The sequence below is a fragment of the Oryctolagus cuniculus genome, chromosome 17, assembly GCF_051225735.1.
Source record: "Oryctolagus cuniculus isolate XC-2025 breed Fujian yellow rabbit chromosome 17, ASM5122573v1, whole genome shotgun sequence".
Taxonomy (NCBI): Eukaryota; Metazoa; Chordata; class Mammalia; order Lagomorpha; family Leporidae; genus Oryctolagus; species Oryctolagus cuniculus.
Genome location: NC_142883.1, coordinates 30,406,455 through 30,959,136, shown reverse-complemented (window position 1 = coordinate 30,959,136; position 552,682 = coordinate 30,406,455). Strand labels below are relative to the sequence as shown.

General features: G+C 40.5%; 3 protein-coding genes across 16 annotated transcripts; 1 reads left to right on the top strand and 2 right to left on the bottom strand.

Annotated features, from left to right (window-relative positions):
• Nucleotides 1-111,478: 111,478 nt before the first annotated feature.
• STXBP4 (syntaxin binding protein 4) lies at nucleotides 111,479-316,192 on the bottom strand. 9 transcript variants are annotated; one of them, XM_008271271.5, is made up of 18 exons: nucleotides 316,055-316,192; nucleotides 298,122-298,198; nucleotides 296,120-296,244; nucleotides 293,195-293,327; nucleotides 274,538-274,644; nucleotides 274,142-274,352; nucleotides 270,620-270,698; nucleotides 266,288-266,382; nucleotides 252,974-253,070; nucleotides 247,867-247,958; nucleotides 237,401-237,490; nucleotides 232,861-232,926; nucleotides 208,080-208,256; nucleotides 199,966-200,082; nucleotides 198,171-198,220; nucleotides 190,496-190,629; nucleotides 140,811-140,868; nucleotides 111,479-116,978 (listed from the first exon to the last, which is right to left on the bottom strand). In XM_008271271.5, the coding sequence occupies exons 3-18, from the start codon at nucleotides 296,164-296,166 to the stop codon at nucleotides 116,864-116,866; spliced, it is 1,668 nt and encodes a 555-aa protein (XP_008269493.3). In that variant the 5' UTR covers nucleotides 296,167-296,244; nucleotides 298,122-298,198; nucleotides 316,055-316,192; the 3' UTR covers nucleotides 111,479-116,863. The 9 variants fall into 9 exon arrangements, 5 of the variants coding, with proteins under 5 accessions (XP_008269493.3, XP_069917006.2, XP_069917007.2 ...); XM_070060905.2 differs by lacking the exon at nucleotides 316,055-316,192 and adding an exon at nucleotides 314,776-314,806; XM_070060906.2 differs by lacking the exon at nucleotides 298,122-298,198 and having other exon boundaries at nucleotides 316,055-316,173.
• Nucleotides 316,164-323,892, top strand: COX11 (cytochrome c oxidase copper chaperone COX11). The gene is made up of 4 exons (XM_002719284.6): nucleotides 316,164-316,577; nucleotides 319,888-320,043; nucleotides 322,431-322,556; nucleotides 322,934-323,892. Exons 1-4 carry the CDS (start codon nucleotides 316,221-316,223, stop codon nucleotides 323,114-323,116), a joined length of 822 nt encoding a protein of 273 aa, XP_002719330.1. The 5' UTR covers nucleotides 316,164-316,220; the 3' UTR covers nucleotides 323,117-323,892.
• TOM1L1 (target of myb1 like 1 membrane trafficking protein) lies at nucleotides 323,878-367,516 on the bottom strand. 6 transcript variants are annotated; one of them, XR_007911488.3, is made up of 16 exons: nucleotides 367,310-367,513; nucleotides 364,788-364,872; nucleotides 363,362-363,440; nucleotides 356,808-356,957; nucleotides 356,086-356,211; nucleotides 355,302-355,406; nucleotides 353,705-353,821; nucleotides 343,874-344,007; nucleotides 337,020-337,080; nucleotides 336,537-336,654; nucleotides 335,155-335,251; nucleotides 331,282-331,365; nucleotides 328,717-328,822; nucleotides 328,249-328,330; nucleotides 325,224-325,288; nucleotides 323,878-324,596 (listed from the first exon to the last, which is right to left on the bottom strand). XR_007911488.3 is itself a non-coding variant. In XM_017349129.4 (16 exons), the coding sequence occupies exons 1-15, from the start codon at nucleotides 367,365-367,367 to the stop codon at nucleotides 325,225-325,227; spliced, it is 1,434 nt and encodes a 477-aa protein (XP_017204618.3). In that variant the 5' UTR covers nucleotides 367,368-367,516; the 3' UTR covers nucleotides 323,878-324,596; nucleotide 325,224. The 6 variants fall into 6 exon arrangements, 5 of the variants coding, with proteins under 5 accessions (XP_017204618.3, XP_089173093.1, XP_089173090.1 ...); XM_017349129.4 differs by having other exon boundaries at nucleotides 331,282-331,333; nucleotides 367,310-367,516; XM_089316967.1 differs by lacking the exon at nucleotides 367,310-367,513 and adding an exon at nucleotides 367,055-367,185 and having other exon boundaries at nucleotides 331,282-331,333.
• Between the last annotated feature and the right edge of the window lie 185,166 nt (nucleotides 367,517-552,682).

Sequence of the window (552,682 nt, the reverse complement as noted above, 5' to 3'; positions counted from 1 at the left end):
AGTACCTTTGCAACCGGAGAACTGGGGAGTTAATAAAAGATTAAAAAAATAAAAAAAAACTATGCCCAGGCCGCACCCCAGATCCAAGAAGTGAGGATTTCTGGGGGTGATTTCCAGACATCAATAGTTGAGGTACCCCGGGAGCAGCCAAGTTTGAGAATGACCGGTTTAGATGGAATTTGCGATAAACGCTCTCTAGGTCCCCCTCGGCCTGTTCGCACAACCACCAGAAATTAGCTGGAGCTGCGGGATGCAGAGGGCGCGGGGAGAGGCGGCGGGTGCGGCTGCGCGGCGTTTCCTTCGCGGTCGGGGCCGCTCTCGTGGTTTACGCGTTTGTCCGCGGTGGGGTGAGGGCGCGAGGCGGACACACGCGGTGAACAGGGCCTTGGGACTATGTTCTCCACACGGGGCACAGGTGCTGGGGATGACGGCTCCTTACAGGAGCGGCGTGGTTCCGGAGACTCCCCTCGCGCGGCGTGCGCTCCGGCGTGCAGGCGAGACGCTCTTCCCGCGGGCCGTGGGGGCCCGAGTCGGCGTTGGCACCTCCGGGGGGCGGCCCAGAGCGCTCTAGTGGCCCGGCGGGGTCTTCCCCTCCCTCCTGCATCTCCTAAGACTTGGAAGGACCGTGGCTTGTCGTGGGCAAGGGTGCGCTAGAATGAACGGGCACGACTTAAAGCAAACCTCCGTTCAAGGAGGCACGGCAGCCTTTATAAGCCGGGCTGAATCCTCGGGGCGGGGCGTAGTGGAGTCTTGCAGGGAGGTTCCCTCCCGGAGACCCCCAGAAGGGCCGTGGAAGAGAGGCGGCGCCCCTAACCCGGAACCCCGCGGGGCTGCGAGGGAGCCCGAGGTGTCCCAGGCTGGATGATCCTGGCGCTACCTTTCCTCTCCCGCCATGAAAGCTCAGGGGCTCTGGGGACCTCCACCGGTCTCCCTCACTGGGACACTGGAACAGAAGGCTAAGGTGGCATTCTAAGAGAGATGCCCCTTGGAATGTTTCGGATTTTAGCCACATTCCCGAAACTGTCAGACTTCTTGTCGTTGCCACACGGGTTTTATCGAGTGCCACTGGGTGCCAGCGACTATGCTAGGACAGGTGAGAAGTCCCAAAACGGCAGAATTCTAACTCTCAGGAACTCACGGTCTGGGGCCTGAGTGTGTAAGCAAACAGCCTAATCTTAGAAGAGCAGTAAGGGATGGGAGTGAGGTGGTATTTATATTGGGAGAGGGATTCCAGACATGTCTGAGCTGTAGCTTGGAGTTAATGGTCTTTCCCTCCATTCTAGGAAACAAGGGTCTCGCCCTCCACCATCCTTTTGTATGGGGGAGCAACGATCTCCCTGACTTGATTCACCGCCCCACACCCGTGTAGACCCTTGAGCTGGTTACAAAGAGATGACAGATTCCAGGTGCACAAAAGGATGCGGGAGGGAGGCTCTGACAGCAGTCTATTAGCTGCTCAGCACGAGCTGGATGCCGCACCAGTTCAGGGTTCAGTGCACACCCTCCCTGCCCAGCATCCGGCTCGGGAAGCCCTCCCTCAGCAGTTCACGTCACGTCATCTAACTTCCCTACTGAGAGCGTCCAAAGCCATGAGTTGGGGATTCAAGTGGTGTCCTGGTTGGCCCACCCTTCTCTCGGGAATTTGGTTCCTATAATTCAGTTCTCCTGAGCCCGATCAACTCTGAATATGGGCCAGATTAAGACCCAGTTCCTTAGACCATTGTGACTTCCTCTCTCTTCTCTCCAGCTCTCAGCTTTCTCCACTGCGAATGTATTTGCTAGAGTTAAGAATCATAAGCATTGACTAGTCTTCAGACTAATCCCATGCCTTCCCAAGATCAATGAAATTGTAGATCTTCCCTACTCTGGCTAAGTGGCCATTTTTTTTTAAATCTTTATCTATTTTTCATTAAACTATGAAAAACTCCCCCACTCCTGTCTTTCCCAGGATCAGTGGTGGTGGCTGCCCACGTTAAGAGGGAGGAGGGAGGCAGAGAAACCAAAGGTTATTCAGTTGGATAGAAGACCCTCCGAATCCACAGGCTGAATCTCACAGTAACATTCCTCAGCAAATGAGCACAAACTCAACTTGCGCAAACAGCCAGAAATAAAGCTTAGCTCCTGAGCTTTCTCAAACGTCATATCCCTTGGTCCTGACAATTGCATGAGAAGAGCATGACTCCAGTTTCCTATTGCTGCATCCCTCCAAAACGCAGGGACTTGCACATAACAGCCATGTTATTATGCCTCCTTGTTCTGCAGTCTGGGTCAGGCTCAGCTGGGATCTGGGGCTGCCTGACCTCCTGTTCTCTGCTGCATGATGTCAAATCTCTCCATTTTCACAAAGGCTCACTTACATGTGATCTCTTGCTCTGGTTCCTCCAGCAGAGGAGTGAGACTTACAGCAGTCCTCGCTCATCAGACCTTTGCCTGTGGATGTTCCACTGGCCAAAGCAAGGCACATGGCCACCCCTTGCTCAGCTGGGAAGGGATTGCACAAGGGCATGGAAGCTGGGTGGCATGGCTTATTGTGTGTGTGTGGGGGGGGGGGTGTTACCAAAGCAATCATCCACTTCTGTCAGTCAGTTATTTTATCTCCAGATGAGGGCAAATGACATCAGCGAATTTATCCAACATCACTGGCACCCAGATTTTGTAGGTGTTAAGTCCAGTGTGTCACTGGTTGACTATCAGCCCCCCTAGTCACCCATTCATTCATTCACTGCTAGCTCAAAGTGCTTACACGTAATGCTGAGTCTGTCTCAGAGACAGGCAGTGCCAGTCCAGGTAAGGATAGGCCATTTGTAATCACAACCCAGTGCTGAAGGTGATGGCGTAAGAAAAACAAAGAATGCTGAAAGGGCTTGGAAGATGAAGAGGTTTGTTTAGAGAAGAATCTTTGCATATGTCTACCAATTTCCTTTCCCTATGTCTTTACCAGTGCCAGTCCTACCCCGCCTCCCTGACTCCTACATGTACTAGCACTGTGCGTGATCGTGGAGTCTCCACTGCCAGGTAAGGGCAGGTAGGGTGGGAAGAATCACTGTGTTCCTAAAGTTGCATTTATGAAGTGCATGAAGATTGTAGACCTTGAAAGGTTTCTGGGTAAAAAAGAAAACACGATGCATGCTGAATCTCTGGTGTGAGAAGCCTTCTGTTGGGTCTTCATGGAGAGACATGGCAGAGGCTCTAGAGGCAGAACCATCCCCGGATAGGGCTGAGCACAGAGAGAGAGAGACTTCTCAGAATCAGTCTCTGCAAAGAAGGCAGCACTGCCCTGTTCCCTGCAGCAGCTCTAGAAAGCAGCCTGTTGCCCAGACAGTGATTTCCACCTGTGCTGTCATTCCAGGAAGGTTGGGCAGGGAAGTCTTTTGCCAGCCATTGTGGCGCTAACCTGAATGTGTGTAGAAAGATCTTGGCAGCGTAAGAAGTGTCTGAGTTTCAGATTCCCAATGGGTGTGGAACCTTGTTGAGCACACAATACCTGCCCCTGTGCCCTGCTGGGGGCTGGGAGCCTGGGATGCATGGAGAAGAAGTGCTGTGGTTAGGAAGGGCTTTGTGTGCCAGGGTGCTAAACCTTGAGGTGAACTTGTTTGTCTTGTTGCCAGAAAGGGCACTTTATCCGGGGAATTAATTCAGAACTGAAAGTCTTCACAGGAGAGTTCAGCTGGGTACGCCTAACCCAGGCTTGTCCCTGCTCCACTACCTGAAACTTCTAACTCAGCTGAAACACCAAAAAGAAAAATTATATTTAATTAGCTTAACTCCTGGAGACCCCTAAATCTGTTCCCGTGGTGCAGGAACGTGCAAACCAAACACAATAAAACATTTGCTGGGAATGCCGAGCTCTCATCCAAGGGATGCCTCGGGGGAAGGACTGTGGCCAGGCTCCCCTCCCTTCTCCTCCTCCTCCTCCTGCCCTGCAATGCTCTGCTCAGTGGGAGTGGGAGGTGTAAGAGGCACTAAATCACACATGTATATGTGTGTTTAAAATCAGAGGCGGATAGGATTTATGTTTGTGTGGTAGAAAAGAGTATGAAACAAAACTGCGTAGAAGAGAAAGAAGAAATATAGGTGGCCAAAGGAGAGGGAAAAGGCAGTGAGCGTGTGTTGCAAGAGAGAAAGTCCAGGGCCAGACCTCGCTTAGTACCTGCTACTACCACTGCTACAGATAACAACAACAGAAAGAAGGAAAGGATGGCAGATTTATTGTGTGTTTGTGTTTTAGCACAGTGTTAAACCTTTTGAACATGCTGTCTCATTTATTGCTAGGAATAGTGATACAGAGTGCGCGGCACGGTCATCCTCATTTGGCAACATGAATAACTGGCTGTGGTTCTAGGGCTCGCTAGCACACGGACAAGCAATGAGTTGAGAGCAGCTCTGCTTGACTTTGAGGCTTCTGCTCATGACCTCCATCCAGTAAATGAATGACAAACATCCATTCAGTAAACTCACTGGGTTTCCAGCTGATTTCAAATTCTGCCTGTGTCCTGTGACCTTGGATAACCTCTCTGAGCCCAGTTTTTTTGTGTGTGAAATACAACTAGTGCATGTGTTTCCCAGCTCACATCATCACTAGGAAGAGAGGAGTTGAGTTGTAGAGGACTAAGCAGCTGTGAGGGCTTGTTATTTGGGGAATTTCACATTTCATGGTTTCTATGCTCCTTTGCAAAGATGCTGCCACCCGCAACCCTGCCTTTCTGTTTGTTCAGCCCAGCATGCTAGAGGCTACTTTCATGCAAATATGCATGTTGTTCTCGATTTTTGCTCCCTCTCACTAGAGCAGCTATCCTCTACTGTTCCCTGTCTCCAAACCATACAGAAGTTGAAGTATGAAACATAAAACACAACAGATTCCAAAAGGCACTCACTGGAGTTGGGGAGGATGCTCATTTTCTGTATCTTGGTAGTGAAAGAATAGAAATTTGTGGGTTCGTTAGCACTTTAAAATTATTTCAAGCCCAGTAAATACAGATAAAAGTATTGAGCTGTTGAGGCAAGGATTCACCATGACTCAGAACCTGGTCTTTTATTTGGTTGGGATCCAGTGTCAATCAAGCTTAACAAAACTGACTTCTACCAACCATACTCTGAAATACAATTTATTTTATTTATTTGAGAGGTAGACTTACAGAGAGAGAGAGAGAGAGAGAGAGAGAGAGAGAGAGAGAGGTCTTCCATCCACTGGTTCATTCCCCACATGGCTGCAACAGCCAGAGCTGGACCCGTCAGAAGCCAGGAGCCAGGAGTTTCTTTGAGGTCTCCCAGGCGGGTGCAGGGGCCTAAGGACTTGGGCCATCTTCCACTGGTTTCCCAGGCCATAACAGAGAGCCGGATCGAAAGTGGAGCAGCTGGGACTTGAACCCGTGCCCTTATGGGATGCCAGCGCTGCAGATGGAGGCTTTACCCAATATGCCACAGTGCCAGCTCCTCTAAAATACAATTTTTCAAGCTGCATGTTAGCTCCTTTAGAAGCAAGAAAAGTATAAATCACTGTCAAGTAATTATATTTTATTGTTCAACCAACAGGAGACAAAGACCACAAAACTGTGCTAAAGGCATAGCTCTCTCAGACTCAATACTTACACGATCAATGCGTCCACAGACCTGAGTAGAATTGGACCACAGCCTGTGGTCATGCAGGGGTTCAGGACCAACTTCCCTCCTTTCATTTTTTCTTAATCCCAGACAAAATTCTGATTCATACACATTGCTACCATCCTCTATGAGTTCCTGTATTGTGTGGAATTTCATATGAGCCATCTCATAAGCGATTGGCCAACCTTTTGTCTATAAAAACAAGCCTTTGTTGAGACGTTGATCATTGGTACAATTACTAGAGGCCAAGACAGCTGGTTTAACTCAGACACGTGGTGCATACCATGTGCAACCAGACTAGCCTGGTAGAGCTTCCTCTTAGAAAGGAGCTCTTTCTAGAGAGTGTGCCAGGTGTGTTCAGCATCAAGCAATACTTAAGAATTCATGTCAGTTGGACAGTGTGTTCCCTGCCCTGGAGGGGTGCTCACCGTGGGAGTTTTCTTGCTGAGCACAGAATCAGAGCACGGAAAGTGAGTTGATTGAGCTTAATGGCATCAGGCAGTGCCAGCCGGCTGCACAGAGCTTTGCTGAGTACTTCTTTCCGATTGGGTAAGTGTGTGGATGTGGACATTTCCATCACAGGGACTCAGAGCCAGGAAGGGAGAAGCAGGAAAGAGCATCCTAAGGGGCCTTGCATGGCCCATGGTGGTTTTAGCTGTTACCCATTGACAGACATGTTCTAGGCTTACTTCTTTCTTCCTTACTCATTATGTCTTGCAGGCATCACATCTGCTGGTCTTTGCACAGCGCTGGAGGCAGCATTCCTGATTCTTTGGACTCTGCTTTTACTAAGCTCCACGCACACCATTCCCCATCTGTTAATGCATTTTTTTTTTTTCTGGTCAGGCAGGGAGCATTAAGATTGATGAGCTGTCAGCAGGTCTGCTTTCCTAAGACAACAACCTAAGCTGCTGCTTCTTCCTGGTGCACCAGACATGGATGGAGGCCATTTTTTGGACCAGGCACTATGCTTGACATTCAGGGTTAAAAGCAAACAGGAAAAATATGGTCAGAAAACCCTTGTAGCCAGGTGAAGAGGCAGCAGCTTAATCAAATACCTGTTTCAGTGTGAGTGATAGATACGGGAAAGCGAGCATGAAGGGAGAAGCGACTGACGAATTCAGGGAAGTCTTTGTAGAGGAGGCTGGAGGAAGATTTGCAGTCAAAACTGGAGTAGGTCAGAGAGGCAGGGCGTGGGTGGGACATGCCAGGTATAGGAGACACAGGCAGGAGTAACTCGGTCTCAACTATAAGCTATTCGGGTTTCTGGAATGCAAAGTTTACTGGAAGAAGAATGATACTGGTGATTGTAAAGATAACAACTACTATTTGCAGTGCACTAACTGGGCCAGGCGCTGTGCTAAATGCTGTGCACAAATCATTGTGACCCATCCTTAAAACAACCCTAGGAGACAGGTACTACTATTTCTTGCTGATGGAAATTCTTGGTTGGTTGTTTTGTAAACCAAAGCCCAACTGACTTAGGCAGATGAGGGAGTTCAGGAAGCTGTTTAATTGGCTCCTCCTTCTCTCCTTTTTGCCTTCATTCTCTGCAAACTCACCTCCTCAACCCACTGGGATGTGTAATTCCAGGAACCTAGGAGTTTTGAAGCTTTGGCTTTCCTCCACCAGAGAGCAACTGGTTCTCCTCCTCAGTTTCAGTTTTAAAAACTCTGGAGGATTGTGGTGGGCCTCATGTAGGCCAACTGGCCCTCATTGGGTTGATTAGCAATGGCCTGGGGATGCTAAGGATGTGCCCACTTCAATTGGGACCAGTGACTGGAGGGGAAGGGAGAGCAGTTTCCAAGAGGAAGCGATCCTAGGCAGACAAAAGCACACATGTCCACTACATTTTTCACTGACAGATGAGGATATTCAAACTTGGAGAGGTTGAGCCACATGATGAAGTTTCTAAAACATAGAAACTGGAAGTCAATCTAAGTTTATCTCAGTAATGGTTAAACAGGAACTCGGGGGAAAAATGAGAGTTCAAATACTGAATCCTGGCTCCATCAGCTGATAGTTAGATGACTTTGAGCAAGTCACTTAGCTTCTTGGTGCTCCCATTTCCTCAACTCTAAAACAAGCATAGTTATCACGCCATGCTGAATATCATATCATACTGAATGCACGTGATACACGTGAAGAACTGAGACGAGCACTTGGCACACAGGATGAGCTCTGTGAAGAGGAGCAGTCAGGCCCTTGTGTTGAGTGCTGTTGTCCATCCTTGTCTGATGAACCCTTGTGTCAACCTTCAGGGCTCAGCTCAGCTAGCACTCCTTGGTGAAGCCTTCTCAACGCCTATAGAAAAGTCATTCCTCCTCTGTGCTCCCAGAACTCTGGCTTCCATGCCCATCTCATTTCCCCTGGCACTACACTTCCTGCATACAGGAATCCAGTCCCTGTTTCAAGGCCTATGTATATACATTTTGCTGGGATGACACCAACATTTATAATCCTCAGCCTGGGTCTTCTCGAGAATCTTGTCAGTCTATCCAAGCACCAGTGTCTGTAACTCTCATATTTCATCTCTTCTGATTCACCTATCTTGGAAGGAGTAAAAAAAAAAAAATATTATTGCAGGGCCAGCACTGTGGTGCAGCAGGTTATGCTGCTGTCTGCAGTGCAGGTATCTCATGGGCGCCAGTTCAAGTCCTGGCTGCTCCACTTCTGGTCCAGCTCCCTGCTAATGCACCTGGGAAAGCAGTCAAAGATAGCCCAAGTGCTTGGACCCCTGCACCCACACGGGAGACCCAGAAGAAGCTCCTGGCTCCTGGCTTCAGCCTAGCCCAGCCCTAGCTGTTGTGACCATTTGGGGAGTGAACCAATGGATGGAGATAACTCTCTCCCTGTCTCTCTTTCTTTCTCTCTCTGTAACTCTGCCTTTCAAATAAATAACCTTTAAAAAAAATCATTTACAGAGTTCAGTAGCTCATTCCTTCCTCCTTTGCCTGTCAGCTTTTACCCCACGCTGAATGTTGTTGCGCTTATTATCAACACTTCCCACATTCTCCATTACCTCTCCAGCGTGGGCTTCTGTTTCCTGCCACTACTTAACCCTGACCATCCAACTCGCCTTCCGTATTAGATTCTGCACACCCTGAATCAGAATGGTTTTCTGTCTAACAGAGACCCACTCAGCGGCAACCAAGTCAGTGCTTAAGTAATCGCAAGTTTCCAATAACTGGTAATCTGGGTATCGCATACCACTGCCTAATCACCTTGGGATTCTGTGCTAAGAAAGTGGCAGGTAGCCCATGGGATTTCCTTTTCTATGAAAAAGCAAGACAAAATAATAAAAAAAAAAAAAACACTGCAATACTGGGCCATGGTGGTCCTGTTAGATGAAAGGCACATTGAGTTGTTTTTTATCAGTAGCTGTCAAATTTTATAGTACTCAAGTTTAAAGGAACTTGCTAGCATGCTAGATTCTAGAGCCTGTTGCTGAAGCCTTTTGTTCACTAGTCTGTGATAGAGGCTGAGTTGCAGCCAGGTGTGTAGTTTCCTCATAAATTGCCAGAAATTTGATGTCTGCAAACAGCAAACTGTACCCCATGGCAATTCTGGGAGCCAGAAATTTGAAATCACAGTGTCAGCAAGGCCTGCAGAGGCACCAGAGGAGAACTTTACTTGCCTCTTTTAGCTTCTGCTGGTTCCAGGAATTTCTTGCCTTGTGGTGGCCTCACTCCAGTCTCTGCCTTTTCTTATGTGTTTCTGTGTCTCAAATATCACTCTCCTTTTCTCTTATATAAGGACACTAGTCTGGACCCAGTGCTGTGGCATAGCAGGCAACGCTGCTTGCTGCCTGCAATGCTGGCATCCCATATGGGCGACATAAGATTTATTTTATTTATCTGAAAGACAGAGATAGAGAGAGAGAGAGGTCCTCCATCTGCTAGCCACTCCTCAAATAGCCACAAGGGCTGGAGCTGGGCCGACTTGAAGCCAGGAGCCAGGAGTCAGGAGCTTCCTCCAGGACTCCCACATGAGTGCAAGGGCCTAAGGAGTTGGGCCATCCTCTACTGCCCTCCCAGGCACACTAGCAGGGAGCTGGACCGGAAGTGGAGCAGCCAGAACCCAAACTTGAGCCCATATAGGATGCCTGTGCTGCATGCCTGGGCTTTTAACCAGCTGTGATACAGCACCCGTCCACAGGCTGCTCCACTTAGCATCCAGCACCATTGTATTAGAGCCCTAAGTAGAAGAGGTTTTGATCTTGACTTTCCTAACTTGATTATACCAATGGTGGTACTATTTCCAATAAGATCACATTCCTAGGTATCAGGGATTAGGACATATCTTTTGGCAGGGTGGGGGGTGGGGTTGGGGAATGGGGCAGAATTCAGGCCACTACAGAGGACTGTTCTATTTATGGGATTCTGACATCACACTGTAAAAAAAAAAAAAAAAAAAAAAAAAAAAAAACCTTGACTTCCTGGGTGAGTTTACAGCTTGTCTTGACAACAGTTCTCATGAAATCTCATGGTTTTACAGCAGGACACTATTCAGTAGAAAAAATTAGAAGAAAAAAGAGAAAGAGAATGCACTTGCTGAGATGTCTTCTTCCTAGAGGTCACTGCGGAGTAGGGACAGCAGGGGAGCGGAAGCAGAAAGGCCGGCTTCCTTCCCCTGCTCCACGTTTCTCTCTGTCTCTCTCTCCTGACTGCCTGGAGTTTCCCCTCCTGTCACCCACTTCAGAGACTTTGGTTCTAAAAGCAAAGTCCTAGGCACAGACATTTAGTCAGTACAGTGAGCCCACTGTTTGCAACATAATTGTTTTTAAATGAATGCATGAAAACACAAAAGAATGGGAGTATTTTTTTTCTTGTGTTAATTCATTCAAGACTTTCTATGCTGAATCTTGAAAAAAAAAATCAACCTTTTTCTTCTCTATAATCCCCTTCCTGGTCCTCCCCCCACCCCCCATATCTTATCAGCACAGCTTCACCGTCAAGATAACATTCTTCCGCTTTCTCTTCCCAGGTGTTAGTCACTTTCTCCATCCTGTTTCAAACCAAAGAAGGCTTTCAAGCCAAGGATCTACAGTAATGCCTCTTCTCTCTGCAAAAGTACATGCATCTTAATTTCATGGCTGCAATCTGTCTTGTGCACAAGAGCCTCAACTCCTTTGCCAGGAGTTCACTTCCTGTACATCTGATCCTCCGACTATCGGTTACAAATCCTTTTGCTGATGCCCTGTCCTTAGATGAGACGTCGTTTACTTCCGCCTCTTCTCTGAAGTGGTTCCAGATACCACAGCTCTCTCCAGAAGCTGTGCTCCCTCTTTGACATCAAGGATCAAGCTGTCCCACCAGATTCCAGCCCAGAGCCCCTTCTCCTCCTGCTGAGTCCACTCTCAGTAACTCTTGTGGTTGCAGGATCTGCCCCAAGCTACCTCATCACTGGCATTCATCCCTCCCACCCTCAAACCTCTGCTGCTTGATCTTCGCTTAGTGAATCCACTCCACACACTTGACTGAACCTTACAGGCGTACTGTGGATGGAGGATGGAGGTCACACACCAGCCCCAAAAGAGCATGTAGCGTGTGTGAAGTTGTTGTGGGCTTAAAAGCCATCATACTCCTGGGGTGTGTGAGGGGTTGATGAATGTTTAGCATCACTGGTAGAGCTGGTTGGTTTCCATGCTGTAAACACCCCTACCACGGCCAATACCAAACTCCTAATGTGACATCACTTAAAAGGGATTTGGAGGAGTGTATGCCACAGTACAGTATTGCATAGCATTTCCACTAGGGAGGGACACAGCTCCATCACCCCCAGGACCAGAAATAATAGTACAGTGTGGTGAGTAACCAGGAAATGGTGAATTTCAATTATTCATTACATTTTCCTGTGTGCTAAACAGTCTTTCCGGCAACTCATGTACAAGTTTGAAAGCCCTGACCGCCAATGTCATCTGAGAAGAGAGGGTTGAAATGGCTTCAGGAGTCCAACAACATAGGGGCCAGCACTGAAGCTCAGTGGATTAAATCCACCATATGCGATGACAGGATCCCTTATAAGAGAGCTAGTTTGAGTGTTGGCTGCTCCGTGTTTTTTTTTGTTTGTTTGTTTGTTTTTTTAAGATTTATGTATTCATTTGAAAGGCAGAGTTACAGACAGAGAGGGAGGGAGGGAGAGAGGAGCAGGGGGGGGTTCACTCCTCAAATGACTGCAACAACTGGAGCTGGGCCAATCTGAAGCCAGGAACCAGGAGCTTCTTCCAGACCTCCTGTGTGGGTGCAGGAGCCATCTTCCCCTGCTTTCCCAGGCCATTGGCAGAGAGGGCTGCTAAACTATTATTGCAGCTTCCTGCTAACATGCCCAAGACAGAAGTGAATGATGGTCCAACTACTTGGATACCTAGTATCCACCTGGGAGATCCAAATGGAGTTCCCAGCTTTGGCCTGGCCTAGCCCAGGATGTTGTAGCCATTTGGAGAGTGAACCAGGTAATAGAAGATCTCCCTGCCAATCCCTGCCTTTCCAATAAGTAAATAATTATTTTAAAAAATCAAATGACATATTTGACATATTTGATTTCCTCCATACCCTATCTATGTTTATTTGGTTTTCAACAAATAACTTAGTGAGCTAGGTTTCAGGCCCTGTGTTCTTTTGGGACAGTTTCACTGAGGTATAATTGACATATGATAAACTGCATGTGACTGCACAATTCGATAAGCTGTGACATCTGGACAGACCCATGAAGTCATCACCATAATCGAAGCAATGGAAGCAACCACGCCTCTCCCCCAGAGCCCCCTTGTGCTCCTTTGTAGCCTCTGCTCCTGCCCTCCCCTGCACCCCCTCCATCCCCAGACCACCCTGATCTGCTTTCCGTCACTCTACCTCTTTCTAGAACTTCTTGCCTTTGCCTTGGATATAGTTGACTTAATTGGCAGCTTTTATAAATTTGGTTTTAATAACAGCTGTGTCTAATAGCCCACTCAACTCCTGAGAATGGGAGCACGGTGGTGGGTGGGGGAATGGGCCAGGCACGAGGGGAGGTTCTGGACTTGGGGTGATGCTCTGTTTCTTGATCAGCGTGCTGGTTAAATAGGGATTTCTGCAACACTTAGGTGTGTTGAGCGAAATATGTACAACGTGTGGGCCTTTCTAAATGTGTGTTAAACTTCAATATAATTGACCTCAAACAGGCACTGGGATTAAAAGAGGGAGAGAAGTTGGTTCATTTTTCTCCTCTGTTTAAAATCCTCCACTGCACCACTTCAGTTAAAATACAAGCTTCATACTACTGCTTCCAAGCCTCGCCTTTTTGTTCTGACCCCTGACAGTACTTCTGGCTTCACCTGCTCAAGCCCAGTTCCTTGAACCTATGAAGTTCTTTCCAGCCTCAGGGTCTTCGCCCATGCTGTTCCCTCTACCTGACACTCTCCTGGCATTTTCCCTGTAACTGCTACCTTCTTCGCACCCTGTAGAATTCAGCTTGAACTTCACCTTTCCAAGTGACTGCCCCCTAAAGCAAATGTAATAGCTCTTCTCCCTCCCTCCCTCCCTTCCTCTCCCTTCCTCCTCCCTCCCTCCTTCCTTCCTCTCTCCCTTCCCTCTCCCTCCCTCCTTCATATGTGTAAAAATGGGTAAATATTTGTTTGTTTGGACCGTGTCCCTTGCTAAAACATAAGCTCCACAAAGAGAGGGGTCATTTGCTTCTTGTATCAGTGTGACCCAGGCACAATGTTAAACTGTGGAATGAATATTTAGAGAATGAAGCAGTTAACCCTTGGGTTTTCTGGGGAACACAAGGAAGCGGTGGCCCCCAGGATGTGTTTGGAGGTGGGAATGGGAGTGGAGAAGTTTTAGCTTGATATGCTGATCTAAACCCTGTTGGATCAGTCCAACACCAGCTGCAAGTTCCACGTCCTTCTTCCACAAAGTTCAAATGCTAACTTCAGAGAACACGGAGCTCAAATCCAGCACCCCGAGTTTTCAGATGAGAAGACTGAAGCTCAGGGTGTCCAAGGTCATGTGCTGTGTTGGGACTGGAATTCCCACGTCCTGACTCCCAACACTGGACGCTCGAGTCTCTCGCACGTTGGCAGAAGGTGGGGATGGGAGGGTCGGAGGGTCAGAGGAGCATAAGCTCTGGACACACACAGACACAGGGGGAACGTGACCTCACTGTTCTCAGGCAGAGCACCACATCTCTCAAGCTTCAGCTTTGTTGCCAATAAAATGGGGATCTCCATGACTGTTTTGGAAGGCAACCATGTTAACCATTCTTCCCGATTAGCAGGAACCCGGTTGGTTGCCCTTTTTTTCCTGCAGTGGCAGCAGCCCAGAGGAACTGGGCAAGACGAGGCCTCTCCTCATTATTCCGCGAATGTCTTCATCATGGCTCTGATTGTTGCCCTCTTTAATTAACGCCCTGGCATAGATTGAGATTCACAGGCTTTCACTGTCTAAGAGAAGCACTGGTACCACAGGGCTGTGCGAGCATGTCACACTGCTGCCGCTCAGTGTCTAATGGGTTCATTCCTGTAGGCACTCCAAGAGGAGCAAGAAAATTAAGCCATTGATAGGACAAAAAGCTACCTATGACAGCCCAAGGCAAAATGAATAATGCCCCACTTTCCCAAAGAACTGAAATCTTTTTCTTATCCAAAATATACTTGGGCATCTCCTGACATGCACACAATGTTATCCTCTTAAGAACAATTTCTTCTAATTACAGGTATTTACTTTCCCATCACAACTTGGTTACCCAGATCTTGGGGTTCTAGGCATGAAAGTGATGTGCTGAGTGAAGCAGACGAAGGGAAGGGAGCGGATATATTTTCAACATTTACTTTGTTCCAGACCTTGTGCTATTTCCCTGTCTGATAGGCATCCCCTTCCTCATACTAAGGACTTCAGACCTCGTGGAGGTATGAAAGAAAAAATATTAGGTAGGTAGGTATGATCTAAGGTGATGGAAGCATAGGGGTTCCAAGAGATCAGAGTTTCTTTCTTCCATAAATGTCCAGAAGTAGGCAGCCCAGTGTTGTTGGTGGCTCTGCTACTTCAAACGGCTCTCCCTGCTGCCACTGTGTTTGCACCCCCTGCAGCAAAGGCAAGGGGCCGAGCTGCCCTATGTCGTGCCTGCTCACGTGCCTATGTAGCGGGGATGTAAATTCCACAGGAGTTTATTCCTTTTGCACGGGACAGTCTGAGGATAAGCAGTCCCAAGGCCTCCAGGGTGTCAGGAAACAAATTCTTCCTTGGTTTTCCACTATCTCCCAGTCTGCCATGGCCTGAATGGCCAAAGGTATCTCACCACCCGTACAGCCATACCCCAGGCAACCCAGTGGGAGGAAAGGAGGAGGGGACAATTCTTCTCCTTAAGGGCACAGCCTGGAAATTGTCCCTATCACTTGTGCTCATACCCTATTGGCCAGGGGTTAGCCACATGGCCAAACTAACTACAGGGGCAGCTGGGAAAAGTGCCTTACAAAACCAGGTAATGATGCAATTCGATCGAGAAGAAACAAGTGGCTTCTGGTAGACAATAACCCTCTCTCACAGGAGACCATTGTAGGGGTGTGTGTAAAGCATTGACACAATTTGACTTCGTTTTCAGAAGTTATTGTGGATGCTGCATGGAAGGTATGGTTGGCAGGGGAAGGTACAAATGTGGAAGCAGGAAGCCTGGTCAAGGGTGCTGGCAGCTGGGTAGTGAGAAGGGAGAGAACTGATTTAAGACACAGTTTGAAATTGAGTTTCATGAGCTCTCTGCAGAGGATGGACGTTTGGCACAGTAGTCAAGACTCTGCTTGGGATGCCCACATCCCCTGTTGGGGTGCTTGAATTCCAGTGCTGGCTCTGCTTCTGCTCCAGCTTCCTGTTCATGTGTACCCTGGGAGGCAGTAAGTGATGAGTCAGGCACTTGGGACCCTCCCACCCACGCCTGGATTTACGTCTAGGCTCCTTGTTTTGTCCCGGCCCAGCCCCAGCTGCTGCTGACATTTGGGAGTGAACCAAAAAATGGAAGCACACACTCTCTCTCATGTGTGCACTCTCTCTCTCTCTCTCTGCCTTTCAAATAATAATTTTAAAAAGCTATCAGCAGAACTTCAGAAGAGGTTGGAGTGGAGTGACTAAGAAAGAGGAGTTGGGGTTCTTTGGACAAATGACTTCCTCAAGTCACTCAGGTGGAGCTCAAACAGTGAGGTGGTCTCGACCCCTCATTTCTCAGCACTCATGCTATCACATAATCCTGTTTTTGTCTTTTTCTGCCCTAAAATGTACCTCTATGTGAAATTATCTAGTTTACCATTTTTTTTTTAAATTTTTTGACAGGCAGAGTGGACAGTGAGAGAGAGAGACAGAGAAAGGTCTTCCTTTGCCGTTGGTTCACCCTCCAATGGCCACCACCAGCGCACCGCGCTGATCCAGTGGCAGGAGCCAGGTACTTATCCTGGTCTCCCATGGGGTGCAGGGCCCAAGCACTTGGGCCATCCTCCACTGCCTTCCTGGGCCATAGCAGGGAACTGGCCTGGAAGAGGGGCAACCGGACAGAATCCGGTGCCCTGACCGGGACTAGAACCCGGTGTGCCGGCACCGCAAGGTGGAGGATTAGCCTAGTGAGCCGCGGCGCCAGCCATGGTTTACCGTTTGCTTGCTTTTTTCTGCCTCTGCCCACTGAGAGGTATGCTTCATGAAGTGGAAATTTCTTCTATCCTGTACTGGCATCTAGAACAATGCTTGGCACAGGCAAGTAGTAGTAGTTGTAGCCAACATTTATTTAATGTTTGCTGAATGAATGAATGAATAAGTTAAGATAGATAGTTGATGTTCTTAAGATAACAGAATAAAAAGGAACATTAAATAATATAATAGAAAAATGGAAGGATGAAAGAAATCTACACTCTGAAAGATTGACAATGTTCCCTAAAATGGTTACCTGCAGAAATACAGGCTAACATCGGGGCCAGCACTGTGGTGTAGTGGGTAAAGCCACCGCCTGCAGTGCTGGCATCCAATATGGGTGCCAGTTTGAGCCCCGGCTGCTCCACTTCCAATCCAGCTCTCTACTATGGCCTGGGAAAGCAGTAGAAGAAGGCTCAAGTCCTTGGGCCCCTTCACCTGCATGGGAGACCTAGAGGAAGCTCCTGGCTCCTGGCTTCGAATTGGCCCAGCTCCAGCCATTGTTGCCATTTGGGGAGTGAACCAGCAGATGGAAGACTTTCTCTCTCTCTTTCTCTTTTCCTCTCTCTCCCCCCTCCCTCTGCCTTTCAAATAAATAAATAAATAATTTTTTTAAAGAAATACAGACCAACATCGTCCTGGGTCTTTGTGATGCTGTTAAAGTTTATAGTCTACAGGTGCATTCACAGAAGACTCAGGTTATTTTAAAAGGATAAATGATCACGTGCATCTCAAATATTTTTTCAGTCCATTCGATTAAAAAAAATCCTCATAGATTTAAGGGAAAAAGCACGTGACCCAAGAATTCTATTTCCTATTTTTTTAAAAAAACGTTTCATTTTGTTTATTTGAAAGGCAGAGTTATAGGGCAGGGTGGCAGGGATGGTGGCGGTGGAAGATACAAACAGACAGAGAGCTTTGATCCACTGGTTCACTCCCCAAATGGTTACAACCGTCAGGGCTGAGCTGGGCCAAAGCCAGGAACATGGAACTCTATCTGGATCTCCCATGTGGGTGCAGGGGCCCAAAGCACTTGGGCCATCTTCCACTGTTTTCCCAGGCACCCCAGCAGGGAGCTGGATCACATGTAGTGCAGCCGAGACTCTAACTGGTGCCCATACAGGATGCCAGCATCTCGGGAGCCACTTAACCCACTAGGCCACAGCACCTAAAAACAATCAAATTGTCTTTCACCTATATAAGAAAAAAGCTTTCTGGAATGGAAGGGATATATAGGTGATTATTGGTATTGATGAATGCTATCCTGATACGCTTCAACACTACCCATTCTAATTACCCGTGGGAGTGAAATATATTCATGTAAAACATAAACATAATTTATTAAATAGAAAGTAAAACCTGAAATGTTTTAAATGATGACATAAAACATAATGTAAATATTATGTTTCTTAAAAGAAAAGCTGCACAAGGTAAAATAATAATAGAATATTAACTTGGCTGCTTTAACAGATACAAAATTGACAGTGGTTTAAACAAGATAGGCGTTTATTTCCCCTTGGATGCAGACTGATTATTAACAATCTGAGCAGATCTGGGGCCGCCCCGTGCTAGGTACACAGGCTTCGTCTCTCTCCTCACTCCCCATGTCCTAGCGGCTGGCCCTGTCTGACTTGGTTGGATACTGCTGGGACCATCTTATAGAAGCAAGAAAGGGAGCCCTGGGGCCATTGGTGTGGTGTAGCGGGAAAGTCGCAGCCTTAGGTGCCAGCATCTTATATGCGTGCTGGTTCAAGACCTGGCTGCTCCACTTCCAATCCAGTTCTCTGCTATGGCCTGGGAGGGCAAGAGGCCTGGGAGGGCAATCTTTAAAAAAAAAGGGGGGGGGGAGACTCTTTCACTCATATCCATTTTTTTTCAAAGATTTATTTATTTATTTGAAAGTCAGAGTTACACAGAGAGAAAAAGAGGCAGAGAGAGATAAATCGTCCATCCGCTGGTTCACTCCCTAGTTGGCTGCAACAGCTGGAGCTGTGCTGATCTGAAGCCAGGAACCAGGAGCTTCTTCTGGATCTCCCACATGGGTGCGGGGGCCCAAGGACTTGGGCCATCTTCTACTGCTCTCCCAGGCCACAGCAGAGAGCTGGATCGGAAGTGGAGCAGCTGGGACTCAAATAGGCGCCCATATGGGAAGCCGGCATTGCAGCTGGTGGCCTTACCTGCTACACCACAGCAGCGGCCCCCCTCATATCCATTTAACTGGCCACACTGCCACACCTAACAACAAGGGTGGCTGGGCAGCACCTATCTCCCTAAAACCTCTATTCTTAGAGAAGTAGAGAAGAGAAGGACAGCAGGAGTGAGGAGCCATCAATCCTCTGCCACACCACACCAGGCATGGCAAATTCTCACCACTGTGAGAATGAAATAAAGTAACTCAGGACACATGCTTCATACTTACCCCTGCAACAGAGTAAATATTCAGTAATTATCAGGTATTCTTTCTAAATGAGATCATCTTTTTTTCCTTACAGAAATGTATATGTTGGTTATAAAATATTCAAACAATACAAAAGAGAGCACAAAAAAGTAAAGATCAGTCTGAACCTCACTTTCAGAGTCAGTCACTGCTAACAACATAAACATATCTATAATTTACCAAGAATTCCCTGAGTCTCAATATGTAGTAACTTTTATAAATGTTTCAGCACTTAAAAAGAACATGTTTATTCTATTTAGAGGATGAATGGTTGATGTATATATCCATTATTTCAGCCATATTATTTGTGGTTGGTATTGTGTGCGGAATTATCTGGTGCAAAAAATGTATGGTAGTTAAATCTTCATTGTGGACCGAATCATTCACAGTTACAAAGTGCTTCAAGTTTCCTTTAATTCTGAGAGTCTGAACCGATATCACAACCTGTCCATTTCTGCTTCCACTTGTCTGGCCAGTTAGGTCAACAGATGGATTTGACTCCAAGCAAATTCAGGGCCAGAAAAGGTTAATTTTTTTTTATTTGAAATGTAGAGTTACAGGGAGGCAGAGGCAGAGGCAGAGAGAGAGAGAGAGAGAGGTCTTCCATCTGCTGGTTCACTCCCCAGATGGCCACAATGGCTGGAACTACGCCATTCTAAAGCCAGGAGCCAGGAACTTCTTCCGGGTCTCCCACATGGGTACAGGGGCCCAAGCACTTGGGCCATCTTCTACTGCTTTCCCAGCCATAGCAGAGAGCTGGATCAGAAGTGGAGCAGCTGGGACTCAAATAGGCGCCCATATGGGAAGCCGGCATTGCAGCTGGTGGCCTTACCTGCTACACCACAGCGACGGCCCTAAAAGGTTAAGGATTTTTAAAAGCTCACTTTTCTTCTTCCCTTCCCTTGCACCAACTAAGGTACAATTTTCTGTGCTTAGTAATCTTAGATTTCATAAGAACCTGAGATTCTTTAAAAACTACATATCCTCCTATTTGGATACACCTCTCCCACATTGAGAAGGACAGTGCCAGAGAGTAGCAGGTGCAGCAGCAACTCAAGTCCAGAGAGTTTGAATTTCCCTAGATTTCAAAGGAAGCTAGCAGTTCACAGCTAATGTGTAGTTCAAAGACATTTCAAGGGCTTCTCTTGATGCCTTTCAAAGTGACACATACACCTTAACATTTTGTGCTTCATCTGTAGGGAAGCAGCTACTTCAGAACTGGCATCCATATTTACAAAGAAACAGGTAAACAGCTTTCCAAATTTAGTCTAATTCCTTTTGCATTCATCTCATTAAGATGAAACTATGAAGCAAAAGTCAATTTTGGCTTATTTGCACCTGACATTTCTTTCCCCAAGAAAATATGTTGTCTTTTTTTTTTTTTTTTTTAAAGAAAAATGCCTGCAAACCTTTAAGGCTGCCTATTACATGCCAAGCATTTAGCATGCACTGTCATTACTTTGATCCATAGAGCAAGCCCATTGTGAGTGTGATTATCACCACTGTACAGGCAGAGGTATCAAAGCTCAGAAGGTGAGGTAACAAGCAGAGCTACACACGTAGATCAGTAGTTGCATGAGAAAGCTGTGAGTCAGGCTCGTTCCATTTAACTCTAAAACCTTGGTTTCTATTGTCTGATTGCTCTGAGCGCTGAGTTTCTGGAGGAAGTGGTCAATTCTTCATTTTTCCACGTTTTGAGCAATGTTTCTTTTTCTCCCCTCGCCCCCCTATGGTCTTTCCTGAAGTCTGATGAGAATAAATCCCATATGGAACTACAGAAATGCAAGTCTGAAGGGAAAGAAGGCTAGACTGTGTCGAATTTACAGTTCAGCAAACAAATACAATTGCCTTAAATAAACACTCCAGGAGGGTTGATGGAATCAAGCTTCTTGTTATGTTAATGCTGTAATTCCAGAACATACCTCAGCAGTTCAGCTAAGAACACTGATATAAAGTATTGCTCTTTGCTTATTGCAGATGCTCTATGAAGCTTTGCTGTTGTTTAGAATATATAAACCCTGCAGGGAAATGTTACTTCTCGTGTTAGAAATGCTGGATTTGGAACAGCACAATAGGTAAAATTTTTTGAATTACTTAATTTTGTTTCTCAGAACCAACTAACACCCCCAAGATGTAACTTTGGAAGAGCTGTCCTTCTTGGCTGCAGCTACATTTCCACTAATGTGAATTGTACTGTGCAATACAAGACTAAAAAGACCTGGAGATGAGGAAGATAGCTTACCCGGAACCCCCTGCTCAGACCTGGTGGTGCATAGCATTATCTCTGTGGAACTTTTCACAAATTCAGGACTTTCCCCTCACGTACTGACTCAAATTTATGAGATGTAGAATCACAGGCATGGGCAGCTAGAAAATCTCACAGGTGACCTGGATGTGTGGCCCTGGCTAAGAACTTGGCTGGCCTCTGCCTCCCCTGGGATATCTCGTTGGTACAGAGTAGCAACAAGAAAATATTATCCTGGGGCCAGCGCTGTAGTATCCTGGGGCCGGCGCTGTAGCGTAGCAGGTAAAGCTGCCACCTGAAGCGCTGGCATCCTATATGGGCGCCGATTCGAGTCCCAGCTGCTACACTTCCAATCCAACTCTCTGCTATAGCCTGGGAAGACAGTGGCCCAAGTCCTTGGGCCCCTGACCCAAATTGCTGACTTCTGGCTTTGGATTGGCCCAGCTCCAGCCATTGCAGCCATCTGTGGAGTGAAACAGCGGATGGAAGATTCTCTCTCTCAATCTCTTTGCCTCTGTCTCTCTGTAACCCTGCCTTTCAAATGAATAAATAAATGTTAAAAAAAAAAAAAAGAAAATATTATCCTTTGAATGCTGGCTTCCACTACCAATAACTTTTCTTCCCTGCCCCTTTCATTACTCCAGAAGAAAAGCAAGGAATCATACAATGAAACAAGACAGGCAGATGTTCAAAGGTGGAGAATCTGGATCACTTCATTCTCAATGAAACAGACTTTCATAGTCTGTCGAGAATACCTAGCATGGTAGGGCTTTGAGAGCCACTTGCATGATGCGAAAGGGTTTGGGCAGCAATAAATGCAGTTGTTATTAATGATGCTCAACAAAGAAAACAAAATGTTCCTTTGCATCCAATCATATGGTGAACAGACAGACATAACATCAGAAACCGTGGAATCCAACCACTGCCTTTAACATAACTTGAAACCGAGACCAAAGTGGCAAAAATTATTTCTGTATCCCACGGCTTTTCCCTACAGGACAAACCATTCAATTCAATTGCCAACCTCAGAATATAACTCTGTCTTGCTGAAATTAGAAACAATACATAAACAGCTGTTCAGTCATGTCCAGAAATGAGATTCTACTGTTCAACAAAGCACCAGCATTTTAGCCAAGAAGTGCTAAGGGAGAAATAAAAGACCAATCTGGAACAGATCCTTTAACAAAGGTCTCCATCTTCACAGAGACACATAAAGAGAAAAAAAGATCAAAACTGCCTTTACATTTCCTTTCCTGTCATCAACGTGAATTGTTCTTCAGGTCAGGTATCTGAGTCGATTCAGCCACAGCTTCATTACATGAAGTTCTTCTAGATGTATTATCAGAGGAGAGGGTTCTCTAAACCTTAATGTCCCTTCTTTTCCCAGCCCCTAAACGAAAACCTGGGGAAGAGAACTAGGGTAAGGGTGAAGTTCTGACATACAATAATGTGTTTATATCATTAATGTCTTGTTCCAATTTGTTGGCTGAATTATGTCCCCTCCAAATGCATAGGTGGAATTCCTAGCCCCCAGCACTTCAGGATGTACTGCATTTAAAAATCGGGCTTCAGCGAAGATGACGCCGTTAAAATGAGGTCCATAGGATGGCCCCTAGTCTGATACCACTGGTGTCGTCCGGAGAAGAGGAAGTCAGGAGACAGCCACTCATCGAGGGAGGACCACACGGAGACCCAGGGAGAAGAGAGCCTTCCTCAAGGCAGGGAGAGAGGCTTCGGAAGAAACAAGCCCTGCAGACAACTCTGTTTTATGCTTGTGGGCTCCAGAATTGAGGGACAATACATTTCTGCTGTGGAAGTCACCCCGTCTGTGGTGCTTTGTTATGGCAACCCTAGCCACACGGGTGTACTACGTCACTGTATCCGTCTGCCTCAGAGGTAAGATTTATTCATTCTTTAACAAGCTCCTGCCCAGACCAGAATGCTAGGGTTTTCACATCAGCACTTTAGTTAAAGTGAGGACCTGGGCACTGTATTAGTGTGTTTCTGTTAGCAAATAACAGAAAACCCAACCCCAGTGATTTGATGTAACAAATGGGATGACGGTGTGGTCTCCTCTGCCCCTCCCTGGTTAAGCTGTGTGGTTGGGTTCCTTTGTGGTGGAAAGAGGGCATCAAAAGTTAGTTATGGGGCCGGTGCTGTGGTGTAGCGGGTAAAGCCACCACTTGCAGTACCAGCATCCCATATGGGTGCCGGTTTGAGACACAGCTGCTCCACTTCTGATGCAGCTCTCTGCTATGGCCTGGGAAAGCCATCCTCGGGCCCCTGCGCCCACATAGGAGACCCAGAGGAAGCTCCTGGCTCCTGGCTTTGCATCTGCACAGCTCCAGCTGTTGTGGCCACCTGGGGAATGGACCAGTGGATGGAAGACCTCTCTCTCTCTCTCTCTCTCTCTCTGCCTCTGCCTCTCTGCAACTCTGTCTTTCAAATAAATAACTAAATCTTTTTTAAAAAAGTTAGTTATGTGCATTCCTTCACATTATACATGCTCTAGCCAAGAAGAAAGAAAGGTATCATGTAACCATTAAAATAAGTCCAGGGTTCCCTTTCTACAAGTCCCTGTTATGCTAACAATAATAGCAAATAATATTAATCCAACAGCACGTGCCAAGTACTTCTCTAAGTGCTTTTGCTGCACTAACTCTTCTAATTCTCATAAAAGGGGTGGGGGAGGACGTGTGAACAATGGTGGAAACAACCTAGGTGTTCATAAACAGAGGCATGCAGAAAGAAAATGTGGGATGTCTACAATGGGATACTGTATCCAGCCTCTAAAAAGATGGAGAGCCTACAACGTGAGACAGTACTGGGCCGACCTTGAGGACATGATGCTATGTGAACAGGACGAGAAATCCCACATGAGTCCACTTACCTGAACAGTCACACTCACAGATTATAAGAGTGGCTGCCAGAGGCTGGAGGGGAAAAACCCCAACACAACAGAACGGAATGAGCAGTGGGAGCACCCTGATTTATGAGTTCCATCAGTCTTCCTCCTGCACGTGGCTGTGGCCTCCGGAGAAGCAGCGCCTCGGTCGGTCCCCGCCCCCTCCCGTCTGCAGCCTTTCTTTCTAATACTTGCAGGAGGGTGTGCAACCGCCTTGCTTGTTCTGGCTTGTCGGAGCTGCTTTCTCTGTTACTCTCCATCCACAGCCAGGCGAGAGCAATCAGAGATACGCACGTGGGTGAGGCTTCTGTCGATCCCACCGCCACCCTAGTCGCTGGCCCTCACTTTGTCCAGGCCAGGTGGTTCCCTGTATGGATTAAATGCACCGTTCTGACATCTTTCTGTTTTTAAACTCGATTTCAATTAATTAGAATTTTTCATGAGTAACACACACACACACACACACACACACACAAGAAATGCATGCAGTATGGGCTATAGCCACCTAGTAAATCTAATGTTAATTTCGCCAGGCTTCACCGGTTTGAAATACATAATAGGCCATTTACCGTCTGAATGCTAAATATTTAAATGCCATCGCGGTACAGTTTTCCAGGAAATAATTTGACAGTGCGTTACCACAAGTTAGAAAACACTGGGATCTTTTACACAGTCTCGGACTCCTAGCAGTTGCTGCAAAGTGGCGGTGCTGGTGGGGATGAGGCACGGTGGTCCTCACTCCAGACTGGCTTAGCATGGTAGTCAATGAAAACAGCGTGCACTCAATCACGCTCTGCGAACCACTGGCAGCTCCCTAGCTCTGCATTGCTCTTCCACCCCCTCTGCCTCGCTTCTCTGTCCGCTGAACCCCCTCTGAGCTGTCAAGCCTCAAGGTACCTCCCGCGACCCCGCCCCGCGCTTGCGCGCCCCTCCTCCGTGCTTCGGTAACACCGGGGCGCTCCTCTATTAAAACATTTATAGCCCACATCGTGGTAACCCGCCGCTGTTGCCTGTCAGCCTCACCCACTGCCTTGCAACTCACTGAAGGGGAGCCTGCCCTCTGCACGAAAAATCAGAAAAGGAGGGGCAAGAAACAAGACCATCCCCAAGGCTTCAGTCTTTCACAGCTGCCTCACTCCCTGCTCCCCCACACGCCGGCCCTAGCAGCATCAGCATCGAGCCTGTTGTAACAAGTGACAAATCTGCTTTTAAAGTCATTTTCATTGTATTTGAAGCAGAGAGGGACAGGCAGAGCGAGCTCTTCCACCCACCGTTTCACTCTCCAGGGCTGAGCCATGGAGCAGGGACTCAATTTTGGTCTCCCACCTGGTTGGCAGGAACCCAGGCATTTGGGCCATCACCTGCTACCTCCCAGGTGCGCATGGGCAGGACGCTGGATGCCAAGCAAAGGAGCTGGGACTGAAACTAGGCACTCGCTGTGGGATGCGAGCGGTGTACCAAACGCCCGCCCGGGGGAGGGGGGGGGGTTGGGGGGGGGGCTTTGTAACAGTAGTGCCTTTGGGGGCGAGTCCGTAGGAGGAGATCAGAAATGAGGCTGTGCAATATTCCCGCAACGCTCCGGGAACCATTAACATCCTCCACACTCCTTTCCTTGCACAAACTTTGCTTCCATCCTTGTCTGGGCTGCCCCGTATCTGCAAACGACTGGTGTGGCGTTTGGCTTGCACTGAAGGATAACGTGCATTCCCTTATTTCAAAACGCATTACGGCGGCGGACTGAGCCCCGAGACAGCGGTCGGGCACGTGCGGGCGCTTGCCTCCCGCGTCCGCGTCCAGAGCCCCACTCCCGGGTCCTTGGCGCTGCGCTCCCTTCTGCCCGCCCGACTTCTGAGCCGAGCGCGCGCGAGGGAGGAGAACCGGCAAATCCTCGCGGGCGCGCGGCGCTCGCGGCGCCCGCCCACCCCCGCCCCCGCCCGCTCCCGCGCCCGCGCCCGGCCCCGTCACGTTGGCTGCCGAGAGCATCTCGGGTGCGCCCCGGCGGGGAGGCGCCGGGGGTAGCTAAGGGGAGCGGGTCACGTGAGAGGAGGAGTCTGACCTACTTTCCCCCGGCAGCTGGCGCGTGCGTACTGCTCGTCTGCGAGCCGGCCGGGAGGCTCACGTGGAATCACACGTGCCTGGTCCTCCCGCCGCGGGCTCCGCGCGGGGCGCGCGCACGCCCGGGTCTGCTCCCTGCTGCGGGCGGAGCGGGTGCGCTGAGGCCGGGCGTGCAGGCGAGGGAGCGCTGTGTCTGCGGGGCCCACGGTCCCCCGGTTGAACATCCCGAGGCTTTGGCGAGCTGCTTCGGCATCCCTCGGGGGCTGCCCCCACGGAATACATCGAATTCAGCGTTCGTGGCTTGAGAAAAAAAAAGTCGCTGTGCATTTGTGCTTTGGATCACCAGTTTGCACACCGCGGAATGTGTTCTCTAGCTGGGCTCGCACTTCCGTGAAATGAGCCCTCCCCCTCCCCCAAGGATAAGAGTTCTGTCATTGGTATCACAGGGAGTGCAATCCAAATATCCAACAAGAAAACCGGGGGGAATTCCTGGGAACGCTAATTCTAATGGGGCCAGGCTCGAAACTCTGTGCGGCTCTGAAGACAATGATATGGAAAAGATCTCCAAGAGATGCACTTAAAAAAAAAAAAAAGTATATGCCATGCTGACATTTGTGTAAAAGAATTATGCGTGAATGAATAGAATTGCTCTGGAGAGATGTACAGGAAGCTGCTAAAGGAAGCTATATTGGATGATGAGGGGTGGGGGTGTCAAGGGCAGGAGCGAGACTTAGTCTACGCTTATTTTGTGCTGTGTTATGATTGATCCATATTAATAGAGTTTAAAAATGGCGATTTAGCACTTGCTGTGTGCTGAGCACCAGGTTTTATGTAAATCATTTCCTTCTAGAAAGTTTGCCACGTGCAACGTCTGCTGTATTTCCTGTTCCCTTTGGTGCCTGTCTGACCGTCTTGAGCTTTCTGATGAACGGCTGAGAAGCAAAGTTTGACGCCCAAGATGAACAACCCAACAGCTCTGTACGTCTCTCAGACCCCTTGGAGGGGCTCTCGCTTGCAGGAGGGAAGGCATCTCTGTCCAGCCGCGCTCAGTGGCAAACACGTGCATGACAGGGCCTAGTGGCAGTTTCACATCCGTGACTGGCTTGTACTGCCCCAGTGACTCTGACTTTGCAGTGCAGGTGTTATCGTTCTATTACATGTGTGCCAGTTAGGTATTTGGTTGCAAATCACAGAAAACTCAACTCTGGCTTCAGTGAAGCTCATTTAACTGAAGTTCACCATATCAGATATTGGCACACTGACTGAACAATGTCATCAGGCCCTCCCTGGTCTCCCTGCAGCCCTCTGCCGAGCTTCTGTGCTGTCAGCTTCATCCGAAGCTTTGGGAAGGACTCAGCTGGTGAAAATGTTTCTTTCCTGGAGACAGCAAGCAAACAACTTCCCTCTGCTCATTGGCCTACATTGGAGCAAATGCTGGACCAGTAACTGTAGCAAGAGACAGGATTATGTTGATTCACTGGAGTTAATGTATCAGCCAGTGTACTTTGTAGGGAACTTGAGAAAATAAATACAGTATGGATGGCAGGGAGGCAACCGTGTCACTCCTACTGTTGTTCAATTCCTTCTTTCCAGGGGTAGCAAGTTAGATTGAGTAGTAGCACTTGCTACACATTTAGTAGTTAGTGTATTTGCATTTTTCCTGTACTGTGGAGGGAGGAAGTGTACCAGGGCATCACAAAAATCTATCTCCAGGGCTGGCATTTGGTCTAGTGTTCAAGAGAGTATGTGGGATGCCCACATAGCGGATCACGGTGCCTGGGTTCAAGTTCTGGCTCTGCTCTCAATGCCAGCATTCCTAAATAAGGCTCACCTGGTAGGCAGCAGTGATGGCCCAAGAAGAGGATACCTGCTACCTACATGGAAAACCCAGGTGCAGTTCCTGGCTTCTGGATTTGGGCTGCCCAATCCTGGCTGTTGCAGGCATTTGGGGAATGTATCAACAGATGAGCACGCTCGCTCGCTCGCTCTCTCTCTCTCTCTCCCCCTCTCTCCCCCTTCCTCCCTCATTTCCTCTGAAATAAATAACATAAATGAGAATTTAACTTAAGAAACTTTTATATTTCCACTACTACTGAAAAAAAAAGCCTGTATAATGAGGAGAAATCCATGATGTCATTTTGGCAGAATGATATCGAAGTATATAAATGCCACATTCATGTGCTATTCAGCTACTCATCCAATAAATCACTATATGTGGAAACACAAAGGTTCTTGGAAGGAAACATAAGACATTCATGAACAAGTTCCTGAATTCAAAGGGAATATAGTCAAGTTAGGCAGACAAGATAGATACTTGGAAAACATTAAAGTAATGATATGAGACAGCATGCAATGGAGTGCTTAACTGGAGAATAATATAGCATGGCAGGTGTTCAGAGCAGAGGCAGAGATTGGCTGACAAAGATAGCAAGGAGCAGAGAGCCTTGCAGGGTTGTTCAGATTGGAAATAAGCAGGGGAGAAGAGAAGGTCTGTGAGATGCTTGGGCACTCTGTGAGCAAAGGAGTACAGGGAGAAATGGATCTGGTATTCTCGAGATTAGAGACCAGACCTTTGACATGGGGGGCTTGCACTGGGGGAGTGGGAGGTAATACTGGAAATGGAAGAAACCAAGTTCCCCAGACCCAATACTATAGGTGCATTGTTGTTATTTATACTGCACTGGCTTGTATCCCACCTGCTTATCATTTCCAAGTCTCATCCAGCTGTATCAGAAAAAAGCCCAAGTGCTTTCATTCATGTCACAGACCACTTGGTCACTTCAGTCACTCCAGAACATTGGCCATGCTTTTCTTCCCCTATTCTGGCTGTCTTCATATTACCCCTCCCTATGAAAGCTGTCTCGGGGCCAGTGCTGTGGCATAGCAGGTTAAAGCCCTGGCCTGTGGCACCGGTATCCCATATGGGCCCTGGTTCTAGTCCCAGCTACTCCTGTTCCAATCCAGCTCTCTGCTATGGCCTGGGATAATGGCAGAAGATGGCCCAAGAGCTTGGGCCCCTGCACGTGCATGGGAGAACTGGAAAAAGTTCCTGGCTCCTGGCTTCAGATGGGCTCAGCTCCAGCTGTTGCGGCCATCTGAAGAGTGAATCAGCAGATGGAAGACCTCTCTCTGTCTCTACCTCTCTCTGTAACTCTGTCTTTCAAATAAATAAAATAAATCTGAAAAAAAAAAGAGAAAGCTGGCTCACCACCACCCTATCAGTTGCATGGGGAAGGAAGGAAAGAGTCCCAAATGATTCCAGACATATCCCCTGTTTGTTGCATGCCATGTCACCACAAGCCATGTGGCACACAGGATATGCCTACAACTGGCACGCTCACACCATGAGAGGAGGAGACCTCATCTCACACACTGGGAGATCACATATTTAATCATGTAACAGTGATCAAACCCAGATCAAGGTGTATGCTCAAGGGCGGGACCAAGACTAGCAAGAGGCAAGTGAAGCTACTAAGGCACAAAATTTCAGAAGATGTTCACCTATGACATCATACAGAGCCTTTGTTTTGTGGCCTGGAAAAGTCAAACTTAAAAACTTGTCCATTTGAAACTTTAAGACCCATAGCATATCAAGGAAATCTTAATGGTAGGTTGTAGAAGACTCACACCCATATTTTTCATGTGTGTTTATTTTTCACTATTTAAGAGTTTTCTCATCCATCTTTTTCCCCCTGTAGTCCACACCATACCTTAATTAACTATATGTGTGTGAATTTGTGTGGATATATAAGCTGCACACTCAATCTGATAATTGAAGAAGCATACACTAAGTGTATGCAAGAATAGACCAGAGAATCATTAATTGAACAAAGGAGAAAATGAAAACCAGTGAATGGCTTACCTTGCAGGAGATCCCAGTGTATCAGAAGAGAAAGTCTCTAAGCAGAAGATAGGCTTATAAAGCTTTGCCAGGGTGCATGGAGGGAGACACAAAACAATGAACAGCCATCTCTACTGCAATCGCTAGTAGATGGGGAACAGGATGGGCTGATGCAGCAGCCTACCTTCAGGAGGCACCTGTCACCTGAGCTAGGTCTTCAGAGGTCAGGCCACCTGCAGAAGCCAGGCGTTGTGTTAAGCAGCTAAGGTAGAGAAAGGAGTGCTTAATCCCAGACCAATTTGAGACAGACCTGAAAACAAAATTACAGAGGTTTTGATAAATGGCAACCAGAGGAGTCTATCCACTTTTAGGAGGGGACAGGAAAAAGGGTAGGGTTCCTAACATGTGGGAACTAGAAGACAAGTTGCAGGTGTGACAAAGACCTACAAAGCCCCTGGCATAGAAAGCTTGAAGATCACCGAGTAGGGTGAGCATAGGAGACAAGTTTTAGTAGGGCTGGGAACTCCATTTCTGTTTCCATTTTGATGGCCAACAGTATTTGCAAATCTCTGATTCTGGCTGAGACTAGTAGGTAGAAGGGGCACTAAAATGTCACAGTGATGGAGAAGGGGTATGGTTGTTGACAAAAACCTCAATTGCCAAACTGAGAATGAAGCATGTGTTTGAGGCTGGGCCACCTTATCTGCCACCAAGGGAATATTCTCAAGGCATCATCCTTACATTGGGAGCTCATAGTTGAAGATTTTCTCGCCTTATTTTCCCTTCTCTCACATTCTCCCCCAAATGAAAACAAAACCCTGGGAAATGCTGTGGTGGAAACATGCACTGGTGAAGAATCTTTTTGATTCCCCATAAGCCATGGCCTCCCGCTTGGCAGTGACTCACAGTGCAATTGCTTGTCCTCAGATCTTCAAGTCACCGCTAAGTCAAGACAGCCAGAGTGGGTCACATAAGCCAAATTCCAATGGCTTGAAAGGGTAAAGATTTATCTCTTGATAATACTACATATCCTCTGCAGGATGGTGCTCCAGTTCATCATTATTATATCCTGAGGACAGAGACAGAAGGCACAGCCATTATCTGGGATTTTGCTGGTCTCCTTGGCAGAGTGAGACTAGAGCTGGACAGGGTCTTGCATCAATAATTAAATGCTCCTCCCCAGAGGTGCCACTCATTGCTTCCTTTACTACCCATTGGCTAGAGTTGGTCACATGGCCATACACCCAATTACAAGTGGTTGAGTAAGTGCTCTTTTACTGGGTGTGAGGAAGGAAGAAGAGCCAGAATATTTGTGAACAGTTTCAACAACTGTGCACATGACTCCTTTGCTTCAGTTTGGGTCACCAAATTCTGACTCCAGTGGGAAAACTGAAATACGAGGAATGATATTGGTGATAGGAATATTAATAATAAATAGTATTTATTGAGTAGCTGCTATTGTATTAAAATAGAGCTAGACACCAGTGTAAGCACTTTCCATGTAGTAACTTATTTAATTTTTCCAATGACCTTGGAGACTGAGATTGATCACACAAAAGGTCATTCTTGGGTAGGTGTGAAACGAAGTCTCTCAAGAGGGGATGTAATCTTAGAGTCATTTAGACCTATTATTAGCATAAAAATCAACTTATTTTATAAGCCAGGTTTATGAAGATAAATCGAGTTCACGTATGTATTCACTTTAACTGTATAAAGGATTGATAGATTCAGTGTTTAGCAAAACAGGGAAATGTGCATTCAAGGGCATGGATAAATTAGCTAGCACTTTTTTTTCCTCTTACTTCCTTGTCCACATTAATAATAGTTACTTTATCAATTCATGCGTAGCATTTTGTTACCACCTTTCCACATCCCAAGTCATCACAGATTTCTAAAAGAAACAGTGATTACAACACCTTCCTCCATTTTCCTAGAGGCTCCCAAGGCTTCGGGAACAGTCCTTGAGGGACAGAACCAGGAGTGTTTAGTATGACACACTGTTTGAAGAGTTCTATCTGAGTGTGTGTGTGTGTGTGTGAGAGAGAGAGAGAGAGAGAGAAGAGTGAGAGAGAGAGAGAGAGGCAGGCATGTTCATGTATCCCTAAGAATGTTTTCTTTTGATGTCTTTATCCTTTGCCCACCTTTTATTGAAATTCTCTCCTTTATAGTACTCTCACAGCCTCCATTGGGAACCATGGACCAAATATTTCTGAACAGTAGGTGCTGATTTATGAATTATATACAAAATTGGTGAAATAACTTTAGCTAACATTTGAAAGCTTGTCAGGTACCAAACACCTTGCTAACTACATAGACCACGTTACTCAACCTGCACAAAGCCTGTTGTGAGTGAGTACATGCAACTGAGGCCCAGAGAGCTTACACTTCTGCTCATCACACCCAAGTTCTCACCCGCTGGGGCCTCTGCACTCTCCCGCCCTCTTGAGCCTTCCTGTTGTGCAGCTGGGTCTGGCAGTCTTGTGTTCCAATCCCATTGCACCTTTAGAATCTCAGTATCCTTTCCCTACCTCATCTTCTTCCTGCTGACTAGCCGCTGTTCCCTGAGCACCTCCAAGCTTATTCATTCAACTTTTTACTCATGGTTCATTCTGTCCCCTTTTCACTGCACCTTCCAGGCTCATACCAAGGAATCCTTCTCTCCCAAACACCATCTTGTCCTAACCTTGTCTATCTAGTTCCCTCAATTCATGTTGTCTTATTTTTTAAAACGGGGAGCATGCATAATGTCACATTCTTAATTTTATCCTCCAAGCACTAACGTGGGTCATGTAGTACAGAGTCATGCAGTTTACATGCTTGGTGAATGGACAGAAGGGATATCTCTATGGGCCTGAGAAAATGCTCAAGCGTTACAGGGTCAAATGACTACCCCATCTTCCCTCCTCTAGAATTCAGACACACTGGAAAAAACAGAAACAAATGAAAATAAAGCTTGTTACAAAGGACTCAAGCAGCCACTGATCAAACCATGTCCCTCAGAACTTAACAGTGTTTTCAGGAAATTTGATATTGCTTAATCATCCATCCATGTGCTCAACAATTATTCATTAAGTGGCCACTAGATGCTAGGGATCCCACAACAGAGAATAAGCAAATAAATAAGGAAACATGGTATTCAGATGGTAGTAAGTGCCCTAGGGGTGCAGAGGGACATAAAGGGTTAAGGAGGACAGGAAGACTGGGGTAGGAATGAGCAGGAGGAGTAACTGTACCTACAGTGACCGGAAAAGGTCTATTTAAAGACAGTACTCTAGGAAGAGACAGCAGCACATACAGAGGTCCTGAGGCAGGGGTATTGTTGACATTCAAGGAGCAGTCAGGCCAGAGTGGCTACCATTCGCAGAACAAGGGCCACAGAGGTAGCAAAAGAGCTGGTGGCGGTCACAGGCAGTGGGGCTGGTGCAGATTAAGTAGGGCTTTTTAAGCTATTGGAGGACTTCAGCTTTCAGTGAGACGGAAGCCATGGAGCGTGGTGAGCAGAGGAGTGGATCAGTCCAAGTCCAGAGTAGAAGACTCCCTCTGCTGCTGGGCTGAGAATAGTCTGCAGTGGGGCAAGACAGGAAACGGGCAGCTGGTGCTGCCAGCAGTGCGAAGGGAAAGCTGACAAAGGCCTAGTCTAGAGCAGCGTTTCTCAACTGGGGGTGATTTGGGCAAGGTATGGAGAGGGCGTGGCTTGTTTTAGGGAGAGGGGGTTATGCCGGAGGCCTCTGGGGGCTAGCAGCCAGGGATGCTATTAACATCCTCCTGTGCACAAATCGTCTCCTCCAACAAGCAAGGTTAGCAGAGCTGGGGCGGAAGAACTGCTTTCAAGTAGTAGCGAGCGGCGGTGGTGAAAAGCAATCAGCTTCTGGATGTGTTTTGAAGGTAGTGCCTGTGGGATTTGCTGATGGACTGCAGATGGGGTGCGAGAGAAAGGAAGGAGCCAAAGATGACTTCAAGTTTGTTGCTGGAGCAACGGAGAGGAGAGTTTCCATTGGATGAGACGGGGAAGTTGCTGGGAGGAGTGGATCTTGGAAGCAAAGCCAGGAATTTGGTTTGGGGCTTGTTCAGTTTCATCAGGGTGTTGCTGCCTTTCCCAGTGTTAAACAGGGGTCTCATTAGGCATTGCTAGTGGTGGAAACTGTATAGATAATCCAAAGCAGACAGCCCCAAATTATTCACATGTGGCTTGGGGCTGCATTATCTGATAGACTTCCTGCAAGGTAGTTGCCCTACTTACGTTTTGCTTATGTGAACATTCACCTGGGTTTACAATTCCTGAATGTGGTCTGCCTGGGCAGGGCAGATGAGGAAGCTCAGGAAGCCAGGAACAAGAGGAGAGTGAATAACAGCTTGCCATCAGGGATCAGGGTCAGGACTGATACTGATATCTTGTTTCCCTTCATATTTGAATATGACCCCAGGGGCTAGTGATGTGTGTGTGTGTGCCTTTATGGTCAAGGTGGAAAATCTAGAATGTAATCGCTTATCTTTTTTTCTGTGTGACCTCTGGTGGAGATATCATGATATCTTTAGTTGGATGTCCCGGTGAGGAGTATCTGTGGCGTGCCGTGGATTAGTGCTCACTGGGACCAATGCAGGTCCACATGGAAGCGTCACCACTGACTGCATGCTCTCTGTGTGTGAGTTTTCCTGGGCTTCAGTTTTATCATCTGTAAAATGAGGACAACAGTCACCCAGTTGCACGTTGATGTGAGATTTAAATGATGGAATGCATTTAAAATGCTTCCATCACCAGTACGCACATAGCAAATGATCAACAAACATTCCTTTGCTACTATGTGAACACTACAACCTGGAGGGAAGAAAGACCCTAGTTTGAATTCCAATTTCATCATTGTGAGCTTCAGCAAATTTAACTTCTCTGACCTGAGTTATCTCATTCTCAACATGGCTATGATAAAAAAAAAAAAAAAATCTGTGTCCTAGAAACATGAACACTACACAAGGTAGTCTACCTACAGCAGGCAGCAGATTGCGCTGAGAACAGACCTAGCTCATCAGCGAGCAAAACCAAACTCACAGCGTCTTACAAGATCCTCATCTTTTTTTTTTTTTTTTTTTTTTTGGACAGGCAGAGTGGACAGTGAGAGAGAGAGAGAGAGACAGAGAGAAAGGTCTTCCTTTGCCGTTGGTTCACCCTCCAATGGCCGCCACGGCCAGTGTGCTGCAGCCGGTGCACTGCGCTGATCCGAAGGCAGGAGCCAAGTGCTTCTCCTGGTCTCCCATGGGGTGCAGGGCCCAAGCACCTGGGCCATCCTCCACTGCACTCCCGGGCCACAGCAGAGAGCTGGCCTGGAAGAGGGGCAACCGGGACAGAATCCGGTGCCCCGACCGGGACTAGAACCCGGTGTGCCGGCGCCGCAAGGCGGAGGCTTAGCCTATTGAGCCGCGGCGCCGGTCTCAGATCTTCATCTTGAAATACCACAGAGACCAGTTATGTGTTCCTGAAGGTTACTGAAAAGCCGGAGCCCCAGACAACTGGGTGTCACCCACTAGAATCCTTACCCCCGGGCAAGCAGCCCTAAGAATAGAAAGGACAAACCCAGGACTGAATATGTATGCTATGCTATGCTATGCTATGCTTTGTGCCGGCCTGCGGCACAATGAACTGGGTCTTCCTGAAACAGAGAGTGGGAATGCGGGGACAAGGACGCAAAGAATGGAGCCAAGACAAGTCCTGATCAAGGCTCGTTTATTGAATAAATGCAGTAGTATTTAAACATGACCAGTTGTTTACAAGAAGGAGCACAAAAGATTTACATATCAAAAAGGCTCTTAAGGTTACAAAGAGTTCCCAATAAGGTTCTTAATTATTGATTACAAGGGTACAATAAAACACTTAGGTGATAAATGCAGGTTACAGGTGTGACTGATTATCTGTATCATCTCTTGTGAAAGGTTTAGGTTCTTCCTGCCTCTTCCCGGAATCTCCCTAGCCCAATTGTCTGTGCCGGGAAGTCTCCATATGTTTACGTGTAAACAAAGGGAGTGACTACCTGTGGCTGCCCACAATGCTATGCTATGCTATGCTATGTGATATTATGTTATGTGATGTGATGTTATGTTAATGGAAGAGGAATAAAGAGATCATGGTGGTTTGAAAAACATGAAGGACTCCATGTGCCCAAAGGGAGAGACCGGGCAAGTTCTATGGAGAGCACAGACTCCCAGTGGGCTTGTGTCGGGAGTGGAACTCTTGACATCCTCCCAGCAAATTCCAGAAGAAGCATGGGATGAAGCAAGGGTTGCCAAAGAAGTTGTGAGAAAGGGCGTGTGTGTTACACTTTTCAGGCCAAGAGAGCAGCAGCCTGAATCTATACACTGGCACTCATTCAATTCATCGCCATTTACCCAAGCACTGGCCATGGAGCTCAGCTAGCTGCTGAGACACGGAACTGAGTAGGACACCATCCAGGCCCTAATTCCTTGGCAGCACAGGACATGACGGGAACATACAGGACTAGTCTGCATGTGAATCAAGGGAGAATATAAAGCTTTAGCAGAGGACACAGGGGAAGCAACTCCACATGCTAGGAATCACCCGATATGAAAGAGAATGACAGTGATAAGTTCTTGCCCTTACACGGCCCCACGACAGTTAAGGTCTGGGACTGTTGGTGGTGCATGTGCTGTGTGTGGACAGCACAGCGCATTCCAGATCTCGTCCTTGGTAACCACCCTTTGCTTCCTTCAACCTCCCTCCATAGTGGTCACATTTTAGGATGATCTTAGATGGTCACATTTTAGGATCAACTACCCAGACTAGGAGGACTCCTCCAGTGTTTGTTAATTCAATGTTTTTCAAGTGTTGTCCTGGGGTTTCCCAGAGGGTTTCACTGGAACAGATGGAAGTAAGGAGACAGGGGAAAGAGGTTAAGTCACATCCTTTCTAATCTCAGTCAAAGCAGTACTGTTATTATTATGTTATTCAGATGCAATTTCACTTAAATCATGGGTTGCAAAGCTGGAAAATGTTGTGGAAAGCACTGATTTTGTTTTTATAGGGAAGAAATCTGGAACAAAAATGGCTTTTCAAGACATCAGAGCCAGAGAAAGCCAAGATGACAGCCTGGGTTTCCCACCTGCTGGCCACTGCACTTTCCACTGCGCACAACTGCCTCTCTGCAGTGGGGGCCTGTCTGCAGGGAGCGCGGGCTCCTCCCACACTGGGTGGAGAGGGGTTGTGGTGGGTTACCCTGGGCAGGGAGTGGAAGAGTGTGGCGGAGCTTCTGTTCTTGGGTTCTGCTTAGCACCTCTCCCTGCCCGAAGGCCAGGGTGGTGTTAGGTGAATGTGTACACGTGGGCGTGTGCTGGGAAAGAACCCAGAGATTGCTCCCTAATTCTGAGAAATAAAGCTCAGTCAGGAGCTCCCAGGAGCCAGAGTTGGAAGGTGCCTACGATGAAGTATGTTTGGAAAGAGGAATCGTTTATAAAGTGTCCTGGAAGAACCCAAAATGAGCAGCTGTTCCCTGGCACCAAGTCCTTGGGTAGCCTTTGGGATGAGAATTCATTTGTGAGGCTTACAGGGCGAGACACAGGTGAATCCCACATTGCTTGTGACATAGAGAAACCTACAGTTCAGAGAGGGGAGTGAGGGCTTATGCATGCGTGATACAAAGGTGGAGGAGAGAGGTCATAAGAAAAAGAACACATCATGTGCCAAGAGGTAGCTCTTGGGAGCAGAAATTGTTGGTGCTTCCTGGCCCAGGGTCACTGAGCTGGCACTTGCAGCCAGGTGAGCCAGCCAGAGATGGGCATAGGCAATGGGCAGTGAGGTCCTTGTCAGCTCTGAACAGGGAAGTCCCTTGGTCTAGGCTTGAGCACACATTCTCCAGAAGGTTATTTTGAAATGAATCACATTCTTTCTAGAACCTGAGTGGAAATTCTAAGGATTCCCTGTTCTCTGGAATAGCAAGTGGGCCACAGATGACAGGAGTAGGGGATTTGGTTTTATTGCTTAATGAGAAGAAGCTAGGATCCAATAGATATGGTAGGGGGTTTCCAAATGATGTGACCTCTCACTTCTTCTGTCCTTCCCAGGGAAAGAAGCTGAGAGTTAAGGACCTGTGGTCCCTATTCCCAGGAATGAGTCTGGGAAAGTGCCACTTGGATGGCATTCACTTGGAAATCTGTCCCCTTCTCCTAACTTTGGAAAACAGCTTGTAAACCAGCCTGAGATCACAACGAATTGCCAGCTAAGGCAGTATGGAAATGGTGCTTATTATTTTTTGGCACTTCCCTAAGTAAGTCACCCAGCATAACTCAAGGAGAGGAGAGGGGACAGAGCATGGTGAATTGAAGGCAGCTTATCTCTCATAGAGAGAAGGTAGAGAAGTGCCAAAGTATGTGTGTGTGTGGTGGGGGGCAGTGGCAGATGAGGCATTAGAGGTATCCATGCATCACATGGCTGGATTCTGATGCATTTCAGTTCTTAGGAAATTAAGTGGTGATCAAAGCACACTTGGAGATAGTCCAAGCTACCTAGATGCCTTTGACAAAACAAAAACAAAGCAGAATAATTGCACATTGCACTATGGATTCGACCCTGTAAGCAAGGGGCATCACTAGAGCCTCAAGCTAGAGAACCAGCAAGTGCAAATCCTCTTAAGCCAGTGTTGATCATTTATGTTATTCTATAAAACATCCAAAGTAACATGGAAGTATGCACAATATTGTAAAGTTTATTTAAAGTTCAAGGACAAATATCCCTTCTCTGTACTTTTTTAAAAGTTCTAATATACATTCTTTAATGGATCTGAAGTAGAATAATATTTCTTTTTGGGGCCAAAATATCTTAATATATTATAAAGTATAAAAAGTATAAAAAGCATGGATCAGTTTTTATAAATAAATATGCATAGAATGAAAGAAAAATAATGTGCTTATCTGTCTTCTCCAAATTGTCCACATTGAGTATACTTATGTAATTAGCTATTAAAAAATTTTCCCTGGAAATAAAGGGAGAACGTCTCTTACAGGATATGTCTCCAAGTCCTTCACAATTATTTCTCAAGACATACAAGCATATACAGTGCACAGATGCATGCCCTGTTTAAAGAGGTGTCCTGACTATCATAGAGTGGACAAACAGAGGCAATGGTTTCTCCATCAGGCAAGGTTGTAAGCCTTCAATGATTTTTTTGTTAGCCCATCTCATAGTTTGATTATTTGCATCATGATTCTAGCAAGCTAAGAATCTACATTTTGAGCTTGTGTGCTAAGATTGATTGATGCTTCAAGTATGCTCTCCTTGCACTACCTGTGGTCAGAGAAGGTATTGGTGTGGGTCCCAGGGATGGGGCTCAAAGGGGATGCAGTGCAAACCCAGGAGGTCAAAGTAGGGCCATTGGAATCACAGTGAGCAGGCGGGGACCCATGACTGAGCCAAAGGCAGCGGCTGAGGTACCAGACTATTTCAGAAAATTAGTTAGCTGGTGATCCTGAGCAATAGGGTTCTAGACTTGGACAGTGCAAGGCGTCAGGGACTGAGTCTTCTCAGGCATCACCTGGGTAGCTTGGGAATGGCTTGGTGGACTTAAAAGAATTTAGTTGGATAAATGTGTGTGATTCACTTTGTTGCCCCCAAGCCTATGCCTTGATATTTATCCCTACTAAATTCAGTCCTGCTAGATTCAGGCCATTGTTATAGCTCAAAGTTATTCATGGGACATGATTATGCCTCCCATGTGTTAATTCTCATTCCTCGCTGGGCGATCCAGATCTGATTAGTGTGTATTCCTGGTGTTCACACCAATCCATTGACGTCCATAGCCAAAGGCCCCCTCTGCATCCCCTAGTGATCGTTCTTCACTCATATGTCAACTCATCCCTGTTTTTTCTTCTTGATTGTGACGATACCCTGAGAAACCTCACAAAGCCCTTTGTGGTAGACACTTCTTCAAATCGTCAGTTTAATACCCTAAACAAAAACAACATAAGGTGAATTTGACAAGACTTGTTTCAGCTAGCCAATTTTATCTCATCTGAGCATTTTCTCCTCTTTGCTAAATAATCCCAAAGGCTCTAATATTTTTTTTTCCTCACTGAGAATTCCAAATACTGCCTCACTGATCCCCATGTTTCTAATCTCCCCCATTTTTCTGTTGAGCAGCCCTCTTCTGTTGACACAATCTTCCTTTAGATAGGTTAACATCCATTAGACTGAGATCAAGTTGACCTTTCCTTTATCCAGAAAAATTCTCCATACCATATTTCTGCACTGATTCTGATGTCAAACTCTCAGAAGTCTTGGGCGCCATTTCATTGTTTTTCTCAATGAAATTATTCTATCATTGGTCAATAAAATCATTGCAGAGAATCAGGATGCTTTCTAGGTATTGATTTTATACCTGCCAGCACTCTTTTGTTGACCTTGCCAGGATGTCCTAGTCACAGGTGTTACTTGTCAGAGGTCCCTGGATAACATGGACCAGTCTGTCTATCTTTGGTCAATTTTATTGATCTCATGAGCAAATTCCCATCACAGGAGTAGGCAAGTCAATGAAAGCTCAGAGGATTAAACTTCCCCAAAGGTTTATACTTGTTCAGGTTCTTCCCTGTCCACATCGCAACAACTTTCTGAATTTCCTACCAGTTCTGCAAACATGCTCTCCTTGCCACAAAAGCCACATCTTATAACATGTAAATATACTACTTTCAAGGAAGACAGGGGGAATGAGTATGACCTCATTTCAGAAGTGTTATAATGAGTCATTAGGGTCTCATGTGGCAATACAGCAGTCCGTGGTACACGTTGGTTGAGCAGCAACTGAAAACCTGCTTCTCTTTCCTACTTGAGACAAGATGTTCCAGCCTATTTATCTCAGAAAATGATGTGCAGAACACACCAGCATGGATAGAGTATGCAGCTACGGGCCAGGTAAATTTATAGCTTTGACTAATTATATTTTGACGAGAAAACCATCTAAGAAGAAGGGGAATGGTGGTTGTCCCTGGAATGCAGGATTTTAGGGAAGGATAAAAGAACAGTCCTGAATAACAAAGGTAATGTAATCAATTGACTACATTGTCTTAGATGGGAGACCCATTAGAGTTCATTAGAGTTCACTCCAGTTCCATTTAAGCATTCCCCTTCCCCTCCTTTTTAGCATTCCCATTTTCAAAGGTCCTTAAATAGTAAATAAATTGTGTAGGATGGGATGGGAAGTATGACTGATCTTGTTAGTCTTCTGTGAGATTGCTAAGGGGATTCTTACTACTGAGTTGTAAGGAAAACTGCAAAACACACAACAATGCATCCTCCATTATTTCAACAATGAACTTCAAACATTCATTGCTTACAGTTCTTTTATAATACAAATATTAAATTCTTAACATTGAATACTTTTCCTTGTCCTTTCACATGCAATAAACATAACTCTTTCCCTCCAGGACTGATAAAATTCTATTTTTATAATGATTCTCTAACCCGCTTGGAACACATGGCAAGAAATGAAATGGAAAACTAGTTCTGTGACATGGTGATGAAAACCTTTGAGAAATGTAGTAGGAAAAGGCATATGGGGGAAATTGCTTGCGTGAGCCGGAAATTCATTCCAAGCAGGTCCTGAGGTGCTGAGTGGGAATGAACACTTCTGAATACCAGTCCCGGAAGTGCCCCTGACAAGTTTCCCTATATCCGAGGGGTTGATCTACAGTTTCACAGAACACTGGATTACATGCTCCCTGACTAGCACTGTCTTGTTTTCCACTGAGCCCCCCAATTCGAAGCCCAGCGCTTGGCATATGGGAGGTGTTCATTATTTGCTGAGTATCTACTGCATGCATGAATGAAAATGTCAAGAGCCAGTCTGCCCTTTGGGGGTGCTCAACAAGGAGTTATAATGTTACTGAGGAGAGAACCTTCCGCCTCCTCCTTGGCAATGAGATCAAGCTAGGATAGTAACAATCCCGAGGAAATCAGCAGAGGAGCAAAGAATTAGCTTTGATGGTGGCAACCATAATATGGCAAACAGAGGTCATGGCAGGACACAATGAGAAGCCAGCAATGAGAACTCAATGCATGAACCCCATTCCTCCTAGGGCCTGCCAGGGAAGGGCGTGGACGGGAGAAGTTGCAAGCCTACTGGGAACACCAGGTCACAGCACTGCGATTATCGCCTGGACCTGACCAGCAGCTCAAGTTCTCCTCTCTTATTCTCTCCTTGCCTCCCTCCATGCTCTTTCATGACAATGTGACTTGGTAGGAATGAGGTTAAGTTTATGATTTTTTTTTATAAAACTTCCACTCTGAAACCCAAGCCTAATTCTACCCCATGGTGGAAGAAATCCAAACAAGACTAATTTCTTTCCTGCATGATAGTCCTTCAAATAGAAAAATATGTGATAGCAAAGAATTCCATTGTCCTTTATCTCAGAAAGGCACAGTGATTATTTCCTTCTACTTATATTGTAATTGCTGTGGCTGTTGGAGAATTTTGCTCAAGTCCTACCTTAAAGTCCCTCCTCACCTTTAGAGGAGCTAAGAGGATTTAATTAAGACATCTCAAACTGATTAATGAACGAAGGTGCAACCTTGCACTGCCCACTTCATTTTTCTGACAATTACAAAGTCATTTTAGGATGGAGCCATATTAACCTGTCTTTGCTTTAAAGATAAAAATGTATTCACTGTCCAATATGTAAGACCTTTGGGCATGGAATTTCTTTATCATTCACCTCACACTGTGGAATCTGTAAAATTAAAATGGCATGTAAACAAATAATTTTCTGAATACTCAAAGCTGTTTGTGATCCCATCAATCATTCCCCCTTGGTAAGATTGCTTTTGATGGCCGGCACCGCGGCTCACTAGGCTAATCCTCTGCCTTGCGGTGCCGGCACACCAGGTTCTAGTCCCGGTTGGGGCGCTGGATTCTGTCCCGGTTGCCCCTCTTCCAGGCCAGCTCTTTGCTGTGGCCAGGGAGTGCAGTGGAGGATGGCTCAAGTGCTTGGGTCCTGCACCCATGGGAGACCAGGATAAGTACCTGGCTCTTGCCATCGGATCAGCATGGTGCACCAGCCGCAGCGCGCCAGCCGTGGCGGCCATTGGAGGGTGAACCAATGGCAAAAGGAAGACCTTTCTCTCTGTCTCTCTCTCTCACTGTCCACTCTGCCTGTCCAAAAAAAAAAAAAAAAAAAGATTGCTTTTGTGTCTCTCTTTTGGTTGGCAGGGAGACTTCAAAGGACAACAAAGACCTGGAAGAAATCTCTCCTGGCTGAGCTCCATCAATTCAGTTCACTTTGAAGTGCACTTTTTGGCAATTACTGTACTTGTGTCTGCTATAGTTTCTTCCCCACCCCTGGGCTCAGGAAACCATGCAAAGAGCGATGTCTTTCTTGTTGGTTCCGAGTAGAGAGGAAGTGGGTATCCATGTGGTGACTTCTGTTAGATAACTGGAGACTTGAAACATAAGTATTGCAGATTAAAGTTAGAAATATCATGTAAAGGTTGGTTCCTTCTTTCACATCATGCCCCATTTCCACTGACTCAGCAGCATTCATTGAAAGGAGACATAAAGAACTTAAAACAATTTTTTTCTCTCCCCACCCCCACCCATTCCTTTTCCTCCTCTTTCTTTAAATTCCAAACTCCAAACTCCTGAAACTCAGAGCACAGGCAAAGTCTTGCAATAAAGCTTTTATTTTTGCAAAGGAGGAAAGAAATGAGTTTTTTGCTTTGTTTTTAATTTTCAGACTAAAACTCTGAAAGAAACCAAGTATAGAGCTAATTCCCTCTATAGACTAGGGGAACGAGGCAGGGCAGGTGAAGAGGAGTTTCTGAGAACCATGAGGTTGCTTGGTTGCCAGTCCTTCCCAGAGATAGGTGTGGCCTCTTTCCCTTGCCAGGGATAGCTGACAGCAAATCAGAGCCTAGATAGAGATCTGTGTACTGCTTCCCAGACAAAGCCAGAGAGGGTGACAATGCTACTGAGATATCCCCTACCACTTGCTTTGGAGAGTGACTACAGAATGTAAGTGAGAAGGCAGATCTGGGCAGACAGAGCTTGAGGTAGCATCCTCCCACTATCAGGCTCATATGATACCTGAGACACAAGGAGAAACATCCAGAAGAGTGGCTGACAGGAGACCCACTTACCCAATAGGAACCTAGCCATCAGAACAAGACAGACAACCCCTATGGGGCCTGCCAACACAACACAAGGCAAGATGGAAGATACTCTGGCAGATACAGAGGGTGCCTGTGGTAATGACTAGAGTTTGTACAGGCTGAATTACTTCCCAGCAGACTGCATCAGATCTAGAAATAATGCTGCAGACCAGATAACATCCCAACAGGAGTACCCCAATATTAGAAGCTACTTTGGGGGTGGGTAGGCAGAGAAGTGAGAGCCTGAAGTACCTGGAAAGAAAACCAGTTAGTTGAGTTTATGTACATTAGACAGATTGTGTGTTTTAGATCAGATACAATGAAGGCTCTGAGTAGATAGTTGAGCTAAAGGAAAATTTCTACAAAGTTATCTTCTTAGCATCCGTGAATTTTATGGCCTAATAATTAATATCTACCGTTTAGGTTAGGGCTTCTCAGTGGCAAAGGGCCTGCTTAGAAATTCAGAAATCATTTGATTTTATTTAATATAAGCTGTTTTAGTTTTTTTTTTTTTAATTAAAACAGGGTGGGGGTGTGGTCATCTAAGACTGTTAGTTTCATTGTAACTGTCTATAGACAAAGCAGATAACCTTAACAGTACATCCCTAGACTTACTGGTTTGATCTTCAGACACTTTCATAAATATCTACCACCAGGTAAATGTTTTATGATTAATTAAGTTTTATTTTCCTTATTTGCTTAAGTTATTTCATAATTTATTTATTGTTATACAAATACTAAGACGAGCAGATGCAACTGTCACACTGAACATCATGATTTGGAGGCTACAGTCGACAACTTGATTGTGTTCTTACTGCTCTCCCTGCAGGCATGTTCTGGAAGCTGTGTTCTTCCCTAGCCTCTAGGTAAATTCCAGGGTGGGCCCCACTGCCTTTCAAGTCCCTCTGAGATAACCACTGAGTCTTTGGATCACCCTAGTCCTCCGGACATCCTCAATTCGATCCGAAGTTCAAGCTTCTGAAATGGAAGCTGTGCTGCTCGTGTTTCTTCTACCTCTTACCATAGTGCTGACCCTCCCAGAATCAAAGTGGGAAGGGGATAGGACTGAGGAGACAGAGGAGAGGCAAGGGGGCTGGAAACAGCGCAGTTGATTGAAGCACGCATGACCTCACTCACGGCTCAGAGAAGTTTTCAGGGGACTTTGTCTTGGAGAACTTTGTGGAGTCTCCGCCAGGGCTCCTAACACACAAGAGGCACTCTCCCTTCCAATTTCCTGACCGGGGGATGTATTCGTGGGCTCAACATCAGAACTTCCCTTCGGGGTCTCAGGATCTCACTGTCCGCTCCAGCATCCTCCTCCTCCTGCCTTTTTGTGCTGCCACGTAGCCCTCGTGGTGTTCACCTGGCCCTCCAGGAGAAACGGCTTCCTTGGATCTGCCGCTGGTGGGATGAAGTTCCTTTCCAGTCACTGCTGTGTATGAGGCTGAGGCAGACTTCTTATTCTTTAGCTGCCTCAGGCATGAGTCAGATCCCACAGCACTGTGTCCGCAGCTCCAGGGCACACCCAACCACTTCTCTGAGTTTTTCCTTGGAGCCACTTTCACTTGTCTTGAGTAGAGGAGAAAGTGGCTACAGCCCACCACGGGGTCCCCATGCCTTATGTGTGGGAGGGGGTGTGTGCAAGGGGATGTGGTATGTGACTGCCCTCCTAAAATCTTTCTAATTTCCAAACTCTTTCCACTTCTCCAGTTTTAATGCTAGTAAGAATCACAGTTCTATCAATTTCCTGGAAGGGGAAACATTTCAGAATTAGAGTATTAAGTGCTTTCAAGCGAGCACCTGTTTGAATGTAATTTCTAAATTTCTAAAAGTTTAAAGAAATATCTGGTTCCAACTGTTTATTGAAACAATGGCTACTTCTCACACCACTTAAAACTGATGATTAATAGGATACAGTCTCTACAGACAATGCTGATTTATGCCTAACCTAGGATGAGATATTACATGCTGACAAAATTTTTTACATGCCTACTTAAATTTTTTTGTTTTCAAATAGATTAAAATGCAAAAGCAATGATAATGATATAATTAGAAAAGAGTGAAATACAAACTTAATGCATTATGTCTGATGCCAATTTTACAAAATACATTTGTGTTTAAGGGTTTGCACGTGTGTATCTTCATTAACATTAGAAGAAAACATACAGTACACACAATTTCTAAGCATATTTTAATTGGGGGAAAAATCTGCTTATCAGGAGTCAATCTTTCTTCTTTATCTAATTTTGTGATTTTCTAATCAGATGAAAACATTGTAAATTGGCATGTCAAGTGAAACCATAATTTTATTTTGGGCATTTGTTATTCCTCTTTTGAACCCTATCAAGAGAAGCAATATAGGCCTTTCAGATGGCAACTCGCCAATATCACAGATCAAGATTTTTAATGAATTCCCTCCTTCTGAGGGCTAATTTAAGCCCAATTTAAAGTAAACAAAACAAACACATTACTCCAAAAAAGAGGAATGAGCACTCCTTTGTTGTGCAGGCTTTGAGTTTGAAGCTCTTTAGAAAAAGAAAAATAGAGCAAAAAATGAGCTTAATAAGCTACACTCCTCCTCTGCTTGAGCTTTTCTCATTAAGGTTTAATAACATAAAAGACCATTAAGATTTTAGATTTATATGAAGTGTCCTGTATTCAGTTTTCTTCTCCCTAAATGTTGAGAACGAGTGAACATTCTCAACGCAGGAGGTCAGCCTGCCTGGGAGATTCTCAGGGCTCATCAGTGGACTCCATGCGGTTCATCTCACTTTTTTTTTTTTTTTTTCTGACAGGCAGAGTGGACAGTGAGAGAGAGACAGAGAGAAAGGTCTTCCTTTTTGCCATTGGTTCACCCTCCAGTGGCCGCCGCGGCCGGCGCATCGCGCTGATCCAAAGCCAGGAGCCAGGTGCTTCTCCTGGTCTTCCATGCGGGTGCAGGACCCAAGGACTTGGGCCATCCTCCACTGCACTCCCTGGACACAGCAGAGAGCTGGCCTGGAAAAGGGGCAACCGGGACAGAATCCAGCGCCCCGACCGGGACTAGAACCCGGTGTGCCAGCACCGCAAGGCGGAGGATTAGCCTAGTGAGCCAGGGCGCCGGCCCTCATCTCACTTTGCTCACTCTCAGTAAAGGTAGGAGGGTGCCTCAAAAAGTTAGTGGAAATGGGAGTAAAAGTATGAGTTTATTTTGGGGCAAAAAACATTTTTGATGCAATTTTTCATAATAGGCAGATAGTGCGTATCATGAAAAAACTATGAATTTCAAAATGTTCTTTGCACCAAAACATACTCATACTTTTAATTCTATTTTCCATGAACTTTCTGAAGCACTCTTGTACGTGTACAGATATAAATATGCGTGATCACACACATGCACATGTGTACCAATACATGCACACATACAGTCTGACCCTAGCTTGTTCTGTGAACCTTCCCACCACTAGGATTACCCCACCACAAAAATTCAGTCTGCCTCTTGGTGAAGTTCTGAATCCCACAGAATAAAGAGCCTAAGACTGGCCCCAAGAGAAATGGTGGGATGGAGGGCCATGCTTCCAGTAAGACGAAATTGTCTTTTAGCCCACAATGAGGCCAGTGGGATGAGAGTAATGTGTGTCCTTGGTCCATGGCATCAGCACCGTGTGAGAAACAGTACTGACTAGCTGAGCATGGGTCCTTGGCTGCTCAGTCTTCATGCAGTCTCATGGGTGGACTGTTGTTTAAAAACACTGACCATGACCAGGGTCGGGGAGGTATGTGCCTGCCACATATTGTGTCCCTGCGTCTTCACCTCACCCTGTGAGGAAGCGATTTTCATCCCAAGTGGATAAATGAGGGCGTAGAGGCACTATTCACCCATGTGGTTTCTCTGAGTATTTGATCTGACTCCTCGCTCAGACCCTTCCTCCATGCTCTGCTCCTCTCTCCACTGAGAGGACAGGACCAGACAAATCTCAACTGGGCCTGGGCGTGGACTGGTGTCTCTGCAGCTTCCAGCACAGTACTCGACAGAAAAGACTGATCTCCCAGCTCTCATCCCTGCCCAAGAAAGTCGCTAGAAGAACTGTTTTCAGGGCCGTTGCTCTTCCGTGTATCACTGGATCTTGTTATGCAGCCACTATGTGTCTGTCGAGAGTTAGAAATAATTATTTTTCTTTAAAACTTCAGACTCTTCTTTCAGCCTTCTCTTCCTTCCTACTTGCTTTCCATTCCTCTCCTTTTATAAGACTTGAAATTTTGAACTTAAAATAACTGGAACTAGGGGCCAGAATTGTGGTGTGGCAGGTGAGCTGCCACCTGTGATGTTGGCATCCTTTGTGGGCACCAGTGTGTGTCCTGGCTACTCCACTTCCAGTCCAGCTCCCTGTTGATGGCCTGAGAAAAACAGAATATGGCCCAAAGGGTTGGCCCCTGACACCCACGTGGGAGATTTGCATGGAGTTCCTGGCTCCTGGCTTCGGCCCAGCCCAGTGCCGGCCGTTGTAGCCATCTGGGGAGGGAACCAGCAGATGGAAGCTCTCTCTCTCTCCCTCTCTCTAACTCTGACTTTCAAAATAAATTTAAAAAAATCTTTTTAAAAATTCTGTTAAAAAATAACTGGAACTCATTTACACAGATATACTACCTCTCCTAGACCTATTATATTTGCAAGACTCTTGCCGTTAATTATGGAGGGAAAAATGCATTCAATATTCAAAGATTTGTAGGATCATAAAACAGTGTGGATATATTCATTCTCCTCTGTCCCCTGCTAGTTTCTCTCCTCCTTTCCTCCATTCCTAGCTCCTACCCTCTTTCCCTCTCTTCCTTTCTTTTAGTAATAGGGGGACCTGACCTCTCTGCCTAGAATACTTCTAATTTTCTTGTGTTGTATTTGTGTAACTATAATTAGCACAAACTTTCACTATCAAAATGTCCTGATTTGAATGATAAGTTATAGGATTTCTCCATCCATCTAACAAGCACTTATAGGGCATCTAATAACCATCTACACAGAACATCATGCTGGTGAGACAGACACAAAGCCTTCAGTGAAATCAATACTGAGTGGTTCTCTCTGCCACTTGGATCAGTGCTACAAAGGATTAGAACATATTGGAAGAATTGCTGTGGATTTCAGGAGCCAACTACACTGGTTTCTAAGCCCAACACAGACTAGAACTTTGGCCAATTTGGCCAAAGAATTTCAGTTTTCTCATCTATCACAGGGTATAATTATAAAGCTGTAGAGAAGATGAAAACAGATAATGCTGATTATACATCTAGCACAGAGCTGGTTACTTCTGAGACTTAAAAATGGGAGCTATTATCAATATTTTATTATTATTACTATATTACTATTTTATTATTTTTAATAACGAAAGAATTGTGTGCTTAATATAAGCAAATTTAACAAAAGCAGTTTCAAAGGGAAAGAGAGGACACTGGATTGTGACAGCATGGGTCAGATAGGATATCTGGCTCTCTTCTTTTTTAAACCTTTTTCATGACTTGACCCTGTCAGTCACCCGCAAAGGCAAGAAGAAAGGAAGGAAGAGTAGAAAGGAAGATGTTCCCTTTCTACTCCCCCGCTGCTCTCTAAACTATGAATAGGCTTATGCTGGCAAGATGGAAGTAGTTTTAAATTGGATGTGAAATTGAAGTTTTGATTTAGACTAGCTAGATTTCTTTTTTTAAAAGTTTATGCATTCATTCATTTGAAAGTTACAGTGACAGAGAAAGAAGGAGAGGCAGAAGGAGAGTGATCTTCCACTCACTGGTTCAATCACCAAATGCCCCCAACAGCCAGAGCTGGGCCAGGCTAAAGCCAATATTTCTTAGTATCTGCAAGTGAGCAGAAAAGCAGTGTTGGGGGCCTGCCCGATAAAGTATCATATGGCTGAGAGAGGGCAGGGCAACAAACACACGGCCGTTTTATGTTGGTTACTAGTTCAGGTCATTCAATAAACCACTCGCAGACTTACACACAGATACACACATAATATAAAAGGGGCTTCAAAAAGTTTGTGGAAAGTAGAATTAAAATTATATGTAGGGGAAAGCATTTGGCTTAGCTTTTAAAATTTTTTTAGAACAAGATTTATTTATTTGGAAGACAGAGTTACACAGACAGAGGGAGAGACACAGAGAGATCTGCTGGTTCACTCTCCAAGTGGCTGCAACAGCTAGGGCTGGGCCAGGCCAAAGCCAGGAGCCAGGAGCTACATTAAGGTCTCCCAGGGGCCCAAACACTTGGGCCATCTTTTGCTTCTTTTCCCAGTGCAGTATCAGGGAGTTGGGGTGGCTGTGACCCAAACCAGGGCCCAAATGGGACGCTGGCATCACAGGCAACGGGCAATGGCTTAATCCACCATGCCACAACGTTGGCCCCTGGCTTAGGGTTTTTTTTTTTTTTTTTTGACAGGCAGAGTTAGTGAGAGAGAGAGAGACAGAGAGAAAGGTCTTCCTTTTCCGTCGGTTAACCCCACAATGGCCGCTGCGGCCAGCACACAGCGCTAATCCGAAGCCAGAAGCCAGGTGCTTCCTCCTGGTCTCCCATGCAGGTGCAGGGCCCAAGCACTTGGGCCATCCTCCACTGCCTTCCTGGGCCACAGAAGAGAGCTGGACTGGAAGAGGAGCAACCTGGACAGAATCCAGTGCCCCGACTGGGACTAGAACCTGGGGTGCCGGCGCCACAGGCAGAGGATTAGGCTATTGAGCTGCAGTGCCGGCCTGGGTTCAATTTCTGGCTCCAAGCTTTAGCCTTAAGGCTGTGGCCGGCACTTGGGGAATGAACAGTGATGGTACAGCCCTCTATCACTATCTCTCTCATACATAAATAAAGCTTTATAAAGAAGTCAATGTACATTTTCCATGAACTTTTTGAATCCTCATCATCTATGTGAAAATTAGCATCACTAAAGGTTTGTCAAAGATATCATATTACAAAATTTTTATAGCTTGCTTCTCTCACTAATCCAATTTTAGCCTACAGTAAGTATAGACCTGCCTTATACTTTTTAATAGATATATAGTATGCTATTTAATGTATGTACACACATTTAATTAGCCATTTGTGTTCTTGGGGCAATTAGATGACTTCTAATTTTACAGTTCTAGAAATAATGCTTCAGCATATTTCTTTTACTCAGGTGCCAAATTCGTGTAGGAGAAATGAGAAATTTCTAGCTGTCAAATAATATTCATATTTTAAAGTTTAATAAGTACCACCAAATTGCCCTGTATAAAATTTGTATAAATTTATCTTCCCATATTTGTTAATTTGAAAGATTAAAAAGGTCTATCTTATTATTTCATTATTTTTTTCAAAAGATTTATTTATTTACTTGAAAGTTAGAGTTACACACGGAGAGAAAGAGAGGCAGAGAGATATATATAGAGAGAGGTCTTCTATCCACTGGTTCACTCCCCAATTGGCTGCAATGGCCAGAGAAGCACTGATTCAAAGCCAGAAGCCAGGAGCTTCTTCTGGGTCTGTCATGCAGGTGCAGGGGCCCGAGGACCTGGGCCATCCTCCACTGCTTTCCCAGGCCATAGCAGAGAGCTGGATTGGAAGTGGATCAGCTGGGACTTGAACCAGTGCCCATATGGAATGCTGGCAATGCAGGTGGCGGCTTTATCCACTACATCACAGTGCTGGCCCCTTATTTCATTCTTTAGTTTTTTTTAATACAGTAAAGATTGAGCACTTTTCAATAAGTTTGTTGGCTACTTCTACTTTCATGTATGTAAATTATCTCTTTTTTTATTATTTTTTATTTATTTTTTTGACAGGCAGAGTGGACAGTGAGAGAGAGAGACAGAGAGAAAGGTCTTCCTTTGCCACTGGTTCACCCTCCAATGGCCACCACGGCTGGCACGCTGCGGCTGGCGCACCACGCTGATCCAATGGCAGGAGCCATGGTCTCCCATGGGGTGCAGGGCCCAAGTACTTGGGCCATCCTCCACTGCACTCCCTGGCCACAGCACAGAGCTGGCCTGGAAGAGGGGCAACCGGGACAGAATCCAGCTCCCCAACCGGGACTAGAACCCGGTGTGCTGGTGCCGCAAGGCAGAGGATTAGCCTAGTGAGCCGCGGCGCCAGCCGTAAATTATCTCTTTATCTTGTCCCACTTTTCCATGGATGGTTTGTCTTTTTATCTTCTTATTGTGTTACTATTCTTTTTTCTTTCTATTTATCATATATCTGATATATCTTTTTCAGTTTGTTTACTTACTTAGCTTTTAACAGCACTTATGATATCTTTTGACCTATAATAGTTTCATTTAATGCAGACAAATCTGTCACTTGTTTGTGTTTTGTGTGATAATCTAGAAAGCATTTCTCCACTTCACTTCAATACTATGATTATTTCACTGTTTAGATCATTATCTACCTAATACTCATTTTATATGACATGAAAGATCTTCTTTATAAATAACATGTATTACAATAAATACAAAGTGCAATAAACATTATTTTTTTCTTTCAGATGAATCTATTTTTCCATTCTCTCAGCATCATACAATTTTATCACTGAAAGTTTGTAGTATAAAGACAAATTCTCCCTAAGTAAAATTTCCTTGGTTATGCCCTTGCATTTACTTTTCCAAATAAAATCTATTTAGTCAAACCTCAACCTCTCATAGTTAAACTATTAAAAATAAAGACAAAGAGAAAAACCTTAAAATTAAAGGGGGAAAAAAGAGATTACTTTCAATGACACATTAAAGGCTGATGACTGACTTATTAATAGAAACTATGGAAGCCAGAAAATGATGGAATATGGCCAAGAAAATTCTGAAGCATATAATATAGCAGCTTTGTCCTGAGCACTTCTAATCAGTTTGTAAAATAATTAGCTTAACTTGGAGATTTGTATAACTGTTAGAAATAAATATTTTTCATATTATGCCAAAATAAATCTGCACATAATTTTCTCTGGACCTAGTTTAACAAATGAGAACTTCAGAGAATATGGAATTTCATGAATTTTGGAGCTAATTTTCTCACTATTTGTATAGGTTAATTTTCAGTAGTTTCTGGTGTTTGGAAACATTTTTTGGACTCATCTTAGATCCCCTTGTCACCCATTCATTCTACAAACATGGTGCATTTATTATGTACCTATTAGTTTTCTAAGTAATATGAATGCAGTGATTGTGACATATTTACTCTCTCTGAGGAGCTCATCTTATATGGAAAAGGTAGTAGATAAAAATTAAAATACTGTGTGTAATAATTTTAATTATGTGTATAAGCAGGAGGCACAATGAGAGTATAGAGTAGGAACATCTAACTCACTGTGGAGAAAGAGGACACAGCCCCTAAAGGAAATAACACCTGAGATTAGACTGGGAGTTAGCTATAATTTATTTTGTAGAGGTAAAGCAACACAAGTGTCCAAAAAAAAAAAAAACACACACACAAAAGACAAGTGTTCTAGGCATACAGAATCCTATGTGTAAAAGCATAAAGTGAAAGGTTGCATCATCTCTGCTCTTTCTGCCTTACTCTCAACTACAGATATGAGCTCCTTTCTGCAACCAGAAGATCAGTTTCTAGCAATTCCAGAATTACATTGCTCCAACTAGCAAATCACTGGAAAGATGTTTTTTTTCTATTGTCAATTTATCATTTTCTTTTCTTAAAGATTTATTATTTATTTGAAAGTCATAGTTACACAGAGAGAGGAGAAGCAGAGAGAGAGGTCTTCCATCTGATGGTTCACTCCCCAATTGGCGCTGGAGCTGCGCCAATCCGAAGCCAGGAGCCAGGAGCTTCTTCCAGGTCTCCCATGCTGGTGCCAGGGCCCAAGGACTTGGGTCATCTTCTACTGCTGTCCTAGGCCATAGCAGAAAGCAACCTTCAGGATAGTAGGGAGTGCAAATACAGAAACACATATAGTTGTCATTTCCAATGGAATTGCATAGAGTAGTGGAAGGATAGCATCCCAAGGAATAAGATTTTAGTCAGAAATAAATAATGCCTGTTAAACCCTTTCAGGGTAAACAGCAAAGGCTCTCTGCACCTCCATTCTTAAGAACTTTTCTATATTACTATAACTAGTACTTAAACAGTACTTTACACTTTGTGTTTCTGTGCAGGTGCAAACTGTTGAAATCTTTACTTAATATATATTAAATTGACCTTCAGTATATAAAGATAATTGAAAATGAATCTTTTGTGAATGGGATGGGAGAGGGAGCAGGAGATGGGATGGTTGCAGGTGAGAGGGAAGTTGTGGGGGAAAAGCCACTGTAATCCAAAAGCTGTACCTTGGAAATTTATATTTATTAAATAAAAGTTTAAAAAAAGAGCTTTTCTATATTACTATGGAAAATGCATGACATCTGGAGTCTGAATTCCTGGGCAGTGTCACCACTTACTACCTGAGTCATCCTAAGCTAGTCACCCTTTAAACCTCAACTTCCTTGCTTGTGAAAACATGTACAATGTCATATTGCCTACATTCTTGGAAAACTGAATGAGATAATCTACCGCAAACCCTAATACTTAATATCTATTTAGATTTCCTTTGCTTTCCCTTGGACTCTTAGGCATCTAGGTGATTAATCGTGGGGATGAGAAATATAAATAAATCAGGTATTTTCAAGGTAGAGGGGCCACAAGGTCAGACTGTGGAAAAAGTTGTATTTCTTGGAAAAGAGGACTCAAAATTGAATCATAATAGGAGTAAAAGAGGATATAGCACAGAATGCCTTAGCGTTTTTTTTTTTTTTTTTTTTGACAGTCAGAGTGGACAGTGAGAGAGAGAGACAGAAAGGTCTTCCTTTGCCATTGGTTCACCCTCCAATGGCCGCCGCGGCTGGCGCGCTGCGGCCGGCGCACCGCGCTGATCCGATGGCAGGAGCCAGGTACTTATCCTGGTCTCCCATGGGGTGCAGGGCCCAAGCACTTGGGCCATCCTCCATGCACTCCCGGGCCACAGCAGAGAGCTGGCCTGGAAGAGGGGCAACCGGGACAGAATCCAGCTCCCCGACCGGGACTAGACCCCGGTGTGCCGGCGCCACAAGGCGGAGGATTAGCCTAGTGAGCTGCGGCGCCGGCAGTGCCTTAGCTTTTAAATTGACTCCTGTACCATTTTTGGGTGTGGTTTATTATTTTTTTAACTTTTATTTAATAAATATAAATTTCCAAGGTACAGCTTTTGGATTACAGTGGCTTCCCCCTCCACCCCATAACTTCCCTTTCACCTTCAACCATCCCATCTTCCACTCCCTCTCCCATTCCATTCACATCAAGAATCATTTTCAATTATCTTTATATACAGAAGATCAACTAATACCAATGATACTGCTAAGGTTTGCACAATAGTTTGGGTGTCTCCCAAAGGACCATATGTTAAAGGCTTGATCCTCAGAGTTTTACATTAATGGATAAAGGATGAAACTGAATCCAGTTAAGGTGTTTGAAGGCAGGACCTTGTACAGCGATGAGTTTGGATTAGGTTGTCAGGGTGCAGCCCCTGTAGTTGAGTTGTGGTGGCTTTGTAAGGAGAGATTACACAGAGGTGGATGATAAGTGAGCTTCCTGTGCTTCTGTTCCTGACTTGCCATGCGATCATTGCTTTTTACACTCTGCTAGCCTCCACCTTCATCTAACACCAGACTAATAGGGCCTCCTGATCTTGGACTGCGAACCTTCAAAACCATGAACCAGAATAAACTTTTTTCCTTCATAAGCGGGTCCTCTCATATGTGTGTTATATTGACACAAAGCTAATATAGAAACTAAAGAATTGAAGGGTAAGAGAAAAGGAGAAACACTTTGATTTCATGATATAAATGTAACTGAATCATTTATGTACACTGTGTGCCATTTATGTGAATTGCCCTGCAACATAGTAAGAATTCTGAACACTGCGAACTGTGCTTCAGAGTAAGGGTTTTGCAAGTTGCATTGGGTGACAACAGTTAACTGTTCATGCATGCTCAGCCTTGCTCAGTTGCTGCTCTTGGAGCCTGGCCTTCTGCTAAGAAATTTAAACATGAAAGAGAAACTGCTGAGGGAGCAAATATAGATAAAGCCAGTCTCCTAGTGAGACTTCCCTCGGGCTTCCCGGTCTGTTGTGGACTTCTCCTTCGCCATGACCTCAGCAGTTCTGTGTTGACTGGACTTCTTTATTGGAATATGTTCAGATGTCCTCGGCAAGTTAGAGGCTGATGGGGATGAGAAATGCTCTAATTGCTAAGTACTCATATCTAAATATTGAAAGAGAAATTGAATCTTTAAATTTACTTTCATTAATAACACAAGGCCCTGGTGTCCCGGAGCTCAGCGCTCCCCTTTTTGCTCCATTCCTCCCTTCTCCTTTCTCAGCTGCTCCCCTCCCCTCCCCTCCCTTCTCCTCCTTTCCCCTCCCTTCCCTTCCCCTGCCCTCCCCTCTCCTCTCCTCTCCTCCTTAATTTTAATCCTTAATTTCCAAATAAAGCATAATAAACTCATTTTAAATGGACATTTGGTATTTAAATAAAAAATGAGGCGCAATTATGTAAAAAAAAATAATCAAAACAAAACCACAGCTTAGCTGCCTTTAAAAACCACTCTTATAATTATAGCTTTAAACCCCAGTGAGGTGTGGAGGGAGAGGTTGTTTCTGCAGCCACAGCTTACATGCTGCCATGGAAACATCTGGGCTGCAATGTTAACAGGGAAGCTTGTCAGAAAAATCAACTTTGGCATGCAGAAATGACAGTGAATGGAACATAATTTTGACCATGAGGGAACTTCCATTAAGCAAAGCATATGTAAGCCTGTCTCCAGAGAAAGAAAATCCGGATGAGTCTCCTTCCTGCAGCCATCCTTAATAAGATGGATAGGAGCGCATCCCCACATGGTTAGACAGAGAGTGGCCTGTGTTTACTATGCTTTTTCATTGTCTTATTCTCTTTTTTTGGCTTTTTGTTTTGTTTTGTTTTTAACATGTACATCGTGTTTGTTAATTGTTAAAAATTTACATTGAAAATGGACTTTTCTGCAGCAAGTTCACTGAGCTGTATATTCAGTCAAATTTGAAACTAAACTGTATTTCTCCTTCAGGGTAGATTCCTCAGAAAATCATCTCCAGACTTCGGCAGGAGTAACTTGACTGCAAGACAGGGAGACTAATGAAGCAGGGCGAAGGGTGGAGGGAGGAAAGCGCAGTCAATTAGGGACCTGCAGACCTGGGTTTGAGTCCTACTTTTGCTCCTTATTCATTTGTTACCTTGGGCAACTAAGAAACAGAAACTCTGAATTTAGTTTTATTCCTATAACACAGGGACCATAATAAGGATGTGCTTTAAGAGTTATAAAAATGGAAGCTATTGTTATGGAATTTCAGTTCCTTTTAAAGGTTTCCTTCCTCTGTATGGAGAGCGGCTTATCTAGGGAAGACCTCCTGAGATAGTTGCTTTAGCTGTGGCTGAAAAGGAATGCTGTCTGCTACATTGTAAAGCACATGAGGGGCCAGTGCCGCGGCTCAATAGGCTAATCCTCCGCCTTGTGGCGCCGGCACACCGGGTTCTAGTCCTGGTCGGGGCACTGGATTCTGTCCCGGTTGCCCCTCTTCCAGGCCAGCTCTCTGCTGTGGCCCAGGAGTGCAGTGGAGGTTGGCCCAAGTGCTTGGGCCCTGCACCCCATGGAAGACCAGGATAAGTACCTGGCTCCTGCCTTCGGATCAGCGCGGTGCGCCGGCTGCAGCGCGCCAGCCGTGGCTTCCATTGGAGGGTGAACCAACGGCAAAGGAAGACCTTTCTCTCTGTCTCTCTCTCTCCCTGTCCACTCTGCCTGGGAAAAAAAAAAAAAGCACAATGAGGTAGCATGATAAATTAGAATAGCTTTCATGCAGTCATTCATTCTTCCAGTGGGCATTTACTGAGATGCTATTAAGTAAAAGGCACTGTATTAGGGAGTGAAGACACTATTTTAGACAAGAGTAATATAAGTTCTGACTTTCTGCAGCTTTTCTCTGGCAGGCAGACAAAGGCAACAGAAACCCACACAAATAAAATATAAATGACAAACTGGTAAAAGTGCTACAAAGGAAATAAAAAGGGGGGATTGGAAAAGTTTTATAACAAGAGGAATATGGGCAATCAGAGCTCCAGGGCACAGGGGAGGAGAAAGCACGAGGGGAAGCAGTGAAGCCGAGCCCTGCACAGTGCCTCTGATGCAGACATTGGCTGCTACCAGGCCCGAGTCTCCTACGGACTCTCCGCCTCCCTCATTCCTTTAAAGTTCCTTTGCAAATCAACCTCTTACTAAAATGAAGAGAGTGTTGGTGCAACCTGTCCCTCCAGGTCGCTGGCCACCAGACTTGGAGGCCATTTATCTCTCCTATAGGCAATATCTTGACGTTCAATGTCATCTTAAGGATTTCTCCAGGACCCCCAGGCCCCAACTGACTGTAGCCCACAGTACCATCATCAAAATTCCCCAAAGAACACAAGATTTCTGAGTAATCAAAGGAGGGTCCATGAGCAGTGCAGATCAACCAGGGACCTGTACACAGATAGACATGCACCTGTCAACCCAAACTTCAAACCTCTACAGGCCCAATCCCTCTGGGAGCCCAGGAACTCAGCAGCAGCTGCCCAGCTCCATACTTCGTGCTCTGCGATCAATACCGACTTTCATTTTGCCATGGCAGTGACTGGGATGCTGTGCATTAGGTGAGCACACCCAGGTTTGGGGGTTTCTACAACAGCAGCATGCGCCAACGCCCTGCGGTGGAGAAGGTGGCTTACTGGGAGAGAGAACTGAAATTAGGCCAGTGTGTCTGGGGCACCTGAACCCAGGGGAGAAAGGCACAAGTCGATGTTGAGGGAACCCAGTTAGAGGGAGGTCATGCTGGGCCCTGCCAATTTTATCCTACATGCAATAGAAAACCACTGAAAAGGTTTTAAACAGTGCAAGACCACAAATCACTTCTTGTGCTATTCTACTCTGAGTCTTTTTGAGTTAGAATTCTAGTTATTTTGCTGAGTACCTTCACATACTTGAACATATAAGTATAAAATAAATTCCACTTATCACCACTAAAGGAAATCTAAAGATTAGGCAAAGTTTGTTTTCCTGTCACCTTAGATGTTTCAACTGAAAGCAGAAGATGGTTTTACTAGCACGGGGTTCAGTTCCTTGTCCAACAGTGGGTAGATGACGAAGTTACAGTGTTGATGGCCTCTCAGAATTGAGACACAGGAAAGAACAGACCCAGGCTGTTCATCAGGAAAGCATGCATATAATGAACTAAAATTCTTTGAACTTGACTGCATGTAGGGGAAAAAAAAACACACATTGTTGGAGGGCTTTGATAGCTTTCTATAATTTTTCCCCTAAAACATTCAAGAATTATGGAGCACTGTTTTCAGCAAGAATATGAATAAAATTCTGTTCTGATGTGCTTTCTGCTTTAAAATTTTTTTTTGTTCTGGGCAGAATCCTGTCACTGAGCAAAAAATGCTAATTGGACATTTGATTCATCTGGACAGCTGTGAATGGAATTTTTGCTAACCAGCAGCAGATGTAGACCTAAAACAGCATGGCAAATGGCCACTGGCATGGATGTGATGTGAGCTGCATGTGCCATGCTCCAATCCACAAGCATCTCCAAGTTTTTTTTTTCCCTTAACAGGTTTTTATTAAATATTTCTGTAAATTCATCTTAGTAATTGTAAAGGGCCTACCTAGTACGTTGGCATGCGAAGGGGGACTCTGCCACAGCCTTTTCAGTACTCCAGAGAGTGAACCGGTGGAGCTGGATGGGAAGTACTTGCTTTCCAGTTGAAAATGCAGAACAGATGCTGGCATTATTAACAGAACATTGCCTACTTGCACTTCATGTCCTGGATGGAGTCGTATGCTACAAGTAATATGCTTTAGTTTACTCAGGAATAAAAGCCTTTGGAAACGAGCTATCCCAGAGCAGGAATTCTCTAAGTTTGGAAGGTGGTACTGACCTTATTTGCTTATGGATTTGGTGAATTGGTGCAATGATTTTATAGCAAATGCTCATTCATTTAAAGTAGTCTTTTTTTTTTTTTTATTTTTTTGACAGGCAGAGTAGACAGGGAGAGAGAGAGACAGAGAGAAAGGTCTTCCTTTGCTGTTGGTTCACCTTCCAATGGCCGCCACGACTGGCGCACTGCGGCCGGCGCACTGCGCTGATCCGATGGCAGGAGCCAGGTACTTATCCTGGTCTCCCATGGGGTGCAGGGCCCAAGCACTTGGGCCATCCTCCATGCACTCCCGGGCCACAGCAGAGAGCTGGCCTGGAAGAGGGGTAACCGGGACAGAATCCGGCGCCCCGACCGGGACTAGAACCCGGTGTGCCGGCGCCGCTAGGCCGAGGATTAGCCTAGTGAGCTGCGGCACCGGCCTAAAGTAGTCATTTTTAACCAGCAGTGAGCCCTAAGAAATCCCTCATGGAATTTACAAAAAGCAAATGAAACAAACACAAGGGTTTTAGCTCTAGAGAAATTCTGATCCAAACTTCCTCCTTGATGATTCTGGAATGCAACCCTAGTTGAGAATCTCTTGTCCAGATAAGACTTAGAACAAGTTTAGGATCTCTGTCATTCATTCAGTGTGGGGTCCACGAGCAGTCATAACCCACTCATGCATCACGTATTTCCCATACTAAAGGAGGAGTTGAGAGAAGGTCAGTTTGGCTTTTGAAAACACAACTGGCCAAGACTGCTCTCTGCAATGCTCCGCACTGTTCCAGCCTGCATTTCTGAAAGAAATCAGGACAACTTTTCCATTGTAGATTCTCTGGCGGGAGCGGCAAGCTTGGTTCCCATTGTGTGAAACTAACTCTTCCAGTCTCCCATTCCATGCAAAGCAGAAGATTTTCCATCGGTCACTTTCATTTTGAGGAGAACCACATTATCTTACGTCCACTTCAGTTTCTAGAGTGTTTCCCACCATGCAGTGTTCCCGAGGAAGGTCTCTGGAGCAGGTCTCCACCTTGTCTACACATTAGAATCACTTGGGGAGCTTTCTTTTTATCATGCTTGACCTCATGACCCCCAGCCCTCCAAGGACTTTCTGATTTAACTGGCTGGGCCCGAGGTAACCTTTTATTAGCTTTTCAGGTGATTTTAATATGCAGCCAGAGTTAAGAACAACTGAACCCTAGCATCCAGTTTAATCTTCTAAGGAGCCAAGGATCTGGCTCACTATGTTAAGACTCATCAAAAAATAAAACTTGATTTTTATCCAGATATTGGCTGGATTTATTAGAAACATGCTGGAATATATGTGTGTTCTTCATTGTAACACTATTACGACTTGGCTATCTGGATACCATTCTGAAGATCCAGTGGATTTGTCCAACATCTGTGCATTTAGATCTAAAACCTCAGAGAACTGTCATAAAGTCTATTCTAGCACCAGGAGGGGCTATTCTTAGACTAGCCATCCATTCATCCTTCATTTATTTATTTATTCATCAAACAATTACTGAGAAGTGCCTATGTGCCAGGAATGGCAATAGAGGCAGGGGAGAGATACATGAGAGTATTTAAAAAAGTTCATGGAAAATTGGAACTAAAAAATAAGCTTATTTATTTTGGTGCCAAAAGATTTTTAAATCTCTGCACAGTTTTTAATAGTACAGTACTTTTCAGTTTTTGAAAACCCTGCCTTTATTTTAAAGATTTATTTTATTTATTTGAAAGAGAGTTACAGAGAGAGGTAGAGACAGTGAGATAAGTCTTCCACCCATTGGCCCACTTCCCAAATGGCCACAACAGCCGGGAACTGAGCTGATCCTAAGGCAGGAGTCAGGAGTTTCTTCCGGTTCCCCCATGTGAGTGCAGGAGCCCAAGGCCTTGGGCCATCTTCCGCTGCTTTCCCAGGAGCATAAGCAGGGAGCTGGATAGGAAGTGGAGCAGCTGGAACTCCAACCAGCACCCATGAGGAATGCCAGTACTGCAGGCTGGGGCTTTAACCCACTGCGCCACAACACTGGCTCCCAACCCTTCCTATTTTAAGGAACATGTAGTACATTTGTAGGGAACAGAGGTGCAAACAAATAGTCAAAATATAAAATCATTTAAAAAATCTATACACGTGCAGTGAACATGAGAGAACATGAAAGAATATCTGATTAAATCTCCATGGTGAAGAAGCGACTGTGTTAAAATGAAACAGACAAGTTGTAAACTGAATAGAATTTGATGGGACTGACTAGAGTATGGGGTTTGTAGCACTTGATGCCACATATCAGGCAGGGAATAATCACAGGGGGACTTTTGTCTGCCATTCTTGGAAGTACGTGTTTGATCTACAGGCAATGGAGAGCCGTTGCAGGAAAGAAGGAGCTGAATCACAGACCATCTGGGAAAATTCAAGTCCTCTGACTGTCTCTCCACAACCAATGATATCATCCCTGAGCTAATTTATGCTGAGGGGATTCTGAGAAGACACAAACTGCTTAATAAAATACAAACCATTCACCCGCCCAATTTGTCCTTGGACACCTGTAGAGTACCTATTATATGCCACATACTAGGGATACAGCAGGATTTCTCAACTTGGCAGTGTAGACCCTTTGGACACAAAGGATTCTGGGGAGGATGGACAGTCTTGTGAGTTGTAGAATGTTTAGCAGCATCCTTGACCTCTGCCCATTAGGAGTGGTAGCACTTTTAACACTCTTCCAAACTGTGTATTAATGAAAAATCACCACCAGTTGAGGACTGCTGGGATTCAGAACTGAACAAGACATATCCCGGCCCTTAAGAAATATATAGTATAACCCAGCAACAAATGCACATTAAAGAAGCATAGTTCAAGGCCGGCGCCGCGGCTCACTAGGCTAATCCTCGGCCTAGCGGCGCCGGCACACCGGGTTCTAGTCCCGGTCGGGGCGCCGGATTCTGTCCCGGTTGCCCCTCTTCCAGGCCAGCCCTCTGCTGTGGCCAGGGAGTGCAGTGGAGGATGGCCCAGGTGCTTGGGCCCTGCACCCCATGGGAGACCAGGAAAAGCACCTGGCTCCTGGCTCCTGCCATCGGATCAGCGTGGTGCGCCGGCCGCGGCGGCCATTGGAGGGTGAACCAACGGCAAAGGAAGACCTTTCTCTCTGTCTCTCTCTCTCACTGTCCACTCTGCCTGTCAAAAAAAAAAAAAAAAAAAAAAAAAAAAAAAAAAAAAAAAAAAAGAAGCATAGTTCATTGTTGCAGGAAATCCTGGGCCTTTCCCTTTGAGCACATGAACAAGAAAGAGTTTGCTGCAAGAAACATACCAGATTAGCCACCATCAGTGTCTGTATCTACTTTGTTTTTAAAAAATCAACTGCTAATTCTGAAACACTGTGGAATATATAGAAATTATTTTGTGATCCCAAACAAAAGCATAGTTCAGAGCAAAAGGGGGAAACACTGTGAAAGAGACACCAGTTGTTATGAGGGTTTACATAGCTGAGAAACAATGTTTCCACTTCAGGTAATCCTGGAAGTGTTCATGGAATTGCAGAGGCTTTTGAATGGGGCTTGAAAGTGGTTCTGGAACCAAGAAGGAGAACTGGAAAGACTGAGCTTTGGAATTTCCTTCAACTCCACAGTCCTAGCTAAGTTCCTTTTGGAGTTCCTTCTGTGTAAGTTACCATGTGGGTACTGGCTCTTCGAATGGGCCAGCAGGTTATGTACAGACTGATTGCTGATCCAGAAGATGGCTCAACAGGAAAACTCCACTTGTGCACTTTCCCCTAGGTGTTAACTTTTCTCATCATTGCTTTGATGTGACTGTATATTTCAACTTGATCACCACCCACCCCATGCTGCCTCCAGAGTGATGGTTAGGTGTAATGCACAGGTGTCCAAGTTCCATGTTGATTGCTGGTACTTAGGCTATATAATGCATATTGTGAACATGTCCCTGGCCCTTTCACACAAAGTGTACAGTTCCAGTTATTTCCTATGTGAACGTGTCCCTAGATTTGTGCAAATCACCCTGCTTCTCTGCTTCTCCACCAGTGATGTGTAAAGTGACTACAGTAGTGAATGCCTGACATTTCTCCACTGGACAGGGTTTATGGCCTCTTAGGTTTTGTTCTGACCCTGATCTGCCTGTGTGTATGATGGGTGCTTGTACCCTCTGTCTCCACATCTGTAAAGTGAGATTAGTTCAGTAAGGAAGGTGGAAAACGCCACAGCATTTTCTAATCTATCCAATAATAGAGAGTAGGAAGAGGCTAAGAATTAGCTGATTTGTTGGGGCTGGCACTGTGGTGGTTAATCCTCTGCCTGGGGTGCCAGCATCCCATATGGGCTCTGGTTCTATTCCTGGTTGCTCCTTTTCTGATCCAGCTCTCTGCCATGGCCTGGGAAAGCAGTAGAAGATGGCCCAATCACTTGGGCCCCTGCACTTGGGATGGGGACCCAGAGGAAGTTCCTGGCTCCTGGCTTTGGATCACCTAGCTCCAGCCATTGCAGCCATTTGGGGAGTGAGCCAGTGGATGGAAGACCTTTCTCTCTGCCTCTCCCTCTCACTGTCTGTAACTCTACCTCTCAAATAAATAAATCTTTTTTTAAAAAAAGAATTAGCTGATTTGCATTATAATCATTTTCAGACTGGTTCCATGTAGTCATGTAGGTGCAGCGCTGTGGGATAAGAGATGGACCAGCCGGCACCGCGGTTCACTTGGCTAATCCTCCACCTGCGGCGCTGGCACCCCAGGTTCTAGTCCCAGTTGGGGCACCGGATTCTGTCCCAGTTGCTCCTCTTCCAGGCCAGCTCTCTGCTGTGGCCCGGGAGTGCAGTGGAGGATGGCCCAAGTGCTTGAGCCCTGCATGGGAGACCAGGAGGAAGTGCCTGGCTCCTGGCTTCAGATTGGCACAGCGTGCCAGCCACAGCGGCCATTTGGGGGGGGGGTGAACCAATGGCAAAGGAAGACCTTTCTCTCTGTCTCTCTCTCTCTCATTGTCTAACTCTGCCTGTCCAAACAAGACAAAAAAAAAAAAAAAAAAAAAGCATAAGAGGTGGACCAAGTAAGTGGTGGGGGGTGGGGGAGAACTCCAGATTCCTCTCTTCTACTGTGTTCCCTTGATCCAGGATTACATTTATATGTAAGATTTAACTTGGAATTTTTTTAAATCAGAATTTCCATGATTCCACCCAATCTTTAAAAGTGCTGATACAATGGTTTCTTCACATTGCCCCAGCTTCTCATTTGTCATCACGACTAATCTTTCAGAGCCAGCCTGCCTGGGTTCATGCTGTCACCTGGCTGTGTGGTTCACGGCATGCTATATGACCTCGCTATGCCTCACTCCTCATCTCTAGAACAAGGATTAATTGCAGGGTCTGCCTCGTGGGGTGTTGTTGGAACTGAATGCAGGCATACCCGTCTGGTGCTCAGAGGGTACCTGGTGCCCTGGAAGTATTCTACAGCAGAAGGCTGTGACACAGCGCCATTTCCCAAGTGCACAAGGACTTCCTTTCTCCTCAGACTGCTCCACTGTTGGCTGCATGTGCCCAGGCATCTCTAACTGGGATGATTGAAACCTATCTCCTTTGAAGTGCCCATGCTTCTTTTTTTCCTGACACACATCTCACTGTCAGGACTGATTAGGCCCTTTTCTAAGGTCAGGTCTTGGTTAACTGAAGGGAATCTGGGGAAGAGGAGCAGGAAGGAATGATGGAGGATCCCAAAGGTCAGTTTGTAAGGCTACAATTTTTCCACATGACACTTTTTTAAGTTCTTAAGTTTGGAAACTGATGGTATTATGTTTTATTTCTTCTTTCCTCTTCATTGCTGAAGTTGTTCATTGCACCAAATTGCAGATGGCTTCTCAGATGTAGCACTTCCAGCTCATCAAGAACTTGGTTCAGGCCTTCATCAGCTCCTTTTGAACTGTGGTCTCCACCAAACTTCTCATTTGTTTCCTATAGTCTGCAGCACCCTTCTTCACATCTGTCTGTGGTAGACTGCTCTCTTTCCCACCAACTGTATCCAAAGAATCCTATAACTCAGCTGGTTTAAAGTCCTCTTAATCGTGTTTCTGTCATCTTTTCAACTTTGTTCTGATCCCCTTGTATATGGTCCTTTCATCAAATCTGGTGTTCCTGCCTCTCCCTCTACTCAAACCACTTCTAGCTCTCTCTCTCTCTCTCTCTTTTTTAATGTTTATTTTTTTTAAATCTTCCTTATGGATTCAATGTTTTCTCTGCTCATTTCCTGCTCAGCAATTCCAGGACTCACCCTGGTGTCTCAGATTGAAATTCTTTCTCCAAAATATGTCCTATATATCTTCAAATACCTGGCTCAAAGTACCAGCCACCCACGTTGCTTCCATGAGTGCTTCAGGTGAAATTCACACTGTCCTTTTCCGATTGTCCGGGGGCACTCAAGTTTTTCTTAAATCTTGTGCATTTGTGCTGTGCTGAGTACAGGGTATTTACAGTCATGAAAATCTGCTTGTGGGTTTGAAATCTGACTCTGTCAATTACCCCCTGAGTGAACTAACTTCTCTTTGGTGTCAGTTTCCTCACCAGGAAGGTTTTTCTGGTACAGTGGCATAAGACACAGAATTCAGAGACTTTGTTTGGGTTTGAATCCTGGCTTTGCACATATTAGCAGAGTCACCTGGAAAGTGAGTTAACCTCTCTAAGCCTATGCATCTGCATCTGTAAAATGAGAATCCCAATACTAGATATTCAGAGGGTAATTGTGAGGTAATCCATACAAAAGTTTAGCAAATTCCTGGAACACGGTCGTGATTTTTAATGCGGGAGTTAATCAGACCTCTTTGGGAAAGTGATTCTTCCACCTCTTTAGGTACAGTCTTCAGGGCAAAAGGAGCTCCATGTTTATGAGAATGCTAGTCTCCTCCCTCCATTTACTTAGAAGTATTACACTTTGGGGGAGGTGTTATGGTGTTAGGATGAAGTAACCGGCTTGATTGGTAAGTTTAGGAAGAACAAATTTAGCATGATCAATTCTTCCTCTCCTTCCTTCTTTTGAGACTGAAAGTCTAGTTGTTCGTTGCTTCATGCCATACATTTTTAGAGAGGATTGCGTTTCCATTGGGAGTCTGCTGTAGTCCAGGGTTATTTGTGTGAGTTTATTTACTTTTGGGGTATACTATTGAGAAAGCCATTCGTTCATCTGAAAATATATGCTCTATCATTGAATCTAGATTTTATCAGTAACAGAGATGATATGTTTGGTCCCTCTGTACAGGAGAAAAAAAAAGTGCTGCCAAAAAATGATGGAGAATTGTCTCAGGACATGGCATCCAGGGTATCAGCTTCAACAACTTTGCTTTGTTGTCATTCTGCTCAAAATTCCAATTGTAGGGGGCAGAGCCTTTGATTCACTTGGGTTACCCCTTAACAGGTGAAGGCAAGACATCTTGGCTGGGAGCCTCATCATACAGTCCCCATGTAGGAAATAGTTCTCTCTGTACCCCTAGTCTTAAGATGGGGAATTTTGTAGGATAGCGAAATTGAATGAATATCCTAAAAAGAACTACTGCCATCAATAAATGTAACTATTTTCATCATCAGTTCTCCAATTAGACTTAAAATGACTTAATGGGAATAACTGTCTTTTTTAAAAAATATTTATTTATTTATTTGAAAGGCAGAGAGAGAGAGAGAGAGAGAGAGATTCTATTTTCTGGTTCACTCCCCAAATGGCTGCAATAGCCAGAGCTGAGCCAGTCGGAAGCCAGGAGCCCAGAGCTTACTCCAGGTCTCCCACGTGGGTGTAGAGGTGTCGCTCCCCCTCTTCATGGAGGAACGACACTAAACCCTGCCTAGGCTTCCTATCCGAGTCACGGCACCATTATGTCGCTCCCCATCTTCGTGGAGGAACAACACAGGACCCTGCGTTGTTCTTTCGTCTGCTCGGCCCTCCCTGGGTTTGCTGCTGGTTCTTCCCGGGTTGGCTACCGACCCTTCCACCTCCGTGGAAGGGCGGTTCCCCCTGCCACATTCCCCACTTCCGTGGGGGAGCGGCACACTGCCAGCCGGCTCTCTCGGGGGCTGCTCAGATGTTCCCTCAGATGTTCCCCTTAGATGTTCCTGGTGCATGTTGTCTCTCTCCTCCTTTATAGTCCTTTTCCACCAATCCCAACTCTGCTACCCACACGCCGAGTACGCTGCTCTCCTCCAATCAGGAGCAGGTCCTACAGTTTATTGGTTGAACTGGAGGCAGCTGTGTAGAAGCTGTTTCTCCCTTCTCAGCGCCATATTGTGGGAGAGCAGATGCATAGAATAAGTCTTAATTCCAGTAACTTAGTCTAGTCCGAGTTGCTCCCAGTTGCTCCCCACAGATCCCCCTTTCTTTTTATTTTTGGCATTGATACGCGCCTGTCTTCGGTGCCCCGCGGCACACACTCTGCTCTGCTTGCTAGAGTTGCCCACAGGTGCTTACAAGTCCTATCAATCAGGCAAACCGAATCCGGGTCCTCTCTTCGCCATGTTGTGAGGAGGTTTTTAGGCGCTGATGCGTGCCTGTGTTCGGTGCCCTGCAGCACATGCTCTACTCTGCTAGAACTGCTTGCAGGTGCTTACAAGCCCTACCAATCAGGCAAACCGAATCCAAGCCTTCTCATTGCCGTATTGTGGGGAGACTTATTGGTGTTGATAACATGCCTGTCTTCGGTGACCTGTGGCGCATAAGCTGCTAGCCGCCCGCAGGTGCTCACCACCTCCCTAATCAGGCAGACCGAATCCAAGCTCTTTCATTGCCGTGCGTGTTGTGGGGAGGCCTTATTTTTCTCTATTTCTCTATCTCCGGGCATTCCTATTTCTCCTATTTTACCTCTATCTACCAGCATTCCTATTTCTCTCATTTTACTTCTAAACTTCTGTTTCTCTTATCCCCGCGGCTTCCCGGCGCCCGCCCCGAGGCTGCTTCTCAGCGGCTTCCCGGCTCTGAGCCGCTTCAGCCCGCGCTTCTCTCATCTGCGCGGCTTCCCGGCACCCGCCCTGCGGCGGGCTTCCGGCTCTGCGCGGCTCGGCTTCGTGCACACACTCCGCGGTCTCCACGCCCTTCGCGCCCGCACCACGGCCTCGCGCCAGCCCCGCGTTCCCTATCTATTCACGCCCCGTGCTCTCTCTGCACGCGGCGGCTTCCGCGAATCACACAGCGTAGCTTACATTTCCACCACCACCGGCATTCAGTCCAAGTTCCCCGGACTAACCTGGCGAATTCCAACCTGGCAGCCCACGTCTCTGCCTCTGGTTCCAGATTTTCGCCTTTTGCTCCCCAGGCTGACTTGAAGAATTCCAAGCTGGCTTACGTCTCCGCCTCGGCCTGCACTCGCGGCTTCATCCTCCCTAACATTTTTCTCTACCCGGTATGTTTCCCTAAGTTTTCTTCCAACAATATTCCTCCCTCATTTCTCCTGGCCTCTCCCCACAGTCCGTATCCAAGTCTAAGTTTCTTATAGGTTTCACTTTCACTTTCAACCTGCAGTCCGTATCTGAGTCTAAGTTTCTTCTTGCTTTCACTTTAAATCCTAACTTCTTTCCCACAGTCCGTATCCGAGTCTATGCCTAGGCTTTCGATAGCTTCTTCCAGCACCTTTTCTGTCCGGCTTTTCCCTAGGCTCGTTGCTAGTCTCTCTCTCCGGTATTTTCCACTTCTTCCCGTTTCTTCCCTCCTAAGTTTCCTATCCGAGTCACGCACCATTATGTCACTCCCCCTCTTCATGGAGGAACGACACTAAACCCTGCCTAGGCTTCATATCCGAGTCACGGCACCATTATGTCGCTCCCCCTCTTCGTGGAGGAACGACACAGGACCCTGCACTGTTCTTTTGTCTGCTCGGCCCTCCCCGGGTTTGCTGCTGGTTCTTCCCAGGTTGGCTGCCGTCCCTTCCACCTCCGTGGAAGGGCGGTTCCCCCTGCCCACTTTCCCCACTTCCGCGGGGGAGCGGCACACCGCCGGCCGGCTCTCTCGGGGGCTGCTCAGATGTTCCCTCAGATGTTCCCCTTAGATGTTCCCGGTGCATGTTGTCTCTCTCCTCCTTTATAGTCCTCTTCCGCCAATCCCAACTCGGCTGCCCACACGCTGAGTACGCTGCTCTCCTCCAATCAGGAGCAGGATCAGCTCCTGGAGGTCATCACTCAAGTTGGCAAGAGGCAGCTGTGTAGAAGCTGTTTTCTCCTCTCCCAGCGCCATATTGTGGGAGAGCAGATGCATAGAATAAGTCTTAATTCCAGTAACTTAGTCTAGTCCGAGTTGCTCCCCACATAGAGGCCCATGCACTTGGACAATTTTCCACTGCTTTCCCAGGCCATTAGCAGAGAGCTGGATTGTAAGTGAAGCAGCCAGGAATGAACCAGTGCCTATATGGGATGCCAGCATCACAGGTAGCGGCTTTACCCACTATGCCACAATGCCAGCCTCAATGACTATGTCTTGCACTTCTTTCCATATTTCACAGCATCACACACATTTTCTATCCACTCTTACTTCCAAGAGCACACTTTGATTTACTTTTGACTATTGTAAGGGAGGAGAAATATAATTTTTCTCTACTCATTCTAGGTTCATGGCTGAGGTCCCTATAAGAAAAAGATTAACAAGAAAATAACACAAAACAAATTATGTAACAAGTTTGAAGTGATACAAAAACCTTCATAAGGCAATGAGATTCAAAGATATCACTAAATCAGAATTCTTTATAGTGTATCTGACAAGAGTAGATAGCCTCCCAGATATATGATAACACAAAGAGGGTATGATCTGATGGTAGTAAATTAAGGGAGGCTTGGACAGACCCGTGTGTTTAGATTCTTTTCCATGACCCTTCATCTTCAGAGATAAAGTTCTCCTTTTCTCTATGTATAGTGAAGTCCTCTCTCCTGTGAGAGTCATGACCTGCTTTAGAAGAAGTTCAGAAAATCTTCCCCAGATTTGAGGACCTGAAATGCTTCTGCCATTTTTCAATATGCCAAGGTGGCATATTTTGGAGTTATCAAGTCTTGAACTCCATCAATATCCTTTCATTTTATTCCTTGATGCCATGTTCTTCTTGTTCCAAACCAATTGGTATCTCGTTTCCAGGCAGGTCATCCTGAAACGCAGTGGCTCCTGAGCACGCTGGTCACTGCCTATTCCATTGAAAGGCAGAATGGTGAGTTGGCCTTTGCTCAGAAGTTGCAGCACAATGGAGAAGGCAAAATGTGAGCACTCACTCATGTGACATCATATGAATTACATATTTGGCCTTTGTCCCTAGTTCCTAGCACACAGCTCCTAAAATCCTTGTAATCTCCAGAGGGATAAGAGTGCCTTTTCTATACTAATGAGATGACTGATGGCTGGGGGTTCCTTCACAGCTTCTGGACAGAGCAGGAGCAGAGGGGCTGAAGGTTGAGTTCAATCACAGCAGCCAATGATTTAATCAAATCATACATGTGAAATGAAACCTCCTTAAAATTTCCTAAACAATGAGGTTAATGGAGTTTCTTATTGGTGAATATGTTGAGGTACTGGAAGGGTAGTGTGCTAGGGGTTGGCATGGAGGCTCCATGTATGCCCCCCATATACTTAGTCCTACTCATCATTCCATTTTAGTTCTCTTTGAGCTGTATTCTTTACAAAAACTGATAATAAGAAAACATTTTCCTGTGTTCTAGCAAATTATTGAACCTGAGGAGGAAGCTGTAGGAATCCACAGTTTATAACTCAGTCAGACAGAAGCAGAGGAGGCCCAGCACTGTGACTGGTATCTGAAGCTCAGGGCAGCTTTGGGGGACTGAGCCCTTAATCTGTGGACTCTGCAATAACTTTAGGTAGTTAGTGTCAGAATTAATTGTATGATGTCTGGCTGACGTGTAGAGAATGAGTGAATTGGTTATCAGTGTTGGAGAACACCTCAACTTGTCCTTAGAAATTTAAAGATGCTTCCATAGTCAGCATGAAGGAGAGGAGGAGACAGAAAGGGAGAGGGGGAAGGAGGGTGGGGAGAGGGAGAGAGAGAGAGAGAGAGAGAGAGTGAGTCAGATACTGAGACACTCAGAAGAAACCTGGAAGAGACCAAGACAAGATAGAGGACTAATATAGGTATGTTATAACAGAAGGCTTCCATGGCCCCAGAAATGGCAAAGGAAAATAGGTACTGGTTAGGCAAAAGTTGCTGAGGGTCTATCATCTGTTATTTTGAAAAAGTTCAAAGGATCATTCATTGTCAATACCATTCAAAATGATGTTTTTCAGGGAACTACAGACTATGATTACCTTTCCTTATGAAGAATGCCCCATCTCCAGTAGCACTGACATCACAAAGCTAGCTGGACATGCATAATCTCAGATCCCACCCCAGGCTTAAGAATCTGATTCTCTATTACTTTTAAAGAAATTTTATTTATTTGAAAGGCATAGAGACAGAGAAAGGCAGGCAGACAGATATCTTCTATATACTGATTCACTTCCCAAAAGTCTAAAACAGCCAAGGTTGGGTGAGTTTGAAGCCAGGAGCCTGGAAGTCAATGTGAGTCTCTCAAGTAGGTGGAAAGGACTCGAATACTTGAGCCATCACCTGTTCCCATCACCTGCATCTCTGCTTCCCAGAGAGTACATTAACAGGAAGCTGGAATAGGAAGCAGAGTTGGGACTTAAACTCAGTCACTCCCATATGGAATGTGGGCGTTCCAAGTGTCATCTTAACTGCTGTGCCGAACACCTGTTCCCAGTTCTGCAGTTTGACTCCCAAGTGGCTCATAGGTATATTACAGTTTGAGAAGCACTGGCCTGTTTCCCTGGGACATTAGAAGATCAGAAAAAATCAGAAGATTTGGGTTCCAATAGTCCCTTCATTACTTCCCAGCCTCACAACTCCAGAAGTAGTCTGGTCTCCTTGAGTCTAACCTTCCTCATCTGTACAGTGGGAATAAAATATCTGTACTCCCTGCTTTTAGGGCTTGTTGGGAAGAATGAATGAAATTTTTACATGAAGGTACTTTGAAAACTAGAAAGGATCCTGGTAAGGAAAGCTGTCCAGTGTTCAGCGCATGACCCTGGGGAGAGGACACTGATCTTGCCTCGGGTATCACTCAGGAGTTTAGTTTTACAGCTGCATTCTTTCTTTCTAGCTCCGAGTAAACCTTACCGTGTTTGAAGGAGATGTGAGCCAGTCAGCAGATGATGCATTTATTTTTGAACACGTTAATTTTTTTATCAGCTCTGTTTATCTTCTGAGGGCATCACTGTATTACATTAATGCCTCAAGTTGTTAACAATACCAGCTGGCACTGCAGGCATCACTTATATTCACAGCGTAAGAGCTCAGGGGGTAGCATGCAAATTGCCACCCAAACGGCACTGCTGGATCTCCTCCTTGGCGTGCTTTTGATTTCCCCTTGCAAGGAGAGCCACCATTCCCTCCTGCTTCCAAAGCCCTTTATTTATGATAGTATTTGGTACCTCTGCAATTTATTTTGTTTCTCTTCTGTGGGTTTTGAGGCCTTGGGAAAACAAAGACCCTTCTCACCGCATCCCCCTCCACCAGGGTTGTACACATAGTAGGCATGCAAGAAATATCTGTGGAATTGGAGCAGTGATGTGAAATATAAAATGTACCACTTTATCCTTAGTCATCCATTCTCAGCACCAGTGGCGCTTTCTTGCGTAAGGCCATCCTTGACAATGTGGATTAGCACATGAGTTCCCATAGGCTCCCCTGGCATCTTTCAAAAATGCACACCACACCTGCACGTATGCCTTTCCTGATGACTCGAGAACTCTCTAAGGGCACGGATAGTCTGTCCTGTTCCTCCTCATCTCCTTAAGGCACAGAACATGCCTTTCACACAGCCAGTGCTCAGTAAATATGTAGAAAATTAAAATGAATGATTCAGGGGCTGGGAACCAAGATGGCGGCTGAGTAAGAGGCGCCAGCGACCATCTCTGTGCAGAGACACTCTTGTGAACAGTTATACAAACACCACGTCACCTTCATAAAGAGCTGCAGAAGACAGGTGAGAGCCCAGTGCCTCATCTTGTTATAATCATAAGAAAAGTAATACTGAAGAGAGCAAGAAGGAAAGAATTGCAGGTGTCAGCCCTCCCCAAGCCTCAAGGAGCACAGTGTGGAGAGATGCCTCCCTTACACTTACGAGTGGGAGAGTGAACTGAGCCTCAGTGCCAGGCCCACTCTGAAAAACTCATTCTGACCAAGCCTCCCTACCCTGGCCCCCAGGGCCCTAACTAGGGAGTGAATATCTGGAGCCTCCACAGCCAGGGATTCTCTGCCACCCCTTCTTCTAACTGCTGGCACAAAGCAGAACTGCAGCCAGTCTGGGGAGCCAGGAGAGGTAGCTTAGGACCAGACCTTGGAGCTCAGAGCCAGGCCTACTGTACTGAGTCTAAGCACAGGAAAAAGGCCAAAGGCCTCCACCACCCAGCCAGTGCTCATCGACTGGGCCTTAAGTCTAGTCTGGTAGCAGGCAGAGATCTGCATTCTGAGAGGTTGGACGGATTTTGGTGAGAGCCTCTGGTGGCTTTAGTGGACAACCATGGAACTTTGTAGGGACTTGTGACTGGGTGGGCCATAGGACCATGTCTTGGGACTCAGTATTAGGCTGATAAAGTCCATCGCTGGGCAGATCCTAAAGGTTTCTATTCTGAGCCAAGTATGTATGGATAGTCTCCAGACCTGACCTAGTATAAGGCAGAGGAAAATCTGTACCCTGGAGATACCGATGTGTTTTGTTATGGTGTGCATGCTCTTGAGAATGCACAGGGCCTGGTGAGTCTGAGACCAGGCGTGATGCAATTAGGGCCCGTGTGACTAACTGAGGGGCTGCCTCTATCATCCGTCCTATAATTTTGGGAAAAGAGCAAGGAATCACAGGATCGGTTTGGTACTCAGTGCTGGGCTGATAAAACTCAGCATTGAGCAGATCCCAGTGGTCACTGTCCTGAGCCAGTACTGTAGATAGAAACTGCTGTAGCACTCAGCAGAGTTCCAGGTTCTCCATGAGCAGTCAGTCCTGCACTCCAGCCAGTATCACCAGTGATTGATTTGTAGGGCAGCAGGCAGTGAGCCCTCTGTAGCGGCAGAGACCACAGCCAGGTAACTTTTGCTAGAACCCCTGGGCTGCCCTGGCGTTGGTGGGCTGAGGGCTCTGGGGGTGATCTAGCCTCATGACATTCATGGACACAGAGCAAGAAGTCTGAGCCTACCACAGGCCCAGGAAGAGACTTACAGGGACAGACCACCCACTTTTAGGCACTTGCCCAGTTCGCACTGAACAACACATCAACTGCAGACTTAGGACAAATTTGAGTTTGGGTAGTATTTTAAGACTCAGTTAGTAAAACTATAACAACAGTAGACCTGGGGTCAACTGTGACAGAAGGTGATAGCCAGTGCTGGAATATTGTAACCATCCATAGGCGCAGAGAAAATAGACTGCTTACCATTTCTATAACAATAGACATGTTTGAAGCCAAGTTACTACAACGAATCTTTCAATGTGCAGATAACGTTTACACCAACAACCATCAAGAATTGTTAGGGAACAATGAGCAATATGAGGTGTCATAAACCAACAATGTAGGAATTAAATTTTCCACATGCTCAGATGAAGATTTAAAAATACCTGTTTTAAGGAAACACAATGAAATTCAAGAGAACATAGAGAAACAATTCAATATTCTAACAGATTTGATAGAGAGATAGAAGTAATTTTTAAAATTCAAGCAGAAATTCTTCAACTGACAATTACACTAATTACACCAAGTAAAATTAAATAGTAAAAGTAAATAATTAGTAATTACACTAAGTGAAATTAAAAATGAAACAGAAGGCATCACTAGCAGAATAAATCACACAGAAGAATCAGTGTGTTTGAAGACAGGCTATTTGAAAATACACCATTGCAGAAGAAAAAAAAGAATGAAGCAAACTTACAGGAAATGCAGAATACATGAAAAGAGCAAATGTTTGAGTTAATGAGATTCAAGAGGGACTTGAGAATGCCAAAAAGAAAACATATTCAAAGAAATAGTGACAGAAAACTTTGCAAACCTAGAGAAAAACACAGCTATCCAAGCATAGGAAGGCCCATGGTCAGATTCTACCCAACCAAATCTCCCCCAAGGAATATTATAGTCAAGCTCCCCAAGTTTAAATATACAGAGGATTCTCAAAGCTACAAAATAAAAAGTAAATCACATTTAAAAGGGTCACCATTTGCCTGACTGAAGACTTCTTAGCAGGAATCTCACAGGCCAGGAGGCAGAGGGATTAGACTATTACAGTACTGAAGGAAAAAAAAAAAACTATCAGCCAAGAATACAGTATGCAGTAAAGCTATCTTCCAGATATGGGGGAGAGCTAGCTAATTCCAGACAAACAAAAGCTGAGAGAATTGATCACCACCAGACCTATGTTACAAGAAATGTTAAAGGGAGTTCTTCAAACTCAAAGAAATAGATGCTAATAAGTAAGAAGAAAATATCAGAAGGTAGAAAACTCACTGGTCGGGTTCGGCGCTGTGTGTTAACGCCCTGGCCTGAAGTGCTGGCATCCCATGTGGGCTCCAGTTCCAGTCCCGACTGCTCCACTTCCGATCCAGCTCTCTGCTGTGGCCTGGGAAAGCAGTAGAAGATGCGCCAAGTCCTCGGGCCCCTGCACCCATGTGGGAGACCCGGAGGAAGCTCCTGGCTCCTGGCTTCGGATCAGCGCAGCTCCGGCCGTTGCGGCCAATTGGGGAGTGAACCAACGGATGGAGGACTCTGTCTCTCTCTGTCTCTCTCTGTCTCTCTCTCTGCCTCTCCTCTCTGTAACTCTGACTTGCAAATGGATAAATAAATCTTTAAAAAAAACTCACTGGTAAGAATAACTATACAAATTCAGAATGCTCTAATTATAAAGATGATTGATAAACCATTTATATTTTAATATGAAGAATAAGAACTATAGTCAATACATTAAAATATTAAAAGATAGGCAATATTGATATAGCTCAAAAATAATAATAAAAACTTCAAAATGTGGTGAGGAATGGAACACAAATGTAGATTTTTTTGTTGGGATTTCTTATCTCTGCGTTTTGTTTTTCTCTTTCTCTGTCTTTATAATGAGTGTTGTTATAATTTTTAAGTCACTTGTTAATAACCAAATTAAGATTTTTGTAAGACTCATTGTAATCACAAAGTAAGAAACTATAATAGACTTACTAAAATGAATAACAAGGAATCAAAATATACCACTAGAGAAAACCATATATCTACAAATGATGATGATAAGAGAAGGAGGATGAAAGATAGGAACTACAATAAAAATACAAAACAACTATCAAAATAGCTACAGTAAGACCTTACCCATAAATAATTACTTTAAATATCAATAGACTGGGGCCTGCACTCTGCCTTAGTGGGTAAAGCCACTGTCTGCAATGCTGGCATCCCATATGGGTGCCAGTTTGAGTCCTGGCTGTTCCACTTTTGATCCAGCTCTCAGCTATGGCCTGGGAAAGCAGAAGATGGCCCAAGCCCTTGGCCTCTGCACCCATGTGGGAGACCTGGAGGAAGCTCCTGGCTCCTGGCTTCAGATTTGCACAGCCAATCCAATGTGGCCAATTCGAGAGTGAACCAGCAGGTGGAAGACCTCTTTCACTCTCTCTCTCTCTGAAAATCTGCCTTCCAAATAAATAAATAAATCTTTTAAATAAATCAATAAAAGGAAAAATGAAATTACACAAATATGCAGAAGTTAAACAGTTTACTCCTGAATAATCAGTGAATCAGGAAATTTAAAAATTTCTTGAAGCAAATGAAAATGGAAACACAACATACAACATAGTAAATAGAGCAAAAATAGCACTAAGAGGGAAGGCTATAGCTTGCATCCAAAAAAACCAAACAAAGCAGAATGATCTCAAACAACTTGTCATTGCATTATAGAAAAAACAAGAACAAATCAAACCCAAACTTGGCAGAGGGAAAGAAATAATAAAACTCAGAGCACAAATGACATAGAAACTAAAAAATACAGGGCCAGCACTGTGGCATAGTAGGCTAGGCTTCCACCTGTGGCGCTGGCATCCTACATGGGTGCTGGTTCGTGTCCCAGCTGCTCCTCTTCCGATATAGCTTTCTGTTATGGCCTGGAAAAGCAGTAGAAGATGGCCCAAGTGCTTGATCCCTGGCACCCATGTGGGAGAGACCCAAAAGAAGCTCCTGGCTCCTGTCTTCAGATCGGCCCTGCTCTGGCCATTGTAGCCATTTAGGTAGTGAGCCAGTGGATGGAAGACATCTCTCTGTCTCTCCTTCTCTCCGTTTATAGCTCTTCTTCTTTTCAAATAAATAAATATTTTTAAAAAAGAAAAGAAACTAAAAAATTACAAAAAAATAAAAAAAAATGAAGAGTTGGTTCTTTGAAAAGATAAGCAAAATTGATTAACCCTTTGCTATGCTAGTCAAGGAAAGGAAAGGAAAGGTCCTTTCTCACCACTGTTACTCATCACAGTACTGGAAGTCCTGGGTGGAGCAATTGGGCAAGAGAAAGAAATAAAGAGCGTCCACACTGGAAGGGAGGAAGTCAAATTCTCACTGTTTGCAGATGACGTGATCATATACATACATACATACATATTATACATATATACATTATGTATACATACATACATTATATATATATATACACACATATATATAAATAAAACCCCAAAGACTCCAACAAATGTTAGAACTAATAAACAAATTCAGCAAAATTGCAGGATACAAAGTCAATGTACAAAAATCAGTAGCCTTGTTGTATACCAGTAGTGAATTATCTGAAAAAGAAATCAAGAAAGCAATCACAATTCCACTATCTACAAAAATAATAAATAAAATACCTGGGAATGAATTTAACCAAGGGGATGAAGGCACTCTAAAAAGAAAACTATAAATAATTGATGAAAGACATTGCAGAGGACGCAAACAAATGGAAAGACACTCCTTGTTTATGGATTGGAAGACTCAATATTGTTAAAACATGCATTCTACCCAGAGTGACTTACCAATTTAGTGCAATCCCCATTAAAATCTCAGTGACAGTTTTCACAGAACTAGGAAAAAACATAACTAGAATTTTTATGGAACCACAAAACACAGTGACTAGCCAAGTGATCTTCAGCAAAAAGAACAAGTAGGAGGCATTACACTAACTATTGTTAAAATATATTACAAAGCAACAGTGATGAAAACAGGATAGTATTGGCATAAGGACAGATCCATAGGTCAGTGGAACAGAATAGAGATCCCAGAAGCAAACCCACACATCCACATCCATGTGATCTTTGACAAAGGTGTTAAGAACATATATTGCAAAAAGGACAGCCTTTTTCCCCAGTCTTTTTATGGGAAAACTAGATATCTACAGGCAGAAGAATGAAGCTAGATCTCTATCTCTCACCATGTACAAAAAGAAACTTTAAAAAATGGATTAACGACCTAAATACAAGATCTAGAACTTTGAAACTAATGGAAGAAAGCATATGAAAAAAACTTCGGGACTTTGGAATGGGCAAGGATTTTCTAGATCTGACCCTAAAACCACAGGAAATAAAAGGAAAAACAGGCAAATGGAATTTCATCAAACTAATGAGCTTTTGCAAAGCAAAGGAAACAACTAACAGAGTGAAGAATGAACCTACAGAATGGAGAAAATATTTGCAGGCTATACAATTGAGATAGGTTTAATATTGAGAAGACAGAAGGAATTCAGACAATAGCCAAAAACCCATATATAACCCAATTTACAAATGTGTAGACCTAAATCAACATTTCTCAAAGGAAGACATAAAAATGACCAACACGTACATGAAAAAAAAAAATGCTCAGCATCACTAATCTGGGGTTCTACTACAAAGTAGGATGGCTATAGATAATGCTAATTAATATGCATTTCTCTCTTTTAGAAAACCTAGAAGATGGGATTTAGGATGCTTTCACTACAAAGAAACACTGTGCTTTAAAGGATAAATATATTCACCCTGATTGGATATTATATTATGTATACATATAAGGAAACATTACATAGTACTGCATAAATATGAACAGAAAAAATAAAACGAATGATTCAATGAAAATTCCAATTCTGGGGGATTCCTACCTTTGCTGGCATTTTCTAAAACCAATATATCTCAGTAGTAAAACATCCTCAGTTAGAAATATGGCCAATTTCTTTCCAGTTTAGGAAGCTTCCTTATCAGTTCCTTTTCTCTAATGGCCCATTGCCTAGAGGAAAGGAGAGAAATTCTTACTGCACGCCTATTTTAACAATATATAAATATTAGTCATCTCCACTCTTTTTTTTTTTTTTTTTGGACAGGCAGAGTGGACAGTGAGAGAGAGAGACAGAGAAAGAAAGGTCTTCCTTTGCCGTTGGTTCACCTTGCAATGGCCGCCACGGCCGGCGCACCGTGCTGATCCGATGGCAGGAGTCAGGTGCTTCTCCTGGTCTCCCATGGGATGCAGGGCCCAAGCACTGCCTTCCTCCACTGCCTTCCCGGGCCACAGCAGAGAGCTGGCCTGGAAGAGGGGCAACCGGGACAGAATCCAGTGCCCCGACCGGGACTAGAACCCGGGGTGCCGACGCCACTAGGCGGAGGATTAGCCTATTGAGCCGCAGCACTGACCATTCATCTCCACTCTTCTAGAGAGGAAAATAATGCTTAGAAGAGTAAGTGGTATGACCAGGGTCAAAGAGCTACTAGGGGTGGCTGTTTGGTGTAGTATCACTCATTGGAATGCCAGGTTTGAGTTCTAACTACTACACTTTTGACCCAGCTTCAGCTAATGCACAGGATGAACAAGTGATGGCTCAGTACTTGGGTCCCTGCAACTCACTTGGGAGACCTGGGTTGAGTTCCAGGTTCCTGATTTTGATCTGGCCCAGCCCTGGCTCTGGAGGGCATTTGGGGAGTGAACCAGCCAAGGGGAGATCCTTCTCATTTTTCTCTCTGTTTCACTGTCCTTTAGTTTACATATATATATATATATATATATACACACTAAATAAAAATTAAAGGAAAAAAAAAACCAGCTAGGTTTCTTACCCAAGCTTACTTTAATTCACAGTCTTGTTTTCCACTGAATTACACTGCCTATGTAGCACATGGAAGAATCCTACATTTTCTCTTTGTCATGTTCTTTGAGGAAAAACTTTGAATAGGGACACAGAAGTGGACAAAACCAAAGAGTGGTATTCTGAATTTAATTCCTCATGAGATTTATTTTCAACAGGATTCACTTTATAATTCAGCCTTCAACCCTGTATGCTAATCTGTACCTTTCCAACTAGGGCACGTAACTTGAACATGGCCTTGCTGTATCCCTCAGATCTAGGGCAGTGATGATCGACCTGTTTCCTGTAGCAGCTTGTTGATGGGAGGGTTGATCCTTTCATCCATTGGTAGGAACTGGGTTAAGACTTTGAGTAAGCTATGATGCAAATGCATTTGGACTTTCAGGAAATCCAACTTTTTTTTTTTTTTTTTTTTTTTTGACAGACAGAGTGGACAGTGAGAGAGAGAGACAGAGGGAAAGGTCTTCCTTCTTGCCATTGGTTCACCCTCCAATGGCCGCATTGCGCTGATCCAAAGCCAGGAGCCAGGTGCTTCTCCTGGTCTCCCATGCGGGTGTAGGGCCCAAGGACTTGGGCCATCCTCCACTGCACTCCCTGGCCACAACAGAGAGCTGGCCTGGAAGAGGGGCAGCCGGGACAGAATCCGGCGCCCCGACCGGGACTAGAACCTGGTGTGCTGGCGCCGCAAGGCGGAGGATTAGCCTAGTGAGCTGCGGCGCTGGCCAGTGCCTTTTAAAAGAAAGAATTTTGTTTCTTGTAGAGGAAGCAAAAGGAATGTCTGAAAGTATTCAGGATCATAATTTTGCTGTAAGCACTTGGAACAGATTTTTCCTGTCATTATGTGGTCATTGGTGGGAAAGATCTCTGCATTTCAACTGCCCAAAAAGAGTCATCAGACTGAGAAAAAAGAGGGTCTTTTAAAATCATATGTGGCCACAGTGCTTTTGACTGAGACAAATGGGATAATCTGATCACTGAGAATGGAATGCAACTGTGATAAAGGGCCCTTCTGTTAAGGGCAGTGCCTCTCCTGCCAATCCAAAGGCTCGTCTGGAGAGGAAGAGGTGCATGTCTTTGCAGCCCCTATGCATCTTTGCTTTGTGGAAAGAGCAGTAGATTTCAGATAGCTGGAGCTTGCATCAGAGTTTCAGTGAGGACTCTGATTTACATCTGGTGCATGGCTAATTTTAATGCTGTCTCATCTAAGGACTTATTCATCATGTCCTATTACCCAGGGAGCATCCAGCCTAAACTTCTCTTTGCAAATGAGGACAGTGTGATGCATAAATAGTAAACAATGTGCCCACAGTTATACAGTTGATTAACACCAGGTCTCTAGTAATGCAGTACTGACCTTATTCTGCCTTTTTCAACATTAGTTGATTAGTTATTTCATCCACTGAAGGCTTACAGTATGCTAAACATCTTGTTAGGCAATGGATTATCTTCAGTGGGGAGGCAGCATCTAGTTGTGGTTTCTACACACTGCTATTGGGTCTTGGTTAAGTTGCATAACTTCAAAGCCTCAGTTTTTTCGTCTGTAAAATGGAGATGATAATAGGACTGATTGCATTCATCAAAATTGAATAAGATAATGCATATAGAGCTCAGCACAGCATTTGGCACACTTAATCTTGGGGTTGCTAGATTTAATCCTAGGCTCTTCTGCCAGAGCAAAAATTTTACTCTCTAGTTCTTATATCAGCTTGCCCTAAAGATGGTTATAAAGTTTATTTCCTCCCAGTGCTTTTAGTCTAAGTCCCCTTAAATTCTTGATTGACAACTCCGGAGGGCTGGAGCTTTATCTCTCTTGCTGCCACCCCCTCCTCCCTTTTCCTCTAGGCCCCTGGCAGCCTAATCTGGAGGGAATTTGGATGTGTTCTCATTAGAGCCTCACAGTCTTGGGCGGGTGATTGCCAGTGGAACGACTGTGCATTTTCCTGAATCCACACAGAGAGGAATTGGGGCTAGCTGCAGTATGATATATTATTCATCACTGAAACTAGTCGTGCTTAGCTTGGTCACAGTATCGGAGACTTGCCATGATCTCTGGCATTTTAAGAATGGGCTCCATAGAGCCTGGAGTTTTTCTTTTCTTTCTTACTTTTTTTTTTTTTAATCATAATAAGCAGCACAGCACATCAGCTCTTTTGGCAAGAACCAAGGGGAGTGCAGTTCAGCACATTCTTGGCTGTGTATATCCCTAACAGCATAATAGAGTTTTCTTGGTTCCTTCTGAAGTTTGATCACCTCTAATGTGATAAGTCATCTATTGGGCAAAGTTTCTCACATGCCTGGGCACCCTGCTTCTCTGGACTCACTTTGCACCTAATTCTCTCCTCCAGTATTGCATTGCCTACTTTTTTGTGCAACTAGCTGGAGGGAGAACACACCATTCATTTTGTATTAATGATGGCAGTGCATTCCCTGAGGGAAGCAGAAACTCAGTAGAGGTCTGGAACACATTTGCAAGATACTCTGTCTGCATATTGCAGCTCTGGACATCAGTGTATTATTCCTTAGCCCCTCAACCTCTAAGGCTCACTTAAATGGATACCTTTCTTAGCTTCTTTGCACATTTTGGTTTGAGAAATGAACTCTTTTTAGTGTAAGTCTTTTAAGGTAATTTTGGAGGACATTGTCTTGCTCCTTTTTTTTTTTTTGTCATTTGTAAAAATGAGGATGTTTGCTGTGGAGTGAAAAGAAATGATTGGAGAAAAACAGGAAAGGAAGTGATACTTATTGGGGACTTATATAAGGGTATATCGATTTGTCATTTAGCCTTATTGACAACTGGCCCTTGGGAAAGTTAAGCTCTTGGCTAAATGACCATAAGCACTTTGCATATTCCTCTCCAGGTTTTTCTGCTTCCAAAGATCATGTAGCACAACAAAGTGATTGTGTCATTTTATTACTTCTTCTCTAGACTGGGAATTTTTTTTATGTCCAAATCAGTTTCCTTATAACACTTCAGTGTTCTTTTGACCTAAATATCAATCATCCTTTAGAATTTGAGGTATCAAAGGATATATTTTCCTTATATGCCTCATCTTTTGAAATTTCTTCTGATTTGGTTATAGAAGTCTTAATACATAATGAAGCTATTCTTATAACCTCTATTCCTGTATTTATGTTATCTTGAAATATAGCTAGAGTTTTCTTTCATCACATAGTTTTTATCCTGAGAACTACTTAAGTTCACAATTTAAAGGTGTTTATCTCTCATTACTTATTTAATTCATAGATTATCTATAAATTCATCTATAAGTTGTAAGAGATGTAGACAAATTCTTGCACAACAATAGAAAAGCCTCTATTTAATGGAGAATGTATGGGATGGGGTGGGCCTAGATAATTTTTAGTGTCCACTTCAGATCCGGTATCCTATTATGTACTATCACCTTCTGGACAAAGTCTAGTTTGCTTTGTACTCTGAATCCTCCATGAATAGATCCTGGGCCCCGGCTATGAACAGCCACTTGTGGGTCTCCCACTCACTGGGCTTATACGCCTATGCCCTTAAACATGCTGTTCCCTCTGGTCAGCCAATCTTTGCATTTTTCTCCAGACTGTCAATTCCTATAGGGTTCAGATCAAGCCTCAATTCCTTAAAGAACCTTTCTGCCCTGAGTGGCTGACCTAGGTCTGTCTCTGTGATCCCAGAACACACAATACATGCTTTCCATACCAAAGCACCTAGTTCTCAAACGTCATTGTCCAGTTCTTGCATGTCTTTTTCTACTCCTGTCTCTGACTACGAAGACCTTGAAAGTAGGGAAGAGTTAATACCATGGGAAATTGTTCATGCCATAACGTTTTTCATTCATTTCTTATTTTGGAATAATTTAATACAAAATTTCCCATATATCTTTTAATGAGATTCCTCAGTTGCTAACATATTACAACGTCATTTTTGTTCTGTTGCTCCTATTCATAAGTGCATATGAAACACACACATACCCTACAATTTTCTGAACCACTGGAAAGCAAATTGCAGATATAACGCTCCATGACTTTGTCATATTTCAGTGCAAATTTTTTAATAACAAAGACATTCTTTTAACTGACTGATTTTCATATAAACACAGAGATTATAGCATGCAATCATTATTTATCAAAGGCTAATGTTACTTGGTTCCTTTTACCTCTTTATGAACAGTGGAAGGACTCTGCCCTCCTTTTGACCTATACTCTGTTGCTGCCTATCAATAAGTTTACACATTCTATGAGACATAATCATCATTGCTTGTTGTAGTCAATAGTCATTCAACTCTCATCACATATGTATTCCCTTTATTGAGGTTTATTTTTCCTTCACTTCTCAGTTTCCACATTGAATATCTTCTCTTTTTAAAAGACGTCCTTGAATATGAGTCTTTTGTATTCTTTGAATTTTTGCCTGAATATATTTTTATTTTGCCATCATTTCTGAAGGCTATTATTTCTGGACATAGAATTGTAAACTGGCAAGTAATTTTTGTTGGCAGTACTTCATAGAAATAATTCTACTTTTTCTTTCATTATTTATGTTGAGATAGTACCAGTATCTTTTTTTCCCTATCTTTTAAAAAATATTTTCTTTCTGTTTTTGGTTAATAGTGGTTCTATTAAGATGTGTCTGGGAGTGAGTTTCTTTATATTTAACATATGTGGTGTTTGTAAGAATTCTTGAATTTATGGTTTAATATCTTTCATCAGTTTGGGGAAGAATTCAGCCAATATATCTTCAAATATTTTTTATCCCATTCTTCCTCTATTGTCACTCTGACAGTCTAATTCCACTTATTAGCATTTTTACCTTATTTCATATGCCTTTTAGTTTCTTCTGCATTTTTATCCTTTTGTTCCTTCTTGTATAATTCTGGGTATTTTCTTCTTTCTATTTTAAGTTGTGTCTTACTGCTGTTAAACACATCCATGAATTCTTAATTTTGGTTAATAGATTTTTTAGTTTTAAAAATTCCCTTTTTTTTTTTAGCTTCTATTTATCTGCCAAAATTCTGAATCTTGTCTTTTATCTCCTCATAAGCACTGTTATCCTAAAGTTTATAACTAACAACTCTATTAGCTAGGACTCAGATACTTGTTCTACTTTGTGTTTTCTCTTTATCCTTTTGTATCTTACCCTATTTTTTTTTTTTTTTTTTTTTTTTTGTGACAGGCAGAGTGGACAGTGTGAGAGAGAGACAGAGAGAAATGTCTTCCTTTGCCGTTGGTTCACCCTCCAATGGCCTCCCCGGCCAGCGCGCTGCGGCCGGCGAACCACACTGATCTGATGGCAGGAGTCAGGTGCTTATCCTGGTCTCCCATGGGATGCAGGGCCCAAGCACTTGGGCCATCCTCCACTGCACTCCCTGGCCACAGCAGAGAGCTGGCCTGGAAGAGGGGCAACCGGGACAGAATCCGGCGCCCCTACCGGGACTAGAACCCGGTGTGCTGGCACTGCAAGGCGGAGGATTAGCCTAGTGAGCCACGGTGCCGGCTTTAGCCTATTTTCAAATAGGCCTGATTCCCTTTGATTGTGAGTTTGACATTAAATGACAGAAATTAGGGAAAGAGAACAGGATTTATGTTTGCAGATAGAAGAAAGCTGGAGGCCCTATAATTCTGAGATCATGTCCAGGAGTTGAAATGACTTGAATCTTCACTCCAATTTCTAGAAAGGTTTTTCTTCTTCCCTTTTATACTTACTTTTTTTTTTTTTTTTTTTGACAGGCAGAGTGGACAGTGAGAGAGAGAGACAGAGAGAAAGGTCTTCCTTTTGCTGTTGGTTCACCCTCCAATGGCCGCCGCGGCCGGCGCGCTGCGGCCGGCGTACCGCGCTGATCCGATGGCAGGAGCCAGGTGCTTATGCTGGTCTCCCATGGGGTGCAGGGCCCAAGCACTTGGGCCATCCTCCACTGCACTCCCTGGCCACAGCAGAGAGCTGGCCTGGAAGAGGGGCAACGGGGACAGAATCTGGTGCCCCAACCGGGACTAGAACCCGGTGTGCCGGCGCCGCAAGGCGGAGGATTAGCCTAGTGAGCCGTGGCACCGGCTCTTTTATACTTACTTACAGGATACTGAGTCATTAGAGGGCAAGAGTTTGTTGGTAATTTCTTTGGTAGGCTCTGGACTTCCATTTTTGTCTTCTGAACTCTAATGGATCTGTCAAAATGCTTGTTAAGTAGTGCAGAATCTTAGCCATCTCTCTGACAGCCAACAAGCTCTTGCTGAACTTCTACTAGTTTCTATCTTCTATCAAATGTTAGTCTCATAATTTCTTAGTTGTTTTGCAGAGAAGAGTCTTCATTGATTTTTTGAATGATTTATTTATTTATTTGAAAGCCAGAGTTACACAGAGAGGGGAGAGACAGAGAAAGAGAGAGAGAGGTCTTCCATTCAATGGTTCACTCCCCAATTGGCCGCAACGGCCTGAGATGCACTGATCTGGAGCCGGGAGCCAGGAGCCTCCTCTAGGTCTCCCACATGGGTGCAGGGACCCTAGGACTTGGACCATCTTCTACTGCTTTCCCAGGCCATAGCAGAGAGCTGGATCGGAAGTAGAGAGGCCGGGACTCAAACAGGCACCCATATGGGATGCTGGTACTGCAGGCGGCAGCTTTACCCATTAAGCCACAGCACCAGCCATGAGTCTTCATTGATTTTAAGTGGATTCTTACAATATAATATTGACTAGATTTTCTAATTGTGCTGAGTGAGAATGTTGGTTGGAATTACTTAGGCCACCATTTCAGAAGCTATTTAATTATCTTTTAAAACAATATTTCATTCTTTAAAATATTACTTTAAATATTAAATGAATATTTAAATTTTTATTGATGTATATTATTTGTTTGAAAGACAGAGAGGGACCAGAACTGTGGCAAAGTAGGTTAATCCTCTACCTGTGGCACCAGCATCCCGTATGGGGGCTGGTTCTAGTCCCAGCTGCTCCTCTTCAGATCTAGCTCTCTGCTGTGTGGCCTGGGAAAGCAGTGGAGGATGGTCTAAGCACTTGGGCTCCCACATGGGAGACCTGGAAGAAGCTCCTGACTCCTGGTGTTGGATCAGCTCAAATAAAATCTTGGAAGGAAGGAAGGAAGGAAGGAAGGAAGGAAGGAAGGAAGAAAGGAAGGAAGGAAGGAAGGAAGGAAGGAAGGAAGGAAGGAAGGAAGGAAGGAAGGGAAAGAAGGATAAAGAGAGATAGAAAGAGACATATATCTGCCATTGGTTGGGTTACTCAACCAGGCCTGGGTCAGAATGAAGCTAGGAGCTGGGAACTCCACCCCAATCTCCCTCATGGTTGGCAGGGACCTAACTAATTGAATTATCTCCTGCTGACTCCCTAGGTGCACATTAGCTGGAAGCTGGAATAGGGGGCGTGCAGCCAGGACTTGATCCCAGACATGCTGATATGGGATGTGGGCATCCCAAGTAGCGTCCTGCAGCTACACCAAATTCTCACCCCTATATAATTTTCTTTAAAATGAAATTTCCCACTCTGTGTGCTGCCTATGGAAGGGGATTCATTCCCTCACAGCTAAGGCTGTGAGCTTAAGATGAAAATAAGACTGTCCAGGGCCTGGGCAAGATGGTGGCAAAAAGAATTGTGAGATTACTCTTAACGCAATGTGAACTTTAAGTAGGAAAAATTCAGGACCACTTTCCTAATTTCTGATTATATCATAGAAATGTTTGTTTTCTCCTATAATAGAATGCAATTTAATTTCAAGTTTTATTAAACATTTTTTTCCTATCTTGCAATGATTTCTTACAATTTTATTTTGCCTTGGCATCCATTTTGATTGTCCGGTGAGCTTTCTCATATCAGAAGGATTGTCAGTCTTAACAGTTTCTAGTTCTACATTTCCTTCCAGTTCCTCAGTGTGGTCAGTCCAGGTATTTGCCTCATACAACTTCCTGGTTACCACCTTCCTAAGGGACAGCTACATACAGCCTACTTGACTAGCGCTGCTGACCTTCACATCCAGTGTGGACTGCGCCAATGTGCCACAGTGCTTCTCAGTCAGTGTAACTTCCAGGAACTCACGCCCACTTGCTTTAACCTCCTGTTTGCATAATGTGAGGACCCAACAAAGCCAGTGACACTCTCTTTCTCCATTCTCTGACTTCCATGTGTTCATGGTCTCCAAGCATGCCATGTGACCTCACAACCTGTAAGTAGTAACATCTCTATTTCCATCTCGTATCTCTCCTAATTGTTGGCAGGGGTACTCGCCACCTTAAAGACCTTAAATTGAAACATATCTAGGACTACAATTGCATTCTAAGAAGATGGGCTATTGATGACAAAAGTTTTTAAAATTTTCTGAGCATCTTCATCATTGTAGATACAAAAGAGGGGAGGAAAACTAAATAACTCTGCAAAATAGAATTTGGGAGTTCTTTGTGGCAATCAGATTAAAGAGGAAGAGGGAAAAGAAGGAGAGGATTAAGAAACATAGCTACAAATATGATAGGTAGAAGTACCTTATGAACTTAGTAGTGTGACACCCATGGCTCCGCCTCCACCTACTTTAGTAAACTTGAATATACTCAACTTTTATAAAGAAAGAAAAACAATGGATTGTTTTGTATCAGTTGGTATGATGTGAGGAGGAGATTTGGAATGGGAATGTAGAAGAAAGAATTGGACTTCTACAGGCTAAACTGAGCAGGTGGTAGCCTCCATGACCACTGGGTTATAGTTGAAATGTGTCTCCTCCTGTTTGGAGTCTTTTTATGGGAAACTCCTCTCATTGCAAACCAGAGCCATGTCTGAGATGAGGGTGGTTCTCTTTCCCCACTATATTATTATTATTCCCATATTGGTAATAGTGAGGTATAACAGAAAGCTTAGTAGCCTAGGAATTCAGGATCCTAGCTTCCAATTCTGATTCTTTCTCAAATTGGTGTAGAGTTGGTTGCCTTACCTATAGAGTGTCCATTTCTTCATCTCTAATATGGAGCTACAGTTGATTACTGGTTTGCAATTATTTTCTGAGGATTCCTTGGTACAGATGAAATTTTAAATGGAAGAAAGCATAGATACAGCAGGTAAAATTTAAAAAAAAATGTGGAGCCATGGTCAGGGGCTGAAACCTCACCCAAACCTACTTTCTCAGGCTAAAATCCCCAAGGAGGCTCAGTAGAATATGGTTTTATCAGTGAACTTGATCATTCCTACAGTTGTCTCAGTTCTAGCTATCTCCTTAGTCAGAAAAGAATTGATATCATCTTTCAGTCATCCCCAAATAGTGGCTATTTGGGGAACGATTACTTTTCTCCTTTTTCAAGGTAGAGATCGGAGACTTGGAAAGAAACTCACATTTATGGAAGTCTTATTAAATACCAGACATACAGCTAGACTCCGTAACAGCTCTGCCAAGTTGGTGTTATGCCCAGCAGACAGAATATCTGAAGCTCAAAAATGAGTATGTGGCCCAAGCTAACATGGCTAGGATATGACAGGTGTGCATTTCCAACTAGCTGTTTTTGACTACACCATCAGATATAGTGGTGACGGTAGAAAGTGAGCAACTTAGTAACTGATACAGGTTTGAGTCAAGGAAAATAACATGATAGTAGAAAGTGAGCAACTTTTAACTGATAGAGGTTTGAGTCAAGAAAAATAACAGCACATTTTGTGGTATGGATATACAAGTATACATTTATTTTGATATATGATAGTCTAGCGTAATACCTACAGCCTAAGGATTTGCTTTCTTTTAGTTCATGGTCTAGGCCTAGTCTGGAGGGCTTGCAAGATTTTATTTTTTGCCTTTTTTTTTTTTAGCGCTTTGGGGATCAGTATCTATGAATAAATAACTTGCCATGAAGTAAATGTACAGGGTGTTGGAAAATATCCTACTGGAAGAAAAATAACATATTGAGCCTTGATTTCATTGGCCTTGTTTTGATGACTGGTTTAGTCTGGAGTCAGTGTGGAAAAGGATAGACAGACATACAGTGTTAGGCCTATAGTAATAAAAATGGCAATGATACTGCATCATTTAGTGCAATGATTAACTTTGTGTGTCAGCTTGACTGAGTCCCAGAGTCCCAGATATTTCATAAAATATTTCTGGGTGTGTCTGTGAGAGTGCTTTCTAAACAAGACAAACACTCTAATTGGTAGAGTGAATCAGACTATTCTCTCCAATGTGGAGGGTCTCATGCAATGCATTGAAAATCTACATAGAATAAAAGATCTAGAAAGAAATATTTCTCTTTGCCTGACCATTTTTGGTCTGGGGCATTGGTTTGGAATGTGGCTCCCCTTGTTCTTGAGCCTCCAGAACCACACTGTAACTCTATCGCCAACTCTACGCAGACTTCCTTGAAAAATATAACAATACCAGCCACATTTTCTTTTTATCACAGCATTAATTGCAATTATGATTGTCTTTTATAGTTGCCAGAGCCTTTTTATGTCAACCTACTGCTTGCAACAATTCACTGAGGTATCTCCTCGTGTCTACAGCTTGCTAATGGCAGACCAGGGATATTTTGGTCTCTATAATTATGTAAGTCAATTAATTATGATAAAGCTCTTTGCATATATAATACAACATCCACATAATATGTAAATATGTATCTCCTGTCGGGTCTCCAGAAAATTCTGACAGTGATTATTGTATAGTGGACACTGAAACACAAATTGCCACAGATAATTTATTTAATGTAATTCCCAATTTTATGAATGACATACTCTTGTTAGGGATGTAATCTGAAGATGAGACTAAGAGCAGTAAAGTAAGTTTGTCAAGGACAGATAGCTTGAGTGGGGGACACTCATGTAGTTATAAGTCATGTGATATTGTGTAGGTCAGTGAATTTACCTGAACTTATGTGTTAAATGGGGATGATAATGCCTACTACAAAGGATTATCAGGATTAAATGGAATGGTAAGTGTAAAGTATTTGGAACAGGGTGGGATGTAAGATAGAGCCACAGAAACAGTAGCTTTTGCTACTCTATTTCTTATTTGTGTTAACAAAATTCATAAGCTTTAGAGCTTATGGAGTAGATCTAATTCCTGCAACATAATACATCATTAACATCTGAATTTGGTAATTTGTTCATCTCCATTAAGCTCCAATGATATTTTATGACATCTTAGGGAAAATTATGATTACTGTGACATTTAAAATCTTGTACAATTCAGGGAGAGGGAGGAGGCACACTCTTGAAAGCATGAGGAAACCCTGGGTAGATGTTGTTAGAAGACTTCAGGTTACTGTACTTTGGGGAGCTGAACAGCTGCAAAGGTCGCAGGAGGTGCTTTGTTTCCCAAAAGGTGTTTGGCATTTGCTTTCACCCAAGCATGTTTCTTCTGCTCTGATAACTATTGTCATCTTCCATTACAATAAAAGATGTCAGAGGGATTTTTACAGGCATATGGCGTTAATTTAGTTTTCCCCTTTGTGGTTATAAGAGAGTTTGCAAAAATGAAAACAAAACACAACAAAGCCCTACTCAGTCATTCATCAATTCCCATTTACTGGATGGTGATCATGTGCCACATAGCTGAAAGGCTAGGCTCTCCATTTCAACAGCAAGAGGATAAACACATTCCATTTACCATGCAAGCTTCGGTGGTCCTCATTCTCTGTTTTCTTTCCAGCCTTTGGAAAACTGGTCAGAACACTATGCAGACTTCCTTGAAAAATATAACAATACCAGCCACATTTTCTTTTTATCACAGCATTAATTGCAATTATGATTGTCTTTTATAGTTGCCAGAGCCTTTTTATGTCAACCTACTGATTGCAACAATTCACTGAGGTATCTGATTATCCTTGAACAGGTGAGAGGACTGAGGCACATGAAGATTGAGACACTTGGCCAGAGCGTCACAACAAGAAAAGAGGCCAGTCTTTGAAAACTCCCTCCACTCTTGTTCCTTGCCCAGCTATACTCCACACCTGGAAGAGCTTGCAAAATATCTTATTATGCCGGTGCCATGGCTCACTTGGTTAATCTTCCACCTGTGATGCCGGCATCCCATATGGGCATCGGGTTCTAGTCCCGGTTGCTCCTCTTCCAGTCCCGTTCTCTGCTGTGGCCCAGGAAGGCAGTGGAAGATGGCCCAAGTGCTTGGGCCCCTGCACCCGCATGGGTGACCAGGAAGAGGCACCTGGCTCCTGGCTTCAGACTGGTGCAGCGCACTAGCTGTAGTGGCCACTGGGGGGTGAACCAATGGAAGGAAGTCCTTTCTCTCTGTTTTTCTCTCTCACTGTCTAACTCTGCCTGTCTAATAAAAAAAAATCTTATTACGCCATTAGCCTTTGTCTCAGTCAGGGTTCTCCCAAGAAATAGAACTAATTTGATGTCCATGTACATGTTCATGTCTATCTCTAGACATGTACAGACAGATAAGAGGGAATTTATCATTGGAATTGGTTCATGTGATTAGAGAGACTAGCACCTACCAAGATAGTGCTGTCTTTAAGGTGGAGAACCAGGAAAGCTAGTGGTGTAATTCAGTGCCAATCCAAAACTCTGAAGAACAAGGGAGTCAACGATGTCACTCAGTTCAAGGACAAAGGCCTGATAACCAAGGTAGGGATGGAAGTGGTGCAGGTATAAGACTTGGCTTGACCAAAGGCTTGAATACCAGGAGTGCTGATATCTGAGGGCAAAAGATTGATGTCCCACTTCCAGAAAAAAGAATTCTCCCTTCCTCCACCTCTTTGGTTGATTGGGGTCTTCTGTGGATTTGATGATGCCCACTCACTCGGGTGACAGTGGATCTTCTGTATTCAGACTACTGATTCAAATTCTAATTTTTTTCAGAAACACCCCCACAGATACAACCAGAAATAGTTTTTCCAGTTATCTGGGTATCCCTCAACATAGTAAAATTCCCACACAAAAATAACTGACCACACTGCTTAAGATCTCAGTGTCTCATCCTTATTCTTAGTTTAACGTCCCAGCTTCTTAGCATTACTTACAAGGTATTTTGAGAACAGACCCTTGCTCAGTTCTTTAGATTTATTTTAGCCATTTCCACTATTCCCATGTCATTGCCTACCCTAAAGAAAGGCTCCAGGTATACTGAGCCCCAAGGTATCACCTAGCCGTTACTCAGGAAGCTCTTTCAGCCATCCACTCCCTCACGTGCCTGGCTAATACTTACTAATCACGTTTCTGTTTAGGTGTAACCTAAACCTAAACCTGCTGACCTCTCATTTCTGGGTTAGATGCCTCCAGTGCACACATCTTATCACACCTTCTTCCTCATCTCTGCTTGGTCCACCTACTTGTTTGCCTCTCCTGCTGTGCCCTAAGCTCTGTGAGGATAAGAGCCATGTGTATCACATACACGGGCAGCACCTGTGCCTCAAGAAGGCCAGCAGTAATTACCCATCAAGGAATGAATGGTCTGCTTACTCATTCACTTCATCTCTCTCAGAGAGCACATCTCCTCTTAGACCTGAATCACGAGTCACTGGATTACTCCTGTGCTGGCCATCCCTCATCCCATCCTGAAGGTCCCACTGTGGTCTGTCTCTGCTTCAAGAAGAGGCAAAGCCCACTGCACTCACTGCCTCTACTTGGTTCTTCTGCTGGTTTGTTTTTGGGCTGGCTTTCTTCCTGCAAAGGGAAGCATCCCTAGGAGAGAAAGGATGGGGAAGAGAAGGGAGGCAGGCAGTGCAGGAGTGTGCCTTCTCTTTCTGTTCCTTCTTGCTTTGATGCTATGTTCTGATGAGCACTACAGCTCTGGCTGGTTCCATCTCATCTGCTATCCAGTTCTCAGTGACCTCCGCTGACATTCTGTTTTCCTTGTCCCTCAATCCTAAAACAGAAATGGTTTCTAAGTACTGCTAGTTTCTTGCTACTTCACCATCTCTTGCTTGTTCCCTGAAACTTCAAGTTATCTATGAGTAGCTCTAACAGACCATCTGGGATGGATTCTATTTCCTGTGAGGTTTCTGGATAATCAGTTACTTGGTGAAGATGAGATTATGATTTTCAAATTCTCAGGGATGGTTTCTGTTAACTTTAGATTTTCTTAAGGTAATGCTCAAGACAGTCCCATATTCCTGCCTTATTATATAGACTCAGACAAGAATTTCTAGCAGGCTTTCAATAAAACTTGCAATGTTTAATTTTCAGCATTTCTGCTATAAGCATCAGCAGGTGGTTTTTGATCTCGGAAATCATGCTTTTTCAAGGAGATTTGGTATCTATAGACCACATAATTCAGTGGTATGGGAAATCTCTCCCATACTTAGACCAACTTCTGTCACTTGACTCCTGTAATTGTTCTCCCGTGAAGACCATACCTACACTCAGGCAATGCTTGTAGGAATGTATGGCCAAAGTAAAAGCAGTTGTAGATGCCATGTGTTTAGGCAGTGTTCCCTTTAAGATCCTGTACTAGTATAAATAGCTTTTAAAAATAAAGTTATATTCTCTAAGGCAATATAGGAAAGGACTAAATTGTGACTTGTAGATGTATGCAGTCTACTATAACCAGTAGAAGGCAGAGCTATTTTCAGATATGAAACACCCTAGTTTAGAAACTAAAATTGAATCACTCTGTGGTCTAGACCAGCCTAAACAGAATCCAAGGTGTAAGGAAAGTATATATGTACAACTGGTATCTAACTGAAATGTGGAAAACTGGAGACAAAAAAAATCTGAAAATCATATAATGAACAAAGGACATGTACCCAGAATAAAGAGCTCTTAAAACTCAGCAGCAGGGGCAAGTGTTGGGCCTAACAGTTAAGACACTGATTACGGTGCCCACATCCTGCATCAGAGTGCCTGGCTTTCAAGTCCATATCCAGCTCTTGAATTCAGCTTCTTGCTCATGCACACCCTGGAAGGCAGTGATGATGGCTAAAGTGGTTCAGTTCTTGCTAACCATGCAGGAGTCCTGGAATAATTTCCTGGCTTGCATTTTCGGCTAGGCCATTGTGGGCATTTGGAGAGTCAGCCAGTGATGGGAGTATTCTTGCTTGTGCTCTCCCTGCCCCACCCCCCAAAAATGTTTCAAAAACAAAACACAAAAATCAACAATAATAACAACAAAAAAAATCAGCAGCCAGAAAACAAACAAGCCAGCTTAAAAAAAAATAGGCAAAAGATTTGAACATACTTGTCATGGAAAAGGACACACAAAGTAGAAAATGGGCAGATGAAAAGATGTTCAATATCTTAAGCTAAACAGGAAATGAAACTTTAAAATCATGGCAAAATACCATGAGAATACCCATGAGAATGGCGCATGTGAAAAATACTGAAAACACCAAGTGTTCTCAAGGACATGGAGCAAGTAGAACTCTCACACAGTGCTGAAGGGAATGTAAAATAGTATAGCCATTCATGAAAACAGCTTGGAAGCCTCTTGAAAAGATGGGTAGGCACAATAATTGCCTCACCAAGATGACCATATTCCAATGCCCAAAACCTGTGAAAATATTATCTTCAAGGGATGGTGCAGTAGGGGCTTTGAAATAATGAAATTACTCTGAGTTATCAGGTTGGGTGCAGTCTCAGCACATGTGTCATTTAAAGCAGACAGTCTTTCCAGTCGGGGCCAGAGAGTAGTGACAATTGAGGGAGGGTCAGACAGATGGGAGAAGGGTTAGAGAGAAATGCGATGTGAAAGAATCTGATGGGTAATTCTGGTTCTGAAGGTGGAGGAAAGGGGCCATGAGTCAGGCTGTGTACCAAAAGGGACTCTTCATGATAATAATCAGAATGAATTCTTTCTGAAAGCTTCCAGGAAGGAACATTTGATAACTAGGATTTAGCCAAGTAAATTCTGTATTGGATTTCTGACATACAGAACTCTAAAAGATAATGAATCTATACTGTTTAAGTCACTAAGTTTGTGATAATTTGTAATGGCATCAGAAGAAAACTAATTAGCACATAATCAAGCAATTCTACTTCTATGTGTTTTCCTAGAGAAACAAACACATATGGTCACACCAAAACAAATACCTGGAGGCTTACAGAAGCTCTTTATATAATTACCAAAAACTGGAAACCACCTAAATAATATTGATTGAGGTGGTATATCCATACAATGAACTTCTACTCAGTTCAATATAAACAAAGGGTTGGTACACACCACAATCTTGCAGAATATCAAAGGTAGTATGTGGAGTGAAAGAAGCCAGGTACAGGTCAAATGCTATATGATTATTTATATGATGTTCTCAAAAAGACAAAGCCATAGTTATGGAGGACAGAGCAGTAATTACCAGGAGTTGAGGTGGGAGAGAGTAAGTCTATAAAAGCATAACAGTGCTGGCATCCCACATGGGCGTCAGTTCAACTCCTGACAGCTCTACTTCCAATCCAACTTCCTACTAACTTGCCTGGGAAAGTTGTGCAAGATGGCCCAAGTGCTTGGGCCCCTGCACCCACGTGGGAGACCCGAATGAAGCTCCTGGCTTCAACCTAGCCTAGCTCTGGCTGTAGCATCCACCTGAGGAGTGAACCACTGGATGGAAGATTTCTCTCTTTCTCTGCTTCCTTCTCTTCCTCTCTATAACATGGCCTTTCAAATAAATGATCTTTTTCCTTTTTTCAAAAAAAAAAGATAGCAGAAGGGACATTTTGGGGGATAACATTGTTCTATATCTTGATTATTGTGGTAGTCAAATGTATCTAAGTGTTAAAAAAAAAAAAACCTCACAGAACTGTACACCCTTGGGGCTGACATTGTGGTGTAGCACGTAAAACTGTGCCTTCAATGCCAGCATCCCATATGGCAGTGGTTCATGTCCTGGTTGCTCTACTTCCTATCCAGCTCTCTGATAATGGCCTGGAAAAAGCAGCAGAGAATGGCCTAAGTTCTTTGACCCCTGCCACCATGTGGGAGATATGGCTGAAGCTCCTGGTTCCTGGCTGGGGATCCATGTAGGGAGTGAACCAGCAGATGGAAGATCTCTCTCTTTGTCTCTCCCTCTCTCTCTGTAACTGTTTCAAATAAATGCATAAATCTTTAGATAAATACAAAAAGAACTGTACACTCTCCCCCAAAATCAGTTTTTCTGTATGATAATTTAAAATACAATAAATCAAAAACTATAAGAACCCAACAAAATGAAACAAGCCTCCATGGTGACATAGCTTTTCTCTCTCCCCATCTGTGTAAGAGTGAAAGGGGTTCCACAGAGGTTCTGGAGACATCTCCAAGTCTTATCCTCTCCCTGTGAAAGGACGGGTTGTGCTGGACAAGCTCTGCAGTGCTCCACAGCAGAGAACTGAGACTCAGATCAGTCCCTTGCTATGGGATCAGGGGTATCACTTGTCCTAGCCTGCCTAGGACTGAGAGTCCTCAGGATGTGGAACCTCCAATTTTAAAACCAAGAAAGTGGGAGGCTGGCGCTGTGGCATGGTAGGTTAAGCCTCTACCTGCAGCACCAGCATCCCATGTGGGCACCAGTTCAAGTCCTGGCTGCTCCACTTTCGATCCAGCTCCCTGCTGATGGCCTGGGAAAGCAGTGGAAGATGGCCCAAGTACTTGGGCTCTGGTACCCATTTGGGAGATCCAGAAGAAGCTCCTGGCTCCTGACTTTGGATTGGTCCAGCTCTGGCCTTTGATGCCATTTAGGGAGCGAGCCAGCAGACAAAGGATCTGCTTCTTTCCCTCTCCCTCTGTCTGTAACTCTTTCAAATAAATAAATAAATCTTAAAAAAAAAAAGGAAAGTGGGTAATTCTACTGTGACTTGGTAAAGTTACAAAACTTATTTGATTCCTAGTTTTCTCACATCCAATGGATGCTTGCCCTGTCTCACTAGGTTATCATGAAATGCTACCTATATAAGCTGATAGCATTATTACTTAAATTTAAAAATTACTGGACTTAGTCCTGAGAGGAGATAAATTGTGAATTGTGTTAAACAATTACAAGGGTTGGAGAATGGAGGGGAGGATAGATAGGTGACCTTAGTAAATTAACAAGCTACAAACTATGAGAAAAAATGTGTTTAACATTCTTGAATGCATGTTAAAATCTTAACTCCCATTATGATCCTCTAGGTACCACTACATCCTGCTTACAGTTTCAAACAATCTAAAAACAATAATTTTTTCTGTTCATGGACTGCCCTCTTATCTTAAAGCTTTATTTAGGCAATCCTGCCACTCTTATTTAAAGACAATGTAGTTTTCTTTCTTTCTTTCTTTCTTTCTTTCTTTCTTTCTTTCTTTCTTTCTTTCTTTCTTTCTTTCTTTCTTTCTTTCTTTCTTTCTTTCTTTCTTTCTTTCTTTCTTTCTTTCTTTCTTTCTTTCTTTCTTTCTTTCTTTCTTTCTTTCTTTCTTTCTTTCTTTCTTTCTTTCTTTCTTTCTTTCTTTCTTTCTTTCTTTCTTTCTTTCTTTCTTTCTTTCTTTCTTTCTTTCTTTCTTTCTTTCTTTCTTTCTTTCTTTCTTTCTTTCTTTCTTTCTTTCTTTCTTTCTTTCTTTCTTTCTTGACAGGCAGAGTGCACAGTGAGAGAGAGAGACAGAGAGAAAGGTCTTCCTTTTGCCATTGGTTCACCCTCCAGTGGCGGCTGCGCCCAGTGCATCGCGCTGATCCGAAGCCAGGAGCCAGGTACTTCTCCTGGTCTCCCATGGGGTGCAGGGCCCAAGCACTTGGGCCATCCTCCACTACACTCCCGGGCCACAGCAGAGAGCTGGACTGGAAGAGGGGCAACCGGGACAGAATCCAGCGCACCATCTGGGACTAAAACCTGGTGTGCCGGGGCTGCAAGGCGGAGGATTAGCCTATTAAGCCACGGCGCCGGCCCCAATGTAGTTTCAATGTAAACAACTTGGGCCTTTCTTCCCCTGTTGCTTGCTCCGCTGGCTCGCGGAAGAGCGGCACCGGATTAGCTGTTGTTTCTTTCCCCGGTCCTCCCCGGATTAGCTGCCGCCCCACCCCCACCCCCGCGGAGGGGCAGCACCCCCACCGTTTCCCCGCTTCCGTGGAGGAGCGGCACACCGCCGGCCGGCTCTCTCAGGGGTTCCTCAGATGTTCCTCCTGCATGCCATCTCTCTCCTCCTTTGTAGTCCTCTTCCACCAATCCCAACTCTGCTGGCGTTCTCTCCCCACGCGCTGAGCACACTGATCTCCTCCAATCAGGGGCAGGATCAGCCCCTGTAGCTTGTTAGTTGAATTGGTGAGGCAGCTGTGTGGAAGTTGTTTACTCCCTCTCAGCGCCATATGGTGGGAGATCAGATGCATAGAGTTAGTCTTAGCAGTTCCAGTAGTTTAGTCTAGTCTCGGTAATCTCAGTATTTGTCCTCAGTATTTATTTGTCCACAGTCTTAGTACTTATTTGTCTCCCGGGCGACAGGCCCTGCCATGTTACGGGAGACGGGCCCTGCTCCCCACATCCCCCAAATTTTTGTTATTAAAAAAATGCTCTTAGCTCTGGTTGGGAGTAGGGAGCATTTTTCCAACTGCTACCTAGGATGGCTGCTGATGGCTATGGGAATTTATTCCAGGACTAGTTATATCTTTTTGACTAGCTTCTGTAATAGCTCAATAAACCCTTGATTCCAGAGAACTCATGGTTTCTGGTTTTGGCTTCATAGGGGTGGTCTTAAAATCTAGACAAAGGAGAAATTCTGTCAAAAGAAACTTGGTATCTGCGTATGTGTATGTAACTGATCGCAACTACTGTTGAGGTTGCAGTTTCACTTTGGGGACTATAATAATGTATGCACCCAAGATTTTAGTCACCTGCTGCCTGGGAAGTTTTCATTACTTGGCTCTCAGGACAGGTGAAAGCAGTGATTCTCAGTACACCCTGAAATCATCTGGGATCTTCAAAACACAGGGTCTGTTCCAACAGATTCGGAGTTACTGGGTCTGGGATTGGGCTAGGCTTTGTGAATTTTAAGACCTTTTCAGGTGATTTTCATGTGCAATCAAAACATAAGGCCTTAGTCATGACAAAATGGGCCAGCACCTTAGAGATGGTGACACTTGGAGGCTTTTCTTACCACTACCCCAGACTAGTCAAATGGTACCTACATGTGAGTGAACTCATTCGTAAGTCCTAGCTATGCCTCTAAGCGAGCTGAATTCTGATCTCAACAGGACAAGAACTACACCTACACAGAATGAGCAATGGTGATATCAATCACTCATGGTAATTAATACGACGTTTATTACTGTTTTCATTATTTAAAGAGGAGCCATTCTGCATTGGAAGCATATAAACTTGCTATGACTGCTGCAACAAAGTCCTACTACCTGACCTGCTTAAACAGAAATTCATTGTCTTGCAGCTCTGGAGTCAGAAGTCTAAGATCAAGGTGCTGGTGGGGCCATGCTCCCTCTGAGGGATCTAGGGAAGGTTCCACGGCAGGCCTCTATCCCATCTTCTGGTAGTTCTTGCTTTGTGGCCATGTAACTGCAATCTTAAGATTTTGACACTGGGGCTGGCGCTGTGGCATAGTGAGTTAAGTCTCTGCCTACAGTGCTGGCATCCCATATGGGCGCCTGTTCAAGTCCTGGCTACTCCATTTTCAATTCAGCTCCCGTCTAATGTGCCTGAGAAAGCAGAGGATGATGGCCCAAGTCCTTGGGCCCCTGCACCCATGTAGGAGACCCAGAAGAAGCTACTGGCTCCTGGCTCCGGATCCATTCAGCTCCGGCCGTTGCAGCCATTTGAGGAGTGAACCAGTGGATAGATCTCTCTCTCTCTCTCTCTCTCTGACTTTCTTTCTCCCTCTCTCTGCAACTCTACCTTTCAAATAAATAAATAAATCTTAAAAAAAAAAGACTTTGACCCGTGAATTTTGAGGGGACACAATAGAACCCATAACATGAGAAAAGTCACAATTTATATGTACATGGAAGCAAGTACGTTACCCAGATAAACTCTGAAACCCACGGCAGGATAGGGTAAGAAGGCACCTGGCTGGGTGTCCACTAGGGCGGCATTCCCTGGTCAGCAAGGGAAATGCACATGAGGTTTAATTCATGGGTCATTTCTTGTTGCTAAATGACCATTCTTGCTTAAATTTCATGAATAAAAAAAATACCCTTCAGCAAAATAATAATTTTTAAAGGAGTTAGTGAATTCCCCCTCAATGGGAGTGTCCAAGTAAAACCTTGTATTGGTTTTTATCTGAAAGTTGATTGGATTAGAAGATTGAGAAGTTTATATTGAGTCCAGGACTTCATGCTTTCTAAAACACATTTTCCAGAGATACAGCTAGTATTTCAGAGGCAGGGTCCTGCACCAGGCACTGCGGCCAAAGGAAGAGTACTTCAGTTCTGGCTCTAGGTAGAAAACATGTAAAAACATCAACTCTATTAAAATTCCTCACTATTTTTATGGCACAAATGTTTTTGACGGAGAGAACAGAGGCCCAGGATCTTTGGTGCTGGCAAGCTCAGGAGACCTGCAGGACTGCTCAACCAGTGATACTGCTCTGGGATATTTAAACGGACACTCGTAACAGCAGCATAGGCCTTGTCCTGCTGTCAAACCTGGCCCTCGCCACGCAATGAAAACTGAAACATCACATCTGTCATTAATCTAGAATTTCTAACAAGAAAAACAAAATCCTAAATAAGCATCAAGCACAGTGAATTTGACCACACAGTGGTAAAGACACTAAATGGAAATATGACATTTTTGTTTCTACAATAAGCAATTTAATTATTGAGAATATGGATCAGGCCTCATTCGTAGCCACAACTCAGTCATACATCTTTCTGTTCCTATCACATTGCAGATTCTCACAAAGTTAAATATTGTGTTCTTTTTGTTGTTGTTGTTGTTGTTTTTTTTTTTTTAATTTGACAGGTAGAGTTATAGACAGTGAGAGAGAGAGACAGAGAGAAAGGTCTTCCGTTGGTTCACTCCCCAGATGGCCGGAACTGCGCTGATCCGAAGCCAGGAGCCAGGCGCTTCCTCCTGGTCTCCCATGTGGGTGCAGGGGACCAAGCACTTGGGCCATCCTCCACTGCACTCCCGGGCCAAAGCATAAAGCTAGACTGGAAGAAGAGCAACCAGGACTAGAACCCAGCACCCATGTGGGATGCCGGCACTGCAGGAGGAGGATGAACCACGGTGCTGGCCCCTATATTGTCTTTTAAAGCAAAATCCTTAAGGAAAAATAAAGTATCTTCAAATCAGATGTACTTTTTTCTACACATATATTATTAACATTTTTTCTTGTTTTTAAAAACATGCTCACTTGGGGCCAGTGCTGTGGTGTAGTGGGTGAAGCCGCTGCCTGCAGTGCCAGCATCCCATATGGGTGCTGGTTCAATTCCTGATTGTTCCACTTCTGATTCAGCTCTCAGGTATGGTCTGAGAAAGCAGTAGTGGATGGCCCAAGTCCTTGGGCCCCTGTACCCACAGGGGAGATCTGGAGGAAGCTCCTGACTCCTGGCTTCAGATTGGCGCAGCTCCGGCCATTGTGGCCAGTTGGGGAGTGAAGCAGCGGATGGAAGATCTCTCTCTCTCTCTCTGCATTTCCTTCTCTCTCTGTGTAACTCTTTCAAATAAATAAATAAATATATATATATAAAAAAACATGCTCACTGTGGGGAATCTGAAAAATGTAGAAGAATATAGTGAACAAAATAAATGTCACTAATATCATGTAATACTTTCTCCAGTCATACTGCATACAAACTTCCTTCCTATAACTTCTGTATAATGTGTTTTTAAAAAGACTTATTTATTTTATTGGGAAGTCAAAGTTACACACACACACACACACATGGAGAGAGAGAGAGAGAATTTTATTCCCTGGTTCACTTCCCAAGTGGCCACCAACAGCCAGGGCTGAGCCAGACCAAAATCAGGAGCCAGGCACTTCATCCCAGTGTCTCACATTAAGGGTCCCAGGAACTTGGACCATTCTCTGCTTCAGTCTATTAGCAGGGAGCTGGATCAGAAATAGAGCGGCTGGGACTCAAACCAGTGCCCAGGTGGGATGCCAGCATTACAGGTGGTTGCTTTACCAGCTATACCACAATGCTGGCCCCTATAATTTTGTATTTTGTTCTTTTTTTTTTTTCTTTTTTTCTTTTTTTTTTATTTTTGACAGGCAGAGTGGACAGTGAGAGAGAGAGACAGAGAGAGAAAGGTCTTCCTTTTGCCGTTGGTTCACCCTCCAATGGCCGCCGCTGCAGCCGGCGCACCGCGCTGATCCGATGGCAGGAGCCAGGATCCAGGTGCTTTTCCTGGTCTCCCATGGGGTGCAGGGCCCAAGCACCTGGGCCATCCTCCACTGCACTCCCTGGCCATAGCAGAGAGCTGGCCTGGAAGAGGGGCAACCGGGACAGAATCCAGCGCCCCGACCGGGACTAGAACCCGGTGTGCCGGCGCCGCAAGGTGGAGGATTAACCTATTGAGCCACGGCGCTGGCCATAATTTTGTATTTTGATACCCTCTCTGTTTTATAAAATATTATTGGGGCCAGTGCTGTGGCACAGTGGATTAATACCCTGGCCTGAAGCACTGGCATCCCATATGGGCGTTGGTTCTGGCTGCTCTACTTCCAATCCAGCTCTCTGCTATGGCCCGGGATAGCAGTAGAAGATGGCCCAAGTACTTGGACCCCTGCACCCGCATGGGAGACCCGGAAGAAGCTCCTGGCTCCTGGCTTCAGATTGGCGCAGCTCTGGCTGTTGCAGCCAATTGGGGAGTGAACCAGCGGATGGAAGACGTCTCTCTGCCTTTCCTCTCTATGTGTAACTCTGACTCTCAAGTAAAAAATAAATAAATCTTTAAAAAATTATTAAACATTTCTCATTGTTAGATACCATATTTTATTTAGACATTCCCCTAGTTTCATCACTTAGCGCTTTATTTCTATAATGCCTTAGCAAGCTTATTAATACATTTTTTTTATGTTGTGCTTATGTGTGGGGCTAGCATTGTGCTACAGTGGATTAGCCACAATTTGTAACACCAGCATCTCATACTGGAGTGCTGGTTCAAATTCCATTTATTCAACTTCTTATCCAGTTTCCTGTTATTATGCCTGGGAAGGCAGGGAAACACAGCTCAAGTACCTAGGTCCCTGCCATCTATATGAGAGACCAAAATGGAACTCTTGGCTCCTGGCTTTGGTCTGGTCCACTGTTGGCTATTGGGGCCACTTGGGGAGTATACCAGGAGATGAAAGATCTCTACTCCCAGTCTCCTCCACCCCTACCTTGCCCCATGTCAATGCCACCGTGCCTTTCAAATCAATCAATCCTTAAGCAATTTGTGCTCATTTGTGAGACTACAATCACAAAAGTAGAACTACTGAGTCAAACATTTTCAAAGTTCTTGTCAGATATTTCTAGACTTCTTTCTAGGACACGTGTAGTAATTTACTGATACTCTAAGGATAGCTGAGACTATCTATGTCATGTACACTCACTAACATAAAGTATTATTGTGTTGAAAAATGTTTTGCCTGGATCATGTCTTAATAAATCAATAATTGTAAGGAAGCCTCATATCATAGGTGGGGTAAGGTTTTGTTTTTCTTTTTTCAATGTTTTTGAAGTTGTCAAGGAAGAAGGCACTGAGATATAATACTGATGGGGTTTGTACTGTCCACGGCCTTAAATAGTCACTCCAGAGTAAATAAAATTTATCTATCCTGGAGAATTTACACACCCAACTGCCTGGATGTGGAAAGCTGAAGCACTGGATCCCTTTCAAGTATTTTGTTATAATTTTTAGGAACAGTTTTTAAAATAGTCTTGATTGAACCAAATGTTTTTCCTAGAAAGGCCATTCTATTTTGACTTATTAAGATATTTCATCTTTAACTCAATTTTAAGTATGCTATGGTAAAGCCAGGAGCAAGGAGACTTGATCTCCCACACCATATTTCAATACTAAGATACACATTTTTCACATTTTGAGGTTGGGATGTAGGACAGACACTGCTGGTACAGGTTCTTCTTCCACTCTCATGCACAGTAGCTTCCTGTGCTTCCACTCTCAACATCCAACAACTGCCATCTCTTTGCTAAAGGGCTGCCCTCCGGCTTCAGGAACATACTTTGCATGCAGATAAAGCTGGAAGTACCTGGAAACTTTCATGTCCCTCTTGGGACCCCACGCTTAACCAATGACAGATGGTGCAGGTACAGGAGTACTTTTGCTCCCTGGACTCTGGCTTGGACAACTGCTGTAGGACGTACAGTCTCTTTGCCTCCCCTGTAGGATTCCATGGTGGGCTCTGCTTGGCACCATCGTTTTACGTGGATCCCACATCCCCTTCCCCTCTTGGTTGCTCCTATTTCTCTAACTTCCCTATTTTTGCCTCTTTAGTCACTTCTTAATTCACACAAACTCTCTAAGGGCGACCCAACATATTACAGGATGTGTCTCACTACCGATGATGGCTTGCAGTTGCTGTTGGCCAGGAAAGCAGCAGTAACCATACAGCTGTTTTTGTGCATTCAAGAATTTGGTTGTTCTTTCTGAGGTATAACTGGACTATTGTTACCAATCATTTAGGAAGTCAAAAAATCATTCGAGGGAGGAATGTAAATCCTGATTGCTATCTTTTATTATCATTATTATTAAATCCCTTTTAAAAAGATCAAGGAAGTGCCAACATCAAGCAGGATGGGTGTCAAAGACATAAGGAAAAATTCCAGAGACACTGGAGCACTCTTTAAAGAAATGGCTTCATTTTGATGGCAGAAAAGATGCGCTTGTGGAAAATGCAGATGATGACAGCTCTCATTCAACAAGGAGATTCAGAAGAGTTTGATTCTGAATGTTTGGAGGTTTTAGGAATATTACGTTTCATTTTCCTTTATATACACATGATAAAAAGTCTATGTTGGAACAGCTCTTTTAGATTTACTCAAAGGGATATTAGATAAATATTCTAAGTACTAATTTATATTTTCTAAGCCCATTTTCATTTTCAGATACAGATTAGTGATGATTCCTAAAACTGATGAATACTAATTTGAGCATATGGTACTCAGCAGAAGAAATATAAACTATGAATGATCTTAGAAATACTGTGAAAACTGAAGTTAAATTCATAAGAAGTTCCCACTTGCTGTGATTTGTAGTGGGAGTGCTTTGATGAATGTGGAACCAATAGAATATGGTTATATTCTTTTTTTTTAAGATTTATTTATTTATTTATTTGAAAGTCAGAGTTACAGAGAGAGAGGAGAGCAGAGAGAGAGAGAGAGAGAGAGAGAGGTCTTCCATCTGATGGTTCACTTCCCAATTGGCTGCAAGGACTGGAGCTGCGCCGATCCAAAGCCAGGAGCCAGGAGCTTCTTCTGGGTCTTCCATGTGGGTGCAAGGGATCAAGTTGGGCCATCTTCTACTGCTATCCCAGGCCATGCCAGAGAGCTGGATTAGAAGTGGTACAGCCGGGTCTTGAACCAGTGCCCATATGGGATGCCGGCACTTCAGGCCAGGATGTTAACCTGCTGAGCCACAGCATCAGCCCCACAGTTATATTCTTAAAATTTTGCAGACTTCAGTCTATTGAATGTTTCTTATTGCTCTGGGGGGGGGGTGGTATATTCTTGCATGCATATACATATTGTACTTCCTCAGATTTTCCTTATTTTGAAAACTTTGATCACTCAGGGAATTAGTCCGCACATTTAGTTTAGTGCTAGTTTTCAGTTTTTGCGTAGTAATCACAAAAATTTAATGCTGGCTTTAGATTAAACATATGTCTTATTTCTCTGAATGACAAAAGTTTTCACTAGAAAGAAATGGGACCTGCTCATAAACATCTTTCATATTCCATTCCAGAGAGACTCCTGACCTGAACTGTCTATATTCCAAGATAACTTTAATATATACTCAGCTTGTTTTGTCTTTGTTTTTCCTTCCCACATTGATTGATGAAAGATGAATTTCTCCAGTGTGAAAGAGAAAAGTCAAACAATTCCAGTATGGTTAGTTTTAGGCAGGATAATTCCTGCACTTTCAGCATCCTGAGGGTGTCTACAGCTCCCTTATGCCAAATCAATTCTTCAACATGATTAAGCAACCCACAAAATCAGAAGTTTGAATGATGTTGGCCTTGAAAGGTACGAACATTGTATTTAGATTTTGGGTTTTCTCTACCCTCCTATACCCAAGTCATTCTGTTGTTATTTCTTCAAAACCTTGGGCAAATCAACAGTGTTTGAGTTTTTACTTCACAATCCTTCACACTATGAACTTTATGGCCAACCTATGTAACAAATACTTCATTCTTCAGCAAAATCTATTATATTGTTCCACCAGTAATGGAACTGGTTAGTTAGATATGCTCAGTTAAGCTCCTATCTCATTTTCTTTTTCATCCTACTTGTCTTTTCCTACCAGAAGCAGGAAACAGCTGAAAGTCTCTTTGAAAACTATAAATGACATGTCTTGTTTACTCTTTAAACATTGAGTTTTTTGTGGTAATCACAAAAATTTAATGCTGGCTTTGGATTAAATGCATGGCAAACATCTTTTCATATTCCATTCCAGAGAGACTCCATGTCTTATGTGATGGCTAAAAAAAACTATATGGACTCTGATTTAAAGGACACAGAGACCAGTACAAGAGAAACACATCATACTGTACTACCCAAGTTATTTACACATAGAGTGTGATGGAGACTTTACTAAAAGGAATGCAATGATAGAGAATGTGAATCCTCTCAGTTAAACCCTAAAATTCCAGGGTTTTAGTTGAAAATACCTTAAAATAACAAAAGAACAAGAAACAAGAAACTGACTATCTGGGCCTGTTTTCTACCTTCCACCTCCACCTGATTCATTCACATAGTTGCTGATATTGAATGACATGCTCATTAACCAGAATCCCATTTTCTGTTGTTACTTGGAGAAAGGAAGCACAGATGGCAAGCAAGAGTCAGTTACCCAGCTCACTAGATAAAAATATGTTAATAAATTAATAAAGTAACCAAAGAGTATCTGGATAAACACGTCAACAACTCTCTTGGAGTAGAGGTTCTTGCTCCAGAATTCCTGAGTGGGAAGAGGGGTGGACAAAAGTGTGTAAACACAAGCATGGCATCTAAAGAGCCAACCATGGTCATGGGGAAGGCGACATGTCTTCAAGGAGATCTTCAGAGAAGGGTGAAACCAGAACGAGTCTTGATGGATGAGAAGAATCTGATAAGGGAATGATGCACGAGAGGCTTCACAGTCAGAGAGAAAAGATTATTTGTGTGACTGTTGGGGATTAAAAACGAGGCTGGAGAGAAAGCCAGGGGTTAGATAGCAGTAGGTGCTAGGGAAATAGTCAAGAGGTAATAGAATAAAATTTGCATTTAAAAAAGATAATTCTGACAGAAATGTGGAGGGGAAGATTGACGAGGACAGGTATGACAGAGAGGAAAGAAGGTATTTTGCCTATGTTGCAATCTTCCAGTCAAGAAATGAGAGAGGGCTAAGAAACAAATAGGCAATGTTTGCATGGAGCAGAAAAGAAAAAAAAAGGGAATTTATTTAAGGAATGTCCTAGAAATAGTACCTGCTTTGTGTTTTATCCTAAATTCACTAGTGAGGTAAATCTCTGCTTGGTGAATGGACAAAAGGCCTCTCATGAAGCTCCATCCATGAGGTACGAAGCATTGGGAATAGGGAATAAATTATAATCACCAACATTAGTCTCGGCAAACTTTGGTTCCCTAATTTCTTTGGAGTTACCACCAAACTCTGTGGTGCTTAGTCCTCTGGGCATGCTATAACAAAATATCCCGGAGTGGGTAACTTATAAAAAGTAATTTACGATTCACACTTCTGGAGACTGGGAAGTTCAAGATCAAAGCACCCACAGATTTAGTGTCTGGGGAGGGTCTTGCTGTGTGTTTCCAAAATGGAACTTTCTTGTCATGTTATCACAATGTAAAGAACAGATTCCCCCAAGCCTTTTATTTTATTTTATTTTATTTTATTTTTTTATCATTTTTTTTGACAGGCAGAATTAGACAGTGAGAAAGAGAGAGACAGAGAGAAAGGTCTTCCTTTTTCCGTTGGTTCACCCCCCAAGTGGCCGCTACAGCCCCCCAAGCCTTTTCTTAAGGCACTAATTCCATTTATGAGGGTGGAGCCCTCATGACCTATCTATCTCTCAAAGGTCTGACTTCTTAGTTCTGTCACCTTTGGGGTCACACACATTCAGACTATGGCAGAGGCTTATCTGGAGTCACAGCTCCTGGGTTTGGATGATCTGATGTCACTGTTCAAACCAGTTTCTGCTGAGAAGCCATGGGTACTGAATGGAACAAAGTCCTCACTCAGGTCTCCCTGCTACTTTTGTGATCTTTTTGGGTTCATGATAATCATCTGATGCTAGAGGAAGTGCACTGAAATTTGCCAAAGTCCCATATGCCTAGACACGCTACACGATCATTTCCATTCCTGGGGACAGTGACGAATGTCCTTCCTCTGTTCTCAAAACTAACAAGGCAACTGAGGTTTTGCTTCTCCCAGGAACTTCACCAAGAGGTGGGGACCAGGCCCTTTTCTCTGAGCCCTATCAACATTTTTGTTCTTCTTTCCTCCCTGCAGAGGAGTTATTTCTTAGACAGGAAGTAGGAAATCTTTGCTCCTCCTCATCACAAGTGCTCTCAATCTTTTACCTAAATCATAAATCTTTTCCAGTTTCCCAAAGAACTTGTTTTCCATTGCTTCCTGATATCACACCTTTCCTTCAGATAATGAACATCAAATGACCTATTAGTTCAAATATGGGCTTAAGAAGGAAGAATACGGGCTTAAGAAAGAAGAAAGAAAATAAATTAAAAATGCCTTGTTAATTTCAGTTGCATGTCCTTTGTATAGATTACAAATAACATGAGTGCTAGAATCACATCTGTCATATATATTGTATATTAGTTCTTAGTAAACTGTCTGGCATTTAGTAGCACTTGGTGGGTATTTAAACGAACAAATGAACATAAGAAGGTAAGAGCTAAATTGGGAACTAAGTCTTACTCATGAACAGCATATTTCGTATTCCATTCGGCAAACATGCTTTGAACACCTACTATATAATAGGTGGCAGTGTACTAGATCTTGAGGATACAATGGAGAACATGAGACAAAATTCCTCCCCTCATGGAGCTTACCCTCATTATTACTCCCTTTACTGAGAAAGACAACAAATATAGATCATGTTAAATTGATAAAGAATGTAAAGGGAGGGCCGATGTGGTGTAGTAGGTTAAGCCTGTGATGCTGACATGCCATATGGGTGCTGGTTTGAAACACAGCTGCTCCACGTCCCACTCAGCTCCCTACTAATGCTCCTGGAAAGGCAGAGGAAGATGGCCCAAGTGCTTGGCCCTCTGGCCTACGTGGAAGACCCAGAAGAAGCTCCAGGCTTCTAGTTTCGGCCAGTCTCAGCCCTGGCCATTGTGGCCATTTGGGGAGTGAACCAGCGGATGGAGGATCTCTGTCTGTCTCTTTCTTTCTGTAACCCTGCCTTTCAATAAATAGAAAAATCAATCTTTACAAGAAAAAAATAATGTAAAAGGAACAAACAGGGTGAAGAGATTGAAAATCGGTTGGTAATAGGGGAATGGGAATGGGGTGGAAGAAGGAACTGATTGCCCTTTCTCTCAGACGAACCCCACTCCCAAGAATAAAAGTCAAACACACACACACAGAATGAACAAAAGTTGTATTTGTTTAAATGTAAAATGCCCTATTACACAGTATTACATTTAATATTTATAAAATCATCATACAGACACATTATTATGTTACATGTGGAATGGTTGTGGTTCAAACACCTTGGGTATCTCTTTTCTAAAGTAAAGATCCACAGGCATATTCTGTTTAATTCTTTTCATCTTCTCCAAAACAATATGCAAGACAACATGCAGGCTGTTTCAATGTTAGTTTGGTTCTTTCTGTATATGTGTTGTAAAAACGTCAAGTGTGCCGACCCTTGAAAAAGTTGTATTCACTTAATAGAGAAAATAAAAATGTCCCTTTACTCCCTAGAAAAAGGATAACATTTCCTAATTGTGCAAACACTTTATGAAAGTATCATTTGACTCTCTATTTTGACAGCTGCTTTGCATTTATTATTGGAGAATCTCTTTATACAGCGTGTTCCCTTTTTTCTTTTCTAATCAAGCAGTACTAATATTATTTTGGAATTATTAAAATTTAAGAGAGTGATAAAGGGTTTCTCTTTGGAAGTTCTTAACAAATAAACCCCTCACTTCTTTCTCCTTTATGGAAAAAAATAGCAGCTTTTTTTTCTTTTGAGAAGAAAGAAAAGACAGGAAAAAGATTATAGATGATGAGTTCTCTGATTTGGGAATCTGGGCTATGCAGCATGGTCACAAAACTTTGCATTCTGTCTGGCATTTCATAGGTTGCTCAGGAAATGTTTGCTGAGTTGAACTGGTTTGGGAGGAGGCAAAAGATTACAGTCCCAGTTAGCCAGAGATGGGGAAACTGAGGCCCAAAGAACTTGCAGGTGCATTTGTATTCAGTGTTGCACTTAACTGAGGGTTTTCATGCAAGGTAGCTCACCTAAAAGTTTGTCCTCCTCACTGTTCTACATAAAGTAGGACAAGATGATAGTAAAGGTGAATTTGTTTTATAGAGAACTGCTCACTGTTAGACTGCCCTATATGCAGCAAGTCAGTCTCTGCTGCTAAAGGAAACTCAAAACCTAATGAATAAAAAATTCAGGTTCTTGGACAATGATGGAAAACTCACTCTTCCATGGGTTAAAAAAAATCAGAAAAGCTACTTATAATCTTTAGACTAAAAACAGTCCTCTCATATAGAAAAAAAGCTCTCATACACTACTGGTGGTAGCATACATTGGTCCTACTTCTATGTAGAATTTTTATGAAAACCTATCAAAATGCAGATTTTTATTTTTATAAAATTTTATTTATTTGGAAGGCAGAGAAAGAGAGACAGAGAGAGGGAGAGAGAGAGAGAATGAAGGGAATGAATTTGGTAGTTCAATCCCCATTTGCCCACAACTGTTGCTGGGCCAGGCCAATGCCGGCAGCTGGGAATTAGATCTGGTCTCTGATGTAGATGGCAAAGACCTAACTAATGGAGACATCACCTGCAGACCTGCTGCCTGCCACAGTGCACATTATGGCAGGGAGCTGGAATTGGAACTGAAGCCAGGACTTGAACCCAGAAACTCGGATATGGGATGTGGGCTTCCCAAGTGGCGTCTTAACTACCGTGCCAAATGCCCATCCTTCTACCAAAATTAGAATAAACACCTTTCGCCTAGTTTTGACTACCTTTGACCTAATGGTTTATTTTCTGAATGTATTCACACTATAGACATATTGGCACTAGAGTGCAGAGAAAGATAAGGAAAGTGATTTATTGTGACACTGTTAGAAAAAAATTTAATACATCTTATGTGTTCATCAACAAAATTGGCTACACAGATTATGGGTTATCTTGGTAGTGACAGTTTATGCAGACATTTAAAATATAACATTAATCTATGTATTGACATAAGATGACCACAATAACTAAGTGAAAAGTGAGCTGTTTAACAATACGATTTCCTTTGTGTAAAAATATTCACCTAAGTATTGGTGATGGCTACCTCTGGAAAATAAGATGATAACTCTTTTACTTTATTCATGTTCATAGTGCTTCATTTTTTTTAAAACAAAATTGGGTTATTTTATAATTCAAAAATTAAAAAGAACTTTCTTAATTCCAGCTACCTAAGAATATGTTAAAAAAAAAAAAAAAGGAACATTAAGCAGACCCCAGGAAATGAGCTACTGCCCTACTTTACCACAGTACCTGCCACCCTGTTGGTGCCCAGTGCCTATCTTCAGGGAATGAATGAGCAGGATGGCTACTCTAAGGAAGTGGGATGGAGGGACATAGTAATATTCAGATATTCTAGCCCTACAATCTGAGTCAGTGGGCAATGGAGAAGAGTTTTTGATGCCCATACTGACAGCATTATTGTGTGTTAAAAAAAAGAGTAGCTTTGCATATATCACCAAAAAATAACTTGGGGGGCTCTATCTGCATTGGAAAAGGATTTTTTTTAAAAGATCTATTGATTTATTTGAGAGGCAGAAATACAGAGAGAGGAAGAGACAGACAGAAAGGTCTTACATCCACTGGTTTAGTCCCCAAATGGCTGCAACAGCTGGAGCTGCACTGATCTGAAGCCAGGAGCCAGGAGCTTCTTCCAGGTCTCCCATGTGGGTGCAGGGGACCAAGCACTTGGGCCATCTTCTGCTGCTTTCCCAGGCCATAAGCAGAGAACTTATCAGAAGAGGAGCAGCTGGGATGTGAACTGGCATCCGTATGCGATGCTGGCACTACAGATGGAGGCTTAGCCTTCTGTGCCACAGCGCTGGCTCCTGGAAAAGAATTCTTAACAGAGCTTTCACCACTGTTTCTTTGAATGTGTTTTAAGGCACATTCTTATCTTATTGGTGCAGAGGTCACAGAAGTATAAAGAGGAAGGAATCAGCCTGTTCCCAACTGGTCCACGATCCTGAACCTCTTCAGCAACATTCCCATAACAAGGAGTTCAGATAAATTGTAATCTGATGGAACAACGCTTCCATGCTCTCCTGAGAATTATGTTTTGATGAGCTCTAACTACCAGAAAGTTCCTTAAGGCACTGAACTGGTATCTGCTATTTTATAAAACTGACCCACAGACCATGAATCTAAGGAGCTCTGCACATTGGTTTTGAGAATGTGCTCTGGAATTACAGACCTGCCGTGAACCCCAGGTCCTACATGAAGGTGCTAGGTGACCCTGAGGCCAGAACTCCCAACTCTCTCTCTAAACTCAGGTTTCTTCTTTTCAAAATGAGGATAATTACAGTTCCTATCTCATGGAGTGGTTTTAAGAAGAAAATAAAATGCTATAAGCGGCCAGCGCTGCGGCTCACTAGGCTAATCCTCCGCCTTGCGGCGCCGGCACACCGGGTTCTAGTCCCGGTCGGGGCGCCGGATTCTGTCCTGGTTGCCCCTCTTCCAGGCCAGCTCTCTGCTGTGGCCCGGGAGTACAGTGGAGGATGGCCCAAGTGCTTGGGCCCTGAACCCCATGGGAGACCAGGAGAAGCACCTGACTCCTGCCATCGGATCAGTGCGGTGCGCTGATCAGTGCCGCGATGGCCATTGGAGGGTGAACCAATGGCAAAGGAAGACCTTTCTCCCTGTCTCTCTCTCTCACTGTCCACTCTGCCTGTCAAAAAAAAAAAAAAATGCTATAAGCAAACTCCTCATCAGTATGGCACAAAACGCTCCATAAATATTACAGTTTTCCTAAGACTTTTCAAGTAGGTATTTGGTAAAACAGGGATAAAAGTCGTAGCAAACAGCAGCTAATGGATGAGGTGGCAGTGAAATACGTGCCCACAGACCTTGATCTCAAGTGACCGGAGAAACAAATTAGAAAACATTCCTAGCAGGGGGAGGCAAATGTCATACCATTAATTTGGCAACAACAAAAAGTCTGTACTTCCACAGTTATACATACTAACTCAGAAAAGGAACCCCAGGCATCTGAGAACCTACTCACCTCTGAGGGGTGCAAGGAAACAGCATTCTCTGGGGACTTCTCTCAAAATGAGTCTCCCTGAGGCTTCTTAATATTCAAATAGCTGTCAGGCCAAACACAAGCCCTCTCCAGCCATTCTGAAACTTTTCTCAGGGCTAATGACTGCCTGTCAGTCTGAATTTGACATTGTATTATTATCCCTCTAGACATTAAGCCCTAAATTTTAAATATATTCAGGAATGTATAGATGAACACAGACATATAAAATTCAGCAGTAAGTGACACAGGACATAGGTGTAATCTTGACCTCGCCATTAACTCACTCTATGAACTCTTGGTGTCTCGGTTTACTCATCCATAAAATGGTGATGAGTCGTCCATGATACTTAAAGGGCTCTAAGCCTCTGTCTTACGTCAAGCAGAGTAACAGTATTTAGGATACCCCTCTTCTCACCAACTGCTTGCAAATGCTCCTTCGGCGGGGGCAACCTAAGTAGGGCAAACCACTCATCAATGCTGGCCCCTTTACTTTAGAAGCATATGAGATGCTGAACGCAGCCTGCTAAAATGACATCACAGAAGGGGGCTCCCACCTGGTGAGTGTTTGGGGGGTGCAGAAGCAGGAAGGGTTCATAGGGGGAAAAGAGTGGGGTTATGGAGGGGCCATGCTTGAATGAAAAGGTGCCTTCTGAATGTCTCTGGAATGCACAGCTGTGCAGCCAGCTGCATCAACAGAACCATGGTGCTCTGCTTGTCTCCTTTGGCGGGACAGCAGGGTGTGGGGAGGAAAGGGGCCTGGACATAGAATCAGAAGACTTAGTTGTGAGTCTCTACCCTGCCAGGGTGCTGCCTCTCTCTGAACCAATATTTTCCTAAGTGAAATATTAGAATTAAAAAGTACCCATTAGATTAGCCTCACAGGCATGTTGTACGGTTTAAATAAAATGAGCTAGGAAAAGCATCTTGTCAATTAGAAAGCCCCATAAAGACATAAGCGGTATCCAGTAGCCCGTGAGATTGATGTGTAAATGTGATCCCTAAACCCCTAAAGCTTGCTGAGATCACTTTCCTAAGATATGAATATAATGGCTTAGTGAAATATCAAGTAAATGAAGTGTTTCATCATGTTCACAAAAATTTTCAATATAATTCTTAAAAAAATCTGGTATCTATAAAAAGCTACATATAAAATTATAAAGATCTAATTATATAAGAAAAAAAGCATACATATGATAATGGCTAATTGCATGTGACTTCAAAACACAGGACTAGATTTCTCCTAACCAGCTAGTGTAGTGGTAATTGATTTTTTAAACATATTTAGTAATATCAAAAAATTTAACAAAAACACCCTCAATCGAGTCTCCACTTCATACTTCAACAAGGAGTATGTGTTTAACCTCTATTTTAGACTGTTGCATTTCAGAACTGGGTGCTCCATGTTCCTGCTCAAGGCATACTTGAAGACGGGGTGCTGGAAGATCGTAAGGGCTCCACTTCCTACAGAATACCATCAACTTTTCTGGTCAGGAAGTTCTCTACAGCAATCTTCTTCATTCTCCTCTGAGCAGGACAGGTTCAGGACACTCATCACGGGATGGATCCAGGATGTGGTCTGTGTTACATGACTTGAGAAGAACAGGAATGCAATTAGAATCTGAAAGACTGACCTGGATGCAATAGTTTTAATTAATCTCAGATGTGTTCAAGGAAAATCGTTTTTCTTCCTGTAGTAAAAAAGGAATGCAGGCAAGTGCATCATCTTTGATGTCTTCATTTCCTTACCTGACATTCAATCAATCAGCAAGTGTAGCTGGAACATCTCTGGAATTGTCTCTCCCCTCCTTTCCCAGGGCAACAGCCTGGGTCACTGAAACAGCTTGTCTCCCTGTCTCTGTTCTAGTTCTTTTCTAATTCATTCTCAACTCCAGCCATAAGATCTTCCTAAGTGACAAAACATGCACTGGCATTTACTTGTTAAAAAACTGGCTCCAACCAATGCCTTCTGGATCAATACATGCCATATGGTAAGGAATACCTTGTCTTTTTACCTAACTCAATGACACTTCTGTCACAGTCTTCTTTCCTAAGCAGTTAATTCATATTAATTTTAAAGAAGAAACCTCCCTTACAATTCCATCTAATATGTGCCATGGTCTCATTACTTCTTCTTTTTCTTCTTCTTCTTCTTCTTTTTTTTTTTTTTTTTTTTTAACAGGAGTGGACAGTGAGAGAGAGAGACAGAGAGAAAAGCCTTCCTTTTTCCGTTGGTTCACCCCTCCAAGTGGCCGTTTCGGTTGGCGCGCTGCGGCCAGTGCACCGCGCTGATCCGAAACCAGGAGCCAGGTGCTTCTCCCGGTCTCCCATGGGGTGCAGGGCCCAAGGACTTGGGCCATCCTCCACTGCACTCCCTGGCCACAGCAGAGAGCTGGACTGGAAGAGGAGCAACGGAGACAGAATCCGGCGTCCCAATCTGGACTAGAACCCGGGGTGCTGGCGCTGCAGGCCAAGGATTAGCCAAGTGAGCCGCAGCGCCGGCCAACCCTCATTACTTCTTATACTATATTACAAATTCCTGCTTGCTTCTCGTCCTTCTTATGACATACAAAGTTCCTTGAGGGCAGGAACTATTTTTTTAATCTCTGAATTTATGGTGCCTCATTGGTTGTGGATCTGTAAGTATCTTCTACATTATAGAGCAACATTTCCAAAATGTCTTCTAAGAGATTTTGATAAATGCCATGTGAAGAACAGAACTAAATGGTCAAATAAGCTTGAGATTCACTTGGTTAAGCATAGTCAAATAAGTTTCTTTACCACAGGAATTCCCAGAGCCTTAAACCACTAATGTGCTGTATGAGTCTCCAAGAATAGGCAATATTATCCACACTAACCTGTCCCTATTAGCACACACAGAGCTAGTGTTCCACAGAACACAATGGAACTATCACGAAAATGCACTCACTTTGTTAGCTGTTGATGGCAGTCATTGAAAATGTTGGACTTAGTACAACTGGTCAGTCCAACTGTCATTACTGAGTTGGTTTGTTTTCATTCCTGTATTTTAATTTAAACGTGTGTTCGTATCCTTCTGTACAAATCGCTCAGCTCTTCTGTTTAAATATTAAAAATGTATCTTTCCATGGAATAAGATTACCGATGGCTTCACAATGGGGTGTAGAAGTTCCAGTTGTTTAAGTATCAAGGTGAAAGTGACAAGGCCCAGACATCTTCATAGTTTTAAACCTTCAGAGTGTGGTTAAGTGGTACAGAGAATCATTATTCTCCTGACAAGGATCCACATTACTATTATCTCTTTAAAACGGTTTAGTGGAATTTCTTATTATAAAGGCTAAATGTACTAAAGCATTTGATTCAGCACAGGGCTATTTCATTTCAAGGCCTTCAGAAAGCTGGAAAGCTGCCTAAATTAAAAGCAGTTTTAAAGAAACACTAACGGGTGTAACACAAGAGGATTGGAATGTCACTGCAAGGTGAAATGAGGACACATCCTGTAAAAAATACATGCTTCAAACTGGAAGGAAAAAGCATGATGAGGCTGCTCTGCTTATTTTAAAATCTTGGTTTATATACGCTAATGTTTATCCACAATATGTGAGTCTACAGAGAGACTGTAATTGAAATTATTTTAAATTCTTCCTCCAATATTCCCTAAGTGGGGAGGCCGAGAAGAAAGTAAAATAGGAACAGGGACCCAAAGCTACATTCAGGTACATGCTTTGCTATTTTGCCTTTTACAAATAATATTCTCATGCTTAAAATATTATAACTGCCAGTATATGGACATTGTATTAAACTGGTAATTTAAAATACTCAACAGCAAAATGTCTAACATAAAAATATAGCTAGACTCTGAACATTGAATATTAGAAAGTATCACCCACACTTTTTTTTAATCAACGAATCAAAATCCGTTCTTACTCCAAATATAAAGGTAAAACCATCACATCTTATTAATCTTATAATATATTTTTCCATACATGTTTAAACACACACACATCCCTTAGCATCAAACATGCAATTGTAACGCTACTCACTAGTAAAAAATAAACTAAAGCAATAGACTGATACAGTCTGTGTTTCATGTACACACTGCACATTTGGAACTCTGGCAAAAACATTCACAATCAGTGGGACAGTGTCTCTGAAACTCAAGAGAATACATGTCAAACATCTGGCAAATGGTAGATATTCAATAAATGATCGTGGGTGGTTTTATTGATAATTAGGGCTTCCTGGTTACTGAAAGAAAAACTTGGAATTCTCCCTCTAATAGCTGGGGTGGGGCCAATTTTGAATATGCCATTCCCTTTTCTGTCCTAGTGAGGACTGTGGCTAAAGAGCTTTGACATAATCGCTGTGATGAGATAATCCCAGATTTACTGACTTGGAGAACATTCTAGTATTAGAAATGTTTTCTCTTTGATTTGTGTGCTTGGTAATTTAGCTGAGAAAAGAGAAAATAAATCAGCTCTGTTGACTCTGTTTAATTAATAAATACCCCATGGTTCATAAAAGGAGATGTTGCTACTTGGTATGATAAATTTAGAGGGCTGGGAAAAAAAATGAAGCTGGCGATGAAACATGAGACTCTTCCATTTGAACATACAGTACCTCTGGCAAATATTCCTGCAGAGATAGTGCATCTGACCTGATTTGAGAGAATTCAACAGAAATTCAGATATGTTTGAAAGTCTCAAAACCAGAATATTTTCTGCTTCTGAATGGTTGCCAAATCTGTTGTTGGAAAACAGTAATATTCGATCTGGGAAGATGACAGTATTGTGTTTTTTTTTTTTTTTAAATATTAGTAAACTGAAAAACATATTTCAGAGCTTATAAAAAACCAAGAAAATATGCTTTATTTTATTGGCAAAGAAATGTAATTGAATTATTTAAATCCTATTATAATTACTCTCCTTATGTCTCTTATCTCTTAGCTATATGAGTAAAATACTTTTGTTCAAATAAAATGTAGGACAGCCTGTTAAGCAAATTGTAGTTTAAAGGAAAAAGTGCATGTTTTTTAGAAATTTATCCTTTCAACCATTTGTGATGATGAAAAGATTCTTGTTAATCTTCCATTGTAGATGGTACTATTTATATCATTGTTCATTTAACAAGACTTGCATGTAATATTTTATCATATTTAACATAAAGCTGCAGGATAATGATCCAAGACTAATTAACTTCCAATGTCATTTTTTTGGAGGAGATTATTTTAGGTATATAGCATTTATATGAACAAGCAAACAAAGACAAGTGAATATACACTAATACAACTTGTTCTAGGCACTAGTAACTTTGAATTATTGGATAATTTTACAACTGACCATAAGCTGTGAATTGTAACCACAGTAAAAGATTTCATTTAAAAAGGTAAGCCCAATTGTTTGAAGAACAAATTAGAAGGTAAGAACACAAATGAACCACGTAACTAAAGTTATAGACACATCGGCAAACCACAATAAAGCAGCATGTACTCTTGCCACAGACGCTGCTTATGAGAATCACTACAGATTAGTAAAAGTATCCATTTCCAAATATGTCTCACAGAAAACCACAGGTATTTTGTTACCACCGATATAGAAGAAGCCCCCTTTTACATAATTTTGGAAATGAGATCCTAAAATCAAAATACATTATTATTAATGAATCTTATAAATACTACAGAACACTTTGAGGATTTTGCAATTAGGCAACTGGAAATCCAGTGAGGGTCTGATCAAATATTAGCAGGGTCTCATCTTCAGAGTCTTGAGGACAAATTTTATTTTCTTTGTATCCATAAATGTCATTTTTAATGAAAAAATACAACAGATATCTTTTGAAGTCTTAAACTATCCAATTAATTAAAGAAGGATTTAGGTCTCAGATACAAAATTATGAGCATCTAAAGCTACAGTTATATAATACTTACAGACTATTGGGAAAAATCTCTGTCACTAGACAAAGAAAACTTGAGAAAGAATATAGAAAATATAAATAATAGTTTTTCAAACAATATGCTATCCACTATTATTCAAAGCTAAAATATCCCAGATCCAAAGCTGATATAATTAAGTCTTCAAAGAAAGAAACAGCTCTTTAATCACAGATGGCAGCCTTGGGTAATTCTTAAAACTGAATCTTATTTTTGATAGTAATAGGACAAAAATCACAGAAAAAAAAAGCAAATGACATGTTCTATTGACACTAATACCTACACAACGAACTTTTCAGCTCCTAATAAACATTTATATGGGATTGGGTAGTTGATGTATGTGTACTTTCTCATAAATTTTTTGGGAATTGTTTACCAAAAATTCATGTTCTCCATTTCAAACTGTAGGTTCTCACCAGGAGCCAGTTGTGCAGGCAGAGACTGGCATTTCCTAGCTCCCCTTAAATCTTTCTGTGGGCAGGTGGTTCGCTTCTGCCATGTTTTGGGGCAGAATTGATACGTAGTTTTTGAGGAGCAGTTTTTAAGAAGTTGGGGTGCCTTCTCTATTATTGCTCCTCATTCACTTAACTGAATGCAGCAGACTCTGAGGCATTAGGTTATGACAGGGCCATGAGATTAAAGGAACCTGGTCTCAAAACCATCACCCCAAAGAAAGCCATACCCAATGGACAGACATCCTTGCATTGACTTCTGAGTGTTAAGCCACTGAAAGCAAATTTAGTTTTGGTTACTGTTACTCTAAATCCTCGTTAAGCAAAGAAAAAGTATTTCAAGAGGAAGTTATGACTATTATTTTCCCAGTAAATATGTCTAACTTTTAAAAACCAAAGATCTTGTCATTATAAAAAAGAGTGCAGCTAATATATACTTTCATGTACTTTAAGTATGTCAATAATCAAACAACTATCAGAATATCAATTAATGGATACTACATTTAGTTAACAACTAGTTCAAAAGACTGGCAAAGTTTCCACATTAAATTCCCCCTTGTGAATAGAAATGCATGAAATATAGAAGCTATTTTAATTTTTAATGTTCTTATTAAATTTAGGAAGAATTATAATTTATATAGACTTTCACTTAAAGTTTGATAAACTACCTGGCTACACATTTTTCTTAATTGCCAAATCTGGAAACTTTTAAAAAAAATTGATATTATTTAAAGTGTAAAATTTTAACTAATTTCATATTTATTCTAATAGTGCTTTTCCCCCAAAGATAAACTGGCTATAGGAAAAGAAATAAAAATAGAAGCATATGAGTATATATGTTAGAGTAAAACCACAAAGCTGGAAGATTTTTGAGAGATTCCTTATGAGACTGTCTCTAAAGTTTTGAGGTGTTTGGTCAATATTACTGTACCCATTATGTGGAAGTGTGGAAGTCACTTGAAAGTGAGTGCTGCAGAGTAAAATCCTTCAACTGCAAAAAAAAATTATGGGATAAATAAATACCACCAAGCTCTAGAGTTCTCTCATGAACTTTGCATACTGATTGAACTTTTTACTAAAAGGAATTGACTTTTTTTTTTTAGAATTTTAGTGTATTTTATCCGTTATTATTATTATTATTATTATTATTTAATTTAAGAGGCAGAGAAGCGGAGAGTGAGCTTATCTGCTGGTGATTCCCTAAATGTTTGCAAGTGGTGGGGGGAGAGAACAAAAGCCAGGAGCCTGGAATGCAATCAGGTCTCCCACGTGGGTGGCAAGTACCCCAAGTACTTAGCCTTCACTGCTGTCTCCCAGGGTCTGTATCAGCAAGAAGCTGCAATCAGCAGCCAGCACCAGGGATTAAACCCAGGCACTCAGATGTAGGATGTGGATGTACTAACTGGTGTCTTAATGGCTGGGCCAAATGCTTGTCCCATAAAACTTGCGTACATTTTTAAGGAGATAAAGAATTATACTTACATTTTTATTGTATATATGAAAAAATGATGCTGCAAAAGGTGAAATAACTTACTGTAGGTCATAAAACTAGTACTCATTAGAGTCAGGATCTACATCTTCTGATACTGTCGCCATAATGTTAAACTACTGTCTGAGCCTCAGATGTACGGGTTGACTTCAAAAGCAATACTTAAGGAAGCTCTGGGATGGACTAATGGACTAAATGACCACCTAAAGGGCTCTTCGGCTTTACAAGATGAAATTAATTAAAGATGTGTTGGCTGACTGATTTAATGATTACAGATTATATGTCTGAAAGAGTGCTTGCCATGACATCCATAAGAAACTTCTTTGAGCAGCTATTAATAAAAAGTACTTATGTGAAGCCTGAGTCAGAGGCTTCATGTTCCCACAGTGGTCATTTTTTACATTGTGTAGCAAAAAATTATTCATCTCTCTGTCAACTAGAATGTTGGCTTCTTGATAGCCCTGGTGTCAGGTTAACAGAAGTGGGGTCAATCATGCTGCATTGATCCATTATGCATTCCACTGATGGATTACTTTTGTTACATCACTGAGGAAAAATACTCAAAAGTGGTATGTGGGGAGCAAACCGGACTAGACTGAGTTACTGGAATTAAGACTTATTCTATGCATCTGCTCTCCCACAATATGGCGCTGGGAGAGAAGTAAACAGCTTCCGCACAGCTGCCTCCAGTTCAACTAATAAACTGTAGGACTTGCTCCTGATTGGAGGAGAGCAGCGTACTCGGCGTGTGGGCAGCCGAGTTAGGATTGGCGGAGGAGAACTATAAAGGAGGAGAGAGACAACATGCACCAGGAACATCTAAGGGGAACATCTAGCTGAAGGAACACCTGTGCAGCCCCCGAGAAAGCCGGCCGGCGGTGTGCCGCTCCCCTGCGGAAGTGGGGAATGTGGCCAGGGGGAACTGCCCTTCTACGGAGGTGGAAGGGATAGTAGCCAACCCGGGAAGAACCAGCAGCAAACCCGGGGAGGGCCGAGCAGACGAAAGAACAGCGCAGGGTTTAGTGTCGTTCCTCCACGAAGAGGGGGAGCGACAGTGGTACACTAGCTTATTTATAATGAAGGATCAGCTAGAACACCTTCAGACATGGTAATGCAGTAGACTTGTCCTAAATGATTCAGAAATATGTATGTAGAAGTTGAATGCTAACAGGAAACAAGACTGATTTATTCAAATAACCCCAAAGTTACAAAATAGTCAGCACTTCTAGCCCCCTCTAAGAATATCGGAGCAAAGGCCTTGTCATGGACCTGCTGATGGTAATAAATGAATCAGTAAGATGATTCAAACAAATTTGACTAGAATTTATTTTCTAAATAGGTAGAGTTAAATATAAACTTACTCAAATTCCAGGCTTTCAGGTATAATTATTTACTTCAAACAAATGCCAATGTTAAACAAATTTTGTTTCAACCATTAGAGCATAAAATGTTACCAGACACTATCGCTGATTCCCTAAAGCTTACTGAGGTGGGTTTACCACACTAGGACTTCCAGCCTCTGAAATGATCATGATGCAGCCGGAATCATGTTTCTAAGGCACCTGACACCCAACAGCGGGATGAGATTTTCAGAGAGGTATCTTGTTAGTAATAATACTCAATAACAAAGTGTAGGTGTTAAGGAAGAATACCTTTGGCTCCTTTGATATTCAGATATTTCATTTGATACAGATGTTCAGGTATTGATACAGATGTTCAGGTATGTGGCAGCCGGGTAAGATCATAAATCAGATAAGCTTTTTGTACTTTACAATGCATTTGGATATCAATTTCCCCATTTGTTTTTCCTACAAATCTCTTATTTTTCTCTATAAGTTTTACAGAATAAATTGAGGCACAAAGACCTTAAGTGCCCTGAGGTCAAATAACAGCAGATCAAGGACTCAGATGCAGCCCTTCTATGTAGAATATATAGCCATGGTGTGAAACTCCAAGTTGCTCATGTGCACAACAGGCTAGCATGTGTCTCTGAGAAAAATCACACAATAGCTTAAGAGATAGCATTTATAAATTCCAGTGGCTAACATATGCTAGGTATACCATGTATCTGCCACCTCTGTCTCTAACTCTATTACTTTTTCATTTTCTTAACAAATTACCACAAATTTTATGGTTAAAACAACACAAATTTACTAGCTTATAGTTCTGTAGTTTACAAGTCTTCCTTTTGGAAGCTCTGAGAATCCATCCCCTTGCTTTTGCAGTTTCTAAAGGCCACTCACATTCCCTGGCCTATGGCCCCCATCTTCAAAGTCAGCAACACGGCATCTTGGTGTAATCTTGGATTCTGCTTTGTCATATATCTTTCTTTAACTCTTCTCTGTGTCTTTCGTGGTTAAAAACTTGAATGTTTAGAATGGACACCCCTGGTTAATCCAGGCTTCTCTCCCTATTTTAGGGTGAGCTGATTAGCAACCTTAATTTCACCTGCAACCTCAGCACACCTTCACCATGTAACAAAGCATATTCACAGGTTCTGCAGATTAAGATGTGGATATCATTGTAGGGGATATGATTCTGCCTACCACACTGCTCTTCTCAACTTCTCCTTTCACAAAGACTGGGGACTAAGATAAAAGACAGTGGTTTTGATCAATTCTTGTAATTTGCTAAAAACTTGGTGGGTGTGTAGGAAGAAAGATTATATATGACAGCATAATGGAGAAAATCATAATGGAAAAGAAGGTTCCAGAGGTCTTAGGAAAAGTAATTTGTCGCTCCCCCTCTTCGTGGAGGAACGACACAGGACCCTGCGCTGTTCTTTTGTCTGCTCGGCCCTCTCCGGGTTTGCTGCTGGTTCTTCCCGGGTTGGCTACCGTCCCTTCCACCTCCGTGGAAGGGCGGTTCCCCCTAGCCACTTTCCCCACTTCCGCGGGGGAGCGGCACACCGCCGGCTGGCTCTCTCGGGGGCTGCACAGGTGTTCCTTCAGATAGATGTTCCCCTTAGATGTTCCTGGTGCATGTCTTTCTCCTCCTTTATAGTCCTCTTCCACCAATCCCAACTCTGCTACCCACATGCCGAGTACGCTGCTCTCCTCCAATCAGGAGCAGGTCCTGCTGCTTATTGGTTGAACTGGAGGCAGCTGCGTAGAAGCTGTTTCCTCCTCTCCCAGTGCCATATTGTGGGAGAGCAGATGCATAGAATAAGTCTTAATTCCAGTAACTTAGTCTAGTCCGAGTTGCTCCCAGTTGCTCCCCACATCATTCAAAGGAGAAGCAACTGTTGTGGATTGAGCTATGTCTCTCCTAAATTCACATTAAAGTCCTAACCTGTAGTGCGGCTCTACGAGGAGACTGTGTTAGATGAGGTCACGGAGGTGGGACACTGGTCCTAGGGCTCTGATGTCCTTATAAGAAGAAGAGACACCAGAGAGATTTCTCCCTGTGCATGCATGTAGAGAAAAGGCCAGATGAGGACAGAGCAAGAAGCCAGGGAGAGTGGTTCCATCTTGACTGGCGCCCTTGACCTTAGACTACCAGACTTCGGAACCATATGAGAACAGACTTCTGTTGTTGAAGCAGCCTGTTCTGTGGTGTTTTCTTACAGCAGCCCTTAGCAGATTAACACTGCAACAAATGTGGATTGGGAAAGTGTCTGACAAGAAAGTCAGAATTTGTTGATAAATTTAAATAAAGGGTCCTGCAGGCAGAGAAAATTCTTTATCTGGCCTCATAAAAGTATAATCCCAGAAAGGTGATGGTTTCCAAAGTACTTTAAGCAATCTCAGAGAATCTGCTTATAATATCCCAATGAAATGTTGAAAAAAATGCTTCAAGCTTAAGTAATACACCTGTCATTGGTTAAATGGTAGGAAAAAAAAATGAGTTTGATGTTGGCTGTCTAGATCTGGATGTTTTATTCATTTTAGTGGCTTTGCCATTCTGAATAACCCAAGCCAGCTGGCTGGCCTTTCGTTTAAATGACAGTTTCTCATACAGTGCTTCATATGCCTACACCTCTTTGTAGGTATTTATAGAAAATCCCCAGCAAGCTGTCTCAGGCTCTTGATCAATGCAAGCTCTCTGCTCCTATTACAGGGCTTTTGACTGGCCAGAGAATGCCATGAGTGCAGGTCTTGGCTACTGGTTTTTATCTGCAGCTGTGCAAATGTGTCATTTAAAACTCTTTCATGGGCAAATAGTAGTAGTACACAGTAAGAGAAGGAAGGGGGCGCTCACCCAGTGCCAGGCATTTTGTTAGGGGCTTTAAACTTAATTTCATTCAATTCTCAAAAAAAAAAAAAAAAAAAAAAAAAAAAAAAAGAAAGAAAAGAAAAAGAAAAAGAAAAGATAAAAATAAGCGATACAAATTATTCTTGTTTTTGGATGAGAATAGAGGGAACAGGCAATTGAAGTGACTTACCAGTACCAAGGTCACCCTCAAAAAGTGATGGCATAAACATTAGAATCCAGGTCTGTCTGATATTAAAGCTCTTATTTTTTTCCTACCAATTGCTTGCCTCAATTTTTGATAGTAGTCATTCATTTGATAAATGTTTAGTCCCCATGCATATGACACCCTGTGGTGGGTAATGGATATTCTAAAACAGTTACCACAGAGATGATTACAGCTCTGAAATCCAAACTCGAGATTTCAGAACCTTACAATTTATTCACAGCTAAAAACTGTTTGGGGAAAATACTAAAAAGATTCACATTTTTCTTAAGTTCTCTGTCAATTTCTTCATTATAGTTTCAGTAAGAATGAAATGCTCAGGATTATTATGCATGTAAAAGATACTGAAGAGCCTACACATATTTTCCTTATCTGGCCTGAAGTCAGCTCACAGAAATTGTCCTGACACCTCATCAAGTGAGCCTTAGAATTTATTAGTCTGTCAGAGGACATTTCTTAACTTACTGAAAATGAACCAAAGCAGTCAAATTAATGAGGTCTTAGGAGGGAGGGCTCCTGACAGTGTCCACCAAAGTGAAACTGAAATAATCTGCCAAGGATGTAGGAAGAGCTGAAAGCAGTAGCAGCGTTTTATTTCTAATCCAGAAACCATCGGTCCTCTCCACTCTCCCCTCTCTAAATGCCCTCATTTCTAATTGCACTGGAATTACCTAAAATACTTGGTACTTGAAAAATAAAGTTAGGGACTAAAAAAAAGTAATATCCTAGAATTCTTTTCTTGTGTTTTCTATTTTTTCTTAATTTGATAAATGAGATGACACAATGTAACTGAAACTTTTATTTAGTATGGTAAACTGACAGTGAAAACGTCATCCATAAATTGGTTATATTCCATTTTCTTTCCACCCTGAGAACAACCTAACAGGCTATTCTACCCCAAGTTCAGATAGTCATTTAAGGTCATTATTGAACACTGAATGAATAGAAGTGAGAAAAGCCATGCCTACTGCATGTTAGTTATGCTTTAGAGTCATAAAATCACAGTTCTCAAGTACTGAAATTCTCATAAAAAATTATTTTTTTATGCCTGCCTAACAGTTGTACTCTTAGTATTGTTCATTCTGGAGAGTCCCCGTGTTAGCAATATGCTCTGGAAGACCAGGGGTGCAAAGATGTGGTGGGTGTTCTATATTCCGCTTCTCCCTTGCACCCATGGCATACACCTCTAACTGATCAAAGTATACACCAGTGAGGCTGAATATGGCTTCAAAATTTTTCTTAAAGCACTTGAGATAGCCGTTAAGCTATTACCGAATGACAAATTTGGTGTGAGTTGAAATCTATTTGCTTCCCTTGCTCTGGACAGAAACCTTTGTTTTGTAAAAAAATTATATAGACTCCCGAGGTTCTACCAGCATACACTTAGTGATGTTCTAATACTTTCTGGGTAATGGAGAATGGAATTTTTAACATGAAGAACAATATCTCAAATTTTAGAATATGACACAAGGACATATCAACTCAAATTCATACACAGAGAAGTATAAGCCCTGCTTAAGTAACTTTTTTTAAAATAACTTTTAAAAACAAGTGATTAGGCCGGCGCCGTGGCTCAATAGGCTAATCCTCCACCTTGCGGCGCCGGCACACCGGGTTCTAGTCCCGGTTGCCCCTCTTCCAGGCCAGCTCTCTGCTATGGCCAGGGAGTGCAGTGGAGGATGGCCCAGGTGCTTGGGCCCTGCACCCCATGGGAGACCAGGATAAGCACCTGGATCCTGGCTCCTGCCATTGGATCAGCGCGGTGCGCCGGCTGCAGCGGCGGCCATTGGAGGGTGAACCAACGGCAAAGGAAGACCTTTCTCTCTGTCTCTCTCTCTCACTGTCCACTCTGCCTGTCAAAAAAAAAAAAAAAAAAAGTGATTATATCTAATTGAAAAATTGCCAAAAATACAACTGAATATTCAAGACAAGTACTTTATATTGAGAATTTTTTATCTTTCATAATAGAGATATATAGATTGTGTGTGTGTGTGTGTGTGTGTGCCCAACGATCCCCACCTTCTGGTGTTCACACTCTAACATAGTTGCCTCCTACACTGCTCCAGGGTTGGTTTCTGTGACCAACAGCACATGGCAGAAGTATTTGGGTGTCATTCACTTCTGAGGCTGGTTATGAAAGATACTATCTGAACTTTTGTCTTTGTCTCTCATTCCTTGCTCTTGGAAAAGGCAGCTGCCATGTCACAAGTATCCTGTGGCCTCGTGTGTACCAAATGTGGTGAGGAACCGAAACTCTGTCAAGTGTGTGCTTGGTACAAATATTCCAACCTTCCCACTAGAACACTCTTTGATTCATAGTCCTGGATAACAAAAAGTTTGACAATAACCTCATGAGAGACCAACAGAGAGCGTGCCAGAATAATCCAGTGAAGCACCTGCTAGATTTCTGACACTGTGAAACTGAGAGAGAAGAATAAATAGTCAACATTTAAGCTGTAGATTTTGGGGGAAATTTTTATGCAAAAGTACAGAGTTAATACAAATATGACAGTTGATCAGAGTGAATCTGAATCTTTTAAAAGAAAGAGAATAATGAAGGCAAGTAACTACATCCAATATGTAATATTTAAATTCAGTTTTACTAAGAAACATGACTGATAATAATTTTGTTATACTATATGACAGACATAAACATATGAACTTTTTTTTTTTTTTTTTTTTTTTTGGACAGGCAGAGTTAGACACTGAGAGAGAGAGAGAGAGACAGAGAGAAAGGTCTTCCTTTTTCCATTAGCTCACCCCCAAAGTGGCCGCTTTGGTTGGTGCGCTGCGGCCAGCGCACTGCGCTGATCCGAAGCCAGGAGCCAGGTGCTTCTCCCAGTCTCCCATGAGGGTGCAGGGCCCAAGGACTTGGTCCATCCTTCACTGCACTCCCGGGCCACAGCAGAGAGCTGGACTGGAAGAGGAGCAACGGGGACAGAATCTGGCGCCCCAACCAGGACTAGAACCCGGGGTGCCGGCGCTGCAGGCGGAGGATTAGCCTAGTGAGCCGCGGCGCAGGCCAACATATGAACTTTTAAAATGGAATCATATCAAAAGACTACTATAAACCTGCAAGAGTATACAGCTTCATAGGGAACACAAGTGGAAAAATGGGCAAGTTAATCAGATAATTCATGATAGTACCTTCAAGATAACAAATATTTTATTTATTTATTTTTTAGAGTATATCCATCTCTCTCATGTACCTCCTAATTTCTTTTTTTTAACTTTTATTTAGTAAACATAAATTTCCAAGGTACAGCTTTTGGATTACAGTGGCTCCCCCACCCCAATAACTTCCCTCCTACTTGCAACCCTCCCATCTCCCACTCCTTCTCCCATTCCATTCACATCAAGATTCATTTTCAATTAACTTTATATACAGAAGATCAATTTAGTATATATTAAGTAAAGATTTCAACAGTTTGCACCCACACAGAAAGACAAAGTGTAAAGTACTGTTTGAGTACTAGTTATAGCATTAATTCACATTGTACAACACATTAAGGACAGAGATCCTACATGGGGAGTAGGTGCACAGTGACTTCTGTTGTTGACTTAACAATTGACACTCTTGTTTATGGTGTCAGTAGTTACCCTAGGCTCTTGTCATGAGCTGCCAAGACTATGGAAGCCTTTTGAATTCCCCAACTCTGACCTTATTCCGACAGGGTCATAGTCAAAGTGGAAGTTCTCTCCTCCATTCAGAGAAAGGTACCTCCTTCTTTGATGACCTGTTCTTTCCACTGGGATCTCACTCACAGAGATCTTTCATTTAGGTCTTCTTCTCCCCCCCCGCCCCCCCGAGGGTCTTTCCATGCCTAAAATACTCTCAAGGGCTCTTCATCCAGATCCAAATGCCTTAAGGGCTGATTCTGAGGCCAGAATCATCTGCCATTCTATGAGTCTGCTGTGTATCTCGCTTCCCATGTTGGATTGTTCTCTCCTTTTTAATTCTATCAGTTAGTATTATCAGACACTAGTCTTGTTTATGTGATCCCTTTTGTCGCTCCCCCTCTTCGTGGAGGAGCAACACAGGACCCTGCGCTGTTCTTTCGTCTGCTCGGCCCTCCCCGGGTTTGCTGCTGGTTCTTCCCGGGTTGGCTACTGTCCCTTCCACCTCCGTGGAAGGGCGGTTCCCCCGCCACATTCCCCACTTCCACAGGGGAGCGGCACACCGCCGGCCGGCTCTCTCGGGGGCTGCACAGGTGTTCCCCTTAGATGTTCCCCTTAGATGTTCCCTTTAGATGTTCCTGGTGCATGCCGTCTCTCTCCTCCTTTATAGTCCTCCTCTGCCAATCCCAACTCGGCTGCCCACACGCCGAGTACGCTGCTCTCCTCCAATCAGGAGCAAGTCCTACAGTTTATTGGCTGAACTGGAGGCAGCTGTGTAGAAGCTGTTTTCTTCTCTCCCAGCGCCATATTGTGGGAGAGCAGATGCATAGAATAAGTCTTAATTCCAGTAACTTAGTCTAGTCCGAGCTGCTCCCCACAGATCCCCCTTTCTTTTTATTTTTGGCGTTGATACGCGCCTGTCTTCGGTGTCCCACGGCACACACTCTGCTCTACTTGCTAGAGTTGCCACAGGTTCTTACAAGTCCTATCAATCAGGTAAACCGAATCCGGGTCCTCTCTTCGCCATGTTGTGAGGAGGTTTTTAGGCGCTGATGCGTGCCTGTCTTCGGTGACCTGCGGCTCATACTCTGGTCGAGCCGCCTGCTGGTGCTTACCGCCTTACTAATCAGGCAGACCGAATCCAAGCCTTCTCATTGCCATATTGTGGGGAGGCCTATTGGTGTTGATTCGTGCCTATCTTCGGTGACCTGCAGCTCATACTCTGGTCGAGCTGCCTGCTGGTGCTTATCGCCCTACTAATCAGGCAGACCGAATCCAAGCCTTCTCATTGCCATATTGTGGGGAGACTATTGATGTTAATAACGTGCCCGTCTTCGGTGACCTGCGGTGCATAAGCTGCTAGCCGCCCGCAGGTGCTCATCACCTCACTAATCAGGCAGACCGAATCCAAGCCTTTCATTGCCGTGCTGTGGGGAGGCCTTACTTCTCTTTCTCTATCTCCGGGCATTCCTATCTCTCCTATTTTACTTCTATCTATCAACATTCCTATTTCTCTCATTTTACTTCTAAACTTCTGTTTCTCTTATCCCCGCGGCTTCCCGGCGCCCGCCCCGAGGCTGCTTCTCGGCGGCTTCCCGGCTGAGCCGCTTCAGCCCGCTTCTCTCATCTGCGCGGCTTCGCGGCTCTGCGCGGCTCGGCTTTGCGCGCACACTCCGTGGTCTCCGCACTAGCCCCGCATTCCCTATCTACTTGTGCCCCGCACGCTCTCTCTGCGCACGGCAGCCTCCGCGAGTCACACAGCCCCAGCTCACGTCTCCGCCACTAGTATTCAATCTAAGTTCCCCGGGCTAACCTGGCGAATTCAACCCAGCTCACGTCTCCGCCCCACGATTTGGCTTCCCGTCCTTTGCTCCCCGGGCTAATCAGACGGATCCCAACCGGGCTTACGTTTCCGCTTCTGGTTTTAACTTTTCGCCCCCTATTCCCGGGCTAACTTGAGAATCCCAAAGTGGCTTTCGTCTCCGCCTTGGCCTGCCCCCCGCGGCTTCAATTTCCCTAACATTTTTCTCTACCCGGTATGTTTCCCCAAGCTTTCCTCCAACAATACTCCTCCCTCATTTCTCCTGGCCTCTCCCCACAGTCCGCATCCGAGTCTGTTTGTTCTAGCTTTCACTTTCGCTTTCGACCTTAGAGATTTCTCCCAGCTTCCCCCTGTAGTCCGTATCTGAGTCTATGCCTAGGCTTTCAATAGCTTCTTCCGGCACCTTTTTCGTCCGGCTTTTCCCTAGGCTGTTTGCTAGTCTCTCTCTCCGGCATTTTCCTGCTTCTTCCCGTTTCTTCCCTCCTAAGTTTCCTATCCGTCCTAGGTTTCCTATCCGAGTCACGGCACCATTATGTCGCTCCCCCTCTTCGTGGAGGAGCAACACAGGACCCTGCGCTGTTCTTTCGTCTGCTCGGCCCTCCCCGGGTTTGCTGCTGGTTCTTCCCGGGTTGGCTACTGTCCCTTCCACCTCCGTGGAAGGGCAGTTCCCCCTGCCACATTCCCCACTTCCGCAGGGGAGCGGCACACCGCCGGCCGGCTCTCTCGGGGGCTGCACAGGTGTTCCCCTTAGATGTTCCCCTTAGATGTTCCTCTTAGATGTCCCTGGTGCATGCCGTCTCTCTCCTCCTTTATAGTCCTCCTCTGCCAATCCCAACTCGGCTGCCCACACGCCGAGTATGCTGCTCTCCTCCAATCAGGAGCAAGTCCTACAGTTTATTGGCTGAACTGGAGGCAGCTGTGTAGAAGCTGTTTTCTTCTCTCCCAGCGCCATATTGTGGGAGAGCAGATGCATAGAATAAGTCTTAATTCCAGTAACTTAGTCTAGTCCGAGCTGCTCCCCACACCTTTGACTCTTAATCCTATCATTATGATTAATTGTGAACTGAAACTGATCACTTTGACTAGTGAGATGGCATTGGTACATGCCACCTTGATGGGATTGAATTGGAATCCCCTGGCACGTTTCTAACTCTACCGTTTGGGGCAAGTCCGATTGAGCATGTTCCAAACTGTACATCTCCTCCCTCTCTTATTCCCACTCTTATATTTAATAGGGATCACTTTTCAGTTAAATTTAGACACCTAAGAATAATTGTGTTTTAATTAAAGAGTTCAACCAATAGTATTAAGTAGAACAAAAAAATACTAAAAGGGATAAAGTATTAAGTTGTTTATCGACAGTCAGGACAAGGGCTGATCAAGTCACTGTTTCTCATAGTGTCCATTTCACTTTAACAGATTTCCTTTTTGGTGCTCAGTTAGTTGTCACTGATCAGGGAGAACATATGATATTTGTCCCTTTGGGACTGGCTTATTTCACTCAGCATGATGTTTTCCAGATTCCTCCATTTTGTTGCAAATAACTGGATTTCATTGTTTTTTACTGCTCTATAATATTCTACAGAGTACATATCCCATAGTTTCTTTATCCAGTCTACTGTTGATGGGCATTTAGGTTGATTCCAGGTCTTAGCTATTGTGAATTGAGCTGCAATAAACATTAAGGTACAGACAGCTTTTTTACTTGCCAATTTAATTTCCTTTGGGTAAATTCAAAGGAGTGGCATGGCTGGGTTGTATGGTAGGGTTATATTCAGGTTTCTGAGGAATCTCCAAACTGACTTCCATAGTGGCTTTACCAGTTTGCATTCCTACCAACAGTGGGTTAGTGTCCCTTTTTCCCCACATCCTCTCCAGCATCTGTTGTTGGTAGATTTCTGTATGTGAGCCATTCTAACTGGGGTGAGGTGAAACCTCACTATGGTTTTGATTTGCATTTCCATGATTGCTAGTGATCCTGAACATTTTTTCATGTCTGTTGGTCATTTGGATTTCCTCTTTTGAAAAATGTCTATTGAGGACTTGGCCCATCTCTTAAGTGGGTTGTTTTTTTTTTGTTGTTGTGAAAGGCAGAAAGACACAGACAGACAGAGCTCCAATCTACTTGTTTACTCTTTAAATATCTGCAACAGCCTGGGCTGGGCCAGGGCAAAGCTGGGAGCTGGATATTCAATCTCCCACTTGGGTATCCGGGACCCAACCATTTGAGCCACTGCCTGACTTAACAGACACTTTATAAAAAAAGATATATTTTATTTATTTAAAAGGCAGAGTGGCAGAGAGAGGGTGACAGACAGAGAAAGAGATATCCCATCTGCTGATTCACTCCCCAAATGCCTGCAATGCTAGGGCTGGGCCAGGCCAAAGCCAGGAGCTAGGAACTCCATCCAGGTCTCCCATGTGGGTGGTAGGGCCCTAGGTACTTGGCCAATATCCTCTGCTTTCCCAGGCATGGAACTGGATATGAAGTTTAGAAGCTAGGACTCAAACTAGCGCTCTGAAATGGGATGCCAGTGTTGTAGGTGATGGCTTAACCTGCTGTACCACAATGCTGGCACCGATAACAAATATTTTGTCATTAAATTTAATAATGTTACAACTCTCTATATGAAGAAAATAAGAAAAATTTGAGAGAGAGAGAGAGAGAAAGAAAAAGTTGGGGCTGGTGCTGTGGCCTAGCGGGTAAAGCCACTGCCTGCAGTGCTGACATCCCATATGGGCAACGGTTTGAGTCCTGGCTGCTCCACTTCCGATCCTGCTCTCTGCTATGGCCTGGGAAAGCAGTAGAAGATGGTCCAACTCCTTGGGCCCCCGTACCAACATAAGAGACCCAGAAGAAGCTCCTGGCTCCTGGCTTCGGATCAGCCCAGCTCTGGCCATTGCTGTTGGTTGGGGAGTGAACCAGCGGATGGAAGACCTCTTTCACTCTCTCTGCCTCCCCTTCTCTATGTAACTCTTTCAAATAAATAGATAAATCTTAAAAAAAGAAAAAGTTGGCTATATATATATATATTTATTTATAGCAAGTGAGTAAACACTAACTACAAGCATATATGCATTCACAAGTCGCTATATACACACACAGAGTTATACATGTTTGTTAGGTCTATGAAACATTGGCTCTAGCAATGCCAAGGCTAATGAAATTTGTTTACATGAGATGAAATACTTTCTTCTGCAACAGAACTTTGGTAGAGGACAAAGTATTTATAGATGTGCAGTGGACATGTGGATGTCTCAGAATATTCAATGAAATTATGTTCCTATGGGCATCCTTAGGACAGCACTGACAGTTACTCCCTTGCCTGAGGCTTGGCTTCTAACAGATTTAACAATTCAGTTTCTGGGGGAGACAGTGACTGGCGTCAGTTTCAGGAAGAGATTATACGTATACAGATCATATCCTTTCCAGTGTTCTGGGACAGTGATTCCAGTCATTATGCTTTCTAAGCAGAGGTGACAGCGGCGAAGCTCTGCGTTCATTATTTGTGATTTCTTGCCTCCAAAGTATCATTCACCTGGCAAATGAACCACCACTAATCTCAAAAGCTAACAGGCTACTTAGGCTCAAATTTTGGTTGTAATACTGGAAAGACGAAAATTTAAAAACAAAAACCACCAAAAGGGGTCTGCATTGTGGCTTAGCAGGTTGGGCTATCATGTGTGACGCCAGAAATCCACATGAGCACTGATTCGAGTCCCAGCTGCTCCACTTCTGCTCTGGTTCCCTGCTAATGTACTGGGAAAGCAGCAGAAGATGCCCTGAGTGCTTGGGCCCTTGCTACCCACATAGGAGACCTAGATGGAGGTCCAGGCTCCTGGTGCCTGACCCAGTGTGGGTTGTTGCAGCCATTTGAGTGGTGAAGTGGAAGATGGAAGATTCCTGTCACCACCCCATGACCCCCACAGCTTGTGCGTGTGTGTGTGTGTGTGAGAGAGAGAGAGAGAGAGAGACCCTCTCTTTAACTCTGCCTTTCAAGTAAATAAATAAATCTTTAAAAAAAAAAACAAAACTAAATAGTTCCAAGAAGGACATAGAAGATATTTGCTTATGCAGACTTTACTTATCTGGCAATATTGTCTAACAATAATGCAACTAAAAGCCCTGAAGAACCACCCACCAAAACATTAGAGGGAAGGGAGTGAAGAGGGCTGACCTTTGCTGAAAGTGTCTACTTTGGGCGTGGAGCTATGATAGACTCTTTGCATACATAAGCTTGTTCACTGTGTACAGGAACCCTATGGAGTGGAAATATACTGTTCATTTTATAAATGCAAATTATATTTGTAAATGAAAATTAAAGACCAGAGAGGTCAGGTCAATGTGCTTAAAGTCACTCAGCTTTCTGCAGAAGCATCAGCATTTGAATCCAAGTTTAAAGTCCATGCTCTTCTTTCCCTTAAAACAGAAGGCTTTCCTGTAATCAAATCTACCTGGACTAGAACTTATATAGTTGACTAACATAAGAATCCCTGCAAGATATTTACAAGAAATTGGTATTATCCTGATTATCCAATACTTTGTCCTCCTCAACTTAGAAACACCTGGGAAAGAAGGCAGATTGTGTGCAGGAAAAAATGGAGACAGGAGATGAGAAGAGAAACAGGCACACTGAGCACAGCAAGAGATGATAGCTGTGTCTCTAGTACAGCTTATAAAGCTTCATATCGCCTGTAGAACTCACTGTATTATGTATGATGATGGAGGTTCATCATGATTTTGTTCGGTAGCCTTTGGGTAAGAAGGTAGGGAAGTAGGTAACAATTATTAAATAAGACTTTCATCTTGAACAGTTAAACTAAAATAAGTCTTGGTGCTTGAGTGGGATTAAGTTCAACAACAGAAAGTAACTCATAACAAGCACCCCATTCTTGCGTGAGACTGAGTAAAGGAAACACTGGTATACTGTTAGATTTTAACATTCTCACTCTTTGACCTTTCTAATCTCCAGGAGATAACTACTCATTCTTAGAACTAAGTTGCTATTCTGCAATTTTAAAATGGATAGAGTGCAGAGCTCTATCTAAATCAAGATCTTGTCACACGTCAACAAACTACATTATTATCAGGAGAAGTGGTGCAGCATGGAGATGTGTATGTAGGAGGGTAGCTTTGGAGCCAGACCACCCTGGATGTGTATCTTGGCTCTGCAATTTTCTTGAGTTTGGCCTATTTTACAAACAGTATCTCCAACTGTAATGGTGAAACAATGATATCCACCACTGCCTTTAGAGGAACAAAGTTATCTTGTCATCTTTCTTCTGCTTTCCTTGTGCACCAAGATTAAGGTCAAGGAAGAGAATTCATGGGCTTCCAAAACACACCCTTTGGGGTGCATTTTCTGAGTGGAGGAAGGGGACTAAAGTAATATAGTACCTCTATTCCTTTTACAGAAACTGTGTTTTAGATCTCAGGGAAGCCAAGGGCTTGTTGACTGTTTCTCTTTTGTCTTTTCTCCTTGGTGCTGTTATCTTGTGCAGTAGGGGTCCAGCCCAAGCTATTGTTCCATTCTGTAAGGGACAGTGGCTTAAGCTAGGTGGTACCAGACAAACCAACTCCAGGCCATCTCTTGCTTCCTTTTTCTTCTTTGTTATGGCCAATTGGCCCCTTTTCTCATACAACATTAGTTAGGTTCTGACATTCATCCTTGGGTTAGAATACACTGACAGACAGCTAAGCTTAGGTAAAGGGCCCAGTTTCACTTTCTGACATTTCCCATAACCCCAGTTCATAGTGCATGCTGGTTTTCCTTCCTCTGATCATCCAGTTCTTTTCAGGTTCTTCAGGGATAAAGGCATGGCTAGAGGCAATACAGAGCTCACCACTACTAAGAGTCAAAGAACGGCCAGCGCCACAGCTCACTAGGCTAATCCTCCACCTTGAGGCGCCGGCACACCGGGTTCTAGTCCTGGTCGGTGTGCTGGATTCTGTCCCGGTTGCCCCTCTTCCAGGCCAGCTCTCTGCTCTGGCCCGGGAGTGCAGTGGAGGATGGCCCAGGTGCTTGGGCCCTGGACCCCATGGGAGACCAGGATAAGTACCTGGCTCCTGCCATCGGATCAGCGCAGTGCGCTGGCAGCAGCGCGCTAGCTGTGGAGGCCATTGGAGGGTGAACCAATGGCAAAGGAAGACCTTTCTCTCTGTCTCTCTCTCTCACTGTCCACTCTGCCTGTCAAAGAAAAAAAAAAGGGTCAAAGAACACCTATTTTCCACATTTTTAAAATGCTTAAATTGTTAAGTGCACAGAAAACTACTGCACACAAATATGCTTGGCTATTGAACACCATCTAGTAGTAGCTCAAATGTGAATATGGTTTTCATTTCCGTCATATCAGCACTGCAGTGATCCAAACTTTCTGGGAACTGAACAGGTTAATCAGCATATCAGAAGGCGAGTCCTCTTACGGAAATAAAATAGTGTGATGCTAACTGTGATCTGCAGATTGAATTCCTGGGTCCTCTTTTCCAAAAGTTCCTTTCCTTCCGCATGTTATAAAATATACTTTTGCTTCATTTGTCAATTTTTGTTAGAGACTACAAGGAAAAAACCCTTCGCCAGGTTTTAAACTTAGTTCTTCCGTAAACCCTGCTCAATTCTTTCAACAGTGATGTGATTTTTCAAGGTAATTTTCCACGATAGTCGTTTTTCCAAATTGTAAAACTACAGTTTCTTGGTCACCTACTGTGTTCAGAGTTCTATAGGAGGTTCTTAACATTTAACAATCTATAAAGTAGGTTATATTCCCCTTATCTTATGATGAGAAAATGGAGGTTATGAGAAACACAGGAAGTTATGCAAAATCACAGGGTTTGAGAATCCAAAATCTTGAAAGAACAGCAAGGACATAACTCCTCTTTCCCCATAAAATACAGGGAAGTATAATTTGCTAATAGCTATTCAAGGGAATCTCTTTGAATCTTGGGAGTCTGTTGGGATTTCTCTTTGTTCTCTCATATTGCCAATTTTGATGTGAAAGGAGTTACCCAGAATATAGTGGAAGTACAGCAGACTGCTTTGTCCAGGGTAAAACTAAACAGTCCAGTAGCTAGAAAATGGATTCCTGTTCTAGTGCTAGCCTAGTATAGTAGACAAGATCTGGGTCAGTGTGCTTTGATTTTAGTCCTGGCTTGTTAATTTAGTAGCTGTGATTTTTTTTTTTTTTGGCAATTACTCAAGGCTCTTATTTTCTTCATCTATAAAATAGGGAAAATGATTGGATACATAAACCTCAAAGGGCTGTTCTGAGAATCCACTGAAATAAAGTTTGCTCAAATACTGTCCTATTTATCTCTCAAGTTATTTATTGTCTCTCTCCTCACTACTGTGTAAATCCCATGATGATTATTATTAGTATTATTAAGAAGTTTTAAGACCTACAAAATGGACTTCTCATTAGATATTAACTTTCCATAAATATTAATAATATTAGCCAGCAAGTGATTTCAGGCAGCAAATATTTAAGTTCAAATGATGATTCTAAGTTTTTGATGTCCCTTGAAATTATTTCCATTTTTCTCCCAAAGGATATCTGATATTAGCATTTAAATCACATGGAATGAAAATGGTGAGGCTTCATTTCTTCTTACTAAGTTTTCTAACCTCAAGGGGGTTTCTTGGTTTTGCTGATTATTCTGCAACTCCCAGGTTCTTTCCAGATGTGAGGAAAATTGCTTACTTGGTTGAGACGTTTGTACTTACTTGATGAAGTACTTGATTCCATCTGCTGTGTAAGCTTCCTCCCACCCATAAGGTAAGCCTAAAGTGAAAGGAAACCAAAAATACTTTTAATAAGATGATGATGATAACTTTATTTCCTGGACACAAAACTCTCTATCTTTACAATTATTTAAATACATTTCTTGTACAAAATAGTCTTCTAAGAAGAGGGCCAATTCAGATGAGCTTTCATATTCAGCATCTTTAGAATATAATAAATACATTTTGAACAGTTAACAATCTGCTTTAGTTGCAATAACTGGATTATGACTTGTCATTTACATGTGGTGAGCATTTTTGTCAGCAGGATTCAAGCAAAATTTTGTGTTGCAGTGGATGGTTTTTGCCTGGAGGCAGAAGGATGGACAAGATGGCCTCTGCTCATCTATTCTGGCTCAATGTTTCTTTAATTGGCTCCTTTTACATTCTTTCACTCAGCTCCACAGGGAATCAAACATGAGTGCCAGATCAGCAGGGGTGTGAACACAGCTTTTGGACAAGGCAAAATTCCTTATTAAGTTTGAAAGTTTAGTAAAGTGATTTATAATGGATTGTGGCATTTTACTTTGTTAATTAAGAATTTGGTGCACTAAACATAAACGGCTAAACAATTTGCTAAATTTAGCTTGTATTTCTATAATGGGAATTAGAATAGTTAACTGTAAAGAGATGCAGATTAAAGTAAGCAAGCAACATTTGGCCATTTCTGTAAGTGAGTATATTTCTGCCCTCATCGTACCCAGAGAACAGCCCCATGTTAGGCAGTCACATTCTTTGATGTTCTAATTCTAGGCACTAGCCCTGTAGAAGGGTTTCTCACCCTCTGCTGCATTCCTGAGTACTGCTAAGGATTTTAAGTGACCTTTTGGATCAGCTGTTTGATACTGGCTTATCAAGGTTCCTTTGATGAGTACAAGACACATACACACAAAACAATGGTTTTCATGGCTCAGGAAGCAGAAAGTAGCTGAGTTTTAACAACAAATCAATGATTTCCATTCTCCTAGGTCTCAGCAAGGGGCTGAAGGAACAGTAACTATTTGAAATAACCCCTTGAGTGCATCAGTGCTCACTATTTTAAGAGAAGATTCTTTGAGAAGCAGTGATATCTGGATGCTGTTTTGTAATAAAGAAAAACAAACCAAAAGCTTTTCCCTTATACTGAAGTCCAGTCTTTTAACAATTTACAAATTGTATCAAATAAGGTCCTAGGCAAAAATTCTGTCACTATTTCCTTCATATATTAACACAGGCCACTTTGGAGATTTGGTTCTCTCAGTGAATAAATGTCCCTATTCTAAGTAGAACATAAGCACTTGTGAGAACTCAGCATAAGCACATGATTGACTTCTGAAAAGGCTAAGAAGTGACATTCTGTCTGTCTCTTCTAGGAACTGACACTCTGTCTCCTCTAGGGTCCACCACCAGCACCTGCCAGACAGGCCCTAGCTGCTACTGCAACAGTTCAAGTAGACTTTTCATCTTCACACTTTCTACATCTTTTTTTACAGATCACTTCATTCATCACTGACAAGTCCCTTACCTGCAGAGAAGAATCTGATGACTATACACAGGAATTTGCTTTCAGACCAAAAAGTGCTCAGAAATACCAGAATTCTGATCAACAAGGCAAAGGCAGCTAAAGTTAAGTAGAAAGTTATTCTAATGTGATAAATATTTTTCCTGTTAAATTACTTATCTTTCTGGAGAGCACAATTATATCTGTTTTTCTAATTTAAGTCACAGATATTTTGAAGTGAAAAGGTTAAGAAAAGCATATATTTTATTTCTATGTCTTTATTTGAAAGGCAGAGTTAGAGAGGGAAGGAAAAAGGGAACAAGGGAAAGAGAGAGACAGACAGAGAGAGGGTGAGAGAAACAGATCCTCCATCCCTGGCTCATTCCCCATAGGGTCACAATGGCCAAGACTGGGCCAGGCTGAAGCCTGGAGCCTGGAACTCCTTTTGGGTCTCCAACATGGGTACAGGGGCCCATATGGGATGCTGGCATTGCAGAAGGTGGCTTAATCTGCCATGAAACAATGGCAGCCCCAAAAGTATATACTTTAAAGATAGTTTCACTTCATCCTCAAGATCATTTGCAAATTGAGATTGACATTGGAATACTACATTCTCTGTACTTTCAGAATAGAAACCTTGCCTTGGTTATGTCTTAAAATTATTAAGCAAGAAATATGACTTCACAACAGACTAATAAAAGTACTAACTCATAAGCATTTAAGTCAAAATAGTTATTCAATGACTGTAGCTATAGCTATCCTTGTGTATTAAATAGCATATATAGTTTATTTTAGGATAAATTCTTTTTTGAGAAAATAAGCATTCCTTTTAAGAAGATTGAATAATTTCTTGTTTTTCATGCAGTTAATATAATTTATAAACAGCAGACTAGGAGACTAAACAGAGTTATTAATCTCTCATTGGTAGTTTAGTAATAGCACAATCACTGTCCAATTATGATCTGAAAAACACAAATAGCATACTTTATACAACAAGAACACTTTTGATTCCATAAGCCTAATGATTATGATGGACTCAGGTTTCCATTTTTGTCACAATAAATGATTTTGGTGTGATTATAACATTATATAAATACTTTGCAATAATTGTTACTACTCCAAATATTGAAATATATAATCTATTCCCCCTTTTCATTACATTCCCCCTTCATTCTATTTCCCTTTTTCAAGTTCATTTTAAAATTGATATGACTATAACTATAACCAACTGAAATTGTTTCTGATTGTAAGTGCTTGTGAACCCTCACATAACAATCTTTCTATCAGAGATTATCTGTTTCTAATGATCAACTTTATGGTGATAACTTCAAAATCTTCATGGGTATATTGCCAAAATTAGAGTTTTGAACATGCTCAACCTAGAATATTGGCTGCTCCCTAAAACTCAACATACAAAAAATAAAGCTCATCATGTTTCCATAAAGTGTCCGTCTCAATTTTCTAGTTTTTTTGGTGTATATTTATTTATTTATTTTAGTGATTTACTTATTTGAGAGGTAGAGTTACAGACAGAGAGAAGGAGAGACAGAAAGAGCACTCTTTCATCTGCTGGTTCACTGTCCAGGTGGCCACAATGGCCAGAGTTATGCCAATCTGAAGCCAGAAACAAGGAACCTCCTCTGCATCTCCCACGTGGGTGCAGGAGCCCAAGGACTTGGGCCATATTCCACTGATTTCCCAGGCCACAGAAGAGAGCTGGATTGGAAGTGGAGCAGCCAGGACTCGAACCAGCGCCCATATGAGATGCCAGCATTGCAGGCAGAAGCTTTACCTGCTATGCCACAGCACAGGCCCCCAATTGTCTAGTTTATTATATGTATCATAGATTCTCTTTATCATGTTTGGCTCATATATTTATTAATTAAATAATTAATTTATCATTTATTATGTGTTCAACATTTTGCTTGGTGTTCAGTGAATATACAATGATAAACAAATAGACATGGATCTTGATCTTATGGAATTTTAAAAATAATCATAAGTATATTATTAAAATAGGAACAAGGACTATGCAGGGAAAGTATGGAATACTATGAATGAATAACTCACAGCATGAAGGCTTAATTCCCTAATACATAAAGTACTCCTATAAATCAATAAGAAAAAGATCAATGACAAAACAAAAGAGGCAAAACATGGAACACTCAGGACACAGGTAACATAAATGCACTTAAACGTGAAAATGTTCTTGAGCTTTTTTTCTTTTTTTATGATTTTACTTTTTAAAAACATTTTGTTACATTCATTTTAAATATAGGCAATTTAAATATTTTATTTTTAAAAAATTATTTTTATTTATTTGAAAGGCAGAGTTAGAGAGAGAGAGAGAGAGAGAGAGAGAAAGAGAGATCTTCCATCCAATGGTTCACCCCCTCAAATGGCTGCAATGGCCGGGGCTGGATCAGGCTGAAGCTAGGAGTTTCATCCACGTCTCCTACGTGAGTTCAGAAGTCCAAGCACTTGAGCCATCTTCTGCTGCTTTCTCAGGCACATTAGCAGGGAACTGGATTGGAAGTGGAGCAGCCAGGACTCAAACTGGCACCCATATGGGGAGCTGGCATTGCAGGTGGCAGTTTAACCAGTTACATCACAGTGCTGACCCCCGGTTTAAATATTTATCTTAGTCTCCACAGTTTCCTACCTTTAATGTAAGACATTCAATGAAATTATAAGAAAAACCATAGGTAGCAGAAAAGATCCATTGCTAAAAGAAAAAATCCAGTAACAGAACAGATCCAGAGATGAACAAAATATTAGTTTTGGAAATAGCCATAATTTATACATTAAAAAATCTGGCTGAATTTAGTGACTTATGGTTGTATAACTATAATGATGCTTATCTACTTGTGTATATTATATAGAGGACAGGGGTTTCAGTTTGCTGAATCCGGGAATCTTGCTAAACCATGTATCATTGTACATTTTAACCACCACTTCATAGTTCAGTTTGTTTCTTGACAATGGCTTTTCCTCCCATCACAGCACAGATCGTAGCATTCTGGGCTGGCACTGCGGCTCAGTGGATGGGGTTGCCTCCTGTGACATGTGCATCCCATATGGGTGCTGGACCATGTCCTGGCTGCTCCACTTCTGATCCAGCTCCCTGCTGGTGACCTAGGGAAAGCAGCTGATGGCCCAAGTGCTTGGGTCCTTGAAAATCATGTGGAAGATCTGAATGAAGCCCCTGGCTCCTGGCTTCAGCTTGGCCCAGCCCTGACTACTGAAGCTAACTGTGGAATGAACCAACAGATGGAAGACCTCTCTCTCTTCTTGAGGCTAACTGTGGAGTGAACCAGCAGATGGAAGACCTCTCTCTTTTCTCTCTCTTTCTGTGACTCTGACTTTCAAATAGGTGGATAAATCTTAACCCAGGAGCTGAGATAGGGAGGAGTTGGAGAATGAGAATTCTAAGACTGAAACTGACAAAGGCAATCCCATCACATTTAGACAGATTTATTTGAAAAACCCTTGGTAATGTCATTGTTATAAAAACTCACATGTATTTAACTTTTAGTGTCTGTTATCCTCAGAAGGAGAAAGTGAGAGAGGGAATGAGGGGGAGAAGAGAGAGGTAGAGAGAGAGAGAGAGAGAGAGAGAGAGAGAGGATATTTAACTCACAACTAATAAGGCTTCACTTCACTAAAGAATATGACATTTATCACAAAAGTGGAATTTTCACTTGATTTGCAGTCAGAAAACCCAAATCTCTATGTAATGTTTTTCAATTACAAGTTGAACAGCCATAGGAAAATAATAATATTGCAATCTCAACTTTCTCATTTATGTAGTAGTGATGATAATAGCTACCCTGCTGGCTTATGGAGAGATCATGAAATTCATTAGTTAATATATAGCTATTCAATGACATACAAAAGGAAACCATTATTATTAATAGTAATGAAAATAACAGCTCTTTATTCATTGCTTATGGTTTTGGTGATGCAGAGTAAATTGGGTGCTTAATATAAAAAAAGCACTTACATTATCTACAAGGGAAACTTTCAATCAGGTGTAAGCACATTTTTTTTTTTTTTACAATCCTTTCCTCAAGAAAGGGAATTATATATTCTTTATTTTACTCGTGGTAACATTCAGCAAAAGGACAATGAAAACTAGCAGGGGACACTGAACCTCATCCAGTGGTGTGACGGTGAATGTTCAACAACACACTCCTGAGAGGTGGGGAGGGCAGCCCTGATTTGTAGAATTTGTTGATTTCCTCAGTGTAAATACTCTATCATGCCTAACTCGAGTTACCAATGTGACCTCACTGAATACAGATGTATTGGGAAGAAACATGTAGTAATATGCCATGATATGATATTCCTGGATACAATAGAGCAAGTAACTTCAACAACAAAGGTAACAATGAAATGTAGAAAAATAACTAGGAACTGGTTTCTAGTACTTTTTACATCTCCATTTAAAGTAAGCATATAATTATCAATATAAATTTTTAATTTTTAATGACTATGAGTGATAATAGGCTACAACATTGTTGAAAGCCAGAAATAGCCAAGTCCACTGTAGCCACTCACCTCGTAGCTCCCTAGGATCTAACAGAAAGGAAGTTATGAAAATTAAAGGATAGGAACACTGTCCAGTAGGTGATAACAGTTTTTAAAGGTAAAGAATTGTTGCCCTAATAAATTATGTATACAACAAATATTTACATAGAATTTTCCCTATGTTCATTATTCTTCCAGGTATTTTTTTAGTATCCTCATAATTTTTTGTATCTTCATAATAACCTGTTGAGATAGGTACTGTTATTAACTTCATTTTAGAGAGGAAACTGATGGACAAAGAAATTTAAGTAACTTGTCCATTGTTACACTAATAATAAAGAAGGTGGTCATGATTTGAGTACAAGCTAATCTGATACTCAACTCATGCTTTCTAAAACCTTAATGTTTATTTATTTTATTTACTTGAAAGGCTGAGCAAGAGTGAGAGTGAGAGAGATACCTTCTGTCTGCTGGTTCATTCCCATATACTTCCAACAGGCAGGGATGGGCCAGGCCAGAGTTAGGAGCCCAGAACCTCACTGGGGTGTTCCATGTGAGTGGCAGAGGCCCAAGCACCCTATCCATCATCTGCTGCCTCCTAGGATACACTAGCAGGAAGCTGTATTAGAAGTGGAAAAGCTAAAACAAGAACTGGGACTCCGACACAGGATGTAGGCATCCCAAGCAGTGGCTTGACCCAATATACCATAGGCTTGCCCTGAAAACCTATGCTTTTAACCAACTCTGGGTTGCTTCCATTCCCCCAACTCCTATTTGTGTTGCCAATGATCAATATTAAAATGATTAAATAACACTTTCACCTAAGGTTCTGAAGAACACAAAACAAAGAAAATGATTCCCAATGCCTCATTTTGTGCATTATTATCCAGAGCAGTGGTCTTTTAAAAGGAACTGAAATAATTTCTAGAGTTGAACACAAAGCAGTCTATTTTAGAGGCATTTTATGTTAGATGAATGATTGTGCAAGTTAATTTGTAGGTCTAAACTGCAGTGCCAATTTTAAAAGAATTACTACCTAATTTTCCTATGAAAAAGGAATATATTATACTGAGAGATGGTTGTGACCTATAAATAACCAAATAATGCAGTATTTCAAATATGAAAAAATTTCTAAAGAAATTACAGATTTTGGCTGGCACCGCAGCTCACTTGGCTAATCCTCCACCTGTGGTGCCGGCACCCCAGGTTCTAGTCCTGGCTGGGGTGCTGGATTCTGTCCTGGTTGCTCCTCTTCCAGTCTAGCTCTCTGCTGTGGCCCGGGAGGGCAGTGGAGGATGGCCCAGGTTCTTGGGCCCTGCACCCGCATGGGAGACCAGGAGAAGCACATTGCTCCTGGATTTGGATTGGTGCAGTGCACCGGCTGCAGTGCATCAGCTGTAGCGGCCATTTGGGGGATGAACCAATGGAAAAGGAAGACCTTTCTCTTTCTCTCTCTCTCGCACTGTTTAACTCTGCCTGTCCAAAAAAAAAAAAAATTACAGATTTTATAAATTGTGCTTTAAATTAGACTTGTATAAATACCATATTAACAGACATGATTTTGGATTTGTAACTTGATTTTTTAAAACCTGGTTATATATGTCATCATTGTTTGAGGGAACAAAAAAGCAAATGCCATATGCACATGTATAATGTAGATGATTTTATACATTTTTGTGTGTCTCAAATTCAAAATTTAAAATATTAGCATAATTAGAAATGTATTATTTTTAGTTAGAAGCCACCCATCCAGCCAATTAAAAGCTATAATACATTACAGGAACAACATAACACAGCTCTTCTTAGCAGTTATTTGGTGGTTCATGGTCCTCTGAATCAATCACTACTTTTGGCCATATAAATGCTACGTCAACACTTAATTAAAGACAAGATAAAGAGTTAATATTCACTTCTGCTTTTCTCTTCCCCACAGATGAAAAGCTTAGTATTTTTACAGTTGAAGTTCTTTTACTCCAAGTTAGATTATGGAATCATTTTCTTGATCTCTGAAGTCCAGACATTTGAGATGACAGCTTAAGTGTTCTTTCTTACACTGCTAACTTCCATCTCATGACCCAAATTGAAGTAGAAACTCACTGTGAGTTGTCTCCGGGCATTTACACAATGATTGGTACTGTGGCTTATTGGTTTAAAGTCAATACCATACAATGGACTTTGTACTGCACACTAATAAAACTCAGTATACAACTTGCTGAAGCATTCCTTCCTAGAGGGAGTGCTTTCTCTTTCTTTCTGTCTCCCTATAATCTCTCTCTATAAGAGAGTGAGAATTGAATCATAGGACTCAATAAGCTTTTCAAACCCTGTTCTGTTCTGATGATCTTTGCTTATCACTAGTCATCTAATAAATAACATTAAAATGTCAATTATTTATTTAAGAAGCACAGAGAGAGAGAAAGATACACACACAGAGGGAGAAAGAGAAAAAGAAAGAGAAAGAGTGCATACCTATTCACGGGCTCATTCCCCAAATGCCCGCAACTGCCAAGACAGGGCCAAGTTGAAACTGGAAGCCTGAACTACATCTGAGTCTCTTATGTGAGTGGAAGGAACTCAATTACTTGAGCCATCATTGTTGCCTCCCAGGATCTGCATTAGCAGGAAGTTGGGCTCAGGAGCAGGGAGCCAGGATTGAACTCAGGCACTCTGATATGGGATATGGCCATCTTAACTACTAGATCAAATGCCAACCTCCTCATCCCCATTCTGTTAAATTGACCCTAGTGAAGACAAGTCATACTACTTTATGTCCAATGGTCAATTCTCAGTCCTCAGCTTCCCTTGCCTATAACTGCGTATGACACAGGTGATCACTGACTTTTCCTTGAAATGGTTTATCATTGACTGTAAAGATTAAAGGTTGCTTTCTCTCAGTTTTCCTTTGTCTCTCTCTGGCTATTCTCTGATTTATTTGCTAGTTTCTTCTTATCTCCCCAGTCTCTAAAAGTTTGACTGCTTCAAGGTTTGGTCCTTCATCCCTTTCCATATATACTTTTTCCCTTTGTTTTCTACATATGCTCATTTATTAGGTAGTCTCTTATTCTGATGACTCTCAACTCTTTATCCCTAGCCTGCACCTCTCTCCTGATTTGCAAACTGGCAAACTCAGCTATAAGCTCTACTCTCCACTTTGTCTACAGTTACCACACTTTTAAACTTAAGTGCCTATTACTAATCTCCCAACTTGGCCCAAACCTCGACTTTCACAGTTCTTCCCATCATGTTATTTGGAGCTCCATGCTACCAGTTGTTCAGGGCTAGAAGGAAGCAACCTTGATCCTATGTCCAATCCATTGACATGGCTCAGAGGCTTTGTCTTCATATTAAATGAAGAATTTGGTCACTTCTTGGTACTTCTACTTTTATTAAAATAGTCCATGTCTTACTTGGATTATTCTGATAAAATTCTAACTGGTATCACCATTATAGCCTATTCTCAAACTAATAGCCAGAGTGATTAAAAAAATAAGTCAGATCATGTTCCTTCTGCCATCATTTCTCAACTTCTGTGACTTAATTTCCTAATTCTCTTTTTTTGTTAAAATGTGCTATAATCATTCTGGCTTCTTTACTTGAACACAGAAAATAAACTCATACCTCAGATCCTGTGAAACTGCTAGTCTCTATTGGGAGCGTGACCCCTCCAACATCCGCGGCTCACTCCAACACTTCCTTCAGATGTCATTTGGGCCATGATGCCTTCCAGGGTTGCTTGATATGAAATAACAAGCTTCCTACCTTTCCATCATCTGATACACATTACCCTGATTTCTTCTGTCACTCTTCCCTAAGTAGGATGCAAATTCTGTAATAGGTACTCTTTTGTTCACTGCTCCCCTGCCAGCACTATTGTGGTATGCAGTGGATTCTTAATTGCTATTTGTTGAATTAAGGAATCAATATTTACAGCAATAAATATTCTACATCAATACAAACACCTACTATTTAATAATATAAAACATGGAAAGAGAGTTTTTTAGAAAAAGGTGTTGAAAGGTATTTCAGTAAGAAAAGAATTAAAGTAGAACTGCAAAAAGATATAAATATTTGAATTATCTTCCCATGAGTTGATATTCTTCTTCTTTTTTTTTTTTCTTTCAGGCTCCAGAGCAACAGGTGAGAACTCAAGTACTGGCTGGCTCCCAATTCTAGCTTCACTGTACCCTGGGAGGCAGCAGGTGACGGATCAAATACCTGAATCCCTGTCATCCATGTGGGAGACCTGCATTGAGTGGTTATGGGCATTTGGGGAGTGAACCACTGGATGGGAGTGTACTCCTGAGTGCACACACTCTCTCTCTCAAAGCAAATAAATAAATAAATAAATCTTTTAGATTCCAATTCTCAGTCTGAGTTGGAATTTTTCTTATCCAAGCTAACCCTGGGACAGCTGGTCAAACTCCCTCTTAGATTTGTCTAACACAGTAACCTCAAGAACATTCTTGGCAGTGCCTCTGACTCTTTACCTGCTCAGACTCTAGATTTGCCAGAAAATTCATTCAACACTCTTCCTATTCATAATTGTTAAGTGCCTACTATCCAAGGCCTGATATAATGATAGCTTCAAAAGAGTGCCTCTCACATAGTGGGCACTTAGGAAATACATGTTGGCTGACTGCAAAAATTTGCCACCCATGACGATGGATGGTTCAGTGAATCTTGCACATATTTGACATTTTATTGTTGTTATAAGGTCTTTGTACTCACCAGGGGAACTTGCTAACTTGCTCACAAATATTTGCACAACTGTTATTTGTGGATTTTGACAACAGGGTAGTGGAGGATCTTTACACATGCAATTGTAGAAACCACTATACAGACCAGATGAAATAAAATCAAGATTATTGATTTTTCCTTCCCTCAGAATAAATAAGTCTAAATTACATCTTAACCTTCAATCATATGACATTTGGCTGTTAACATACATGTCTTTAAAAAAAAAAAGTTTATCCTATAATCTGTTAATGATCTCACATTATTTTCAGGTAAAATTTGAAAAAAATCATAAAACGAAATTTCCTTCAGGCATTTCACTTTCTGAAGTTTTTTTTAACTTTTTAAGCATAATTTTAAAAAGATTTAAAGAAAATCAATAAAAATGCCTTTACCAAAGAGAAAAGTTTTCTAAGAAACAGCTTCCATGAAGTTGTATAGATGTAATATTCATGACATTAAGGAGTTACAGATCTAAAGTAAGCCAAAATTTACAAAAACATCAGTTCTGACAGTACAGTCCATTATCACTTAAGAAAAAAAAACCCTTAAAAATCCACAGTATCGTATTTAAGACCATTTAAAACACCCATCCACAGAAATACCTGTCCCTGAATTTTCATAGCAGTTTGAGTCATAATAGCCCCAAATTGAAAATATCTCAAACGTCCATCAGTTAGCGACACAATAAAAAATTGTGGTACAAATTTACAATGAAATATTACTTGGCAATGTTGATACTTTTAATACATACAACAACATAGATGAATCTCAAAAATACTCCACTAAGTGGAAGAAGCTAGATACCTAATAGTTTGTTTCTATGAAATTTTAGGAAAAGCAAAACTATAGTGACAGAAAGTAGATCAGTGTTTGCCTAAAACAAGGAGGTGTGGGAGGGAAGGAAAGGGCTGATAACACTGGAACACATGAGAAGGTTGTGAGAATTTGGTAATGTTCTAGAACATGCGTATGGTAGTATTACACAGCTGTGTACATTTGTCAAAACTCACAGAATCATACATTTTTATTTTATTGTGTGTAAATTACATCTCAATTTTAAAAAGGCAGATGGAAAGCTCCTGAAGCATCAGCATGAACAATCGCATTTTTAAAAAGGCATTTGGCAAAATGGCTACAATCCTCCTTTTCATCTTGATTGCCCACCAATCCCATTTACAGTCTATCAACTGAGCTATTTCCCCAAACATACTATTGACTTCTTTTCCTCTATGCTTTTTCAGATACCATTCCTTTTACCTGGAATGCTCATCAAAATGGGATACAGTCACCAATCACCATTTCTGAATGAATTTCAAATACAATAAATCTCTTTGTCCATCTGTCAACAAGTCTATGACTTATAGATTTCTTTAGTTGGGAAGTCTATCCAGAATATTTTCTCTTTTGATATAAAATTTGCATACAATGAAATGTAAGTACCTTGAGTGTACATTCACTGAGTTTTCACAAATGCCTCCACCTGTGTAGTCCAAACCCCATCAAGAAATAGAGCATTAACATCACCCTAGGAAGATCCTTTTCCTATTGATTCCTATACCCACTTTCCTAGGGCAGTGACTGTTCTGATTTATTAAAAGATATCAAGTTTTTCACTTTTAGAATTTATATTTGATTTTTTTTTTGACAGGCAGAGTGGACAGTGAGAGAGAGAGACAGAGAGAAAGGTCTTCCCTTGCCGCTGGTTCACCCTCCAATGGCCGCCGCGGCCGGCACACTGTGGCCGGCGCACTGCGCCTATCCAATGGCAGGAGCCAGGTACTTATCCTGGTCTCCCATGGGGTGCAGGGCCCAAGCACCTCGGCCATCCTCCACTGCACTCCCTGGCCACAGCAGAGAGCTGGCCTGGAAGAGGGGCAACCGGGACAGAATCCGGTGCCCCGACCAGGACTAGAACCCGGTGTGCCGGCGCCGCAAGGCGGAGGATTAGCCTAGTGAGCCGCGGCGCCGGCCTATATTTGATTTTTAAACATTATTTCTATTTGCTTAGATATCCTATCTTTTGATTATGAGAATGTTTTCCTTTACCTCACTGTATAGTTATCATAAGCAACTTAAAGTTCTCATTCCAACATTTAGATCATTTTGGGGTTAGCCTATATGAATTGTCTTGTCTTTTAAAAATGAGTTACATTTTCCTGTTTTTTAACAATGATTAATTTTGAATTGTATTCTGGAAATTATATTGTAATATTATGGAAACTGGGTTCTGTTACATTACTCTGAAGAGTGTTGTTTTAGAGGGAAACTTAGTCGATTTGAGCAATCAATGAGCTCTATCTCTTGGGCAGCTGCATAACTCTCAGTTCAGTTCTTTTTTCCCCCTACCTTGGCTGGGTTTTTTGCAATGTCTCCTCACTTAGATAGTTTAGGATGGGCTAGAGATTTGGGCTTATATGGAGAATTTTGGGGTTCTTGTCTCTAATTCTCTCCTTTCTGGGATCTTTCCTTTCACTTTAAAGTATAAATGGTTTCCCCAACCTTCATCTAGTTCTGCAGGCTAGAAAGACCGCAAGTTGTCAGAGTTTCCCCACTGCTAAATTGTAGAATAGGGGTTGGAAAACAAGGTGTCCATAAAGCAAAATGTGAGACTCTCACTCTCAGGCCCGTGCAAATGCAGTATCAGTACCTGAAATTAAGTGCCCCTAAGGGAGGTACCCTGGGTGCCTTGGTTATCCCATCCTAATTCCAGTCCTGAGTCTTGCCATCAGTCTAAAAGTGTAACAAATGGGAACTTTACTGTGTTGGTTCCCTCTACCAAGTTTTGACTAATCTCCAGAATCTGCATTCTTTATTTGCTCTGCAGAGGCTCCAGGTGGTTGCTTTTCATATTTTGTTCAGGGTTTATAATTGGTTTCTGCAGCAATGTTGGTCCATGAGGGGCTCACTCTGCTATAGTAGAAGTGGAACACTTAGAAGCATAGACATTTTCAGTGGAAAGATATCCTAGGAATCCTATCCTCATTTGTTTCATGTCATAAATGAAAGAGTAACTTCAAAAGACGTTAGAGAGCATTATTACAGAGACAATTATGGGAAAAGGCAGTAATCTAACATGTCTTCTACTGATCATTCACAGTGCCACTCTGCAGAAATGCTGAATGGAAAAAGCAGCTTCTATACCGAGTGTAAACTGTTGCATACCAAGACTTCTCTTGAAATATAAGTAATTTGTATATTAACTCTCAATTATTAATTACTGCCTAACAGTGTGGTATCGTTATGGACTGAATGTTTATGTCCTCCCTCAAATCCATATGTTGAATTCCTAACTCTGACTATGGTGGTGATATTTTTAGATGGGTTCTCTGTGGAAGTAATTAAGATTAAGTGAAGCCATAAAGGTGGGTTCTGGATTCTGCAGGATTAGTAACCATATAAGAGATATCTAACAGCACTCTCCCTTCTCTGTCTTTCTCTCTCCCTCTTTTCCTTCCTGTGCATGCCTGAGAAAGGGGCCATGTGGGTACTCAGCAAGATGGTGGTTGGCTACAAGCCAAGCCAAAAGGCTTCAGAATGAAACTTACCCTGCCAGGACCTTGATCTTGGACTTAGCTTCCAGAACTGTGAGAAATAAATTTCTGATGTTTAAACCACCCAGTCTGTGGTATTTTGTTATGGCAGCTCAAGCTGACTAATATAGCTATAAAAATGGAAACAAATTCTGCACAGTGATAAACCAACTTACTTGACAGAATTACTTCAGCCTGACTACACAAAGGTAAATTCATACTCATCTCTAAAAGAGTCTGAACTTAGGGAAAAAAAATAAAATCTATCAATGAGTGCAATATATAAAAAGTTGTTTGAAAACTAAATCCAGAATTTTGAACAAATCGGTTATGACATTGGAGGGTGGTGTTTCAAAAAACAACTTCATTTCATTGTATTCCCTAATTGATGCTTTAAACAACTATAAACAACTAGTAGTAAACATCACAGTCCATGCCGCAAGTTCCTTGAGAAAGCCCTACCTTCCAAGATAGCATCAAAACAGGCAAAACTAAGGCCCAGAAGTGTATCCCTTATTTTCTCACAGTTCTGTTCTCTGAAAGACTGCCATCTCCCACTGAAAGTCATAGTCTAGGAGTGAAGCAATCACAGGCTAGAATCTCAGGGCCAACTGGAAAGTCATCATGAACACTTGCATTGGTTGATCTTATTTATCATGACAAGCCTGAAAATACATGATCCTAAAAAAGGTGTCCTCTAAACTTCTGATTGCCTCTCATTACATTTTTTTCATAAATTCAACTTGATGGAATTTAAATTAACTACTTTCTATTAATTATAAAAGTAGCTGCATGGAATAAGGTGGTCATACTGGAAAAAAGGTACACATAAAATGTGACATTTTGCTTTTTCCAATATAGGCCGTGCTCCTTTACTCATCTCTGTATTTGTATAGATTATTAAATCCACTTAGTTACTAACATTTTCTTTTCTTAGTTGCCTTGTGAAGTTCTGCTCATCACTGAAGGGCCAGCGTCAGTGATACCTCCTCTGTACACCCTCTCCCAACTCACTGGGCAGAGTTCATCCTCCCCTCTTCAATAATAGTTTCTATCACCACATTTAACACCTTTCCATAAAATACAGTTCCTTGAGGACAACGATCATGTCTTCCTTGTCTTTCTATCACTTTCTAGTATACAGCTTGCTTTTAGTTCATAATAAATGTTTAACAGTGGTTTGCAGAGTATTCATAGAAGTAAGACTAATGTTCAGATTTTTTTTTCTTAAAGCTATACTTTCTGGAACAGCTTAGAAAAAAGTGTGGCCTTATTTTTATATATCTTTTTATATGAAAGTGATGAAAAAACCCTGGAGCTGGGCAAATAAAGACATATTTATATTTAAGGATCTGGAAGTTGCTTTACAGTAATATCCATGTCTCAGATTCTTCCATCTTTCTACTCTAGAATCCTCTGTAAAGGGTGGTTCATTCTTATACTTCTCATCTTGTGGTTGCAAGACCTTCCTGAGAGCTACAGGCATTGTATCCAAACTACAGGAAGAATGAAGTAGAAGTGGTTCCAGCTCCATCTGCCCTTATCTATTAATTATAACTTTCCCCAGAGGTTTCTAAGCAGACTTCCCTTCATATCTCACTGGTCACACCATGGCCATCCCCTTATGCAGAGAGGCAGAGAAAGCTAATGATCTGACTTAATATTTGGAATTCAACAGATTGGTTAGGGCAAAACACAAAGCTTGCTTTATATGACAAAAACAAAACAAAAAGCAGTCAACAGTTAAGTGGAAAAGGGTTAATTAAGGGTAGCAGGTTTAGGCCGGCGCCGTGGCTCAGTAGGCTAATCCTCTGCCTTGCGGTGCCGGCACACCGGGTTCTGGTCCTGGTCGGGGCGCCGGATTCTGTCCCGGTTGCCCCTTTTCCAGGCCAGCTCTCTGCTGTGGCCAGGGAAGGCAGTGGAGGATGGCCCAAGTCCTTGGGCCCTGCACTCCACGGGAGACCAGGAGAAGTACCTGGCTCCTGCCTTCAGATCAGCATGGTGCGCCGGCTGCAGCCCGCCGGCCGCAGCGGCCATTGGAGGGTGAACCAACGGCAAAGGAAAACCTTTCTCTCTGTCTCTCTCTCTCACTGTCCATTCTGCCTGTCAAAAAACAAACAAACAAACAAACAAATACAAAACCATTAAAAAAAAAAAGGGTAGCAGGTTTGTCAAAATGAGTATGGTTGAGACCTTGGGGGCCCCAGACTATCAGTGCAAATGGGTATAGAATTAACGCTTCATGTTGAGATATTTTCTCAAGTTGTCATTGCTTATGGCATAAGTGAGATATTCATTTCAATCTTGTATCTCATATCTCTTTCTGTGCTGTTAAATTACGACAGTTTCCTTTATCTCTCATTCATTCCAACCTCCTCTTGATTTCATCCCTGCCATTCAAAATTTCTCAGAGCCAAATCGCAAATGTTTCATTCTCCATAAATGTTGTCTTTATTTTAAAATAATATCATCCATTATTCCTCTGAGCTATTAGCACTTTATACCATTCATAAAATACTTAACATACTAAACTTTTCATTATGATAATTTGCAATTATTTTATTCTCTTCTCATAGTCTGTTCACTCCCTAATGGTACTGAATGTTCCTCAGATTTACTAGATTCAAAACATTATTTTCTGAGTTGAATATTGAATTCATTTCCTTTAATTTGCATAGTCAGACTCCATGTGGGAAGAAGAAAATGGAAGGAAAGATGGATGACTACTGTTAGTCTCAAGTGATGTTGTAAAAATCAGCAAAACAAAGTTTCCATTATGGGTTGAAACTGGTACTCCTTGATGTGCAAGGGTTGGAAAACTGCTTTTTTTGAGCTCATCTAACTCTGAGGGCATAGAGCTTGGAGGACGACTGTTCCTTCCATGCATATTTTAAAAATGCACTCTGTCCTCTAGGAAGCAACGTCCTGTACCACAACATCCAGTTGAGTGAACACAGCAAGGGCTACATTTCAGTCCTCAGTGTACTTCCTTGACCTTTGCTTATTGTACAAGATATTCAATGCTTTGCAGCAGACATATACGCATGGAAAGAATTTCAGAAGTTCTGTTTTCATGCAGAAATATTTACAAGTCCTTTATGACCTTCACAGGCTTTAAAAAAACAATGATGAAAAACTAAGAACTCACATTTTTGGACTGTTCTAATTTTCCAAGATTCTTGTTCATAATTGAGCCAAATTTGTTTTCCTATTGTTTCTGTCTGATGGTCTGAGACTTAATTTCTGATGCTGAAATTATGTCTCATAGTACTGTAAATGCCTCTCCAGTAGCAACACACACCCAAGAGAATGGCATGTAACTATGTATAGGTAGGGGTCATGGACACTGTATTTGGTTGCCAGAATTTTGTGTGAACATGCAAAAACCTGTGTTATCTAACAAAGCCAATATATTTTGAGAATCTAGTTTATAAATCTTGGGAAACTTAAACTTCACTTCTATATTTCCTTTATTGGACACTGCCGTCAATTATTATTCTTTATTTTATAACCTTCACATTTTGTAGTTGTTGATATGGGATCGCTTTTTTACATTTTGATTGACAATTTGACTATAAAAATGGAATATTAATTAGAAATTTTTACTGATAAAATCAAATGCTTACAGCTAAATTTATAGAATAAGAACTGGTATTTACAAATAGTATTAAAATCTTAGTCCCTCTTAGTATCTTCAGAAAAGTCTGAAATTATTTGTAAAGAGAATTTCAGAAAATGAGGGGAAGAATCTCTTTATTTTATATTTTCTACTTTAAAAGTATGCTTTAATAATCTTAACTGTCATGTTAATGATAAAAATGAGACTGTAATGTTGATTTAATTGATGAATAACCAAAAACATTTAAAAATTATCTGTATGACTAAAGTAAAGAAAGTGAATAAGGTAATATTGGAAGATTCTGGGGCTGGAGCTGTGGTGCAGCAGGTTAAAACCCTGGCCTGAAGCGCTGGCATCCCATATGGGCACCGGCTCTAGTCCCAGCTGCTCCTTTGCTGATCCAGCTCTCTGCTATGGCCTGGGAAAGCAGCAGAAGATGACCCAAGTCCTTGGGCCCCTGCACCTGCATGGGAGATCTGGAAGAAGCTCCTGGCTCCTGGCTTCGGATCAGCACTGCTCCGGCCGTTGCAGCCATCTGGGGAGTGAACCAGTGGATGGAAGACCTCTTTCTCTGTCTCTACCTCTCTCTGTATCTCTGTCTTTCAAATAAATAAAATAAATCTTAAAAAAAAAAAAAAGGACGATTCCATTTATTTAGTGATAACTGATTAAGACATTTGGGGGGCTGGCGCTATGGTATAGTAAACTAAGCCTCTGCATCACATACAGGCGCTGGTTTGTGTCCCAACTGCTGCTCTTCCTATCCAGTTCTCTGTCTATGGCCTGGGCACCTGTGTGGGAGACCTGGAAGAAGCTCCTGGCTCCTGGCTTTGAATCCGACTGGTTCTGGCCATTGTGGCCATTTGGAGAGTGAACCAGTGGATGGAAGACCTTTCTGTCTCTCCCTCTCTGTGTCTATAGCTCTACCTCTCAAATAAATAAATAAAATATTAAAAAACGGAAAAGACATTTGGGTAATGACCATAGATTGAATTGAAGTTTTTTGGACACAGTAAAAAACTAAACATCAGTTAAAATATCATACACACATTTATGTTCTTATTTTCTAAATGTGTATATTTTATTTTAAATCAAAACATACAAATATATATTTGGTCAAAATGTTTCTTTGTTGATTAGACCTCCTACTAGGTTTATGTATCATTTTTCTTATGAACCCACACTCAAAATATATCAGCAATCATTTCCACTTGAGTTTCTTTAAAGTGGATTGAGAATAAGTAACAGTTATAAAATCATCCAAGAGCAGACTCCTTCTAGAGTTAATTTTCCCTAGTATTTCACAGATCACTCCCACACATCTAATCAATAGTATTAAGTCACCATAATTAAATATCTCTAAAGCATTAGTTTTTTGAAAACAGATTTTCCTTTTTTCCATTCATACTTCACCAATTTAGAGATTATATAATTGATTTATAATAGCAAGTAGAACTAGTATGGATTTATTTGGAACAAACATAATGTATATTTTACCTGATAACAGCGTAGGTTCACGGTATGCATTAGAGAGAGGACTATAGGCAGCTACTGCTCATGGGCATCTGTATACTTTACAGAGAGTATAGATGAGTTGGTTAATTTCACAAGTGGGCTAAGAGATTGGTTAAGATAATTCCTAACTCTTTGGAGAAAGTGGTTTCAAAAACTCCAGGGTCTTCTATTATTTACGGAGAAAAGCAATTTGAAAAAATTCTCCTAGGACAATTACTGAACTACCAAAAAACACATGCTATTAAAAATCATTGCTTTTCTTGATTTCTATAATACTACATTTGCCTATTTTTCTGATCACCCCTTTTTAGTCTAGTTTCTTCTTTCTCTACAGATCTCCAAGTATTCCTAGTGCTCAGTGTTGGATCCCTTTCTTTTCTCAATTTATACTGTCATCCTGGGTAATCTCACCACTTTCATAGCTTTAAAAACCACGCATACATATGTAGGATTCTCAAATTTATTTATCCAGACTGGCCCTTTCTTCTGACTTCAGAATGGTAAAAGGCACTCCCTAAAACCATTTCTACTTAGATGTTTCAAGGGCAACTTATACTTAAGTTTTTTCAAAATTAGGTTTTGATTGACATCTCAAAAGCTGATCCTCCCTGCAATCTTCCCTTCTTACTAAGTGAGTCTATTCTGGCTTCATTTCATTACCAAGTTCTGGGAAGAACAAGTTTTATTTTCCATTCAATATACAGTGTCTGACACATAGGCACTCAATCTTTGTTGAAGAAAAGAAGGAAGGAAGAAGCAGAAGTGATGGAGAGTATGGATCCTAAAGAAAATGTTTTATAGTAATACTACAGCAACAATTCAAAGACACGATAAAAACAGGCAATCATTCATTTGTTTTGGCCATATAAATATCTATACCTTTAGAGACAGCTAGATGAGTCAGTATTTCACTTGTAAAAGAAATGTGCAATGTTATTTAGGCAGAGCTGAAACTATCATTTTCTATTCTTACTGTAAGTGCTGCCAATTTGGATACAAGTGTGCTTCTTTAAGATACATAATTCCTAAATTAGTACTGTGCTATTTAGTCAAAGTCAGAGTGTTGGGAAGCCTTGACCCCATGATGTGTTTGCAATGAAATAACATGGAATTGATCCAGTTTCTTCTCAGAAACACTATAGCATCATACAGTAGAGCATAACAGTATGGTACTCAAGACCTTTGGTAATTATCAAAATCGGAATAGCTACAGCGAGAAAATTTCACACTAACACTGAGCCAAGAGGAAAGACTGAAATCCGTCATCTCATTCATCTGACATATAATAGAACTGGACAGCTGTTTGCTTTCCAGAGTGTGAATGCACATTTTAAAAAATGAGAGTATATAGTAGATTGTAATAACAGGAAAGATTCTTTAAAGAGGCACAGATAAAACATACATAAACATAATTTCAAAGAGTCATAGTTTCTGCCTACTGAGCATTCCAAAATTACATAATACATAGAATTAAGGAATTTCTTATGTACACATAAAATCATATTATTATTTTAAAACAATTTGAGTGAATCTTTAAATATTTACTTACTATTTCTCTCTAGAAAGATTTTTACTTAGCTTATCACCTCATTGACAGTATAAAAGCACTATATATTTGCTTCTATGAACAAAAGGCTTGATTGAGATGGCATTGCAGCACAGCAGATAAAGCTGCCACCTGTGGTGCCAGCATCCCATATGGGCACCAGTTTGAATCCTGACTGCTCCATTTCCAATTCAGTTCCCTGCTAATGCACCAGGGAATGCAGTGGAAGATGGCCCAAGTGGTTGGGTCCCTGCACCCACGTGAGAGACCAGGAAGAAGTTCCTGGCTCCTGTGTTTGGTTTGGCCCAGCTTTGGCTATTGTAGCCATTTGGGGAGTGAAATGGGGACCAGTATGGATTTCTCTTTCTGTCTCTGCCTTTCAAATAAATAAATAATTTTTAAAAAAGGCTGGATTAAAACCTGAAGCAGATAGTGCCTCTATGTAGCAGACTCATATTTTTATTATTTTTGGTAGTGGTACAGAGTGGGAATACATTGGTTTTCTGCAGAAAATACTACAGAGATTTGAAATGTAGGTCACAGAACAGAGCACGATTGGAACAGAAGAGCACAAAGCTTCTGGCCACTGCTTACCACTAAGTAAGAAAATCATGTTTGAAAAAAATTTAACAATTACTCTCTTTGTCACTACATTTGACTAACACAACAAGTTACAACCATAATTATTATTATTTGACCACTTCATAGACTTAATATGCTACAGGAAGAGATTAACAGTGTATATACTAAGGTTCACCACTAGACAGAAAGCCAGATAAGAAAAATTCATGTATCTGTGAAATATTTTAAGTGGAAATCTCACAAGTGTTTGAAATATTTAGTTTCTATATTATCTACAGGTAGTAGCAGAGTTAGAAGGGGAAATGTGGCACGTTGTGGGGAGCAACTTGGACTATACAGTTACTGGAATTAAGACTTATTCTATGCATCTGCTCTCCCACAATATGGCGCTGGGAGAGGAGAAAACAGCTTCTACCCAGCTGCCTCCAGTTCAACCAATAAACAGCAGGACCTGCTCCTGATTGGAGGAGAGCAGCGTACTCGGCGTGTGGGCAGCCGAGTTAAGATTGGCGGAGGAGGACTATAAAGGAGGAGAGAGACGGCATGCACCGGGAACATCTAAGGGGAACATCTGAGGGAACACCTGTGCAGCCCCCAAGAAAGCCGGCCTGCGGTGTGCCGCTCCCCTGCGGAAGTGGGGAATGTGGCCAGGGGGAACTGCCCTTCCACGGAGGTGGAAGGGATAGTAGCCAACCCGGGAAGAACCAGCAGCAAACCCGGGGACGGCCGAGCAGACGAAAGAACAGCGCAGGGTCCTGTGTCGTTCCTCCACGAAGAGGGGGAGCGACAGCACGTCACATGAGAAGTCATTAAACTGAAAAGGGAGCATTCTAAACAACAGAGAGCTGCTTCATGTTTTCCAGGAGATTGCTAAGCCTTCATGATTTTTCTAATGTGGTATTTTGGATGACACATAAATACGTGCTATGGTTTAGGCAATAATGGTCTTCAGAAATAACACAAGCATCAACAAAATATTTTGATAATAAAGTACTTTTGCTATATTCACAAATGTAAATATACTCCAAAGAAATATTTTTGAGTATATTTTGAGGTCTTTGGGAAATGGTATAATGCTATAATTAGAATAAGATTTGCCAAATCATGCAGATGTTTACACTTCAAAGCCTTGTGTTGATGGTACTGAGAAGGTGGCTAGTTAATCCAGCAATGGGGTAGGGCCTTTGGGAATGATGGGATTGGATTACGTTGCTAGGGTGAAACCCATAATCAAATCAGGACAGTTTGATAAGGAGAGACCACATGGTGAGCATGCTCCCTGTCTTTCTGCTTCCTGGCTTGCCACAGGATCCTCCAGCCACAGTTGCTCCACCACTCTTATCAGATGCCAGACTATTGGGGCTGCCCAATTCTGGTCTCTGAACCTCCAAAACCTAATCCAAAACAAACCTCCTTCATAAGTGGCTTCTCTCATGTATTTTAGTTGTAGTAGAGAAGAGCTGACTTACACACATACCATCTCCCTTAAGCTTTTAAAAATATTTATAAAAATATATTTATTAAGCCTTTTTGTGTCCACGATACAAAAGTAGCTCAGATATTTTAATTGACATACAAATGTCAAATAAGGCTTTAATATCTTTTGTCTATGTACTTATAATTGGTAACCAAGATTAACACAGAAGAATTAAACTAAGCTAAAACTTTCATCAACAATTCAAAAAAGAAGAAAAAAGTTTTATTTATCTTTCACTTTCCACTATGGTTAAATCTAGCATATGAATCATGTCTGATTAATCAAATTTAGTTCAGATTTGAATCTAATTATAAATTTAAATAATAATTCTAGGTGCTGAGGTTGACATTATATTTTAACAAACAAGAACATTTCTTAGAAATGTTTTGCTTTCCTTTACAACTGCCTTGATTCACTACTGGGAGAACTGTGCTGAGGAATTATTATCTTTTTTTTTTTTTTTTTTTTTTTTGACAGGCAGAGTGGACAGTGAGAGACAGAGAGAGAAAGGTCTTCCTTTGCCGTTGGTTCACCCTCCAATGGCCGCCGCTGCAGCCGGCGCACCGTGCTGATCCGATGGCAGGAGCCAGGATCCAGGTGCTTTTCCTGGTCTCCCATGGGGTGCAGGGCCCAAGCACCTGGGCCATCCTCCACTGCACTCCCTGGCCATAGCAGAGAGCTGGCCTGGAAGAGGGGCAACTGGGACAGAATCCGGCGCCCCGACCGGGACTAGAACCCGGTGTGCTGGCGCCGCAAGGTGGAGGATTAGCCTAGTGAGCCACGGCGCCGGCCGAGGAATTATTATCTTAAACTGAGATTGGGCTGAAGATTCCGATATGTACTATAGAGTTTACTTTGTTCTGTCATTGTATTTTATTAATGAGAAAAATAAACAAATAATAGTTTCTATTCCAAAGAATTAAAAACAAAGGTGCAGTTAAAAATTTAGAAAATGCATGAGCAAAATTTGCACTTCTATTTGGGAAGCAGGACATAATTAGTGACTTTAAAAACCTTTGAGATGATGAAGAGAGACGAGATGTTAATATATGCAATCTTTCTGTTAGTTAATTCTGAAAAAATGAAACTTGCAAAGTACCACACAGCTTACTAGCTTAGGAATATACAAGCTTTTTGTTCTTCAAACCAACAGTAAGCTACATTCTACATTGACATATTTTTCTTATCTTTGGGTTACCAAAAAGAGCTAGATAGTTTAAGAACTATGCACAATGTATTGCACTTAGAGTTTTTAAACGATTCAATGTGTTTCCTAAGGAAGTCTTTAGAGGTTGATTTATTTCAAGTTACTTAGAAAAACCTGCACAAGTCTGTTTCCTTAAGTTAATGTCAATTCACCATCTACCCAAGCAATAAAACAATATGAATGTACTATTTATAAAATAAACTCTTCAACACTTCACAGAACCTTGTCAGTACCTTCTCAATAAACACAGACTCACCTTCAAATAACAACTTTCATTACAGTATTAAGACAGGGCAAAGATATTTCCAATAAAAGCTAAGGTCAACAACAACCAAAAAACCTGCTAATAAACAAAGGATATTCCATTCACTTGAATCATTTTTTTCTTAGCCTTAAGAGTAAAACTGAGAAGATGCTCAAACACTTCAAATTGAGGGTGGCCCTGGGAAATATGAGAAATACGATGTCTTACCCAAAATTCCCATTATGTCTGACGGGAAGAACTCAGTTCCTGTTTTTATTATCAGTCATAAAGAAAGAGGTATTCAATTTTTTATGGTCATTTCTGTCTTAATGCAATGTGACCAATTATTTTAATCAAAATACTAACAATGTTAAAATTAGCCTGTATGTGTGAGAGGGGTCTAAGGAACACAAAGCACCTGTAGAAGTAGTCCAGTATTTGACATTGCAAAGTCTTGCCCACATCCCAGTAACTTCACAGGTGGTTCCAGCCATCCTCCAAGGAAGTTACCCTAGAGGAATCCCCTCTGCCAACTGCCAGGTGGGCTACCCAGTCTATAACTTTGGGCAATAAAATCTTGTGGGGGATATTACTTATTTCACACCCAGCATACCCCTTTGTCTAGAAGAAGAGGGAGGAAGGGAAGGAGAAACTGTGGAACCCCACTTTTAATACAAACTATGCTCTCCTGAGATGCCCTCCTGGCCTGTCCAGTGTATTCTCTCCATTAAACTACGTAGCCTTGCTTACCCTAGTCTGAATGGCTGGGCATTCAGATTCTGCCTTGAGAGGTACCATCTGTTCTGTCGAATGTCCTACTCCATTGAACCTTGCTACCTTGCTGCCTTGTTTACCACTATTCTTCTGTCTCATGTCTGAATACTTTCCTGAGTGAAGACAAGAACCTATTTCCCTCATCTCCACTAACAACAAGATCATTTTTTGTAGTCTCCCTTTATTTATAAATACTGTTGTTAAAATACCTGTTAGGGGTGGGCATTGTGGCACAGTGGATTAAGTTGTGGCTTGGGATGCCTACAACCCATATGGGAGTGCCTAGTTCTACTTCGGGCTCCCCCAGGCTTGTGATACAGCTTCCTGCAAATATGTCTAAGAGGCAGCAGATGATGGCTGCAGTACCCTGACAGTAATGTCTGAGACCTGGATGGAATTCCTGGCTCCTGGCTGTGGCAGGCATTAGGAGAGTAAACCAGTGGGTGGAAAAAATCTCTCTCTCTGCCTCTCCCTCTCCATCATTCTGCTTCTCAAATAAATAAATGCATATTTTAAAAATGTTAAATGTTTGTGGAACTAAACAAAAGAAGACCCAGTTTTCCCTTTGAATCTGTACTGCTAGAATGGTTCCCATTTAGCCTGGTCTTGGGGACATTTCTATCACCAGAGTCTGCGCACAGCACATGCAGTTGCAATGTGGTGCCCTAAGGGACAAATTACTGTTAATGGCCCATCCAGTCATTTGATTATCATAGTATGGTTAATGGTTTTTAGGATAATAAGTTTGATAGGGACAATCAAATGCCTTAATTAGTTTATTATTCCTTTTTCTTTTAGAACAGATGCAGGTCACATTTGACTTTATTGTGAGGGTGCAGTGCAATGCAACTGAGGCTAACAAAGCCAAGAGATAGATATAATTCTCAACTGGGGTGTCAGTTTCTTGGGTTAGTTCAGTTTCCAGGAGTAAAAGTGTCTCTTAATCTAAATTATATTTCCTTACAGTCATTTAAATAATTTATTTTAAAACTTGTTCAAAAATTAAAAAAAAGAAACAAATGTCTGTGTGTTTCAGTATTGCTACAATACAGTTTTGTAAAACATTGTTATACATCTTTGTTAAACCAATGATTAAGAATGTTATACTACTATAATTTTAATTATCTATGATTACTTTGAAATTTACTGAATATCGGTGAAATGGTTATTTTCCCATTCAATTATTGCTTATAGTCGTTGCCTGTATTTCCCCGCCAAACAAGGATCCTTTTGCTTTGTACTTGTCAGACTTTTTATTTGGTGCAACACTAAGCCTTTTTACTGTGATATAAATTTAAAATATGCTATTCTAAAAATTAAAAAAAAAAAAAGAAAGGAAAGGAGAAAGAGGGTGGCAAAGAGAGAGGAAGGGGTTAGGAGAGAGGAAGGGAGGAGCATTATATTCTTAGATTTGCATATGTGAACTCTATTGAATTTGTTAAAAACCAATTAAAATAAAAAATAAAAATAAGTTTCCTTTGACCATTCTTGCATCAATGATAGCAGTAATGGTTTGCCATATCAAAGTGACTGTGAATCTGTCTAAAATATGTCACTATCAGGCAAGCTAATAACAAAAAAACTGTTCAAGAAAAAAAAACTCCAAAATGTTTTGGGAATGACAGATAAAATAAAACAGATGAGAAGTCCTCCAAGTGAGAGCCAGTTAAGGGAATAAATAGAAGAAATAATATTGGAAAGGCAGTAAGAAAATGAGATCAATTCCATTTTGTATACTGGATACCACAAAAAATAAATCTATGAAAGAATTATCTGTTTCTCCCTTTCACAGGTGAGAAAACTGAGGTATAAAGAAGGCAGAAAACTGGCCAAAATCATATTGCTTGTAAGAGGCACAGGTAGGATTTGAATACAGGCAATCTGGTTCTTGAGCCTAAGCTGTTACTTATACACTTCTCTCATTACAGGGACAACAACAAACACCCCACAGAAGTGTTAGCAGGTTTAAAAAAGCGGGAGAAAAGAACTGAAAGCAATTAGGACAGAGCATAAACAATGCCTGCTTCTTGGTGGATTATGAGCAATTTTTCCTGCTTATTCATTCTTTTCAGACCTTTCAAAATAAAACTGAACACCTTTTTACATCAGTGGCAAAATAAAATAAAATATCACTGGTCTCATCTTTTCCCTCTTATATTAGTACTTTTTAGAAAATATATACTTTCATTTTATTTGCAACGCAGAGAAAGAAAGAGAAATAAATATTTTACATTTGCTGGTTCACATTAGCAAGAAGCCATACCTGAATCACAAGGACAGAGACTTGAACCAGGCACTCCAAATATGGGATGGAGGTGTCCTAAGCTGCATTTATTTATTTAGACAGGCAGAGTGGACAGTGAGAGAGAGACAGAGAGAAAGGTCTTCCTTTTGCCATTGGTTCACCCTCCAATGGCTGCTGCAAAGCCAGGAGCCAGGTGCTTCTCCTGGTCTCCCATGAGGGTGCAGGGCCCAAGAACCTGGGTCATCCTCCACTGCACTCCCGGGCCAAGCAGAGAGCTGGCCTGGAAGAGGAGCAACTGGGACAGAATCCGGCGCCCTGACAGGGACTAGAACCCGGTGTGCCAGCGCCGCAAGGCGGAGGATTTGCCTATTGAGCCGAGGCGCTAGCCCTAAGCTACATTTTAACCTGATGCACCAAACACCTTCCTCTGTTAGTACTTCTTCATATGCAAAAGCTATGTGTACTGTTAGATGACAATTTATTGAGTTTCCAAAGTACATCTCACCTGAAAGTCATAGACATTTGGACACAGGCCTTAATTTCTTCAAATTAATTAACTTTTAACATAAGTTATAGGATCAGTTCCCTGTTAAATATAAGAGTGGGAATAAGAGAGGAAGAGATGTACAATTTGGGACATGCTCAAGCTGACTTGCCCCAAATAGTAGAGTTAGAAACAAACCAGGGGAATACAATTCAATCCCATCAAGGTGGCATGTACCAATGCCATCTCACTAGTCCAAGTGATCAATTTCTGTTCACAATTGATCATAATGAAAGGACTAAGAGTCAAAGGGATCACATAAACAAGTCTAGTACCTGCTAATACTAACCGATAGAATAAAAAAAGGGGAGAGCGATCCAACATGGGAAGTGAGATACACAGCAGAACCATAGAATGGCGGATGTCCTAAACAGCACTCTGGCCTCAGAATCAGCCCTAAAGGCATTCGGATCCAGCTGAAAAGCCCATGAGAGTATTTCAGGCATGGAAAATCAAGACACTCTGGCAAAAAAAAAAAAAAAAAAAAAAAAAAAAACAAACAAACACAACCAAAACACACAAACAAAAATCTAAATGAAAGATCTCTGTGAGTGAGATCCCAGTGGAAAGAACAGGTCTTCAAAGAAGGAGGTACCTTTCTCTGAAGGGAGGAGAGAACTTCCACTTTGACTATGACCTTGTCTAAATAAGATAAGAGTCAGTGAACTCAAAAGCCTTCCATAGCCTTGGAATCTCATGACTGGAGCATAGGGAGATTACTGATGCCATAAACAGGAGTGTCAGTTTGTTAAGTCAACAACAGGAGTCACTGAGCACTTACTCCTCATGTAGGATCTCTGTCCTTAATGTGCTGTACATTGTGATTTAATGCTATAACTAGTACTCAAACAGTATTTTTCACTTTGTGTTTCTATGTGGGTGCAAACTGTTGAAATCTTAATGTATACTAAACTGATCTTCTGTATATAAAGAAAATTGAAAATGAATCTTGATAATGGAAGGGGAGAGAGAGCGGGAAAGGGGAGGGTTGTGGGTGGGAGGGAAGTCATTGGGGGGGAGGGAAGCCAATGTAATCCATAAGCTGTACTTTGGAAATCTATATTCATTAAATAAAAGTTAAAAAAAAACATAAGTTATAGGATCAGTACACATACAGTTGAATTTCTTTACCATTTAACAATGTTGTACGTATTTGAGAAGTTCTGATATACAGATAAACAGTGAGATGACTATTGCAGGTAGACAAATTAACATATCATTCACCTTCCATATTTACTTTATTTTTTTCCTTTTTGCTGTGTGTATTGGGTGAGAGCAGTTCAAATATATTGTTAGCAAATTTTCAACATATGATACCCAATACTGTTTCCTTATTCTGATACCTTCTAAACTACATTTATACCACTGACACTTATAAAACAATCAAGAGGTCCTAAGGGATATTGAAAGGCTCTATGAATCACAGAAGAAAGATTACACTGACATTAAAAAGAGTGTTAGAGTAAAATGTGTTTCTGCCCTCACCAACAGACTGAAAATTCTCTCTCAAAGATCATAAATATTTACAATCACAGTCAATGCTTCACTCACATGCTCTCCTCTTGTTATCAGCATTTAGCACCACTTATCACTCTCTCAAAATTCTGTTCTCCCTGGGGATCCTCCACTTCCCCAATAATCTGCTCTTCATTTATACCTATTATTCTATTGGCCATCTGGTCCCTCTTCCTCTTCTGAGCTGTCCCAATGGACTTCTCCTTTTTCTTCTGTTACATTCTTTCTCTCCAATATTAAGCCTTCAGCCAAGAAACCTACATGAACAACATTCCAAAACCCTTCAAACAACATCTCCGAATGAAGTTTCCTGCAGCACAGCTATGGCCATACTTGTTCCATTCCAAAGATCACCAGAACTTACAGCCTAGAGAAAAAAAAAAAAAAATCCCCAAAGCTTTCCAGGTGCTTAAGACAGCCCATGACCAGACTTATTTTCCATAACATCCTTTTATATGATTTACACTGTAGGCCAGGACTTGGAAAACTATGGCCCATGGGCCGAATCTGGCCTTCTATCAGTTCTTATAAATCTTTGAATTAGAGCCACATCCATTGTTTACTTACTATCAACAGCTACTTTCATATTAGAATGGCAGTGTTAAATAGCTGCAACAGAGACAACATGGCCAAAGTTCAAAATATTTGCTGTCTGCTTTTTTATAGAAAAGTTTGTAAATCTCAGTGCTGGGCATATAAATTTTCTTCTTTCATATATTCCTCATCTCAATTTTTAGTTTGTCACTTTATTAATGCTATCCCCTCCATCTGGAATGCAATTCCCTGAATTCCTCCTCCTACCCCAACAAGCATTTATTCTCTACATTAATCAAAGTCCATCACTTGCATGATTTCTGTTAGCACTCTGTGGCAGGCAGAGTAACCACCCCCAAAAGGTGTCCACATTCTAATCCAGGAACCCATGATTGTGTAATGTTACATGACAAAGGAGAATTCAAGTTGCTGATGGAATTAAGGTGGCTAGGGGCTGGTGCTGTGGTGTAGCCAGTCCCTGTTCCGCTTCTGATCCAGCTCCCTACTAATGGCCCGGGAAGGGCAACAGAGGATGGCCCAAGTGCTTGGGTTCCTGCTACTCATATGGGAGACCGGAAAGAAGCTCCTGGCTTCCACTTGGGCCAGCCTTGGCCATTATGGCCATTTGGGGAGTGAACCAGCAGCTGGAAGATTTCTTCTCTCTTTGTAACTGTGACTTTCAAATAAATAAATAAATCTTAAAAAAAAAAAAAAAAGATGGAAAGGCAACAAGTCAAGGAATGTGGGCAGCCTTTAGAATTTAGAAAAGGCAAGAGAACACATTCTTCCCTGGAGCTTTCTGAAGAGAACACAGCTTTGCTGATCCCTTGATTTTAGCCCCGGGAGACCTATTTTGCACTTCTGACTTCAAGAAGTATAAGATAATACATCTCTGTTGTTTTAAGATATTAAATTTGTGGTAATTTGTTAAAGCAGCAATGGGAAACTAACATACCCTGTTGCTTTAAGCTCCATAAGCACTTTATAACTCTTCTGGAGTCTTACCATATTGAGGTTGTATCAAAGTCATCTATTTCATCTCTGTATCTTTCATGCCATAGTGGCTTATGTATGTAAAAAATCAGTATTAATTATAGTACTAATACTTGAATTTTTTGAAAATTTGTAATGTATGTATGGCATATACCAAGGCACTTCTATAGAAAAGAAGAACTAAAATAAAGTTTAGGGACTGGCATTTGGCATTGAAGTTAGAATGTTGTTTGGGATGCATGCATCCTACTTTGGGTTCACGTCCCAGCTCCACCTCCAATAACACCTTTCTGCTAATGCATACCCTGAGAGGCAGCAGATGATGGTTCAACTAGTTTGGTTCCTGCCACTGACATGGGAGACTCAGATAAAGTTCCCAGATCTTGGCCTCATCCTATCCCATCTCTGGGTGTTGTGAACATTTTGTGGCCAGTACCTGGGGAGTGAACTATAGATGAGAATTCTCTATCTCTTCCTATTTCTCTTTGTCTCTGCCTCTCAAGCAATTATTTTTAAATTTAAAGATGTTTATTTTGATGAAAAAACTTTGAAACCCAAGCATATTTTTTTTGTAATTTTCATTTTCTATGTTTTTTTGAAATATTTGAATGCATAATACTCAAATAAACTGAACACTCAATTCTTTAATCATCCCAGAAAAATGAGACTTAATTTTTAAAATAAGTGTCTCGAAAAATATTTGTAAAATTTGAAAAAAATTAACAAGATTGTTAGACGACATACATGGTACACTGAGCACTTGTCAATTTACTTGTTAAAAAAGAATGTTTAAAATCTACTCATATGTAATTTAACTAATACATACATAATGAAACTATGAGTTTAAATACTCCTTACTTTTGATTAAAACAATACCATGATTCTAAAATAGATAGTAAAAGAAAGGAGACATGTATTTTTAAAATTTTTTACTTAAATATTTTCTAAATGAAGCCAAACTTTTGGGGTATTTTGTCATTAGTAATGTCCAATAACACAATTAGGAATGAATTAACAAGAATATTTCTAAATAATCCACAAATTACTAGTAATAAGGTACAAGGTACTAGGCATTCAATATATCAAACAGAAATGAATAGTGCTACAATTTTGTTTTCCACTAGGGGTCTGCAAAGAAGGAAGCTGAAAAATAAAACTGAATAAAAGATAAAGGCATTTCAATTACTGTCAGGTTATAAAAGGTTGTATTCTTATGTGATGTGAAATTAGAGAATGCAGGCATAACAAATGAACCCATTATGCCACTGTAATTTGAAACCAGACAATTAAGCTTTGGCATTTACTAACTCTGACAGTACTTCAATATAAAATTCAACACAGCTCTGTGGACTGAGAAGAAATAAGGGAATTATGAAATAATTGGAATTCATATTAGGTTTAAAAATTCCTTTATTTATTAAAAGCAATTCACTCAACTCTGTATTGTCACGTTTCATTCATTGGCTTCTTTGTATATAAACAAATATGCTGGCCTTATGCCCCACAGTAGGGAAAGGTGAATTTTCATCTTTCTTACTGAATTTATGGGTGAGCTAACTTCATGAGGAATTCATGCACCAATCATGGTGCAGCAGCTAGGTGTCAAGCTCTGTGAAGGCGATGGGAATGTTAAGCTGAATGAAGGGGCCATCCCACAGTGAGGAAGGAGAGCTGTCTCTCTCCAGAAGATTCACGAAGCATTTCTAGCATAATGGCAACTGTGCACTTCTGGAGACTGGTGTTTTAATTAAATTCGTAAAGGAGTAACCATGTAATTTCCCCAAACTTCCTTTAATTAGAAAAGAATCAAGGGGATGAGGAACATGTTTTTACCTCATAAAGAGTTTGAAGATTGACTCAAAGCTCTAAGAATATAATTTATGCCTTTTATTACAAAGGAAGAAAGTTTTTTATTCCAAGGAAACTCTAGCCTTGCTACCACTATAAAGGTCATTTCCTATTAGGAAGAGAAAAGAAAATGGCAGGAGTTTATGATGTTAATTTCCCATTGCAGTGTAACAAACTACCACACATATAGCATTAAGAAAAAGATACAAATTATCTCACAATTTCTGAGGGTCAGAAGTCTTCAATCAATATATTGGGTATGGCTGTGGTCTTAGCTGATGTTTGATCAGGGAATGACTGAAGTCTTTAGTAAGAGCTGCCCTCAGCTTCTTTCCATGTGGTTTTTCCAACAGAGCACTTCACTTCTTTGAAGCCAGTGAGGAATAAGAGACTTTAGAAAAGTGGGCATTTCAGTTTTATGCAATGTCATCATGGGTATCCTGTCACCTTTGCTGCAATCTACTGATTATAAGCAAATCAGAGGTGCCAAGCATAATCCAGGAGAGGGGATTACACAAGGGCATGAACATCAGGAAGCAGAGGTCATGGGGAGCACCCAAAGATGCTGTCCAACACGTCACTTAGATTCTCCTTCATCTTACTTTAAAATATCAAATCTTTATTACTGCTTCACATATAGATAACTCTTCTCATCTTAATTTTTTAAAGTTTAAGTTATTTCTTGATTTAATTCTTCTAATACTATTCTTAAGGGTTGTTAGTTCTAAGATCTTTTTTTTTTTTTAGTTTTTCTTTAATTTGTAAGCTCATCAAAGAGCTTGATGAAGCTTCTCTTGATTTATTTGTGTATTTCTGCTTTTCTTTCTTATTGAGATTCCAATTGTAAGCAGTAGAGCTAACTTTTTAGTTCTTATCCCACAAACCACATTCCCAACCACACTCTCTATACATGAGAATAAACTCATTTTATCCAAGGTAAGTTTAAAATGAAATCAACAAGACAAAACTGCTTCCATGGAGTTGGTGACATATATCCACCCAAATATGTACATAATTAAACACATCATATTTGGCTCCTTGCAGATGTTAAGACAGCTACAGTCTTTCTATACTGCATGGCTTGGCATGCTTTAGTTAATGATCTATTTTGAAAAGCATCTTTTATATTCTTTTTATGTTGGGGCTGGTTAAGGCTGTCCAGTGGGAGTTGGGGTCTGTGGGCCGCTCACATGCAGTAGAATGTCCATTACAAGCAAGCTGCCAGCTGTGGCTGGGAAGCTTGTCTCCAGGCCACTGGCATCTCCCCCACTAATTGCTTCTTGTGCTGCATGTGTAACCTTGTGGTTTTAAATCACACCTTCAGGGTGGTTGCAATCTTTCACCCAGAGCTAGCAGAGGGGGCTGAGCCCCTGAGACAGGCTGTCTCCAGAAGACACCCACTATCTCTAGGAGCCCCAAGCCAATCAACACACAGTATGTAAAACCCCTGTCCAACTGGCACCCCTATATAATGACCCAGTGAAAAAGACAGTCATGCCTTAAAAACCCTGGGCACTCCACCTGGTCTCCTCTTAGACCAGATGCTTTTCTGTCAAATATGTTTCTGCCTCTTTGCTTATTTCTATACTGAGCTGAGGAAAAGAACTCATGAAACTCACTCGCAACAGCCCTCTCCTCCGCGACTAACAATGCTTATGTCCAGTAGTGAGAGGTTTTTTTGTTTTTTCCAGTTTTCATATCTGATGCTCATTATAGTGCATGACCTTTACTCAGATTCATGACTTTATAAAGAAAATTTTGCCAGTGGTCTCACTCCTCTTCCACTGAGTCTGTTGCTCTGAAAAAGGAGTGGCAATCTATGAGAGTATTTTAGTCAGAAACTCCTGGCAATGCTGTGTAGTACCCACTTAGGGTCTAGATGTGTGACGACAGCAAAGAGTTAATTATGCTTTTCCTCCAAGTTTTACCAACATCATGACTGAGCCTCAGCTGCTTGCTTGATATTAAAGAGACATTCTCAGCATTAGCAGAGCTGGCCTCTGTTCTTGATTCCTGAAATAGAGGTACTTAACAAATGCTTGTGGAAAGAACTATCTGACATCTATTTGTATGCATAAGATGTTATTTCTCTACACTAAATTTTTGCATATAATGCTCTGCAAAAATGATGAATTGAGTAAAACCTCTGTGCTGGTTTCCCCAAGAACTTACTAATACTATACATTGACAATCATTGTTAATACTGGCACTCTGGTGAATAAGAACAGTGCCTCAGTGTTGTAAGTTCATTCCTGAGTAAATGAAATTTAAACATGTGTATTAAATAAATGTTGTAAATATTAATGCAGTTGTTAAACTGATATTGATCAAATTATAAAACGTGGACATGTCATGGACTTTCACAAGGTACTAGGCATTGTTTTAGGTATTACCTAACTGGTAAATACAACACTTAAGGTGCCTGTCCTCAGGTTTTGCTCAAAACTGTTAGCCACTTGGGACCCATCCTTGGGCAATTTTAGTATCTCTATGTTTTATATATGTTCAGCAAGGCCTTGTTCTTGTCTAAAATATCTCTGGGTTGGGGGAGCCCTTGAGGCTGTCAGTTAGACATAAACTTCTTTACTATTTTAAGCTTAATATTCATGAAACACATTTGAGTTGAGGGTGAGTTTCCCACCCAAATTTTCCAGCTATCTTGAAAGATTGAAATATTACTTTGTAATTGTTTTCAGGGATTTTAGCACATGGTTTCTCACATGTTCTGAGAGAAGTAGTTTAATAATGATAGATAAGACAAATCCATAGTAGTAGAAATATTTCACTGCATTTCAAGGCTTTCAGCTCTCAAAAAAAAAAAAAAAACCCAAAATAGGGAAAGAAAAAGTTAGCAAAATAATCCTTTTTATACAATGACAAAGAATGGTGGGGATTATAACAATGATGATAATAATGATAAATATTGAGTATCAGCAGGTATGAGCCACTTTATTTTTAATAACTAGCCACTTCAGTTACAACACCTTTGATTCACACAGCACTAAGGGTTGGTGATAGCTCCATCTTTATAGATGAAGAAAATGAGACTCAGTGAGTTTACAGACCTGCAAAGGGGCAAGCATATCATGGAGCAGAGCTAAAATTTGAACCCTGCAACAAATGGTGCATTCACTATGCTATTCTGCCTAGGAAAGTGAAGCTATATTTTTGATAAAGATATCATTTAGAGCACAATTACTTTTTATGTAAAAACTAAAGGCAATTTTGCAAATGTCACTTTCTTTTATTCTGTAATGCTTAGAGACAAATACGTCATCTTTTCCCATTTTATAAAGGAAGCAAAAGTGAGGTTGAGTAATTTATTTTAGGTTGTAAAAGATCTTGTCCAAGAAGACTATTTTCTTACTCTGAATGTCCTCCCTGTTCTACTTTGTCTTTATCTTTCATTAGTGTTCAGGGATTATCATATAGCAACAAGAAAAGCTAATAGCATTGTATGGCTCCATGAAGGAATCACTTCTAATAATTAAAAAAAAAATTAGAGATTCAGTTTTTGATTCCATAGTCTTATTTATTTTTTTTTTTTTGACAGGCAGAGTGGACAGTGAGAGAGAGAGACAGAGAGAAAGGTCTTTCTTTGCCGTAGGTTCACCTTCCAATGGCCGCCGCGGCTGGTGTGCTGCGGCCGGCGCACCGCGCTGATCCGATGGCAGGAGCCAGGTGCTTATCCTGGTCTCCCATGGGGTGCAGGGCCCAAGGACTTGGGCCATCCTCCACTGCACTCCCGGGCCACAGCAGAGAGCTGGCCTGGAAGAGGGGCAATCGGGACAAAATCCGGCGCCCCGACTGGGACTAGAACCCGGTGTGCCGGCGCCGCAAGGCGGAGGATTAGCCTAGTGAGCCGTGGTGCCAGCCTCATATCCTTAGTTTTAAGATCATTATCTAGGTACACTTATTACTTCATCTGTGTGTACTGTTTTGTGAGTGGTTCAAAAGAGAGCTTTTATTTCTCACTGTAAGGTTTCCATGATGCTTACAGATTCTTTTTACTATTAAAAGATGCTGTAGGCGTTGCCGTTGTGGTCTGCTGGATAAAGTTGCACCAGTGTTGCTGGTATTCCATTTGGGTGCTACTTCGTGTCCCAGTTGCTCCATTTCCAATCCAGCTTCCTGCTAATGGCATGAGAAAAGCAGCAGAAGATGGCCTGTTTGGGCCCCTGTCACCCATATTGGAGACCTGGATGAAGCTCCTGGCTCCTGGTTTCTGCCTGGCCCAGCAATGGGATGGAAGATTTCTCTCTCTCTGTCTCTCCCCCATGCCCCAGTAACTTTTAAAATAAATATTTTTTAAAGATTTACTTATCTGAGAGGCAGAGCTATAGACAGAGAAGGAAAGACACAGAGAGAGGTCTTCCATCAACTGATTCACACTCCAAATAGCTTCCAAGGCTGGAGCTGGGCTGATTTGAAACTAGGAGCAAGAAGTCTCCTCTGAGTCTCCCACTTGGGTGGAGGGGCCCAAGCACTCAGGCCATCTTCCACTGCCTTCCCAGGCTACCAATAGAGAGCTGGATCCGAAGAGGAGCAATTGAGACATGGACTGGTGCCCACATGAGATACTGGAGTCACAAATGTAAGCTTAACCCACTACACCACAGTGCCGGCTCCATTAATTTTTTTTTAAAAGATGCTTTAAATTTTAGAAATAACAAATGCTCACCCTAAAAATATTAAATATAGAAATTTCCAATAAAAATCCAGATCATCCCCAATCTTACCTCCTGAGAACACCAATGTTATTAATGGGTTAGATACCTTGTATCTGATTGAAAATTATTAAAACTCCTTGAGCCAATACAATAAATTGCTTTATTTTGAATATTTGGAAGTCATGAACATTGGGTAAGATATGTTTTGCTCAGTGAATGTAATTAACACAAAAAAAGACCTCTTAAAACACAGTCTTAAATTAATAGACTGCTTTACATATTGCAATGCACTTCCATACTAGGTCACTTAATCCCTGAGACAGCCTTATGCAGACTATATCCTCACCTTAGAAACAGGAAGCTAATACTCACAGAAGTCATCTATTTACCAAATTCAAGATTCTACTGGTAATTAAAACATAGCACTATTTTATACACTTCAAAAAGGAAAAAGTTGCCAATTCAATTGTGACATAATGACTTAACTATACTCCTGTAAGACACTAAGGACTTATCAGGAATCCTGGAATCTGATGACTGAGTTAGGGTCTGGCATTGATTTTTCTTAGGTTGTGATTTAAGTAAATCATTTCAGTTCTCTGAGTCTTGCTCTTTCTCTATCTTTTAAACTAGAAATAATACTATTTATCTTACAGAAATAATACTATTGTATACTATAGGTATAGTATGCAAACACATTAATGTAAAATAGCACTTTTCAAACTATACACTGATAAAATTTAAAAACTTCTATATCTATACTACTATTTTTAAAGATATTATTTGAACTGCAATATTAACATTCTGTTGTTGAAAGGAGAAACTGTATTTCTGGATCTAAACTGAAGTATTTTATTATGGCACAGAGAGTAAAGCAGACACTTGGATCCATATCGTTGTGCTAGTTTGAGTCCTAGCTGCTCTGCTTTCAACCCAGCTTCCTCCTAATGTCTGAAAAAGCAGCAGATGATGGGCTAAAGTAGTTGGACTCCTGCTACCCACGTGGGAGACTGCACTGAGTTCCTGAATCCTGGCTTTTTGGCCTGGACCAGCCCTAGCTTTAGTGGCCTTTTGGGGAGTGAACCAGTTGATGGAAGCGCGCGCTCTCTCTCTCTCTTTCTCAACTTGCCTTTCAAATAAATAAGTAAATCTTTAAAAAAAACTTATGAAAAGATTTACCATACACATTTCTACTCTGGAACTTTTTCTGAGATGAGTTGTTAAAGTTTGTCCTTATATGAACTCTGGAGAATACCTATTCCAGGAACTCAAAAGAATGCAATCAGTTTGGATGAGGACATTTTTAGACCATTAGGGAAAATATTTCTTTCTGTCATCATTTACATTTTGCTTATCCAGTTATAGGACTGAAACATGAATTATACTTTAGGCATTCTATCATTATAGTCAGTTTTAATTAGGAAAGTAGCTAGAGTTTCATCTTTTGGAAGAGTGATAATTTACTATACTTCACCATCAATGCCTTCTGAAATCTTAGAAGCGCTCCTTGCATTTTTTAGGCCTTTATGTATGAAACTATTTCATGTGACAGTCTGTTCACGATGTTAGTTAGTACTGGGGTAAAGAGACTTTTCCTTAATTAAATCCTAGATATTGCATACCTTGCAATTGCCTTGCCTGCTTTTTCCCTGCCTTATGGGAGAAATTAAGCCTTGCTTTTCTGGCTGTGCTTTCATGCCTTAAGGCTACAGGTAGTGTGTGTGATTAAAGTATGTATCTGAAACACCTTCCTGGAAAAGATCTTCTATGAAAACCTATAACACATGGTAGCATTGTTATTGATTCACATTTAGATATTTGTTTGTGGATATTAAACATTGGAAACATAGTAGCTTCCTGATTTTTATGAATGAAAAACTATTATTTCCTTTAAACAAATACAATAGTAGATTGTTGCTATTGATTGCATAGTATTAAATAACTGCAACACTTTAATTTCTCAGGAATTTCATTAATGAAAAAGCAAATGCATGACAGTTGATTAATGTACAGAGGAGCATTAGGGAAATGGTGTAGTTTAAGACCCAAGATGACCAAATAATTGTTCTTTGCTACTGACCTTTAGATAGCTCACTGATGCAATATACATATGAATGTGAAATTTAAGCATTAATATGAATTTGATGTTTCCAAAAGGTTAGGCACACTGACATACTACTAATCTTTCTCTTTTTAAAAATAAATATTAAGTTTTTTATACTCCAAATCTAGCCCAAATTATCAACGTTTCCTGCCTCAATCACTGTAATAGCTCTGGCCACCATTAGGGTCCAGTTTTAAACAACTACATACATAATACTTTGAAATGTGGGTCACCTCCTGTTTCCTTTTCTGATGAAAACCATCAATGGTTTCCTAAGATATTCATAAAATCCAAACTCCTCAATACAGTGTGTAAAGTCTAAGTGACCTACTTCCTGCAGCCCTGTCCTTATCCATGTTACTCTCCTGCTTGCTCATGTCTATCAGATATATAGACTTTTTTCTACTCCACTAATATGTCAGATTTGCTCCTGTCTCACAGCTTTTGTACTGGACCCTAAAAGCTCTTCCCATAGTTTTTTCTCCTGACTATCTGGGCTCCAACGTCACTTTTTCAAAAAGTGGACTTCTTTGTCCATCAATCTAAAGTAGAATGCCCACTTACTCATCTCACATTATCTGATTTATTCACTGTCTGGAATTGTGTTATTTACTTTTTTGCTAAATTATCTCTGTCCACTACAATTTATCAAAGTTGTTGACAGTGAGGACTTTATGTTTATATTGTTATTTAAATGTGTCTAGGTCAGGGTCTGGCCCCTTGTAGATAATAAACAGTTCTTCAGGGAATGAAGCAATGAATCTAAATGATTGTCTTAAGTAATATATTTTTCTCTTCACATTTTTTTCTGAAAGTAAAATTGTACTAAGAAAGAAATTAGTTATTTTCCTTGAAATTAATAATAATTCTCCCATTGAAAACAAGATCAAAGCAGCCAAGATTAAATTTGATGTACTTTCTAAATGTAACCTTACAGCAGTGACCTACTTTCAATTTTCAACAACACAAGAGAATCTGTGAGGTTACCATTTCCTTGAATGGGAACATATCACCAATGTTTATGGCGATAAATATCATAAGAGAGTCCTACAAGAACAGGTCTACCTTTCAAAAATGGGTGAAATTGGAACATCTTTTCCAATTCCAGGAGAAGCAAGGTAGCCAAATAACATAATTACTTTGTGGCAGCAAATACCATAATGCATATTCTAAATAGTATCTCTGACTTTCATTAAAGAAATATGATGTTTCCCTTGATAAATTAATAAAAATATTATCTGAAGGAAGTGAGGAAAGCAATGATGAATTTGGGATCTAGAACAAGTAGAATGAGAAGACACCACACCAAGTCTGAGGCTTTAGTCTAAAGGAAGAAAAGGATCTTAAAGACAACTCACTAAGGCCTTTAAAATGTTGTAGTACTGTTTTCCCCTTTTGTCCTCTACTTAAATAACTTGTAGTTAGCTTCAGAATGTAAAAGCAGTTATTACTGACATTCTACTTTCAAAAGTTAAAATATTGCTAATTTCAGATAGGAACACCTGAACTGATGTAAAAGTCTTGCATGCACAAATATATAAAAGCAGATGGTCACTGCTTGGTTGGGGAAAAGGGTACTCTTCAATCAGTTATGTGGAAAGTGCACAATTATTCCATCAGTTTGTAACAGCTGAACATCCATTTTTTGATATTTAAGAAATGCTGTAATAAAAACACAAGTATACATTTATGTATATCTCATTTTATTTATAAAAATACAAATAGAGATTATGACTTAAAATATATAACCATTAAAATTTTTTTTAACTTTCAAAAAAAATCTTTGAAATGGACATTTTAAAAGCTCTTGATATATTTTATAAGACTGATTCATCTTTAGGAAAAAAAGGGGGCTGGTTTGCGCTGTGGTATTGCAGGTAAAGCCACTGTCTGTGGCACCAGCATCCCATGTGAGTGTCAGTTCCAGTCTCGGCTGCTCCACTTCTGTTCCACCTCCCTGCTAAAAGTGCCTGGGAAAGCAGCAGAGAATGGCCCAAGTCCTTGGGCTTCTGCACCCAAGTGTGAGATCCAGAAGAAACTCCTGGCTTCAGATTGGCCTAGCTCTGGCTATTGCAGCCATTTGGGGAGTGAATCAGAAGATGGAAGATCTCTCTCTCTCTCTCTCTCTCTCCCTCTTCTCCCTCTCTCCCTCCCTCCCTCCCTCTCCCTTTCTCTGTAACTCTGCCATTCAAATAAATAAATAAATCTTAAAAAAAAAAAAAAAGGACTGATTCCCAACCATGTTGTGCCAAGTTATAGTCCACCTGTAGTGGGTAAGAATGTTTACATTTAACTTCGACTGTGGCAGGCCAAGGTGATTCCTAAATTGGATGGATTTTTTTAAGTACCTAATATATAAACAATTGAAGCTGAGAAAGTATATATCCTCTACAGAAAGATCCTGGTCCCTTGCTTCCTTTATTCAGGTATTATTTAGGCCCCTGTGGGCATAGAAAGTTTAGCTCCAAGTGCTCATGTTAATTCTGTGAATCTCTTATCATGATATTTTTATCCTGTTTCTGATGCAGGGAGATGTTTCTTTTCTGATTCTATCTTAAAACACACACACACACACACACACACACACTCATTTTTAAATGTCATTTCTGAGTGTAGAAGCAGAATGGTAACATTTTAGCATGAAACCCCTTCTACCATCTTGATTCTAAAGTCTATTCTGAATCTTGACAACTGTACTTTCTTGCTTCAATATGGTGGGCCTTTTCATATTCATGTATTTGTATGTATATATATATATATCTGCTTATAAGAGCTGGAATGAAATAAACATGCCTGCTATACATTTCTATTTATAAAAGCTTTATTTATAAAAACTCAAGATAAGTTTTGGCCTTTGAAAGGATGCCCTAACATTCAACCAAGTTGTTTTTGGAATTATTGTCTCAAATCTCAGGTTGGAGGCTGGCCAATGTGTGCTCACATTGTATGTATAAGGGGCAACACAGCAGTCTGAACAGTGATGAGAGAGTTCGAACCACATGCTGCTGTGCAGAGCAACGTGGCATTTGGTGCAGAAGCTGCTACACCTTCTCCTTTTACATTAAAGAATTTTGTGTGCCCCAGTGTGTGTCAGATCCAAAGTGTGTCTATGCTTTCTAAAGGATCAGGCTGCAACTGGCCTTGTGCTTAACACAGAGCCTGTGGGAACACTGATGATTTCAACAAATGCCAGAGACTCACCAAGATAAAAAAGGGTGAAAAGAGTCCATCTGCCTTTGACTTTGACTTTATTCATTACCTCTTCAAACCAGAACACACTCAGGATACGCTCCTTCCAGGGGTCCTGCCAGTTATTCCTGTGAAAGTCACTGTTGTTCAGCACAGGGAGTACCAAGCTGGCCCTTTAGGATTTCCTCCCATGTGGTCGTATTTGCTCTATATTGAAAAGTTTTTAGGGCTCACTTGTAACTTAGTGCTTTTGAAGATTTTTGCCCTATTTTTGTATTCTATTTAACATTTCCACAGAAACCTTGAAGGAAGATAGTTAGCTGCCTGTGTCTATGGTTCCAACTCACTAAGAAATCAATAAGGTCTCTTTTTATTAAAAACCTCCTATGGGATATCTGGCCAGATTTGTTTCATTATAAATTTTTATAATAGAATTGTATCTTCCCACAGGGTTGCAGAATCATTTTATCATTCTACATGTCAATCAAAGATTTTAGTTCTGAACAAGTACATATTTAAAATAAACACCACACTAAGGAAAGCAACACAAACATCTCCAGGAGTCCCAGTGCTGACTGAATACCCACCATTTTCTAGTGTCTCACTGGAAAGAATGTAGCAAACAGATCAAGTTTCCTCATAGTTCTAGCAATAAACAACTGAAGGATAAGATGCTGACTCAATCAGCCTGCCACAGTTTCCTGTGGTGGTTACATTCTAACTCAAAATAAATACTAACATTAGATGTTATATATTAAGGAAAACTCTAATTTACTATATTTTAGAAGTGCTTAGGTTGATAGACGTTTGAGGCAATAATAATCTAATACTTGCCATAGAAAGAGTATAAATTTAAATTAACTACTTTAAATAATAAAAACATGGCCCTAGCCGCAACATTCACATACAGAACATCTTATACTTTCAGGGGTTCTACTTCGGACAAATTTCATTTAGTCCTCCTATCCTGGCCCTCAGAAATTGTGATCCCCAATATTTTCTAAGAAAAAACAGACCCTGAGATTAAACAGTTAGCGAAATTGGATGGAGCACCTCTAGGCAACTCTAGAGATTCTGGAGAGTACAGTTTACATGGATCCAAACTGCTGCTGACTCTAGGGGGCTCCTGATTCATATAATTCTTGCCTTGGAGGTATGCTCACGAGGGTGGGATGGCCATGTCTGCAACGCTGTTGGAAGCATCTGTGTTCCCTGTGACTCTTAGGGGTTCTTAGTTGGGGTTCATAAACACTCCGAAAATTGATGTAAAATGTATCTAAGTGCATATTTCTGACAAAATGGTTTTCAACAGACTTCACTATCCAGAACAGGTGCAAAATTGTCCTCTAGATGCTCTTTAGAGCCTGGTTTTTTCTTTTTTTTTTTTTCAGTTTAAAGGCTGGATGCCACCCCAGTGTCTCTCCTTCAGAAGACTAGCACTGCGAGTGCAATCTTGTAGCCTTTTTTTTTTCTGACAGGCAGAGTTAGTGTGAAGGAGAGACAGAGAGAAAGGTCTTTCTTCCATTGATTCACCCTCCAAATGGCCGCTACAGCCAGCGCTGCGCCGATCCGAAGCCAGGAGCCAGGTGCTTCCTCCTGGTCTCCAATGCGGGTGCAAGGCCCAAGGACTTGGGCCATCCTCCACTGCCTTCCTGGACCACAGCAGAGAGCTGGACTGGAAGAGGAGCAACCGGGACAGAATCCAGCACCCCAACTGGGACTAGAACCCGGCATGCCAGTGCCGCAGGCGGAGGATTAGCCTAGTGAGCTGCGGCGCTGGCAGAGCCTGGTTTAAGTTAGAAGACCTAGGCCGGCCTGGTTTTAAGATAGAAGACCCAGGTGGCGTCCATTTGGGGGGTGAACCAATGGATGGAAGAGCTCTCTCTCTCTCTGCCTGTCAAAAAAAAAAAAAAAAAAAAGTTAGAAGACCCAGAAAATATTTTCGTTTAGATTTCTGAGGGAATTCCATTGTCTAACATCCTAGAATATACTTACATCACAAAGAAAGTGGAGGTGATTGCCCAAGTTTCAGAGGGTATCTTGAAAAAATCAGACTGCCATAGCAAAGCAAATGAGGTGGGGCTTGCTGCTGAATTATCTACCTTAAGGTAGTAATTTTTTTTCCCATTACATATGTAGAAAAATCTACTGCTTAAAGAACAAGAAATCTAAGCTGAGTTCGTCTTAGCCACCCAACTTCATCAAATGATCAAATGGTATATCATATAAAGTTATCAAAAAGTTCTGATAAAATATGCCAACATTAACAATTACATTTCTAAATAAAAAGACTATACAGGAACTAGCTGCTAGTTTTAAAGAGCAAAGCATGTGTATTCTTGCAATGGGTAAAAAAGTGCAGATGGAATTTTTTACTGTTGTTTCAAAGAAGTTCTGCTGAATTTGAAGTATTTTCTTTGAATAATTATGTTTGACAGATATAAAGGTTAATGTTAGCAAGGTAATTAAAATTAATGATAGTAATGTCCACTGGGCTATGTCTATGCAGGTGTTTCCCTCCACTGTTCCACCCAACATAAAAATGCCTGATACATAAAATTCTAAGTTGATACATAATACATTAGTAGTACATTATTTTCATTCCTCCCCCAAACCATAGAATTTCTTCATGTAATGTGCTCTTGTGGGTTTCTGGCATAATGTGATTTTTTTAAAAAAGTATATTAGGTTTTACAAATTGTAAAGTATATACTTGGGGCTGGTGCTGTGGCACCGTGGGTTAACGCCCTGGCCTGAAGCGCCCGCATTCCATATGGGCGCTGGTTTGAGACCCAGCTGCTCCACTTCCTGTCCAGCTGTCTGCTGTGACCTGGAAAAGTGGTAGAAGATGGCCCAAGTCTTTGGGCCCCTGTACCCACATGGGAGACCCGGAGGAAGTTCCTGGCTTCTGGCTTCGAATCAGTGTAGCTCCGGCTGTTGCAGCCAATTGGGGAGTAGACCATTGGATGGAAGACTTCTCTCTCTCTCTCTCTCTCTCTCTCTCTCTCTGCCTCTCCTCTCTCTGTGTAACTCTTTCAAGTAAAATAAATAAAATAAAGTATATACTCATTATCTAAATTGAGCAGATTCTATTAAAGGCATGGTTTCCATCCTTCATAACATAGTTGTGAAATCAAACGCTACCCAAAGGCATAAGCATTTGGCTTAGTGATTAAGATGCCGCATCCCACTCTGGGAGTACCTGAGTTAGATTCCTAGCTCTGGCTTCTGACTTCATATTCCTGTCAATGCACAGCCTTGGCTGTAGCAGTGATGGCTCAAGATATTGGGTTCATATCACCCATGTGGGAGACTAATATCAAGTCCAGCTCCTATCTCTCTGGGCACTGGGGAAATGAATCAGCAGATGAGAGATTTCTCTCTCAAGTTAGTAGGAAGTAAGTAAGTAAATAAATATTCAAACAATTACCCAAAAGTCTTTGAATTTTCTATTAAGCCAAGCAGTTTCCTACTAGGACAGCATGCAAAACTTCTTATTTTGATATTTAACATGGAAGTTTACATCTATTTACCTATTTATCTAGTCACCTATCTATATATATCTAGTCCTCAGCATGGGGAAAATTAAGAGTAGCAAACTAGAAAAGAGGAAAATTTGAGGCCAGCACAAATACAATGCCACATAAAGTAACATTACAAGAAGAGATAGACAAACAATTCAAAATACTACCAAAAAAATTCAGCATATTATTCTACTAACATGCCACATATGAATGGATACTTAGGATGATACTGAGCCATCCCAGCTTAATTAACTTGCATATAATACATACTGATGTGACAAACTGTATTCTCCAAAGATGACCAATATAATGACTTCTGACTACATGTTCTTTAATGTTCTTTGCCACTTTCCCACTCATGAGAGGAGCTTAAGATCCTTCCTTTGAATCTGCACTGACAAATATAATACGGTAGAAGTCAAGTTGCTTCACTCTTGAGGTTGAGTCATAAAAAGTGATGCAACCTCTGTCTTACTCACTGGAATACCTGTGCTGGAGCATCGAGGCTCCAAGTTAGAAGCTGAACCGTATTAGATGGCAAGGTGTTCCAGTTAATAGCCCATGCTGAGCTCCCAACTTGGAAGTCCAGCCTAGTAGTCAGCAGAGGGTTGCAACCCCAGGAGACATCTGAAGGAAACTACCCAAGAGTACCCTAATAAGAACTACCTTGGCCCAACCAACAGGACCATGAGAGACAATGCCAAACTGCTGTTTTAAGCCATATGTTTTGGAGTGATTTGGAACAGCTAATTAAAAAGTTAGTGATACATACAGAGCTTAACAACATTTTACAACATTCACATGAGTATGTGTTTCATGCTACAAAGGAAATGTGGTAGGGTTAAGTGCTTTATACAGATTCTATTACTTAATTTTCACAATCACTTTTTTTGAGTTGATAAATCTTATTTCAGAAACATGAAACTTAAAATTACTTTTTACAAGATCTTTTCAACAAACTTTTCTTTCATGACAGCTTCTTGAATTATGTATTTAAGGTCTAACTTATTCTATTTAGCAACTCTATTTTATTTTAAAAATAAATTAGATTTTTTTGTTTACTCTTTGCAGTTCTTCCTACTCTTGTCCATTAATAAATGATTCTTGGTTGTTTGTTCATATTTATAAAAAAGGATAAATATCCGAGGTTCTTGGCAAGTACTATCACAAGCAAGGAGCATTTTTTGAAAATTGGCGAGTCATTATCTACTGTTCCAGTGTTTGTAGTATTCTGGGATTTAGGGGAGGAGTGCCAGGAAAGTTGAACATCCTATCATTATAGAATGTATTGGGAAGCTTGGTGCAACAAGAATTGTCCTGTGTTCTATATGGTTTTCAAATGTCCTACCAGACAGTAGCACTGTTAAAAAAAAAAACCCTTTTTTTCCATATTTGAGTCTGGAACAAAGCTTCATATTCATATAAACCCAAAATATTTTTTTCATAGTTTTAATATATATTAAAATTTCCAGTCTTAAAAATATGGTGCAGACTGATGAAAGATTGTTCTTTAGTTTTCCAGAACTTTACTGGAAGTTGCTTATCATTTAGGACAGTCACATGACTGACAGCAATGTGTTCCTGCCATTTAAATTAACAATACAATGTACCTGCATAAATTTACATTCATGGATATCACATTGGTAGCAAATGTTTGCGTAGGTGCAAGCACTTGATGATTACATCTCCTAGTATGATAGCAACCAAGCATTCATCTATTGAAATACCAGCTATTTTCATTTTAAATCATTATCTTCTTATTTGTCATCTGTAGTACATTTAGGATATATTTTTGATTTTTATAAATTATGGGTGTAGTTAGGTAAATTGCCTATAATTTTTATTGCAGAAAAATAAATGGCATGTTAGAAATAATTATAAAAAGAATTGACATTCAGCTGGCATCACGGCTCACTTGGCTAATCCTCTGCCTGCGGCGCCGGCACTCCGGGTTCTAGTCCCAGTTGGGGTGCCAGTTCTGTCCCGGTTGCTCCTCTTCCAGTCCAGCTCTCTGCTGTGGCTCGGGAAGGCAGTGGAGGATGGCCCAAGTGCTTGGGCCCTGCACACCCGTGAGAAACCAGGAGGAAGCACCTGGCTCCTGGCTTTGGATCGGTGCACCGCACTGGCTGTGGTGCACCAGCCGTAGTGGCCATTTCAGGGGTGAACCAACAGAAAAAGAAGACCATAGGAAGAAGGAAAGATGGAAATGTCTAATCATTTATGTTTTCCCTAAGGATCCCTATCTGCTGGGATGTTAGAAGTTACTCAGAGCATCGCTCTGCTTCTTTTTCTAGTCCAGTGCTGACTCTAGGGGTATCTAAGCGACAGATCACGCAGTTCCCTTACGGAGATGTTCTCTTAGCCCTAGCTTAGGAGTAAATACCTGAGCCAGCAGCTCTAAAGGGTAGGGAACTGGATCAGCTATTCTACAACCCTTTAATTAATGACCCTGCTGACTGCCCCAGGTCCGTTCCTTGTCTTCCCCCATGATCCCTGGACTTTTTCCCTATGGTTCTACTTAATTCACTGTTTCAGCAGTCTCGTCTTTCACCTCTACTGTGTTTTGGAGTCCTTTGTTCACTTTGGCTGTACCTTCAATTTTATTCCATCTGTTGTGTAGTATCAAAAAATGCCTCAATATTTATTCCACCCTTTCAGGTTTTCAGGACTGTGGATACATTTTTATATTTATTTTCCCACTTAAAGAGACTTTAGATGGAAGTAGAGGTAAAGACATGTCTCAATCAGTTGGAGGCCATTTTGCATGCACACTCTAAGTAAATGTTTTCTCCCTACAGTTGCTGTATTATCATCTTTATTAATTAGCTATCAATTTAGGGTAAGTGAAATAATACATTTAAGTTATACTATCAGACTTGACACTTTATTATTGCTCAATGAATTGTCAAAAAAAAAAAAAAAAAAAAAAAGTGAGGGGCCGGCGCTGTGGCTCAGCAGATTAACGCCCTGGCCTGAAGTGCCGGCATCCCATATAGGCATCAGTTCAAGTCCCGGCTGCTCCACTTTTGATTCAGCTCTCTGCTATGGCCTGGGAGAGCAGTAGAGGATGGCCCAAGTCCTTGGCCCCTGCACCCACCTGGGGAGTGAACCAGCGGCTAGAAGACCTCTCTCTCTCTATCTCTGTCTCTGCCTCTCCTCTCTCTGTGTAACTCTGACTTTCAAATAAATAAATCTTTAAAAAAAAAGTGAAAAGAACTTACAGTCCATATCAAGTATGGCGCGGACGGATTTAACCAGTTCTTTACATTCATGCAGGAGGGTTGCGGGCATGTTTCTCCCACTCCTTCCCAGTGGTGTCAGGGAAGTCTGAGAAGTGAACATAGCTCTTCGTTCACTGTGGGGGCAATAAAACAAAGGTTAACTTATTGTACAAGAAGTACCATCTACTTTTGCTAAATTTGAATGTGTAGCACTCATAAATTTGTATAAAATATTTATATTTCTAGGAACAATATATTCTAATATCCACAAATTAAGTCATTAACATAAAATATTTCTGTTTTCAATTTTTCATTATATAATAAATAGGTATATTTAAAGTTAGTTTTTTTTTTTTAAGGATGAAGGAACAGAAGGATGGCCCACCATTTTAAATTATTTGTTGGGGTTATTTTGTGACTGCCTTTGTTTTGCTAACATGATATAGCCTTATATTTGGTTTTATGAAAATTCAAATTAAGCATATAAACAAATTTATTCAACATTTACTACTATGTGTAGTAATAATAAAAATAAATTCTCTCTGTATATTTGCTCCTGAAATTACCTCTTAAATACTTCCATTTGTTACCCCTAAATCTGAAAGAATTCAGAGCACTTGTACCACTTCGTAGAAATGCAAATGTCACCTAAAACGAATGCATTCTGATATAATTAAAAATGTGATGCAAAGTTTTCACCCCCAAAAAACATTAAAACTTTTACTTGAAAAGATGTGATTTTAAACTGAGGATAACACCATCACTGTTGCTTAATAATCCATCTTCTTAAGCATATTCATCAGGAAAAATTACAGCATCAATTTTCAAATTCAAATACATGGTTTTTAGTCTGTGTCAAATGTCCCTGGCAGGTATCCATACAGAAGATATGGCATAGAAAAATAAAAAAAAAGGAACCAGATATTACTAATGTTCAACTTTCTAAGACATGGTGAAAAGTTTTTTTTATTTCTTTTAATATTTATTTTATTTATTTGAAAGACAAAGTTACAGAGAGGTAGAGACAAAGAGAGAAAGGTCTTTGATCTGCTGTTTACTCCCCAAATGAGTCACTTCCCCAAATACATATACATAAAACTGCTATGGCACAGTGCCAGCCCTGGTAAAAAATTTCTTAATGTAACTTTTTAATAAGTTTCTTTTTTCTATGAAGCAGTTTAAGGCAAGAGTAGATTCTGGCTTTTAAGCAGTTATTTAAAAATTTGATTTATAATATAAAAATCTTTGAATTATTAGTCAAAGTCAAAATGAGATTATGGGAATGAGGGTGGAGTTGGTGGACATACTTAACTCATACAAGGAAATATACTGAGTAATTTAAGATTCTTACTGAAAACAAAATCTTGGAATTCATATAATTATAATATAGCAGCATGGATAACAATAAAGTCATATTTCCTCATTATAAGAAATAAAATATTACATTAAAATGGGTTTAAAAGTGAGCAACTAGGGAACAGTTGTCTAGCCTAATGATTAAGATGGTTGCAACCCACACTGATGTGTCTTAGTTAGATTCCTTGCTGTGACTCCTGACTCTAGCTGCATGCCAATGCACATCCTGCCTGAACTACATTCCTGGTTCTTAGCTCTGGTCCTTGTCCCAGTCCTGGCTGATGTGAGCAATTGGGATGGGGAAACAGGATAGGCACTCTATCTCCTGTTGCTGTTTAAGTCCCTAAAATGAAATTATAATTTTTTTCTAAAGATTTATTTATTTATTTGAAAGTCAGAGTTACACAGAGAGAGGAGAGGCAGAGAGTTACAGAGAGAGAGAGAGAGGGGTCTTCCATCACTCCCCAATTGGCTGCAACAGCCGGAGCTTCGCTGATCCGAGGCCAGGAGCCAGGAGCTTCTTCCATGTCTCCCTCGTGGGTGCAGGGGCCCAAGGACTTGGGCCATCCTCCACTGCTTTCCCAGGTCACAGCAGAGAGCTGGACCAGAAATAGAGCAGCTGGGACTAGAACCAGCGCCCATATGGGATACAGGTGCTTCAGGCCAGGGTGTTAACTTGCTGTGCCACAGCGCCAGCCCCAATACTTTGGTTTTTAAAAAAGATCATTTATTTGAAGGGCAGAGTTAGAGAAGGGGATCAGAGAGAGGAGAGAGAGACAGAGGAGAGAGAGGAGAGAGAGGAGAGAGAGGAGAGAGAGAGAGAGAGAAGGGCAGAGAATCTTCCATCTGCTGGTTCACTCCCCTAATATCTACGATGGCTGGAGTTGAGCCAGTCTGGAGTCAGGAGTCAGGTACAGGGGCCCAAGTACTTGGGCCATCCTCCGTTGGTTTCCCAGGAACATTAGCAGGGAGCTCGATCAGAAGTGAAACAGCCAGGACTTGAACCAGCACCCATATGGAATGCTAATGTCATAGGCAGTGGCTTTACCTGCTACACCACAACTCTGGTCCCAATAATAATTAGCTTTAAAATAAAAAAAAGTAGAGTGGATCTAAGATGGTTGAATAGGGAGAAGCCACAATGACCTCAGCAACAGAGATACAAGACAAGCAAAGGAAGGGCCACATTCCCAAGGGACTGACAGAATTTGCAGTGGAGAAGTGACAGAACAAAACAGAGATTCCATAGGACAGTAAGGAAAGAGGACCTACATAGCTGCTGCAGCTGGCCACCCTACCAGTCAACCCTGCATCTTTGCAGCCCACTGCCAGCTGGGAAATAACATCTTCCTAAGACAAGGTAGAAGAAGCTGCTACTCTGTCCTGCCATTGGTGGCTTTAACTGAGAGAGAATTCTACAGTATCCCAGTGAACACAGGTCCAGCCTAGGAAGCTCACTGACGCTCTGAAGCTCACTTTGCTCTGAAAAGTGAAGCTATACTGTCTCCTTCCTCCCTGTCCCCACCCTCCCCTACCCAAGCGAAGTACCACACTCAACTGGCTGTGTAGAGTTGCAGTTGATCTCTGTTCTGACTCAGCAAAACTCAAGTAGTTCCACTGCTACCAAAAGCAGCCAGAGCCAGAGTCAGGACAACTTACAGGGTAGAGAGCAGATCCCCTGCATCCTGCAAATGTGGGAGCTTTGGGCATAAGCCTTGGAGATGTGCTTACTCAGTCTACGTGATCCAGGGTGGGGGCTCCCTTCAGCTTCCTGGAGGTTGGCACCAGTAGCAAACCATCAAACATACACAGAACAAAGCCGAGGAAGTTTCTTCCGTACCTCCTGGCTGATGGTGCTGAGTTCCAGCACAAGCTGCAGGAACACCTTTGCATGCACGTGAGAACTGGGAGCAGTTCCATCTGTGCCTTGCAGAACTAGGACTGTTGATGTTAGTATTACAATCTTTGGAGTATCTTGAGTTTAACTGCAGTATCTGAAGTGCTCTATCTCCATCACTCTGTTTCAATCATGTAGCTACAACCATGTCCAACATCTGGCTCCCAACTTGGAAGATTTGGGTAATGATCCCACTGTATCCTGCAACACCAGTACTATAACAATTGGTACCAGTTTCCTCAAACACACTGGAATATACCGAGTAGGACCTAGGGAAGAACCTGCCTGCATTTCACATCTCCAGACCCTGGCAGTGCAAAACCTCCTGTATACCTTGTGGCCACCCTGTAGGACTGGAATAGCATTCAGTTCCTATCCCACATTCCTGGGACTAGGACTTTTGGTGTCATAATCTCCAGTACTAGCACTCTCCCAACAGCAACTGGGGAAGGTTCTATACATCTCACTGTCCTAGAGCCACAAGTTTTGCTGCCACAAGTGCCAGTATCACTGAGGCTTACCAGTGGGATGAATAGTCAGCCCCTTTTGTATCCCTCAGCACTAAGAACTTGGCCTTGGCTATCACAATCTCCAGTGACAACCTACTCTCTGGGGACTGTTTATATACATCTTAGGAAACCCACATTCAATTCAAACTCACACTTCTACCCCTAGAAACTGCTGTAGACTAGACCACGGGGTCATTTATTGACACCGCTGATACTAATTAAAGCAAAAGAAATTACTCAGAGGTTACACTTCTGGACTCAACTAGAGCCAAAGCCAAAGCAACAAGCCAAGTGATACCTTGCCTTCCATCCAAACTACAAACTCTTTTCATATAAAACACACTCCACAAAGTGACTATTATATTAGATACACAGACAACAATGAAGGCACATAGGAAACATGAAGAAGTAAGGTAGCATGGAGCTCCAAAGAACACAACAGTTCTCCAGAATCAGACCCTGACCTGAAGGAAATCTATGCAATACCAGCAGTAACATTCAAAATAATGCTTGCAAGGAAATCTACTGAGATGCCAGAGAACACAGATAGTTTAAGGAAATGAGGAAAACAATAGGTGACATGAATGGAGCATTCACTACAGAGATAGAAATCATGCAAAAGAACCAAACTAAAATTTTGGAGATGAAAACTTCAATTGATGAAATAAAAAAGCACAAATGAGTACTGCAACAGAACAGACCCAGGTGAGGAAAGAACTTCTGATATGGAAGATAAGACTTTTGAAATAACTCAATCAGACAAAAATAAAGAGAAAAGAATGAAAAAGAATGAAGACCACCTATGTGAAATATGGGATACCATAAATCAACCATAAATCAACTAAATATTTGCATTACAGGGATTCCTGAGGAGAAGAAAATAAAAATAGTGTTGAGAACCAATTAAATGAAACAATAGATGAAATTATTCCAAGTTTTGAAACAGACATGGATATCTAGATACAGGAAGTTCAAAGGACCCCAAGCAGACTCTATAAAAGGATATTCTATAAGGCTTCTTCTATATAGAAGATCTATAAGGATCTTCTAGTCAAGTTGTTAGAAGTTAAGGGCAAGGAGAGAATCCTAAATATAGTAAGGCATTAAGTTACACACAAAGGAAAATGAATTAGTCTAATAGCAGACTGCTCAGCATAAACCCTACAGGCCAGAAGACAGTGTGATAATATATTCAAGGTCTTAAAAGAAAAAAAAAAAACTTCCAACCAAGAGTATTATATCCAGGGAAGCCATCCTTTATAAGTAAAAGAGAAATTTACCAGATATAAAAAAACTGAGAGAATTTCTTGCATAAGACCAACCTTGTAAGAAATTCTGAAGGGAGGCCTACGTTAGAAGTAAACATATGACACTATCAAATTCACTAACAGAGTAGGTAGAATCAGTAACCAATCAAGAAAAGTGATGGGGCCAGCGCTGTGGCCTAGCGGGTTAACACCCTGGCCTGAAGTGCCAGCATCCCATATGGGTGCCGGTTCGAGACCTGGATGCCCCACTTCCGATCCAGCTCTCTGCTGTGGCCTGGGAAAGCAGTAGAAGATGCCCCAAGTCCTTGGGCCCCTGCACCCACGAGGGAGACCCAGAAGAAGCTCCTGGCTTCAGATCGGCGCAGCTTCAGCCGTTGCAGCCATCCGAGGGGTGAACCAGAGGATGGAAGATCTCTCTCTCTCTCTGCCTCTCCTTCTCTCTCTGTGTAACTCTGCCTTTCAAATAAATAAATAAATCTTAAAAACAACAACAACAACAAAGTGACAGTGTTGGTTATTATCTAGCAGTACTAACCCTGAACGTAAATGGATTAAATTCTCCAGCCAAAAGATTTAAGTTGGCTGAATGGATAAAATACGAAGAACACACTATATGCTGCCCTATATAGGCAACTCATTTCACAAATACACACACAGACTGAAAGTGGAGGGCTAGAAAAAAGATATACTGGGAAAACGGAAATCAAAAACAAGCAGGAGTAGCTATACTCAAATCCTATAAAACAGATTACAAATCAAAAACTGTAAAAAGAGACAAAGGACATTATATACTCATAAAAGGATCAATTCAACAAGGTGGTACAACAATGATAAATATATAATGTACCCCACATAAGACCACCCACATATATAAATCAAAGAGTATTAAACCAGCAGGAAGAGACAGACTCTAATACAAGAATAGTGGGAGACTTCAGCACCCATGTCATCAACAGACATATCATCCAGACAGAAAATCAACAAAGATACATCAGAGTTGAATCACACCATTGAACAAATGGACCTAACAGACAATTACAGAATATTTTACCTAACAGCTACAGAAAATACATCTTCTCATCAGCACTTGGAACATTTTCTAAGATAGACCACAAATCAAATCTCAGTAAATTTAAAAAGATTGAAATCATACTATGTACTTCTCAGACTCCAAAGGAATAAAACTAGAAATTAGCAACCAGAACAACAAAAGATTTACAAATACATGGAAATTAAACAACATGTTGCTGAATGACCAGTGGGTCACTGAAGAAATTAAAAATGAAATAAACAAACTTTCTTGAAATAAAAGAAAATATAACATATCAAAACCTGTGGGATACTGAAAAAGCAGTATTAGGAGGGAAGTTTATAGCAGTAAGTACTTCCATTAAAAAAAAGGAAAGGTCTCAAATAAATGATCTAATGATACATCTCAAGGACTTAGAAAATAAGAACAAACCAAACCTCAAATTAGTAGGTGGCAAGAAATAAATACTCATGTTTGCAGATGACATGATGTTGTCCTGGCTGCTCTTTTTCCAGTCAAGTTCTCTGCTTATGGTCTGGGAGAACAGTGGGAGATGGCCCAAGTGCTTGGGGCTCTACACCTGCACAAGAAACCTGGAAGAAAATCCTAGATCCTGGCTTTTGATCCACCCAGTTCTGGCCATTTTGGCTATTTTGGGAGTGAACCAGTGAGTGGAAGACTTTTTTCTTTGTCCTTCCCTCTCTCTATCTGTAACTCTACCTCTCAAATATCTATCTATCTATCGATCGATATAGATATAGATATAGATATAGATATAGATAGATAAACAGTGAGCAACTACAGATACCATTCTATGTGGACACCTCAAATTTCTTCATGTATTTCCTTTTTCAAAGTAAAGGTTAGAGCTTTCTTTTGTTTCTGAGGCTTTTCTTTGTTCTTTTGTAGACTGTTATATGTAGAGGACATATCTAGAACCAGTGGTAACTATTACAAGATAAGAATAAAATTACTTTGAAAATATAAAAACAGGAATTTTTCTTTGCTATATTTCTTTAACCATGTATCAAAATGATTGTAAACTCATGGTTTAGAATAAATAAATCTTATTAGTATGCTTGTAGTTTTTGGTAATAAACTTTAAATCTTAAACCTACTCTGAATAATAATAAAATTGAAGTGTATTCTCCAAATGGGTCTCTTTTATTTATAGCTACTGAACTGTAAAACGGAATGAAACTGATTGCATGAATCTATTTCACAAAATTCTGTTTGCTATAACAACAAATCTGCTGGAACGAGAGTGAACTTTCAGTGACCCTATGACCAGTAACATTTATTACATAAAGGATACTTAAAGAACAAGTTAATGTCATCCTTTACAGAATTCTTGACAAAGATAGGATGGATGATTCCTACCTCCATCTTAGAGCATAATTTTAAAGTGATTGGCTACTTCCAGGAATTTCCTTTACACTGAAAGGACCCAAAATAATGTGTCCTTGTCCCTATTTCTAAAAATTACATATGGCATTTGATAGAACTTATATGGCATCTTAAAATTATTTGAGTTATTTAGTACTTTAATCATAATCACCAGGTGGAAATTTTAATCAGTGGCCATAATCTGTGTAAAGCACTTAAATATTCTTACCTTAAATTTGATAAGGGAGCAGAATTATCAGAAAATACTTCTTGAATGGCCTAGCAACAAATAAGATGGTGAAGGAAATATGTAAGTTTAACAGTTTTTAAAGAATGTCTTTTCTTGCTTAATTAACATTTACAAGCTCCCCTACCCAGTGATTAAACAGATGTTTCTACTGTATATGAGAAAAAGATAAATTATATTAATATACAATTCTTGGGAGGGAGGTTATGGGGAGGGGGAAGCTGCTATAATTCAAAAGTTGTACTTTGGAAATTTATATTTATTAAACAAAAGTTTAAAAAAGATACAATTCTACTTAGAAATATAACAGCTATAAAACACTTCTTTATAAGGTCAATATCTATCAAATTATGCTTACCCAGTAATCGGGATTTTTAGGAAAGTATTCACTAAAACATGGTATAAGGGTTGACACTATGGCACAGGGTGTTAAGCTATTGATGGGATGCCCGTATCTCAAATTAGAGTGCTGCTTCTAATCCTGTGTACTCTGCTTCTGATCTGGCTTCCTATTTATGCACCCAGGGAGGCAGCAGATGACAGTTCAAATACTTAGGTCTCTGCCACCCATATGGGAAGACTTGGACGGAGTTCTGGGCTTCTGGCTTTGGCCTGGTTCAGCCTCGGGGGCTGTGAGCATTTGGGAAGTAAACCAACAGGTGGAAGTTTTTTCTGTTTGTCTCCCTCTCTCCATCTCTTTCTCTCTCTCTGTTTCTCTGCCTTTCAAGTGGATGAAAATAAGTGAACATTTTAAAAATGAGTTTACATATGGGATTACGTTAGCCCATTTCTATTATTTCTCTTAATGAGCTTTATACTATAAGTTAGTTTCTTCATTATCTAGGCAATTCTAAATCGGCTGCCAGTCAGTATGGCTGTGCTGAGACTAGAGGATGTCTTATTAGCCAACTAATACCATAATATTTATCTATAGGCCAGTTGCACATACAATTCTTAAAAAAAGTTATAATTCAGGGCCAGCACTGTCATGCAGTAGGTTAATCCTCTGCCTGCAGCCCCAGCATCCCATATGGGCACCAGTTCGAGTACCAGTTGCTCCTCTTCCAATCCAGCTCTCTGCTATGGCCTGGGAAAGCAGTAGAAGATGGACAAGTCCTTGGGTCCCTGTACCCATGTAGGAGACCCAGAAGCAGCTCCTGGCTCCTGGCTTTGGATCAGTGTAACTCTGGCCATTGTGGCCATTTGGGGAGTGAACCAGTGGATGGAAGGCCTTTCTCTCTGTCTCTCCCACTCACTGTCTGTAACTCTACCTCTCAAGTAAATAAATAAAATCTTAAAAAAAAAAGTTATAATGCAATATACAGTGTCCCTTGATATCTACAGCAGGTTGTTTCTATGACCCTGTGGATACCCACACCTGAAACTGCTCCAGTATCTTATATAAAATGGTGCAGCATTTGCATATAATCTTTGCACATCCTCTCACATACTTTATCATCTCTAGATTAATTATTATGTTTGAAAAATGAAAATGTTATATAAATAGTTGTTCGACTGTATTATTAAGGGGAAAATGACAAGAATAAACCATTATAAGCCTAATGAGGATGTATGAAATGACAGGAGACTATAGCAGAGTATGCCTAAACATTACTTCATTTTTGTGGATTCAGCATACTGTTGGCACATGCCAAATTCCAATTTCATTTTTTGGAACTGGAAATTTTCCTGCTGAATATTTCTGATGTGCTATTGGCTGAATCTGTGTATGTGGAATCCATGGATACAAAGGTCTCACTAAAACAGAAAAACTTACCTCTACAAAATGAAGAAGTTTTTCAGTGGATGCCTCATAAGCTTTTCGAGCCATTTCTGATTTCCGCAACTGGCAGTCAAGTACTGTGATTCTTTTTCTTAAATCCTGAACACTTTCCTGGACAGAGATATCAAAAGGAGCATCTTACACATTTATTCAATATTCAATTACTATTTCCTGCTTCCAGTTCTTAAGAACTAAATACTCAGAGGCCACTGTTGTGGCATAGCAGGTTAAGCCTCCATCTCATATGAGTGCTGGTTTAAAACCTGGCTGCTTCACTTCTGATCCAGCTCCCTGCTAATGCACCTAGGAAAGCAACTGAAGATGGCCCAAGTGCTTGGGCCCTTGCACCCTCATCGGAGACTTGGAAGCAGCTCTGGGTTCCTGGCTTCAGTGTAGCCTAGACATGACTGTTGCAGGCATTTGGGTAGTGAACCAACAGATGAAAGATATTTCTCTGTCTCTCTGCAACTCTGCCTTTCAAATAAATAAAAAATATAATACATACATATTTTAAAAAATAATTAATACTTGGGGCCAGCGCTGTGGTGTAGCAGGTAAAGCCACTGCCTGCAGTGCCGGCATCCCACATGGGCGCCAGTTCGAGTCCCAGCTGCTCTACTTCTGATCCAGCTCTCTGCTATGGACTGGGAAAGTTGTAGAAGGTGGTCCAAGTCCTTGAGCCCCTGCACCCACGTGGGAGACCCGGCTTTGGATCAGCTTAACTCCTGCTGTTGTGGCCGTTGAAGCTTACTGGAGAGAGAATCAGTGGATGGAAGGCCTCTCTCTCTCTCTCTCTGTGTCCCCTTCTCTCTCTGTGTAACTCTTTCAAATAGATACATAAATATATAAAAAAAAAACTAACACTAAATATTTCCACATCATTTAGTTTCACTTACTCTAAGTATCTTCTGACTTTGGGGGAGCATGCATTATTTGCACAGATGCGATTGGCTTTATGAGACAACTTGCATATGACTTTAATTATTCTTATGGGAAAATATTTGTACATTTAAATTACTTTATAGGGTTGGTTGTGTATTTTTTTTTTTTTTGGCAACTTGTCTAACCAGATGCTGACAGAAACCCCTACCAATGTAGCAGAAACTAAAAATGCTAGACACACACACAGACACACACACACAATGTAATATAATCCAATTAAGACTGAAGTACCAGGGAAGTAAAAGAATTCCACAATGCAAAGCAAAAAAAAAAAAAAAAAAAAAAAAAAAAAAGCCAAGTGAGCCCACCATGGCAAAGGAGCAATGAAGCGTAATTTGCTCTGAGGGTACATGCTCTTATCTTACAGCTTACAGTTTGGGATCCCATCAACAAAAATAACAAGCAGAGGAAATTCAGCGGGTGACTTAGGAAGAGACAATAATCACAAAGTTAAGCGGTATTTTGATTTTGTTCTGGTAAGGCAATAAAAAGATAACTCTCCAGAATAATTCCTAACCATCAACCCTGACTCATGCATGTTTCTGGCCCAAATTCATATTGCTTTCTGGTCTGAAAATCCATATGCTTAAAATTTAGTTTAAATTGGTTCCAGGCTAGTAGGAGCAAACACAAAATGCCTCTGGCAGGATATTTTTTGAACTCAGATTTCAAATAATTCCCATATATGATGTGTTAAAAGAATATGACTTCACAAAATTAAGGAAATTTCTAAAAACATGAGGAAATAAGTTCCATGACTGAAAGTCAGCTGAAGGAGACATATTACAGGTGTGGACCTATAAAGACTGAACACATTAGCATGATCAGATATAGAATATAATGTAACTGTGTTCAATATTTTATTTTTTTTAAAGATCTATTTATTTTATTTGAAAGTCAGAATTATACACAGAGAGAAGGAGAGCCAGAAAGGCAGAGAGAGAGAGGCAGATCTTCCATCTGCTGCATCACTCCCTAATTGGCCACAATGGCTGGAGCTGCACCTATCTGAAGCCAGGAGCCAGGAGCTTCTTCTGGGTCTCCCTGCAGGTGCTTTCCCAGGCCATACAGAGAGCTGGGAAGTGGAGCAGCTGGGACTTGAACCAGCACCCATGTGGGATGCCGGCACTGCAGGCAGTGGCTTTACCCACTACGCCACAGCACCGGCCCCTCATTATATTTTAAATATTGAGGGAATTAAAGTATAATACAGGGTCAATAAACTATCAGTGTAGATTGAGATAATACAAAAATCAATTCCAAAAACAAAAATGTAGTCATAATGAAATTAGAATTTGATTTATGGGTTTAACATCCATTTAGATACAGTTAAAAAGAGAATGCATGAACTGGAAGACAGAGGTAAAGAAATTTATCATAATGAAACCAAAGACAAAAATTGAAATATGAAAGGAGGAGAATAGGTAAGGAGAAACATTTAGACGAAGATATAGTGTACATCCTATCTCAATTAACAATATCAACTAGAAGGAATGAAAGAGAAATAGTTCAGGTTAACAGCTTAGGGTTTTCCAGAAATGGCAAAAGACATTGCTCCTCAGATAAAGAAAAAAAGTGAATCCCAAAGAACATAAATTAAAATAAGTCAATACATGACTCACTGAAGTAAAAATACTGAATGTCAAAGCTAAATATGTCTTAAAACCATACAGAATGTAACAAAAGTGTAAACAAGTCACAGATAGCTGATATAACAAAGATGAAATAATAATGAATGGAATTAAATGTAACCTGATGTTTAAAATGCAGCAAAAATGTAATTCAAAAATAAGAGTGAATAAAGTTTTTTTTTTCAGACAAAATGGAGACTTGGTTGCCAACAGGTTTTATAAAATGAATTTCTAAAAGACAATTTCACGAAGAAAGGAAATGATTCTATTACCATCAAAGAATGTTGAAAAGATAAACATAGGGTTTATCTAAACACATTATAAATAAATTGTAAAAGTATCTAATTTATGGAATTAACATTCAAAACAAAATAGAAATTAAGTTGGAAAAGCTAATTTTGATTCATGCTCTTAAGTGCTTATAAGTATTTAGAAGAAGAGGAAAGCACAAATTAATTCTATAACCAATTAAAAAAGAATGTGGGGTTGGCGCTCTTGCATAGCGGGTAAAGTCGTTGCCTGCGGTGCCAGCATCCCATTTGGGCACTGGTTCGAGTTCCAATACAGCTCTCTACTATGGCCTGGGAAAGCAGTGGAAGATGACCAAAGTCCTCAGGTCCCTGAACCCGTGTGGGAGACCCAAAAGAAACTCCTGGCTCCTGGCTTTGGATTGGCACAGCTCCGGCTGTTGTGGCCAACTGGGGTTTGAACCAGCATATGGAAGACCTCTCTCTCTCTGCCTCTCATTCTCTCTCTCTGTGTAACTCTTTCAAATAAATAAATAAATATTTTTTAAAAATGTAAAATTTCTAGGCTAGTTAAAATTACAAATATAATGTAAAATTTCTAAACACCAAAGGGAAATATATGTAATGGCACAGGAAGACACAATAGAAATCTGAACCAATCAAAAAATGGCAAGAAATAAAAAAAATTAGAACATTAGAACATGTGGGAAAAATAAAATGTACAAAGAAAGAGGATAACCATGAAGCCAAGTGCATTAGCAAATAAAAGACTGCAAATGAAAAGATATTTCCAAGTGCCAGCATTGTGGCACACTGGGTTAAGCTGCACTGGCATCCCATATGAGTACTGGTTCCTCTCTGGGCTGCTCCACTTGGAATCAAGCTTCCTACTAAAGTGCACAGGAAAGCAGCAGTAGGCAGCCCATGTACTTGAGGCCCTGCCACCCATGAGGAAGACCCAGAAGGAGTTCCAGGCTGGTAGCTTTGGCTTGGCCTAGCCCTGCACATTGCAGCAATTTGGGAAATGAACCAGCAGATAGAAGATCTTTCTCTGTAACTACCTGTCAAATACATAAAATAAATCTTTAAAAAAAGGAAGGATATTTCCATCAGTAAGAGGTGCAAAACTCCAGCATCATAGTATTTTTCATGGACACAATCAAAATATAAGGACATGGAAAAGTTGAAAGTAAATGGATGAAAAAAACCACATAGATAAATACCATCCAAAACAAAGTTGGTATAATTATCAAAAATAGGCATTAAGGAAAAAAAATAGAGCTAGACTGAAGGATCACAACATTTTCATAAAATGATGGTAACATAATTCTAAGATTAAATACATCTTAAATATTATTTGAAAATATGTATAAAAAAAACAAAAGGGAGATTTTAGCATACTTCTCAGAGTAACTTATGGCTCAAGTAGACTAACATGAATAGAGAAGAACTAGACCCCACAATTAATGAACCTGATATAGCAGAATATATAAGACAACTGCAGAATTCTTTCAATGATCACTATCGACATTTGTGAATGCGACTACACAGTAAGCCATGATGTAAACATAAACAAATTTTGAAAAGCTGGTTTTCTATAGACTTCAGTCTATGAACACATTGCAGCTAACCTCTCTGTGCTTCAGTGGTGTTCACAAATAAAGGCAATCATAAATGTGCAAATTCTTCCCAATTCAACTTATATATCTAATAAATTTCAGGAAAACACAAAACTTTTTTTCCTCTCAGTGTTAACTGATAAGCTGAGTCTAAAATAGACAATAAAAAAATCAGTGTCATGTAGTCAATATGTTTTTGAAGAAGAAGAACTGGGAACAATGCTCAGACATCAAGACCTGTAACAAGCAACACTCAGAGGCACACACATAGAATAATGAGAGAGAATCTCAAACATGTGCATGCACATTTGATAGCCTGATATACAAGAGAGGTGGCTATGTAGAGGTTTTTCCATAAACATTGTTAGGATACGTACTCGTTCAGAACAAAGAATGAATGAAACGAGTCTCTTCTCATGCAGTACCACAAAGCCAATCACAGAAAATTTAAAACTTTAAAATGTTCAGAGGTAAATATAAAAAAAATATGATTAAATAATTGGAAGTGAAAAGACTTCTAAAAAGACACATAAGGGGCTGGCACTGTGGCACAGTAGGTTAATCCTTCGCCTGTGGCACCAGCATCCCATATGGGCACAGGTTCTAGTACCAGTTGCTGCTCTTCTGATCTAGCTCTCTGCTATGGCCTGGGAAAGCAGTAAAAGATGGCCCAAGCGTTTGGGCCCCAGTACCCTAGTGGGAGACTGGAAAGAAGCTCCTGGCTTCAGATTGGCTCAGCTCTGGCCCCTACAGCCATTTGGGGAGTCAACCAGCAGATGGAAGACCTTTCTGTCTGTCTCTCCCTCTCACTGTCTGAACTCTACCTCTCAAATAAATAAATAATTTTTTTTTTAAATAGACACATGAAGAAAATAATTTTGCTAGTGGAAAGGCAAGCCACAATTTTGATAGAAGTATTTTATAACAAATAACTTGATAAATGATTAGAGACTAGAAGAATAACCATACATCTTTATGAAAAAGACAAATAACTCCATGAGAAAAGGGTCCAAAGATACAAAGATGCGTTTCATAGAGAAAAACAAATGCCTAATACATACATACATATATACTCAACTGGCTAACAGGGTACATGTGGCAAAAACTGTGGTTTATAGCATTTGAGGATATAAATAACCCCACCACAGCTGATTTCAGGCTACCAACTTGATGACACTGAACATGGACTTAACATATTGCTAAGGGATATACAGACACAGGTAGTAAAATTATCAAGAAAGTGATTAATACTATATCCAGGAAAATGGTTACCTAAAAGGGCTAGGAAGGAGGATGCAACTGGACATCGTGGGTCTTCAAAGGTATTAGTGACATTTTCTTTTCAAAAATTGTTTATTGGGGCTGGCATTATGGAATAGTGGGTTAAGCTGCTACCTGCAATGCCGGCAACCCATATGAGCGCTGGTTTGAGACCTGGCTGCTGCACTTCAGATCCAGCTCCTTGTTAATGCTCCTGGGAAGGCAGCAGAAGATGGCCTAAGTGCTTGGGCCTCTGCACCCTTATAAGAGACCCAGAAAAATCTCCCGGGTCCTGGCTTTGACCTGGCTTAGCCCTGACGATTGTTGTCATTTGGGGAGTGAAGCAGCAAATGGAAGATCTCTCTCTCTCTCTCCCTCTCCCTCTCTCTCTCTTTCCCTCTGTGTCTTTCTCATCTAACTCTGCCTTTCTAATAAATAAAATTTATTTAATCTATTTGAGATAAAGAGAGAAAGAGAGAGACAGACAGAGAGAAAGCGCATGTTCATCTGCCTCTTCACTCCCCAAATTCCTGCAGTGGCCATGTCTGGGCTGGGGGAGGAAGCCAGGGGTAAGGAACTTAATCCAGGTCTCTCCTATGGCGGTAGTAGTAACCCAATTACTTGAGCCATCACCACTGCTTTCCAGAGTCTGCCCTGGCAGGAAGCTGGAATCAGGAGCCAGAGGCTGGAAGCGAATCCAGTCACACCAACATTACGGGATGAGGGCATCTTAATGGCTAGGTTAAATGTCAGCTCCTATCAATGTTCTAATTCATAAGCTGGAGGTAGATTATCAAAAAGAGAGATATTAGAAAGGAAAATTAAAATGAAAAATAAAAATATGACACAAAACCAATCTTTTAAAAATAAATAATTGAAGCCTAAATCTGTAACATCTTGGTTAATGCCCTTTCGAGCAATCTGACATAGTTTTTAAAAGCTTATTTTTTGTTTCCACTGTTATTAGGGTTGGAAAAGGCTAAATGTTTAGATGCCCACTTCTAATATCTTTTCTTGGAAAAATGAAAACATTTGTTTTCAGAGCCAGGCTAACAGCTTAGTTTAGGATCTTACCACAAGAAATAGTATGAGACCCCCATCATACTAACAGAAAGGAAACCTGAATTCATTGTATTACCAGGCAGTTTAGAACAAAGAGCTGGGAACTGGAAGAGTGATTGCAAATAAAATAAGCTGAAAAAAACCTGAAAATTTTATGTGAGCTTCTTGAAAATTACATTATTTAAAAATAAAGTACAAAATATTCACTTTCCCTTCAAAAGTAACTATGATTATTATTTTAAAAATGTTTTAAATATTTTGATAATTCCCAAAAATATTTTCAGAATCAGGTTAAAGCTACAGAAATAATCATATATAAATGTAAATACTGGGTAAAAACTAACAAATGTATGAAATATTCTTTTTTTTAAAGATTTATTTATTTGAAAGTCAGAGTTACACAGAGAGAAGAGAGGCAGAGAGAGATAGCAAGAGAGAGAGAGAGAGACAGAGAGACAGAGACAGAGATAGAGAAATATGTTCTATCTGCTGGTTCACTCCCTAAATGGCTGCAATGGCTAGGGCTGGATCAGACTGAAGTCAGGAGCAGGAACCATATCTATTAATTATCTAGAGTCCTAGGCAAAAATTCCTTTTTTAAAGCATTTATTTATTTATTTGAAAGTCAGAGTTACACAGAGAGAGGAGAGGCAGAGAGAGAGAGGTCTTCCATCTGGTGGTTCACTCCTCAACTGGCTGCAAAAGCTGGAGCTGTGTTGATCCAAAGCCAAGAGCCAGAAGCTTCCTCTGGGTCTCCCATGTGGATGCAGGGGCCCAAGGACTTGGTCCAACTTCTATTGCTTTTCCAGGCCACAGCAGAGAGCTGGATTTTAAGTAGAGCAGCCGGGTCTCTAACCAGCGCCTATATGGGATGCTGGCACTGCAGCCGGTGGCTTTACCCACTAAGCCACAATGCCAGCCCCGGCAAAAATTCTTTAACTTGCACACTTCCTTGATGGCTCTAATCAAAGAGCAAAATACATTCCTATGTCCCTATTCTTCTATCCCCACAAGACAAATTAGTAAGTTTAGAAACAACAGGAGAAAATCAATGTAATCAATTAAACATTAAATAGTTACAGGAATTACTGCTTGACGTGAACAATGTTGACCAATGACCCAAATAGGTTTTGGGCACATGCATTTCCATCTCAAAGTTGTGTGGATAAAGGAAGGCTTACAGCCTTCACATTATCCCTTCATGACAGACACATCATCCTATCACTGAATAATAGAAGACAAACAGTGACCTAGTTTAGAAGTGCAGATGAAAAGAAAATGAAAACAGGATACATGACAACGGCAGGGAAACCATGGTAACTGGAAGAGAAGGCTGTTTTGCTTACTTTATTTTGGTCAGAATAATCAGCAAGCTGAGCCTTCAGCTCTGCCATCTCGGCCTCTAACAGACGGATCACTTCTTCATAGTCCATTTCCATTCTGTGGGCCTGCCTCTGTGCAGCTTCAGCAAGATGAATCCTGCTTCGCAGAGCTCTTGTTTCTTCAACTACGGCTTTGGCTTCCTAAAGGTTCATTAATGACATTGGACAAAAAGCAAAACAGAAAAAATAATTCAGGAGATTTTACAGAATTAGTTTCAAAATTTAATCAATATACATGTGTTTTTCACTTTAAATTTGGACACTGATATTTATGTTATTTATTGTGTGGAGTAGCTGTCCTCTTTTCCTTGTGTTGATTCATTGGGTAATTTTCATTATGAAATTTCTAACTTTACACAAACCTAGAATAACATTTCAAAAATAAGGGAGGGAAAAGATAATTGAACATGGAAAATAGAAGACTAAGAATTGGTTCAAAAGGTAAAATGTGGAGGCTACTTGGGGCTGGTGCTGTGAAGTAGAGTAAAACTGCCGCCTGTGACACAGACATCCCATATGGGTGGACACTGGTTCGAGTCCAGGCTGTTACACTTCCAATCTATCTCCCTATTAATGGCCTGGGAAAAGCAGTGGAGCATAGCCCAAGTGCTTGGGCCCCAATCACCCACACGGGAGAGTCAGATGTAGATCCTGGCACCTAGATTCGCCTGGGTCAGATTTGGCCATTGCAGTCAGTTGGAGAATGAAGCAGCAAATGAGACCTTTCTCTCTCTCTCTCTCTCTCTCTCTCTCTCTCTCTCTCTATCAAACAAATAAATAAATCTAAAAAAAAAAAAAATGAAGGCTACCACAAAACTCAAGCGGTGGTAGGACTCATGTTCTAGGAAGTCTCTTGTATGCCTGTTAAATGCTGCTGAGAGATTTATAGTGTTTTGAGGTTTCTCTATGCCCAAGCCCCAGGGACCAAAGCTCTCTCCTGGACATCAGTCTAACTGCTACAACTCTCTTTTGGTTTAAACCAAAAGGTAGAATTCACACACACACACACACACACACACGGATACAATGCTCACATTTATTAAACACATGTTGTGTTTCAGGAGTTTCACATGCATTTCTCACTTAATCTTTAGAACAACACTGAGAGAAAGGCATTACTGAGAATTACTTTAGACATTAACAAACAGATTCAGAGAAGTTACACAATTTATTCAAAGATACACAGTAGCACCAGAATTTGAACCCTGGTCTGTCTGACTTCAACATTAATGCTTGGGGGCTGGTGTTGTGGCTCTGTGGGTTAACACCCTGGCCTGAAGCGCCCACATCCCATATGGGTGCTGGTTCAAGACCCGCTGCTCCACTTCTGACCCAGCTCTCTGCTATGGCCTGGGAAAGAAGAAGAAGGGCCAAGTGTGTGGGACCCCTGCACCTGCGTGGGAGACCTGGAGGAAGCTCCTGGCTCCTGGCTTCGGATTGGCGCAGCTCCGGCCATTGCAGCCACTTGGGGAGTGAACCAGCGGATGGAAGATCTCTCTCTCTCTGGCTCTCCTCTCTCTGTGTAACTCTTTCAAATAAATAAATAAATCTTTTAAAAAGTATTGCTTTCTCTTCATTATTTTACTCTGCCCTTAAATAACAAACCAAATAAAACAAAACCCCATGTACTAGCTACACCTTCCTCCTTAGGAAGAGATTGGAATGGCCAAAACTACTTGCCGTCTCAAAATATGCCTTGGTGCTGGGTGAGAGACAGTATTTTAGGACACCAATAACATGTAACAAGCAGTTACCATTTCTCTTTCTTTACTTGATATAGAAATCTCTCTTCTCTGCAATGGAAATTTCTGCTCCAATTGCCATGGCTAACATTAAGCTATGGCTATTTTAATTTTCTTAGAGCTATTATGGGACATTTGCTTTTGCTTGAGCCTAAATGCATTTGAAGTGCAGAGATGGCTAGGTAAATGGATATACTCTTAAGGGTCACTTTTTCATCTAGCCATTCAATAACTATTTATTTATTTATTTTTAAAGATTTATTTTATTTATTTGAAAGATAGTTACAGAGAGAAGTAGAGACAGAGAGAGAGAGGTCTTCCATCCGCTGGTTCACTCCCCAGAGGGCAGCAATGGCCGGAGCTGCACCAATCCGAAGTTAGGAGCCAGGAGCTTCTTCCGGGTCTCCCATGTGGGTGCAGGGGCCCAAGGACTTGGGCCATCCTCTACTGCTTTCCCAGGCCATAGCAGAGAGCTGGATCAGAAGAGGAGCAGCCGGGACTAGAACTGGTGCCCATATGGGATGCTGGCGCTTCAGGCCTGGGCTTTAACCCGCTGTGCCACAGTGCTGGCCCCTTATTTTTAAGATTTATTTATTTATTTGAAAGGCAGAGGCACAGAGAGGCAGAGGCAGAGGCAGAGGCAGAGGCAGAGGCAGAGGCAGAGGCAGAGAGACAGAAATGTCTTCAATCCACTGGTTCACTCTGCAAATGGAAGCAATGGTTGGAGCTGAGCCCATCTGAAACCAGGAGCCAGGAGCTTCTTCTGAATCTCTCACATGGGTGCAGGGGCCAAGGACTTGGGCCATCATCTGTTGCTTTTCCAGGCACATTAGCAGGGAGCTGGATCAGAGTGGAGCATTTGAGATTTGAACTGGTGCCCAACTGGGATGCTGGCTGCAGGTGGCGGCTTTATCCGCTGCACCACAGAGCTAGCCCCTCAATAACTATTTATTAAGAACTTACTATTTATTAAGAACTTACTATTCTGGGATAAGCATTGAACAAAAAGTCTTCTCTCTTGCCTCTCAGAATTTATGTTCCATTTTGGGGCAGGGGAAGACAGTAAAGTAGGATTTCCAGGGAAGATCCAATGAGATTTCTTATCAGAGACCTATAGGAAGAATGAAGCCAGGACCCCCCAAGGAGGAACTTTATGGGTAGAGGGAAGTTGATACAGAGGCCCTCAAACAGGATTGTGATTTGTATCTTTAGAGAATAGCATGGAGGCCTGTGTGACAAAAGTACAGTCACAGAGGCCAGGGACAGTGGTAACAGGAGTACAGGAGGGAGTTGTGGTAGATCTTGAACGGATCCGTGGGCAACTGTAAGGGCTTTGGTTTCACTTAGCGTGCGATGAGAAGTGACTGGAAGTTTTGAGAGAAGTGATGTAATCTCAATTATAAGCCACTTCCATTGGTGTGCTGAGAAGTGACTGTAAGGATGGGCAAAGTTGGAAGCTGAGAAGAAGGAAGGGAAAATGCAAAATGTAATTATGGCTTGCACAAAGGTGATAGTGGTACGGATGGTGTGAATTGGTTAGATTCTAAACATAGCCTGAAAGTAGAGCAAACATATTATCTCAGCAACATTTATTTAGCAGTTATGCATCTGAACAACTATATTTTCTGATAAAAACTCAAAGAGGTAAAAGGTAGCTCCCCCCACCCCTTTTTGGCTCAGCTTAGAATATTAGGTATGACTTAGACAAATAGATGAAGGGAAGGGAGTACACTTCCTTCAAAAAGAACAACATGAACAAAAGAACAGAGAAGGGGGACTGTGCCACAATTGAGAAAGGACATTAGACAAATGTTGACTAGAAGAAAGGCTTGCTAAAGGGGGTAAAAGATAAAGAAAGCTGGGGAAAAGGAAGATAAGGGCCAGGCTCTTGTAGAAACAGCATGACAGGCAAAGGGGCCTGAATCTGCGGGAAGATCATAAGCTTTCATGGCAGAAAATGACAGGAGAGGGTGCTTTAGAGACATTAGTCTGGGAATAGCCTACTGGATGGAGAGATGCAACCAACATATAGCCTTCTTTACCCTCATTCATAAAGCTTTATGAGTATCTCCTCCTTGTGTCTGAAAGTAATTATCTTATAATAGAAAGGTACTTTTGGGGCTGGTGCTGTGGTGCAGTGGGTTAAAGCCCTGGCCTGAAGCGCCAGCATCCCACATGGGCGCCGGTTCTAGTTCTGGCTGCTCCTCTTCTGATCCAGCTCTCTGTTATGGCCTGGGAAAGCAGTGGAAGATGGTCCCAGTCCTTGGGCCCCTGCACCCACGTGGGAGACCCAGAAGAAGCTCTTGGCTCCTGGCTTCAGATTGGCATAGCTCCGGCTGTTGTGGCCATCTGGGGAGTGAACCAGCGGATGGAAGACCTCTCTCTCTCTGTCTCTACTTCTCTCTGTAACTCTGTCTTTCAAATAAATAAAATAAATCTTAAAAAAAGAGAAAGGTACAGGCTGGTGCCATGGCTCAATAGGCTAATCCTCCGCCTTGCGGTGCCGGCACCCCGGGTTCTAGTCCTGGTTGGGGCACCGGATTCTGTCCCGGTTGCCCCTCTTCCAGGCCAGCTCTCTGCTATGGCCCGGGAGTGCAGTGGAGGATGGCCCAAGTCCTTGGGCCCTGCACCCACACGGGAGACCAGGAAAAGCACCTGGCTCCTGCCTTCGGATCAGCGCGATGCGCTGGCCACAGCGCGCAGGCCACGGCGGCCACTGGAGGGTGAACCAACGGCAAAAGGAAGACCTTTCTCTCTGTCTCTCTCTCTCTCACTGTCCACTCTACCTGTCAAAAAAAAAAATTTAAAAAAAAAAAAGAAAGGTACTTTTAGAAAAAAATATCTAGGAAGAAAGGGATATCTAGCCAACTACATCAGCCAGCTCTATTCAGGTGGCCAAGAGTCAACCTCACTTAAGACTAGTGCTGTGCCTCAGAAGGTAAGAGCTTGTAAGTTCCAGCACTGTTCTAAATGTTCTATATGGACCAACTTGGCTAATCTGCACAGCATGATAGAAGATGTCTATTATTCGCCTCCTCCTATCCTCACTCCATATGTAAGACACTGAGCACAGAAAGGTTCAGTAACTTGCTCAGAGCCACAAACCTAGTAAGAGTTAGGATTGGAAACCAGGCAATTTGGCTACAAAGATGGCATTAGTGGCTATTATGCCATACTACCTTGCCAACTACAGAAAATTAAACCAAAAAAATCACAGTGCAGGAGTTTGGTCAAGTGGTTAAAAAGAAGGTAAAGGCCGGCACCGCAGCTAACTAGGCTAATCTTCTACCTGCGGGGCCGGCACACTGGGTTCTAGTCCTGGTTAGGGCGCTGGTTCTGTCCCAGTTGCTCCTCTTCCAGGCCAGCTCTCTGCTGTGGCCCGGGAAGGCAGTGGAGGATGGCCCAAGTGCTTGGGCCCCTGCACCTGCGTGGGAGACCAGGAGTAAGCACCTGGCTCCTGGCTTTGGATCGGCGCAGCGCCGGCTCTAGTGAAAAACGAAGGTAAAGATGCTCATGTCTCATATTGGGTCTCACACCTACCTCAAGTTCCTGGCTCCAGCTTCCTGCTAATGCTCAAGTAATTGTGCTCCTGCCACTCAAGTGGGAGATAGGGATTGTATTCCTGGCTCCTAGCCTTAGCCTTACCCAGTCCCAGCTATTGTAGGCATCTGGAAGAGGGAAACAGAATTCTCAGTCTCTCTCTGTCCCTCTCATTGGCTCTCAAAAAGAAATCACATGTGGATGATGATAATATCATCAGTACCCAAGCCTTCATAAACTTAGGATGTGATCATCATAGTAGATTCAAACACATTTGAGGCTACTATACTGCTCTCTGTTTCTCATTCAATTACATCATATATATCTGTTCATATATTTATGCAGAGATCTGGAAAAATTTAAATAAAAATGCATATTATGAAAAAACTATATGTGGATTTCAAAATTTTTGCATCAAAATAAGCATTGTCCCACCTCTGCTATCTATCTTAGCTTTCTGCTAATGTGCACTACATTGGGAGGTAGTAGGTGATGGCTCACATAGTTGGTCCATACCATTACGCAGTGGATCTTGACTGAGTTCCCAGCTCCTGGTTCCAGACCTGGCCCAGTCACAGCTGTTGTGGGCATTTGGCAAGTGAACCAGCAGATGGGAGATATCTCTTCTGTCTGCCACTGTCTCTCCACTTCACAAATAAATAAAAACATAAAAAAAAACCTTTTAATTCCATTTTGTATGAGCTTTCTGAAGTGCCCTCATATTTACTTCCTCAGAAGAAAAAGGAGGGACAGAAAATTCTCCACAGCTTCAATGAAGAATAACTAATTCGATGATTTGTCTCCTTCACACTCATTTCATACAGCTTTTATGCCTCTAAAAAAAAAAAAAACCAGCACTTTATTTTTGTTCAAAGAATGCTAGTTAATTAAATGAAGAATCTGGATGGCATTTATATAGCTAGTATAGTGCACTGATGGTAATACAGTGTGAAATGCAGTTGGGTGGTAAAAGATGCAGAGGTTCTGATGCTGAATAAATTCATGCTATTTCTTTTGTAAATGTATAACTGTCAGGCTGGTGAATGTGACCCCTTAGCAAAGTTCTAGCCCAATTCCCACTGAATGGCTGTTTAAAAGATGAGTGCAATGAAATGATGACTCTTAGAGGAAGCAGTAAAGAAAAGATAACAGCAGTGTGCCGTATTTAGCAATACAGGATCACATAAATCCATTTTCTCTTTTCCTCCCAGGCTGTCTTCTAATAAATAACTATAAAGGCTCCTATGCAAGTAACAATTGAGCCCAAATTTTCCCAGTACCTCACCATGAGCCTGAAATTCCATTAGGGCAAACACTATAGTCAATTTGCTCATTTACTTCGTATTAGAGAGTTTAATTCAGTTTAGAAAGTTGGAAAATAAAAAAAAAAAAATAAGGTCCAACAGTAAATCCAAAAAACAACACAAGTGTTATATATTTTTAATACTAGATAGTATGAACTACAGTACCAGAAGGGAACCTTGAATTATGAAGTAAAATTTCTGACAAACTTTTTTGGCAACACTGAGAAAATTCACAGTGTCCTTTTGCAAAAGGACGTTTTTCCACCTCATAATTTCACAGTGAATCTTTACGGAAGATCAGACCAACTTCTTTTTCGAAAATATAACTTAAATGAGTGAAAAATTTGTAGGCTATGCATACTTTGCACTTAGCTCTTTGGTTGTGTGGGGACATGCAATTAGCTCAGAGAAGGCATAGTAAGTTCTGTGTTTTTCCACAGACAGCATCTTTTCCTGATCTTTTCATGATCTGAAATAAAAAACATGGGCTTTTGGATGGAATATGCATTGATCAGAATCTTAGATCTGTGCTTTTTTTAATCTTCATTTTCTGGCTTTGTCATTCTCTCAGACTGAATTATTCATTTGTATAATAGTAAATAACACATATTTTATAAGATCAAAACAACTCTAACAGGAGGGTTAAAGAAATTATAGTTCTTCATCTAGTTTTTTCTCCTTTCCTATTTACTGGTTTAGAAAAAATATATACAATCACCTCTGCACAGAGGGACTGATACATAACATATTAAGGGTTTTTCTGAGGCACTTAATTAGTAATACCAGCTCCTAACTTTAGAGAAGTTGTCTGGAAATATAATTTGCACATGTCTTTTTTAATGTTAGCAACAATTATGTAAAAACCCTTTCCTTTCTAGTTATGAGTTGTAACGGCTCCCTAAAGTAGAAGGAAAAGGCATTAACTGCAGTTGCTCGTTTGTAATTAGGCCAGCACATCCACATAACCAGCCTTAGAAGTTCTGTAATTTTTGAGCTAATCAGTAAATCTTTCAAAATGTCAATGGCTGACAGGAGAAAAAGGAGCTGTAAAGAGATATGTTTTAGTGTAACGTAACTTATGCTACCAAGCCCTAAAAAAATACTTCTCTTATCAGCTTCCTACATCCACTCATTGGAAAACCCTTCTTGGTCTTGCCCCCTTGACAGCTTGTGAAAAAGATTAAGGGTTATGTAGTAAGAGGGTTGTAGAATGAAGTGTGCTTAAAAGCAAGGTGCATCTCATTTCCTAAGTTTATATATTTGATTTACTAAAATATGTATAATATATCCTTCAGTAGATAATCTCAAACTGGTTTGCAGATATTCATGAATGAATTCACGACTCACTCTTCAAGCTTGGATGCATTCAGGGGTGAATTTGAAGTCACTGAACTTTTTCTACACTTCTGATATGTACTTTCTGCTTTCTCACTGCTCACGCCCCCTCCAGGCATGTGTCCATCTTGCTATTCCACCGGATCAACTAACCAGTTATGAAGCACTGGGAAGTCTTTAATTTATTATGCAATTTGTAGCCATTTCTTAATTTCCATTTATACCATTTAAGGAGATCAAAATATCCCACCCCAAATATGCTTCTTTTGCTTATTTTGAGTGATTCATAGAAACTGCAGACTTCTGCAATAAGAAATGATTCTGAAAAGCTGTCGTTTTGTAAAAGGAAATTTATCTATCTGCTTTAGTAAACAGCTGATACAGGCAGAGGCATTTCTATCTGATAACTTCCTTTCTATCTCAGAAGTCTCTTTCCACAGGAAGAACAGATGGGGAGTCTGTTGCCTGATCTGGACAGAGATGACCACAGGTGGCTGTTAACCAGGAGACTCCATCTGTATAAGCAGACAACCCTTGCTCACCATACACATCTTCCCCTCAATCTTCCACAGCTTTAGCCCCAACCCCTTTGTTAAGCTCTGTAGAAGGTTCAGCAATCTTGCCCTTTTTTGAGGCTTGCAATGAACATGTGTATGGCTCCTGTGCTGAAGGACATAATAATACATGAATGTCCTTTTTCCTACTATCTGTCTATTATATAATATTTATCAACAAAAATTATCAAACTTTTAGAGGGAAAAGAGCAGATGCGGAACTTCCCTACATTGTCACATTACTGACTCATATCTTCATCCTGGTATGCTTGTGTACTATGTGAGTGATCACCCTGCCTACTGTTTTCTTCACTGTAATGTATTCTGCATACTTCTGAAGGATCAGTTTTCAAAATACTGCTCAAGTTTCATCTTAGGTAACAGACCTAATCACATGGAATACAATAAAATTTATCTCCTCTCTCCACACTTCAAATATTTTTTTTATTTCTTTTTTTATTTTTTGACAGGCAGAGTGGACAGTGAGAGAGAGAGACAGAGAGAAAGGTCTTCCTTTTGCCATTGGTTCACCCTCCAATAGCCGCCACGGCTGGCGCGCTGTGGCCGGCACACCGCGCTGATCTGATGGCAGGAGCCAGGTACTTATCCTGGTCTCCCATGGGGTGCAGAGCCCAAGGACTTGGGCCATCCTCCACTGCACTTCCCTGGCCACAGCAGAGAGCTGGCCTGGAAGAGGGGCAACCGGGACAGAATCTGGTGCCCCGACCAGGACTAGAACCCGGTGTGCAGGCGCCGCAAGGCGGAGGATTAGCCTAGTGAGCCGCGGCGCCAGCCAAAGATTTCTACTACTTGTTCCAAATCAACCTTTCTCACTCCAGTAATTCACCTCTCTTAGATATTGTTGTATCCAAGTACATTAACTCCCCACACTTCCCAGATTACACTTTCCTACCTCCAAGAACATTTTGGTCACATTATTCCACTAAGTAAATGCCTCTTTCCCTCTTTCCTTTTTTTTTTTCCTTTCAGTTCTCATCTGTCATTCAAAGACCTACTTCTGATTTAACCTTTTCTATTCTTTCCAGTTCAATTTAGCTTAAGTGATCTTTTCCTCTTTTATATTTTTTCTATATATGTTTTCTGTAATAAATCACATATTACTTAGTAGCTCCTACTGCTATTTTTACTGTCATTAAAATACTTTGTTATCTAACTTTCTAAAATCAAAGGGTCTTAACTGCTTAAATTAGAATAAAACTTATGTGACAGTAAAAATCCTATCTAACATGAGCAGGTGGTCTACTTATAAAAATAAGATGTAAGTGAGTTGACAAGTTGTGAAAAATGACTGTTCATTTTTCATATATAGTATTTACTTTAGAGAATTTTATTATGCAAGAGGCTTTCATAGAAAATATCTTCATAAAAAGGCTTTAATTTTATGGGAATACTAGTAGTCTATTTTTCCTTAAAAAGCACATTTTTCCATCATGAATTAATGTGCTTATGGCACATATGCACAAGGGCTGCACAATCTTGAAGGTCCTTTCCAATCTCACTCAACCCTTACTTCTACAACTTACTAGCAAAACTTCTTGTAAAAATATAATAATGATAGATATATGTAAGCTAGAAAAACAAACACTTTTTATTTTTTAAAGAATTGTGTATTTATTTGAAAGTCAGAGTTACAGAAAGAGGGAGAGACAGAAAGAGAGAGGGAGAGACAGTGAGAGAGATCTTCCATCCTCTGGTTCACTCTCCAGATGGCAGCAATGGGTGGTGTTGAACCAGGAACTTATTCGAAGTCCCTGATGTGTGTGCAGGGACCCAAGCACTTGGGCCATCTTCTGCTGCTTTTCCAGGGCATTAACAGGGAGCTGTATTGGAAGTGGAACAGGAGGGACATGAACAGGTGCCCATATAGCATGATATTGCAGGTGATGGTTTTTCCTGCTACACTACAATGATGACCCCATTTCTTCAGTTTTTTATAAAAAACCCAAATCCTCACTTTGCAAAAGATTTCTTTAAGCTTTCTGCAGGAAAAACAGGTCAATCAAATTCTAACTAGCTCTAATTAACCCCCCCAAGAGCTGTCAACTTTTTTACCTGCAGCTGCCTCACTCTCCAAAAGGTGAAAAACTGATTTCAGCCTCTGAACATCAAAAAAAAAAAAAAAAAAAAATCAAAGAATTTCTGTCTTTTCTATAAAGAGGAGTCCCTAATCAAGGACAAATATACAAATACATCTATATGTCAAATTTTATCCAATGAAATTTGCTCACATCATAAATATTAACTAGTTAAAACCCTGTTTTGGAGCCTGTGTTGTGAAGCAGGGAGTTAAGCTACCAGTTGTGATGCCAGTATCCCCTGAGTGCCAGTCTGAGCCGTAGTTCTTATGTTTTCAATCCTGCTAATGCCCCTGGGAAGGCAGTGGATGATGGCTCAAATACTTGGGCCTCTACCACCCACGTGGGAGATCCAGATGGAGTTCCTGGTTTCTGGTTCCTGGCTGCTGGCTGGCCCAGCCCAGGCTGCTGAGGACATCTGAGAGTCAACTAGGAAGAGCTTTCTCTCTCTGTAACTTTTAAATAAATAAATAATTTTAAAAGCCTGCTTTGACAATACATTTAACCCTGAACACGTGTTTTCTAATTTCGTGAAGATTGACATAACATATAAAAACCATTTCCCTAATTCTTCAACTCTGGTAACAAGTATGCAAAAAAAAATAACACTAAGGATATTGGGAACTTCCTTTCATAACTGGAGTTATGAAAATTGGTACAGCTCAAAGACTATATTTTTAGATAGTAAACATTCAGAATTCTTCTGAAGTTCAGGACTTTATGGGAGACCTGCCTCCAAAATAAAATTGTATTCCTTTCACATTCACCACTAGGGATTTAAGTCAATTAGAATCAAAATTTTATTACATTTTTGTATTGAAGGAACTTCAACAAGAGTTCTAAATTTGAAGCTACATATACTAAGATCTAAACAAAAATAATATTCTTAAGTTTGTTTAGATGAACAAAGCAGGGGGACCTAGTAAGAAAATTCTGAAACAATATCACCATCATGAAGAAAGAAAGAAATATGATGGGACACATTTGTCCAGACTTGGGGTAATAAGTTTACAATATAAATAGGTCTTATAAACTGAAATGGGGAAAAGAGATAGAATAAGAGGAGAGAAGATGGAAAAGTAAGACTAGGAAGGGGCTATAGGTAAGATAACAGGGCCAAAGGCAGGACTGGCAGGAAATCAGCAGCCTTCAATACTAAAGAATTATAATGGAGTTCATAATTTAATTTGAAATCCATAGTCATAGGCAATCTTTTAAATTCTTAAAAAAGATTTATTTATTTGAAAAGCAGACTTACAGAGGGAGAGAGCTATCTTCCATCTGTTGGTTCACTCCCCAAATGGCTACAACAGCCTGGGTTGGAACAGGTGGGAGCCAGAAGCCAGGAGCCAGGAACTCCATCTAGGTCTCCCATGTGGATGGCAGGGCCCCAAGCACTCAGACCATCTTCCCCTGCTTTCCCAGGAACATTAAACAGAGAACTGGATTGGAAGTAGGGCAGCTGGGACTTGAACCCAACAATTATATGGGATGCTGACATTGCAGGTGGTGGTCCAACCCTTTGTACCACAATGCGGACCCATCATAGCCAATCTTTGATCTCTAACATGGACAATAGTGAATTAAAGCACAATATTTTCAAATAGAGATTTATGAATGATGGGTTAAACATGACCAGAGAAGTCCTGTTTTTGTTGTTGTTGTTTTTTGTTTGTTTGTTTGTTTTTGACAGGTAGAGTGCACAGTGAGAGAGAGAGAGAGAAAGGTCTTCCTTTGCTGTTGGTTCACCCTCCAATGGCCGCTGCGGCCAGCGCACCACGCTGATCCAAAGCCAGGAGCCAGGTGCTTCCTCCTGGTCTCCCATAGGGTGCAGGGCCCAAGCACTTGGGCCATTCTCCACTGCACTCCTGGGCCACAGCAGAGAGCTGGCCTGGAAGAGGGGCAACCGGGACAGAATCCAGTGCCCTGACCGGGACTAGAACCCGGTGTGCCGGCGCCGCAAGGTATAGGATTAGCCTATTGAGCCATGGCGCAGGCCTAGAAGTCCTGTTTTTAACTCTAAAACAGTTTATGAATTTAATGTAATGGCAAGTGTCATATATTGAAGTAAGACTAATGAGTATGTTTTTCACACAGCAGACAACAAAGAAAGGAGTTTTTTGGTATTAACTGTCTTATCATTTCTTCCTCTTTGGGCAAAATTTACTAGCTGTCAGTCCAACTAATATATACTGCTTTTTAAATTCTTTTATTTATTTTTTTGACAGGCAGAGTGGACAGTGAGAGAGAGAGAAAGAGAGAGAAAGGTCTTCCTTTTACCATTGGTTCACCCTCCAATGGCTGCTGTGGCCAGCGCACCGCACTGATCCAAAGCCAGGAGTCAGGTGCTTCCTCCTGGTCTCCCATGCAGGTGCAGGGCCCAAGCACTTGGGCCATCCTCCACTGCACTCTCGGGCCACAGCAGAGAGCTGGCCTAGAAGAGGGGCAACCGGGACTAGAACCTGGTGTGCCAGCGCCGCAGGTGGAGGATTAGCCTATTGAGCTGTGGCGCCAGCCTATATACTGCTTTAACATTAAACAATATAAAATGGGGGCCGGCATTGTGGTATAGCATGTAAAGTCACTGCCTAAGATGCCAGCATCCTATATCGGCATTGGTTTGTGTCCAGGCTGTTCCAGCTTTGATACAGCTCTCTGCTAATGGCCTGTGAAAAGCAGCAGATGATTGCCCAAGTGTTTGGGCCCCCGCCACCCACAAGGGAGACCCAGAAGTTTCTGGCCTATGGCTTCAGCGTAGCCTAGCCCTGGCTGGTGTGGCCATTTGCAGAGTGAACCAGCAGATACAAGCTCACTCTCTCCCTCTGTCTCTCTTCTTCTTTCTAACTCTGACTTTCAAAGTACATAAATAAATCTTTTAAATATATATATGTATATATAAATGCTTGGCATCTACATAGATGCCAAGTACACCATGAAAGGTGTTCTCTTTGCAACTGGTGAGTTTTAGGAATTTGCATTTTAGTTAAATATGAAAAATAAAAGGGACTAATGCCTACTTTTCTATGTAAATATGCCTCTCATAACTCAGCAGCTACAGGGCATCTATTATGAAATGCTGTCTATGAAGCGATAGGTTTGCTTTATTTTTCTTTTTTTCTTATTAGACTGAGTACCTTGTAGACTGTATGTGTGTCTTTCAAATTCCTCTATAAGAAAATACATAATAAACGTTTCTTAAATTCTCTTGCTACATCTACTCATAAGTCACTTTTGGCATGAATGAAACAATTGATGAGAATGTGGTAAGTGGCCATGACAGCCAGAAAATAAGTTCTAGGTGTACCAACCTAGTACGATTACTACAGTAATCAAATGAATTACAATGTTTCTATGAAGAATAATATTATTCCTCTTCCAAAAATTAAGTGATTCTGATTGACCTAGCAATTAAAATGGGTCTATGCTATAAATAGGATAATATAATTTCTTTCAGAATCCTTAAGATGGTAAGGTCTTTTTCTACATTAAAAAGACAAACGGGCCGGCGCCGCGGCTCACTAGGCTAATCCCCCCCCTTGTGGCGCCGGCACACCGGGTTCTAGTCCCGGTCAGGGCACCGGATTCTGTCCCAGTTGCCCCTCTTCCAGGCCAGCTCTCTACTGTGGCCAGGGAGAGCAGTGGAGGATGGCCCAAGTGCTTGGGCCCTGCACCCCATGGGAGACCAGGATAAGTACCTGGCTCCTGCCATCGGATCAGCGTGGTGCGCCGGCCACGGTGGCCATTGGAGGGTGAACCAATGGCAAAGGAAGACCTTTCTCTCTGTCTCTCTCTCACTGTCCACTCTGCCTGTCGAAAAAAAAAAAAAAAAAGACAAACGACTATTTGGAAATGAGGATTCTGAAATAGATACTTTTGTTTGCCAATGCTTGCTTAGAATGCTTCATTCACATTGAATGAATCATTAGGTACAGGTAGTGTCTGTGCAAACAGGAATACCAGCTTGGCTGTCCAAAAGCTATTTCTTTGTGGTCCTCCTTTTCCAAGCAAACTGTTTCCTCCTTAGGTAGTTTCTTGGGTAGAGTCTATTAGTGGAGAATACTGGAATCATTTTGCTAAAGAGGTTTTTTTTTTTAATTTTTCTTTTCAAAAATATTTTAAGATAATTGTAGATTCCCATACAAATGTAAGAAACAACACTGAGAGGGCTGTGTTCTCCTCAAATGGCCTTCCTCAATGGTTACATCTCATATTACTATGGAATATTACTATGGAAAGTAACATTGGAATAATCCACCATCTTTATTCAAATTTAACCAACTCATATGAACAATAAAAAGGACCAACTTAAGGATATGCAAAAGAATATGGATGGATCCCAAAGGCATTGTGCCAATCTCAGGCTGGTATTGGGGCTTAGCAGGTTAAGTGGCCACTCTGGTCATCAGCACTCTGTTATCAGAGCACCAGTTAAAGTCCTGGCTGCTCTGTTTCTGTTACAACTGCCTGTTATTGCACCTAGGAAAGTAGCAGAAGGTGGCCCAAGTACCTGGGCCACTGCCATCTATGTGGGAGACTGGGATGGAGTTCCTGGCTTTAGCCTAGTCCAGCTCCACCACTGTGGCCATTTGGAGAGTGAACCAGTGGATAGAAGTTTCTCTGTCTCTCTGTCTTTCTCTCTCTCTCTCCAAGTCTGACTTTCAAACAAATAAATTTTAAAAGAAAATGAAAAAAGTCAGTATTAAAAAAGTGACATATTGTGATTCCATGTATAATACATTCTTGAAATGACAAAACTATAGAGAATAGATTAGTAGGTTTCCAGGCATTAGGTGAGGAGGTGGCTGTGGTCAGAGTAGCATGAGGGATCTTAGTAAAAGGGGTTTTTAATGGAAAATAAAAGTTGACATTCTGAGGCCACAAGTGACTGTCTAAAATGGAAACAGAAATATTTTTACTATGGCATACTTAAGAACCAAAAAGACTGACAAATCTTTAATACTTGTCCTCTTTTTCTTTCTAGACATGGTGTCTTAGATATCTATTAGTACCAAACAGAAAAGCTATTGACAGTTCAGATCCCTGAAGAATGAAATCAGAGACAGAAGCTGTATCAATCCTAAAAATTAAGAGACTTTACGTCTTCTTTAATAAATACCCAAAGGAACACAATCTCTAAAGTGTAAAAATGTGAATACTTCTTTAGTACTCACTGTTATTCCTTTTAAAGATCTTGGATTGAGATTGTTCTTGAAGGTTCTTTTGTTATCTCATCGATAATCTTAGATAGCTTGCACGCCAGCTGCACTGGCTGTTTTCAACCTCATCTGTCCAGAGAGTAGCTACTGGTGATTTGACCTTATGTTTTTGCCTCAGGACTTCATGCCCTCCTCAAGCTTTCGCTCAACCTTTTGCACAGGTGAGGCCAAGTACAAATGGGCTTATCTGAACCTGGAGAAGTTGCCAAGTGAGTAATTTCCCATGTTTCTTCAGGGCAAAGGCTGGTTCAGACAAGCTAAATATTTTGGCTTTGGACTGTTCACCAATTCATTGCTGCCTTAGGTCATAACACTATACTGAAAGAAACTTTAAAAACAATTTAAGTGTGAGAGTAGGTTTTAGAAAATTGTTGATCAAAAGAAGTCACTAGAAGAATAGCCCTTGCTTGTTAAAAGTTGTTAGAACTTGAAGAAAAAATAACAACAAGTGTAATTTCATGGGAAATTGGCTCATGGATTTAAACAGGCAGGCTATGTTATTCAGTAAGGCATAAAAACTCATGAAAAAAGACATCACTTTTAGAGAATAGTACAGCCAATTCTTTATAAAATAGTGAGTAAGTATTCTGGTAGCTATTCCTGGTTAAAAAAACACAATGGATTTGATCTTTCGAGAAAAAGGATCCTTGCATAGCTTTATCTTTCCTTTTGTTTACTTCCTCCTTTCCCCTATTCCTTCTTTTCAAGACACTATGGTAAATGAATTTCTATAATTCAAAAAGCTAATTAACCTTCAAAAGAGAATATTATTTTTAGGATCAGGCCACTGTCTCACAATGATTCTATTACAAGTTTATAAGTGATGCCTGGGAGACCCAGATGGAGTTCTAGACTTCTTGCTTTGCTCAACCCCATCCTTAAAGCCACATGGGGCATGAACCAGCAGGTGGAAGGTGCACTCTCCTCCTTCACTCTGTGTGTGTGTGTGTGTCTCCTTCTCTCTCTCTGTAACTCTTTCAAATAAATAAATGTTTAAAAACATTTATAAATGACTTAATAAGCAATATTAATTTGTGTTCTTGCTCCCTTTCAAAGCAATTTGTAACTACCATTGCTAAAAAAATACATCTTTGGAAAAAAATCGAAAGACTGTAGTTTCACTATCATAGAAACTATTTCAATAAGCCTTTTTGTTTTGTTTTGTTTTAAAGATTTATTTATTTATTTGAAAGACTTTGTACTTCTGAGTCTACCAAGTGGGTGCAAGGGCCCAAGGACTTAGGCCATCTTCTACTGCTTTCCCAGGTCACAGCAGAGAGCTGGAACTGAAGTGGAGCAGCTGGGACAAGAACCAGCTCCCACATGGCATGCCAGCACTTTAGGTAGATTTACTCACTACACCACAGTGTCAGCCCCCTCAATAAATCTTTATCAACAAAATCCCTTTAACAGAATAGTATCAGTCTACATACATAAAAGAAGTTGTTATGCAGGTCAATATGTTAAAAAAATGGACAGTTTCATGGTTAATTTTCAGCTGGCTATTTTTACCACGTTTTTGAAATAATAATGTTTCAGAATGAGTTGGTATATAAGGAGATATACATAACATGTTAAACAATTTTTTGCCAGACCTGAAAACCATACATTAAATATTATGAATTAAAACATCTATATACTCAATCTCATTTATCTTGTTTTGTTAATTGCATCATAACAGCCTGTCATTAAATTACAAAACTTTCACTGTGCACTCTGCTTACTACTGCACACTTGACCATAGTTATACCTGGTTGATTTTATCCTCTTACTATCTTTTGCATAAATTCCTTTGGTATATTCCCATTATTATTATCTAGTTAGATCCTCCATTGCCTATTATCTGGACAAGTGCTTCTTAAATTTTTTTTTTTTTTTTACAAATATATTTTTATTATTATTTTTTTATTTTTTTTTTAATTTTTTTTGACAGGCAGAGTGGACAGTGAGAGAGAGAGACAGAGAGAAAGGTCTTCCTTTGCCGTTGGTTCACCCTCCAATGGCTGCCGCTGCAGCCGGCGCACCGCGCTGATCCGATGGCAGGAGCCAGGATCCAGGTGCTTCTCCTGGTCTCCCATGGGGTGCAGGGCCCAAGCACCTGGGCCATCCTCCACTGCACTCCCTGGCCACAGCAGAGAGCTGGCCTGGAAGAGGGGCAACCGGGACAGAATCCGGTGCCCTGACCGGGACTAGAACCCGGTGTGCCGGCGCCGCAAGGTGGAGGATTAGCCTATTGAGCCACGGCGCCGGCTGCTTCTTAAATTTTAAGGTGCATATAAACCACCTAAAGACTTGTTAAAAGCAGATTCTGGTTCCCTAGGTCAAGGCTGTGACCTGAAATTCTACATTTCTAACTAAGTTTCAAATGCTGCTAATACTGCCACTACTGGTGATTGCTCCACAAGGAGGAAAGATGGAGAGTTATAGATCAGCACTCTAACCGTAGTAGCCACTAACACGCACTCTTCCACATGCTGTGTTTCTCTTTTGTTTACTCTTTTGTGGAAAAATACAAGCTATTTCATAGCTGGCCAAAGTTACAAATGTTGGGCATATACTTCTGATTTTATACTAATTTCATTCTCTTTTTGATTGTTAAGAGGAAATGTTTTACTAAATTCACTATGCATTAGCAAAATGTCTCGGGGTGTGATTCACTTTGTACATATTTTAAAAAATTCTTACACAAATCTTGCATATGCAAATGTCAGTTGTATTTATCATGACATTTGTAACATACCTTCTAGTCTCTTTTTAATATTGTCATATTACTAGCTAATTCATATTTACTTTATTCTGCCTTAGCAGTTGTGTCTTCATTTTAAATATGAAAGCTTGTTAATATTTTTATAGATAAATTGTGAAGTAGACAGGAAATTAATTAATTATATTTTAGTAGGATAATAAGAATTTCTGTTTAATTGCCAATTACAATTATATAGGTATCATTATAACTCATGATGTCTATACCAAATGTTCAGATAAGCATGGGATGTACACATCATTGTGTAAAAAATGGTTGATACTAATTAATTCATTGACACTAGTCACATCAGTTTTATTTTTATGTGTACTACTCAAATGACGCACATGTTTGATGTAGAAACTACAGTTCAACAGTGATATCTTAAATGATGCAATGATTTAAGTGAAGTATAGTTCTACTAAAACAATAAATTTTTGTTTAATGGAAAAATGTTTAATTCTTCCTCAGGTTTTAAATTTGAATGCAAACTAATTAAGTTAAAAACTCAATTTCTCAATTAACTATACCTCATTTATTCCTTTAATCATCCATCAAATATTTGAACACCAACAATGCATCAGTTATTGTTATAAGATAAAAGAGAGGACAAATCAAAGACAGCTGCCCTCAGGACCCTTACCCTCCACTTGGGGGTATTGGTAAAGGTCAACACATGACAAGTAGATGATGTCAGATAACAGAAGGTATCAATACTAACAAAAATGCCACCCTGCCCACCGCGAGGGCTAGAGTGTTAGTGGGAGGATGGAATAGGGAGTCCAGAGGGCCTGGAAAACTAATAGGGAAAGAGGAGGAGAAGAATGGTAAGACATGACCTCACTGGAGTAAGAGACTGCGAGGAAACTGAGTAGCCCTTATAGGCTCCAATACTTACCTGTAGGCTTCTACTTGCAACAGTTTTGGGAAGCAGTATTTCTGACATAGAAAGTTCTGAAGAGCTCTAATTGAAGAATAAAAATGATATTTCTGGCTGCTGTGTTCAGACCAAACAAAGGGGTTGGGTGAGGGTAGAATCAGGGTGATTTGGTAGGAAGCTGTAACAGTAAAACAGGTGATGATGGTGGCTTAGACTGATAATGGACATGGTAAAAAGTGATAAAATCTTATAATTTGTCACTATCAAGTTGGATACAGAGTGTGAAACAAAGAGTGAGCAACTTGTTCATTTTTTTCCATCATCAACTATCTCCACAGGCTTTCCACTGTCTAAAATCAGATCAGCATGCAAGTGCCTACCTATATGTTTTGGTCCCAATATACCCACCCAAAATGTTATCTCCTAACACCTTCCTCTGACCATGCTACCCTTATGATGATGGGCTTTTAACAATGAAGGAAATGATGAGGGTGAAGGTGATAAAAGAACTGACATCACAACTATTATTTTTCAGGGATATATTTCTGACAGCTTTAGGCTCTTAAACCCTCAAATCCTATGCAGAAATAATGTTAGATATTTTCCCTTTTTAAGAAATGAAGACCCACACATATGAACAAAAAAATGTAAGATTAGAATATAGAAGAGGGCCTATTTTTACTCTAAAAATGAGCATTCCCTTTTTTATCATGATTTTCCTGTTGTTTTTTTCTGCCTGGAAGGCTCTCGTCTGCCCAAGCTCATATGACACCTTATCTATGAGAAGTTCCTTTATCCCTTCCACCAGAATTATATTTTTCTTATCTAGATTTCAAATAGTTAAATCAAATCATTTCCACCTTTTACTATTGCTTCTCCTATTATTTAGATTAATAACCATAATAGTTTATATTTGTTGAGTGCTTCCTATGTGTGGTATCTCACTAATACTTCTAACATTGTCGGGGAGGATCTTGTTATCAATTCATTTCAAAGATTAGGAAACTGAGGCTTAGAGAGGTGAAGTCATTTGCTGAAGGTCAAAAGCCAGCAAGAGGCAGGGTCAAGATATAAATCTTAATGGTTTAACTGCAAAGCCCATTATCTACTACACTGATTCTTATAACAACTCACTATTCACTGAGTTAAGATTCCCTATCCTGTTTTTGTTTATATATATTTTTTTTCTTTTTTATCTCCATCCCATTATTTCTTATTGAAATTATTAATTTTTTAAAAATATTTCTTTATTTATATAAAAGGTACAGTGGTGAAGAGACAGAGAAAGAGGTCTTCCATCTGCTGGTTCACTCCCCAAATGGCCAGTTCTGGGCTAGGCTAAATCCAAGAGATCTGAACTCCATTCTGAGTCTCCCAAGTGGGTGGCAGGAATTTAAGTACTTTGTTGCCATTGTCTGTTGCTTTCCCAGGAGCATTAACAGGGAGCTGGATCTGAAGCAGAGTAGCAGGGAGTTGAACCTGCACTCTGATATGGGTTGTTAGTATTGCAAAGGGCAGCTTAATTATCCCACAGTGTTGGCCCTGAGTTCTATTAAATTTGATACAGATTAGTCGTAGTATTATTTACTCATGCAGACCTGACTTTTCTTAACAACAGAAACTAATCCTTTCAAATAAATAAATATAGGATGCCCTCATATAGAAAAAGTAGGAATTACCAGAAAAAGATAATATGCTATTTTTCTTTAGATTCATCTTCAGCATTTAATATAATTTTTATTTTATCAAGTATGACTGACATACTAAAGCTTACATGTTTCCAACATTTTGGAGAAAAATAATTTTGATTAAATATAAGAAAAACTTATCTCAATTTATTCTAGATATAAACAGTAACAAATGTCTACTTTTAGGACATAAAGAAACACTAAAATTTAAAGAGGTCTGGCAACAGAAAAGACATTTCAACTGAAGTATAAAAATATTTAATAGCTGTCAGAAAATTGGTCAAAAAATAGGAGACTAAAAAATCTTTCAAATTCTTTAAATACTTTCAAATGTATAGAAGAGTTGCAAGAATAAGAACAGTACAAAGAACATCCTTGTATCCTGTACCCAGACTTTTTGCCAACATATCCATGAAAGAGAAATAGGTATTCTTTTTTTTGACAGGCAGAGTTAGACAGTGAGAGAGAGACAAAGAGAGAAAGGTCTTCCTTTTTCCGTTGGTTCATCCCCCAAATGGCCACTATGGCTGGCACGTTGCAGCTGGCACGCTGTGCCGATCCAAAGACAGGAGCCAGGTGCTTCCTCCTGGTCTCCCAGGCGGGTGTAGGGCCCAAGGACCTGGGCCATCCTCCACTGCCCTTCCGGGCCACAGAAGAGAGCTGGACTGGAAGAGGAGCAACCAGGACAGAATCCGGCGCCCCAACTGGGACTAGAACCCGGGGTGCCGGCGCCGCAAGGCGGAGGATTAGCCTAGTGAGCTGCGGCAACGGCTGAGAAATAGGTATTCTTGTAAGTCATTGATATTTAAAGGTTTCTGGCTACTGAGATGTATGTTTTTGAAATATCTCACATATTCATGTAAACTCATATGTATATGTATATATATATACACACACATATATCACATGCATACTATATCATTTTTACTCAAACATTTGAGGATAGATGTATTCATCATGGTCCTTTATCCCTGAACACTTCAGTATTTCCCAAAACTTATTACACAAACCACACTATGGTTCAAAGTTTTATATTGATTCAATACTTTCTCATCTATATTCCAGTTTTGCCAATTTATCCAATTATGTTCTTTACAGCATTTTTCTCATTCCAGTATAGGATCCAGTCTAGGATTAAGTATTGCATTTAGTTTTCATGTTTCTTTAACTGCTTTTAATGTAGAACATCCTATTGTCTTTGCTTCAAAATGGAATTGACATTTCTTAAGAATATAACCCCTAACATACATACATTTAAACAAACAAACAAACAAACCTTCCCTCATGCTGCTCACTCATACTTAGATTCAATCTGTACATTTTTAGGCAGAATACTGTACATGTGATGCTGTGCTCTCTTCAGGGTATTGCATTTAAAGTTACACAATGTCCATCTGGTCTTCAATGGTTATACCAATTCTGAGTATCCACTGACTTTTCTCTGATCTTTTACTGTATAATTACTATTTTCCCTTTTGTAATTAACAAGCAGCCTCTAGAGAGGTACTTTTAAACCATACTTGTATTTAAAAATTCTGCTCTTCATCAAAGTTTCCCCCTAAATTTAGCATCTGATGATTTATACCTAATGCAATCTTTACTAAAATGCAAAATGCTGACTTTCAAATCTGGCAGCCTCTCCACAGTTACTGGTCAGCACTCAACATTAAGCAAGAATACTCCTTTTCTCATGTTGATTAATCAACCTATTTACTAATGATATGACTTAACATTTTTCAGTTATTTATAGTTTATTACTATACTCAATTATCTCAGTGCTTCCAAGATTTGGGTCAGTGTAAGTCCCTTCTAGCTAGTTCCCTAATAGGAAGTCCCCATCATTGTGATCACTTCCTAATTTTCTTGTACAGATGTTTCAGATTCATTTTGTACTTACCATCTCCTGGCCTTGAAGTCAGTCATTTCTCCAAGGGTTCTGGGTTCTTTTTAAGTTGTGAGTGGTATCCTAACACTTAAATATGCTTTGGTGCTCACTACATTCAGGTCTTCTTTTAATTTTGCAAAGTTGTCTTGGATTCTAATTCCAACTATTAGTGTTATTCAGTTGCTATCATTGGTGTCTTCAAAAACTCTTAGTTTGTGAATTCACTTTCACTTTCTTGGTTTTGGCTTCAATGCCTTGTCACATGAGTATATTCTTTGTTGGCCTTGGGCACCTTGCAAAATTTAGTTTTCATTTCTGATATATGATTTTGTCATTTATTTCTATTTCTTTCCTAAGTTGTATTAACTATAATTTCATTGCTTTCACCATTTTGGTCAATTTCTACTTTTCAAAAATTTCCAATTTAAGATCTTTCTTAGTTTCAAAAGCTTATTTGAGGATATTTAACTGAGTTTGTAATGTTACATTATAGTTTTCTTAAGTTTCATGATTCAATTGTTTTTGGAGAGTTTTCACCAACAGGAAAGCTTTAATTCTCATCAGCTGACTTTTGCATTTGTTTTATAATGATGGGAATAGAATTTTTTTGTTTTTTATTTCATAGAGTTCTTAGTTCAAGAGCACCCTCTTCTGTGCAGTTCTTTTATGACTAATTTTATTGAGGGTCATGGAGGTTGAGTGGTATAGATTTGTATGTCTTTTTTTCTTTTCTTATTTCTGCAAGATCCTTAATTTTCCCCTCTTATTTCCTTCTCTCCCATCACATCCTAGACTCCATGGGATTCTACCCATCCTAAGTTAATCTGATTCCTCTCCCCCGCCGCCCACCAGCACCAAGCAGCAGTGATCCTCCAAGGTTGCCACTGTGCACACCCTTTCAGGTCATTCTTGCAGCCAGTGTGGAGAACCATCAAGTCCTGACATATATTCAGTATTTTGGCATTTATTGCTACACTTTTGGGGGTGATTGTTTGTATTTTATCTAATTCCTCTGTTACTGCCTAGTCTTTACCATAGTTTTTTAAGACTTCTACTCTGCTGCTTTCTACAGCCCAGGTTTTAGCGGCAGGTGAACAGTAGAGTGGCACTGGATTTTTTTTTTTTTAATTTTACGCTATTTGTAAGTACTTTGAAAGTTGTGGCACTCTCTGGCACAGTCATATGAAGATATGGGACCTGTACAGTTCTATTTGCTTTCTATGTTGATTTTATATTTTCTTCAAGGACAGAGTGAGGGAGATCCAAAAACGAAGTAATCAATATTGATCTCTAACAGTGCTTCTTCACTCTTTCCCTGTAATTAATTTATTATTTTTACCTTTATTACATGATGAAGCCATTATATATTTGTTTTAAGATAATTCAAATTCATAATTTTTACCAGCTAAAAGTAAAAGATGCTGTATCTTGGTTTCTTTTTTTTCCTTTAAGAAAATGAGGTAAGAGTAATAAAATAAAAGGGAGGAAAGGAAGAAAAGGAGAAATTAAAGAGTAAAAATAAAAGAGTAAAGATCAATGGCAACTGGTCATTGGGCATGCAGTTATCTGATTTTGAAAGCAATTTCAAAGGTGGTTTTTAAGATTTCTTTGAGTCATAATAGCAGGATTTCAGCACAAATATAGTTTCCAAAGTGAGTCTTTTTGAGATCAATACTATTTCATACTGTATTTGCATTACTAAGGTCTGTACCTCATATCTTGTGTACACATACAAACACACATTTACACAAGAGGTACTTACTTGTTTTACATTCTGGAGTTCTTCTGCCAATTGCTTCCTTTGCCTCTCTGATTCAAATAGTTTTTCCTACATTTAAAAACCAATAAATTAATAAGTTGTTATGAAGGTATCAATAAATATGATTTTTTGTTCTTTGTGTCAAAGCTTATATATTTCCCAGACATCAAATTGCTATAATTAAAAAATGTAGATCTCAGTAAATTTTCTGGCTATACACATACCATTTTTTTTTTTTTTTTTTGATAGGCAGAGTGGACAGTGAGAGAGAGAGACAGAGAGAAAGGTCTTCCTTTTGCCGTTGGTTCACCCTCCAATGGCCGCCGCAGCCGGCACGCTGTGGCCGGTGCACCGCGCTGATTCAATGGCAGGAGCCAGGTACTTATCCTGGTCTCCCATGGGGTGCAGGGCCCAAGCACTTTGGGTCATCCTCCACTGCACTCCGTGGCCACAGCAGAGAGCTGGCCTGGAAGAGGGGCAACCGGGACAGAATCCGGCGCCCCGACCAGGACTAGAACCCGGTGTGCAGGCGCCACTAGGCGGAGGATTAGCCTAGTGAGCCGCGGCGCCGGCTAGACATACCATTTTAAAGTAATTATCTTCAATATAATTGTGATATCAGTGTACTTTTTGTTCTCTCAATTTTGTAAAATCTCAAAAACTGATTTCAAAAAGAAGTCACCCAGGATCAAATGTTTAAATATCAAATAAATTCTGGAGCTATTATCACCAAAGAGCTTCCAATGTAGCAGTATCTTTATTAGAAGTTAGAAGTAAAGGTCTTTAACTATGCTAAAGAGGGCACATGAAACTAGACTGCCTATTAGTCTTCTAATTTTAGTTTATTCTTAGAAGATTATCCATAACATAAAAGATTAGTATAACTGATATATAAAATAATACTTAATGAAGTAGATGAAAGTTATGAATCTAAGTAAGATATTTTCATTCTTAAACATAAAATCAAGTCAAGCATATGCCCTTAAATGTCCAATTTTGTTGAGTATATCTTTTAAAAATTCACATTTTATTGGTTAAATAAGAAATATTGGCCGGCGCTGCAGCTCACTAGGCTAATCCTCCACCTTGCAGCGCCGGCACACTGGGTTCTAGTCCTGGTCGGGGCGCCAGATTCTGTCCCGGTTGCCCCTCTTCCAGGCCAGCTCTCTGCTGTGGCCCAGGAGTACAGTGGAGGATGGCCCAAGTGCTTGGGCCCTGCACCCCACGGGAGACCAGGAGAAGCACCTGGCTCCTGCCATTGGATCAGCGCGGTGCGCTGGCTGCAGCGCGCCTGCTGCGGCGGCCATTGGAGGGTGAACCAACGGCAAAAGGAAGACCTTTCTCTCTGTCTCTCTCTGTCTGCTCTGCCTGTCAAAAAGAAAAAAAAAATATTAAGAGTAATTATGAGCCATTTTACTATCAATTTGAACAGAAGAATTGCTTCAACCTTAAGTGAGTAGTAAAGGTTCATAGCAACATTGCAATGTTTACAAGAGGCAATCTGCTTTCTAGTTATTTCAGCTCCATCTTGTCTAAGAGGTGAAAGGAAAGTATATGAAGATGAATGTAATATAACAATCTAATGAATATGTCACAGACAAGGAGCCAAGAGACTGCTGGCTCCTAGGTTTTTATGTTCTGGCAAGTCACCTTCATTCTTGGTGCCCTACTTTTTGCATCTGTAAATGGAAAATATATCTACTTTCATTCACCTTTGCAAAGTAGTAGCAATGTGAATTTTGAAGAAAGAGTTCATGTTAAATAAACACAGTGGTTTAAAAACTCATTTTTGCAAAATAGAAATTAGTCAATGGCATACAATTATCTTGGTTTCATTTTTAATTTGTACCTTAAATCAGACATGAATAATAACAATGCCACAGGATAATGAAAAGTGATGAGAGATCATCTACATAACCTTCACTTAATAACCTGCCATTTCATGTGTATGTGTATAATACATGTAGAAACGCTGAAAATATAAATGCTACCTCAAATAAAATACTTATTATTTTGTACACTGTCTTGTATATTTCTTTAAATAATTCTTAGCCCATAGGTAGGTTTTGGTGTGAAGGTAATTATAAAATGTAGAATTTGTTTTATTTGAGATTTCAGGTATTTTTCACATTAGGATATTTTTAGTTACATTTCATGAACTTTAAAGGTGAATGCTAATTTATCAAATGATTCCTCAGGGAAGCCTTATTCAAGTGTTACATGAGCATTCTATATAAAATTTTAAATTAAAATTCCAATAGCTAAGAATTATATTCAAATAAAAACTGAAATATATCATTAAATTTAATAATGACGACCTAAGAGCCTCTGAAAATTCTGATAAATAACAAGATCAAATGGTTCACACAGAGATAAATCATATAAAAATGCTATCACATTGAGGTTGTCAACACTGGCTAAATTTTCCAATAGAGTAAGAAGAAATGATTGCTAATTAAACTCTTCATTATTTTCTTTAAAAATATGGAAAGACAGTGGCTTTGAGAATACATATTTAAAATATTCCTGTAGTAGTGGAATGTTCTTATACATTTGGAAGGGGTGTAAATTGGCAAAGACTTTTCAAAGGGAATGTGGTAATGTATATAAAAGTTTATATGTTTATATATTTTAATAAAACAATTCTACTTTTAGAGATTTATTCTGTGTATATACTTGCACAATTACTCAAAGATACACCTACAAAGCTGTTAAAGGTAGAATTAATCATCAAAAAGGAAATGACCAAATAATTTGGAATAGTATCTTTAAAAATATAGGAGGGCCATTCAGAAGAATATGGGAGATCTGTATATATTTACCCAAAAAGTATATAACTGTAACACTGAGAAAAAAAAGGCAATTTTTTAAAAAGTGAGTGTATGAAATAATTTATGTAAAGTTTATATTTATTTACTTTTAAAGACTTTTTTAAAAAGAGAGATTTATGTTCACAGCAAAACTGAGAGGAAGGTACAGATCTTTCCCATATACCCATTCTGCACACATTTATTTTTAAAAATATGATGGGCTGTGAAAAGAAACTTTCTGAAAGGTTAAATATGATATATATATATATATTTTTTTTTTGACAGGCAGAGTGGACAGTGAGAGAGAGAGACAGAGACAAAGGTCTTCCTTCGCTGTTGGTTCACCCTCCAATGGCTGCCGCAGCAGGCGAGCTGCAGCCAGCGCACTGTGCTGATCCAATGGCAGGAGCCAGGTACTTATCCTGGTCTCCCATGGGGTGCAGGGCCCAAGCACTTTGGGTCATCCTCCACTGCACTCCCGGGCCACAGCAGAGAGCTGGCCTGGAAGAGGGGCAACTGGGACAGAATCCGGCGCCCCGACCAGGACTAGAACCCGGTGTGCCGGCGCCGCAAGGTGGAGGATTAGCCTAGTGAGCTGCAGCGCCAGCTTAAATGTGATATTTTTATCAATGGTGTCTTTCAGAGGTTGGAGTAGTTAGACCAAGGTAGGAGTAAAGTTTTCTTTTTATTATAAAATTTATTTTAATAGAAATTCAATAATTAACAATAGAATTTCACTTTTGTAGTCAGAAGCAAAAATAAATATTCCTGTGTGAATTAATGGTAAATGAAGTAGCCGGCGCCGTGGCTCAATAGGCTAATCCTCTGCCTTGCGGCGCCGGCACACCGGGTTCTAGTCCCAGTCGGGGCGCTGGATTCTGTCCCGGTTGCCCCTCTTTCAGGCCAGCTCTCTGCTATGGCCAGGGAGTGCAGTGGAGGATGACCCAAAGTGCTTGGGCCCTGCACCCCATGGGAGCCCAGAAGAAGCTCCTGGCTCCAGGCTTCGGATCAGCACGGTGCACCAGCTGCACAGCACTGGCTGCGGTGGCCATTGGAGGGTGAGCCAATGGCAAAGGAGGACCTTTCTCCCGGTCTCTCTCACTGTCCACTCTGCCTGTCAAAAAAAAAAAAAAAAAATGGTAAATGAAGTAGTTATGCTGCCTTTCTTAAAGATTTGGAAAATATAACAGCTTTCTTTAAAACTATAGTTTAAATTTAATATTCTACTAAAAACAATGCAATTATATATGGAGAATCAAAATTTTTTGGTATATTTGGCACATGTATATTTCTTCCTCCTTTAAATCATATTATCTTAATTCTAAAGTACATTAGCAAACCATGATGTCCCTTAAGTATGGCCTTACCCAATTAAAAAAATGTATTTCCCAATGAACATAAAAGGATCGAAACTGTCACTGCTTGTTTCAATGGCTCCTCACCTAATTTGGTCCTTGTCACCAACAAGAGAGAAAAAAGGTTGAGAGGTAGCCAGATAAGAAGGCGTAAGCAAAAACCACTGTCATACTAAATCTGACAAGGATGTTGTGAAGTACAAATAAGTGTGTGAGCCACCTAAAAACTAACTGAACAAAGAATTTTATTTCATATTAATATTTCTTCATTAAAAATAAAACCAAGCCCAAATACATCAGAATTCAACACAGGATTAATTACTCTTTTTTTTTTTTTCAAAAAGAACTTCTATATAAAGAAGATAAATTTTAGGTTACCTTGAGTGTGTTCACTTCTTCCAAGGCATCATTTCTTTCATGCTGAAGCTTTTCCATTTCATCTGCTTCTAAAGAATCACAGGGAAGAAGCTGTCAACATTAAAATACAAGAGAAAAGTTTTGCATTAGATGCTAATTATGAGAACTAACACAAAATCCTTTGAGACTAGCCTCAGTGTTTGCACTCTAATAACAAAATGCAGTTTCTAACTTTTCAGTTATTTGATTAGATAAGAGAGAATATAAATCGGGAGCAATCTTATTCATTTAAGCTTAACCTTGTTATTTGTACCAGAATTGAGATAATAATAATAAGATATATATTATTTTGTTACCTTTATGATTCCTAACAATACAATTTTCCTTAAAAGTCCAAATTCTAAGACTCTTCATAATATCAAAAAACTTAAGAAATTAATTAACACCACAAACTATTCCCTAGAGATATTCATTCCAAGAGCGTTATACCTAAGGCTAACAAAATCAAGGTTGTTTATATGAGCCCAATAAAATACTCATCAATTATGCATCTCATTTGAACTATATGAAACATAATAGAACAGCCAAGTAGCTTAAAAAAGATTACTACACAGGAACTGTGGGCAAACTTAGTGTAAACGGTCATGTACAAGTGAATAGCAACAAAAAATAGCAGGTATGGCAATATCTCTTATGTCTAGCATGATCTGTTTGACAGTCAACACGAGGTAAAAACCAATGGAATCTAATCAGAGATAAAATCCAAGTCTAACTTCTCTATGAGAGATATAAAAGAGCTAGAAAGTATGGAAAATAGAAAGGATTAAGTGGAAAAAGTGATTGGTATGTAAGTGTGTGCTTACAGTAGGACCCTCTAGGCAAAGAAGCAAGTATAGTTTATGAAAAGACAATATAAATAATATTAAGCATTATTGGAAACTTGATCATATGTAGATGTACTGCTAAGAACTATATGTATTCAATATTGAAATAGCCCTGTCTCCATTTTATGATGAGGAAATGAGCACAGACAGGTTAGCGAAACTTGCCTAAGGCTTCACAGCTCACATATGACCATTAGACTGCCAGAGAGGTCTGACCCCATGGTCTGTGACTTTACTAACTATTCCACAAAAACCATGGTAGAATGAACGTAACTAACTCGATTTGCTTGGTGAACTTTAGGAGTCATTCTTTAAGTTTGGGAAGACATTTTTTCTCTCAACATTACTATTTTCTTTTCTCCTACCATATTAACTTTTGGGTATCTAAAGCCATTATCCATAGTTTATGTGATCTCATATTCTTCATCTGTTCATTACTCGACAAAAGAAGTACTCTTTAACAAACATAGTCATAAGAATCAGTTCCTATATTGTCCTAGATTTTGAACAGATTTTCAAAAGTAACAATCTTTCTAAAAGTGTGCTACAAAGGATATTACACTATTGCTTTGTAAAAAAGAAACTTGGATGGTAGTGGTATAGGCTTTACAAAATATTAACATTCTTTCCTACATGGTCTCCAACAGCTTTATTATGTTAATAAGCCTATGCATTCCAAATAAGAACTATAATTTAATGACTTCTACCATTTCCCCACCTATTCACCACATCACTTTAAAAAATTGTTTTGTACTAGTTCAAGGAACTTACATCTGCAGCACACGATATGGGAAACACTGCTATTCAATATTGAAATGGTTGGATTATACATTTTCTTATTATTTATTTATTTAACTTATTTGAAAGGTGGAGTTGGGGGGGGGAGGGAGAGAGAGAGAGAGAGAGAGAGAGAGAGAGAGAGATCGATCCTCCGTTTGCTGGTTCACTCCCCAAATGGCCACAATGGCTGGAGCTGGGCTGGTCCGAAGCTAAACGCTTCATTCGGGTCTCCCTCATGAGTGCAGGGGCCCAAGCACTTGAGCACCCATATGGGATGCCGGCATTGCAGGTGTCAGCTCTATTGGTTACACTACAGCACTGATCCCCACTCCTCACCCTTTTTTTAAAGCTGGAGGGAGAACCCGCATGGGTTCCTTTATTTAATTTTTTAAGATTTATTTATTTGAGAGGCAGAGTCACAGAGACAGAGGCAGAGGCAGAGGCAGAGAGAGAGAGGTCCTCCATCCACCAGTCTACTCCCAAATGGCTGCAATGGCAGCAGTTGGGCCGATCTGAAGCCAGAAGCCAGGAGCCTACCAGGGGTCTAAGGACTCAGGCCATAGCAGAGCGCTGGATCAGAAGTGGAGCAGTTTGAACCCAAACATGCGTCCATATGGGATGCCGGCACTGCAGGTAGCAGCCCTTCCCACTATGCCACAGCACCAGCCCCTAAGACTTATTTATTTATTTATTTGAAAGACAGAGTTACAAAGAGACAAAGTGACAGAGAAAAAGGGAGTTTCACTCCCCAAATGGCCACAACAACTGAGGCTGGGTCAGGCCAAAGCCAGGAGGCAGAAGCTCCATCTGGGTTTTCCACATGGGTGGCAGGGACCCAAGCAATTGGGCCATCTTCTGCTGCCTTCCCAGGTACATTAACAGAGAGCTGGATTGGAAGCAGAGTAGGTAGGAGTCTACCTGGCACTTGTAGGGGATGCAGGCAGTGCAGGCTATGGCTTAACCAGCTGCCACAATGCCACCCCCTTATTATATATTCTTATTCTAAGAAGTGAAATAGGCAAGATTTGAAGGTTTAAATACAATTTTGGATAGTAGAGCTATAGCATTTTTTTGAGCTATAACATTTTATCAAGAGAAACTACAGACTGGGATTTTCAGGTTCCAATGAGACCATAAGATTTTGAGCTTAATACAATGGAAGTAAATCATGCAAAAAAGAATCCATGGTACCATTTTGGGAGAAAAAAACACCAGATTAAACAGTTAGAACAAACCATGACTTAAAAAAATAAGTTTCATATTGCTATTGTACTAAGCAACAAAAACTTGTAGCTAGAGAACTGGCCATAGATGTTACTTTTGAATTCTTGGAAAAATCCCCTTGTGCTCACATTTAAAAAAAAAAAATATTTATTTGAAAGGCAGAGTTACAGTGAGACAGAGGTAGAGAGAGAAGACTTCCATCTGCTGGTTCACTCCCCAAAAGGCCACAACAGACAGAGCTGGGCCAACCCAGAAGCCAGGAGTCTGGAGCTTCTTCCAGGTCTCTCACATGGATTCAGGGGCCAAAGACTTAAGTCATTTTCTACTGCTTTCCCAGGCCATCGCAGAGAACTGGATTGGAAATGGAGCAGCTAGAACTCAAATTGGTGCCCAGATGGGATACTGGAACTGCAGGTGGTGGCTTTACCCGCCACACCACAGCACCAGCCCCAGTGCTCACATGTTTTAATAAATTTCTATTGAAAAATAAGGAAACAGCAGGTGAAATGAAATGTTACTATTTAATAATTCCAGACAGAAGCTTATTTTTAAGTCTACCTTTAACTCTTGAATTTTCTCATTCTAACCTTCTACATCCCTTTCCTATCTTACTCTTTTCAGCAACATTTGTGATTCTTGGGTTTCCTGACTCTTGTGAACTACTGGTAAATAACATTGTAAAGTATCTCCACTCCTGTTTTTCCAGTCTCCTTCTGGAGGTCATTAGACTGTGCTGACTAGCTCTGACCTCATGTCTATTTATTACTATTCCATCATCATAATTTTTTAAAGTTTTATTTATTTATTTGAAAGTCAGAGTTACACAGAGAGGCAGAGAGAGAGAGAGAGAGAGAGAGAGAGAGAGAGAGGTCTTCCATCCGATGGTTTACTCCCCAGATGGCCACAAATGCCAGAGCTGCACTGATCCGAAGCCAGGAGCCAGGAGCTTCCTCCAGGTCTCCCATGTGGGTGCAGGGGTCCAAGGACTTGGGCCATCTTTTACTGCTTTCCAAGGCCATAGCAGAGAGCTGGATCGGAAGTGGAGTGGCCGGGTCTCAAACCAGCACCCATATGGGACGTCAACGCTTCAGGCCAGGGCATTAACCCTCTGTGCCACAGCACCGGCCCCCCATCATAATTTTAGTTGATTTGTATCAACTCTGGAAAACCACTATTCCATTGGCCACATTTCCCCACCTTAATTAATTTTAAACAGAACAATAATTTCTGTTTCACTCTAATTTTTTATAAGGCTTTTCCTCAGGAACCCATTTGATTATCTTCACTCCTTACAAAATTGTGACTGTACTACCCTACTCACCTATCTGCATATACCAATTACCTTCTTTAAAAGCACACTACTCTGCTTACAACTTACAATTTTTTTTTGATTCATGCTAAAATATAACTCTTTTTTTTTTTTTTTTTTTTTTTTACAGGCAGAGTGGACAGTGAGAGAGAGAGAGACAGAGAGAAACGTCTTCCTTTGCTGTTGGTTCACCCTCCAATGGCCGCCGCGGCCGACGCGCTGCGGCCAGATCCGAAGGCAGGAGCCAGGTGCTTCTCCTGGTCTCCCATGGGGTGCAGGGCCCAAGCACCTGGACCATCCTCCACTGCACTCCCGGGCCATACCAGAGAGCTGGCCTGGAAAAGGGGCAACCGGGACAGAATCTGGCGCCCTGACCGGGACTAGAACCCGGTGTGCCGGCGCCGCAAGGCGGAGGATTAGCCTAGTGAGCCGCGGCGCCGGCCAAAATATAACTCTTATTATTCCTTACTTACCTCTCAAGCAGACAGAATCCCACTTAACCTTCAAAATTCACTCAAATGCCAACTGTGTTAGGAATCTTTTCTGAATGTTCAATTACTATTATGGCCTTATCACACAATGCGGTTTTACCAAAATTATTTGTGTCCACGACATTTCCTTAGAGTAAATAGTCGAGTTTTATCTATCCTAACAATATGTACTACAGCACTTAACACAATGCCATGCATACTGTAGTTATTCAATATATATTTGGTATTTTACAGGTGAGTCTTAAGGAAAGTGGTTATAAAGCGTTTACTGTCACACATACAAATGCCATTGATATCACATCTCAGTACAGGTTGAGTATCTCTAATCCAAAATACTTGGGACTGTAAGTGTTTCAGATTTTTAAGTTTTTCAGATCTGGAATAAAATATTCAGATTTTACTGGTAGGCCATACACTAATCCAAAAACCTAAGTGAACCAAATCTGAAATGATGTGATGTGATACTCAAAATATTTAGATTAGGGATGCATGACCCATATGAGTGAAACACTACTCAGTCTTATCATGTACAAGTCACTTTGATATCGTCCATTCTATGTTATTTCTATTGTTAAAATGGTGATTTGCAATTCACAGAATTGAGTTAACAAGAGTCCAGATTGTGAATTTGCAGTGTTCTCTCTGATTATAGGATAATCCATTCATGACACTTGATTAGTCTGGTAAAACCATTATAGTGTGATGGACTACAATCTGCTGTTGTTAAATTTAGATTACTGCTAAATGTGGGTTCCAACCTTGCCATTTTAGTGTATAACCTTGTGCCAGCAGCAGGTGTAGCAGTATGTGGAATTTTTAATAGAGCAATGTAGACTGAAATCACAATCAGAAAATTTTATTTTCTGTTCTAAATGCCATATTCTTCTGAACCTAAAAGTTTTGTAAAATAAACAAAAGCAGGGCTGATTTATACCTACTTAAAGAATAGCATTTCAAGAAATCTTAAGAGTGATGAACAAAAGTGACAGTGATGAACAAAAGAAGCAAGTTGCATAAGAGTACATACTCTATGATTCTATTTATTGTGAAGTTCAAGAACAGATTTTTTCTATTACAATGAGTCTTCTCTATTTCAGTAAAAAAATTTTTTTTAAATTAAGTCATCTTTACCAACCAAGAAGAAAAGAAAATGAGCACAGACTTGACTCTGTTGTTTGTGAAAATGAGATGGTTAAGGAGGTAACCATTGTGGAATTTCCCCACCTGCACAGCCAGTCAGTATCTTCAACCACAACTGATATACTTCAGATAAAGCAATACATTGTTTCTTAACACAAGAAAGATGGGGAATTACATCATAAAATAATTTTCTTTTGTTTTTTTGGTGAACCACATGACAAGCAGTGATTTCTATAGTGTTTTTTCAAATTGTAACACATCATCTATTAGTGAATTCTGAAACTAAGGTTTTAATAAAATATAACTGAATATTAAATAGGAATATATAAATGCAGAAAAGGCAAGTAATGCTTTGAGGGAACCTGCTTCAGTTATATATGTGAGTATGGGGAAAAATGTATTCTTTTGTGGATTAAAGTAAGAGAAATAAAAAAAGAGCCAAGACTTCAGAGCCTATCTTCTATGTGTTGACAAGCAGAACACAATATAAGAAATTTTAAAAGTTAATATAGTGGTTATTGCACAACATTTTGATCTGAAGCCACAAACAGGAAATTATGGGCATGTAGAACATTTTATACTAATGCAACAGCAAATTGCTTTTGCTATCAAAGTTTCACAGATTAAACACCTTCCTATCTACCCTAAAATCATACTGGCAAGAAGGAAGTAAATCACTAATTTGGAGCATAAGAATCTCTCTGCAGCTGCTAAAAAAGCTCTGCATGCTCCTACAAAGTACTCTGAAATCCCCACTTCATGGGCATGTTGTAAGCTACTCAACCATCTTTTCCCTGCCTCATCAACAATGGGTATGGCAGCTTAAAGAAATATCTGGCAGTAACGAAACAATGCTCTGCTGTCAACACCCAAATCAGCAGGAAGAAAACTATGCTCTCATACAGTCTTAGTTCTCCTCCACCAAATGTACAGAATTTGTCCTGACAAATAAGTGCCTGTGAATTCTGGGAGAAGGAGGTGTTCTCCATAGAGTTACCAAAATGGTGAGGTCTTTGGGTGATTACAACTGGCAATTTACTTAGCAGTAAAAGATTGCTTATTAAATAGGATAAAGTAATATGAAACATTAAAAAAGAGACATACATAATTTTTTAAATCAGTGGATCACTTTTTTCTCTAATAAATTGCATACTTACATGCTGCACTTCGACCACTAAATAATAAATAATATTCAAACTTCATGCAAAAAGGCATATTACTTGAAAACAGTGGACCACCATATGAAATAAAAGTGCAATTTGATTTCTAAATTTGAACTAGAAGAAGAAATTATCAGAAATATTTATTTATGCCCTTGCTTGAATTTATGGATTTAAAGTAGCATTCACGGTACTTGACCATCCATATTATAAAGAATATTTGAGGAGCCGGTGATGTGGTGCAGCAGGTTAAGCTGCCCTCTGCAGCACCTGCAATGCATACAGGTGCCGGTTTTGAGTCCCAGCAGCTCCACTTCCAATCTAGCTCACTGCTAATGTGTCTGGGAAGGCAGCGGGGGATGGCCCAAGTGCTTGGGCTCCTGCACCCTATAGGACACCTGGAAGAAGCTACTGGCTCCTGGTTTTGGTCTTGCCCAGTTCTAGCTGCTGTGGCCATCTGGGGAGTGAACCAGCAGATTAAAGATCTCTCTCTGTCTCTCCCTCTCTCTGTAATTCTGACTTTCAAATAAATAAACAAATCTTTTTTTAAAAGTAATATTTGAAGACAAAGAAAAAAATAAAACAAACAGACCTTTATTAGAATACCAGCATTTCAAAAAGGGTGCCAATAAAAGAAAAAAAATACCAAATACTTTCTGAAAATTGAAAAACAAATGAGCACAAGGTTGCCAGATATAAGAATATGTGATAATCAATTGCATTTTTAGACAAAATTAAAAAAACTTAAAATTAAATTTAGGAAGACACTTTTTTATAATGGCAATAAAGAGCATAGATAAAAAGATTAATTAACCTTACAAAAGATTATAAAACCTCTTATTGGAGAAAATATAAAATGCAGTATATGACACTTAAAAGTTATGCATAATGGGACTGGCACTGTGATGTAGTGGGCTAAAGCTCTGCCTGTGGTGCTGGAATCCCATATGAGCACCGATCGGAAGCTCCTCTTCCGATCCAGCTCTTTGGTATGGCCTGGGAAAGCAGTAGAAGATGGCCGAAGTGTTTGGGCCACTGCACCTGTGTGGTAGACCTAGAAGAAGCTCCTGGCTCCTGGCTTCAAATTGGGTCAGCTCTAGCTGTTGGAGCTATTTGGGGCATGAACCAGTGGATGGAAGACTTTTCTTTCTATCTTTCCCTTTCTGTGTCTGTAACTCTACTTCTCAAATAAATTAAATCTTTTTTAAAAAGTTATAAATAAGAAGTCAAAGTATGTTTACAGACAGGAAGAAGTAAATTTACAAACATGTTGCATCGTCCTAAAATCATCCATAAATTCAATAGAGTAAGTGTTTGGTGGAACTTATCTGGACAAGATAAGAGCAAAGAGTAGGCAGAGCAGTATTCAAAAAGAACATGGGAGATAAGAGGTTAGGGAGACGATGGTCAAGGGATGCAAACTTTCAGTAAGGGGGAATAAGTGAATAGGTCAATAATATAAAGTTATGACTACACCTATAACAATGTATTATATTGTAAAATTTTTAAGAGACTGAATTTTAAATTTTGTCACCAAAAAAAGAACAAGCATGTGAGTTTGTAATACATTAATTACCTCTATTGAGTATTACTATACAGTATACATATTCTAAAACATCATGTACATGATAAATATATAGTATTTATCATGGTTTTGTTTCCAATGATTATAAATTTTTTCATTTAAAAAAACTATTCCATAATATAAAATGTACTATAGTTTTTGATACTTATAATCATGTATTTAAAAGAAAATTAATACATAGAATTCACAAGTAAAATAAATAAAAAGGACAAGGTGGGAGAACATGTCTTACCAGTTATCAAGATTTATGAAGCCAAGAAGTCATACCAGAATAAAAAACCTAGAAATGCCCTTGGAAATATGAAACTTTATAAATGATAAAGGTGGATTGCAAATAATTCTTCTAGCCCATTAAAATAGGAATTTATATTTTTTAAGTTACTTTCAAAAATTATCAAAATTTCTATCATATTTCTATTGTTTTGATAATTCTGTACTGTTAAGTCCAAGTATAGTTCAAAATTTTCATGAAAAAAGGTAAGTTTATTTTGGTACAAAAATTTTTTAAATTCTTGCATAACTTTTTGATAACATGCATTTTCCATGATGTTACTGAAGGTTTCTCATTTACACACGGACTTCAACATTTTTAGCAACAAAATAATCTTATTTTTAAATTCCAGTTTCCGGACTGGCATCACGGCGTTAGCAGGTTAAGCCTCCATTTGTGATGCCAATATCCCTTATGGGCGCCAGTTCGAGACCTGGCTGTTTCACTTTCTACCCAGATCCTTGCTAATGCACCTGGGAAAGTAGCAGAAGAAGGTCCAAGTGCTTGAGCCTCCGAACCCATGTGAGAAACCTGGAAGAAGTTCCAGGCTCCAGGCTCCAGGCTTCAGATTGGCCCAGCTCCAGCCATTGTGGCCACTTGAGGAATGAATCAGCGGATGGAAGGCTCTCTCTCTCTCTATCCATCTCTCTCTCTCCCTCCTTCCCTCCCTCCCTCTCTGTGTAACTATGCCTTTCAAATAAATACATGCATCTTTAAAAATAAAATTTATAATGTATCAGGGCTCCATAAGTCCATTTTATATAAGACACCAAATTAGGTAAAACTTATCTATGTTATTAGAAGGCAAAAGAGTGTTTTCCTGATTTTGGGTGAGGATCTGTCAGTAGTAACTGAAAGGAACATGGAGGTAGGAGAACATCTGAGGTAACACATATATTTAGTGCTTCTTCATATAATGCTGATGGTTCAGATAATAAAATTTCATATGGCATGCATTTATGATATGAGTATTTATCTGACTGTACTTTATAGTGAGATAAAACAGATAAGGGGGCCAGCACCATGGCGCAGTAGGTTAATCCTCCTCCTTCAGCACCAGCATCCCATATGGGCGTTGGTTCGAGGCCTGGCTGCTCCTCTTCTGATCCAACTCTCTGCTATGGAAGGCAGTGGAAGATGGCCCAAGTGCTTGGGCCCCTGCACCTGAGTGGGAGACTGGGAGGAGGCACCTGGCTCCTAGCTTTGGATTGGTGCAGCTCCGGCCATTGCAGCCATCTGGGGAGTGAACCAGTGGAAGGAAGACCTTTCTCTCTGTCTCTACCTCTCACTGTATGTAACTCTACCTCTCAAATAAATAAATAAAAATTAAAAAAAAAACAGATCAGAATGGACACACACATACATTATCTATCTGTATAGTCAGCTAATTATGGTATGTATCCTTCCACAAGTCAAACTGTCAAAGCTGGTAAACTTAGGGATAGAAGTAACACAGGGGCAAGTGACAGACAAGCATGGGAAGCTCAAGAGAAACTGTCTATATTTTATATATTTTTTGAAGGAACACACATTATGTGTATACTTTCAAAATAAAAAGAGAAAAAAGTCTACATGCATGACAAGTAACATTCAAGGCTTGTGACTTTAATTCAATTAAGACAATTCTATAAGGCATACCTTACCTGTGAATCTAATATGTTTGAAATTTCATGTGTATCAACATTTACTTCATCCAACTGCAGGGCAAATAAGTTTCTGGCAACCTGGACAAAATCTAAAATGGAAAACATTTCAGTAAGAACACAGCAGTTAACCTCATCTAGTAAATCTTAACACTTTTCTATGTTAAGTTGAAACTATGTATTTTATAACTAATTCTTCAAACTTAACTTACATAAATTATCTTAAAATAGCACTGGTTGAAGTTACAGGTAAATATAAGTTCAAATAAGAAGAGAGAGGAGTAGGTATTTAGTAGAGCAGTAAGAGGTCCTCATCTCCCATCAGGGTTCTATTCCTGACCCAGGCTCCCGACTGTAGTTTCCCACCAGTGCAGACCCTGGGAGGCAGCAGGAATGGCTCAAGTAATCGGGTTCCTGCCACCTACACAGGACTGTGTTCTTGGTTACTGGTTCCAGTCCATTTGCAGAGAAAAACCATCAGATAGGATCTGTCAGCCTATATGCTTCTCTCAAATAAATGAAAAAACTTAAAAAACATAAAAATGATTCTCATGAAGTGATTTAAACAGGAGATGAGAGAAACTGATTTAACTTAATTTAGGTAACTTTGCTAAAATTAATAATTCACTTCTGAAAATAATAAAGCAAATACATTTCACAGACACTATTTAATTCCCAACTCTTGTATTATGAGAACTTTTTCTCAAACATATGACAATATTATGACTTAGGGCTTTTCAAGCTGGAAGGAGCTGAGGTTTAATAATAATAGCAGCAGCTACTGTTTATGTATCACAGCCACTGTATGCCAGCCATGATTCTCAGCAATCTCATCCTTACAATAATCTGCAGAGGGAGGGCCTCTTATTCTCTTCATTATACAGGTGAACAGACTTGGAGCTAAGACAGGTCAACCATCTTATACTGCCCAAGGCTCCTTGGCAAATGCGTGTCACAGCAGTCCATGACTTCTTCAGATATAGAAGATCTGTTCATCTATGTATTCTCAATTTTTTTTGAAGGGTCATTTTAAGTGTTCTCTGACCTTCTAGTTTAGAACACACTGGTCCTATTTTATGGATGCATTGCCTTCACTTATCTTCTTAAAGATGTTAATTATAATTATCTTAATTATAATAATGCTCTTCATTCTTTCTTTTTTTTTTTGAGTTCCTTTTTTCTGTTTGATAGTTTGGGGATCTAAATTTTATGTTAGCGGATTTCTCCAAATTTTGGAGAACACCAGGGTATTAGCTTATATTTAAGAATTATTTATTAAAATAAAATAGACCAGCAATTCTGCATGCATAACTGGCCTTGTCAACTGGCAGGTTTCACACCATGACAATCAGATGGCCAGCTGACATTTTGTTGAGTTTTTTAAGAGAAAAATCTCGAATCTCCTGATTATATGTCTAAACTTGGATTTCACTGAGTGATCGTGGTGTGTATTATAAGTAGTGACTCCCCATATACTTCTCCAAACTCCCTTGCTGCTGGCAACTATAGGTCCATAATCTCTCTTGTGGGGAGCAACTCGGACTAGACTGTTACTGGAATTAAGACTTATTCTATGCATCTGCTCTCCCACAATATGGTGCTGAGAAGGGAGTAACAACTTCTACGCAGCTGCCTCTCGCCAACTTGAGTGATGACCTGCAGGAGCTGATCCTGCTCCTGATTGGAGGAGAGCAGCGTACTCGGCGTGTGGGTAGCAGAGTTGGGATTGGTGGAAGAGGACTATAAAGGAGGAGAGAGACAACATGCACCAGGAACATCTAAGGGGAACATCTGAGGGAACACCTGTGCAGCCCCCGAGAGAGCCGGCCGGCGGTGTGCCGCTCCCCCGCGGAAGTGGGGAAAGTGGCAGGGGGAACCGCCCTTCCACGGAGGTGGAAGGGTCGGTAGCCAATCCGGGAAAAAACAGCAGCAAACCCGGGAAGGGCCGAGCAGACAAAAGAACAGCGCAGGGTCCTGTGTTGTTCCTCCACGAAGACGGGGAGCGACATAATGGTGCCGTGACTCGGATATGAAACCTAGGCAGGGTTTAGTGTCGTTCCTCCATGAAGAGGGGGAGCGACATAATGGTGCCGTGACTTGGATAGGAAACCTAGGAGGGAAGAAGCGGGAAAATACCGGAGAGAGAGACTAGCAAAGAGCCTAGGGGAAAGCCGGACGGAAAAGGTGCCGGAAGAAGCTATTGAAAGCCTAGGCATAGACTCGGATACGGACTATGGGGAGAAGCCAGGAGAAATGAGGGAGGAATACTGTTGGAAGAAAAGTTAGGAAACATATCGGGTAGAGAAAAATGTTAGGGAGGATGAAGCCGCGGGGGCAGGCTGAGGCGGAGACGTAAGCCAGGTTGGAATTCTTCAAGTCAGCCCGGGGAGCAAAAGGCGAAAAGCTAAAACCAGAGGCGGAGACGTAAGCCAGGTTGGAATCCGTCAGATTAGCCCGGGGAGCAAAAGACGGGAAGCCAAACCGGGAGCGGAGACGTAAGCTATAGGTTGCATTTCATCAGGTTAGCCCGGGGAACTTAGACTGAAAACTAAACCAACCAGTGGCGGAAACGTGAGCTAGGCTGTGTGACTCGTGGAAGCCGCCGCGCGCAGAGAGAGCGCGTGGGGCACGAATGGGGAGAGCGCACGGGGCGCGAGTAGGAAGTGCAGGGCTAGCGCGGAGGCCGTGGTGCGGGTGCGAAGGGCACAGAGACCGCGGAGCGCACGCGAAGCTGGGAAGCCGCACAGATGAGAGAAGCGCGGGCTGAAGCTGCGCAGAGCCGGGAAGCCGCCGCGGGGCGAGGCGCCGAGAAGCAGCCTTGGGGCGGGCGCCGGGAAGCCGCGGGGATAAGAGAAACAGAAGTTTAGAAGTAAAATGAGAGAAATAGGAATGCTGGCAGATAGAAGTAAAATAGGAGAGATAGGAATGCCCGGAGGTAGAGAAATAGAGAAAAATAAGGCCTCCCCACAACACGGCAATGAGAGAGCTTGGATTCGGTCTGCCTGATTAGTAAGACGATAAGCACCTGTGGGTGGCTGCAGGTCACCGAAGACAGGCACATTATCAACACCAATAAGTCTCCCCACAAGACGGCAATGAGAGGGCTTGGATTCAGTTTGCCTGATTGGTAGGGCTTGTAAGCACCTGCAGGCAGTTCTAGCAGAGCATGCGCTGCAGGGCACCGAACACAGGCACGCATCAGCGCCTAAAAACCTCACAACATGGCGAAGAGAGGACCCGGATTTGGTTTGCCTGATTGGTAGGGCTTGTAAGCACCTATGGGCAACTCTAGCAAGTAGAGCAGAGTGTGTGCCGTGGGGCACCGAAGACAGGTGCGTATCAACGCCAAAAATAAAAAGAAAGGGGGAATTGTGGGGAGCAACTCGGACTAGACTGTTACTGGAATTAAGACTTATTCTATGCATCTGCTCTCCCACAATATGGTGCTGAGAAGGGAGTAACAACTTCTACGCAGCTGCCTCTCGCCAACTTGAGTGATGACCTGCAGGAGCTGATCCTGCTCCTGATTGGAGGAGAGCAGCGTACTCGGCGTGTGGGTAGCAGAGTTGGGATTGGTGGAAGAGGACTATAAAGGAGGAGAGAGACAACATGCACCAGGAACATCTATCTGAGGGAACACCTGTGCAGCCCCCGAGAGAGCCGGCCGGCGGTGTGCCGCTCCCCCGCGGAAGTGGGGAAAGTGGCAGGGGGAACCGCCCTTCCACGGAGGTGGAAGGGTCGGTAGCCAACCTGGGAAAAAACAGCAGCAAACCCGGGAAGGGCCGAGCAGACAAAAGAACAGCGCAGGGTCCTGTGTTGTTCCTCCGCGAAGAGGGGGAGCGACATAATGGTGCCGTGACTCGGATATGAAGCCTAGGCAGGGTTTAGTGTCATTCCTCCATGAAGAGGGGGAGCGACATCTCTGGTTTAGTTTCTCAAGGAAACAAACTTCTTTTTTCCTGGAGATGTGAAGGAGTGGTAGCTGCTGGGCTGCTTTAGAATGGGCAGGGAAGAACACGTATAACTCTCCTTAAAAAGATTTTCTACAATCTTGGTTTAAACGCCTTGCCTAAGCAGTCTGCAGAAACACCAGATCCCTTCAGTTCCTAAGGGTCAGATCACCTCTCACTGGGATTTATCTTTTCAGATACTGGACTTTACTTGCCTCAGTTCAATCATTTGTTTACTGCTCTTTCCTCATTTGCCTTCTGTCCTCAGATATTATAGTTGGATTTATACATATATTTCTGTTTCTTACTATTATTATTTTAGGGTGATTTCTCAAGAGGAGATGGGACCAAAATTATGCTATCATCATCACTTGAAACCAAAAGGTGAATTTTCTTTCATTTTTTTAAGCAATATAGATGCTTTTAAAATACCATCTGCGTTTACTACATAAAAATTAAATATTCAATGGTGGTAGGGAAACCAAAAATCGTTACATTCAAATATTATTGATGTAAGAACAATAGATATGTAAAATATCTCTGTAAAACGATTTATCAATAATTGTCAAAAATCCAAATCATTTATTTATGTGATTTATTCTAGGAAAGAAGGCAAACATGACTATTCACAATGGCAATACAGATTTGTAATGTCAGTTACTGAAAAACCATCAAAATTGACAAAAGTAGAAAGATGAAATATTATAGTATGTCAACTAAGTGACACATTATGCTGTTAGTAAGAATAATTAAGTATCATAAAAATATTTATATCATATTAGCTGTAAAAAGAATTAGAACTAATCTCACAGTAGCAAAAGTAGGATTTTTATATTTTCTACTGGTTCTTTGGTTATTTCTAAAGCAATGTTTACCACTTCTCGGCCTTTTAACTAAGATCAATGTAAAGCAATGTTTATGAATTAAATAAAAATATGACAATGATATTTCAGAGGTAGAAGTTTCTAATAAAGTTATCCTTTCTGCTGACCCATCTAGACTAGCAATCCTAGTTGAGATGCAGTAGTTTCGAATAAGGAATCTGAAGCAGATGTGGTTTACTTTTCATTCTCTCCTTCTAAAGAACAGGCATTCTTAATGAAAATGGGTAACTCTTGAACCAAGCTTCTGTGATAACATGATAAACCTAATGTTACCTCCAAAAGACACTGTCCCCTTTGCGTCTGCTTGTACTTGCTCTCTCAGGGCTTGCTGCTGTTCCTTTGTGGGCTGAATGCCAAGATAATTTAGAGCCTGGAAGGAAAAGGACTCATGTGAAGTGATTTTTTCCAATCTCTAAAGAATAAAACTTCTCATTGCAATGTTATTTTACAACCCAGTGAAAAAATCATCAACATCAAGAGCGCTAACCAGGGCTGGCGCCGTGGCTCACTTGGTTAATTCTCCACCTGCGGCGCCAGCATCCCATATGGGCGCCGGGTTCTAGTTCCGGCTGCTCCTCTTCTGGTCCAGCTCTGCTGTGGCCCGGGAAGGCAGTGGAGGATGGCCCAAGTGCTTGGGCCCCTGCACCCATGTGGGACACTGCGAGGAGGCACCTGACTCCTGGCTTTGGATCGGCATAGCTTTGTCCGTGGCAGCCATTTGGGGAGTGAACCAACGGAAAGAGGGAAGACCTTTCTCTCTGTCTCTCTCTCTCTCTCTCACTGTCTATCTGTCAAATTAAAAAAAAAAAATGTGGAGGATTCTGATTAAAAAAAAAAAAGAGCACTAACCAACATTAGATGCCCAATGAAAGTCTGTTGAAAATTTATGGATTAATTACCCATAAGAGATTAGCTTCCCAATTCTATCACCAAGTCAATTTTTTTCAATGCAAATATTGAAATACCTAGTTTTATAAGCATAGCTCCAGAATAAAAAATCAAGTTATTTCTTTGTATGTATGGGTTGGCAGAAGAAAAATTCCAAGAGAGTCCTACTAAATCTGATTTATGAGCAAAACTCAAAAATATGAAGAATATTTGATTATCATCTTGTCTTCAAGAGAAAAACTGAGGGAGAGGAGAACTTAGTCAAAAATAAAATATTCTAATTTATGGCTTGATAGGGACAGACTTACAGAAATAGTAAACTAAAAAGCTTTTTCTAGTACCCATATCTTCCTTTTGTCAGGTTCATTCTTTATGGCTAATCCAACTTCTCCTTTTAGTACACACGACTGATGAAAACTTCAGGGACAGCCGGTCATATTTCAATGTCTATCCTCTTCTTTAGCCGTAGAACCAACCACGGTGTTCAGTTAGAAACAGTCATCCACCCAAAGGTATTTTCTAGTACCCTTTTGTAGCCTGTTCAGGCTGTGTACTAACCAGGGGTGGGAACCGTTTTTCTGTTAAGGGCCATTTAGACATTTTAACACCATTTGTGGGCCATAAAAAATTATCAACTTAACAATCAGCCTGTTATAGAATTATTGAATTACAAGTCCCACCTGTGGTTGCCTTGACAAGGCCAAACCAAATGATTTAGCAGGCCTCATGTGGCTCATGGGCTGGATGTTCCCCACCCCTGCTGGGGAAGCTCTATTCTAAAGCAGGGATAAGTACTTTCTCTGTTTTAGCTTAATAGGGTTGGGGAGGGGCAGAAGGGAGAGAGGGACATGGGGGAAGAGAACAAGAAAAGAAGACATAAGGAAGAAAAGAGTGCTAGAACTGGAGGAGTCACCTTGCTTTGTGAGGTATCTCAACAAAGATGGGAAAACACAAAGCTGCCTGGAACAGGAGTCCCTGACACTGTACAGCCTTCATGCCAGCCCTGAATCACATTTTTTTCCAGGCTTCTTTTGATGTGAAAGAAATAATTTTTTAAAAAATATTTATGTATTTATTTATTTTTGAAAGGTAGAGTTACTGAGAGATAGAGGGAGAGACAGAGTTAAAGAGATGTCTTCCAACCTCTGACTCATTCACTAAAGGCCTGCTGGGACTGGGCTAGGCTGAAGCCAGGAGCCAGGAGCTTCCTCTGGATCTCCTACATAGGTGCAGGGGGCCCAAGTACTCGGGTCATTTTCCACTGCTTTCCCAGAATGCATTAGCAGGGAGCTGGGTCAGAAGTGGAGCAGCCGGGACTCAAACCAGCACCCACGTGGGACCCACTACACCACAATGCTGGCCCCCAAAAGAAATAGATTTCTAACAGAAAGCACTGCTACTTTGGGTTGTTCAGTTATATATAGAAAATCAAATTCTTAACTAATACATAAAGACCAACCGAGTGCCTTAGTATTGAACTTCAGCAAGAACATATACAGTGCCAATCACACAAAAACTAAAATGCAGGGACCAGAGTAGTGGTGCAGTGGGTTAAACCGCCACCTGCAATGCTGTCATCCTAAAGGGGTGACAGTCTGAGTTACAGCTGCTCCACTTCTTGGTAATATACCTCCTTGGTAATATACCTGGGATAGCAGAAGAAGATGGCCCAAATACTTGGGCCCCTGCACCCTGTAAGAGAGCTGGAAGTAGCTCCTGTCTTCTGGCTTCCAATTGGCCCAACCCAGGACATTGGGACCATCTGAGGAGTGAATTAGTAGATGGAAGATCTCTCTCTATCTCTTCCTCTCTCTTTACAATTCTGCCTTTCAAATAAACATTTTAAAATAAGAAAATACTAAAATGCAGGCAAAGTTCAATATTAGTTATTGTCCCCTGCAAATTTCTCCCTCCTTCAGAATCTGTTCAATCATTCATCATTTCATCTACCAAGTTGTTTCTTATGTGTTTATTTTCTCAGGCACAAAACTGTACCAGGGGACAGACAAACAAGATATAGTCTATGTCCTAAAATAACTTATGGTCTTAAGGATAAGAATAATATATAGATATAGTAAGTGGAATATGTAATGTAAAGGAAACATGTGCAGAGTATACAATGGCAAAATGCAACTTGTTAATGCATAGGTATACAATGTGATGAGGTGTAAAGGGAGAATACCAGGAAAGACTCTTTTGAAAGTGATTCATAAATTTAGTCAGCATGATGTTTCTACCCTTTCTAAATTGTAAGTATTTCCCTCGTGTAACATAAAATAATGATTTTAGCTTTGATGTGTATGTATGTTTTTCCTTCAGTTATAAAAATGGTCCAAAGATACAAAGAAAAACAATACTCACTGCTGTCAAATACTCATTGACATTTGTCTATTCTGGAAATTTCATATTAATGTAGTCATACATTTTGTGGTTTTTTGTGTTTGGCTTTTTCCACTAAGCGTAATGGTTCAAGGTTTACTGATGTTGTAGCATGTATCAAAACTTCATTCCTCGTATGATCTAATAATACTTCATTGTATGGATATACTACATTTACTTTATTTATTAGTTTATGGACATTTGGGTTGTTTTCACTTTTGGTTATTATGAAGAATGCTGCTATATTCATTTGAGCAACAGTATTTGTGTGGATACGTTTTCAATTCTTTTGGGTTTACACCTTAAAGTCCAATTGCTAGGTTATACAGTAATACTATGTTTAACTTATTGGGGCTTTGTCACATTATTTTCCAAAGCAGTTGTATCAATTTACATTCCCTCTAGCAATGTATAAAGGTTTCAATTTCTGCACATCCTCATCAGCACTTGCCATTGTCTTCATTGGGTATCTGGGTACCTTCTTTGGAGAAATGTCTGTTTATATCCTCTGTATATTTTTAAGCTGTGGTTTAAAAAATATTTTAAAGAATCATTATATATCCTGAATACAAGTGCTTTATCAGATCCTTGATTTTCAAATATTTTCTCCCTTCATGGGTCATATTTTCACTTTCCTGATGGTGTCTTTTGATGTGGAATTTTTTCTTTAATATTAATATTAATAAAGTGTATTTTATCAAAATTTTTACAGTTTTACTTCTCACACTTAGGTTTATGATACATTTAGAGTTGATTTTTGCATATGCTGGGAAGTCAGGTTCCACATTCATTGTTTTACATGTATATATCCTGTAGTCAGAGTACAATTTAGTGAAAAATCTACCTGTTCTCTATGGAATTACTTATATCCTTGTTAAAAATCAGCTGCCTACAAATGTACACAATAATTTCTGGTATCTCAATTTTGCTCCATTCACCTATATTTCAATTTTAAGCAATAGCACACTATCTGTATTATTACAGCTTTATAATAAGTTTTAGATCAGGAAATATAAGTTTTTTTTCAATATTTGTAAATTATTGAAGGTCTTCTGCACTTCCATATTAATTTTATGATCAGTTTGTCAATTTCTGAAATAAAAGAGCTTATATTAAGTGTTGTACTGAATCTGTATTTCAATGTGGAGGCTACCACCTCTTAATAATTGTTAGTAGATTCCTGATAATAATATATCTTTTCAATTATTTAGATCTTTAATCTCATTCAACAATGTTTTGTCATTTTCAGTGTATAAGTCTGTGTTGTTAAAATTCATTCTCAATTATTTTATTCTTTTAGATATTATGATGAGCATGCTTCCTTTAATTTCATTTTTAGATTGCTCACTGTTAGTGTACAGATACACAATTTGACTTGGGTTGTTGTAACCTGGAACTCATTTTTAGTTGTAGCTGTATCTTAGCAGATTTGTTAGAATTTTCAAAACACAAGATTGTACCATCTGGAAGTAGAGATTCCTTTATTTCTCCTGCCCAATCTAAATGCCTTTTATTGCTTCTTTTTCTCAATTATCCTGGCTAGAATCTATGGCACAATGCTGAATAGAATCAGTAAGCATGTATCTTTGTCCTGTACCAAATGTTAGGGGAAAGCATTCAGACTTTCATTATTAAGTATGATTTTAGCAGAAGGGGTTCATAAATACCCTTTATCAGACTGAGATTGTTTTCTATTTATGGTATGTTATATTAATTATTATATATTAAACCAACTTTGTATTCTTGGAAAAACTTCTACTTGGTAATATAATCCTTTTGATATGTTGCTGGATTTAGTTAGCTTTTTGTTGAGGACTTTCACATCTACAACCATAAGATTTATTGTTCTATAGCTTTGTTTTTTCCTTTTGATGTTTTTGTCTAACTTGAGTGTCAGGGTAATATTGGCCTCATAGAATGAGCTTGGAAGTATTCTATATTTTTTGAAAGAGTTTGTAAAAGATTGATGCTAGCTCTTTTTAAAATGTTTGGTATTTTAAAATTTGAAATCATCTGCGGCTGGGTTATTTTTTGTGAGAAGTTTTTGATTGCTAATTCAATCTCTTTACTTGTTATAGGTCTACTCAGCTTTTCTACTTTAACTTGAGTCAGTTTTGGTAGTTTGTATCTTCCTAGGAATTTGTCCATTTCATCTAGGTTACTTAATTTGATGATACACTACTGTTCACAGTATTCCATATAATCTTTTTTATTTATTTAAACCATTCTGCAATGTCAGTAGTAAATATAACATTCTAAAATTTGTTCAGGGATGCATAAGGCTCTGGTTTCCTCATTTTTATTATGACATTGGATTCTACCATATATGATGGTAGAAATCATACCACCATTGATTTATCCATTCTCTTGTTTATGGATACTTACATTGTTTGTTATCATTAATTTTTAAAAAAATAAGACTGCAATAGTATTCTTCTACCTACTGGCCAGGATGGGCTACTGATAACTATGATTTCCCAACCCAAAGTTTTAGTAGCCCAGGAAAGACAATGGTTTATTTTGTCCTCGCTAATGTTACATGTCCAGTGTGAATTAGTTGGCTTTTTCCATGCTTCTCCCTCAGATATCATGGCTAAGAGTCTGCATTATCAAGAATTTTGCTGGCTGCTAAAGCACAATGGGAAGAAATACGCATACTGGCTCTTAAGAGACAGGAAAGTAAAAATTTCACTCCTCATCAACAAAGAGAACTTGATACAGTTTTTACTATTACATTGTTCATTTTTTTTAATATAGTGCCACTAGAATTTCTCTACAATATATGTCTAGAATTGCTGAGTTAAAACATGTGAGCATGTTCAATTTTGCCAAATTGCTCTCCAAAATTATGATTTATAAGTGTCAGATAAGAGTTCCCACCTTTTTGTACCCTAGTCAACAATGGTATGGTATGACTCTTAAATATTTGTCCACTTGGTGAGTAGAAAATTGTTCTACACTAGTGCTTATCTTCAATCCCTTTGAAGGCATCTGTCATATATTAACTACCATTTGGTTTTTACTTTTGTAAACTGCCCATTCATTTTTACTGGCCATCTTTCTTTGGAGTTATCTGTATTTTCCTTGGGTTGGTGGAAATATTTCTCTAGTACTTAAATTTTTCAGAAACAGCAAGCAGTCTTTCTAGATTCTTATATTTCTCTACACAAGGATGTCATTTCTAGAATTCAATCTGAAAAGGACCTAAGACCATATTAAAACTAAGCGCTAATAACTGAGTCTGAGTCATTCCTTGGGCTACACAACCAATCACTAAAGGGATTCAAAATTAGATTTCTGTTGTGTAAAATTTCTCTCCCTTTGCTCCCTCTACTTTTTTTTTTTTTTTTTTTTTTTTACTTTCCTTCTTCCAAGCCTGATAATGTATTTTAAAAACTGCTTTGTTTTACTATACCCATTATTTCTATTTATTCATGACAGGAGTGGGTCCTGGATGTCTTCATCATACAGTGTGGTCAGAATGAGAAATTCTCTTCTTAGATGTTCAAGCATTAAAAAGGTAACCTTTGAAAGTTTATTAAGAACAGTAGATCCTGTCTCTAGAATACAGATTATATATGCAAGTTTTATCTACACTTTCTCAGGTTCATAAACTCCAAGACCAGCTCTCACCGCCATTAGTTGTTACTAGGAAAAACTATTTTCCAGATAAGTGTTTGAAATTTTCCATAATTTGTATTTTCCATAATGAACACACACACACACACACACACACACCAGATCAAAGATATTTCCTTATTAAAATTGGTACAATGACTTTTTACTGAATTCAGAAGAAAATCCAAAGACCTCTTAAGAGCCAGTGAAGTGTTACATGATCTGACCATCTGCCTGACCCTTGTCATTCATAGCCTTTACTCACTTGTTCATCTTATGCCAGAAACACTTCTTTGTTCTTAGGCTTCATAGTATCTCTACATTCCATTCTTAGGATCTCTGTGTTAACTGTTTGCTTCATGTCATAACTGTATTCCCTAATACCTTGCCCCATGCCCTAAAGGAATCAGTTTAAAATTTACCTTTGAGAGTTTCTCCTTCACTACCAATCTGATGAACTCATCAATCAAAGTGACCCTGTCTTATTTTTTGAATGCGCTATGTTCTGCTTTTTCAGTCTTTGTCTTCCCTCCTTAGACTATAATTACCATAAAATATCTTTTTGTCCTAGTCACCACAAATTCTGCAATGCCTAAAACAGTACCATGCTTCATCCAGAGGCAACAATAAAAATATTTGTTGAGCAAAAACACATTTTAATCTCTAGCAATCTAAAATGGCTGAACTGGATCAATTTTTATCTTTTTTTGTACATAATTTCTAAAATTTATTTTAAAATTTTACAATTGAATAAGGGAAGCTTTTATTCTAGCTTTTTCTTGGATCAATAATGAGCATCAAGTTGAATTTTCTTTAGAGAGTGATTTATTCACTACTGGATGGTAAAGGTTCTTCAATAATTCCAATGTCTATTTCATAAAACCCAGTCTTGTTTAAAAAAAAAAATATAAGGGGGCCGGTGCTGGGGTGCAGCGGGTTAAAGCCCTGGCCTAAAGCACCGGCATCCCATATGGGCGCCAGTTCGAGTCCCGGCTGCTCCTCTTCCAATCCAGCTCTCTGCTATGGCCTGGGAAAGCAGTAGAAGATGGCCCAAGTCCTTGGGCACCTGCACCTGCATGGGAGACCCGGAAGAAGCTCCTGGCTCTTGGCTTCGGACTGGTGCAGCTCCGGCCATCGCGGCCATTTGGAGAGTGAACCTGTGGATGGAAGACCTCTCTGTCTCCACCTCTTTCTGTAACTCTGTCTTTCAAATAAATAAAAAAAAATCTTAAAAAAAAAATCTAAGATTTTAAATTTTGTTTTAATTGCTTTCATGTTCACATTTCTCAATAGCTCATAATTTATTAGTTTTTAAATTTATTTTTAAAATTTTAATATTTAACATTTTTTAAGATTTTGTCATATTCACTTCATATGTAGATGTTATATACATATATACTATTCTTCGTAAAAATATGGATACTAATATTACAACATGTGCAATTCATGGCAATGATTATGAAGTAGTAACAAGGGCATATTTTTATGCACATGGTACAATTCACTAAAGCAATATTTAGAATTACACACTAAATAATATACCATCTACACAATTTTTGTACTCTCTAAGAGAAAGCATGTGATACATACTCTTTTTTTATTTTTATTATTTTTTTTGACAAGCAGAGTGGACAGTGAGAGAGAGAGACAGACAGAAAGGTCTTCCTTTTGCCGTTGGTTCACCCTCCAATGGCCGCCGCGGCTGGTGCGCTGCGGCTGGCACACCGCGCTGATCTGAAGGCAGGAGCCAGGTGCTTATCCTGGTCTCCCATGCGGGTGCAGAGCCCAACCACTTGGGCCATCCTCCACTGCACTCCCTGGCCACAGCAGAGAGCTGGCCTGGAAGAGGGGCAACCGGGACAGAATCCAGCACCCCGACCGGGACTAGAACCCAGTGTGCCGGCGCTGCGGCTCAATAGGCTAATCCTCCACCTTGCGGCGCTGGCTTAGTGATACATACTCTTTATAAGAGAAAACATGATATTTGTTTGGGTTGGGCTTCGTTCCCTTAGCATAATGATTTTCAGTTCCATCCATTTTGTGGCAAATGTCAAGATTTCAATCTTATTTTATGACTGAGAATAGTCTATCCTGTATATATTACACATTCTTTTTATCCACTCATCAGTTGATAGATATGTAGGCTAATTCCAGACCTTTGTAATTGAGAATTTGGCTGCTATAAATATAGTAGTGGAGATCTGTCTTTCATATGCTGATTTCACTTCCTTTGGATATTTCCCAAAAGTGGGATAACTAGGTCATATGGCAGATCCATTTTGGGTTCTTTGATCAATCTCCATACTATTTTCCATAATGGTTGTACCAATTCACATTTCTACCAGCAGTGTAAAAGGGTACCCTTTTCCCTACAACCCCAGCAGAATTTGTTATTTTTGATTTTTGTATAATAGCCATTCTAACTGGAATGAGATAATACCTCACTGTGGATTTTATTTACATTTTCCTGATGGCTAGTAATCCTGAGCATTTTTTCACATATCTTATGGTCATTTGTATTTCTTCCTTTCAAATATATTTATTCAATCCTTTGCCCACTTCTTAACTGGATCATTTATTTTGTTATTGAGTTTCTTGAGTTCTTTATATATTCTGGATATTAATCTTTTATCAGATCACACTTTGCAAATATTTTCTCCAATTCTGTCACTTGTTCTCTCTCTTTGTTAACTGTTTTGTTTGCTGGGCAGAAGCTTCTTAGGTTGGCATAATCTCATCTGCCTGTTTTTGCTTTAATTTTGCCTGTGCTTTGGGGGTCTTACCCAAAAAGTCTTTGCCTAGTCCAATGTCTTCCACTGTTTCTCCTATGTTTTTTCTATAGTAGTTTGGTAGGTTCTGTTCTTAAGTTTAGATCTTTAATCTATTTTGAGTTGATTTTTGTATAGGGTATAAGGTAGAGATCTTGTTTCAAGTTTATGATTAGGAAATATAATTTTCCCACCACCATTTTTGAAGAGACTGTCCTTTCTCTAGGGAATTCTTTTTGCATGTTTATCAAAGATTAACTGGTAATAGTTTTATTTCTGGGGCTTCTACTCTGTTTCATGGCTCTATGTGTCTATTTTTGTGCTAGCACTATGCTATTTTTCTTTCTCTCTCTCTCACTTTTTTTGTTTGTTTGTTTTGTTTTGTTTTTAGATGTCTTCCATCCACTGGTTCACTCCCCAAATAGCCACAACATCTGGGGCTAGTCCAAGCCAAAGCCAGGAGCATGGAGCTTCCTTTGGGTCCAAGAGCCCAAGGACTTGGGCCCTCTTCCAGTGCTTTCCCAAGCTATTAGCAGAGAGCTGGATTGGAAGCACATCATCTGGGACTCAACCCGGTGCTCATATGGGACACAGAAATCTCAGGCAGCAGCCTTACCTGATATACCACAACACCAGCCACAACATTATGCTATTTTGATTATAATAACAGTATATCTAGAGATCTGGTATGTGATGACTCCTGCTTTGTTTTTATTGTATAATGTTGCTTGGTTATTTGGAATCTTTTGTGTTTCCATATAAATTCCAGGATTTTTTTTCCTAGTTTTGTGGAAAATGTTTTGATGGAGTTTTGATGGAGGTTGAATTGAATCTGAAAATTGCTTTGGGTAATTTTTCTTTCTTAAGGAAAAAATCCAGACATTGCACTAGTACAATAATTCTCCATCTTCAAGTCAAATAGTATATTGTATCTCTATTTTCTATGCCGTCTTGCCTATTTTCAAGTTTAATGTTAGCATCAAGTGAGATAAACAGCATTAATATAAACACTTTGGAAAATACATCATTACAAATAACTATGTTGAAACTACCCTAAAACATAAACATTGAACATCCATGTATTTTGGTATTTTCAGGCATTTGGAACAATGCCTCATGGATCCTGAGGACTGTGTGTATACATATTTACGGTACTTGATAGGTAATTTCCTTTACCAAATTCCAACATCCTTGCTTTCCGTAACAATTTTTCCTTGTGAAACTTCACTATAACACTAATTTTCTACATGTTGTATGTACTATATACCTAGACTTGATCATATCATGTATTATGATTTGTGTATCAGCCTTATTTATTACTGAATAGAAACACATTAACATTTTCATGAATAATAAAGTTGAATATGTCTATAAAAGAACAATGAAAATAGAAGGACCTATTTCAGACTAAAGGGATACTGATATCATTACCTTAATAACCGTAAAAAAGGAGAAGTAGCTTAGAAAATACTTGTGTGGATAGAAGTAAATATATTTTAGAAGAAAACTTATTAACAAGGAATGTTTCAGGAAATACATCTTGGGTAAGTACACTGAGGCTGAATTTATAAAGAATGTGGGTTTCTTTGCTATAAAACTACCATTTCATTCTAGGCTAAAAAGAGGACCAAACTGAAATAGTCAAGCAACATATATTTCTCAGAATCAATACAAATTCATATTTTCTCATCTATTAAGAATATCAATCAGTTTTAAAATAATAAATGATAGAAAAATTTAAACCAAGTTAACAAACAATCTGCTATGTAAACTCACTAGTTGGATAATTTTATTCTTATGCAGAGCAATTGTTTATACTAAATTTTGAATATTCAGAAATTAACATAATGGTTTTAAACTAATGTCATTAAAGAACAGCAATTATTTTAAAATGTCACAAACATGGATTTAAACCTTAGATATTATATTTTTAAAAACGTTAATATTAAGTGGTTACAGGTCTTGCCAGCAACCAGAACTTATACTTTAGTCACAAATAAAAAGAACACAGGTTAGAAAAGAGACTCAGGATTTTGAAAATAAAAATGTGACATCTCAAGTACTAAACTGGAAAGCTTCATTGAGCATGATGGGGTGCAGGACACACATGCTCCAAATATGGCACCTGGGCCATATTTTAGAAGGGTCTCTCTTACCTTCCCTGCATCCTTCTCCCCTGAAGAGAAATTGTTTAAAACTCTCAAAGAATAGGTGCCTTCCTTCATTTTACCCGAAGGAAGGGAACATCCTAATCTCTGATGATACAGAGAGATCTGAACAAACAGATCTTGTTAAATTCACCTGTTTATTGCATAGATCGTACTGTGTTTCTCCATTCATACTCCTCAAGAGTGCCCACTCTGCATAAAACTTAAAAAATAAAAGAACACATTTTTCCATTTGTTTGGGTCTTTATCTCTGAAGGCTCCTGTGCCACATAAAACCTACATTAGATATATTTGTATGCTTTCTCTTGTTAATCTTTTATTAGTTGTCTCAGCCATGGACTCAGTGATAGATGAGAAAAGAAAACTTTCCACCCCTACATGCAAAAACCCACATGCTTAAAGAGTAGCAGGTACTGTGGGTGGGTGATGAGGAAGCATATTGTCTCACTGAGAGGACAATGCACATGACAAATTGATTTTGGGGAGCTACAAAGTGATGGGGCTACAGATACAAAAAAATAAAACAACTTTGATCTGATCTATAATAGCACAGTGTGGATGAAAGAGAGAACTGAATCAAAATTTGAACAGAAGATGATACAAATTGGTAATAAGAAAGTTACTTTTTTTTTTTTTTTTTTTTTTTTTGACAGGCAGAGTGGACAGTAAGAGAGAGAGAGACAGAGAGAAAGGTCTTCCTTTGCTGTTGGTTCACCCTCCAATGGCCATCGCGGCACTGATCAGCGCACCGCACTGATCCGATGGCAGGAGCCAGGTACTTATCCTGGTCTCCCATGGGGTGCAGGGCCCAACCACTTGGGCCATCCTCCACTGTACTTCCCTGGCCACAGCAGAGAGCTGGCCTGGAAGAGGGGCAACCGGGACAGAATCCGGCTCCCCGACTGGGACTAGAACCTGGTGTGCCGGCGCCGCAAGGCGGAGGATTAGCCTAGTGAGCCGCGGCGCCGGCCCAAGAAAGTTACTTTTATAACACCAAGCAAAGACAGGGCTATGGGAATATGTGCAGTGTGGCTGAATTCTAGCTAAGCATTTTCATACTCTCTGTAAAATGTGAAATACATCATCTATAAAAAGTGGCAAGAAGATAGATGTTATGGACCTTCAACAGTATATCTTTTTTATTTAAAAAAAAACATTTTTTCCAACACTTCTCTGGTAACCTGGTAAGTGTTAAAGTGCTTTCCTATCCTTAATTTATATTTTTTTTAAAACTTACTGAGTTTCTTTTACATATAGAAGCTATCAATGTTTTACTCTCCTCAGGAATATTTCTAGGTGCCTTAGCACACTACTACAACCTTTTTTTAATCAGGTGGATATTCGAGTATTCCATTCTTTAGAATTTAGTTACATTTCACTTTTAAAAATATTGAACAATGAAGTATTACTTCTCCATACTTATAGCTCTTATATATGAAGTCTAACAAACTTTTTCATAATTGATTCCATGTTTCCTTGATTCAAGTTTTAAAATATTACAATTTTCTTTTTTCTTTAGAGTAGAAAACTAATTAATTTAGATGTCCACTTAGTTACAAAGGATTTTATTACTATTTTATACTAGTGAACACCTATGATCCTCAAATGCAAACAAAAAATAAATAATTTAAATTTAAATGTCATTTATTTAATTGCAAATAAATAATTCTTCAAGAAACTAAAAGCTCCAGTAGTTTATTCTCTTAAAGAATGAGAATACTTCCTATTTTGTCTTAGAAAGAAAAACGAAAATTTAAAGGATTTACCATTTCCAGTTTCTCTACCTTCAAGCGAACAGAGGGATTTAGGGAAATCTTCTTTCCTTGTGGCCCATAATTATCAGTCCAGGCAGCAACAGTACCTAAGAGACAACAGGGTGCACACTAATTGGAATCTTAATTGGAACAGAACTTTTCATTTAACAGGATGTATTCTCTGTTCCTGCTGTTCAAAAATAATTCTGGCTAATAAGTTGGCAGTTTTCATTTTTGTTTTCATGATTTTTTCTTTAAGTCTAAAATGTATCATATAAATCAGCATCACTTGAGCCCTAAAGGATATAATATAAAAAGATTGGCCAATTATGCCCTGTTAAGTCCCATGGAAATAAGAACCTAAAAGACAAACATATACCCCACTACTACTATCATTGTCACAATACCTTACTAATTGCAAGATTAAAAGTCTTTTTTGGTTCAAAAAAGGGTAAAATCATATGAGAGATTCAAAAAGATTATGTTACTTTGGCAAAAGAAATTCTGTTATGTCAAATCTGGAAATACTCTGGAAAAAGCCATACATATGCAAATCATTCCAAGTTTACATATAAAGAATGATATGGATATACAGCTTTTTGAGCTAAAAACCTTTTACTTTATAGAAGAGTTATATTTCAAATGGCATAAGTGGACTTTCAAGTACAGAGTCCTATACATGTCACTGCAAGTTATCAAGTACCTTTATTATTTACACAAGTCTTTGTCTTGTTGTATAAAAAAAATCACATGCCACAGGAAATAGAACTTGAAAAGCTATTTGTTTTAATATGCCAAAGTTTGTAAAACAAATTACCATAATTCATGTCAATTCTTACTAACTAAATTGTCACTATTCTAAGTACTCTTTTAAGTGGTATTTTACTAGTTCTACATAGAAACAAGAGGAAGAGAAAAAACTTTTTAAAATGTCACATCTTTATGCAGTGTTTTAATTTTTTTTTAATTTCTCAGAGCATCTGTCTCTAAGTACAAAATGATTTGCATTCTCTTTCTTAAGAACATAAGAAGTGCATATGAAAATAAATAGTCTTCCTCTAAACCTTTAACACATCCTTAACATTCTATGTAAAATCTTTAATATAGCTTATAGGTGTCAAGATTATAAAAAAAAATGGTTACTGACTTTTCGGTCCAAAATGAATTAAATCTTGAGAAAGACTTCTTTTAGTATAATAGAATTTTTATAAATGTGATAAAAATAACAAGAAAATCTCCTTCTTTATCACGATAATTAAATGTGGGCCATGAGATAAATATATAAATCCATAAAACATATAAAGTCTATGTAGAAGCATATGTATGTATAAACATCTATCTCTCTCAAGAGGGTGGCATAAGTAGTAAGAACAGAGTAGAATGGTAAAGAAGATCCAACAGCAGATAAGTCAGCTTTGCTTGTCATCTTCTAGGTTTGGACTTGTACGGCCTGAAAATGACATCCAGTTAGGTGTTTCACCTGCAGCTAAGGCACACTATCACTGGGTAGAACCATGCTAACCTCGTTATGGTTTCAGACCAACACCAGCACTGGACTTAATTATTCAATTTAGTGTAAGTATATAGAAGCATTGCAACGGAGGTGAGAATAAGTGGAAAGAAGAGAAAGACAGAAAAAGACACAAGGTCACACCAAAATGTGCCACACTGAAGCATGCACTCTGATTTAAATTTTTCTACATCTAAGCATAATGATTCGCCATGTCTGTGAATATGAATGAATAATAATGAAAGATAAGCCTCTATTTATGCAAATTCTAGCCAGGCAATAAAGTAATTACACATATAAGCTCATTAATCTTCACAATAACCACAGTGATGTAGATGTTATTATTCTCAACTAAAAGACAAAGGCCAAAAAAGGTAAAGAAATTAGCCAAAGGTCACAGGGCTACTCTGTGTCAATGTTCGGTCAGGTACATTTCACTTGTAACTCCAGAAAACTAACCTTCTGTGTCAGTATCTCTTATCGCCAATTTTCTCATCTTGAGGAGTTAAAAACTAAAACCAATAAAATTACAAAAAACTATGATGGCAGCTATGAAGTATGGTTAATATTCACATAAGGACATATATTAAAAAATTTAATACAAAATTCTACAAGCCCTACTTAACAATACATAGTCATGGCTTAACAAAATTTTGTTTTCTTTCAGACTACTTTCCTGTAAATCTTTGCTTTTGGATTAAAATTTTAAGATGATCTGTAAATAAATTCAGCATGCTTTGACAACTCAGAGTTGCTTGACCCAAAAAGCCCCTTTAAGACAGTTATCCTAATTTGTCTGTGGTTTCTTTCTGTTCCAGCCTCAAACTCCCATTTGTTCCATCTGGAGAGATATTTTTTAAAGTACAGCATACCACTTTCCTAGATCTTCTTCTATACCAATTCCTCTTTTTAGGAAAAGAAAGGGAATGTTTTATAAGAGTGGCATCAATTACATTTGATTAATTGCATGAATCCTTGATAAATATTTTTTCCCATCAGTACTTGTTTCAGAATCCAAAGACTTAATGTAAAAAAATTTAGGCTTGTGATATTGTTAAATTAGTGATATTATTTCTTTATGCAACGTTCTGTTTTGATTCTTTCAAGAATATCTTTAGGAGCTGATGTTGTGGTGTAGAAGGTTAAGCCTCTGCCTTCAGTGCCAGCATCCCACATGGGTGCTGGTTGAAATATTGGCTGCTCCACTTACAAACCAGCTCCCTGCCAATGTTCCTGGGAAAGCAATGGAAGATGGCTCAAGCGCGTGGGCCTCTGAATCATTCTGGGAGACCCAGAAGAGGCTCCTGGATCCTGGCTTCAGCCTGGCCCAGCACTGGCCATTGTGGCCATTTGGGTGTGAATCAGGGGATTGAATAATATTTTTAGACCTTTTAAAACTCTTTTTATTCTTGTTATTACTGTATTCTGAAAAATCACTTGGAAACACATGAGGGTACACCAAGAAAATAATGGAAAACAGAATCAAAAGATTATTTTGGTGCTAAAAAAATCAAAATCTACGCAGACAAGTGATCTCTACAAAGTTCATGAAAATTGTGCACATAATAATATTTTATGATTTAATCAAGGAATAAAAGACTCTGACTTCCATAATTTAGCAACTTTGATTCCAGAGTCTCTCATGACTATTTGCTTCATTCTTCTATTTTCCCAATTTAAAAAAGTGTATTTAGGGGGCTTGCGCTGTGGAGCAGTGGGTTAATGCCCTGGCCTGAAGCACCTGCACCCCATTTGGGCACCGGTTAGAGATCTGGCTGCTCTACTTCCTACCCAGCACTCTGCTGTGGCCTGGGAAAGCAGTAGAGGATGGCCCAAGTGTTTTGGCCCCTGTACCCACGTGGGAGACCCGTAAGAAGCTCCTGTCTCCTGACTTCGGATTGGTGCAGCTCTAGCTGTTGCAGCCATCTGGAGAGTAAACCAGCGGGTGGAAGATCTCTCTCTCTCTGCCTCTCCTCTCTCTGTGTAACTCTTTCAAATAAATAAATAAATCTTTAAAAAATAAGTATATTTAGAGATAGACTAATTCTTCTTTATTTCGAGATTATCATCTAGACAATGCTATCAAAAATTAAAATATATGGGAAGAAATTTGCATTATTATTTAGCCATATGTAAATTGGCTTTTCATTTATATTAACTACAATTTTTTAAAATATTTTTCTGTTTAACTTTTGGAAATAATTTTAGGGGAAGGTTTTTTTTCTTGACAGCTTTGCCAACAAGTACAACTTGGTAAAAATTCTTGTTTAATTTTTAGATAATTAATGGTTTGCTGTTTTAAAAAGATAGTAAATCATTTCATGGTATATAGGAATCAACAGTACTGCATTAATGATATTAATGTCCATTCTAAACTTAAATACATGTGATTTCTTCCAAACAAATGAAACATGTCTTTTTTTTAAGTTTTAAACATATGTTTTCTTAAGCTATTTTCCTTTTCATAATGGGTTTGTTGAAAAGTGCATTTAATATAGTTTACCACTATTTCACTAAAAGGACGAGGCCCCCTAATCCTGATAGAAGACTTTTCTGTATTTCATTTCAACAATTCATTAACTATTATAGCTTCACAGATGGTTATTATAATGCACTTTTAAAAATTTCAACCCTTTGCTCATGGAAATTTCCAATAAATGTCATAATTTAACAGGGACCACTGGACAATACATTCATTTAGCTCTTTCATTCACTGAAGAAAAAAGCCACAATGCACCCTTCTTTAAAGTCTATTAAAGTCATATTATGTACTCCTCATTGAGAGAGTAACTGAAAAAAAAAAATAACAGAAGAAGAATTAAATGTGCATTTACCTGAATTAGATATATCTGTAGGGTTGTTGTCTGAAGAAGTAATTGAAGTATATTCTGCTTTCTTGTATCCAGTTTTTGTCTGTGAAAGAAAATTGTCATTTTGTAAAGTAGGTCAAAGACCAGACCAAAAGCTCCTATCCAATGTAAAAACAATGGTTAAAAAGATTAAAGCAATATTCCAGAAAAATGAAACTTCTAAAATATTCATTTTAAACAATGCATTTCAGAAAGAATGGTAACAACTGCTTTCAGCTCTACCATGTCCAAGGGTAGCAAAATAGAAGGTCACGCTCTGTGTCTTTTAAATGGTATTTCAACTATTACAAAGTAGAAGGACTGACAGAAAATCAACACTGTGACCTGCACGTACCTGAAACTGAAATTACCTTTGTGGAATTTCATTCCACTGACTTAAAACATGACCTAAGTTTTCTATTTTATTATAGCTAACACAGAATAAAATAATATAAGTTCTTTGTTGTAAGATGCTTATAGTTTATAAAGTTTTACATAATTCTGGCATATGGACCTTTCTTATTATAATCTGACCCTCATCAACTCTGGCAATATTTCTGCCTTTGAGTCCATTATCTAAAACGTTAATATATTTACTTCATTTCTTTCACAAATTACTATTTGAATGGATTTTTAAAAAATTCTTTTACACTCAATCTATTCGTGTCCTTGAATCTTAAGTGTTTCTCGTGTTGGTAGTATATAGTTAGACTTGCGTTTCATTGTTTCATAACAGAAACTGAGAGATTTTTGAGGAAAATCAGGCAAACAGTTTAAATTAGAGACGTGGATGCTCCATATTTTTATTTTCAGAAATAGATGGAAAAACTAGACAAAAAAATCAATAAGGATAGAGAAGTCTTAAAAAATATTGTCAACCCACTTGACCTAACTCTAATATGATGCTTCTTCAAGATATACCCTATTTCTTGTTCTAGGCCATAAAAAATTTCAATAGATTTAACAATGAAAACCATACAGAAGAAGCTTTCTGATCACAATGGAATTAAATTTTAAAAACAAAAGAAGGAATTGAAAATATCACCCAAATATTTGGAAATTAAACACACACACACACACACACACACACTTTCAAATAACGTTTCAGGAACAACATCATAGCAGAGTAGATTAAGCTTCTGCTTGGGACACTTGCATCGCCTATTCTGATCAAGCTTCCTGTTCATGTATCCTGAAAGGTAGCAGATGATAGCTCAAGTGCTTGGGCCCTTCCACTCATTTGGAAGTCATGGATGGAAATTTGGTCTCCTGATTCCAGTCTGGTCCAGCCCTGGCTGTTCTAGTCATCTGAAGAGTGAACTAGTGGGGGCTGGCACCGTGGTGTAGCAGGTGGGGCCACCGCTTGCAGTGCCGGCATTCCAGATGGGCACTGGTTCGAGTGAGTGCTGGTTCGAGTCCCGGCTGCTCCACTTTCGATCTAGCTCTCTGCTAAGGCCTGGGGAAGCAGGAGAAGATGGCCCGAGTCCTTGGGACCCTGCACCTGTGTGGGAGACCCAGAAGTAGCTCCTGGCTCCTGGCTTTGGATCAGCACAGCTCTGGCTGTTGTGGCCAATTGGGGAGTGAACCAGCAGATGGAAGACCTCTCTCTCTCTCCTTTTCCTTCTCTGTATAACTGACTTTCAAATAAATAAATGAATCTTTTTTTTTTAAATAAAGAGTGAACTAGTGGATCAAAGATTTCAATAGCTCTTTCTCTGTGTTTGTGTCTGTGTGTCCCTCCCTCATTCTCCCCTTTCCTTCTGTCACTTCAACTTTCAAGTAGAGGAAAATAAATATATAAATATTTTAAAAATATATCAAAAAATAGGGAAATTAGAAAAGTGATATAGAAAAATGTAAAACACATACAAAATAATATATGCTCTATTTAATTTTTAAAGTATTTATTTAGTTAATTATTTGAAAGATAGAGTGCCAGAGAGAAAGAGGGAGAGAGAGAGATGAAGATAGAGAAAAATTGATCAATCCACCACTCATTGGTTCACTTTCCAAATGGCTGCAACAATCAGGTCTGAAGTCAGGTGACAGCTCCAGTCAGGTGTCCAACATGAGTGGCAGGGACCCAAGTACTTGGGCCATCATCTGCTGCCTCCCAGGTGCATTAGCAGGGAGTTGGGTCAGAAGCAGAGCAGCTGAGACACTATATTATGGAATGCTGGCATCCCAAGAAGCAGCTTAATTCATTTCGCCACAATGAAGGCCCCTATATGCTTATTTTTTTTGTGGTGATTTGTTAGGACACTACAACAGTTAATAATAGATTATATTAATTTTGGCACAGAAATTTATGTTGTATTATTGTAATAGTATGAACTATATTCTAGCATACAAAGAAGAGGGCACAATATGCACCTGGACTAGATGATTGGGATTGGCCTCACTGTGTAGGAAAGAAAATAAGAACAATAAAAAAAGATTGCCTGGTTTTAGTCGAACAAAAAATAGAAATTACTAACTAAGCATATTAGAGACTGTCTGAAACTAAGTATTATACTCCTAACATAATCGAGTGACATCTATGCATGTCTTTGTGGCCCCATTTTGTCATGCTGATAATTCCTAAGTGATCGTGCTTCTGTACACAGTCCTCATTGATGAAAAATTAAGCACAGCATGAAAATTTAAAACAGAAAAAAACTAAAAAAATAGTTCAAGCAAATGCTAATTTTTTAACAGTAATGCCAAATTTATTCTTTTTTTTTTTTTTTTTTTTTGACAGGCAGAGTGGACAGTGAGAGAGAGAGAGGAGAGAAAGGTCTTCCTTTGCTGTTGGTTCACCCTCCAATGGCTGCCGCGGCAGGCGTGCTGCGGCCGGCGCACTGCGCTGATCCGATGGCAGGAGCCAGGTGCTTCTCCTGGTCTCCCATGGGGTGCAGGGCCCAACCACTTGGGTCATCCTCCACTGCACTCCCTGGCCACAGCAGAGAGCTAGCCTGGAAGAGGGGCAACCGAGACAGAATCCGGCGCCCCGACCGGGACTAGAACCCGGTGTGCCGGCGCCGCAAGGTGGGGGATTAGCCTAGTGAGCCGCAGTGCCAGCCCAAATTTATTCTCTAAATGTATTTAACCAACATAACATAGAAGAGATTTACAGACAATGTATATAAATATAAATATAAATTTAACATTACCTTGGGGCTGGCGCCTTGGTGTAGCGGATAAAGCCGCTGCCTGCAGTGTTGGCATCCCGTATGGACACCGGTTTAAGTCCCAGCTGCTCCATTTCTGATCCAGCTCTCTGCTATGGCCTAGAAAAGCGGTAAAGGACGGCCCAAGTCCTTGGGCCCCTGCACCCATGTGTGGGAAGACCCAGAGGAAGCTCCTGGCTCCCAGCTTTGGATCAGCACAGCCCTGGCTGTTGTGGCCAATTGGGGAGTGAACCAGCGGATGGAAGACCTCTCTTTCTCTCTCTGCCTCTCCTTCTCTCTCTGTGTAACTGACTTTCAAATAAATAAATAAATCTTAAAAAATTATTACCTGACTTACCTTAAAAGAAGGTAAAATGGCATCTTGAGTTTTGGGAGTAGATGACGTCTTTGGAAGTAGCATTTCAGGGGGAGAAGAAAGAATGCTAAATGTTGAGGCTTCAGGTCCATTTTCTCCTGAAGCATGTAGAAGGGATGTGCAGGATGGATTTTCTGAATGACTGCCATCATGTTTTTGTCTTATGAATGCTATCTCCCAAGCAGAGTCTGACCTAGGAATAAAAAAAATCACTCTAAGGATATGCACTGGATTTAGTAAAACTGAGTTCTAAGTTAATGTTTAATATATTATTAAAAATATTTCTTTAAGCATTAAAAATACTCAAAACATCTTAAACTATAATTTGTAAGGAGATGTGCTAAATGACCCATTTTGTCTTATAGATAGAACAGTTACCTCAATCTGGCCCTAGTAATTATGCTTTTTGCTTCCTCAAATGATACCCCAATCATAGATTCCTTGTTCACTGAAACAAGTTGGTCTCCTGGCTTCAAACGTCCATCCTAAATCAAAGAGAAACGTTTATTAAAAAATGAAAAAAAAAAAACCCGTAATGTCTTAAAAACTTAACTGATGAATTTAGAGCAATAAAAAGCTTTTGAAGAATGTCTAAAACAATGACTAAACAGAAAAATCTTAGAGAACCTCAACAGTAAAATGCTTCTGATTTAGGGCTGGTGTTGTGGCATAGTGTGTAAAGCCAACATTTGCAATGCTAGCACCCTGTATGTGTGCTGGTTCAAGTCCTGGCTGCTCTATTCTTGATCCAGCTCTCTGCTAATGTGCCTGGGAAAACAGTAGAAGATGGCCCGAGTCCTTGGGCCCCTGCAGCCATGTGGGAGACCTAGAGGAAGCTCCTGACTTCAGTCTGGCTCAGCCCTAGCTGTTGCGGCCATCTGGGGAGTGAACCAGCTGAAGGAAGATCTCTTTTCTCTCTCCCCCTCCTCTCTGTAACTCTTCCTTCTCAAAGAAAATAAATCGTGAAAATGCTACTGATTCAAGCCTAATTTGGTAATATACATGGAGTGAAATTGCATGTTTTGTGTATTCCGTTAGGACATTTGCTTGCTAAGGAATCTAATATATTAGGACATAGACCTGCTTTATAGGCTTAGCATTATGACAAAGCTCTGACTCTTTGATAGAATAGGCCAAATACTTATGGGGCTTTTCAGGACATAACATTCAATTATTTTAGTTACTGAACATCCATGTATTTTCTTCCCACCAAAATTTTCGATGCATTTTTGCTAGATCTACAGTCACTCCTGTTTCCTAATGCCTACTTGCTCATGCATACAGTGTTAATCGTGTTCTGGTAATAAAGACTGCCTGGATTGCCTCTGCTAACCCCAGCTCTGCTCAGAATGAGCCTAAATGAATAAGCGAGCATATCTGTTACAAGATTTAATGTAAGGGAAGTTTCTCAGTCTTCATTTGTCTTCTAATTCCACAAAATCAAGAGAAATTTTTCTTTAAATTCGTATTTGCTGAAATATATCCTTTGGATAATTGTTCTTTTTGCTCTGAACTGAATTATTTATGATCATGGCAATTTATGGCTATTTACTCTTAAATAAAAAAGGCTATTATTTTATTTAAAAAAAGACATGTAGTATTGTCTCTTTCATTGACTAATGAATACATAAAAAACTAAACAAATATGAAACATTCATAAACATTCATCAGAAGGTTTTCTGGGAACATAATATCTCAAATACTATGTAAAAGATGTTATAGTCTAAATGCACTACAATCTGTCATCTTTCTGAAATAGAAGTATTATTATTATTTTTTAAAAGATTTTATTTATTTATTTGACAGGTAGAGTTACAGACAGTGTGAGAGAGAGACAGAGAGAAAGGTCTTCCTTCTGTTGGTTCACTCCCCAAATGGCCGCTATGACCGGAGCTACGCTGATCCGAAGCCAGGAGTCAGGTGCTTCTTCCTGGTCTCCCATGCAGGTGCAGGGGCCCAAGCACTTGGGCCATCCTCCACTGCCTTCCCAGGCCACAGCAGAGAGCTGGACTGGAAGAGGAGCAACCAGGACTAGAACCGGTGCTCGTATGGGATGCAGGTGCCACAGGCAGAGGATTAACCTAGGGTGCCACGGCGCCGGCCCTGAAATAGAAGTATTATTAAAAAACAAACAAACAAAAAAAACTAACTTGAGCCACACTAACAGCAGTTCTATAAAACCACAACAAAAGACTCTAAATAACCAAACCAGCCTTCAGCAAAAAAAAAAAAAATTTAGAAAGCATTCTATTAACTGACTTTCAAATATACTTTAAAATCCCACTACTTGGTACATAGCCAAAGGAAATAAAATGAGTCTGGCAAACAGACACCTGTACTCCCACATTTACTGTAGCACTATCCTGAATAGCCAAAAAGTATCCATCCACTGAAGAATGAACTTAAAAAAATGTATACAATGGAATAGTACTCAGCCATAAAAGGATGAAATCCTGCCATGTAATAACATGGACAGAACAGGAGGTCGTTGTGTTAAGTGAAGTAAGCCAAGCACAGAAAGATAAATATCACATGATATCAATCTTACAGTCTTAAAAAAAAAAAGTGATCTCAGAAGTTAAAGGAATTATGGTGTTTACCAGATGCTTGGGAGGGTAGAAGAAGGGTAGGGTAGATGGGGAAAGGTTGATTAACAGGTACTAAGTTACAGGTAGATAAGAGCAAGAAATTCTAGATGCTTCTTATATGTTAATTCTTCTATGGATGCTCCTTATATGTTCAACAAACCAAAAGGGTTGACTTTGTAAGATTTTTAACACTGTTTTGTGTTGCTCAGGCCCAGATCTTATTGGAGTTACACCACAGATGCATTTAAATCAACTATCCCAAAACATTACTAAGACTTAAGTACACTAACTTGTACTATAACATGATAACTTTTAGTTTTAAGGATAGTCATTCACTAATGATTAGGGTGATGTCCTGATGAACAAAGAGACAAACCTCTTTGCAGCAGGAAAAAAGGCTAAGAAGAACTAGGGAAGAATAAAAATTTCTGTAGAGAGTTTATTTCATAGGAAAGCATAGAAAGACTAAATAATCCTTAAATTTTCTATTTCAGTCACTCTAAATGAATTCACAGGTGTTCATTTCATATTCCATAAATTAGATATATGATTTATTTATACATATAAAAATAATTTCTCAATAAAAGGTCATACAGTTTGCCACACAATGTAGGTGTACTAGTTATTTGTTCTATATTCTAGAACTTGTATCAGAAGCAAAGGTAAAAAAGAATTTTTAAAACTGATTTTTAAAAAGGAGTAAATATCTGCCATTGTTAAATCTCAATCTAGGACATTAGGAATCTGCAAAATAACACCTTATAGAATCAGTTTAATGAAGTAGATTTTAACTGACATTTAATGAATACACTACTATTAACTTGTATCCCAAAGCCTGACAAGGCTAACAGACGGTGTCATTTGATCAAGACATTTACAAGGACACTGACAAGTAAAGAAGGTTTATTTTAGAATTGTGGTGGTACACAGTAAAAAAAATATGGTTATTTTGTTTTTATTACAAATGTTCTCAGCAGTAACAGCTCCTTTTGGGGACAGTGTTGTAGCACAAGGGGTTAAGCTTTTATGTGCAATGCAGGCATCCCAAATGGGAGTGCTGGTTCAAGTCCCAGTTACTCTGCTTCTGATCCAACTTCCTGCTAATCCACCCTGGGCCCCTGCCAACCTGTGGAGTTTCTGGTTCTTGTCTGAGAATAGACCATTGCTGCCATTGGAGGAGTGAGCCAGCGGATGGAAGATCTGTGTTTATCTTCTTTCTCTCTGCTGCTCTGCCTTTCAAGTATCTACCTATCTATATATCTTATAAATAAATTTTTTAAAAAAAATTCCTTTTATTGAATTTCCTTGGAAAATGGAAAATCCTACAATGATAACTAAAAATCACTGTCTTTCCTTTGGTCAGGTGCTTTCTGAAGTGGAAAGAGCACAGAGTTTGGCAGCCAGATAGACCTGGATTTGAATTTAAGCTCTATAAATTACTAGCCAGATCTCAATAAACAATGAAAAAGAGAGAAGGTGCGGGTGGAGCACTCAATCTTTGCCACTACAGTATCAGAACTAAATTCTAAGTGGTCTGGAGGTAGCTCTTGAAGTGATGAATCTTACAGAAATCACAATTGGTTGCCAGGTTTGCAGAGGAAAAGGCTAAGAAAACAGAGGTAAGCAACAGAGTTTAGGTGGACCTGCCAGTGCCCAAACACCCTTTTCAAGCTGCACAGTGTCAGTGTTACAGAGGAAAAGTTCCCACGAAGCCATGAAACCCATCTTGAAATACAGTACCCTGGGCTGGCGCCACAGCTCACTAGGCTAATCCTCCGCCTGCGGCGCCGGCACCCTGGGTTCTAGTCCCAGTTGTGGCACTGGATTCTGTCCCGGTTGCTCCTCTTCCAGTCTGGCTCTCTGCTGTGGCCTGGGAAGGCAGTGGAGGATAGCCCAAGTGGTTGGGCCCTGCACCCACATGGGAGAGCAGGAGGAAGCACCTGGCTCCTGGCTTTGGATCGGCTCAGCACGCCGGCTGTAGCAGCCAATTGGGGGGTGAACCAACAGAAGGAAGACCTTTCTCTCTGTCTCTCTCTCTCATTGTCTAACTGTGCCTGTCAAAAATAAATAAATAAATAAAGTACCCTGGTGTATTAAAGTGGAATTTTCTAGAAGGATGCAAGTCGGAGAAGACAACTGTGTCTTCTCACTGTGATTTCTGGTGTTTATATATTTTCTTCTTTCTAAAAAGTATTCATAGCTGTGAGGCTTTTTTCCTTCTCTTTCTCTGCCTCCTAGAATAAGATCTTAGCTCATCATGTGAATTTCTGAACCTGTTTAAAAGTCAGAACCTGCAAATGACAACAAAGCTATTTCTGTAAAAGTCTGGCATCTTAAACAAGTGAATTCTGCCCCAGTTGGACTAATGTATGAAAGACAACAACTTCAGGGATATGCTGAGGCTTCTTCCACACAGTCCTGGTTCCAACGCAGCAGTTACTGAGCAACTACATGTCATGGCAGGCAATGTGACAAACACTTCCACAAGCGGAACTTCAGAGACTGCATTTTTTCCATTGGCATTCATATAAACTTTTTTTTTTTTTTTTTTGACAGGCAGAGTTAGACAGTGAGAGAGAGAGAGAGAGCGGTCTTCCCTCCGTTGGTTCACCCCCCAAATGACTGCTACGGCCGGCGCACTGCGCCGATCCGAAGCCAGGATCCAGGTACTTCCTCCTCATATAAACTTTTTAATAATGTATTCCTGACCACACAAACACTTAGGTCAAAAACTATCAACACTATTCATTTTTTTTTTAAATATTTATTTATGGAGTCCAGTGCTGTGGCGCAGTGGGTTAATGCCCTGTCCTGAAGCACCAGCATCCCATATGGCACCGGTTTGAGACCTGGCTGCTCCACTTCCTGTCCAGCTCTGCTATGGCTCAGGAAAGCAGTAGAAGATGGCCCAAGTCCTTGGGCCCCTGCACCCATGTGGGAGATCCAGAAGAAGCTCCTGGCTCCTGGCTTCGGATCAGCGCAGCCCTGGCCTTTGCAGCCATTTGGGGAGTGAACCATCAGATGGAAGACCTCTCTCTCGACCCCTCTCTTTCTCTCTCTCTCTGTTTCTCCTCTTTTTGTGTAACTCTGACTTTCAAATAAATGAATAGATATTAGGAAAAAAAGATTTATTTATGAAGCCAGGAGCCAGGAGCTTCCTCCAGGTCTCCCACATGGGTGGAGGGGCCCAAGGACTTGGGCCATCTTTGACTGCTTTCCCAGGCCATAGAAGAGAGCTGGATCGCAAGTGGAACAGTTGGGACATGAACCAGCATCCACATGGGATGCTGGCACTGCAGGCAGCGGCTTTATCTGCTATGCCACAGCGTCAGCCCCAGCACTATTCATTTCTGATGATGACTTTGTTAGTTTTTAAAATATCATTACCATATTATTAGAAATTATCTTAACAGCCTGATTCTGATGTAGCTAACTCATTCCTTCTGAAATGAATGCTTATTCCTACAAGCCTTTGGATTTCTTTCCCATACTTTAAGAAGCTATAGATTAAAGACATCCTTCTTTTAACTCCAGTTACTATATGAACTAAGGCAAATCATTTACTCTTGATGAGACTCTTCACTGCAGAGTGGGGATAAATATCTATAACACAAGATTGCTGTAAGAATCACAGAACATATGTAAGTCAGCATATTGGAGATGGTAAATAATGTCAGCTGAATCAGACTCTCATATCTGTTGTGAACAATTTCACATTGATAGCAAATTTAATTATGTTATTCCTCAAATTGAGAACCTTTCACGAGTGCTCACTGGTAGGAAAAAGCTGAAACTCAGTAACTTGTCAACCCCGGAACAAGAAACTAGCTGCAATCTACTTTCTCTAGCCTTACCATGCACCTTCCATCCCATCATATTAAGTCTTCATTCTATTCTCAGAGGATACTTCTCAAATCAGTCATGGTCTTTCAACTCCTGACACTTTAACACTTACCAAGTCCCATGTAGAATGTCACCATCCTCCTTTCTATCTCTCTACTTGACAAACTTCCAAACTTCACAGCCAAATTCAACCAGTATCTCTGCAGTAAGTTTTTTCCAATTCTCTGGACTTAACTGCTCCTTTCTCTTTGCTTCAAAAGTACTTTTACTTATCCATATCACTGCACTTTTACTCTCCTTTCTCCATCTCCCAAAATTATAGCATATTAAATCAGCAACTCCCAAATTACCAGCAGGGATTCTTTCAGTTGGCCAGAACCATGTCTTTTCCAAGGTTGTTTCCCCAGAATGGTTCAGGTACACAATAAATTCACAATAATTAACAAGCTGCTGGATTCTTTCCCGGTTGCCCCTCTTCCAGGCCAGCTCTCTGCTGTGGCCAGGGAAGGCAGTGGAGGATGGCCCAAGTGCTTGGGCCCTGCACCCCACGGGAGACCAGGAGAAGCACCTGGCTCCTGCCTTTGGATCAGCGCAGCGCACCGGCCACAGCGCGCCAGCCGTGGAGGCCATTGGAGGGTGAACCAACGGCAAAAGGAAGACCTTTCTCTCTGTCTCTCTCTCTCACTATCCACTCTGCCTGTCAAAAAAAAAAAAAAAATCTAAATTAAAAACAACAACAACAACAACAAAAAAACCATGGTGGGGCTGGTACTATGGTACCGTGGTGGGTGAAGCCTGCAATGCCCGCATCACTTATGGCCAGTGGTTCAAGTCCTGGTTGCTCCACTTGCAATTCATTTCTCTGCTATGGCCTGGGAAAGCAGTAGTTATGGCCCAAGTGTTAGGGCCCCTACACCCATGTGGGAGACACAGAGGAGGCTCCTGGCTCCTGGCTTCAGGAACTCTGCCTTTCAAATAAATAATACATTTTTTTAAAGAAACATATTGTTTTATGGGTCAGGTGGAGGTAATAGTCACAAACATTATATATCATTACAAAGTAAGATAGATGACATGAAGAAAAGGAAAAGGTACCAGGAGCATATATAGGAAAAATAAAACCAGGGCTATACTAGAGGATAACAGGGAATACATCTCTTAAGCAGATCTTTGTATTGAAATATGGTAGTAATGGAGGAATGGAAGAGAGTGATGGAATAGCATATGAGATAAGAAAGAAACTAGCCAATCCCAGGACCTGAGAGAATGTGCCTCTGAAGGCATCAAGATAAAGAGCCACAGAGGCAGAAGCCACACCTTACTGAATTTGTAGGCAATCAATTCTTAGTAAGATATGTTGGGAGGGAAATATGCATGGTGTATAAGAGCACACAAACTCACTGAGGGTCCTGATAAAAACTGATGATAATTTAAACTGTGGTGACCAGATCTCCTCTGATTAATAACACTGATGGGTTAAGGAAATACTCAAAGTACAAAAGTCACCATATATGCTAATGAATTGGCTGTTTCCGGAAGACAAAGTAGGAAAGTTGGAAGCTACTAAGCATTCTGACTTTGTAAATGGAAGGTGTCATTCACCAATGGAAGAGGTATTGTTTGGGAAGAGAATAGAAGATGAGGTTTTGAGGTAAACAATATGGATTCTGCCTCAGAAATGCTGAGTTTCAGATGTCTTTAAGAGTTTAAGTAGAAACATTGATCAGAAAATTGGATATGTGGGTGCAAGTGTCCAGGCCAAAAAAAATTTTAAGATTAAAAGTTGAGAACTCTGCACTGACAATAGAACTAGCTGATAGGGTAGAAAGACCTTAGAATTCTCATATTTCCTTAATTCAGTACTTATTATATTCCTTCTTAATGTATAGGTTGCCTCTAGCTCTTATAGCTGGGAGAATCTTCTTTCTTCACTTGAATTAGAAATCTGTATTCATTGGCCGGCGCCGTGGCTCAATAGGCTAATTTTCCACCTAGCGGCGCCGGCACACTGGGTTCTAGTCCCGGTCGGGGTGCTGGATTCTTTCCTGGTTGTCCCTCTTCCAGGCCAGCTCTCTGCTGTGGCCAGGGAAGGCAGTGGAGGATGGCCCACGTGCTTGGGCCCTGCACCCCACGGGAGACCAGGAGAAGCACCTGGCTCCTGCCTTCGGATCAGCGCAGTGCGCTGGCCGCAGCACGCCAGCCGTGGAGGCCATTGGAGGGTGAACCAAAGGCAAAAGGAAGACCTTTCTCTCTATCTCTCTCTCTCACTATCCACTCTGCCTGTCAAAAAACAAAACAAAAAAACCTTTAAAAAAAAAAAAAGAAATCTGTATTCATGTTACCTCCAGTTTCCAACTCTGAGTATGGTTTTCAAAGAAACACAATATTGGTTTTACTAAACCAGTTTTATATTCTCATATTCATCAGGAGAAAAATATCAGAATGGGGGGTGCTACAGTACCTAATCATAATTAATGAAAGAAAATTCCTTCTGAGTTCCAAAAACTCCTTTAGAGTTTTGGAAGTTTTGGAATATAAGTGGAATATAATCCAGATATAAATTAAGATAACCTACCTTGTTAATTTTTAAACATTATATTGTTAAAACAAACTTTCATTAAGTTAAAGTACTCATACGCACTTAAAACATTAACAGTTGCTGAGTTCAGCAATCTGATGATGGTTATTAGCTAATATTTTCCATTTCATAAATATAACATAAATACACCTACTATTCAGAAATTTTATGCAGATTAAGAAGTTATTAGAATGCCTTAAACAACTATAAAATGTAGTAAATATATTATCAAAAATTTTTAAAAATTCCATCTATTTTGTATTTATATATTTGATATGCAATAAATCTCCATATTGAGGAAATAGTCAAAAATAAATGTGAGCACTGGAAAACTACTTATTCTTCTCCTGTACATTTCTCTATTTTGGCTGTTTTCTTCTGTGGGATGTGATCAGGACAGAGGATTAATAATTATGTGCTTCCCTCTAGTGGTACATACGTAGAAAATCCATTAGAAGGTTTTGTTTTTAATAAACTCTTCAATGAAATGTTAAGAAAACCAACATAAAAAATACACATCACGGGTATAATTTCTTAATCTGCACTCACTGGTGGCAGATTGATGAAGAGTCATTCTGGTAAGTACCACTGTTATCAATGTATTACTCTAACAGCAAATGCTTGTCATAGAAGTAAAAGAGCACACATTGATGCTTGTCTTAAAAGCAGATGCAGATTCCTATCACTTGTTATATCCCTTTTTGATTACAGCACAATATCAAGTATGGTCCAAGGAATATAGTGCTATACTGAACACATACACAAACATATGCACCCCTTTTAAAAAAAAACAAAAACAAAAACTAAGTGGTATTAACCATCTCAATTCTTAGAAGAAAAAAAACTTCATTTTCCTTGTTGTAATTTCATTAAATTTAGCACTTATAAATGTTCTTCTATGGTTAGTTATTCACCTTTAAAAGCCAAAAATATATATCATTATAATATCTTATTTTTACAATGTAATACTTAGAATATGAAACGTATATTTGGAACATGTCTTATATGAACAAAGCCAGAAACAGTTATAACTATTACAACTGTTTTGTAAGGTTTTAGTGAAACTCTTTTCCTTATTAAGAAATAACAATTCAGATAAGTAAACTGCTTGCTACTCAAGAGTTTCTAGTGGTAGGGGAGATGGTAAGAATAGGACTATTTACAATGGGAAGTATAATAATAAATAAGAACAAACAATCTCTCCAAAAAGGACTACAGGAAATTTTTACAAATATCTCTCTCCCTCTGCCTCCCTCTCCTCTCTCTCTCTCTCACACACAATTACATTAGTAAAACAGAAATAGCAAATGAAATTCAAGAGAAATGAAAATTCAGATATAGTAACCTATTAAATAACTTGCTGTGAATTTGCCTTAAATTTGGGTCTGACTTCTCAGCAACCAAAACAAAAAATAACGCATGACATTACACATTTCTCACATGGAAGAGCAAAGACAGACTTCCTAATTAAAAAAACAAAACAAAACAAAACAAAAAACACCAATAAAAGGAACTCTGTTGTCTTAATTCTAAATCTAATTTCTCAATGGGTTCTAAATATAAATTCTCACATGAGCAACTAGTGAGTGGTAGAACTAGCACACTCAATAAGAAGCACTGCAGGCTGGCTGCGCGGCTCACTAGGCTAATGCTTCGCCTGCAGTGCTGGCACACCGGGTTCTAGTCCCGGTTGGGGCACTGGATTCTGTCCCGGTTGCCCCACTTCCAGTCCAGCTCTCTGCTATGGCCCGGGAGTGCAGTGGAGGATGGCCCAAATCCTTGGGCCCTGCACCCCCATGGGAGACCAGGAGAAGCACCTGGCTCCTGCCTTCGGATCAGCGTGGTGTGCCAGCCGCAGCGGCCATTGGAGGGTGAACCAACGGTAAAGGAAGACCTTTCTCTCTGTCTCTCTCTGTCCACTCTGCCTGTAAAAAAAAAAACAAAAAACAGACCGGCGGAGCCAAGATGGCGGAATAGTGAGGGCGCGCACCGATAGTCCGGGAAAATTTAGTTTAATAAAAGGGGAGTTACGGTAGCCTCAGAAAAAAGAACCAGGAAAATATTGCAGAGGAAACTCTTCTGGATCGAGTGGCTGTGAATCTGAGGACCTACTGGGAGAACAAGGTCGCCCACCGCGCAGAAGCCGAGCCACAGGAGCCGCCGGTGCCGCAGAAGCCGCAGGGTTTGCGCGCCAGTGCAGAAAGGGGAGTGCATGTCACACAGACAACAGCGGGGAGAGTTGGGACGGCCAGGGCTCCGAGTCCACACATCGGCGCTGGAAGGGGAGGTGAGCTCAATAACCCGAGACATTGGCAGGGAAACGGGGGTCAGAATCTAGAGGGGGGCCGGAAAGTGCAGCAAACTCACTACCGGAAAGAAGGAAAAAAAAAAAAAGCTTGGGGGTTTCTCTTTCCCCTAACCTTGCAAAGGTTGCAAGGCTGCAAGGCTTGAAGAATTCCCAAGAGACAAAGAGCAGGCCCCCTCTCTGGATTTACATATCAACAGGGGAGAGCTAAGGAACTGAGTCACTACAATTCAGTAGCCTAGGCAACCCAGTGGGAGTCCAGAGAAGCCTACACAGACTCTTTGGGTAGAAGCCAGAGACTGGAAGCTAAATACCATCAATTCTGCACAGCCGTGCCGTGCGGTATTACTTACCCCCTGAATAAATAAAATAAATAAATAAATAAATAAATAGAGAGAGATTTACCACGCATAACCTGAGGGTGTCACCTTTGCACACCCTTAACCAGGAAGAACCAAGCAGAGCTCTCAGGCCACACCCATCTCAAGCCTCCAAGGCTCCTCCAACAGCAGGCAGTCCACTTAACACGGACATAGTATAAAATTAAAAAAAAAATTAAAAAAAAAAAACGCACAGTGACGAAAGAAGAATTAACTATGCCAAGCAACAAACACAGAAATCGAGGGAACAAGATCAACGATGACACTATGATGCCTCCAAATAAACAAAACACCCCAAACCAAGATTATGAAGATGATGAGATAGAAGAAATGCAAGATACGGATTTCAAAAAATTTATGATAAGAACATTTAGAAGTTTTCAAAAGCAAATCCTTGAACTACAGAAATCCTTATTGGACAGGATTGAAAATCTCTCTCGTGAAAATGAAATTTTAAGGAAGAATCAAAATGAAACTCAGAAACTAGTAGAACATGAAAGTGTGATAGTGAAGAGAAATCAAAATGAAATGAAGAGCTCAATAGATCAAATGACAAACACATTAGAAAGCCTTAAAAACAGAATGGGTGAAGCAGAAGAGAGAATATCGGACTTAGAAGATAGAGCACAGGAAAACATACAGTCAAACCAAAGAAAAGAAGAGGAAATTAGAAATCTAAAAAATATTGTTGGGAATCTACAGGATACTATTAAAAAAACCAACATTCGAGTTCTAGGAGTTCCTGAAGGCATGGAGAGAGAGAAAGGATTAGAAGGCCTTTTAGTGAGATACTAGCAGAGAACTTTCCAGGTTTGGAGAAGGACAGAGACATCCTAGTACAGGAAGCTCATAGAACCCCCAATAAACATGACCAAAAGAGATCCTCACCAAGACACATGGTAATTAAACTTACCACAGTGAAACATAAAGAAAAGATCCTAAAATGTGCAAGAGAGAAACGTCAGACTACTCTCAGAGGATCTCCAATCAGAATCACAGCAGACTTCTCATCAGAAACACTACAGGCTAGGAGGGAATGGCGAGACATAGCACAGGTGCTAAGAGAGAAAAATTGCCAGCCCAGAATATTATATCTGGCAAAGCTCTCATTTGTGAATGAAGGTGAAATAAAGACCTTTCATAGCAAAATTGAAAGACTTTGTGGCCACTCGTCCAGCCCTGCAAAAGATACTTAAAGATGTGCTACACTCAGAAACACAGAAACATGGCCATCAATATGAAAGAAGGGAAAGGAAGAACACCTACCAGTAAAAGAGCATGGGAAGCTCAAAACATATACTAGAAAATATCTCTGGGAAAATGGCAGGGCAAAGTCACTACGTATCAATAGTCACATTAAACATTAATGGTCTGAATTCTTCAGTTAAAAGACACCGTTTGGCTGATTGGCTCAAAGAACACAATCCAAGTATTTGTTGCCTACAAGAAACACATCTCTCTAACAAAGAGGCATGCAGACTGAAAGTGAAAGGTTGGAAAAAGATATTCCATGCCAACAGAAACCAAAAAAAAGCAGGTGTAGCCATATTAATATCAGACAAAATAAACTTTAATACAAAAACTGTTAAGAGAGACAAAGAGGGACACTATATAATGATTAAGGGTTCAATTCAACAGGAAGATGTAACTATTATAAATGTATATGCACCTAATTACAGGGCACCGGTCTATTTAAAAGATATGTTAAGGGACTTAAAGGGAGATTTAGATTCCAATACAATAGTACTAGGGGACTTCAATACTCCACTCTCAGAAATAGACAGATCATCTGGACAGAAGATCAACAAGGAAACAGCAGATTTAATTGACACTATTGCCCAAATGGATCTAACAGATATCTACAGAACTTTCAATCCTACATCTAAAGACTTCACATTCTTCTCAGCAGTGCATGGAACCTTCTCTAGGATTGATCACATAATAGGCCATAAAGCAAGTCTCAGCAAATTTAAAAGAATTAGAATCATACCATGCAGCTTCTCAAACCACAGCGGAATGAAGCTGGAAATTAGCAACTCAGGAAACCCCAGAAAGTATGCAAACACATGGAGACTGAACAACATGCTCCTGAATGAACAATGGGTCATTCAAGAAATCAAAAGAGAAATCAAAAACTTTCTGGAAGTAAATGAAGACAACAACACAACATATCAAAACTTATGGGATACAGCAAAAGCAGTATTGAGAGGCAAATTTATAGCAATAGGTGCCTATATCAAGAAATTGGAAAGGTACCAAATAAATGAGCTTTCAGAGCATCTCAAGGACCTAGAAAAACTGCAGCAAACCAAACCCAAATCTAGTAGGAGAAGAGAAATAATTAAAACCAGAGAAGAAATTAACAGGATTGAATCCAAAAAAACACTACAAAAAATCAGCCAAACGAGGAGCTGGTTTTTTGAAAAAATAAACAAAACTGACACCCCATTGGCCCAACTAACTAAAAAAAGAAGAGAAAAGACCCAAATCAATAAAATCAGAGATGAAAAAGGAAACGTAGCAACAGACACCACAGAAATAAAAAGAATCATCAGAAATTACTACAAGGACTTGTATGCCAGCAAACAGGAAAATCTATCAGAAATGGATAGATTCCTGGACACATGCAATCTATCAAAATTGAACCATGAAGACATAGAAAACCTAAATAGACCCATAACTGAAACAGAAATTGAAACAGTAATAAAGGTCCTCCCAACAAAGAAAAGCCCAGGACCAGATGGATTCACTGCTGAATTCTACCAGACATTTAAAGAAGAACCAATCCCATTTCTTCTCAAACTATTCAGAACAATCGAAAAAGAGGGAATCCTCCCAAATTCTTTCTATGAAGCCAGCATCACCTTAATCCCTAAGCCAGAGAAAGATGCAGCACTGAAAGAAAATTACAGACCAATATCCCTGATGAACATAGATGCAAAAATCCTCAATAAAATTCTGGCCAATAGAGTACAACAACACATCAGGAAAATCATCCACCCAGACCAAGTGGGATTCATCCCTGGTATGCAGGGATGGTTCAACATTCGCAAATCAATCAATGTGATTCACCACATTAACAGACTACAAAAGAAAAACCATATGATTATCTCAATTGATGCAGAGAAAGCATTAGATAAAATTCAATACCCTTTCATGATGAAAACTCTAAGCAAATTGGGTATAGAAGGAACATTCCTCAATATAATCAAAGCAATTTATAAAAAACCCACAGCCAGCATCCTATTGAATGGGGAAAAGTTGGAAGCATTTCCACTGAAATCTGGCACCAGGCAGGGATGCCCACTCTCACCACTGCTATTTAACATAGTTCTGGAAGTTTTAGCCAGAGCCATCAGACAAGAAAAAGAAATCAAAGGAATACAAATTAAGAAGGAAGAAGTCAAACTATCCCTCTTTGCAGACGATATGATTCTTTACTTAGAGGATCCAAAGAACTCTACTAAGAGACTATTGGAACTCATAGAGGAGTTTGGCAAAGTGGCAGGATATAAAATCAATGCACAAAAATCAACAGCCTTTGTATACACAAGCAATGCCATGACTGAGAAAGAACTGCTAAGATCAATCCCATTCACAATAGCTACAAAAACAACCAAATACCTTGGAATAAACTTAACCAAGGACGTTAAAGATCTCTACGATGAGAATTATAAAATCTTAAAGAAAGAAATAGAAGAGGAAACCAAAAAATGGAAAAATCTTCCATGCTCATGGATTGGAAGAATCAACATCATCAAAATGTCCATTCCCCCAAAAGCGATATAGATTCAATGCAATCCCAATCAAGATACCAAAGACATTCTTCTCAGATCTAGAAAAAATGATGCTGAAATTCATATGGAGGCACAAGAGACCTCGAATAGCTAAAGCAATCTTGTACAACAAAAACAAAGCCAGAGGCATCACAATACCAGATTTCAGGACATACTACAGGGCAGTTGTAATCAAAACAGCATGGTACTGGTACAGAAACAGATGGATAGACCAATGGAACAGAATTGAAACACCAGAAATCAACCCAAACATCTACAGCCAACTTATATTTGATCAAGGATCTAAAACCAATTCCTGGAGCAAGGACAGTCTATTCAATCACTGGTGCTGGGAAAACTGGATTTCCACGTGCAGAAGCATGAAGCAAGACCCCTACCTTACACCTTACACAAAAATCCACTCAACATGGATTAAAGACCTAAATCTACGACCTGACACCATCAAGTTACTAGAGAACATTGGAGAAACCCTTCAAGATATTGGCAGAGTCAAAGAATTTCTGGAAAAGACCCGGGAGGCACAGGCAGTCAAAGCCAAAATCAACTATTGGGATTGCATCAAATTTAGAAGTTTCTGTACTGCAAAAGAAACAGTCAGGAGAGTGAAGAGACAACCGACAGAATGGGAAAAAATATTTGCAAACTATGCAACAGATAAAGGGTTAATAACCAGAATCTACAAAGAGATCAAGAAACTCCACAAAAACAAAACCAACAACCCACTTAAGAGATGGGCCAAGGACCTCAATAGACATTTTTCAAAAGAGGAAATCCAAATGGCCAACAGGCACATGAAACAATGTTCAAGGTCACTAGCAATCAGGGAAATGCAAATCAAAACCACAATGAGGTTTCACCTCACCCCGGTTAGAATGCCTCACATGCAGAAATCTACCAACAACAGATGCTGGCGAGGATGTGGGGAAAAAGGGACACTAACCCACTGTTGGTGGGAATGCAACTGGTCAAGCCACTATGGAAGTCAGTCTGGAGATTCCTCAGAAACCTGAAGATAACCCTACCATTCGACCCAGCCATCCCACTCCTTGGGATTTACCCAAAGGAATTTAAATTGGCAAACAAAAAAGCGGTCTGCACCCTAATGTTTATCGCAGCTCAATTCACAATAGCCAAGACCTGGAACCAACGTAAATGCCCATCAACGGTAGACTGGATAAAGAAATTATGGGATATGTACTCTTTAGAATACTATACCGCAGTAAGAAACAACGAAATCCAGTCATTTGCAACAAAATGGAGGAATCTGGAACACATCATGCTGAGTGAAGTAAGCCAGTCCCAAAGGGACAAATACCATATGTTCTCCCTGATCGGTGACAACTGACTGAACACCAAAAAGGAAACCTCCTGAAGTGAAATGGACACTATGAGAAATGGTGACTTGATCAGCATAGCCCTGACTGTTAATGAACAACTTAATACATTATCCCTCTTAGTAGTTTTTTTGTCTGTTCTACTTAATATGACTGGTTTAATTCTGTAATTATCACACAGTTATTCTTAAGTGTTGAAAATTAACTGAAATGTGATCCCTGTTAAACATAAAAGTGGGAATAAGAGAGGGAAGAGATGTATAATTTGGGGCATGCTCAAGCTGACTTGCCCCAAATGGTAGAGTTAGAAACATACCAGGGGACTCCAATTCAATCCCATCAAGGTGGCATATACCAATGCCATCTCACTATTCCAAGTGATCAATTTCTGTTCACAATTGATCATAATGAAAGGACTAAGAGTCAAAGGGAGCACATAAACAAGTCTAGTACCTGCTAACACTAACCGATAGAATAAATAAAGGGGAGAGTGATCCAACATGGGAAGCGAGATACTCAGCAGACTCATAGAATGTCAGATGTCCTAAACAGCACTCTGGCCTCAGAATCAGCCCTAAAGGCATTCGGATCTGGCTGAAAAGCCCATGAGAGTATTTCAGGCATGGAAAGCCAAGACACTCTGGCAAAAAGATCTCTGTGAGTGAGATCCCAGTGGAAAGAACAGGTCTTCAAAGAAGGAGGTACCTTTCTCTGAAGGGAGGAGAGAACCTCCACTTTGACTATGACCTTGTCTAGACAAGATAAGAGTCGGAGAACTCAGAGGGCTTTCGTAGCCTTGGAAACTCATGACTGGAGCATAGGGAGATTACTGATGCCATAGACAGGAGTGTCAATTTGTAAAGTCAACAACAGGAGTCACTGTGCACTTACTCCTCATGTAGGATCTCTGTCCTTAATGTGCTGTACATTGAGGCTTAATGCTATAACGAGTACTCAAACAATATATTTCACTTTGTGTTTCTATGGGGGTGCAAACTGTTGAAATCTTTACTTAATGCATACTAAACTGATCTTCTGTTAAAAAAAAAAAAAAAAGAAAAGAAATTATCAATTCCCAACTTGACTCTCACTGGGATTAAACATGACAATAGGTCTGATCTGATTTCATCATCATTTAAAAAAATCATCTATTATTTTTCACTTGATGTTTCTGTGTGGGAGCAAACTGTTGAAATCCTTACTTAATGTATACTAAGCTGATCTTCTGTATATTAAGATAATCGAAAATGAATCTTGATGTGAATGGAAGGGGAGAGGGAGTTGGAAAGGGGAGGGTTGTGGGTGGGAGGGACGGTATGGGGGGGAAGCCATTGTAATCCATAAGTCTTACTTTGGAAATTTATATTCATTAAATACAAGTTAAAACAAACAAACAAACAAACAAAAAAACAAAAAAAAAACAGCACTGCAACTGCAAATTCACATTTTGTTTTCAGTTTTTACAAGTCTGTCTTATTTTGCATTTAGGAGAGGCTAAAAGAATGTTTTTCAAGTTCAAATGACCTGCTTAGGCCAATCCCAGAGCAGTGATGTCTTCAAATATAATGTCTCTGAATCAGTCTTGGGATAAAAGTATATAACTTAAAAGTATATAATCTGTAATTGGAGGCTGACATGGGTGTTACTTTCATATGTGAGAAACCTATTCATTTGTTGGTTTAATGCTCCTTTCAGAGTAAGAGTCTATCTTTTTTTTTTTTTTTTTTTTGGACAGGCAGAGTGGACAGTGAGAGAGAGAGAGAGACAGAGAGAAAGGTTTTCCTTTGCCGTTGGTTCACCCCTCCAATGGCCCCACGGCCAGTGCGCTGTGGCCGGCGCACCGTGTTGATCCGAAGGCAGGAGCCAGGTACTTATCCTGGTCTCCCATGGGGTGCAGGGCCCAAGCACTTGGGCCATCCTCCACTGCACTCCCTGGCCACAGCAGAGAGCTGGCCTGGAAGAGGGGCAACCGGGACAGAATCTGGCGCCCCAACCGGGACTAGAACCCGGTGTGCCAGTGCCACAAGGCGGAGGATTACCCTAGTGAGCCACGGCGCCGGCTCAGAGTCTATCTTCTACCCTCTTTGTATTTTTGAGATATATGGTCATGGTGGACATTCAGTTTATATCCAAAGTTATTGAAAAAGTCAGAAAATAAACCTTACCACTGGTAGGTATTTTGATATGGGAGAGGATATTTTTATCTTTACCTTAGAACAGTCTCCTCCAGGAATGATTTCCTGTATATAAACCAATGGACCTTCGTTCCGATTAATTCCTCCTAGGATCTTCAGACCAAGACCTGTTTCCTTCAGAATCGTGATTATCTGAAAGGCAGGGTCCCTGAAATAAAGTAAACAGGCACTCACAGGTCAAGTTAGAGACTGGTACATTCGTTTTTCTTTAAACTACCTATGAAGTCAAATTCTCAGATCTAGACAACCCAAAAAAAGAATGCCTGCAAGCAATTAGATTTTTAAAAAATATGGTGATATAAAGCAACCAAGTGGAATTTTTTACTTGTATTTTACGTTTTCTCTACAAAACAACTAAAACATAAAGGTATTTACAGTAGAGATGCTTATTTCTTTGGACTCTAACAAAGAAAATGTTTTAAATTATCATTTTAGTGAATTTAAAGATAACCAAAGAGATGTGCTTTTAGTTGATTATTAGACTACATTGAAGTATTTCAAAACTGAACATTTTGATGAATTAGGTAAATAATTTTGGAAGATATATTTGTGACCACTTAAAGAAAAATAAATATGACCCTTATTTTAATCTCAAAAATAAAGTTTATCTTTTTAATTTAGAAAGAATATTTTCCTGGTAGAAAATACTCGTTTCAGCTATAATTTCTGCCAGTCATAAGAGTAATGCCATTATAAAAGAAGGAATTGTCAAAAAAAAAAAAATCTGTCAAAGGAACACTTTCAAGTTTTGCTTCTGAACTCTCTGGTCAGCAGTCTTATTGGTCAAGCAGGTGCAGGGCCTAATCACTTTGATCATCCTCTACTGCTTTCCCAGGCCATAGCAGAGAGATGGATTGGAAGAGGAGCAGCCGGGTCATGAACTGGTACCCATATGGGATACCAGAACTGCAGGCGGCAGCTTTATGCACTATGCCACAGTGCTAGCCCCAGATCCTGACTTTTTCTAACCCCAACAGAATATGCATTATTAATAATACAGTACCATATGTCTAATCTTTTTCCTCCATATTGTTTCTTTTGAATTGATATTGTACTATACTAATATAAACAGTTTAAGATCCTGCTTTTCTACCTAGAAATATTATATCCAACCTCCATGTTGTTAAAAGTTTCTCTAAAACATAAATTTCAATGGCATCACCTAATTCATACACATGGCTAGGACTTTATTGTAAAACTTTTAAAGATTTTACATTAATCTCATTTTTGCTATTAAAAATAGTTATGCTGTTTTATTTTAATCATAATCACAGAATTTAAAATTAAAACCATACAGTAATACTACTGCTTATCTAGTAGATCAATAAAAGTTTAAAACTTTGACAACGTATTTTGATGGCAAAGCTATAGGAAAAGAGGCACTTTTGTACATGGTTTCTGGATTTACAAATGGTACAACTTCTAAAGAGAAAATTTGGTAATCTCTAATAAAAAATTATTACCTAATTCAGCAATCTCATTTCTAGGAGTAATAAACCCAAAAATATTCTGGCAAAAGAAAAAAATGACTTACATATTAGGTTATTTATTTTGGCATAATTTATATCTACCAAAAAATGCAAGCAATCTAAGATTCTATCAATAAGGTACTGGCTGAATAAACTATGGTTCATCCACAAAATGGAATACTATGTAGCTGTAACAAGGAAAAATGAAAACCTTTTCTAGCTTGCCACTAACACTTACCCTAGGAGTCAGCACATAATGGTTCTATACTTGGATCTCTGCCACCTATGTGGGAAACCTATACCAAGTCCCTGGCTCCTGGCTTCAACCTGTCCTAGCTTCAGCCATTGCAGGGATTTGGGGAGTAAACAGTGGATGGGAAATCACTCTCTGTTAAGTAAGTAAATAAATAAATATTACAAGGTTATCTATGGGCCGGCATTGTGGCACAGTGGGTTAATTGCTTCTTGTGACACTGGCAACCCCATACTAGGATGTCAGTACAAGTCCTGGCTACTCTATTTCTGATCCAGCTCTCTGCTAATGCACCTGGGAAGGCAGTGGATGATGGCCCAAGTACTTGGTCCCCTGCCATTCATGTGGGAGACCTGGATGCAGTTCCTGTCCCCTGGCTTTGGCCTGACCCAGCCTTGTAACAGACATTTAAGGTGTGAACCAGTGGATGGAAGATATCTGCCCCACCCCTCTTCTGTTGTCCTACCTTTCAAATAAATAAATAAATAAATCCTTAAAAAAAAAAGGTTATCTTTAGGAGGAATGAGGGCACAGAGTAAAGGACAAGAACAGGAATTTTGAATATACCTTGTTAAATGTATGTTATGCATTTGTGAAATGGCACCAGTGCCTCCTGTCCCTGTCTGCATGACCCTTGGTAATGTGACTTTACTACTCCCTTCCATTAAAAGCCACTCCTTGAATTTGAACTTTGCTATTTGAATTGCTCTGGCCAATGTGACACCAGGAAATGTGAGGAAATTCGACACTGCTTATAGAGGAATGATTCTGCCACCATGTGAAGAAGACTAAGGTAGCTTCTGGAAAAATGAGACCAGGTCAAAAGAGATCTCAGCTATCCTGCTTTAAGCTGAGGCCTCCGAATATACGAATGAAACCTTTTACATGAAAAATATTAAATGCTGACTGTTATATTTTGAGTGGTTTGTTAGCAGAAGCTAATCTTACATTAGGTAATTTTTATACAGAAATTATAAATCAAATATTTAAGAGTATTTCAAATAATTTTAAAGAGAATGCAGATTTTGGCCCATACATTGAATTTGGCTGAAATATGGGTAATTCAGTGTAATACTTTGTTCATTATTCATTATTGCTATCCTAGGTCACACTGGACAGCTAGCTATAAAAACAAAACCTCTCTACTAAAAGTTCATTAAGAATCTACATATTTTAAACTACGATATTCTAAAACATATTAAAAAATTTAAAGATTACTTTTCAAGTGGACCAGATGACACCACAGTAGATGTATTTTTATTCATGCTTTCACCACAGTAGCCTTGGATTTAACAGCTGTGTAAATGAAGAACTTGATGAAGAGTCTAGAAAGTCTTCTTTTCCTAAGATTGGAGAAGTAGAAAATAAACTGTCAGCTCTTAGAACAGTCAAATTTGATTCCAACTTTGCCTTAAAACATATATACTTGGCACATAAAAAATATATGCATGTATATAGATGTTAGATGTAATTCTGGGCTATGGCATTTTAGTCACTGATGATAACATCTGAGAAGTGTAAACACAGCTTTCTAGATAGATAGCAGGTCTATATCATTATGAATATATCTATAAAAACTGTATTCTCTGGCAAAGATGATGAATAGAAGGGGGCTCAAAAATTCATGGAAAATGCACATTGGTTTTTTTTTTTCTTAAAGATTTATTTTATTTATTTGAAAGACAGTTACAGAGAGAGGTAGAGTCAGAGAGAGAGGTCTTCCATCTGCTGGCTCACCCCTCAAATGGCTGCAATGGCCAGAGCTGAGCTGATCTGAAGCCAGGAGACAGGAGCTGCTTCTGCATCTCCCATGTGGGTGCAGGAGTCCAAGCACTTGGGCCATCCTCTACTGCTTTCCCAGGCCATAGTAGAGAGCTGGGTAGGAAGTGGAGCAGATGGGAGTCATGCTGTTGCCAATATGGGATGCCGGCACCAGGGCTTTAACCTGCTGCACCACAGCACTGGCCCCCACATTGTTGTTTAATTCAATTTTTTACACAAACTCTTTTTAAGCCCTTCATACAGCCATGCATTAGGTAACTTACAGCTTCCATCACTACTAAGTTTAAAAATCACATAATAATTAGGGCTGGCATTGTAGCACAGCTGATTAAGCTGCCACTTGCAACACTGGCATCCCATATCAGAGGGCCAGTTAAAGTTACGCTGTTCTGCTTCTTAGACCAAATGCTTGGGCCCCTGGCACCCACATGGGAGACCCAGATGGAGCTCTGGGCTCCTAGCTTTGGCCTGGATAGACCGAGCCATTGCAGCTAATTGAAGAGTAGACCAAAGGATGGATGATCTTGCTGTTTGTGTCTCTCCCTCCCTCTCTGTCACTTGCCTTTCAAATACTTACATAAATCTTAAATATATATTTTTGTACTTTTTTCATATATGTACTTTTAAAGATTTTATTTATTTATTTATTCTAGAGAGAGAGAGAGTTACAGAGAGAGGGAGAGACAGAGAGAAAGGTCTTCCATCCGCTGGTTCACTCCCCAAATGGCTGCAATGGCTGGAGCTGGGTCAATCAGAAGCCAGGAGCCAGGAGCTTCAACCAGATCTCCCACACAGGTGCAGGGACCCAAACACTTGGGCCATCTTTCAGTGCCTTCCCAGGCCATAAGCAGAGAGCTGGATGGGAAGAGGAGCAGCTGGGACGTGAACCAGAGCCCGTAAGGGATGCTGGCGCCGCAGGTGGCAGCTTAGCCTACTAAGCTGAAGCGCCGGCCCTGTATGTACTTATAAAATCACATAATAAAAGATTGAGGAAAATGTCATTTATGAACACAAGGCTATGAAGTTTATAGACAGAAAAATAATTATATAGCCGGCACTGTGGCTCACTAGGCTAATCCTCCGCCTTGCGGCGCCGGCACACAGGGTTCTAGACCCGGTCGGGGCGCCGGATTCTGTCCCGGTTGCCCCTCTTCCAGGCCAGCTCTCTGCTGTGGCCAGGGAAGGCAGTGGAGGATGGCCCAAGTGCTTGGGCCCTGCACCCCATGGGAGACCAGGATAAGTACCTGGCTCCTGCCTTCGGATCAGCACGGTGCGCCGGCTGCAGCGTGCCAGCCGTGGCGGCCATTGGAGGGTGAACCAATGGCAAAGGAAGACCTTTCTCTCTGTCTCTCTCTCACTGTCCACTCTGCCTGTCAAAAAATAATTAAAAAAACAATTATGATATACTTGAACAAAGCAGAAAATATTATTATCTCACCAACTCTCTTGAAGGACTTCCTTCAGATCCTATATTACTCTGACTCATATTACTCCATGAGCTTCTTAAATACTCTTCTGAAAAGAAAAAAAAAAGATTGTAATGCTTATATAGCTCCATTGTGAAAATAAGAGAATAGTGCAGTTCATTTAATTACAAGAAACTGATTTGAATAGAGACTTTACTACCTCTGCATAAGAAATATGAAAGAAGCATAAGAAATATGAAAGAAGCAAAAGAACTTCCATTTGAAAAAGACATTAGGATCACTTAGTACAATTCTCTTAGGGAATGAGAAGCTCAGATTCAGAGAGACTGTTCTTCCCACACAGATGAGGATTAGTCAGTGGTGACTTCCCAAGTCAGAACCCAAGCTTGACAGTCTAGAGCACTGATCCTGAAATCTGATCGACCCTGGTCCCATTGGAGCTTCTGGGCTTCTTTAGGCCTTGGTTTCCTCAAAGCTCCATTAGGTATCCAGTTGGTAGTGGTGGTTTTACAATTAGATACACATGTCAAAACTTCGCAAACTGCCTTACTTTAAATACCTACAGTTTGTTGTACAACAGTAAGGGCTTAATAAAATAAAATAAAAAATAATTTTCCAGTTAAAATGGTACTTTGACCTTCATATGTATCTTCTTTCCCTCCTAAGAGCCCATTAATATGAGAGTAAATATTTACAAATAGTTCAAACTCATAATGTTAAGAAGGAAATGAGAAAAGAGTCATCAGACAAAAATGTACAAGTTTCTGCAAGCTTCTGGAAGACAAAAAAAATAGATGGTGTGGTGATAACTGACGAAACAGAACTGATGAAGATAAAATCTAGGGCCATACTACCTAAACACTTTAAGTTTGAGCACACATACAGAAAATGATAATATATGTAGGCAGTACTAGGATAAAGAAAGTGACATCCTCTAAAGAGGCAGAGGGGAACCTGTATCTCAGCACACCGTCAGCTGGTTAATGGCAAAATTCTGGTTGAGGAAAACAGGTGCAGGAAGAATCTGTCTTGCAGAATCTCGGGGAAACTGAAGACTCAGAATCCCAAAGTTCATGTGAGAAGCAAAACTGAGAACTGAAATCAGAGTGATCACCCTAACTCTTCTTCAACCAATACACGCAAAGATATAGATCCTTCCGTAAATAAATTGAATGGACTCTGGACAGTCAGTTCCTTCTGGGGACCTAACATAATGCTGTATACTTTGGCTTGGTTGTCAAAAACATCATTCAATCTTCATAGCCACTGTAGTAGCAAGCAGCAGAACAGCAGAAGCACTCGGATGCACAGTAGAGAAATGAAGCCAGCAAGGAACAATGCTCTCAGCAGCAAAAACCCAACGGCATGAAACAAAGAGTTACCCAGTACCCCATGAAGAAGAGGGAGAAGCTTAACATCCATAGGCTTTGACTAGCAGTGACCCCAAGTCAAGAGTCAAGAGCCACTGCAGTTGTCACAAGATTGATAGAGCCCTGGGAAAGAGTTCAATTCTCAACATAAGTTTGTGTAAGTTCATTGCAGATTGCTTTAATAATACACAGATGGGGAAGATTCTTAAGTCTCAAAGGAGAAAGCCTGACATAACAACAATAACTACCATTTGTTAGCACTATGTAGTAATTTTTCTAAATGTATTTACCTTATTTAAAAATCATAGAAAATGCACTACAGGTAAGTTTAAAAAGTTAAGCTTAAATGGCAAAACCACTGTGTGTTAGTCACATAGCCTTAGAAAAGTTATTTAGGCTCTTGGCATCTCCTCACATTAAGGCAGGAATATTTACACTCAGCTTAAAGGGAGATATAAAACAACAGAGCAGTCTTTCTACTGGTATCAAAGTGAGTAAGATCCCCACCTACTGGTGATCTGTCCCACTGTACACAGGGTCCCCAGGTCCCCTTAAAACGTAACCAAGTATAACAGATGTGTTCATTGCTATATATCCATAATAAATTTCATATAATGTTATACTTAATGCCATTTAAAATATTTCCATATTAAAATACTAAAATGAAACTGTACTTATTTTTTAAAAGCATTTAAATATTTCTGTTCACTTAATATGGTTGGCAGTGTCTTAACTGCAAGAGATGAGATGAAAAGCAGAGTCCAACCCAGAAAGTAATCAAATAAACAGCAGGAGGGTATGAGGTGTTCTGACAGCCATAAGCACAGGGAGCTAAGGGAGCATGGACGAAGGCCGCCTAACCCGGGACAGAGGAGTCACCACTGAGCACTGGTGTGGCCAGGCAGCACAGTGGAGGCTTTTTTCCTCACAAGTCCCATAAGAAGGTATTTCTTAACTCAATTTCACATAAAAGAAAACCAAGTCATGGAGAAGCTCAACGACAGACTAGTCGTAAAACAGAATTTGAATCCTACGATTTTTCTACTACATCATGCTAGGGATATCAAATTATGTGAAAAAATTAATTCACCAAAAAAGTAGGATAGGGGACTGTTAACAGTAGCAATGTGTTGTCTGTTTTTTTATGAGCAGTCTTCAAAAATAGCTCTTCAAAAAATGGAATTTAAAGATAAGCTTATTTGGGAGCAAAAATTTTTGAGATCTGTTTGTAGGTTTTTCATAATATGCATTTTCCATGAACTGTTTGAAGAGCCCTCATATAAAGATAATACTACTAATTAAACTCTTTTTTTTCAATAATATAGACATGGGCTTAATTTTATCCATTCAAATTGCAGTTGTTGTTAACAAAGCATCCACTATCACAAAATGCCCATCCTTTGCCTCTCCTTGCCTCTCCTTGCCTCCTGCTCACTATCGCTTTCTTTACACAATCTTGCAAGATCCTCCACCAAAAGCTTTCTCTTCCTCCCTCTCTCTCTCTCTCTCTCTCTCTCTCTCACACACACACACACACACACACAACTTCACATTATTAATGAATGACAGAGAAGGAAAACATTCTGTTCTCCACTAAAAATATGCACATCCAAGGAAAACACATTGTTTTCTGGGGCTTGGCAAGTCAGCAAAAAACAGAAAGTAGAGCACTAGAGAGGGAAAAAAAATGTTTTATAACATAAAGCCATTCCAGAAAGCTTAAATTAGAACTTTACTTTGATATGCAAATCTCTCTGATAAACCAGTTCATTGCTTGTAATTAGAAGTCTCATGAGATAATAAATCTGTCCATAATGCATGGTTTTGAGTAAGTTTAAGTCATTTATATTCTCAGTGACTTGGTATTCAATATATTCTAAATCTAGCAAATTTTTACTAGATCAAAAACAGAGAAAACAAAAGAGAAAGGGATTAAAAATCTTCTTCCAGAAACTATAGTAAATTTTAAATTACCATAATACATGCCATAAAAATTACTAGAGATTACCCAAACCCCCTCAATCTGGATAGTAATTTATCATTTTACTAATAATACTGCCTATAATTCCAAATTCTCATCAACGTGGTATACTAGATAACATTTGTATTATTGCTAGTCTTGTTGACAAAAGTAGTATCTCATGGCAATCTGAGTCAGATTCTTCTTTTTAATGCTTTAAGGACTATTTCACATCTCCTTTTTTATCCACATAAAACAAATTTCATGTACTTCATATATATATATGTATATGTATATATATATATATATATTTAGGACCATAGTAATACTTCCCAACACCCTTCTTCCTGCCCACACTCCTACCTTCCCTCCTCCTTCCTTTCTTATTGTTTCTTTTTTAACTACAATGACATACTTTCAGCTTATTTTATAATCCTAAGATTAACCCTCCATTAAGTAATCAACAAATAGAAGGAAAGAAAAAAACCTGCTGTTCCTCAACAGTAGAAACAAGAGCTTTAAGCAATAATTGATTCTCAAAATGTCAATTTCATTCATATACATTACATTTTTTTGTACTCTTAGTGACCCCACTTCAGGGAAAACATATGGTATCTGTCTTTTTGAGACTAGCTTACTTGTGAACTCTTTCTTCATATTTTTTGCCAATTTTTTTCTATTCAGTTGTGTTTTTTTTTTTTCCTGTTCAGTTTCTAAGAGTTCTTAATTCCTATGGAGGTCATTCCTCTGTCAGCACTAAGAATTGCAAATATGTGTTCTCCCTTTGTGTTGTCAGTTGTAGACTTTTGTATGTAAAAACTTGTGCCTACATTTTTCAGTTTTTTATGATTTCTGGATTTTAGGTCAAATTAGAAACTCCCTGCCCACTCTGAAGTTATGAAGAACTATCTCATAATTTCTTCATCTTGGGTCCATATGGAAGACATCATAATATATACTATGACAGAAGAAATTCAATTCCTACATTTTTCACCTAAGAATTTTAACCAGTTGTCTCAATCATTTCATTAAATAAACCATATTTTCCCCACCAATTTGAGATGTGATCTTTATCATATATTAAATCTTGTAAGTATTTGGGTCTACTTTTTTTCTAAAAAAGATTTTATTTATTTATTTGAAAGGTAGAGTTAGAGAGGCAGAGGGAGGGAGGGAGAGAGGGAGAGGGAGAGGGAGAGGGAGAGGGAGAGAGAGAGAGAGAGAGAGAGAGAAGAGTCTTCCATCTGCTGGTTCACTCCCCAGATGGCTGCAAAGGCTGGAGTGCTGCACCAATCTGAAGCCAAGAGCCAAGATGCCAAGAGCTTCTTCTGGATCTTCCATGCAGGTGCAGGGGCCCCAAGGACTTGGGCCATCTTCTACTGCTTTCTCAAGTCATAGAAGAGAGCTGGATTGGAAGAGGAGCATCTGGGATTTGAACTGCTGGCCATATGGAATGCTGGAACCACCGTTGGCAGCTTTACTTGCTATGCCAGAGCGCTGGCCACTTGGTCTACTTTTATAATTTACTTATTTTATTTGAAAGGCAGAGAGAAAGGAGTGAGGTAGAGGGAGAGAAAGCAATAGAAACAGAGAGATCAATCTTTCATTTGCTGGTTCACTCCCCAAATGCCTGCAACAGCCACGACCAGGCCAGAAGCTAGGAACTCCATCTATCTCCCACATGGGTGGCAGGGACCCAAGTACCCGAGCCACCATCTGCTGCCTCTGAGGATGTGCTATAGCAGAAAACTGGATCCACAGCAGAGCAGACTGAACAAGGTGCTCCAATATGGGATTCAGGCATCCTAAGTGAGAGCTTAACCTACTGTACTACAATGCCCAAGCCTACATCTGTAATTTTAACTATGGCCCTTTGGTTAGCCCATTCATGTACCAATGCCATTTATTTTAGTTGCTGAAGCTTTATATGTTTTTTATCTATTAGGACCAATCTTCTTCATTGCCCTTTTTTAAATCAAGTTTCTTTTCTGTTTATTATTATTACACATTAACTTCAAAATCTCTTTATCTTTTTTGGAAAACAAAAAAGCGCTATTTGGGTAATCACATTAAACTTACAGCTTAAGGGAGCATTGGTATCTACCTTTACAATTATTAGTTTTTGAGTCTGCTTTCCAAGATGTTGGTATGTCTTTCCATTTGTTCAGTCTTCTTTTACGATCTTCAATAATGCTTTATCTTCATTTTGGCTTCACACATTTCTCAGTTAATTCTTACATATTTTATCCTTTTTGTTTTTGATGCCTTTTTTTTTTTTTTTTTTTGACAGATAGTGAGAGAGAGAGAGACAGAGAGAAAAGGTCTTCCTTCCGTTGGTTCATCCCCCAAATGGCCGCTATAGCTAGCGCTACGCCGATCCGAAGCCAGGAGCCAGGTGCTTCCTCCTGGTCTCCCACCTGGGTGCAGGCGCCCAAGCACTTGGGCCATCCTCTACTGCCTTCCCCGGCCACAGCAGAGAGCCTGGACTGGAAGAGGAGCCACTAGGATCAGAACCCGAAGCCCATATGGGATGCTGGCACCGCAGGCGGAGGATTAGCCAAGTGAGTCACGCGCCAGCCCCTGTTAATGCCTTTTTAAAATACATTATTTTATAAATGAAAAAAAACTTTTTGGAAAGCTTTAAGTAAGAACATTCTAAAAAATGATTTCTTCCCACTCCAAATTCCATCAAATGACTGTCTTCATTAAAAAATGTTACTAATAGGGTGGCCGAAGCTCTGGCGGAGTAGGCTAAGCCTCCACCTGTGGCGCCAGCATCCCATATGGGCGTTGGCTCTAGTCCTGGCTGCTCCTCTTCCAATCCAGCTCTCTGCTATGGCCTGGGAGAGCAGCAAAAGACAGCCCAAATGCTTGTGTGCCTGCACCCACATGGGAGACCTGCAGGAAGCTCCTGGCTCCTGGCTTCAGATTGGCCCTGCTCCAGCTGTTGCTGCCATTTGGGGAGTAAATTAGCGAATAGGAGACCTTTCTCTCTGTCTCTCCCTCTTTCTCTTTGTAACTCTATCGTTCAAATAAATAAAATCTTTAAAACAAATAAAAATAAATGTTATTAATAAACAAGGTAACGGAAAAACAGGCACAATTCTGTTAGATTTCTGTTCAAAATTGTGTAACTGCAGCATGTTGGTTTATAGTCAAGTACATCTTAACCACATATACACACCTTATCAGTAGTAATTAATTAGAAGATTTATTGAGTTGTCATTGCAAAGATTAAAATAATACATCTAGAAAAGACTAACAAGGGCTGTCTAAGCAAGAGCCTAATTCCCATTCTTCCTTGCCGAAGTATTTTTATTCTTACTTCAAAGTGATTAGCAAGCTGTGAGGTTCAGCAACTCTCATGTCCTTCAGTTGTTTGTTTAGAGTAAAAAGAACATTAGGAGGAAAGGGAAGAAAGACAAAGTATTAAGATGAGTAGAGGGGGCCGGCGCCGTGGCTCACTTGGTTAATTCTCCGCCTGAGGTGCCGGCATCCCATATGGGCGCCAATTCTAGTCCCGGTGGCTTCTCTTCCAGTCCAGCTCTCTACTGTGGCCCGGGAAAGCAGTGGAGAATGGCCCAGTGTTTAGGCGCCTGTACCCACATGGGAGTCCAGGAGGAGGCACCTGGCTCCTGGCTTCGGATCAGCACAGCGCCGATTTGGGGGGTGAACCAATTTGGGGGGCCATTTGGAGGATGAACCAATGGAAGGAAGACCTTTCTCTTTCTTTCTCTCACTGTCTATAACTCTACCTGTCAAATAAAAAAAAAATGAGTGGAGGAAAGATTTGTTGATTTAACACTAAGCACAAATAATGTCTTAATAATAATGATCATTTTACAAAGCTCAAAAGAAAAGCGCTTTGTCAGAAGCAATTGGCCATCTAGAGATCTCAAGCCACTAAATTGTCCTGATCAAGTTATTAGGGATTTCTGGTTCATTCACATGGAATGTGAAGGTTTATTATTATATTGTTAAGACACAGAACAAAAAGAAAGGAGCCCAAGGAGGTTTTTGCCTAGGAGAGAGCACTGCTAACTTTTCCAAGGGCATAAAAGGTAGATTTGTTTTTGCAGGGAAGGGGGCTCACATACTAGATAAAGCAACCAGATTCCGCATGGAGCAAAAAGGACATCAGAGCATTCCTTGATTTTATATTCACAAAGGAAGATGTAGCTGAGGCCAGAAATACGTAAGAGAAGCAGGTAAGCATGACTTGTAAAACAGCTTCAAACTGAAAATTCAGCACATTTAATAAATAATTATGGACAATAAGAAAAGGTTAGGACAAGTGCAAGGATGAAAACATTTCGATGAACAGTATTTGTAGACACAGAAAATCTACAATGGTAAAAAATCCAAATCTAGGGTTTATCTGCTTGAGACAGGATATTACTATTACTCATTCAAAATTATGGGTTCATTTCCTGGCAGAGTTCTAAGAAATACACCAGAAGGAGTTGTCATACACTGCTCTATTTCCAACAAATAAGGAGACCCAGGGGAATCATTTTCAAAGCCCTGGCTCTCTGCAAAGGAAGCAAGTATTTTTCTTTTAAGAGGAAATGAGTATGCAACAGGGCAAGTTGTTATCACCTCATGTAGGGGTTGGTAGAAGTTCATGCACCAACATAGATTGCATGTTATGGTAATAAAGTTTAGTGTCCTGCTCAGGTAGATTCCTGAGTATTAAAATAAAGTAAAGGATGATCTTTGGATGGTTTTTACCCATCTGTGTAGGTGTTGACCTTGCAGTTCACTATGGACCAATAAAGGGTGTTTGGTGATTGTAGCTCTACCTGGAAGGTGACTGAAAATCTTTGGAGAACAACATGTGTATTCAGGATCTTGAAACAGAAACAAGTCACAAAGAAGACTCTGTAGCTACATGGTACATTACCTAGCAACAGTTGGCATTTTAATACTCTAGGGTTGGCAAGGGACAACCTAGCAAACATAAAAATATTGTTTAGTTCTGTTTAGTTTACCATACCAGAAAAGTTAATAACTATAAAACACTGGAAACTATCTAAATATGTAAAAGCTGACAACTGGTTAAATAATTTAATATATGTAGTCATCAAAGATCTAGGCAATAAGTAATAAAAGGTAAATAAAATAATCTTATTTGATCAGTTTATGCTATACACACGTGTTAAAATATTACACTGTATACCATAAAAATGTAGACATAGTACACATTAATCACAATGTTTAATAAATTTTAATTTAAAAATTAAAGAATAACCTCATCTTCTGAAATTACATTTATGGAAAATATGTACTAAAATGTAAATAATTATAACAGAATCAGAATTACTATTATTTTCTATTTACTCTATTTTTCATTTTCTTCTTTTAAATATTCTTTATTTGCTAAATGATTCACAATGGGGATATCTATTTAGATACATTATTTTGCTAAAGATAGAAAACATCAGGTTCAGATGTCCTTTCTTGGCATCTAGTATTTAAAGTTGGCTCCTTTAATGTCATTTTCCCTATATGATTCTTTTTTTCATTTCCATTTGTAAGGTATTGGCAAATTTTAGAGTTTGAAAGAGAATACAACATAGATCTGGTGTTTCCCAAAGAAAACTGGCTATAAACTTTAAACATTTCATGACCAATGTTTTCTAAGTAAACTGACAGGCAGTAAAAGTAAATAAAATATACCTTTCTTTGCTATAATTTAGAAAGAAAACTCACAGTAGAGAAGCTCATACTACAAACTAATTTTACTGTTATTTTCTTTAGAAATTACCCACCTGCTATATTCTGTTGAAAAAGACCAACTGTGGCATGTAACTCAGTTACTTTATTGCTCTCTCCACACATTCAACATAGGTAGAATAACAAAATCATTCATAAAATGATCCTTAACAATTCTATTTTAGCTTTATGAGTAAAAACTTTAAACTGAGAGTCTCCTGATGTTTTCCAAGCAGAAAATTTTCTTTGTAAAATGTACATGTCCCACTGAGATCTGTCTGATACACAAATGGGATGGGGTAGCCTGCAGTCAAGTGTTTTGGGAGGGATTACAGAGGAAAACAAAAATATTATCAGTGTGGTGACATTTCACAACAAGGTCATTTCAAGAGAGGAAGAGGGCTTGATGATGTAGCTACCCAATAATTTGTCTGGATTCTGTGATAGAGCTGACACATTATGAATGCCTACAATTTATTGGTTCACTGAAGCTAATACTGAAAATGTAAACATTTTTGTTAAGTTTAGACCCACAGATTCAACGTTAAACCTGAAGAGATGCAAAAGTAAACAGAATTTAGAGCGATTTATGAGCGAATCTTCAAGATAAAATCAGTTATTTATATAATCCCAGGATTGTTTAAGAATCCCAGGCAAAATCAGGAAGGACTCTTCCCTAGGTTGGACTTGACTCAATCCATACTTTTTATGTGACATACAGTTTTCAGGAAACAAAGATAGGAAAGATCAAAGAGTTACTTTATTATCTTCTTTATTATGTACCCAAAAGCTACATACCCTTTACTAGTATACTATATACTATATATATATATACATATATATATATATATATATATATATATATATACCTTGTGGATACAGATGCAAGAGCATCTGCCTGTAAGACACAGCCCCACTCTGGGAAAAAAACAGAAAACTGCTTCAAAGGAGTCTTAGGTTCCCTAAGGCATGGGATATCATCACCCTCACAACAGCTCATTGCTGCTGGAAGATTCCTTAGACTACCTGACTGCTTTCTGCTTGCTTTCACTCATACATTCATTCAATAAATATTTACTCAGTGCAATCATGTGCAATTATCATATTAAGTAGCTTGTGATCTTATGGTGAACAAACCAAGATCCCGACTCTTAATGGCATTTATATTCTAGTGGTGGAGAAGAACAATAAAAAAGAAACAAAATGTAGTAGATTTCAGATACTGAAAGGTGCTATCAAATGTGACTGGGCAGAGGCTGGCGTTTTGGACAAACTGGTTAGGCTGCCGCCTGTGACTTCAGCATCCTACTTGCGTTCCAGTCCCAGCTGCTCCACTTTTGATTCAACTCCCTGCTAATGCACTTGGGAAAGCAGCAGATGACCCAAGTGGTTGGGCCCCTGAACCCATGTGCGAGACCCAGACTAAGTGCCTGGCTTCAGCCTGGTTCAGCCCTGTTCATTGCAGCCATCTGGAGAGTGAATCTGTGGATGGAAGATCTCTGTGTCTCTCCCTCTCTCTCTAACTCTTTCACAATAGATAAATAAATCTTTAAAAAACAATAATAACAATAACAACAAAAAAATGTGACTGGGCAGAGGAAGGCAAATTTAGGCTGGGTGCGTACTACCTAAGACCCAAATAATAAACCAGCCAAGAGAAAGACTGGTAAACAGATCATTCCAGGCACAGAAAAGATGCTTAGGCAGAAAAAAAAAAAAAAAAGAAAGAAAAAGAAAAAGAAAAAAAAAAGCCTTGGAAGCTTTGTTTTCACACAGAAAGAAGTACGGCTGGAGTATGGCGAATGGGGAAAGAGTGACAGGAGCTGAAGTCAGAGAAGAAGGCAGGGTCCAGTTTGTCTGTGGTCTTACGAGCTATGGTAAAGGGTTTGGATTTTTTGCTGGATCTGATTTCATATAACCTAATTACTCTCAAAATATAGTAATTTTTAACTTTTGCCTTTTTCTTAAAGTTGACGCTCTACTTTTGTATTTTCTCTGCTTTTTTGCCTTTGATCACGCTTATTCCAATTTGTAGACTGTGCTTCAGCCCGAATCATGCCAGATCAGTCAGTCCATTAGGAATATAATAGTATGTGTGCAGGGGAAGGGAGAGAAGGGAGACAATGGCTACATAAATTGCAGAGCACAGCAGAAAATGAAAATGCAATATCCCCTGTTACATAATTATTAACAATTTCAAGACAGTGACAGTCAAGCATTAAAGTTAAGTGCCAGGTCCACATAAGTAAGAGCACAACTTTGTGTGGCTGCAAAAGTCTGTAGCCCTGTTTGTGATAAAAACTGCTTAAATAAATGAAGGCCTTCTACTGATGCTTTTTGTTTTCATTTCACCTTATCTGCCAATCACATAAGCTTATTAAAGGCAGCATACAGGCAACTAGCAGGCAATAAAAAATGAGGATAACAGACTTTCTGAGGCAACTTCATGGTCATATTGTGCATTAACTGGAAAACACTGATTACCCAGTCTGTTCTAAAGTAAACTATAATACATTTGCTTTTACTATTTATTTAATTATATTATACTTCCTCTTTTAGGTACAAGTATTGTAATAAAGAGCTGTCAAACAAAGTTATTAATACTGCTGGAATAATTTGCAGATACTTTGCATTACTAAATGGATATAGAAGCTTTGTTAGGCAAACAGGAAATAGAGTTCAGTGATTACTATATTAAGATTGGCACTGCAATTTCCTTAATTTATATTATGCTTTCACAATACTAAACAACTACAAATCAAAATGAAATCAAAATTTAAAATAGTACTTTATAATCCTTAAGTCTTTACAAAGCATGAAAACCAATAATCAGATGAGAAAATATTACATGAATATAAATACCTTATATGAAAAAAATTTTAGTTAATATATAAAATTATACATAATCATGACTTAGTAGACAACATTTACAAAGGTTAATTTTGTTGTTGAACAATAATATTGAAAATTAAAAGTGTCAAGTCTTGAAATGTCAGTTGGATCTTTCAGATCATAAGCATGTAATCAACACCTCTACCTGCAGAACCAGGTTAGACCAGCCCTGCTGGGACAGACTCCTATTGCATGCAAGGAACCCATTCTTGAGCCTTAGTTATCACAATGATTACACAACATCAGAAGCACATTCATACTCACAAGAATTGTAGCCTAAGGTTATGTTTTCACGTAAAGTTTTATTTCAGCATCTCCCAGGTTTGCTGTCACTGCACCTATGAGTACTGATAGGCCTCTTAAGAATTTTTTGGATCTCCGTTTTGGCCTTGGTCTGATCCTATTTTCAACTCTGTCTTAAGTACTTGTTCTAGCTTAGAAATAAAATCCTAAATTGTCATCTTACAAACATGCCTCCAACCACTTTAACAATGATATTAAGAGAGACAAAACTAAAGAAATATTTCCTCGTTTTGAAAAGGAAAACTTCTGTTTTGCTATTGTTGTGGTTCATGGCAAAGTTGCTTTTTACAAGATGCAGTAAAACAGCAAGGATAAAGAATCCAGAAAAAAATCCAAGCTAACTGACCTTTCGTCTTTCCTCATACCCCTCCTAAAATGTCTGGAGCTGAACTCCCTACCTAGACTTTTCTCTTTCCTTCTTTCTCTTCAGTTTTGTTTTGCTGGTTCAGTGTCTAGTTTGGGCTGATAAGGCAGGGAGGGATAAGCTCAGATGACTGGGGCTAAGCCTTCAGGTGAGGTAATGTGCTCATATGCAAGTGGGACAGGGCAAAGGACTATACATATTGAAGATAATGGTAACCAGATTTATTGTTACTGAACAGATATCTATATCTGTTTGTATAAACAAACTTTCTAATTCTCCCTGTTGAAAAGGTCTAAAAGCAATTAGTTGGGTGGGAGTGCTTGTGGGAGGGCGGGTAGAGTGAGAAGAATCATTATGTTCCTAAATTTGTATTTATGGCATGCATGAAGTGTGTATACCTTATATAAAAGGTTTCTGGGAAAAAAAATAAAATAAAAGCAATTAGTACTTTAGTACCAAGATTTCGTTTTTAAATACTATTCTCCACTAAAGGAACCAAAGTCCTTACAGAAATGGCTGGCTCTAGGGCTAAGATAGGAAAATATGATGAGCATGCAAACTCTTATTGTGGCAGAAATTAAGGAAGTTATCAAAGAATGGTGGGAATATGTCAAAAAAGGTCTTCCAGAAACAAAATCCAGGAAAACATGAAATCAGAATTAAAAAAAACTACAGCAATAAATTTTAATTCCAGGGGCCAGCACTGTGGCAAAGTGGGTTAAACTGCAGCCTGCAGAGCCGGCATCCCATAGGGGCACCTGTTCAATCCTGGCTGCTCTACTTTTGATCAGTTCCCTGCTAATGTGCCTGGGAAAGCAGCAGAAAATAGTCCAAGCCCCTGGGCCCCTGAACTCACATGGGAGACCCAGGAGAAGCTCCTAGCTCCTGGCTTTGCTTGGCACTGCCCTGTGACCACTGTGACCATTCAGATAGTGAACAGTGGATAGAAGATATATTCTCTCTCTCTCTCTCTCCCCCCCTTTCCCTCCCTCTCTCCCCCTCCCTCTTCCTCTCTCTCCCTTGCTCTCCCTCTCTCTCTCTCTCTCCCCCCTTTCCCTCCCTCTCTCCCCCTCCCTCTTCCTCTCTTTCCCTTGCTCTCCCTCTCTCTCTCTTCTCTCCCTCCCTCCATATTTCTCTCTGAACTCCACCTTTCAAATAAATAAATACATATTAAAAATGAATTCCTGATTAAAATAAGAATTTATGAGTCTAAACTGATACAAACAAATTACAAAAAATATAGAGAGGAGAAAGAAAAGCTCTATGTTACAACTTAAGGCAACTAATAAATCTAGGGGGCTGACATTGCAGGACAGCAGGTTAAGCTGCTGCTTCCAATGACACCATCCTATATCAGAGAGAAAGAGTTTGAGTCCCAGCTGTTCTACTTCCAATACAGCTTCCTGTTCATGTGCCTGGGAAAACAGTAGGAGACCAGGATGGAGTTCCTGGCTTCTAGCTTTGGCCTGGCACAAATCAGGATGCTGTAGCTATTTGGAGAGTGAACCAGCAAGTGAATAATCTGTCTCTCCCTCTTTCTCCTTCTCTCTCTCTCTACCTTTCAAATAAATTAATAAATCAATCTTAAAAAAATGAATGTTAAGAGGCAACAAACAGTCCATGGAAATTAAGCAACATCTAGAAGAAGTGATAATGTTATCATTAGGAAATTGTCAGTTTGGCATCTGTTTCAGTAATAACAGATTCAGAGAAGAATCATCAATGGATGCAAAATCAGGCAAGAGAAAGTTTTATGAAAAACATAATATTTATAAAATTTTCAATCTTACAAAATCTATTAACTGCTTAATAATCTTGGGAGAAACACAGTAGATACAACCTTAATAAAGAGATAAAAATTAACATAATGACCATGGAATAAAATGATATCAGGCAACTCCTAAGAGGATTCACTGAGAAGAGTACAGCATCAGTTCTACAGTGTTCCTAGCAAAAGTTCATAAACCCTGAGGAAACATCAGACAAACCCATCCTGAGGGACACTGACAAAGTAATCAGCCTGTGATTTTCAAAAACATCAAGGTCATGAAAGGAGGGGAAAGACTGAAGAACTATTCTTAAATTAAGAAGACTAAGGAGACATAAAAACTATAAACAAATGAGTAATGTTGGTCTGGATCCTAGACCTAAAATAGAAATAACTGGGACAAATGAAGTCATGTAACAGAGCCCATGGATAACATGGTGTTAGGGACCAAATGTATCTGTCCCCAACAGTTCCTATGTGGAAGCCCTAATCCCCAGTGAAGTTGTATTTGGGTGAAAAGAGTAATAAGGGTCAATGAGGTCATAAAGGTGGGAGCCGGTTTCAATGGGATTAGTGTCCTTACAAGGAAGCTATACATGAGAGCCTGCTCACTCCTCCTGGCCATGTGAGAACACAGCAGGCTAATTAGGCTGCAGCAGGTGACAGAGAGAGAGACCTCCCCAGGAAAATAATCAGCAGGTATGCTGATCCTGCACTTCCCAGGCTCCAGAAATGTAAGAAAACTGTTGAAGCAATCCAGACTGTGGTGTTTTTGTCATGGCAGCCTAGCCTGACCACCATACATTGTTAACATTGGATTAACGGTAACTTCCTGAGTTTGATATCTACACTGTAGTTATGAAGTATTCTTGTAATTAGGAAACACACATGTATTAAGTTTATAGCTCTGGAACATCAGGTCTGTAATCTATTCTCAAATACTGAAAAAACGTTAAAGATTGAAGAATGTAGGTGAAAGATAGGTACAACATTTTCACACTATTTCTGCAACTTTTATGTAATTTTTTTTTGACAGGCAGAGTTAGACAGTGAGAGAGAGAGAGAGACAGAGAGAAAGGTCTTCCTTTTCCGTTGGTTCACCCCCTAAATGGTTGCTGTGGCCAGTGCGCTGTGCTGATCCGAAGCCAGGAGCCAGGTGCTTCCTCCTGCTCTCCCATGCGGGTGAGGGGCCCAAGCACTTGGGCCATCCTCCACTGTCTTCCCGGGCCACAGCGGAGAGCTGGACTGGAAGAGGAGCAACCGGGACAGAATCTGGCACCCCAACCAGGACTAGAACCCAGCACCGCAGGTGGAAGATTAACCAAGTGAGCCGTGGTGCCAGTCATATAAATTTTAAATTAAAAACTTATTTGAAGATCAAACTAAATTCTGTTCTATACAACATATTCTCATCATAAATGAAATGCAACAACATTTTAATGATTATCCAAAAGCATTGCATAAGCATAATTTTACATTATCAAATTATGATTATATATAATGCATATTTTATTTTGTTAAAATAGAAAGCTACATTAAGATCACCTTATTGTTATCAAGATTATTGTACTTTCGAAATGAATAGCCTTATTTTTTAACCACAATAAAAAAATAAAGGGGCCAATGCTGTCAATAGCGGGTAAAGCTGCCACCTGCAGTATTTGGCATCCCATAAGGTCTCCGTTTTGAGTCCCGGCTATTCTACTTTCGATCCAGCTCTCCACTACGGCCTGGGAAAGCAGCAGAAGATGGCCCAAGTCCTTTGCATCAAGAACACCTTTATTAATGGAAGACTGCCTCAAACATAATCAGCTTATTTGGATTTTTAATCAGGAAATATAAAGTTGCCAATTAAAGCTTCCATTAGCATGAGATGATCAGGTTAACAACTTTATAATGAAAGCAAAACAAAACTTTCCAAAATTTTGCTTAGAAAAGAGTCAGAAGATACCTGGGTTTTCTTGACTGCAATTTCCTGGTCCCCTCACCTTAAGTTAATCAATTACTCACTCAAGGTGACCGTCATCACTCACCTGGACTAAGGCAATTGCCTCCTAACTGTTCTATTTCTATTCTTGCCCTATTGCTCTTAATTTCATTCTCCATAAAATAACCAACATCTTTTTTAAAAGAAAAAATCTGAATCAGATGCCATCACCTGTACGACTGGAATACTCCAAAAGCTTACCACTGCGTGTAGAATTAAACTCAAGCCCTTGGACATGGCTTAAAAGGCGCTGTGCTATGAGGCCTCTGCAGACCCACTCCGACGCCATTTCCCACCACTTTCTACCTTGCTCAGCATGCTGGGAACACACTGGTCTCCTTTCTGTTCTTCAGTCACATCCGGCTCTTTTCTGCTTCTGGCTTTTGCGTGTCCTGGAACAGTCACTGTGCAAGTAGCTCCTTATCCACCAGGACGAGGCTCAAGTGTCACCTCTTCAGAAAGACCTCGCTTTCCCCTCCCACTCTCAATGACACTATGCCATTCCTTCGTCATCACCGCACTGATTGCTATCTGAAATCCCCTGAGTTCTGCATCTCTTACTTGAGTATCTCCTGAATCCCGCAGTGGGAAGGACACTCCATCCCAGAAGGGATCCTGTGTGACTCGTTCTGGGCTGTAACCCCAGGCTGCACAGTGTCTGTCCCCAGATAACAGTGCATGAGTAAACAGACGTTCAGTGAAAGTTCCTCAGTCCTCCAGTTCCCTCACCCACAAAGCTGGGATAATGAGACCTTCCTCCGCCACCAGAAACAAAGCCTAACTCTCACTAAATCCTTACTATGATGTGGCACTGTGAAAATCACTTTCTATGCGCGGGCTGTCACTTAACAAATGCGATTCCCATTTTACAGATAAGACCACTAGGTCTGAAAGAGCAAATAATTGGCCTAAGGGCACAGCAGGTGACCAGGCCCCCCAGGGAAGAATCCAGAACTCCTTAGAACATCAGAAGCTGAGCTCTTAAACGCTACTGTGTTGGTAGAAACTTCGATAAAGAAACTTTTACAGTGAGCTGTGTGCCATCTGCCCGGCTCCGGTCCTGCTGGGACCTGCGGGACGAGAAGAAAGCTCTTTCGCCCTCCAGGAGTCTCTTTGCCAGGACAAGAACAGCATCATCTCCTCCGGTCTTACAGGACCCTGACATCCTAGTCACTACGTCCTGAACCAGCCCCACGGCGTGAGGGCGACTCTCCCGCTCCAGCTGTGCGGGTTTTTACTGGGCATAAGAGCAGCGGAAGGCGACGGCCCGGGAGCTAAGAAAATGCAGGTGTCGCGGGGATACCAGGACCGTGCGTAGGTTTCCTGACAGAAGCGACCCTTGAGCCGAGTACAGGGGCCAGCCGCAGCCAGGGAACGCCAATCAGAGGAACGCGGGAGAGCTCGCGCTGGGGGCCGCTAGGTCAAGACAAAGGCTTGTGGAGTTTAGGAAGATTACGGGTACCATTCCTAGTGATAGCGGGCTTGCATACTGCATCGCGAACCCCGTTTCCCTAGTAGTAAGTTAACGGGACGCTGCGGGGAAGCAATGTATGAAGAACAGTATCAAAGAAAAACGCGAACTTACCCGTCATCTGGCAACCCGGCCTCCGTAGCCCGACTACTAGCGCTGCCACCTGAGGAGTCTGGTAGCCAAGGCAGCAGCGGGCTCAACCCAGTTATCGCGAGACATCGCCCAGCCTCGCGAGATCTGAGCCCCGGGCCCTTACGAGCGGGCTTTCTCTCTGAGGGTTATGGGAGGGCTCTGGCGTCCGGGATGGAGGTGGATCGCTTTCTGTGGCGAGCGCTGCAGCCGCCTTGGGCCTTCGTTCGGGGCTGCGGAGAGGGTAGAGCCATTTCTTAGGTTAGGGTGCAGCGGGACAAGACGTGCTGAGACGGGGTTGAGGCGGCTCGGGACATGGAAACGGCCGAGCCGGGACCCGGCCGAACAGCCGGGGCGCCGACCGAAAAGCACGAACCCTTTCACGCGCGCGCAAGAGGAGGACTGGCGGCGGCGGAACAAGACGGTGCTCACGTACGTGGCCGCGGCCGCCGTAGGCATGCTGGGGGCGTCCTACGCCGCCGTGCCCCTTTATCGGCTCTATTGCCAGGTAGGGGCCGGCGCTGCCCACTGGGCGGCGTGATGCGCTGGGCAGCCTTCGACTGCGGTCGCTGCACCGGGTCCTGGTGGGAAGGGATGCCCGAGGTTACGTATCAGAGAGGAAACACTCGAAAGACCCAAGGTCACCTAGGGAGTTAGTGGCAGACCTGCCCCCGAGCCCGGTTCTCCGAGGTGCTGCTACCCTTCCCGCGCTGCGGTGAAATCCCCTGGTCCGCCACCGGTCACCAGAAAGCCCCACGCACGGCCTCTGCTCGGGTACCCAGCAGTCGGCTGCACCCCCTTGCCTACACGCTTCTAAAGACGTGAATGTTCTACAGGCATCGAGCCACAGCCCTGAAAATGGGTGTGGCTACCCTGGGATTAGCTGTTCGTTCGTCCTGAGGCAGAAATTAGGGTTTGGAAGGCGGAATGTATCTGGTTCGCTGCTCCAAGGCAGTGCTCTGAGCGCGTCTCCAGCGCCAGCAACAGCCACATCTCTGGGGAACCTGTTAGGACTTCATACTCTGGGACCCGACTCCGGAATTACCGAATCAGAAGTCCTGGGGGCGGGACCAGCCACCTGGAGTTCATTGGGAAGTCCTCTAGCCCAGCTCAGGGGAGACTGAGGTTTGAGAACCACTGGCAGAGTCAGAGTTCGCCTATTTGACGGATTTCTCCGTGGTTCTAAATTTGCAGCGTCGGCTGGCTGGGCTTCAGGATCACCTGCGGAACTTCTTACATGCACATGTCAGGGTTCTGTCCCCCTGAGACTCTGATTAGGCCTAGGGTGGAAACGGGATTCCACTTTAAGTCATGCCACATGTGTCCATTCAGTAAAGTGTTTAATAAACATAGTGGTTCCTGAAGTTTGTTCTATGTTGAAGTCATTTGGAGAGCTTTTAAATATCCTGATGCCCAGGTCACACACCTGACCAATTAAAAATGTCTCAGTAATTTTCAAAGATACCTGCATAGGCAGCAGTTAGGAATTTGTGTTTTACACCATGGTTCGTTTTCATAGCTCTTTTCTGCCACTGCTCTTAATGCCTGGGTTCTGCTGTCTTTGTGATCAGCTTTTCTTTCAGATGGTGAAGTGGCAGAAGTCAAAAGGGCTTTTCTTTGCAGTCTCCAAATGTCAGCATTTATGTGGGACTATGAGTAGCTTGGTTTCTGGAGGGTGAGTGTAGAAAGTGAATTGCTTTTCATCAGAGGCCACCCCAGAACCAAGCATGAACCCCAAACTGCCATTTGGTTAAATCATAAGGTGAACTGAATCCAAATCCAGGGCTCGTGTAGAGGTGATTTTGTCTTCCGCGGAAAGTTTAGCAATGTCTGAAAACATTTTTGGTTGTTAAAACCTGTGGGGGGGGGGCAGAGGTTGTGGGTTGAGGGCTATGGTGTTACTGTTACTTGGTAGGCAGAGCTAGGGATGCTGTTAAATAACCAACACAACATTATTCCTCAGCAAAGAATTTTCCATCCTAAAATGTCAGTAATGGTAGGGTTCAGAAAGTGAAGTGTGTGTGTGTGTGTGTGTTCACATGTAATTATAGGGTAAGAAGAAAAACCATGAATTTTTACTCCTAAAGTCAAGCAGTGATACTTCCAAGAGTCCTTCTGTTACTTCTTAATTGTAGAATTTTAGATCCAGAAATAAGTATTATGTAATCACATAAAATAGTCATCTAACATTTTATGAGCATGTGAAGTGTGGCCCAAAGAAATAAGATTCACTCAGTTCTTGGAGCTAGTCAGTGGCAGAACTAGACTAGAGCCAAGGTTGTCTTTTTAGTGCTCTTTTCTACTTTTTTGTCTATTTTAATTTCCTTAGGCATTCAACTTAGAAATACGAAAAATCTGGCCGGCGCCGCGGCTCACTAGGCTAAATCCTCCACCTTGCGGCGCCGGCACACAGGGTTCTAGTCCTGGTCGGGGTGCCGGATTCTGTCCCGGTTGCCCCTCTTCCAGGCCAGCTCTCTGCTGTGGCCAGGGAGTGCAGTGGAGGATGGCCCAAGTGCTTGGGCCCTGCACCCCATGGGAGACCAGGAGAAGTACCTGGCTCCTGCCATTGGATCAGCGCGGTGCGCCGGCCGCAGCACGCCTGCCGCGGCGGCCATTGGAGGGTGAACCAATGGCAAAGGAAGACCTTTCTCTCTGTCTCTCTCTCTCACTGTCCACTCTGCCTGTCAAAAAAAAAAAATAAAATAAATAAATAAATCTTAAAAAAAAAAAAAAAGAAATACGAAAAATCTAAATTCAAGGAATATTTTAAGGAGTCTTTATTGAGGGAGGACACCCGGTATTCAAGTGACTGAGATTCTTTACAAAAAGGAGTTCCATCAGTAAGCTCAAACATTATAGGATTCTTAGGCAGAAGGATATATCGATTTTTATTAAAGGCTTGCACTCAAGTGCATCTTTTAGGGTTATATTGTAATTTGATAATGCTGCATGGCAGTCAAGGAAAGCTAAGTGACTTATGTAATAAGAAGCAGATTACCCTATCTCTACATGAGAGTCTTCTCCTAGCCTCAAATTCGGTATTTTTTTCTCTAGTATAGTAACAGGTAAGTTATCCGGAAACCAGAATTTGGCAACCTCAAGCATCAGAAGCATGACGACCCTGGAAGTAAGGATTTTTAAAGCATCTGATAAGGAAATAATTAATGATGACAAATATAAGAAGTGTTGGACATTATTCTGATGATGTATTACTAGTTGATTCAGTAGCCAAATGAATTAGGTGCTCTGGTTAGCAATAACTATAAAAACTCAACTATGCAGAGAAGTACAGGAAAAAAATATCAGCCAACATGGGAGAATACCTAAGATGCCTTAGAATAGCGGAATATAAAAGTGAAACTATAACCTAATTTGGACTACAAAAGCTGTGATATGTAATAGATCTTAGGTATTTTTATTGAAATGACCAGCTCATGGGAAATCTGATTTCTTTTCAGGAGTAATAGTTAATATAAAATACTAGCAACAAAGGGAAGTGTGTTTAATGGTAAACCAAATTCTGAGCTCTACTGTTGGTGATAATAGTTAACTTATCCAAAAAAAGTGATTTTTCCAAATGACTCATTTTCGACTGTACAAGGTAACCAAGGGATTGCTGAAAAACAGAATGACTTTTAACAAAACAGGCTCTTGGGACCCCGAAAATGCTCAAAACAATTGATGGAGTTACAGGGAGTGGCCAGTGATAGTATGTAAAGTTGGCTCAAACTGGGTTATTAAATTGTTTTTAAAATTTTATACAATAAATAAATGAACACTTATAAGTATTGTTTAATGTATTTAGTATCTTTTCCTAGACTACTGGACTTGGAGGATCAGCAGTAGCGGGTCATGCATCAGACCAGATTGAGAACATGGTACCTGTTAAGGATCGAATCATTAAAGTTACCTTTAACGCAGATGTGCACGCAAGTCTCCAGTGGAACTTTAGACCTCAGCAAACGGAAATATATGTAAGTGACTAAAGCAGACAATAAAAGATTAGTTTTTTAAATATAGAAATTCTTTCATTTCCAACTTTCACTCATCTATACTTAAAATACTGAGAGGTTCTATAATTTATTTATTATTTACATGATAGTAAAAGTTTCAAACACTAGAAAAAATCTGTTTTTGTTAGAATCATTAAGAATTAACTAAGTTGTCTTCTGGTCATAAATCTTGGAAATAGTGGTAGCTGACAAACTGTATGGCTGACTTCCTAAGGGGGGCTGGTGTTGTGGCACAGCTGGTTGGGCTGCTGTCTACAACACCAACATTCCATGTAAGTGCCAGTTCAAGTCATGGCTGCTGTAACTGTGGTCTAGCTCTTTGCTAATGTACCTGGGAAAAGAATAAAAGATGGCCTACATAGGCTGGCGCCGCGGCTCACTAGGCTAATCCTCCGCCTAGCGGCGCCGGCACACAGGGTTCTAGTCCCAGTCGGGGCGCCGGATTCTGTCCCGGTTGCCGCTCTTCCAGGCCAGCCCTCTGCTGTGGCCAGGGAGTGCAGTGGAGGATGGCCCAGATGCTTGGGCCCTGCACCCCATGGGAGACCAGAAAAAGCACCTGGCTCCTGGCTCCTGCCATCGGATCAGCGCGGTGCGCCGGCTGCAGCGTGCCGGCCGCGGCGGCCATTGGAGGGTGAACCAATGGCAAAGGAAGACCTTTCTCTCTGTCTCTCTCTCTCACTGTCCACTCTGCCTGTCAAAAAAATAAATTAAAAAAAAAAAAAAAAAAAAAAAAAAAAAAAAGATGGCCTACATACTTGAACCCCTAGCACTCACATGGGAGACTGGTTTGGCACAGCCCAGGTCTTTGAGGCCATTTGGGGGAGTGAATCAGCAGATAAAAAGTGTCTCTCCCTCTCAACTCTCCCTTTCAAAGAAATAAATTTTAAAAAAAATCTTCAAGTTTCCTAAAATTTTGACTAACTGCAACTTTTAGAGGATTTTAATTGAAGTAATCTCATTAACTGAGGACTAGTCGGGAAGACTATTTCAACACTTGACTGGAAAGATGTAAGTATCAGTGCTTTCCCAGTTTAGTAAATATGACTGAATCTGTTCAATGATTTAATTATAGTTTATGATTTTTAGTTCCAATTATATGGTAGTATACAAAGTATTATGGGTGAATTGGTACAGGTAATAGAATATCTTTTAAGAATTGTTTTGGGAAAATAAGAAATAGCAAGGCTTTAAAAAAAGTATTAACACTTTTTGGATAAATAAAAGTTATATTCAAATTCATTTTACTGTGATGATAAGTTTAATGTTGGCATCCTTTAAAATAATCATGCTATTCAGGTGTATGTTAAAAAAAAAGGCAGACTTGGGCTGTGATAGGCTTGGGTTGTCCTTGGGCAGATTTTTTTTTTTCTTTTTTTAAAGATTTATTTATTTGAAAGTCAGAGAGAGGGAGACAGATATTTTCATCCACTGGTTCACTCCTCATATGGCCACAATAGCCAGGGCTTGGCCAGACTGGAGCCAGGAGTTTCATCCAGGTCTCCCACATGGGCGGCTAGGGTTCAAATGCTCGGGTCATTTTCTGTTCCTTTACCCAGACCATTAGTGAGCTAGATGAGAAATGGAGCAGCCAGGGTACAAACTGATGCCCATATAGGGTGGTGGCTTTACCTGCTATGTCACAACTCCAGCCCCAGACAGATTTTAAGTAACCTAATTTGTAGATTATTGTTTAAGACCTGAAATACACAATGAAATTTGAAACTCAAATGTTTCCAGGTAAACGTACTATTAAAAGTGATTAGGCCAGCACCACGGCTCACTAGGCTAATCCTCTGCCTGCGGCGCTGGCACCCCGGGTTCATGTCCCAGCTGAGGTTCCGGATTCTGTCCCGGTTGCTCCTCTTCAGTCCAGCTCTCTGCTGTGGCCCGGGAAGGCAGTGGAGGATGGCCCAAATGCTTGAGCCCTGCACCCGCATGGGAGACCAGGAGGGAAGCACCTGGCTCCTGGCTTCGGATTGGCGCAGCACAGGCTGTAGCGACCATTTGGGGAGTGAACCAATGGAAGGAAGACCTCTCTGTCTCTCTAACTCTGCCTGTCAAAAATAAATAATAAATAAAAACAAATGTTTTTTAAAAATGATTATTTTATATATAAAAAAACACTATTAAAATGATTTTATATATAAAAATAGTAAATATACTAAATTTAGTAAATAGTAAATACACAAAAAGTTAACATACTATTTTTATATATAAAATATTTTATTGAGCTTTATTTTTTTAAGCATTATGTGTTATTCATAGGAAAATATTGACTGTGATTCAGTAGTGGGGGAAAGGAGCTGTGTCAATCTTAAAATATTGATAATATATATTCTATAAAACAGGTGGTGCCAGGAGAGACTGCACTTGCATTTTATAAAGCTAAGAATCCTACTGACAAACCAGTAATTGGAATTTCTACGTACAATGTTGTGCCATTTGAAGCTGGACAGTATTTCAATAAAATACAGGTACAACTAAATGCAAAGTTTATAGAATATGATAAAGGTATATATGAAACTGTTTAGCATGAAACTTGTGTTTTAGTAGATACTTAAAATTTCTGAAAACTGTTTACTCCTAAACATCAAGCTGTTTTTAATTGCTTATACTTGCTCTGCAAAAAATATGAGCCAAACCAGATGCGTATGTTTTTAAGATTAAAAACATTTTGCCGACTCTCAATCCTTAAACAAAATTCAGTCTGAGTTGAAAAGACAGTTATTCTGTCAGTAATTTAAGGATACTTAACAGTGCGCTTATGAGAGTCTAGAAATGAAGTATTAGTTTCTGTTATAATTGATAGAATAAAAATGTTAGTAACCCGATACCTTTCTATAACTTGCAGTGTTTCTGTTTTGAAGAACAAAGGCTTAATCCCCAAGAGGAAGTGGATATGCCAGTATTTTTCTACATTGACCCTGAATTTGCTGAAGATCCAAGAATGGTGAATGTGGATCTCATCACGCTTTCTTACACATTTTTTGAAGCAAAGGAAGGGCACAAGTTGCCAGTTCCAGGCTACAACTGAAGTCAGCAACTAAGTCCTGCTTCAGATCTGTGATTTTTGAAAAATCATGTTATCCTGCCTTCTCAGAGGAGAAATACTCTTCAATCATGTGAAATACTATAAAAGGTTCTATTTGTTTCCAGTTTACTCCATTTAAAATTGAGAGAACAGCTAGGACTTGTATTGTAAGAAAACCACATGCCTGTGTAGTATGTATGACTGTTCAGTATCATATTTAAGAGTTTCATGGTAGTATTAAAAGAAATTGCTTTTTTTGTTAATTATAGCATATATTTGATAGTTGACCCTAATTGAATAGTTGCCTTCCAAATTATTACGCTTCATAATTTTAATAATGAATTCAAGAAATTTTTTTAATTATGTCCAAGGCTATCTGTTTCAGAATTTAGGCCAGAACATCTGACCATGGCTGTTATTATTATCTATAAAATAATTGGCCAGTATTTTCCTTTAGTTGACCAGTCACAATTTTAAAAACTCAAAGAATTGCTAAGCCCTAACTGCTTGCCCAAAGATCATATTCTTATTTCAGATTTGACTTCATTTTTCCTTTAAGGTCTATGGCGATTTTACATTCAGACTACTGAATAAATAAATAAATTGTGGTGTCATGAAATTTAAACAAAATGTGTAGGTACATCTCCTAAGCTGCTAGTATTTACAATTTAGTTCTAAGTCCTTGAATGTTAAAATGTAAGGATGGAATTGTAAAAATCTGCTGATATCAGAAGTTCTGGGAACTGTAAAAAAGATGTATTAAATTATTTTAATAATAATTTATTTGTCATTGTCATTTACGTAAACAATTTCTATGAATATTTTATAGTAGTCTTTATTTCAAATAGAAATGTTAGAGTAAAAAGAAAAAAGAACATTTAGCTTTATGAAGATTCATACTTAGAGGCCACCAATGTGGAGTCTAGTGACATGTTCAGGACACCTGAAATGTAATTAAACTGCAATCATCAAGGCTTTTACAATTCTAAACCAAAGCAGTATTTATAAAGAAGTGCAAATTGACTTTTACATTCAACTTTAGTTAAATGAAGGCACTTAGCATTCTTCCTGAATAATACATTTAGTTTCTCACACTTCCTGCTTAAATCAATTCAGAATTATTTTGTAGTAAAAATAATCTTCATCTACTCTTAATACAGCCATGTGATTATTTCCTTTCTAAGTCTAAGGCCTGTATAACATAGGACACTGCTATTAAGCTGGTTGGCCTAAGTACTAAGGTTTCTTCCTCTGAAGAATTACGTGACTATTTGTTCACAACCAAGTTCCACTGCTGAGCTGTTGTCAGGAACAATAAATGTTGCTCTTCAGTTTAAATTTCATTACAGTGGAGTAGAGATGATCCGCTGTGGTCTGATGTGTCGGTGGGTCTTATCTTCTAGGCCTCCAAGCTGAACAGGGCCCATCCTTTACAGAGTTGGCACCTCTCTTTTTGGCTAGTGAACTGATAATCCATTTTCACCTAAAATTAAAAAAAAAAAAAATGACCAATCTCCATCCTGTTCTTTCCCCCCATTCCTTGATAACTCTTTTCCTTGTCTTTCCCTATTGAGAGGCTGGAATCTAGTAGAGTCTAGTAGAGGAAATAAGGGATTGTACTTCTTCCACGGGGGAAATGATTGGGGGGGGGGAATGATTTAAGTTAATAGGTCAGTGATGACCAGTCACTCATTAGTAAACAAATTGGTTACTAGTGCGGCAGATATGAAAAACCCAGACCTAATTGGAAGACAAATAGTTAATAGTCTCTACTGTTAACCAGTTAAAAGGTATTAACACTGTACATTAAAAACCAATGACTGGTTTCAGTGCTGGAAAGCTGCTACTAATCACCTATTTTTGTTAACAATATTTCCATTCTGTAAATCAACTTTTACATTCTAAGCCTCATTATTTCTAGCCGGTAAGATCACAAAAATATTAGTGAACAACAGTTTGTTAAAATTTGACTCAGAGGAACATGTATAATAATATTTCACTCACCAAAGTGTCAGACTCAGATGGCCCTTGCAAAATATAAATTCTGAATATAGAAAGTGCTAACGACACTGAAATTACACAGAATTCCTATGTCAGTTCAAGTCTTTACCTCAACAACTACCATGGCTTTGTGTTTCTTTCTGGTGTTGAACATCAATTTCTTCATATATAGCTCTGAAAGAAAAAAAAATCATGGCAAAAGGGTTAACTACCTATGTATCAGTTTCATATTTTATTTTGGTTTCTAACTGTCAGCACCATGAATAAAAATTGGGCTGTTATGGGAGTTCAGGCTGTCTCAGCAAGTAAAAGCAAATATCTCTGCCCCTAAAATATAAGACCAATCCAAACAAAAAACAGTGCTCAAGTTTGGATAGTTTGCTTAAAGAATTAAATCTGTTCAGCTTCTGGTTTCAAATCATTTGTTCCCTGGGACTGTAGCACTCATGCCCAAACTTGTCGGTTGGCATGCCATTGTAGGTCTCAGCTTTAGTATCACTATCGCATGCTTTCTCTACTTTTCATTTAAATTAGCCCCCCAAGTATGCACTCTTAAGTCGCCATTTTTTTTCCTGCTATTAACATGCTATTAAATATCCTCTGATAAGTTGCTTACTTTCTGTCTCCACAGCGTGTTTAACCTCTCTGAGGACAGGGAGCATGTCTTCCATTGAACATTATAAATTCACCAGTCACAATCCCTGGCACACAGTATTCAGTAAATTCGTTAAATACATGAACTGTATAGGTATGGATCTTCATAAATGAACTATATGTCCTGCTAGAGCAAAAATTCTTAACCTGGAATTCCTGGGCAAGCAGCAGTGTGAAAATTCTACAACTTTTTGTAAGATTCTGTGCTTTTCCTTGGGGAGAAGTTGGCTGGGATTCATGAGACTTTAAAAAGAACAGAGACACTTTAGCCCACAGAAAGAACCACAATGGTCGAGTTCCAGAGCTTTACCTCTCCAGTCTCCTACTGTTACAACCCTTTATCATCTGTCATACTTACATATATATGTACAGAAATTTCCTATTTGGATATAATCAAGAATTGTTCCAATAAGAAAAGCATACCTATGGAGGCAGGCATGTGGCACACTGGTTAAGTCTCTGAGAACACCCACATCCATACTAGATTGCCTAGATTCAAGTCCCAGCTCTGCTTCCAACTCTAGATTCTTGCTGTTGGGTACCCTGGGAGGCAGCAGATGTTGGCTTAAATACCTTCGTTCCTGCTACCCACAATGGGAGACCTGGATTGAATCTGAAACTCTTCTTTTCAGCCTGTCCCAGGTTGAACAGTTGACTACATTTGGGGAATGAACCAACAGATGAAAGAAATCTCTGCTTTTTCAAATAAACTAAAAAAAAAAAAAAAAAAAAAAATCAAGAAGCATACCTATTTTAGTGCCAGGTTTTTGTTGTTGTTGTTTTATTTAGTTGAAAGAGTTACAAAGAGGGAGGGAGAGAAAGGGCTTCCCTCCATTGGTTCACTCCCTAAATGGCTGCAATGACCAGAGCTAGGAACTGCTTCTGGGTCTCCCACGTGGGTACAGGGGTCCAAGTACGTGGGTAATCTGCTTTTTCAGGTGCATTAGCAGGGAGCTGAATCGGAAGTGGAGCAGCTGGGACTTGAACTGGCACTCAAATGGGATGCCAGTGCTATAGGTGACAGCTTTACCTGCTACACCGAAGTGCTGGCCCTTAGTACCAGTTTCATGACCCAATAATCTACTCAGCGATATGTTTACTTTGTTAAGCAGAATAACTTAAAGAAATTTCACAATCCTGAGTTGGGAAAAAGCATTTAATGGGCTCCTAAATCCAGTAAGATGTGTTCAAACATTATTCTAAAACCAATCTCTAAATTGAGGATTTTCTTTATTCTTTCTCTTTTTTGAGATCTGTTTATTTGAAAGGCAGATCAATGGGGGAGGGTAGGAAAAAGAGAGTAAGAGAGATTCATCTCGTAATCTACTGGTTTACCCCTCAAATGCCCACAACATCCAGGCCTGAGCCCAAGAACTCCATCCAGGTCTATCACATGGGTGGCTGGGGCCCAAGTACTTGGGCCTGCATCTGTTGCCTTTCCAGGCACATTTATGCAAGAAGCTGGATTCGAAGCATAGGAGCCAAGCCAGGACTCTAAATGGTACTCTGATGGGAGATGTGGGTAGCTTAAAACCCTGCCAAAATACCCGCCCCTACACTGAGGATCCAAACCACAAATCAGAACATCCAATGCTTTTACATGCTGGGCAATGACTAGATGCAGAGAGTCACGTGGGGCCTGGTGGAAGCAGAGCACATGTGTAAAGGAGATGGCTATTGCCCACTGCTGACATGCAAAAATTCAGGCCTGGGGCTGCCACAGCAGCCCAGAGATCAGGAACTAACTTTTTTTTTTAATCTTTAAATATCCCGGTTTTTAAGTGTTTGCAGTTTTTAAAAACGCACATTTTCAATTCTGCATAGGTCAACCCAAAGAAAACTATGGATAAGACACAGCCTGCAGGCTGCCAGTTTCTGAACAATGATTTCCATAAGTATGTTTTAATAATTTTTAACAATTCTGGGGGTAATGTTCAGTCACTCAAAGTATATTCAAGCTCTAACAATTCTTTTATCTCCTAACTATTCACATTTACCGATCCATATGAAACTACAGTGCTTAAAGGATTTTTAAGTTAAACAATTTTCACATGAATTTTTTTTGATCCATTATAATTACACTGTTGTCATTTGTAGTGATGTCTTAAAGTTCTCACGTAGTTCTCTTTTAGATCAGTTCTCAAAGAAGAGTTAAAATATTCCATCAATGAGTTGCTAATTTATGTCACCAATCGTTGAACATTTCTCACGTCATCTGTGAGGAATCCACTAATGCACGTGTTGTTTCTGCTTAATTCTTAATATGCAATCCTAGGGTATTTATTATTTTTGTCACAAAGCCGGGAGCAGTAAGACCATTAAGAGTAACAGCCAGCATAAAACCCCATAAATCATTTTTAATAAGGTTATCAATTTCAGCCAAGGCCTAAACAAAGTTAAATGTATAAGCAAGTCCCATTAGTTTTGCTATCATAGGGAAAAAGACAAAAAATAAATTAATCACTTTGTAAATGACTTACTCTGTAGTGACGGCTGGAGCTAAGGGATCAAACTCCATCACCTCATAGTAATTGGGTGTCTGGATATCTTTCTTTGTCATCACTTCAGGTGAAAAAAAAGAGACCAGTAAATACACACATTGTGCTTTTTGGAGAGTATACACAATATTCTCTAGTATTTATTTTCACTTTCTAATTTTTAATTTAGACTTCCAGTATAATAAACTAACAACATAAACTCAACAAGAACAGACTGATGTTCCAATATGAATCCCAGGTTCAACAATCTTAGTGTTTAAAATACACAAACATTTTAATCTCCTAATGTCAGTTATAATGGAATCAGTCCTGAAGTGACTTCATGTAGCTTAAAAATACAAACAAATTCTTCAAATTTCTCCTCTATTTTCAGTTATCAGTGAATTTCTGGAATTTGCATATGATCTCCTAAGTTTCCTTATTTGATGCAAACAGTAAGGTCCCCAGTACCTGGATGATTGCTGGGCAAGGATGGTAGCTTCTGGTTTGAGGGTGTTGCTGCAATGGTCGGTAGACTAACTGGCTGTAGCAATACTGAGTTTGAGTGTTCTGGAAACTGGAGAAAGCATAACACTTATTCAAATGAACATTCCACGTTAAGTTCTGCTTTCTTTTTACTGCTAAGATTCCTGGGCTTCCAAGTAGCACTGCTCTAAGAACCATATGTGCTGATATGGACAAGTACTAGTAAGTCTTTTAGGTAATAATCACTTATAAATTTACTACTTTTCTTTTTGTTTTCATGCCCATTACATCCCATTTCCCATTTAAAATGTAAAACTTAAGAGGCTGGCGCTGTGGCGCAGTGGGTTAAAGCCCTGGCCTGAAGTGCCAGCATCCCATATGGATGCCAGTTCTAGTCCTGGCTGCTCCTCTTCCAATCCAGCTCTCTGCTATGGCCTGGGAAAGCAGTGGAAGATGGCCCAAGTCCTTGGGCCTCTGCACCTGCATGGGAGACCCGGAGGAAGCTCCTGGCTCCTGGATTTGGACTGGCGCAGCTCTGGCCATTGTGGCCATCTGGGGAGTGAACCAGCGGATGGAAGACTCTCTCTGTCTCTACCTCTCTCTGTAACTCTTTCAAATAAATAAAATAAATCTCTAAAAAAAAATTAAAAAAATAAAATGTAAAACTTAAGAAAAGTTGTAGGATCAGCATTTGACCTGGCAGTTAAGAAACCTCTTGGGATGCCTGCACACCACCTCAGGTGCCTGGGTCTGGCTCCTCACTCTGCCTGATTCCGACTCCCTGCTAATGGGCACTGAGGGAGGCAGTTGATGGCTCAAGTAGTTGGGTCCCTGCCACTCACATGAGAGTTCCTGACTTCTGAGCATTTGGGAAGTAAACCAGAGGATGGGAGGTCTCTCTCTCTCTCTCTCTCTCTGCTTCTCAAATACAATAATTTAAAAAAATGTTCCTTCTAAAAAACAGGCAGGATTGTCTGGCTCAATCCAGATTCTCTGATGTTTACTGTGTATATACAATCTTAGCCTTGAACAAGGGGAAAAAAATATATTTTTTTTTTTACAGAGAGGCACACAGTAACACCTATCAATCAGGGCTAATAGGATACAGATTTAAATCCTAATTATTAACAGCTCTTCTTTTATTTTTCCTCTTCATTTCCACTGGTAAGTCCTGGACACCTCTTAGCTGGCAGGCATCATTAATAAAGCAGTATGTATACCAGAACTCCACTCTGCCCTCATGGAGTAGACAGTTAACATGTGTTAGGCAGATGGCTCCCATTACAATAAAAATGCAGAGTCCTGGAGAGGAGAGAGGCTGGGGTGGGACACTGTTCTGGACAGGCGGTGGTCAGGGACAGGCCCTGACTTCAGTGAGCCCTGTGACTATCAGTGAGGACACAGGGTCACTGGCTCTGACTTGGGATGGCCAGTGTGGTTGGAGCAGTGTTAGCCAGGCTAGGGAGACAAGCAGTGAAGCTGTAGTCTAACAGGTACAGCCAGCCAGATCAGCATTTTAGCACTGATCTGGGCAAACATGGAGCAAGGAAGAGAAGAAAATCATAGGTGGTTATAGAGCAGATGAGTGACATTGTAGGACTTTTTAAAAAGGCTGCCCAGGTTTCTATTTTAAGAACAGACTGAGATGGAGGGGAGGGAGCAAAGGCTGAAACAGGGCAACCCTTCAGAGGCTGTGATGTGGCTGGATAAGGGACATGAGTTAAAAGCAAAAGGAGAGAAGGTATTGGCCAAGCGCAATCACCCCAGGTTTTTAACCCAAGCAACTGTGAGAGTACAGTGGCCAGTTTCTGAGACAGGAAGTATGCAAGCCGAGCAGGATGGGGTAAGGGCCAGGCAATAAACCAGGAGGAGACAGTAAATGGAAAGTGGCTCTAAGAGTTCCGAATTTAGGGAAGGCGTCTGGCCTGGAGACAGAAATTTGTACGTTGTCAGTACATTGTCAACCAAAAGACCACAGGGGTCATCAATGTAGACAGGGAAGTCTGAAGCCTGAGCCCTAGGGTCTCCCACGTGGAAAATTAAGTAGAGGAAAAAGGGCCAGCAGAGCAAATGCAGAGGCAGCAGAAGTGAGACAAGAGAGGAAGCAAGGCAGTGGTATCTGAAAGCCACGTGTGCGCAAGGTAGAAGTGATTTTATCCCATGCTGGTGAGTCAGGTAGGACAAAGGCTCAGAGCTGCAGCACTAGATTAATAGCATGGAAGTCTCAGGTGCCCTGCACAAGAGCTAAGTCCAGAGTGGTCAGGATGAGGGCCTGTCTGAAGTCAGCCAGGGAGGCCAGGAGGAAAGAAAGTGAAAACATGAAATATGAACAGCAACTCTCAGGGAAGTGTGATCTTGAATCATTTTTCTAACCAAAGTGAGACTTCATGTCTAAGAAAGATGAAAAAGGAGATAAAAGTCCCAACAAAGGCTGAAGTCAAAACACTGAAGAAAAGCTGACCAGAACAGGAGAGTTAATGACCAGCAGTTCTTTGACTTGGCCATGACAATCTGCAGACTAGGTGCCAGGAGAGGGCAATGGATACTTACGTTATCATATGTATGACTTGAGGCGAGGTTTTGGCGGGTCCTTTGGGCAAACCTAGGATAGTGTGATAACACAGCATGATTACCCTACAGTGAGAACACAAATGCAGAAAGTAAGATGATTTTCCTGGCCTAGAACCAGAACCTCAAACACACCTGCAGAACGCACAGAAGTGTTACTTGAATGTAACAACTGCCATCTTGTTTAAGTGCCTACAGGTCTTGATGCCCAAATCCCAAAGGGAGAAAAGACATAAAGCACGGTTTCCTGGCAGGTGGCCCTGGGACCCAGGAGTGTGCACATCAATGAGGACAGAGCTTTCAGTCTTTCCATCAGCGTAGCTATCACCTCCTTGTTTCCACGGGAAGCCGTGCAGAGAAGAGGTCATTGAGAAGGAAGCCGCAAGGGTTCTGGTTTGCATAACGTGGAGTAGACACACTTGACCCTGTCTCTCCAACCAGTCATAAAAGCTGGAATGAATGTGAGGAGAAACTATTTGAGGGACAGCAAAAAAGTGTAGTGCTGAAGAAAAACACATCTACAGAAATAAAGGCGGAAAAGGTCACAAGTTTGTAGAAAAACATAAACACAAATATTCAAGAAATTCCTTGTAGTATGTTAAATGGTGTTCCGCACCCCACCCAACCCCCAGAAAGATATGTCCATGTGCTTACTCCCAGAACCTGTGGATGGCAGCAGCTTTGGAAAAGGGTCTTTGAGATATAACTAAGAATCTTAACAAAAGGTCATCTTTCTGCATTATCTGGTTAGCCCCAATCCAATAACAAATGGACTCGAAAGACAATAGCAGAAGGGGATTTGAGGCACACAGAGGAGAAGGCCAGGCGAAGGTGGAGGTAGAAGTTGGAATGATGTGGCTAAGCCAAGGAAGCCAAGGAAAACCCATCAGTCTCCTGCATCTGGAAGAGGCAGGGACGATATTCTCCCCTGAGTCATGTGTGTCTGCTAAATCCCAGACCTGCGGAAAAATAAACTTCCGTGGCTTTGAACCTCTCAGTTTGTTCGTTATGGAATCCACAGGAAACTAATGATCTCAGCCAATCCCAGAAGGAATAAACTAAATAAATCCAGGCCCAGATCCTATGGTAAAAAAAAAAAAAAAAAAAAAAAAAAAAGGAAAAAGGAAAAATCCTTTAAAGCAGCCAGAGAACACAGCACAGGATCTGTGGACATTAGCAACTAAAGCCAGTGTAGAGACTCATTAGGAACCACATGGGTCAGAAGAGAGTAGAACAGCCTGTTATTGTAGAACTGTGGGAAAGGAAAGAACTGGGACCCAGAATTCCACATTCAGTGGAAATATTCCTTAGGAACAAAGAAGAAATTCTCACATGAAGGAGAACTAAGAGACTTTTAAACAATCCACCAAGTGATTTTATGCACATTAAAGAATGAGATTTACTGGATTACAGATGAAAATAAACAGCTATTATCTAGAATTAGATTTCTAAGAGAGACATTTGTTGTAATGCAAATTAGTCCACATTACTCATTCTTTCTCATATTACCCAACAAGATGAGCAGGATAACAGGAAAACAGAGACAGCTCCTTTGACCTACATTCCTTATGAAACAATGTCCCTAGAATCTGCCTTCACTGAATATTTACTTCTACTGGGCGTGGTCAAGACTGGTAATCAATCCCAGGTAACGATTCAATGATTTAATGTTTCCTCAGATAGCCAATCACACCCTCTCATTTCCAAACATAGGAACCTTTCCTTTCTCCTCTTCGGAATTCCATTACACAGTGGTTTGGCTTTTATTTATTTTTTGCTCTTTTTACTTCTCACTTTGAATCTTCTTTCTCATTCTCCCCTCCCCGCCTTGTAAACACAGAAAGTATTTACAGAAGGAGAGGGAAGTATCAAGAGAGGATGAGATAAGGACTGTCTGTATACACCTTTTCATAGTTTTGATATCTGAATCATGGCAATATATAGCTGATACCATAAAACACATAATTTACAAGAAGAAAAAGACAGTATGAGCTTTACCACAGGCAAATCCACCTTTTATTTTTCCCTACATTTACTCTAGTCTGCCTTCGCTGAACTTAGTTATAACCATGCTTCTTTTTAGTTCCTTCTGTATCCTTCTTGTACTTCTGTATGTGAATAGAGGCAAATGTTAATATATATTTTTGTTTTCCATTTTATTATATAAATGCAATACAGTATACACACACTGCTGTGTACCTTTCTTTCCCATTCAACAATAAACATATTATTGACTGTCCCTCACATAAAAAGTCTACTTGCCCCTCAAATGTGCACTAATACATTGTACGGATATTTATTTAATCAGGCCTCAACTGATGGATACTTGGGTTGTTTCTACCCACTTGCTATTGCTTAAAATGGCTTAAAAAATTATACAGGGGCCAGCACTGTGGCATAGTATGCTAAGCTTCTGCCCGTGGCAATGGCATGCCATACGAGTGCCGGTTTGTGTCCTGGCTGCTCTTCTGATTCAGCTCTGCTAATGGCCTCGGTAAGCAGTAGAAGACAGCCCAAATCTTTGGGCCCCTGCATGTTTGGGAGACATGGAAGAGGCTCCTGGTGCCCTGCTTTGGATCAGGTAGACCTTTCTCTCTGTTTCTCCCTTTCTCTAACTGTAATTCTATCTCTCAAATAAATAAAATAGAAACAATTTAAAAAAAATTATACACTTAATTTTGTACAAATGCTGCATAAATTCCTAGAAATAAAGTTTCAAGTTTAATGGTCAATGATTTCATAATTTTTTTAAAGGTTTATTTTATTAATTTGAAAGGCAGAGTTACAGAGAGATAGAGACACAGAGACATAGTCCATCCTCTGGTTCACTCCCCAAATGGATGCAACAGTGGGAGCTGGCATGATACAAAGCCAGGTGCCAGGAGCTTCTTCTGGGTCTCTCACATGGAGACCCAAGGACTTGGGCCATCTTCCACTGCTTTCCCAGGCCATTATCAAAGAGCTGGATGGGAAGTGGAGCCACCGGATCTTGAACCGGCCCACACGGGATGCTGGCACTCCAGGTCATGGCTTTAACCTGCTGTGCCACAGCACCAGCCCCAATAATTTTATAATTTTAAAAGATGCTGCCACTTGTCCCTCTTAAGACTGGTATAATTTTGCAACAGAATCTGTCTTATCAAAGAATGTTATCAAACAATCAGACTGTTGCCAATATGAGAAGTTAGCACACACACACAAGTCTTGCGGCTTCATTTAAGTTTCTCTTGCTATACTGTTGATCATCATGGGATATGTTAATGGGTCATTAATATTTCTTTCTTTGGTGAATTCTCAGTTCAGACTTGCTACTCACTGGCTACATGATCTTGGGCAAGCTCTGTTCCCATAAGGTCCAGTCTTTTCTCTTGTACAATAGGAATCATAACAGCATCGACCCAAGAACTTTTGCTAAGATTACCTAAAATAAGCAAAAATATCTAAGTAAAGTACTAAGCAAATGCTATTGTAACTGGTGTGGCTACTTCTCAAGAATTATGAACCCCATTTTCCTTCTTCCTTTGCCATTGTAGTTCTCCTATTTCCCTACTCCCCGTTAAAGAAAATAACATATAATGTATTGAGTTTGTTATGTACTAAGGGTTCTATTAGGCATTCTATAGACAGTACCTCCTGAGACTGAAAGAATCCTTGGAAGCATTCTTAGAAGAAAAAAATGGAGATTTAATGTGGCTAAGTACCTTACCCTAGGCCATGAGGCAAGTTGGGAGGAGAGCTGAAATTCTAACTCAGATCTGTCTGATTCTTAAGTCTCTACTTTATTCTCTCATATATTCTTAGATATAAGAAATAGAACATCATAGTATGAGTTCTGCATGCTACTGACATACTTACATGGGCATTTCTGTATTTTCAAAGGCTGACAAATTCACCTCTGGATGAAAACTGGGTTTCAAGTTGTTTGTTACAGCAGGATTTACAAAGTTGAGACCTAGAACATAAAATGGACTTGCTTGGATTTCAAACACTGTTCAGTCAGCTGTTAGGCTGGATTTTCAACAACAAAAGGCAAACAAAAAGCCAAATTTAAAGACATGAATGTAAATATTTCTGTCACCATAAAATCATGAGATTTCCTCTAAAGGAAATTGAAAAGTATCATTTGTAGCAGTTAGGGAGAAAGTAAAAGACATTTCCTGATAAACAGCATTGTTTTGGGTTTTCTGAAATTCCAAGCTGATCCACAGTGGGAAGGATTTAACATGCCTTGTCCTGCCCAGCACAAGGGTAAAAATTTATGGTACAGACAGGGTTCTGTCCTCACCTAAAAGCTATTAATGTCCCATAATCTGAAATGAAACACAGCTATGGGAATGCTATTTCTTCCCTCTGAAAACTCCTAACACCTAAGGAAACTATAATGTAAGTGATTCTACCCACACCACTGGCCCACATAAGCAACTAGGCAGTATTTTAGAACTAGGGAACCTGGCCATCAGAAAATCTCTAGTGCAGGGTCGTATTTTACTCTGGAAACAGCAGATAACAAGAGATGATGAGAGAAAAGCAAACTATTTTCAATTTTGTTAAACTGCTGGATCTCACCATTTTCTACTATCCTCTATCCTCGTTTTGTAATTTGCTAATTGTTCTTAGGAATAAGGATAGTAGAAGGTAACCAGTAAGTTAGATAATATAGGTGATGCCTAACCTGCAATGCATTTTTAACTACTTCATTTACTTTCATAGAAACTCTACAACAACCATGGTTCCCCTTTTATAAGGTAAGAAAGTCTCAGAGGTTAGGGGGCTCAGAAGACGTCAACTGGAACTTCATTAGCTCTAAAGCTGGCATTTTTCCATCTTACATTTCACCCGCACATCGATCATGCCTTTAAAATCCTCAATGTGTTCACCTGCATCAAAGATTTCCTTACCTGATGCCATGGCACAGTAGAAAAAAACAATGATAAAAGTGCATGAGTTCAGAGTAGACTTAAGAGTACTGGCCACCAAGCTCAACAAAGCAAGCCAGCTGAATTCCTGAGGCTCTAAGCCAGTAGGATGAGCTCCAAGGACCTGCTATCCCAGAAATGTCCCATCCCTGCACCTGCTTCAACCCAACCATATGCTAACAAGTAATTACATCTCCTGTTATAGTACTCTGGTCAAACTGACTTCAGTCCTTCTCAGACGGCATTTAATCATGAGACCAAGGAGAAATGCTTCACATCAAGTTCTTCTGCTGGTCTGAAAAGGCCCAAGTGCTTATTTACTTAAGTCTGAAAGCTGAGCGTTCACGGTGTTGAGTTCTCCCAGAGGGGCCCCAGGCATCGGGGGACTGGGACTGAGGTCCAGGAGATCACAAGATGGAGCGGAAGGCTCACTGGTAGCCTGCAAACAGAGCCAACAAAAACAGAACTTGGAGAACACATGTCAGGTGGTTGATAGAGGCTTTTTCACTATGGCCTTTAATTGTAGACAGGAAGACTGTTACTAGGATGCATTCTGAGGAAGCAGTCTTCATTCAACAGTCAATAATAAACTAAACCTCATCTCACTACCTACTTGGCTTCCATACTCAGGAATCTTATGACCTCTGAACAAAAACTTAGTAACATTGAGTTTTTACAGCAGATACTCTTTACCACCAAAATCACATCGAAGTGCCACTGCATTTCTCTGTTGAAAACTGTTTTAGGCTAGCCTTGCTTCTTACATATGTGATATGAACATTTATAACATTTCTAATCACTTACATTGGTGGCTTCCTCCTGGTTTCTATTTTGCTCTAAAATCCTTTGCTGATTTCGAGTAAACCTGTTGGCATTAGCAAAATAAAAGTATTTAAATACAAAGATATGAAAATGCCACAAAATTTAGCAATTATTAGTATGCAAATATTTAAGAATGAAATAATTAGCCTATCATTTAATTCTCAGTAAAATACTTCTAATAATTTTCTCCCAATTTTGAGTGTTAATACTCTTATAGAAAACTAAAAATATTTTTGAAAAATAATCCCATCACCCAGAAATTAACACTATTAAGATATAATTTTTTTTCTTTTTTTTAAGATTTTATTTATTTGAGAGGTAGAGTTACAGACAGTGAGAGGGCAAAACAGAAAGAGAGAGAGAGGTTTTCCATCCACTGGTTCACTCCCCAAATGGACACAACAGCCTGAGCTGATCTGAAGCCAAGAGTCAGGAGCTTCTTCCGGGTCTCCCATGTAGGTGCAGGGGCCCATGCACTTGGGCCATCTTCTACTGCTTTCCCAGGCCATAGCAGAGAGCTGGACTGGAAGAGGAGCAGCCAGGACTAGAACCGGTGCCCATATGGGATGTCGGGGCTGTAGGCAGAGGATTAACCTATTGCACCACAGTGCCAGCCCCAGTGTTTCTTCTATAAATGAATCTATTTTAAAACTTAGTTGAAAGTAAGCTTTACATAATTCTGTATCCTGATATCATTATGTTGCACTTTTCTACTTAATGAGAAGTATAATTTTAATATTTACCTCATGAATCTATAACAACTTCAACCAGTTACTTCAGTTGTTTTTGACTTTGCCATCATAATTTTCCATAAAAATTAAAATACAATATTTTTATTGTTTATCCTCATTCTTATTTTTTTAAGTTTTATTTTATTTGAAAGGCGGAGTTATAGAGAGAGTGGGAAAGAGAGAGATCCAGGAGCTTCTTCCTGATCTAACACATGAGTGGTAGGGGTCCAAGCACTTGGGCCATCTTCCATTGCTTTTCTAGGCACATTAGCAGGGAGCTGGATCAGAAATGGAGTAGCCAGGACACGAACCAGCGCCTATATGGGATGCTGGTGCTACAGGTGGTGGCTTAATCTGCTATGCTACAAAGCCAGCCTGTTTTCTTCATTCTTCTAGACTCTGATACCTTCAGAATATTGATCTTTTACTCTTTTTTTCGTCACTTAACCGCTGAGGTAAAAGAGGAACTGTTAAACAAACAGTATAGATGTAAAACACTAGTGAAGTCTAAGACAGAAGTTCAAGGTCAGCATTACTACCTATTAGCTACATAACCAGGGGTATGACTTCCCGAACTCAGCTCTCTATCTGCTAAAAAGGAATAACACTGGAATCATTTCCTTAGGAAGTTATTTTTAGGGGTAACTATAGACAGATAATGAACTATTATTGGACAGTATATTACTGGATAAAACAGATGAATGTGGGAATGCTTTGAAAATTGAGTTGCCTTCAGAAATCTATTGCAAGTATTACTATTACGACATATTGACACCATAAGCTTAAACCCTAAAGTCTAAATGCTTATACTGAATCTGAACATGCATCAGGCTTAAGGATTATCACAAAACACATGTTCTGAAATTCCAACTACTTATAGCATTGACTTCTTGCATGTCAATCAGTTATGTGCTGGGTATGAACAGCATTCCCAGATAAAGCCTAGAATTACCAAACTTCAACTTTCTTATTTGCACTACTTCCTTGATAAGATGAGTGAAAACTTCCGGGGATGACGGAATAGGGGAACGTGTTTTGCAAGTGGGATGCATGTGAATCTTTTGGGGCCAGAGGGCAGACTCTGATAGGCAGAAAAATGACCCCTTCACATTCTAGTGGGCAGAGCCAGTGCATGCGTCAGGGTACATGGGAAAGGGGGAACTAAATGTTGTAAACAAAGTGAAGTTGGCTAGTGTGCTGAATTTGAGTGGGAGATTATCTTAGACTGTACAGATCAGCCCAATGTAGTCAAAAATATCCTTAAATACAGAAGAGAGAAGCAGAGGGAGAAGCAAGAGTGATACAGTGGATAAAGGACTACTACAGACATTGCTGGCTTTGAAGATGGAAGACAGGGGACAGGAGCCAAGGAAAATAGGCAGTCTCTGGAAATGTAAATGTTAAAAGGGTAAATTCTCCACCAGAGGCCCCAAAAGATTCAGCACTGTCGCTCCCCCTCTTCATGGAGGAACGACACAGGACCCTGCGCTGTTCTTTCGTCTGCTCGGCCCTCCCCGGGTTTGCAGCTGGTTCTTCCCGGGTTGGCTACTGACCCTTCCACCTCCGTGGAAGGGCAGTTCCCCCTGGCCGCATTCCCCACTTCCGCAGGGGAGCGGCACACCGCCGGCCGGCTCTCTCGGGGGCTGCACGGGTTCCCTTAGATGTTCCCCATAGATGTTCCCGGTGCATGCCGTCTCTCTCCTCCTTTATAGTCCTCCTCCGCCAATCCCAACTCGGCTGCCCACGCGCCGAGTACGCTGCTCTCCTCCAATCAGGAGCAAGTCCTACAGTTTATTAGTTGAACTGGAGGCAGCTGTGCGGAAGCTGTTTACTTCTCTCCCAGCGCCATATTGTGGGAGAGCAGATGCATAGAATAAGTCTTAATTCCAGTAACAGTCTAGTCCGGTTTGCTCCCCACAAGCACTATGGGTACTCGAATTTAGGCCAGTGTTACCCTGACTCCTGATTCATGAAACTTAGTAATTTATCATCTTGTAATAATAAATTTGTGTTGTTTTAAGCCACTAGGTTTGCAGTCATTTGCCATAACAATCACAGAAGACTGAAACATCAGACTAGCACCTTCTCTAGAAGCAAGACTTTGTCTCTGAATTCTAGACGTGAGCATTTGAATCACGTGATTTCCTGCTGTCACTTTGGTACACATGCTCCAAGCTGAATCAGAGTGAGCTGTTCACAGAGGTCATCCAATGCTCTGAGAGTTAGGCCACATAAGTACATATTCCCCCTCAGGGGAAGCCTTGAGGCAGCGGTCTTACGGTTTTCAACAGAATTCTCCAAAATGAAAACCAGAAGGCAGCACTGAACTGAAAATCATGTGGGAATTTTCCTTGGATATCTTTCTGCTTACAAAGATATATATCACAGAAAACAAAGGGCAAGGGCTGTGAGTTCATTTGGTGGTTTCTGGCCACTGGGCTCACGCCATCAGTCAATGCCTTGTCATCGTTTCCGATGAGCGGCAGATATCCCTAATAGGCAGTAAATATAATACAGGGAAGAAAACAAACTACCATTGAATAGCCACTGACTTCATTTCAATGATTCTCCTGTTTCATTCATAATGAATAGATAAAAACAAGTCAATAAATTAAATGGATTAATGAAATATTGGTAGAATGCCAGTAAATTGACACTCATTGTTTTTGTCCTTTAAAACATTTTTATTTTTGTTTTATTATTTTTTATTTATGTAAGGTGAACAAATTTCATATATACAGATTTATGAGCATAATGACTTTTCTCACCCTATTCTCCCTCCTCCTTCCTATTTTTTCTTTTAATTTTACAATGGTATACTTTTTTGAAAATTTATTTTATTTACTTAAAAGCAGAGCTAGAGCAAGAAGGAGAGCGAGCGAGTGAGAGCGAGCGAGCGAGCGAGAGATACCTTCCATTCCTTGGTTCACTCCCTAGATAGCCACAACAGCCAGGGCTGGGCCAGACTGAAGCCAGGAACCAGTTTTTTCCTGGTGTCCCACATGGGTGGCAGGGGCCCAAGTACTTGGGTCATCTTCCACTGCTTTCCCAGGCACATTAATAGGGAACTGGATTGAAAGTAGAGCACCCGGGACAAGAAGTGCTGCCCATTTGGGATGCCAGCATTGCAGGTAGTGGCTTTACCTACTATGCCAAAATGCTGGACCCTTAACCCTCTACCAAATAAAGAATTCAACAAGTAGTAAGTAGAAAAACCACTGTACCTCAAGAGTATAGACAAGGGCTTTAAACAATAATCATATCTCAAAATGTCAATTTCACTCATATACATTTTGTTGTGCTCTGTATACTAATTACCACAAATCAGGGATAACATGTCAAATCAGGAAAAACAAACAAAACATGTCTTTTGGGGACTGGCTTATTTCACTAAGCATAATGGTTTCAGTTGTATACACTTTGTTGCAAAAGACAGGGTTTCATTTTGTGGCTGAGTAGTATTCCGTATTGTGTATCTATCACATTTTCTTTATCTATTCATCAGTTGATGGGCATTTGGGTTGATTCTCTATCTTAGCAATTATGAACTGAGCTGTAATAAACATTGGAATTAGTTCTTTAAAGATTTGGTAGAATTCAGCCGTGAAGCCATTTGGTTCTGAGCTTTTCTTTGTTGAGAAGGTCTTTACTACTGATGGAATTTACATTTGGTTATTGGTCTATTTAGGTTTTCTATGTCTTCATGACTCAATTTTAATAGACTGCATATGTCCAGAAATCTAGTTATTTCTTGTAGATTTTCCAATTTGCTGGCATATAGCTGTTTGTAGTGATTCTTGATGATTCTTTTATTTCTGTGGTATCCATTGTAACATCTCTTTTTATCATCTCTGATTTTATTAATTTGGGTCCTTTTTTTTGGTTAGTTGGGCCAATGGTGTAGCAATTCTGTTTTTTAAAAAGCAGATCTGGCCGGCGCTGCGGCTCACTAGGCTAATCCTCCGCCTAGCGGCGCCGGCACACCGGGTTCTAGTCCCGGTCGGGGCGCCGGATTCTGTCCCGGTTGCCCCTCTTCCAGGCCAGCTCTCTGCTGTGGCCAGGGAGTGCAGTGGAGGATGGCCCAGGTGCTTGGGCCCTGCACCCCATGGGAGACCAGGAAAAGCACCTGGCTCCTGGCTCCTGCCATCGGATCAGCGCGGTGCGCCGGCCGCAGTGCGCCAGCCGCGGCGGCCATTGGAGGGTGAACCAACGGCAAAGGAAGACCTTTCTCTCTGTCTCTCTCTCTCACTGTCCACTCTGCCTGTCAAAAAAAGAAAAAAAAAAAGCAGATCTTCATTTCACTGATCTTTTTTATCTTTGCTATTTCAATTTGGTTATTACTTCTCTCATTTGAATTATTTCTTTCTTGTTACTAATTTTGGGTTAGGTTTGTTCTTGTTCTTCCAGGTGCTTGAGATGAATTGTTAATCATTTATCTGATGCCTTTCCAGTTTCTTGATGCAAGCACTAATTGCTATAAACTTCCCTCTTAACACTGCTTTCACTATATCTCATGTTTTGATATGTTGTACTGTCATCTTCATTCATTTTCAGGAATTTGATTTTCCTTTAGATTTCTTCTGTGACCCACTGTTCATTCAGGAACATCTTGCTCAGTCTCCCCGAGCTTCTTAAGCTGTTAACTTCCAGCTTCATTCCACTGTGGTCCAAGAATATACACCTTATTTCATTTTTTAAAAAATATGTTGAGACTTACTTTATGGTGTAGCATATGGTTTATTCTAGAAAAAGTTCCACGCACTGATGAAAATAATGTGTATTCTGTAGCTGTGGGATAAAATGTTTTGTAGATATCAATTAAGTCCATTTGGTCCAGAGTATAGATGAGCTCTGTTGTTTCTTTGTTGATTTTTGTGTAGCTGATCTGTCCATTTATGAAAAGTATGGTTTAGAATTTCTCCATTATTATTGTATTGAAGTCTATGTCTCTCTTTAGATCCATTATCACTTGTGTTCAATAGCCAGGCACCCTTCCTGTTGAATTGATCCCTTCATCATTACATAATGTCCTTCTTTGTCTTTTTTACCAGTTTTTGAGTTAAAGTCTATTTTGTCTGATATTAAGAAAGCTACCTGTGCTCTTTTTTTGCTTTTCATTAGCATAAAATATATTTTTCCATCCTTTTACTTTCAGTCTGTATCTTTATTGGTGAGGTGTGTTTCCTGCAGGCAGCAAATAGATGGGTCTTGTTTTTTAATCCATTCAGCCAATCTGTATCTTTTAATTGGATAATTTAGGCCACTTACATTCAAGGTTATTATCGATAAGCAATGATTTGTCCTTCCATTTTCCCATTAATATCCCTGTTGCTTACTTTGGATATTTCTGTACATTACCTTTTTTAATTCTAAAAAAGCAAGCAAACAAACCAATCTGAAAAACCAACATCTTCAAATAGGTGTGATTTTCTTAGGGAAAAAAAAAAACCCTAAGTGTTAAAAAAAATTTATGTAACTTATCCAAAATCATCAGATTTGCATCTAGGTCTGTTCATTTGTTTCACTTTTGTTCAAATGTTCTCATTCTTCATCAGTTGGTTAGAAATACAGCCACTGTGCAATTAAACATTCCCAGTAATTCTCAACAGAAACAGTGCCTATAAGAAATGTGACCTTGGTACCAGTGTTGTGGTGTAGGGGGTAAGGCCTTCACCACTGGTCTGTGTCCCAGCTGCTCTACTTCTGATCCAGTTCCCTGTTAATGACCTGGGAAAGCTCAGAGACCCAGATGAGGTGCCTGGCTTCTGATTTAGGCCTGGTCCAGCCCTGGTTGTTGTGGTCATCTGGGGAGTGAACTAGCAAATGGAAGATATCTCTCTCTCTCTATTTCCTTATCTCTCTGTAACTCTTTAAAATAAATAAATGAGTCTTAGAAATGTGACCTTACCTGGGAGAAATACCTCTGGCAATTTGTGAGTAGCAACCACACAAGGGAAAATTGTCCCATTCAAAAGGCTGATACCACTCCCTTGAGAAAAGAGCTGGAAAAAGTGTTCCTTTGTAGGCATCCTGGTAAGAATGCTTAGTAACTGGTGGTAAAATTAAATTTAGAAGAGGGTCAAAGAGGGTACATCACCTTCTCACCTCTCATATCCAAGGATGGCATTATTCAAATCCTCATTTACTTGAATTAGCTCAATAGTTACATCTTCATTTTCCACCACCACAAGTAGATCCATGATTCTCTTATGCATCTCCCGACTTGTCTTATAAAGTTTCTGTCAAAGAAGGGAGAGAGGTTTCTTCTTCCATGCTTTACAGACACCTGACACATCCATCTCCACACACCTGGGATCACTGCCACTCCAAGTCTCTTATGGGAGGTTACCACAGTACGAACATGTAACTACGAGCATCTCATACTTCCTACCATCAGCACATAAAATACACAGTGATATTTTCCTCTAAAAATCAAAATAGGCATCATGAAGACCATATGGTACATGGTAAGTAACACTGAACTAGAAACCAGAGGTACTGCATGTTGTGTTGGGGGAAAATCATCACTTGTTTTCTAAATCTGTTTTCTCATTGAAAAATGAAAATTATAATACTTTCCATGTCTACCTTAAGGGTTGCCATAAAAATCCAATGAGATCTGTGTAACGAGGATGTCTATAAAGCATAAACATAAAACGTTATTGTCAGTTTTAGTGGTATTGGAAGAATTTGTTAAAATATATTTACAGGGGCACAATTTTAGTTCCTGTTATGTTGTACTTAAAATTTTAAAGTTTACAGTTATGTGCTATTCCAAGGTACACTGGACTAGGTTTTAAAAATTAGTCATGGACAATACCCTTATTTGGATTATACAGAATCCTATATAGTCAGTGAACATGACTCTACCCCCTCAAACTGGCTTTTTCTCGTAAGCATCAGGAATATATATAGCAAATTAACTAATTCAGAATCTTTGGGGCTGAGAGGCCCAGAATCTACATTTATTTTTGGAAAACACCCAAAACTGTTTCTTATGTATACTGACATTTGAAAAATCACTGCCTTACAACTAGCAAGCCTCTAAAACTTTTGTTAATACCGCCTCAATGCCATCTTGGCTAGAAATTTTCCCTATAATAGGAGTAATAGGATATTGACATCAGTCAAAAACAAAGGGACATTTCTCCTTTCAAAAGGAAAGGAACAAGCTTTCTTAAACACACAATTATGTTATCTGACTTTTTCTCCTTAAGAAATGCTTGCTGAAAAATTTATGCTTCATGCAGCCATTTAGAATCTCAATCTATTACAATAGTCACAGCAGAAAATCACTAAGTAAATAAATCACACTATCATGAGCCAGCATTTAGACTCAGAGGTAAAAGCCCATATCTCCACAAAATTATAACATAAATATTTAGAAGTTAAAAAGGTGGTGGCCGGCACTGTGGCACAGTGGGTTAAACCCCGGCCTGCAGTGCCAGCATCCCATATGGGTGCTGGATTGAATCCCAGCTGCTCCACTTCTGATCCAGCTCTCTGCTATGGCCTGGGAAAGCAGTAGAAGATGGCCCAAGTGCTTAGGCCTCTGCACTGATGTGGGAGACCCGAAGGAAGCTCTTGGGCTCCTGGCTTTGGATCAGCTCAGCTCTGGCCATTGTGGCCATTTGGGGAGTGAATTAGCAGATGGAAGACCTCTCTCTCTCTCTCTCTCTCTCTCTGGCTCTACCTCTACCTCTCTGAAACTCTTTCAAATAAATAAAAAGGTGAGGCAGACAAATAGATGGCAGACTTTGGGCTTTTCTACTTGAAATGTGCAGCCAGAAAAGCTGTCCTATGTGCTAATGATATGGCCACTCCCAGCAATGCATAGTGCAGAGGTACAGAAGTGTTTCTTACTGCTCTAGATATCAAATATTTTCTTTTCTGTGTGTCATCTAGTCTACCTTGCAGCCACTCAATTCTGTTATCTCAGCCTGAAAGCAACCCTAGGAAATATGTACATGAATAGGTGTGGCCAAGTTCTATTAAAACAAAGGCAGGTGGCAGGCTAGATTTTGCTCACTTAAGGACCCAGATATAATGCAAAGAGAAATGACTTTGGACTCAGTAACCATAGGCATCTCCCCTTACACATTCCATATGGGATTTAAAGAAATAAGGCTAAAATTTAACCTTAGGTTTTGCTTTGTTTCATCTATAACACAAGGTTAACAACTATTTTGTAGGGCTACAGGAAATGGTGTAATTAAACCCCATGGGGTCTGGTATACAGTGGGTAGTTAATAAATGTATAATGGATGCTGAGTAGCTGTCACTAGAAGTTCATTAGATAGCTTTCTTTATCTTCCAATATCTGCATTATTAACCCGGACCCAAAATCATGCAGAAGAAAGAACTAATGGCATTTAATGTAACACCCTGATGAACCGTAACTTTCCCTTTGTTCTTGCTTTAGAGACTGCACAGAAATTGTTTCTCTTGTTGCTCACCAGCAACCCTGCTACAGCAAGGTCAAGATCAAGGAAATACAGTGGCTATTAGATGCCTGCACAGAAATGTAGAAATGAATTTGAAATGAATTTGCAGCCAGCATCAATAGCCCCGGGTCCCATGAAGACCCGCCTCTTGCCCTTTCAACAGACAGATGGAATGAAAACATCAAAGGAAGCCTTCATCTCTCAGCAGGTTTGCAGAGCAGAATGTGAAAAGCCTCTTCAAAAGCCAGCCCACTCTGATCTTTACAATTGATGTCTGTCTCGGAGGAAGGCTATGCCACCTGGAAACAGCACAGATCAAGCACCATGGACAAAAAGAATGGGTCAGAGTTCCCCATTACAAGCACATGCAGGGCTGTGGATTTAGGGAACAAGTCAAAACACAGAATAACAGCTGCTGGTGCACGTGTCCATCACAGAGCCCCTGCAATCGCCTGCTTTCATAACACAGTCAAGCCAAGGAAAGCTTCTAAGTTAAAGGGAATTGTATATTAAATTTAACAGACACCAGGCAAAACAAAAAAAAAAGGTCAATAAAAGCTTCCACTTCCTACAGTGAGATGGCTCCTATTCTTCCACAAAGCACTCAGAAATTAAGGAAGGACACTCCTCTGCATTTGCAACTCCAACCATGTTCATCCAATGTTCACAAACACAGAGCAAAACAATGAAAAGAAAAAGGAAAATGCTTCAAGATCTTCCTTGAGAAAGTAAAACCAGGAAGAAATGTGTTGGATTGCCAGCGCCGTGGCTCACTAGGCTAATCCTCTGCCTGCGGCTCTGGCACCCTGGGTTCTTGTCCCAGTTGGGGCGCCGGTTCTGTTCTGGTTGCTCTTCTTCCAGTCCAGCTCTCTGCTGTGGCCCGGGAGGGCAGTGGAGGATGGGCCAAGTGCTTGGGCCCTGCACCCACATGGGAGACCAGGAAGAAGCACCTGGCTCCTGGCTTCGGATCAGCACAGCGCCAGCTGTAGCGGCCATTTCGGGGGTGAACCAACAGAAGGAAGACCTTTCTCTCTGTCTCTCTCTAACTCTGTCAAAAAAAAAAAAAAAAAAAAAAAAAAAAAAAAAAAGAAAGAAAGAAAAAAATGTGTTGGATTGAAACCTTCTCTAGAATCTGTGTGGCAATATCCCTAATATCAGGCCAGAACATATTCCCTCTCTCCCTGGAATTCTTATCCAGACTATAAGAGGTCGAGAGGGGTCAGTGCAGTGGCACAGGGCATAAAGCCACTGCTTGCAGTGAAGGATCCCATATGGGCACCGGTTCCAGTTCTGGCTACTCCACTTCTGATCCAGCTCCCTGCTGATGCACTGGGAAAGCAGCAGAAGATGGCCCAAGTGCTTGGGTCCCTGCATCCACGTGGGAGACCCAGAACAAACTCCTGGGCTTTGGATTGGCCCAGTTCCAGCTGTTGCAGCCATTTGGGAAGTGAACCAGCAGATGGAAGATGTCTCTCTGCCTCTGCTTCTGTCCCTCCCTCTCTGTTACTCTGCCTTTCAAATCCAATTAAAAAAAAAAAAAAAAAGAGAATTTATCTGTTCAAAAATAAAAACTGCCTCCCCCACTCTAACTCGGGCCATTTCTCAGCTCTGCATACTCAAGGTCTTTGTTCCTTACACAGACCTCGGCTGAATGATAAATCGACTTTCAACATACTCCTCAAGAAGATCATTAACTTGCTAGACTTCTGACTCTTTTTCCAACTAAATACTGTCAACATTTTATTTCCCTCGTGCCTTTGTCTTTACCAATTCCTTTGGTCCAAAGTCACTAATTATTCAACAAAGAACATTGAGCTAATCAGCACATGTTTAATGAGCTCATTCAGGGTGTAGAGCGTGTTTTAAATACACGTGGACTTATGAAGTACCGTGACGGACTTCAAAGCATAAGATTTGTTTATGCCTTCACATTGCTACCAAACTCCACCAAGAGCTAATAGATCCTGAGATGAGACAACAGGTTAGCCTTTTATACTAGAAACTCAGTCCTGGGTGCAAAATGAGGAACAAATCGGTATAGTGGACACAACACAAGTTCAGGAGAGTGAGGCTCTCACTCCAGCTCGTCACTTGCCACGGTGAGGGCAAACCATCCCCTTTCTGAATCTGCAGCCTCGCCTGCAAAGGAAGATGGAATCAATGCCACCCAAAGTCTCTTCCACTCTTAAAAGTTTCTGAACGGAAAAGACAACGAGAGGGGTCAGGGCAGCGTGACTTTTCCTACAACATTCTCTTCTTTCACTGTCTTTCTGGGGCTGGCCAAAAACTAAGATAAGAAAGACTAACATAAGAGGTACCAGGGAAAGCCTGCTCCCCATGGAAGAGCAAAAGGGATACAAAACCAAGCAAACAGGGGCCGGCGCCGCGGCTCACTAGGCTAATCCTCCGCCTAGCGGCGCCGGCACACCGGGTTCTAGTCCCGGTCGGGGCGCCGGATTCTGTCCCGGTTGCCCCTCTTCCAGGCCAGCTCTCTGCTGTGGCCAGGGAGTGCAGTGGAGGATGGCCCAGGTGCTTGGGCCCTGCACCCCATGGGAGACCAGGAAAAGCACCTGGCTCCTGGCTCCTGCCATCGGATCAGCACGATGCGCCGGCCGCGGCGGCCATTGGAGGGTGAACCAACGGCAAAGGAAGACCTTTCTCTCTGTCTTTCTCTCTCACTGTCCACTCTGCCTGTCAAAAAAATAAAATAAAATAAAATAAAAAATAAAAATAAAAAAACCAAGCAAACAATGCCAAGAAAGCAAGTATGGGAAACACGTGTTGCCAATGTATCATTCCTATGGCCGGAGCAGGCACCTTTAACTCATCACAACACTCCTTGGGCTGGATGCAGCCTCAGAATCAGCAAGCTGTACTGCAGCAAGAGAAATCCAACGTCCACCCCTAAGGAAGTCCAACGTCCACTAGGAGCACATTGGTGGGGAAAGGAGCTTACTACACAAAACAGTTGTATGGCTAAGAGACTAACAAAGAACAACAGGCCTTGAAAATTAGTAGGGCTTCAGAACCTTGTTGTTCAACATGGACTGGAAGAACCGCGAGGGGATTCCAGGTAAATAGACTGAGTTTCAGAGGGAAGGAAACAGACAAGGAACGGGTTCCAAATAAACTGAACTGCTGCTCAAGAGTAAGTAAGCACAGATAAAACAAAAGGAGGTTCCCAGAACACAGACTGGTTTTAATGTTAACGAATAGTATGACAAGACTGTGGTCACTGGCAAAGGATAGGTGCAAAAAGAGCAGAGAAACTCTTTGAGTGGAGGCTTTTGCTACGTGCTGGACACCTTTGTTTTGCCCTCCAGATCCACTGGCCACACTTTCTGTCCCATTCTATGCCCCAGAAGCTGGCCCTCACGTCCCCTGCTGATTGGGTTCAGTCAACAGGGTGTGCTGGCAGAAAAGACAAGGAAAGGAAGGGAATGAGATCTGGATACTTCTCCCCACTCCTTCCACCAAAGGGGTGGCTGCTCTCAAGGCTGCCCTCTGCACACACTCTTCCCTTGGGATTCTGCCTCCCATGTCGCTGCCCACTCTGCAGTGACGACACTGGCTCGTGCAGAAATCTCCAAGGCTGCCTGCAGTTACACGAGGGCGGCCAGGCAGGGAGGGAGCATTACCTGGGGTCCTCATTTTATTGATCTGAATGGTTCAGCCACCTATGATGAAACCTTTAAGAAAGTGCAAACTAAAGAATCATTTTTGCTTTTCCACAGTCTACTGGTTTCATTTTTAGAGCCCTAAATCAGATAGGCTCTTTCTCCTTTTCTCCTCTGAAAATTTCTCCACAATATGTTAGAATGGCTATAGTGGAGTTATTTAGATTTTAAAAACTTCAAATAGTTATCAATAACATACCAGATCTTTGTGTTACTAATAAAAAGTAGAGAAAGAAAAATAAAGTTACATCTTCAATAACCACTATAAATAAGTTGATTTAATGGCAGAAACCATTCAACTTGAATTGGCCATGAATAGTAGTCTAATGTTGATTTATAACTTAAATTGCTATACTAGTCAAGACAACACACAGCCTCAAGCTCTGGCAATAAAATAGCAACTAGCAAATTAGCATTAGCCTTACAAAATGCAACCAGACATCTGCACCCAACCACAATGAGACAAAAAGACATTTCCATCTTGATGGAACAAAATGTAAAACTAGATTCACACATTTAAGTGGAATGTATAGTGTACATTTTTACTGCAGGACTGTTAACCACAGATGGATGAGAATGCGAGGGAGAAGTCACAAATCACTACCCTTTAGAGCTCTGAAGGGCCTGAGAAGACTGTGTGGAACTAGAAATATTGTGTGATCACTTTTGAAAAACATCATGTGCCACATACTCTGTTCCTTTGATATTTAATTTTTAAAGTTAATTTAAAATAATTATTAGCATTATGGGTTACAAAAGCCCTACCTATAAGCCTCCAACTGTGGATTTTTTTTTTCAAAGATTACTATGTGTGACCTTTAGTGATTAACTTTCCTTTCACTCACCTATCTAAATAGAAAATATTTCATATTACTTTTGTGTACCAAGTATCATTTGGGCTCTTCATTTTATACACACAGAAACTAAATTCAATTATGATAATGAGTTGCCCAAAGCTAAGAATCTCACGAATCCTCAGCCAAATGATACAACAGAATGCTTTCAATTAAAATATTCTAAAAATAATACACAAAAGCAACTGACCCAAAATATTGACTTATTTCTCAAGGCATACTACTCTGATGTTCTGTAGATTACTTAAACAGCTTCTCTGTATATGGTGATTCTTTGATCAAGTAATTTTGTACACGTTAGGTTAAACAAAGACCTTGGGGTTTTTACCATACCAATGAACTTCCTGAACCTTCAAGAGAATTATCGGTAATTGGTTTTGCAAATTTATTTGACCAGGGTTGCCAGTTTACACCTACAGAACACCACAGAAGACCTATCCTAAGACAAGTGCCTACTGTTTCCTGGAGTCTTGTCTTGCTTCCTCAGAATTTGTCATCTCAGTGCCACCAAAGGATCTTTCTGAAATCCATCTGGAATGTAGTCTCTCCACGTATGTCCTTTCAATGCCTCCCTTACGCCAGCTGATCAATGCATTGCCATAAAGGTCAATAACCTGTAGAGATTAGCTCACACCTCCCCTGAAACTTTACGTTCCCCGGTTGCGCTTTTAAATCCTCTTCTTGTTCCTACACACACGAGAGATAGCCCCTCATATAAGTGAATAGTGGGCGGCTAGTGGCATGGAGTTCCTGAAGACGTATATATCACCTCAAAGTGGGTGAAGAAGGAGGGGAAGAAAATTCATTTTTGCAGAAAAGGAGGGCAATGCTGGCTGCCTTTTATTTAAAACAATTTTTCAGGCATTTGTAAAGATTGCCTTTTGCCATTTTGCAATTATGACAGTATAAATTAGTCATTTATGTCATCAATCTACTACATCAATATGAATGACTAAGACTAATCTGTGTGTTTACAGTTGAAATCTAGGGTGAAAGTCTGAAAAGGAGATACTGCACATTGTTTCTTAAGCGCAAAATACTCTTACTGTGATGTGTGATCACTCTTAACGTGGTTTAATGTCACATAATTCTGTGATGGCTTCTAAACTTTGTAGAAAGAGGTATCATTTGTAGAAAAATCTTGATTTCAGTTAAATACAAATTTTTAAAACTAAAAAAAAAAATCTAAGTTCACAATGGTTTCTCAGTATAGGCTTATAGAGTTACAGTTTGAGAAATAATTTCTAGTTTTTCAGTGTATTTTTACTTAAAAACAAATACTTTAAAACAATTTTTGAAAAAAACCTTACAGCTTCTTTTTTTTCTACAGTTAAAAATACACATAGGTTGATAGGGAAAAAGGGTTAGCAATTGATAAATAGCATAAAGAAAGGACACATACAAATATGCAACACAGTGATCCAGTGAAACTTCACAAATGTAGGGTAAAGACAAATCACAAGTATAAGCAACAGCAGAAGAAAAAGGACTAAAAAACAAAGGAGCAAGAATCAAAAATCAGGGGTGGGCGTTGTGGCACAGCTGGTTAAGCTGCCACTTGGGCACCCACATCCCCTGTCGGAGATACTCCACTCCTGATCCACTTTCTGCTAAAGCATCTGGGGAGGTAGCAGATGAGGGCTCACATGCCTGGGTCCCTGCCACTAACAAGAGAGACCTGAATGGAGTCCTTCAGCCTATCCTGGCTCTAGCCTGGCTCAGCTCCAGCTGTGTGGGCATTTGGGGAGTGAACCAGCAGATGGAAGTTCAAACTCACTCTCATTCTCTCTCTCTCTCTCTCTCCTTCTACCTATCTCTTACTCTTTCTCTCTCTTTTGAATAGATGAAAATAAATCAATAAATGCTAAAAAATAATCAGAATCCTATCAGTTATCGGGCTTCTCATCAGCACCATTGGTTATAAAATATAATGGAGCCGTATCTTTGAAGAACTTGAAAAAAATAATTTTGTACCTAGAAATCTGAATCTACTTAAATAGTTTTTAACAGCATTTTATGGTATGCAAACACTCAAAGTTTAGCACTAGCAAATATACATATTTTAGGGAAGAAAAAAAATAATTTCAGAATATAGCTGTGATATAAAAAAAGTACTGAAGAAACTTTTGCAAAACTTCTTTGTTTTCCAAATAAGATATGAGCAAGACTCATTAATAATCTAAGAAGTTAAAGGAAAGCTATGCCACCATGAGATGTGGGTAAAACAAAACCAAGTAAAAATACGGTGAGTTTCTCAACTTGTTTGGAAAGAAAGGGACTTAGAAACTGATTTTTCCCCCGTCTGAAAAGTTAATAAATATTAAAATTTAAAATTGATAATGAGAAGAAATAGCAGAAAGAAGAGCAACGTAAATTATGTCCAGACAAAGAACAAGGTATGGAAAAACTATGGGCTCATGGTTTCACCTGTTCACACAGGTGCCAGTCCCCTCCCTGTGCACTTCGTGCCTCCTCAGCTTGAGAACTGCCTCCATCTAAACCTACAGTCCTTACCTTTCTTTGTCACTCCTTATGATCCCATCACAGAAATTTTTGTACACTAGCTTTCATAATGCTTTATTATGTTTGCTGTTTAGAAATCAACCTTGGTCCCCAGACATATGTTCTTAATAACTAGGATACCTCCTCCTCCTTTCTTTATCCCTTGCAACATCCTAGTAATTCAACATCTCTGCTGAGTGGATGGATACAGAGGCGATTTTTATATGGAATATGACCAGTGCTGTAAATTAAAGCATTTGTTGGAAAAGGGTAAGTACTATATCTACTGCAATTCGGATAAAGTCATTCCTGGAACTTTTTAACTTTAGAACTGGACTGAAGTCAAGGTGTCGGAGGAGAGATTAGGTGATACTCAAGTGTCTTCCATCTCAAAGCTCAAAGGTTAGAGAGTAAGTTTGCAGGACACTTAGACTGATTGTCCTTGAAATCATACTACACCTGCAGAAGTTCTACGTCTTCTTGATTTTCAGATCCAGGAGTATTCTCCAACAATATGTCGAACATCACTCTCACATTCATTTTCACCATATCCAATTCACTGTGCAATTTTCCAATCTGTAGAGAGCAACACAATCAGCAGTCAGTATGACACACAATTAATGGCTACTTTGCTTCCTCCTCTCAGGGAACATTTGTTGTAACTTGCAAAAGTTAATATATACAAACTTGTATGTTAAGTATATAAATACACATATACTTATTTTACCAATGTATAATCTGTCTAAAGGAATTGAGATAAACATCCAAATATGTTTTCAGAAAGTTACAAATTAAGGGCAAAGGGGTTGGCACTCTGACACAGCGGGTTAAGCTGCCATCTGCGTCACCAGAATCTCATGTGAGTACTGGTTCTAGTCCTGGCTGCTCCACTTCTGATCCAGTTCCCTAAAAAGGCACTTGGGAAGGCAGTGGAAGATGGCCCAAGAGCTTGGGCTCCCACTACCCATGTGGAAGACCCAGATGGAGTTCTAGGCTCCCAGCTCTGACCTGGCTCTGCCCCAATAGTTGCAGACATTTGGGGAGAGAATCAGCAGATAGAAAATCTGTCTCTTCCTTTCTCTCTGTAACTCTGTCTTTTAAGTAAACAAATCTTTTTTAAAAACTAAAAAATGAAGGGAGAAAAGATTAGAAGCAATATGGAGATGGAAGGCAATAGGTAGTTAGTAGGAGAAGGTTCTAAGAACCTGCACAGAATACCAAATGCTATCCTGAGTAGTTTGTTGCCAACAGTCAAGAATAACTTTAAAATTCTCAAAACTGGCAGTGATGCTGTGGCACAATGGGTTATGCTGCTACCTGCAAGGCTGGCATCCCATATCAGAGTGCCAGTTTGAGTTCCAGATGCTCTGCTTCTGATCCAGTTCCCTGCTAAAGCACCTGGGAAAGCAGCAGCAGATTGCCCAAGAACAAAGGCCCCTGCCAAACACATGAGAGAATAGATAGAGCTCCTGGCTCCAGGATTTCAGCTTGATCTAGCCCTGGCCCTTATAGACTTTTGGGAAGAGAATCAGCTGATGGAAGATCTATCAACGTCTTTATAACCACCAGTCAAATAAATAAATAAATCTTAAAAGAGAGGTAGAGACAGAGAGAGGTCTTCCCACCTCCACCTGCTGGTTCATTACCCAAATGACCGCAACAGCTGGAGCTGAGCTGATCCGAAGTCAGGAACCAGGAACTTCTTCTGGGTCTCTCACACAGGTGCAGGCCCCAGGCACTTGAGCCATTTTCTGCTGCTTTCCCAGGCACATCAGCAGGGAGCTGGATTGGAAGTGGAGCAGCCAGGATTTGTAACAGTGCCCATATGGGATGCCACAGCTGTAGGCCAGGGCTTGAACCCACTGCGCTGCAGTGCCAGCCCCAGGAATAATTTTTCTGATGGGAACTCTGATAAGTCATGGAGTATCACTAAGCTTCCAATCTCCCTTCTGAAAATTGAAGATATAAAAATACCTACACCTAACATTGTTAAAAAAGAAAAATATATATTAAAAACTTATAAAAAATGACACCAATAAACAGTTGTGGTTGTTACCTGCTCTGGGACTAACGTAATAGTCGTGTTCCTGGGAGCAATTACAGGAGAAAGAGCTGGTGCAGTGGGGACAGATGCTGACGGATGTGATGAAACTGGAGCAGTCTATATTTGAAATACGAAACATTAATATCTGAATGAACAGAGCCACCACAGGCCTGTTTATCTCATCAGTACTCAGCCAACTCAAGCACTGTCAACCAAAGTCCTGGGCAGATGGTGTTAGCACAGAGTAAATCACCAGGTACACAACCTGTCCAGCACTTTCAAAGCGGCACTAAGGAAACAACACAATCATGACAGAACAGATGTTCAAAAAAAGGTGGATGCTTTTAGGATTATTAACAGATTTACAATTTAACAAAATGCTTCTGGTTTTTACCAGGAGTCTACACAATAAACTGCCATGTGACATAAATCAATCATGCCAAAGCCTTTTAAGCTACAGGTGCAAGGCATCTCCTTCTCTCCCAGTGAATACTACCCTGGACCAGTGCTTTCTCTCCAACGGTGGGTAGACAGCCCAGAGCAAGGGGGTCTTATCCAGTGCAGCTCAAAGCTAATGCAAACACAAGGCACCTGGGACAGCCCACCAGTTTCCAGATTATATCCTAAATCCCATTTTTGAGTACTAAGGTCCTAGGCCTTGGTTACTCTATGAGATGTCAAAATACTCTTCTAAGGAATGCATCCTGCTTAACCTGGGTGGGGCTAGACTTGCCCCTTGCAGTGAGTAAAGATCCAAGCTGTCTCAGGCTACACGGGTCAGGGAAAGGTCTCCTACCTCCTGTCGGGCACTTTGAGTCTCTGCATCTGAGGGAGGAAACTGAACACCCTTCTTAAGCAGATCAAGGTACACTTCTTTCACTTCAGTTACATCCACACCTCCTGGGAAACCCTGTGACCACGTCTGAATCAAGGATGCAAAGTTCCAGAGTTAAAACAGCAGGAAACCCAAAACACAATGCTTAAACTCAGGACAGAAAATGAGGCACTGACAACTATGTATCTCACTCAGAAAGTTACTTTTGAATGCCACAGATGAAATGCATATTTTCCAATGCTAAAACATTACTAAATACTTTAAATCACCAAATTCCCATGTATCTACATTTTTGATGAAAACTCTGGGATAAATATTATCAATTATTTTTTGCTGGATGGAATCCAAAGGTAATCGAGTTTAAAATAGCACCAGCAACTCTTTTAACAGTAGCCAGCAGTCTACTCCAGACCACAATTCGCATACTTAGAAAATGAACATGCACAATGCTCCTTCTTACCTGGCATGGATACAATAGAAACTTGAACCAAGTAGGAAAAAGACTATCTATGAGTTCTTTAGAAAAAAAAAAGAGATTTTTATTCCACAGTAACTAAAATTGTATAAACTGGTTTCTGGTTCAATCTCAGGTATATAAGGAACCACATAAATAATCGGGGGTTATGCTATTAAATTCCTAATCTCAGAAATCTGCCATCTCATAAGGTATACAATAGACTTACCTTAATGAAATTCAAGATTCGATTCTGAATGTCTAATGGCAAGTTGTATCTGGGATTCAGCAGCTTAACTAGACTATCTTTAATGAATTCTTTCTTCACAATCAGAGATTGGAAACTTGGACCACAGTTCTGCATGCACATGTCTATAAGCTAAATTAGAAAAGGTAAGCATTAATATTTCTCTGGCAAAACTGACTTGTAAATATAAGGCAAAAATTGTAAAAGAATGATTTCTACCAGCACTCTACTCAACAAACATAATTGAGTATCTACTGAAATATACAGCAAAATGTTAGATTCTGGGGATATGAGAAAAATAAAAGCATAACATACTGCCTAGAAGATACACTTCTCAGGGAGTCAGGCCACAATTATAAGAGCAATGATAGCAATATGTGAAAGTAAATGTCAAGTGTTCAATGGGAAATGCAAGCAAAACATAGAGGCTCCAGACGGGGTAATGTGTGTCCTAGTTTATCCAGGGTGGTCCAGGTATTTTCCTGTTGTCCTGGCTTTATTAATGAGAGCATACCATTCCTCTCTCAAAAATGTCCTGGTTTGGATGATAAATTACACAATCACTACAGCTACAGACCTTTATATGCAAATGTGGTTATTAGGGGCAGGTGGTCTTACAACATTTTTGGAAAAGTCTTGCTTTAAGATAGGCTTTGTAAAATGATTAAAAAGAATTAAAATGAGTATTGAGTTATATCTAGAAAAATACTGGTATAAAAAAAAAAGTGGCAAAGTATAAGAGCTATGACAGGGGCCGGTGCCATGGCTCACTTGGTTAATTCTCCGCCTGTGGCGCCGGCATCCCATAAGGGCGCCAGGATGACTAGATCCGGTTGCTCCACTTCCAGCCCAGCTCTCTACTGTGGCCCAGGAAGGCAGTGGAGGATGGCCCAAGTGCTCAGGCCCCTGCACCTGCGTGGGAGACCAGGAGGAAGTACCTGGCTCCCAGCTTCAGATTGGCGCCACCCGTAGTGGCCATTTAGGGGGTGAACCAATGGAAGGAAGACCTTTCTCTCTCTCACTGCCTAATTCTGCCTGTCTAATAAAAAAAAAAAGAGCTATGGCAGACAAGTACTCTGGTTTATCACTAGAAGAGACTTCCTAACATGGGAAAATTGAAGGCACTGGGGAAGGCGAAGGGGACAGTCAGCTGGGGCATCACCCAGACTGCAAGGAATTCTGCATGGTAATATAAAGAGTTTGGACAGGACTCTGAGGCCCTAAGAAGCCCCTGGGGTTAGTGGTGAGTGGTATCTCCATCACACCTCTACTCTAACCTTGGAGTGTGTTTGAGAAGGATTTGCCTCCCCCAACTCGTGCTGCTGTTGAAACCCCATGATCTTAGGTCAACAATTGATGGATTCATCACTGATAGATCAAGTGTGAAGGCTTGATTCAACCACTGAATTAAATTTGGGTGACTGCACAAAATTTATTGGGCTGCTGAGGTGGAGTCCCAAGATCAAATCATGTTTTCCACAGACAGAACACAGAGAAGGGCGGGCTTCCTGTGTCTCTGTTTTCTGGCTCGCCATGTGACTGAACCTTCACTATCCTACACCTTCACCGGAAGTCTGAACCAGTGGGGCTGCCAGATCTTGCACTGTGAACCTCCAATCCATAAACCAGAACAAACCTCACTTCCTCAGAAGCTCCTCTCCAGGGTTTAAATCCTCGTAAGCAAAAGCTGACAAAAATAGTTTGCAAAGTCATATTCTGGAAAGATTCTCCAGCAGCGCTCTACCAAGGGAGTCATCAGGTGAACAAACATGGAATGACAGAAAAATCTGGCAGTGCAGGCAAGATGCAGAAAAGGCCTAAACAAGATGCTGTTGGTGCAAGCACAGAAGGAAATGAGAGAAGATGAGGGGAGATCTTCGAAGGACGGAGCGTTTACTTGAGAAGGAGGGAGACTCAAAGTGGAATGAGTTTCATTCTGCATGACACCGAGGGCAACTTTCAAGTGTGGGGTGGTATGAGCGATTGGTTTAGGGGTAAAAACCATGAGTTGACATTTAGATATTCTAAATCTAAAAGGGTAGTGGGACAATCATGCAGATATTCAGCAGGGCGCTGCTTAGGCACAGACCCCGTCCAGAAGAGTGAAGGGCTTCGAGCGAGTCATCATGGCAGCCCATGCCGAGCAGAGAGGAGAAATGGCTGGAACACTGAAGTTAACCTATTACACAGGCCAGAGGCTTCAAGAAAAGCAACCAAAGAGGAACAGAAAGTGAAGCATGAGATAAGGCACAAATAAGGTTGGTAAACATTTTCAGGAGTGTGGGGTGCTGAACATGTTAGAAAATGTACTCAGAAAAACTGACCTGGGTTTGTTGATTAGCAGGGTCAGTCACCTTGAAACAAACATTTTCGATACAACAATATGAATAGCAACTGGGGTAACAAGGAATGAGCTTGAATGGAAGAACTGCATGCAAAGTAGATTTTCAAAAGCGATCTAAAAGGAAAATTACATCTCTAGGTTCCAGGCTACCATCTTAAGTCAGAGAGGTCACAGACATCACAACACAACCATGATAGGTATAATCATATTTGCAGAAAAGCAGTCCTGAAACTGACTTCATACTGTGCTCTTTAAATTTTGAGTGTGGTTTTGATGACAATCCAAAAGGCAGCAGTAGGTACTAAAAGCTATAGTTTTAAGGCAGTGTGACCAATAAGGCAATCAGAAAAGACAGAAGCTGAGCACATGCAGCTACATGAAATGAAAACATTTAAGGCAAAGGAAAATTAAAATATCCTAAACACATTAAGATAAACCTTTACTTATAAAAGTTAGACAAAACTGAAAAGTTGGAATAACAAATGACATTTAGCTTGGTTGAATACTACAATGAGTTTTTAATAGTGAAGCACAGATAGTAAAAGTGTATCTAGTTCACTGTGAGTTTACAGAATTGCTTCTCCCAGCTGGTTCTGTGGAGAGACCTAGCCTTTAACTCTGACTTTCCTTAATATTAACATGAATGATAAACTTCTTGCTAAGGATTCAACAAAACAACTTTTGTCCCTGGGCACCAAGGTTTTGACAATGGGTACCATTCCCAAGAGGAGGTACATGTCCCACATCAAAGAATCAACACGAAATGCTGAGAATGGTAACATCTGGAGATCAGCAATCATGTCCATTTTAGGTTCCCGTTGGAGTCCAGAATGTCAGGACTCATTACTCCTCCACACTTCCTCTGTTATTTCACCAGTATCACTTTTGACTCCCAGCCTGCTTAGATAAATTAAAAAAAAAAAAAAAAAAAACCTACTGTGGCAAACTGGAAAAATTAAATATGTTGCTTTTATATATTTTGAAATGGGGCTTTGGTGCAATGTGTTCAGATAACCTATCTTTGGAAACAGAACAACCAAGAATCCTTAATTTGAGAAGAGATACAGAATCGAAGAGCCCTGGAACCAAGAGACTGAAGTAAATGTTTTTGTGTGTGTGCAAGCTTAGCTGCACAATTATTTATTCGAAGCAGCACTGGCAGCAAAATGGGCATCACACCTCCCCTTAGAGGCTTGTTGTAAGGACTAAGTGAAATATAACATATATGAAGAGTATGGGTTGATTCGCTGATATTGTACTTTTTTCAGAGAAGGCTGGAAGAAAATGAGCTACTGAGTAGTTTACTTGCAGTAAATTTACTTGCAGTAAATTTCTAAAACCAGAAATAGTGACACCCAGGGCCATCAGAGCCGAAGACTACACCTGGATTACTCACTGTGAGTATATGGTCAACCCTAATGATGACAGCCTTAGGAAGGAGCTCAGTCATCTCACTCTCTGTAGATTCAAGAAACTCCTGGAGGGACAACCACCTTCTGCAGCACTTCCCAAAGGACTATCAGTCACTACTTAGTGGGGGTTCAACAAAGGCCAATTAACTGATTCTGGGGAACCTGTTCAGCCACTTTCCACCTGACAATAATAGTAGCATCTTGTTGAGATTTACTACAATTGGCTCATTCATTGACTAGTCTCTGGGACAGAGTAACAAATCCTGGTGACAAAGTGCTTTTTATAAAACAAAAGAAAACCATTGGCTTCTTGATAAAACGGTTCCAATAACTGATGGTAGAAAATCACAGTACAGTCAGATTCCACTAAGATCTAATGAAGGCTAACAAGTCCATGGAGAACCCAAATGACAGGTGATATAAAGAACATTTATAATTGACTTTGACAGGCTCTTATCATTGCACAGTAATGAAATGGAAATGCCACATGTGGGGATTACTTGTTAAAAGAGTTTACTGGCAAACTTATAATTGCCTTTGACAGACATTGGGTGATTCCTTCAGTGACTAATTTCCCTCATAATTAAGTTTGGTATAAGTGAATATTCAAGTCAATTCCAAGGCCTTAAGCACACTACTGCACTATAATGAATAGTCTGAGGTGAGGTGAGTAGGCCATTTAATACTTAACTTGGGGAACTCTGCATGATGATATTAAGAGTCCAAGGCTCACTTTTTAAAAATCCTAGAGAAAGTAAGTGATTTTCCCAAATCTTAATGAACTCTGACCCCAACAATGAAGGCATAAGCATGACTCCTAACTGTGGCTCTTGCCCTTATTTAGGCACTGGTTTTAGACGGTCTTATTTCCACCTTCCAGTATGGAAATTATAAGGCAGAAGAGCTATAGTTATCTGAAATGGAACAGGTAAGGGGAACAGGCAGCTGGCTGATAACAAGGCTTGAGAGGTTAGACTATCAGAAGGGAAAGGAGAGAAGGAGCCCAAAGAGAAATGGAGAGTCAACAGGGACAGCACTCTGGAATAACTCAGCTTCCACAGGGCAGAGCCCTGGCTCATCCTCAGAGGGAAGGGAACATGACAGAGGAAGATATATGGAGACTGGATAGAAGAACCATGGGAATTTCAAGTCAGCTAGATACAATGGAGAAAGAGGTAAATTAGAAAGGGAAAACAATTCTATGAAGACAAAAATGATACTCATATACAGAAGGCAGAAATACAGAAGGTGGCACAAATTCATCTTCTACACTTATCTTGTGCACTCAATTCTCCTGGCCTTCAGATACCTGAATCCACTTCATTTTTAGATCACATCTACATAGGTTTCTACCCCAATTCTACCGTAAGTTCCAAAGCCCTTGCAACTTCACCGGATGCTAGAAGAGACAAGATGAGGCATGGGAAGGGATTTAATCTTCTATTCATACAACCCTGGTTCACTGACTGATCTACTTGGACCAGCTTGGTTCACAAAGGTGTTGAAGACACAAATCAAACATGGCAGCCTTTTCTTTTAAAAGGCTTGATTTTTTAGGGTGAGAGGCAAATTCAATAGGTACAGTAATTCAGAATTTGAGGACAGGATTCAAATGCTGCCTATGCAATGTCATAGCCATTTAATCTTGGCATACATCATTCACACTCAGCTTCTTCTTCGGTGAATAACACAACAGGGCAGTCAGAGAATCACTCAGGTGCTGGGCATTTCCATGCCTGGCATTTCTATGGTTCTGGCATTGCTTCTCCATGGTCTCCTCCATTCTGCGGCCTCCCTGAGGAGCCTGCCTGAAGGTCAGGGGAAGGTCAAAAATGCAAAGAAGAAAACACCTCTAAAAACTACATTTAGATTCAGTGCAAAGGGGTTCTCAGGGAGAATATCAGGAGGGCTGCCAATTCAACTTTTCACATTCAGTTGGTCTCCCAAGTATGCGAGACATGATAAATTATCTTCTATGTGAAACCAGAGACCTGCAGCTACGCTAACATCTGCCCCGCAGTGTTCTTGATAAACACTCCCACAGCTCCCAAGAGGTGTGTGAGGTGGCTGATTAGTGCCAGTTTGGGCTGGGCTGAGGTCAATAAAGGCAAGCAGAAGACAGCAGAAAGCCACACAACTCACCCTCAGGCAGCAGGCAGGGCTCGCAACACACACGCCAAGCAAAAAGGGCAAATCACCAACAGGACTGAAGAGGGCATATGGTCAGGGGTTGGGGAACACGGGAACATGTCAAGTAAGAGATCACGCCCAAACCGTAGACGCTACGGCACACAGGAGAATCACCGAAATCCACAAAAGACAAAACTGCAAATTATATCAGGCAGGGGAATTTGAAACTCCTTGAGCTGCCAGTACCTTAGGAGTCCCCAAAGGTGTTCAAATGAGGTTGAAAACTGACAGGGAAACATTTTCAAGACTTTAGCTCCACCCTCCTCCATGTTCCATTATGGTCAATTAATACACACACAAACTTCTGATTAGTTAAGCATCTACATGTTTTTAACATCAGCTTGTATCTCCTGACCAGAAAAAACAAACGAACAAAAAAACCCTGATTCTCCAGGAACACTCTCTTCCCACAAAATTACATCCTATTACAATGGACTAAACTCTATTCTGCATTCTCAACGGAGTCTTAGACTGCACGGAACTCTTTGCTAGTATCTCAGTTACACTAGTATTTTTTATTACCCAGGATTAAAAATGTGACCATAGCTTGGGAGATCCCACAATCTCAGTGATAACATTCAAGTACTTACTGACAAGGTAAGTTGGATTTCTTTATGATTGTAGTTTTTGGATATCCTTTTCTTCAAAGCTTTTACTGCATCTTTTGGCCTACGGTGATAAATAGACTGAAATCACCAACTGAGGCATTACTGAAAACAAGCAGTCCCTCTGAAAAGCCCTATGCAGAGTGAACAGGTGAATGACTATGGAACAGAAGATCAAGAACTTGGTTCTGCTAAGCAGATCACTTACTTAACTTCTCGAACCTAAAGTTAAGTACTTCATGAATATAGGCAGACAATATCATCTACCCCCTTGTGAGAATCAAATAAAATATTTATGTAAAAGCATTACTTAGAAAACACCGCTCATGCAATGTGTTCATACCCATATGCTTCTATCAGTGCATCAAACCTGTTTCCAGGATAACTTCCAAAACAATGAAGGTTATCATTCTAATTAAGACCATTAGCATTTCCTGAGCATCCCACAGGCAGGAGGATCTGAGAAGTACTATAGCAAACTAGGTCAGCTTCTGAAATGCCACCATTTTATCTTACAAAGTAGAACTATAAGTACAAGGTCAAAATTTATGAGCATCCCTTTTTCAGTTTCAATACAAAAACTGTTATTATCCATGAAAAAGCTCACAGAGGCGCTACACATGGTGAACAAGACATTGGAGAAAAAAACTAAAAATGTCTAAAAGTACTGACCCTAAGTACTTTCCATGGCCTAAATAATGAATTCAGTTGTAATTTTTTCTTTATCAACATAAGCTAGACTAAATCTCTTTTGCTGTGAGTCATCACATAAATATGTACAGGAAAATTAATTGACTGTACTCTTTAAAATAACCAGTAATCAATTAAATTCAAGCTAGCTGTCCCTTATTAATGACTGTTCATAACATCAGTTCTCTAAAATTTAAGAAGTGGGTGTAACAACTTCATCATTCTTTAAGAACGCAGCATAAACATGGGTAAGATGGATTCAGAAGGAAAAAAAATAACTGACCTCTGATAGGGACTTAAAGACTGCCATATTGTTTCCTCCTTAATAAAGACAAATGCCCAGAGAATGGTTACCATCAGGAGTCAACTGGTTTCTTGATAATGCTCTTTAGTTATATAAGACACTGGCAATTGGAGAAGGAATTCCTAAAGAAGGCAATCTTCTATTTTTCCCCTTTTAAATCTTTTTTTTTTAAAGGAATCTGAGCTTCACAGAAACATAATTTGAAACTCAACGATAAAAGAGAGGAATAAATTTATAACAGATTTTCAGATAGTCCACACACCAAAGCAAGCAGCCGCCTCAACACTTCCATCTGATGGATTCGTAAGGGATGATGAAAACATCCAATAAGAAAACCAAAGAATCTGCATGAGAAAACACATGTAGTGTTGATGCTGCCTATCAGAGGCAATTATCGGGGTACCACACTGAACTTACCCTTCCTGGGTGGTGTTAATGATGTCACAGATGTGTATGAACTGACCCCAATCTTCAGTCTGGAGACCAGCGAATGTAGCCTTTTCTGCAAAGAAAAGCGGAGTGTGAGCTGCGATTAAATAAGTCTTGTCTTCCTGAAACAATCTGCTGGAGCAACTATCATTAAGTTCATGTTACCAAAGGGCAAAGACATTTTTTTTTTTCCCGAGCAATTCCCAGTAACTCAGGAATCAATCAGAACTCTAGTTCGGAGCGTTGCTGTTGCAACAGTAATGAGTGACCTATTAATAAAGGCTTCAAGCACAACACCTGATCACAAGGCCCAACAAGCCAGCTCAATCTCCATCTGCAGGTCTTTCAGAGAAGGGAATTAGGGTTTACAAAGCAGCCGCCTAGAAGACAAACTACACAGGGCTTATTGTACGCAGTCTCATTCAACCCACGTGACAGAAGTTCATGAGGTTAAGGAATTACCCAAGGCTATGCACTCACTATGAGGTACAACCAGCATTCAAATCTAGAACATTGAATCCTGTGCTTTTTTTTTTTAATCATTTATTTTGTGTGTGTGGTGGGGAGGGTGAGAGAGAGAAATCAGAATTACTGAGGAAGATCACTTTGGCCGCCTGTACTAACTGCAGCTGCTCCCAGGCAGACTTGAAGGCTCCTGTACTCGGATCCCATAATTAAATAAGCAGATATTTTCCTCTTGCTAAACTTTCCCTTCAGCACAAAATGATATCTGGGAGGGACACTGTGAATGAGCTTAACATCTTCCTGTGAGAAAGGGAATCTCTATGCAAGGGGGACCCTAGGGACCACAGAAAGAAAACAACAAGAAATGAAGGGGAAGAAAGAATAAGGGCTTGGCGGGGGGTGGGGGTTGGGTGGGGGGGAGAGCCCTCTGCTTAGCCTGCTTAGCCTGCCTAGCTACTTGAGGCTGGCGCTAGAGGAAGCTGAACAACCTTGCGCTGTTAGGGGTGTCCTGCTGCTTCCTCCCTGGTGCTTGCTCTTCCTCCCAAACTTCTTTTTCTTCCTGGAACACTCCTATTCATCCATCCCCGCTACAGCAGAAATGACTTCTCCCTTTTCAAAACCTCTGCGTTTGCTCTTTTCCCAGTATTGGAAAGGGACAGTGTTGTGGCTACTACAATATTATGTTGTTTGTCTCACAATAAAGTGAGTTTCCTTAAGTATGAGATCACGTCTTACCTCTGCCTCCTCCTCAGGGCCTGGCCAGGCATAACAGTAATGTTTACAGAATTAAATAATTCAGCAGATGGATTGCTTAATTTTTCTTTGCCTCTGAAGATGCACACTGACCCTGTTTCTGTTAACGTTCATTCTAATGTCCAGCGTCCAAAGAGGACAGAGCTATCAAGGCTGAAAAGCATTTCTTCTTCATCTCATAAAGATATGGAAAGTAAGGCTGGGGTTAAGTGGAGTGTTCCCTACTACAAAGCAGTCACCACCTGAGCTGCAGCCTAAACGCCAACGAGGAGCCTCCATCTACAATCACCAGCTTCCCAGGATTTCATCATCCCGCGGAGTTCCAGACACTATCAGGCTTTGTCTCACATTAATATGCACTTCTGCCACGCCCGGTTCCCAAGGGAGAAATCAGGGAGATGAGCGAGATGAGAGCGGGCACAGCCAGAAGAGATCAGTCACTTGGCTGTGGCTTCCACCTACAAGGCCACTTCAAAAACCTTGCAGGAAATGGAATTAAAAGTTTATTTTGGTGCTAGACAAATAGAAACTCAAGTTCCAAAGAGTCTTCAAAAAGGTCATGGAAAATGCATAGGATGAAAAAAATCTTTCACATGAGTTTCAAAATGATTTTGCACCGAAATCAACTTTTAATTCCATTTTCCCATGAACTTTCTGACAGGTCCCTGGACGGGATTCGCAGCGCAGCCACAGGAGAGAGAAAGGACTTAGGTCGACGCCTGCGTGGTCCCTGTTGGCCATGAGAGGCCTCTGTGACCCCAGAGGGGTCCTCCACGCCATTCTGCCTCCACTCCCCTGCCAAGCACTCATTCGCTTGATTCATTGACTCAGGTGCCCCGAGCGGGGACGCTGAGAAACCTAGTGTTTAGAGAGCAGCCTCTCACCGCGAGGTCGCATCATGTCACCTCCCTGAGCCGGCTGGCCTCATCCGTAAAATGGGCTTAACCAAGCCCTGCGCACAAGCGAACGCAGTTCCCGAATCCCGCGTCTCCCAGCGGAGGGCCCAAACCCGCCAGGCCCGAATGCCGGGGATCCACCTGTCTGGCTCCCGTTCCCAGGAGGCGTCTGGGAGCGGAGGGTGTGCTCTGAGAAGGGAGACTCCGGAGCGAGAGAAATTCCTCCGAGGCTCGGGAGGAATGTGAGTGACCTGGGAAAGTGGCGAGGGGGAGGGGAAGGATTTCCTCCAACTTGGGAACAACTCCGTCCTCCCGCAGGCCTAGAACCTAGGTAGCCCGGAAAGGATCCCACGGTCCCCCAAGCCCGCCCGGGCGTCCGTCCCCGCGCCTCCTTACCTATGAGGTGGCCCACGGAGGTGGCATAAGGATCCCGGTGACTCTTCCCAAACGCCATGGTTAGCCCTTGGAAAGCCGGGCCCAGGAAATCCGCCACCACCGCTCGGCGGCTCCCGACTCCACCCGCTCGGTGCCCCTGGCTCCTCCTCTTCGCCCGAGCGCTTCCCGGGCTCGGGCGGGCGGGTGGAGGCGGCGCGTCCTGCCCGGCCCGCGGCGGGGCGCCGGGCACCGGGCGTGGGGCGGGATCCGGGGCGGCCGGAGCACCTGTCGCGCGTCATTGAGGACTGGAGCGGTCCGGCACGCGGCGCGTGGAACCCGCGGGAGTGAAGCGGGGGCGCCCGCCTGGGAGCTGGGCGGGCTTCTCCAGCCGGCGGGCGGAGCCGGGCGGCCTCGGAAACCCCGCGTGGGCCTCAGAGCGCGGGATTCCTCTCCCGGCGCGGGTAGCTGCTCCTCCGAGCCCTCTTCACTGCCCTCTGTAGACAAAGAAATATGAGGCTAATAAAACAGGATTATTGCGGGAATTTAGGGGAGGACGTAAACGGCTTCGGTCGATGTCTGGCACCCACAAAAATAAATGGACTAGCGAGACCTATTAACCCTCGCTTCCCCGGAGACCCTGTGTGCCGCAGGTGACGGCTAGGAGGAGCAGCTGGCCTGGGGCGTTGGGAGCTCCTAGGCGCCTCTCCTTTTCCCTCGAGGGCGCACGGGGCGCCGCCCGGCAACTCTTGGTTTCCACCTCCGCTTCCAGGGCCCTGTGTTTTCCAGCTGGGTTCTGGGAAGTGCAAAGGGGCTTTCCTTCGGTCCTGGCAGGGAGTCGCCGCCTTGGGATGCCCATCTGCTTCTGGGAAGCCTAAGCCCCCTTTCAGCCGCTCTTTGTGAACCAGAATGTATTTCCTGTACCTTTGCACTGCGTTAACAAGGCACTCAGGATGGTTACCCTCTGCAGCGCCCTGAGAGCCTGCGGGTGTGCGTGTGTGTGTGTCTAGATTCGGCTGAACCGGGAAGATCCCGCTTCGGAAGCGGTCCACCGAGACCCAGTTCCACCAGTGTGGTTTTAGGCCTCAAAATGGTGACTTGAGAGCAAAGGATACCTCGGGATCCTCTGTTACAGTCCAGAAGTCCAAACCGGTAGAAATGTGCTAACTGCCCTCTGAGTATTTATTTATCTCTAATTTTGTTTCAAATTTTTCTTGGGAAAGGTCAGTGAAAACCTAGATAAAAAGATTCTTGTTGTGATGGCGTGTGTTTTCATAATAGGATTGGTTTTACCTGTTACTAATATTCTCCACCTGCTTGTCCCAGCTGAGTGGCTGTTTCAGGTGAGGCCTTTATGGGTGGACTTCCTTAGTCATCACTACAGCCTCTGCTGACACTGTTGAAAACGTCTTTTGTGACATCACCGACCCAGCCTGTGTTCCATGTGATACCTGCTAGCAAAATATTTTGCCTTCTCTGCATCCTGCAATCAAGCAACCTTAAAGGGAAAGTCCGTTTTAGTGTAGGTCGGTGTGGGTGTTAATGGCCTCCATCAGGGGATGAGAAGTAGCCAGAAGCCGAGCATGAGGATGGATTTTAATACAAAGCTGCTTCTCTTATGTGGGAAGTCTTTGATTTGCTTCTTGTTTGAAAAACTGTTTTAATTTTTCCTATATCTCACTTGATTATGTTACAGGATTGAGGCTCTGAGAATAAGAGAACGGGCAGCCAGGACCTGTTCCAGGCATGATGGCTTTGTAGACAGAACCAAAGGTGATGAGCAGTACCTGCGTGCTGTTTCAGCTGTGCCTGGGCAGAAGCTCTCCTCTCTCCCTGTGCCCTCAAGCGGGTTGGCAGCCCTCTCCTGTGCTCTGGCATTTTCCCTAGAATCCCTCTCCGTGCCAGATGTGAAAAACTAACTCAGTCATTGTTAGTGTGATCAGGGAGTGGATAGAATTCATACAAGTTAAGCTCAGACAAGGCACAGAATCCTGGAGGAGGACAAAGGTAAAATGTCTGGATTTCTACAAAATTCTACAAAAATATAATCTGGCTAGAGTTGGAATCATCTAACTGAATTTTCTCACTAAGTATGCTGTGTTACTTTTTAAAGGATCTGCTTGAATCAAAGGGAGACCTCTTGAAGGATGGAATCAGGCAAGCCCTATGATTTGTTGGCAAAGGGTCCTGGTACTTAAGAATGCTAGTATTTTCTGTGCTCGAACTCTATTGGGTGTATTCTAGGTATATCACATGCATTTCTTTCATTCAATTCCATAATTTTGTAAGATCAGTACCATTTATTTTATAGATTACAGGGATTGCAGTAATTATTTCTTCACACACATTGCTAGTGGAGGACTGTGTGATTCTAGAACCTGTAGTTTTAACTCCTGTTCTATGCCACCTCTCATAGGCAGAGCCTTGGGTAGTGGGTGGTAGTGCTCATTTTGCAAAAAAAAAAAAAAAAAAAAAGAATCCAGGGGGCAGGGCATGTACAGTGAGGTGGCCAAACATGGCAACTGCACGTGCATAGAAGGCAAAAGTGACTTACTATTATGACTGATGCAGCTAACAGTGGTTTTCCTCTTCTCATATGATTCTGTTTTAATTGCCAGAATTTTTAGTTTTTCAGAGCTAGATATGACCTTAGAAATCACATAGTCTCTACCCTATCATTTTAGAAAAATTTATTTGAGAGTCAAATATATCTATATCTATAATCTAGAGAGAGAGAGAGGAACACCCGCATCCCGTGAGTCATTCCTCCAAACACCTGCAGCAATCAGAATTGGACCAGGCCAGAGTTAGGAGCTCTTCTGATTTTGGTATAATCCTCTCTCAGCTTCAAACTAACAGTCTGCTCCTCCCTCTCTCCCTCAGTGTTGCTTTGTTGTTTTGTCCCATTTCTATGGACTTTAGGCTGAACACAGAGACTGACAGAGAGGCGAGGATCAGGAAGAGTGAGGAGAGGTAGCCCTTGGTGACTTGTGACCAATATTCTACAGAGTGCTTTCAGATCTCCACTAAACCTCATCATAATTTTAGAAAGAATCCTTGTGCCCATTTTATTCACAAAACTGGGAGGTGATATGCGGTTTTTCTCATTCCAAATCTTGGACCCTCCTCCATGCATCACTGATCCCAGAGCGAAGATTCTCTGTGTGCTGTGGGGGAGTATTTAGCACGGTGCTTGTCATGCAGCAGTGGTGCCAAGTGTAGAAATTTGCTTTTTGGTTCCATACCTTTATCCTCCCCCAGCTACAACTTTAAGCCATGAGAAGGGCTCATTAGCTTCCCTCATCATCCATACAATTTTAAGAAACTCCATTGAGATTGGGGGTAAAAAGGCAAGTATTTGTTAAATTTGTCCTCTATAGATTCCTGGGAAGCTTAAAACAAAAGTTTTATCTGAAGAATAAAGCAAAGGAGTCAATATTTTCATAACCTAAGGGAATTAGCTTTTTGCAGGTTTTCCAGTATCACTGGTTCACACTGAACTCACTTGGGATTTGTCATTTAATTCTTGTGTACTGTAGTTTGCAAGTCAGATAACGAGGTTCAAATTGCAGCTCTTGGATGATAAAAATAATTCCAACTGAGTTCATAGGATTGTTTTGAAAAATAATGAGCTAATGTACGGATAGCAGTTAGAATGCTTCTGGACATATAATTAAGCTTAGTAAATATTAAGTAGTTATCATCTCCTCTTTCCAGTCTACCAGCTGGCCTGAAATTTCCACTATCACAAAGTGGCCTTTGAGTAATGTCTCCTTAAAAGCCACTCTTTAGAGATTCAGGTGTTAACCTATTTGGTAAAAGAAGGTCATATCTGCATAGAATAGGATTATTCCGGTTAGTTTCTGTTTCTGTGTTCTGTAAATTGTTGATCACTTTACTTGAAAAACCTCTTGTGGGAATGAAGCTCTAAAAAATTTGAGAGAGTTGGTGGAGGGGTTAGGGCAGACCTGGGGGATACTGCTTGGAGGCTTGCTTTGCAGAAAGCCTTGGAAAAGGGTGGACAGCAAGAGAAACAGATGTTTAATTCAGAGGTCAATCTGAGTTCAAGCGCCAGAGCTACCATTTAAGAACTGATCTACGACAGGCAAATAATTCTTCCAGGACCTCAGTGTGTTTATACCAATGGAAGTTACTCCACATATCTGTCTCAAAACATGGGTCTCAAGATTACATGAGACAGCATCAGAACACTTTTAATAAATGCTTGGTGTATCACTGGCTCTCAATCATTGTTGAGGCCTAAAACCCGAAGTAGACACCTGTTCCCTGCTTTGTACCACATCCTCTTGGTTACCGATTATAATCCGAAGTGGTTTGGTGTTATGTATTTATTTGTTGCCTGTGTGCTGGAGTTTCTGTGTCTTCCTCCTGCTGCAAAACATACCCTGTGGTGACTCCACATTGCCTTGCAGGTGCAGCTCTCCCAGGGGTCTTCTCTCAGTCCCTGGAGGCAGACCTACTGAAAACAATGGAGACTTGCTTTCCCACACCCACAGATCCCATTCACCCTTCAGCCCATAGAGAAGGAGAGCCAGGAAGAGAGAGAGAGAGAGAGAGGGAGGGAGAGAGAGAGAGAGAAAGGTCTTCCATCCACTGGTTCATTCCCCAGATAACCATGACAGCCAGAGCTCTGCCGATCTGAAGCCAGGAGCCAGGAGTTTCCTCTGAGTCTTCCACGTGGGTCCAGGGACCCAAGCACTTGGGCCATCTTCTAGTGCTTTTGCAGGCCATAGCAAAGAACTGGATCAGGAGTGGAGCAGCTGGGACTTGACCTAGCACCCATATGGGATGCCGGCATGGCAGGTGGCGGCTTTACCTGCTATGCCACAGCACCAGCCCCATATTTTGTATTTATTTAAATAATACCTCAAGACTTATCAGACACAGAAGTTTTTAGCAAGTGTGATGCCTGTGCATCTGTGAGAAGGGATATGTTGGCCAACTAAATTAACAAAAGTGTTGCTTCCCATCAGAATCCAATACTCTGGACTTGCTCTTTGGCTCAGAGATGTCAATATGTTTCTGTGCCATGTCATCTTTAGTGCCATCACGAGCATTGGTGCATTGGTGCTGTAACTTTAGAGTGTTCTGCTCCTGTCTGCTGATTCTTTATTTGAAGTCTTTTGATGGTGGTACTTTCTACATTTTACCAGAAAGTGTCAATGGGAGGTGTTTTTTTTTTGTTGTTTTTTTTTTTTTTTTTAGATAACAAAGAGGATTCATTTTCCTTCCCCAAATGGCCCTTAAATTATTATACACTGAAAAACATCAAGGGGTTGTGGTTGTCCCGGGAGCAAGGAGGAATAACATGTGAATACATGTGCCCAGGCACTGACAGCAATGTGCATTTCCTTGTTGCTGTGAGACTGGCAGAGACTATGATACACTGACAGTTGTAGGGTACATATGAGAAGTTAAAAATATGGGGAATTATTGAGCTTTTCTGGTAGGGTATCCTATAGCTGCCTACGCAATGAATGAACATAGGAAGAGAATCAGTATTTCCGCTGTGTAAGCTGACTAAAGTCTGAAATAAATCACCTAAGACAGAAATCCCTTGTATTCAGAAAGTATTTCGTCTGCCTTTAAATTCTTTAGCGAGTAATGAATTCTCTTACAAATCACTTACAATTTACTTGTCACACATGTATCTTGGAAGTTGACTACAATGTGCTTAAATTTATCTTCTTTTAAAAAGATGTAAATATTACTCAAATTTTCAATAGGGTGCCCCGGATTTCTCATGTAAAGTATTTTAATTTATACAGGTAATCTTTGTAACCACGAGAGGGCAGCCTTGTTCAACTTATCAAATTATTCCCCAAAGCCTTGCTGGACAGCCACATTCTGGCAGAATGATTCCCTGGAGGGGGAGGAGGTTTCCAGGAATCCAGCCAGCTGTGTTTTCCAGGGCATTTTAGTACCACAGCCTAGCCACTCTGTAACAAAACACTTGGGCACTGCTCTTTGTCTTTCCTTCCTGGGGGGCTCCACGTGGCTAGGGAAACCTGCTCTAACTTATGTGCTGGCAGAGGGGGTTTTGGAGAGGTAGTTGTTTGGGAAGGTTCACATGTGGCAGGAATTAGATAGCTGCAGGAGAGGATGGTTTAAGGGTCGTGTCTAGGATTTGAATTTCTGGATGACAAGTACACACCTACAGTTGTGCAGACTTTAAAATATGGCTGGACATTGCCTAGAGAGACTAAACCGTGGAGACACTGAGACGTTGCAGGTGCATTGAGAAGGAAGGGTGTGTCATAATCAATCAGCAAAGATGGTCAGGGAGACAAAAGGAGATAGTGCCTTCTATCTTACATCCTTGCTAAATCATCAATTCATCCCTTTTCCATTTATCACACGTTATTTTATCATAATGAATCAAAAAATGAGCTCCTATACTAGCAATAGAAAACACCTAGCAACAGATAATTACAACTCAGTCTAAATGGCGACTGCAGAGTGGGAACTAACTTTGCATGGAGGACCTCATCCTGTATTAAAGATGTGGACAGCACTGGGTTCGAGCCAGTCTGTTAGTATAACTATGAGCACAGATAATACAAAAAACTAAAACAGGAGGAGCTACAGTGTATTTGAACTCTGCCCCTCACTCTTTTTATTTTGTTTTTAAAAGATTTATTCTATTTGAATGGCAGAGTTAGAAGCAGAGGCAGAGAGAGAAAGAAAGGTGTCTTCCATCTACTGGTTCACTCCCCAGATGGCTGCAACAGCCCGAGCTCAGCCAATCAGGAGCCAAGATCTTCTTCCAGGCCTCTCACATGGGTGCAGGGGCCCAAGGATTTGGGCCATCTTCTGCTTTCCCAGACAGTAGCAGAGAGCTGGATCAGAAATGGAGCAGCTGTGACTCAAACTGGTGCCCATATGGGATTCAGGTGGTGGTGACTTTACCTGCTATGCCACAGCACTTGCCCACTGTACCTCACTCTTTTACAGAGAAAACTTTGAAATTGTTGCCCATACACCTAAGGATGATAGCAGTTATTAAAGCATGCAACTCCTTATAGTTAAAATTCCTTCTATGTTAACTTTGCCAACTGAGCTATCAGAACACAAGAAATCATTCTACGAATGCATGATGAGGCCTCTCAAAATGCCTGTCGTTGTGCTAAGAATTAGTGGTATATGAACAAGATAACACCTAGTCTTAGCCCTCCAAGAGTTCACAATTGAGGTAGAGCATGTATCTAGTGGACAAAGTTAATTTCATTGTGCACAGAGAAAAGTTGCTTGTCATCAAGTCCCTGAGCTTAGATCACACAGTATTTCCTTATTGACTTCTTAATCATAAAAAGATCAGAATGAGCTCCAAAATGGCAGTGATGACAGTAGTAGATATCATAGTATTTCATATTAGTTTTAGCCCCAAGTTATGAGTGTTCTACCATGCTCCTTAGAAAAATATAATAACAATATCAATTTCTTTTCAGATTATATACTGCTTGGGTATTACTATATCAGCAGTTCCAACATGATTAGCAGTATATTCCAGTTCATGGAGAAAAAAAAAAAAAAGGAGTTATTAGAGAAATAGTATGGAGTCAATATCAAGTTTACATGAATCAATTTATATTTTATCTATAAAATTCACTTGTATTTTCTTGAATGTTTATTAATCTATAGTGTGCATTTGATTTCAAAAACTTTTTAAGACAACTCTAACTTCCCTAAGGAAAGGTGTTCTGCCTTCTGTATTTTTGAGCTCTTTCTATGAAAAGCCATTTACAGTGTACCTTCTTGCTCTGATCCCAGTCAGGGATCAGTGAACATTTTTGTAAAAGGCCAGATACTAAATATTAATTAAGCTTTGCTTCTACCACTCAACTGCACCTACCAATGTAGCACTAAAGCAAACAGATAATAATAAACAAATGAGGACAAAAATAGGTATGAGGCAGACTAAGACTTTGAAAAATCCCTGTTTTAACTCCCTGAACTCCACTGTTTTAGCTGATTGGATAAGGGTAAGGGTAGTAAACCTATTAGCTTGTCCCAAGATGATCAGTAAGTAGACTTGGAAGGCTTCTGGTATGACATCTTTTTCATCTTTTTACTATTTTTTTTGTATCTTTTGGTCTAGAAAGAGCAATTGTTAGTAGGATTAGTTGCAGGTGTCAAGAATTACCGGAGGCATTCAATGAAGTAAAACCCAAAGACAAAAATGATGCCCAAATAGGGGATGGGATAGTTTGCTAATGGTATCAAGGCTAGAGTGGATTGTTATAATTTTTTTAAAGATTTATTTATTTATTTGAAAGACAGTTACAGAGAGCCAGAGAGAGAGAGAGAGAGAATTTGGTCTTCCAACCACAGGTTTACTCCCCAAGTGACTACAACAGCTGGAGCTGGGCTGATCTGAAGCCAGGAACCAAGAGACAGAAGCTTCTTCCAGGTCTCCCATGTGGGTGTAGGGGCCTAAGCACTTGGGCCATCTTCTACTGCTTTCCCAGACCATAGAAGAGAGCTGGATGGGAAGTGGAGCAGCTGGGTTTTGAACTGACGCCCATATGGGATGCCAGCACTGCAGGTGGCGACTTTACCCGCTATATCACAGCACTGGCCCTGGATTGTCATAATTGATGCTGAAGTTCTGATACCATAATGAGCCTTGGGAGGAATTGTTTTGTATCCTTAAAGCAAACAAAGGAATTCTTTTGTGGTGTTAAACAAAATTTTAGCATTTTTCAACTGAATTCTAGCTTCTGTCTAGCTGTTCCTGGGTTCCTGTAAGATTTCTCACATCCTTATTTTCACATGTAGCCTCATAGCTGATACCTCAATGGTAGTGGTAACTTCGGTGAATATCCAACATTTCCAAAGAGCCCAGGTAACATGCTCCTTTGCCTGTTGGTTGGGAACATATACTGGCCATGTGAAGAGGTTTCTCTGTTAATCATTCATTTTATACTCTGCATCTAGCTTTGAATGGAATAAGCTTAAGTAGCTTTTCCCTTGAAGATGTGCAGACATCTCTCTGGGGACGCTTGACAAAGAATCAGCCTGGATGTGTGTCCCCTTCGGGCCCTTCCGTGCTGCTCAGTGAGGCATTAGGACTCCATATGGTGAAAATTGTTCCATGACAAGTCTAGTTTATTCCAGTTGTTGCTTCTATTGAAGGTCTTGGGGAAAAGCTTTTCCTATTTCTCACCTGAGTGCAGTGAAGGATTTTGGGCTGCCTGGGAATAGGTTTAGAGGAAGGCTACATTATTAATCAACATGCTTTTATGTCCAGTTGCCCCTGGACAGAGATGAGTCCTTCATATCTTTCTTAACAGTCCCTGGAACTCAATTCAACCTTTGTCATCTCTGACAGTGTTTGATGGTTCCCTTCTCTGGCTGCCAATCTTAAAACAACTTAGATTTTAGAATAAGTTTTTGTCCTTTTCTTCCATAGTACAAGAAAGGAGGTGCAATTTTGTGGCTATTCATAGTAGAGACACATTTTGTCATTTGAAGGAGTGAATTCCTGGATTTGTTAACGTTTTTCTTTCCACAGCTATGCTGAATGATATTCCATTTCTTTGGCTCTTTCTTATTAATGAAGATTTAGACAGTTGTCAAACATAGTGTAAAACTTGACATCACTATTTTGGAAACCATTTTTATATAGGTCTTGGAGTATACTCAAATTGTTAATATGCATTTCTTAGGTATCTGCTCTTCAGACTGGAGAAAATAGACATCACTACTCTTATCATTCTGTTAGGGACCCATCTGCATTGATCACATAGCTAGCATTTGCAAACTTGTCAAGGAGAGTTCCGAGCCACTGAGGCACAGGCTGTCGTGAGCATGCCCAAGGCCTCACAGCAAGAAGTGAGTACATGGGTTCCAACGTGTATAACCTCTGCACTGTCCTGCTTTCAGTCCCTTGGATACATAAACTGTTGCTCCAGAAAACTAATTCCCCAAGCACGAAGCATGGGAATTTGAAGAGGAAAACTCAAGTGTAGGCAGAGGGATTGTGGATCCCTATAAATTTCCTTATTTCTTTTTTCCCATTTGCTGGAGAAATAAGACTCCCTTGAGGATTGCATTTTAAGTAACGAGTCAGGCATTCAGTGCGATGTGTTGATGCCCACTGTGCAGTGTCTTCTACTAGGCACTTTCACAACAAGATTACATATCAGGAAATGGCAGTTCAGGGAGCAGGTGATGCTGACTGGTGGCACATCTTGTTTTACATGAAACTTGGGTTTATGGAAAGCAGTGCTCTGTGCTGCTTACATGGCTATTTCTTGTCCTAATTAATTTTGGGGCTCTCGGTTGGATTTTAATTATAGACCTATTCATTCACGGGAAGAGTTGACAGCTGCTGTAGGTTGGTCCTAGCAAATTAATAGGCAAATGCTGGGTGGGAAATCCCTAACATTCTTCAGTAATTGATTCACAGACAAGAGCAAGAGCAAGAGCAAGGGGGAGAGAGAGAGAGAGAGAGAGAGAAAGAGAAAGAGATCTGCCATGTACTGATTCACTTCCCCAATGCCCATTACAGCTGGGATGGGGTCAGGCCAAACCAGGAGCCAGGAACTCAGTTGAAGACTCCTGTTTGGATGGCAGGGCCTCAAGTACTTGAGCCATCACTTGCTCCCTCCCAGGTGTGCATTAGCAGGAATCTGGAATTGGGAGTGAAGCCAGGACTCAAACACAGACACTGATACAGGATGCATCTTAAGCACCATCATAACCATTCTGCCAAATAACTGCCTCGGAGTATCATCTTTAAAAGGAAAGACTCTGGAAGATACGCATCCCGATGTGGACTCGTTCTGTTGGTGGTGGGGAGGGTGAATTGGGAATGCTATTAATAGAAGGAATGAGTATGGGATCAGCTGGGTCACCTGGAAAGACTATCCATCTCTACTGAGATGATACACCTAACTACACTGGAGGCAGCAGAGTATAAATAGTTTATTTATAGCATTGCTATCCCTCAAACCTCAATACAAAATTCTAGAGAGAGCTCAACTACAGAGTCTATTCTCCCCCACCCCTGCCCTTTCCATCTCTCTCGCCCTCTCTCTCATTTTATCTTATTTAACAGTCTAGAACCTATGCTAGGAAAATGGCCAATTTCCTCTCCCCCCTCACCCCCCAGCACTTCCTATCGCAATTTGGAAGTTTGTCCTTTTTATGAGGAGGAAAAAACCCATGCCAAGAAAGCCAGAGTGCAAAAAAACCCACATGCCGCGATGTTCCCATGTAGGCTTTGACCTGGCCTAACCCTGCCAGTGGGGACACAGAAGCGACAGAGCTGGGCCCCTTTCCATTTGGAAGCAGAACCTATAGGAAGGCAGAAAGACCATGCTAATAAAGTGGCATTTCAATGGATTTTTAGAACTTCTACCTTTACAAGCACAGCCTGAAGTTAAGTATTTTATTTTCTGTTGGGGTGGGGTTCCTGTCCCTCGAAGGCTGAAGTGTTTTCCCACTAACTCTGATTTACCCTTGGGACAGAGTAAAATGAAGATAGATGAGAGCCTTGAGGTGGCTGTAGAAGTCTGTACTTATTTCTATGAGGACATCAACTCATTCAAGTGCTGTGTCTACCAAGCAGAGTGTCTCTTAACAAACACATCCCCTTAGCAATGAGTTGGAATCACATAGAAAAGGACTTAGAGCATTCAAGAAGAGCATCCTAATTATTAGAGTGCAGAGACTGAAGAATAAGCATATAATGAAAATCTCTTTAACACCTAAAACTAAATAAATATAATAAGTACTTTTTGTTTTAAATACTCCCCATGTCTTTTCAAGGTAATTCTTACCAATCTGTCAAGATCACCTGTACAGGGGAAGGTGTCCCGGTGCTTACTTGTACTATATATCTGCATATTTACTATACCTGTTCAAGGGCACAGAATGTAGTTTATTTTGCTCTTAACTATTAATTGCATTCCTTAAGGAAATCTGTTATTTTTTTAAACAGTGTTGCCCAACTATTAAAAAGTGTAAAATGGATCAGTTAATTTCCCTAAAAAGTTTCAGTAACAATGGTGTTTCTAAAAGCAAAATGTGTGGTTAGAATCCCCAAGCGTCACTGAGCAGACCCAACATTGAGTTTTCTTAAGTGAAATGGTTTCTTTCCCTTTTGCTATCAGCACCTTCATTGTTGGAACATCCTTAGAATGTTTTTAAATGACTTGTTATTTCCATTGTTACTGCAAAACAAAGCTCAGAGTCTCTGAAACAAAGGAGCTGCAATAGGTCAGCAAAATGATTTTTGCTATGCCATGTGGATGACAGATTTTTTTTTTCTCTCTCCTGGCATTGCTAGTTCTGGGCCATCCCTTTACAACCAATACTTATCCTTGAAATGCAAATAAGAATGTTCCCTAATTTTTCAGTCTTATTATAGTCAAATCACATTATAAAAATGTGAATTGTAGGAGTACTGCCTGTTTCCCAGTGTGCCTTCTGCAACTGACTACACATCTGAAACACCTGGGGAATCCATTAAATACTGCAGCTTCTTGCGAACATCAGATCAACAGAATCACAATCTCTGGGGGTGGGGTCTGAGAATCTACATTTTTAAAAAAGCTTCCCCAAGGATTCATACTTATAGCTCGATTTGGAAACCATTGTACAAGTTTACCTTTTGTAATCTCTCAATGCTTAGAAATACTTTGAATAGATAAAACTTTCCCTGCTGTTTAAGATTCTTGCAAATAATAGTTATCCAATTAATTAATATGTATGGGACAAATATACTCTATTATTATTCATTTATTTGGAGAGAAAATAAACTCATTGAGAGATGTAGAAGAAACTGGATGTATTTTTTTCTGTCTAGAGACCAGGCAAAAAATAAATGTTTCCCAATTAGCACTGAAATGACAGTGGACAACCAATGTTGTTGAAAGGTTTAATGTGATGATGGATGTGAAAATGTCACAACAATAATTGGCAGTGAGTAAATTAGTAAATTTTTAATAAATATTTCATTCCTTACAGATTTTTATTTCTTCCATTCTCTCTCTTCTTTCTTTCTCTCTCTCTCTCTCGATATCAAACCCTTCTTCTATTTTCCGTAAGTATGGAGAACAAAACATATAAAGTTATTTTAAAGTCAGAGATTGCTAGACCAGTGCTGTGGCACAGTGGGTAAAGCTGCCACCTGCAATGACAGTATCCCATATCAGGGTGCTGGTTCGAGTCCTGGCTGCTCCACTTCTGATACAGCTCCCTGCTAAAGTGCCTGGAGAAGCAGTGGGAGATGGCCCAAGTGTTTGGACCCCTGCATGCATGTGGGAGACCAGAAGCAGCTCTGGGCTCCTGCTTCAGTTTGGCCCAGCCCTGACTATTGCAGCCGTTTGGAAAGTGAGCCAGTGGATGGAAGATTCTCTCTCTCTCTTTAAATCTTTCTGTTTCTCTCATTCTCTCTCTGCAACTCTATCTTTGAAATAAATAAATCTTTACAAGAAAGTCAGAGATTATAGAATACTAGTGATTCTCTGGGATGTAATTGGAGCTAAGTATGTTACTTCCATTTTTACTGTTCTACTAACCTCTCTCAATTAAACTCTAGTGAGCTATATTACAAGTTAACTCTTTATCCTTTAAGAAACAGCCTCAATCCTCTGTTTTTCTTGAATACCAGCAGCAATTCAGACAAAAAAAAAATCAATCCCCTTCTTTTCTTTGATCCTAAAGCACTTTGTACCTCAGCTGTGGAGTTACCACACACTGGCTTTGATTTTGATTATCCAAATGTGCATTTATTGTTCCGTTTTGATCAGGTCCTCCGTGATTGTGGGTGGTCACTAACTGCTGCTCTGCTCTGTGCGTTGGTTGCAGCTGTAATTGGTGGATGTGGGGTATTCTTTGCTTCTTGTCTGCCTTGTCTGGCAGAGCTCTTTAAGGCAGGCACCATCCATTTACACAGTGTCTGGAAAGTGCACACCTGCCACTACCCTTAGCCTTCCAGTTTCTTCCCCTTCCTCTGTCACCCTTCACATAAAGAGTTCTTTATATTTAACTTTCTCTGCTCACAATCTCTCTTCAAGCCACTCTGAGCAATTTCTTTTCTATCGTTATATAGAAGCCTCTCTTATCGTGATCACCAACAATCTAGGAAGGTCCTTTGGTCATTTCTTTGTTATATCTTATTGATTCCTCAGCAGCATTCAAAACAGCTGATACTCTCTTTTTGGAAACATTCTGTTCCCTCGACTCCATGACACCATGTATTTAGTTTCTTAGTTTCCTCCTTTGTCACAGATTACTCGTCACTCAATAATCACACCTCTTTCTCAGGTCCTTAATTATTAGGTCCCAGGCTGTTTTGTAGATCCTATTCCTTCTCTATATACCTCCCTGCGGGTGACCTCAACCAGTCAGTGGGTTTTTATACAACCTAATTGCAGGTGAATTTAAAAGCCTATCTTTGGTACCTTTTCTTAGAAATCCATTCTCTTCAGGGCCAGCACTGTGGCATAGTTGGTAAAACTGCCATCTGTGGTGCCAGTGTCCTGTTCGGGTGCCAGTTTGTGTCCTGACTGTTCCACTTCCAATCCAGTTCCCTATCAATGGCCTAGGAAAGCAGTAGAAGATGGTCCAAGTGATTGGGCCCCTGCCACCCACATGGGAGACCTGGGTGAAGCTCCTGGCTCCTGGCTTTTGCCTGGCCCACCACTGGCTATTGTGGCCATCTGGGGAGTGAACAAGTGGATAGAAGATCCCTCTCTGTTTCTCCCTCTCTGTAATTGACTTTCTTTTTTTTTATTGACTTTCAAAATAAATAAATCCTAAAAAAAAATCCAGGCTCTTCTATTAAACTGCCTGATTGACACAACTGTGTTGCTATGTATTATTCATCTCTAAAAAATCATGACTGAAAGAGGTTTCTTGATTTCACCCCCTCATACACTCCTTCTCCAGTCTTCCTCTCTCTAACTCTAAATGTACCTCATTGCTTGTGACTCAAATCTTGGTGTTATCCTTGAGTCTCAATTCCTTTCTTTTGCCACATCAGTAAGTCTTGTGGATTCCCAAAACATTTCCTCAAGCTATCCATTTTTTCTCTGACTCCGTGTTGAAACCATAATCCAAGATGCCTTAATTTCTAACTTGAGAAGGCCTCCTGACCCTTGTCCCATCTGAATTCTTGCCTCTGTACATTCTACTCCCTCTAAACTCTATAATATGGTCTTTTTAAGAAAAGGCAGAATCTCTCTCTCTCTCTCTCTCTCTCTCTCTCTCTCACATACACACACACACACACACACACACACACACACACCAAGAGAGAGCGCTCACTTCCATCTGCTGGTCCAGGACAAAACCAGCAATCAGGAACTTCATCTGGATCTCCCACATGAGTGACAGGGACCCAAATTTCTGAGCCATGATCTGCTACCTTTCAGAATGCACAGTAGCAAGAAACTGGATGAGAACAGGACTGCGATCCTGGAACTCTGATATGGATGTGTACATTCCATATGGCAACTTAACCCACTGCACCACAATAACTACCCAGAAAGTAATCTAAAAATGCAGAGTTGGGCCTGGCATTATATTGCAGCAGGTTAAGCTGCCACCTATGACACCAGATCCCACATGGGAGTGCTGGTTCAAGTCCCAACATCTCTGTTTCCAATCCAGCTCCCTACTAATGTGCCTGACAAAGCAGTAGAATGTGAGCAAATTACCTGGGGCCCTGCACTCACGTGGGAGACCTGGATGAATTCCTGGCTCCTGGTTTTGGCCTGGTACAGCTCTGATTACTGTGGCCATTGGGGGTGAACCAATGGATGAAAAATCTCTCTCTCTCTCTCTCTGTCACTTTGCTTTTCAAATAAATTGAAAATCTTTTTTTAAAAAAGCCCACAAATCTAATAGTGTCACATGTCCTCTTTTTCTGGCTTAAAAACCATCAGTGGCTTTGACTGCATTCTTTAGAATGAAATTAATATTACCTATCTTGATCTATAGAGTTCTACTGGTGATTCTCAAGATTGAGCATGTACCATTTTCAGCTGTAGGACCTATTGAAATCCAGAGTACTGAGCCCCATCCTAGAATTTCTGATTCATTAGGTTTGTGTATAGTTGGAGAACTTAAATTTCTGACAAGTTCCCAGTGACGTGAGTGTTATTGGTTTGGGGCCACTCTTTGTGAATCGCAGTTCTACCTCTCTGACCTCAATGCATGTTCACTTTCTTCTTGCTTCCTATACTCTGTCCAGCCTTGGAACCCTTTCCCTGTAATTAGAACTTTTGTGTTAACTATCCTCTCCTGGAATACTCATTCCCCAATCTTGATTTGGGTATTGATGGTTCCTTCTTGCTACCAACTCAGAAAGACCTTCGTTCACTACCCAGTCTAAAGAACTACCTAGATTCTGCATTAAAACACTTTTGTACTATTTTGCATAGCACTTAACATCATCTGGTTTTTCTTCACTACTTCTTCATGAGATCATTGGTCTTAGCTCTTTTGTTTGCCACTGTAGCCCCAACAACTGAGAAAAAAAATGCCCATCACATAGCAATTTTTTAATAAATCATTGTTGAATGCATGAGCAGTGGTCCTTAAAATATGTAATAGACAAATGAAGCAACGAGATGTTGAGCACATTTAAACTCAACCATTGGTTAGCTTTTGTGGAAAAGATTTTGATGGACGAAAGAAAGGCAAAGAGCCACCCTTTTTACCTATCCTGCATTTCTAAGCTCAGTTTCCTGTCTTTGAGAGTTGAAGGTTAGATTGGGTCCATTTCATTGTCCTTCATATTTCAGCATTAAAACAAATCCTTTAGGAAGATGGTAGAAATAACCATGTAAGATTCAAAGTACAGAATAGCTATGTTTTTACTTGAGAAGTAAAAGATAAATTAATAAATAATAAATATAATAATTTAATCTGTAAATGGATAACAAGTTAAAATCTAGAACAATTTAAAAAATAAAATATATTAATAACTTATTTCAAGTCTGAGAAATCTACTATATTTCAGTTACTTCTGTTATTCTCTTTGAGCTGTTTTTTTTCAGAATCCTTATAATAACTCAAATTTATTTATATATTCTTTTTTGGTCTATCCTTCTCACTTAATAATAAGCATAATATTTATAATTTAGTTAAGAATCCATAAACCATTATGAAGGAATATATTAATGTTTCCATGATAGTACATTTGATATTATCTCCATTCTTTAGCTGATTTATCTGCTTTCTAAAGTATGAAGTCCTTGTGGGTGGAAAAATATTTTTTTATCTTCATGTTGACAAGTGCAATGTTTAACTTTTAATGAGCAGTCAATAAATGCTTGCTGAATTGAATGGTTTTCCTTTACAAGGTGTGGGAGGGAACATCTAGCAATGAACTGGTGGCTTCTATGGACTTCTTGACCTGCTCAGGTACGAGTATGGTTAATCAGTGCCAGAGTATCCTGACACTGGTTCTTACTGGTCCATAACTTTGTAAACACCGGTCAATAACTTTGTAAGCTAGTTGATGTCTTATTGGTAGCTTAAAATCAGCCTCATGGTGGGAGTATATTCATCTCAGAAATCAAAAAATGCTATAAATCAGGAATTTTATGTTTTATTTGTTTTACAAGACTGCCAGTTGTTCCATTGTTGTCTGATCACCAACCTAGCACAGAATACTGATTTTTTTTTTCTGCTTAGTTCCCAACTCTCAGTATGTTGACAAAAAATTCTGGCCTCAGTGAACTTTATACCCCTTAGCTATCACTTCCCCATTAGCAAGATGAATAAATTCTAGAAATCTATATAGCATGATACCTGTAGCTAACCATACTGATTTATACACTTAAAATTTGCTAAAAGAGTATCAAATGTTATGCTAAATTTGAATTTTCTTAAACCCCACAATTTCTCAAACCCCACAACGCTACTAAAGGGAGTGGAGGAAGCTTTCAGAGATGATGGATCTGTCTGTCCTTGCAGGCAGTGATGGACTTCACTAGTGTGTACTTGTCACCAAACTCATTCAGTGATACTCATTAAATACATGTCAATCACACCTCAGTAAAGTGGTTTATAAAATACACATGTGATACAAGTTGATCCCTGATCCCTATCAGATTTGTTCCTTCATATTTCCAAAAGGAACTGGGAAGAAAAAGTCTCCATTGTCCTGGTGATAAAATTGGGAAAAACAGAATCAAACTTGTTCTTGATGCTGCTTTACTTTTGCCTTCCCTGTGGCTGAGTTATATTCAGTCAACGAATTTCATGTTCCTTAACAATCCTCCTCCTCCCCTGCCTTTTTATTCTTTAACCAAAGCATGAGGTCAGCATTTGACATGGTGATTAAGACACCGCTTGGGATGCCCACACTCCATATCAGAGTTCCTGATTTTGAGCCCTGACTCCACTCCTAATTCGTTTCCTGCTACTGTGTACTCTGGGAAGCAGCAGGTGATGGTGCAAATAGTTGGGTCCTTGCCACCCATGTAGGAAACTCAGATTGAATTCCTGGTTCCCAGGTTCGACTAGGCCCAGCCCTGGCTATAGCGGGCATATGGAAATATACCAGCTGATGGGAGATTTCTATCTGTTGTTTGCTGTCTCTCTGTCTTCCAAATAAATAACCTAAAATAAATAAATTTAAGCTTGTTTGAACTAGGTTCTAGTCACATCCAAATTAATTCTAACCAATACAGTACAGGTATTCAAAGTTCATATTTTATTAAAAGTATGCCTATGAATGTGATGCAGTGTAGCACAGTAGAAGTCTGTTGGTTATTAAACTAGAAAATATGATTCATTTGGAGTGCTAGTGCCACCATTTACTAGATGTGTGTAGGTTGGAAAAATCATTTACTCTCTTGTCTCTGTTTCTTCCACTGTGAAATGGGATAGTACTACCCAATGTGATTCCTGAGGTTTCTAACCTGATTGACTATGACAACAGAAGTAAACATGTGTAATAAGGCATAAAGATACCTGCACCTATGATAGTAGTATTTACCTGGAGAAGAAAAAATTGCATTTATAGAACAAATTGATCATTAGAAAATATTTCTGGTGTTGTTGAAGGTAAAATTTATAATATGAGATGTTTCCAATGCCCCTGGTCTTTTAGCTTATATGAATGTATAATGAATTTTAGGAATAAACAATAATATTGGAAAACCTTTTTCTTGTTCTCAGATGCTTGCTTCCAGGGTAATTTGTGATGAGAATCTGCGAGAGGCAAGCATTGGCCATTGGTCAACAGAACTTGTTCCTAATACTGACTCAGTCACTAATCAATATATGACTTGAGACAAACCACTGAACTTTTTCAGACCTCTGTGTTTCTACCTATGCCATGAAGAGTTTGGCCTAGTTCTCTAAAATGCTTTCTGGCTCAATAAGTCAATCATCCTAATGGAGTAGACAGGGCATGCACATATGAGCAGAGACAAGAATGCTTACCAAGAAATTTACCAACAAGTACACACACATGCAGAACTATACAAAATAACCCCACTTGGATGGTCCTAAATCAAGAAAGATGCTGACATCTTGGCTATGAAGTCTCTTGTCATTGAACTGCTTCCAACAACAAAAAATTAAAATAGAAAAATTTATCACATCAAACTGAACTGCATGCATCAAAATTCCCCCAGCAGCTGAGCAGGTCACGTGAAATGCTGTGACATGTCTGCTAGTGTGAGGCACTTTCTCATTGATTGTTTCACTTAATTCCAGAGAAGTTCAGTAACTTGCTAAAAGTCACCCAGCCAGCAAGCAGCAGAATGATAGTCAAACATGAATCTTAATTCTAAGTCCAACACTCATGCTGTGGTACCATTACTGACTAATGTCCACTTGAGTACATCTCGTGGCATGCAAGTGGATTTAACTGTAGACCTCAAGGAAACACCCTGGTCAAATGAATGTATTTTCCTCCCTCAACCTTTGGCTTGTGTAATGCTTTTACATTTTTAATTAATTCATTGGTTAATCTGAGATGCAAGGGGGGTTCAGAAAGAGAAATAATGAGAGAAAGGAGGGAGAAGAGATGGAGATAGAGCTAGTGAATGAGAGAGAGAGAGAGAGAGAGTGTGAGTTCTGTGCTCCACCATTTGCAGATTCACTCCTCAAAATGTCTGCAGTAGCCTGGGCTGGACCAGGCTGAAGCCAGGAGCGAGGTCTCCCACATGAGTGGTAAGAACCCAACTACCTAAGATATCACCTGCTGTCTCCCACGGTGCACATTAACAAGAAGCTGGAATCAGGACTAGAAGCAGGATATGAACTCAGCCTCTCCCACTTGGGATGCAGATTTTCTAACCCAGTGTCTTAACTGCTAGGCCAAATACCTACCCCAAACTTTAAAAAAAAACTAATGACCATTTCTGTAATTTCATCTCCATTGTGTTTGCTGGAGCTGGAAATTTCTACTCCTACTGACTCCCTGTGTATCACTAAGGGCTAATAATGTCAACACTCATCTAGTTGGCATAAACAACTTCCTTCAATTGCCACCACATCTGATGAGTCTTCCTATAACAATCCTTTTACAGTGAAGCATTTTTTTTTCAACGTTGAAGACAGAATTCCTTGCAAGTGGGGGACTTTCACTGACTTTCTTTGTAATATTTCTCTCCTGTCCGTCTTGTTAGTCTTTACCATGTACTCACTTTGCTTTGGCCACTGGAGTATTCCCTTGAGTTGCCGCTAATAGATTAATGCATGTGCTTTATTAAGATATATGGATGTGTCATGCTAAGCATCAGCTGTTCTGGAGGGCAGCAGCAGTCCTTCCCTTGATAGGAGACCTTCCTTTAGCTCTTTGCAAAAAAGTAAATGATCAGGCTATTCTGCCAGTGCCTGAAGCAGCTCCCTGCATTTCCCCTGTGAGTCCTCCATGGGAAGTATTCTATACAATGAGATGAAAATAAATTGAGAGAGAAGTATATCTATCATGTACCAGGCCAGACACCCTGTTTCAGAAATCTTGGAAACAATAATGTGAAGTTATATTGTTTCTCAGTCAGAGGCAATTGCCAAGTTTCAGATTGTGTACAGCGAGCTGGAATCAGCTCTGGGATGTCAGCCTCAAGAGTGTGTGTTTGCAGTGGCTACTTAGTAGGCTTGCCCTTCTTTTACCATGCTGGTTACAGAGTGTGCTGCAGACCAGAGGTAACATGTCAAGCGTGCAGGTTGAAATAATCCTTATAATTAGAATTACATAGAGGTGCTCCTACTAATTACTATATTTTGTTCACTCTTAACAGAGAAGTAACTAGTGGAATCCACTTGTTCAGGTATCTATGTTTTATCAGCCCTAAGAGAGGCATGTCACTTGAGGCTTTCTGAAGATGAAATAAAAAAAAATTAGCTGTGATTGATCAATTCTAAAGGGTACAATGGAGAAAATTATCTTCAGGTTAATATCCATGCTTTTCCTGCAGAGAAAGTTTTGAGCTTCAGTAGCTCATGATTGATTACTCAAAAAATAACATTTATTTTAGTAAATTTAGGTAGCAATTTTGTTTTTGATTTAATACATTTGATAATTCCATTTGGAACCCAGGTTATGTAAAATACTTTGCTGTCACTAAACTTTCTTTCCCCCAGAAACCTTTTATTTAAGGAATACAAACTTCATACACTTCATAGTTACAATTTTAGGAACATGGTGATTCTTCCCATTGTACCCACCTTCTACCTATTCTCCCTCTTCCTCCTCCCTCTCCTATTCCCATTTTTATTTTTTACTATGATCTGTTTTCAATTAACTTTATACATATATGACTAACTCTGTATTAACTGAAGAGTTTAACAAATAGTATGAAAAAAAAAAAAGCTGTTCCTCAACAGTTGAGACAAGGGCTATTTGTCGCTCCCCGTCTTCGTGGAGGAACGACACAGGACCCTGGGCTGTTCTTTTGTCTGCTCGGCCCTCCCCGGGTTTGCTGCTGGTTCTTCCCGGGTTGGCTACCGTCCCTTCCACCTCCGTGGAAGGGCGGTTCCCCCTGCCACTTTCCCCACTTCCGCGGGGGAGCGGCACACTGCCGGCCGGCTCTCTCGGGGGCTGCACAGGTGTTCCTTCAGATAGATGTTCCTGGTGCATGTTGTCTCTCTCCTCCTTTATAGTCCTCTTCCACCAATCCCAACTCTGCTACCCACACGCCGAGTACACTGCTCTCTTCCAATCAGGAGCAGGTCCTGCTGTTTATTGGTTGAACTGGAGGCAGCTGTGTAGAAGCTGTTTCCTCCTCTCCCAGCGCCATATTGTGGGAGAGCAGATGCATAAAATAAGTCTTAATTCCAGTAACTTAGTCTAGTCCAAGTTGCTCCCCACAGCTATTCAAAGCCATTGTTTCTGAAAGTATCAATTTCACTTCTACAGATTGCCTTTTAAGTGCTCTATTATGTATTACAGGTCAGGGAGAACATATAGTACATATAGTATTTGTCCTTTTGGGACTGGCTTATTTCACTAAGTATAAGATTTTCCAATTTCATCCACTTTGTTGCAAATGACCAGATTTCTTTTTCTTTTTTCCTATGGTGTAGTATTCCATAGTGAACATATCTCATAATTTCTTTATTCAGTCTTTGGTTGATGGGCATTTGAGTTGATTCCATATCTTAGCTATTGTGAATTGAACTGCAACAAACATGGGGGAACAGATAGCTTTACAGATACTGATGTCATTTCCGTTGGGTAAATTCCCAGGAGTGGGATGGCTGGTACACATATGGTAGGTCTGTGTTCAGATTTCTGAAATATCTACATATCGTCCTCCATAGTGGCTTTGCCAGTTTTTACTCCCACCAGCAGTGGATTAGAGCACCTTTTTCCCCACATCCTTGCCCGCATCTGCTTGTTGATTTCTGTATGAAAGCCATTCTAATGGGAGTGAGGTGAAACCTCATTGTCTATCACTAAGTTTTTTTTTCTATATATTTATTACAGGTACAACAGAGGTCTCCATAAATAGTTGCATGAAATGTTAAAGCCACAACATTATCAGTAAGTTTTAAAAGAAAGTCACATATTACATGTATACTACTCTATTAAGGTCAAGTTGACTTAGTTATAATTTTAAGTCACCCTTTTCTAGTGTACAGAACCCTAAACTTTGAAAATGTCTGTAGTTGTGTAACTGCCAGCATAAACAAGACATACAATGTTGCTATTACCCTAAAACCTTCCTGTACCTTTGCTGTCACCCCACCCCCGAGCCCTTAGCAACTACTGATGTATTTCTTCAACTCTAGTTTTACCTTTAAAAATGTCATTTAAATGGAATGTGCAGCATGTACCTTTTAACTTTAGCATCTCTGGGATGGGTGTTGTGATACAAGAGGTGCAGCCATCACTTGGGACACCTGCATCCTGTAGCAGGCTGCTGGGATTGTGTTCCACCTCTACTTCCAATCCAGCTTCCTGTTCAAAGTTTTGGATCCCTGCCATCTCTATGGGAGACCCAGATGGGGTTCCTGGCTTCAGTTTGGCCCAGTCCTGGTTGTTGTGGACATTTGGGGAATGAACCAGTGGATATAAGATCTCTCTTTCTCTCTGTCCTTCTCTGTCCTCTGCCTCTCAAATAATTAATAAATTACTAAAACCTAAAATAAATTTAATATCTTTCACTTAGAATAAAACTCTTGAGTTTCAACCTGGGAGTTGCATGCATCAATAGTTTGTTCTTGTTTATTGGTAAGCAGTACCCTGTTGCATGGGTGTACCACACTTTGTTTATTTGATCACAAGTTACTGAATGTTTTCCCTCCCTAAACTTCTCTTCAAGTATCTGGATATTACTTATGAAGATTTGTGAAGTCTTTGTATGGATATATGCTTTCATTTCTCCTGAGTAACTAACTACGTGTACTAGAACAGTTGGATCTATGTGATAAGCTTACATTTAACTATTTAAGAAATTGCTAAACTGATCTTCTGTATATAAGGAGAATTGAAAATGAATCTTGATGTGAATGGAAGGGGGGAGGGAGAGGGAAAGGGGAGGGTTGCGGGTGGGAGGGAAGTTATTGGGGGGGGAAGCCATTGTAATCCATAAGCTGCACTTTGGAAATTTATATTCATTAAATAAAAGTTAAAAAAAAAAAAAAAGGAATTGCTGGGGCTGGCACCTTGACTCACTGGTTAATCCTCTGCCTGCAGCGCTGGCATCCCATATGGGTGCTGGGTTCTAGTCCTGGTTGCTCCTCTTCCAGTCCAGCTCTCTGCTGTGGCCTGGGAGTGCAGTGGAGGATGGCCCAAGTGCTTGGGCCCCTGCACCCACATGGGAGACCAGGAGGAAGCACCTGGCTCCTGGCTTTGGATCAGCATAGTTCCGGCCGAGGCGGCCATTTGGGGGGTGAACCAACGGAAAGAAGACCTTTCTCTCTGTCTCACTGTCTAAATCTAGCTGTCAAGAAAGAAAGAAAGAAATAAAGAAAGAGAGAAAGAGAGAAAGAGAGAAAGAGAGAAAGAGAGAAAGAGAGAAAGAGAGAAAGAAATTGCCATATTGTTCTTCCAATGTGGTGGTACCATTTTATTTTATCACCAGCAGTGTGAGAGTTATAGTTGTTTGCTATCTGCATTAACACATGGAATGGTCAGCCTTCAGTTCAATCTAAGAGATTTATAGTAATATCTCATTGCGGGTTTAATTTGCATTTCCTTACTTAACAAGTAATGAGGTTGTTAGTATGTTCTCAACAGTTGCAACATATTTAACACTTTTCCATATACTTATTTTTAATCTTCTGTTTATTTAATGATGTGTTTTTAATTTTTTCATTTTTAATTGGGTTATTTATTTTTCTTTATTAAATTGTCAGTTATTTATATATTCTGGATACCAGTACAGTATCTGATATGTGTTTTAGAAATATTTCCTCCTAGTTTGTGGCTTTTCTTTTCATTTTCTTAACAGTGTTCAAAGAGAAGTTTCTATAATAAATTCAAAATTTCTTTTTATCTTTTTTGATAGCTTATGTTTTTTGTGCCTATAAAAAATCTTTGCCTAACCTGTATACTTACTTTTTGATAAGGAAAATAATTCTTTATAAAACCTGGAGGAAAGTTCTCTAAGGTTATAAAATTCTCCTATAATTTGTGGCTGTGCAAATGTCTTCAAGGTAAGTCTTTCTTATGTATAAAACACATCTTTCTAACTGAATCATGAGTTCACAGTGCTCTTTTCCTAATGAACTTTGCTCCATGTTGATAGGGCTGTCTTTACATAATTTTATTATTTTGCATGTGAGTCTTCACTCGAGACAGGTAAGCATGGAGTTATTTTCCCTGATCAATATCATAAGCATATTTTCTATTATAATAAGTTATTTAGTGTTCCTTGATATATATATATTTTGTTATTTATCTCTACACTGGTCTATAGTTCAGTGACTTGTTGAAAAGCATAGCTACTTTTTTATATATATATATAAAATCCAAGTCAACTCTAAAATGGAGAGGCTATGTGTATTTCTTGAAATGTTGATTTCGTTAGGCAAAACAGTAGAGTTTCAGCGCTAGTAGTAATTCTAATTATGTTGATGAATGTATTCTTGCTTTTTTGTTTCAGGTTTTGAGTCTTTTCCTACAGCTTCATTTTTGACAGGTTGTTTTATATTTCATAAAATATTCATAATTGTGTAAGGCTCTGTACAGAAATAATTCACAAGCAGCAAAATTAGAAACTTACCTCACTGGGCATAGCACTTTGTTTTCACCTAACCTTATTATTGATTATGCTAGCTAAGAATATTCATAATTCTTTGGCAAAATATATTCATGTTTATTTCTTATCTATATATGTAGTTACTTACTCACTCAGTTATATTACCAGGAAAGTCGTTGGGCTTGTTTTATTTTATATGCTGTTGTCTATTTCTTATGTTAGATTCTAAGTTTCTTGTCTTTATTTATTTATTTATTTAGAACTTTGTTTCTCTCATTTTAAAAACACTTCATTTTTTATTTTATGTGAAAGGCACACACACACATACTCACACACACACACTGCAAGTGAGCATGTGCAAGAGTGAGCTCACATTTGCCGGTTCACTCCTCCAAAGGCTCACAACATCTGGCACTGGGAGCCTGGAACCAGGAACTGAGTTTCCCATGTGTGTGGCAGGGATGTAACTACTTGAGGCATTTTCTGCTGCCTCCCAAGATGCACATTTGTAAGAAGCTGGGATCAGGCAAGAGCTGAGACTTGAACCCAGGCATTCTAATACGGGCTGTGAATAACCCGATGGTCTTCATAACCACAGTGCTAAGTGCCACTCCTTGATTATGAGTTTGTTGAGTGCAGGCAATATGCTTTACTAACCTTTACATTCCCAGTGCCCAGCATAGGACTGTCATACAGGCCCGAGGAAGTGAAGGTGAGCATTAAAATGATGCCTGAATTCATGTAATTTTTCTGTCCTCACCTGTCATTCTGGAGACAGAAGACAGAGATTTCTTAGATGTCAAAAGCTTAGTTTTGGAGTCAGATGGGCTTGGGTTCGAATCCCAACTCTTGCACACTGGCTGTGTCACCCTGGACACCAAATTTACCTTGGATAGTTAGTGCATCAATTTTATAATTTATAAAATTGAGGTGTCGCTCAACTTCAACTGTTTTGAGTGTTAAATGATGCACACAAAGTACATAACCCAGGGCATTCAATACATGGCAGCTGTTGGTAGCATCAAAATGTATTTTTATGTCTGTGATCACATTATTGCAATATTATATCTTTAAAAATTCTAAGGTTTTGAGCTTTACTAGCTACCATAAAAATAAAGCATTTATTTTATTGAAAATTTATTGTTTTGTATCCTCTGAACCAGATGGAATTTCCCCCATCTATCTGAATTCCATTCTGAATATCACAGAACCTGTTGATGTTTGTTTCACTTGCATTTTCTTAATGGTGTGTAAGAGTTGAGTCTTATATCATCTGTAAGGATTATGACTTTCCAGATAAAAAGTCCATGCAAGGAGTGCCTATTTTTTCTGTATTCTACTCACAAATTTAGGACTCTCATCTAGTCTCTTCTTTATTCTGAAGAAGTTGAATTTACTCCCAAATTCTGGAGGGTAGTCATATTCTTTTAAAATATATTTGTAGAAATGTTCTCATCATTAGAAATATTTATTTATTTATTTGAAAGTAGAGTAAAAGAGAGGGGAAGGGAGAGAGAGAGAGAGAGAGAGAGAGAGAGGTTTTCCATCAGCTGGTTCATTCCCCAGTTGCCTGAAATAGCTAGAGTTGGGCCAGGCTGAAGCCTGAAGCCAGTAGCTCCATGTGAGCCTCCCATATGGGTGGCAGGGATTAGCTGATAGCTGGATTGGAAGGGGGGCAGCCAGGACTCAAACTGGCACTCTGAAATGGAATGTCAGTGTTGCAAAAGGCTGCTTACTCCGCTGTGCTGCGATACTAGCCCTTGTTCTCATAATGTTAGATTTTTTAAAGTATTATCTGCTCACATCCACATGCATGTAGGATGCTACAAGCTGAATACATACAATGCCTTTCATTCACTGACTCACTCATCCCTACTTTACGTTCACACATTTATTAATTACCTACTTCATACTTGGCACTGAGCTCAGTCTTGTTAATGATATGCAAAATTGCTTCTTAACAGTTGTAGGAAATCATAACACTATGCATTCATTCAACCTGGAAAATCTATATTTTTGGAAAAATAATAACATATTCAATAACATTTTTATTTGTGAATAACTGAAAGGGCATTATGTAAGTTTCTAAAATTTTGAAAATCAGTCTTTGGAGAGAGATAGATTTAAACTAGCTTCACAAGCACGTGGTTACCCATCAGCCAGCCTTCAGAGTAGCCCCAGTGCCTTCCAATTTCATATCCTCTAGCCCCCCGTGGATATTAAGACCTCGTGTCTGTGCCATCAATTTTCAGATTTCATGGGAACTGAGGAATTCAAGCCTGGCAGAGACAGTTTTCCCTAGGACACTCTGTTACTTATAATTTCTCCAGTGTGTGCTCTTGCTGATCCTTAGTTGCACTCAGTGGAACTAAATACAGATCTTGTTGAATCTGATCATTTAATATAAAATAGCCAAGACTCTTGAAGTCATCTGGGTGTTGTTTAACAGAGAACTTTCTGGTTATGGCCAGATACCCTGCATACAGGAGAGTCAGTTTATTGTGGCCTCTGAGGGTGAGATTTTGCCCCCTCTTTTCTCCTGTTCTTTGTTCTTGGCACCACTTTCCTTAGCTCCTTGTTTTTTTGAAACCTCCTAACTATGTATGGAACACACACACACACACACACACACCTGCGTCTTCAGTTTTCCAATTTTCCTGAAGTCTTAAACTAATGTTTCCATTAGTTATTCTTTGATCCTTGAAGCAGGGTAATTGATTTGCCTTTATCCAGATCTATACATTATGTGTTAGTAGATGAGAAATCACAGACAAATGGCAGGGCTTGGCAGGAGGCATCAACACAGATTAGTTGATGCTGATCAAATAATAACCACAAGTCAGCTCTACTCTGCTCAATGAGTCTCCAGAGGGAAATCACAGAAATCTCTTCTATTTCTCAGAATGGCTTTCTTGCTCTTGTACTCTTAATAAAAGCATTTATTCCCTAAGCATCCTGGGGTAAAATTTAGTCCTGATCAGTAACAGTCATCATGGCATTAAATATTTAAGGGCAGAAATGTGAAAGAGCTGTCAGAGTGCCGGGAATAATGGCGGGAGAATTAAAATGGCATTAAAGCACACACTTCCTAGGCAATGTGTGTGGAATCTGAGGAAACCCAGAAGGAACTACGTAACTGACAGAAGCAGAAAGGTGTTGGTGTATCTACTGAATCAACAAGTAGAACCTGGGAAGGAAGAATTGACAGTATTTTCTGGTCAAGAGAAAATGTTTTCTCGGTGATGGGCTGGAAGCCAGCAGTATAAATTTCCACTCAAGCTTGCATGTCTGAAAGGGTCCTTGCTCTTTTATCTGCCTTTTAACTGCTATAATCCATATGCATTTGGCCAGGCTGAGTTGTGTCCTCTTTTGGATTCAAAGAAATAGCAGTGAGAGCTTTTTCCATTCACCATCATTAGGTTGTCTCATTAGAATGGGAATTTCTGCTTAGCCGTGGCTTTACTGCTAGTGCAGGACACTGGGACTTCCTGCTTGGGAGGGAATTCTGCGAAGGGGCAAGCAGATGAAAGGAAATCAGAGAAGTTGGAGTTGCTTTGCTGGGTTATGTTTCCAACTGGGGTCAGGAGCATGGATATATCTTTAGGAACTAACAGGTACACTGAGACTAAGAGTCTGAAAGGTGGTAACTAGCAATCCAGATAAAGAGATTTATGAGTCCCTGGACCAATCAGTAGAGGTAGAGACATATATTGTAGATCAGGAAACATGGATCCTGGCACAGGGAACATGAGGAAGCCTATAAAAGTAAATGTGTCGGCAACAGGGAACAATGCCTGATTCCACCTCTTAACTTCCTGCCACTGCACGGGCTATTGGATGACCACTGGGCAAATGAGTGGGTTCTGCTCCTGATACTGGTCTTGTCGCCTTTATCTGATGTCTTTAATTCGTCTGTCTCTGACCTCCTGTGGATCAAGGCTGTAGGGTAGTGGGTGTAATCACTTTACAACTCGAGTTTGAATCTCACCCGCCTCTGCCACTTCACACACTGTGTCACCTCAGACAAGTTTATTTACCTTTATGAGCCTCTGCCCCTTGGTTATAAAATGGCAAAAATAATTCCTACATTGTGGAGGTGTTATGAAGGTTAAATGGCATGAAGTATGTCAAGCCCCTGTTGCAGGAGCGGACGTGGTGAACAGAGGATGCTATACTCAACAAAGTGGTTTCTTACCATGTGTCCAACCACAGCTGCTCTAGGTCTCTGTCCCATGGGAGCCCATTAGTTCATTGAATTTTTACTGGAAAGGGTCATCCCTAGGAGGTACCCGTTCCCTGGATATTTCTATCCCAACATCTTGATACTCCCTAAACTGAGCACCATGGAGTGCTTTGTGCTTGTCACTTCAGTCATCCCGATTTTTGGTTTGTCCCTTCGCCTTTTCTTAATCCTACTAAAATACATAAACTCTCTTTAGTGAACAACTTAGCAGTGTTTTATCCCCACCACTGAGTGATTTCCATACATTTCAGGGACTATTTTAGGCACAGTCTATATCATGCTGTATGATTAAGAGTTAATTCATAAGCTGATAAAAAAATCCTGAAATTACTTATTTTTAAATTACAGCTCAAGCTTGCATGTCTGGTGCATTTAAGGTGCAATAAAGTTTTTCTGGGCATTACGTTTTTGGCTAAGTGTTTCAATGTCAACTGATATATGGGAGAATGCACTTTGACTTCAGTACAGCTGGCAAATTTAAACAGCCAACCACCATCTAATATTCCCAGGCATGACACAGGAAAAGATGTTTCTGCTTATGTCTTTTTCCTTCAGTAGGCTCCCGACGTGAGAGAGACCAGGATCTGTAAACACAAACAATAAGGAACTCGTTTTAAAACAAATAGGTGGTTGCTCTAACTGTGATCTGGGAGGAATAACTGACCTTTACCAGCATACCATTTGCTTTGCCTGAGGAGATTCGATTTTTCAATATGATCATCTCCTTAGATAAATCTTCATTTTTTGACAGCATTTTTTTTTCCTTGTGATCTGTCAACTCCTGCTTTGCTTCTCCTGCTCTTGTTTCTCTTTCATTGTAAATTGAAAATATCCTACTCCAAACACTTCATTCCTAGTGTTGTTGCGGCTCACATTGATGGAATCCAGACGAATCCTGTGCTTGATGATGGCCACAGGTCAAACTTGAGCCTACTCCTTGACCAGGGATGCCACTGGCTGGCCATGCTCTGCATTTTATTGGCCATTGTAAAGAGATCAGTGCCAACATTGCCATGTTGTCCTTGCCAGTAGGACTTCAAGTTTTCCATTTTGTAAAATGGAGGAAGCTCGTCACTTTGATATGTGATGAGAGAATCAAAGAGGAGATCAGAAGTGTCAAAGATTTGGTGACATCAAAACATATGGACAGTCATATGAGGTGAACATCTTTTAAGTTGCTTCAAGAATTACTTTGTATGTATAATGCAAGGCAGCGTCTTTATGATTATAGGTAAAGTCACTGCTTTAAAGGGAGATGGAGGGAAGAGGAAAGTGTTTTACTCAAGTCGTTTCATGACCCTGGAAGCACCAGATATCGGCCAGTGACACCATTAGTTTGGTACCATGTGCTGGCACCCATGACTATCATATGGTGGAGGTGTATTTATTTGAATATTGGTGATTATGATGGTTCATTTGATGGTGGCAGCCTCATCGCATGAAGGAATCCTGAGAAGCCTTGGAAAGTGTTATTTTGGGTGTGTTTGTGAGTGTGTTTCCAGGTGAGATTAACGTGTGAGTCTGAGTGGATGAGCAGACCTGCCCTCAAGATGGATGGGCACCAACAATTGGCGGGGGATCAAGAGACGATGAATATAGAAGACAAACTGGTCACTCTCTCCAGAGCTAAGCCATGCTCAACTCCTGCCTAGGTCAATTGCTGGCCCTTAGAGCCAAATACTTTCACCAGTGGCCACCTTTCTGATACTCAGGCTCTTGGTCTTGAGCTAAGCATTACACCCTCAGTTTCCCAAGGTTTTGAGGCCGCTGGGCTTAGACTGAGTCACACTACTGACATCCCAGGGTCTCTAGCCTGCAGATGACTTGTTGTGAGCCCTCTCAGTGGCCATAATTGGGTGAAGCAATTACCCCTATAGATCCCCCTATATACATATTCTGTCAAGTCTATAGAACTCTAATACAGTAATCATACAGATGCCTTCTTAGGATTCCTTCTGCTCCTATTTCCTGGTTCTGTTTTTGTTTAAGAGTTCGAGTTTAATCACTTTCCACTTGAGAAAATACGCCAGATCTCTTCAGAAAAACCCTTGAGGGAGTAAATATGGAAGGTGGTATATGTGCATAAAATCATTCTTTAAAGAATGAGGCAGGGTAGAGGAGACCATGGTCCCTGCCTTGTGTTGATCCCCTCAGCCATGTGCCTTTCATTCCATTTTCTCATTTGATGCTGAAGTAAACTTGGATAGTTTTAGATATTTTATTTCGGAGAAAACCAAAGTTCAGAGAGGCTAACTGACTTGACTAGGATCTCTTTGTGAGTTAAGTGGCAGAGACGAGATTTGCAACATGGCTGTGTTACTCTAGAACACATGTTTTCTTCAGAGAAAACAACTGTAAGTGACAGATATGAGGGACGTTCAAAACGATTTTTGAAAAGTGGAATTAAAAGATAAACTTAGTGAGGCCAGCCCTGTGGCGCAGTAGGTTAATCCTCCTCCTGCAGCACTGGCATCCCATATGGGTGCCAGTTCTAGTCCCAGCTGCCCTTCTTCCAATCCAGCTCTCTGCTATGGCTAGGGAAAGCAGTAGAAGATGGCCCAAGTCCTTGGGCCCCTGCACCCGCATGGGAGACCTGGAGGAAGCTCCTGACTCCTGGCTTCGGATCAGCACAGCTCCAGCTGTTGCAGACATCTAGGGAGTGAACCAATGGAAGGAAGACCTTTCTCTCTGTCTCTCCCTCTCACGTCTGTAACTCTACCTGTCAAATAAATAAATAAAATCTTTTTAAAAAAAAGATAAGCTTAGCTCAGGCAAATTTTGCGATCCCTGTGTACTTTTATCATGATACACATTTTGTCTGAATTTTATGAAGACCCCTTATATAGGGACTGGAGATGTGAGTGCCCACGTGGGTATCTGGGAAAGCTTCCTAGAGGAAAGAGAGTGACAGCAAATCCCTGAAAGATGAGTAGGACTCTGGGAGAAAGGGGTCAAGCTTGGGGTAAGTGCAAGAAGGTTAGGTTGTAAGTTCCAAAATGAGAAAACAAATGAAATGGAGGAAAATGGGTTGCTCAAAACTGGCAGAAAATTCAGCGTGACTCAAATGGAGGCTGTGGGGATGAGACAACATGTGCAAGGAATGATAAAGTGAGAAGGCAGGTGGAAGGTGTTCACAGCACAGTGCAGTGTGTGATTCAGTTCCAAGTGGCTTGCGCTGTCAGTGATGAGAGTTCAGAGGAGGGAAAAAGGATGTGAGCCTTGTGCTCCTCGAGCCATTCTAATGGAGGAAATTCTAGTGCCTACAGTGACTCCCTGGCTCTGTCTCCTGCAGTGAGCTTTGAAAACACAGACCCTGGATCTGTATACAGAGGAGCATTTAGCAAGTCAGCTAGTGCATCAAGGAAAATTCTGTCATCCCTCAAACCTATGGTTATCTGCTCCCTCAGCCCTGGAGGAGTCAGAAAGGGGCTTACCCATTCATGGGCTTATCAGACAGAGCAGCTCAGAGGCTGTCTGTGAGAAAGACAAGATAGCAGGATTCTAAAGGAAGGAGGGAAGTGACAGAGTGAAGACAGAAACTCATAGGCGTGTATGTATGTGTATATATATGTATATTATGGATGACACATGTAAATGGCTAATTCAAAAGTTTGCAGAAAATGGCATTAAAAGACAAATATATTTAGGTTCAAAAGCTTCAAATCATGCAGTTTTACACAATATGCATCTCAAAATTTTTGAAGATCCCTTGTACTTACGTATTTCAAAAAAGTTTGCGCCAAAATAAACATCTTCTAATGCAGTTTTCCATGGACTTTTAAAAGTGTGTGTGTGTGTGTGTGTGTGTGTGTGTTTCATTTTGCTGAGTAACTCAATTAAACAAATTCTTCACTAAAACAAAATTATCTTCAGGATTAAGGTGGGGAATTTCTTTAATCTTACTTAAATAGAGCTGTTGCTTTTGAAGAATAGGACATGTGGCCTCAGATGAATTTGCTGAGTTCATGGACAGATGTCTGCTTTGGGGGGTCCCAAGCAAGGCCAAGTAAGCAGGCAGGCAGCTTGGCAGACAGATAATCTGACTCCTGCCTCAGGAGGAGGCAAGAACTCATAGTGTAGAGATAAGTTATTATTTTATTAGCTGGTGAAAACTTTGGAAGCTTTTAATTTGGTCCATCTGTGGGCCTGTGTAGAATGTAGCTGACAGGTTTATCTGTCAGATCTAGGTTAATATTAATTCACTTATGTGGCACACAGTTATTAAGTACTTCTTATGTGTTAAGTCCTGTGTTAGAAACTGAACGGAACTAGAAAACAAGATAGAAAATAGCCCTTTTGCCTGGTGTTTGCATTCCCTTTTGGTCTGTAGATTCCCTGTCGTCTACTCAGCAGCATCCATAGGAAACCTCCTCCAGAGTGGAACCCATTGCAGGGTTTGGCACACTATGTCCCGTGGCCCCAGTATGGCTACCACCCATTTTCGTAGAACCAGTTGTTAAGAATGCTTTTCACATTTGTGAATGGTTAGGGGAAAATCTAAAGATAAATAACTTGTGACCTGGTGAAAATGATGTGAAATTCAAATTTTGTTGTCTGTAAATAAATATTACCAGAATGCTGCCATGCCCATGTGTTGGTTGACAGTCTGTGACAGAGGAGAGTGGTTGTGACAGACAATGAAGCTCCAAAAGCCTCAAATGTCTACTCTTGGGTCCTTCACAGACCCCGGGTCTAAAATCTCTGATTTCCTCACAGTATCCTCCTCCCATGCACTCCCATCAAGCTCCATGCCCATGCTTCCACCATGACTGCTCTTGTCAAACAGGACAATATGTTCCATGTTGAAGACCCAGGGTTTCTCATCACTTGATCCTTTGGCAGCATTATCCACACTGCGGTTTTTCTTCTCTTCACACTGTTTCCTTCTGGCTTTCATTACACTGCATTCTTATTTTTCCTTACCTAATGTTCACTGCAATAAGGTGCCCACTGCACCAATCTGCCCATTCTCAGTAAAGCAGGTCTGGAAAATTTCATCGCATTTGTAGAACGTGCATTTGCCTCACCTGAGCTCTTGTTGGAAGCCATGCCTACATCCTTCTAAGGCCTGCTCCTTTTCCTATCAGCTATCCATAAAGGGAGACATCAATGCCTTTTAGGGTACGTGTTTGTGTCCTATGGCTTGGTGGCCTTCCCCTATCCTAATCAGGGACATATTTGTACTAGGGGAGAGATGTGAAACACTAAGTCAGGCAATTGTCTTTCTGCAGTACGATTTTCTGTAGCATGAATTCTAGAGTAGTTGAGGAATTACCATCTTTGGAAGGAAAAAGAAAATTCTCAGCTGTCTGAAGCATAGGCAGAAACCTTTTCAATTCTGTGTGAAGAAAATGTAACCCAAGTTTCTGCCTGTAGGAGTTCTTCCCAAAGTAGGATTGTCCAGGCCTCGGGCAGTTTTCATTTCCTCCTGTGAGTATGGTTCTAGTTCCATTTGTAAGTCTCAGGCCTACAAGAAGGATCTCCACTCAGTGAGTGGACGGTGTTCTCTAACCTGAGTGGATTCTCCAACTTTGCTAAGTTGCCAGTTTGGATTGACCAAGTATCAAAACTATCATCATTAATTCTCTACTTACAAAGTTGCATAGATATTGAGTAATTCACCCTAACCCTCTAATCCATACAAGTCATCATCTTCTTCATTTTTAAAAAAGATTTTATTTATGTATTTGAAAGTCAGAATTACAGAGGGGAGGGAGAGAGAGAGAGATCTCCCATCCACTGGTTCACTCCCCAAATGTGTGCAATGGCCAGGGCTGAGCCAGGTTGAAGTCAGGAGCCAGAAGCATCATCTTGGTCTCCCATGTTGGTGCAGAGCCCAAAGCACTTGTGCCATCTTCTGCTGCTTTCCCAGGCACATTAGCAGTGAGCTGGATTGCAAGTGGAGCAGCCAGGACTAGAACTGGCATCCCTATGTGATGCTGGCTAAAAACTGGTTTAACTCGCTCCACCACAGCCCTAGCTCCAGGTTTTCTTATTTTTAAGTCTAACTTAATAAAACTTCAGGTTATTCAGGTGTGGGTATGTCCTATTATATAGTAATGTTTGTACTGTAGTGCCCTGTATATAAGGGCAAAGTTTGCAGAATTTGAGATCTTGGGATCTGAGTGAAGGATCTGTGAGACCTCTAGCACAAGTGTGTGTGCCACTTAAATGACATACTGCTTTAAAATTTTTTTTTCATTTTATTTGAAAGGAAGGGGAAGGGAGATAGAGGTAGTGAGAGAGAAAGAGAGAGAGAGTCTTCGATCTGCTGGCTTACTCCTTTAGTACCCACAATGGCTATGGCTGGACCATACTGAAGCTAGGAACCTTGAACTCCATCATGGTGTTTCATGTGGGTGGCAGGAACACAAGTACTTGGGCCATCATCTGTTGCCTGCCAGGATGTGCATAAGCAGGAAGCTGGATTGGAAGTGAAATAGCTGGGACTTGAAGCAGCAGTCTGATATGGGGTGCACATCCCAAGCAACAGCATAATCCCACTGTGCCACAGTGTCTGACCCTACTTTATTAAAACTATGTCTTATAATAGTTCAGGAGGGCTAGAACCTGTTAACCTGCTTACCTTGTATTGGTAAATATGAACAGTTTCATTTGTGGAGCTGAAAAGGTACCCTGGTCCCTGTGGCCCACTGCACACTGCCTCCTGCTGAGACCCAAGGGGACATCAGGCATCCCTTGGATCCTTCCAGGTGAACATCAGTCTCTTCTGCTTGCCTGTGGGGTTATCTCTCACAATGTTCTCAAGCCGGAGCCCTTGATGTTAGCTGGTGGCTTTGTTTTTTATTTGCTCGCCTTCTAGGCGAACAACCAGGTCATTTTGAGTTTTATTGTTTTCCTGTTTGGTTGGGTTATTTCATTTAGAAGGATTTTCTGGAGTAAATATCTTCCTCATCTCCTCCTGTCATTCTCAGAAGCAGGTTTCCTCTCTTGCACTGCACTGTGGAAGGCAGCTACTGTCACGGCATCATGAAATGTGGCAAACCATTTATAGGCTCTTTGAATCTGGCATAGGATGACTTTCTTTATTTCCTTTTCTACTGTGCAGGGAATTGAAGATTCTCTGTGAAATTGCTTTCCTTTGAAAAAGCATCTAGTGGATTTCCGTCACTCATTGCCCCTATGGTGAGAAAATGTTACAATGTAGGGAGGACAAATAATTGGTGGGGCTCAGAGGAGGGAGGAGAAAAGATAGTAGCCTCATCTGATGGTCCAGCTATCTATCTCAAATTATGATATCAAGTAAATGCCTTAGTGCTGAGGTTTGTTCTAGAAGAATCCTTAAGGGATTATATATAATTTTTATCATGTGAAAATGTACACTGAGTTCTCCCCAAAGAGAAATTTTATTAATTGCTGATCATAATCCTTTCCTTGTATTATAGAAAAGGCTTCAGCCAAAGTATCTCCTTTATATACTCTCACAATAAGGAATACTTTTAAAAAATAGTACACCTGAGATACCTCCAAGGATGCTGTTGACATAATTTTCTTCAGTTATGAAGGATTTCCAAATGAGATCTGTTTATAGTAATATCATCATTCCCAAATTTCCAAAGACTTTCACTTAATCTTTTTTTTTTTGCATAGTCAAAATATCAATTAGCAATTCCTCATACTGTAGGGAGTCTCTTATTCCAAAAGGGGCAAACGAGAATGGGGAAATGATGATCACACTGAGACTATGGTAGCATCTGACTATGATTATAGGCATTTGTCTCAGAAAATCAGATTAAGGGGAAATACAGATATAATGTGCTATTGTCAGCAGTGCTCTTAAGTTGGGAATATGGCAAGAAGGACATAGCTCCTGGATTCTACCCTTCGTTTCCTCCTAATAACTCTCTTGGCACTTGCAAAGACCGTTCTCCCAAATCTGCTGCTGGCTTCTGATTACCTGAAGAGCAGTTAAAACTTCTAACCATACAAGTATCCATGTCCCACCTTCCAACCACTCCCTCTTCATCTCATTGCAGCCTTATATGCCTTTAATAACACAAGCCACATGCCATTCTCATGATTAGCAAATAAGCCAAGCTGTTTTTATGTCTGTAGTTTTAGACATGCCTCACATCTCTTTCTGGAATGCCCTTGGGCCCCTTGCCTGCCTTGTCAATGTTCAAGCTGCAGTTCAGTGGTCACTGCTATCATTTGAATGATAGTGTCTCTTCCCAAAGTCCGGCTGAAACTTAATCCCCAATGGAATATTAAGAGGTATGGATTGAGCAGTCATTTAAACACTGAGGGCGCTGTCTTAGTGAATGAGATTAGCATCCTTATAAAAGAAATAGAATTTGAAGAGGGAGCTCTTGCCTTTCCATTACTTGCATCGTGTGTAGATGGTGTCTGCCCTCTAGAGGATGCAAGATAGCATCAGAGAGCAGCCATTGCCGGGCACCAGTCACTCTAGCACCTTGTCTCCTGGCTTCTCAGCATCCAGAGCGATGAGAAGTAAATGTTTTGTTTATGAATTAATCTGTGTACTTTTATAGCAGCAAAAACAAGCTAAGGTTTTCACCTTTTCACTGAAGCCTTCTTCAACCTTCTATTTCTATTCCATGACTCTTGCCATGAAGCTATGATTTCCTTCTTTGTGTCCAAGATAGTGCAAGCACATCATTACAGGGACAGGTGAACAATACTGTCATTATTTATATACTTGCTTTTCTTCCTTGTTAAGATATACATTTATTGAGAGAAGGGAACGTATTTAATTAGTTTTGGTTTTCCTAGTACCTAGGACAATATCCAGTTCATAGCAGGCTCTTCAAAAGTAGAAAACGTATGGTGATTAATTAATTAAAATAATTTTATCAATCAGCACATATTTCCTGAGTGTCTGTTTCCCACATGGTGCTGGTGCTATGGAAAATACAAAAGAGTTCATTATTTTTCTGCCCTTGAGAACTTTATGGTTTAACCTGAAAGAGAAGACTGACAGACTTGAAACAATTAGAGCTTTGTTTGCCAAGGAGTATTCTGCAGAAATACTCATTGTGGGAGTGCTATAGCAGAAGGGGTTCTGTGGTCAATTAAATTTGAAATGTAGCGTATTATATCCTCCTCTCAGAGATGCCAGTGTACATATGCACATAAATGCCTGGAGAAATGCTCTGATAAAGAAGCCTGTATAAACTCTGAATCTCATTGTAGCAGCAACAACAAGAACCTTATGTAGGTGAGGCTTATTAACATCCTGTAGTTTTGAGGAATACTCTCATTTAGAGAATAAAAATGTGTTAAACTCTACAAATATAATTATGTGCAAAACTGTACAAAGAAATAGCCATCATGGTGGACTTTAATACACAGGAAAATATCCTAGAATGAGTCTGACTTTGGGAAATTAAGTTAAGAAACATTTTGTCATCTGGACTTTTCCATATTCTTGTTCTCTCCTGTTGCACTCAGTGAAGGTCATTACCTTTGTCATGACCTGGGCCTGGCTGGATGACTTCTCTTGCTGCTGTTGCGGTTGCATAGACCTAGCATGTGCACCTTTGTCAGTGGACTAGGCACTCCTTTTCCTTTATTTCATCATCAACCCTATTCCACAGATGAGAAACCTCTTTGGTAGAAAGTGAATGTGCTTTCCTGAAGTTACAGTAATAGCAAGAGGCAGAGCCAGGACAAAAAGAACCCACCACAACTCATATATTTAACAATTTGTTTTTGTGTGCAAGAAAATGGGGACATTCTCAGAGGAGAAGCACCAGGAAAAGCTTAGAGGGCACTGATGTTTCCTTCTTTTGCCATGAGTAAGTGTGAGAGTTAATTTTAAGTGGCAGCTTACTGGGCCACAGAACTCAGATACTTGGCCAAATATTATTCTGAATGTTTCTTCAAGGGTGGTTTGGATGACATTTATGTTTGAATTGTTGCAGGTTTAATGAGGCAGATTGCCTTCTATACAGTTGATGGGCCTTGTCAGATCAGTTGAAGACCTGATTAGAGTGAAAGGCTGGCTTCTCTTGAGTTAGAAAGAATTGTGCTGGCAGATAGTCTTTGGACTTCAACTGCAGCATCAGCCCTCCCTGTGTCGCCAGTCTGATAGACTAGAGACTTGACTTGTAGCCTAAGTTCTCCCTGGAAGGTCTCTAGTTTGCTGGCCATCCCTGGATTTGTCAGCCTCCAGAATTACATGATCCAATTCCTTGAAATAAATCTCTGTTGCTCTGTTAGATAGGGCTGTTAGTTAATAACCCTGGTTAATTGATCCTGACTAATCTAATAAGGAATGGAAAAATCACATAATTACCCTGTAGGGGATTGCAAGTTGTAGTCATGGAGATACTAGTCCAAAGGAGGGAACAGACATTATTCCCCTAGTAGAAGAGTCTGGAGCAAGTGCAGCCCTATTCACCATGGTGTATATTAGCCTGTGTTCTGGTCCGTCCATGGCTAAGACAGCAGTTAGCGCATTCCTTGCACAGAGAAGTTCTCCCAGTCTTGGTTTTTATCACTTCCAACGGTCTTTTTTTTTTTTTTTTTTTTTTGACAGGCAGAGTGGACAGTGAGAGAGAGACAGAGAGAAAGGTCTTCCTTTGCCGTTGGTTCACCCTCCAATGGCCACCACAGATGGCAGGAGCCAGGTACTTCTCCTGGTCTCCCAGGGGGTGCAGGGCCCAAGCACTTGGGCCATCCTCCACTGCACTCCCTGGCCACAACAGAGAGCTGGCCTGGAAGGAGGGCAACTGGGACAGGATCCGGTGCCCCGACTGGGTCTAGAACCCGGTGTGCTGGCGCCGCAAGGTGGAGGATTAGCCTAGTGAGCCGCGGCGCCGGCCCTCCAACGGTCTTGATCTTTCAGATTCTCTCCAGATCTTGATCTTCAGATGAAGCCATCCACCCGCCTTGAAATTCTGCTTCCTTCCATGAGAGACAAATTTCCTTACAATTGCTTGATTCCTTTGTGGCAGGTGTCAAGAGTGTTAGGAACATCATTCACCGCTGGTCACATAATAAATCTAGTGTTTCTAAGTTAAGGCTTCATTGTTGGTGTGTGTTCTAATTTGGCTTTGCCACTTGCTAACCATGTGGTTTGGGGCATTTTGTGTGCCACCTTTTGTCTTAGTTTCTTCATCTGTAAAATGAGGAAAACAGATTTATCCCACTAGGATTTTGTGAAGGTTAATTAAAGCAATAAATGTAAAGTACCTTAAAACTTCAACAAGGTAATCGCTGAAATGATAATTATTATTGTATTTTCAAACCAGGAATTAGTTTGGAAGCCATATGAGGAAGTCTATTCAAAGTCTTTTGATTTACTGAATGCATTTCCTCATTTGCATAATTTTCTCTTCAAACATGACTCCACAGCAACCTATACATTTTTAACTGCATGTATCATTTTAGTTGCTGAAGATACATAAGTGCATCATACAATACTTGGTCTCTAGAGCCTTGGAATCTTTTTTAAACACAGAAGAACTTAGCTTCTAAGGAGTTAAGTTCTTCATTCTTAGGTTTTAAGACTCCTAAAGAGCCTTACATTCATAAAGATCTACATTATTGCAGAAGCCCAAAGTTCAAGAATTGGCTTGGAGTTCTCCCTTTATATTATCCCTCTTATTGAATCCACTAGGAAAACCTCATTGACTTCAACATTTTTACACATTATCCAAATCTTTACTCTCTTTCTTCACATCATTGCTGCTACCACCTAGGGAATTTCAGTTGTAATAAAATTAAATGCTTCCTTTGGCCCAACCTGTTTGAAAAAGGAGCTTTTAAAACAGAGAATCTTGCACTGAAAGAAGATGCAATGCAAATTTTATTTATACTTGTGCAGGTGGGAGGCAGTGCATGACAAGGCTTTACTTTGAACTCCTAAGAAATTGAAACTAAACAGCAGCGTTGATTATCCAATTAATCAAGGTGAAGGTAGGTCTCAGTATGACTAAATTTAACTCTGTTTTTCTCCCTGTCCCTAGAGGTAGAGTTTCTCTTTTGAGGCTTTCTTTCATCTCCTATAAAGGTAGTTTTATTGTCAAGTTCTTTTTATCTAAATGAATTTGCCTTTAAGCACTTGCATTGTAACCTTTGATCTCTTTTTGAAAAAAGTGGGTGGAATCATGAAACATTGAAGTGGTGTTAATTCCTAAAATTTATACTTGCTTTTCTTTCTGTTGTCAATGATATCATCAATGTACTTGCTCTCCACTTTTTGTGTTATTTTCTCTCTTAAACAGATATGAGACATATTCAAAAAGTTCATATAAAATGCATATTATGAAAAAGTATGCATGGATTTGAAAATTCTTTTTCACTGGGATAAACTTATCTTTTAATTTCATTTTTCATGAACTTTCAAAGTACCTGCACTTTGAAGTACTGTATGTTTTCTCCAAAATTTTCTGAGCAGGAAGAAGTACTTCAATGTCCATTTCTTTCAGCGTCCATTCATTTTAGAATTAAGAATTGACTAGGATGTTTCTGATTTAAAATCAAAATGGTCAATTTTTGGTCAAACACTGTGGGCATCATGGGACATGCAAGAATGGTGACTGGGCCCAGCAGGATGGCATTGACTGAAGTCTAAAAATGCGGAGGCATCTGCTCTTCCCTGCCATCCCACATCCCATACCAGCCTCCATCAGTCGCATCTAAAGCCCTTCCTTGAACATTCTTCAACCCAGTCCATTCTTCAGAGTATGGGCCTTTCTAGCTTTGGAGAGCAAAGGCAACAAGTGACAGATTCTATCTAGTGGCTCTTTCCGGTGTGGTTGGAATTCATTTCAGTAAGGCAGATGACTTCTTAGAGAGGCTGAGCTGAGCTATTAATTCACATGAAGGAAAAGAGGAGGTTAAATGTGGGGCTGTCAATCTGAGCAATGCCCTTGCAAGATGGATGATACCATCTTCCATTTTCAATAGCCTTCCTGGCATCTAATTTGCATGAGTTGTGAGATAATGCCCAGCTCTGTCTCATTTGCAAATCTGGAAACATAAGGGACAGACACCAAGGCCTGCACTAGTAAATCCAGAGAGTGTAGCAAGGTTAACTACTCTCATTTACAGACAGAAATGACGTGCTGGTAAACTCTTGGATGGGGAAAAAAGAACCTGTGAAATTATAGGGTTATCTACTTAAGTAAATCCTTCCATGGTCCCTGAAATCAAACAGATAAAGGAATTTACTTTCTGCATATTGAAGGTGTCTGCAGAAAACTCCCTCTTAATGGATGGATAAAATTCTCATCTAACAAAACACCAGTCAGCAGGATTGAGAGTCATGGCTGTATAATGTTTTTGGAATAGTTACCAAAAGGGTGTTTTGTTTTGTTTTGGAATTTCTGTTCCTCATTTAGAATGATAAATCTGGGGCAATCATTGTTTCAGGTTAAGGGGAGTGAAACAAAAACCAAAAAAGTATTTGATTTTTTTTGAAGCCCAGCCTTCACAAGTACTTGGCGAATAAACAGTCTACAAGTTGAGTCACAGCCAGTAATCAGGCCGGAAGACTACATAGGACTGTAGAGTAGGGAGTGAAAGCAAGTCAGAGGAGGATAAAGAAATCCTCCATGTGATTTTGAAAACTATAGGCCCCTGAACAAACGCATGATGAGGGGATGTCTCTGTCCTGTCCACTCCCTCAGGCTACTTTGGAATGGGAGAGGATAACCAAAAGTGATAGGAACGTCTAAAAGATTCTAGATGTTCCTTCTAGAATAGACCTCATAGAAGTGACAAGAATCCAGAGAGGAAATGGTGGTGAGTCTGGGCCAAAAGGGCCACAGAGAGCACCAGAGTGTCCAGCATCCCGCTGTTACGGCAGAGGTTTTGAGGGCTCAGACCTCTGCTAGGATTTCCTTCAGGATGAAGGATGAGGTCAACTGTATGATTCCTATGCAAAGAGTAAAGTACTAGAGTAGGTGAGGGAACAGTGGACCTGAAGCAAGTTGGTGGAGAATGAGAAACCACACAAGGTAACTCAGTGGATTGATGGTCAAGGACCAGCAGAGAGTGAGGGCCCATTAGGGGAGCTGAGCACGGAACAGAAATTAGCACTGAGTTTCCACATAGCAGAGGGCATTGGCATATTTTTGTTGCAGTGCATGTTATCACAACAGTCTGACTTTCATTTGCTCGAGGGCTTTCCCTGAGGGCTGGAGCTTATTCTGTTTTTGTGCCAGCTAGCAAGAATTAGTGCCACCTCAATCCACAATACCACCCCTCAACCAATAGATTACTGGTAGCTGCTATACAAATATCAAAGTTCCCTTGCAATCAGGGAGACTCGAAGGAGTATGTCCAATATTGATGCTCAGGGGTCCCCAGCAGGAAGAAGCTCATTGCTCAAAGCAGCTGCCTTGCCTACTCTTCCCCGTATCACTTCCCACTCTTCTGCCAATATGTCCTGGGATTGCCTCCAAACAAACTATACACATTGGAATCTTTGTCTCAGAGTCACTTTCCCAGTGAATCCACACATAGAAGATCAGCTCCAATACAGACATACATACACTACACCCTACCCCAGCCTACTCAAGCTCTGATTCTATGTCATTTCCCTGGAACTTGGCACAAATTGAGAGAGGAAGTGACTATAACATAATTAGTGGTTTCGTTTTTTTACCTCCTAGATGAATGATTGAAAGTAGAATTTTAATTCAGTTATAGAAAAACAAAGTTATATATGTTTGTACTTCTGAATTTTGGCTGGAGATTCCTTTATATCCATAATTGGATGATTTGTTTATAATATTTACCTGCCTATTCAGAAAGAAAGACTTCCATACTATTGGCTTCTGCTTCATTTCCTGCCTTTGTCTCCCCTGGTTTCCCATGTGTACATCTGAAACCCTGCTAAAGACCCAGTGTCGCTCCCCCTCCTCGTGGAGGAGCAACACTGAACCCTGCGCTGTTCTTTCTGTCTGCTCGGCCTTCCCCGGGTTTGCTGCTGGTTCTTCCCGGGTTGGCTACTATCCCTTCCACCTCCGTGGAAGGGCAGTTCCCCCTGGCCGCATTCCCCACTTCCGCAGGGGAGCGGCACACCGCCGGCCGGCTCTTCTCGGGGGCTGCACGGGTTCCCTTAGATGTTCCCCATAGATGTTCCTGGTGCATGCCGTCTCTCTCCTCCTTTATAGTCCTCCTCCGCCAATCCCAACTCGGCTGAGTACGCTGCTCTCCAATCAGGAGCAAGTCCTACAGTTAATTGGTTGAACTGGAGGCAGCTGTGCGGAAGCTGTTTACTTCTCTCCCAGCGCCATATTGTGGGAGAGCAGATGCATAGAATAAGTCCTAATTCGAGTAACTTAGTCTAGTCCGGATTGCTCCCCACAGATCCCCCTTTCTTTTTATTTTTTAGCGTTGATACGCGCCTGTCTTCGGTGTCCCGCGGCACACACTCTGCTCTACTTGCTAGAGTTGCCACAGGCTCTTACAAGTCCTATCAATCAGGAAAACCGAATCCGGGTCCTCTCTTCGCCATTGTGAGGAGGTTTTTAGGCGCTGATGCATGCCTGTGTTCGGTGCCCTGCAGCGCATGCTCTGCTCTGCCCGCAGGGGCTTACAAAACCTATCAGGCAAACCGAATCCAAGCCTTCTCATTGCCTTATTGTGGGGGAGACTTATTAGTGTTGGTTCGTGCCTATCTTCGGTGACCTGCAGCTCATACTCTGGTCGAGCTGCTTGCTGGTGCTTACCGCCTTAATCAGGCAGACCGAATCCAAGCTCTCACATAGCAGTGTTGTGGGGAGGCCTTATTGATGTTAATTCGTGCCTGTCTTCGGTGACCTGCGGCGCATAAGCTGCTAGCCGCCGCAGGTGCTCATCGCCTCACTAATTGGGCAGACCGAATCCAAGCTTTCTCGTTGCCATGCTGTGGGGAGGCCTTCTCTATTTCTCTATCTCCGGGCATTCCTATTTCTCCCATTTTACTTCTATCTTCCAGCATTCCTATTTCTCTCACTTTACTTCTAAACTTCTGTTTCTCTTATCCCCGCAGCTTCCCGGCACCTCGCCCCGCCGGCGGGTTCCCGGCTCTGCGCCGCTTCAGCCCGCGCCTCATCTGCGCGGCTCGGCTTTGCGCGGCTTGGCTTCGCGCGCTCCGCGGTCTCCACGCCCTTCGCGTCTGCACCACGGCCTCGCGCCAGCCCCGTTCCCTATCTATTCACGCCCCGTGCTCTCTCTGCACGCGGCGGCTTCCGCGAGTAACACAGCGTAGCTTACGTGTCCGCCACTAGCATTCAATCTAAGTTCCCCGGGCTAGCCTGGCGAATTCAACCCAGCATACGTCTCCGCCCCACGATCTGGCTTCCCGTCCTTTGCTCCCCGGGCTAATCAGACGGATCCCAATCTGGCTTACGTTTCAGCTTCTGGTTTCAACTTTTCACCCCCTATTCCCGGGCTAACTTGAGAACCCCAAAGTGGCTTTCGTGTCCGCCTTGGCCTGCCCCCCACGGCTTCAATTTCCCTAACATTTTTCTCTACCCGGTATGTTTCCCCAAGCTTTCCTCCAACAATATTCCTCCCTCATTTCTCCTGGCCTCTCCCCACAGTCCGTATCCAAGTCTAAGTTTCTTATAGGTTTCACTTTCACTTTCAACCTGCAGTCCGTATCTGAGTCTAAGTTTCTTCTTGCTTTCACTTTCGCTTTCAATCCTAACTTCTTTCCCACAGTCCATATCCGAGTCTATGCCTAGGCTTTCAATAGCTTCTTCCGGCACCTAGGCTCTTTGCTAGTCTCTCTCTCCGGTATTTTCCCAGTTCTTCCCGTTTCTTCCCTCCTAAGTTTGCTATCCGTTCTAGGTTTCCTAATCCGTCCTAAGTTTCCTATCCGAGTCAGGTTTCCTATCCGAGTCACGGCACCATTATGTCGCTCCCCCTCTTCGTGGAGGAACGACACAGGACCCTGCGCTGTTCTTTCTGTCTGCTCGGCCTTCCCCGGGTTTGCTGCTGGTTCTTCCCGGGTTGGCTACTATCCCTTCCACCTCCGTGGAAGGGCAGTTCCCCCTGGCCGCATTCCCCACTTCCGCAGGGGAGCGGCACACCGCCGGCCGGCTCTTCTCGGGGGCTGCACGGGTTCCCTTAGATGTTCCCCATAGATGTTCCTGGTGCATGCCGTCTCTCTCCTCCTTTATAGTCCTCCTCCGCCAATCCCAACTCGGCTGAGTACGCTGCTCTCCAATCAGGAGCAAGTCCTACAGTTAATTGGTTGAACTGGAGGCAGCTGTGCGGAAGCTGTTTACTTCTCTCCCAGCGCCATATTGTGGGAGAGCAGATGCATAGAATAAGTCCTAATTCGAGTAACTTAGTCTAGTCCGGATTGCTCCCCACAACCCAGGCCTTTTGAAGTTCCTGAAAATATTCTAAGAGCTGGTCCGGAATTCAAGTAGAATGAGCAGTCATCTTCCCATCCAGACTGGCTATATATACCATACTGGGTGCCTGAATAACCTCTGAGTTGCCATATTTTCTTCTGGAAACTTAATCCTGGCACCAGATCTTGCTGACTGTAGGATTGTTATTACCTTGGTGTTTTCTCTATAATCTAGAAACTTTCTATAGTAGAAAAAACACATTTATCATACTAACTTATTTGTCCTGGTATTTTGCTATCATTCAGGCTCAACACCGAAGTTCTTAAGGAAGTACCCAAAGGAGTTTAGTATGGGTGTACATTAGTTATTTCCTAACCACTTCACTGCCAGCTTTTTAAGAATTCAAGTCTCAGGTCAAATTCTACTACATAAATGAGTTTTTATTAGAAAACCATTATGGAAGCGGCACAAAACAATTTGTATAATCTTCTCTATGAACTCCCTACAATCTCTGCCCCGTATACTTTGCATATTCTGAGCACTGTCTTATTGGATGCAGACATGACCTTGTCTCAGAGGTAGGATTCTGTTCATCTTAACATTGGCATCAGTTAAATCAAAGTCTGTAAACTAAGGCTTTGTAGAAGATCATTCATGGATCAAGAAACAGGGGCTAGCCCTAAGAGAAAAAGTCAAAAGCTGGTAGATTTTTATACCTATTCTTACAAGACACCTCTAAATTATCTTGGCCAATACACATATCTCAGGACAGTTCTAATTTTCCCAGAGTTTCATATGTAGAATTCATCATGCTAGTTTGTATGCCACATATTTTAACAATAAAAACAGCATTTCTTTTAATTAGATAATTAACCAACCTCCAAGTGTTAACTGAAACATGAGTAACAGAAATGCTTGCAGCATTTCCCTGTGGATGAGACTTTTCTGATGTAATACCAGCTAACCCTCCTTCACGGGCTCCCCCTGTACCCCACTGTAGGAAGTGTCTTTCAGGTCTATGGAGATGGGACAAGGAGGAGAGCAGAACAATGATAGCAAACGTTTGTGGGAGCTTAAGTTAGGGGGAGACATCCTGAAGGGACTGCTTGTTGGTGTTGGTGTCTGCATACTTTACAGACTCTACTTGAGCCAGCAGTGTTTTCTCAAGTGACCAGAGCCCATCAGCATGTGGGTGATCATGCTGTTGTCCTGCTAATGACCGTGGTACTCCCCAATGCCCATATTTTCCCTTCTCTTCACCAGTCATTACCACGTGCTCTACCCACCAAGCAGAAGCTTTCCATACTTTGATGCTGTTCTGCCCTTGTTCATCTTATCCTAATACCTTCTCCCATCTTTCAATATTTAAAGTTTTTATTAAAAGATTTATTTTATTTATTTGAAAGAGTTAGAGAGAGAGGTAGAGACAGAGAGATAGGCTTACTCCCTAAATGGCCTCAAAGGCTGGAGCTGAACCAATCCGAAGCCAGGACTCAGGAGTTTTTTCCAAGTCTTCCACATGGGTGCAGGAGCCCAAGGACTTGGGCCATCCTCCGCCTTCCCAGGTTCATTAGCAGGGAGCTGGATCAGAAGTGGAACAGCCAGAACTTGAATCAGTGCCCATATGGGATGCTGGCACTGCAGACCGGGGCTTAAATCTACTGCACCATAATGCCAGCCCCAATATTCAAGATAATTTAAGCCACAGAAAAAAGCAGGGTGAGGGCCCAGAGGAGGAAGGGGGAGCCCTGGTACCTCTCAGGGAAGTAATGGTTATAAAAGTCTTGTTCCCACAGCTATACAAGGGTATTTGAGGAAGTTCATGGAAAATGACATTAAAATATAAGTTTATTTTGATGCAAAAAGTTTGAAATCCGTGCAGTTTTTCCATAATGTGTATTTCCCATGAGCATTTTGAAGTGCTGCATTTGTTTGGAATTTACTAGAAATAGCTTGAAATTCTTCTTGAAGAAAAAAAAATGATAACCTATCCTGGTTCTAATCTAAATTGTTAGTATTCTTTGAATTGAACTAGTCATGATTTAATGACTTGCCAACTTGAGATTTTATGCATGTGGAAGATGTGCTGTGGACTGCTCAGCTATCTTTGTTTGAATTATGTTTCTTTTCATGAGGTGAAAATGATCAAGGTTTGGGTTAATCTTGTCTCATTTGTCCTTTTTCTGGCCTCCACTCATTGGTTCTGACATTTTGGCCTGACTCTGGCTGGTCCCTTACGAAAACTAATTTTTTATGACATAATCAGGAAACTCCTTTGTCTATTCACAAAATTTCATCTTTCTTCGTTAGAGAAAATTTACATTAGCTGTTTCTCAGTGAAAATATGTATTCCCATCTCTAGCAACATATAAAGAGAATATTTATATAGGAAAGAAAATAGTCTTCCTAAGCATTCATATTAGAGAAGAGGAATCCATTCTAAAAGGATCCCAGAGGTAATGGAGAAGTTTGTGCTTTAAAGAGCATGTAAGCAATGTGGAAATAAACAAAAAAGAAAGAATTTAAATTGATAGTTCTCCACAGAGGATATACAAATAGCCAACAAACATACAAAGATTTTCAACATCTCTAATTATTCAGGAAATGCAAATAAAACCACAATGTGACACCATCTCACACCTATTAGGATGATCCACTATTAGAAAATAACAAACGCTGGCAAGGTTACAGAGAAATTAGAACTCTTGTGTTCTGTTGGTAACCATGTAAAATGGTGTAGTTTCTGTGGAAAACACTGCCAGTTTCTCAAAAAAAGTAAACACAGAATTACCATAGGATGCAGCACTCTACTGCTGGGTATAGACCCCAAAGAATTGAGAGTAGGAAGAAAAGATATTTGTACATCATGTTCAGAGAGACATATTCATGATACCCAAAAGTGGAAACAGCCCAAGTGTCCATTGATGGATTAGTGAATAAAGAGAATGTGGTGCATATTGATTCAATAGAATATTAATATGTCTTACAAATGAAGTAAATTATGATATATGCTATAACATGTAAAACCTTTCAGGGTATTATGCTAAGGGAAATGATTCAGTCATAAAAATGAGGAATGCAATATGGTCATGAGGAACCTAGTGTAGTCAAATTCATAGATACAGAAAGGAAAATGGTATTTTTTAAGGGCTGGAAATAAGAGGAAATGGAGAGTCATTGTTTAATGAGTGTAGAGTTTCAATTTTCTAAGATGAAAAGAGTTCAGGATATGAATGGTGGGATGGTTACACAGTAGTGTGAAATACTTAACATGACTGAATTATACAGTTAAAAATGAGTAAGTTGGTAACTTTTATGTTATATATATTTTATTGCAATTAAAAAACTATGTAAGGTGGAAGTTACCGAGATTTGCATGTTTTGCACTCCAGTTCACTATGATGATAGACCAATGAGGCAATAATCCAATTCAAGAGTGAAGGGTGGAAGTTTTTATGACAGGTTCTGGAAATCAAACATTTCAGAGATTTATCATGAGAGAAGTGGCTATGGTAGAAACTAAATTTCTGAAATCTTGAGTGGCTTATTTCAAGAATAAAGTTAATTTAGCACTTCTGCTGTATGTTCAGTATGGTGTCTCAGTATATTTACTCAGAAAGTCTATACCATATTACGATGTAGCTTTCTCATTATGATTGAAGCATTGGAAGAGTCTGTGAGAGGATAACATGGGATGTTTTAAGTGTCGTGCTTAGTGTGACATATGAGAGAGATCTTCAAAATGTTCATAGCTTGGAAAATTTGCACAGATTTGAAAGCTTAAAAAAACAAACTTGTGCTAACTTATTATAACATATCTGAAGGCACTAAGAAGGCTAACACATCATTTTTTTTAAAAAGTCCTTATCAAAGCAACATTAGTTTTGCTATATTTGAAGCAAAGAACAAACATCAAATTTGTGGTGGAGTTTGGATAGAACAATGACAAAATCATTGATGTTTTATGAAAAGACTATGAGGACAATGCCACAAAGATATCAGCAATTTACTAACGGATTCCTTGTTTTAGGAAGAAATGAGGTGATGGTGTTGTGCTGTGGTGGTTAAAGTCACTGCCTGTGATGTTGCATCCCATAAGAGTGATAGTTCTTATGTTCTAGCTGCTCCACTTCAGATCCAGTGCTCTGCTAATGTCCTGGGAAAAATAGCAGTAGATGACCCAGGTATTTGGGCTCCTGCCACCTGTGTGGGAGACCCAGATGAATCTCTTGGCTCCTGACTTCAACCTAGCTCAGCCCTGGCCAGAGCAGCTGTTTGAGGAGTAAACCAGCAGATGGAAGCTCTCTCCCTCCATCTCTGTCTCTCTCTCTCTGTTAATTTTGACCTTCAAATAAATAAATAAATCTTTTTTAAAAAGGAGAAATGAGAAGATGTTGAAGATGAAGCTGATAATAGCAGACAACTCACATCAGTTTGTGAGAAAAAAAAAAATAGCCCTACTTGAAGAGGACAAATAATTAACAACAGATACAAAGTCCATAGCATCAACATCTCAATTTGGTCCAGCTTACATGATTATGATTAAAAAATTAAAGTGGAGCAAGTGTTTGGCTCAATGGATGCCAAAAACTGATCAGTTATAGCAAGGGAGAAGCTTCCAATGAAACTAAACAAATGATACCAAGGTCCTGAAGCATTTCTATGAAAAAATATAACAAGAGATGAAACAGACTTTGGCCAAGGCACAATACAAGGCACAGTTATGCCTGAATACAAGGCACAATCAAAACAATGGCTACTAAGAGAAGGAAGTGGTGCAGTCAAATCAAAGGCATACCAGTCAAAAGCAAAGGTCCTAGGAACAGTTTTTGTGGGATTTCAAGACATTTTGCTTATTGAACTTCTGAAGTGCCAAACAACAACATCTGCTTATGATGAATGTGCTTGGAGCAAGTCAGCCAAAGCTTTAGCATCAAAACCCCCAGGAAATCTTCACTAGAGAGTCCTTCTCCACCATGGCAATGCTCTCACTCACTCCTGTCTTTGAACAACAGTAGCCATTTTGTGTGAATTAATGGGAAATCATTAGACATCTAGCATACCGTCCCAATTTATCTCCTTCTGACTTCTTTTTATTTTCTAATCTTAAAAAATATGTAAAAGGTACCCAATTTTCTTCACATAGTAATGCAACAAATGAACAAAATCAAAAATCAAAACTGGGGGCTGGTATTGTGGCTTAGTGGGTAAAGCTGCTGCTTGAGAGCCAGCATCCCAAAAGGGGACTGGTTTGAGACTGGCTGCCCCACTTCTGATCCAGCTCTCTGCTAATGTGTCTGGGAAAGCAGCAGAAGATGACCCACATGCTTGAGCCCCTGTGCCCATGTGGGACATCTGGAAGAAGCCCCTGATTCCTGGCTTCATCCTGGCCCTAGCCCTGGCCTTTGTGGCCATTTAGGGAATGAACCAGTGGATAGATCTCTCTCTCTCTCTCTCTCTCTCTCTTCCTCTCTCTCTCTGTCTCTTCCTTTCTCTGTGTAACTCTGACTTTCAAATAAATAAATCTTTTTTTAAAAAGCCAAAACTGCACTGAAATTATTAAATTCACAGGACTCTCAGTTCCTTAGGGATGGACTAGATGTCTGTTTTCATGGCTTACAAAAATGTCTTGAACTTGATGGAGCTGAGTTTGAGAATTAAAGTTTGCATTTTAAAAAGTTCTACCTTTTGGCCGGTGCCACTGCTCAATAGGCTAATCCTCCGCCTGTGGCGCCAGCACACCGGGTTCTAGTCCCGGTCGGGGCGCCGGATCCTGTCCCGGTTGCCCCTCTTCCAGGCCAGCTCTCTGCTGTGGCCCAGGAGGGCAGTGGAGGATGGCCCAAGTGCTTGGGTCCTGCACCCGCATGGGAGACCAGGAGAAGCACCTGGTTCCTGGCTTCAGATTGGTGCGGTGCGCCGGCTGCAGCGCGCCAGCCACAGTGGCCATTGGGGGGTGAACCAATGGAAAAGGAAGACCTTTCTCTCTCTCTCTCTCTCTCTCTCTCTTTTACTGTCCACTCTGCCTGTCAAAAAATTTTTTCCTACTTTTTAATTCCATTTACTCTGACTCTTTTGAAGTTACTTTGTACATTTGTTTGTTCTGTTTCATTGGCTAGAACCTACAAACATAGTGGCAATTTAACTCTAGGTTAAGCAAGAAGTGTAATCATTTCAGATTTCTAGGAAGAGGAAGATGAGATGGAAGCTGGTAGCTATATAACATTGTTTCTCCCTCACAATAGATGGATCTAACCTTGAGCAACACATATAAAAACAAATCAATAGTGAAGCTATCATTATCATTCCATTTATAGCATTCTAGAAAATTAATTTCAATATACATTTATCTACATAATTCTTCTCAAAATGACTTGAGAGGGCTTCCAATGAGACAAGAGTAGATTAATGCAAAATAAATAATAGAAGAGATGCAAAAAGGTTAGTTTTGAGCTATCTGGACTTCGTGATGAAAAAATCACTGCTGTTATTTTTTAAGTAAAGTAGAATAGGTCAGCTGTAGTGCTTTTCTTGCACTGATTTTGCTAATGTTATGTTTTATATCTTGGGTATTAAGCAATATGCTGGATAGTTTTAGACTAGCAATTGTTTAAGAAATGACTAAGTTTTAGACTTTTCAATAAGAACATATAATATTAAATTGGCTGGTAAAGGCATGTCTACAGGGAACTAATATAATAGTCTTTTCACGTAGCTTTTCTGGGTATTTGACTTGATTCCAGCACATAGCTTAGAGGATTGAGGGAAATGAATATTTAGCAATTCTCTTAGCCTGTCTTTCTGTATATCAGTAGTCTCGGTGAGAACTTGGACATTAAATGGATAGAATATAATATGAAATGAAGAGCAGTGTTTCCTTTCTGAAGTACAGCTTCTCTGTGTTATTGATAGAAGGAAATCTATATAATTTTGATGCAGACATTTAAGTGGAAGAGTTAACATTCTGATAGGAAAATTAAGGAGACTGACTTGCATTTTTACCCTGAGTATAAATTTTAAAGTAGAGGGTTTAGAACCTAGTATTTTAAATTTTAAAAAATACTGGTTGGGTTCTAAATTGACTGTTCTTAGAGCCTGTTACTTTGTGATTTATTTTTTACAGAGGTGATTTGACAAAGGCTTGGAAGAATCATTTGGAATCCATGAACTACTTGAGATGATTGACCCATATATTGTTTCTATCCATGTGACCAAAGGTTTCTACATCTTACCTCTGATGATTTAAGACAGCTGATTATATCCTTCCTAATTATCCAAGAGTAAAAACACAGTGGACTCTTGTATGCTCTTTTCAGTTAACACTTTGGATCTTACATGCTTCTTTGTGACATAATCTAACCTCCAACTAAATTCAAACTTTGGACCTCCCTCCTCCCCCCAGATCGCCTCCAATATACTTACTTATTTATTTACCTATTTATTTTTGAGATTCATTTTAATTATTTGAAAGGCAGAGTAATGGGGGTGAGGGGACAGACAGAGAGAGGAGATTTTCCATCAGCTTGTGCAGTCTCCTAAGTGGCTGCAACAGTAGCCTGGAACTCCATCCCGATTTTCCACGTCACTCTCAGAGATACAACCACTTAGGCCATCTTCCTCTGCTTTCCAAGGTGCATTAGCAGGGACCTGGATTAGAATCAGAATAGTTGAGACTCAAACCAACTTCCTGATATGAGATGCTGCCATTGCAAATGGTGGTTTAACCCTCTGTGCCACAATGCCAGCCCCTCTCCTCCCATTTCTGACATTTTGGATTTTCCATTTAGAAAATTGCTTCTTTGACACCTTACTTGAACTATATTTGATGGATATTGGCGTGGTATGCATGCCTCTGCTTCTTTTTATACAACCTTTTGATAAGCTATCATCCTCTAGTTTAAGGTTTTAGGCATCCGTTAGCACCGAACATTTACTTATCAGATGGACTAGACCTAATTCCCAAAGTGAGTGTTTGAACAAAGCTGAAGATAGATCAATTCTTATCTCTAAAAAGTCTTTCATTTTTGTTAATATTTTCTATCAGGTAATTTGAGGATATCAATGCTCAAGGATATATTATTGACTATAACCTGTATATTTTTCATGAAAATGCTAAGTAGATGGCTGCTTTTATAAAAGCACAGGTTATTTTACTTTGAACTCAATCTCAAGAGCCATAAAGGTGAGTCATTTAATTAGATTAAATGGTTTCACAAGAATTTCCAAATACTTTCAAGAATATTCTTCACTTTAAGATGGTTAATCAGATACTCAGTAATGGGTGCATCTAACATTTCACAAGTAGAGGTTGAATTCTATATGCACGGAGTAAAGGTCAATGGATTACCAAGTTAACCCTTTGGAGTTCAAAATATTTAGAACTCTATGCAGCTAGAAACTCACCAGGAGTTTCACACATTCATGTTTATAAGCAGTTTCTACAGTATCTAGTATTTTCATCATATATAAAAGCCCATATTAAAATGCTCCCTAAATTGTCAAATTGATACTGACCAGATAAGTTCCAGGCATGTATATTGCTTTGAGGTCTGTTTGAGTAGGGTTCACTATCTGAGACAGGCTAAAATGGCACTGGATGCCTGGAAGAAAGAAACCGTTCTATCCACTGACTTGAACCTTGTGGTTTTAATAGCCAGACGTTCTCCTTTTCCATTGGATGTTATGGGCAAAGCTCTGGAGTTAATACTTACCTAGTGGGGAAAGCGGTTGGGGAGAAATGCAGAATCTGATCCTTGTTGTTCAGAACAGGGTCATACTTCCACGGAAGGCTCCTGTGTGGTCAGTTCCAAATGCTTCACATGATTTATGTGCCAGTTTCACTTCCACACTTGAACTTTTCAGAGCCTGTATTGCTGTAGTTCTTTACTTGAGGTGAGAAACGTGAACTGAATTCTCTTTGATCCTTGAGAACTTAAGTAAAGCTGACATTAACTCAGTCCCAAAAAGTTCACAAAGATTGATGTGCTGCTGAATTATTTAAAAAGATCGACAATTCTTTGTTTTATCCATAGGCATTGCTTGGCTATTTAGCTAACTTTGTGCAGTTGTGATGAGAAGAGATTTTATATTATCTCTAAAATAATCAGATTGTCCCTCTTATTTGAAAACCAGCTTGGAGGCTAGATCAAAATATGTTCTCTGTGGGACCAGAATCAACCTAAAATATATTTCCACTCCTTTATGCTGATATGTCTCTTTAATAATCTCTCCAAATAAATTTGTTTGAACTACACTTACTACTTGTCAATGACATTAGTTTTCTGGAAGGGAAAGTAGGAGTGAAAAGGAGAATGAAAAATATTCAGAAATCCTTAGGACAAACAACCTGCATGACTTGATTGGATTTAAAGTCCCACTGCTGGGTTTTCTTGGCTGACCTTATTTGCATTGTTCCTATCCTGGGTTAAGTTACAGTCAAACTGTATTATTTCCGCCTCTGAAATGAATGCTAATGGAAATCTGGGATTCTCTGATGCAAATTCAGCTGTGTGTGCCCAGCTTCTCAGAGGTAAACTGTAGGTCTCTCTGATTTACTATTCCCATGTCCAAGTCACAATGCTCTCCTTCCTCATGGCCATGAGTCGGTGTAAATTTTGAAACCTTGGTGGGAAAGAAAATCAATATGCTTTCCTTCTGGGGATAATTTAGGTTAGGCTTTACTACTAGACTAAAAAAGGATAGCTGTAAAAAATGGGTGAGTGGATGTTTACTTGGCAAAGATGAAGGCTTGAGAATCCTGAAGAGAGAGGCTGGGAGGAGTCTTCAGTGAGTCTGCAGCTGTGTTGAGCTTTGGCTTTGACATATGCTGCTATTCCTAAGCTGCAAGGCCTATTGGGAGCAGAGTTGCATTGACTCGGAAGGTACTATCCACCTGGTGTTGTGATGTAGAGGGTTAAACTGCTGACTTGGATGCTGGCATCCCATGTGGGAGACTCAGACTGAGTACCCAGCTCTTGGCCTTAGTCTGGCTCAGCCCCAGATATTGCAGACATTTAGGAAGTGAACCAGTAGATGGAAGATCTCTGTCTCTATCTGTTTCAGTATTTCTGTTTTTCCAACAAATAACATAAATAAATATAGATTAACAGGACATTGTGAGAATAATACAAAGAGGCTCAATGTACCCTTCACCCATTTTCCCTCAATGATAACATCTTATGTAATTATAGGACAATAGAAAAGCCAGGAAATTGACTGTGGTAACACCTGTGGAGCTTATTTAGCATTTACTGATTTACATGCATACATTTCTGTGTGTATGTTTCTTTCACATATTCGTGGATTTTGTCACCATCACGGCAATCAATATGCAAAATTGCTACTGTTCCAGTTTATAGTCACATCTGTCACCACCCCTGCCTCTGGTTCCCTGCTCTCATCTCTAACCCTTAGAAAATACTAATCTGTTTTCCACTTCTATAATTTTTTCATTCTGAGAATGTTATATTAATGGAATTATATAATACGTGATCTTTTCAAATTGACCTTTTTTTCCACTCATTATAGTGCCCTTGGGAGTCATCCAAGTTGTCTTGTAATCGATAATCAGGAAATTTCGACCTGTAATGTGGGGGATTTGAAATCTGCCTTCTCAACCCACAGATCCTTTAGTAGTATGAAATAAGATTATCTATATTAAAGCATTACTTAAACTGTCAAGGATTATTTGAATGGAAGGATGTTTTTTAATAATAATGTGTCCTTATAAAGGAATAAATAACTACTTGTATATTCCAAAGCCTCAGGTTTACAACATGAAGGGGCAATTTGGTATAAAAAAGTGGGTAATCAAATCCTGTCTATTAAAAACTGTCATTTTGATAATTTATCTAACTTTGGTCACGCTTGGTTTTAATTTTAATCTAAAAATATTTTATACCTATTTTGAGGGGTGTTGTGGCAACAGCAGATGACACAAACATTGAGAATACCCTATACTATAATATGTAATATGGAGATAATGTGAATAATAGAGATTTCAGTCCAAATGGACTATGCAGACTGTGGGCCATAATAGATGTTTAACAGTGGTAGTTCTCATTGTTACAGCTGCTACTTTTTAAAAAGGACTTGTGGGTTGTTTCCTTTTGAAAATACAGTGGTTACTCGGCTCTTTCAGGTTCAATACCACACTTGAAGATGTAATTTCTTGCCATGTGTATTTTTTTTTTTTTTTGACAGGCAGAGTGGACAGTGAGAGAGAGAGACAGAGAGAAAGGTCTTCCTTTTGCCATTGGTTCACCCTCCAATGGCCGCTGCGGGCTGGCGCGCTGTGGCCGGCGCACCGTGCTGATCCGATGGCAGGAGCCAGGTGTTTATCCTGGTCTCCCATGGGGTGCAGGGCCCAAGCACTTGGGCCATCCTCCACTGCACTCCCAGGCCATAGCAGAGAGCTGGCCTGGAAGGGGGGCAACCGGGACAGGATCCGGCGCCCCGACCGGGACTAGAACCCGGTGTCCTGGCGCTGCAAGGCGGAGGATCAGCCTAGTGAGCTGTGGCGCCGGCGACTTCCTAAGATCTTATTAGCAAGGAATAACAGGGGAAATGGGTTTACAAAATCAGTCTTCTGAAGATTAAGATTTTAGTATTTAATGTAAAACTTAAAAAAAGTGGCAGGTGTGTGTTGTTGTAGGTTAAGCCTGAGATGCTGGCATCCTATATGGGCATGGTTTTGAGTCCTGGCTGCTCCACTTCTGATCCAGATCCCTGCTGATGTGCCTGGGATGGCAGTGGAAGATGGCCCAAGTGTATGGGCCCCTGTTCACATGTGGATGAAGCCCCTGGCTCCTGGTTTTGGCCTGGGCCAGTCCTAGCTGTTCAGGCCATTTGAAGAGTTAACCAGTGGATGGAAGATCTCTCACTCTCTCTGTAACTCTGCTTTTCAAATAAATAAATAAATTCTTAAAAAAAAAAAAACTACAAAAAGTTAAATTCCTAAGAAGCAAAATTTAAAAAGTGACTCTTAATGAACTTAACTTAGACTCAATGTAGTTTTTTCAGTGATTAAAAATGCACAAAAAAGATTTGAATTTAAAAGTACTCTATTCTTTAGAAAATCAGACATTGCTGTTATATATATAACAATTTTAATTGTACTAGAATGTTTAGATGTCTCACTCCTCATGTAATTTTTGTTGGCAAATGAAAGTCTAAAATAGTTGTTTAAAGAAACACAGTTGAAATCTGATTTATCCTGCTCACCTAAATATGAGAAAGATGTTTGATTCTGCCTTTGAGATGTTCCCATGATTTGGCGACTGTTGTGCTAAATCTTAGTTCTCTGAGCCAAAGTGATGAGTTATTCCTTTGGAAGTTCCATATGGAATTATAATAAAAGAGGTAGTTCCAGTAAAGAGTACTCCTGTTGAAGTGGGACTGATGACGCAAGTAGGATCAAGTGTATAGAAGGAAAAGGCCAACAAAGAACAGAATTTGAGAGAAAATGATAACGTTTCATTGCAACTTGTTAAGTGCTTACTTTGTGCTAGGCATTCTTCATAATTGTTAATCGATAAACTTCTGTTAAAGTCCAGACAGCAAATATGTCAGGTTGTGTGGGCTATCTAGTCTGTTGTGATTATCACACAAAAACAGTCAAGTCATAGAAATCATGTAAATGAACCTGGGTTCAAATAATAGGCAGCTGGCTGGATTCAGTTGAAGACTATACCTTAAGAATCCCTATTTTAGGGATACAGAGGTGATTAAAACAGACTTGATTCTTACATGGAGCTTCCATTCCAGGGGTAGTGAAGCAAACCAGAGAGAGGAAGGAAAGGAGAAAGGAGGAAGGAAGAACAAAAAAGAAAGAAAGAAAATAGGACATAAGTTTTCTGCAGGGAATTGAAACAGATTGTTATGAAGGATGATTGCTTTGACGTGATTCAGAAAGTAGCATTTAGGTTGAGATCTCAATGACAGGAAAGCATCCGTTTGGTGCTGATCTAGGGGAAGAATGTTCTGCTAATGAAGATTTTCCAAGTTGAGATGACCTTGATATATTCCAGGAAAAAAATATGTGTGTGTGTGTGTGTGTGTGTGTATAGTGCTACATTGGAGAGAGAGAGAAAGAGAATTATTTCTTATACAAACTGTTCCAAAGAATCTATATGCAGTGTGATTTTCAGCTTGAACTTTTTAAAACAGTGCATAACTAGAAACATTTCCAGTGCCTACATGGGAAGGGATTTATCCAGTAACATAGAACTGATACTTATGAAGCCATCTGTAAATATTTGTGGAACCAAGCGACCTAAATTTCTAGCAAAAAGTAAATGACTGATTTGATTATATCAATTTGATGCCCTTCTCTAGAGGTATTAAATCTATCCTATTAGTTTGGAATGTTTTTATTTGTAATAGCAGAAATTTTGTTTATAATTATGTTTTCTTTTTTTTAAAATTTTATTTAAGGTTTATAAATTTCATCTATTTTATATATACAGATTTAGTAACAAAGTGATATTCCCACCCTACACTCCCTCCCACCCACGCTTTTTTTAAAAAAAGATTTATTTATTGGCTGGCGCCATGGCTCACTTGACTAATCTTCCGCCTGCGGTGCCGGCACCCCGTGTTCTAGTCCCTGTTGGGGTGCTGGGTTCTGTCCCGATTGCTCCTCTTCCAGTCCAGCTCTCTGCCGTGGCCCAGGAAGGCAGTGGAGGATGGCCCAAGTGCTTGAGCCCTGCACCCACATGGGAGACCAGGAGGAAGCACCTGGCTCCTGGCTTTGGATCAGCACAGTGCCAGTCGTAGCAGCCATTTAGGGGGTGAACCAAAGGAAGGAAGACCTTTCTCTCTCTGTCTCTCTCTCACTGACTAACTCTGCCTGTCAAAAAAAAAAAAAAAAAGGATTTATTTATTTATTTGAAAGTTGGAGTTACACAGAGAGAGAAGGAGAGGCAGAGAGAGAGGTCTTCCATTCACTGGTTCACTCCCTAGATGGCCGCAACGGCCAGAGCTGTACTGATCTGAAGCAGGAGCCATGAACTTCCTCCGGGTGTCCCATTGGGTATAGGTACTCAAGGACTTGGGCCATCTTCTGCTGCTTTCCCAGGCCATAGCAGAGAGCTGGATTGGAAGTGGAGCAGCTGGGTCTCTAACCAGCACCCACATGGGATGCTGGTACTTCAGGCCAGTGAGTTAACCCGCTGCACCACAGTGCAGGCCCCCCACCCACACTTTTAACCTTCTTCCTCCCTCTCCTATTCCCACTCCTAAGTTTTACAAAATCTATTCTCAGTTTTCCTTATACCCATAAGGTTAACACTACATTAAGTAAAAGTTCAACAACACTGTTCCTCAACAGTAAAGACAATGGCTGTAAACAACCATCAAATCCTAAAATTTCCATTTCACTCCTATCCACTACATTTTTGTAGGGTAACTACAAGTTACCCCACGTCAGGGAAAACATATCATATCTCTGTTTTGGGGACTGGCTTATTTCACTAAGTATAAAGATTTCCATTTTGTTGCAAAAGACAGGATTTCACATTTTTTTTTTTACTGCTGAGTAGTACTCCATAGTGTATTTATACCTTAATTTCTTTATCCAGTCATCAGCTGTTGGACATCTGGGTTGATTCCATATCTTAGCTATTGTGAATTGAGCTGATATAAATATGGGGTATAGATAACTCTTTCATGTGTTGATTTCTTTTCATTTGGGTAAATTCCCAGGAGTAGGATTGCTGAATATGAATATGGTTGGTTTATCTTTAGATTTCTAAGGTGTCTCCATATTGTCTTCCACAGTGGCTGCACCAGTTTATATTCCCACTGAGAGAGGATTAAGGTATCTTCTCCCCCACATCCTCAACAACATTCATTGTTTAATAACAGACCCTTTGCAATGGATTCTATAAACTTGAACTTATTTTTCTCATATAACAAGAAGTCCAGAGTTGGGGGCCACATGAATTGTTTCAAGGGCTTAATGATTTTCTGGCTTGATGGTGCTGAAGTTCTTAGTCCTCTCTTTAGCACATGCAGATGACCTCAAAAGTCATTTTCTTTTTTTTTTTTTTTTACAGGCAGAGTGGACAGTGAGAGAGAGAGACAGAGAGAAAGGTCTTCCTTTGCTGTTGGTTCACCCTCCAATGGCCACCGCTCCGGTGCAGCATACCGTGCCAATCCGAAGGCAGGAGCCAGGTGCTTATCCTGGTCTCCCATGGGGTGCAGGGCCCAAGTACCTGGGCCATCCTCCACTGCACTCCCGGGCCACAGCAGAGAGCTGGCCTGGAAGAGGGGCAACCGGGACAGAATCCGGCGTCCCGACCGGGACTAGAACCCGGTGTGCCGGCGCTGCTCGGTGGAGGATTAGCCTATTGAGCTGCGGGGCTGGCCCAAAAGTAATTTTCTAAGCACAACTGAATTCAGGGCAGAAAGAAGGGAGAGAAAGGTAGGATCAGCAGGATCCATTGCCATATGGTGGATTTCCCTTAGGTTTTATCACCAGAACATCATCACATGATCCCATCCATGCTTCAAGGAAGGCTGGGAAAGTAGATTTGTCATGATTGCTTTAGATCAGTTATAATTTATTAGTAGGCTGGGCACATTTCCACCCTCAAATAAAATTGAGTTTCAGCTGGTGAAATGAAAGGGAATAGAAATTAGGTAGGCCAGTATGAAGATCATGTGCTGTTATGAAAATGATAATTATAGAGGAAATGAGAAGAGTGAAGAATTGTATTCATATTACAATAACCTATATTTATATAAATTACAAACCATTTCAGCAGTGCTTAAAAATATACATTTATCTATGTGATTTCTCATAAAAACTCTTTCAGGTAGAAAATATTTTTTCTTCTCTTTTTGTAAGAGAACAAACTAAGATAGAGAGAGTAGGTAATTTGGCCAAAAGCACACAGCTAATAAATACTCAAGTAACTATTCAAATTGAGTTCTCTGATTCTGAATTCTGACTTCTATTTATTTGTGTCCAGAATGACTTTTTATGTAATAATATACATAGAGTAATAGAAAAGGATATAAAATGGAAATAGCCTACTTTTGATTAGTTTATAAGTGGTGGTATATGTGATTTTAAAAAATAAACTACAAATATTTAATCCTACAAAAATTGAATCACATGAATATTTAAAGAGGGTGCTTAAATGCTTAATTTGCCTTCTTTTTCACTAGTCCTGCATTTCTTCAGTCACCTCGCTTGCTATTTTGATTTTTGTCCCTGTGATTCTTTCTTTTTTGTCAGGCAGATAGCTACTCCAGATTACAAATATTAAGTATACAGCCAATGAATTTTTCCATGTATGTGAACCCATGTAAATATCTCCCAGATCAAAATTTAGAATATGCCAAAGGCCCCCGAATAACCTGTTTTCCTTCTCCTGGTTTTTTTTTCTTCTCATTAAAGCTAACCAATATTTTCACTTCCATTATTATAGATACATTTTTGTCTTTTTTTGAACATTAAATAAATTCAATGGTGACATATAACATATAAGGACTGATTTCTTTCATTAACATGTGAGGTTTATCCATATCATTATGTATATCAGTACAGTTTTTTTTTAAATAGACAAACCTTTAACACAAGGAAGAAAGAGAACTTAAATAAAATTAGAGATGAAAAATGATATTAAAATTGATACAACAGAAAAACAAAAGATTATAACAAAGTACTATGAACAACTAGCTACTAAAAAATTGGGAAATCTCAAAGAAATGGATAACAACCTACTGAGATTAAATCAAGAAAATACAGAAAATTTAAAGATACCAGTGACAAGTGACAATATTGAAGCCAAAATTAAAATTCTTCTATGAAAGAAAACTCCAGAACCTACTGGGTTTATGACTGAATTCTAAGACTCATGTAAAGAACTAACTCCAATATTTCTCACATGATTCCAAGAAATGGAAAAGGATGGAACTCTGCCAAACTCTTTTTATGAATCCTGCAATACTGTTAATACCAAAACCAAGCAAAGCCACAACACAAAAAGGAAACTACAGATCAACATCCTTGGTGAATATTGATGTAAAATTTTAAATAAAATATTAGCAACCTGACTATGATACTCATCCAAAAGGTCATACATCATGATCAAGTGAGATTTATTCCCAGAAATGCAGGGAGGTTTCAGCATTTGCAAATCAATAAACATAATCACATCAACATGATGAAGAACAGTAACCATATGATAATCTCAGTGGATGAAGAGAAAGCATTTGATAAGAATCAACATCCCTGCATGATTAAAAATTTCTCATCAAAATAAGTATAGATGGAACATCCATCAAAAACTTAAAGGATAATAAGACAGTCCCATAGACAAACCACACTGAATGGAGAAACCTGAAAGCATTTCCTCTCATATCTAGAGCGAGAACGATGTCCACTCTTATTCAACATGGGACTGGAGGTATTAGAAATAACAACTACATAAGAGATGGAAATTAAGGGCATCATAGTGGGAAAGGTGGGAGTCAAAGGAGTGCATTTGCAGATGATGTGAGTTTGTACTGGAAAAGCCCAAACACCTCACCATAATGGTGTCAGAACTGATAAACCAATTCAGTAACCTGGCAGAGTACAAAATCAACATAAAAATCCAGTGGTATCATTATATGCCAATAATAATCTTGTTGAAAGAGAATTCAAGAAAGAAATTGCATTCACAATAGCTACAAAATCCCAAATATTAAGGAAGAAATTTAACCAAGGAAATGAAGTATCTCAGCAACGAAAATTTAAAAATACTGATGAAAGAAATCATCAAAGATACAAAAAAAGGAAAGACATTTCTTTCTCATGGATTGGCAGAATTAATATTGTTAAAATGTGCATGTTACCTAAAGCAATCTGCAGATTCAGTTCAATCCCTATTACAATATTGATGACGTTCTTTACAGAATGAGAATAAGCAATCCTAAAATTCGTATGGAACAACAAACTATCCAGAATATTCAAAGTGATCTTAAAGAAAAAAAAATCAAGCTCGTGGAATAACAATACCTGACTTCAAGCACAACTCAAAGCTTGCAAAGCTACAGTAATTTAAACAGCATGGCACTGGCATTAAAAACTAACACATAGATACTTACAGCAGAATAGAGAACCCATAAATTAATCTATATTCATACAGCCAAGTGATTTTTGACCAAGGTGCCAAGAACATATACTGGAGAAAGGATAGTCTTTTCCATACATGGTGCTGGAAAAACTGGGTATACATATGGCGAAGAGTGAAATGAGATCCTTACTTCTCACCACACACAAAAAATCAACTCAAGATGCATTAAGGACCTATATGTAAAACCTGAATCTATGAAACTGCCATAAGAAAACATACAGAGGCTGGTGCCGTGGCTCAATACGCTAATCCTCTGCCTTGCGGCGCCAGCACACTGGGTTCTAGTCCCGGTCGGGGCGCCGGATTCTGTCCTGGTTGCCCTTCTTCCAGGCCAGCTCTCTGCTATGGCCCGGGAGTGCAGTGGAGGATGGCCCAGGTACTTGGGCCCTGCACCCCATGGGAGACCAGGATAAGCACCTGGCTCCTGCCTTCGGATCAGCGCAATGCGCCGGCCGCAGCATGCCGGCTGTGTTGGCCATTGGAGGGTGAACCAATGGCAAAAGGAAGACCTTTCTCTCTGTCTCTCTCTCTCTCACTGTCCACTCTGCCTGTCAAAAAAATAAAAAAAGAAAAAAAAGAAAACATACAGAAAATACTTGCTGATAATTGTACAGGCTATGATTTTTTGCGTAAGACCCCCCAAAGTGCAAGCAACAATAGAAAAACAAGACAAATGACATTATATCAAATTCAGAAGTTTTTGTACAGCAAAGGAAACAGTTGAGTGAGCAGACATCTGGCATAATGGGAGAAAATATATTTAAGTTACTTATCTGACAAAAGATGAGTATCAAGAATACATAAGAGGGGCTAGTGCTGTGGTGTAGTGAGTAAAGCCACCGCCCGGAGTCCCAGCATCCCATATGGCTTCTGGTTCTAGTCCTGGCTGCTCCACTTCCGATCCAGCTCTCTTCTATTGCCTGGGAAAGCAGTGGAAGATGACCCAAATCCTTGGGCCCCTGTGCCTGTGTGGGAGACCCTTAGGAAGCTCCTAGCTCCTAGCTTCGGATCGGCCCAGCTCCAGCTGCGGCGGCCATTTGGGGAGTGAACCAGCAGATGGAAACTTCTCTCTCTCTCTCTGCCTCTGCCTCTCCATAACTCTAACTTTCAAATAAATAAACAAATAAATCTTTAAAAAATATATAAGAAGTTTAGAAAGCTAAACAACAAAGTGGCAACCTATACAATTAGGAAATGGTAAAGGACCAGTGTAGACAGTTCTCAGAAGAAATACAAATGGTCAAGAAATATGTAAAAAATACTCAGTATCACTAGCCATGAGGGAGATGCAAATCAAAACCATAATGAGATATCATTTTATCCCAGTTAGAATGGCTGTTACCAAAAAGACAGAAAGTCACACATGCTGGTGAGGATGTGGAGAAAGGGAAAGTGTTATACACTGTTGATAAGAATGTAAATTAGTACAGCCACTATGGGAAACAGCATGGAGATTTCTTTTACAACCAAAAATAGAACTGCCATGTGATTTAGCAATCTCAGTACTGGGTAAATATCCAAAAGACATGAAATCATTGTATCAGTGAGATTCTGTGACTGTAATGAATGTATCTTCCTTTCCTTTTTGTATTCTGATTTAAAAAGCTCACTACTGATCTTGTGACTAATTAGACTATTTGTTCAACTCTAAAGGCAAATAATACTTCCTTGAAAATTCCAGAAACTGGCCTTGAGAAAGCCAGCAGAAGTTGCAATGCAATCTGGCCCACCCCAGTCAGCATGACTAGGTGATGGGATTTAAGGCTGCATGATGAATTTAACCACTGTGACTCAAACCTGTCCCTTATCACCCCACTAAGGTCAACCTGCATATCCTTTGTTCCCCTTTTTCTGACTTCCCCTTTAACTTCCCTTTGAAAGTCCTGATAATTTGCAAAATGGGAAAAGCACTTGTGAAACTGAAGATGTCTGCTTTTCTCCCAATATTGTTAACCTCTTGAAAAAAAAATTTCCTTGCATCAGATCTTGTCTCTAGGAAACTGGCTGTCCAGTAGTGAGCAGTTTAACTGGGGCCTAATTTTAATGGCATCAATATCTGCTCCACTATGTTTATTGCCATTCACAATAGCCAAGATATGCCATCGATCAAGGTGTCCATTATCAGATGAATGGATAAAGAAAATGTAGTATATATACACAGTGGAATGCTATTCAGCTGTATTAAAGAATTAAAAACCTATCATTTGCAGCAAACTGGATTGAACTGGATGACATTATGGTAAGTGTGATGAGCCAGACATAGACAGATAAATACTGTACATTCTCCCTCGTATGTAGAAGCTTAAAAAATACTCAACACGAATGCAGAATGATAAGTATTAGAGGCTTGAATAATGGGCACCAATTCAGAGGATGATCAAAGGAGTAAGTTCCTAACATTGTACAGAAGAGTAGGGAGACAAAATTCAAAATAACCTGATACATATATATATTGCATGAGCCAATAGAAGACAGAAGCTTAAAGCCTCCAATCATAAAGTAATGTCCAAGGAGGGGAAATATTGGTTATGTTAATTTGATCACTACAAATTACATTCAGGTATTGAAATATCATATGGTAGCTCATAAATATATACAATTATTTTTAATAAAAGTAAAAAATAAAATAAAAAATTAACACCATAACAAGATTCAAAACATCATAGTATGTAGAAATACCAAATATATACAATACAAAGACATTAATATTTCACATTGGTAAGATGCAGAGCTCGGTCTGATTGTGATCCATGTATTTTCTTCCATAACTCAAATCTAAGACTCTGCTTTGAGTTTATTTCTGATTACCTGTTTAGTGTGACAAGGGAAAATTGAGTTTAAAATCAAGTTGGCTTGCTACAAAGACTCGGGTAATTAAGAAATCTTCATTATCTTGGCAAGACCTTTTCAGCTCACTATATTTTGCCTTCATTATGGTAATAATAACAAAGTCAATGAACTCACCACCTTTCCATTAAGTGCTTTCAAATGTTTTATTCAGGAGCTCAGTGATTCTAAGAGGGTGATATGTAATGTGCTCTTTGCATGATGAACCTTATCACTTGATTAAATCACATAATTTTTGAGTTAGAGGTGAAAGCTAGGTATGGAAACATTGGCTCTTAATTCAATTTATACATTTATGAAAGGCTTTATACATATAGTTGTTAATTTTCTCATAATATTTGAAGGATTTATTAGTTGTCATATTTCCTATTAACTTTTTCTAGGAGTTACATGTCGATGGTCTCACTTTCTTAGATGTTTATGATTATGTTTGATACTTAAAAAACTTCTATGCATTAAAATTCAGTCTGTGAATTTCTGTGCATTTTTGACAAATGAATAGAGTTGTGTATCTATTCATTATGACAGTCACACTACACATAGTTTGATTACCATGAATTCATTGTATCATTGTAGTTAAAACTCTTTTACTTAGCTCCAACCTCTGGTAAACATGGATCTGTTTTCTGTGCTTATACTTTTGCATATTTGAAATGTCATATACACATGAATAACTATTATCAGAATGGTTGGAATCAGAAGTGGTTCAGATATTAGATTTTTTTCTTATATTTTGGATTCATATGCATAATGACATACCTTGGATATGAGAATCATGTCTAAACACAGTAGTAATTTGTTTCATGTATACCTTATTCATGCAGGGTGAAGATAATTTCTTTTTTAAAAAATATTTATTTATTTATTTGAAAGCCAGAATTACAGAGAGAGAGAGGGAGAGACAGAGAGATGTCTTACATCTGCTGGTTCACTCCTCAAATGGCTGCAAGAGCTGGATCTGGGCCAGTCTGAAGCCAGGAGCCAGGAGCTTCCTCCCGGTCTCCCATGTGGTTGTAGGGGCCCAAGGACTTGAGCCATCTTCTGCTGCTTTTCCAGGCACATTGCCAGGGAGCTGGATCAGAAGTGGGGCATCTGAGAATCCAACCAGTGCCCATATGGGATGCTGATACCACTAGCTTTACCTGCTATGCTATAGCGCCAGCCTCATGAAGATAATTTCATATGGCATTTTTCATATTTTTGCATGAAGCAATGTGTAGAATTTTTCACATGGGTCATCAGGTTGGTGTACAAAACATTTTGAATTTTCAAACACTGCAGATTTTGGCTTATTGGAATATAAATGCTCAACCTGTAAGAAAATATTATATATAGTCATTTTGAGTATGGCTTCTTTTGCTTATCAAAATACATTTTTAAATTCTTCCATGTTGGCTCTCAGTTCTCTCCCAAGATGTCCATTTGTCCTGTCAGGTATGGTCTAATTAAACTTGGCTAAAATGCTTACTGTCACTTTATGTCTCACATCTGAAATTTTTTCTTGTGTGAAGGCAGGGACCTTGGATACAACCATCTCTGGTGATATGTTTTGGCAGAGCTGGCCAGGAGAGAATGAGAGTAGTGAATACAAGCCATCCAGCTCCGGAGTGTCTCAGTCAGGGCTTCAAGTCTATCCCATTGGACGATGTGACCATCCTCTGGATTATGCAGGGCAGTCTTTTCCCAGGCCACCTCCGAGCATCCTGGGACCATCAACAAGAGAAGAATACTCACAAACAGCTCTGTTCTGTTCCAGCTTGAAGAAGCTACAAAGACAGACCTTCACTCATTCCCCTCCAATAAGCATATGTGTTACTTCTCTTGAGGGTGGAATGTTAGGTAGCAAAGTAGACATTAGCCTGTCTATGTGAGAGGGACTGTAGAATAAAAATGAGAATTTTTTGTGTGGTTGAATGAAGGAACAAACATAAAAGCAAGCCATGGAAGCAGTCTAGTTTTTGCATATCAAAAGTCTTGCCCTTGTTCAATAACCTTGTTTGGTGGTTCCCATTCCTCTCCAGGGGGCAGCATAGGGGAATCTGCCTGGGCCTGCACCAAGGGGGCTATGAGATTCAATCCAGTAACACTGTGCTGATAAAGTCCTGGAGAAATTTCACAAATTCCACATTGAGAAGCTCATGCACTTAGCAATATCCCAAATGAGGGAGAGGGAAATAGAAAGTGTGGAACATACCCATATTTATAAAAACCCTTAAAAAGATCTGGCTCTCAGTTCTTTACTGAAATACTCACCTGGTGTGTCAGGTGTATTCTCTTCCTTAAACAGCTCTAGCAGGCTTACTGTTAAAAAAAAAAAAAAATCCATGTTAAGTGAATCAACAGTTCATTCCTTTTCCTTGCTAAGTAGTATTGCATTGTATGGCTGCTTACAGTTAATTTATTCAATTATTCAATTATTATTCAATTCAATAATTATTCAATAATTATTCAATTATTATTATTACAGTTAATTATTCAATTTAATTATTCAATTATTCAATTTATACAAATTGAAGGATATCTTGATTGTTTCCAGTTTTTGGTAATCATGAATAAAGTTTCCATAACAATTTTCATGCAAGCTTTTTCATGAACATAGGTTTTCATATTTTGTGGGTAAATATCAAGGAGTAGGATAGTATGGTAAGTGTATATTTAATTATAAGAAACTGCTAATCTATCTTCCAAGGTTGTTGCACCATTTTGAATTCTTGCCAATAATATATGAAATTTCCAGTTACTCCAAATGTTTACTAGCACTTTTTTTGTCAATTTTAAAAATACTTTTTCTATGAAAAACATATATGGTGGTTTCCTAACATTTTTTTAACGAATATAAATTTCCAAAGTACAGCTTATGGATTACAATGGCTTCCCCCCCATAACGTCCTTCCCACCCACAACCCTCCTCTTTCCCACTCCCTCTCCCCTTCCATTCACATCAAGGTTCATTTTCAATTATCTTTATATACAGAAGATCAGTTTAGCATACATTAAGTAAAGATTTCAACAGTTTGCTCCCACACAGAAACATAAAATGAAAAATACTGTTTGAGTACTAGTTATAGCATTAAATCTCAATGTACAGCACACTAAGGACAAAGATCCTACATGAGGAGTAAGTGCTCAGTGACTCCTGTTGTCGACTTAACAATTGACACTCTTGTTTATGGCATCAGTAATCACCCTAGGCTCTTGTCATGAGCTGCCAAGGCCAAAGGATTGGTTTCCTAACATTTTTAAAGATTTTGATTATCTTTTTAAAAATGCTTATTTGTGATCTGTGTATCTTCTTTGGAACATGTATGGAACATGCTTGCTTTTAAATTCTTATCATTGAATTTTGAGTACTTCTTATGGATTTTGTTTACAAGCCCTTTGCTAGATTGTATGACTTGGAAATATTTTTTCCTAGTTTTTGGCTTGTAACACAAATAATGATGTCTTTCATATATCAAAAGTTTTTTGATAAAGTTCAATTTATCAAGGTTTTTCTTTCATGAACACACTTTTGGTATCATGTCTATGACCTGTTTATGTTTTATTGTAATATTTATATAGTTTTATGTTTAGGTTTGTCTTAGTTGATTAATTTATATGAAGTTAGGCTATAACTTGTGGTTCAATTATTTTGTACATATGAATATCCAATTATTGCACCATCATTAATGAAAGACTCTTCTTTCTCCACAAGCGGTTAAGTTTTTTTTTTTCTTCCTCTAAATTGTGCTTTAAAACCGGTATCAGGCCGGCGCCACAGCTCACTAGGCCTATCCTCTGCCTGTGGCGCTGGCACCCGGGGTTCTAGTCCCGGTTGGAGCACCAGATTCTGTCCCGGTTGCCCCTCTTCCAGTCCAGCTCTCAACTGTGGCCCGGGAAGGCAGTGGAGGATGGCCCAAGTGCTTGGGCCCTGCACCCACATGGGAGACCTAGGAGGAGGCACCTGGCTCCTGGCTTCGGATCGGTGCAGCGCGCCGGCCGTAGTGGCCATTTGGAGGGTGAACCAATGGAAGGAAGACCTTTCTGTCTCTTTCACTGTCTAACTCTGCATGTCAAAAATTAAAAAAATAAAAAATAAAAAACCCAGTATCACTGGACTCTTTGTTTTTTTAAATGATTCATTTATTTATTTGAAAGTCAGAGTTACACAGAGAGAGAAGGAGAGAGAGAGAGAGAGGTCTTCCATCTTCTGGTTCACTCCCCAACTGGCCACAACGACCAGAACTGCACTGATCTGAAGCCAGGAGCCAGGAGCTTCTTCTGGCTCTCCCATCTTCTACTGCTTTCCCAGGCCATAGCAGAGAGCTGGATCGGAAGTGGAGCATCCAGGACATGAACTAACGCCCATATTGGATGCTGGCACTACAGGCAGTGGCTTTACCTTCTGTGCCACTGCGCCAGCCCCTCCCTTTGGGTTTTGCCTCTGTTGGGGCCCCCCTCCATGCCACTCTGGCTGGAGGTCTCTGACTCTGACAAATCTTGCTTTTAAATCTCAAAAAAATTAACTTTACAATTTTGCTAAATACCAGTTGTCTAATTATACTTCTCTATTCTGTTCATTATGTGAACAGAACCACACTATCTTAATTACTGTTGCTTTATAGTAAGTCTTTAAATTAGGTGGTGCACGTTTTCTTTGTTTTTTTTTTTTTTTCTCAGTATTAATTTGGTTATTTTTCATCTCAAACAAATTTTAGAATGTTTGTCAATATCTAGAAAAAATTGCAGAGTTTTGATTGGTTTTAAATTGATTCTGTATATCAGATTAAAAATAATTGACATATTTAGAATACTGATTCTTCCAACCTATGGATAGAGTACATATCTTCATTTGTTTAAATGCCTCTGATTTCTTTTATTGGTATTTTCCACTTTAATTATGTTGTTTTTCACACATTATGTTCGATTTATGAGTATGGTTTAATATTTTTAGTGTTTTCATAAATGGTACTGCTTCTGAGTTGGATTTCCAGTTTCTATAATTTCTGATTAATATAAATGAGTACTATTAATTTTTTGTGTGTTGACCTTGAATCCTGGCACCTTGCTAAACACAGTATTTCTGGGAATTATTTTGTAGATTCCTTTGATATTCATGACATCTGCAAAGAAAGGATGTTTTATTTATTTTTTCTTTCTTATCTAAATGACTTTCTTTTCCCCTCTCAATGTATGACACTAGCTAAGTCTTTTAGGACAACATTGAATAAAAGAATTAGAAGCACACATCCTTGCCTTATTTCTTATTTTAAGTGGAAATTATTTAGTTTTTAACCATTAAGTTTGATGTTATCTGTAATATTTTTTGTAGATCACAAATAAAAAATGCAGTTTTTGTACATTCATACTTGAGATTTTTTGAAAGATCGTTAATGGATATGAATTTTATCAGTTGCCTTTTCTGTATCTATTAAACTGATTAGGTCGTCTTTCTTTAGTGAATTACGTAAATTTGACTTTGAATGTTGAACAACCGTACATATCTGGGATAAACTCAATTTGATCATTAGATACTATATATTTTGTGCATGGCTTGATTTTATTTTCTAATATTTAACTATTTTATGGACTTTAAATTCATATTTATACACTATATTTTCTTTCTGTGTAATGTTTTTGGACTTACTATCAAGGCAATGCTGGCCACTTAAGATGATTTTGGATATGTCCTTGTTTATTTTATGGAAGTGATTTTATGGGTTTTTGTATCATTTATTCCTTCACTTTTATAGAGTAGATCAGTGTAGCCATTTGGGTCAAGAAATTTTTTGTTATCAGGTTATAAGTTTTATTTCTTCAATGGCTTCAGGCCTATTCCAGTTACCTAATGTTTTCTTGAATGACTTTTGGTAGTTTGTTTTTAAAGGAATTTGGGCCTTTTAATTTGTGTTGTTGAATATGTGAGTTGAATATTGTTTGTAGAAATGCCTTATCATAATTTAAATGTCTGTACTATCTGTAGTGATATATTCCTTCATTCTTGATAAATTCATAAATAAATTCTTGGAAAACTATATCTTCACCCTATTTTCTAGGTCAATCTTTCCATGATTATGTATTTTATTAACCTTTTCATAAAATCACTTTTTCTTTCACTGAGGATTTTTTTGGAAGATTTATTTAGTTGAAAGAGTGATAGGGAGAAAGGGAGAGACAGAGACAGGAAGAGTAGGAGAGTTTGGGGAGAGACAGAGAGACAGAGACAGAGACAGGGAGACCTTTTATACACTGGTTTGCCAGCACTGTGGCGTAGCCGTTAAAGCTGCCACCTGTGGTGCCAGCATCCCATATGGGCACTGGTTCTGGTCCTGGCTGCTCCACTTCCTATCCAGCTCTCTGCTGTGGCCTGGGAAAGCAGTAGAAGATGGCTCAAGCCCTTGGGCCCCTGCACCCACGTGGGAGACCTGGAAGAAGCTCCTAGCTAGCTCCTGGCTTCAGATCGGTGCAGTGCTGGCCGTTGCAGCCAACCGGGGAGTGAACCAGCGGATAGAAGACCTCTCTCTCTCTCTCTCTCTCTTTCTCTCTCTCTCTGCCTCTCCTTCTCTCTTTGTGTAACTCTGACTTCCAAGTAAAAATAAATAAATCTTAAAAATAATACACTGGTTCACTCCCCAAATGCCAGGACACAACAGCCAGGACTAGGCCAAGCCAAAGCCAGGAGCCAGGAATGCCCTCTAGGTTTCCCATGTGATTGGCAGGAACTTAAGTACTTGAGTCATCTTCAGTTTTCTTTATTGCTTTTCTATTTTAGTGTATTTTCTGTGCTTTTAAGAGAATTCAGAACTTAGGAGGAGAAAGAGTCTATCACATCTACCCAGGCATATATCATTACTGTCACTTTCCTTCATTCCTGAAGCTCCAGGTTCCCTCTAGTATCTTTTCTCTTCAACTTATAGAACTTCTTTTTGTATTTGTTGTAGAATAGATTTGCTAGATCCTCATGAACTGTCATAGATTTTTCCTCATTAGAAAATTTCTTTATTGTGTCTTTATCGTGAAGGACTGTTTAACTAGAGTTCTAAATTGACAGTTGTCTTCTTTCAACACTTTGAAGATATTCTTCCACTGTGTTCTGTCTTTGAATGCTTATTTTTAAAATTTTTACAAATGTGTGCATTTGATAGGCATAGAGACTGACAAAGAGGACTTCCATCTGCTGGTTCACTTCCTGAGTGCTTGCAGTGGCTCAGGCTGCGCCAGGGTCTGTGCTTTTCAAAGTCTTTGATGAGAAATCCATATTCATGTGGATCATTTTTCTCCTTTTATGTGAAATGTTATTTTTCTCTGGTTATTTTCAAAGGTTCCCTTCAGAGTGAGATGCTTTGGATGCAAAAGTGGTATGTGTGCAGGATTGGCAGTTGGACAACCTTGAAAGTCAGTGCCTTCTGGGAAGTATTTTTTCCTTGGCCAAACTTCAGTCAGGCTTCTGAACTTCTCATAAACCCATCTGTGCATTTCCTTATTAAATTCTGTTTTACCAAAGAACTGCACTAATGTAGTTTAAGAAGAACCCTCATCCTTGATGTTTGATCAGCCTCGGTATCCAGTCCCCTAGGTGCTGGCTGATGGTGCTGGCCTGTCTTTAGCCAGAATCCTGATGGTTTAGCCAGAGTCTCCCTGATCTCTGATGTTTTCTTAGTCATTTTTAATCTTCAGACTCCCACCTTGCTTCTTGGCTTTCCACTCAACCGTGCAGTATTGACGTTGAGTCCAATCTGTCTCTTCCAGTGCAAAGACCCGTTCCTGCGCTGGTCCCAATACCCATCAAGGTAGTCTTGCATAAAGGCATCCCAACTGTGCTTTAAAAATTACGCTTGAACATCTCTTAAGTTTTTTACTAAGTTGTCTATATCTTTTCACCCTAATTCTAATTATACCCTTGATTTACTCTCCAAGCCCCATAGGCCTCTTATTTTATTTCTCCTCTATAATAATAGGTTCTCCTTGTCTTTTTTCACAGTTCCACACAGCCAAGGCCACCCGCAGTGTGTGATGAGACCAAAGGAGAGACACGGGAGATTTAACAGACATCTCCACCTATTCTCTTTGGACTGCAAAACTCTTTTTCTCTTCTCCTCTGGCCAGGGAGGTGATTTTTCTGTCAGGGTTTCACATGCCTACATTACCACAGTCACTGGTTGTGATGACAGTGTGGTCCTGCGGTTAGAGCTGATCCAGAGGCAAGTCTAGGAGGAAACAAAGAAAGAAAAAAAGAGACAGAGAAAACCAAACTAAACCAGGGATTTCTCACATCCCTCTGCCTTGCAGAGAAGCTTTTTTCTCATTCCTCCAGCCAGAAAAATGATGTTTCTTTTAGAGTTTTTGCTGTCAGAGCCAGCGTGCCGTTACACAACTTGCTGCCCTTGGTCAAACACAGGAAGAACAAAACAAGAAACTTGACACTGCACTGGCTGTTCTTTGAGGTTTTTGATATTGTTTGTTTTTCAAAGTCCTCAGCTGCTTGCTTTTTGCATTCTGTCCAGGGTTTTCAGCCATAAGCAGTGAAGAGAAGGTGCATCGTGAGCTACTTCTTTCTCGACAGGCACTGGTCCTCCTCTAGTGAGCTTAAAGCTGAAAAAACTTATACAGGTGTACGAATTCCTAATGGATTATGCAATCAGTGGGCCGTGTATTTTTGAGTTATTTATCAAGCTCATATTCTGACATTGTCAAGTGTATCTTTGGGGACAATTTATTTGAAATGAGGTTTGTCCTTGAAAATCTAAGAACCATATTTACCAAGTATTTTTTAATCTTAAGACTGATTAGGTTTCTCTTCTCTATTTTCATAGCCATGTAATGTACTTCTCTCTCAGATCTTATTGCACTGAATGGAAGCTGTTTCCTTATCTTTCTCTCACACTGAACCATTCAGTTTTTTGGAAAAGGAGCTAAGTCTGATTGTCCTGTGCAGTGTTAGCCACTAGGAATAATGTCTGGTGAATGAAAAGCACTAAATAAATATTTGTTGAGTAAGTGGAGGCAAGAAACTGTGAAGGGCTCAGCCACATATTTTCCAAGTATAGAATGACTATATGCAGAGGATGCTGTTATTCAGACGTACATTATTTAACCAGATGTTGTGAAGTCAATCTAGCCTTTGAGATTTAAATTTCAAGTTAGGTTGAATACTTTCCTACACATGTTTACAGGTTTCCAAAACATAATGTCCTCACAGTCACTTTTCATGTGGGATTTTTCAGTGCAATTGCAACCAACCTCCTATGATTCTTCTTTCTGTTGTGCAGTGAGTCAAATATGAAACAGCCTTTTCCCTTTATTTCCCAAATCCTTTAGGAAAGGTTTTTCTTTGTGTGTGTGTGTGTGTGCGCATGTGTGTGCATGCGTGCATGCAGACTTCTAGAATGTCCCCATTGGTGAGGGATTATCACCTTGCAGACAAAGAACTTAAAGCTCTGTATTAGATGCTTTTCAGAGTCTTCTACATTGCTGCAATTCCCTTCTCCTTCTCTAGATTCAACTTGCCTCACATTATTCTATTTTGTAATTTATCTTTCCATCCTTCTACTCAGAATGAAGCTACTTTTGCATATTTAAAGACTCAAGAGTGGTCTCTTCCGAAATGAAGAGTAATCTATGGTTATAGTTCTGCAGGAGCTGTCAGAGCCTTTAAGGCTTGTGTTACCCTTTTCTTCTCTTTACTTAGTGCATGGGTTCATTTTCAGTCTGGTGTGATTTAAGCTGTGTTCTCCACTCCCTTTCCCTACTTCCTCCCCAATACCAAGAGGCACTGAAATAGCTTAGGGGTTTAAATGGCAATTTATCCACGCTGCTTCACATCCTGATAAACATGGGAGAGGTCTTCAAAATGTTCATACAAATGCACGTTATGGAAAAACTATTAATAAATTTCAAATATTTCTTGCCTCAAAATAAACATATTTTAATTTCATGTTTCCAGAATTTCAATGACATTTGTGTATGATTTTTGCCAAAGATCAAGAGGAAGATACCTTAAGAAGACTATCACTGTGTATTTGCAAAGGGGCGTGAGATTTGGAATTGGAAGACCTGTGCTTGAATCCCAACTAAACAACAACCTACCTGGATCATTCTGAGATGAGTCCTCATCTCGAATATATACATTTTTCCACATAAAGATCCTTACATACAAACCTCCATAGCTTGGTTCATCGATGATTGTGTTTGAGCCTCATTTTCGTCATCTGTAAAATCAGAATAATTGTCTTTGGGGATGCAAATTTCTGTAGGAGTGAAATGAAGTGATATTGCCAACAGCTTCTTTATAAAGCATTATTTGCACTATACTTGTTGGCATAATGACTGTTATGTCTCAGTTAACAGCAGGTGCCTCACGAGGAGCTGTTATTTACTTTCTCACCTTGACACCAACGGCTGCCACCCTTCCCAATCAATTTTGAAGTGACAACCTTATGACAGACATTGCTGAAATTCAAACTGACCGAGGGGAGCTTCTGTAGGCACAGAGGTTCCCTGATACTATAAGGACCCTTCTTTACCACCATACCTCACTCTCTGGCCTTGCTGTATCCCGACCCAGGGGCCTAAGGGTTTCCATGTGGCGATGGAGAGGGTTAGAGTTTGGGAGAAGCAAACAGATAATAAGAGAAGAGGACCTTATAAGTTACTGACCTCTAGTTGTATCCTGGAAATTTGATTTAGTCTGTCAAAGATTTTGTCATCCTCTCAGGACAAAGAAATCCAATACAATTGTATTTAGTAGTCTCCTTTGTATACCTATTAACTCATGACCAAATCAACTTTCACAGTAATTCTCAGTTGTTTTGAGCTGAAATTTAATTTGATCAAGTAACCTAGAAAATAAAATTCAAAATTTGTCTCTAGGAATGTTTGAAGTACAGGCGAATTGTGAACTAGACTCTTACTGGGAGAGAGTACTATAAGCCATAGGGCTTCATCTGAAGTGTGTCAAATTTGCTATGCAAATAAGCACTGAACCTTATGAGTTTGTAAATGAATTTAATTAAAAAGTGAAAAAAATTCTGGAAAATTACTTGTTTTGATGAGCTAGTAAGAGGCATGCATATGGGGCCAAATGCTTTGACATCATTAAATAAATCTGTTTGAAGTTTAATGATCATCTTTCAAATCCATCCAGTGTGGTAAATACCCACGCAAAGTTCTTGGGTTTGGAAAGCTAGATTGTATCATCTCCCAATCATTAAAACAATTTCATTAAAATACTTAAAGGCAGTTTTACACAAAAATAAAAATTTATAGCAAATTTAAATAATAAAACATAATCATCAGATATGACATTCTAATTCAATAATTGATTTAATTGTTTTAAATACTCTTTTGACTCCACATGAGCATATTATTTTGTAACTGTTATTATAGGAATCAGACAGATTTATAATCTGTGTTTTAGTTAGCATTATGTCATTAGCACTTCCTGTGAGGTTACAGAGTGTTTATCATTATCTTTCTTATGACTGCTTCATAAAATTTTGTATAATATTACTTTAGTCCATTAAATTACTCTGCCACCGTTTACATAGACATTTAACTTGTTTTCAAATATTTGCTCTTATAAATATTAGTGCTCTTTCTGTTTGGATATAGCCTTTTGTTTCTGTTTTTTTTCTATTATTTCTTTAAGATGCAGTTCCTAGTAGATTCAAAAATTTATTGTACCAATTACAGTGTCACCAGCACATAAGAGTATGGTTATATGAGTTGATACAATGTTACTGCTTTTAGTGGGAATACTTAAATCTTCTGAGTAGTAGTTATAGATTGTTATCTCAAGGTTGACTTTACATATTTACTAAGAGCAAGGTTGAACATTTTTTATATATTTGCTAATTATAACTTTCGTTGTGTATTATCCATTGCTTATTTTATCCACTGGTAGGTTGAGATATTTTCTTGTGAGACATACTAACAATTTGCTGCAAATATTTTCCCAGTTTTTCCTTTTTATCTTAAATTTCATTTTTTATGTAAAAGACTTTTAATTTTAGATGACTAAATCTACATTTAGTTCTCTTTATGATTTCTTAGATTGCTTCAAATAGAGAAAGCAAGTATTTCTAAATATTATTTTGACTTTTTCTTTTTCTACATTACAATATATATATCAAACCCTTTAATTCTTAAATTTATTTTGAATAGTTGGAATTCATCAATATACTCCAAATCAGTAGCTCTAATGAAATAATGTGTTTTTATATTTCTATTTGTAAATATGGGAAAAGAGAGATAAACCTAGCATACACATGAGGATTAAAAAAAATTCCAAAGTCAGAGAGTTACCACAACTGACTACTGCTTATTAACTATTTATAGAATCTGATGAACATGTGAGTAAAACCATATTGTGTACTCTTAAAAGTGTTACCTATTTTTTTTTATTTTCTGGAAGACTTTGCATAATTTTGAAATTATATATTTCTTAAATTTAAATTTTAACTGAAAAGTGATCCCTGTTAAATATAACAGTTGGAATAAGAGTGGGAGGAGATTTACAATTTGGGGCATGCTCAATCGGATTTGCCCCAAATGGTGGAGTTAGAAACGTGCCAGAGGATTCCAATACAATCCCATCAAGGTGGCATGTACCAATGCCATCTCACTAGTCCAAGTGATCAATTCCAGTTCACGATTGATCACACTGATAGGTCTAAGAGTCAAAGGAATCACACAAACAAGACTAGTGTCTGCTAATGCTAACTGACAGAATCAAAAAGGGAGAGAACGATCCCTCATGGGAAGCGGGATACACAGCAGACTCATAGAATGGCAGATTCCTAAATAGCACTTTGGCCTCAGAATCAGCCCTTCAGGCATTCGGATATGCTTGAAGAGCCCATGAGAGTATTTTAGGCATGGAAAGCCAAGACACTCTGGGGAAAAAAAAAAAAAAAAAAAAACCTAAATGAAAGATCTCCGCGAGTGAGATCCCAGTGGAAAGAACGGGGCCATCAAAGAAGGAGGTACCTTTCTCTGAAGGGAGGAGAGAACTTCCACTTTGACTATGACCCTGTTGGAATAAGATCGAAGTCGGCGAACTCAAAAGGCTTCCATAGCCTTGGCAACTCATGACTAGAGCCTAGGGAGATTACTGATGCCATAAACAAGAGTGTCAAATTGTTAAGTCAACAACAGGAGTCACTGTGTACTTACTCCTCATGTGGGATCTGTCCTTAATGTATTGTCCAATGTGAAGTAATGCTACAACTAGTGCTGAAACAGTATTTTTACACTTTGTGTTTCTGTGTGGGTGCAAACTGATGAAATCTTTACTTAATATATACTAAATCCATCTTTTGTATATACAGATAATTGAAAATGAATCTTGATGTGAATGGAATGGGAGAGGAAGTGGGAGATGGGAGGGGTGTGAGTGGGAGGGAAATTATGGGGGAGGGGGAGCCATTGTAATCCATAAACTGTACTTTGGAAATTTATACTTACTAAATAAAAAAATTAGTTAAAAGAAAAAAAAAGAAATTATATATTTCTTAGAATTTTGGTGAAGGTCTCCTGCCATATTAGCTGAGCCTAGATGTTTTTATATGAGGATTTAATAAAGTTATAAGAGCATCCTATATCTTCTCAAGTATGTTTTTGTTTCTTAATTTTTTTTGCTAGTCAATTTTCATTTTGTCTAACTTTTCAAAATGTTGGGCTTAGAGTTTTTTATAGTGTCCTCTTAGTTTTTTTTTTAAATCTTAGGGTAATAGTGGTTACTCCTCCTTGTAAGTTACATTTTTTATTTGTTTCTTCTCTTTGTTTCTCTCATTTTTTTCTGGATTAATTCTCCAGAGAATTACTTCATTTTTCTTTAAAAGAGTTGAATTTATCTTCGGTGATGTTCTCTAATGACTTTTTGTTTTCCATTTCATTTATTTTCCATTTTCAATTCGATTGCCCTTTTCTAATCTTATGCTCCATTTAATTTCAGCTTTCTTTTTTCTTTTCCAGGATCAGCCTATTTTAGAGTTAAAATTTCTCACTAATTACCAAGTTGGAAGTAGTTCACAGGTTTTCCCATATAATATTTTCTTTATTACATATTTTCAAAATATTTTCACATTTCCATTACAGTTTATTTTTCAGCTCTTCAGTTATTTCAAAGGTGTTTTAAAATTTTCAAATGTATAAAGATTCTTAAATGTTTCTTTTTAATGTGGATTTTTTTTTTTTGACAGGGAGAGTGGACAGTGAGAGAGAGAGACAGAGAGAAAGGTCTTCCTTTGCCGTTGGTTCACCCTCCAATGGCTGCTGCGGCCAGCGCGCTGTGGTCGGCGCACCACACTGATCGGATGGCAGGAGCCAGGTACTTATCCTGGTCTCCCATGGGGTGCAGGGCCCAAGCACTTGGGCCATCCTCCACTGCACTCCCTGGCCACAGCAGAGGGCTGGCCTGGAAGAGGGGCAACTGGGACAGAATCCGGCGCCCCAACCGGGACTAGAACCCGGGACTAGAACCCGGTGTGCTGGCGCCGCAAGGCGGAGGATTAGCCTATTGAGCCGCGGCGCCGGATCTTTAATGTGGATTTCTGAAGTACTGTGGTAGGAAGGCATAATCTGTATGATACCATTCCTTTAAAAATTTCTGAGACTTGCTTTATGGCCAATATTTGCACATGCTAATGTTTGCAAATACACCTAGTGTTCATAGATGAAGCGTCATTCTTATTGTACTCATGCTGCCATAACAAAATATCACAGACTGGGTGGCTTAAGCAGCAGGAATTTATTTCTTAGCAATTGTGGAGAGCAGGAAGCTCCCAGTCCCAGTCTCGTCCTGGTTTTCAGGCAGAGCCTGGTGGCCTTTCCACAGGGTGATGCCATCTGCAGGGCGGTCACACACTCACGCTCGGGGATTTTCACCAAATGTACTTCTCAGAGTCCTTGTGCACACTGGGTTCTGTAAGGAGCGGGAGGGAAGCCCCAAGTAGGGCCTGGTTAAGCAGGAGACTGATAGAAGCTTGATTGAAGTGGTGGTCAGGAGACCATCTTTGTCAGCATTTTTATTAGGACAATAAAAGTTTAGAGCTGTGATGTTGTCTAGATGAATGGACATTTTGTATTAGAGGCCACCAGTCATAAAGATTTCCCTCGAAGAGCGTTTTATCTGATATGCACATCTCTATGCAAATTCATTTGTAAAAAATGATTTATTATTTACTTATTTAGTTTAAAAAGCAGAGTGACAGAGAGAGAGAGGGAGAGGTATGTAGCCAGAAAGAGATCTTCTGTCTGCTGGCTCACTGAACAAATGGCTACAAAAGCCAGGGCTGGGCTAGAATGAAGCTAGGAGCCTGGAGCTCCATCTAGGTCTCCCATGTGGGTGGTAGGGGCCCAAGCACTCGAGCCTTCTGGTGCTTTCCTAGGCAGGTCAGCAGGGCCTGGATTGGAAGCAGAGTAAATGGGACTTGAACTGGCACTCTGCTGTGGAACACAGGCATGGCAAGCAGTGGCTTAACCTGCTGTGCCAGAATGCTGGCCCCTGCCAACACATTTTTTAAAGTGAGGTCTTTTTCTCCTTTCATTTTCTTCGAATTTTTTTGACTTAAAAAAATCTAACAATTTCTGCCTTTTAACTGATATGTTTAGTCTATATAATCTGTTGTAATTATTGATTTATTAGGACTCTTTTGTAAGTCATCTTGAGATAATTTTCATCATTTTTCATGTTCATTATTTTTATGGGTATTATAGCTGATCTCAAAATCTCTTCCAGTTCTAATATTCTGATATTATAAAGTAGATGAGGGGCCAGTGCTGTGGTGTAGCCAGTTGAGCCTTGGCCTGCAGTGCTGGCATCCCATACGAGTGCCAGTTCGAGTCCCAGCTACTCTACTTCTGATCCAGCTGCCTGCTATCACAGCTGGGAAAAGCAGAAGATGGCCCAAGTCCCTGGGCCTCTGCACCCATGTGGGACACCTAGAAGAAGCTCCTGGCTCCTGGCATTGGCCTGCCCTAGCCTTGGTCATTGTGGCCATTTGGGGAGTGAACCAGCAGATTGCAGGTCGATCTCTGTGTCTCTGTCTCTCCATAACTCTGCCTTTCAAATAAATAGATAAATCTTCAAAAGATATAAGCTAGAGCCGGCGCCGCGGCTCACTAGGCTAATACTCCGCCTAGTGGCGCCGGCACACCGGGTTCTAGTCCCGGTCGGGGCGCCGGATTCTGTCCCGGTTGCCCCTCTTCCAGGCCAGCCCTCTGCTGTGGCCAGGGAGTGCAGTGGAGGATGGCCCAGGTGCTTGGGCCCTGCACCCCATGGGAGACCAGGAAAAGCACCTGGCTCCTGGCTCCTGCCATCGGATCAGCGCGGTGCGCCGGCCGCAGTGCGCCGGCCGCGGCGGCCATTGGAGGGTGAACCAACGGCAAAGGAAGACCTTTCTCTCTGTCTCTCTCTCTCACTGTCCACTCTGCCTGTCAAAAAAAAAAAAAAAAAGGATATAAGTTAAATAAACAGTAATTTCAACCTATATACTTGAAATCTACAATGTGAATGAGAGGTAAGAAGTGACTTTATTTGAGCTCCTTCTTGAAGGATGGATTGTATTTGAATAAGCAGGAAGATAAACATTAGACAGCAAGGTGAGGGCTACATCCATGAAAGAAGCTTATGCATTGGGGAACAGAAAATAAACTAGTGACCGTGAGAAAAGATGTTAGCTCGTGGCTCCTGGAAGCAAAAAGAGTTGAAGTAGAGAAAACAGAGATGAGGGAGAAGTAATGAGGGCAACAAAACAGGCTGAGGAATGATTTCGACAATGAACCTGAGAAATACTGCAAGCGCACTTTGTGGATGTTTACACCAGAGATGGAAGAAGTAGCTGTAAATTCTGCAGTGGGCGCTGCCCAGGGTCAATGCTGGTCAAGCCCTGGAATCTCGCATTTGATGTCATTCTGATGGGGGAGAGGCTGTTTGGAAGGGAATTATTTTCCTAGTAACCATGGGTGCAGGAAAACAACAGGTGTCCTCTTCGACCTCTGAAATCTCATTTCTACAAGGATGGCGACATGTATCGGTGGAAGTGGCCATCCATCTGCACACATTCCAGGACACCCGTATGCTCTGTGTGTGGGTACTTCTCCGATGGGAGAGATGGCCTTTTTTGGAAATGTTTATTTAGCAAGCTTTGGAAAATAAACTCAACTCTCCATCACTGTTTATAGTTTTTGTCAGTGTAAGGGCAAAGGCTATCTTAGTGTCCAAGAAAATATTCATAATTTTGGATGAAGGAAATAGAAAAAGACTGGCATGAAATTCCATTAGGTGGGAGCAAGTCTGCCTGCCCTTCTTTACATTCTAGCCGGGGAAGTGGCCTTTCATGGAGATAAGAAAAAAGCAGACACTTCCTCATTACTCTTCTATTAAAACTAGATTTATGAGTGGAAGAGAAATAACGACTGAACATATACAAGAATTATGAGGCAAGAATTGAGCAGTGTGTTCTGCAGTTTTGCTCTCGCTGTCGCTAATAAATTTATACTGCCCAATTGCTACTCTTATCCCAGGGAACTGAATGATGATGATAAGATGTCTCTCCTGCATTCGCAATCTGAATGGAGTAACAAAATGTCACTTCGCTGAAGATTCGATGTCTGCAGGGGGCTGCTCAAAGCAGCAGTGTGCACTTCAATTTCACCAAAGCGCCCCTTCCTCTGGTGCCTTATGAAGGGAACTGTGCTGTTGGGGCTGAAATTTGGGTAACCTTCCTCAGGCTAAATTTGACATTGTTTTCATCAGTGTATTAAAGATCAGAGTACGAGGAAAACCAAACAGTCCTGTGGTGCTTAGATGTTGAAGCTTTTCGTCATAAAGCTACAATAATTGGCCCAGAGGTAGACAGGCTGGCCGAGAGGTAGACGATCTCATCAGTGAGCAGGCTAGATGACCCAGCCACCTAATTACACAAACAGAGTAGACAAGGGACCTTCAAAAAATGCCTGGAAAAACAGAATGAAAAATAAGTCTTGTTGAAATTAAAAAAAAATCCAAGTGTTTTGTAATGTGTAGTAGGGTTTTATAGATATTTTGTAGTATCTTCAGCATATTTGTCCTGTGACCTTGAGTAAATTATGTTTCCTTATCTCATTTAAATCTAATAAGACATTTTTGTTAAAGGATCAATACTTAGAGCAAATATTCAAGGTCTTTATAATTTTGGAAACCAGAAAAAGTCAATGGCCTTGGACTTTTACTTATTTGCTTATTTAGCTTATCATGAAGAGTGTGTTCTTATTGAATGATATTTGGTTATTGGGAAATAGATTAGTGAGAGAAAGATTTTAGGAACCTGTCTGATTTCTTGTCATTGTGCCACAGTGTCACCTTCTTTTTATGAAATGGGAGATATACTTCAAGTTGTTCAAAACTGCTCCTGCTCTGTGGTCAATAGTTCTAATATATAAAAAGCTCACATGAATTGATAAGAAAATTACTAAAATTTGAATGAAAGGATAGACATACATGAATCAAACTGTACTGAGGAAATATAAATGAGAAGCATGGAAAAATTTTCTAATATTGGAAAGCAGAATAAAGCAATAATATCTAACTTTTCAAAAATCCTTGATACAGTGAAACAGACACTGCCATGCACTGCTGGTAAAAATATAACTTGACAGGCCGGCACCGCGGCTCACTAGGCTAATCCTCCGCCTAGCGGCGCCGGCACACCGGGTTCTAGTCCCGGTTGGGGCGCCGGATTCTGTCCCGGTTGCCCCTCTTCCAGGCCAGCCCTCTGCTGTGGCCAGGGAGTGCAGTGGAGGATGGCCCAGGTTCTTGGGCCCTGCACCCCATGGGAGACCAGGAAAAGCACCTGGCTCCTGGCTCCTGCCATCGGATCAGCGCGGTGCGCCGGCCGCGGCGGCCATTGGAGGGTGAACCAACGGCAAAGGAAGACCTTTATCTCTGTCTCTTTCTCTCACTGTCCACTCTGCCTGTCAAAAAATAAAAATAAAAATTAAAAAAAAATATAACTTGACAATTTTGTTGACAAAGCAATTTGTCTATATGTGTGATTACCCTTAAGTTAATCAATAATTTTGATCCAATAATTCTCTGTCCAGAGCACTATTTTAAGAAAATGATGTCACAAAATGTAAATTAGGTTAATCATGAATTTTTATTCATCATTAGTTAATTCTACATATGCTGATGTGTTAATAGATTGTTTCTCTTGTCTGCAATTTATTTCAAAATGCATTAAAATTAATGGATAAATATATGGATAGAAATATGGTCAACTAAATATAGCCAAATACTAAATGCTATTAAATATAATTGATGGGCGCTGGGCGCTGTGGCTTACCGACAAAGCTGCCGCCTGCAGTGCTGGCATCCCATATGGGTGCCAGTTTGAGTCCTGGCTGCTCCATTTCCGATCCAGCTCTCTGCTATGGCTTGGGAAAGCAGTGGAACATGGCCCAAGTCCTTGGGCTCCTGCACCCACATAGGAGACCTGGAAGAAGCTCCTGGCTCTTCAGATCGGCACAGCTCCGGCCGTTGTGGCCAACTGCGGAGTGAACCAGAAGATGGAAAACTCTCTCTCTCTCTTTCTCTCTCTCTCTCTGCCTCTCCTTCTCTCTCTGTGTAACTCTGACTTTCAAATAAATAAAATAAATCTTAAAAATATATATACATATAAATGTTGAATATATTCTTATTTACTGAATAATTCTTTCAATTTTTTTATGTATTTGGAAGTTTTTAAAATACAATTTTGGGATAGAATACCTAGCAAAAAACCACAAGCCACTAATTAATCAAAACAAAAGATTGAAAATAATATATTATTTAAGTTAATAATAGTACATATGAATGATAAATTCCTGCAAGATTACTGAAATAATGTTTTAAATGTGTTTTTAACAAGGCTTTTTATTTATTTTTTAATATTACACCAGATTTTTAAATTACTTTTTTGTAAAGAATTTATTTATTTGAAAGTCAGAGTTACGTAGAGGGTGACACAGAGGCAAAGAGCGCGCGAGAGAGGTCTTCTGTCTGCTGGTTTACTCCCCAAATGACTGCAATGGCCATGGATTGGCCAGGTTGTGGCTAGGAGTTTCATTGGGGTCTCCCGCGTGGGTGCAGGGGCCCAAATACTTAGACCATCTTCTGCTGCTTTCCTAGGCACATTAGCAGGGAGCTAGATCAGAAGTGGAGCAGCTGGGAGTGGAATTGGAGCTCCTATGGGATGCTGGCCCTGTATGCGGAGACTTTACCCACTATGCCACCTCACGGACCCCGAGTTTTTAACAAAATGTTAAAAAAAGAGTGGAATATGTCGCTCCCCGTCTTCGTGGGGGAATGACCCTAAACCCTGCCTAGGCTTCATATCCGAGTCACGGCACCATTATGTCGCTCCCCGTCTTTGTGGGGGAACGACACAGGACCCTGCGCTGTTCTTTTGTCTGCTCGGCCCTCCCCGGGTTTGCTGCTGGTTCTTCCCGGGTTGGCTACTATCCCTTCCACCTCCGTGGAAGGGCAGTTCCCCCTGCCACTTTTCCCCACTTCCACGGGGGAGCGGCACACCGCCGGCCGGCTCTCTCGGGGGCTGCACAGGTGTTCCTTCAGATAGATGTTCCTTTTAGATGTTCCTGGTGCATGTTGTCTCTCTCTTCCTTTATAGTCCTCTTCCACCAATCCCAACTCTGCTACCCACACGCCGAGTACGCTGCTCTCCTCCAATCAGGAGCAGGTCCCACAGTTTATTGGTTGAACTGGAGGCAGCTGTGTAGAAGCTGTTTCCCTTCTCAGCGCCATATTGTGGGAAAGCAGATGCATAGAACAAGTCTTAATTCCAGTAACTTAGTCTAGTCCGAGTTGCTCCCCACAGAATATTAAGAGAGATATGGAGGACTCAGTGTATTCTAAATTTTAAAAAAGTATGTCTATATATATTATCACTGGAAAAATGCTAGAGGGAAATTTCTTCACATTGATATTTAACGTTTATTAAAATTTGCATGTAATGGTTTTTGTAGAAGATTAGCCATTGCATTTTAATAATAATAAAAAATTATAAATATCTTCAATTCCTAACAAATAGAGTGGTTTACTAAACTACTATGTCTGCCTGATACCCTGCACAGTCATTAAAATTGTTTATGACTGTTTTATCTACCTTGGGAAAATCTCTGTCAACATGTTGAATATAAAAAGCAAAATACAAAGCTCTATATACAACTTCAGTTCTAAAATAGAAGTGTATATATATGAGAATGATGAGAGGCAGTGCTGTACACATTGTTAGAAATGCTATCTGTCCTTGTAGTGGGATTTCAAGTGATTGTGACCATGAGATTCTTTTCTTATTACATAGAGTATGAATTATGGTTGACTCATCTTTGAGTGCAGTAGCCTCATCTCATTGATTAAGATTGCAAGGAGAAGGAGATGAGTCTGGAGGTAGGCGAAAGAAACTTTTTTTTTATATCGTAGCTGAATGGATTATTATAATCACTGATGATGCTGTAGAAGTCCTGGAGTTCAAGTTCTCATATGTCTCTTCTGCTTATTTCTCATTACCCACATAAAATTTTTGATTTTCAATTGAAAGTATGAAACTCTAAATCACCAGGTAGCAAGATGCCCAGAATTTTTAAAGGAGCAGCTAAGAAGCAGATCTTGACATTCAAGAGATTTGAGTTTGGATCCGAACTCTGTAGTTTTGTGTGCACACTTCAAATTTAGATTTCCTTATCTGTAACAATGGGGATGAAACACCTACTTTAATATGCTGTTATGAAAAAGAAACAAGATAACATAGAAAACAGGCACAATGCTAAAAAAGAAAATTAATGAAAGCTTTGGAGTTGGAGCTTTTATGGCATGTAAATCATTTTATTTCTTGAGAAAGTTAGGGAAGTGATACTGTCTTTGAAAATGAGGCATGTATGCTCATAGAATTAGTAGGAAAATTGATTATTTGTAAGACCATTCAGAAATTCCAACTAAAAGTCAATGTACTTCATGTTAATTTAGCAAGGGTCATGCTTGCTTATTGTACTGCCTTCTGCACCCCCATCCTCTATGTCTGCACTGTGTGGTACCTTTTGGTAGATTCAAACCTACTCCCATACAAGAATAACTATGACCTGAGAGGCAAAAAGAAGCAGTTAACCCTATTCCACACAGTCTCCGTGTATTTTTTTCTAGGCAATGATATATAAGCTTACAATTGTGCGTCTGCTTCATTGCTTTTTAAAAAAAGAATTGTCTTGCAAGCCTAAAAAGCTAGAGATTGATCTTTGACCTTAGTGATCAGAACCAGAGTCCTGTCCCTAAATATTTATCCAATGGCTATAATTGTGTTATCCTTAGATGGAAAATCCTAATTTTACCTGCCTGTTTAAACCTGATGGTATTATCTGCCTTAGAGTCTCTTTTGCTTTGAGATGTCCAATGTCCACTTATGGCAAACTTGTTTGTGATGCTAATTTTTGACCTGAATTGAGACAATAGATTTTACTAAGGAGTGTTGTCAATCACATCAAACCTTTTATGCTAACCTGTAAGAACACTCACAACTTCCAACTGTCGCTTCTCCGCAGGCTCCCGGGAGAACGACACCGGACCGGACACTGTTGTTTAAGCGAATGACTCTGTGTTGTGTTCTCAAGTTTGCTCCTGTGCTAACCACATTCTAACCGCATTCCACTTGGTGTGTGTCCGCATTCTTGTTATTCTTTCGGCGAGTGGTATGAGATGTCTGCGGCGCCTCGCTGCGCATAAGCGAATCCCCCCGCGCCGCTTCTATCTCGCCTTTATAGTCCTCTCCTACCAATCTGTGCTCTGCTGCCCACGTTCTGAGCACGCTGTTCTCCAATCAGATGTTGGATCAGGAATCAGCTAATTAACGAAGCAGCTGTGTAAGATTTGTTTACTCCCTCTCTGCGCCATATGGTGGGAGATCAGGCGCATAGAGTTAGTCTTAATAGTCTCAGTAGTCTAGTCTAGTCTCCATAGTCTCAGTACTTATTTCGCCATGTTGCAGGAGACGGGCCCTGCTCCCCACAGGGCCCCGCTCCCCACACCAACTAAATGTCAATGTACTTCATGTTAATTGAGCAAGGGTCAGTTCTTAGAACAAGTATTTATTGGAACTTCCTCTGTATGTCAGATCTTAGAATATAGAGATGGCCACTCTTGAGAAATCCTAATATATACTACTAACTACTCATAGTAAGAATAAAATTGATGCTTGGCAGAGTTTAGGTGTAGGTAATATTTATCATGACTAATCAATGGGATCCTGAACAAACTGGTTGGTATTGGTCTGATGCTCAACATCTCATTTGCTTTCTACATGGAATTGGAGTGTTGTCCTTCTTAGGCTGCCACGGGAACACTTTCTGACCTCAGTTTGTGAGTCCAGTGCTGGTAAGTGCTGGTAGATTCCTAAGGGCACATTTACCTGCACAGAGCAGTGTTGGAAGCAGATTGCTTCTCAGTTTTATGCAATGCTGACTCATCAACCCAGAGGATGTTTTTCATGACTAGTGACTTTTTTGGGGATTAGTCTAGATAGCCTTGTGACACAAATCTACTAATCAAAACAATACTGTCATTGGCAGGGTCTATTTTTATTTTTATAAATATTTCCATCTGTTAGCCTGAAGGAAAATAAACACAGAAAGTGAAAAAATACAATAAAATTTTAAAAATTAAAACACACAGAAGCAAGTGACTATTCAATGGCCTTGATTCTAAACTGTGTGTCACAACATTGTCTTTACAGCTAAAAACAATGAGTGACTTTATTGATAATTTTCTATTTCTTCTGTGTTGATTTCCTTGTCAATTTTGCTTGGTAAGAGGGCAGGAAGCAGTCACAATTTAGGGATTCTTGGATCCTCGAGTTAAATACAATGAAAAACTCACCCCAAGGCTTTTGTGGAAATAATATTTTCTGTATGTATTGCTAATATTTTGCGAGAATTCGTTTATTTTCTTCCTTGGATAAAATATAAAGAGGTCAGTTGAGTGTCTGTAGGTGACTTTTGCCAGAGGACAGTTTAGAGATGGCAGGGAGCCAGGCAGAGTAGTCTGAGTGAGTGGAGCAGAGACTTCTGCCTGTCCCATGGGATCTTCTGAGAGGAAACTCTAATGAAAAATAGATTACATTTTTACCAAGTGGAGCTTCAGGTGTCAAATGCTTAAATCATATCATTTCCCATCCTCATTCTAATTATTACCACAAGAACTGATTCACTTTGTGCTATTCTTTTGGTGCTATTTGCAATTTTACCAGAAAAAATGAGCCACAGGAATGCATTTTCTGGGTGGGTGGACATGGAACCCACTGGTCCCTGTATTGATGAGGTTTTTTTTCCTTGCTTGGGCAATGTGTATACTGAGGTACCTTATGAAAACTTATGTTCTTAGCTGGGAAAAGCATAAGGGATGCGGAAGACTGATCATTTGTTTAAAGAGGGTAGAGTCAGCAGCAGGAACTGGAGCTGTAATTTATGTATGCAAAAGGTTATAGGTAATGTCTTGGAAAAGTATTTTAAAATGAAATACAGAGAACATAAAAATAACTGGGGGCAAAAAAGCAAAATAGTAAAAACAATTTGTAGTTTAAAGTTAAATAGCTTAAGAAAGACACTTAAAAACAATTTTTCTTAAGATTTATTTGAGAGGGAGACAGATAGTTAAGACAGAGAGCTCCCATCTGCTGGTCTGCTCTTGAAATGCCTGCAATGGTTGGGTTGGACCACGGCTGAAGTGTGGAGCTGATAATGCAATCCAGGTCTTCCACATGGGTGGCAGCTCACTGACTCTGGTCTTCACTGCAGCCTTCTCCCCCAGGGTCTGCACCGGCCCGGCAGGAAGCTGGAATCAGGAGCTGCAGCTGGGACTCCAAACCAAGCGCTCTGCTGTGAGATGCAGGCATTTTAACTGCTAGGTTAATGCTTGCTGCCAAAAAAGACTTTTAACTACTAAGTGATTCGAATGATACTGCCTCTGAGGGAGGAATTCCAAAAGTATGAGTACTGGCAAGGGTGTAGAGATTTTCTAGCCCGTGCTGCACATGGACAGAAGGGCACAAATCTTACTAATGAACTAACTGTGGCCTGGTCCCGGGTGTTTGGCTTTCAGGCCATTCCTCTTTCACCCACGATTTGCTGTCTTAAATGAGCAAATGATTTGGGACCTATTTATTGGGATGGGGCAGCATTTTAGGAATGTTCTGGAAAGTCCTAGTCCTAAAAAGTGATCCATGGGGGCTGAAGGGCAGAGAGTGGTTTCCTAGCTGGCAGATGTGGAGATGCTACTCCCTCCACCTTCTCTTGGATGGTTAATACCACACACTGGTGAACCCAAGGCCCTGGGAAGTCTCATCTTGAAGAGCCTGTGCACTCCAGGGCAGCTGGAAACTTTTCCATGCCTGGCTCACTGTGTGTGTCACTAAGACATCACAGAAGACATTTTGGAAATACTGATGTGGTGACACTGTTCAGGCACTGGCACTGTTTATGGGGCCTTAACTTGGTTAAAGGTGCTGGTTGTGGGCCATATGAAAATTTGTGGTTCCAGGAAGACAAGTAAACAAATAATAGTAACTGAGATGCTACCATGAGACTTGAGATGGTTTTTATTGGATCAACATTACTTTCTTTCATCCTCGCCATAATCTCATATGGTAAATTGTATTTTACTGACTTTACACAAAAAATCCGAGATTCTGAGAGATGAACTGTTTTTTCCAAGGTCTGTAATAAATTAGATAAGGAAAATAAAAAGATAACAACCCAGGATCTTTTTCTTCAGTGGCCAGGCTTTTGGAATTAGAACATGAAAGACGAACAGGTGGCCATTTCTTAGCAGAGTGATTGAGACTCTGGAATGTGTGACTTCAGTGCTGAAATCCAGAGAGTGGGGCAGGCATTCGACCTAGTGGCTAAATGCCGCTGGGAACACTCAAATCCCAAACTGGAACCTGGGCTTGAATCCTGGCTCCACTCCTGATTCCAGCTTCCTGCTGGTGCTCACCCTGGGAGGCAGCGATGATGAGTTGGGTCACTTCTGCTCACATAAGAGACTTGAATTGAGTTCCTGGCTTCCAGTTTTGTCCTAGCCCAGCCCTGACTGTTACAGGCATTTGGCGAGCTTGGTGGGAAGAGGGGGTGCGTTGAACCAACAGATGCGAGAGCTCCTTTTCTCTCTTTGCCTGCCTTTCTTTCTTTCTTTCTTTCTTTCTTTCTTTCTTTCTTTCTATTTTTAAAGGAATTTATTTTTTATTTTTATTTATTTAAAGATGTATTTATATTTGAAAGTCAGAGTTACACAGAGAGAGGAGAGGTAGAGAGAGATAGAGAGAGGTTTTCCATCCGATGGTTCACTTCCCAATTGGCCGCATCCAAAGCCAGGAGCCAGGAGCCAGGAGCTTCTTCAGGGTTTCCCACGTGGGTGCAGGAGCCCAAGGACTTGGGCCATCCTCTACTGCTTTCCCAGGCCATAGCAGAGAGCTGGATCGGAAGTGGAGCAGGCGGGTCTTGAACCAGAGCCCATATGGGATGCCGGTGCTTCAGGCCAGGGTGTTTACCTGCTGTGCCCCAGCGCTGGCCCCTCTCTTTGCCTTTCAAACACACACACACACACACATACACACACAAGAAATTCCCAGACAAGAAAGAGTGAACTGGTTGCCTTACATGCCTCCTTTTTCCCCCTCCAATAAACGTAAGTCAACCATCCTGGTACTCTTTTCTGCAAATAGCCTCAGAATCTTCTTGACAGGCTATCTTCTGGCAGCCACTACCGATCAATGGAAACTGGTATATATTTGTGTGTGTGTGTGTGTGCATGTGTTGGTGGGTGGTGGTTTATTATTTGAATTTCAATGCTGTGTTATGCTGGCTTCTATGAAATCCTTTGTATACTATGCAGCCTGAGCACTAGGAGGGGCTCCCTTTAGAGATTCCAGCCTTGTGTTGCACTCTAAGCCACACTCTTTGTGGAATGTGCTAATATTTAGTAATTTTACTTTCCTTCAGGCTAGCTCTCATTTGTGATCAAATCCATTTTTTTTCTTAATTTGCCAACCAGTTAAATGAAGATGAGGCTTGCTCTTATATTTTGTTAGGGTCACCCATAGCACTACATCTTGTGCCTAAAGCAAACAATTTACTCACTTACTGGGAAGAAGATAATACTACCCATCTGAAAACAGGAAGAATTTGCTGAAGTCTCCTTATGAAGTAGAAATGTATCTTTTTTCTCCTTTATAAATGTGTATCTTAATTATATTATAGATAAAAATATTTATATGTGTAGGACTTAGCCTAAAAAATGAAGTCCTTCAAATCTCAGATTAAATGTTACCTAGGAGATCTTTATCTGATATCTCAAGAAAAATCACCCCTGATCCTCCACTTCTATACAATTTTAAAATAAGCTTTGTAACTACAACATGCATGAAGAAAAGCATATGAATTGTAAATGTAAAGCTTAATTAATTTCACCAAGTAAACAAATACATTATCACTACCTAAATTAAGAGATAAAATATTATCCACATCATGGAAGTCCCCTTGATGCTCTGTCTCAGCCACAATCTCCCAGAATTCACCACTCCTTAGACTATAATCTATGTAGAATAACTTTGCCTGCTTTTAAGTTTTATGTAAATGGAATCTTTCTGTTGGCTTCTTTCATTTCCAGTTATGCTTATCACATGCAAGTTTATCCTTTCTTGTTTCTCTATAGTATCTAGTATTATGACATACTTCATTTAAGCCAATCTACCATTGACAAGCATTTGTTTACACTCTAGTTTTTAAATAGTATGACTATTATTGCAATGAACATTTTTACACATGCCTTTTGAGTGAACACACTTATGCATATGCATTGCTACTAGTTGTATCTAGGAGAGAAATGGCTGAGTTATGATAGTGTGTTGATAGGTTCATATTTAGTAGATAATATCAATTTTCCAAAGCAAAGTATATTAATTTACACTTGGACCAGCAGTTATAAGAAAACTCCAAGCACTCCACAACCTCATCAGCAGACAGGATTTGTTCTAATAAGGGAAATGTTTCACTCGAAAGGCTCCCATAGTCTTGGCAGCTCATGACAAGAGCCTCCGGTGACCACTGACGTCATAAATAAGAGTGTCAATTGTTAAATCAACAACAGGAGTCACTGTGCACTTACTTCCCATGTAGTATCTCTGTCCTTAATGTGTTGTACTATGAGAATTAATGTAAAACTTGTTTTCAAACAGTACTTTGTGTGTCTGTGTGGGTGCAAACTGTTGAAATCTTTGGTTAGTATTGAGTTGGTCTTCTGTATATAAAGATAATTAAAAAATGAATCTTGATGAAGAATGGGATGGGAGAGGAAGAAGGAGGTGGGACAGGAGTGGAGGTGGGAGGGCAGGTATGGGGGGAAGAACCACCATATTCCTAAAGCTATACCTATGAAATTTGTATTTATTAAATAAAAGCTTTCTAAAAAAAAGAGAAGTGTTTCTCTTCATTCTTAGTGAAATCTTTGTGGAAGTTTCTCCTCTCATTTGTACTCCTTGCTTTCCTGTCTACCTACTTTCTCCTTAAAATCCCTCCTTCTTCAAATCCCTCCTTCTTCATTCTGTTTCTCTTCTCTGCTGTCTCTCTTGGAGATAGTCACTAGGAATAATGTGTGCTATTACCCCTCATAAAACTGCATTTGTGAAGAGATTACTTCAACAAAGTATCATGAGGAAGATGGATCCAGGAATTATGTGTGTATGTACACACACACACACACACACATACATGGTGTACTCATTTTTGAATGTGGGAGAACCCTCTACCTTACATAGAAACTGTCCCACATCTAAACTTGTCTGCTCACAAGTGGCAGTAGCCATTACTTAGACTGTCTCCTCTGTGAATTCTCTGCAACATTTAACATGGATAATCATGGACTGCTTTTTAAATTTGTTCTTCTGATGTTATTTGTAGAGAGGGGAAGAGAAAGAGAGTTCCATTCACTGGTTCAATCTTCAAATGCATGCAGCCTCTAGTGTTGTAGGAGGCTGAAGCCAGAAGCTGGGAGCTCAGGTCTCCCACAGAGATGTCAGGGATCACCTGCTGTCTCCCAGGGTGTTCATTTGCAGGAACCTGGAATAGAGAGCAGAGCCAGGACTTGAACCTAAGCAATGTGACCTGGGATGAGGGCATCTCAAGCAGTGGCTTAATTGCTAGGACAAATATTTTCCCCACTTCAGAAACTTAATATTTAACACATCCCACCATCATCTACCTAATGCCATCCATACACTGTTGAGCTAGCTCAGCTTCTGAATTCTTTGTTTTGATTTTAATAATACCTCCATTAACAACACCTAGTCACCTGACTACCTCCTCCACTTTTCTTCCATACACTATCAATAAAAATTCTGTAAGTTCTTTCTTTCCAAGGTCTCCTTGAATGAGGGTCTCCTTTTCACTGCCACTGTTCTGGTTCAGTATGCCTTCTCTGCTTAAGCTATTAAAATCGTCCCTGTTATTCTTTCTAAGCTTCCAGTTTTTTGACTAATACAAACCATTTTGCAAATTCATGTTTTCTAAATAATTGTTAAAAAAAATAATAGCTTGATTGCATCATTCTTCTGCTGAAAAACTAAGTTGTCTCCTAGTCTCTGGTGATGATCCTGGCTCCAACCTTCCTTTCTTGGCTGATTTTCCCATTGCTCCTGCTATTTCCCATGACTACCTGCTATTGTACTTTGTTCAAGTTGTTCCTTAGGCCTGACATGTTCCCCACCCCTACATTTCTGTAAATGTAGAAATCTTATTTATTCTTCGCAATGAGATAAACAGCCTCAACTTTCCTAATTGTGCAGTAATCATTCCATGTGTAAATTGTCTCACCCGTCAACTAAATTACATTTTTTCTAATTGGAGCTCACTCAGATTTGACTAATCGTAAGAATCATTTGAGCTAATTAAAGACATGCAAATTCTTAGGTAGTGGCAAATCTAGTGAATCACAATCTCTCTGGATGTCAAGTGTGAGACGTCATATAAAATGCACTGGTGTTCTTTTTCATATATTGCGTATGTTATCTTCATGCTTTCTGTGTGTAATATATTTTCCACTAATTACAGGACTGTTTAAAGCCAGCTCTTTATCTTTGTATGCTTTGCATTTCTCAGCATAGATATTTGCATATAAATGCTTAATGCATAGAGATTGAGTGAGTAATAGAGTTCTCCAGGGGGTTAAAATGACTTTTCTTAAAAGTTTATCAAATCACTCTGGTGAAATCCTATTTGTTCTTGGCTTTGCTTTCTTTTTCTAAAATGTCTTTTATCATACTCTGATCCCTCTTTTTAGCTTACACTAATACTTCCAGGACTTGTCTGAGTTTTTAACATCTTTCAAGAAACAGGAAAGCAATTAATCCCATGCCAATATTTCTTATCTCTAGGAAAACCTATTTCTGAATCCATTCAGCTATACTATTTTGGGTGGGGGAAGAGGGAATATCATTCCCTCCAATGAGATCATAGAGCCCAGAGTATGATATGAAAATCATGACTCTACAATGGTCTTCCCCTGTGTATGAAGACAGAAAGATAGGAAATTGCCCTCGGTGATTTGTCCTTACAATTGCTCATGGTGATTTATTCAACTTCAGGTCGCTTTTACATTTTCCAAAGAAAGATCAAGCCAAATTACCTGCTGGTGCCTAATCTTCCAGTAGGATTATTTAAGAGAACACTTTGGGGGCAGTTTTCTGCTTTGATGATATTATGGAGCATTCACCATTTAACAATGGTGAGATGATTGTCATTTAGGGGACGCATCCTAACTGCACAATGGCTTCTGATTAGGATAATACTGCAATTGTTGCTGATTAGAGTAATGCACTGTGTTTGGCAGTTAGTGCCCCAGATATCCTTATAAAAAGGTGGCACCTGTAAAAATCAATAATGCATGAGTTGAGAAAACTCTGAGATTGCATTTCTGTTAGGTCCATAAGGAATGACAGCATCAAACTTTCTGTCTCCAAGTTTCTCATTCCATTTCTGTCAAAGAGTTTCTATCAAGCACCTGTGTTGTGCTTTTTCCCATGCCAGCAGCTATTAAAGATTAGATAAGATAAATATAAGCCATTATTCCTACCCTCAAGTAGTTTATAATCTCATTGTATGAGACAAGACATTGAAATATATACAATTAAAAGACAATGTCAGGCAGGATATGGGAAGGTTGCAAAATATGTTATGAAAATAAAGAATGTAATCAGGTTTGAAAGAAAATGAAGGAACTGTACTATGCTTAAGGAGGATTGGACTTAAGCCCGGTCTTTGTTTCTTTCTGAGAGTAAAACAAAACAAGTAAATATGGAACAAGATCTCTAACAGAGCTGTGTATAATAGATGGGTGGAGAGTTTGGGTGCTAAGTATGAAATTTACCTACTTTTTACTTGTAGAATGTTATGATTAGTGGCGAATTAAACCTATGTTGTAGAGTGGATTAAAAGTATGTCTTTGCAACAGTTAAAGAAAAAAAAAAGAAAGGAAAGAAGGGGGATTGAGAGAGGGAGATGTGGAAGGAGGAAAGTATGGTTATCTTAGAACTGTGTCCATGAAATACATGAAACCTGTCTTCTTTATATTAATAAAAATTAAAAAATAATTTAAATTAGTATCATAGGTATTTCTTAATATAAATTGTGTTCATTACCCTGAATGTGTCAGAACATAAACAACCTCTCTGATAGTGGCACCTCATTTCATATTCTGCAAGTGACTTTATTTACTATCGGGCTGTTAATTATTTTCATCAGTGGCAGCCTTTGAGCCGTTCATTTGCAGGCTTTGCATTCTGATATTTTCCTGCTGTCTCTCTTTGTGAGTGCATTTCTTGCTCCAAGGTGATCTATGGTGCTCAAGAAAGGATTTTTAAATTGACAGGCTGAAAGATACGAGCACCCAGGAGAGTTTATTAAAACTACTGCCAATGAACTTGGTTCACGCCAATGCCTTTAAAAGAATGAGTGTCTGAAAAGCTGCGGGGCACTGTATCGTTTCAGCACTGAAAAATGAGACAGGGAGTTTGAACAGTGTGAAATAGACATTCTGTTCTGTAGTTCAAAGTGTGTGTTAGAGAGGAAGAGATTATGCCAGTGGAAGAATGGAGAAGAAAATACCATACCAACAGGGACACATTTATGTATTTGGGTTTTTCAGGGACTTTTGGAATCTACTCTTCCTTAAAAAAGTCAGAGTAAGAAAGCAGGATTCTCCTGGATGGACAAAGAAGTTCCACAAAGGGAGATTTTTGGCCCCTTCCTTCTTTTCCTGTTTTAAGGGATGGGGGAATGAAGCTTTCAATGAAACCAAAAATCTCCTATATTACCTAGATAATGGCTGGCTTGCAGGCATGGATGACCTGAAAACCTTATTCAACCCCTGATTTTCAGAGGTTCTTCCTCCTGAGAAAGCAGTCTGTGTTTCATCTGAACATTGCTGTGGAACATTCTACAATATTGATGGAGCAGACCAAATACTAATGCAGTGAACTGTGTTAAATGTGCATTTCCCAGGATGCTGCCTGGATTACATTCCCCAATTCCTTCTTTCCCCCATCTGTTCATTCTTGTTTATTGAGCACCTCTAAGTGGTAGGAGGCCTGAATACAAAGTAAATTAGAGCTGCCCTCTTAGGGAACATACAGTCTGATAGAGTAAGAAGAAAATTACCCAATGCAGTTTGTGATGGAAATATAAAGAAGAGACAATTGAACCTGACATGGAGGCCAGGAATACTTCCAGAACTGAGCTGAGTTTTGACGCTGCTTAAGAGTTCACTAGGTAAGTTAGAATTGCCAGATTACGTATCTCAAGATTTTATATATATAGTTAAGGTCATGTGATAATAGAGAAATATGTCTTTGTAAATGGTACCTCATTGTAACATGCTACAGATGTTACCTATATATGTAATAATAATTATAAACTCCAAGAAGAAATTACCCAAAAGACAAAAAATATTTCTAATCATCCATAATTTGGTCATGTCATACATATTTGAAATAATATTTTTTCCTGAAATATGTAAACTTTGACCAAAATGCTCCATTACACTGTCCTTGCCACTTGCAAGAGACTCATGAAGACTGAATAGTATCTCTACTGAGGTGTATGTTCTACAATCTTTAGTTTCATCTGGGTGCCTTGTGGGTACGGGGAGGGCTGCTTGAATTATTAAATTTTGATGGTCAGGTGATAGATATGCCAGTTCCCCTGGATCATTATACATTGTATACATGTATTGAAATGCCTCTCTGTACCTCATAAATATGTCACTTAAAATGATTGGGGCCAGCACTGTGGTGTAGCAGGTTAAGCCTCTGCCTGTGACACTGGTGTCCCCTTTGGGCACTGGTTTGAGTCCCAGCTGCTCCACTTCCTATCCAGCTCTCTGCTAAAGCTCAGGGGAAAGCAGTGGAAGATGGCCCTAGTGTTTGGCCCCTGCACCCATGTGGGAGACTCATAAGAAGCTCCAGGCTGCTAGCTTAGGCCTAGCCCAATCCTAACTATTGTGGCCATTTTGGGAGTGAACCAGAGGATGGAAGCTCTTTCTCTCTCTCTCTCTCTGCCTCTCCTCCTCTCTCTGTAACTATGCCTTCCAAGTAAATAAAAATAAATCTTTTAAAAAAACAATAAAATGATTGATTTAAAAATTAAAGTAATTGGTGGCCATCTGAAATAGCCATATAAATTGACATTTTATATTTTCTGTTACTGTAGGCTTTTAACAGATACACTGGTGGCTTCAGATACTTAACAGGCCTCCTAAGTGTGTGACTTTGGGTACAACCTTTCATATACCTCCCTCTTTCTTCTATGAAATAATACCATTTTCCCCCCAGGAGTTTCAGTGAGAATTAATGCCATCTATGGACTACAAATTCTTAGATAATTCTGCTTTTGAATCAGGAATACCAAGACAAACAGTCTTTGGAAAATTCTGACTTTTTTTAAAAGATTTATTTTGTTTACTTGAAAGGCAGAGTGATAGAGAGAGGGAGAAACAGAGGGTAGGAAGGGAAGGAGAGAGAGAGAGAGGGAGGGAAGGAGGAGAGAGAGAGAGAGAGAGAGAGAGAATCTTCTGTCTGCTGGCTCACTCCCCAAATTGCTAGGTCACTCCCCAAATTGCTGCAATGGCTAGGATTGGGTAGACTGAAACCAAGGAGCCTGGAACTCCCTCTTGATCTCCCACATGGATGGCAGGGACTGAACACATGGACCGTCTTCTGCTGCTTTCCCAGGCGTATTAGCAGGGAGCTGGATCTGAAGTGGAACTGTGAGACTTGAACCAGAACTCTGGGACAGGGGCTGTCAGCATCACAGGTGGCAGCTGAAGCTGCTGCACCACAAAACCAGCCTCCCTTCTGACTTCTCAGGCTATGCCACCGTGCTCTCAATTTCTAGCTTCCCAACTTCTTAAATTTAAGCCACCTGTTATATAAAATTAAATGATGACTTAAGATCAACTGATTATGCCTAGCCGTCTGCTTTATATAAATTGCCACTTGAAGATCTCTCTTGCTGCTGTATAATGAATTGCAGAGCTAATTTGTTTGCTCCCTTGACTGGGTTGGTTGTCATTTAAGAGTCACTGCAGTTTGTAGGAGAGTCTAGGGGCTGAATTGCTGTAGAGAAAATGTTAGTAAATGTGAGACCTGCATGAGCTTAGAGTCTGAACTGCAGACCTGACAATGCCTCAGGAAAATGGGAGGTGGCATTTCCAGCTCAATATCCTTTATGAAGCTTTTAAGCCTGGAAGCGTTCTTAGGAAGAATCGAATCCAGCCATCTCTTCTGCCTGCTGTGGAAATAATACTAAAGTGAATTTGGCTGTGGTTCACGAGGGCCAGAACTCAGGACTCTTAGCTTAGAGATCTTTTCAGATACTCTTTTCCTTCCTCATTTTGGTATTTCAAATACCAGTGTACAGATGTATTTGATTTTCTTCATTGTCCAATGCAGCATTTATCAATGCTTTCTTGAAAGTATTACTTTTGGTTCATATTGTTAAATTCAAGGTCTTAAACCCAGGAAAATGGGTTTTAGTCTACTCTTTCAGTAGAATCAGTTTGAAAAAAAAATTTTGTACAAAACCATTTAGCTTTTTACAGTGGATAGATGGATCTGTTGACATAAGTTGCTGTGGCTTACAAAATAAATACATACATGCAAAGTAGGATTTACAAAATCTGGGTTGCGCTCCTGGTTTCTCTACTTTTTTGACAGTGACAGTATCAGCATGTCTCTTAATGTTTCAAAATATTATTTTTCTGTAAAATGAGGGTACCTGTATACCTATTACATAGTTTTAGTATAGTTTAAGAGAATTTGAGTGAAGAATTTCATATTGTCTGTAACATACTATGAAATGCATTCATATTAAATGTATGCTCCAGACCCTTCAAGCTTTTCTGCCTCTAAAAGATGGTTCAATTTAATCACATCCACTTCCAGCCTCGTCTGGTGGATGACGCCACAGGAAGTTTCAAGGGGTCTCCTTAAAGTTTCTTAGTTCTCATCATTAACCACCTTTCTTGATGAAATTGTAGTAATATGTCAATTCTAAACCTTAAAAGTTTTAACTATAGGAATGGCAGAGAAAATTTATGTAGGGTTTTTTAAAAAAATCACAAATTAGGTGATACCACAAGGAAACTGAGGCACATTAAACAATATAGAAGACTTAATGTTCAGAGCCTTAAAATAAATTGTAGTTTATTCTGAATGTTCATTTTGAGACAAGATTTTTGTGAGTTTCCCCACGTCCATGTCCATACTAATGTTAACAGATGTCCCACCTTCCAAAACAGAGAGACAAACTTGGCAGCTCTTCTCAGTTCGCAAATTTAATTATGGCTGCAAATGTGATAATGGAACAACCTTTCCAAGTTTTAATTGGATCTGCATTTGGCGCAAGCAACCTTTGTTTTTTCCGCCATATGGATAACAGCAGTGTAAGGTGCCATCTTGTGCCCTTGCTGCGAGTTAGTCAGCTCTTGGTTATGTGCAGAAAAATCGGCATGCAGTGGATTCAGCAGGGCTCCTGCAGAACCCAGTCAGCTATCTCTGCACCTAGTACGTAGCTGGAGAGCCTCCCCACATTGTAATGCGATTTAGTCCTGATGTCTGAAACCTTATTTTAATGTTTAATTGGCAGAGCACCAACTTTTAATCTGATGCCAACATAGTCATCACTCCTTGTCATCAGATACTTCATTCTAAATTCACATTTTCTTAGGTGTGTGCCATACCTCATGGTTTGTAGGATATAGAACAACTTGTATGATGTGGGTTGTGGTCCTTTGGCTAGGCAAGATAAGCATCACAGGTAGAGAAACTGAGTTTCAGCAGGTTTCAGTGACTTATCCAAGGTCTTACAAGTAAGAGTGTGACATCAGCCTTGAGTCTCTTGCTTCTGGGTGACACTTTCCCACCAGAACATGTGGGTTATTTAGATGACCTCATGTTTTGAACTATCTATATTATTTGTTCCCTTTATTTGCACAGATAATGGAGAGTTTGAGCTTCAATAAACGAAGCAGAAGAATCTCTGTATCATTGTTTCTTAACTTTCTGGATGTTTTTCTCTGTTCCTTTTCTTAGAGTTAACCACAGCATTATTCTCTGAGTTCTAGATGGAGGTACATGGCAGCACTGTGGTATTTCGTGGAGTGAAGGGCAGGTGAACATGAGGAATAAATGAAGATGAAGATGGAAGATCCAGTTTTGTCACCAGTGCCTGAGAGCATTAAAATGGTTGTTACGGACATACAGAATTTCAACCTAAAAGCATATTGGTATTGAGTTCCATTTAGGTAATTACCAGGTAGTTGGTTAGTCTTGGGGATAAAAATATGACCAAAATACACTTCTTTTAAGGCACTTTTTGGCTAGTTGGAAGGAAAGTCTCAGTCATGATACCTAGTAAATAGAAAATTCAAGTTAGGTTTGAAGTGCTGTGGAACCAGAGGAGAAAAAATTAATTCAGTGTGGTGGTGAATTTCAGTCTTTCTGGCTTAATTAGGGCCTCCGTGGGAGAACTGAAGCCTTTAATAATCATGAAATTAAGGAAAATCTCTGGTTCAAATGAGGATATAATTCAAAATTAAAGCTGGATGTATGGAAACACTTTGCCTTTCAAGACCCTAGCTAGCCTTTTATATTAAACTATTTGAGGCCATGTTTGGAAGGAGTTAGTTTGTTTCACGGTGTGTAGTCAGCATAAAAATCTCATGCTGGATAAAGCTGAGATACAGCCTCAGCAGTAACGCTGCACACATCACTGGGGGATGCAAATGCAAACAACTGAAGGACTTCTATTTAAAAACACTCTTTGGTCATAGCAACTATCCTGGAAGATTCCAAGTCATGCTGAAATAGCGATGTTCCGGGTGCCAGATGGTTCCAGGGGGAGCTCCAAACAACGTGATCTGGGCTGGGCTTTGGGGTAGAAGGATGAAGCTACTTTATGATATGCCACCAACTGCCTAGGTATAGGGCAAGGAGGAAGACTCTTCAATTTGTCAAAAACTCATTTGCAGGTTATAAGGTCTCCGAGCAGCTGAATGGTTTCTGGAACCTGCCTTTTCTTTCTCGTGCCAAAATAGGAATATTTACCCAGATGCAAACAATGAAAAATAATGACATTAAAAAAGATGGGAGTGCTTAAAAAATATGGATTTAATTAAGCTTTCCTACCATTTGGGGAGGGAGGGACTTCACTGTCTTGCCAACATGGTCCTAACGTGATTCCCTTTGGCTTTTCTGTTGGCCAAGTTGTGTGGATAAGATGGACATTATCACACACATGCAGTAACCAAATATTAATTGATTGAAACAGACTTCCTCCTCTATGAAACAGAAGTGTGAGGTATGAGTGTATGTGTGTGTGTGTGTGTGTGTGTGTGTGTATACATGCATGCATGCTGCAGAACACAGCAGAGAGAGTGCCTTTTGCAGTAATTTAGTTTAAGGTGATAATCCTATGAAGATCTATAATTCTACTCTTGTGTGATTCTGTTGTTTCTTTCCACATTAGTAACTATCATGGTTGTATAGTATACAACGTGAAGTTTTGGCAGAATGCTGGTCTGAAAAGGGAATGGTCTTAAGACAGGAGAATTTGAAATCTACTCCTGTCTCTTAGTAGATAGTGAAGATGGTGTATTTCTGTCGGGCTTTAGTTTTCTTATCTATGGACATTAATTCCCATTTTTCATTTTCATTAATTCCCATTTTCATTAATTCCCATTTTACAGACTCATCATCTGGAAACTTGCAAAGCTTCCTCTGGTTTATCTGAGAGTCCCAGGGTTTTGGCATATGCGCACATGTGCTCAGGAACAAGTTTGTTTGTGTTGTTCTCTGCTTTCTTCTCAAGGTTCCTGACTGTGACTCTGCAACTGCTCATCCCCCGTCCCCATCTCATGGCTTTATAGGGTTATCTTGCATCTACGATGGTAGGCGACTCAGTGTACATCGAGCTGTGGCAGGGGAACATGGGCTTGGTATGGTGAAAATGACCTTCACCTTGATTTGGTCTCACTTTATAACATGACCCGAAGATGCATTCTTTTTGCTCAGAATCTCATACAGCCTTTATCAGACTTCATCTTGTGACTTCCTTATTTATTTTCTCCTCTGATGGGACTTGAAAACAGGACCCTCTGTCCAGCAGGGAGACAGATGCCAAACAGTTTCTCTACCTCCCTGCCCCTCAAAGATTGAATTCTCCCCTTATGTCTTTTACTGAAGCCTTCTTAACTAACTGCTTTCTTAAAATTCAACTTAAACTGTTACTGTGTGTAGAGTTACTCAACAGTGTTACTAGCCTGCTGGTTCCTTCAACAACTCCATTCTGAACCTCACCACTCACAGAAAATAACAGAGAAAGCAGTTACATTCTCTTAGTAACTTAAGGGTTTTGTGAACTATCATGTTGCTGTATTAATTCAGAGACCAGTAACCCTGATACTTATAAGATCCACTCCAATGACAGATGAATGTAATATGTTTGATCAGGGTAAGTTGAGTTTTAATATTTATATAGATACATCTTAGTTCCAAGAATAAAACAATGTAATTATAATTCTGTGATAATATTTGAACATTTCTGGTACCTTTAAACACTTCTACACCTATTTCATTTGCAAAAACTGTTTGAAAATATTTATTAGAATTATGCCATTATTTAGCCATATTACTTTTTTTATCAGCACTATTCTTTAAAAAGTTCACAATTGATCACACTGATAGGTCTAAGAGTCAAAGGGATTACACAAACAAGACTAGTGTCTGCTAATACTAACTGATAGAATCAAAAAGGGAGAGAACGATCCAACATGGGAAGCAGGATACACAGCAGACTCATAGAATGGCAGATGTCCTAAACATCACTCTGGCCTCAGAATCAGCCCTTAAGGCATTCGGATATGGCTGAAGAGCCCATGAGAATATTTTAGGCATGGAAAGCCAAGACACTGGCAAAAAAAAAAAAAAAAAAAAAAAAAACTAAATGAAAGATCTCTATGAGTGAGATCCCAGGAGAAAGAACAGGCCATCAAAGGAGGAGGTACCTTTCTCTGAAAGGAGGAGAGAACTTCCACTTTGACTATGACCTGTCTAAGTAAGTTTGGAGTTGGCGAACTCAAGAGGCTTCCATAGCCTTGGCAACTCATGACTAGAGCCTAGGGAGATTACTGATGCCATAAACAAGAGTGTCAATTGTTAAGTCAACAACAGGAGTCACTGTGTACTTACTCCTCATGTGGGATCTCTGTCCTTAGTGTGTTGTCCAATGTGAAGTAATGCTATAACTAGTACTGAAACAGTATTTTACACTTTATGTTCTGTGTGGGTGCAAACTGATGAAATCTTTACTTAATATATACTAAATTGATCTTCTGTATATAAAGATAATTGAAAATGAATCTTGATGTGAATGGAATGGGAGAGGGAGCGGGATATGGGAGGGGTGCAGGTGGAAGGGAAGTTATAGGGGGGGAAAGCCGTTGTAATTCATAAACTGTACTTTGGAAATTATATTTACTAAATAAAAGTTTGAAAAAATAAATATAGGCAGTAAAAATGATATCAATAACTATTAGGTATTTAATGCTATCAGGTATAGTTCTGAGCATTTTATTTGCTTTTTTTTAAATGACTTATTTATTTATTTGAAAGGCAGACAGACAAATAAAGTATAAGAAAGAGTTCTTTATCTGTTGATTCACTTGCCAAATGGCCATAACAGCCAGGGCTGGATCAGGCTGAAGCCAGAAACCTGGGACTCCATTTGAGTCTCTCTCATGTGTGGCATGGATCCAAGGACTTGGGCTGTTTTCTGCTGCTTTCCCAGGCACATTAGCAGGGAGCTGGATTGGAAGTGGAGCAGTCAGGACTCGAACTGGGTTTCTAATATGGGATGTTGGCATTACAAGTGGCGGCTTAGCCTACTGCACCACAATGCTGGCCCTAGTTCTGATAATTTTGCATATTTTAATATGGTTAATCATCTTTGTAATCTCAAGAGGTAGATATTGTTATTATTATTATTTTACAGAGGAGGAAACTGTGTGTTAGGGAGGTTGGGTAGCTTAAAACGGTCACACAACCAATAAATAGTGAAGTTGGGATTTCTAAAAAAATCTGGGCAATTTGCTAAATTTCTTTTTCTCACTTTTATGATCCTCTATCCATTTATACATTTACAGTATTTGTTATGTTGCTTAGCTGATATTTGTTGAATATCTTTCTTCTCCCATAGGTGATGCTTCCTAATGGCAAGGACTGTGACTTAAGTGTGCAGCTCAGTGTTACACCTGGAATTGTCAGAACCAAATTGCCTGCCTAATGCAGAACAGTTTATCAGTGAATCTCAGTACAATTTATCAAATTTCTTCTTTGTGGCAAAAATGACTTTGTTAGACAATGAGAAATAATGACGGAAATAATATATCACCATACTCTTGTGTTGTTCATAGCCTATTTGAGGAGAAAAATCCCCTCTTGGTGAAGGGATATCTGAAAGAGAGCAGTGATGGAAGACAGTGGACTGGTGCAGCTAGTGTGTGAGTCCCGTGAGAGGGATGGATGAGGACTACAACTTAGAGAAGGGACGAGGGAGGCCCGGGTCCACCAAGCCACCCAGAAACATAGAGTATGTGTTCACTCAAAGATAAACACTGTGGTTTTTCATCCCCCAGTTTGTACTTCTTCAGTTAAGTCCACACAGATCAGAGCCAAAAACCTGTAAGAGAATGAGAGAATAAAAGAGAACTAAAATTACTCACTTCCCAAGGCTCAAACAAGACAAATAGCAAACTCGTTTGATTTATCAAACTTCTGGGTTGGTGTCCTGTTAATTCACAACATCATTCCCTTACTTTCTTGTTCAGTGGCCAAAGTTACAATTTATACCTACTCTGTACTAACATCTGTATTAGTTAATGCAGGCCTCTGAGTTAGGAAAAGGAAAGAAGAAAACCCTAAGTTTTAGAGTAACTTTTCTGGCAAGGCAGCGATTTCTTGACAGTGATTTGGCATCATGCGGGGGTTTGAAGAACCTACCATTGCTTTTGGCCTTGACTGTTTTAAATGAGGTAGAATCAGGTACCCGACTAGCTCTGTCATTCAAGTAGCATATTTTGAGAAACAAGTATATTTAAACATTGTGGGAATAAAGTGACAAAAAATGTTCCTGCACTCAAGAAGATTACAGCAGACTTCATTAGGTTTTATAGTGGGTCTATCAGCCAGATGGTGTGGGGGGACACAGATGGGATAAATCTCTTGATGTTTTATGAGATGAAGAATTTTGTATGTTCCTAAATGCCTTGGCCGAAGATCTGTGATCTAGTGCTTTCAGCTATCCATGCTCTGCTCTTCCTCTAGGTGTCAACCGGCTTAACATTTCTCGTTCCCTTTGTGGTTAGATGTGGCAATGTGATTGAATTCTGTTTAACAGAATATGAGCAAAATAGATGCACATTTGCTTGTAAAACCCTCCTTGCCGTGAACTCTCTGAATTTCCCCAGCTGCTGGTAGGATGAGAGGGCTCTCTGACACAAGCTGCATGAAGCCATAAGATGCAAGGAACTGGGATGGGCAAGCAACCAAGGAGTGGCTGCTGAAGCACAAACTGTTCTAAGGTACTGTGATCTGAGGCTGCTCATTGCAGCAATCGGCCTATCCTATTTAGTGTCAGTGTTTGGCTTACACAGTGCCTAATCCTAAAAACCAGGACACAAGGTCCAGGCATAAAGAAGAAAAAGAAGAAAACTTGTGGTCATGGAATGTGTTTCAATTTACAAAGTATTTTCATGCACGTTATTCCACTTTCACAATTGAGGATTACACTAACAGTACAGAGATTGGGCAGATAATATTATGCCTGTTTTTGCTGATAAGAAAGCTAGACTATTTGTGTTAGACTTCTTGGAAAAATGACATTATCAAATTAAATTTTAATTCAGTTAGGGAAAAGCTGCTCCTTAGGACCATCTGCAGACTAGGGGTTTTGCTAACGCAAGCTACAAAATCATTTCCTTAAAATCCTTTTTTCAGGGGCATGGATTTAGTATGGCAGTTAAGGTGCTGATTAGGGGTCCCGCGTCCCAGATTGGCGTGCCTCGGTTCAATTCCCACCCGCAGGTCCCAATTCCAGCTTCTTGCTTATGCAGACTCTAGGAGGCATCAGTGATGGCTACTGCTAGTCACATAGAAGACCTGGATTTGACTTTCAGCTCCCGACTTCAACCCTGGCTATTACAGAGAATTGGGGGAGTGAAGCAGCATATATGAGTGCTCTGCTCCCAACCCCCTTTGTTTGTAATTAATAAAATACATTTTCAAGTCTTTTCCTCAGTGTTTTCCTGTCCTGCTTGAATCAGATACACAAGTCTGGAATGAAATGGGAAGGACCAGAGAAGTGGGTTCATATTCTTTATTGTTTGTAGCTGTTGTCTACAAACAATAGCTGAGGAACAGTAGTCTTTCTACTTGTTGAATTCTTTATTTAGTGAAGGATTAAGCTTGTGATTATAAAGTACATTGAAAGTATGTCATCACAAAAATTAAAAGAAAAACAAGAAAGGAAGGAGGGTGGGTAATGTTGTTATGGTCTTAAAACTGTATATATGAAATACATGAAATCTGTTCTCTTTGTATAAATAGCTACATAAATCAATCAATAATTTTTTTTTGAAAAAAAGAAAAAAAAAGGGAGGGCATGGTTGTTCCCTGGATATGACCTTATTGGCTATCCTAGGACTGCTATGGACTCCAGGGAGTTCTCTCCCATGGAGAGAACATAGAAGTACTACGGGGCCTTCTCCCTGGCTGGATTCCTAGAATTACTTCAGAATGCCCATGTTCTTTAGCTTCAACTTCTGGCTGTATAATCTTTTTCTTTCAACTCCTAAACCAGTGCAAGCAATTCTACACTCCTCAGGGACCCAACTTTTGTATAGCCTTTTATATACCTTTTGGTTATTTCCGACATGTATTGATATGATTTTGCCTTTCTTTCTTTCTCATCAAAGGAGACTTTTCTCAAGCAACATTTCTGTATGGCCTATAGAGACTCTAACTGTGGTGTTAGCCTCAACTCCCCTATTCATGAGTTTTTCTAATTGATTTTAACTTCATTAATGTAGAAGACTAATATACTTGTTAATTTCTAGGTTTGGGAATATAAAGACAAACATTGTGATTGTATACTTGATGTAAATAATCTTTATAGATATATTTAAAATATTTTAAACCGTCAATATTAATGTATATTTGTTTCAACCTCATAAATATATGTTAGATATCTTCAATAGACAAATATTATACTATATTACACCTGTGAAGATTGAGGTGAGTAAAATAGAAGACAGGGGACTCTCAGCAAAGAAGCTCTGAGGATGAAAGAACATAATATATTCAGGTTTCTCTAAGACAATAAAACTACAAAAACCTAAAACAGTGGGTCAATGTTTTGAGTGAAGACTCTGAAGCAAGTAATAGAAAATGCACTTCAAACTGACTGAAAAACACAGGACGCATAGGTGGCAGTCTCCTGCTTAACATTTGAAAATGTAAACAAACAAGATAGCTTCTCTCAGCCAGCTGCAGGTCCCGGTGTAGGGGAGGGAGGCGGCAGGGAGGTGCCCCACCTCTCTATTTGTTCCCCTCTACCTTCTCTTTTTTCCTGTGTGGAACTTCAAAAGCAGTTCACCAGGTTCCCCCTCCCACTGCTATTTGCAACTCCATGGACCCATGATTTCCCATCTCACTGGTTCACTGGGGGCTGGCGCCTACTCCCTGGTCCACACCTCTGCTGCACCTTAGCTGCTTGCCTTTCTTATTTTCTCTTTGAATGTGGACCTCCCCAGCCTCTGTTCCTCTCCTGGACTTCCTGTTGCACATTTCCCACGGCTCTATCTCCGGCTTGTATCTTCTCTCCTTTTTAACTACCTATTTTGCCCCGCATGACTTGGATCTTCCTGTTGCTATACCACCATCTTTGGCCCCCTCTCAAATGATGTCTTAACTGTTCCCACTCCTGAATCCTGTTTTCCATGAAATCATCTGTATATGGATTAGACAACTCAAGCAAACCAAGTTTTGTCAGACATTTAGGCAATGAAGCTGAATGTTCACAAAAAAATAAAAAATGCAAATCATTTGAACAAAATTAAAAACCGCCTACAGACTGTCATTTCATACTTAATTGTTGTATCTAAATTCAAACTGCTATGGTATTGTCAAGTGGCATCAGCATTCTATCAGTGGCTGAAAGTTTTAATAATGTTACAGAATATTCAAGAGAACAAAGAGAAAAATTTCTTTTGCAAAATAGTGTTTGGAAGACTCATTTTTCTCTCAATTAAAATGTCCAAAGTCTCAGGAGAGATCATTTGGTTAGCCCATCATGAGTCAAAAATAAATCTCTGGGTCATTCAGCTATTTACAGGAGACTGGACCATGTATTACAACATAAAAAAAATACCAGTATGTACTATCTACACTTACTCTTTTAAAGATAAGGAAATGTGGCGCCTTTAATTACTGCCTCAGTCTCTTTACTTGTCATTAGTTTGTTTATATTTTCTGTATTTTCTTGACTCAATATTGATAAATTGCATATGTCCAAGAAATTTCCATTTCCTCAGTGCTCTCCTGTTCGTCGGCACGTATTTGTTCCAAGTAATTTCTTATGATTTTTTCTATTTCTGTGGTAGAAGCTGAAATGTCTCCTTTTATCTCTAATTTTATATATTTGAAATTTTTTGCTTTTTCACTTTTACTCTAGCTAAACATTTCTCTACTTTTTTATATTTTCAAAAAGTAATCTTTCATTTCATTCCACTTTAATTTTTAATTTTTTTATTTTATGCACTTCTGCTCTGATCTTTGTCTTCTGTTGATTTGTGATTTGGTTTGTTCTTATGTTTCTTGGTTCTTAAGGTGTATCACTAGGCAGTTTATTTGAAATATTTCTATTTTTTTATGTATTCACTTATTACTAAAACTTCTTGTATAAAAAAAGTCAACTCAAAATGATCAAGACCGAATTGTAGGACCTGAAACTAGAATTGCTGTAAGAAAGTAAAGAGGAAATACTTTAAAATATTAGCATATGCAATGACTTTGAATAAGACTCTGAAATACAGGCAACAAACACAAAAACAGATAAATGTCCTATATTAAGCTAAGAAGCTTCTGCACAGTAAAGGAAACGATCAATAGAAGGAAAAGGAAAAGTACAAAATATTGCAGGCTAGACATCTGAAAAGAGATTCATATCAAGAATATAGTAGGAACTCAGGAAACTCAACAAAAAATAGCAGTCTATCAAAGTAAGAAATGAGAAAAGGTTCTGAATAGACATTTCTCAGAAGAAGAAATACAAATTGGCAACAAGTACATGAAAGATGCTCATATCACTGGCCATTAGGAAATACAGATCCAATCCACAGTGAAATATCATCTCATTTCAGTTAGAATGGTTATTATCAAAAAGACAAAAATTTGTGGAAAAAGGGAAACTCTTATATACCATTGGTGGGAATGAAAATTGTATATAAATTAGTATAACCATCATGGAGAACAGTATGGAAGTTCCTCAAAAGCTAAAAATTGGTCTCTTATATGACATATGTGTCCCATTTCTGTGTATATGTCTGAAGCAAATGAAACCTATGGGAAAGGGATATCTGCACTACCATGTTCACTCTTGCCAAGTTAGCGACACCAATCTCAGTGTCCATTGAGGGGTAAATGGATAAAGAATACATGGTGGGGTCAGTGCTATGACACAGCGGGTTAAAACCCTGGCCTGAAGTGCCAGCATCCCATATGGGCACTGGTTCAAGACCCGGCTGCTCCACTTCTGATCCAGCTCTCTGCTGTGTCCTGGGAAAGCGGTAGAAGATGGCCCAAGTCCTTGAACCCCTGCACCTGCGTGGGAGGCCCAGTGGAAGCTCCTGGCTCCTGGCTTCAGATCGGCACAGCTCTGGCCGTTGCGCCCAACTGGGGAGTGAACCAGCAGATGGAAGACCTCTCTCTCTCTCTCTGCCTCTCCTCTCTCTGTGTAACTGTGACTTTTAAATAAATAAATAAATCTTTTAAAAAAAGAACACATGGTAAAAATACACAATAGATAACTGTTCTGCCGCAAAATAGAATAAAATTCTGACTTACGCAGCAAAGTAGATGGAATTGGAGATTGCTATGTTAAGTGAAATAATTGGGTCACAGAAAAACAAATACAGCATGTTTTCTCTCAAATGTGTGGAAGGTAAAAAACTCAATATGAATACAGAATGATAATGAGTGGGGGTAGAGATAGAGAGAGGTTGGATAATAAGTAGCAAACAAAAATTAGAAGAGTAAGTTCTTGGTGTTACGTATCACAGTGGGTGAGCATAGTTCATAATAACCTATTTTCTGAGTAAATATAAGAGAGAAGCTCCATGATTCCAATCATAAAGTAATGACAAAGAGAGGGAAGAATTAATTGCCCTCATTTTATTAGGATATATTTTATACATGTACCAAAGTGTCACACTACCCTGTAAATATGTACTATCTACACTTACTATTTTCTTAAAATTTTATTTGTTATATAAGTTTCATGTATTTCATGTATACAGAATTAAGAACATAGTGATACTTCTCACTCTAAATTCCCTCCCACTTTCTGTTTTCGAAAATAGAAAGTGTGATTGGGGCTGGTGCTGTGGTGTAGCTGGAAAAGCCACCACCTGCAGCACCAGTATCCCGAATGGACTCTGATTGGAGTCCTGGCTGCTCCACTTTTGTTCCAGATCCCTATTTATGCACCTGGGAAAGTGGTGGAAGGTGCCCCAAGTGCTTGGGCCTGGCACCCACATGAGAGACCTGGATGAAGTTCCTGGCTCCTGGCTTTGGCCTGGCCTAGCCCTGGCTGTTTTGTCCATTTAGGGAGTGATCTTCCGGATGGAAGATCTCTTTGTCTCTCTGTCTTTCTGCCTCTGACTCTTTAACAGTTAATTTTTATTTGAAATTTACTCAAACATTGAAGTCCTTCAGTTCTATAGCATTAAAAACATTTTTTAAAAAAGATGAGGAAATGATGTTCATGGGCATGAGCTTTTACAACATTAAATAGCTAATAATATCAGAGCTAGTATGTGAGTTCAATTTGTATTGGGAAATTTATATTCTGTAAATACTACCATGCCTGTTAAACGCAATGTGATTGGATCCTAAGCTTGTATGTTAAAATGTAATCATTTTGGGGCCAGCACTGTGGCTCAGAGGGTTAACACCCTGGCCTAAAGTGCTGGCAATCCATATGGGCGCCTGTTCTAGTCCCGGCTGCTCCTCTTCCGATCCAGCTCTTTGCTGTGGCTTGGGAAAGCAGTGGAAGATGGCCCAAGTTCTTGGGCCACTGCACCCACGTGGGAGACCCGGAGGAAGCTCCTGGCTCCTGGCTTTGGATCAGCGCAGCTCCAGCCATTGTGGTCATTTGGGGAGTGAACCAGCGGATGGAAGACCTCTCTCTCTGTCTCTACTTCTCTCTATAACTCTGCCTGTCAAATAAATAAAATACATCTTTAAAAATGTAATCATTTCACTTTTACATTTGTGTGCTTTCTTTGTTTATGCTTTGCTAATTTGTTATATGGTAAAACTGTTTTAAAAATATCCCAGTATGTCTCAACAAGAGCGTGTCTTTGGGTACTGGGCATGGTTAGATCAGGATTACAAATGCGATACACACATCAAAGGAGGCAAAGATATGATTCACCTTGGATGATTGCTCTCCCTCCTTCAGTGATTCTTGAGAGTCCTTCTCAGTTTTTGTAGGCTTTCGAGTTTAATTTATGTGAGGAGTGATTCTCTTATCACTGCCTCCCCGGCTACCGATGAACATTCATGATAGGAAAATTCCAAGCTCTAATAGTTTCTCTCATAGTACGTGGGAGGAAAAGTGACATGAACATTTCCCAGTAAACATGCAATGTGGAAAAACTAGACAGATTAAAAAATCCCTAGCTATGGCATGATTCTTGTATGGGTTATATAATGGCTTCCTTTATGCATTCTAGACACTACATTTTTTGACTCTCAGTTGCTTTAAACTGATGTCAGGTAAATTTTGCAAGTTTCACATACTGAAAGGGAAACACACATGCACAGAGAGAGAGAGATATGCAGGAAAACAACAGATTAGTAATATATCTATTTTTGAAGCATATCTATAAACTAAATAAATTCCATGCAAAGTGGATTTATGTGTTTATTTTATTTGTTTCCATGGTATGATTCAGAAGTTAACTTCTAACCCTCCTCACAAAGGAAAAGCCAGAGTCTTTATGGTGTCCGTTTATGGTGTTCCTTTTCTTTCACTTCTTCATGGATGATGTTTTCCCGATATCAGCAAATATCAGAATGCAGACCAGTCAGTCTCTAATGACAACTGTTAAGATTTCTTTAATGAAACAGAGCTCTCATATTTGTCTATACCTTGTGAGAACTGTTGCCATTAGCTTCAATATGGAATTCCTATATACAATGTTCCAGGTTTCTACTTGATCTCTTCTATCCTATAGGATTGAATAAACCATTTCTAATTCTGGAGTCACTTGAGGAAAGTTTCCCCCTCTGCAATGTTTTCATCTCATACTACCTTTGTCCTTGAACTATTTGGTTTCCTTCTTTCCCCTCTATCCCCATCCATCCTTTCCCCTCACTGGCTGTATTGGCTAAATAGAGTGTTACTGCTGTGGCATTTTAGTCCAGTACCAGTATAGGCTGTAAAAGCACATGTTGACATGGTCTGCTGACAGTGATGTGAGAAACAAGAAGCTTAGGATGATACTGAGGATGGTGTGTATCTCTGAAGCATGATCCTATCCAAGACAATCTGCCTTAAAGAAGCGTAGAGTTATATGCATGAGATGACTTTCCCAGTGCAGAAAGTAAAAGAATCAAGTCAGTGAGAACAAATCCGTAGTTTACAATTTACAAAACATGTCTATAGGCATCATATCCATTAGTCCTAACAAATGTCTTATCTCCTCTAACCTTCATTCTTTGAGATGGTTTTATGATCTTCCTTTTTAGATGAGGTCCATAAAGGTTATGACTGGGTTAAAATGTGTACCAAGTTGGGTCTGAATCAAGATATTCTAGCCCTGAATCCCATGTCTTTCTCTTAAGCTTCACAGTTGCATTAGAGAAAGGTACAGCTTTTGTGCCTGCCTAAGACAGAAACACACCCTGCGTTGTCTTTACAAGAGTGTAAGGTAGGGGCTGCCACTGTGAAATAGATATTTAAGATGCCACTCACAATGTATCAGAGTGCCAGTTATACTCCTGGCTACTGTCCTTTCAATCCAGCTTTCTGCCAGTAAGCCTGGGAAAGCCGAGGAGATGGCCCAAGTACTTGGGTTCATGCTACCTATTTGGAAGACCAGGATAGAGTTACTGGCTCCTAGACTGGTCTGGTTCAGACCTGGCTATTGTTGGATTTGGAGGAGTGAACCCATTGATAGAAGGTCTCTCTCTCCCTCTCCTTCTCTCTCTCCCTCTCTCTCTCTGTCTTTCAAATGAAAAAATAAAGATGGCTATAGGAAATGACAAGAATTTTTTAAAAAAAGGTATAAAGTACACATATGTTAAATGATTATCTTAAAAAGAACTAAACAGTGTAAATACACAGGGATCTTCCATAAGAAAGATAAGAAATAAGCTCTAGATAAAATCCAAAGATCAGGAATGCACAACAAGGGGCTATTTTTTCTATAATTTAGGAATCCACTCAATCTGTGTCTCCTCTAACAAATAGAAGAAACACAAGTGCCTTCTTTGGCATGAGAATATCCTGTTCACATAAAATGTTGAAAATATATATTGAAGGCAACATTTGAATATTCCACAGAGAAAAACCTTGAAAGTCTTTAGAATGAATATTACAGAGCTAATGACTACCAATGCAAAACAGAAAATATAGAGGATTCTGGCTGAGAGAGCATACTGCTGCAGTCCAAGAAGTCCCTTCACAGTGTTGAAAAGAAGCCCAGTGTGCACACAGGATTATGTTCTAGGTGAGAAAGGAGACTTTCTGAGGTCTTGTCTCCCTTTGATTCTATGAAGATGAAACAAAAATTTTCTTCGTTTTCAGAGAAGCCTAACCCATGAGAAGAGCCAGGGTTCCTTTTCTCCGTGACAATGTTGCTGACACACAGCTGGGGACTGATTTATCATCACATTTCAGGAGAGCCTTTAACAAATGACAACACATATGGACATTAGGCAGTTTCTTCCCTCTGCATAAAACAAAGTGATAAATGGTGTGTGAATTTTAAAGGCATAATTCACCCAATGAAACTCTAAAAGTATCTGAGAATTGTCAGTGATTCCCCCACTTCAAATTTACAAGGCGTTTCATAGGAAAGGATTGAGAAAAGTTAGTGGAAGTCCATTAGTCTCTTTTCACCTCAATGCCAGTCTTCTGTCACTCCTGCCATGCTTCATATTTATGAAATGTGGTATGATTTTTCCTTCAGAAACTGAAGGAGCCCACCAAAGTGTGTTGGATTCATCACTAGTCAACTCCCCCTTTCCTGTTCTGTGTTGTTATTGTTGACATTAAATATACTTATTTTGTTGCCCTCTTAGTTGAGTCTTCTCTTGACATTCACAAACTCCTGAGCTCCTTGCTTTTCTGTGAAACTGTCCTTGCCCGTTTCTTTACCAATAGATTCCATCCATATACCATAAAAGTCAACTTACTAAATCACTGTTTGGGATGTTATTTTTACAGCCTTAACCACCAAGCTGGCTTAAATCAGTTTAAACTAGATTGAGATAGACCAGCTGGGCCATGTGTGCACCAACAGGACCATGAGCTATAGATGACACCTGGAACCAAAGTTGTGTCCTCTAGGGAACCAATGACTGGAGAATGAGTGGAATCAGAAGAGCCTGGCAGCTTTAGGAAGCCAGAAGTCCAAAGATTATAGCATCCACTGACCGGACTCTTCCTCATACTGATCCATAGGTAGTCTTGCTCTGTGCTCCACCAATCAGAAAGTGTCCTGTCTATGGGTCATGTCTATGGGTCTTTCCTGACTATATAATCCTTTCCCTAGATCCCTGACTGGGAGGACAGATTTGAATTTTGCACATCTCTTTTCTTTAAGAAAAGAAAGATTTTATATGCATGTGAGCTCACCATGCATATAAAATCTTTCTTTTCTTAAAAGATCAGTGCATGGATGGGGTCCCATACATACTGGGCAGCAAATTGACCTCATTTGATAACAGCCTAAAGCAGGTCTGATCAGGAGCAGCTCTTTAATCCATTAATCCTTAATTTTTATGAGGGCAAGTCAAAAAGGTCAAGTCAAGAGAAAGGGAATATTTTCAAATTTTTTATTGCTGTCTGTCAACGTGACCTCTGTAGTAACTCGTTTATCTCCACTTCACACACGGATCTTTTTCTTTGGATGTTTGGTTAGAGATTTGACCTCCTCCGAATTCTAAGTGGCCAGGTTGGAACCAAAGTCTAGATGAGGACTGGTAACTATAGCCAACCTACAGGTCAACTTTAGCCCACTGCCTGATCGTATAAACAAAATGAACTGGACGGCAGCCATGCTGATTTGCTTGTAAGTTGTCTATGTTAAGCTTTCCTCCACAATGGCAGAGCTGAATAGCTGAGACAGTTGAATACAAAAAGCCAGAAACAGTTACTATAGTTCCCTGACCCCTGGTCTAGTCTTATTCAGGCTAGGGTTAATAGTGTTGCAAGCAAAAAATTTCCTTTTTTCATTCTTGATTCTTTCATATAGAGTAAGCTTTGTTTTTAAATTCAATACTTATTATTTGAAAATGCTCAGATCTGGTGGTAACCTAGATTCCATTTTTTATTTTTTTACATTTAACAGAAAGGCATTAGCCCTGTCAGACCTTGTCCAATCTGTGGTTTTTCTATTTTACGATTTTAAAATACTTTAAATAGGAAGATAGATGGTTCGCTTTACAAATCTCCCCTCTTCCTGCCCATACCAGCAGAAACCTGAAATGATTTTTTAGTGACTTTAAATCATTGAATTTTTGTGACTTGCCTCTCAGCCCATCCTTCCATTCCTACCTCTCCACTCACAACCCCCTTTCCCACTGTAAAGATGCTTTATCTGGCCAGAAACACCCAAGAATGAAAGGGTGTCTTTAGGTGAAACAGTTCTGATTTTCATAGAAACTTTCTTTGTTGCATACATTGAAATTCCAACAAGGAAATAACACCCTGAAGTCGATTTGCGTTGAGACCCTGAAACTATCAAGTTTCCTCCAAACAGTCTGCTCATAAATCCTTTTAAGCATGCAGCCCTCAGCTCAAGTGCCTGCTAAATTAAATATCAAGCAGAGCTAGGCAAAGACTGTTGGTACATTTGATTATTTTATAAGGTTGGGAGAGAGAAAGTGGCACAAGAATTTGAAACTATAATTGCTGCTTCTCTCTTGTTGCCCTTCTGTCTCCAGAAGAGTAGTAAAAAGTTCCAAGCTCACACTCTCCTGACTATACATATCTGCTCCTTCTGTCCTAATTCCGATAGCAAGTGCCACTTGCACTTAACCAGATGGCGTGTAGAATTCAATGTGTCTTTCCTTTGTATTGTTGAGATTCTTTCTTTAAATAAGAGATTTTCACCTTTGGGCACTGTGCCACATCATCTGAGACAATAAAGCAATTCAGCAATGATGCAGCAACTTGTAAACTTCTGTGCCAGATATGTCATTTCCACAATTCTGAATGCCTGAAGTTTAATCTCTCCAGATACTATCTCTCTCCACATAAGGGAGTATAATGAAAATCAATGTAATATCAAAAGACAACTAGAAGAATGAATATACTACACAACAAGAAGACCTTAGGTTATTTGGATAATGTGCAGTAATCAAGTTATTTTTCTAAAATGTAATTTTTTTTTTATTTGAAAGGCTGAGTTACAGAGAGAGAGAGAGGAAGATATATATATATGGGGGGGGGGGAGAAAGAGAGAGAGAGAGAGAGAGAGAGAGAATCTTCTATCCACCAGTTCACTTCCCAAATGATTACAATGGCCAGGGCTGGGGCAAAGCCAGGAGCTAGGGGCTTTGTCTCCCACATGACTGCCAGGGATTAAAACACTTGGGCCATCCTCTGCTGCTTTCTCAGGCACATTAGCAAGGAGTTTGTTTAGAAGTGGAGCAGGTAGAACCTGAACCATCACCCATATGGGATGCCAGCATTACAGGCAGCAGCTTAACCTGCTATGCCACAACACCAGCTCCAGTAATCGAGTCCTTGTCTGCCTTTTGGCATTTATATGACTTGAGAAAGTTATTTAACTTCATTGTGATTATTAAATATAAAAAAGAATGATTGGACTTGAATTTTAGTCTTTTACATGCACAGATTTTACTCAAATTATTATTATTTTTTTTTAGAAATTAAGAAAGTAATTACTTCAGAGAGAGAGAGAGAGACAGAGAGATCATTTGCATCTGTTGGTTCACTCCCCAAATGGTCACATCAGGCAGTACTGGGACGGACCAAAGCCTGGAGCTAGTAATTCAATGCATGTCTCCCATGTGGGTCACAGGGACTCAACTACTTGAGCCATTACCTGCTGCCTCCCAGAGTCTACATTGGCAGGAAACTGGAATCGGAAACCAGAGCTCAGTTTGATGTGGGGCATGGACATTTTAATCAATAAGCCACGTGGGCACCTTAACCATGGAAAGGGTTGTCAATCTCTGGGACAGATCTTTAGAGAAAGGAAATCCTGGAAGATTTACTGTCCTTTGTGATTCTCCTACAGGCCTTAAATAAATTCAGAACTTGTAGGTTAGCACAGCTGCTTGAATACCCTTGATAAGATAAATAGCCTCTCTATTTAGAGGACAGTTTTGCTCCTTGACTAGATGGACGTCATTGACCGGTGCCCAGGTAGAATGGTGAGAAAAAGAGGAAGTAGCTGCCTTTGCACACATATGAGCAGACACAACCTCACTCTCAGGGGAGATGTGTTACCAACAGATGATCTTCACACGCCAAGGGGAGCTGCATCATTTTCCTATTGTCTTATTTAGAGGCAAGGAAATGGGGAATAAACTATGCAACTTCTTTCCAAGGCCTATAATTTTATGATTTTATGGGTAACAAAGCTCTGATTTTCTTTTCCCAACTGAAACTTTGATAAGCACACAGTTTCATTGAGAGGACTCTTGCCTTCACAGCTACAGGTGGAACATCATTCATTAGGGATCCTCTGTATTAAGAGCCGGGAGACCTCCACTTGGTTTTTATAGGAAAAAAAGACCTCAACAGTAGCACCATAGTATTTCACCTTAATAACTGCACCTAGGGTTATTATCCAGGAATACCACAGGAATTTTGCCAACAAAATTTAGTTGTGCACATTAGCAATACAATGATTCTGAAATCACAATCATTCATATTTTTAGGAGGTTCTAAAACAGCCCTGTCAGCCTGGATGAATTAGTTCTTTCTCTGAAACAGGAGGGTCACATAAGTCATTATTAGCACATTTTATGGAAGTGGCATTCATCCAAATTGTCATCAATTTAACATGCATATTTAAAAAGTGCATGGTTTAATTCAGTGGAGTAGGTGATCAGAGTAAATTTTCTCTAACCTCTTATTATGAAATGAGTACAAGAGGATGTTACAATGATTGGGGGGGGGGGTCTTGGTAACACTGCATGGTTAAGGATTTAAATCACCAACGCTTTTTTTTTCCTATTTTTTCCAATCATTGGCATTCCATTCAGTGTTCCTGTGTACAGCAGACTGCTGCCTAGCCAGGGATACCAGCGATTCTTTGGCCCTTGTTTTTCTAGGCCTACAAGAACTTAGACTGCATTATACCTTGAGATCATTCAGACAAGAAGTATCTTTGAGGAAAAGAATGGAAAAGAAAGAAAAAAACTACGTTGTCCAAGCCTCAGAACCGAAAGACAAACACACCTTTTTCATCTCATCTTGGACCCCAGTATATGGGTAAGAGAATTAAGCTCAGTCTTCTAAGAAGTCAAATCAAGGGGCTGGCGCTGTGGTGCAGGAGGTAAAGCTACCTCCTGCAGTGCTAGCATCCCCTATGGGCGGCAGTTCAAGTCCCGGCTGCTCCACTTCTGATCCAGCTCTCTGCTATAACATGGGAAAGCAGTAAGAGAAGGCCCAAGTGCTTGGGCTCCTGCACCCACGTGGGAGACCCAGAGGAAGCTCCTAGCTCCTTGCTTTGGATCTGCACAGCTCCAGCCATTGTGGCCATCTGGGGAGTGAATCAGCAGATGGAAGACCTCTCTCTCTCTCTCTCTCTGTCTCTCTCTCTCTCTGCTACCGTCTCTGTCTCTGCCTCTCTATAACTCTGCCTTCAAATAAATAAATAAATCTTAAAAAAAAAAAGAAGTCAAAACAAGAACTTTAACCCAACTCTTTCCCCTACTAGAGAGTTGCAGTCCTCATAGTTAGTGCCCTAGGTCAAGATTCTTAGCAGATGCACTTAGAAAAAAACTGAAACAGCACTGTAATTTGTTTCTTTTTTAAAGATTTATTTATTTGAAAGGCGGACTTAGAGAGATAGTGAGAGAGAGAGAGAGAGAGAGAGAGAATCTTCCATTTGTTGATTTATTCTCCAAATGGCCACAATGGCTGGAGCTGGGCCCATCTGAAGCCAGGAGCTTCTTCCAGGTCTCCCACGTGGATGACAGAGGCCCAAGAACTTGGGCCATGTCTGCTGCTTTTGCAGGCCCATTAGCAGGAAGCTGGATTGGAAGTGGAGCAGCCGAGACTTCAACCAGCACCTGTATGGGATGCCGGAGTTGCAGGTGGTGACTTTACCTGCTATACCACAGTGCCAATCCCATGTAACTGGTTTCTTTGCAACGAGTTTCTTTTGTCACACTGTCTTTCAACACTCTGTTAACAGAGAGAATTTGCTATAAGGGAAACAGGATCTGGTAACTTTCATGCTTAAAATCCTTTTCTAGCTCCCATAACGATCATGGTAAAACTCAGATTTGTTAGAGTAAGACTTGAGGCCCCTCCCTCTTGACCTGGGCTCCATGAGTGTCCCTGGAGGAATGCTGTGCTCCTATCAAATCAATCTATGTTCGATTTTCCAAATGGTTCTGTGTCCTCATACCTCCAGTTCTTTTTCCTTCCTTCCTTCCTTCCTTCCTTCCTTCCTTCCTTCCTTCCTTCCTTCCTTCCTTCCTTCCTTTCTTTTGACAGGCAGAGTTAGACAGTGAGAGAGAGCGAGACAGAGAAAGGTCTTCCTTCTGTTGGTTCACCCCCAAAATGGCCGCTATAGCTGGCACTGCACTGATCCGAAGCCAGGAGCCAGGTGCCTCCTCCTAGTCTCCCATTTGGGTGCAGGGCCCAAGCACTTGGGCCATCCTCCACTGCCTTCCCGGGCCACAGCAGAGAGCTGGACTGGAAGAGGAGCAACCGGGACAGAATCCAGCGCCCTAACCAGGACTAGAATCTGGAGTACTGGCGCCACAGGCAGAGGATTAGCCAAGTGAACCGCTGTGCCAGCCAATATCTCCAGTTCTTTGTACATGCCATTCATCTTCTTGTTTGAGCTTAAACTTGAAGGATGAAAAATGATAGCTAAAATTTATTGGGTACTTAATTATGAGCCAGATGTAATTCTGAGGGCTTTACATTTATTAATGATTTGATACTCTCAGCAACAGTATGAAGCAGGAACTAGTATTATGCTCACTCTATAAAGAAGAATGCTGAAGCACTGAGCCATTAAGTTACTTGCCTGGAGTTCCACGGGGAGTAAGAGTTAGATCTGGGATTTCAAGGCACATGCTCATAGTCAAGCTGTTATGGTGCCTTTAGGTCTCACCTTTTAAAATTGAGTTCAGAGAGCACTTCATTGGGAGTCTCCCATGATATCTTCAATCTGAAGGAAGAGCTGTTCCTCTGTGCTCTTTAATGTCACTGTCTGTACCCCTATTATAACATCAAAGGCATTATGCATAGTAAGTCCCAAGTGGTTGGGATCTCAGTAGTATCTCCTGCCTTTGCCAAGTGCTTTGGAAATATTTGTAGTAAGGAGAATATCACACTGTCGCCTGTGATAAATCTTGCTTTTTGTTGTAGAATTTCCCATATTTCTTCTGAGTACGTTAGCTTCTAGTAGACTGTAGTACTTAGTAACTGTGGAGTGATGCTACCACTTATATGGGAGACCTGTATGAAGTCCAGACTCCTGGCTTCAACCTATCCCAGCCCAGTTTAAGAAATGCTCTGCTTGACTTTTGTGACCCCTTCAGCCTGAGTGCCAAGACAACGAAAGTGCAGTGGAAGAGCAAATGGCATTATAGGCTCTTTCTGGATGGCCATAGAAAGGAAGAGCAGATCGGCTCCCATTAAAAAGGAAATATTTCTTATTTTTCTTTAACATTTGTTGCCATGTCCCCATTTACAAATACCAGCATCCCAGGTGACTATGAGACTATAAGGAAAGTCTTCTGTTGAATAACCTTTGATTTATAGGATATATCATATTTCTTAATTTTAGAACCATAATAAAACATTATAACAGAATTTTCCTAGATTGCTCCTAACTACAGCAACATAGGGAAAGGAGCACTTACTAAGTACGAGGTCCTGGTATAAACATTTTATATGATTTCATGCAATTTTTCTAGTAATCCTTTAGAATAACCATTTATCCCCATTTTGCAATTTGAAAAAATTTAAAGTTTTTTACCCAAAGTTACACAAAGAGTAATCTGCAAAGTGAGAACCCAAACCAAGATCTGCCTGACTCCCAAATATCTACCAGATTTAAAGCTTGTCTGGTGGTATGGTATTTGAGGCCACGTGGGTACCTATGTAACTGACCATTCAATTAAATCCACAAATGAAACACGCCTCTTTCACTATCCAATGGCTGGCTTTGTGTTAAGTTTGCCAATGTGGTTCAAAGAAGGCATCATTGCTTAGCAATGATGAGAGCAACTCTGGTGCTAGGCTGCTAGTTTGAATGCCTCCCTCCATCTTTGCCGGGCAACCTTGTGCAAGTGGCTGAAACTTCAGGTGGAGAAACTGATTCCTGCCCTGTACTTGAAGTCAGTCTGCCTGTCAGCACTCCCGCCCTGGATGAGCAGGATTCTGCCATCGGTGTAGCCCAATGCTTCCACCCTCTACTGTTGCCTGACTCTAAAACACCACTTCTCATTCCAGGGTCTGCTGCAGGATGGAGGCAGGTGGTCATGAATCCAAAAATCCTTCTGCTAAGGCACTTCTTTTCCCAGCAATCAATGAAAATTTCTTGCCTCAGCTCTTAATGGTCATGCAGTTTATGTCTACACCGTGCTATGTAGATTGCAGTCAATTATTTAAGGTTAACAATTGAGATTCCCAGTAGCAGTAAAGGAGCTAGCCATTTGTAAGTCATTTGTAGTAATCTTTAGCAACCGATAATTACACTCTAATTAGCTCATTTCCTTACTATTGTTTTTACTTAGTAAGTCACTTAATGAGTTAATTGTAAGAACAAGAATTGAATGGTAATTAAATGCCAATAAAGGGGTTTTATGTGTAAGTAAAGTATACTGGTTAAATAGTGTTTAAAACTGAAATAGTGAACTAAATGATTTAAGGTAATGTGATAAGAATTGTTACACCCTTATACTGATGGCCATGGTGCATTAGTCTTGCTTGATATGCAACAGACTAAATGTCTTGGGTTGTGAGGGTTTGTCATTCTCAACTTTATTGGTATCTTGAATCTAGCAATCCTCTGCATTGTAGGATGCTTAGTAACATCACAGTCCTTTACCCATTAGATGCAGTGGTACCTTCTCAAGTGTGAAAAATGTCTCCAAACATTGCCATATATCTTCTTGGGCCAGAAGCAAAATCTCTTCCAGTTGAAAATCACTGAGTGATATCTCAATTTTTGCTTATTATCTTGTTTGTTTCAAGATATTTTTTCTCTATATACCTGAAACTGATTTAAAATTATTGAGATAACGTAATTTCAATTTCTTTTATAGTCAGAGGCTTATTTCTTCACTAAATAAAGAGTGAAAGAAACAAAAAGCAACAAGTCCAGAGTTAAGCAGGAGCACAGGCAAGGGCCATAAACAACACTCAAATGAAAAGATGTCAAACTTACCAATATACAGTAGCTTCAAGATAGTCATAGGTCGGCCAGCACCATGGCTCACTTGGCTAATCCTCTGCCTGCGGCGCCAGCACCCAGGGTTCTAGTCCCAGTTGGGGCGCTGGATTCTGTCCTGGTTGCTCCTCTTCCAGTCCAGCTCTCTGCTGTGGCCCGGGAAGGCAGTGGAGGATGGCCCAAGTGCTTGGGCCCTGCACCCGCATGGGAGACCAGGAGGAGGCACCTGGCTCCTGGCTTCGGATTGGCGCAGTGCACTGGCTGTAGCGGCCATTTGGGGGTAAATCAATGGAAAGGAAGACCTTTCTCTGTCTCTCTCTCTCACACTAACTCTGCCTGTCAAAAAAAAAAAAAAAAAAAAAAAAAGAAAGAAAGAAAGAAAGAAAGAAAAAGATAGTCATAGGTCATCAAAACTATAGTAGTTCAGAACTCCTAACATTTGGCTAAACAAAGATATGCAAATCAGTGTTTGACAAAACATTATATTTGTAGCAAAACTAATACAAAATGCATTTCTTTCCTTTTTGTTTTTGTTTTCTGATTTAAGAAAAATTTTTAGCTCCCAAGTGTAGGTGAGTATATGTGGAATTTTTCTTCCTGTGTCTGCATTATTTATTTCAATCTACATGATGTCCTTGAGTTGCAAAAGTAAGATACAAATGATAGAATTTCATTCTTTTAAACATTTTATTTGTATAAAGGAGACAAATTTCATGTATTTTATATACACAGTCTTAAGAACATAATGATACTTCCCACCCTATCCTCCCTCCCTCCTTTGTTCCCACCCTTCCTCTTTCTTTCTTTCCTATTTTTCTTTTAATTTCTATAATGATATATTTTCAGTTTACTTTATAATCACCAGCTTGACCCTGCATTATTTATACATTCAATTATTTTTATAGCCATTGCCTGTATTCCCACTAAACTAGTGCTTTTTGCTTTTTATGTGTTAAACTTCTTATTTGGTGAGGTATTAAGCCCCTTTTTGCTGTGGTGTAAATTTAAAATAAGTTATCTCAAGAGCTAAAAAAAAGAAACAAAGGTAGAATGAAGGAGGGTGAGATGGAGGGAAGATGGTAAGATCATTTTGTTCTTAGGCTTGTAGCTACGGAGTACATCCAATCTGTTAAGAATTAAAGTAAAAGCTAAAAATTATAAAAAATAAAAACAAAGAATTCAACAAACAGTAACTAGAAAAACAACTGTTCCTCAAGAGTATAGACAAAGGCTATGAACGATAAGCAAAAATCAAAACATTGATTTTTTTCTTATACATTGCTTTTTTTTGGTTCTCAGTATGTTAGGTACCACAAAGCAAGGAAAACATGATGTTTATCTTTTTTTTAAATTTTTTTTAACTTTTATTTAATGAATATAAATTTCCAAAGTACGATTTATGGATTACAATGGCTTCCCCCCCATTTTGAGACTGGCTTATGTCACTTAGCATAATGGTCTCCAGTTACATCTACTTTGTTGCAAAGGACAGGGTTTCATTTTTTAGGGTTGAGTAGTAGTCCATTGTGTTTATATACAATTTCTTTATCCAATCATTAGTTGATGGACATCAGGGTTTATTAAATATCTTAGCTATTTTGAGTTGAACCACTAAAAACACGGGGGTACAGATAATTCTTATGCTGATTTCATTTCCTTTAGGTAAATTTCCAAGAATAGAATGGCTGAGTCATGCAGCAGATCTGCTTTCAGATTTCTGAGGAATTGCCATACTGTATTCCATAATGGTTATACTAGTTGACATTCCCACCAACAGTTTGTTAAAATGCCTTTTTCTCACATCCTCATCAGCATTTGTTATTTTTTTATTTTAGGATGACAGCCATTCTAATTGGGGTGAGGTAAAACTTTGGTGTGTATTTTTTTTTTGACAGGCAGAGTTAGACAGTGAGAGAGAGAGAGAGAGAGAAAGGTCTTCCTTCTGCTGGTTCACCCCCCAAATGGCCACCACGGCTGGTGTGCCAATCCAAAGCCAGGAGCCAGGTGCTTCCTCCTGGTCTCCCATGCAGGCGCAGGGTCCAAGCACTTGGCCCATCCTCCACTGCCTTCCTGGGCCATAGCAGAGAGCTGGACTGGAAGAGGAGCAACCGGGACAGGACTGGCGCCCCAACCAGGACTAGAACACTGGATGCTGGTGCCGCAGGTGGAGGATTAGCCTAGTGAGCTGCGGCACCAGCCTTAGTGTGTGTTTTTAAAAAAGATTTATTTTATTTATTTGAAAGGCAGAATTACAGAGAGAGAGAAAGAGAAAAAGATCTTCCATCTACTAATTCACTCCCAAAATGACTGCAATGTCCAGGGATGGGTCAGACTGAAGCCAGGAGCCGAGAGCTTCTTCTTGGTCTCCCATATGGGTGCAGGGGACCAAGGACTTGAGCCATCTTCCACTGCTTTCCTAAGTGCATGAGTAGGGAGCTAGTTTGAAAGTGGAGTAGCTGGGTCTCTAACCGATGCACATATAGGATGCTCATGCCATAGATGATGGCTTTACCCATGGCACTACAATGCTGGTCCCTTATTGTGATTTTTATTTGCATGTCCCCAGTGGCTAGTGGTCCTGAGCATGTTTCCATGTGTCTGTTGGCCATTTGTATTTCATCTTTTGAAAAATGCCTGTTCATATCCTTAGCTCAATCTTGACTAGATTGTTTTGTTATTGTCGAGTTTTTTGAGTTCCTTATATATCCTGAATATCAGCCTTTATGAGATGTACATTTTGCAAATATTTTTCCCATGCTCTCAGTTGCATCTTTACTATGTTGAGTGTTTCCTTTATAGTACAGAAGCCTCTTGGCTTAATGTAATTCCATTTGTTTATTTTTCCCTTTGTCACCTATGCTTCTGGGTTCTGAAGAACTAATCTCAACTCTTTTTAAACTATTCAAAACAATTGAAAGGGAGGGAATCCTCCCAAAATCCTTCTATGAGGGTAGTATCACCTTAATTTAAAACCAGAAAAACAATCAACAAAGAAAGAGAACTGAATACCAATACCCCTGATAAGCATATATGCAAATATCCTCAACAAAATACTAGCTAATCAAATCCAATGACACATTAAAAATATCTTTCATCCAGACCAGGAGGACTTATCTCTGGTATGCAGAGATGGGTTCAACATAAGCAAATCAATAAATGTGCTACATCACATTAACAAATTGAAGCGAAAAAAAAACCACATGATTTTTCTTAATAGATGCAGAAAAAGCATTTGATAAAATACAACATCCTTTCATGATAAAAAACTTAAATTGGTTATAGAAGGAACACAATCAAGGCAATATATGACACATCCACAGGCAGCTTCATATTGAATGGGATAAAGTTGGAAGCATATCTACTAACATCAGGAACCATACAAGGATAACCCCTCTCACCATTACTATTCAATATAGTTCTAGAACTTTTAGCCAGAGCCATTGAACAAGGATTAGAAGTCAAAGGGATACAAAAGGGAAAGGAGGAAGTCAAATTATTCTTGTTTGCAGTTTGTATGATTCTATACATAGGGAAACCAAAAGACTCCTCTAAGAGACTATTGGAACTCTTAAGAGAGTTTGACAAAGTTCCAGGATATAAAATCAAACACAAAAGATCAATAGAATTTAAAAACACAAACAATTCCTTTGCTGAGAAAAACTTGTAAGATTAGTCACATTCACAAAATGTACTAAAAAGTTTAAATACCTTGGGATAAATTCAACCCGGAATGTGAAAGATCTCTACAATGAAAATTACAAAACATTAAGAAAAGAAACAGAAGGCACACAAAAATGGAAAAGTCTTCCATGTTCATGGACTGGAGATTAATATCATCAAAATGTCCATAGTACCCAAAGAAATTTACAGATTCAATGCAATCTTAACCAAATACCAAAGATGTTCTCAGATCTGGATAAAAATGACTCTGAAATTTATATGAAATAATAAGAGACCCTGAATAACTGAAGAAATCATAAACAATAAAAATAAAACTGGAGGTTTCACAATACCAGATTTCTCAATGTATCACAGGGCAGTTATAATTGAAACAGCCTGGTACTGGCCTAAGAGTAGACATGTGAACCAATGGAACAGCTTGGAGACCCCAGATATTACCATACATCTACAACCAACTAATCTTTTACAATCAAGCCAAAATCACACCCTGGAGAAAGTATAATCTCTTTGACAAATAGTGCTAGGAAAATTGGCTGTCTGCTTGCATAATATTAAACAAGACCCATAGCTTATTCTTTATAGAAAAATCAACACACAGTGGATCCAGAATCTAAACTTAAGACCTGAAACTGTCAATTTTTTTCACATCCTCACTTCCATTTGCTATTCTCTTTTGGGTTAGTAGCCATTCTGATATGGGTGAAATGAATATCATTGTGGTTTTGATTTGCATTTCCCTAATACATAGTGATGCTGAGAATGTTTTTCATATATTTGTTGTACATTTGTATTTCTTCTTTTGAGAACTATATATTCAGTTCCCTTACCCATTTCTTAACTGGATTGGTTGATTTTGTCATTGAGTTTTTTAAGTTGCTGATGTATTCTGGATACCTATCCTTTGTTGGATTGATAGCGTGCAAATATTTTATCCTATTCTGTTGGATGTCTCTTACTCTATTAATTGTTTCCTTTGCTATGCAGAAGCTTTTGAATTTTATATAATCTGATTTGTCTAGTTTTCCTTTTTTATAATTTTTTAAAACTTTTATTTAATAAATATAAATATCCAAAGTACAACTTTTGGATTATAGCAGCTTCCCCACCTCCCCATTACCACCCACCTACCTGCAACCATCCCATCACCCACTGCCTCTCCCATCCAATTCTTCATCAAGATTCATTTTCAATTATCTTTATATACAGAATATAAATTTAGTATATACTAAGTAAAGATTTCAACAGTTTGCACCCACACAAAAACACCAAGTATAAAGTACTGTTTGAGTAATAGTTATACAATTAATTCACATAGTACAATACATTAAGGACAGAGATCCTACACGGGGAGTAAGTGCACAGTGAATCCTATTGTTAATTTAACAATTGACACTCTTATTTATGGCATCAGTAATCACCCTAGGCTCTTGTCATGAGCTGCCAAGGCTATGGAAGCCTCTTGAGTTTTCCAATTCCGATCTTGTTTAGACAAGGTCATAGTCAAAATGGAAGTTCTCTCCTCCCTTCAGAGAAAGGTACCTCCTTCTTTGATGGCCCCATTCCACTGGAATCTCACTCACAGAGATCTTTCATTTAGGTCTTCTTTTTTTCCAGAATGTCTTGGCTTTCCATGCTTGAAATACTCTCATGGGCTTTTTAGCCAGATCTGAATGCCTTAAGGGCTGATTCTGAGGCCAGAGTGCTGTTTCGGACATCTGCCATTCTATGAGTCTGCTGTGTATCCTGCTTCCCATGATGGATTGTTCTCTCATTTTAATTCTATCAGTTAGTATTAGCAGACACTAGTCATGTTTATGTGATCCCTTTGACAATTAATCCTATCATTATGATCAATTATGAACTGAAACTGATCACTTTGACTAGTGAGATGGCATTGGTACACGCCACCTTGATGGGTTTGAATTGGAATCCCCTGGCACGTTTCTAACTCTACCATTAGGGATAAGTCTGATTGAGCATGTGCCGAACTGTACATCTCCTCCTTCTCTTATTGCCACTCTTATATTTAACAGAGATCACTTTTCAGTTAAATTTAAACACCTAAGAATAATTGTGTATTAATTAAAGAGTTCAACCAATGGTATTAAGTAGAAAAAAATACTAAAAGGAATAAAGTAGTAAGTTGTTCCACAACAGTCAGGACAAGGGCTGATCAAGTCACTGTTTCTCATAGTGTCCATTTCACTTCAACAAGTTACCTTTTAGGTGCTCAGTTAGTTGTCACCGATCAGGGAGAACATATGATATTTGTCCCATTGGGAATGGCTTATTTCACTCAGCATAATGCTTTTCAGATTCTTCAAATTTGTGGCAAATGACCGGATTTCATTGTTTTTGACTGCTGTATGGTATTCTATAGAGTACATATCCCATAATTTCTTTATCCAGTGTACTGTTGATGGGCATTTAGGTTCATTCCAGGTCTTAGCTATTGTGAATTGAGCTGCAATAAACATTGAGGTGCAGACCACTTTTTTGTTTGCCAATTTAATTTCCTTTTGGTAAATTCCAAGGAATGGGATGGCTGGGTTGAATGGTAGGGTTATATTCAGGTTTCTGAGGAATCTCCAGACTGACTTCCATAGTGGCTTAACCAGTTTGCATTCCCACCAGCAGTGGGTTAGTGTCCCTTTTTCCCCACATCCTTGCCAGCATCTATTGTTGGTAGATCTCTGTATGTAAGCCATTCTAACTGGGGTGAGGTGAAACCTCATTGTGGTTTTGATTTTCATTTCCCTGATTGCTAGTGATCTTGAACATTTTTTCATGTGTCTGTTGGCCATTTGGATTTCCTCCATTGAAAAATGTCTATTGAGGTCCTTGGCCCATCTCTTAAGTCTATTTCTTTCTTTAAGATTTTGTAATTCTCATCGTAGAGATCTTTAACGTCCTTGGTTAAGTTTATTCCAAGGTATTTGATTGCTTTTGTAGCTATTGTGAATGTGATTGATCTTAGCAGTTCTTTCTCAGCAGTGGCATTGCCTGTGTATACAAAGGCTGTTGATGTTTGTGCATTGATTTTATATTCTGCTACTTTGCCAAACTCTTCTATGATTTCCAATAGTCTCTTAGTAGAGTTCTTGGATTCCTAAATAAAGAAACATATCATCTGCAAAGAGGAATAGTTTGACTTATTCCTTCTCAATTTGTATCTCTTTAATTTCTTTTCTTGTCTGATGGCTCTGGCTAAAACTTCCAGAACTATATTGAATAGCAGTGGTGAGAGTGGGCATCCCTGTGTGGTACCAGATCTCAGTGGAAATGCTTCCAACTTTTCCCCATTCAATAGGATGTTGGCTGTGGGTTTTTCATAAATTTCTTTGATTGTATTGAGGAATGTTCCTTCTATACCCAATTTGCTTAGAGTTTTCATTATGAAAGGGTGTTGTATTTTATCAAATGCTTTCTTTGCATCTATTGAAATAATCATATGGTTTTTCTTCTGCAGTCTGTTAATGTGGTGTATCACATTGATTGATTTGCAAATGTTGAATCATCCCTGCATACCAGAGATAAATCCCACTTGGTCTGGGTGGATGATCTTTCTGATGTGTTGTTGCATTCTATTGGCCAGAATTTTATTGAGGATTTTGCATCTATGTTCATCAGGGAAATTGGTCTGTAATTCTCTTTCAATGCTGCATCTTTTTCAGGTTTGGGAATTAAGGTGATGCTGGTTTCATAGAAAGAATTTTGAGGATTCCCTCTTTTGATTGTTCTGAATAGTTTGAGAAGAATTGGATTTTGTTCTTCTTTAAACGTCTGGTAAAATTCAGCAGTGAATCCATCTGGTCCTGGGCTTTTCTTTGTTGGGAGGGCCTTTATTACTGTTTGAATTTCTGACTCAGTAATGGGTCTGTTTAAGTTTTCTATGTTTTCATGGTTCAGTTTAGGTAGGTTGTATGTATTGAGGAATCTATGCATTTTTGATAGATTTCCCTGTTTGCTGGTATACAATTCTTTGTAGTAATTTTTGATTACTCTTTTTATTTCTGTGGTGTCTATTGTTACAGTCCCTTTTTCATTATTTTATTGATTTGGGTCTTTTCTCTCTTTTTAATTAGTTGGGCCAATGGGGTGTCAATTTTGTTTATTTTTTCAAAAAAGCAGCTCTTCGTTGTCTGATCTTTTGTAATATTTTTATTCATTTCTGTTGATTTCTTCTCTAATTTTAATTATTTCTATTCTCCTACTAGTTTTGGGTCTGGTTTGCTGCAGTTTTTCTAGATCCTTGAGATGTACTGATAGCTCATTTGTTTGGTGCCTTTCCAATTTCTTGATGTAGGCACCTATTGCTCTAAACTTTACTCTTAACACTGCTTTTGCTGTATCACATAATTTTTGATATGTTATGTTGTTATCCTCACTGACTTTGCCCTGCCATTTTTCCAAAGATATTTCTAATATATGCTTTGAACTTCCTGTGACCTTTTACTGAGAGATTTTCTTCCTTTACCTTCTTTTGTATTGATGGCTGCGTTTCTGTGTTTCTGTGTGTAACACATCTTTAAGCATCTTTTGCAGGGCTGGACGAGTGGCGACAAAGTCTTTCAATTTCTGTTTGCTATGAAAGGTCTTTATTTCACCTTCATTCACAAATGAGAGCTTTGCAGGATATAATATTCTGGGCTGGCAGTTTTTTTCTCTTAGTACCTGGGCTGTATCTCGCCATTCCCTCCTAGCCTGTAAGGTTTCTGATGAGAAGTCAGCTGTGAGTCTGATTGGAGATCCTCTGAGAGTAATCTGACATTTCTCTCTTGCACATTTTAGAATCTTTTCTTTGTATGTTTCACTGTGGTGAGTTTGATTACAACGTGTTGTGGTGAGGATCTCTTTTGGTCATGTTTATTAGGGGTTCTATGAGCTTCCTGTACTTGGATGTCTCTTTCCTTCTCCCAACCCGGAACGTTTTCTGCTAGTATCTCACTAAAAAGGCATTCTAATCCTTTCTCTCTCTCCCTGCCTTCAGGAACTCCTAGAACCCGAATGTTGGGTTTTTTAATAATATCCTATAGATTCCCAACAATATTTTTTAGATTTCTAATTTCCTCTTCTTGTCTTTGGTTTGATTGTATACTTTCCTGTGCTCTGTCTTCTAAGTCGGATATTCTCTCTTCTGCCTCACTGATTCTGTTTTTAAGTCTCTCAAACGTGTTTTGCATTTGATCTATTGAATTATTCATTTCATTTTGGTTTCTCTTCAATATCTCAATTTCATGTTCTCCTAAATTCCTCATTTCATTTTGATTCCTCCTTTAGATTTCATTTTCACCAGAGATTTTTTGTCCGGTCCTGTGTGGATTTCTGTAGTTCATGCATTTATGATAACTTCTAAATGTTCTTATCATAAATTTTTTGAATTCCATATCTTGCATTTTTTCTATCTCATCACCTTCATAATCTTGTATTGGAGTGTCATGTTCATTTGGGAGCATCATGATGTCTTCCTTGTTCTTATTTCCTTGGTTTTTGCGTTTGTTGTGTGGCATAGTGGAGATATTCTTTGGTTTCTACTTCTTCCTTTTTTTTTCTCGCCGTGGTGGCTTTTCTCATTATACTATGGCTCTAGATTAAGTGGGCTGTCTGATTTAGGTGAATTTTGGAGTCTTGTGATGGGTGTGGCCAGAGAGTTCTATTCAGTTCTTCATGGTTAAGAGCATGCCTAAGGTGAGGCACACAGGTTTGGCATGGTAGATCTTCTCTCCCTCCTCCCCCCTTTTTTTTTTTATTCAGAAGGGAAGTAATTCCACACAGCTGAGCTCTTCTCCTTGATGGCAATCAGTGCCTGAGTGCTAGCCCCAGTGGGTATAATATTTGTCTGCTCTGTCCCAATGACCATACAAAGGATCTATGCAGTCCTCAGTGTAAGCTCAGATTCCCCTGTAATGTCTCTCACTGAGTTGCCGAGGTTACCGAGTTTGTGGCATCTCACACTGAGACTACTCACATCTCAGCCACACCATGAGTTCTCCTACACACCCTTACTTTTTTTTAACCACAGTCCCGGTTCATAAGCTCCTTGCATTCACTAGGTCTTAGTCTCCTGTTATTACTCCCAACCAGAGTCAAGTTTATCTGTTTGGCTGAGGGTGGGCACAGCCCTAAGATGGCACAGCTGTTATGTATGTCCAAAATGGCACCTGCTCTATTGTCTCTCATGCCTTTGTAAGGTGTGTGGAGAGAGAGAATCATGTCCGTACTGTCCCTTTTGGTTTTTTCTCTCCTCTAGTTAGGCTGGTGTACTTTCATCCATGGGGCTTCAAGCTTCGTTCTATCTAGGCTCTTCCTGCTGCTTTTCTGCCAATGTCTTGGCCTACTGTGGTTTCACCTTACCTCTGTTACCAGTGCTGGTGCAAAGGAGAAGATTCTTAGCAGCTGGGCTCCCAAGCTGTGGGGGCCCATGTCCTCCACGGAGATCCCCTGTTTCCCTCTAATTCTGAAAGAGTTCCATCTGCATTTTTTTCCCTAACTCTTCCCTGAGACTTCACTATCTCCACTTTTATTAAACTATCTTTTCCTGGACTATCAGTGAGCTCCCTCCCTATTCCACCATCTTGGAGCCACCCCCTAGTTTTGCTTTTTTTAAAGCATACTTTTTTTTTCTGGGCACATCATCTTGGTTTATTAGTGATTATTTTTCGTTTGTTTGTTTTTTATATACAGAAGATCAATTTAGTATATATTAAGTAAAGATTTCAACAGTTTGCACCCACACAGAAACACAAAGTTAAAGTACTGTTTGAATACTAGTTACAGCATTAATTCACATTGTACAACACATTAAGGACAGAGATCCTACATGGGGAGTAGGTGCACAGTGACTCCTGTTGTTGACTTAACAATTGACACTCTTGTTTATGGCATCAGTAATCACCCTAGGCTCTTGTCATGAGTTGCCAAGGCTATGGAAGCCTTTTGAGTTTGCCAACTCTGATCTTATTTAGACAAGGTCATAGTCAAAGTGGAAGTTCTCTCCTCCCTTCAGAGAGAAAGGTACCTCCTTCTTTGATGGCCCCATTCTTTCCACTGGGATCTCACTTGCAGAGATCTTTCATTTAGGTCTTTTTTTGACAGGCAGAGTTAGACAGTGAGAGAGACAAAGAGAAAGGTCTTCCTTCCATTGGTTCACCCCCTAAATGGCCACTACAGCCGGCACGCTGTGCCAATCCAAAGTCAGGAGTCAGGTGCTTCCTCCTGGTCTCTCATGCGGGTGCAGGGCCCAAGGACTTGGGCCATCCTCCACTGTACTTCCGGGCCATAGCAGAGAGCTGGACTGGAAAAGGAGCAACCAGGACAGAATCCAGCGCCCCAACTGAGACTAGAACCCTGGGTGCTGGCGCCACAGGTGGTGGATTAGCCTAGCGAGCCATGGTGCTGGCTTTCTTTCTTTTCTTTTCTTTTTTTTTTTTTGGCAAAGTGTCTTGGCTTTCCATGCCTGAAATACTCTCATGGGCTCTTCGGCCTGATCCGAATGCCTTAAGGGCTGATTCTGAGGCCAGAGTACTGTTTTGGACATCTGCCATTCTATGAGTCTGCTGTGTATCCTGCTTCCCATGTTGGATCGTTCTCTCCTTTTTAATTCTATCAGTTAGTATTAGCAGACAATAGTCTTATTCATGTACCAATGCCATCTCACTAATCAAAGTGATCAGTTTCAGTTCAAAATTGATCATAATGATAGGATTAAGAGTGAAAGGGATCACATAAACAAGACTAGTGTATGCTTTAAAGCATATTTTTAAAAAATGATTTTAAAGATATTGTTTATTTATTTGAAAGACAGTAACAGAGAAGCAGAGGAAGAGAGAGAGAGAGAGAGAGAGAGAGAGAGAGAGAGAGAGATCTTCCATTTGCTGGTTCATTCCAAATGGCTACAACAGCCAGAGCTTGGTTGATCTGAATCCAGGAACCAAGAGCTTCTTCTGGGTTTCCCAAGGACTTGGACCATCTTATACTGCTTTTCCAGTCCATAGTAGAGAGCTGGATCAGAAGTGTAGCAGCCAGGACTTGAACTGTCTCCCACTTGGGATGCCGGCACTGTAGGCGGTAGCTTTATCCACTATGGCACAGTGCTGTACCCTAGTTCTGCTTTTGTTGCCGGTACTTTGAAAGGGCCTCCACTGTATGGTCTTAGCACTCTGTCAAAAATCAGTTGGCTGTATGTACATGGATTAATTTCTGGGTTCTCTATTCTGTTCCATTGATCTGTGTGTTGGTTTTTATGCCAGTATCATGCTGTTTTAATTACTGTAGCTTTGTAGTTAGGTATTATGATACTTCCAGCTTGATTTTTGTTGCTCAGGATTTCTTTGGGTATTCTGTGTCTTTTGTGATCCCATGTGAATATTAGGTTTGTTTTTTATAATTCTGTATAGAATTCCATTGACATTTTGATAGGAATGTCAGTGAATCTGTATGTTTTCTTAGGAAGCATAAATACTTTAATGATATTGACTCTTCCAATCCATGATCAAGGAATATCTTTCCTGTTTTTGTGCCCTTGATTTTTTCTGTCATTAATATTTAATGATTATCATTGTAGAAATCTTTCACATCCTTGGTTAAATTTATTCTTTTTTTAAAAAAAAGATTTATATAATTTATTTGAAAGGCAGAGTTATAGAAAGGCAGAGGCAGGGAAAGAGGGAGAGAGAGAGAGAGACTGAACATCTGCTGGTTCTGTCACCAAATAGCTGCAACTGGAGCTGGGCTGATCCAAAGCCAGGAGCTGAGAGCCTGTAGTCTCTTCCAGGTCTCCCTTGTGGGTGCAGGGGCCCAAGGATGTGGGCCATTTTTCACTGCTTTCCTAGACCATAGCAGAGAGTTGGATCAGAAGTGGAGCAGCTGGGACTTGAACTGGCGCTGGTATGGGATCCTGGCACTGCAGGCAGTGACTCTATCTGCTATACCACAGCACCAGTCCCTAAATTCAGTCCTAATATTTGCTTTTTGTGGCTATTGTGAGTTGAATTTCTTTCTTGATTTCTCTTATAGCTAGTACATAATTAGTGTATACTTTTTGTATGTTTATTTTGTAACCTGCAACCTTACTGAGTTGGTTTATTGGTTCTAAGGGCTATTTGGTGGAGTATTTTCCAGTACAACATCATGTCATCTGCAAACGTGGATGTTTTGATTTCCACCTTTCCAATTTTAATGCCTTTTGTTTCGTTCTTCTCCCTAATGGCTCTTGGTAACACTTCCAATACTATATTGAATAAGAGTAGTGAAGGTTTAATTCTATGTCCTGTTCCAGATATGATGGTAAATGCTTTCAACTTTTCATTGTTCAGTGTGATATTGACTGTCATTTATAGCTTTTGAGGTATGTTCCTTTGGTACCTAATTTGTGGAGGATTTTTATCATGAAAGTGTGTTGGATCTTTATTAAATTCTTTTTCCACATCTACTGAGATGAGCATATAGTTTTTATTCTTTGTTTTGTTGATATGATTTATTACATTTATTGATTTCAAGTGTTTAACCACACTTGCAATGCTGAAATAAATCCCACTTGATCATGATGTACAATCTTTTTGATGTGGTGTTTGGTTTGATTTGTTAGTATTTTGTTGAGAATTTTTTGCATCTATGTTCATTGAGGCCTTTAGGTCTCTAGTTTTCTTTTTGTGTTGTGCCTTTGGTGTTGGTATCAGAGTGATGCTGGCCTCATAAAAAGAGTCTGGCAGAGTTCCATCCTATTCAATGTTTTGGAATTCTTTGAAACACATTGGAGTTAGTTCCTCTTTAAATGTTTTTGTAGAATTCAGCAATAAAGTCATCAGGTCCTTTTACTTATTGCTTCAATCTCACTGTTTGTTATGGTTCTGTTTAGATACTCTGTTTTCTTGATTCAATCTTGGTTGGCTATATGTATCCAGGAATTTATGCATTTCTTTGATGTTTTCCAATTTGTTAGCATACATACAGTTGCTCATAACAATTTCCTATGATGGTTTGTGTTTCAGTGGTATTGGTTGTCAAGTCTCCTCTTCATCTCTAATTTTACTTATTTTTTTCTCTCTCTTTTTGTTGTTAGTATGGCTAAAGACTTTTCTATTTTCTCAAAAAGCCCACTTTTTAAATTGATTTTTGTACATTTTTTTTGTTTCAATTTCTGCTCTGATCTTTAATTTCACACCTCCTGCTAATTTAGGGTTTGGTTTGTTCTTATACCTGTTTTGTTAGTGAATTTGGTAGTGTCATATGTTTTCATGATGTTTACTTCTAATGTAAGGTGACGCCCTTCGGGGCTGGTGCTGTGGAGTAGCGGGTAAAGCTGCCACCTGCAGTGCCAGCATCCTATATGGGCACCAGTTCAAGTCCTGGCCGCTCCACTTCTGATCCAGCTCTCTACTATGGCCTGGAAAAGCAGTAGAAGATGGCCCAAGTCCTTGGGCCTCTGCAGCCGTGTGGGAGACCTGGAAGAAGATCCAAGCTCCTGGTTTGGATCAGTCCAGCTCCAGCTGTTGTGGCCATTTGGGAACCAGTGTGTGGAAAACCTCTGCCTCTCTGTAACTCTGCCTTTCAAATAAATAAATAAATCTTTTAAAAAATGAGTAATAGTTTCACCAGTTAACACTACCATTACTTCTTTTTTCCTACTGACAAACACATATATTTGCATTGCACAAGATGAGGTTTTGCTGTATGTATACATTGTGGAATGGCTGAATCAAGCTAACAAATGCATCACCTGAACATACTCCCCAATTAAATCTATGATAGATTGTCGAGCTCACATTCATTAGCTGTTTCTTAAAGAATGTAAGGGGACTTCATAAATTCATGGGATATGTGTTGTATGGGAAAAGTATGCATCAAAATAAGCTGACTTTCAATTCTACTTTTCCATAAAGTTTTTGAAGCACTTTTACATATTGTCTGGAAGTTCCCCACTCCATCAGCCAGTATATTGCTATTTTGCGGATCACTTAATGTGTCTTAATCTCTTGTAATTCCTCGGGGAAAGTGTAAAAGAACTATGCTTCAGATTCTTGTATGTTCTTCACAGGTTTTCTGTGGGCCTTTTACATAAAATCCAATTTATTTGTGTTTAAAATTCTCAACTCACATTATTTTTCCTAAGCAATTTAAACATATTTCATTGTTATTAAACATATGTCACTAATTTTACTTTATAAGTGAAGTGGTTGGTTTCCCTGAATGTCCAAAGGAATTTTTCCCTTTCCTAACAGTTCAGCTGTTTTAATAACATATGCCTCAGAAAGAGTTGATTTTTCTAGATAGTGTGTTCTTGTACAATGTGATGTCAATTTTTTCCTCCTTGTAGGAATATTTTCTTTGATTAAAGATTTTAATATTTGTTTTCTTCTATTGTTTTAGTGTAGTTCTGTAGGGATCTTGTTAGATATTTTGTGTCTGTTGTACTTTTTCCAAATATGGTCACAGCGACTTAATTATTGAAACTCACATGGTTCTTGTAATATGATTAACATACCTCAACAGGAGATGGAATCTTTCCTCCCTGTCTTTGAATCAGGGTAGCTCTCTGTGGTCACCCTGACTAGTGGGTGACTAAAGAAGTAATGCTAAATAACTTCTGTGATAAGGACATGCAAACAACCCATCTTCCTCCTGGGTTTTGCCATCTCATGCTGCTTGCCCAGGCTATAGTTGTTCCAGGTATAGAGTCCAGGTATGGTTATTCCAGCCAGTAGACCCAACTAGGCTGTCAGATAATAGCCCACATCGAGCTCCAGGCATATGAATGGAAAAGTGTTTAGATGATTCAGCTCACAGTTTTCAAATCTTCCAGCTGACAGAGCAGACATAAACTATCCAATTTATTTTCTGTCTGACTCTATTGGTTAAAGCCTTTAGGTTTGGGAAATATTTGATATACAGAATAGAAAACACAAGTGCATCCGTTCTTTTATTTCTTTAGTTTTCTACCTCTTAGCTTTTTCCCTTATACAACTTCCATTTTCTTTTGTATTTATTTACTCTTAGTTTCCTTCTCATTTATTCAATATAGTCTTCACTTCTGGAATGACTTTTAGCTCTTTTGAAGGAGCTGATCTCGGTTTTGACTTTGGTTTGTCTTCGCAGTGTAGCTTCCTTGTTTGTAGTAGGGGTGTTGTTTGGCTTCTCTTCTGTGGTTTACTTAGAAGATCTTTACCCTCACCCTGTCATGCTGTTCTTTTTTCTGTGTGAAACTGGTTTTCCTGCACATTTCCAAGGGAGGTGCAGGTAGCCATTCTGATTTGCTGCCTCTACAGTCCCTTCTGCAATTGCTTTGATCTTATTTTTTAAGATTTATTTATTTATTTGAAAGGCAGAGTTACAGACAGGGAGAAGCAGGGAGAGAGAGTTAATCAACCGCTGGTTCACTTCCCAGATAGCCGCAATGGCCGGAGCTGCATCAATCTGAAGCCAGGAGCCAGGAGCTTCCTCTGGGTCTCCAATGCAGGTGCAGGGGACCAAGGACTTGGGCCATCCTCCACTGCTTTCCTAGGCCATAGCAGAGAGCTGGATCAGAAATAGAGCAGCCGGGACTCGAAACGGCGTCCTTATGGGATGCTGGCACTGCAGGCGGCGGCTTTACCCACTACGCCACAGCACTGGCTCCTGCTTTTCTTCTCATTGTGAGAAACATTGTCCATTCTGAGAGCTGCCTCTTCCGGCTGCTGCCCTATCTTTACCAGTGTAGTCTTCTTCCTTTGTGACTTTTCTCCTGCTTTGTTCAATGGGAATTCTCTGTGCGGCAGTTTCTAACTGATGTGGCACCTTGTCCTAAAAGGGGGCTTTGCCTTATTCATCTTGAGAGCTCACAGGGTCCTGTTTTGTTCAGAACTTGTAGGTCTCTCTGCAGATTCTTTTTACCCAGGTGACTGCAAGGAGGTTTTCCCACTTCTTCCCTGCCCCGTCCCAGGGCTTGATGCTGTATTAACTGCACCTGTAGTGCGTGTTCTCCACAGAGTACCTGTTAATAAGCTAGGGCTTCTCTTGTTCTCAGGTGTATATGATGCCTGGTAATGTTCCTTTGCTTCACCCTGAATAGATGGTGGTATCACTAGGACATTTTTGCTCTAAGCCATCTTTCCTCATCTGTATATATTTTGAGGTTCAAAGGATACTTTTGTTACATTGTTATATTTTGGACTTTATGTAAATTTCATTTTGCTGGTTTTTTTTTTTAGTTTTTGCAAAGCCATAATTTTAGTCCACTCTAGAATCACAGGCTTAATTCACCACTAACCTAAAGATTCAACAAGAAAAAAGGGTGAAAAACAACAGTCAGGTCACAAGATGTCCATTTTATTCCTATACATTTGTTTGTTTTCTGAATTAACTGCCACGTATCAGAAAACATTTGTCTTTTGGGGACTGGCTTATTTCACAAGCATAATGGTTTCCAGTTGTATCCGCTTTTGCCTGCTTTATCTATTTCAAGGGAATACTTTTAAAAGAATCACACACTACACAGTCACCTCCATTGCACCTTTCCCCAGACTGCAGTGAATTTTTTTTATTTATTTAGTAAATATGAATTTCCATAGTACAGTATATGGATTACATTGGCTCCCCCCCCCCATAATTTAACTCCCACTCACACCCCTCCCATCTCCCACTCCCTCTCCCATTCCATTCACATCAAAATTCATTTTCAATTATCTCTATATAGAAAAGATCAATTCAGTATATATTAAGTAAAGATTTCATCAGTTTGCACCCACACAGAAACACAAAGTGTAAAAATACTGTTTCAGCACTAGTTATAGCATTACTTCACATTGGATAACACATTAAGGACAGAATCATGAAGCAAGACCCCTACCTTTCACCTTACACAAAAATTCACTCAACATGGATTAAAGACTTAAATCTGCAACCTGACACCATCAAATTATTAGAGAGCATTGGAGAAACCCTGCAAAATATAGGTACCAGAAAGACTTCCTAGAAAAGACCCTGGAGGCTCAGGCAGTCAAAGCCAAAATTAACTGTTGGGATTGCATCAAATTGAGAAGTTTCTGTACTGCAAAAGATACAGCCAGGAAAGTGAAGAGGCAACTGACAGAATGGGAAAAAATATTTGCAAACTATGCAACAGATAAAGGGTTGATAACCAGAATCTACAAAGAAATCAAGAAACTCCACAACATCAAAACAAACAACCCACTTAAGACATGGGCCAAGGACCTCAAAAGACATTTCACAAAAGAGGAAATCCAAATGGCCAACAGGCACATGAAAAAATGTTCAAGATCACTAGCAATCAGGGAAATGCAAATCAAAACCACAATGAGGTTTCACCTCACCCTGGTTAGAATGGCTCACATTCAGAAATCTACCAACAACAGATGCTGGAGAGGATGTGGGGAAAAAGGGACACTAACCCACTGCTGGTGGGAATGCAAACTGGTTAAGCCACTATGGAAGGCAGTCTGGAGATTCCTCAGAAACCTGAATATAACCCTACCATAAAACCCAGCCATCCCACTCCTTCGAATTCACCCAAAGGAAATTAAATAGGCAAATAAAAGAGCTGTCTGCACATTAATGTTTATTGCAGCTCAATTCACAATAGCTAAGACCTGGAATAAACCCAAATGCCCATCAACAGTAGACTAGATAAAGAAATTATGGGACATGTACTCTATAGAATACTATACAGCAGTCAAAAACAACGAAACCCGGTCATTTGCAACAAGATGGAGGAATCTGGAAAACATCATGCTGAGTGAATTAAACCCATCCCAAAGGGACAAATATCATATGTTCTCCCTGATCAGCGACAACTTACTGAGCACCAAAGGGGAAACCTGTTGAAGTGAAATGGACACTATGAGAATCAGTGACTTGATCAGCTCTTGTCCTGACTGTTGATGTACAATGTAATACTTTATCCATTTTAGTATTTTTTTTTTGTTCTAGCACTATTGGTTGAACTCTGTAATTAACACACAATTATTCTTAGGTGTTAAATTTTAACTGAAAAGTGATCCCTGTTAAATATAACAGTGGGAATAAGAGAGGGAGGAGATGTACAATTTGGGAAATGGTCAATCGGACTTGCCCCAAATGGTGGAGTTAGAATCGTGCCAGGGGATCCCAACAGTCCCATCAAAGTGGCGTGTACCAATGCCATCTCACTAGTCCAAATAATCAATTCCAGTTCACAACTGATCACACGGATAGGTCTAAGAGTCAAAGGGATCACACAAACAAGACTAGTGTCTGCTAATACTAACTAATAGAATCAAAAAGGGAGAGAACGATCCATCATGGGAAGTGGGATACACAGCAGACTCATTGAATGGCAGATGTCCTAAATAGCACTCTGGCCTCAGAATCAGCCCTTCAGGCATTTGAATATGCTTGAAGAGCCCATGAGAGTATTTTAGGCATGGAAAGCCAAGACACCCTGGAAAAAAAAGAAGACCTAAATGAAAGATCTCTGTGAGTGAGATCCCAGTGGAAAGAACGGGGCCATCAATGAAGGAGGTACCTTTCTCTGAAGGGAGGAGAGAACTTCCACTTTGACTATGACGCTGTCGGAATAAGATTGAAGTCAGCGAACCCAAAAGGCTTTCATAGCCTTGGCAACTTGTGACTAGAGCCTAGGCAGATTGCTGACGCCATAAACAAGAGTGTCAAATTGTTAAGTCAACAACAGGAGTCTCTGTGTACTTACTTCTCATGTGGGATCTGTCCTTAATGTGTTGTCCAATGTGAAGTAATGCTATAACTAGTGCTGAAACAGTATTTTTACACTTTGTGTTTCTGTGTGGGTGCAAACTGTTGAAATCTTTACTTAATATATACTAAATCCATCTTTTGTATATACAGATAATTGAAAATGAATCTTTATGTGAATGGAATGGGAGAGGGAGCAGGAGATGGGAGGGGTGAGAGTGGGAGGGAAATTATGGGGGGGGGAGCCAATGTAATCCATTAACTGTACTTTGGAAATTTATATTTACTGAATAAAAAATAAATTAAAAAATAAAAATAAATTTAATTAAGTTTCTAAAAAACACAAGTGAAATTAACTTCAAGATGCAATGACTTTGAACAGCCCTTGTCTAGACTGTTTAGAAAGTTTTTTTGTTCGTTTTTTTGCATAAATTGTTGAACTCTTTACTTCTAAGATGTTGGTCTTCTAGGTTTAAAATTAATTTATAATGGATCTTAGTGGAGAATGGGACTGGGAATGGGAGAGGGAAGAGGAGGAGGGGTGGGAGTGTTGGTTGCAGGGCGGATATGGTGAGAAGAATCACTGCATTCCTAAAGTTGTATTAAGAAGTGCATGAATTTTGAATTCCTTAAAGAAAAGGTTTCTTTGTGGGGGAAATAAAAGGGTGGGGAAAAACCCTGGAGTAAAGAGAGTGCTTGTAACATTATCAGCACTGCCCTTAAACCAGGATCTAAAGATTCCTCTTGAAAAGCTGAGAGAGTTACAGGAGTCCTCTGGTTGGGAGCCTGCCTGGGTTTCCTGATCCTTCCTAAGGTGTGCTGAGCACAGCATCAGCTGAAACCCGATGTTTGTGACTAATTTAGGTTTAAAGAATTAAGGGCTATTAGACTAGAATTGCATTTGGGAAAATAATCTCTACTATTATGAAGCAAATACATCTTTGATAGTATTAAAAAGGCACTTCAAAGTTTTTCTCTGCCTTCTCCCCCCCCCCCACCAAATATTACTTTCTAACAACATATTGCAGGGGGAATGTACAAGAGTTAGTAGCATATGGCTTAATCTTCCCTCTGTCCACTTTAGGCTTGAGAAATTAATTGACAAACTCAGTGGCAAGGCTTCTTTGTATCTGAAACTCAAAAATTTAGGCAGCGTGACTAGAATCTTTTATGGACTATGGGTCCAGTGAATGCCTCCTTCTCTACCAAGAAGTCTTAAAGGACCACAGGGAATGCACCCTGCCTTGATGACAACCCCAAACCCCTTGTCCTAGTCCCCCCCTCTCATTTTTATTAGGACATGTGCATGAGTGAAATTGGTTGCCTCCTGTGAATTGAGACAGTCACAGGCAGAGACGGAAAACCGAGTTGAGATGTTTCTTTGCTCTCTAAGCTTTCAGAAGGCCCCTACTCTAGGTATCCTACGGAGAACCGAAGATGAGATAAGAGGAAGTAGTTGATTAATACCTGAAGATTATTTTTAAAATTTCTCACTACAGGCTAATGTTAATTAAGATTCTTTTGTGTTTGCCTGTACTGAAGTGTGAAAGTCCATGGGGGTATGGACGAAAGACTGTGTGGAGTGTGGAGAGATTCGTGTTCCAGTCATCCCTCTAGTTAGGGGAATGGAGCTGAGATGGCAATTTCGTTTTGAGGGGTATTAGGAACTTTGCCTAAGGCCTGGTTGGAGGTGGGATAAAGGGCCATGGGACTTAGAGCTAAGAAGGTAGAGTGAACCCAGGCAGCATCTTCTGCTTGGATTGCAGTCAGTTGCTTCAGATGCAGTGAATATCTATAGAATTTAAGTACTGTAGGAATCTCACTATCAACCACATGGACAGTCTGCTTTCCACCTCTTAATAACGGAATTCCAACCAATGAAGATGCTAATAACTGCCCAGGTTTCCCCAAAACCATGTATTCTGCTCTTGCCTAGCCCCATACACTTTCCTTGTTAGTAGCAGAAATGAAAGAAGCCTCTTACTGTGCTTGGCACATGGAGCTGAACTCTGGGGACTCTGAGCCGTGTTGGATGTTGTACCTATCCCATCTTAGCTGAAGATCTTAATCTCCTAAGCATCCTTATCTTCATCTGTAGAATGGGTAGGGCAACATGACTTCAAGGCATGCCTGTGGGGATCAAGCAAAATGATGCATGTAACACGTCCAGTGTTATAAATGGTGCATCATAAAGGCTCATTGCTAGCTATCTTCCAGTTTGCTACCTCCTGTATGAAAAAGTTGTAGGCCTTAAGAATGAGGGTTACTGTAACCTCCAAGTGGGAGGACAGGACAGTTGTGAATTTCAGGTAGTTCTGCTTGTGTGCGAGTTGACTGAAGGTTTTAGGAGTTATAATGAGTGTTAGAAAGGTTCTTCCCAAAAGCACTTTACAAGGAACAACTATCAAAAGCAAGGTGCCCCTGAAACCTCATGCTGATATTTTGGAACATTTTTACTTGTGGGCATGGATCCTCCTATCCCCCCAAAACCACAAAAATCAATCAGTGGAATTACAAAAATCACAGCTGACTCATATTTTTTCTTCTGTTTTATGTTTTATGCCTGTTTTATTACCTTCATAATGTTTTGAGACATCACATTTCAAATAACTATTTTTTAATTTGTAAAAACTAAATAGAGAAAAATCATGGAGAATAATATTTGTAACACTTATAGAGCTACTATAAAAATCAATAAATGTGAAATTGACAAATATCTTTCTACTTCTAATCATTCAAGTTCAAGTCTCTCTTTCTATACCTCACTAATCCCATTTTCCTTGCCTAGAGCCTACCCTTATTGTAAATTTTTCATGAATGTTTCTAGTCCATGGATTTTTATTCTCACTACATATAAATACTTAAAACAAGAGCTAGTACTATTGCTATTTCAGAAATGTGTGTAAACATTCTGAAATTCTGCTTTTCCTTCCATGATGTGTTTAAAAGTCATCTATGTTGATGCATGCAGATCTAGTGAATTCACATTAACCACTGGATTATCTTTAATCACTTAAAAAAATCAGAATCATTTTTCTTTTTTTTGCATGTTTACTTAATTTCCAAGTTCACACTCTTTATTTCCCCAAATGCTTTAATATCTTGATAAAATATAAATTTATGTAGCTCGAGATAAATAGAGCATACTCTTGGAATAGGAAATATAGCCAGGAAGAAATAATTGCTATCAAGGTGGAGTTCTATGACAAATGTCTTGGCCTACTTGAACCCAGAAGCTTTACTGTGGTGGCATTTTTATATTTCTTCAAAACTGCCCAATCCGATGTGCTTTAGCAAGACCTCTAGTTGGCCTTGGTGTATATTTCAGGAAGCACTCTCATAAGAGCTCGGGCTGTGAGATTAAGAGCATGGATTTGCATGGTAGGATGCTTTTGCTCCTTAGAAACCTGTGAGGAGGGGCTGTTTGCTAAGAAACCTTTCTCCCTGGCACATGAGAAATGCTGACACCTTTAGAGATTCTACCATCTACCAGCCCAGGGGTGGGCACTTTCTGCCCATCATTTCACTTCATCCCCAGTGATCCCCAAAGGTTCATTTTATAGCCACTGAGATTCACAGGCTTGAGATAAGGATCCAAGATTGTATAGCTGCAGAGCATTAATCTATAACTTACACCTAGTTCTGTTGGATTTTATAGTTCTGTGTCCTCTATTCCACATGTTTAGAGATCCTCATGGGGCAAGAAATATCAGTAGTAGGATCTGTAACATATAAACATGGATATATAGAGTCATTTGACATAAACTTTTAAAAATATTTATTTGAGGGCAGAGTTACAGAGAGAGGGAGAGAGATAGAGATAGAGGTCTTCCATCTGCTGGTTCATTCCCCAGATGGCCACAATCAATGAAGCTGTGCCAGTCTAAAGCCAGGAGCCAGGAGCTTCCTCTGGGTCCTCCACATGGTGTAGGGGTCCAAGGACTTGGGCCATCTCCTGTTGCCTTTCCAAGCCATTAGCAGAGAGCTGGATCAGAAGAGGAGCAGCCAGGACTAGAACTAGCACCCATATGGGATGCTGATGCTGCAAGTGGAGCTTAACCTACTATGCCACAGTGCTGACCCCTTGACATAAACTTTTTTGAACTTATTTCATGCTATCAGTTTTGTGTAATTAACATAAGCGTTTAAAAATAAATACTCATTGCTCTCAAGGAGCTTATAATCTATTGATGGAGAAAAGATAAAGGTGGAAGGAATAATAGATAGTTTTTTTTTTCCAAAGGAAATGTTTATTGTCAGTTGGGGGAAGCCAGATGAGCAGGTGGTGGGGGGTAGAGAGTAAGAGAGAGAAAGAGAGATCAATCGAGAGAAAGCATGTGTGCTGGAAGCCAGTCCTGCTAAATCTTTGCTGGGGGGAGCAGAGAAGTAGGAGAAGTGAATCCCATTAGGGTGGGGGTGGAGCTGACACCTGTGGTTGGGCCATCTGGTCACCTGGCTTCCAGCAATGGCAGTGGGGGACTACAGCCTAGGATGGTGTACAGGATCACACCATGGATAAGACGATAAGATGGCACCATTTTACTAACATTCCCCCCTTTTGTTTTTTATAAGGCAAATATTGTATGGAATTACATCAGTTCTGAAAGTCCAGGAAGGATGGAGGGACAATGATCTGTCTTTAGAGCTACTTCCTGCTGACATAGGGCAATGAGTTACTCTCCACTGGCATGGGGCGATGCCTCAAGACACAGTCTCCTGAGTGGGGAGCTGAGTATATCCCTTTAGCAGCATTTGGTTGATTGCCTGGTTGGTGAAGGCTTTGGTTTGTTTTGTTATCAAGTAACACTCGATTTAAGTAAACATTTAAGTAAACACTTAAATGGACGAGATAGTATAAGGGCCAGGATGAGAATAGCAACCAATGATCCTAGGAGTGGCATTAACCAAGTAATGAGAGGATTTCATAGAGGAGAGGAAATGGTGTGTGTGTGGGGTCTCTGGACCCTAGTGAAGATTGTTAGATGGATATGGTTTTATGTAGCCTGATTGGCTAACATAATAACAACACTGTTAAGGTCAGTCCATTCTGTAGTACCATGCCTGTTAGGTGATATGGTTTTGGAGACCTCGGTGGCATCAGCTGAGATCTCGATGGACCTAGTGACCACCTCTTGTAACTGTTGGAGTTGTTTTGGAGTCAGTTGGTCGAGATAACCCTATGGCCCAAAGCTGTTCCTAAGATCACTAGTGAGGAGAGAGAGGCTGCGAAGCTGATTGCAACCAAGACTGGAAGAAAGGCCGCTCATCTCTTGTGGGTAGAGGGGTTTGTCTGTAGAAAAATTCTGAACAGTCATACAATGTTAATTGGGGAAGAGGACCATCAATACACATGTTAGGAGTAGACCCATTGGTGTAAGAGCAGAGGCTATGATTACAAAGGAATGAAGCCCCAAGTGGGCTACCCCAGGTTTAGAACAAAGGACAGAGGAGAGGATCCTAGAATAGGCAAAGGAAGCAGACTTTGGACAAGGGCTGGTTCTGTGATAAGGTTGGAATTCCTGTGCAGGAGGGGGAGGTAAAGCAAGACAGTGAGAGCTGGAGCAGTGAACATTGGAAGAGAGGGGTTTGGCTTTCTAATGAGAGCTTTGGAAGTTAAGAGAACTTGAGCTGGAGAGGGTTTAGAGCTGAGATAGGGAAATTAGACATAGGAGATTTCCTTCCGCTTTCCCAAATGCTCACAGAAATGATGAAGATCTTGGATAGTGTCAGAGTCAAATGTGGACTGGTTGTCGAGGTAGGAGACAACAGAGAGGAGGGTTGGATGGAACATGGGACAGAGATTCCATAGCGACCCATGGAGTCAGACTGGGAGATATCAGGTACCCCCAAGATTATGGTCATCTGATGGAGAGGGTATGGGAACAGAGTGGGGTTCATCACCCACACACCCACTGGAGCCTGAGCCTAGAGCCTATGGAAAGGTGTAGAGCCTGTGGAAGACATAGAGCCCCTGGGAGGTGTAGAACCCATGGGAGGCATAGAGCCTGTGGAAAAGCAGAAGGCATAAAGCCCATGGGAGGTTGTGGTGCCTGGTACCAGGACTTCAAGATGAAGTAGAGCAGAACCACAACCCATGGTAGAGGTCATTTCCTGTTCCCCATCTTACCTCAGGAATTTGAAAGGCCGGTGTGTGGATGGAGATCATGGAGCATTGAGTGGCATGGAAGGAGGTCTGGGAGTATGTTTTGTGACTGGCAGAAATCCAGAACCCCAAAGCAGCACAGATTCCTGAAGGGAGAGCAAGGTCGGTGGGAGAGCCTGGATCTGAGTCATGGCACCAATGGAAGGCCACCACAAAGCACACCAAATACCAGAGTTAGAGGAAAGGTTTGTTGTTGGGTGGGGGAAGCCTGACGGGCCAGGGAGAGAGGGCAAGGGCATATGAGAGAGAGTGGGTAGAGAGAGCCAGTAGATAGTGTTTTGAACTGAATGTGTAGATATGAGGGACCAGTGTGAGTTACAGCTAGAAAGCTACTTTGGGTCACTCTGAAATCACAGGTGGCATTTATAAAGGGAGGGAGGGAACTGCAAGGATTTTTGCATGTGCACAATTACAGAAGTTGAAGTCTGGAGCCTGTTGTTGCAAATGAATGCCTGTTAGAGCCAGCTGGAATACCTAGAACATTTTCATTTTTTTCACACTTATCACTTACCATTTTTCATACTTATAACTTCTTGAATTATAGCACAGTCAATGAAAGTTATCAGGACACACAGAGGCATATAATATAGCCCAGTGTCTTGGGGAAACCAGCAAATTAAAGTTTTTGGTGACCAAAGAAGAAAAAAACTCTTAGTGCTTGATGGGGCTGTTGGATTAATTACCAGAAAGGCCTCTGGTATCAGCATTTTCCCTGAGAGGTCGTTTGGAAGCTGGAACTTTGTATTCTAACAGGAGGCCTGAGTTTAAAATGCATGGCTAATTTCTTTCCCTTCTACCCTACTTAAAACTAATGTTCAATCAAAACAGGAAATATTCCAAGTCTCCTCCAGGAGATGTAGCTGCTGTTCGGTGCCCTTATGCCTGAAGTATCACTGCTATTTGACTGCTGCACCAACTCTCTCCTACCCCAACCTTGACTTCCTTTCCAAATTCATTGGAAAATTAGCATTTAGATCTTTGGGACCACATTGATACTTGCTGATGGAGAAGTGAGATAATCTTTCTGAGTGATTTGTCCTCACCTGTAACCTAAAAATAATACCAACTTCTATAGTTACTGTGTGCATATGTTGCAAAACACCCTAATTCTATGATGATGCCATTATAATCCCAGCAGTGGAAGATGGCCCAAGTGTTAGGACCCCTGCCACTCATGTGGGAAACCTAGATGGAGCTCCCAGCTTCTGGCTTACATCTGGTCCAGCCTTGTCTGTTGCAGTCACCTGAGGAGTGAACCAGCAGATGGAAGATCTCTCCCACCCTGCTCTGTAACTCTAACTTGCAGATAAATAAATCTTTTTAAAAAATTGAACCCATAAAGAATGAGATTTGGATCAGGCATGAATATTCCATTGTGTGTGTGTGTGTGTGTGTGTGCGCGTGTATGAGTGAGAATTGAGGGCAAATAATGATAAAAGATCTGTAAAGATGATGTATTTAAGTAATATTTAATGGGGGAGGTGAGGATTTCATATGAATAAAGAACTAAAATTCTGGAACATACTGTTTAAATTTGGAGTTTTATTATTAAATTTCAAACATTCCCTGGTGCTTGTATTGCTCAGAAACTATACAGAACTGTCGAAAAACATTTTGTTTTAATGATAAACATACATGGATAAAAATAGAATATCTAAGTTTTTGGCCAGTAGAAGAGATACAAGAATAAAGGAAACTTGGTCAGTAAAATAGAAGTTAGGAAAAGAAGAGAAATTATAATGAAAAAATCAGCATAAATAGCAAGTAAAAATGAAGTGGGAGAAATAAGTCAAAATGTACAAATCACAATAAATATATATGGATTGAATTTAATAGCCAATATAAAGACTGTCAGATTGAAGTAAAAGATATATGTTGTTCACAAGGGGTATACTTGAATTTTAGTATACAGTTTCGCTGAAAGAATGGGAAAAACAATAGCTGGAAATTACCAACAGGGAAGAAAACCAGATGTAGTTATAATGTTAAGGAGTGTACGCTTTCAATCAGGAAACATTATTAGGGACAATGGAAAGGGACACATCCTCTAGGAACATACAGCAGTTATAAACTTGTTTGTAATTAACATAACTTGAAAATAAAGCAGATCAACAGAATTGCAGGGAAAATGGATAAATCAAATAGCAAGATATTTTAACAATTTCTTTTTGTAATTCATGAATTAACAGAGCAGAAACATCAAAAGGACAGATAATAACAAAATTAGCAAATTTAACAGAGTAGAAATAAATAACATATATTCAACAATTAGATTATATATCCAGTATTTTGCTGCAAAACATAATTTATCTGCCTTTTGTCTCTAGAGATTAGAATTTTCTATAAATTGAATCCCACAGTACATTCTTTTCCCTTCTTAGGCTGGCTGGCTTCTTTCCTGGTTTCTCTCAGTGTAATTATTTTGAGATTCATCTATGTGGATGTACATATCAATAGTTCATTTCTTTTATTACTGAGTAGTGGACCATAATCAATGCACTCAATGGAGTTAATGGGCTTTTGGACTTTTCCAGTTTGGTCAATAATAAACTCTTACCACCGTTCATATGCTAATCTTTGTGTAGATCTATACTTTAATTCCTATTGGATAATAAGTAGGCTTTTTGGTACCAATTGATAAGACAATTCTAAATTTATATGGAAATACGAAGGACACAGAAGAGTCAAAACTTTGAAAAAAGTGAAGTTGAAGGATGTATACTCTGATTTCAAGTAGTATTAAGCTACAGAGATTAAAGGTGTGTGATGTGACTGTGTTTATAGAGGATAGAATTTTGACAAAGGTACAAGAGCATGTTAATGGGGGAAGTCAGTCTTTTCAACAAATAATGGTGAACATTTGAAAAGCCATAAGCCAAAAAATGAACCCTCACCTGTACTTCACACAAAGCTTGAAATGGATCACTGAACTAAATATAGAAGCTAAAATTACACACTTCTAGGAGAGAACTTTGAGGAACATCTAAATGTCTTGGTTTCAGAAATGCTACAGAATACAAAAAGCACAAACTGTAACAAAAAAATTAATAAATTGGGCCATAAAATGTGAAGACTTCTAATTAAAATTCTAAACTTTCTAATAACAGATTTTGCTAAAATATTTTAAAATAGCTACTGAGGGCAAAAATATAACACCTACTAAACAAAGGACTTCCATCTAGACTATTGAATGTACTTCTTACCACTCAGTAAGAAAAAGGTGAACAATACCATAAAAAATGGGCAATAATTTTAACAACTATTTGACCACAAACAACCAACAAATAGTACATAATCACATGAAAAATACTCAAGGTCATTAGTCACCAGGGAAAGACATATTCAAACCACTGTCAAGTGTCACTACCAGGATGGCCAAAATTAAAGACAGAAGATATTAATATGGGGCTAGGATTCAGACTACCTGGGTGTTTCCTATGGTGCTGATGGGAATGTAAAATGGTCTAACCATTTCAAGTATTAAGCATACCTCTACTGTATGTCTCAGTCACTCTATATTTTACTCTGTCACTCTACATTCCAAATAAATGAATTAGTTGGTTAATGTGGTTAATTACATTGATTATTTGTTAGCTATTAAACAGCCAAATGTATCTGGCATAATCCTTCCTAGTCATGATGCAGTTTCCTTTCCAGATATTGTTAAATTTGCTAGTTAACGTGTTAATAGATTTTGCATTTTTCATTATGGATATTGGTGTGTTCTATAACTTTCGTTTCTTTTAAAGTTTTTGTTTTTGGTAGGATAATTGTGGCCTCATAGAATATGTTTGGAAGTATTTCAATATATTCAGTTTTCTGAAGGGTTTGAATGTAATCATTTTAAATTTTTATAGAATTCCTCTGTAAAACCATGTGAGTCTTGAATTCCTTTTCAAGAAGTGGAAATGTTTTTTAAAGCTTCAAATTATCCTACAATACAGGTGTGTGTGTGTGTGTGTGTGTGTGTGTTTGAGTCTTTAAAGATTTGGTTTTACCTCCTTGAGGTGGAACCAGAGCAACATTTAAGATATGGCTAATCTGCCTCTACTAATGAGCGATGAAATTGCTTCTGAATACTCAGTCTCTGGTGTATTCTTTTGCTCTGCCTGGTGGGAACACAATCTTTTCCCAGTTCCATTTAAGCTCCAAACAAGTTTTCTCTAGTCCTTTTGAAAGGTTCTTTCCTTGATATTAGGTTTCCTATACGCATACATCAGTAAGTTGTTAGCTATGTCATTAAGGGGAACATTCTATGAGTCATCTCTCCACTGTTTTGTTTTTCTGTGCAACTCTTCTCCCTGGTTATTTGCCCAGAGAACTCTTGTCATCTTGACATCCCTGGACTCCCAAATTCAGCTCCTGGACTCAGGAATCTGGAGACCCCACAGGTAGCAAGCTGGAGCAATTGTGGACCTCAGCTTGTTTGTTTCAGGGATTGTAAACCCTGTGCTGTCTTAGCATTCAATAGCTGAAAGTCTTTGTTTCAGGTATTTTGACCTTTTCAGGTACAAGTCAATGCTACTTCATCTTTCAGGCAGTTCTTTTGCAAAGTGAAAATGACCTTTGTTGATAGAAGTTACAGTGTACAGAGAACCTAAGGGAAATAGTTCCAAAGTACTTGTTTAAACAATATTCAAAGTAATTCACATTAACTTTGGTGATAGAAGAGTGAGATTATAATGGAAGTGCATTTAGGGTGGAAGATGAAAACTGTTTTTTTGTTGTTGTTGTTTTTGTTTTTTTTTTTTTTTTTTTTTTGACAGGCAGAGTGGACAGTGAGAGAGAGAGACAGAGAGAAAGGTCTTCCTTTTGCCGTTGGTTCACCCTCCAATGGCCGCCATGGCTGGTGCGCTGCTGCCGGCGCATCGCGCTGATCCGAAGGCAGGAGCCAGGTACTTATCCTGGTCTCCCATGGGGTGCAGCGCCCAAGTACTTGGGCCATCCTCCACTGTACTCCTGGGCCATAGCAGAGAGCTGAACTGGAAGAGGGGCAACCGGGACAGAATCCGGCGGCCCGACTGGGACTAGAACCTGGTGTGCCGGTGCCACAAGGCGGAGGATTAGCCTATTGAGCTGTGGCGCCGACTTGAAAACTGTTGTTTTTTTTTTTTTTTCATTTTCGATTCTCTTTATATACAGAAGATCAGTTTAGCATACATTAAGTAAAGATTTCAACAGTTTGCTCCCACACAGAAACATAAAGTGAAAAATAGTAGATGATTTTTTAAATGATGATGAAATCAGATCAGACCTATTGTCATGTTTAATCCCAGTGAGAGTCAAGTTGGGAATTGATAATTTCTTCTTCTTTTTTTTTTTTTTTTTACAGAAGATCAGTTTAGCATACATTAAGTAAAGATTTCAACAGTTTGCACCCCCATAGAAACACAAAGTGAAATATACTGTTTGAGTACTCATTATAGCATTAAGTCTCAATGTACAGCACATTAAGGACAGAGATCCTACATGAGGAGTAAGTGCACAGTGACTCCTGTTGTTGACTTTACCAATTGACACTCCTGTCTATGGCATCAGTAATCTCCCCATGCTCCAGTCATGAGTTTCCAAGGCTATGGAAGCCTTTTGAGTTTACTGACTCTTATCTTGTTTAGACAAGGTCATATTCAAAGTGGAGGTTCTCTCCTCCCTTCAGAGAAAGGTACCTCCTTCTTTGAAGACCTGTTCTTTCCACTGGGATCTCACTCACAGAGATCTTTCATTTAGGTGTTTTTTTTTTTTGTTTTTTTTTTTGTTTTTTTTTTTTTTTTTGCCAGAGTGTCTTGGTACTGTTTTTAACCTTTATTTCCCTTCTGGGCATGGATATTTAGCCTAGTGTTAAGATGTCTGCATTGTACAGTTCAGTGCCTGGGTTTGATTCCCATCTTTGGCTCCTCACCCAAGTGAAAAAACTGCCCTCTAAAGGGGTAAGATGGGGCAGGCATTTGATCCAGAAGCTTGAGTCAGACTAGGACACCTGCAGCTATGCTGTACTGCCTGGTTTGAGTCCCTGCTATTCCGCTTCTGGTCTGGCTTCCTGCTAGTATGCATGTTGTAACGTACCACATCCAAGTATCACCCCTTTGGGGGATCAGGATAGAATTCCAGGCTCCTGCCTTTGGCCTGGCCCAGCTCAGTGCTGGCTATTGTGGGTATTTGGAGAGTGAATCAGCATGTGAAAGCTTGTTTCTCTTTCTCTCCCTCCCCCTCTCTCCCTCTCTCTCTCTTTCAAATAAAGTGAAAATGAATATAAACAAACACAGCACAAGACCTTTCTCACTATTTCTTGCCCATCATATGCTGCTTCCCCCCTCATTCTCTCTCCCTGCCTCCTTCCTTCCTTCTCTTCCTTCTTTCTCCTCCCTCTTTCTTCTCCTCCACCCCCTTTTCTCTCCTTGCTTTATACTCAAGACATTTAAATGCTGTCTTGAAGTTCAGATTACCTAGAGAGAAGTAGGCCTAGCTAGCAGGAGATACTTGTGGTTGAGGTTAGAGACCTTTTATTTTTCCTGGAGCAATCACTAATGGGTGGAAAATCCCTTTAAGAAGAATGACTCTTCAAACTCTTCAGTTAAAACATTTGTCAAAGTGGAAAAGCACTAAATTTATCACCAGGGACAACTGTAACCCAGTTACATGGTCCATGGTTACAGATTAAGTTACATGGCTACATTAGCATAAGTTTTCATATTCTTAATATTCAGTTGCAAAAAAAAGAGGTGGGCTGTCTTTGGAGGCAGGGTGGCACCTCCTAATGGTAGGAGCAACCATCCAAAGAGCATTTAATCAGAAAGAGTAATGAGGAAGAAAGTTGCAGGTTATAGAGTGGATCTTTGTTGCTTGTTCAGCAACTTGGCATCCATTCCCAGCCCACTACCTGTTTTTCTGTAACAATACTCCACTTAACTTTTGAGTAATGACTTCTCTGTGATTATATGTCATCGTGTTGGCACTGTAAATAAAGTTGGCCTTCCTTTGTCTAAGGAATAGATAGAGGATTGAAGCGTAGCTAATTTAATCTCTCTTCTGTGACACTGGTAGTGCTATGAAAACATGGGAAAATATTTAAAACTTCTTCATTCTAGTATAGACACTTGGATCAAAATTTTTGGAGTTGTCTGGCTGTCCAGAATTCCTCTAAGAAGGAGGGCCTAGTCCTCCAACCATTCCATTGATGATGTGAGTTACCCAATAAATTGGGATTTTTCTCTTTAAGCTTGTTGGGGTTCGCTGATATTGCTGATAATCAAAGAAGCTAGCTGCAGTATATTTATGAACATGCATCTTTGGATGACTAAAGCATTTTCTTTGTTCAGACAGAAATAGATAGATCTAGAAGTCAGTCATTGTGGTATAACAAGAAATTTCTTTATATGTAGTTTGTAGACACCTGGGTGCTGTTTTGATGTTTCCCTACACTCATGACTCTTCAAATTTTTGTGTTTCTATATTATAAGGTTTTGTGATCTCTCGAAGAAAAAAAAGGAAAAATGCTAAGCTGCCTCCACTACCTTACATTTTTTGTACTATTTACTGCTGTTGGCTGCAAACTGAAGTGACAACCAAGGTGCAGGTCCAAGTTATCTCTCACAGTCTTGAACCATATGATATAGTTCAGCATGCTTCTTCCTTAGCAATCAGAGGGTTGTGGAGAGGCAACGCATGCTGTTCTTCACCTAGGATGTATAGCACATATCTTCTTCAACAAGGTACAGGAGTCTGACCCCAAATTCAAGAATGCTAGAAAGTTAAAGCAACATTTTCTTTATAGAAGTCATGTAGATATATTCAAATTTCCAGGACACTAGAAGAAATCTAAAAGCTCAATACACTGGGTTGTTTCCCCTCCAATCTGCTCGAGGTTAGTCTATTCCTTAAAAGAATTGAACACCAAAAGCTAAATCTTCTAATATTTTATAAGCTTTAATTTGGGATACTTGTTACTAGAAATTAGATTTATATTTCAAAGAAAATTGGCCCTCAAGCACAATGGAAACTAACAAACACAAATCAAAAACCAAGAAATACTACTTGTGGTTATAGCTGTCGATGGTTTGGTATGGTGTATGGGGATTTACACACAAAGCTCTGGTAAGAGTATGAAAAATTATGACTCATCAGGGTATAAAGGTTGAGAAATGTGCTTGAGTATGACTCTTGGATCTTGGTAGAAAATTGGAAGCTCTATTGAGGGGAAAGCTGAAAAGGATGTTGGCTAAGTGTCCAGGTAGATATCATTCAACTGGATTGGTAGCAGACATTAGTCTGGATAAAGAGCCATATATGGGAAACATTCTAGAAGGATGTCTGTTCTATAGTGGGCTCCTGAAATTTCAGGGTGAGGAGAAAATCTTCTTTACACAGTTACAAAATTCAGCATGAAGAAAGAAACTAGGGAGTGAAGGGCTTTCTGTGTCCTAATCTGAAATCAAGTCTCATCAATGCATGGAAGAGGAAGTATTGATTGAGTATGGAGGTAGGATATGAGGGTGGTAGAGCTGAGAAACTATGAGGATGGAATAGAAGGAAAATGGTGGACTGATGGAATGGGTAGGAGGGGATAAAGGGTATGGTGGTAGTGGCAGGGATGGCACAGGATACAGAGGAGAAACAAGGAGACATGGAGGGGTGATTAATTTACAACTTGCAACTCCTATTCTTGGCAGTTGTGGCCCTCTGGATGGGACTCTTCAATACAATCAATGAAAATAGTGTGCATAAGACAGAATAAGGCAAAGCAAGGAATGGGCTCATGACTGTGACCCCCAAAGAATGAGGACAGATTCTTATTAAATTATCCATAAAGATGAAGGAGTTGAATATGATTTTTATTTCTATCCTAGTCATTTAAAGTATTAAACTTGTACAAAACTATAAATTAAAATACTCCATGGTGAGTCATACTAAAAGTACCATGTGTAGAGAAATTTATCCTTAAATTTAAATAAAACAGCTAGAAATAAGAGTCAAGGAGACAAGTGGCTTCCCACTGCTTAGATAATTTGGGGGAGAGAAGCACATTTGGGTCATCAAGGAATGACTTAGTACTAGATATTGTCGGGTAACAGCAGTAAGTATTGGAGCTTGTAATCATTTCAAATATTTTATCTTCAAACCAGGTCCATTATTTATTCCATCTTTCTGATGCTTTATAATTAGATTTTAAAAGAATCAGAGAAATGAAAGCCCTTTCTTGAACGGAGTATTTGCTGCCCTAATATTCTGTCAGGGTGTGTGGATTTTCTTTATTTCCGATCATGGTTCCTTTGAGTAGTGATTGAATCCTCTTGTGACATTCATAGCTTGAGGACAGTTTGATGTGGATAGCTTCCAACTCCATTCCAGTTTCTATCAGGGATTTATCGGGTGTGGTTTTGCTACACTGCATTAGGATCTTATCTCCCCCCCAGTGGCTGTGCATGACACTCTGAACTAATGGAGAACATAAAAACAGTATCAACAATGACAGTGAATCCAAAGAAAAACAAAAGCTTTATACACAGACTTAAACCTGCAGCATCACAAGGATTTTCTTCAATGCAAGCTGCCTTTGATGTTTCACTTGGGGAAATACAATGTAACCTGGACGTTGTTTGAACTCCAGCAATCTTGTTCTCTTCCCTCCCCTACTTCTACCGAGGGATATCGGTCGCAATTCCTATCAGGAACCATGTCTTCTTCAAATATCAGTACCTGACTGGGAGAGGGGCAGATGTTGTTTCTGGCTGACACTGATCCTGTGTCCCTGAGCTTGGGTTGGAGGGGCAGGTTTCCTTGCTGTGTTTCAGCAGGGCTTCATTTGATAGGTCAAAATGTGAGAAAACCGTCAGCCTTATGGTCTTCACCCTGATATCATTGTACATTGTTGATGTTTCCTTATAAGTAAATATCCATTCATTAAGCTGAAAATGAAGAAAGTCTATTTTAAGGCCTTTTATCTAGAGAAAATTCAAAAGTGTTGATAATATTGAAGCAATGGGTGTGACACTGTTTTTGATATTAAAAAGAACAATAGGCCATGGTTCCTTTTTTTGAGAATATGATGAAAACCATGTGTTCCCTACCAAAAATATGGATATCATGGTATAGCTATAACCTTCTGATACCCATAAATGAAATCCAGGAAGAGACTTCTTGATTTTAAGCACTAATACACACAACACACATGCACACACACCTATATACATATATATACACATATATATGCAATAATTTAATTATAAGCATATACATAATGTTTTTAAATCAAGTCCTTTTTACAAATATGTCTTAATTTTTTAAAAAATGAATTTGTTTATTTGTTTGAGAAGTAATACTCTGCTTGCTACTCCAAATGTCTGTAACAGCCCTGGGCTGGGCCAGAGCCTGAATTGGGAGCCAGGAACCCAATCCATGTTTGTCCCTCTAGTAGCAGAAACCCACTCCAGTGAGCCGTCACCAGTGTTCCCGCCAGGAAGCTGGAGTCAGGAGCCGGGTTGCCTTTTAAAATCCCACAGCTTTGGGATACTGAAGTTTCTCTTGCGTGTGTATTCAGTCTCAGTTACACTCACCTTGGCCAGTAAGGAGAGTGTGCCTTTAAAAATGCTATATCCCAAAGCCTAATAAAAACATTTTTGATTATTCACTGCTTTGCAGTGAGGATGCAGAGACAGTTGCCTTTAAGAGGTGTTTAGATCTGTTTTGTAAGGCAAATTTGATTTAAAAAAAAAAAAAGCCTTGTTTAAATAGCTTAAGAGAACCGTGAGTCAACTGTTGAGAAGTGCTGCTTCTTGAGTGTTAGGAATCTAGCCTTTTGATGGGGATGTGGCCCAACCCAACATATTCATCTATTTCTTTTTCCTATAGCTATTTACAAATATAAAATCCAAGTGTGTTTTGTGGTGGGGTTATAGATGGAAAAATTAAACTCTTTTTCATGTTGGTTGTCTTCTCTTTTGAACAACAGCGTCATAGACTCTGGCCTGATACCAGGCCTAATAAAAGAAGAAAACTGTAAACTGCTCCCTTTCCCAGTTGCATTTCTTTAGCAGCTTCCAGGCAGCCCATCTGCTATTTGAAGGTGTTGGAGATTTTCTGTTGGAATGGAAACTTTGAGGTTTGCTGAGGACAGGTGGGCAGGAAGAGCTGGCAAAAGGGCAGAATTGTGTTGACCTGCATCAAACAAATTCTCCAAGGTTTAGTTTACTGATTGCACTTGGAGAAAAACTTCAGAAAATGCAATAAGAGAAAGAGAACTCTCAAATCCCTTGATTGCCCATCTGTTTCACCTAAAAATCAAGCTAACCTCCCCTGGCTGCTGTAATATTTTACTTTACCTCCCGACTTCAGGATTCAGTTCACATAAAGGAGTTAAAAATAGTATCTATAACAGAAAAGTTTAAAAAGAGCAAAGGAGACAGAGTGTAGGTCACTGGTGGGCAGTTGCCTCTCTCTTTTATTTTTTTTCTTTTCTTTCCTTTCTTTTTTTTTGGGGGGGGGTGCAAAAATTCAAGTCTCAGAATATGTGTTGTGAAATTTGTGTTGGAATTATCAGAGCCCTCGCCAGAGAATCACTGCCCAAATAACCTGCCCATGTTTCATAGATGGAAAACATGGAAAAAGTGGTTGAAGCTGGACGTGACAGTCACCTGGAGTTGACCACTAGCCTACTTACCCATTTTGAGTCTATATTTTCAAGATCAAAGTAAGAAGGGCAAGCATGCGGGCATCAGGAACATGTGGCCTCTGTAGTCCCATGGAGTCCCCGTGCCCACAGAGCCTCGCGACTTGTTCAATGCTCTTTTGTTCCACCTTTAAAATTTTAATGTGGTTGCAAATATTTACTTGGTCCTAAGGGCAAATTAGAAATTATGTTTATTCTAATGGAGAACTGAGAATGGTAGCAAAACAAGTGGACTAGAGTTCTTGTCTAGCAGATACCAAAATTAGCAGTGGGCAGTGGGTCCTTCAATCTCTCTGGTAAGCTCCTGGGGCATGCCTAGTCCTCAGTCACTGGCTTAAAAGTGGTTGCTTCTGGCCGGCGCCGCGGCTCACTAGGCTAATCCTCCGCCTTGTGGCGCCGGCACACCGGGTTCTAGTCCCGGTCAGGGCGCCGGATTCTGTCCCGGTTGCCCCCCTTCCAGGCCAGCTCTCTGCTGTGGCCAGGGAGTGCAGTGGAGGATGGCCCAAGTACTTGGGCCTTGCACCCCATGGGAGACCAGGAGAAGCACCTGGCTCCTGGCTTCGGATCAGCGTGGTGCGCCGGCCACGGCGGCCATTGGAGGGTGAACCAACGGCAAAAGGAAGACCTTTCTGTCTCTCTCTCTCACTGTCCACTCTGCCTGTCAAAAAATAAATAAATAAATAAAAATAGAAATAAACATTAAAAAAAAAAGTGGTTGCTTCTGAAGTGGTGAGTTTTTTGCTGAGCGATGAGGTGGAAGCCCTGTAGAGCAGCCTCTGGGCCCTTCTGCTTCACTAAAAAGAGTGACCCCTTTGGGGTCTAAAATTCTGTCAAGAATATTCCTGGAAATTGTGGTTGACATGGGGCAGGGTTGAGGTAAAAATATCTATCTAATGCGAGATTTGGCAGGGTGAAAGAAGGCTACTAGGTGAAGATTTGGATAGGGAAGGGAAGCTGATGGGAAAATTAGGATGACAAAGCACACTCTGTTTCAATGCTAGCTGAAACACTATCTAGACAAAGAACTCTCTCTGACCTTTCTTGGCCCTGAACTCCCACACTCCTTACATTATCCTTATCATTCTGTTGATGCAAATTTGTGCTGTTTGAAATAACATTTAGCAATGAAAACTCTAATACCAATATTGTAATGCCATATTTTTTGTTTCTGGTGGAGAAAATTTTCCATTTGTGTGACTTGCCTTCTCAGAAAATGTAACTTGCTGCATGGTAATTTCTGAAGAGAACTTTTGAATGAATTCATGGAATAGATGAATATATTGTCAGATTATTTCACTTTAAAGATGTCTGTATGTATTTATTTTAAAGGCAAAGCAACAGAGAATGAGGGACACACACACATACACACACACACACACACACACAGCCCAGGGTCACAGGAGCCCAAGGGTAGGCCAGACCGAAGCCAGGAGCCAGGAACTCCATTGGGAATTTCCACAGGGGTGGTGGGAGACCACATACTTGTGCCATTACCTGTCACCTCCCAGGTGTGTTAGCAGGAAGCTGGTTGGAAGCAGAGGTGGGACTCCTTCCCAAGCTCGCAGATATGGAAATATGAGATGGAATGTGGGTGTTCCCAGCAGCAGCTTAGCTGGCTGCTCCACACCCACCCTCAGTGTAAACTTCTTGAAAGCAGACAAAATTCACTTGGCTTTCTTCTGTTCCTCTAAGGGTCTGTAGAGGACTATGTGTCTTTAGCATGGTACTGAGTAAGAAGTGATGTGAGAATGGCTTTCTTCAAATACTTCCTTGAGGAAATTCTTATGAAGCTGCACGGGCATCAGTATACTGTAAAATATGAGGTGCATATTTAGAATCATTTCATGGCAGAAAGTGATTGTTCATATAAATTTTAAAAAATGAATACAGAAATAAATAAATTAGAAAATGGAAGACAAAAAAGAAAAAGCAATGCTTTCTCCTTCCGTGTTCCATCACTGTGACCTATTATGTACAGAAAATCATAATCCTGATTGTCAGGATCTCCCCCTCCGGGATCTGGCCAGGTTGCCATGAAGGAAGAGTCGAGGAGACTGAGGAAGGTCAAGCTAAACACACTTGATTGATACTCTAGGCGACTAGGAGGAGAGATTGCTTAAGCCAACTCCTGCGGGCACTAGGCGCTACGGACCAGGAGCTTCTCCCCGCGGGCACTAGGCACTTCGGACCGGGGAGAGAGGCTGAGCAACCTCTGGATTACAGCGGCTGAGGGTCCCCTTATATACAGTTTCTAGAGGCTAGCCCCGCCCACACGCCGACCTCCCAGGGTCCCGTAGTCACAGCAAGGACAGTTTGTGGTTTGTGGTTAGGCCATCCCTTTTCAAATGTTACGAGCTAGCGTGGTTACTTTTCTACTGCTCAGTTACTTTCTTTCAAACGGCGCTACAGTTACTTTCTCCATGAATGGTTCCCTAACACTGATGAAGGAAGTTATTGTAGAAAAAGTCTCATTTTCAGTACTCAGGTTGCAGAAAACATAGATCATCTGCAACATAAAGTACTACCTAGCGTTTTCCAGATTATATTGGAAAGCCAGGAAATAAAATTGCCCTAAGAAATGTCTTGATTCAGATTCAGAGTTTACTTATAAATCAAGAATTAGCAGATCCTCTGAAACAAAAAACACAAACAGGATGTTCAAAGTACTGTTCAACCCATAAGAGCCAATTTAGGGCCGAGAGAAATTGGACCAGAGCTAGTACATTAGACATTAAACATGGAGGAATTATCAGTGCTGCAGTGTGGGGAGAAGTAGAGGGTACAGCTGAATTTGCTCTGAAACTCACACAATGTATTCATAACATTCTCATGACAAATTGCTAGGTCTTTTTTCTAACAAATTCATTTCTCTTCTTCATATTGCTTCAAATTAAAGAAACCTTCCAGGTGCTGTTAAATGTAGATAAAAGGGTTGGATCAAAGTCACCTGATTATTAAAGCTAATACAATGGAACCTGTACTATTTATGGAATACTGTTTTTATTGAATAAAGCTTGGGATTCTTAATATTTCAGTACCTAGTATTCACATACATAGGAAATTTTATAATAACATTTGCCAGGTTGATATCAATCAGCTAATCAGTTGGTGATCAGAGAAAGGGGGAAATCAGAAAATGAGTATTTCTTCTTTGCCTTTCTGATTTAAGGTCTAAGATAAGACATGGTTAGCACTCCTACTTTGAAAATGCACATTTAAGGCTGGCACCAGGGCTCACTAGGCTAATCCTCTGCCTGCAGCACCAGTACCCCGGGTTCTAGTCCCGGTTGAGGCACTAGATTTTGTCCCAGTTGCTCCTCTTCCAGTCCAGCTCTCTACTGTGGCCCAAGGGCTTGGGCCCTGCACCTGCATGGGAGACCAGGAGGAAACACCTGGCTCCTGGCTTCGGATCAGCATGGCGTACCGGCCGTAGTGGCCATTTGGGGGGTAAACCAACAGAAGAAAGACCTTTCTCTCTCTATCTCTCTCTCTCACTGTCTAACTCTGCTTGTCAACAACAACAAAAAAATAAAATGCACATTTTATAAGATTTATTTATTTGTTTGAAAGTCAGAGTTACAGAGAGAGGGAGAGACAGAGAGAAAGAGTTCTTCGTCTGTTTGTTCACTCCCCAGATGGCTGCAGCAGCCAGGATTAGTCTAGGCCAAAGCCAGGAGCCAGGAACTTCTTCCAGGCCTCCCACATTGGTGGCAAGGGCCTCAACACTTGGACCATCTCCTGCTGCTTTTCCCAGGCCATTATCCAGAAGCTGGATCAGAAGTGGAGCAACCAGGACACAAACCAGTGCTGATAGGGCCTCTGGCATTGCAGGCAGCAGCTTTTGCTGGGCCAAAGCACTGGCCCCTGTACATTATTTCAAAATCTCAGAGTCATTTTCAACAGAGGAAAAAAAAATTTTTTTAAAGATTGAGATAGGGACCAGCATTGTGGCACAGTGGGTTAAAGCCTCAGTTTGCAATGCTGGCATCCCATCTCAAAGTGCCAGTTTGAATACTGGCTATCCTGCTTCTGATCCAGCTGGCTTTGGCCAGACCTTGCTGTTGGAACCATCTGGGGAGTGAACCCTTGGGTCTCTCTTTCTCCATCTCTTGTTGTCCTTTATAATTATCCCTGATGAACATAAATGCAAAAATCCTCAATAAAATTCTCACCAATAGAATGCAACAACACATCAGAAAGATCATCTACCCAGACCAAGTGGGATTTATCCCTGGTATGCAGGGATGGTTTAATGTGTGCAAAACAATCAATGTGATACACCACATTAACAGACTGCAGAAGAAAAACCATATGATTATCTCAATAGACGCCGAGAAAGCATTTGATAAAATACAACACCCTTTCATGATGAAAACTCTAAGCAAACTGGGTTTGGAAGGAACATTCCTCAATACAATCAAAGCAATCTATGAAAAACCCACAGCCAACATCCTATTGAATGGGGAAAAGTTGGAAGCATTTCCACTGAGATCTGGTACCAGACAGGGATGTCCACTCTCACCACTGCTATCCAATGTAGTTCTGGAAGTTCAACAGAGCTATTAGGCAAGAAAAAGAAATTAAAGGGATACAAATTGGGAAGGAAGAACTCAAACTATCCCTCTTTGCAGATGATATGTTTCTTTATTTAGGGGACCCAAAGAACTCTACTAAGAGACTATTGGAACTCATAGAAGATTTTGGCAAAGTAGCAAGGTATAAAATCAATGTACAAAAATCAACAGCCTTTGTATACACAGACAATGCCACAGCTGAGGAAGAACTTCTAAGATCAATCCTATTCACAATAGCTACAAAAACAATCAAATACCTTGGAATAAACTTAACCAAGGACGTTCAAGATCTCTACGATGAAAATTACAAAACCTTCAAGAAAGAAATAGAAGAGGATACCAAGAAATGGAAAAATCTTCCATGCTCATGGATTGGAAGAATCAATATCATCAAAATGTCCATTCTCCCAAAAGCAATTTATAGATTCAATGCAATACCAATCAAGATACCAAAGACCTTCTTCTCAGATCTGGAAAAAATGGTGCTGAAATTTATATGGAGACACAGGAGACCTCGAATAGCTAAAGCAATCTTGTACAACAAAAACAAAGCTGGACGCATCACAATACCAGATTTCAGGACATACTACAGGGCAGTTGTAATCAAAACAGCATGGTACTGGTACAGAGACAGATGGATAGACCAATGGAACAGAATTGAAACACCAGAAATCAATTCAAACATCTACAGCCAACTCATATTTGATCAAGGATCCAAAACCAATCCCTGGAGCAAGGACAGTCTATTCAATAAATGGTGCTGGGAAACTTGGATTTCCACATGCAGAATCATGAAGCAAGACCCCTACCTTTCACCTTACACAAAAATCCACTCAACATGGATTAAAGACTTAAATCTACGACCTGACACCATCAAATTATTAGAGAGCATTGGAAAAACCCTGCAAGATATAGGTACTGGCAATGACTTCTTGGAAAACACCCCAGAAGCACAGGCAGTCAAAGCCAAAATTAACATTTGGGATTGCATCAAATTGAGAAGTTCCTGTACTGCAAAAGAAACAGTCAGGAAAGTGAAGAGGCAACCAACAGAATGGGAACATATATTTGCAAACTATGCAACTGATAAAGGGTTGATCACCAGAATCTACAAAGAAATCAAGAAACTCCACAACATCAAAACAAACAACCCACTTAAGAGATGGGCCAAGGACCTCAATAGACATTTTTCAAAAGAGCAAATCCAAATGGCCAACAGACACATGAAAAAATGTTCAAGATCACTAGCAATCAGGGAAATGCAAATCAAAACCACAATGAGGTTTCACCTCACCCTGGTTAGAATGGCTCACATTCAGAAATCTACCAACAATAGATGCTGGCGAGGATGTGGGGAAAAAGGGACACTAACCCACTGTTGGTGGGAGTGCAAACTGGTTAAGCCACTATGGAAGGCAGTCTGGAGATTCCTCAGAAACCTGAATATAACCCTACCATACAACCCAGCCATCCCACTCCTTGGAATTTACCCAAAGGAAATTAAATAGGCAAATAAAAGAGCTGTCTGCACATTAATGTTTATTGCAGCTCAATTCACAATAGCTAAGACCTGGAAACAACCCAAATGCCCATCAACAGTAGACTGGATAAAGAAATTATGGGGCATGTACTCTATAGAATACTATAGAGCAGTCAAAAACAATGAAACCCGGTCATTTGCAACAAGATGGGGGAATTTGGAAAACATCATGCTGAGTGAATTAAGCCAGTCCCAAAGGGACAAATATCATATGTTCTCCCTGATCTGCAACAACTAACTGAGCACCAAAGGGGAAACTTGTTGAAGTGAAATGGACACTGTGAGAAACTGACTTGATCAGCTCTTGTCCTGACTGTTGATGTACAATGTAATACTTTATCCATTTTAGTATTTTTTTTGTTCTAGTACCATTGGTTGAACTCTGTAATTAACACACAGTTGTTCTTAGGTGTTTAAATTTTAACTGAAAAGTGATCCCTGTTAGGAATTTGGAAAACATTATGTTGAGTGAAATAAGCCAATCCCAAAGGGACAAATACCACTTGTTCTCCTTGATAGGTGACAACTGAGCACCAAAAAGGAAACCTGTTAAAGTGAAATGAACACTATGAAAAACGGTGACTTGATCAGCCCTCACCCTGACTGTTGATGAGCAGCTTAATATGTTATCCCTCTTAGTATTTTGTTTGTTCCTTTAATACTTTTGGTTGATTACTGTAATCAATACACAATTCTTCTTAAGTGCTGAAACTTAACTGAAAAGTGATCACTGTTAAATATAAGGGTGGGAATAAGAGAGGGAAGAGATGTGCAATTCGGGACATGCTCAAGCTGACTTGCCTCAAATGGTGGAGTTAGAAACATACCAGGGGATTCGAATTCAATCCCATCGAGGTGGCATGTACCAATGCCATCTCACTAGTCCCAGTGATCAATTTCTGTTCACTATTGATCGTAATGATAGGACTAAGAACCAAAGGGATCACATAAAAAAAAAATAGTGTCTGCAAATACTAGCTGATAGAATCAAAAAGGGAGAGAATGGTCCAACATGGGAAGTGAGATACACAGCAGACTCATAGAATGGCAAATGTCCTAACAGCACTCTGGCCTCATAATCAGCCCTTAAGGCATGCGGATCTGGCTGAAATGCCCATGAGAGTATTTTAGGCATGGAAAGCCAAGACACTCTGGGGGGAAAAGAAAAACCTAAATGAAAGATCTCCACGCGTGAGATCACAGTGGAAAGAATGGGTCATCAAAGAAGGAGGTACCTTTCTCTGAAGGGAGGAGAGAACTTCCACTTTGACAATGGCCTTGTCTAAATATGATCAGAGTCAGTGAACTCAGGGGGCTCCTTGGCAGCTCATGACAAGAGGCTAGGGTGATTACTGAGGCCATAAACAAGAGTGTCAATTTATTAAGTCAACAACAGGAGTCACTGTGCACTTACTCTTCATGTAGGATCTTTGTCCTTAGTGTGCTGTACATTGAGATTTAATGCTATAACTAGTACTCAAACAGTATTTTTCATTTTATGTTTCTGTGTGGGAGCAAACTGTTGAAATCTTTACTTAATGTATGCTAAACTGATCTTCTGTATATAAAGAGAACAGAAAATGAATCTTGATGTGAATGGAAGGGGAGAGGGAGTGGATAAGGGGAGGGTTGCAGGTGGGAGGGACGTTATGGGGGGGAAGCCATTGTAATCCATAAGCTGTACTTTGGAAATTGATATTCATTAAATAAAAGTTAAAAGAAAAAGAAATACATAAATATTAAGTCAATGACTGATTAATGAGACAAGCCAAGAAAAAAAAATTATATAATTATTAGAAAGGCAGAAAGAGAGGGAAAGGATGAGAGAGGGAGAGAGAGAAAGGAGAAAGGAAGAGATAGAGAAGGTGGGGGAAGTGGAGGGAGATAGAGAAGGGAGAGACAAGAGAGTTATCTTCCAACCACTGGTTCAGACCCCCAGATGCCTGCAAAAGCCAGACATAGGCTCTGATGCAATCAGATATGAAGGGTCACAGGCTCAGGTCCTTTAAAAAACTGTTTCTGGGGCTGGTCTTTTGGCATAGTGAGTGAAGCTGCTGCCTGCAGTGCTGGCACCCTATAGGGGCACCAGTTCATATCCCAGACTGTTCTACTTCTGATTCAGTTTCCTGCTGATGGCCTGGGGAAAGCAGCAGAGGATGGCTCGAGTATTTCGATCCCTGACACCCATGTGGGAGACCAAGCCCTTTGCTCCTGGTTTTGGCCTGGACCAGCCCTGGCCATTACAGCCATTTGGGGAGTGAGCCAGCAGAGGGAAGTTCTTGTTGTTTTCTCTCTCTCTCTCTCTCTCTCTCTCTCTGTCTCTGTCTCTGTCTCTCTCTCTTTCTCTCTCTCTCTCTCTCTCACTGTAACTCTGACTTTGAAATAAATAAATCTTGAAAAAGATTCTGTTTCCAAGAGAGTGCTGTATAACCAGTATGGAGCTACCATCTAATGGCATGTACCACAGAGAGAGTTTTTCTTGTTAGAAGCCCATGGGCAATTTATGGCCATTAGTGGTGTACCCAAAATTGCAGCCACATTGTGGGAGGGGGCTGCTAAGTCTTTACATCGAAAGAGTCTCTGGAGGGCACTAAGGGGACTGCCTATCATTTTGCATTTAGGTAGATTTTACTGCCTTTTGTTGAAAGGGGCCCTATTCATAGAAGACAGATTTTCAAGTCAGAGGACAAATGTGAAATGTATAAGCTGCCTTTAGAACCCCAAAAGGCCAAGCGAGTTGAATTTGCTCTAAAGTTATAGTTGCTAAAAGAGTCAGTCGCTGTTTCTTGAACAATGTTGGGAATGTCATCACTGGTGATTTACTGAAAAATTACATAATTTAACCAAATATCTGCACTGTTTGGGGCATGGGTCATTCCCTTTTGGCAAACTCATTTTTGACTATTTGTGAGTCCTAATGAGTCAGTTGCGAGAAGTCCTCAATGTAATGTTGAATCTGTGCTTCAGGAGAGTTGAATGCAGTTACTTGCAATGATTGTGTAGGTACCCTATGGATAGCTGGGTACAGGTATTTCTTGTCTCCTAGGAGGTGAAGGCAAACTGAAGAGACTGTTGAAATAATCACAGAGCACTAAATATTAGCCACATATATAATGGCCAATACCAGTTCCTTTTATGGTGAAGTGGATACCTGCAATCAGGGGCCTTGATAAGTGGAAACATAGTGTTAAGATGAGGTAATCCACAGTTACATGTCATTCTTCCAAGATTAAGAACAGGTCAAACAGAGCTTAAATGGAGAATGCTGGGGATAGTCACCCAACATAGGCCTTCATAATGAGTGTCTATTTTTGATAGTCCTGTTTTAATTTACATTGGACTGCATGGATTTCATACTCTCTACGATACCCACTTATTTTCTCTTTTGCTAGTTGGCTGCAACCTGTAGCCAGTGGTGTATGCAGCTCCTGTAGTATGCTATACTACTGAAAACCAGCTACTCAAAGAATTTTAAAATCCAAAAACACAAATTTCCTGCAAGCAGCCCCCACTTCTCATGCTTGTTTTGATTCTCCATAGCAAATGTGGCTCTCCTAGACACTCAGCTAGCATTCACTCAATATATTGAGTGTGAAGTACACAGTTCACTAAATTCTTCTGTGATAATAGATGCTAGTTTGGGAGACATCATGTGATATAAAGATCATCAAGGTTGGTTTCTGAACTCAGGTTACTTTTTGGCTTTGCCACTGGTTATCATTGCTAAAATGATTAGTTCCCTCGCTAAGCTACTCATCTATAAAATAAAGGTAGAATGATATTCATTCCCAAGTTGTCCTAAATAGTCAACAAGACGTAGTCTATTGAGTACCTATTTCTCTAAGGCGATGAATCAGTGTTTGCCTTCTCTGTCCATCCTCCTCTCCACTACTCTGTTTTCACAGGAATGCTGCATCCTGGACGTTGCTGATATCCTCTGACCATGTTTTGATTGTCTATGAAATATCCAGAAGGATCTTCCCTCTTTACGCTGATGCAGCCATTGCTGTTTATAACTGAGTTGGGCTTTATCTTGTATTGTATGCAGTTACCATGGCCAGTTATTTCTAGAATTTCCTCTGACTTTCAAGTGGATAGCTTGACATAGAAATCTGAACTTGCTATCACCATAGAAAATTAATTTCCTGTAACAGTGCGTGAGGCCGACAGCATCCTCTGATCCTTCTGCTATACTCTGAAGGTTGAAGGTTGTGTGCATCTTTTTCAATCCTGATGATAGAATTTCTTGTGAATGAAGCACTGGAATAGAACTCACTGCCTACTCCACTTCTGCTTGGAAGATTGTTGTTCAGTTTTGCTCAGCTGCATCTGTTCCTAAACCTTTACCCAGCACTCCTTTTTTCAATCTAAAGGCAGTCACTGTCTCTCCTTCCATCTGAAAATTCATCTCTCCCAGACATTACATAATACTGGAAAGGAAGGGACTTCACTGATCACAAAGTCAGCCTTGAAAATTATTGTGCAGCTTAAATTGGCTCATTTTTTCTAAACCATAAAGGAAATGGGGATTGAAGGCTCATAAGCCAGCCTTAAGACAATATCTATATATAAATGTCAACTATTTAAATTGTGAAAGTAGTAATGCTTGATGTAATAGTTTAAACATTATGTAAATATTTAGGATGAAATTGATGGTATTTTATTTCAAACTCCAATTCTACCCTCTTCACTGTGACCCCTGTCATATGTGTATTCCTTAAAATTCGATATAGTTATCTTTATATGAGATTATATAAACTATATAAAAATATAATTTTATTACAAAAACTGGATCAAAATATGTGTTCTGAAATATTTCTCATTTCACCTTACTTTATCTTTATGCTTTCAAGTAAACACTTAAAAATAATTCATTTTAAATGATTATATTGCATTTCATATTAAGAATTACCATGACTTGATCACCCATTCTTATATTGATGGATATTGAGATTATTCTCTTTTTTGATAATAAAATATTAACTTCAGAAACACACACATATATGAGGGGGCTCCAGCAGGTTCACAGAAATATGGAAATAAAAGATAAAGGAGGGGCTGGCGCCATGGCTCACTTGGTTAATCCTCTGCCTGTGGTGCTGGCATCCCAAAATCAGCAAGCTGATTTCCCCTAATGCTACTTGTGTTCCTGCGTCAGCCACACCCTTTCTCCAGGCTCTGAATCTTAGCTAATGGAAGGGGCACTTGGAAGTTTCTAAATTCCCTCCCTGTTTGTTCTCCCTCAGTCTTGGCCGTAGTAGTTGCTTCCTGCAGTGGTTCTTTAATTGCTGCTATGCCTTGGAATTCTCTTGCACTCCTTTTAGTACATAATCACTCTGTATCCCATAATAATCTTTATATTGAATGCTCGCTGTTTAATTCACTGATGTAGTTTCTGTCTCCAGACTTGATCTCCTCTGATACACAGGTGTATCTGAGATGTTTAGGAGAAATACAACAGATAATCCTACCTGCTGTGGCATAGTTAAGAAATGGAAGACACATTCACATTAGCAGATGGGGTTACAAGTACTGAGTTGAGACAAAAAGTTAATGTTACAGGTTCACTCCACAGTTGGCCACAATGGCTGAGCTTAGGCCAGACTAAAGCCAGGAGCCTGGAACTCCATCTGGGGGTCTCACATGCATGCAGGGGCCCAAGTACATGGGCCATCTTCCACTGCTTTCCCAGAATAACAATTTTTAACGTTTTTCTTGAACTTACACTTTTTGAGAAGTCTTTATGTTGCAACTAAAATTTCTAACTTTGTATTGTGGAGAAGAGGTTAAAAAACTGCATATATAAAGACTTAATTATTTATGTGTATATAGTTTTTCTGTTATAATCTGGAATCTAGTTTTGATTCTAGACTATCCAAATTCTTTTGCTGATCTAACCATGTTGTCTAATCAATGTAAGCTTATGAAATATGAGATAAATACAAGTATAAATAGAGGATTATAATATAGTATAATAACTCCTTCTGGATGAATGTAATGTGTCTTGACATGCAGGTCCCTGGGAAAAGAAATATGTCATATTTGAAAGCTGGGAGACAGGATTTTAAAGGATTTTATAATATAATAAATGTTTAAAGTGTTTTATAAGGTGCTGTATCTTATTATGATCACATCTGTGATACTGTGTTCTGTTTGTCTTGTGGTTGCATATTCTTCTTGGACTGCTGGCTCTTTGACATTCTATGTCTTTTTAAATAGCATGTCCTTGGGCCAGCCATAGTCCTTGGCACATAGAACTCATGAGTGAAGAAACAAGAAATATGAATATTTTAATAAGAGCCTTAAATACCAAAACTAGTACACTTCTTTGTTCCACTTGTATAAGGTCTGGAACATGCTGTGTTAGCTTTTTGTCTACAATGTAGTGGCTGGAGACCTCGTTATTTAGATTGTACTTCTGCTTTCACCCTTTTGCAATGTTTGAAGCATTTTACTCTGGCTCTAGGTCTACTTTCTTATAGTAAAATGATACAATGTTGATGTAGAGCCATAAAAGAAAAGCATTGCTTATATTTTAAGAAATCTGCTAGGCCGGTGCCATGACTCAATAGGCTAATCCTCCACCTGCGGCGCTGGCACCCCAGGTTCTAGTCCCGGTTGGGGCACAGGATTCTGTCCCGGTTGCTCCTCTTCCAGTCCAGTTCTCTACTGTGGCCCAGGAGTGCAGTGGAGGATGGCCCAGGTCCTTGGGCCCTGCACCCGCATGGGAGACCAGGAGGAAGCACCTGGCTCCTGGCTTCGGATCAGCGCCGTGCACCGGCAATAGTGCGCCGGCTGCAACGGCCATTGTAGGGGGTGAACCAATGGAAAAGGAAGACCTTTCTCTCTGTCTCTCTCTCTCACTGTCCACTCTGCCTGTCAAAAAACAAAAAACAAACAAAAAAAACACAAAACAAAACAAAACAAAACAAACAAACAAAAAAAAACCCAAACCAAAAAAAAAAAAAAAAAAAAAGAAAGAAATCTGCCAGTCAGGAGTAATTGTATACCCACTCATTATACATAGATTAAGAACACTGAGGCAAACTGTAAGCCAATTATCAGAGAGTTGATTTTCATATTTTCTATACTCAGTGAAATAGTAAGTAGTCATACACACACACACACATACACATACACACATACATATATATAATCTTGGTTTCCAAGGGCTTTGCTGTTATATTTTTTCTTTCTTTTATGTAGAACAGTTAGCAGAAGGAATACTCCATCATCCACCTAAGTTCAAAGAATGCATCTTTAGTTTTCTAACTTAGAACGCTGAAAGGTAGTTTTTTCTATCCTTTACTAGACATTTTAGTAAGTAAAAGGCATTGATACTACTCCTAGACAGAAAAAAATTTGGTATCTTTGATTCATTATATTGTTTTGTCATTTATGTATATGATATCCCAATTTTCAAGTAGAAATTATACAAGAGACTTGGACTACATATGAGATTTTCTGAAAATTTTTGTATTCTAATGGAATTGAAAGATCATTTGCTTGATACTTGAGTTACCTCCAATGTTACCAAACCATAGCTTCTCTTTGCAGATGTGGTGACTTCTCAAAGCAGTCTGAGAGAATTTGAAACACTTTGCCATCTTATACGTCCAGTAAATTCATACAAAATAATACCAGATATTACCTCATGACCCCTACCTACGGTGTAGCCCTTTTGATTTCCTCAGTCACTTGCATCTGTATCTAAACCCCAATTTGCAGGCTGGACTATTGTAGGTACTAGATACATATTTGCTGGTGTATTTTTTTTTTGGAGGGGAGGAGAAAGAGAAAGAGAAGGGAGAGGGAGAGAGTAGAGAGAAAGAGATTGAATGAATGAATGAATGAATGAATATCGGTTTTCTATATACTGGTTCATGCTCATATGGCTGGGATGGGCTGAACCCAGAGCCAGAAACTCAGTCAAGGTTTCCAATGTGGGTGGTAGGAGTCCATTTACACTTGAGCCATCGCCTCTGCCTCCCAGAGTCTGCACTGGCAGGACTGTAGTCAGGAACAGGATCTGGGTATCAAACCCAGGTTATCCCAATGTGGAATGTGGTGTCTTTTAAAAAAAAAATTATTTATTTTAGAGGTAGAGTTACAGACACGGAGAGGGAGAGACAGAGAGAAAGGTCTTCCATCTGCTGGCTCACTCCCCAAATGGTGGCAATGACTGGAGCTGGGTCAATACAAAGCCAGGTGCCAGGTCTTCTACATGGGTGCAGGAGCCCAAACACTTGGGCCCCCCTTCACCGCCTTCCCAGACCATAGCAAAGAGCTGGAGCAGAAAAGGAGCAGCTAGGACACAAAGTAGCGTGTCCTATATGGGATGCTGGCACCGCAGGCCTATTCTTCCTCTATTACACAATAGCACTGGCCCCGATATGTGTGTATCTTGACCAGCATCTAACAGGCTAACTACCTGCTTGCCTCATGATACTTCTGGCTGTCAAATGTTGAAATCAACTATATAAATGTATTGAAATATAAATTTCTTGTAAAATTTTGGATGAAAAAGGAAAATACATGAATGAAAACAAAAATAAATGATAACCCTAAATCGCATACTTAGACATAATCGCTGTTAACATTTGGGCATATATTTCAATTCTGTTTTCCTAAGTGTAGCTAAGTCTATGTACATATAAGCATACAAGTATACTTAGCAAACTGATATTATAATGTCATACTGTTTCATAAAGTATAATTTTCACGTCAACCTATTTGAACTGTTCTAGTGTCATTAGTGATCATTCTACCACATAAAAATTCTCTGTATAGTAGATGCACATGATAATAAATCAAAGCATACTGTGTAAGCCTGCAGCCTCTTCTGCTTTCACAATACAAAGGAATATGTCTGTTAATTATTCTATATATAAATAATTCTTTCCTTGTTATCATAACTTTGTATTTTTCTGGATTATCGATTTTAGGCAAGTTAAGGACTTTCACTGAGAGAGGTGACATAGTTTACTTAAACTACTTAGCAGTTCCCTCTATTTATAATTTTATGTTAATTCCTTAACTACCATTAATAAAAAAACCCACAATACTTCACCATATATTCCTAGTAATTCAAAAACATTTTTGGGGGGCTTGCACTGTGGCATAGTGGGTAAAGCTGCCGCCTGCAGTGCCGGCATCCCTATAAGGCACTGGTTCAAGACCTGGCTGCTCCACTTCTGATCCAGCTCTCTGCTATGGCCTGGGAAAGCAGTAGAAGATGGCCCAAGTCCTTGGACCCTTGCACCCACATGGAAGACCCAGAAGAAGCTCCTGGCTCCTGGCTTCAGATCAGTGCAGCTACTGGGGAATGAACCAGTGGATGGAAGACCTCTCTATCTCTCTGCCTCGCCTCTCTCTGTGTAACTCTGAGTTTTAAATAAATAAATCTGTTTGAAAAAAAATTTGACTTTTAAAAATATGTGGAGAAGGGGTGGGTGTTTGGCTTAGTGGTTGAAACCACTTGGGATACTTGTATTCCAATCACGAATGCATGATTTGAGTCACTGTTCCTTCGTCTACTTCTGACCCAGTTTTCTTCTGCCTCCCAGGATGCGTGTTAGCAGGAAGCTGGAACAGAATCAGAGCTGGGAACCCAGGCTCTATGACATGGGGTAGGGGTGTCCCAATTGCTGGACCAAATGTCCATCCCCATCTCTTTGTTTTAATGGTTTACACTTTCACTGTGAGATTTTTCTTACATAGCCACTATTCTTGAGTTTAAGTTACACTTTATATTGAGATATTCCAAAAGCTTCATAGAGGCAGAGGCAAGAGTGCAAATATAGGAAAAATATTTATAAAAGAGTGCAGAAAGCCCAAATTAAGAAAATGTAGGGGCTGGTGCTGTGGCATAGCGGGTAAAGCCACCACCTGCAGTACTGCCATCCCATATGGGCGCCGGTTCAAGTCCTGGCTGCTACACTTCCCATCCAGCTCTCCTATGGCCTGGAAAAGCAGTAGAGGATGACCCAAGTCCTTGAGCTTCTGCACCCACATGGGAGACCTGGAAGAAGCTCCTGGCTCCTGGCTTCGGGTGGATGCAGCTCCATTCATAGCAGCCAACTGGGAAGTGAACCAGCGGATGAAAGGCCTCTCTTTCTCTCTCTGCCTCTCCTTCTCTGTCTGTGTAACTCTGACTTTCAAATAAATATACCTTTTTTTAAAAAAAAGAAAACGTAATGACAGAATCATTTTAATGACATGGCTGGGGCAGTGTAAGACGGGCAAAGAGAAATCACTCAAGTTGTACCCTAGACATGGGCTGGAAGTGAGGCTCCTTGAGAACACTAGGGGCTGCATTAGGGAGAAGTGTTTTACGCATAGAGGGAGACTCTAATGAAAGAGTATGCTGAATGTCATGTTTCATAATGACTTGTCCTTGTTATTGAGGGACTGGGGAATTGTGCTATGGTCCATCCAATTGTGCTGACCTTGCAAACTTTTACACAGTGCCTATTTATCTGCAAAGACTTAGATTAAGAATGGATACTTTGGGGAGTTTCACAGAGAAAGCTGTTATTCTGAAGAATCTACTTAATTTGATTTAAGCAAAGGAATAGTGGGTGCTTGTGAGACATCTAAAGCAGGTTCTGTATAAATAGTCTTATACAAAATATTTTCTTAAATCAGGTTTGTGAAGTGTATGAAATTAAAAAGCAATTGTGTTCATAAATCCCACAAGTTGGAGGATGAATGACTTTTTTTTCTTCTAGGACAGTAATTGTCACTTACACTTGAATGGCAGATTTAAATTCAATGAAAAAAATAAATTCAATTAGCAGTCTTGAACTTATGTAATTGTCTGTCTACTGTGTTTGATACTTTACATTTTCTTTTTAATAATTATGAAACCCTGTGGAGTCCAGATGTGTTCATTTATCAGCCTTGTGTGGACATAAAATATGTCTGAAACTTATTTATCATAAAATTAGTTCTCTTTTCTGTTTTATTATTTATTCTGTGTGGTAGCTGGAATAAGAAATGTGGGCTTCATCTCAACTTTCTGTTACTGTGTTTGCAAAAAACAAAAAAAAGATCTTTTATTAACAGAGCCACAACCATTCTCACTGACACTGCTGTAGTACATTTCTTCACTAATGATGACTCTATTACTTTGAACTCCTTCTAGTTTGTATCCCTATTGCCAATGTTGCACCTATGCATTACTTGATTTGCACTATCATTGGAGAGAATTTTTTAAAGACTTATTTTATTTATTTGAAAGGCAGAGTTACACAGAGAGGAGAAGAGGTAGAGAAAGGGAGAGAAAGGGGGCGGGAGGGGGGGTGGATAGAAGAGAGTCTTCCATCTGCTGGTTCACTCCCTAGGTGGCCACAATGGCTGGAGCTGCACTGATATTAGGCCAGGAGCGAGGAGCCTCCTACGGGTCTCCCATGTGAGCACAGGAGCCCAAGGCCTTAAGCCATCTTCTACTGCTTTCTCAGGCCATAGCAGAGAGCTGTATTGGAAGAGGATCAGCTGGTACTCGAACTGGCGGCCATATGGGATGCTGGCACTGCAGACCGGGGCTTTAACCCTCTATGCCACAGCGTTGGCCCCTGGGGAGAATTAAGAAGGCAGGTATGCACAAAGAACACTGTTGGGCTATACCAGGTACAGGACTAAGTGTCAAATGCTGGAAGTTAGCTGAGACATCAGAATTGCCTGATATGTCTCTTTGTTTCCTTGTATTTGGAGGCCTTTTCTTTACTATTTGTCTATTTGCTGTTGTGCATACTAGTTGATGCTTCATGCACTGGGGCACTGGGGAGAATAATTATTCTTCTGAACATTTTCCCTATGTCAATGAAATCAGTGCACATTCATCAAAATGTGGCTGTTCTCAGTTCTGACTGGCTGAGGATATGAACGTTCCATGGGATATTAGTTTCTTGAAGACAGACACTTTAGAAGGAGGAGAAAGAAACCATCAACATTTTTTAAAAATAAGTGGGTAGTTTTTTGTTCATTTAAAAAGATTATACTTAAAGTGATTGGTTTTAAATTGTAAGGCTTAAAAATGGCAGGACTTGGATTTGACTCTAGATCTTGTGATACCAGATCAGATTTTTCCTGGTAAACTGCTTTATTAAATTTTGCATATTTATTCTACAGCTCATCCAAGAATAAGTCTTGCAAAGTTAAAATTCTGTGAGGTCTGTTATGTTCTTGGTTTGGTTGTTTCAACAGAATCTTGTTATTTGAGGTCTATCTAACATACACTATTTTTAATTCTTTGCAAAACTGTATATAAGGGCACTTCAATAAGTTTGTAGAAAATGGAATTAAAGATTATTTTGGTACAAAAGTTTTGAAAGCTGTACATAAAAACATCTTCAAAAAGCTCATGAGAAATACATATTTTGACAAATGATACATCATATTTAATGAGGAAAGGTTGGAACATTTCCATTAAGATCTGGAACCAAACAAGGCTGTCCACTTTTGCCATGGCTATTCAATATAGTTCTGGAAGTTTTAGCCAGAGCCATCAGGCAAGAAAAATATATCAATGGGATACAAACTGGAAAGGAGGACATCAAATTATCCCTGTTTGCAGATGATGTGATCCTTTATATAGGGAAACCAAAAGACTCCACTAAGAGACTATTGATAAAGTTGCAGGTTATAAAATCAGACACAAAAATCAATAGCCTTTGCATAACAGACAATGCCATAGCTGAGAAAGAACTTTTAAGATCAGTCCAATTTCTGGTGGCTACAAAAATTTAAATACCTTGGAATAAATTCAATCAAGAGTCTTAAAGATCTCTACAATGAGTATTAGAAAACATTTAAGAAAGAAATAGAAAAAGACATCAAATAATGGAAAAATCTTCATATTCATGGATTTGAAGAATTAGTATAATCAAAATGGCCATACCACCAAGGCAATTTATAGATTCAATACAATCCCAACCAAAATACCAACAGCATTCTTCTCAGATCTAGAAAAAATATGCTAAAGTTCATATGGAAACATGAGAGACTTCAATAGCTAAAGTAATCTTAAACAATATCACAACAGCAGATTTCAAGACATATTATAGGGCAGTTATAGTCAGAACAGCCTGGTACTAACAAAAAATAGACATGTAGACCAACAGAACAAAATAGAAATCCCAGAAATTAATTCATGAATCTACAACTAATCTTTGACAAAGGAGCTAAAATCAATCCATGGAGAAAGGACAGACTCTTCAACAAGTGGTGCTGGGAAAATTGGATCTCTGCATGCAAAAGTATGAAATAGGACTCCTACCTTACATCTTATACAAAAAGCAACTCAAAATGGATCAAGGGTTTAAATATATGACCTGATACCGTCAAATTACTGCAGGAGAACATCAGGAAATTCTGCAAGACATTGGCATAGGCAAAGAATTTTTGGAAAAGACTCCAGAAGCACAGGTAATAGACAAATGGGTTTACATCAACCTAAAATGCTTCTGCACTGTAGAAGAAACACTCAGCAAAGCAAAGAAGCAACCAATAGAATGGAAGAAAATATTTACCAACTATGCAACTGATAAGGGATTAATATCCTGAATCTGTGAAGAGCTCAAGAAACTCAACAAAACAAACTTCCCAGTTAACAAAGGGGCAAAGGACTTAAATAGGCACTTTTCGAAAGAGGAAATGCAAAGGGACAATAGACACATGAAAACATGCTCTAGCCACCAGAAAATGCAAATAAAAACCACAGTGAGGTTTCACCACACCCCAGTAAAGTGGCTTTTATACAGAAATCAAAAATCATTTTAGGTGCTCTATTCTAAAAGGTAATCTATACAAGTGAAATTAATGCTTCAGGATGCAATGACTTTGAACAGCCCTGTCTTGACTGTTGAGGAACAGGTTTTTTTAATACAACTTGTTGAACTCTACTTAGTATAGAGTTAATTGTATGTGTATAAAGTTAATTGAAAATAGATCTTAGTAAAAAGTAAGAATGGGAATAGGAGAGGAAGGAGGAAGAGGTGGGAGTGTGGGTGGGAAGAATCACTATATTCCTAAAGTTGCACTTATGAAATGCATGAAGTTTGTATTTCTTAAAGAAGAAGTTTCTGGGAAAAAATAAAGTAGTGGGCATCAAATGTACCAAGATTTTTAATCATGAAAAAAAAATCAATAAATACTGGCAAGGACTTTGGGAAAAGTACCCTAATCCACTGTTGGTATGCATGTAAATTAGT

Excerpts from the sequence above, each read along its gene's own strand:
- TOM1L1 (XM_017349129.4), bottom strand. The coding sequence starts at position 367,367 with ATGGCGTTTGGGAAGAGTCACCGGGATCCTTATGCCACCTCCGTGGGC. Across the intron at positions 356,212-356,807 it reads GAATCTTGAATTTCATTAAG|ACGTGGTCACAGGGTTTCCC; the intron begins GTAAGTCTATTG and ends TCCTTGATTCAG. Across the intron at positions 325,289-328,248 it reads GCTCCAGCCGTCACTACAGA|AGCTATATATGAAGAAATTG; the intron begins GTAAGTCATTTA and ends TTTTTCTTTCAG.
- STXBP4 (XM_008271271.5), bottom strand. The coding sequence starts at position 296,166 with ATGAATAAAAATACATCTACTGTGGTGTCATCTGGTCCACTTGAAAA. Across the intron at positions 270,699-274,141 it reads CCATTTTACCTTCTTTTAAG|ACAAAAACTGGATACAAGAA; the intron begins GTAAGTCAGGTA and ends TTTCTTTCACAG. Across the intron at positions 253,071-266,287 it reads AGGTAGAGAAACTGGAAATG|GCTCTAAATTATCTTGGCAT; the intron begins GTAAATCCTTTA and ends TTTTCCTTCCAG.
- COX11 (XM_002719284.6), top strand. The coding sequence starts at position 316,221 with ATGGGAGGGCTCTGGCGTCCGGGATGGAGGTGGATCGCTTTCTGTGGC. Across the intron at positions 320,044-322,430 it reads CTCAGCAAACGGAAATATAT|GTGGTGCCAGGAGAGACTGC; the intron begins GTAAGTGACTAA and ends TCTATAAAACAG. Across the intron at positions 322,557-322,933 it reads AGTATTTCAATAAAATACAG|TGTTTCTGTTTTGAAGAACA; the intron begins GTACAACTAAAT and ends TATAACTTGCAG.